The sequence below is a fragment of the Gorilla gorilla genome, chromosome 5 (genome assembly GCF_029281585.2).
Source record: "Gorilla gorilla gorilla isolate KB3781 chromosome 5, NHGRI_mGorGor1-v2.1_pri, whole genome shotgun sequence".
NCBI classification, from domain to species: domain Eukaryota; kingdom Metazoa; phylum Chordata; class Mammalia; order Primates; family Hominidae; genus Gorilla; species Gorilla gorilla.
The window spans coordinates 120,111,243-120,658,567 of NC_073229.2; the positions used below are offsets into that span (position 1 = coordinate 120,111,243).

General features: G+C 36.4%; 2 protein-coding genes and 1 long non-coding RNA gene across 4 annotated transcripts; 2 read left to right on the forward strand and 1 right to left on the reverse strand.

The window, feature by feature from the left end:
* Nucleotides 1–38,808: 38,808 nt before the first annotated feature.
* Nucleotides 38,809–41,485, forward strand: LOC129534448 (proline-rich protein 36-like; the record flags this gene model as incomplete). The annotated part of the gene is made up of 1 exon (XM_055391557.1): nt 38,809–41,485. A coding segment is annotated over one exon (588 nt), but the record flags the coding sequence as incomplete, so codon positions are not given.
* Nucleotides 39,319–242,704, forward strand: FUT9 (fucosyltransferase 9). 2 transcript variants are annotated; one of them, XM_055391556.2, is made up of 4 exons: nt 39,319–39,401; nt 136,621–136,709; nt 143,562–143,678; nt 230,256–239,152. In XM_055391556.2, exon 4 carries the CDS (start codon nt 230,264–230,266, stop codon nt 231,341–231,343), a length of 1,080 nt encoding a protein of 359 aa, XP_055247531.1. In that variant the 5' UTR covers nt 39,319–39,401; nt 136,621–136,709; nt 143,562–143,678; nt 230,256–230,263; the 3' UTR covers nt 231,344–239,152. The 2 variants fall into 2 exon arrangements, with proteins under 2 accessions (XP_055247531.1, XP_004044470.1); XM_004044422.5 differs by lacking the exon at nt 143,562–143,678 and having other exon boundaries at nt 230,256–242,704.
* LOC129534449 (uncharacterized) lies at nt 227,444–404,598 on the reverse strand. The gene is made up of 4 exons (XR_008681064.1): nt 404,398–404,598; nt 397,130–397,229; nt 230,014–230,123; nt 227,444–227,565 (listed from the first exon to the last, which is right to left on the reverse strand). It is a non-coding gene; the product is annotated as an uncharacterized lncRNA (long non-coding RNA).
* Nucleotides 404,599–547,325: the final 142,727 nt, after the last annotated feature.

Here is a 547,325-nt window from a genome sequence, read left to right on the forward strand (position 1 = left end):
TAAATTAGGACAGCTATTATGGAAAACAATATGGAGGTTCCTCAAAATATTAAAAATAGAAGTATTATATGATTCAGCAATCCCACATCTGGGTATATATCCAAATAAAATAAGGTCAGTAAATTGAAGAGATATCTGCACTCTTATATTAATTGCAGCATTATTCAGAATAGTCAAGATATGAAATCAACCTAATCATTCAACAGAGATAAACAGATAAAGAAAATTATACATAAATGTATATATATAACATAGAACCACGAAATATCCCAAATACCAAAACACTTATAAGCAAAAAGACACACACATATGCATACACACACACACACACACACACACACAATGGAATATTATTTAGCCATTAAAAAAGAAGACAGTGCTGTCATTTGTGATGAGATAAATAGACCTGGAGGACGTTAATCTATGTAAAATAAGTCATGCATGAAAAGACAAATACTGCATGGTCTCACTTCTATGACGAATATAAAAAAAAGCAAACTCATTGAAACAGAGGACAAGAATGATGAGTTGCCAGAGGGAAGAAGGTGGGGAGAATGAGAACATGTTGGATAAATGGTACAAATTTTTGGTTATGCAGGATGAATAGGTTGTAAAGATCTCATGTAGAGGATAGTGGCTTTAGCTAATAATACTGTATTTTATACTCAAAATTTGCTGAGTCTAGATCTTAAGTTTTCTGACTCGGAAAAAAACTAGGTGAGGTGATGGATTTGTCCATTACCTTGATTACAGAAATCATTTCACAATGTGTACATGTTTCAAAACGTCATGTTGTACACTGTAACTATATGCAATTTCATTTCTTATTTGTTCTTTAATAAGGTTTGAAAAAAATAAAAAGTGTTAATAGTGAAAAAAGCACACTTCATGCACAAATTTTAAGAAGTTTTGTTATAAAGAAGAGTCAACAAATGGGAATGTAAAGTGGAAATGGATAAATACACAAATTGAGTTTAAAACAAAAGAAAAGAAGTGTTGAGTATATTTGTGTTGTTGAGATTCATCTTCTGAAGAAGGGCATTAATGATTAAGGAAAAATAAAATGAAATTGCAAAGGATGTCCCTGTCCAACTGAGAATAACGGGGAACAAAAGACAAAAGTAATTGTAGACCATTAGAAAGTTGTCTTTCTAACAACAGAACACTGCTTCATTTTCTTACACGTAATTTCCTGAGAGTGAGGAGGAATTGATGGTGGGGGCGGGGTGGCTTTCAGAAATAATAAGAGGTTATGAAATTTTTGTCTCAGGAAACATTATTGATGGGACTGTTCAACAGTATTCACTGGCAAATGAAAAACCAGTTATACTGGTTCTGTAATTTGCCAATGATCCTCCAGGACATCAACACTTAAACTAACAGTATTTAAAATCTTGCCAAGACTGAGTATTATTAATACTTGTTATCTATGCCAATGTGATATGTGAATTTTTAAACTTCTTTATATTCTATGTTTATTTCATTATTAGGTAAAGTGAGAATGTTTTATTGTGTTTGTTTATTGTTATATTGATTGGAAAATAGTAAGGCTTGAAGAAAGGACACTTAGAAGATTGTTGGCATAGCGCAGGTTGAGCATCCCTAATCTGAAAATCTGAAATCCAAAATGACCTAAAATCTGAAACTTTTTGAGTGTAGACATGACATTCAAACCTCATGCTCAAAATAAATGCTCTTTGGACCATACTTGATTTCAGATTTTCGGATTAGGGAGAGCTCAACCTGTATAAATGAATATAATGGTGGCCTGAATACACTAAATATTAGTATGTTTGTGTATATATAGATACACAGACACACACACACACACATACATACACACACAGACTAATATATATTATGTAACATTAGACTCAAAATAAAGCACAATGAGTCTAGAAGAAAACCAGCTGCCTGTCCTCCAGGAAGCTTAAAGGGTGACATTATTTTGATGAATTTAACCACACTTTTCTCAGTCTGGATCCCAAGCTTATGGGTTTCTTAAAACCAAGTTTTATCAGCAATTGAGAAAGAATATATTTCCCAGTGGGGAGCCTCATGTGAACAAAGCCAATAAAATTAAATTTATGTATACTTTTCATCTTCAAAATAGAATAAAATGAGTTATATTTACCAACATATCTGGAACTAGATGACGAATACATGATAGCTTATTGTTATATATGAAATCAAAATGTTAATAGATTAATTACCACTGAGAAATAGAACTATACGTCCGAGTGTTATTTTTGCATAATCAGGGCAAATTACACTTATACACAAGGAAAAACAATTTTCGTTATAAGCTTGATTAAAAAAATGGATTGGAGAGGAAATAAAGGCAAAAATTTTTTACAAAACTTTTGAAAGTGTGATTGTAAAGGAAAGAAAAGATTAAAATGGTGGCTGAAACAGAAAGTCTGGTTAAAGAATGTTGAAACTTTAGTATTTTGTTTTATTAAGATAGTGTTATGGGTTGAATTGTGTCCCCAACCAAAAGTATATATATATATATTTTGAAGTCCTAACCCCCATTACTTTGCAATGTGACTTTTTATTTAGAAATAGGGTTATTGCAGATGTTACTAGTTAAGATGAGGTCATACTGGAGTAGGGTTGACCTCTCATCCAATATGACTGTATCTTCATAAGCACATGGCCATGTGAAAACAGAGACACAGAGGGAACACCACAGGACATCAAAAGCAGAGAAGCGAATTAAGTGTCTGCAAGCCAGGGAACACCAAAGATTACCAGGAAACCACCAGAAGCTACGAAGAGGTAGCCCAGAATTGTGAGACCATAAATTTCTGCCTTTGTGATACTTTGTTACAGCAGTCCTAGAAAACTAACATTGATAAGGAGATTCAAGAAGCTTTAAATCTTGTTGAGAAACAGTTACCAGGAAGGGAGACAATGAATATAGAGAAAGAGGGACTATTGATGGAGTATGTTCCTGGAAGAGAAGACAGGAAATACTACCTCAGAGAATGGCCCTAGGAGGAAAGACACTTCTTGAATTTTATTGAGAGGAAAAAAGGAAGGTGAGGTAATTCCTACCTATGATTCCCATTTTCTCTAAAATTTATGAGGTAAAATCATCATCTGATGATGAACAAATACCTGGTTTCATACAAGATCTGGGAGAAGAGAAAAGATTGAAATAACTTCTGTAGAGAATAAGAGAGAAAACTGAGGACCTACAAGATTGGCAGTCTCAAGCAGAACATTAATAAATGAATGCATTTGCAGTTCTGTTTGATATGTAGAAAATTAAACTTATATTTTTATTTTCTTTATCTGTCCTATTTTGAAAGACTAATTTAATAATAAGTATTATAAATATTATAATTTGAAACCAATAATAGTTATTCATACGTTTTGTTGCCCTCTCACATCATCTGAGAAAATCATTCATTCATTTCATGGCCTGTATTCATGTTGTTGATATCCTAGATTTGCTTACCTAATAAGAAATGTGTAATCACTGAATTAAAGCTTGTGGAAGCTACATAACCAGAAAAAGTGGAATTCCCGTTAGATCTATAAGTTTACCTAGCCCTTGAGTTTATTTCAATATATGCAGTCATTTATTAAGTAAAATGACATACTAACATTTTACAGTTTGAAATGTGTAATCAATGGGTCCTATGATAGTATCAGTCAAATAATATAGAGACAGAATTGTTCATTAGCATATTTAAGAGTTTATTACTATAGATAAAACTCATCTAATTAACACAAATATGTAGTAATAAGCCAGCATGGAGTTTGAGAAGATGCTTGTGATTTCTTGAGTCATAGATGTAAGATGTGTAAAATAATATTTAGTTTCCATCCCCTATCCACACAAGTAAATAAATATCTAATTAGCTATAGGTCTGGGAAATCTTAATAGAATCTCTATTCATGAGGAGATAAAGAAAAACTTATCATAATAGTATAAACATTTAAAAATAAAATGTTTAAGCACTAAAAAAATCATATATTTATGAATGATAAGTCATTCTAAACTAAGCCCACATTATTTTGATGAGGTAACTAGTCCATTGTTTAGAAGTGTTATATTTTTATATATATGTATATATGTGTGTACGTACATACATAAACTTATGTGTATGTATTTGATTTATATTTACCTATGTTTACAAAATGAAGACACAGTCAAGCTGATTAGTTATTAAAATAATGAACTAATATAGCACTGTGTTGATACTAATTGTATAGAATGTTTTTCAAAAGAGAACCAAAATCTTTACGTTAAGCCTTGTCTATCTTCGTAGAGGCCAACTTCTCCTTCAAATTTTCCTCTTCTCAGTAGCAGAGCTGTGTGGCATGGAGCTCATAAGCATAAGCTCTGCAACTATTCAACCACATTAGCAATTCCACTCTCCTGGTCACTAGCTATGTGACCTTGGAAAATTATTTATTTCTTATGTCCTACAATTTTCTTATCTGTAAAATGGAAAAATATTATTTTGTAGCATTGTTGTGAGAATTAAATGAGTTATTGCATTAAGAATATTTGGAATCTCAGCACGTTAAGAGGCCAAGGTGCAAAGATTGTTTGAGGCCAAGGATTCAAGACCAGCCGGGCAACATAGTGAGACCCTGTTTCTACAAAAAAGTTAAAAAATTAGTTGTACATGATGGTGGACACGATAGCTACTCTGACATGGGAGGATCACTTGAGCCCACGAGTTCCAGTTTACAGCAAGCTATGATAGCACCACTGCACTCCAGCATGGGCAATAGAGTGAGACTGTCTTAAAAAAAAAAAAAAAAAGAAAGGTATTTGGAGGCAGGGCGTGGTGGCTCACACCTGTAATCCCAGCACTTTGGGAGGCCAAGGCAGGCGGATCATGAGGACAAAAGATCGAGACCATCCTGACTGACATGGTGAAACCCCATATCTACTAAAAATACAAAAATTATCTGGGCGTAGTGGTGTTTGCCCGTTGTCCTGGCTACTCGGGAGGCTGAGGCAGGAGAATCGCTTGAACCCAGAGGCGGAGGTTGCAGTGAGCGAGATCACACCACTGCACACCAGCCTGGTGATAGAGCAAGAGTCCATCTCAAAAAAAAAAAAAAAAAAGTATTCGGAGCAGAGCTTGAGCCTGACACAAATTAAGAACTAAATAATATTAAATATTATAATAAGCATTTATTATATTCTCTATCTTGGCTAATAGCATTGTCATCAATTTGCACAAGCTGGAAATCTGGGCATGAGCTTTAAATTCCACCTTTTCATCACATATGTGTCATACATAATTTGTAGACCATATGCCTGGTTTAATCTTTAATATTTAAGCTTTAATTTATGTCTTCAGTTTCTCACTTGGACAATTAGGTCTGTCTCATAAGTCTCTCTAATCTCATCTGCTCACACTCAGATTTGCTTTCCACATCATTTACTGTACCATATTTCTGATATCCAAATCTAATCATGCTACTTCTTTTCTTGTAAGGTTTAAAAGTTTTCAGGATAAAGTTCAAATGACTCACCATTACACATCGAGTTGATTATAAGAGGTCACTGTTCTCTGAACCTGTTCTGCATCTCTACACCTTACTGCTCTGCACTATTTTCTCTCCATCTCCCACTTGGAGTGCCTTTCCCTCCCTTCTCTGCTTAATCATGATGCCCTTTTCTTCTCATCTTGCATTAGTCATCCTCTCTCTTTCACCTTTTAGCACAATTATTCCTTTATAACAAGAGCAAGAATAACAATAGTTAACATTAACATACAATTATGTGTCACACACTATTATAGAGACAGATAATACCTCATTTATGCCTCAAAACAATTCAATAATATGGGTAATGTTATCACCCTTATTTAACAGATGAGAAAACTGGAACCAAAGAATTAAACACTTGTCCAAGACCACCTGGCTGATGAGATATGGAGCAGATTTTGAATCCATACATTATTATTTGAGAGCTAAAGTTCTGAAATACTAAATAATACTGCCACCCCAAATACAGAACCTGTATATTACTGCATATCATACTATCATAAAAATCAACCTCTCTATCTCTTCCAAAGTACATTGTTTTCTTCATATTGGAATCTCCAGTGCTTTATTCAGTAGTGGGAATACAGAATCCATAATCATTGATAAAAGAACATATAAATAAATGGATAAATGAGCAAGCTCAAATAAAATAAATAGCCAGTTTCTAGAGGATTACCTTTCCCACCCTGTGGAAATCATGTTTATTCATTTTTATGATTCCCACTTCTTCATGTTTTTCTTTCAACCTCGTTATGGGAGGAACATAGGATAATTAAATTTAAAAGTTACGCTACAGCTAAATTAATGTTTGTCCAGATCTATACAACCGCAAAGAAATCAGGCCATAAGAGAACAGTTTGCCATTGTAAATAATGCTACAGCGAATGTGGGAGTACAGATATATCTTGGCATACCGATTTCAATTTCTTTGGACATATATCCAGAAGTGGAATTTTACAATTATTAGTTGTCAATTAAAAATACAATTAAGTCTTTAAAAAAGAACTGTGCTTGACTTGATTTGTCAGTTTTTCAAGTCCTGAAAGTGCTAGCGTTAGTGCTTATGGAAACTGTTAAGATAGATTTTCATCAAATTGAGCCATTTGAATTCTGAAAGTCTGATCTCTTTTTCCAGGGTTGTTAGATATAGCCACTGTAATAAAAAATCGTATAAGTGGAATTGTTTTAATATTCCAAAGTCAAGACTAAAAAGTGCGTATATTTAGTCAGTGGAGTGTAGCCTCAGTACAATTTTAAAAGCTTCTCATGGATATGCGAAAGAATGGTCCCATTCAGCTGAAATACATGATTTGATTCCTGTCTAGATTTCTGAAAATATTCCTCCGGGGCCAGTGAGAGTAGCCACATTAGACGTTTTCCAAAAAGTTAGATTTAGTGTTACAATATACATCTTTCTTCATTTAGCCTCTGACTATTTAGAGGCTTTCAACCTCATTTCTTAAATGTCATCACTTTTTAAAAATGAGTACCTGAAATGGAAATCATACCATGAGGTTTTAGTTCCTATTTATTTATTTATTTAACTTCCAACATTTTTCCTAGAAAGGAAAGATATAAAATATTGTATAGGCTTTCTATTTTAGCTTAAATTCAAGTACTTTGATGGTTTTATTTTTAATTTTCAAACATAAGGGGATTTTTGTCTTATTAACTTGTAATTGCATTGTATCAGAAATATATTTTAATATAATTTTTGAATAAAATTTTGATATGGAAAATTTTGTTAGGTCATTTTGGATAAAAGTCAAATTCTAGGAATCTATTGTAAGAAAACAACTGAGAACATACAAAAAGATATACTCACAAGGACTTTCTATACATTTTCTTTATAAACACAACAATTTTGAGAAAAATATGATCATATGAGTTATTCAAATGTGCAAAATAAATCGCTGTAATTAAAAATTGTGATTCAAAGAAATTTAATAACATGGAAAGACATTTAAAAATTATATGAAAAGAAAATACTAAAATGAAATATATTTAGTATGTTTTCATTCTGAGTATATATGAAAGACTATACTCTGAAATGCTACTATTATTGTATAATAAGTCTGAGGATGATTTGCATTTATTTTACTTTTCCATATTTTTGAAGTTTTTAATATTATTACTTTTGTTTTTTAAAACCCTGTATTAATGTAAACTATACACAGAACTAAAATTTTAAAGTTCTATTCGATTTGATTTACTCTGAGTGTTAAGACAAAATTAATGCAAACAGAAAGTTTAATGGGCCTTGAGGAGGGACAGTTAAAAATTCTCTTCAAAATACAACAACAATTGCTGATATATTTCACATACATACACATAAAATTTCTACTACTGCTGCTGAAATTTCTTTAGACTGGCTGCCTATACCCAGCCTCATTTACTCAGACTCAGGACTTTCTTCTACGCGTCTAGAATTGCTTCAGGATTATCTAAAATCTTTAAAACAAAAATGGACTTCTATTATTAATTCATATTCTTAAGTGATCATTTACTGATGTTATATCACACAAATTTAACATAACATTGGAAAATTTTCACAAAGTTCTGTAAAAGTTGTATGCTGTGGGAAGCTAATAATTTTTTTTTGCATCTGTTCTTATTTTGATTAATCTTTCCTTTGCACATCATTACTTTTCCACAGACTGAATGAATTTGGAATTTATTTAGTTTAGCCATTTTACTTTTAAGTCAGAAAAATTAAAATAAAGATAAGAAATTATTCTTACTGGCTAATCAGTCTACATGATAAAATATAGACACATGTTGATTTATAAAACACTATCTGATCCATAATAAAATACTTAGAATACTCTAAATAAAAAGAAAATTCAGCCTTTAAAGGGCTTCAAAACTGAAGACTAGTAAATTTTAAAATCTCAGTGAAGAGTTTTTAAAATGCAGAATAGGATGAAGAGGTAGATTAGATCTGGGGGAAATCAGGTATCCCATAACACATGTTTGGAGTTAAAACTTTCCTGGATTAAATAAATAAATTATATCAAATTTTGCAATAAAATGACAATGATTGACACAATAATACACTTTTAATTTATAATAAATAGTATATGATCATATGATTCAGTTTTTTTAAATGTGTGTGTGTGTGTCGGCAGGGGCTTTGGGAAGGGTGTGCAGATATGCATATATAGTTATCAGGTCGTCTTGAGCAATGAAATTACTGGTGATTTTATTTTCTCCTCTATATTAATCTACTTTTAAACTAGTTTTATTATAATTAAAGTTGTTTTTTTATTTAAGTTAGTCTAATTGCTAGTTTTATACTGGAATCTTAGAACCACTAGTTCTCTCTTTTACAAACTATAAAGATAATTCCTTAAGCAAACAGGGTCAGCAAAGCATTTAGAGTCAATAATATTTTCCTGTTATTAAATATCTACTTAAAAGAAGCATTAGCCGGGTGCGGTGGCTCACGCCTGTAATCCCAGCACTTTGGGAGGCCGAGGCGGGTGGATCACGAGGTCAGGAGATCGAGACCATCCTGGCTAACACGGTGAAACCCCGTCTCTACTGAAAATACAAAAAAATTTGCCGGGCGTGGTGGCAGGCACCTGTAGTACCAGCTACTCGAGAGGCTGAGGCAGGAGAATGGCATGAACCCGGGAGGTGGAGCTTGCAGTGAGCTGAGATCACGCCACTGTGCTCCAGCCTGGGCGACAGAGCGAGACTCCGTCTCACAAAAAAAAAAAAAAAAAAAAAAAAGAAGCATTATGCCTACAAGTATCATCAAGTATTTATCTCTTTTATGTAGAGAGAATTTGAAAGAGCATGTATTATTTAGGACAACTTTGCTAAAATAGTTAATGCCATAGACAAAGAAATGAAAAAGTATAAATATTAGAAATGAAAAGATAAATACCATTATTGCAAATATAATTCTCTATCGAAAAAGCACACAGAAAATAAACTGAAAAACTCTTGAAGCTAGAATACAGTTCAGTAGCTGGCTAGTTAAAAATATAACAATAATAGCTTTTAAAATAACCATTAAGAAACAAATACTTGAGACAAATCTCATTGGAAAATATTTTATTTTATTCTATTTTTTTGAGACAGGGTCTCATTCTGTCACCCAGGCTGGAGTCCAGTGGCATGATCACTGCTCACTGTAGCCTCAACCTCCCAAGTCTCAATGGATCCTCCTGCCTCAGCCTCCCATATAGCAGGCACTACAAGTGCGTGCCACCATGCCCAGATAATTTTTGTATTCTTCTTAGAGACGGAGTTTTGCCATGTTGCCCAGGCTGGTCTTGAACTCCTGAGTTCACTGGATCCACCCTCCTCAGCCTTCCAAAGTGCTGGGATTACAGGTGAGAGCCACCACTCCCAGCAGGCAAATATTTTAAACAGGTTCACTCAATTCGTATTTCAACAACTCATAATTTGCCTTCCTATGTGCTACAAAGGCTTAAAATCTAATGCAAAATCTTATGCTCCTTGTTACAGAATATCAGCGATATAAGTATTTGATTTGGTTTCTAAAAATCATATGCACGTATGCAAGATTTAGATGCAAAATGAATGCTGTGAGATGCTCTCTACGTGAGGGGAGTTCACATGTTCTGTAAAGCATGGAAATAGAGGCATTTGGTTCTTCTGGAGCAACTATGCTAACAATATGGTATCCAGTTCCCCCACTATCATTTGTGTGGAGCAAAAGTTTTGGATGACAGAAATATTTCTATCATGTGATTGGGCAGTTTTACTGGCTGCATTGTTCCTGTTGGGGTAACAGCAGAACATGGTATTCTAGAATCTCTCACTGAGTGTGTGAGCTATCTGATGTCTTAAAATAAATTTATTTTCACTTACAATAACAAGATCTGACTTTATTCTTGACAACCAAAATATCTGACAAATTCAATGGAGCATTATTAGATAAACAGATAGATGATAGGTAAATAGATTATCTAAAAGGACATATATATATGCATAAATATTAACATTGGGTGTATTCTGGATCATAATATTTGGAGTAATATTAACCTTGCTTATTTAAAAAAAGCTTTTCATTATTCTAATAATGTATACTAATATATATTTGCTACTAATATGTATATGTATATACTAATATGTATTTGCTGAAAAGAAGCTATGCAATATAAAGTGGACATAAGAAGTCCACCCAGAGATTTTCTTCAGTATGCCATGATTAAATAGAAAATACCACCTAAAGTAGAATCATCTCTGTGGTTTTAATGAAGGTACTGTAAAGAGAAGTCATGTGTACAACTTCCAAAAGTGGCTCAAATAAACCACCCATGAGCAACCTCTATGCTGTCCATTCTCCATTTCTGGCTGATGGTTATGCCCCTGGTGACCTTGGAATCCACATATTGAAGAAGGCAAAGTAGCCATCAGTCTGCCTTGGATGTCTGCAAAGCGAAAATGCAGCTATTAACCCAAATAACAGCCAGGAGAATTAGCTGAGAAAGAAATAGGCTGGGCATGGTGGCTCATTCCTGTAATCTCAGAATTTCCGAAGGCCAAGGCAGGAGAATCAATTAAGTTCAGGAGTTTGAGACCAGCCTGGGCAACATGGCAAAACCCTGTCTCTACCAAAAATACAAAAAATTAGCCATGCATGAGGGCAGGCACCTGTGGTCCCAGCTACTAGGGAGGCTGAGGTAGGAGGATCTCTTGAGCCTGAGAGGCAGAGGTCAGAGTGAGCCAAGACTGTGCCACTGCACTCCAGCCTGGGCAACAGTTAGACCCTATGCCAAAAAAAAAAAAAAGAAAAGAAAAGAAATAAACCAGGCTTTTTTTTTTTTTGGCACTGGAAGTTTGGGGTCTGTTGTGTCAGCATACTCAACATTAATACAGTCTCCATCTTTCATTATCTACCTTCTCCTCTGGCCTTCATCCCTTCAAATTAAGACTTCTATGGTGTTTTTCTGTGCTTTTTATTTGCTTTCCCCAAAAGCTGCCTGCTTTTAGTAGCTGGAGACTACTTCTTAAAAGAAGTCTCATCTGTAATAACACAGAAACTGTTCAAAATTTATAATGTTGTCCCTTTCCCAAAGATTCAATGTTGATAAATTGCTTTTTATTTTCTTATTTTTATGTGGACATTCCTATCATGTAATAAAAAAAATGAGTGCCTGTTCTTACATTGACATATGTTACTAACATTTTGATTTGGAATGATTTATTACTTTTATTTTATTAGCATTCTTTAATTTTTCTGTAACAGAAATTAGTTATGCAATGTTCAATAAGAAAATTCTATAAAGTTTATTAAAGATATTAAAGTTAAAATAGATATTTAGCTTAGCGTTCATTTAAAACTTTGAATTCAATTAAATTCAAGTTCAGGTATTGACAAAAAAATGTTTGTTATTCCCAAACTGGCTTTCATTTCTCAATAAAATTGTGTGTACAGGCCTGTCATATTCGCAAATATAGGCAAGAGAGTATGCATTCAGAGGATGTTCTCCCTTTTTAGTTTTCTTTTTTTTTCCTTCTTTTTTTTTTTTTTGAAACAGAACCTTGCTCTGTCACCCAGGCTGGAGTATAGGGGCATGATTATAGCTCACTATAACCTTGAACTCCTGGTCTGAAGTAATCCTGTCACCTCAGCCCCCTGAGTAGGTGAGACATGTACCACCAAGCCAGGCTATTTTTATTTTAAGAAATAGGGTCTTATTATGTTGCCCAGGTGTGTCTTAAACTCCTGGCCTCAAGCAATCCTCCTCCCTCAGCCTCCCAAAGTGTTGGGATTACAAGCATGAGCCACCATGTCCTGCTCCTTTATAATTTTTACCTTTCATTTTCTAATATCTTCCAGAATCAGGAATTAAAAAGCTGCATCTTGTTGTGGGAAGTCAGGGACCCTGAATGGAGGGACCAGCTAGAGCCATGGCAGAGGAAATATAAATTGTGAAGATTTCATGGACATTTATCACTTCCCTAATAATACTCCTATAATTTCTTATGCCTGTCTTACTTTAATCTCTTAATCCTGTTATCTTCATAAGCTGAGGATGTAAATCACCTCAGGTCCAATGGGATGATTGCGTTAACAGTACGAATTGATTGTAAAACGTGTGTTTGAAAAATATGAAACCAGTGCCCCTTGAAAAAGAACAGAATAACAGTGATTTTCAGGGAAAAAGGGAAGACAACCATAAGGTCTGACTGCCTGCGGGGTCAGGCAGAATAAAGCCATATTTTTCTTCGTTCAGAGAGCCTATAAATGGATGTGCAAGTAGGAGAGATATCGCTAAATTCTTTTCCTAGCAAGGAATATAATATTAAGACCCTAGGAAAAGAATTGCATTCCTGGAGAAGGTCTATAAATGGCCGCTCTGGGAGGGTCTGTCCTATGGGGTTGAGATAAGGACTGAGATACACCCTGGTCTCCTGCAGTACCCTCAGGCTTACTAAGATTGGGAAACCCCAGCTCTGGTAAATTTGAGGTCAGACAAGTTCTCTGCTCTCGAACCCTGTTTTCTGTTAATATGTTTATCAAGACAATAAGTGCACCACTGAACATAGACCCTTATCAGGAGTTCTGATTTTGTCCTTGCCCTGTTTCCTCAGAAGCACGTGATCTTTGCTCTGCTTTTTGCCCTTTAAAGCATGTGACCTACTCCCTGTTTGTACACCCCCTCCTGTTTTGAAACCCTTAATAAAAACTTGCTGGTTTTGTGGCTCAGGTGGGTATCACGGACCTACTGATACGTGATGTCACCCCAGGTGGCCCAGCTGTAAAATTCCTCTTTTTGTACTCTTTCTCTTTATTTCTCAGACTGGCCAACAATTAGGGAAAATAGAAAGAACCTACGTTGAAATATTGGGGGCAGTTTCCTCCAATAGCATCTTACTTCAAAACCTCCTATACATGACTACTAAGCATTCCTGCCCATAAGGGCCACAATCTCAACTCTGATTTTCAGAAGTCCCTAGATCATTCAAGGTCCATTTCTACTGTTGCCCACTCTGTGAACCCTCCAGGATTCCTCAAACAGATGTACTCGTGTCTCCATTTATATATCTTCATTTGACATTTGTATATGATACTTTCCAGACCTGGTCTTTTATCCAAGAGATCTTAATATCTTCTGTGCCTCTCTATAAACTGCAAGCTTCTTGAGGTCCAGAACTATGTCTCATTTGTCTTTAAATTCTCTATGTATCTTAGCATTGCAGAATACAGATAAATGATGTTTACCATATTTTGTTGAATTAAATTAAGCAAATATCTAAGTTTAGTCAGTATTTCTGCTTCTAATCTGTCACTAAATCCCTGTTTCCACAACAATCCTAGGTGATAGGAGCTCTGCCTTCCAAGAATAATGTGTGGACACTGGTGGCAAGATATACTGGAGTCCCAGATGGAATAAATAGGTAGAAAGTTGTTTCTGAAATCACCAGTGAGAATATCCTTAGGAAAAGAATTGAACAGCAGCTCAGCAGAACCTGTATCCTGTCCTCTTGCTTTCCTCCCCTGAGACATGAGATTCATCACCCACTCCACCACCTTCTCCACTAACTGCCTGCCCATGGGGTCCATCCAGTTGCTTGCCAGCAGTCTGGCTATCCTTTATGCAAGCACCACAGGCTCTAGCTCCTGGATCTTTTCTTTCAGCTCCACCAGCTTCTGGGTAGACTGGGGGACTGGGGATCTGGTAGAAATAGTGGGGCATACAGAGTAAGAATGAGGCCATGACAGGCCTGAATAACTGCCTAGCCTCCTACCTGGACAGAGTGGGTGGCCTGGAGACTGAGAATCGGAGGCTAGAAATCAAAATCTGGGAACATCTGGAGAAGAAGGGGCTCCAGGTCAGAGACTGGAGACATTATGTTAAGACCACAGAGGACTTCAGGGCTCAGACTTTTGCAAGTTCTGTGGACAATGCCTATCTTGCTGCTGATGATGTTAGAGTCAAGTAGGAGACAGAGCTGGCCATATGCCCATCTGTGGACAGCCACATTCATGGGCTCAGGAAGGTCACTGATGACACCAATGTCAGTCAGCTGCAGCTGAAGACAGATCTTGGCTCTCAAAGAGGAGCTGCTCTTCATGAAGAAGAACCACAAAGAGGAAAAAACAAAAAGACTTAAAAGCCCAATTTGCCAGGTCTGGTTTGACCATAGAGGTAGATGTCCCTAAATCTCAGGACCCCAGCAAGATCCTGGCAGATCAGTGTGACAAGCTGGCTCAGAAGAACCTAGAGGAACTGGAAAATACTGGTCCCAGCAGATTGAGGACAGCACCACCGTCATCACCATGCAGTTGCCAAAATCAGAAATGCAAGGTGATGCTCACGGAGCTGAGAGGTAGAGTTCAGTCCTTGGAGATCAACCTGGACTCCATGAGAAATCTTAAGGCCAGCTTGGAGAATGGCCCAAGGGAGGTGGAGGCCTACAATGCCATGCAGATGGAGCAGCTCAATGGGGTTCTGCTGCACCTGGAGTCAGAGCTGGCACAGACTCTGGCAGAGGGGTGGCGCCAGGCCCAGGTATATGAGGAGGGCCTGCTGAACATCAAGGTCAAACTGTCGGCTAAGCTGGCCACCTTACTGCTGCCTGCTGGAAGATGGGAGGGACTTCAATCCTGGTGATGCCCTGGATAGCAGCAACCCCATGCAAGCCATCTGAAAGACCACCACTTGCAGGATAGTGGACGGCAAAGTAGCATCTCCCACCAATGACACTACAGTTCTGAGGTTTTGAGGCAGCAGAAGCAAGGTGTCTTTTGGGCAACAGGAGGCCAATAAAAAGCTCAGAGGTCCAAACAAAAATCGAACAGCAGTTTTGGTCACCCAATGTCAGGAGTTTTTAGATTTAGCTCTATATCAACTAACAGGATTGATAGAGAACCGAACTAATTTTTCAAACGTTCTATCATTGGGAAATGTATTCCATGCTTTAAACGCCTCACCAAAACTGTCTTCGGGACAAAGTATATTCTTTGTTTTTAAACTTATTATAGTAAAAACAACTGGCAACTTCACAGAATCCACTATCAATCCTAGAAGTGCATTCTCTGTGCAGAAGTTATCTCAGTTTAGTTGCTACACTGAACTATACAGAATGATAGATCTTTTTGTAATTTTATGACCTATCTTGAGTAGAAAATTTTGTAGTCTTGTCAGGTATAAGAGTTATGATATGCCACAAATATTTGTCTTATCACAGAAAGCTTAAACTTAGGGAGGAGGTATATAACTTTTCTGGTCCTATTTAATCTCACTGAGTTAGCATGATTTATGTTTCAATAGCAAATGTATACTGAAAAGGCAGAGAAACATTAAAATAAAAGGGAAAATACAGAAATAATATTTCATTATCTGGATGTCGTTAGTTTATAATTTTCTCCATAGATTTTAAAAAGTGGAGAAAATTGATTACAATAAAAATATATGCTTTTATTATTTATCACTAACTTTTACTCCAACAGAAGTAATTTTTGCATTGAACAAATCTAGCATTTTTTTCAAAAATTTCAATTAAATATTATATATTTATTTTGTATATATAATAATATTCTATACATATAAATATATGTATGTTTGTATATATAATTGTATAAATAATATTCATAACAACATGAACATATTGAAATATTATTCATCCATAAAAAAGAATGAGGTTCTGATACATGCTAAAACATGGAAGAAACATGAAATCATTGTGTTAGATTAAATAACCAGACACCAAAAAACACATATTTTGTAATTCCACTCACATGAAATATCTAGAATACGCAACTTCAGAGAAACAAAGAGTAGATTACAGATTACCAGGGCCTGAGAGAGGAGCGAAGAGGGTGTTACTGCCTACTGGTCGCAGAGTTTCTGTTTGAGTTGATGAAAACATTTTGAAAATAGCGATTATGGTTGTACAACGTTGTGAATGTGATTAATACCTCTGAATTGAACACTTACGAAATGGCTAAAATAACAAATACTATGTTACATATTTTGCCATGATTAAAAATAATTAAAAATTAAAATTAGTAAGCAGTGATATAGCAAAAAAAGCATAACATTGCGTTTTATGTCTGTTGCTACTCTGACCTGTTTAACTTAGATTAAAATTTTTATTTCTGTTTATGAATATAATCAAGAAATGAGAATAAATCAAGTAGCCTTACACCTGACATTGACTAGTTATTATGAAAAAAACCTAGACTTTTGGAAAATAAATAACTATGGAATCTATAACATAGTTTTAAGAGTTCTTCCCCAAATTATCATGGTCAGATTTTTAAAACTAGTAGAATAATCACTGATTGAAGAAATGAAAGATCTGTTTTGGGGCGGCTAACATATGGGCTCAAGAGTTTCGAATTCATGAATGATCTTATTAAACTGTTAAAATATATTTATATAAAAATAATACACAACACTAATATAAAACACAATAAATATAAAAATAAAGATAATACCAAACACAAAAGCAATTAGTGATATTTTATTTTTGTTAAATTAGTTTTAATGATTATTGTTTAATACATTTGTATTGATACTTGATTTTAAGATAATTCTTTGAAATGATGTGATACATTTTTTATGACCCAAAAGTAATGAAGGTAGCCAAGCAGAAATAAGGAGAAGAGTCGTTGAGAAAAATGAAGTCCTCTGGTCACTCTTTCTCTGGCAAATAATGGAGACATTCAAGGTTGTTAAAATTTAACTGTGAAACTTTAATTATTCAGTTGTCTGCTTGAAGCTTCAGCAGGTTCACAGCACTGGATCAAGCAGGGGTTTTTTTTGGTATGTGGAATGGGCATTTATATGCATAGCATTTTATAAACTTTTGAAGAATATGTGATACTCATTAACAGAGGTCATTCCTTTCCTCTTTTGCAGGACACTTTGCAGCTGCTTATGTATGTGTCCGTTGAAAATATGTTATCTTATTCATTTTTTTTTCTTGAATCCCATTGCTCTGCTAGATAGATTTAAATAGTAGTGTAAGAAATCAGGCATTTCTGTAGTTTTTTTATTGGCCCCAAAGCCCTTTTCTCTCTTATCACTTAATATAATCAAATCTTCAGAGTTTTTTCTGATGGATTCTAAAAATGGGAGTCGAGCAGTTGGCACCATCAGTTGGTTCAATGTTGCTAAATCTTTTCCAATCTTTATTCATTTCTTTATATTTTTGGTTAGTACAATGATTTTTTTTTTTTTTTTTTGCCACCAGAGAAACCCTGCAAAATCATTTGAAAGCTTTAGTCATTTTTCATGAAGGACAGAATATTTTACTTCACGTATCAACTCCCTTATTCTTTAAAGATCTAGAAATGGGGAACACTTTTGCACTACTGATGGTGGGAATGTAAACTTGTACAACCATTATAGAAAACGGTATGGAGATTCCTTAAAAAACTAAGACTAGATCTACCTTTGATCCAGCAATCTACCCATAGGGAAAGAAGTCATTATATGAAAAAGACACTTGCACATGCATGTTTATAGCAGCACAATTTGCAATCGCAAAAATGTGGAACCAGCGCAAATGTCCATTAATCAACTAGTAGGTAAAGAAAACATTATACATACATATATCTATATATATATATATAGAGAGAGAGAGATATGATATACACATATACATATATAATACACACATCATGTATATCATATTCCATATATACCATACACACACACACACACACACACATACCATGGGATAATACTAAGCCATAAAAATGAATGAAATAATGCCATTTGCAGCAACCTGATGGTGTTGGAGACCATTATTCTAAGTGAATTAAGTTAGGAATGGAAAATCAAACATTGTTCTCACTTATAAGTGGGAGCTAAGCTATGAGGATGCAAAGGCATAAAAATTATATAATGGACTCAGGGAGAAGGATGGGAGGGGTGTTAGGGATAAAAAGACTACACCAGAGTACAGTATACACTGCTCCAGTGAAGGGTGCACCAAAATCTCAGAAATCACCACTAAAGAGTTTATCCATGCCGGGCGCGGTGGCTCACGCCTGTAATCCCAGCACTTTGGGAGGCCGAGGCGGGTGGATCACGAGGTCTGGAGATCGAGACCATCCTGGCTAACACGGTGAAACCCCGTCTCTACTAAAAATACTAAAAATTAGCCGGGCGTGGTGGCGGGCGCCTGTAGTCCCAGCTACTCGGGAGGCTGAGGCAGGAGAATGGCGTGAACCCAGGAGGCGGAGCTTGCAGTGAGCCGAGATCGCGCCACTGCACTCCAGCCTGGGCGACAGAGCGAGACTCCGTCTCAAAAAAAAAAAAAAAGAGTTTATCCATGTAACTGAATATCACCTGTTCCCCCAAAACTATTGAAATTAAATAAATAAGATCTAGAAATGGAGTAAATTTTTGTCACTTTTGTGTACAGATGTGTTGATTTCATTACATAAGTGATGTGATTCAGCAAATGTTTGGTATAATAGCTCTCTAATCTTCTTTATCATATTCCTGACTTTATTATGGGAAAGTAATTAATTTTACCCATGATTTTCTGCCAATCCTAACTGCGTCCAGTAGAGTTATGCACTTTTAGGTATCTTTCATCACTTCTTTCAAATTTTCTTCCCTAATGTCACCAGTCCTCACATCCCACCTAAACCAACAGCACTCCTTTGCAGAGTTAAGGTTAAAAAAAAAGGAGTAGAATTTGATGGAAAAGCAACACAAAAACTGACAAAAATATTTCATTTTAGAAAGTGATAGAAAATCTAAAACCTCTCTTCACCAAAACAGTTTACATGTACAGGAAGAATTGAGAGGATATTAGAGTTACAAAATACCCCACACCTAGCTTTCCCCATTATTAACATCTTGCATTAGCATGGCAAATTTGTTACAATTAATGAAATAATATTAATACAGTATTATTAACTAAAGTTCATAGTTTATTTAGATTTCCTTATTTGTTGCCTTCTATTCATTTCCTGTTCCAGGATATTATCCAGAATACCATATCATACTTAGTTGTAATGTTTCCTTAGGCTTTTTTTTGGCCATGACAATTTATCAGACCTTTCTTGTTTGTAATGTTTTAGTGACTCTGACCCCTCTGAGGAGTATTGGTCAGGTATTTTGAAAGATACTCCTCTATTGGATCTGTCTGATGTTTTTCTCACTATTGGACTTGAGTTACAGGTTTGAGGGAGAAAGGTCACAGAGGTAAAGTGCCATTTTCATCTCATCATATCAAAGATGAAATCAACATGATTTGTCATTTTTTAAGTCAACCTTGGTCACCTGAGATAGTGATTGTCAGATTTCTTCACTGTGAACTTACTCTTATTCCTCTGTTTCATGCTGTACTCTTTGGAAGTAAGTCAGTATCACAGCCCACACTTAAGGGATGAAAAGTTATGTTCTCTCTGCTTGAAGGAAGGGTACCTACATAAATTTTTTGGAATTCTTCCACATGAAAGATTTCTCTCTTCATTTATTAATTGGTCAAATTTTTAAATTTATATCAGTATGTACTCATAGATACTTATACTTTAGTTTGTACTCAAATTGTTCCAAGTTTGGCCATTAAGTGTTCCTTCAGTTAGCTCCTGTACTCTTTTGACATACATACTCCCACTGATGTATTTTGGGGGCCTTTTTGTTAGCAAGTTTTTACTTTCTGGGACTTCAAAATGCTGCAGGTTAATCTTACATATTTTCTGCTCCAGTTCTAGAAGCTGCCATCTCTCGAGGGAGCCTTGCTTCCTGTCATTGGAAAATGATATTAGAAACTGAGATCTGGACAATAAGTGTGCTTGCTATTATAAGAATATCCCTTATTTTAAGCTCTCTCAGCTAACAGAGCAAAGAAATAGACGTGTGTACACTAACCTGTGATTGTATACATACAGTAGATCTCTTTATTTGTAGATTCCATACTTGTGACTTTTCCTACTTGAATATTTATGTACCTGTGCAGGACAGCAAAAAAAAAAAAAAAAAAAAATGAGTGACCTGATATGTACATCCTAACTGAAGTAGAACAAGGCAACACTCTGCCTTCTTGTTTTGACTATCATAATATAAACAACTGTCCTTTTGTGGTATACTTAGTATTATCTTTTGCACATTTTTTGTGCTTTATGTTATTTTCCTGTTTAAAGTAGCCCCTCAAGTGTGGTGCTACAGTGCTTTCCTAGTATTCCTAAGTGAGAGAAGGTTGTATTGTACCTTATGAAGAGAATACTTGGATTGGATAAGCTTCCTTCAGGCAAGGGTTATATATGTAATATATCTATCTATCTGTCTTTCTATCTATCTAGCTATGTATATATATATATATCCCTTGTACAGGAGCACAGGAGCCAATTGAAAGAGTTCCTAATGACCAAACTTGGAACAATTTGTAACTCTCTCTCTCTATATATATATACATACACACACATATACATAGTATTGTTGTGTGTGTGTATATATATATACACACACAGACATGTATATATATAGTATTGTTGGCTGGGAGTTCAATATTAATGAACCAACACTATATTTTAAATGAGGTGAGTTAAAACAGAAATACACATAAAACAGGTTACATACTGATTGGTTAATGAAAACATTATAACCAGAGGCTAACAGAAAACTAACCCTATATTTTTGTCTTGGACTATTGTTCTTCATTTGCTAATTCAGTGTTTGTAATGACTTTATAGAATATAACTACCATAAATAATAAGAATGAACTCTATAAATATTTTATATATAACCATCTGTATCTATATTAAATTAAACATGAGTTCTTTACCAGGATCATTCTAGTCTACTCCCTTGTTTATCTGTAAACTTCCATTCCTACAGTGAGAAACCACCATTCTTTGTTTATTTACTTACTTTATTATTTGCTTAATTGTTCAATTCCTGTCCACATGTTTAGCAGTATCAGAACTGATCATTCATATCCTCAGGAGAAATAACTTTATCAACTATAGTACAATGCTTATATACAGCTTATATGCTTGTAAACCATATTTCCCTTTTAGGTCTCTCTGTCTGTAATGGGAGGGGCTGCTTTGGAGACCTCTGACATGCCCTGGATACATTTCCCCGTTGTCTTGGGGATTAACATTCAGCTTTTTGTTACTTATGCAAATTTTTGCAGCCAGCTTTAGTTTCTCCTCAGAAACTAAGATTTTCTTTTCTATCACATTGTCAGGCTGCAAATTTTCTGAACTTTTATGCTCTGCTTCCCTTATAAAACTGAATGCCTTTAACAGCACCCAGGTAACCTCTTGAATGTTTTGCTGGTTAGAAATTTCTTCCACCAGATACCCTAAATCATCTCTCTAAAGCTTAAAGTTCCACAAATCTCTAGGGAAGAGGCAAAATGCCACCAGTCTCTTTGCTAAAACATAACAAGAATCACCTTTGCTTCAGTTCCTAACAAGTTCCTCATTTCCATCTGAAACCACCTCAGCCTGCATTTTATTGTTCATATTGCTATCAGCATTTTGGGCAAAGCCACTCAACAAGTCTCTGAAGTGCCAAACTTTCCCACATTTTCCTGTCTTCTTTTGAGTCCTCCAAACTGTTCCAACCTCTGCCTGTTACCCAGTTCCAAAGTCACTTCCACATTTTTGGATATGTTTTTAGCAGCACCCCACTCCACTGAAACCAATTTACTACATTAGTCTTTTTCCACACTGCTGATATAGACATTGCCTGAGACTGGGCAATCTACAAAAGAAAGGTTTAATGGACTTACAGTTTCACATGGCTGGGGAGGCCTCACGATCATGGCAGAAGGCAAAGAGGAGCAAGTCACATTTTACATGGATTGGCAGCAGGCAAAGAGAGAGAACTTGTGCAGGGGACCTACTCTTTATAAAACCATCAGATCTCATGAAACTTATTCATTATCATGAGAACAGTGCAGTAAAATCTTGCCCCCATGATTCAGTTACCTCCCACCGGGTCCCTTCCACAACAGGTGGGAATTCAAAATGAGATTTGGGTCAGGACACAACCTAACCATATCAAGTGACAAAAAGCAAATTCAGGAAATTAAGAGAACCCTAGGAAGATACTACACAAGATGACCATCCCCAAAACATACAGTCATCAGATTCTCCAAGATTGAAAGAAAAAATTTTAAAGGCAGCTAGGAAAGAAGTAGCAGATCACTTACAAAGGGAACCCCATCTGTCTAACAGTAGGTCCTTTGACAGAAATCCTACAAACCAGAAGAGATTAAGAGCCTATATTCAGCATTCTTAAAGAAAAAAGTTCAATAAAAAATTTCATATGCAGCCTAACTAACCTTAATGAGCAAGGGAAAAATAAGACCCTTTTCAGAAAAGAAGATGCTAAGGGAATTTGTTACCACCAGATCTGCCTTAAAAGAGGTCTTGAAGGGAATGTTAAATATGAAAGGGAAAGTCCCTTACTGGCCACCACAAAAGCACACTTAAGTACAAAGACCATTGACATTATAAAGCAACTACCCAATCAAGTCAGCATAATAACCAGCTAATAAGATGACAGGATCAAATTAGCACATATCAATATTAACCTTGAATGTAAATTCACTAAATGCCCCCAATTAAAATGCACAGAGCGGTACATTGGATCAAGAAGTTGGACTCATTGGTATGCTATCTTTAAGAGACTTATCTCACATACAATGACCTCCATAGGCTTGAAGAAAAGGGATGGAGAAAAATGCACCAAGAAAATGGAAAACAGAAAAAAGCAGAAGCTGCTAGTCTAATTTCAGAAAACAGACTTCAAAATAACGACAATTAAAAAAGAAAGAAGAGCATCACATAATGGTAAAGGGTTCAATTCAACAAGAAGACCTTGCTATTCTAAATATATATGCACCTAACACAGGAGTAGCTAGATTTATAAAACAAGTTCGTAGAGACCTACAGAGGCTTAGATAACCATAGAACAATAGTAACAGATTTCAAAACCTCACTGACAGTATTAGGAAGATTATAGAGGCAGAAACCTAACCTAGATATTTGGGATCTGTACTCGACATTCCACCAAATGTACCTAACAGACATCTACTGAACTTTCCACCCCAAAACAATAGCATACACATTCTTCTCATATGCATATGGCACATACCCTAAAATTGAACATACAAGAGGTCATAAAACAATTCTCAGCAAATTCAGAAAAATTGAATTAATACCAACCACACTCTCAGACCACAGCACAATCAAAATAAAAATCAATATAAAGAAAATTGCTCTAAACCATATAATTACATGGACATTAAACACCTGTTCCTTAATGACTTTTGGATAAACAATAAAATTAAGACTGAAATCAAGAAATCTTTGAAACTAATGAGAAAAAACATACATGTATCAAGAATCTCTGGGATACAGCTAACACAGTATTAAGAGGGAAGTTCATAGTGCTAAATGCCCACATCCAGAGTTAGAAAGATCTCAAATTAACAACCTAACATCACAGATAGAGTAAAAAACAAAGCAAGCCAAATCCAAAGCTAGCAGTATAAAATAAATAACCAAAACTGAAGCTGAACTGAAGGAACTTGACATGAAACACCATGCAAAGATCAACAAATCTAGGAATTTGTTATTTAAGAGAATAAATAAGATGGATAGACAACTAGATAGACTAAAAAATAAAAAAAGGAAAGAAGATCCAAATAAACACAATCAATCAGAAAAAAACAAAGGGGACATTACCACCAACCCCATGGATATACGAAAACCACTCAGAGACTACTACTAACACCTTTATGTACACAAACTAGAAAACCTAGAAGAAATGAATGAATTTCTGGAAAAATACAACCTTCCCAGATTGAACCAAGAACAAATTTAATCTGTGACCAGACTAGTAACAAGTTCCAAAATTGAAACAGTAATAACAAGCCTACCAACCAGAAAAAGCCCAAGACCAGGCAGATTCATAGTTGAATTCTACTAGATGTATAAAGCAGAGTTGATATCATTCCTACTGAAACTACTCCCAAAAATTGAGGAAGAAGGACTTCTTCATAACTCATTCTGTGAGGCCAGAATCATTCTTATACGAAAACCTGGCAAAAACATAACAAAGAAAGAAAACTTTAGGCCAATATCTTGATGAACATAGAGGCAAACATCCTCACAAAATAATAGCAAACTGAATCCTGAATCCAGCATAATATCAAAAAGTGAATCCACTGCTATCAAGTAGGCTTTATCCTTGGGATGCAAGGTTGGTTCAACATATGCACATCAAAAGATGTGATTTATCACATAAACAAAACAAAAAACATCCACATGATCATCTCAATAGATGCAGAAAAGACTGTCAATAAAATGCAACATCCCTTTGATATGGGATTTTTGCAATGTTGCTTTTTCTGTCCAGAAACATCTGTGGCCAGTGGTGCCTTGGCCCAAGTTCTTCTCCTGCATCCAGGAAGAATGAGGTATGCAGAAAAGTGGAGGATGAGCAAGACAAAGAGGAGCTTTATTAAGTGATAGAACAGCTCAGAGGAGACCCACAGAGGGTAGCTCTTCTCTGTAGGCCAGTCGTCTCATTGTCTCTTTGTCCTCTTCTCTGATCTGATGAACCCAGGGCTTTTGTGGGCCTCAGAGGGGAGGAAATGCATGCCGATTGGTTCATGGGTGGGCATGAACAGCCAAGAAAAGGCATCACAAGTCCCCACATCAATCTGCAGGACTAGCAGCCCAGCCCCAACCTTCAGGCCCTCCCTGGCTGAAGGTGGAGCCTCACTGGGACTCACCTCTTCTTGCAGAAGAGCCTGTCTACCTCCCGCCACCACTCATGGTACCCAGGCCACTCAGGCCAAGGGGCACCCACAGGCTGAGCTGCTCCTAGCCTCATATGAGCCTCCTCCCACACTTGTTGGCGCCCAAAGTCTGGATGGGCCAATGCAGCAGGGGGCCCTGCTGCACACCAGGCCAAGCTGTGACAGCTCCAGGGCTTGGCACTAACTCCACTCCCATCTCAGAGTGCTGGCAGCAGGATGAGGGCAGGCACTGGGAGCAGGCACCCCTGAGCATGTGGTGACATGGGGGCCCTTCTGGGCCCTGAGAGAGCATCTGGAAGCCTGGGCCCACAGCCACAACCTGGATGGCTGCAGCTGTTCCTGGGGAGCTCCTGCCCTGCCAACTTGGGAGGGGCAGGGCTCCCAACTGCCCCTGTCCCAGGCTATGCCCCTACTCTGTGTCTTGCCACAGTGGCAGCAGGCAAGGTGCAGGTGGCACGGTGACCCTGGCCAACTCCACCCAAATGAATCCCATGCTTCCTGGGCTTGTCCTGTGAGTCCCAGCTGCACCATTGGCCAGATGCTTGTAGGCTCCCAGGACATGGCAGAGAGCAAGGTCAAAGCTGCAGCAGAGGCTCTGGGCCTGGGAGAAGGTCCTGCCAGACCATGTGAGGATGCGTGTGGCACAGTCAGCTGCCTTAGGGACATGGGGCACAGGGGACACACTGCCACCACTGCTGCCTCTGAAGCTGCTCCTACTGCCCTGTCTGACACTTTGCAGCCTGGGGCCGGGCTCCCGGCCCTTGCCAGGTTCTGGGGAAGGGATGACATTTGCAAGTTCCCCGGCAGCCCCAGTTCTTAGTGGTGAACAGGGGCTCCCACTTCCTTAGCTCATGACCATGCCATAAGTATGCCTTCAGGAGTGGATTGTGGGCCATGGACACAGCCATTGGGAGCACCAGACTCAGCTGTCACCCCAACATGGGGTGGATCCTTGGTAGGCATCCTAGGATGGCCCCACGCTGAGCCTCCCACCAAGGCACAGTGCCCTTGGCAGGGTGGGTATGATGCTGGCCAGGTCCCACTCATGAAGGGCCACTCCCACTTCCCACTGCAGGGCCCTGAAATGCAGCCACTGCTCCATGTTCGGGACCAGCCCTCACACTCCATGCACAAGCACATCACTTCCTTGGGTCAAGTTCTGCCTTGGGGTCCCTCCATGCTTGTTGGTGCCATTCCCCCACCAGTGGGTGGCTTAGCCCAGCTTGGCCCCACTGCAGGGGCTCCCAGAGGTGGGCTCCCAGGGCAGCAGATCCCAGGGACAGTTCGCCTCAGTATCCACACCTAAGTACCCATGGCTCAAACCCATACTCCACCACCTGCACCCCACCACAGCTGGTACCATGGCAGCAGTTGCTTTGGACAGCTGCCAGCTGTCATCACCTTCATGTTAAAATCCCCCAACACCTAGTCATTGAAGCAAAATATCTGAAAATAATGAAGCATCTATGATAAACCTGAAGCCAACATCATACTGAATGAACAAAACCTAGAAGCATTGTCCTTGAGATCCAGGAAAAGATAAGGATACCTACTCTCATCAGTCCTAGTTGACATAGTACTGGAAGCCCTAACTAGATAAATCAGGCAAGAGAAAGAAATAAAAGGAATCCAAATAGGAAGAGAGGAAGTCAAATTATCCCTGTTTGCAGAAGATATAATTCCATACCTAGGAAACCCCTCATAGTCTCTTCCTAAAAGCTCCTGTATCTGATAAACAACTTCAGCAAAGTTTCAGGATACAAAATCAATGTGCAAAAATGAGTAACATTCAATCTGAGAGCCAAATCAAGAATGCAAACTCATTCATAATAGCCACAAAACAAATAAAATACCTAAAATACCCTGGAATTTAACGTACGAGGGGAGTGAAAGATCTCTACAATGAGATTTACAAAATACTGCTGAAAGAATTCAGAGATGACACAAACAAATAGATAAGCACCCCATGCTTATGGATAGGAAGAATAAGTATTGTTAAAATGCCCATACTGCCCCCCAAAATTTACAGACTCGATGCTATTCATATCAAACTACCAATGGCATTCTTCACAGAACTAGAAAATACTATTTTAAAATTTATATGAAACCAAAAGAGTTTGAATAGCCAGAGAAATCCTAAAGGGGGAAAAATACTGGAGGCATCCCATTATCTGACTTCAAACTATACTACAAGGCTACGGTAATCAACCCATAGACAGAATAAACAAAATAGAGAGTCTATAAATATAGCTGTACACCTACAATAATCGCATATTTAACTAAGTTGGCAAAAAGGAGCAATGGGGAAAGAATTCTCTATTCAACAAGTGGTGCTGAGATAACTGGCTAGTTATATGTAAGGGATTGAAACTGGACCCCTTCCTTATGCCATAAACAAAAATCAACCCAAGATGGAATAAAGACTTAAATGCAAAACCTAAAACTATAAAAACCCTGAAAAGTAACCTAGGAAATACTGTTCTGGACATAGCACTTGGCAAATATTTCAGAGTGAAGATGCCAAAAACAACTACCAGAAAAATAAAAATTGACAAATGAGACCTAATTAAACTAAAAAGTTACTGAACATTAAAAGAAACTATCAATACAGTAAACAGACAAACTACAGAATAAGAGAAAATATTTGCAAAGTATGCATCTGAAAAGGGACTAATATCCAGAATCTATAAGGAACTTAAAGAAATTTACAAGCAAACACCTCATTAAAAAGGGGACAAAAGACATGAACACACACTTTTCAAATGAAGACATATGCATGGTCAACGCGCATATGAAAAAAATGCTCAACATCATTAATCATTAGAGAAATGCAAATCAAAACCACAATGAGATACCACCTCACAATCAGTCAGAATGGCTATTAAAAAGTCAAAAAATAACAGATACTGATGAAGCTGTAGAGAAAAGGGAATGCTGAAACACTGCTAGTGGGAATGGAAATTTGTTCAGCCACTGTGGAAAGCAGTTTGGCAATTTCTCAAAGAACTTAGAATGACCATTTGACCCAGGAATCCCAATATTGGGTACATACCCAGAGGTATATGAATTGTTCTACCATAAGGACACATACACTTGTGTACTCGTTGTAGCACTATTTACAAGAGCAAAGACATGGAATCAACCTAAATGCTCATTAATGGTAGACTAAATAAAGAAAATGTGGTAGATTTACACCATGGAATAATACAAAGCCATGAAAAAGAATGAGATCACATCCTTTGCAGCAACAAGAATGGAGCTGAAGGCCATTATCTTAAGCGAACCAATGCAGGAACAGAAAACTAATTGTCACATGTTCTCACTTATATGTGGGAGCTACACATTGAGTACACATAGACACAATGCAGGAAACAACAGACATCAGTACCTACTTGAGGGTGGAGGTTCAGAGAAGAGTGGTAATTGAAAAACTACCTATTGGGTACTATGCCTATTACTGGAGTGATGAAATAATCTGTACATCAAAACCCTGTGACTCACAATTCACATACATAACAAACACACATATACTCCTGAGCCTAAAATAAAAGTAAAAAGAAGAGAAGGTATGTTAAAGAAGATCATTGGACTTAGACAAGAAGAACATAATAAAACACTTAATATTCTGCGACCTATCTGGTTGTTTGTCAGTGGACTCTTAAAATTTTTTGAAGGCATCTTTATAAAAGACCTCTTTATTGCTACTCTAGGTACAAAAAGTAGGGTAATAATGTGCAACACACATGCATGTGAATGCAGACAGAGATAGATTGTTTCTAGTGTAAGTTCCCTTTTTCTTTGAAGTACTAGAAACCTCCAAGTTTAAGGTCAATTTATGTCCACCCAGCTACAGACTGCATTTCCTGACCTCCCTTAGACATAGATAAAGCTATATACTACATTCTGGCTCATGAAAGGACGTTGTTTCTGCAAACTTACAAAGGATCACAAGCTTTTAAAATGAAGTTTTTCACCACTCATGATGGTTAATTTTATGTTCCACTTTACCAGGCCACAGGGTGCCTAGACATTTGGTTAAACATTACTTTGAATTTGTTTATAGGGGAATTTTTAGATGAGATTAACAATTGAATCAGTCAAGTGAGTAAAGCAAGTTGTTCTTCCTAGTTTAGGCAGGCTCTATCCAATCAACTGAAGGCTTAAAGAGAACAAAAAGGCCTTCCTGAGAGTAGAGGAAGCCTGGCTGCTTGAGCTTCAGCATTGGACTTTTTCTGCACTTACACTGGAACTTATTAGGCTCTCTTGATTCTCATGCCTTGGGAAGCAAAATGGGACGACTGCATCAATTCTCTTTGATCTCCAGCTTGCCGACTGCAGATCTTGGGACTTCTTAGCCTCCATAATCTCATGAACCAATTTATTATAGTAAATCTTTTCATAAATACATATATTTGTGTATGTATATACATATATAAAATTTTCTTTCTACTAAAAACTCCTACTACATTCTGTTTCTCTGGAGAACCAGACTAATACAGATTTTGATACAAAGATGGAGGTACTGCTGTAACAAATATCAAAAAATGTGGAAGTAGCTTTGGAACTGGGTAATGGTAGAGGTTGAAAGAGTTTTGAGGTACAGGCTAGAAATGTTTACACTAAGGGTGATTCCTGTGAGGTCTGAAATGAAAATAAAAATATATTTTAGGAAACGAAAAAGGTGATCCCTGTTATAAAATGGCAAAGACATGGCTAAACAGTGTTTTAGTGTTTTGTGGAAGGTAGAACTTATAAGCAATAAAATTGGGTATTTAGCCGAGGAGATTTCTAAGAAAAGTGTTGAAAGAGGGTCTTGATTCCTCCTGACTACTTATAGTAAAAGGCAAGAAGGGAGAGATGATTGAAACCCCTGAGGCTGTTACATAAGAAAGAATAATAAGCTTCCATTTTTGCTGGAAGAACTGTATTGTTTGGTCTCTTAGCTAAAGTAGTATTTAAAGTATACCATCTTCTGGATAATTATTATTTATTGCAGTAAATATAATTCACAATTTATGTAAATCATTATATTATACTTCTACCACTATTTAAATAATAGTAATCTTTTGTAACTCACATATATTTCTACTTCTTAAGTTTATAAATGTTACTCTCATAGAGGATTTTCAGTGTCAGCTTACTGATAAGTTTCCCATATAGTATATGAGAGATTGGGGCCTAGATTTGGTGCACCTCTAGAGCTTGGTGTCAGTATTAGAAAATTGTGCCTTTTTAAATTGCATCCAATTAGAATCAATAAAAATTGAAAGTATTACCTTCAGAACTAACATTCTGAAATATGATTTATGGATTTATAGCCGATGAGAATGTTGTGTCTCTGAAATCTTATTAAAAGCACTAAAATGTGACTAGTGAATTTATGACCTAATTAATTGTTATATGCCACTAACAGAACTATGGTGCTTAAATGAAATATAAATATTTTTAAAAGAACAATGTGAATTTGTCTCTTTTTCCCTACAGTCCTGCAGAGAGTTAGGTCACAATGCCACCTGGTCTGCAAAAAAACAAGCTCTATTGCGGAAATTTATAAACAGAGGAACAGTGTTTGCCACATTCTTTTCTCCCTTGGAGAAGCATGTAAGGGTGAAAACACAATGGGAAATTGTAAAGAACACTGTTCTCCAGGAAGGAAACCTGTCCTCTCTTCCTCTAATTTTTTATAGGACTAGGGTGAGAGTGCCCTTGAGAATGTTTAAAAAGGGGTGGAGCAGTAGTCAGATTAGGGACCAGCTCTTCAGGGGGAGACCTGAAACACTGTTTGTGCAAATGACTTGTTTATACAGTGATGATAACACCTGGAGGCCTGGGGAACTGATAGCTTTACTGTCCATTCCACTAGGGTAAAGGGGAGTCACAGCTCCCAGCTAGCTCATTGCCAAGACACCAGAAAATATATCTGCTGTGATTTTATGTTTGAGCACAAAATATTTGTCTCTGCAATTGCCCAGGATAGAGGACATACAGCTTTTCAGTGCTTTGACCTATCATAGCTTGAGGACACTGTTGCTTTTGGTCATCTGTCTCACTTTGATCTAATTCTTAAGCACAGCAAGCAATGTTCTGGTATGGGCATACCCAAAGGATTATAAATGATTCTACTATAAAGACACATGCACACGTATGTTTATTGCAGCACTGTTCACAATAGCAAAGACTTGGAACCAACCCAAATGCCCATCAATGATAGACTGGATAAAGAAAACATGGCACATATACACCATGGAATTCTATGCAGCCATAAAAAAGGATGAGTTCATGTCCTTTGCAGGGACATGGATGAAGCTGGAAACCATTATTCTCAGCAAACTAACACAGGAACAGAAAACCAAACACCGCATGTTCTCACTCATAAGCGGAAGTTGAACAATGAGAACACAGGAACACAGGGAGGGGAACATTACACACTGGGGTTTTTCGGGGGGTGGGGGGCTAGAGGAAGGATAGCACCAGGAGAAATATCTAACGTAGATGATGGGTTGATGAGTGCAGCAAGCCTCCATGGCACGTTTATACCTATGGAACAAATCTGCACATTCTGCACATGTATCCCAGAACTTAAAGTATAATAATAATAATAAAGACATGGAGGATACTTAAATGCTTATGACCAAGTGATACAAGCCAGTCTGAAAAGGCTACGTAACATATTATTTCAACTGCATTACATTCTAGGACATCTCTAACTATAGATAGAGTAAAAGGATCAGTAGTTGTCAGCAGCTGGGGGGAGGGAGGAATGAATAGGTGAAACAGAATTTTTAGGACAGTGAAATTACTCTGTATGATACTGCAATAATAGATACATGCCATTACACATTTGTCAAAATCCATAGAATGTACAACATCGAGTGAACCCTAATGTAAACTATAGACAGTGGGTGATGATAATGTATCAATGTAAGTTTATTGCTTATAACAAATATACGCCTCTCATGAGAGATGTTGACAATGGGGAGGCTGTGCATGTACGTGGTGGATGCTATGTGGGAACTCTACCTTCTGCTAAATTTTGCTGTGAACCTAAAACTGCCCTTAAAAAATAAAGTCTATTTAAAACAGAAGTAGTGCACTCATATATTACTATTATTATTTGAAATTATTTTAAAATAAATGGTTGGTCTTAGGTATTCTCTGAATTTACAAATCGATTTTAATTTTTGTAGGATGTTAAAGATAGTACAAAAAGAACAGAGGGCTTAAAAGAACAATAATAAAAACCCCAAGGAGAAGGGATAAAAGATGAGAATACAATATTAATAAATTAACATAAGAAGTTTATTATTTAAGAAAATGATAAGAAGACTTATATTACTATCACAAGCATAGTCATCTTATGAATGCTGATAAACACAACAGATAACATTTATGAAAGGCTCACTCTATGCCAGGCATTCTTCCTAAAGATTTGGTATGCAATAACTCTTTTAATCATTGAAAAAATGATCGTATAAAGTAGATACTAATATTGCACTTCCATTTTATAGATAAGGGAAGTGACTAAGTATGTTAATAGATTTTCTAATACAGTAACATTCCTACCTTTTTGGAAAAAAAGAAAAATACACTTAGTGTTGATACAGTAATGTGCTATTGAGGTTCATTTGTTAATATTTTAATTAGGATTTTTGCACTTACACTCTTAAGTGAGATTGGTCTGAAAAGTTTGACATTTAATATTCAAAACTTTACTTATATTTTATAAAGTATTAAGACTTATTAATGGTGGGCTTCATGCTAGCTCCTTGAATATCTTATAATTGCTGCTGTAGGAATGTTGGCGATATATAATCTTCTACACAGATGTTCATAATTGCTTTGTTTTCATAGCAAGGTGTCTCTTCTGTGATCACCTTAAAATATCCTTCTTTATCTTGTTTAACATGTTTTAGGCTTTATGCCACCTTATCTCTGACTAAGATTGCAACGCCTGCTTACTCTTTGTTTCCATTTCCCTGATAAATGTTTGTTCATCTTTTTATTTTTTAAGTGTTCTGAGTTTTCTTGCAGTAGATATAAAACACAGAACTCTATTTTCAGTGATAAAGTACAAAAATCTTTATTTTTGTCTATAGAACAGGAGATTATTTACATTTGTTGATATAATGGAAATACTTTTGGTTCTGACATATTGTGTTATGTTATGTTTTCACTTGTTATTTTGTAAAACTCCTTCATTTTGTGTTCTGTTTTATTTTTTCTGTGTGTGTGTGTGTGTGTGTGTGTGTGTTTGAGACAAGGTCTTGCTTTGTCACTCAGGTTGAAGTTAAGTGGCACAATCATGGCTCACTGCAGCCTTAATCTCCCAGGCTCAAGCGATCCTCCTGCCTCAGCCCCTCGAAGTGGCTGGGACTACAGCAGTGTGCCACCACGCACGGCTAATTTTTGTGTTTTTTTGTAGAGTTAGGGCTTCACCATGTCACTCAGGCTAGTCTCAAACTCCTGGGCTCAAACGATCTGCCCGCCTCAGCCTCCAAAAGTGCTAGAATTGCAGGTGTTAGCTACCACACCCAGCGTATATATGTATTCTTAATATTTACAAAGATTTTCATTTTGTTCTGTGTTACTTTTGTAATTATTTATCTGCATTGCTCTATATTTTAGTTAAAGTAAGAAATGTTTCTGTTAGTTTGTTAAAGTAGGTAATGATAAAAATTAGTGTTTCTTATTCCTCCATGCCTTCCTGCTTGACTAGATAATTTATCAAATAATTTGGATTAAATTTCATCTTTGTGTTGCTAAATGTCATGCTACTTATTTGTTCTTTTAAGTGGTTTTGTTGGACTCTCAGCCATTAGACAATTGATGCCATTATACCTCATGTCATTTTTATATTGTCAGAGTCTATTTTTTCTATAAGGTTTATATTGCATTATACTGCTTTAATTCTCATATTCTAACATTGTAGATCAGTAGATAAATACACTGAATGTATTAACTTGAAAATCAGTCCTTGATTCAGCATGTCTCTTTTATTTATTTATTAGAAAGCTGAATTTCATTCATTATTCTAGTGATTTCCTGAAGGTGGTTTCATAAGAATAATAGTCCCTGAGTTCTTGCATCTTCACCATTGTTTGTCTATTCCCATTGTACTTGAAAAACCATTTAGCTAAAAAGAAAAAGAAAAAGAAAACCTTAGTTTTATTTTATTTTCTTTGGTTTCTTGTAAGCTTTGTTGCACTGATATTGAACGGCTCGATTCCACTAAAGTTGCAGTGAAGACTTCTGAGGCCAGTATCAGTATTTTTCTTTATAAGCTACTGATTGCTTTGCCTGCATGCCTAAAAAAATTCTTTTTTAAATTTAAATTATAGTTACTGTACTAGGACACATCTCAATGTCGATGATTCTGGGGCAATTTTTCCTGGTAATCATTGTTTGTTTTCAAAGTGAAATTTCAAGTCATCTTTCATTTGAAGAATGTTTCTTTCTTTAATAATATATTGACATATTTATTTTCCCATCACTTATTTCTTTTCTCTAATTATGTATCTATTGGATTACCATTCCCTATCTTCTCCATCTTTTGTATTCTCTCTAATCCTGTGTATTTTTTCTTTACTTACATTTCATTTTGTTAGCCTTCCTTATTTCTGTCTCTTCTTTTCCTTGCTGTGTCTATCTCAGTGCCCATTTTACCTTGTAATTCTTCCATTTATAGTCTTAATTCGTGAAGGCATTTTTTTTCTTCACTTCTTTTCTGAGTTCCCCCAGCTATGTGTCTCCAGCTCCTATTGTCTCTCATCATCCCTTCCCAAGTTCTTGCATTTGTACCTTGTAGTTTTCATTTATAAAAGCAATTCCTTCATTGTGCCTTCTTGAAAATTTCTGCTGTAATGTTAAAACAAATTTCTCAACTTCTTCATGACAACATTGCTATGGTGTGTGTTCTTCAACAATTGATACATTTTACTACTCCTTTGGAAGTCTTTTCCTATACTACTTTTGTGTTGACAGTGTGTCCATTCTTTTTTCAATTACTCATATATAACTGAGTTAAATTTTTCTTATGTAGGTTCTTGGGAAAAGGAGAGGAAAATAACTCCTGGGGTTTTCAAAGGGTTTCTCTTCACTGCTGCTACAGAGATAGATTCACTCCTCTGCCTAATTTTTGTGTATCACTCCATTACTTCCTGCAAGACACATCCAAGTGGGCTTCTTTCACTATCCACACTGTAGGAAATTCCAGTTCCTATACTGATTGGTGCAAACAAGAAATAAAGGTTTCGTAAGTCACAATAAGAACTTACCTTCAGGAATCACATTTTTGTAGGTTTTCTGAGATTAGCCACAACTGAGTCCCCTACATTTGTCAGGTTTCTTTCCTTCCTCCTTTTGCAGCTATACCCCAACTCTAGTTCCTGAATCCATTGTTGTAACCAATGGAAATTGATTTTGTTCTTCTGAGTGAAAGTCTCACTTTCAAGAAGTGAAAGTCTCACTTTCAAGAAGTTTTTTTTTTTTTTTGGTGTATTCTCAAATTAGGTATCATTGGGCCCACTCTCTGCCCTTCTTTCTTTCACTTCTGAGACTTCTGGTTGATTTCAGCAGTTCTGGGATCTCACATACAAATTTTGGAAACTGCAGATTACCTGTCTTTTGATTTTACTGAAAAAAAGTTGTGAGTGATTTTTTTCCTTTTGATTCTTTGGTACATTCTTCGGGAAGAAAGAAGGAAAACTGCTAATTTTTGCCACTGTCTTCATAATAGATTCAGTCCATGTATTCAGCGGTGCTAATCATATGTATGATACAGTACATATATAATTTTTAGAAGTGTCTGCAACCTCAGAAACATTTATTATTCTCCATTTTTCTCACTTTGAATAAAAACAGATGCTTATTTTTTAAAGTTAAGGCTCACCAAAATTTTCTCTTGCCTAAAAAGTATCCACTGTATTCTGTTACTACAACAAATGTGACTTTCTTAACTAACCCTTCATTCTCCTCTTTTCTTCAGCAGCTCACATAAGGACTGGTTATAGCAGAGGCTCATAATCTGTCTTTCTTTACTCCTAATCTTTTTAATGCCTATAATTAAATTATTAAATATTTCTTCTTTAAGCTTGAAATTTATCATGATCATCATTATTACTAGAACATCTTTCTTAGTGATAAAACTTTTTTTATTGTATCACTGGACTCTTAAGCCTCACAAGGGCACAGTTAGCAATTTTCTTAACTGTGATATCCCTGGGGCCTAACATATTGCTGCCTACAGGGAGTGCTAATTGAATATGTGTTCAATAAATAGAGCAATGATATTTCCTTTGCTAACCAATATCTGGCACTCATGCAGTATCAGTTCAAAGACAGGGTTTTGAATCTTTCTGATTTTAGAAAATTTCAGCATGAGAATTTGTTTTCAATTAAATAAGTTCAAAGGGTCAGGGTTTTAAAATTAAGCTTTTATTGTATTAATTGATTAATTTTCCCATGGTGTAATGCATAACACAGTACAACAGTAATAGAGATGTAGAAGGGGAAAGAAATATAAATGGGTGAGAATGCTGTAGTAAAGGTGACAGAGAAGTTTTCACCCAGCCTCAGAATCTACATTGAAATGCAAGTCCTTCAGCAGGAGAGTTCAATGCCATTCCATTGCTTATCATCCTGTTCTTGTCTCTGGTGGGCCAAGCGGCTGGGGATGTAAGCTGGAGGGAGGAGTTAGAAGCTTGCTTGCTGTACTCCAAACATCACCCCTTTCCTTTGCTTGGCTGTAAGGCATTATAGCTTGTGTATTTGTCTTTGCCACTTTAAAACCATAAAATGAGACTATAAGCTATTGCGTTATAGTTTCATAATTACAGGAGGAAAATAGTAAAAATTGTCAAAAGTAAATTACTTTAATAAGGAAGGGATGAGAAATATTATAAACAGAAATGAGAAAACAGAGATTTAATTAATTCTTGGTAACCATCCTCTGCCCAAGTAGCCGCTGGCATTTGCAAAATTTATTGTTCACCTCTGTAGTATAGGCACCACTGAGAAGACTTAGGGAGCTGAATGAATTGTAAGTCTTTGCCAACTTTTTATTTCTATGGTCTTTATTGAAAGAATAACAGTGGGTGAATTTGCATGATACACCTCTGGATCTCTGAAGACAGTAACACATGCCTTTTAAAAGGGAGGTGTATTCGAATAATTAGATGTTTGTTCCCTAAATAAGGAGGTGGTTCTCTCAGTCAGGTCATTAGGTAAATGTTGAACCAAATATTTTCATTAGCAGATATACTCAACAGGACAGAGTCTAGCAAGTTGATACTGCCCAGCCCATCAAGTAATACTTTATCTCCAACATTGTTTTTTCCTTCATGTGAATGTATACAGGAAAATCTAGAGGTTTTTCATCAATATTTAGGTATGGCCTATTGCATTGAAAATGTTTTTCCACATTGCATTTACAGTCAAGAGAGCACTTTTTAAAATATGAGAACATTTGTTATATAAGACACACTTATGTAAAATGAAATGCCTACCTTATTTATTCTAGAGACTATGATCCTTTAGGCTTTTAAAAAAACGAATCCACCAACTGAAAGATTACTTCATTTTTTTTTAAAGCAACACAACCAGCCAGCCAAACAAAATCAGAATCTCTTTCCCTCCTGGGAATGTCTGGGAATAATTAGCTCACTTTATGTGTTATGTTATTTGAGGAGAGTTTTACCAGACTTTTTTTTCTAGTCATATCTTTTAGACACATAATCTACTTGCTCCCTGTCTATCCCCAATTACGACGTGAAAATTATAAAATAAAATTACGGCTCACGGAAATCAGTTAATAATGTTCCAGTTGTTTTTATATTTACTGAATGTGTGTTAACTCACCCTCTGGATCTCGCGCGTGTATCTGCCCTCAGTACAGTATCTATTTGCATGCGCCTCTTTGTAGTTTGCGAATATACAGGATTGATTTAGAGTCGAATAGAGGAAACGAAAATCCACAGTACGAAAGCGGGACCAACCCTAGGAAAATGCAGGGGGAAATGAAAAGCTCTGTGATAAAGAGATTCAGAGATCTTTCAATCCCTAGGTTTTTAGAATGTTGAGAAAAGGGAGGAAGGAAACCAAGACAGAAGGTAATGGGCTGTCACTATGCCCTTCACACTTACAACCTTCCTAGATCATTGAGAACACGGTCCGAGGCAATTGGGTTAAAACGATATATGTATATGTTTCTTTTTTTACCTCGTTAGCTGGTCAACCCCGGCGGTAAACAACCAAGGCCACCCCTGCCCAGGCAACAGCTCCAAGGAGCAGGCGATGGTTGCCGGCATTGAGCTCCCTGCTGGCGCCTTCTGGCGGGACGGCCAGTGCCAAAAAGCGCCCAGGGAAACAAACACCAATGGGGGACTATACAGATGTCATGGATGCACATGTAGGATCATAATCTGCCCAGAAAGAGGAGAGAAGGAGGGCGACCGGCTGCGGATCCTGGTCCAGGAGCCGCCGCAATGGAGCGGGCGGCAGTGTGCGCGCACAGGTGCCACAGGCCGGTGGCGCGGAGAGCTGTAGAGGCTGCCTCCCGAACTCAGCACTCGCACCAGCGCGCTGAAGCCGCGGCTGCTGCCAAGCTTGGGTAACCCCCAGCCTGAGCCACGAGAGGAAGAGCCCAAGGAAAGGGCGCGAAGGGGGAAGGAGGGTAGGGTAGAAGGAGGGCGGGGGAGAGACCCATCGCCTCATCTTCCATTTCCCCTCCCAAGCTCATTTAGTGGGAACCTTTGCTGGGCTCCTGCGCGCCTCCCTCCCCACCCCCTCAACTCTGGGCGACCATCTCCCCCTCTCCCCTTGCTCACCCCCCACCCTTCCTGCTCTTCCGTCCCTCCCTACCGCGTGCCTCCTCCCCTCCCCCTCGCTTCCCTCCCCTCCAGCGGCCGTAGCTGTAGCAGCTTCAGCGAAGCCGGAGATGGGCAGAGAGCGCGCGCGGCGCAGCAGCTCCAGATTCACTGCTCTCCCCTGCAGCTCCCCGCGCCCCCGCCGCTGTCGCTGCCTCGGTGTCCCCCAGCCCCAGTCGCGCTCTTAGGACAGCGCCGCCACCGCCGCCTGGCCCTGCCTGCCTCCTGCGCCGCGCAGCCCTCGCGAGCGCCCCGGAAGGCGCTTTACCCCTAGGACCGGTGAGTAGGCGGGAGAGTGCAGGGGGTCGGGCGTCAAAGCTTGGCGCGGAGAGAACATCTTTTGGTTTGGGAGGCACCCCAAACCAGCTGCCGTGATTCCCCGTCCTCCAGGCAGAGGGTCCAGGGAGGGTGTTGCTCTGTGGTCCCCAAGGGGATGTTTGATTTCAACTCCACCTGCTGGCAACCTGAACCCCTCTCCGTCTTGGGGACAGCTGCCTGCAGCTCGCAGTCCCGCCTCACCTTCCAGCCCCCAGGCTCCCACACTAGCAGCAGTAGATGGCCCCGACCCTCTGGTCACCCAAACAGGGTCATCTCTACTGTTACCGTTCCTGCGTTCCCACCTTATGCCAGTGCACAAACGCCCCTATCTGCCACCCTTCACCCGATCTCGCGCTGACAAAGCCTTCTCCACAAAGTCCTCCCTGACCCACCTTCTCTCCTTTCCCAAAGCCTGGCTCTCGAGCCCGACTGTCCCGTCCTATTCCTTCCCAGGGTGAATGGTCCTTAGTGAATTCTGACCTCATTCCTTCGACACAATGGTGCCTGTCCAGATTTTCTGACAGTCACCTCAGGAAATTGACACAGACACGCTGTGATCCTGGTTTCTGTACAGTTACTTTGTGTGTTACTCAGCACCTGGGCTGTTAAGGGTATTATCAAGCGTGAAAAAATAAAGACAAAAAACAAACCCTTTGGAACCAAACTTTTTGTTATTGTTGTTTTAAAGCGCAGAACTATTTGCATTGCTTAGGTTTGTTCTGTTCATTGAGAGGCGTCTTAGCTGAGTACAGGAAATACACCTATTTTACCTGTTCCTGCGGAATTGGTCTTACTTCCAGGTTAAGAACGGAGGACTTGCCTAGGTGGTGAATCTCTTTCAGCAACAACACTATCAAAAGCTCAGCAACTCTTGAGGATAAGAAGCTTTTTCTTGAAGGAGATGAGAGTAGCACCAAACTTACCCTTTAAAATCTTCTTTGAAATTGCAATAAGCCAAAGCTCTTATTTTTCTTTAGGTGTAGTGGCTAAAAGAGGGATAAAGGAGGATTAGAAAACATTGTACCAAGAAGCTCCTGCACTATTTGGGTGCTTCCAGAGTTGTGTAGTATCTTAGCACCAGACGGTATTGCTGTAGAAGTTTTCTTAGGACAGTAGTCGTTTCTTCTGAAACCATGTTTACCGTTTTATTATTTCTAGTTGGAGTGCAAGAAAATAAAGAGTTGTGTTCGATGAATGAATATGAGCAAGGGGGATGGAGTGAACATCGGGAGGGGTCATTTAAATAATAAAATTTGTGCTCTCAATTTCTCATGTATTGAAATCTTAAAAACAAAACTACCCCACGCAATTTATGGTTTAATACTTTAGAGAAATGATGAAAAGGCATTCATTTCAACATGGCATTGTACTCCATGGAACCCTTGGTCATAGAACTTGTGTTCTAAGCAATACGGATAAGAATATCCAGAAATAAATGTTAAGAACTTTAAAAAGGTGCCCCATTGAGGCATGCAGTGTGTCAATATAAATTTCCTGGCATTATTATCACTATAATTTGAGGGGAATATAAATTAAAGTGCCATTCTTGCTCTTGCAGTTGGTGGAGAGAGATGTATGCTTCATCACCTCAAAGGAGCAAGTCTCAGGCTACATAAGAAATAGGAAGGGAAAGTTGAGCCATCATCTAGGGAATTTGTTAGTGAATATTGCCTTAATACCTTCTCCAATGTCAGGAATTTTTGTTGGTTTGTTTTCATTCGAACTGTATCTGAGATTTTATTTCCCTTTTGTGTAGACATAGGCAGAAATGCACTGAGCAAGTCCACTGACAAGGGGTGGTTTTAAGTAAGTGTGGATAGCCGCATTAAAAGTCAAGAGGGGCTGTGAATAATGAGTTTATTGTTGGTTTTCTAAATTGGAAAATTTTAGTTGGTTATATTTAGGGCTTGACTGAGAACATTCAAAGCTGTACATTTGGGTAACATTAGGGTGACTACTATGCACAGTATGTCCAACAGTAATTAATCTGTATCAGAATCAATACATCCCAAATTGAAAGCAAGGAGTAATACTTTGATCAGTTATTGCCCATAATTATGTTAATGATAAATTAAAGTCAATGTATTCTAATATAATTCCAATTAACATGAAAATATTAACAAGGTCTCAGCATTATCTATGAGAATGCAAATAACTAGTCTGCCAAAAATTTTGGCAAGAATTTCTATAAAGAATTATGGTGAGCTGAAAGTCAAGAAGATTTGCCAGGATTTAATGTCATTGTCGTTAGTAAGAAAGCCTAAACAGTTAAATATAACATATGGGGAGGTAAGGCACACCAATATTGGAATGGCATATCTTTGAGTACCATTGAACTGTGTCTTATAATGCTCGTAATTATATGCCACCTAGAGGATGATGGGTTTAAGTGTTTGCAATGTTAAATATAAATTAAACATTATAAAGAGATATTTAAAATTATGGAAATTATATAGATTATTCCATCAACAAGTTGCCATCGGTTGAATGTTCCATGTGAAACCATGTTTTGCCTTGTGTGTGATGAAGAGAAAGAATGGTTAAGGAAGAGAAAGCTGCAGGAAGGGAAAGATAGAGAGAAAGGCTTCAACCCCTTGGAGACTGGCTTAAATTCTTTAATCAAATTAAGGTGACTAAATACGAGTTCTATTATTTTGGTATTTAGCTACCTTATTTGATTAAAGAATCAAATAAGGTAACTAAATACAAGTTCTATTATTTGGTATTATTTTGGTATTTGGAATAGCAACTGTTTTCCCACTTGAATTTTAGGATATGACTCCTTAATTATAGCAATAATAATACAAGTTTTTTAAAATAAAGCCTTTTATCCTTTTATTTAGTAAAATCTGAGCATCAGAGGCAAACTATTTTGTGTAATCCAATTGATGAATTGAACTAAATAAAATTCTAGACAAATTTACAAAAATACCTTGAAAAAAAAGCACACATATTCACACCTCACACATACCTAAAATTATAATAATAGATAAAGAGCTAAACAATTTAGTGTCTTGTGAAGGCAAGAGGATTCAGTCAAGAGATAACCACATACAATATTTTTATACTTTAATATATATTTCTTGTATTTTCTTTTTCATTGCGGTGGATGTATTATTACATTTTTATAAGTATTTTCATTTTTATTTATAAATTCATGTCTCTATATTATAAAATGCAAATTTTATAAATTCAAATAACCCCCAAATTACAGTTGGAAGTATCAAATTATTACATAAATGTTCATAATTTTGCTTTCTGTCTTGCATTCAGGAGGGAGTATTTAGCAGAACGCATTCTTAGGAGCAAATATGTAAAATGAATATTTCAAAATAAGCATGATGATTCAACCAAAGTTTTACAACAATGCTATAAAGTGATACTCTCATAAACTCTAATGTACAATTAAAATTCCTAACAGAAACATTTAAATTCTGTGATTTTTACCTGTGACTGATTGTGTAAAATTCAATTTTATTAATTTAGCTGCAAATGGAATGCTCGGCATTCTTAATAGAAACATTCATGGAATTCAGATGTTGATTAGAAATATAGAGAACATTCCATTTCTTTTACTCTACTAATGACTTGCTCAAGGTTTCAAAGTAGTTAATAGAAACAGAATTCAAATCCTGGTCTCCCGATTCCATGCTGTATTGGTCTTTCTATAAAATAAAAAACATTTTCCACTTCTTTTATTTTAAGATGTTAATAAAGGAGAAGTCAGTATTAATGTTAAAGAAATCTGAAAATAAAATGAAATAAAAGGTCTGTGCTTCTTCAAGGACTATCTCAATGCCTAGACTTCTAACACATCATAGTTAAAGGTAATCAGTCAACCAGACTTTTTCATTCACTCCCACCTTCAGGTTAAAGCTTGGGAAATATTCAAAAATTAAACTGCAACTAGCCCACCTAAAAATCTTTTAACATTTTTGCATAACTTTTATTAGAAATTCCTCACTTATGCAGTGTAAGCTTTTTCATGTTAATAGCATGTCATGGACACTTCCATATAAGCTTTTATAGACAATTGACTGAAAAATATTCCTAAAATAACAGATTTTAGTTTCTGTAAGCAAAATGCACTTACAGTTTCATCTCCATGCTGATTCAATATTTACGTCATCACAGAGAAGGTTTCGTATCCATATGTTTATTTATTTTTAAATTTTTACCTCCATAGACTGTGAATAACTCAGGTGGTCAGGGAAGGTAAATTTGTTTCACAAAGTTTCAAGCCCACAGATGAAAATCCTGGCACTTTTAGCTTTCTCTTCACTGATAGCCAAAGGGATCAATGGAAGTGAATGACTAAATCAATAGGAAACCATCATCATTACTGCGTAAAAAATAAGCTCTAAACTGTATTCTTGGTGATGGTGGCTCATCACCATCATTTCATCTAGGAAGAGTAACATGGTGACATATTTTGATATCTCCATTACATTTTCTGGAACAACACTATATTATCTAAACGTGCTTGGACTGATGTAAACTAGGGGAACCAGTGATCTTGCTCTGCTGGGTGGCCGATTCAAAAGCTGAGGCATTGATCTTAGGCATTGGTCTTCTTATAGCACATCAAGATGCAAATTTGGATGAGAGGAAAACTACACTTCTAAGGCTCCCCTGACATAGTTTCTTTGGAGTGTAATTCAGCCTCTCTTTATTGAGAGCCTGTGGGGCAAGAACTGAAGTGATGATGGCAGGCACAAGAGTAAGTATGATTTAAGCTCTGACCTCAAGCCGCTTAGAGTTTAAGTGGAGAAGCCAGTAAGAACCAATAGAAAGGAGTGATGAGACACCAGCTGCTTTAACCTAGGGATGTCACCTTGGTATTAAACAAGGGTGTCTAGGAAAAACTCAAAAAGACCAAAAAAGAAAATCTGTCTTGTGTAACATGGATCTAGGCATGCTGTGGCTAAGGCTTGACAACAAAAATTATTTAGTTCCTTAAAAAAAGCAAGTTTCCATTGCTTTCTGTACTAATTTTAACTCTGACAGAGTTTTTTTTTTTTTTTTTTTTTTTTTTTGGACAATGCAGGAACCTATTAGTAGTATGAACACAGGTAGTCCCAAACTAACAAATTCAGTGGTTGATTCAGTCCTTGGAGGTCATAGGGTAATCTTTTAATGGAAATGTAACTAAGTATATACTTTTAAAGTAAGTAGGAAATGCTTACCTTTTAAGAAACTTAAATCTTCAAGGAATATTCACAGAGAAGTACAAGCAGAGGATGCAGGGAAGGAGGTTATGAACAATATGTGTAATAGCTTTCTATAATCAAAAGCTTAAAAACCACTTTAGTAAGTTAGACAACCTTAAAAGGTATTTGTAATTATCTATGTTTTATTTACTCTGATGAATGTTTATTGAACAGTTGCAATTCAGTGATAGAAAACGAAGATGACATATAGTTGGGATGATAAAATATAGACTCATTAAGTAATTTGGGAGAAGTATATGGCAGCATTTAAATAATACGTATTACATGTCATCTGACCCAGAACATGGACTGGACAATTACTTTTATAGCCAGGTAAAGTTTATAATATATATGTTATTGAAAAAAATAATGGCTCCAAACAGCTTCTGAAGGTACCTGAATTATACTATAGTAGGAATAGCTTACGCCCATGAAGGATCTGGTTAATTTATGTTCAATATTGGTTTACCAAGAGAAAAAAATAAGGTATTCAATTTTTACATGAGAGGGAAAAATATACCTCCTAACTTGTTGACTGTTTTATGAATACTTTACAACTTTATGTTTTCATGACATTCGTTGTGTGAAGAAAGTGTCTGAGTTACATGGGTAATATGATTAGAGAGCTTCAAGGAAAAATGGGGAAATCTTTGACATGAGATGAGCTACAAGACATAGGTGTTAGTGATAACGATGTTTCACTGCCCTGACCTGTAGAGAGCCAACTGAGCTATTTCACTAGTCAATTCCTGCTCACTTTCAAGGGTCCTAAAGGGTCTGAGATTAATTTAACCCACTAAGTTAAGTATGAGTGACTGGTTGTACTCCTTGTTTTGAAGAGGCTGCATGAAGGCAGTCAATCCAACTTGTCCTATTTGTCTTCACCAACAGCTTAATTGTGTTTGTCTGTCTGCACTGAACGGTTAAGCAAGAGTTACAGAAATGGGAGTGGGAAAGACATCTGGAGGTGTTGACAGGTATTGCATGGGAAATGCAGAAACTGAGACCATCTCCTGCTATTTCCAGTAGTTTTTTTGCTTTTGTTAAGGTGAATATAGATCAAATCATGGTCAGAGCTTTCTGGTGTGGGATGGCAGATCTGGCAGAGAGTTAAATTTAAGGCACTTGCAACAGTTGAATGAGCCACTTTTTCATGTAAAGCTGAGATGGCACTGGAAAGCTGGGCAAGCTACAAGCTGGAATATACTCTTTCTATTTTATAAGCGAGGTTCATAGGACCCCTTTTTACCTTTGTTCGTCATTGAATCTGAGTTGGTACACCCCAAAATGAAATAGTATGCCAGACAGTCATAAGGTCTTCAGGATCAGGAGTTCAGTTTTGACAAGAGCCCAGTAGCAAGCTAATAGCTGCTTTTCAAATGAGGTGTACCTGGTACGTGTACGTCCTGTATGTTAAGGAGGTGATCTGTCCAAAATCCCAAAGGGCTCCTGTGAATGGAAGCTGCTTACGTTTTCCTGGGGCTCCAGTTAGAAAAATCATGAGTCACAGAAACTGGTAGCTCACAGGTTAATTAGGGATGTGGGACCCCAAATATAGAGAGAAGGCCACAGCCTACTAACACAGTGTGTTGGTTTCTGCTTCATTCAAAAGATGCTGATTTTTTGGACCAGCTGACATAGAAGTCCAAGTAGAATTTCCAAGTGAGGAACACACCATCTCCAATGCCCAAATGTTCCAATAAGGTCCTGAACATTGTTGGGGATGAAGAGACAGCAGTTTTTCTTTGACTACCAGAAGGGTTAAACATTGTGAATCTGCTCATATAGTCCCAAGAAACTTTATTTGACAATCAGAACCCTGAATTTTGTCAGAATTTATCAGCTGCCATGGTTGATAGAAGTGTGATAACACCACAGTCAATTCCCATTGCAATGGAAGCTTCTAACTGGCTGATTAACAGGACATCATCTGTATAGTGAAAGCTTTGCACCACGGAGAGTAGGGACACTTATGCTGACTTATGTACTACTGATGGCAAATGGCAGAGGAATGTTGGTACCCCTGGGAGTAACCTGTAGTAATGTGGGAGGTTACTACAAATGTATATTTGTGGCTATGTTGTGACTTGATCTTTGTCCTCAGAAGCCAGTGGTATAGAAAAGATGGTATTGGCACAGTCCAAGACAGGATACCAAGAGTTTAGTCTGTGCAATGGATTCAGTTACACGAATAGTTGGGATTATGGGATTAACAACTTGATTCAGTTGGTGATAATCCATTCCAAGCTTCTAGCTCTCATTACACTGTTTCACTGGTCATATAGTGCTGTTGTATTAAAATACTGCATCTCTTAGCACCCATGTTCCCTTCAAGTCTGTAATCAAGGCTGTGATTTTCTTTCCCCTTTTTCTTCTTATTGTTTTTGTTGGACCATCTGGGAGGAAATAGAGAACAAGACCAGAAAGTGATTTATGTGTCCATTTAGCACTTCACTACATTTGGCCTTTCCCAATTGTGATAATCTCCCCAGGCACTTAACTGATGATGAAGTATAAGCACTTAATATATTAATTACTATATAATCAGATATAGAAAATACAACAGTACATGGAATTGGCCCAAAGGGCTCCATTCATGAGATGATGTTAACTTGCCTTTCTCACTGTGAACACTGCTTAAACCCCACTAGCTAAATCAGACAATCTTCTCTTTCTACAAATCCAGTTAAAAACATGACTTAGGTGTCCACATCCCAATATCCTAAAAGTTTGATTCCCTTATTTTCCTGAAATTCCCCAACATTCTTGGATAGGTGCATATGTCATTTGATACCCATTGGGAAGAGAGACACCCTGACCTCTAGTCATATTTCTCTTTAAATAAGCTGAGATTATGGGAGAAGGGGACAGAAGAATCAGAGGGCAAGGGAGGAGAGAGACTTCATATGTACTATCCCAGTTTCAATGATATTGCAGTGGCTCATGGCATAACCAAATTAACTTAGAATATTGTTGTCCACCCAATACTCTATATTGGGAGCAGGACTCCTGTGGCTGGCACCATCTATTTCATCCTTGGGAATCCTTTGACTCAGAAGCCACAGATACATTGCTGTTTTTGCTAGGGTATGGGGTTTGTGACCTCTGGCTGACTCAGTCTTGGCTCACACAATGGTGACTTTAAGGCATCCACCTTAATTTGGGGCATTAGCTGCCACAATATCTTATATCTCTTAAGTTCTCCCAGTTTCAGCATCAAGGATAGGGAAGTTTCTCTGCACAGTGTTGATAACCTCAAGAATTTACCTAGGTTTCTTTGGGTCTGTTTCTCAATTTTCTAGTGGGTCAATTTTATCAGAATTCTAGACTCAATCCAGGCCATTAAGAGCCCAAATACTAGTCAATGCCTCATCTGTGGCTTTTCACAGGAGTTTTTCTGTCTCAGAAAAATCTCCTCAAGAGGAGTAAAGCTTCCTTATAGCAGCAAAGTCCCACTGCAAAAACTTTTGATAGATTTTCTCATTACTTCCAAGTGGATCTAAGGTTGGCATGAAGGCGAGATTTAGCTGTAAGTCAACACAGCATTTGCCATGATTCCTTGAGAAGCAGTATGATCCATAACCCCCTCCTTTCCATTGTGAGCCAAAATTCTAATGATTCACCTCGTTTCTGGCTACGGATTTCCCTTTTCACACTCAATATATGTACACATTACTCTTTACTATTGTCTGAAAGAGGGTAGAAGCTTCTGCCTACCCAGTGCAAATCTTAGTATTGTTACGGTGCTGCAGGTCTGAGACTGGACTCTAGATTCCAGTCTGGAATTCTCAGACAAGGAACTCGTTCCATTTAGAGGAAAATTCTGGCATCTGTATTTTGCCTATTTTTGTTATTTAGCTTGCAATGACCTCCTTGATTCCTCCTCATTAAAAGGCAAAGAAGTGAAGGACTGTCTATTGCCCAGTGGCCCATATAATTTGCAAACATCTTTGTTACTGATTCTTACAGACTTCTCTCAAATATTTATCTTCATGAAATTTTTCAACATTCCTGGATGAGTGTGTATATCCTTTGATACTTATTGGGGATATGGACCCTTAGTTATGTTTCTGTTTAAATAAGCAAGGTCGTGGTACAGGGACAGAGAGGAATCAGAGAGCAGGGAAGGAGAGAGACTTCATATGTACTATAAGTTTCAAGTGATGTGGTGGTGGTTCATGGCATAACCCAATTAACTTGAAATATTTAATAGGCCTGCAGGGCTCTCATCTTTTCTCTTCCAGAAAGCCATGACTTTGTCAGCATCCCATCCTCATCACTAACGTTATAAAAATCTCTGAAGGGTCTGAGATTTTTCCCTGCTCACAACTTAACATGAAAGTCTGCCACAGTTGAATGGATGCTGGTAGAAAACAATAGACTCCTAGGTCAGAGATGAAGGACAATTTATTTTTCACAGCAATAGCAGTAGCAAAAATATCAACATTTTTGTCCTGTTCCCTGGGTCCCAATTTCCACAAGGCAACATGAAGTATACACATTACCAACAAAAAGGCCCTCAATTTAAGGAATGTCACCCCTTTATAATGGGCAATGAACATGCCTCTCTTTGTTCCAGAAGTTGCTATTTCTATCCAAGGCTGTCTGCTTTACAAACATGTTTTAAAAATAGTTCAAAACAAAAGCAGTCAATGATTCTTTCATAAGATGTGCAAAATGTGAAAGACCCATGGAAAATTGTCTCCCAATAGTGACAAAAGACTTCAATAAGTGACTGTTTGGATAGGCTTCTTATCTGTGGTATGATATATGTTCATCCTTGCTATTTCCTAATGATGGAATGCATTAAACTTTTGTTATCTGAGATTGATGAACCTCTCACTAAGATAGAAAATAAGAAGGAAGCTTTTGGAGCAAATATATTGTATTTAAGCTGCAATATTAGAGTCTTAATTAGTAATTTTTGACTATAATCTATATAGATTACAGCATAGGGCATGTTAAAGAATTGATAATTTCTATGTCAGGAAGTAAAAATGTGAGCCTAAACCACAAAATATATTAAGCATATACTTTGTGTAATTATAATGTATTGTAAATCAAAATCATTAAGCAAAAATGTGTTATTACATATTTCCCATGGCCGTAATATTTCGCCAATGCTTTATAGTTTGAAGGGTGTCCAAATTTTCCTAAATAATCAAAAGAAAAAGGTGCAATGCTGCTTTAATATGTTTAATTTTTTCAAGACTGAGCATAATTGTCATCTTCTCTAATAGGCATCTCCTATACACTAGGCTTGGACACATGCCTTTCTCTGTATTGACACAATGGCAGGTTTATTTGTACCATTTTATGCCTTTACAACATCATATTGGCCTTATATATTTATGTTTCCCTGACTGGATTACTCTGAAATTAAAACTTGTTGCTTATTACTCTTCGTACTCCTAGTGCCTACCTCCCCAACTGAAGCATGGTGAGTATCCAATAAATGCTAGTAGAGATGAACTGAAAGTAACAGTGTCTGTTAATGTTGAATTTACTTTCAGGTATTCCAGACAATTATGTCCCATGATGAATAACTGAATGGAAGATGTATAGCTGAAATAATTTATAAAATTTCTTAATGACCATTGTTTTACTTATAGTCATGTAAATATTCATATCCTGATACTCATTCCCAGTTTTGAGACATCCTGAAACATTTCAAATTTTGCGTTTATAGTCAAACTTTAAGATTTTATATTGCTTTTATACTTTTAGACATTGAAGAGAGCCTCACAAAATTAAATGTAAGACTTTGGTTAATTATCAAAAGGTTTGGAGTCACTGATTTATATTATACAGAATTTACTTCTATTCTAACCCTGCATTAGAAATTTCAAAGCATCTCGCCTTTCTTCTTTTTCAAAGAGGTAGACTGAAGATGAATACGTGTCCCTTTCTCTGCCCTGATGCACAGATGTTCCTTCTTTATTTCTTTGTCATAGTTTTTTTTTCTCTCTCTTGCGTTCAGATAGATGTCTGCTGCTCATACCTACCTTTGCGGTTTCTGTCACCACCCCACCTAATCATTATTGTTGTTATCGCCAGTGCTGCCAACCCTGAAATCTGGTGTACTTCTCCCCTTCCTCTTTTCTCAAATTTTCCAATTTCTTCTGACTCTTATTGCTTACTCATATTCTAAAAACAACAAAAACATCAACAAAAGGACTGTCTCTAAGGGACAGCTGCCCTTTCCTTCTGTGCAGTGAACTTGAAGGATCAGATAAAGTGATGGGTTCTCTGGCTTTTATTCTTTATTTGTTGGTTATTCAAGGGCTGGCTGTGTCTTCACTTCACTTCAAGGGCTGTATTTTTCTGCTTTTTTTCCAGAGCCATTTTGGAAATTTAAGAATTCTAAATTCTTGGATTTTCATTAGCCAATGTTTTGCTGTTTTCTTCATAAAAAAAACAGGTTTTTGTAATTTTTTTGTCCCTACATTGCCTTGTTATTTAATAGCAACATTAACATGTGAATACCTTAGAACTTATAAAATATGTGTGTCATTTCAAGGAATAAAAAGGTTGGAGTGAATCAAACACAAGACAGATATGTTTTTATGGGAAAAATGGAAGGTCAGGAAATGACTGGCTTGCTTGGAGTATGACAGTGGCAATCTTGTGCAGAAGAAAAGAGGAAGATATCGAACAACAGAAAAACAAAGAAATACTGTAAAGAGAAGAAGGGGCAAAGTAGAAGTTCTAGAAAAATAGAGACAAATATTTACCTATATTATAATAGGGCTTCATGGAAACACTGCGTTATATGGGAAAAAAAAACACAGAGCTGTAACCAGATATAACTGGGTTCAAATTCTTACCTGTTTATTGAGTTAACTATTCGACTGGTGCAAAATCACTGTGGTTTTGGCCAGTATTTTTAATGGCAAAGGAATGCTTAATTAAACATTGAGTAATGTTTAATGTTTTTAATTAAACAAAGACTTAATATCAACTATTTAGCTGAGAGATTAAAGTCAAATTTCTTAGTATATCTGAGACTCTTTCCTATTACATAAAAATTTTGCTTAATGATTTTGAATATGGAATTGGATAATATGTAGAAATCTTTGAAACACTGACTGGCACTGTAAATTCTAATTCAATAAATGTTACATCTTCTCCATACTTAAGAATTTAAGAAGACATAATCATTTCAGTTTGTAACAAATAAAATGAGCCTATTTCCCAAATAGACAATTAGCAAGTGACAATTAGATAATCCAATTCGATAATCAGCAACTAGGAGAACTTTGGAACTTTCAGAATATTATATAGTAATGCAGGAAGAAGCATATAATGAGCACGGAAGAGCTAATTAGAATCATACTTTCCATGATAATATGAAGTAATCACTTAGAAAAGAAGTTATCTGTTTTAACAATTATTCAATCACAGTGGTATAAAATTTTTTCCACAAGAATTAAAACTCATGAACAGGAGGAGTTCTTCTTTTAACCAGGATGAACCAAACTGGAAAGACTGTCAATCCCACCATCACAAGACAAAGCCAGAGGAACTACAAAACCATAACTTTTGTTAAACCTGTTGTAAAACCTAGTTCACCAGGCAAACAAATATCTAGGTTTTCAGGAAATGATAGGTTCCTCCACTGAGAAATGAGTCATGGGGATAGTGTCATATGTGGCAGAGAATAGAACAGGACCTGGCTGTCATACAAGCGATGATAGAAATTATTATTATCTAAATTATCTAACAAGAAATTCTGTAAAAAGCTAAAATCATTACAAATTGCCAAAGACTGACTGACAGTTTAGAAAATCTGGTAATCCCTGACACAAGGGTAGTTTGATGTCACCCATTGGGGCTTATATGTGGACTTCCACCAGGTACTTATGAGAAATATTGGAAGCAGGGTGGGGACAGGAGGGAGCCTCTTGGTAATACAGGTGCAGAGTAAGGGATTGGCTGCCACTTCAGATAAAGCACAAAATCCCAGTCTATTCAAGCTCGCATCCCACATCCTAAGCACAAGGCTAGAGGAATGTGAAGTCTTTGGCACCCTGAAGGTCAACTCTTGACTAGAGTAACTCAATGCCCCAAACGAATGGCTTTAGAATAGCAAAAGTACACTCTGTTTCTAGGTATAAATGATTGGCATCATTCCCAATTATTTTGCACTTGATATTTGAAATTTAATTGACAAATTATAAGATATACAAAAATTTAAGGAAAAAAAAAACGATTGTCAAAAGAAGTCAAGCAATGAACAAAACCAGACTTAGGGATGATCCAGGAGTTGAAATTATCAAACAGGGACTATGACTAATGTATTAAAGAACCTAATAGGAAAAAGTGGACAATCTGCATGAAAGGATGGATAATTATGGCAGAAAAATTGAAAGTGCAGGAAAGAGCAAAATGAAGGTGAGAAGTGAAAGGAAATATTATCACAGATCACAAATTCTACAATAAGTGGATAAATTTACCAACAACAATCCCAAATATGGTGCAGCTAAGAACAGAGTTTTAGAATCCAAGAAGCAAAATTGATCAAACTGAAAGGATAAAAAGATACATCCACAACTATGGGTTTTTCTGATGACCAGAACTCCTCTGTCTGTAGTTAATAGAACAAGTCGAAATCAGTAACTATATAGAAGGCCTGAACAACATCCTCAACCAGTTTGACATAAATGATAATTATAGAATACTCCACCCAATAACAGCAGAACATGGAAGAAAATACTTACAAAATACACATCATAAAGGACTGATATGCAGGATATATAAAGAATTCTCACAATTCAATGATCAAAACCATATAACCCAATAAAACAAGTTGCAAAATATTTGAACAGACATTTTAACAATGGAGATACATGGTAGGCAAAAAAAGTAGTGAAAAGATGTTCAACACTGGTAATTACTAAGAAAATTAAGCAAATTAAAATCAGAGTAAGATATCACTGTAGATCTATTAGAGCAAAATGAAAACAGAACAAACAAACAAAATCATGACCTTACCAAGTCCGAGTGAAAATGTGGAGCGGTTGGAACACTGGTACATTGCTGGAAGGGATGCAAAATAGTACTGCAATTTTGGAAACTGTTTAATAGTTCCTTATAAAGTTAAAAATACAAATATCATATGACCCAGCAATACAATTTCTAGGTATTTACTCAAGTAGAATGAACATGTGTTTCTACATACAAAGTTATAATGAATATTTAAGTGAGAATGAATACCCATACTTGCCAAAAACTAGAAACAACCTAAGTGTCCATCAATTGCTGAATAAATAACAAACTGGTATATTCATACAATGACATACTACTTAGCAATAAAAAGGATTGAACTACTGCCCAGTGAAAAAATGCACTCAAAAGGCTACATGCTGCACAATTACATTTATACAACATTAAAAAAATAAAAACGTAGGAACAGAAAACATATCAGTGGTTTCGAGGGGTTAGGGTGGGAAGTTGAGGCTGATTTTAAAATCACAAGAAGAAAGATTTTGGAGGTGGTGGAACTGTGCTATATCTGGATATACACTGGTGGTTTGTAGGCCTTTGTCAAAATTCATAGAACTTGCCAATTTAAAAAGGTTAATAATCTGTTTGCAAATCATATTTCAGGAAACCTGATTTTTAAAAAATCATGATTGGAAGAATGAGAGAAGTCCCATTAGGTAGGTCTACATGTTAGGCACTTTCTAACAGTGCCTAGAGATGGTTATTTCACATATTTTTAATTCCTTGCAATTTGAACATTTGAGTGTATGTGTGTAAACAACCTAATTTTGGTAAATAACATTTTGCATTATTCCAAAGTATTGACACACATCTATATTAATGAAATCTTTATTAAATTCAATCATCTTAATCTAAACTTAACCTTGAAGAGTTATTGGGAAAGGATTTTGAGACAGATTAGTAGATAAAAAAACTATAATTTAGAGAGGTTGCATGGTTTGCTGGTGCTATTAAGCATTGTAGTCAGACTAGTAAACATATACTGGGAGAACTTACCTTTAAGTAGAGTTAGGGTGACTGCCCCCCAAGATCACGGCCCAGTGTAGCAAACTGGTCTAGTAAAAGATTATCTGCCCACAATTGGACAGTAATTATTTAACAAATAGTGTATCCTTCAATAGAGCAACAGAATATTTATTCCCTAGCAATTTATAAGGAAGCATACCTTTGACCTGCTCCATCTACTAGTCATCAAAAACTTAGTTATATTGATTAGTACATTTTGAAGAATTGACTATTGCTCTAAGGAAATTGGCCCCAAATTTAAATACTTTACTTCTACTTTTAAGTCTTTTTAAATATATTTTTCCTAGTAATTTATTTCTCAGTATATTTTACAAAATTCTTGATGGAGAAGAATTTTAAAACAAAACTAGTACTTTACTTCAATTAGTCTGAGAAACACTCATTCCCAGGCATTCAAACTAACTAAATAAAAATGACAACTGAAAGATCTGTAGCCAATGTGGCCTATGGCTTTCCAGTTTGCAGTTCTTCCTTTAAATATTCTAAACTTGAGACCTGTGTACCAAGACTGCATTATTCTCACCTTTTGCAGAACTGATGTACCTATGTTACATTTTCAGTTTACATTGAGCTCTGTGGAACATACTGTTACATTTAAAATAGGACTTTTAAAAAAATCCAGTTTATTAAATAATACAGAGTCCTTTTATGATCATCTACAGGAGAAATGTTTCTCACACTTTGTTTCCCGGAGGAGTCATACTTATTTTGTTACTGATTTTATTGAATGAGCCTCTTTTTAATGGCTGCTAGGAAGCTCAGTGTCAACTTTCTATCCCTAATGACTACGGAGAGACTATGATATGCATTTTTAAATTATGTGACTTAATTTATGAATGTTCTTGTTTAATTTTATGTTTCCAACCTTATTCAGTCAGTAATTTTTTTCTCATAATACATGTTAACTTTTAATAAAGTAAAGGACACTAGAAAGAAAGACAAGTAGTAAGGAAAGAAAAGAAAGGAAGGATTACTCAAATATGCTTGTATACTAAGTATTAAATATCTGAGTAACTCTAGAGTACATTACTTCTTTAAATTTTACTCTCCTAGATACCTAGTTGAAAAATATTCTTTGAAAATATAACTTTGAAAATTTTAATGTTAAGAATATCTGCAGTAGGGGGAAATTTAATACCATTGTCTATACGTGAAAGTAGGCAGTAAAATTTACCCATATTTCCTTTTCAGAACTCCCTGTTCTTAACCAGGTTATGTAAACTTGGAGTCCCTTCATTATTATCTCTATCCACATGGTCTCACAGTGTTTCAGGCTCCTGATTTAAGCCTGGCCCTGTCTATAGGCAGGCTGTGTAACCAGAGAGATAACAGCATCCTACTGAGATAATATGCTTTTATTCCTAATGGCAACCTGAGGAGTAGAGGAACAGTACGTGTTATTAGAGCAATTGTAAGAAAACTTCAGGCCAGATTTGCATCCTGTTCAACTCGGCATGACGGTTTTTTGATTCCCGGAAAGAAGTTCCTAGGCTGCTAACCAGGAAAACAATCCAAGCTATTAAGAACAACTACATGTGGTTTCCAGCTCTCTACAATGAGAGTTGAAATTCTGTATAATTAATTACACCTTATGCAGATAAAAAGAAAGGAAGCGTAAAAGCAAACCACTCTGCTAGTGAAAGTATGAAAAAATATTAAAAGCTTATTTGTTATCAGTAGTTTCATAACCACTGCCAAGCTTTGTTCTAAGATTTTGAATATATTGGATTGACTTTCACTGAAGAAAGAGTAATTGTAATACTTTTCAGCTTATGAGACCTTACATCTAAGTCTCACTGAGAACTTTTTGATCACTAAAGCTGCTAAACAGTTAGTGAACTTCTATTGAATAGAAGCATTTTCATGATTGATGAGACAGAGCCACCATTAAAATGGGGTACAGCAATCCACAGATAGAATAAAATTACTTATAAAGGGAAATGACTCCACATTCAATTGAAACAGCAGGTCCAGAAAACATGTAAGAAACAATTAATTATATAGGCTGAAAATTGTCCAAATCCCTGGAAAACTGTCAAAGGTCAATTTCCCTTCACCCTAAAATTATTTTCCTGAGGCACATAAAAATTTTATTGACATAGACCAGTTGTATAAATAGCACAGAATATGTTAGAAAGCTAATTTTTTCTAACTAAACAATTATATAGACAAGCTGTCTTCTTTCATAAATTTGTCTTCTGATATACCAAAATATAAATATTCATACACACTCAAATTCAAACACATATTTGTTCTTATGTACATACAAATACAAATTAGCAAATATGTAAACACACATACAAATACACTCACACACAAATGCACATATACATATACATGCTTACATATAAATACACACATTCATAAATATATACACAAATACACACACACACATATTCATCCTAAACTTACTTAAACACCCTAAATTCAGAAAAAAAACCTCCAAAATTTAATAAAAGGCATAAAGACATTTAACTTAGGAAGGGAAACCACAGGACAAACAAGAAGACAGAAAATATAAGCCCTATACAGTGCTGGATAAGCAGGGTCAATCTGACTTCCCATTGGTAGCACTTTTTCAGTATTCTCTTCTTATTTCCATCTTAGTTCTTGATCTTCATATCTTTTGGCTCCTTCCTCCAGCACATCACCCTTCTGATGAAGCAGGCACAGGAGCAGAGGCAACCTCTGTACCAACTTGGGAAGAGGTAGAGCTACATCATCATTAGAAGGAGTAGAGGAGCATTTTATCATTATAACTGTTACTAAAAGATAATTGCCTATGAGGTTAGGGTTAAGCACTGTAACCCTATTACCTACTTATACTGTTCCTGTTTTATTTAGAATTATATCCAATAACCAATATGAAATCAAACTGGCAGAGAAAAAAAAGCAGAAAAAATAAACAATAAAGCAATACCAAAATGGACCATAAAGTATAATTCATGTAAGGAGCAGTACACGTTCTTACATTATTTTTTAAATTATTGTCTTTATTTACAATTTCTATTGAACTAGTGTGTAAATATTTCAGTGCGAGATAAATGCTCTAGATTAGGAAATGAATCAACCAGCATGAATCCATTTGAGAAGCAACGGAACAGAATGGTTCTTTATCACACACTTACTACAATAAGGGCGATTTAAATATGTGCTTAGAAGACCACCACCTGCATCCTTGTACCCTAAATTATGCCTCTCCAGACCCCAGACTTGTCCCTGCATTGAACCCAGAGGGCTTGTTTAACAGGTGCAAAGAATGCTACCAAAGTTCTTAACTGGAGGTGAAAAAAAGAAATTAGCCATGATTTCTCTCGTTTTTCAACTTTTAACTTTGTAAGAAAGATCAGTTTTGGAACAATGGCCTATTACAAAGCAGAAGCATGAGAATAGTGGTTTGGGAACTACAAGGTACCAGTTGTTTGGATAAGAGGAGATAAGCAAATGATTTAAATAAGAGAACATAGGCAAATTAGCTACAATTTTCTAAAAGCTCTGATAAAAGAGGGACAAAAAGTCATCAATTCAATTAATTCACTTAAGGTCATGAAGTTACTAAAGAGAAGAAATCTTTATTAGAAAAAAATGATATAATTACCTTCTGTAATAGATGATGTCCTCTCCATAAAACCAAAATGCACTATTACACATATGAGGAGAGGGAGGGAGGGAAAGAGGAAATGAGGAAAAAAGAGAGATGAAGAGAGAGTGACAAAGTCAGAGAGAGAGAAGAGATCCTATTTATTCTGGGAGCATTACTGAATTACTATTATTGGTATGACAAAAAAGTGCATAAATGCATTGAAAACAAATTATTTCCTCCCCTGTTTCTTTTCTTGGAACAGTAAATGTCACTCTATATTTAGACTTGAATTTCACACTCTTCATCTCATCTTCCTTTGCCACCCATAACCTTATTTTCTCTTATATCTTATTCAATTTCCTTTTATCTCTTAATACATGCATCCAACACATTTAATTTCTTCTATTTTTTAGAGGTAATTTTGGAAATACTGTCCCATAGTTTTGAAGACCAATGTAATATTTACCCAGGAGAACTTCAAAAGATACTTTAATTTTAATATTATAATTAAAATATAATATTATATTATATTTATTATTATATATTTATATATTATATATTTATAATATATTTAAAATATGTTTATAATATTATATTTATTATACTAATAAATATAATATATTAAAATATAATATATTATATTTATTATATTAATATAATATATTATGTTTATTATATTAATATAATATAATACAGTATTATAATTAAAATATAATATAATATTTAATAATAATATTATGAAAGTTCCCATCTGCAAAAGAATACTTTTGATTTTAGATTTCTTATATATTTTGAGCCAAAACCTTTACACTTCAGAATAGAGATTCTATATAAACACTAAATAGCTTAATATTTAAAACATAATTTTCATTCAAGATGTTCTTTAAAATAATAGTTGCGTTAATTTTTTAAGGTTCTAAGCAGATTTCCATGCTGCAAGAGTAACAAATTATGAAGAGTAAATATATATCTGAAATTTGCTATTATAATTAAATAAAACCAAGAGCAATGTTAATCTGATACATTGAGTCTGTTCATGGTTTGCATAATCATGATGGTGCAGATGATTATTAGACATAAATGCTAAGTAATTCACATAAATGACTATCAGTAGAATTACTTAGTTAAACTAACTTTTTGGGTTTCATTTCTTCCCATTTTGTCAGTAGGGCCTTTAGCGGTGATAACTTCCCCATAACATGTACATTTAATCATGATTGTTATTAACTCAAATATAATATAATGTAAATTGTTTCTTCCTTACAGAACCTTAAGGTTCTTTCACTGGAGAGCTCTTCAGTTCATCCATGAAGCTGAGTCCCAGATTAAAAACCATTGCTGTGGTTTGTCTATATTTTGGTGTATCAAAGCAGACAAAAGAAAAGGAAAGCACCTCCAATCCATCCTAATAATCATCCCACCTTCCTTTCTGCTTTCATATGACATTTATTTAAACCAAGCTATAGCTGTGCTTCTCAAACTTTACAGTCCATGTGAATCACCTGAAGATATTTTTAAAATGCAGATTCTTATTCAATAGATCTGGGTTGGGATGGGAGATTTCTAACAAACTCTTAAGTAAACTGCTACTCTGGAAACCACACTTTGACAAGCAAGGGTCTGTAAAACTAGAAAGCTAGAGGCCTTTTAGTTCATGGCTCTTAACCAAGAGCCTGCGAATCTCTGGGACATTTATCCACAGGTTTTAGGATTCTATGAGTCCCAAGAAATAAAATGCAAAATTTTATATGTATGTGGGTATGGGCATTTTTTTATTTTCTGGAGAGTTAACAGTTATTAGCCTTTGTAAGAGGCTTATGAAGACCTAATTAAAATAAGTGGGTAGTGATTGAATCAGTCCCATTTTTAGATGAGTAAACTAAGGTCTAAGGAAGCTAAATTATCTGTGAGGTTCACAGAGTTTGTTACAAACCTAGGAATTGCATCCAGGTTTCTGGTGCCTAATCCAGGGGCTTTGATTGTACTAGACTGTCTTTCAAACTTTGATTTGAGAGAAATAAGTGTAATAATTCAGTAAATACATTTAATAATGAAAGAACAAATAAGCAAGTGAACACATTCATGCATATGATCCTTTGAAGAGAAAGCATAAGAATATTTGGCCTGGATTAAAGAAGAAACTGATGGTATTGATATTTAATGACTTTGATATGGATGAAGTCGGGGAACAGCAAATACTGGAAAGAGGGGCAGCAAAAATGGAATTTAAAGATTGACCCTTCAGACTAATCTTTTTCTGGATAAAACTCTGCAAATGCTTAGTCATTAGTCATTAGTGTGAAAAAAATTTTTTTTGAATGTTAAAAAAGAGAAAAAGACCCTTTTTATCTTCTCTGCAGAGAAATGTACTTGTAAACAATATCATGTTTTCATTAGCCAATTATACCTAATTGTGAATACAAAATGGCACAAGCACAAGTTCTTAAAATAATTACTGCAGTGATGAGTGAGGTGAATGGGACAGTGATTGATTTGTAATACCAGTGAAATGTGCACAGAAATACTGGCTAAGACTTTAAGCTGGGCTATGATTCTGAAGGTATTAGAAGTTTCCAGACAAGTGAGCTAACTTGAGCCTAATATAGACACCTGAAACATACACCTAATCCCTGCATCTTCACTGCAGGTGTGTGGTGCCTTGAACAGAGAGTGATGCTTCGGAGCGTTGCCACAAGTAAGATGTGTAAGATGACAATAGACAACTTCAGGTAAAAGAAATACAAAATATGTAATTACAACATTTTTAGGAAGGCATGAGTTTCCATTTAATTTCCAATTATGGAATCAAATCAGAAGAAGAGTAAAGTTTTCAAAAGAGAGGTTCAGAACGGTTGCACATATTCATCAGAGAGGATCTTCTGTCGTATCTGGGTCAGACGAATTCACTGCAATCTTGGAATCTGAAACATGAGTAATATTAGAAAACTGAGGCCATCTCAGGCTTCTATTAGCAGAATACCTGGCTAACCAAAACAAACCAAAACCCATTTTTAATTCTTCTTCTTTGCCGTTATGCATTAAAACTATAAAGTGAATTTGAAAAAGAATCTGGGAGACTATGAGGAAAATACAGGGTAACTTCCTTTAAATTTTTTCTATTATGCTTTTAAAAAATGTTAAGAATTCAGAAGAGATTTGGCATTTCTAGAAAAGCAATTCTCTTCCAGAATGGTAGCTGGGGAAAAATATGTCCAATATGTTTCCCACCAGCTGCCAGAGATATATTTAAAATGCAAATCTGACTAGGTCCAATCTATTCTTCAACATCCATCAATGGCTTTTAATTGATATCAGGATAGTGTTTGAATAGCTTCAAATGGCTTTGAAAACTTTCTTAATCTAGTTCTTGTTTATGTCACAAATCTCATTTTTCACTGGTCCCCAGTTCCTACTTTAAGCTTTGGTGATACTGACCTGAATGACCTTCTTTGCACCATCTACATGAAAATGTGGCTCTTCTTTAGCTTATGCTTTCATTCTGCACAGAATATCCTCTTTGGCCTGGTTAATTAACCCAAAACTCAGGTGTCACCTCTTCCAGGAAACCTTCCCCAAACAACCAGCCTGGAATAATCAAGCCTCCCCTCAATGCTTCAATATTTCTACCTTAGCACTTAATGTATTATTCTGAAATTATGTTAGTGAACCTGCCCTTCTTTCTGCATTGAATAATCTCTAAGAGTAGATGCATGACTTTCCTTTTGGTACTTCTATCACTAAGCTTAGTGATGGGCACATAATTTACGCTCAGCAGATGTTTATTCAATTGAACTGAACATCATTCAGTTATATATATGTGTACACACACACCCACACACACACGTATATGCCATTAGTGAAAACCAAGCAATGGAGTGCAATTAGTGCCAATTATGTGGAATGCAGGCATGAGACAAGGGAGGAACTTCACAGTCCTCAGAGTATGTTTATGGTGATAAACAATCACGTTCGTGCTTACTACCTATACTACCTACTCTCCATTAGCTCCTCACCAATTTATAAAAATGCCTGTAAGTTTCTACTGAGCCTATTATTTTGTCTTCGTTTTACACTGTGCACCCGCTATCTCATTTTTCTTCATTCTGTCTCTTGAACTTGGAAAGTTTTTTCCCACTTCAGGCCTGTGCATGTGATTTTTTTGTGCCTGGATTGCTCTTCATTTATCCAGGTCTCAACTCAAGCATTACCTCCTCCTCACAGGGGCTTCCTCAGTCACCGTATCATAAGTAGCCAAACCCGTACTTTCCTATTATTTATAACATCTGAAAATCTCTCTTGTTGCTTATTATCTATCTTCTCTGCTAGCAGTAAGATAGCAGAGGACAGACACCTTATCTATCTTTTTCTTTACTATGTCTCCTTCATCTACAAGAGTCCAAGCATTCAGCAATGAGCAATAAGTTGTGTAGACGTAATGAAATGAATAAATACTTCCTTTCCATGTGGGGTTTTCTTATTAAGTGTTTCTACAAGACTTTCTTGGCTTAAAATATGTTAGAAGCCCATATCTCTCGGACTTTAAATTCAAACTATTTTTTTCTATCTCTTTCCTTCTCTTTCTTGCTTGCTTTTTTACTTTCTTTCCTTCTTGTTTCAAGTATTTATTAGGCTCTCATTACATGTTAAGTAGTGATAACTAATTTATCATACCATGTATGTGACCTAAGACATTATATAAAATTTTTAAATTTCTGACTTGCTCTGAATATTGAATGCTATATTGTTTGCAGTGATTATAAGTGATTGTCTTTGTTATCCCACTGCCTAACCAAGTGCCAGTGCTTAGTTGTTTAAATGGTCCATCTAGTTGAGAACCATTTAGAAGAACAAAACACATTCTATTTGAGGCACTGAAAATTTCAACTCAGGCCTACAATAAATTCATTTATTTATCCATCAACTCACTAGTGCAGTCATGTGGTCTAAAAAGAGCACTGCTTATTAGCTAGTATTCCACAAGTGAAAAGGCATAAGAGTGCAAAACCATGGTGCATTCCTAGAACTAGCAATCCTGGATATTCTTGGAGAATAAAGCTGGAAGTAGAAAAGGAAGAAGTAGGAGGTCATGTGACATTCAAAAGGATCAGATCAAAAAACACCTTTCACGACAGGCAGTTGAGCCGGCATTTTATTTTGTCGGTGATCCTACTCTGTAGTATCCCGGCAATCAAGTAGAAGGTTGGAGCGACTAAACCCAGATACCACAGTTCAGAGAAAAGAGATGGGGAGGGCAAGAACAGTGCAGTGTGGATAGAGGGGAATCTATGTAAAAAGGTACCTGTTTTGGAGGTAGCATTATTAGAGCTTGAATGATGGAATGTGGGCATTGAAGGCCAAGGAGCAATCTAGGATGAATCCCTGGATTTGGTAACATTCACCAAGACACTGGAAGATGGCCAAGTTTGTTGAAGTTGATGTTATAGCAGTTTCTTTGTACTTGGCCTTTTTATCACTTTTATTTGTTTCTACTATTGTTTAAAGGGTTTAATGAGAGGGTGGGAAAGGAAGAGGAATTGATGCACTAGAATTCTCAGATTTGAGCCTACATGTGTCTTTACCTGTGACTGCCCGCCCCCTTTCCTCAACATCAGCTGCCGCATCTCTTATTTGTTCTGCTTCTTCTCTAGGCTGGGCCGGTGTCCCTCCCGGTTTATGCCTTTCCCCAGTTTTTCTCTCCTGTGACCCATCTTGCAAAACACGACTTTGTACATGTATTTACACATCAGTATCTTCCCCATCTAGTAGACTGCCAACTTCTTGAGGACAGGGTTTATGTGTCCACGAAGCAGCCAGCAGAATGCCTGATACACAATAAAATATTTTATGTATTGAATTCTTATTTAAGTGTTCTGAAGCCAAGAAATTCAGAGTGATGGATTTTCTATTACTCAAGTTCTTCCCTATTGTGCTTGGTAGAATACATGATTTATAACTTACATGTAAATTTCGTAAGCTTTGTGTAAATAATTCAAAATTAAATGTAATCTTTTACTGTTCCCTGAATGTAAACAGACATCTACCCATATTAAGGTAAATGATTTTATATATGGATTTCCTTCCAACATCCCATTTCTATGCAGGAAAATAATGGCAGTCTTTTAGAGCTACTGGCAGTGTGGTATGGAGAAATTTTACAAAACCAGCTGACTGCCCTTTAACTGGCCCTGAAATGGACTTGTGAGGTGATACATTTAGCTGTTCTGGACATTAGTTTTTCCTTCATAAAAGCATATGTCTAAGGGCATTTCCAGCTCCAAAATTCTTTGATCTAAGTGTTTTTATTTTCTCTTGTTGAATTTCTATTTAGGACATTAAACAATCTGTTGATATATCTACAGTCACCATTTCTGCCTCCTGTTAATCCCGATGAGTCTCCTCTTGTTATGGCCTAAACCTTTTATGGAAAAATATTATTGAAGGGTAGTGTTTTTTCTATTATTGTTCTAATACAGAAATAAGAGAATTATAATTATTATTTGTAGTAAGTTACGTAGTCAGCACATTTTTGTTCTCTCTCATGTTTTTGCAACTAATGATGCTTTTCTCCTGAACTTTATCATCAAATTGTACCAATGTTATTTTCAAGTACTTGCCTCTGGAATAGAAACCATCCTATAACTTTCAGTTATTTCCAGACTCTCTGCTCAGTTCACTCCCCCACCACCCCGACATCCCTAGGTTCATCCTGGTCAGGTCAGTGAGAACTGGATGCCAAGCTGTGCCTGCAGTCACCAGAGCCTCCCACAGCCTCTGGGCAGGCATGGTTATGTCTATAGGGGCACCATCACAACCAGCAACTATGGACATGGAGGCAAGTAGCAGAAATCCTAACCTTAAATATAACTAAGGGAATTCCCAGATAAGTGTTAGAAACAATGTCTGCATCTTGTTGCTTCGTATTTTAACTATTTTTTTTTCTTGGTGAACAAGTAGCAGATAGTTTTCCAGTTTTTCAATTTTATTATTAAAAATTTAAAACACATGGAGAATTTAAAAGAATTTAAAATGTGCCCACTACCTAAATTCTGTAACTACCATTATATTACATTTGTTCTGTGCTGGAATATACATCTAATTATTCCTGTAAATTCGTTTATTATGCATAGTAAATTGCAGTACACTTCCCCTGTATACTCCAGCATGCATATTATAAACTAGAGATCAATATTTTACAGCTTTTTTTTTAGTTATTTAATGTAGACTTGAAAGATGGATATTCTAGAGATGAATCAAATCTCAGATACAATGAAGCCCCAAACCCTCCTTTTTTGGTCTTGTATTAGCCCGTTGGGTTTAAGTGTATTAGTCCATTGAGTTTTATAGATGTATTAACCCATTGAATTCTCACAACACCTCTGTGAGGTAGTTCCCATTATTCTGTTCATTTCACACATAAGAAAATTAGAGTTTAGAGCAGGTAATTATTAAGACAATTTATTAAGCTTCCTTTGTGCCGATAAACTATGTACTTAGCATTTAAAAGCCTCTATAATGGTGGTTATCTGACATCAGTCTCTGGACCAATGGGTTTCTTGACTAAATTTTTATGAGTGTAGCAAAATAAAATACATTTTACCTGTGGTGAGTATTACATAAATTTAGATTTGATCAATTCACAAGATTGTTGTTTATTCTTTTTTTTTTTTTTGTCTCACTCTGTCGCCCAGGCTGGAGTGCGGTGGCGTGATCTCAGCTCACTGCAACCTCCGCCTCCCGGGTTCATGCTATTCTCCTGCCTCAGCCTCCCGAGTAGCTGGGACTACAGGCGCCCACCACCACGCCCGGCTAATTTTTTGTATTTTTAGTAGAGACGGGGTTTCACCGTGTTAGCCAGGATGGTCTCGATCTCCTGACCTCGTGATCCTCTCGCCTCGGCCTCCCAAAGTGCTGGGATTACAGGCGTGAGCCACCGCGCCCAGACGATTGTTGTTTATTCTAAGGGTATAACTGTTATACATTATTTGATGTCAAATGACATTGTTTTTGTTAAGTTATAGTTACAATAGATGGCAGTCATACTTATTTGTTTGGTTGGTTGGTTGTGTTTGTTTTACTGCTCTTACTGGGAAAATGCCAATATTATTTTATTTGAATATTTTCTGTCAATAAAATCCCCAAATCTGAGAACTGTTGATTTATACTAGAAGTACATTATTAAGTGTCTTACACATTTAACTTTTCATTGAAGAAAATTAACAAAATTATAATTATTAGTTATTCAAGAGCACAATTGTGAATGATTAATCTTCTTTGAATAGCATATTATTTTTTAATAGTTGGAAAGAATGCTCCCACAGGGGCTTTTTGTAATCTCGAAGGACGTAAGTCAGACCGTCTCCAAGGTGCCTCTTCTGACACTTGACTCTCTTATATTCATATAAGTCATAGGAAAATCAATATCAGTAAAATAATAATCTTTTAAAAACCAACACATTGCTATCTGATCAGATCAAATCTGATCAACAGTTGTTAGTCTTTACAAGTTCAGGTTTCAGCCACCTTGAACCATCTTGTGGCCTTTGACTTTATTTGATTTTGTTGGCCTTAGCATCACTTTGGCTCAGGGGCACACTTTCAAAAGTAATGCTTGATTTAAAATATATGTAACAGTAACTGTATTTACATGTGTATTTGGGTAAGTAGCTGCGAGTGAGATGAAAGAACAAAAATACCATAGGCATTATAACTGACAAAATTTTTGTACATGTCCCACATTCAAAAAAATTAATACATACGTGTACAAATGAAAGCCTTTATTCTGGGTGATTTTTCCATTACCTATCATTTGCCTCTAAATTGAAAGAGTGATTCCTTGAGCAAAGATAGCATGACCTAAATAATTGTCCTTAAACCTGACTGTGATTCTTCATTGAAATTTCAAAATTTAATCATTTAGTTTTTGTTGGCACAAAGAGACAGAACTAAATAGCAAACCCATTTGCATTTACAATTGCTCAGATTTGAGGGGAAATATTCCAAAAATCCATAACCTTTGAAAAGCTCTGCCATGCCTGATAAACTAAAGTAAACACAAAACATACAAATAAACAAATTGTATTTTCTAGCAGTGCTGCTGAATCAAATATGTAACTTATTTTCTTCTTATATTATTTGATATCTGTATTGACACAGAATCTCCAAACCAGCAAACCAGTAATAATTGAAACTCTTAGACTAGAAACTGGAATCTTGATCCACAGTTTATTCTGTGCTTTTTTTTCCCCTGATTTAAACACAGCTGAAATTACATTATTTAGAGTCACAATCTGTGCTGTCTTCATAATAAAAATTATTTTTTATAAATACTCTTTTTAATTCCCTAATTATCATATTCAATGAGTCATATGAATTTTAAGTAATCTTTTATTATGCTAGGTATGAGAGTACTGTATAAATTAATCATTTTAATTAAGTAATGATGACAGGCTTAATGTAAGTGAATTTACACTGTTTATTTTAACATTAATTACTGCTGATACATACAGCCTTATATGTTCTACCCATCATATAAATATTTAAAAATGCTTGATATGCCAGGTGACTGATTTCATTTGCTAAAGTTCGATATAATATGGGGAGTCAATCTAATTTGGGTGACAGTGAAAGGGGTGGAGATTGACCAGGCTCACTGAACAGGAGAATGTCAGGATTTAGGGAGTTAAACATGCCACAGATGAATCCTTCAGCAGGACAAGATGGGCCAAATTGATTGATCTGCCATTTTACTGAGGGGGCAAACCAAGAGGTGAGAACTGAAAAGCAAAGGCAAATAATGCTGGATTGAAATGACTGGTGGAAATGTCAGAGCAGGAGCTAAAGAACCAGCAACAATCAGACCAGAAGAAAGAAAAGTGGGTAGGAGAGAAAAGCAAGAGCTGAAATAAGCAAGTTGAAGTATAAGGGAATAAGAGAAACTCTGAAAGTGCCAGAAAAAATTTGGCCAGACTCTCATATGCTATCCCAGCTAGATTTTGTTTTATGTTGTTCCATGTGCCACATACATCTAGTTTCTGACATTATCATCTAATATAACCATTTTGTTGATTCCTAGATAATTTTCAATGACTCTTTATTAAAAATGAATTTTAAACCAGACACTTTAAGTGTTTAAATTACCTAAGTATCCCAAGACTGACAAGTAAGCAGTTGTCATCCAAGATAGCAAATACTATTGAAATTTGACTGGTGAGGCACAAAGCAGAGGAAGTGGGGGAGTAGCCCATGCACGTGACTGTGTAGTTCCTGTAGAGAAAAGGGTGCTTGGATGGGAAAAGCTGGGGCTGAAACTCAGCTTGAGATGCAAGCCAAGCTTTGTGGCCTGGTCACCCTGGGGAAGTTATCACCATGCTGCAAGACTTCAGAGGAGGCATCTCCTTTCATAGTTTGCCCATTCCTGGTGGGTACTTTTTTGCAGTTTGCCTAAGGCAGCTTAATGCAGTATGGGTGCCTCCAGGAGGAGGACAGCTAGTTGAACCTCAAAGAGGCCACCCAGGTATAAAATGCACCATGAGCTAGGGTATAATTTTCAGCTTTCCAAATACATCAATCTGAACTTGCTAAAGAAATGAGAGTAAATCAGTAGATTCAGCTTTTTTTTTCTTTTTTTCTTTTTTATTATACTTTAAGTTTTAGGGTACAAGCAGCTCACATTCTTTCTTTGTATGTATATATGAGGCTTAAAAGATTCCTTCAGTGTCTTATTTCATGTGGAATAGTATTCAGATCCCTTGATAGGCTCTACAGCAGTGTCTTTCAAAGTTGTTTTTTTTTTTAACTAGGACCCAAAAGGGGAAATAATGTTTATATACCATGACCCAATACACAGATATGCACACACACACACACACACACACACCCCTGAAGCAATCATTTTATGAAAATTATTTTCTGAACATATGCAATGCACTTTGATTTTTCTTATTCTTTTCTGTTCTATTTCATTTAAGAAAATTGTTGCATGTCACTGAATTGATTTCAAGGCCAACAAATTGATCACAGACCAATTTGAAAAATATTAACCTACAACTCCATTTAACATGACTCTAAGGTTTTTGGAACTTGTTGCTCCCTCTGCCTTAAACTGTCCATTCAGATATCTCTGCAGGAAAGGCTCCTTCCTTTCTAAGTTTCTACTCAAATGCCATTGCTTCAAAGAAGCTTGGACTTACCACCCATCCTGAAGACCTTCACCCTAACTCTATGGACAATGATTTTCTTCACTTATTTGTTAACTTGTGTATTTCATGCCCCTTCCCGCATGTGAACATACAAGCTTTGTAAGAGAAGAGAGCCCATCTTCTTCACTGCTGCTTCCCACAAATTCTGGCAACATGGCAAGTGATTAATGAAGATATATGTTTTATCTATCATATATGTACATCTGTTCCAAAATTCCAAAATATTATTTTACAGTGGAAAAGACCATTTTTATTCAATCTGGGAAGTGTTGTCAGCAGATTATTGTGCTTTCCTCTAAAGGAATGCTACATTTGAAAAAATTATCAGAGTGACAGAAATTAATCATGTATTTTGAGTTTAGTGGCAACCAAAAGAACATCTCCTTAATAATGCAATACACCCTAGTGACTAGAAAACTTTATCTCTGAAACTGTACACTTTCTCCTTTCTACCATGCTTAAATGGCAAATCCAAGCTCTATTTGGTCTTCACTTTTCATTAAACAGAGCAGAATCCAAGTTTTATATGACCTGAAGCTCATATGGTTTGGAGCCCCATTGAAGAATAGGAAATTACAAATACAACATGTCCTCACAGTGTCACCGAATGGAAAGGAAAATGTTATGGAGAAATGGTAAGAACCAGTAGTGTTATCCAATTATAGTAGAAATGCCTCAGTTATGCAAATTTTATAAGTATGTGTGACCCTCTCAGGCCTCTCTCAGGAGCCACGAAAATAGCTATATTTAAGCTTCATTGGCTTCACAGGACATTTGCCTCTGCTTCTAGGTATACATTTAGTTACAAAATAGTTTTCTTTTTCCTGAAATAAAGTACAATTTTTACAATTTCTGTTTTCTGAGTTGCAATCTTGTTTCTTTCTTCTTGAGATTGCTAACAAATTACTTCAATAAGAATTGTGGATATTTCACAAATCTTACTTCATACACTTAAAAACCAAAATTTTGGTTTTGTTCCTGAGATAGTTAATTACATTCACTGTATATGTACTTTGTGATTTTAGTTTCAGAAAGGAAATGCATTTCTCAATTACAGATGGCAGGAGCCTCACTCTCCTCCATCCTCCCTGCCTTCCCTACTCTAGCCCCTGACACCACTATGAGAATAAAACAAGGGTTACGATAGAAAAACAAAAACAAACATAGGTACTATGTGAGAAAATATAAGATGACTTAAGACAGGCAACAAGAATTAAGAAAGATTTCCTGAAATCTCTAGGGCATCAGTAGATGATTTATAGAGGATGTATTAGTTTTCTATTCCTGCTATAACAAATTGCCAGAAACTTGGTAGCTTAAAGCAAGGTAAGCTTATTATCTTACAGCTATCTAAGTCCAACTCAGGTCTTACTGGGATAAATCAAGATGTTAGCAGAGTTATATCTCTTTCTAGAAGAGATATAACCCATGTGATTATATTGGGCCCTCCAGAACATCCAGGATATCACTTGATCTTAAGGTTTTTAACTTAATCATATCTGCAAAGTCTCTTTAGCCATATAAGGTAACATATTCACAGCTTTCAGGGATTCCCACCCAGACATCTTCTGGGGGATGGGGAGGTTCATTCTGCCTGTCAGAGTGGGTAAGTGGAATGATCAGTGCTAGGGAGATAAATTTGATGAAAATGAGCAGTAACATTGGAAATCATTACATGCCTACCACTGTTCCTCAATGGGAAGTGTTTGTAGCTTGAGCTTGAGAAGAGAACTTTCCTGTGTAAGATGTAAGGAAGGACTGACAAAGAGAAGCAAGGTTTCCAAATTGGACAAAAGGATAAATGGTACTCCCATTCATGAAGTTGGGGCTAGAAGGAGAGAATAATGGAGAGTGAATTCATATTGTCATATTGATTTAAGTTCCTATGATACTTAATGCTACATCTGGGAGGAGATGAGTGTATTCTCATGGAACGGAAGCGAAGAAAAGAGATCGGCAGTGGATGCTTTGATTAGCATGTGCTCACTGATTCATCAAATGTTCCTGGACACGTCCTAAGTGCCAGTTGTGGGAAATGAGAGGGGGGGAACTGACCAAGTACAATTGGAACTGATTCAAAGTCTGATTTTCCTGAGTGGTGCATCTGCAGTAAAACCAGGTGTGGAAGAGCAGGAATGCTATAGTCAGCTTGTCTGCATTTGAATCCTGATTCTACTACCTTCTACTTGAGTAACCTTCAGGAAATTATTTACTCTCACTGTGCTTCACTGTCCTTTCTTCTGGGATAGTTATAATAATAAAAGTGTTTTCTTCATAGTTTTGTTGTGAGTTCCTACATGTAAAATTATTTGAATAGTGCCTGACACATATTAAATAAATACTACTTATAAATATGAAAAGACAAGGGAAAATTATGGAATGGATCCTCTTGAAGTAAGGGTTTGATTGGTCTAAGTCAGAAAGTAATGGATAGGAAGTAGAGGCGGACATAGAGTCATCAAATCATCTCTTCCTTCCAAGGTTGTAGCCTTCTGGGTGCTGTCCTCTGGAATCCTTAGTTCTCAGGCTGCTTTTCTGGAGTCTCTTTCTAAGAATTATGCAAGCTAGCAACATTCAGTCTCCTGGGATGTCAATCATCAAAATGCCAAAACACATGCTGCTCACTGATAAAATTCAGTGTTTAAATTGAAGACTAAAAACATTTATACACAATTTACACATCTCTTTCTAATAAAGGAAGTATATCTTAGTCCTGTCCTTCTTGAGTGGGTAAACAACTCTTTCTTACATCTTCCACATCTCATATGAGGCCATCCTGTTTCAAAGGCCGGGGCCAAGGTAAACTATCAGAGAGAGGTTTGAAAAGAGGTGGTTGGTTTTAATACTCATCCATTTGTATTAGCATGAGAATAAATGAGAGATCTACCAGACTCCCATGTTGGCCCCAAAATTTACAGCGTCTGGAGTGAGAAATACAAATTGGACAATAGTTTTGACTTTTCCTCCTCTTTAAACTCTGTTTTGCTTATCTTAATTATTTCTTTTGTGTTTTGAGCATCTCTGTTATTTTCATTCACAGAAAAGAGAGAACAAGAAATTTGGAATAATTATAACAAGATGATAATGAAAGGGTGAAGTTCGTGATATATGGGATTAGCTAACATGGACTAAATAGTTACTATGTGTCAGGCAGCGTAAAATATGCTATCTGTCATTTATTCCTCATAATCATTCTACAGGGCAGATATAATCCTCATCTTAAAAATTAGAAAACTGAAAAATAAAATAACCCACTTTGTAGAAGTGGGTCTACCAGAATTCTCTGCTCACAAGGCATCTCGAAGGCCATGTGCAAACAGGGTTGCAAGGAATGGGTGCCTATGTTCATTTCACATCTCTCCTCTGCTCATATGCATGTTCCATCACCACACTAGATTTCAAAACACACTTTAAAAGATATAGTTATTAAGAATTTCAAGATGGCAGCAGCAGAGTATTCAATGAAGTGTAGGACCCTTCTGAGAGCGGGGACCTGTGTGAATGCACAGGTCACACACCCATCAGTCTGTCTCTGTGTTTATCCCAACCTAATTTGAGTTAAAATTCAATAGTTTAAGATGTTCAAATCACCATTTAAAAAATTTTGAACAGAAATAGGGTTCTGTTTACCATCATTCCGTTTAATTAAAAATGCAATGCCTGTTTAGTTTGTAGTTTAGTTTTTCAGTCATGAGCAACTGCTCTCTTCATTATCTAACCCAGTGCTTTTCAAGCGATTCTAACAGAAGAGTTGTTTTCCTCTCAATTCATTACCAACTGATATTTTTGTGAAATACAAAACCACACAGTTGGATATCTTGCTCTTGTCAAATTGCTTTAAAAGTATTTAAATGCCTATCCTCTCTTTCTGAACTAATCTCAATGGGACTTGGAAATAAACAGTTTACATACCACACTTTAAGTAGCATTGATCTCAGAGATATCCTATAATTGCATTTTAATTATACAGATTATTTTTTAATGTTAATCTCAGTAAGAAACTGCTTAGAAAGATTACCTCAGAGTCTTTTAATTCGTTTATGGATGATGGAGGGATATGTAGCTGTCAAGTCTCTTTTTCTTTTTACATTACAATGCAGTTTACTTAATTTATTTTGACAACTACTTCTAATTACTTAACGTACCACATTATATGGTAATAAAAACACTTAATAATGTAAGACCTCATTGCTGTTTCAGATCAACTGAGCGATGTGTGCATATATTGTCCAGGCATTTGTGGAGTGGATCATGTCTCTCTCTCTCTGTGTGGGTGTGTGTGTGTATTGGGGCAATTTCTTCAGATAAATTTTTGGATTCTCCAATGTGAAGAGATTAAATTCCACGTGGAATGTGAAAAAAATGAGTAGTAAATATTGCCAATTCTCAGCTCTGAAAAAAAAATGGCTAAACATTATTTTAGGTTGCATTATATACTATATATTATACCTAATTTACATACCTGGCCTTTGTGGGGCATGCTGTTATAGGGCACTAGATTATCATGTCTCTTTTTCATTTTTACCCTATGAAATAGTAATAAAGGATTTTTAAAAACTTGATTCTTGATAATATAGATACTGTTACATGACTGACTTGAAATTCTTTTGAAAACAATAAAATAGGCCAGGCATGGTGGTTTATGTCCATAATCTCAGCATTTAGAGGCTGAGGTGAGAGGATTGCTTGAAGCCAAGAGTTCAAAACCAGCTTGGACAACATAGTGAGACCCCAACTCTACAAAAAAAATGAAGAAAATTTGCTGGGCATGGTGGTGTGTGCCTGTGCTCCCAGCTACTCAAGAGACAGAGGTGGGAGGATTGTTTGAGCCCAGGAAGTCAAGATTGCAGTGAGCTGAGATTCTGCCACTGCACTCCAGCCTTGGCAACAGAGCAAGATCCCATCTCTAAAAAAAATTAGTAATAAATAAAACTATAAAATAATAGTAAAATTGGTAAACTGGAAATTTGCAAATCAATATTATATATTAAATATGTGATTAAATACATGATTTGCAAATCAATATTATATATTAAATACATGAGTAAATGTAATAAAAATATTACATATTAAATACATGATTAAATACAAGGAATCTCATTCCTTGGATTAGAATTCTGGTGGTAAAGAGCAAGCATCCAGACCCACTTGATGTCTCTGAAAAAGGACTGCTGGTTTTCCACAACCTTTGAGAATTGTGGTTGGATTGGGAAGTATATTAGTTCCTTCTTAAGCTGCTATGAAGAAATACCCAAGACTGGGTCATTTATAAAGAAAAGAGGTTTAATTTATTCACAGTTCTGCATGGCTGGGGAGGCCTCAGGAAACTTACAATCATGGTGGAAGGGGAAGCAAGCACATCCTTCTTCACATGATGGAAGGAAGGAGAAGTGCTGAGCAAAAGGGGGAAAACCCCTTATAAAACCATCAGATCTCATGAGAACTCACTCACTATCATGACAAGAGCAGCATGTGGGTAACGGCCCCCAAGATTCAATTACTTCTCACTGAGTCCCTTCCACAACAGGTAGGGATTATGGAAATTATAATTCCAGGTGACATTTGAGTGGTGACACAGTCAAACCATATCAGAAAGTGTTACTAAAAAGAACTGAAATGTCTGGCCAATATTGTCACTCTTTCTTTCCATGATATTTATTCTCTGCTGAGTTCCCTGCATTTTATTCCCTAATTCTTTCACCCCATATCTTCTTGGAAAATGCATCACAAGGTTCCAAGTATTTAGCAATTTCTGTTATTCATTAAGCACAGTTTCTTTTCCTCAACTCCCAATTGACTAAGTCAAGGCAGAAAGAAATAGAAAGTTGGAAAGCCAAATCTCATGTGCTCCCTAACCCAGCCAGGTTGTGGCTCAAAGAAAATAGGATTAGGAAGGAGAACATCAGAGAATTTTCCAATGGAACTAACTTGGCTTCACTACAGATACTCAGATGCCAAGTGCCAGAAAGATGTTGGGGAAATGACTACACTATAATGAAAAGTTTCTAGTTTTTTGGCTATTTTACTAATCAAGATACTTTTTGAAACATTAAGAAAAAAAATCTGAAAAAAAAAATTGTCAACTTTTCTTCATGAAGGTGGTGTGGAGAGAAGAATAGAAGGGAAAACTTAGAAAGCAAGTAAATATTTAATAAGGTCAAAAATTTAAAATATAAAAATAAAGTCTTGAAAATAATATTGTGTCTTCACTTTACTGTTTTTTTTTGTCTTCATTCAATCACCATCCAGCCATGCACACCACAAAGCCCAAACATCACTGAAAATATACCAAAAGGAAAGTAATTTTAAAATTATTTTTAAAATTAATCAGATTAATTAGCAAGCCTTTATCCTGGTCTACTGAGAAAGATGTCAAAATAATTCGTATTTTCATCACAATAAAATTAAATAATTTTATACTTATTCTTCAGGGTTATTTTAGATTTTTAGGATTTTACATGTCTAAGAAGCATTAAAGCAAGGCATTTTTTAGTTCGTTTGGTCATTTCACTTACTTTTGTAATTTAGAAACGTTAAAGCTATTGTATCCAAAATACTATTAGAACTATGGCTACATTAAATGGAAGAAGGAAGTCTTTCTATTTTCAATGAAAAAAAACTCCAACAACTGAACCTGAGCCTGAACCATTCAAACTTAAGAAAATAAACTTATAGGCCTGGCGCAGTGGCTCATGCCTGTAATCCCAGCACTTTGGGAGGCCGAGGCAGGTGGATTATGAGGTCAGGAGATGGAGACCCTCCTGGCTAGCACGGTGAAAACCCGTCTCTACTAAAAATACAAAAAAATTAGCCGGGCATGGTGGCGGGCGCCTGTAGTCCCAGCTACTTGGGAGGCTGAGGCAGGAGAATGGTGTGAACCCGGGAGGCGTAGTTTGCAGTGAGCCGAGATCACACCACTCCACTCCAGCCTGGGCAACAGAGCGAGACTCCATCTCTAAATAAATAAATAAATTTATTAACAAACATATTTAAATAAATAATCATTGCAGCACTGGCCAAAATATCATGTGTTATATGTTTTTTAGCAATTTTGCAAGGTTCTTATGGAAAGCTATTTGGTATTTGCTTGGCTAAACTAGTCAGATAAATTGTATATAATATTTATTTATAGTATTAAATTTTTGGTTTAGGGAAATTGTGAAATTATATTTGTGAACATAATACGATATGAGATATAAGATAAATAAATCAGGTAAATCACACATACTTCTAATTTTTGGATCTGTTTAACCGTGCTAAATAAAGCACAGGATGTCATAAGGTGTTGCGATAGAGTGTTGTGGTGAGTGAGATGACAAGGAAACTAAATCTTCCGCTGTTTCAAGGTCAGTTTCATCAAATGACTGTATTTCTTAAGGTCTTTTTGGCCCAGGGATTTTGTCCTTTTAAGTCAAGATGAGGGGACAGATCCATTCACTCCTTCAATCAACTCTTCTTTACTAAGTCTTTACTCTGAGCTGGGTATTGTGCCCAGTGCTGGGGTTATAACAAAAATGAAAGAGATAGATATAGTGTTGGTCCTTATGGACCATACAGTATGACAGCTGTTTACTGTAGTATTGGGCACTTTTACCCCAAGACCAAGTCCACATGCTAGTGTGTAATGTGAAATATGCTCTATAGAATTCATTTATTCACTCATTCATGTATTTAAGTCAGCAATTTTTGAGTAACTGTTATGATCCAAACACTCTGCTAAACCTTCTGACTACAAAGATAAAAGAAAAGAAAAATCCTTCTGCACTTAAAGGATTTACAGTTTAAATAAAAGGGAAACACACATGACCATTAAAATTAAAAACAAAGGATAAAAAACATGAATACAATGAATATCATAATGCAATGTAGCAAATAGATTCAAATGTGAAACAATCCAGCATACTTGAAGTTGGAAGTTTAGGCAGAAATATTGATATCAGCACATGGAAGAGCCCTAACCACATATTACCTTATAAACTTGTTTGCAGTCCTAGTCCCTTTGTATTTCAGTGCTTCGTATGTCTGAAAGAGCGAGAAAAAAATAATGCATATATCACAAGGTTTAAAAGTGAGGATTAAATGTAATAATATAGGTAATGTTCTTATAAGAGTGCCTGACACATATTACATACTAAAGAAATATTAGTGGTCATTTTCATTTTTATCCTTTCTGATTTTGTGTTTGTGATTCCCTTTTCTTCATTAGATTTCCAAGGATTCTTTTATTTTCATTATATCAATAATTATGCCCCTTGATTTAGTAATCAAATACATTGTTTTATTGGTTATACCAATAAACATGAAAAATATGAAGATATTGTTTAATATTTCCAAATTCATTAAATTCTGCTCTTATTTAATACTGTATTTTTCCTTCTGATTAATTGATTTATAAATTATGAGTGGTCTGCTTAGTGCATTGATTTTTCATTCTTATTTAATAATGAAAACATTTAATGTTACACATTTGCCTTTGCATATAGCTTTAGTGATGTGATATAATTTTGATGTGCAGCATCCTTCTGCTCAGTAATTTATGAATACATGTGACTATACTTTTAATTTTTATTTGACCCAATAACTACGATAATAATTTAAATCTCAAGTTAATGGCTGTTTGGGGTTTGTTTTTTTTCTTTACGTTTTTCCTGTTTGAAAACCATTAAGTTAATTTCAAATTTTAGTGTATCTTTGTCAAAGATTATATTTAGTATACGCAATATCTGCTTTGGTAATTTATTTAGATTTAAAAAAAAATCTTCTCTTTTTTTCCTTTTTTTTTAACTTTTTTGTTCAAGGGTAAATGTGCAGGCTTGTTACCTAGGTAAACATGCATCTTGGGGGTTTACAGGTTGTTTCTTTATGGTGTGGTCTGTTTTCAGTTACACAGACTATAGATAATTGTTTTTTGTTTTCGTTTTTGTTTTTGTTTTCTATTTCTTTTTTTTTTTCCCCCCTAGAGATAGGGTTCTGCCATGTTGGCCAGGCTAGTCTCAAACTCCAGGCCTCAAGTGATCTGCCCGCCTTGGCCTCCCGAAGTGCTGGGATTAAAGGTGTGAGCCACTGACCCTGGCCGGACTCTAGATATTTGAAAAGAAATTTACCACTCTATTACATAAAGTTTAGTGTACAGTTATTCTATTTGTAATATAATTTATTATTTGTCTTCTATGTTGAAGCAATTTATCAAAATATCAAAATAATATTTGAAGTAGTATATCAAAGTCTTGCATTTTAGTCTTGCATTTGAAGTCTTCTATTTCTATCTAGCTTAAGTTCTACTTTTAAAAAAGAATTTATGTTTTAGATATGTTGAGTCTCTGCTGCTACTTGAAGTTTCATGCTTGTTATACCTTCATTATATATTCTCTTTTTCTGCATAAAATGACAATTTGTATCTAATTTAATGCTTTCTGCCTTGGACTCTATCTTGTCTAAGACTAAAATAATGATTAATATCTGCTTTCGACTTTTCAAATACCCACATATCCTTATTTCCCATTGAGTGGGGTAGAAAAAGACAAATAGAATCTGGTTAGTCTCTATGGCAAAGTCATACATATGAGATCTAGAAACATTTTTCTTTTGCCAAGGGCATTAAAATGGCAGGTGGAGAATCAGTACTACAAACAGGCATATCTGCTTTTAGTTTTCTTTTATTAATTGTTTATGTAACTTATACTAGACTGCTCATGATCAATAAAACATGCAGGAAGTTACAAGACCTTTTTCCGTGACTACCATTAATTCAGTCAGGGTATTAGTAGTGAAGAAGAAAACACAATCTCAATATAAGCAAATATACCTAGTATCCAACAAAATAAGCTCTCAGCTGGGTGTGGTGGCATGTGCCTGTAGTCCCAGGTACTTGCGAGGATGAAGCAGGAGGATCGCTTGAGCCCAGGAGTTCGAGTAGGCAGAGCTGTGATCGCACCACATCCAGCCCGGATGACAAAGTGAGACTCCATCTTTAAAGGAAAAAATAAAAAAAAAAAACCTAAGCTTTTAAAATTAGTCATCGAATGAACCACTGAATACGATAATTATGTCTTACATATTTACAGTATACACTCTCTGACTTAACGATGGTCTGACTTGGGATTTTTAAATTTAAGGTGGCATAAAGGCACGTGCATTCAGTAGAAACCGTACTGCAAGTACCCACACAACAATTTTCGTTTTCACTGTTAGTGTTCAATAACTTACATGAGATATTCAATACTTTATTATAAAATAGGCATTGTGTTAGATGATTTTGCCTACTCTAGGCTAATAAAAGTGTTCTGGCAAAGCAAGCTAGAATGTTTGGTAGGTTAGTTGTTTAAATGCATTTTTAAATCATGATATTTTCAATTTATAAAGGGTTTATTGGGACATAATCCCATCAGAAATTAAGGGACATCTGTATGTAATTCTTAATTGTGGATAATAATAATAAAAGAGAGGTTGGATAGATGAAAACAGCTACATTTCATGTTCTACTATCAACCTTTTATTTTTCTCATGCTTCAATACCTAGAAGAGTGGTAAAATATTGCAGTTTGAGTGACTACTTCTTTATTTTATATCTAACATTAGGAAGTGCTAAAGTGTGGAAAACCAGACAATTCTGGAATGCAGAGGGAGGAGAGAAAGCCCCAGTAAACTATATGCTTCAGACATAGGCACTGAATAATAAGGAAACAGAAAGAAATATAGAAACTGAATTGCTAAGGCACTTTTATTGCCACTCCTAAGAAACTCAACATTATCAGCAGTAGTAATGGCCATCATTTATACATGTTGATTTTATAAACTTATTTTTTTTAAAGTTCTAAATTGCTCTCTCTCCACTCCGTAAAGCTGGATTAAAACCTATTGCTTCCAAATGCTGAATTAAGGAAATTCTGTGCCACAATTTTTGCTACAGAAAATTAGTGTGAGCACAGAATGAAGGGCAATCTTATATGCATAGGAGCCTGCTGTTGGAGAAAGCTCAATAAGAGACATCAGGAGGTTTGGCTTCTTTTCAGAGGACTTAGGAAGTCTTGATACCTAAATGATATAACATAAGACTAACTTTTGAAGTAAGTGCTAAAACTATTTATATATACTAGACAATTTTCTCAAGATTTGTCCTTTTTGTCTCTTAGACTCTCACTAAAACTCCATCATCAAGTTGTAATTCACACATGTAGACAAGCCTTCAGCCTCTCCAAACATTTTTAAAATCTGTAAATTCAAGACATTTAAAAAGAAGACACATGATCTCATCTGGACTGCTGCTTGATCTTGTTTGATATTCTTCAGCACTCTACTTTTTATAACGGGTCAATAGCAGACGGGCTGTAACTGATCTCCTTATTTCAGAGCTGAAAACACAAGGCACTTTGCGTTGGGTGCAGTTCTATTCTGTTATGCTACTCCCGTTTGTCAGTAGGTAAAAACTTCTCCCATTCCCCAGAAGGCAGTACTTCTATGAATAGTTGCTTTAGACAAGCATTCATTGTTCAAAGGGTTTGATTCCTCACTGAGCAAAAGCTACAGCATTATAAAGATGCCAGTTTAAATTTTTTTAAGCTTGAATTTTTTAAAGCTAGAAAGGAACCCTCACTGTTGGGGAAGTCATGAAAGAAAACCCCTTTTCACAAGCCCTGGAACAAGTGGATTAAGAGAGTAAGAGTAAAAGTGCAAAGACTGGGAACCTGGCTTTATTCCAAAAAAAAAAAAAAAAAAAAAAAAAGCCAGAAAAAAGCCGCAGTTAGAAGTAATTGAACACTTTGGAAATCGCTTTGAAGACCTAATACAGTAGAATTTTTTGAAATGAATAAAAGCTAAATGCATAATAATTTCAGGTAAAAAATACAAATGAATGTTTGAAGAACTAAATAATAAATTTATAAATGTTTACTGCAGCGGGACCAAGCAGTACCAACCTTTGATAATGTATGGTAAGCATTAGCAATGTTGTTACTTGGAAAAGACAAATTAAAAACCTGGCAATCTTACCTCATGTTGTTTTGTACTTTGTATACTTGGCCTGGTTTATAGTGATGATATTATCTGTACTGATTATCCTTGTTCAGTAGAATTTTGTACACTTGCGAATGGAATTTTTAGACACAAGAAACAAGGTACAAAAATTGTCTAACTACAAAAATTTCCCCCTCTTTTATATTGGGACTAATGATATGTTAAACAATCTGATGTATCACTTTAGAAAAACAGTAATGGCAGTTGCATTTGCCAGGAAAATGTAACAATAGATTTTAGCTCTCTTAATAGAACGTAAAATATTAGTTTTTAGTATCTTGCTATATGTGGTGTTTTTAAATAAAAAGGCATAGAAATCATTGATATTTGAAGAATGTTGATATAAAATAATCTGTGTAGAGGATAATGTAGGTTGTGAACTAAAACGGAAAAAGCCCCAGGAGTGTATATCACACTAAAGAAGAGTGTATTTTCTGCTAAATGGAGTATAGAATTTGTGCATTTAGTACATAGGACATATGCCTGCAACCCTCCCCTAAATATCCCAGTGGTTTCTTTGTGCAAGTTTTCTTTAGACTCATTTCTCCATCTTGATCTGTGCTGACTCCACGTGAGGTCAGTCAGAGAATAATGTTAGTCCAACCACTTGTGTGCACACCTGCATACACACATACCAGAAAGTTAATGCTGTTTTACTTTAAAGCAGTGATTTTACTCTGGGCCATGTGTATGTGGCAGAAGGATGATAGTGACTTGTACACAAGCATCTGCGGAGGAGGAATAACTGATATGTATGGTGGAGTTTGACAGAATCCTGGATCAGGAAAAATAACAATCTTAAGGTTGGAGGAGATTTTTAAAATCATCTTGACCAGCTATCCGTTTCATTACATCATTCCTCACTCTGAGGCTCATTTCTAACTGGTGTTACCTTGGAAGATGACTAATTTTTAGTGCTTGTTTTGAATTTAGTTTGTGGAATGATTTCTCAGCTTGCCCCATAATATCTACTCTGTACAGAAAAATGTTATCCCTTTTTCTTTGCAAAGTGTGAATACAAAGCAATGAGGCTGTTTTTCTTTTATGAGTCATATCCGGTCTCTGAAAACAGTTCCTAAATTGGAGTTGCCAAAATATTTCATGTCATGGAAGCATGGTTAGAATAGGCTTATCAAGGTGAATTTTCTGAATGGTATTTCAGTACTTATTTTTATAGTCTCATAGCTCTATAATCACATGTTGAATGTGATTTTAATACTAAAAAAGAGGATACATAAAAACACATTGTGTCTATTATTTGCATAGAACAATCGCCTACTTTCTTTATTAATAGATCTTATTTTGTGAAAGCTACACCTTACGAAATTTTATCTTGTTCTCACCTAATTATCTAAACACAAGGAATGATCCTGCTCTGAATTAAACCTTTCCGTTTAGTGTCAAATTGAACAGATGCAAACTCATTTATGGGGAGCCATCCTTTGGAAATAAACTCTTTAATTCAATAAATACCTAATACTAGAATATTCCACAGAATATGAATACCTACTTAAATTCATTTCGAGTACCAAAGAATATTTCAGTAATAACATTTACATACTAAATTAAACTTAATTATACAGCATAAAACATTTATAACCATTAAATACAGAACAATTATTTTGAATTGTTAAGTGCTTCCAACATCATTGACATAGTACATTTTTTGAAATAATGATGTAACCATTTAAGTAAATTTTTATATTTTATTCACATTAAAGTTTATCTGTAACGTTAAGCATAACTATTTTCTTTTCTCTCTTTTTTTTTTTTTTTTTGTTTTTGACATGGAGTCTCTCTCTGTCACCCAGGCTGGAGCACAGTTGCGCTATCTGAGCTCACTGCAACCTCTGCCTCCCAGGCTCAAGCAATTCTCCTGCCTCAGCCTCCCCAGTAGCTGGGGTTAAAGGTGCCCGCCACCACACCCAGCTAATTTTTGTATTTTTTTGTAGAGACAGGTTTTCACCATGTTGGCCAGGCTGTTCTCAAACTCCTAACCTCAAGTGATCTGCCTGCCTGGACCTCCCAAAGTGCTGGGATTACAAGCGTGAGCCATGGCACCTGGCCAGCATACTTAACCTTTACAGAGGCATTTTTAGCTGAACATTTACAGCATTTAAAGGATGGAATTCAATTAATAAAAAAGACTTTTTATAACATCGAAACAGTGAGTTTAAGAGAGTAAATTTGTTGCCATTTTAGTTAGTTTTGACAAAGCAAATATTATAAATGGCCAAATACATAAGCCTGTTATGTACACATAAGCCTGTACACATTAAAATATATCCTATATTTAATGAGCATTAAAAGTGAAGTTTACTAGTAATTCCATGGGATATTATTATGAAGTTATAAGAATAGGAGATAACTTATAGTTTATTTCTGTCTCATTTTAGGATCTTCCTATTATGGCACATGAATTTTAATCAACTTTATAATGGTGTCACTGAAGCAGAGTCTATGATATTATCATTCTAGTATTTAACTACATCTCCCCTTAAGAATGATTTTATCACCCATTATTCTTTAAACCTCTCAAGATACTTCTTAGGCTCTGTTCTCTCTGGAGTTGTGTAAATTCTAATAATCATAACATATATTATTATCTTAGAAGTCATTAAGTCTTCTCTTCTTTATTTGTTTTTAGTATTCCTAGTTTCTCATGGGTATAGTTTTACAAACGCTTTCATTCTTTGTATCAGTTTTCATTTCATATTTGCCTTTCCCAAAAATGCATCAAACTGCTTCCTTTTTAATTTTCTTGTTCCCCATGGGGTTGGTAAACTCCTTCTTAATACCTTACAGTAGACTTATGCAAAGTCTCATGGAATTTTTAATGATTTTTATATTTTTTTCTGATTTTATTTTGTTAAACTGATCTCCACTATGATTCTAAGATCTTTTTACTCTTAGACTCATGTAGCTGCCCATCTAAGCCTTGTAAGTCCTGTTCTTCATTCAAGTGGTGTCTAGCTACTTTTCATTGTTAGCGTTATTTATACTGTAATCCTTTCCTCTCTGGTGCTAATTACCCAATCACAATAATCATCAGCAAACTCAGAAAGCTCTTAATCTCTCCTGTTTTATGTAGAGGGGTTCTCCCAGAGTACTTCTTTCCTGAGGAGGCTTAAGAGAAAAAATGAACCAATGCCACTACTGACTTACAGAAAACAGAAGCAGAATTACATATTATTTTGTCTTATTTGATCCATACTTTGGAAGTCAGTTCGATCTTTACCATTCCCATGGATTGGCTTAATTAACAATATTTTATTTTATAACTATACCAGGGTTTGTATAGTATATGATACTATTCAAAGAAATACCTAATGTAGATGACGGGTTGATGGGTGCAGCAAAGCACCATGGCACGTATATACCTATGTAGCAAACCTGCATGTTCTGCATTGTGTATCTCGGAACTTAAACTGTAATAATGAAAAAAAGAAAAAAAGAAAAAAATCTGAAAATATATATAAAATATTTAAAGCTAGAAAGTAACAAATAGAAATCAAAATAGTAATATAATTATTAAAACTATAGGAAGGATAAAGATATAGGAAGTAAATGAGTGAACTAAATCTTTACTCTCTATAGCTGGGAGTCAACCAATGATATTCAAAGTTGATAAATCAAGAAAATATCAGTAAAATCATGTTATTTGGAGTTATCTATGTAAATAATTGAATGAGAAAACAAACATTTAACCTCTGGAAAACTTGTTTAGGAATGCAAAAGAACAGAGAAGGGAACTTTGCTTTTTGTTTTATGTCATTCTCTAATATTATGTTTTTTTCCCCATGCATGTGTATCTATCGACATTTTTAGATAAATATGATAGATAGATAGATAGATAATAGGAAGGGAGGGAGGATAGGATGGAGAGAGGAAAACCTACATACCTAGAGGTTATCACTGCATAGTGAAATTTCAGATGATTTTTTTCTTCATTATACCTTTTTGTATGGCTTGGATATTTTACAATGAGTAGGTAATGTTTTTATAAAAATAAGAGGAAAATAAACTGTTTCTCCTTTGTAAAAAAAGAAAATCTTAAATTAAAACAAAGATCAACAACAAAACAACAACAAAACAACAAAAAGATCAAAAACAACAAAAAAGTGCCTTCAGTTAAATGATCTCTTTTAGTACTGGAGAGAAAAAGAGTTAAAGTAGCTGGCCTATAATCCATTCACTTACTTTCTGAGGAAACAGAAATGGGGGTGTTGCTGGAATGATGTGGAGCAGGGAATTTGGTGTAATTTCCTTGTGAAAAGATAATGACCAAACCTCCTCGTTAATGAGCTAATAGTATTAGAAGAAAAAGATACCTTATCTATGAAATACTCTTAGCAGGATGTTCCTGGTTTAAGGTTGCTTATAAAACATCAACCCAGAATCTGTGGATTTATGGAAAATGAGAAATATAAAAGCTGGCTGACAATTTAGGGTGTATTAGGCCATTCTTGCCTTGCTATAAAGAAACACCAGAGGCTGGGTAATTCTTAAGAAAATAGGTTTAATTGGCTCACGGTTCTGTATGTTTTACAGGAAGTATGGTGCCAACATCTGCTCAGCTTCTGGGGAGGCCTCAGGAAGCTTACAATCATGGCAGAAGGCAAAGGGGGAACAAGCGCATCACATGGCAAAAGCAGGAACAAGGGAGAAAGTATGGGGGGCACACTTTACAACAATCAGATCTCATGTGAACTCAGAGTGAAAGCTCAGTTATTACCAAGGGAATAGCTCAAGCCATTCAGGGGCATTCGGGGGCATGATCCAGACACCTCCCACCAGGACCCACCTCCAATACTGGGGATTACATTTCAACATGAGATTTAGGCACAGACAAATATCCTAACTCTATCATGGGGTATGAAATGTAAATATTTATTAACTTACGCTTCACTGTTTTGTGAGATAAATAAATGCAATGAAGCATTGCAGGGTCATGGATGGATAAAGTTACTGGATCTAGTGGGTACATAAAGTGGGAAGCAAAAAGTTTTATCTTTGGAGATGTAATTTGGTGAAGGATCCTGAAGATGCCACCTATACCCTGCGCACCAGGCAGATGCACCAAAGTATCTCAGCCAATTTCATTGAGATTCAGACTGGCAAGGAGCTTATGGTAAAGTCTTTATAATTGAATTAAAAACTTAAGTAATTGTTTCTGTTATTTAAACTCACTGGAAAAGCTTCAAAATGAGACAATGATTTGAATGAACCAGCAGTCTCTTGGTTACACTATTAGGGATAATAGATATCCCCATCGATCTAGAACTTATAATGGCACAATTGCTACCAAAGTTCACAGGAGAGTTAGTGTAAGGAAATCCAGAACTACTCACATTGGGGTAGAACAATTACCTCATTTTTGCTAGCTCAGGGTTAACCATTAGTGGATAAACTGCTTGTTCACACTGGCTTTCTGTGATAAAGAACTCATCCTGCACCTATTATTAATGTTATTACCATGGTATTCAACCAATAGTCTCATATCTTCATCAGAAACTTGTTACCTATGAGTTTAGTACTGAGACCCAGCCTGGGTCTCCCTGCTGAGAAGGAGAACTGAATGAGGGGCATAGAGAGTGTAGGAATGGATCATGTGGAAAATGATGTGTTTTCTTTGAGCATTCATCACCCCATACTGGCAATGTACAAAGAGAATGTGACTGACTTGCAGGTGTGTAGTAAAGACAGCAAAGAAAAAAATGAGGGGGCTGATGGCGTCATTAGAGCAAGGAGCTCTTAGAGTCTTCTCATTCCCATGGGAGAACTTGGCACAAAACCTCTACTGGGAAGTAACTTTTCTTTGGCTCCCAGCACACACACACTGATCTACATTGAAAAAAATACAAACATAAAAGTAGCTCTTATATAGAAAAGTGGGTGGATCTTTAATCAGTTTGATTTGTCCTCTATTCTTGGCTTATTTGTAAGTAGCTTCTATTCAAACCATTCTTCATCTTTATCTTTCACCTTAATACACACACATGCATGCATGTGCACACACACGCAAACACACATACACACACCATTCAATTTTCTCCCCACCTCAGCCTGCATTAGCTATTCTAGAACTGAATGTCGAAGAAATCTGTTGAGAAAGCTGCTGTGCTAGCCAAAGCAATGAAGAATTATTTTATGTTTATGAAGAAATATTGTAGCATAGAAAAGTACATTTCAAAATACGTTCTTAGATTGCTACAACACAATACTCTAGACAGTAAAAATGAAAATTCCCTTGCTTCACTCCACATTTGGGGTAGGGACCAAGAAATCTATATTTTTAGTACATGTTCCATGTGAATTTTAAGAACAATGATTAGTAGAAAGAACACTAGATTAGATGTTTCTGGAAGAGTTACTAGTGTCACGTAGTAACTCTTCTTCTTCCTGTCTAGGTAGACTTGGCCAAATTATAAAAATATTCTGAGACTTAGTTTCCTTATCTGTAAGATAAGGCAATTAAACTGAATTCTCATGGTGGGGCAGTCAAGGTCGAACTAATAAAATTCACTGTCTAGTTGTTCAGTATGAATGTTTTGAAATGAACTAGCCATACAAACAATGCTCTCTTAAGGATTTGCCTTTCAATTTTTCCTCTCCTTGTATGCTCTGAGAAGCCTCCTGTAGCCACAGGAGCAAGAACACTTGGAAAAACTATGTTTATTGAGAAGATTGCCAATGGTTACAAATTCCTGGCAACTTGCTCAGTTCTCTAAGTAATTGGCCATGTGGCTACTCCATCTAATATGATGGGATGTGACCGGTATGTTAATAAGTACAATATTGTTCTATCTCTTTAAGCTCCAAGTCTGTGAACTTTCTCGGGAATTTATATGCAATTTAAAGAAATGTGAATTAAAAAAAATTGTTAGCATTTGCTTTGTTTTTCATAACATTTCCTCCTTTGGGATATGTATGTAGACAACAGCTAGAAAACTGCTATAGATCTATTACTTTGAATTTTTAATTACAAGCTATATGCCTAATATACTTTATTAAAAAGTTTGGTCCTCTATGACATAAATAACAAAATTGATAGGAAATTCTCAGTGAGAATACTTAACAGTTATGATCTGCAAGATAACAGAAAAGAATAGATTGTTGTCGCAAGATAATGGTTGCTGACTGTGAGATAAATGTCAAGGCAAAGTCATTCCAAAGTCTGGCCATTTATCAAAAATGAACATCGAAGAAAAGTAGGATACATTTATCAAGCAACTGTTTTAGTACAAACATTTTATTTTTCTTTTCCTAGCTAATCTATGATTTAGATGCTGTCATTTCACTTGCCAGGTATTTATGCAGCTAAATGACTCAGGTCACCACTGCATTGTTTAGAGTTACACAACCCTGATTTTTGAGTGGTTATTGTGTTTATCCCAATAACTACCTTATAGTAAGGAAATAGTTAAGAAAGTTAATTGATTGGGCTCTGTTTTAGTTTCTTTTTTCTTTCTATTTAGAATTTTTCTTATTCTCATCTGTTTCTTTAAAGTGATTTAGTATGGTTCACATTAAAATGCACATTTAATACATCAATAGGATAGAAATTTAAATAAAAAAGCTAGAACTAAGGGGAATGATAATCAGAATTATTTTATTATAAGCATTATGATTCTAACAAGTATACTGATTGCTCTACACATCGTCCTCTGTGACAGATGTGGCTTATTTAACCACAAGTATGATATTATCATTTGGTACTGACAGCGCTATTGTCATCTGAAGCCATTTATTCCTGTCACCACTCATAAATTACTGTAAAAAAGAGGCCACTGTTCTCCTAATTTAACATGTTCTTCCACATTCCAACCATGATGGTGATTTTGTAATCCATTTGTCTTCTTAAAGCAATAGGACCATAGGCCAGCTTCCTCAAATGGAAAGCAAGCCCCAATAATTAGTAAGCTGATAGAGTACATAAAAATCTTTGTATAACTCATACAAATATATGTACTTTATTTCCAGAACTACTTGTGAAAGGCATTACTTGTGGAATAGACATAGTAAAGATTTTCCTCGTTCTCCTCCCTGAATATTCAGAGAAACTGTGTGTGGTATACCTCTTCCAGAATCTTGCCTAATTCCTGGATCTTGCACACTCAATTTCTTTCAGTTGTAGGAGAGGCTGAATTTTTAAAAATGAATATCATGGACCCTAAAATATGGTTTACCTAAAAGCTTTATATTCTTCATTACTTTCTTCATTCATTCATGTGTTCAGTCAAAACTTATTGAATAGCTGCCATGTGCAGAGTATTGTATATTGTTAAGGTTAAAAAATACAGATCAATAAGGCATCACCTCTCCATTGAGGAATTCCTAGCTTAAAGGATATGGATTTATATGTATACATATATATATTTATATATTTATTAGGCTATGGATATATAAACTCATTAGGCTATGAATATATATATATATGTGAATATATACATATATGTTGTATACGCACATACTCATGTTTAGGTAATAATAAATAATCATTACAACTGGGAACATATGTTTGAGGTAGGGTTGAGGGGCAAGTGAAGAATGTCCAGAAATGTAATACAACTTTAGAATATAAAAGACCTTGTGCATTTTGTCAAGAAGTTTGAGTTTTATCCCGTATGAAACAGAAAGATTTTAAACAGAAAACAGAAGTGCTTTAAACATAGGAATGACGGAGTCACACCTGATCGTATCAGAGGCATCATGAAAGCATAAAATATTGGAAGCGGGAAGTCTTTGCTACACTTTGAATAAGAGTTGGTGGTTGCTTGAAAAAGCAAAGGGGAGTAGAGGTGATGAGAAGGGCATTGAGTATGCAAGAGACCAGATTGACAGGTCTTGGTAAATTATTTAGGGATATAAGAGGAAAGAATGACTCAAGGATGACTCTGATGCTTTTAGCTTTTAGCTTGGAAGTATAGAATTGTGGTTGGAAGTATAGAATTGTGGTTGTGTTTCTTTTTTAAAAAAGAAAAAAAGAGCCAACTTCGTGTGGAGACTATAAAGCTAGTTTTTCTACCTTTTATTTTATCAGTATGTCCTTGGGCAATTTCCTCAAATTTTGTGCCTAAATATTCTTACTTATAAAATATGTAATACGTATATTTACTTCATAGGATTGTTGTGATGATTAATGAGTTAGTACATGTAAAGCTCTTAAAATGGTGTCTGGAGTATAATAAGTGTTGAATGAATGTTTCTTTTTTATTATCACTATAATGTCACTATTATTATACATCATTTTTATCATTATCATTATGCATTATCTGAATTAATGAATTCCAACAGAAAAGATGATTTTGAAGAAAATATAATGAATCCAACTTTGGATTAATCATTTTAGTCATCCAGATAGAAGTGACAAGTTTGAAATGCAGTTCTGGAAAGAGGGGACAGCTAGTGTATATATTTGGAAATCAACCATGTACAGGTCATATTTGAGGCCATGAAATAGTTTGGCTTGCCCAAGAGGAAAGTATAAGAAAAGAAAAAAAAGACAGTAATATTGAGAAACAAAACAATCCTCCTAGAAATAACAATACTTAAGGAATGGGTAGAAGATGGTCCTCGTAATAGTCTGAAGATCAGAGATATACTAGAAGACTGTGGAAAGACGGGTGAGTTAACCAAAAATACCCAATATGAAGATGAAGAAAACTGCATTGTCAAATTCTATAATAATAGTATGACTCAGCTTAAAGAATGTTAGTTGGAATTCTACAAATAATTGTTATGAATGAAGCAATTAATTTGATAATTGAGACATCATTGGTGACATAGCAAACTATTTTTATCCTGCCTCTATTGCATTGATTAGCATCTGAATAAATTGAAAAATAAATGTGAGACTTAAAGCAGTTTAAGTAATGTTAGGTATGAACTTCAGATTTCAGTGGGCTAAGCTGTTACTGGAGAAATGAGGAAAGTTATGCTTTGGTAAAAATATAATTGTAGATAATATCTTCTCTTAAAATGAATTATATGCCACCTAAACTTGCTATCCTTCATGCCATTGTGAAAATAGTGTTTGTAAATTTTATCCATGGGCTGAGGAAAGAAGCTACCCACATATGGAGAACCTAAGAAAATTAACTGGAGAAAAAAAGAAGTAAAATTGTGAAGTCAAATAAACTGTCTGGAAACAAGCACGTTAAAATCTAAAGACTTTTTGTATGCAGATAATAACCAATTAAAAATATAAAGAAAATAGGATTCTATTTACAGAAACAAATGTAAAATATGATAGTTAAGAATCATTGACCGGGCGCGGTGGCTTACGCCTGTAATTCCAGCACTTTGGGAGGCCAAGGCTGGCGGATCACGAGGTCAGAAGTTCAAGACTAGCCTGGCCAACATAGTGAAACCCCATCTCTACTAAAAATACAAAAATTAGCTGGGCATGGTGGCACGTGTCTGTAATCCCAGCTACTCGGGAGGCAGAGGCAGGAGCATTGCTTGAACCAGGACGCTGGTGGCGGAGGTTGCAGTGAGCCGAGATCGCGCCACTGAACTCCAGCCTGGGCTACAGAGCGTGACTCCATCTCAAAAAAAAAAAAAAAAAAAAGAAAAGAAAAAAGAAAAAGAAAAGAAAAGAATCATCTTACCAAGAAATGAATGAGATCTACGTTATTTTGCTGGGCTTAATGGAATGAGTAATCAGATTGCCAAATGAGAAGATTGGAAAAAAACTTAGTGACAAGATTTGTAAAAATATAGTTTTTAATTTTAATAAAAATCTCAATAGAATACCTTTAGGAAATTTAAAAGTCAATTCTAAAATTCAGAGAAATGAATAATTTTTGGTAAGATAATTTCAAGAAAGATTAGTAAGTAGATAAACAGAGCAAACTATTTTTTTTTTTATTTTTTTATTTTATTTTTTGAGATGGAGTCTCAAGGCTCTGTCGCCCAGGCTGGAGTGCAGTGGTGCGATCTCGGCTCACTGCAACATCCACCTCCCAGGTTCAAGCGATTCTCCAACCTCAGCCTCCCTAGTAGCCGAACTACAGGCACGCGCCACCATGCCCAGCTAATTTTTTTGTATTTTTAGTAGAGATGGGGTTTCGCCGTGTTAGCCAGGATGGTCTCAATATCTGGACCTCGTAATTTGCCCTCTTCGGCCTCTCAAAGTGCTGGGATTACAAGCGTGAGCCACCGCACCCAGCTAACAGAGCAAATTATTAAAGCACAGTTAAAAAAACACACAAAATAATTAAAACAGAGATCAAAGAAAAAAATATAATGAGCACAATTCATGAATAAATTATAAATTATTCATTATTTTACAAACAATAGTGAATGAATTACAGAATAGTTAACTTCCTTAATAATAAAAATATGCAAACAAAAAGCACTTCAGAAATATTATCTTACCTTGTTGATGAGCTGATAAGTGAGCGGACACCTATCCTAGTATGTTTGATAAAAATAATTACATACTTAAAATGTTTACATTCTTTGTCCCAGAATTGATATTTCTGTGAAGCTATTTGAACATTGAAATAAAGAAAAAAGACATTTATTTAAATACATTTACTAAAGCATTATTTGTAATCACAAAATATTGGGAACCTTGTAAATGTCCCACAAAATGAGAAAAGCTAAGTATGGCAAACCATATTATGTAATACTATACAAGCCTTAAAATTGTAATTATGCCTGTAATTCCAGCACTTTGGGAGGCCAAGGTGGCAGGATTGCTTGAGCTCAGGAGTACGAGACCAGCCTGGGCAACATGGGGAAACCCCATCTCTGCAAAAAACACAAAAAGTTAGCTGGACATGGTGGGGCACACCTGTAGTCCCAGCTACTTGGGAGGCTGAAGTGGGAGGATTGCTTGAGGCTGCGGAGCAGAGGTTACAGTGAGCCGAGATTGTGCCACTGCACTCCAGCCTGGGCGACAGAGGAAAACCCCATCTCCAAAAAAATTAATTAATTTAATTAAGTTAGAATTACATGGAAAATCATTATTATAAAATTTTGAATAAAAACTTGAATGTGAAAATACGTATGCAGTTTAACTTACAAACCAGAATGTATATGTATATGTATAATATATCCTAGATTCTCTTTCAATCATTTTTCTCTTGGGATCTGAATTATGCATTGCTTTGCTAAGGATGCAGTAATCTAAATAGAAACATTGAAGCGTATGTAAGTAGGGGCTTATCAGATAGATGTTAGTCTTCTCGCTTAAATTTAGCATATATATTTAATATTACTGCATGACAAAATAAATATGAGCACTCTCAAAATGAGTTGATCAAAAGTGATATTAAAACAATCTCAGTCTATCAAGGTAGCTAATGCATATTGGATAAAAATTCTTTGAAATCTAATTTTGCATTTTATGAACAAATTGAAAGTAAAGAAATTTCAAATGTAGTAGAGGACTTTTTAGAATTAGGATGGAATTCTGACAGCAGATGTGTCTGCAGTTGGAAATTGACTGCAGGTCAGAGGTGCTGTTCTGCAGCAGCAGTCATTAAAACAGCTCCTGTAAGTGAGGAAGTATGTGGGGCTATCTCTGGGAGCAATTTACCTCAGATGGGATTTGTTCTAGTTGTCTGGTAAGGGATAGTATGTTCTGGGAGGTAGTTATTATGGAGAGGATAAAGCTGGAAAACATGATGCAAAAATTAAGAATTTATAACAATTTTCACACATTTGCCTAGATATAATAACTATTAATTTTCTGCGTCTATTATTCATTCTGATTAATGATCACAGATAAAATAATTCTGGAAGTAAAAAAATTGGTTTGCCCATGGCAAATCAATTATTTTAAAAATGAAGCTTAAATGTCGTTTTAGTGAAGAGTATAAAGAGCAATGGGCTGCAAATCTGAATACCTGGAAGCTATGGCAGTTTAACCATTACTACATCAACAAAGGAGCAAGACTCATGGCATTTTTAAAAATTGTCACTAAGATCTCTTCTATCCCTAAACATCTATGACCAAAATTTTAACAACAGCCAATCAATAATTATATAAATGATAATAGTTAATACTTAAAATTAAAATTTAAGTTTTTTTTTTCTTTTGTAGAGACAGGGTTCCACTACGTTACCCAGGCTGGTCTCAAACTCCTGGGCTCAAGCAGTGCTCTCATCTCAGCTTCCCAAAGTACTTGGATTATAGGCGTGAGCCACCACACCCAGCCCAATAATAGTTAATTTTATTTATTGTGACTATTAAATTAGATGTGGTGCAAAATGCTCTCTATGAATTATTCTTTTTGATACTTGCAATGACTTCATGAAATACGTTCTATAGGCTGGGTTCCTAGGCAATATAGTAAGACCTTATCTCTATTTAAGAAGAAAAGAAAAGAAATAGGTTCTACTATAGACTCCATTTCTTAATGAGAAACTAGGGGTTTAGCGATGTTGATTAACTTGCTGAGGTCATGTAGCTGCAAGTAGCAGAGTCAAGATTCAAACCCAATTGACTATAAATCCCAGACTCAGAACCACTACACTACCCTCTCTCTATATTTCTTATCTTATTTCGTACCACCTTATTTCTAAGCAGTCAGAGCATAGGAATGACTGATTATAAATATGGAAAATGTGCATTAAAAACACTAATGATGTAAAAAATTGTATCTTTCTCCTATTATTCTCTGCATCACTTTGTAGATTGCATCACAAATATATCTTTGTCAAATACACTGAAAGAGCATTTTTTTCCTCTCTATATACTCAATTGTCGGAATCTTTAAAAACAAAACAAGGGAGAGGATCATGTTTAAAATTACTATTCCATAAAATTACTAGTCCATAATGATGTCCACAATTCACTAAGCTTGGCACGTCCCTCTACGTGGTATGCACATGGTTATTTTTATAATGCCTTTGTGTTCCATGAATTTTTAGAAAAAGGCAACTTTTTTTCTATCTGAATAATGAAGTTCACTGGTTAATTCATTAGTGAAAGGAGATTTTTTAAAGTTTGTCATTTTGTGCTATATTTTAACTGAAGTACTTTGATGTAAATAAAAATTGCACAAACATAGCTATGTAAAGTTTATAGTTACTCTAAGCATGAGTAAATGTGGCTAATGGATACTTTCTAGTATATTGAGCAGATAGTAATTATGCACCATACATAAAGCCTTATTTGACAGGCATATGTCAGAGCCAGCATATGTAGGGCACTGGAGTTACAGAGAAGAAGCAGACACTCTTCCTACCTTTAGGAGTCTTTCCATCTAGCTGGAGAGATACACGTGAATAAACAATCAGAAAACAGAACAAATGCTCTGACTTGTAATGTGAGCACAGGGAACACCACGTTATTTCTACCTGGATATAGTGGGAGGATGGAAATCAGATGTCTCACAGAGAAGACGAGATTTGAACTGTCATTAGAAGAAACATTGGCCAGGTGTGGTGGCTCATGCCCGTAATCCCAGCACTTTGGGGGGCCGAGACAGGTGGATCACAAGGTCAGGTGTTTGAGACCAGCCTGGTCAATATGGTGAAACCTCATCTCTACTAAAAATACAAAAATTAGCCAGGCGTGGTGACACACCCCTGTAGTCCTAGCTACTCAGGAGGCTGAGGCAGAATAGTCGCTTGAACCTAGGAGGCTGAGGTTGCAGTGAGCTGAGATTATGCCACTGCACTCCAGCTTGGGCGACAGAGCGAGACTCTGTCTCAAAAAAAAAAAAAAATGCATTGAAAAGATAAAGGATGGTATTACTGATAAACATGCAACGCAAGTAAAGGCTAAAGGCCAGTGAGTGTGTAGTATTCAATAGGATATAGGATAAGCAGGTCTAAATATCAAGAGTGAGGTCAGGTTGAGAAATGGATTGAACATTATCAGTATCTTGCTATTAATTAAAATCTTTGCACAGCATGAGAAGCAGAGCTAGAAGAATAGAAGCTTGAAACGGCGATGGGGAACAGAAACATTAAAGGCACGAGATGCTAATGAGGGGCCCAAGATGGTGCTTTAACAAATTGTTTCCCTCCTTATAAATTGTTCTATATCCAGTGCTGCCTCTCATTAGCTGTGTAACCTTGTACAACCCTCATCCTGACACATCTGTCATCTGTGGAATGAAGAAAGACTCATTCATTCATTCTCAACTTGAATCCCCACAGGTAGTAATGGAATTTTCAAACTAAACTAAAATTCCATTTAGATTTTCAGTATTACAAAATAACAGTATAACTATGGCTTGCTTACTGATTTAAAATCTTTTAAAATTTAGGGCCTGCAATTAAAATAATAAAAAATATCTACTAGTTAGAAGGTTGCAAACCATTAGCCCAGATGATTCCAGTTCTAAAAACCTGTTATTTTATTATCTCAGCGAATATTAGCAGTAGTTGGTTTTTAACATAAAATTTGTACTGCAACAAACAATATCCACAGTGTCCCCATCCCTGAGAATGTAGCCTGCCTGGCAGCTGCACGTGGCCTATTAGCACAGCTGTTTACATAAAATGTGATGATGTCTGTTTTCTTTGGTTTGTTAAAAAATAAAACACAGCATTTACAAGCAGAGCTAGAAGAATAGGGTCTTGCAATGACTTTCTTCCCAGTCATTTCTTGGGAAGAAAGCAAATGGTATAATGAAAGTAATATTGAGTTTGGACATGAATTTCCTGAAGAAGCCAAGTTTATTAGTATATAGTTAGGAGTCAGATTTTTGTTTAATAATAAGGCTCTTGGAAGAAACTAAAATTAGTCTTCTGGCATGTCCCTTTTCTTCTTTGTTAAAGGGATAGGATCATAACTGCTCTCACTTCATACTTCATGGACATTTCCTAAAGAATATTTTGGAGTCTCAGTGTTCTTTTGAACATTGGGGTTCAAAAATAAGGTCATTTAAAAGCAATATGGTACCTATATAACTATAGTTTCTAGAGGAAAAATTACCTTTATCTCTAAAACTTTGCTGTTACAGTCAAATATTGTCACTGTATAAAATATAGGCAATAAAGTAATTAGATGGTTTTAGTTTTAATTTAATTATTATTTTTTTAAGAGACAGGGTCTCATTCTGTCTCCCAGGCTGGAGTGCTGTGGTATGAACACAGCTCACTTCATCCTGGAACTCCTGGGTTCAAGTGATCTTTCTGCCTCAGCCTCCTGAGTAGCAAGGACTGCAAGCTCACGCCACCATGGCCAGCGAATTTTTTTTTTTTTAATTCTTTGTAGAGACAGAGGTCTCACTGTGTTGCCCAGGCTCATTAGAAACTCCTGGCCTCAAGCAACCCTTCCACCTTGGCCTCCCAAAGCACTGGGATTACAGGCATGAGCCAGCACACTGGGCCTGATTTTAGTTTTTAGGCAATACACCTATGTATTATATAGATGTGTGTGTGCGTGTGTGTGTAGGTGTGTGTGTATTTCTGCTTTGTCAGTTACTAGCAGAAAGCTACTATAGCACATAAATCGGAAATACAACAAAAAGTTGGTTGTGTTAGGAGCCAAGTTTGAAACTAATAATGGTGAAGATTTTAAACAGTAGGGGAAAAATCAAAGTTTCACATTCCCTTTGCATACATCAGAAACAAAGCCTTCGACCAGGGTTTGATACCAAGAAAACTTGAGAAACCATGGAATCCTAAATTTTAATTTTGCACCATTTCATATTTAGCATCTGTAAGAAAATGATGGAAATGTTGTGCTTCAGAAATGAATCTCACTTTCCTGACAAATATATATGTATATATACTAGTTCTCCTTCTTGCAAAAGCAGGTTTGACATATATACAAACTCAAGTTACTTATGTATAACTTTTTATTTCCTTAACTTTTAATAATTCATTCATTTCATTATATTTTGAAAGGAAAATTATACGGACTTGGGTCTTCTTATAATATGAATGTATAACTGAATCTAATGGAAATTAGTACACATTTTAAACCTTTAGATGTTTAAAACTGCCTGTCTTATTCAGGCTAGTGCTTCATCAGCTGAAATTAATATCAGCCGATTCCTTAAATTTTATGTCAACTTAAGTTCACTGACAGATATGACAATGGGTCAATGAAAGAGGCCTGTAGGATTCTAAAGTTTAGTACGTACATAAGTAAAAGAATGACATTTCTTTTCCCCTCGTACATGTTTTGCAGTAGGTATTAACAAATATTTATATCCCCAAATAGCCTGTTATTAGAGTGGGCTTTGTTCTTCCACCTCTTAAAACATACCAGAAAGGATAGTTACACAAGCTGCATTGTTCAGACTATGTCACCAGCCTATTATTTACTATAAATAATGAAATGACTGGGCAAGTGGTCTGAAGTGAGCTGTGACTCAGGGCAGTCAGTTTCTCTGTGGGTAACATATCCATGAAATTCAGAAATAGCCCAGATTTTCAGGCCCTTTCTTTAGGAGCTGATACTACATAAAGAATGCTTGCATGTTTGCATTTTCTACACCAAATGGTACTTTATAACTTGATGTCAAGATTTAAGGAAATATAGGAAGACTATTTCGGGCTGGGATATAAAGGAGGAAATATTAATAGTGATTATTAAGATATCTTTACACAATGTTAAGGACTGCAAGTTCACTTGATAGACAGCCTTGCTGGTAATCTGGGAATTACCTGAAGGCTTTCAAGTGGCTGTTGAATTAATTTATATTGCTTTGTGAATATAAATTGCAGCCTTCCTTCATCCAAGGAGACAAATATCCACACGCTTTTTGAGTTTTCACCTAAAATAGTTAGGCCCATTAAAATAATTTATTTAGCATTTCGCCGTGTGAGATAAAACTGACAAAGTCATCTGATTTCTTTCATTTGAAAATGGAACTGCTGAGAACAACATATATACTTGGCATTGGCTTCTTAAGTATAAAGTAAATAATTTAAATTATTGTCAATGTATTATACTGTTTGATATATAGAAATATAAATATTAAACTCCTAATAAAATTCAAAGTTAACATAGGCATGTTATAACACTGTTTTATGTTTGCAGTGTTATTTCCTCTGGGCAGTTGACACATTTCTAAGAGTAGTTATTTAGTTCTCAAATATACCACATGAACTGCTCAGCTGCAAATGTTGTTGGCCTTGTTTTACAAATTGGAACAATTTTTGAAGTTTATGTATCAGATAAACAAATAGACTGTAATAAGAAAACTTTGATTATTAGTTCACTGATGCCTCTCTTCATTATTTTATGAATATGCAAAATTTTTATCAGAGCAATATGCTCAAAAGCATAAAACCATTAAATAATACAAAAAGTCTAGTAAAGAAACACTTCCATTCCCTCCCCAGCCCTTGCCTTCCCCCAGACTGACACCTCAGAGACACAATACTCAAAAATACACAAATGCAGACATGGTTCTGGTATAATTTTCTTATGATGCTGTGACTTCATTAATCAATGCTATTGTTGTTTTTGACTTTGTGTTATGGTAATGAGGTTAGGATCCTCACAGTTGCTCCCCCACCAACACACACACATACACATCCCTTTTACCCAATCTCATAAACTAAGAATATTAGAAACTTTAGTCAGTTTATATATTATTAGGATTGTGTAGGTACTCATTTTTGATCTAAATTCTCTACTATTCTTTCTTATACAACTTCATGTTGTTCTTGGAGCTAATAATTTCTTTTTCTTTATTAATGTGCATGGTTTTCTATGTAACTGTTCCTATTTTTCCGTAGTTTATCCAAACTATCAAAAGCCTTTTAATGTAATTTTTAAAAACTCAAAATTATCTGGTAATCTATCGGCTTCTTCCCCTCCTCTCACCTTGTAAAATCTCCTACTGGAGCTCTCCACCCTTTTTCCATCTGGATTGATTGTTCTTTAGTCTCAGCAAGCAGTGATCATTCTGTAGATTCCCTACAGCTCTTTGTTGGCTGGATTATTGTTTCCTGAGTTCTCTTTCTGGGTTTTCTCTCTTGCTTTTTTGGAGCATATCCTACAATAACGTCTGAAAGAACACATGAAAATACACTTTGGAGTCTTTATGTGATATCAACTTTAATCTATCCTCATTCTAACCTCACACTCAACTAATAATGTAGTCAACGCTTAATAGCCAGTGTTTTGTGGTTAAGAATATTCGTTTGGTTGTTCCTTTTTATGTGATCTGCCTCCACATCAACTTTATAGTCTCCATTATTTGCTCTTTATCCCTAGCGTTCTGAAATTTCAAGGTGATGCACACTGTAAGAGTTTCTTTACAATGTTACTTTCTTAGGTATTCAGTGAGCACTTGCAGTCATGATCTTAGCTATTTTATTCTTGTTTATTAAAATAATTTTTAACTTGTTTCCTCTGTGTTCTATTTCCGGGATGCATATGAATGAGATGTTGGACCTTCAGAATTGACTCTGCTTGTTTTAATTTTTTCATTACAACTTTCTCCCTTTCAATTTTTTCTACATTCCGGGAGATTTCCTCAACTGTGTTTTTCAAATTTTCTACTGGAATTTTAATTTTGGTTATATTTCCATGAGCTTTTTCTTGCTCTCTGGCTGCTCTGGCTTCATATAATTCTGCTTTTGTTTCAGAGATACATCTTCTCTTATAGCTCAGATATTCAATACACCTTTCCTCTTATGAACCTTCTTACAGTGTGCTTGCTTTGATCTCTTTCTTTCATATTAGAGTCTTCTTCTTTTTTTTTTTTTTTGAGACGGAGTCTCGCTCTGTCCCACAGGCTGGAGTGCAGTGGCGCGATCTCGGCTCACTGCAAGCTCCGCCTCCTGGATTCGCGCCATTCTTCTGCCTCAGCCTCCCGAGTAGCTGGGACTACAGGCACCTGCCACTACGCCCGACTAATTTTCTGTATTTTTAGTAGAGACTGGGTTTCACCGTGTTAACCAGGATGGTCTCTGTCTCCGGACCTCGTGATGAGCCCGACTCGGCCTCCCGAAGTGCTGGGATTACAGGCCTGAGCCACCGCACCCGGCCCATATTAGAGTCTTAACCAAATTTTTCATTATCGTTAATTAGGCATTCATAATTAAACAAAGGTCAAACAAAACTAATTGAAGCTCTTTATGCATTAGGTGCAATTTGCTAGATATATTTCATTTACCGTGATTAATCAGTGAGTTGGTCTTTTTTCATTGGGAGACATCAGTATTTAGGCTTTTGCTTCTCCTTGCCCCTGCCGCCAACGATTCTGTTTCTGAAAAGAAGACTCCTTAATCTTCTTATTTAAACATATATTCCTGTGGCTAGAGTTTTGGGCTCAAAGAGTCCCACCATTTCATTTTCAGATCCTTGCTGCCTTCCTGTATTTAGCTCTGATCTGCACTTTATTTCTTTACTCCTCTTCATACGTGCCCATGTTCAGAGGCACCATGTTTTAATTTCTCTTGAAAATAGATATTCAAGATTTTTTCCCTGTACATTTTTAAAGGTGGGGAAGGGAGACTAGGAAACACCAGATTTATATGCATTCCTTCGACCAACCTTCCATTTTCAACAACTTTAAATTTCCACAACACTCAGTGCCTTCAGATACTGAGCTTTTTGGACACCACAGCTATATTGACTAGTTTCTTGTCACTCTCCCTCTCTCTAGGTATTTAGGTGGCATCTGAACTCAGTTACTACTCTTGAAGTTAAGTCAGTTACTATTCTTTCATTTGCTTTCTGATTCCTCCTGAAATTGTTGAAATCTTTCAGGTGCTGATATTCCCCCTTGAGTATTTAAAGACAGATTATTCCTTTACAGTCATTTTGGTAAGGTTGTTGAAAGGCAAGAAAATAAATGCATGAGATTAATATATCATTTTTAATGGAATATTGTTTTATTAGTCTTCTCGATATTGGCATCACCAGTTTGTCTTCTAATGTATGAGACAAAATGTTTCTGAGGACATTTAGGATAATAATCCTATTGTTCTACAATATGTTTCTAGTGTAAAAAACATCACCTCCATCAGAAAAAGCAAGATAATCGGAACTGAAAACTTTCATATTTTTTAATAGTTTTGTGAAAAAAATAAGAACTCTACTACAATGTTAGTTATCAAGGTCCATTGGCAGGACAATGATGTATTTTAATAGCACAGGAAAAACTACTTGCTAAATTTAATAAACTCTAAGAAAATAAAAGTTTACTAGGGGAAAATAAAAATGGATATAGCTTTAAAAGAATGGAAACCAATAATGATTCTCACCAAAAATATTGTCTTTGTCTTTACAACAATGTATCTGACAATATTATTGCTTTGTACTTGAAGAAGTAGAATAAACTCAGGACATTAAATATCAAAAGAAATACAAATTCATATATATTTGTGACTTTGCACTTTTTAAGAAGTTATATTTGAACAAATCATGATGAATAAAATATTCATCAAACCAGTATTCAACATTTTATTTTTGCTAGTTTCTATGATCTATTTCTCAGTAGTTCTCACAAAAAAAGCTTAATTGTGTTTCTAAAAAAAAAGCCAGAAAGAATGACATAATAATTTTTTCCATGGTTATTTGTAAGAGGATATAAAAGTGTAGCTATAAATAGCTTCTTTAATAATTGTCTAGAATCTAGGACTTATTTTAGTAGACTTTACATAAGAGGAGTGAAGAGATCAATAAAATGAAATTTTAAGGTACATTTTTCTATGCCTTAGGCAATTTAGTGAAAGAAGAAAGAACTGAAGTGAAGCAAAAATGAAAATCTTTGCCTACTTATTAAATGTATGTATACTCTGCCTATTTCAAAACTGAATTTGAAGTAAGTTATTACAAATAAAACACTATATTGGGAAAATTATGATAAAAATAAGGTATTTAAATGTTCCAATGATGATTAAAATGTAAATAACTCATTTATTCAAACTTTAATATTTGAAAAATCATGTCTTGACCATGTACCTTCTTCCCTTTCAATCCATAGTCTTTCCTAAAGTGGTCATATCCAGTTCCATGGTTTAAAATGAATGCCATCTGTATGCCATTTGTGCCTAAATTTGTATCATCAGCCTTGGTATATCTCCTTATTTCAAAATGCATATATCTAACTGTCAACTTGAGATGTTCTTGGATATGTGTATTATACATCTCAAAGACGGCAAGTCCAGATTCGAACTCTTATTTCATTGGTAAACGTATTTCTTATTTGAAGAATTAGCAACAACATGTACCCTGTTTATTGAAAGCACAATCTCGAGATTAATTTATAATATCACATTTTCATTCGTTATGCACATGCAACACATCATAAAATCTTACCAGCAATAACACCAAAATTGTTTGAAATCTGTCTATTCTCTCCATCTCCATTGCTAAAATCCTATTCACACTAGGATTTATTTTTACTAGTTATAATATCTGTAAAATATTTCATGAAAGAAACATAAAAAGTATATGTAAAGTTTAAGGAATATTTTTCAATGAATATTTAACATCAGAAATAAAACAATATCAATAATTTTGAGGCTCCTTAAATGCTAATTAAATTGCCATCCATTTCTTGCAATGACTCACATGTTCTTCATTTTCTTACTTTTTAAAAAGTATTCTTTCACACACAAACGCACACCCTTCTTGGATAATACATTTTTTAGTTTTGATTGTCTTTGAATTTTTCTTAAATGAAGTAGTATTGTATATATTTTTCTGCAATTTACTCCTTTCTCTCCACATCTTGATTGTAGATTCACCTATGCTGATGTGTCTATTTGTAGTTCATTTGTTTTTACTGTTCTACATTAGGCAATTGTCTTACTATCTTACAATGTATATATACATTCTAATATGGGTAAATATTTGAATGGCTTCCAAGATGATGGTTGTGGTTTTTTGATGTTTCATTGTTGTCCTTCTGGATTAAAAACAATGCTACTACAAACATTCTGGTAATAGTCTATTGTAAGTATGTGCGAGAGGTTCCACAAAGTACATATTTAGAGTAGGAGAACAAAGTTGAGATTTCCACGTGTTCAAATGCAATAGATTATGCCAAACTATTAAGTGTTTGTGCTGATTTACACTCACATTAGCAATGGTTGAACATTACAGTTTCTCCATTCCCTCACCAATACTCATTATTATCTCTGACTTTTAATTTTTGTCCGTCTGTGGAGTGTAAGGAGGCATCTTTTTGTTATTATAAATTTTTGTTTTCCTGATTGCTAATGCAGTTGAGCAATTTTTCTTTACTTAATGGCTGTTTATGTTTCCTCTCCTCTGAAATGTACATTTGGTCATTTAAACATATTTTTATTGATTGTTTTGTAATTATCGATCTGGAGAAATTCTGTATTCTCAACACTATAGTCATTTGTTTAATCCACTTATATAAATACCTTCTTCCAGTTCAGGTCTTGACTTTTTACTCTTTTTATGGCATATTCAGTTAATAAAATATTTATTTTAAGTAAATATATCAATATTTTCCTTTTGAGCTTGGATTTTTTTTATTATTCTTTAGCAGAAACTTTTCAACTCTTGAAGTGCGGTGATATTTTTCTATATTGTCCTCTAAAGCTTTTAAAATTTGCCTTTCACATTTAAATATTTAATACCTCTTAAAACAAGCTTTGAAAATGACACATGTAGAGATTTACTTCCATTTTTTTTTCCAAACAATATCCAGATCCCGGCACCTTAAATAGTATACTCTTTCCTGATGACCAGCAGTATAACAAATAGAGAGATTCCATACATGAGTGGGTCTATTTTAAAACTATTTCTGCCATTGGCTATTTGCCTATTCCAAATACCACATTGTCTAAATTATATAACAATAGCTTCATAATATGTCTTTGATGTTTTGTATAGCAAATTTCTTCATCTGATACTTGAGTCTTGGCTAGTGTTGTCCCTTATTTAGTAGAGAGTCTTGGCTAGTGTTGTCCCTTTATTCTTCTATATGCATTTTAAAAATTAGTTTTCAATTTTCTTAAAATCTTTAAACAATTACATTGAACCTATCTACTATTTTTTGGAGAAAATGTATCTTTAATATATTCAGCCTTTCCATTCAAAAACATGTTATACTTCTCCAACTCTAACTTACTGGGGATTTCTTTAATGTCTTTTAGTAAATTGTTATCATTTTCTCAAGAAAGAGCTTTGTGCATTGGGTTTACCTACTTATTTATTTGTTTATTTGTTTCTAGATACTTTATGTTCTTGGCTACATTAACCATAAGGGATATATTTTCTGGTTGCTTCATTTAGAAATGAGAGTTCTTCAAAAATTTTTTTAGCTGGAAAATGACAGTAGCTTTTTAACTGGGTTTTCTGTTTTACTTTTGTCTCCCTATAGTCCATTCTCCTTACTATCACACACTGAACATTTTATATTTCCTTATTCTTTGATGTGTTTGTGACCTATCTTTTCTCACCAGAATTCAGTTTTCTAAGAGTAGAAACTTTGTGTTTTCTTATCAACACTGAATCACCAGTGTCTAAAACAAAGTGGGCACTTAAAAAACTTGAATGAATGAATGAAGAGGTGAGTCACATATATTAATATTTCCGAATGTGTAAGTCAAGATAAAGGCTCTGTCTTTCTCACAAATAGATAGCTTGTATTGGCTAATAATTAATCAGCATAGGCCAAAATTTTGGAGTTGCAAAACAAAGACTATTTATGAGTAGCAGATAATATTAAAGGGACTGCTGACCATTTACTTATTCTATTCTGTTCTCTGGATGCATTGACTTACAAGTTATCATTGAACATAGCATAGAATGATATTGTTGATCACAGGTCACCTAGTTCTACCTTTCATCCAATGTTCTAGCCTCTCTATTGCATCTTTCTTGAGTGCCAGCTTTCTTGAGTGTTAAGAGTTCCACTTAAACCCCTTCAGCAGCTGGCACCACACCCTCTTCTCAGATTTCCATTCCATTGTCAAGTACAGTTCATCATACTGAACTAAACTCTGCTTCTCTTGAGTTACCATTTATTGATCTGAGCTTTGACTGCCAGATCCTCCAAATTAAAAAGGAATAAATAAAAAAGAAATTCACCCTCTTTTAGCATAATAACCCTTCAAATATTTTAAGTACTGCGTTCGATATAATAGCATTTCTCTTATTTAATCTAAGCATCTGTTTATTTTCTTGCATGCATTCTTTCATCTATTCTTGATGACTGTTTCTTGAGTGTCTTCAAGACTATTTCTTGAGTGTCTTCCTTGTGTCAAGCATAGAAAAGGTGAACATTAATAATTTGAGAAAACATTCCTTCTCACATGTCATTATATGATAACTCCCTGAGTTAGGTCTTAACCTTTCAGAATGTACTTGTCAATTTAATAGATATTTAGCTGAGATTTGGGGTGTCTTCTTAATTCTAGCCATAACAATGAACTATTTTTAACAAGAAGGCTCTTAGGAACCTTGAAAATTAAAACAGAGAGAGAGATAGACTAAAGTGACTTATCACACTAAAAGTCAGACTGTCTAGAAGATCATATCTTTTTATTTCCTTTTAACAACTAAAATAATTTTGAGTTGATTCTCCAAAGAATTCCGTCAAAGAGAAGATCTTAAATTTCCTGGAAAGACCATCTGGCACTTTTTATAAGTGTTATGTTGTTTTTAAGCTACAGAAAGCGCTCTAAGAAGAAGGCATTTTGGGATAAAAAACTAAAACAAAAAATTTCAGTTTTCAATTTTGTCCCAAATCACTCTTGTCAATTACAAATATATATCTAAATATCGCAGGTTTATCTCTAATTCTATTAAAGCTAGAGCTTAAATGACTTACCTTAAAGTTGACTGGTAGTTTTTCAGAGTGTGAAGTTAATTTTCTCACACACACGTTTGTGACTGACTGTTCGAATACTCAGTTATTAGCAAATTAGCAACACAGTAAATGTGTCTCATAGAAATTAGACTAAGGGGACTAGCTGTATATGAGCCATAAAACCTATAAATCTTGTGGACAAGATCTTGACATACAAATTAGAAATAGAAATTATTTTGAAGCCTTGGATACTGATAGTTGCATTACTTAGCACACTATGGTCTTTAGTCCCAAGTTCTCATTACTGATTCCCATTTGTATGTCTTCACTCCTCATAGACATTTACTCTAATGTTTGATATACATCCCTGTTTATATATATAATCCTTGCAAAATATACTATGTTTTTTGTGTGTCTATTATTTAATTATTTTATATAAAGGATATTATGATGCATAGAGTGTCATATTGTTTTGTTCAGTTTCTTGTTTTACTGATTAATTTCTATCCACATTGCTAAAGGTATGTATTTCCCAGTTTGACTATTTGAAAGGACTTATCAGGCTCCACAGAACATATTCGCATAAGGCTTTTATTTAAATTTTTTTAAAAATACAGTACAGCAAAAGAAAAAGTGTATAGGCAAACATTAGAGATTCCAAAGATATGCCATGTACAGGGCACCATTTCTGGCATAGCTCAAAGGATGTCTTAGTCCATTTGGGCTGCTACAACAAAATAGCATACTGTGTAGCTTATAAACAATAAGAATGTATTTCTTATGGTTCAGGAGGCTAAGAATTTCTAGATCAAGATGCCAGCAGAGTTGATGTCTATAATCTATAAGGGCCCTCTTCCTTCATAGATGGCAGCTTCTAGCTGCGTCCTTGCATGGTGAAAGAGACTAGCTAGCTCTTTGTGGTCTCTTTTATAAGGGCACTAATGATATTCCCAAGCATAGAGCACTCACAATCTAATTACCTTTCCAAGGCCCCACCTTCTAATACCATTATCTTGAAGTTTAGGATTTCAACATTTTTGGAGGACACAAACATTCAAACTATGGCAAAATATAAGTTCCCTGGGAAGCCTTTCTTTGTCTTTTTGGCTAAATAAACAAGCCAGGTTTGTCAAACCCCAGTGGACTAGATGCAGTCATAAGGAAAAAAACTTACCCTGGAGGTTCTCAACACATCATAAATTCAACTTCCCTTATCTTGGCCAAGGGTCAAATGCAAACACTCAATGCCCTGGAAATATAGAGGTTTTTCAGCATAGTTATAAATTAATTCTATCTCCACAATGTACTCTACTTCATTGCATCTAATTGCTTTATAGTATTTCATGCCTTGCATCCCTCAAGTATTATTTAGTCATTCCTCTGGAAATGGATACCCAGCTTTCCAACTGACACAAACAACATTGTTATGTTTATTGGTAAATATCCTCTTGTGGGCCTATATGAAAGTTTCTCTGTGAAAATTAGATGTAAAATTACTTATTCATCAGTAGGACAACTGTATAATTTATCCTCCACACTAAACTAATTTTAAGAATGGAAGAGGGTATTATTAATAATTATGCCATGACAACATCATGAACCAGAGCCTGGGTAAACCAAGGCATAGAGCACTCTGAATCACAGGCTGCACATATTCACGTAACACTAACCAGACTTTTCTCCAGACCGCATAAATGTACCTGTCTACACACTTTATTGCCAAAACTTTGTGTTTTCAAATTTCCAATTTTGAAATTTGACATGTGCAGTGTTCCTTCCGTTTGCATTTATATCCACATATTTGCTAGCTATGCAGTCTACCTTTCTTTTAATTTCTGATTCAAAGCTTTGGTTTATTTTTCCTGCTTATCAATTTGTTGTCAGCTTTACACCTAGCAATTATTTTCCTTCAGTTTGTCCCCTATTCGTTAACTTTGTCTTTTACCAGAAATTCTTAATTTTGATGTAGTGAATCAACTCATTTCTCATCTTTAAATTGTACTATATGTAATGCTTAAAAAATATTTCCCCATCTTAAAGTCACAAAGATATTCCCCTGTATTTTCCTTCTTAAAGTCACAAAGATATTCTCCTATATTTTCTTCCATTAGCTATATGATTTTCCCTTTCATAATCAGGAATATACTGGACTTTAATTTTGTAATCAATATGAAATAGGAACCCAAGTTTATTTTTTTCTTCATATCAAAAACCTGGCTTTGACCACAGAGTTCTTGCCTTTGTTTGTAATCCTTAATCTTAACTAAGAACTCATTATCTACCATGCACCTTTGCATTTTCTCAGTTAGTTAATATTTTCCACTGCTTGGCCTCTCTTTTTTGTCCTCACACTAAAGGAAGATACTGCCTGAACTAAGGTATTAAAAGGCACAGGATGATATCAGGATCCTGCTGTCACAGAGAATAGGTTTCCTCCAATTCAGGAGTGTGCAGCCTGCCAATTTTCGGTTAGCACCTGTGCCTCCTATATAGTCAGTGGAACACGTGCCATCTCAACACATGGGGATCAGCAAGGAGACAAACGTTACACATATGGGTGAAGACCAGTTCTTAGCTTTTGTTCTTCCTGTTGTACTTGTTTTTAAAAATCTAGACCTGGTTTTTAGATAAAGAAAATGACATTCTTACAGAGCCAAAAAGGAAATTCAAGAGTTGCTTTATTTTGGATTATTGGAATATTTTTGTTATCTCTTTTATCTCTATTATTGGCTTATTATCTAAGGTTATTTGTTGGTGTTGCTTTCAGATTTGTGGTGTATATTTTTAACTTATCATAGTCTACCTCCAAGTAACATAGCACTCTACATATGTCATGAAAACACTGCAACAGTAGGTTTATATTTTCCCCACAAATTTTTTTTTTTTTTTGAGACAGAGTCTCACTCTCTTACCAGGCTGGAGTGCAGTGGCATGATCTCAGCTCACTGCAACCTCTGCCTCCCAGGTTCAAGCAATTATCCTGCCTCAGCCTCCTGAGTAGCTAGGACTACAGGCGCGTGCCACAATGCCCAGCTAATTTTTGTAGTTTTAGTAGAGACGGGGTTTCACCATGTTGGTCAGGATGGTCTCGATCTCTTGACCTCATGATCCGCCCACCTCAGCCTCCCAAAGTGCTGGAATTACATGCGTGAGCCACCACGTCCGGCCTTCCCCACAAATCTTTGTGCTATTATCATACATTTTACCTCTAAATATGTTACATAGAAGTTGTAAACCCCACAATATAGTTTTTGGTTTTGCTCTAAACAGTAAATGTTCTGATATAGAGAAAACACTTTTTCTGCTTTTAACCACATATTTACCATTTCCAGTGCTTATCACTCTTTGGCATAGATCCATGTTTCCACAAGGATCATTTCTTCTGAAGGGCTTCCTTTAACATATCTGGCAATAGAGGCCTGCTAATGTTTATTAGCTCTTGTATGTGTCTGAGAAAGTCTTTATTTTTCAAAGACATTTTCACTGGCTATGAAATTCTGTTTTTCAGTACTTTAATGATGTTTCCCTGCTGTTGTTTGGCTTCCATTGTTTCTGATGAGAAATATGCTGTCATTCTTATCTTTATTTCCTATATTACATAATATGTCTTCTTCTTTGGCTGCTTTGAGAAATATCTAATGTAAATGACAAGTTGATGGGTGCAGCAAACCAACAAGGCACATGTATACCTATGTAACAAACCTCCACGTTGTGCACATGTACCCTAGAACTTAAAGTATAATAAAAAATAAAAAATATAAATATAAAATAAAAAAATGTTCTTATTTCATTTTTAAAGCAATTTTATTATGATATGCTGTGGTATAGTTTCCTAATGCTTCTTGTGCTTGGAGTTTATTGAACTTCTTGGTTCTTTAAATTTATAGCTTTCATCAAATTTGAACAATTTTAAACTTTTGTTTATTTAAACACTTTTGTCTTCTTCCTCCCAATTTTTAGGACTCCTATTATTACCTGTATGTGGTTTGACATTTCCCCATAGCTGTATTATTCTCTGTTTGTTTGTTTTGTGTGTGTGTGTGTGTGTGTGTGTGTGTGTGTGCGCGTGCTCCATATTGGATAGTTTCTATTGTCATATCATCAGTTTCACTAGTCTGGTTCTGCAGGGTCTAATATGTGGTTAATTTCATTTATTGTATTTCTTAATTTCATAAATTATAGTTTTATATTTAGAATTGAAAATGAGTCTTTCAAAAATACTCTTCATGTCCCAGACCTTTTGCTACCTTCTTGTAGTCTATATCTAAGTATTGCTTAACTGCTTATTTTTCCAATTCCTTGCATGACTGGCTATTTTTTAAATGAATGTCATATATTGTGAATTTTACCTTGATGGATCCTGGATATTTTTGTGTATCGATAAAATTTTTTAGCTTTGTTATTGGGCACAGCTAAGTTACTTATAAACAGCTTTGACCATTTCCTTTTGAGGACTGTTTTTGGCTTTATTAGGTAAAATCAGAGCAGCCTTAATTCAAGGATTAATTTTGATCCCATTACTCTTCTACATACTCTTCTTGATGTTCCATGAATTATGAGAATCATTTACTCTCTTTGATTGGAATACAAACTATAACTATTCCTGGCCATATGTGAGATCTGAAGGGTTGTTCCTTTTCTTCATTTTCATAGTTTTGTTTCATCATGGTTAGTTTTCATACACACATTTGCTGATTAATACTCAGCTAAATAGCCAAAGAGATTCCTCTGCATATATCCAGAGACTTACTGTGGAACTATCTGGATACTTTCCCCTGAGAATTCTACCCTGTTAGCCTCCTTGAGTTCCTAACATTTGTCTTCTCAACTCTGGCAGGCAATCAGGCTCCGCCTGGTGTCCCTTTCCCTGAGCTGCAGCCTAAAATCTCCAACCTGTCAGGAATCTGGGGAAGTTATAGGGCTTGTTTGCATCTCCTTTCTCAAAGAACGTGTGCTGCCAGACAACCAACCTTTAAAATTGTTGTTTGATGTATTTTCTTTCCTACTTCTTCTTGTTATTGTTGCAGCTAGAAGGTAGATCTGATCCATATTCCTGCATTGTGACCAAAAAGTACAACAATAATCTGAGTTACTAACAGTACACATCGATCTCACCCCAGAGTAAGATGGGGAGCTGAACTAAGCTTTTAGCATATTGACAGGAGGCATGAACGCCTTTCTATCCAATAACTTGTATTGAAATACTGCCCTACCAACACAAAGAAGTAACCAGGCTATGAGTGGAGAAAAAAGGAATCATAACAGCGCTTTTAAGCTATAAAAGTGTGGCCTCTAAATCCACAATACCCACATGGCATTGCATTATTAGTGCAAGGTAAGTACAATTTAAGGTAGAAATAATTTGTATGTCTAATGATGAATATTTGGTAATCACAGAAAGAACAATGCACTAGGACAATAAATCAAACATAAGCCTGTATAATTCTGAAAAGAACCTGAAAACATGGTTGTATTATAGGAAGACTTGACAAAAATACAAAGATATGAGGAGATTTTAACACACTTCTATAAAATTATGAACCCCCCCCAAATTAATAAGTTTGAACAAGTACCAAGGGACATATAGAGTGCTTACGGCCCATAAGAAAGAGTTAACATTATTTTCAAGCATGTGTATTGAAACATACATACAATTTTTGGGGGGCTGAACCAAAAAGATAGTATCAATAAATTTCAAAAATTAGCATCTTGTATATACTTTTTCTGAACACAGTCAATAAAAAAGTACTTTTGGAAATAAATTTGTAAAGTCAATTGTTTATGAATTAAGGAAGAAATCACAGTAGAGATTTAAAATATTTTTTGTGAGATATTAATTTTTGAAAAAAATTCTTGATGTAGTTAAAACAATACTTATAGACTACAATTTATATATTTTAAAAGTAGATGAAAGTGTTCAATTTTATAAGCAACAGGAAATAATTATATCAACTCCTAATTATATCAATTCAAATTTTACTATTTATATAGTAAAATAAAACTAAAATTTAAAAACTAAAATAAAACATATATTTGACATGATCATCAAGACAAAAACTGATGCTAAGTATAAGATACACATCTCTGGTAAGACTGAGCAAAAAGGAAAAGAAAAAGCAAAATAAACAATATTAAGAATGAAAAAGCGATGCAACTATAGTCATAACAGATCAACTTTAAATCATAGAGACAGTATGAAATAGACAATTATTAAAAAAAGTTACTACAATAATAGTCATACACACCCCAACAGCCACACCCATTGGTCATATTTGTATGTAATTTAAACACCTAAAGTAAAAAGATGTTAATTTATTATAAGATACTGAATTGCAGGAGTCCATAGGATTACACAAACAAAGGGAAAGTATGAGAGAAAGGGAAGAATTTAAAATTTGAATGCCAGCTAACAAAAGTAGAAGAAATTTGTAATATCTAATGCAATAGTAATTGATTCAGGCAAGAATCATCAATAAATGTTAAAGCCATTGAGAATATATTCTGGTGGGGAGGAGGCTATTTACCCCATCTCAAGTATCACCCTGCAGATTACTTTTTAATTGCAATGGGAAATATGTACACTGACATCTTATAGATCACTTTCTTAAGCAATTGATGTAACTTCACCAACTGAAGGAGAGCCTGACATTATTTGACTCTCATGCAAATAAAAAACCAAATAGTTCAAAGCATTATTTATGTATTCTTCCCATAAATGTTTAACCTAAATTTAACCATGAGAAGGGTAAATACTGAATTTGAAATATTTTACAAAATAAATTAGAATATTATTTTCTAAAAATTCAATTTTTCAGAAACCAAAGGAAGGAAGAACTCATAAATTCATTGGGACCCTTCTGTATTAAAGAAGACTAACGAGTCAATAACAACGCATGAATCTTCATTATCATATCTTGGATCATAAAAGAAATCAGTTTTATCTTAGACACAAGTGAAAATATTGCATATGAGCCCCATATTATGTGATATGCAATTATCATTGCCTTTATGGGTATGACAATGGTATTGCAGTCAGGTAGAGGAATGCCCTTTTTCTAAGAACATTTTGAAATATATAGCTGAGAAATGTCATAATACTTGCAATGTATTTTCAGATAGTTAAGGAGAGAAACGGACTGAGTGAGAAAGAGAGAGAGTGAGAGCACAAATCTGTGGCAAAATGTTAACAATTGAAACTAGTTGAAGGGTTTGTAGGTGATCTTTGCAATACTGCTGCAATCTCCTCATCAATTTGGAAATTTTCCATATAAAAAGTTGGTAAGGAGGGGCTTTGCCAAGTCCAGATGGTATTACAAGCAAGTTTTATTGAATCTTTAAGGATTTTGAGTGAGAAAATATTTTCAGAAATAAAGTTTCCATACTAATTTTATAATGTGAGCATAATCTTGAAACTCTATTAGATCAGGACAGTTTGAGAAATTCAAATTTTAGTATACTACTATCAACATAGATACAAAAATGATATTTGATAAAATATTGTCAAATTACAACCAATAGTGCAATTAAAAATAGTATACTATGACCAAGTAGGGTGTATCCCAAATGGACAATAATACTTTAACAGTGAAAAATTGATTGATCTATTTATCAGATTAACAGATTAGAGAAAAACCTTGTAATCAACTAAAATTTCCAGAATATTTTGACAATATCGATCTAACAGCAGGTAAAATGAATGAATGAGAGCTGTATAAATCTTTATGGGAATATCCCTGAAACATAATACTGAGTGCACCAACCAATTGGAGAATGATACTTATCCTATGATACACTTGTGTGAAATTCAAAAATAAAGAAAAATCTATATTATGTATTCTGATAGATATATTCACAACAAGTATATAAAAAAAGAATGTTGAGAGTATATTCCCTAAATAAAATATTATAATGGCTTCCTATAACTCCTAAGATTAATATCAGATTCTTTACTACAGATTCTAGGAATCTGCATTATCTGATTTTTGCTGACATTTCTCGAATGGTCAAATATTATACTTCTTCTAGCTGTCTGCTCCAGCCTCACCTGACTTCTTCATTCATGCACTTGAATGTGTCTTGTCACAACTCACAATCGAGACTTTGCATATGTCATTTCCTCTTTCTGGAGTATTTTAGCTCTATTCTTCCTCCTAAATAACTTCTCTTTCAGCTCTCATCCCATATTCAGGAGACGTGAGGTCAAATTCCGTCATTTTTCTTTATAACATTTCATACCATTCTTTCCCTTTTCTTTTTTTGGAAACAGGGTCTTGCTCTGTCTCCCAGACTGGAATGCAGTGGCACAATCATAGCTCAACCTCCTGGGCTAAAACAATCCTCCCACCTCAGCCTCCTGAGTAGTTAGGACTTCAGGTGCATGCCACCATGCCTGGCTAATTAAAAAATAAAAAAAAAATCATAGAGACAGAGTCTTGCTATGTTTCCCAGGCTGGTCTCAAAGTCCTGGGCTCAAGCAATCCTCCTGCCTTGGCCTCCTAAAGTATTGAAATTGCAGGCATGAGCCACCTTACCCAGCCTCTATTCCTTCCTTTGAGAGCACTATTTCAGTTGTTATTTCTCATTGACTTGTGAGGTTTTGTGATTAGTATCTATCCTCCCGTTAGGCTTGTTCTCCCCACATAAAATCAGAGATGACATCTATTTTGCTAAGCATCATATCCCTAGTACCTTGCACAGTTCTTGACACATTAAAGGTGCCTACCAAATATTTACTAAATTGGTGAATGAATTGGCAAAGTCGTTTCTTTCATAGGATTCTCTTATTTTGATCATGATCCTGTTGAAATAGCTTTCTCTTGATAATTCCACACTTTCATTTATCTTTTCCCTGTGACTAATGCAGTTTGATGTGGTTTGGGCATCTCTACCTGAGTGACAGGATATAGATACTATGATTGAGAGTATCCTCTAGAAGTATGGGCATTGAAGCATTTAAGACCGGAGGAAAGGGATATGCTAATCTTGGCAATATATATCAACATATGTTAAGAAATTACATTGAAGAGTTAATAAATTAAATTGTATTAAGAAGTAGAATATTTAACAGAAAATATCCCTGCAACAAAAATTAGAATTTAAATATGTATTTCTCCATGCCCGTATTATTTATGAGCAAATAATCATCACTTTTCCAGGCGTAAAAATGGCCTCAAAGTTATTGCATGAATATGGATCCACATACACACACAAAATGAACTTTTAAAATATTACCAAGAACCTTACACACACCATCTTCATCTGTGTAATAGTCCTTCAGAGGAAGGTATACATTACTGTTACAATGTTTACAAATGAATAAATTAAGGGACAGAGGAGTTGAAAAACTTTCCCCAGGTTATACAGCAGCAGAGTCAAAAATAAAATCCACATCTGTATGACTACTGAGCCCTAGTTTGGTACACTGCGAGCCAAGGATATGAAAGTTTTGCTGAAATTAATGAGGCTGGAATGTATATGTCATGTTTTAATCTAAGTCAGTGTTTCTTCAAATTTGATGCTGCTCTGTGAAAGATTCCAAAATCAAACAAGTTTTGGATATGCTGCATGTCATACTCAATAGTCCTCCCTTATTTGTGGTTTCAGTTACCTGTGGTCCTCAGTGATCTGAAAAGATTACATGAAAAATTCCAGAAATAAACAACTCACAGGTTTTAAATTGCGTGCTGTTCTGAGTAGCACGATGAAATCTCATGCCATCCCTTTGTCTAGTGTATTCATGCTGTGTTGGTCATTTTGCAGCTAGCTGGCTTGGTTATCAGACCTTGTCACAGCATCTCAGTGCTTATGTTCAAGTAACCCTTCTTTTACTTAATAATGGCCCCAAAGCACAAGGATGCTGGCTATTTGGATACGGCAAAGAGAACACATAAAGCACTTTGTTTAATGAAAAAGTGAAAGTTCTGTACTAAATAAGGAAATTTAAAAAATCGTATGCTGAGGTTGCAACCTATGATGAGAATGACTCTGCTATCCATGAAATTGTGAAGAAGGAAAAAGTAATTCATGCAGAGCATATATTGGGTTGGTACTATCAGTGGTTTCAGGCATCCACCGGGGGTCTTGGAATGTATCTCTCATGGATAAGTAAAAACTACTGTACTCAAAAAGTTCTGACAATGTTTTTTAATAAAGAAATAGCTTTTTTTATTGCTTAACCCAGCACTTCTAAAAACATACCTGAATAGGGAAGCTATTCTTGGAACCTATTCCAGGCTAGAGGGAACTACAAAGTTTTTTTCTTCATTTTTTTTTTCTAATGCAAACCTGTGTCCTAGGAAGACAAGTTTTTGTTGTTGTCATTGTTGTTGTTATTTCAATACGTTTTTGGGAAACAGGTGGTGTTTGGTTACATGAATAAATTCTTTAGCGGTGATTTCTGAGATTTTGGTGCACGCATCTCCTGAGCAGTGTACACGGTACCCAAAGTGTAGCACAATTTTGATAGCACTCCATGTCCTTTCTCACCTCATGCTTCTGCTCAGGCTGTTCTTTTGGCCTGGAACACCTATGTCCTCTTCGTGATATGTGGTAAATTCTTATTTACACACTAGTTTAAATGTCACATCATCTGTGAAGCCATCTATTAACCCTTCAATCACATGCCCATATATACAGAATAAGCACTAATGAGCTATAATGTCATAAAATAATGTGAATGATCCCTCACCTTTCAAGAGCATCTCCTATGTTTAAACCCAGCTCTAAACATTGCAAATCTCATTTCTTATTTAATACTTACAATAATTACTTATTATTATCTAATTTCCCTCCAGTTCACATATCAGTTCTCAGATTCTCTTTCCAGGAAACTCCTCTATGGAGATGATTACATTGCCTGATTGACTCCTTTCCTCAACTTTCGCTTGAATACATTCAACTAGGCTTGCCCCACCATTCACCATAGCTTTTCCTGTCTAACATACCAACAGCTGCTACATTAATGAATTCAGACAAAGTATCAGTCCTCATTTATTTAAATTATCAGCAGCATTTGACAAAGTTAGTCCCTTTTTAGAAGTTCAAACCCATTCTTCACTTTTCTTTCAGGATGCTGTCATTTCTGGTTTGCTTTGTACATCACTGGCAATTTTTTTTATGGTCTACTTTGCCGGTTCTTCTCATCTTTACAACTTCTATATGTTGTCCTGCCCCAGCCTTTGGCACTAATTCCATTGGTGATTTCATCAAATTTCATGTTGGGCATTATGGCTAAGAGGACAGACCTTTGCACCAGGCTGTCTGGCTTTGAATTACAGCTCAACTAGCTTGTTAGATGTGTAACCATGGGCTAGCGATCTATCTCTACCTTTCTATGTCTACCTCTCTTTTACCTCATCGGTAAAAGTAGGGATTATAGCAGTACCTCGGTCACAGAACTATTGTCATATTACATGATGTGATGTTTGTAAAGAGCATAATGTCCAGCACTATATGTTTTTGCTGATATTATCTGTAATCTAATGACTCATAAAACCTATCTAGCTGGGATTTCTGCTACAAACTTGTGAATCATATATCCAACTACCTATACAATGTCTATACTTGGAAGTCTAATATATATCTCAAATTTATTATATATAGAATGGAAAGTCTTATCATCACTCTTAAACCAGGCAAGCTTAGTAAATGGCAACTACATCCAGTTGCAGATGCAAAAAGACTCGGATGCTTCCTTGATTCCTTTCTCTCAGACCATCAATCCATCTGTCAAATCTAGAGTGTTCTGAATTCAAGTTTTCCAGAATCTCACCTCAATCATTCTAATCCAACCCCCCCAGGATCCCTCATCTCAATAATTGTACTAGTTTACTGCCCTTCTGTGGACTATATTCAACATAGCAGAGTGGTTATTTTAAAATATAAGTCAGCTCATATCTCTCCTCTGCTTCTAGGCTTCTGTGACTTTTTACCTCACTGATTAAAATCTGGAGTTCTTACACAGGTTTATAAGAATTTACCTAATCTGTCCCATCACTCCCTTAATCTCTCTAATCTCGTCTACAAGTTTCACTTCTTTAAGTCCACTCTCACTGCTCTGGTCCCCTCACAGGTCCTGTGGGAATCTAGACATGGTTTTCTCTCAGCCTCCTTGTGCTTGCCATTCCTCTGTCTAGTGTGTTATTGTCTAAGGCATGTGTGTGTGTGTGTGTGTGTGTGTGAGTGTGTGTGTCTTATTCTTTCAGATCTTTACTTAAAATTCACCTTCCCAAGGCCTTTGCCTACTCTATTGAAAATTGCAGCTCCACTCTACCCCAGCCCCTTTTTCTCCTTACTTTTTTCGCTGGAGCTCAAAATGATCTAGCACAATATGGTTTTTATTCGTTTCTTGTTTTTTCAACTCTTCCTTCCAGAACATAAGCTCAATGAGGGGAGGAATTTTTATATCCTCTGTTCACTGAATATGTCTGGTGTTAGAGCACCCAGCACATATTAGGCACTTAAGCAAGAGTCATACAATGAATTCCTTCCCATAAGGGATAAAGAAAGTGAAGCTCACAGACACAAATCATTTTCCACTACTATCCAAAATTTACCCAAGGGATCCAAAGTCAAAGCACAGCATTAGAAGACACAGGTCAGCATCTAGGCTACACATACTGAAGGAATATGTAATTCATAGAAGATAATAATAGAATAGCCAAATGCATACTCTTCTTCTCACTAGAAGGGATTTCCCTGAGAAAAGGAGCAGTTTTAGTCGTCTTTATAACCCTGGCACCTAATATAGTGTGGGAATCACAGCAGCAGCGGTGTGCTGGAGCCAGCTCCCCAAGCTCAGAAGAGTGGGTTGTGTGCTCTCTTCCAATCCTGCTTTTTGTGACATATGTAGGTAGCTTGGAATTGGCCTTACTGAGAATATTTACACCATGGAAATTAGCAAACAAGTCAGGGTTTATTAAATATGTACCTGAAAAGCACTGCAAAGAAGATAGTTAAAAAGATATATATTGTTGTATGAGTGAATGAATTCATGAGTAAAATGTATGAGGTAGATATTATAGTCTGAGGCATCTTTTAGCATACAGATGCTGTAGATAAGGTGAAAACGTAAAAACTGTTGATCGATAACTTTCAATGGACATTACAAAAACAAACAATAACAAATAAAATCTTTGATATAGGACATAGTTCAATTTCTTACTCCATGAGCTCTATTTAGATAGAGCTCTCTGTCTTCCCTATGGGATAATAAAAAATAAGGCTCAAATTTCCTCCTAAGTATAGTATCCCCCATAATGTATATTCACTTTGTATTTTATCATTATGTGTCTGTGAATATACATAATTTTTCCACTAGACAAGTCCTTCTTAAATATTTTTAAATCACCATTTATTTTAAGAAAGTCACCTTCATATAAAAAGGCAAAGATACAAAAAAAATATGCATACAATTTCCAGAGGAGCACAGATCTTCAAAATACCGTGCCACCCTTGCTCCCACTCCAAGCAACAGGCTCCAGGTTAAGAACTCTGCACTCGAAGTAGAGGATTCTAGGGGCAGGCTATTTTTCTAAGTTATTGCCTATTCCCAGCATGTGTCTGACATACTGACACTTAAAAAAAGAAAACAAAGAAAAAAAAATAAGACTTGCAGATTGAATAAATGGATGGAATGAATAGTTATTTTAGTTGCTTCTTAGATCTTCTCTTTCCCTGAACACCTCCAATTTTGTCAACTACTTTTTATAAAGCATGATTTTCAGAACCTATAACTTCTGGATCTCCCTCCTCTGATACTCAATGTTCTTGATTTTGGAGAAAGTCAAACTACTGCCGCATTCCCCCAAACTCAAATACAGAGTTATCATTGTAGTTTAAGATTCAAGTAATGTTCCAGGCAACATTTCTTTAATCACTCACGATCCACAGTGATCTTTCATTTAGCTAAAACTCTAGATTTTTTTCACCTAAAAGACTATAGCTAGATCCTTCTATCATTCTATTGCCCTAGTGGACTTTTAAATTTAACTCCATATTTTTACCATTAAATTCCATTGTCAGTTTCAGCCACTGTTCTAGCCTGTGAAGCTCTTTGGAAATTACATAACATAGTTGTCAGAACTCCCAGTTAGAGTCATTCCCAAATGTATTCAGTATGTCTTATGTGTCATCAAATAGTTCATTAAAAATTACTTTAAGAATAATAGAAGCCAGGGACCTCCTGCAGTTTTACAGTGAGCCATTAATCAATACTGTTTGGTAGGAAAGATCTATCACCTACAGATTCAACAAACTGCTTAACTATTCAACCCACATTTATTCATCCTATCCACAAGGAAATCTTAGGAAATTTCAAATGTGCTGTTGAAATCCAGGGGATTTAGATGAGACATGGTACATTCTGTTACTGTAACTTTTCCCTGAGATACTGTTGTATACACCTCCTTTGTGCTCTCATAAAATTTTGTGCATGTCTCTGTCATAGTCTTTACCAAAATGTACCCTAATTTTCTTTTGCATCTGTCTTCTCAAGTACAGTGAAGTCCTTGAAGAATTAATCTGTGCATCCTTTGTCTCTGTATTATCAGAACCTTATGTGTAATAGTTAATAAATATTTGTCAAACAGATGAGTAAATAATAGGAGTCTCATATTTTACCTTAGGATGTGAAAATCTGTATAAAGTTCACAATTTTCTCTGGACTTATTCTAGGAAGCAAATCACTAAAGATGATTCACAACAATTTGGGAGAATAGAGGAGGCATTTCATTTCTTTGTGCCTCACTTACAACATTCTTACTACTTTAACTTTATGCACATATGGAATGTGTGACTTGATTTTATAACAGAAAGACATTTTTATCCTTCTTAAGCTAAAACTGTACATGCTATTCTGATTATTTCTGTTTTCCTCCTTTTATGCTAAAACTGTACATGCTATTATGATTATTTCTGTTTTCCTCCTTTATATGTAACCTTTTGTATTTCTTTTTAAAAGGTCAGAAACAGTATCTCATTAACACTTCAGAAAAATAGTTGCCAATGTTTCCATTCATAGACCTCATACTTGGAGTGTCTCCTTTAAAATTATATGAAAATGATAAAATGCCACAAAATCACAGTGTTCCTGAATATTTATGCAATCTTGTATATAAAATTTACTTCAGACTTTCTGCTGCTTGCCTGATAGTAATAAATTTATTAGTGTATTTAGAATATAAAATGTCATTTTATGCCTGCCTTTTGATGGCCAGACACTCATCAATTTTTTTCCAAAGCCAGATTTCTATAAGGAGACACTCATCAATAAAATATCCAGTGTTCCTGCACAGAGGTTGAGTAATTAGTTTCTACCACAGACTGAAAAACTCAATGTATGGAGAACAAAATAACCTTGTACATTATGTGCAATCTTTATTAATTGAACTTTAAGCTAGCTCTTGAGATTTTTATGCAGTCTGCAACAAAAAGGTCAATGGAATGGCAATGAATCCTCTTGTATTTATTAGTTCATTTTGCAAATGCTAACATTGGGTGAGAATTGATTCGATTTGTTTGTGATCCAATACCAAAGGGGTATTATTCATTAAGATTTACATGGAAAATAACATACCCTAGGGAAATCAGAAGGAACATTTGCAATAGCAATGGTCTTACTAGAGGTTGACCATGATTCTCATTTCACACCATTTCTTAAAATTATCAAAAAGTGTCCTCAAAGGAATTATTACTTGGAATTTAACACACACACACACTGACACACACACACACACACACACATATGTAATATTTAAAATGCTGTTCTAGGCTCCAAAGTTACAACATAAATAAAACAGTCAATGTCCTCAAAAATCTCACAATCTAATGAGAAAACAGAAATTCATTCTCAAATTCATTTACAAGGTAAAGTAAAGGAAATACTTTGATGTCAATATGAAATTATCTATGGGAGTACAGAGGATTTAAAGATGAAACTTTATAAAGTGAGAAAGATTTCACTTTTGTCTTAGATGATTAGAATTTCACATGTTTTAATAGAGATATTAATCAAAAGCCAAAATATGGACAAGAACTCTGGAAATAGCTAAAGAAATTTACAATTTTGGGAAATGGAGAACAGAGCTGTATGACTGAGATATGGTGAGGAGTGATGATCGATAAGCCAAGAAGTGAAGACGCAGGTTAGAATTTGAAGAACCGCCTTTCTTTTCCATGTTAAGTTGTCAGGTAGTGAGGTACTACTGAACAGTTTGACCTTTGGAATGGGTTGAGTTAAACATGAGTGTCTATGTTTTAGAAAGTTATCATTTGTGACAACACACCGTTGTAAAATCTGTAGTTTTCCTAATATATGTGAAGATACTCTTGGCTGTGACAATGTATTAAAAGGAAGGGAAAGATACATTAAAAGTTAGAATTAGGACTTAGTGTTTGAATGTAAATGGAAGTTTAGGAGGCATCAGGATTAAAGACGGCATCAAGATTTCTACTTAGTACATTGCATACATGTGTAATCAAGTGTGAATTATTAAACAAAACTAGATACTTCATATCTCATTATGTAACTACTACTTAATATTTTTAACCTAAGTGTTCTTAATTCTGCAAAGAATTCTAAATTTAAAATGCCTAAGTAATCTTTTTCAGTTCATGCAAATATATATGTGTGGGAATGTTTGTGTGGGTGTCTTGTTTTACTAAAATATCTTCAAGAATAATGTTTTAGGGAAAAAAATATTAAGAACATAAAAATTGGCCAGGTGCGGTGGCTCATGCCCATAATCCCAGCACTTTGGGAGGCCAAGGCAGGTGGATCACCTGAGGTCAGGAGTTCAAGACCAGCCTGGCCAACATGATGAAACCCCATCTCTACTAAAAATACAAAAACTTAGCCAGATGTGTTGCGGGGGCTGGGGGGTGCCTGTAATCCCAGCTACTCAGGAGGCTGAGGCAGGAGAATCACCTGAACCTGCGAGGTGAAGGTTGCAGTGAGCTGAGATGGCACTACTGCACTCCAGCCTGGGCAAACAAGAGTGAAACTGTCTTAAAAAAAAATAAAAGAACATAAAAATGTACATTTTACCCTCATGTTCAATTATTTCATTAAGGAAGTCACAGGTTTCCTCCTTGAGGAGGCGGGGAAATCTTCATTCTTTTACATACTCCAATTCTGGAGACAAGATTTCATTCTGTTGCCCAGGCTGGAGTGCAGTGGTGCAATCACAGCTCACTGCAACCTTGACCTCTTGGGCTCCAGCTATCCTCCCATCTCAGCCTCCTCAGTAGCTGGAATGATAGGCATGCACCACCACGCCCAGCTATTTTTTTTTTTTTTTTACTAGAGACAAGGTCTTGCTATGCTGCACAGGCTCATATTCTCCCTTTCTACCTGGTCAATGTCACCAGGAATTTATATCATTTTATCCTATGATTATTAGAATATGTTTATATATGAAGATATATTTAATAGTTACTTATTTCATTTGATATCACATATGGATATGTATGCACGTGTGTGTAAAAATATGTGTGTAAAGTCTCAAAAAATAATCAGAGGTTATTTCAATAAAACACAATAAAACTTTCCTGATTTGTCATGACAATTGTATGCAGATATAAACTTTCTAATATCACATCTTTATACAGAAGTAGGTAACAATGTTATTGAGAGATCGTTGTTTATTTCTTAAAAATTATGTGCGCTAATGTAAATGTTCATATGTAGATGTAGGTATTTAAAAGATGGCATATATTATAAATATATTTATTACAATGACAAGTAAGAACAATATATCAGAAATTTTACATATAAATACAGCACTAAATTTACCTGAGTTTAAAAAAAAAGATTACTAGGTCCTTGCCATTAATTTAAAATAATAATTATGTTTTGTTTTTTACTGAGATAATTTTCTAATTCTTACTTCCTTTTCCTTTTATTTGAGTCCTTGGATCTGTAATTGCCTTGAATTTTTTTGGCCAATAAAATTTTCATGTCAAGTGCTTCTCTAAGAGGTGTTATAAATTTTTTCTCTCAAAGTTGACCCAAATGGGCCATGAGTTCACTTTTGAGACACATTTTGCTACAATACAGTCATCTTGTCTTAGAGTTATATGTGTAAACAGCCCTAAGCCTATAACTTTACTTATAATCACATATGATTCATTGGATTTGAAGTTCAAGCTTATTAATTTTCTTTTTTTGATCAGCTTTTTCAGGTTGAAAAATCTTAAGCTCTAGATGTAGTTGAGTTTGATACCCACATCAAATGTCATGTAGAAATTGCATGTTTTACCCCTGTATACCAAATTTGAAAAGAAAACATCTTCCCATTATACCAGAGAGAATAGTTTAAACTTAGTTTCCTCTCATGCATCATGCTACACTGGAATGTGTGACATGCTGTGCCAATAGACATTACATATGGAAACAGGAGAGAACTTTGAAGAGCTGACAGAAGGCTAGAGTGACTAAAGCAGACTGTACAAAGCCAAGAGAGTGGTAGGCAGGTCCAGACTTCCTTGGTCTTGGGCTATGGGAAAATAGCAGTCAGAAATAGACTTTCAGGACTTCAACATCAGCTAAGTGAATAAGGAATGGCCAAATGCTTGAATGGGGAGTAGGGGAGGAGACCAGTGCATATTTCAACAATATTATCATGTGACAGCATTATTTAAGATGATTTTAAGTTCAGTCAGGGCAAATACACACACAAACAAACATATACGCGTGTGTGTGTATATGCATATGTATGTATTTTCTAGACACTTTCCTTCTTCCTCTTTGTCCTAAATTTCCATCTCTCAGGTGAACAGAATTCTTATTCTGCCTTCTTTATATTCAAGAACTCAACACTACAGCATCCCACCGTTACCTCAACTACTCTCCTTACCCAAATTAAAGTTAAATCTATGAGGAGTGTGTTAATTTCCTAGGGCTGCCATAATAAATAACCACAAACTGGGTGGCTTCAAACAACAAATATTTATTCTTTCACAATTCTGGAGGCTAGAAGTCCAAACTGAAGGTGTCGATAGTGTCAGGCTTTCTCCGATGGCTCCAAAAAGAATCATTTCTTGCTCCCTCTATCTTCTGGTGGTTGCTAGCAAGTTTCTTGTTTTGTGGCAGCTTAACTACAATCTCTGCTTCTTCTCTAATAGACTTCTTTCTGTGAGTCTGTGTGTCTCCAAAGCTCTCTCATATCACCAGTCATTGGATTTAGGGCCTAACCCTGTCCAGTGTGATTTTCATCTTTTTCTTTCCATCTTTTCTTTATTGACGTATATTTGATGGATGAAAATTGTATAAATAAGATATACAGCATGCTTTTGATATACATATACATTGTAAAATAATTACTATAATAAAGTTAATTGGTGGATCCATCTTAACTTGATTGCATTGGCAAATGATGTATTTCCCAATAAGGTCCCATTCACAGGTACCAGGGGTTAAGACTTCAACATGTTTTTTAGGGGTGCCATAATTCAGTGCACAACAGGGGGCTAATCTCAGCTAAGTGTTTAGAAGGACAACCACATTATCTGATTAAATCAATTTACATAAAAGTCAGAATAACACTGCCTTTCTAAAGAAGAAGTTTATAACACAAATGTACTGAATAATGTACACACTGTTAAGGGTAAGAGCATTCCTAGTAACTGCTTTCTATCCAGAGCTTTCAACTTTCCACCTTCAGTAAACTCAAGGCCAAGGTTATATTTCTCTACCCATTTGCCAGAGTAGATCAGCTACGAAATGAAAAGGACACTTAAGCAGAAAATTTAGGTTATGTATGTTATTTCCTTTTTCTTTAGTAATGTTTTCACTTTTAGAGTAAATATTTTAATATTATTTGACCAAATTATATGAAAAATGGCTTGATACTTTATTTTAATTTTCCCATGTTAAGATGAATTTAGATCTGCATATTTGCCATACATGGTCCATATATGAAGGATAGATATAAAATATATGAAGGACATTGATGAAAAATGTTGGCAGTAGAAAACTACCCAAGTGTAAATTATTTTTTTTGTTTTGTTTGCTTGAGACGGAGTCTCGCTCTGTCGCCCAGGCTGGAGTGCAGTGGTGTGATCTCGGCTCACCGCAATCTCCGCTTTCCAGGTTCACGCCATTCTCCTGCCTCAGCCTTCCGAGTAGCTGGGATTACAGGCGCCCGCCACCACGCCCGGCACATTTTTTGTGTTTTCAGTAGAGACGGAGTTTCACCATCTTGCCCAGGCTGATCTTGAATTCCTGACCTCGTGGTCTACCCGCCTCAGCCTCCCAAAGTGCTGGGATTACAGGCATGAGCCACCGCGCCTGGCCACACAAGTGTAAATTATTTTGTGTAGTTTTCTACACAAAATAGAAGGCAGGTACAGATTTTTTGGCAGGTACAGATTTTATTTTTTCCAAAATACATTCTAAGTGTGTATTAGAAGAACAAATAAGAACAAATATGAAGAGTCATCTCGAGGCTTCATATCAGGCAATCTGGGTTCTTCCGTGCTTACTTAGGGTCAGATTTATTCGTAGTGGTGGAATGCTCACGCCTCTAAGGAATAAGTTCAGAAGAATGTGGTACTTTTATTTAGGCTGTTAAAATCCTGAAATTCAAGTTTTAAAATGATTCAAAAGGAGATAAATCTGTTTTAAAACAAAATGCATTTCTTTGTATGCAGTGAGTCAGAGTACTGCTTTGTGGTAAATTGCCTTATGTTCTGAACAATATAATGTATTTCATTTTTAATAACTCAGTTTATTTGTAAACCATGTAGTATTAACACATAGCTCAAACTATTGTATTTAATATAGAAATTGCAGTTAAAATTGGAGTGGACTCTTTTTCTTTCCCAGAACATTCATTGTTTGAGGAGAATTTAACAAGAAATTTTGATTTTTAAAAATCCCTCATCAGTGTAAGCACACCTTTACAAATAAAAATCATATTATTCTAAATTCAATTGCCATAGCATAAAATAGCCATTTAATATTTTTGCTAGGACTAGTATGTCTTCTTTGTTGATTACAAAATACTTACTATGCTAAATTTTATCATGTGATTATTGATTTCCCAAGAGCCTTTTGTCTAAATGAAAAGCTGTGTCTTAAGTTTTCTAATTAAAATTTATAGTGATAGAATTATTTTTCATGCAGCTAATTTATACTCAAGAAGATTTTTAACAGTTATTTAAACAATGATAAGTTTCTATAGTTTTTTATTCAGTTATTTTGAACACTCTGGAGCTGATCTGTTATTTTTCACAGCATGATCCCCAAACATCTGCAACAAATTCCTCTAAAAATTAGGAACATTGTTAGATATGGAAATTCAGGATCTTACCCGTACCTATTACCAGCATCTCTGGAAATATACTTCATAAATATCTTTTTCTAATAAGCCATTAGATGATTCTTATGCCTATTAAATTTTAAGAACCGAGTGTTAAAGGGAACAAACCAGTGTATCCTAACCTTTCTAACATTAGTGATCTCTAGACTTTGTAGTACATTGGGATAACCTGTTCAATGAATGTCAGCTTCTTGTAGAAGAAGTCATCCAGGGGTCAGGAAAGAGAGAAAGCCTCAACTGCCTCTTACTGCCCCTAGAGTTCTGGAGTTCTGGAAGCCTGACTGAAGATAGCAGGCAGCACGTATGGAGCTATGTCAATGAGAATGAGCCCAAGATAAATCATCACAATCAATCAACCCTTCCTTCCTTCTTTCCTTCCTTCCTTCCTTCATCTTCTTAATGCTTCCTCTATTTTTGTCAGAAGAATTGGGAGGGAGGGTTATTGGGAGAAGAGCAACAGCATATCAAAACCCTGCTTTATCTTATCTTGACCTCATTTAACACTCTTAAAAACATGTGCTTTTAAAAGGAAGTATCCAATTTTTTTCTTGTTATTGCCATAGACAAAAAATTAATAAAGGGGTATGAAGTGTCACCAACTGTCTGACCCTGGCCTACTTTCCCAATCCCAGTTCCAAGAGGCATGTACTTCTTGGTGGGTGTGACTGTTATACAATCTTTGTCTGACTTTACCTCTTATCTCCTATCTTCAGATCCTTCTTCCTGGGAGGATTTTAACATGTAAGATGAGGAATTAAAACACCATCTGAATAAGTATGAAGTGCATTGCAGTCTTTGGAAGCAACACGCAGAACTTAACCCAAACCTTATTCTATCCATCAGAAGCTCCCAGGCTACCGACTGGTCTGTCTCTCCCAGGCCTGTTACAAGAAAAGTCAGGGCTTATCATTCATCGGTTTAATTATTCCAAGACCCCCTTAGAGCTAGAGAAATGAAGAGATGGAGTGCTTAAACTTGATTGATTTGATTGAAAGACACAAAGTATCAAACCATTTTTCAGACATATGTCTCAGTGAAATTAAAAAATAAAAAAATTCAGTTTGGTTTAAACCAGAATTTGGTAAACTACAGCACTTTATGTATGTCTGCCTTCATATTACAAAAGCAGAGTGGAGCAGATGCAACATAAATTGCATAATATATGGGTACCTATAGGACATCTTTGAATTTGCCTCCTGGCCTACAATGCCTAAAATATTTACCATATGGATCTCTAGTGCATAGCTTTGCTAACCTCTGGTCTAAATGAAAACATTCATGATTTATTTTCTCCAGCATCTGAAGGCAAAATATGCATCCACTGTATTCCATAAAAAATTATTCATACATGTCTTAAAACTTGCATATTTTATTTTCATACCACCTAGCATAAGACAACCATAAATGTGTAGGAACAACAGCCTTAGCCCCAACAACCACAACAGCACCTATCATAACAGGGATTCCATACATGTTTTGATTAAATAAGTCTTTAAAAATATATGTACATTCTGCATTTTATTTATGATATACTGTCTCTCTATTTTAGAACAAATTTCATTTTCTCCAATCTTTGAATAAAATAGATGCTTTAGGAAGAATGTACAAGATTTCTAGTACTGCTTAAAGCTCAGGGGAAGAAGCTCAAGAATTTGTCCTGAAGTGTGCAAGTTTTAAAAGAACAAAGCAGCTTTCCCTTCCCCGAAATACATGTTGAAAATATTTCTATCGATAAAGTATATGTATAAATTTGGACAAATCTATGTCAAACATCTATTATAACCATTACTAATCTGTATTCCAAGCATAAGTGTATTTTAAGTTCTTAAGACATTGATGTTTGTCAATGGTCCTAAGTGTTACTAATTCTGTCGCCTGCAGCAACTCAGCATGTAGAACAGACTATATCATTCAAGGCTAGCCTTCTACAGAACATCCAACCCTGTTCAACTCACGAGGATCTACATCCTATTCACTTTAACTATAGAGTCAAGACAGATCATTCAAGTGAGCTAAGTGAGAGAGAAGGAATAAGAAGAAAGCACAACCCTTGAAAGATTTCAGATAATGAAAATAAACAAGAGCTGTAGAAGTAAGTACAAATCATGCACGTCTCTCATGGCCACTGCTTTTTTTTTTTTTGTCAGATATTGCAAAGCTATGGACCTGGGGAGATGACCTTTAAATCTTCTAGCTCAGAATTTGTTCCACAATAAAATGCTTAGGAAATGTTCATTATTTCCCTCCCTTCTTCTCATTCATTCTCACTTGGCTTTGTTCTTTTCAGTCTAGGATTCTTATTCATATTTCTACCTAATGTAAAGAGCCAACCAACATTTTTTGGACTGTGAGGGGGAAAATTTTCTTTTCCATGTAAATTTATGAAAAAGGAATTATTTAGAGCCAAATCATCCCATGTTGTATGCAAGAGGCAGACACATCACACCAAGAATGAGACTCTGGAATCAATCTGCCTGGGTTCCAGTTCAGCTGTACCACTTACAAGCTGAATGACCTTGGACAAATTGCTTAACCTCTCTGTGCATCACATTTCTCATCTCTAAAACTGGAATAGTACTACTTCATAAGCTCGTTGACAGGACTGAATGAGAACATATATGTATAGAAACCTTAAAATTGTGCCTGTATATAGTGAACACTCTTTTATCACTACGTGTTATTATTATTAGCGTTAATGAGAATCAAGCTCTCAGCATGACCCAGGGGTTCTCCAGCTCACCTTCACTGCCTTGTGTATGTCTTCCATTACACTCTCTACCACTCTGTTCCACAGAGGCCAATATGATATTAGTCCTAAAATGACATTATGCTTGTTATGCTTATCTTTGCTCATGCTGCAGTGCCTTGTCGTTATTAAGTATTCACTTTGCATAACCTATTTTCCATTAAGCTTCCACCTTGCAAAATAGAATGCCACTACATTGTACCTGAAGCCAGACACACACACACAGTTCATTTGTACACACACAGTTCATTTCTCTTTTTCCCCTTCCACTTCTAGACTGTGAAGATTTCAAGGGCAGAGAGAGAGTGTTAGGAACCCTTATGGCCATAACCCCTACCAACTCTCTGTTACATAGAAGACATTTAGAAAATGTATGTTGAATTAAAAAAAGCTTAAAGACCCAGTCATAAAATTTTGATTTCATAAAATTCTACTTAAAGTATAGCCACAGGATTTGGCTCCATGACCTCTTTTGGCAGCAATGCTCACTTATTATCATAAACAGCATATAGTACTTGTCATTATTTTTCAAAATTCAATGTCCTTTAATCTCATCTGGTTAGCTGAATTAAGAAGCTTGCTTCTATTAATGGAATTCAGTTTTCAATATATCTGAGGTGTTTCTAACAACACCATTCAGAGTTCTCTGAATCTTCTTTTTAAATAAATAATGCTCCATTTGGCCATTTCTTTGTTCTTTTATATTTATAGATTGTATAGTGTTTTTCTTAATCATTTGCACTATCTTTAATTCAACAGCAACTGAAAACAATTATATAAAACTAGTGTGTCTCCATATTCTTCATCTTTGGTGAATTTTTCCCCAAATTTACTGAAGTATCTTGCATAAAGATCTATATTTTTTTATTTAAACTGACCCTTCTCTACAAAAAAATTACTCAACAATGATTCAAAAATGATGACTCAATGATGCATTTGTGTTTGTGAAATGACCATACTAATGAATTGGATTTAATACTTTATTCAAATATATCAAATGTATTCCAAATCCAAACACTTATTTCCACCAAACCTAACAACCACCATTGTCTCTCAATTCAAGGACAGTAATAGCCTTTGAACTGGCTACTGCTTCCAGGCTTGCCCCTCTATTGTCAACAGAACAGTTGAAGTGATCATTTAAAATTGTATTCAGATCATGCTAGTTCCAAGCCAAAACCCTCTTGTATCCATTGCACTATAAAGTCTAACTCTTTACAATGGCCTTTGAGGCCCATCAAGACCTGCTGCTGCCTGGCTGTCTTACCCTTCCCCTCACACCCAGAGCACTATGGGTGTGAGGGGAACTATAGCTACAGGTATACTGGGGTGTTTTTCTTTTTTGTTTGAACATGCAGTGCTTGTTACCGTCGTGGGACTTTGCATTTTGTGTCTACTCTCCTTGTAATGCTAGATCTTGAATATAAGGCTGAGTCATTGTCTTCAACTCAAACATGACCTCCTTCATGAAATCTTCCTTTTCTGGCTGCTTCTCTTCAGTGGGCCTTTCCATCAGGTGCTGGCACCTCTCAGTCAGTTCTTTCTCAGCTCTGTCTCTTCTAATGGCCTTGCTAATTCAGCCTGCCCTTGACCTTGGTGCTCAGATTCCTCAGAGTCTGTATTACTTTTCTCTTCTGACATCTGGTTAAAGCTGCGAGCCTCATAAACCTTTTTGGCTGAGCCATTTTGCTCATAGAAGGCCCATTTATCCCCCTCAACTTATTATCCATATTGCATGATAGCTAAAGGAAACTTGGGATTGCAAAGTGAATCTGTCATGCCACAGGGCCTCCTTGACTGCTACTTGGGATCTGCATGTTAGCTTGGGATTACTCAGCACAGTAATGTCCTCCAAAACTTGAAAGCAAAAACCCTGAGCATCCCCTCAACTTAATTAAGAATTTCAAAAGATACATCCCCTAGAGGATTGGCCTCGACAAGCTGGGAAGAAAAAACAAGAGCTGTGGCAGCCACTTTTCTCTACCATTGAGCTCTTTCTCTCCACCTATTCTGGCATTTCTCAAAAGAATGCCTGAAGGCTTTTTTCCTATTGTGCATTTTTAAAGGGTATCATTCTATTGCCAAGGCTGGAGTGCAGTGGCATGATCATCTATAACCTCAAACTCCTGGGCTCAAGCAATCTTCCCACATCAGCTTCCTGAGTAGCTGGGACTACAGGTATGCACAAATGTGCCTATTATTTATTTATTTATTTATTTATTGTAGAAACAGGGTCTAATTATGTTAGCCAAACTGGTCTTGAACTCCTGCCCTTAAGAGGTCCTCCTGCCTGGGCCTCCCAAAGTACTGGGATTACAGGCATGAGCGACTGTGCTTGGCCTGTTCTTTCTACATGATTTGAAACTCCTTTATACAAAATTCCATGCAAACCCAGTCATTTATATTTGTTGGCAAACATCGAGATGAAAAGTAAAAACACTTAGTGAATCATCTTAATGTTTCATCTTTAAGTTACTAAGCATCTGGGTCTTGGCAAAACATCCAAATAATAAACTCACCCATCAAGCCTGGTCTTGATATAGAGGAAGAAACTGAGGGGCTTTCTAAAGACTGATGTTAAACTATACATTAAAATAATGCTTTAAATAACAGAAATTGAGTGTCTCTTTCCCACCTCTACCCCATGGCAGGCAGATGCCTTACCACTGTAGGAAGAAAGACATGTAGAAAAGCAAAAGAGAAAAATGTACTATCATTATTTGACTGGCTTGGACACAAATATAGGGAATGGAGAAAATGATTTTCTCCCTACACATAATAGAAAAAGGGAGATAGAGATAATAAAAACTAAGTTCAAATAAATCATTATCAACAAAAGTAATCAAAAGAGTAGCTCAATTACTTAAGTGTGATTTATTCAGCATGCTGAGCCATTAAATTATACCCATGATTTGGGAAACACACACACACACACACACACACACACACACACACAAATCTGAGTTACCAAATAGATAAAAGAACTCAGGCCACTTCCTGGCCCTCATTATTTGCTCTCATTCTAGAAATAATTCTAAATCCTTGACTTTTCTGACTTCTCAGCCAAGGTCTTTTTGAAAGCACCGAATCAGATGTTGGATGGTAAAAACAAAAACAAGAAAACACTGGTACAATGAATTCAAATGTTGTGACAGCAAATAGTAATATATATATGTATATATGACAGATGTTTGGGAGCCAATTTATATGGATGTCTATGCCTCTTCTCTAGTTTTTATTTAGTGATTATTTTGATCTTTTATGTGCAGAATTATAACCAATACACTGCATACTTTATATGCAATATTGTGTTTGTGGTTTTACTCATTTAACAATCCTAAGACAGCTATACACAGTTTCAACAAAGAAATTAATTTACTCTATAAAGCATTTTATTATTTTTTCTAATTGGGACTTCTAATAGTATTGAAAGTAGATAGTTAAGCAGAATAGTCTTACAAACAACATCCGGAAGCCATGTGCAAGTGAAGATTGTAATAAGAAAGAGGAGACACTTTGAAGTCAGGTTTGGATTTGACCCACAGCTGCCAATACCTTCCAGCTTCTTAATATGTACCAGTTGTCTGAGTTATCAGAACCTTTTAAAATGAGAAAACTAAAACCTACCTTACAATAATGCTTTCGTAATTATATGACAATCACACACCCACAAAAACACTAAACAAATGTTACAAAATATGGACAAATTTCTTCATTTACAATGTCTTATGCATTTGAAAAAAGAACAATTAGGTGATATTTGACTTTTTAAAGACAAGACAGATCCATTTCTTCATACTTGTATTATCTTTAAATGTGTTTGAATCCAGTATCAAAATATAAGGGTGAAAAGGTACTAAATTCAGTGGAAAATTAAATTACTTTTCTTTCAAGCATAGTCCAAGGCTATGTAGAAATCCACAAAGAAATCAGATTGAATTTTGTTTTAAAATCTACTGCTTTAGGAAAGAAAAAAAATGCAAGTGTTTGAGGGACATAAAATCAGAACATAACGTTGTTTGTGTGTGTGCGCAAGCATGTGTGCATGGGTGTATGTAATGAGAACAAGATGCTTAACAAGTATTCTCGGTTAGTTCTAAGTGTAAGAAGCCCCTTGGGTCTGTCCTATAGCAAAAATGCATTTTTTTGACGGGATAAGCTTATGTAACATACTTCTGGTGGCATTATCTTAAAGAGAAAACTGAATCTGCCCTTTATAATACTTTAAGTTATTCCATAGTTTAAAGATATTTGTTCTTGATTGGGCAAAACATCCAAATAATAGCATTTACCTCTGTTTATATTAATCACGTATGTTGGCTGACACACATCACCATTAAAATGACAGATGTTTAGGCAAATCTTCGAATTATTTGATCTTTATATTGCTAAGCATTCAGATAGTTGTATACATCCAGATGATTTAGCAACTTTTTTTGTTTGTTTTTTGTGACATGGGCACAATTTATTCTGTAAATGGGAAACTTTAAATATATTTGATTATCGAGATATCTTATACTCACTTTCTTAGACTTTCAACTATAACCTAGAACATTCTTTCTTTTTAATGATATTTCCCTTATTATATATTGTAACCATTTAAGCTATTCAATAACTTTTTTTTTGAGACAGAGTCTTGCTCTGTCACTGAGGCTGGAGTGCAGTGGTGTGATCTCGGCTCATTGCAACTTCCATTTCCGAGGTTCAAGCGATTCTCCTGCCTCAGCCTCCCCAGTAGGTGGAATTACAAGTGCCTGCTACCACACCCAGCTAATTTTTGTATTTTTAGTAGAGACGGGGTTTCACCATGTTGGCCAGGCTGGTCTTGAACTCCTGACCTCAAGTGATTCACCCGTCTTGGCCTCCCAAAGTGCTGGGAGTACAGGCATGAGCCATTGCGCCCGACCATCAGTAACATTTTTGTAAAATTTAACAGAAATCGGGCTGGGTGCGGTGGCTCACGCCTGTAATCCCAGCACTTTGGGAGGCCGAGGCGGGCAGATCACGTCAGGAGATCAAGACCATCCTGGCTAACACGGTGAAACCCCACCTCTACTAAAAATACAAAAAAAATTAGCCGGGCGTGGTGGCGGGCGCCTGTAGTCCCAGCTACTCAGGAGGCTGAGGCCAGAGAATGTCCTGAACCAGGGAGGCGGTGCTTGCAGTAAGCCGAGATCATGCCACTGCACTCCAGCCTGGGCCACAGAGCGAGACTCCATCTCAAAAAAAAAAAAAAAAAATTAACAGAAATCACAAATAGATATCAACAAAGAACACAATAATACAGAAAGATTTATGTTTTTAGCATGCATTATTTCTTTTGGATTTCTTTTGGTTATGTAGCTACATATAGAGTACATCCAGTGCATTTAACTAACATACTTCTTTATTTCTCTTTCTCATCAGATTTAGAATGTAATAACTCAAGGATTTGATAATACAGTGAAGTAGTATAACAACTGTCTACATGCTTCCCATGATATGTTCTCTATATTGTAAGTATATATTTACTTTCTCAATCTAGCTTGATTGTGGGAGAAATGTGTTCAATTAGAACTTATAGATGATTTATATTGTTTCAGAAAATTTTGAACTAAAACTCAACCAAGTTACAGAATAATTTCAGACGGTTACCTTCTATGAGGAGATCTTTTATAAACTTAGTTTTAACATTCTATCAAAGTTAAAGTTAAAAATAATTTTCTGTCATGGTAGGTAGGATAATATATCCATCATGTCTAATCATATTTTAAAATAAATCTTACAGTTAATAATCTTAAAATTTCTATATTCTTTTGTTTTCTAGATAAAAGTAAAAAAATTAGACATGGAAAATTTTATGTTCTCAATATAATTTGCAATCTAATTTTGAATTTAGGTCAATTTCTTTTTATATTAGTTATCTTTTGAAAATGGGTTTTAATTTGGGGTAGATAATGCCTGTACCAATAAATCATTCTTACATATGAATATAAGAATATATTTACTATATACATTCATATATATGTAATTTATTTAATAAGTTAAATAAAAAAAGAAAAGTAGTCTTTGCACAGATATGAACCTCTTACTGTTCATTTCACATGATTAAAAAATAAGGAAGGAGGTAGAATTCTGGGATACTGTGCTTTGTTTTTGAGTTAAGAAATACTACAAAGCAATAAGTGTTAGTCATGTCAATGAGAAAGAAATAAAACAGCTCAATCCCTTTTCCTTGGATGAAAGCAAGCTATGGACTGGAGCCCATCATGAATCAGTAGTGTCCCTACAATTTAAGGCATGTTTAGGGCGTCAGGAGATGCTGTTCCCTAACAACACCTAATACCGTCAGACCTAGAATCCCTTCTCAAGCCTTACTCTCTATTCTCTCCAGTGCTTGTTTTGCTGAAGCTCCTGTCTGAGAATATAAAGCTGTCAGAGAATTGCAGGTGGTGGTGGATAGATTATTAACATCCCTGTTTCAGAACTCTGAGTGCATTGTGACACAAAATATGATTTAATACATATTTTATAGCAGTGCTATCTAATAAAACTATAATGCGAACAGCATATGTTATTTAAATTTTTCTCATGGCCACATTTTTTAAAAAGTAAAAAGAAGCAGGTGAAATGAGTCTTAATGATATATTTTATTTATTTAGCCCTGTACATTCCAAATATAGTTATTTTAACATATGACTAATGTAAAGAAAAGAATGAGACAATTTGCATTCTTTTTTTCACACTAAGTCCTTGAAATCCAGTGTGTACTTATAGCACATCTCAATTCAGATACTAAAGTTTTGTTGAATATACTTGATCTATACTTAGACTTCATAAAATTTACAGTTGGAAAAGTAGATTCACAAACCCAAATTGTCCTACAAACATTTAAAAGTGTTCCAATAACTAAATCAAGTGTCAGTTTTTAAATTTAAATTGGTAATCATCTCATCAATGACACTAGCTGTATTTCAAGTGCTCAGCTGTCTCATGTGGCTGGTAGCTTCCATACTGGAAACTCTGCTCCAGGTGACCACTGATATAATGCTTCGGTTCTGCTACCTAATCAGTTTTGAAGGCCAACTTCAGACCACATCAAAGGAGCACATGACTTTAAAATTTCAATGACAGAAAAAGTCAAACCCTAAACTTATTACTTAAAATGGATTTTTACAGAACCCCATGTTTATGAGAAATTATAGAGAAGAATGTATACCAAATGTGTACTTCTAAGCTATATACATGTTGGAATTTGGGGGCTGTTTGTTTGCTTCCGTGTACTTGCTTTGTTGTAACTAAAGTAATTTGCTGATCACAGCCCTCCTCATTACAATGAGTAAATCAATAAAAAAAAAATCTAACATTTACAAAAATGGTTCCATCAAACACATTCTTAAAAGAATGAAAATATAGGCATCAGACTTGTAAATCATGTATCTGATAAAAGATTTGTATCCATAATATATAAAAAACTCTTAAAACTTAATAAGAAAGTAAATCTAATTTTCCTGGTAAAATATCTGAGCTTTACCAAAGAAGATGTATGGATGACTAATAAGAATATGAGGAGATGTTCACTAAGGAGATACAAATGAAAACCACAATAAGGTGCCAGAACATACCTGTTAAAAATGGATAAGTGAATTAAAAATCTAACAATATCAAATATTCATAAGCATGCAGAGCCACAGAGACTGTCATTCATTACTTTCATTACTGTTGGCAATTCAAAATGGTACAGTCACTTTGGAAGGTACAAGTTTCCTATGAAGTTAAATGCTTACTTAATATATGATCCAGTGATCCCACTCATAAGTATTTACCCAAGTGAATTGAAAAACATTTTTGACACAAAAAAACAATATGGGAATATTTACAGAAAATTTGATTTCAATTGCCAAAATGTGGAAATAACTAATATGTTGTCTTCAGCTGGTAAATGAATGAACAGACTGTGGTAAATCTATAAAAGGGAATACTATTCAAATATTTTAAAAAGAGGATTATTGATTTATGCATATCATGGATGAACGTTTTAGTGCATCTTGCTAAGTGAAAGAAGGGAGGCCCAAATGACTGCATATTTAAGATATATAATTCAATGTATCTTAAATTCTGAAAAAGCCAAAACATAGAGATGGGAAGCAGATCAATGGTTGCCCAAGTTAGAGATATATTGAGTTGGAGTTATAAGAGGGCTGACTACAAAATCATTGATTACATGAGGAAATTTTAAAGGAGATGGAACTATCCGTGGTGCTGAAAAAATTACTGTGCTCATCAAAACCCATAGAACTGTACAACACGATGAGTAAATTCTGCAGCATGCACATTAAAAAAAGAAAGAAAGAAAACAAATAGGTTGTAATATCCCAAAATGGGGTGGAAACAGTGACAAGTGAACCTAACCATCTTACAAATGTAATATATAAGCTTACTGAAGGTGATGCAGTCAAAGGATCTAGCCTATATTTTGGAAAACAGTATTTTGAAAGGACAAAATCTGCAAAGGATGAGGCTAACTCTAAAAAGAACTATACATAGACATTGTATTTTAGTTGATTTTTTTCAAAGGAGTGCAGTTTAGCAATTATGAAAGTACTTTGCATGTATATTAGGGTGGAATGCATAAGTAAATAAATTATAGATATTGGGAGATAGGTTTCACATTGCTAGAGAAAGAAGTTATAATCAGCAAGGAGAGATGGCTAAAATTAACCTTGCATTGCTAGATGAGAGATGTAGATATTAATTTGTGAATCTATTTTTATTTTAAAATACATAGATACAGAAATGGGTCTACACACATAACATTTATTAGCTCTATCTACTGAAAAGCCCCAGAAGCAGATACCAGATTAGCAATTAGCATGCCTCATGCCCAAATCTTAGTTTCATGCTCAGTTTAGAGGTTTCTGTGTATACATCATAATGCTTCAATCTTAGAGTGAGCATGGAATGTAGGAAATTCAAATAGCATTCTTTATTTAAACACAAGAAAAGTCTCTGAGAATTTAAGTGACTTGCCTAGAATCAGCAGTTTGTAAAGGATGGAGCATCTACATAGAACAATCTTACTTCATTCTTAATCTTAACTTGTACCACATCAAGAAGTCTACACTACATGGAAATATTCTTATTTGTTAAATTATTTGTTTTCAATTTCCAGAAATAATCAAGCTCTTTCTCTTAATTTAAATAAAATTCTGGCAAATTTTATATCATTAAAAAACTATTATTCACATTTAAATTCAAAATTTTTACCTGAAATGTCTGTTTCCTGTTGAGCTTCAAAGTCCTATCTAGAGGCCAGGCATGGTGGCTCACTCCTGTAATCCCATCACATTGGGAGGCTCAGGCAAGCAAATCACTTGAGGTCAAGAGTTCATGACCAGCCTGGCCAACACAATGAAAACCCATCTCTACTGAAAATACAAAAATCAGCTGGTGTGGTGGTGCACACCTGTAGTCCCAGCTACTGGGAAGGCTGAGGCAGGAGAATCGCTTGAGCACGGGAGTTGGAGGTTGCAGTAAGCCAAGACTGCACCACTGCAGTCCAGCCTGGGCAACAGAGTAAGAGTCTGTCTCAAAAAAAAAAAAAAAGTCCTACCAGACTGGGAAATCATTATTGCTAATTTATTTCTGTTATATTGGACACACACATGCTTTCACTTTAAGGAAATCCTATGCAAGAACCAAAAAAAAAAAGAACTACAAAATATAGTCATGCACTGCATAACATTGCAGGCAATGATTGACCACATGTACATCAGTGGTCCCATTAGATTACAATAGAGCTAAACAATTCTTATCTCCTAGTAACTTTGTAGCCATCAGAACTTAGTAGCACACAACTCACATGTTTGTGATGGTGCTGGTGTAAAGAAACCTATTGCACTTCCAGTTGTATAAAAGTGTAGTACATACTGTACAATTACATAAGGTACATAACAATGATAATAAACAATTATGTTATAGTTTATGTATTTACTATATTTTATCATTATTTAGAGTGTACTTCTACTAATTTAAAAAACTTAATTATTAAACAGCCTCAGACAGGTCTTTCAGGAGGTATTCCAGAAGAAGGGATTGTTATCATAGGAGATGACAGTTCCATGCACGTTATTGCCCCTGAAGACCTCCCAGTGAGACAAGATATGGAGGTAGAAGACAGTGATATTGATGATCTTCACCGTGTGTAGACCTAGGCTAATGTGTGGGTTTGTATCTTAGTTTTTACAAATTTAAAAGGTAAAATAAAAAACAAAAATATTTAAAAATAGGAAAAAAGCTTATAGAATAAGGATTAAAGAAAGAAATTATTTTGTACAGCTATACAGTGTGTTTGTGTTTTAAGCTGTGTTATTATGAAAAAACTCAAAGACTTAAAAATATTTTTTAAGTCTATAAAGTAGAAAAGTTACAATAAGCTAACATTAAATTACTGAAGACAGAAAAACCTTTTTATAGGTTTAATATAGCATTTGTACAGTGTTTATAAAGTCTACCGTAGTGTACAGTAATGTCCTAGGCTTTCACATTCACTCACCACTCACTGACTCACCAAGTGCAACTTCCAGTCCTGCAAGCTCCATTCATGGTAAGTGCTTTATACAGGTGTACGATTTTTTATCTTTTATACAGTATTTTTACTGTACCTTTTCTATGTTTAGATATACAAATACCATTGTGTTAAAATTTCCTAAAGCATTCAGTATAGTAACATGCTATAAGTTTGTAGCCCAGAAACAATAGCCTAAGTGTGTAGCAGGCAATACCATCTAGGTTTGTGTAAGTCCATTCTCTGATGTTTGCACAACAATGAAATCACCTAACATCACATTTCTCAGAACATATCCCCATCTTTAAGTGACACATGACTGTACATAAAGTGTTTTGTACTGCAAAATAATTATGTCTCACAAAAGCATTCATCATGTATTTTCTTAAATAAAAATCTTCCCTGTTGCAATTTTGTTAGATTTATACATAGTATCTCAGAGGAAATAAAGTCATTTTATAAAGCCAAGCTAACCTGTGATCCTTTCCTTTAATACCTTCATCACTAAGCCCATCTGCTGCAATTTTTATAAGTAAGTGTGATCTCATAATCCACAGTTTTCATATGAAGAAAATTTATAGCATACTCTTACTAATCAATAAATCAAGCTTTATCCCTATTGCTTTCCAATCACAATGATGACTTCTAAGGGAGCTTATTTTATTAGGTAATTTGAAAATACTTTACTAGGCTATTTGAGGAACTTCTTGAATATGAGGGGATTATTAACAATAAAAGAAGATACACCCAATAGAGAAACAATTTCTATACCTTCAAATAATAGTATAGTAGGTATAGGAGGCAAATGCAAAATCAGTGTGATCCATTATATATTTAACCCTCATTTGTTATCTGTTACAATGCACAAATATGTTTTGAAAAGAATATTATCAAATCTATTTGAATTTTCTACCACATTTAATGTTCAGAATTCTCATTATTTTATTTTTTCTGATTTAAAGTCCTTCTACCATCGTAGAAGTCTATTTTATTTGTTTTGTTTGCTTGTTTTGTTTTTGTTTAAAAGACTATTCAGAAGAGTTCCTTTTTATAAGACCCACTTTTTTTTTTTCTTTTTTCTTTTTTTTTTTTTTTTGAGATGGAGTCTCGCTGTGTTGCCCATACTGGAGTGCAGTGGCGCGATCTCGGCCCAATGCAAACCCCGCCTCCTGGGTTCACGCCATTCTCCTGCCTCAGCACCCCCCAGTAGCTGGGACTACAGGCATCCGCCACCGTGCCCGGCTAATTTTTTTAAATTTTTTTTTTTTAATTTTAGTAGAGACGGGGTTTCACCATGTTAGCTAGGATGGTCTCGATCTCCTGACCTCGTGATCCTTCCGCCTCGGCTTCCCAAAGTGCTGGGATTACAGGCGTGAACCACCGTGCCTGGCCAAGACCACCGTTTTTTTTTTTTTTTTTCTGTACTAAGACTTTCTACTATTCTGCCTGGTGAATAACAGGTACTTAAAATATTTGCGGTTTTGACTTCTAAACAAAATAACATTAAGCACTTTTTTTTTCAGTTAATTATAGGAGTAATTGGGGTAGCCTGGAAGAAATCACTTATGGGAGATGCTCCAGAGCTCCACTGTTTGTGATGACCATTCAATATGCAACATAAAATGAGTGTTGGTGGTGTCGCAAATCTTTCTCCTCCACAAGGAGAAGTAGATGGAGTATAGATGGATGCGTGGGTGGATAGAGTAGGACAAATAGATGGAAAAATAGTTGGATTGTTCTTACACATACCGTCCAATATCTTCCATACCATGGACAGTATTTTATCCTTACTTGTTTCTAGGAACTAAGGAACATAGTTGGTGATACAGAATCCTATGGAACTCCAGTAATTTCAGAGAAAATTGAGGATACAGTATTTTTACCCTCTGCACCTGGAAGAACTTACTGCTTTATTTTGGTAACTAAAAAATTAACATTAATTTACTTTTGCCTTGATAGTAGGGTCAAAATCAATGTCTATGGAAGACTACCTATAATAGTGACTACTTTAAATTCTTTTCTCTTCTTATCCCTTATAATGATATATCCTTACTTTCAATATGCAGATATAAGCAGTTCTAAGTCTATGCTTCAAATTACATGCTCTGGGGAAAGAATTAGTCAACAAAGATGTCAAGAAAATCTGAATTTATTATTTTCAAATTGTTCTTAAGTTTTATTTTTAGAGACTATCATTTCCTTATAGCTACTCTACAAAGAGACAAGAAAACACTTCACAGTGAACTAGCCCCCCTAGGAAAAACACTGTGGAGTGAATATTTATGTTATCAAGTAGTTAGAATAAGTAGAGGCAGATAAAAATACCCTAAACTTTTATTTAAAACCATGCATATTAACCCCGTGGGCTTTCTTGCTATCCTTATAAAGTCAATTATCACTGTATAGGTTTTTGATTTTTAATTTCAGTTTATTTTAAACTATATTGTATCTCTTCATATTAAAAAATTAATCTTCTCTTTTACTTTGTATGTTCCACCATTCCTTTTTAATTCATGTCACTTTCGTACTCTAAACACACTAGGATGCTAATTTAAAATTTGTGACCTTAAATTCATATCATTTAAATCCCCCAAATGAATATAATGATTCACCCACTTTTGTGTTTGAAATATAATCTGCCTTAAAATAAATCTCTATGTTGCTAAAGGGTAAAACCTAGTATATGCCTCTTGATTTTATGAGAGCACAAGGTCAAATCTTCATTATATTTACAGCTTACACTGAAGATGGAAAACTGCTTTATATGATAAAGTGAGAGAAACTTATCAGTAAGTCTTCAAGCAGGAGAAGATGAGACGTGCTGGGTAGCCAAGAGAATTTTAGTAAAGTGATGGTCTGTGTTCAATATTAGCTTGTGCACTTTGCTATGATATAACAGCTCTCCATCTAAAACTTCTGCTAACATTGCATGTGCCTTATATGAAATTTTAGGGGAAATTAAAGAGACTCAGTTTCACATCCAGGTCAAAGCAATCAGAGAAAACGGAACATTTATGGTAGATAACACATGAATAGAATTTGGAAATCTCTAGTGCAGAAGTCCAGGACCCTAAGTAATCAGGAGTGTCTAGAACCCCTTTAATTCTCAGAAATCTTATGGGGCATTGGAATTTCCAATACAATATTGGATGGGTGGCTGGAACTCTCAAATGCAGAAACTACACTTTAGGTTACTTTTCTTATTACACAAACATTAAAGCAATATTTAAAAGGTCAATCCAGTCAGAATCCAACCACCACAGAAATTCACAGAATTATTTGCCTATGTTTCCTTTTATTTCTAATCCTTATGTACACATAATTTTACATGGTATAGTTATAATTTTGTTTTGATTTTGTAATCAGTGTCAAATCATAAACATTTTAACGTGTTCATTTTTTGTAGGTGCCCTTATAATGACTATTTGCCTAACCCTTTTCTTATCTTGGGCATTGGATTGTACTTGAGTTTTCATATGTATAAATAACACTTCAATTTAAATATTTGTCAAATATTTTGCTTTCATCAAATAAAAAATGGAAATAAAAACAATGTTATGGCCGGGCACGGTGGCTCACGCCTGTAATCCCAGCACTTTGGGAGGCCGAGGTGGGTGGATCACGAGGTCAGGAGATCGAGACCATCCTGCCTAACACGGTGAAACCCCGTCTCTACTAAAAATACAAAAAAAATAGCTGGGCGTGGATAGCTGGGCATGGTGGCAGGCGCCTGTAGTCCCAGCCACTCGGGAGGCTGAGGCAGAAGAATGGCGTGAAACCAGAAGTCGGAGCTTGCAGTGAGCCGAGATCGCGCCAATCCACTCCAGCCTAGCAAACAGCCGCGAGACTGTCTCAAAAAAAAAAAAAAAAAAGCTTATATTGTAGAGCTGTTGTGAGGATTAAATGCAAAAAAAATGCATAACAAAGATTATGCATAGTGTCAATTTGGACCAATTTCTAGAAATCTAATTATTGACGACGCAAAGGGTATGACTATATATTCTTTCTGAGGCTGTTGAACGAATTACTAACTTCCAGAGTGTTCAGCTGGCAAAATAATAAAAACTGGCTGTCAATATCTTAAACAAAAAAAAACCAATGCTGAAGTGGTCACTTATTTTAAAAAGGGCAAAATATAATTGTCAGGCACAGTCTCTCAGAGCAGAGAAGACTGCTAATATTATAGAGGGCTTTGAGGAAGAGTGTAATTCAGTTGCTGGTTGACTTCCAGAGGCGTAAGTATATTGACGTCATTTGTAGAAATATGGCTCTTCAGGTGAGAATTCCTTTGATTAATCAACTTCCAGAAGTGTGTTCTTTGAAGTGAGTCTTTTTCTGATTAACTGACTTTAGGAAGTTAGGGTTATAACTAGTTGGTTGACTTGCAAATGCATGTTCACTGAGAGGCATTTCTCAGTGAAATTCTTCAACTTTGTGTAAAATCAGTTCTGATAGTTTCTGGAACTGTCATTGATTAAGCAGTTTTAAAACCACTTCTGGTGACTACTTGCTACCATAGCTACAGAAAAGTATCAATCATTTCCTAGGAGCGTGGGGACATTTTATTCTCCAGCTATAGTTGAAATAACTTATGAGAAAAAAATCACAGAGGAAATGATGGAAAATGCCAAGGGCTTTTCATGAGGAAGAGGGGGAAGTAACTAGAAATTTGTTTTTAATGCAATCTTCTGCTTGAGAAATACTGTGTCAGTATCCAACAGTGAAACAGATGTGGAAAGGTAGTACCATTGAAAAGAGGAGTAGAGCTAGGATGGAAAGGTAAGCACATTTTACATAAGTTAGTTAAATTGTTAAAGAAAACTTATTTCCTATTTTATTGTCAAGAAATTATATAATTATACATTTTGTGGGATCACAAATGTCTGCTTATTAAACATTTTAGTTCATAAGGCTGCTTTTCTTTTTTTCTTCTTTTTTTTTGAGACAGAGTTTGGCTCTGTCGCCCAGGCTGGAGTGCAGTGGCGCAATCTCAGCTCACTGCAAGCTCTGCCTCCCGGGTTCACACCATTCTCCTGCCTCAGTCTCCTGAGTAGCTGGAACTAAAGGCGCCTGCCACCACGCCCGGCTAATTTTTCTATTTTTAGTAGAGACAGGGTTTCACCCAGTTAGCCAGGATGGTCTCAATCTCCTGACCTTGTGATCAGCCCACCTCGGCCTCCCAAAGTGCTGGGATTACAGGCGTGAGCCACTGTGCCTGACCAAGGCTGCTTTTCTCTAAATCCATACTTACATAGATTAGTGATTATCTTTATTTTTTATTTTTGTTTTTTTTTGTTTCTTTTTTTGTATTTTCTCTCTCTTTAATATAAATTGTGTTCTTACTTGCTTATATTCCATTCTAGAATGGCTTCTAGTCTCCTCCCAGAAGGCTGACCCTGCCAGTTCTAAATTTTTTTCCGATTCTCATCCTCCTGAATTTTGCTCTCCTCCATAGTCAACAATTTTGTACGCCTCCTTTTCTTTTTTTAAATGACATTCAGTTTCTGAAATATTGGCTTCTCTTATTATACTTCCACCCCCATTCTTCCACCATGCAAAAAATAACTCTTCCTCTCTCTTCTTTTGGCTAAACTTTCCAAAAAGATGTATAATTTTTTATTTTTGAAAAATGTGTTAGTGACATTCGTCCTGGTTAACTTATTCCAAATAATGTCTCTATCTTGCATTCTGTCTTACTGTTCTGCAACCTATTCCAGCACCATCAACAGATGACTCATTTCAGCCTGACCTTATGAAAAGAGCTTGCATTCTAGGTTCAGACAGAATAACAAGAGACTCCTATTTTTACCATTTGCTGGCTGACATAATCTTACATGAGTAATTTAAGCTATAGGGGTCTCACCTCCTTTATCTGTAAAATAGGAATTCTAGTACATGGGATAGTAATGATGATGTAAAGAAATCATGTATAGAAAACATATAAATAGCATACTCTTTCTACCCAGGAGGAGCTACATAATTGTTAAATCTTGTGTTTATTTCTTATTATCTCTTACTATGTTGACTGTTCTTCCAAATTGCATAACCAAAAGATCCATGAGGCCTAATGTCAAAAGCTCAATGTCTTTGTCGTCTTATGAGGCAAGTCAGTTTATCTTATCTTGTTCATTTAGGGATAAGAATAATTCCTTCTCTACCTTAATTACATTGTGGCAATGGCAAATTGAAATGTGATATTGATTACAGAAGTACTTAATCATTATAATAACAATAACTGTTAGCATTTTAAAATCTGGTATTGTCTATGTGTAAGTCACTGTGTCGGCACTTAATAAATGTAAGCTCAGTCTTTACAATTATCTAACAGGGATTAATATTATTTCTAATGTTTATTTGAGGAAACTACAGCTCGGAAAGATGAAGTAGTTGGGTCAAGGATACATAGGTAGGAGGGAACAGGGCTAGAATTGAAGTCTTCTGAACCTCCACCTGCACCCTCAGAGCCCCATGCAACAGAGAATTATCAAATGCATTCAGTTTCCTTTCATTAAAAATGCTACTTGGCCACTACTTGAACCATGATCCATTATTACCCAGCTCATTTTCAAAGGATCCTGTTAACTCTCCTAAAAGCATTTTAGAGCTAGATCCTGCCTTCGTTTATTTTCATTATAGCTGCTTTCTTTTCTATGTCATTAATTCGTGCTTCTCTTTTGTAATTTTACTGTCAGGTTCTCCACCAAGTGCTCTAAGGAATTAAAAACACAAGCACACAATATTTAAGCTTTTCAGCGAGTGAAAGTTGACCTCAATTCCTGTTTTTCCTCCCTCTTTGTGCTGTCTTCAGGGTTGATATGCCTCCCTCCTCTTCTACCCCCAATAGTGTTTAAGCCTCTCTCATGTCGGCGCAGGTTAAAACTTGTCCACAGCCTCTGTATGTTTCATTAGTCTGTTTTACATTGCTATAAAGGACTACCTGAGATAGGGTAATTGATGAAGAAAAGAAATTTATGGTACAGCAGGCTGTACAAGAACCATGGCACCAGTATCTGCTCAGCTTCTGGTGAGGTCTCAGGCAGCTTTTACTCATGGAGGAAGGCAAGGAGAGCCAGTGTGTCACATGGCAAAAGAGGGAGCAAGCAAGAAGAAAGGGTGCTGGGCTGTTTTAAACAACCAGCTCTAGAGCAAGAAGTCACACATTACTGCCAGGAAGGCACCAAACAGATCATGAGAGATCTGCCCCCATAACCAAAACACCTCCCTTCAGGCCCCACCTCCAACAAGATGTCATTCTTTGCTTCCCTAAAGTTCTTAGGTCTTCAAAGCACTCACTCAACAAAGCAGAAAACTATTTATACCATAGTTTTGCTATTCTGTAGATCCAGGACATATTGCAAATTATCAATTACATGCAATGAGTTGTTAGGCTTCAGTACATTTTAAAGCAAAGGATTCTCTGCCTCTGCTTCAGACTAAGAGATTGAGTTGGTCTTTATATACACAGGTTTGCAAATTCAAACTACACTTTAATTCATGTTATTTACTATTATAAACATGCTTATTTCACCTAAATACGTTCAATGGAGGTAGAGGCAATATCATTTCTGTATTCTTTAACTTCCCTGTGGAGATTATAGCATGGCCAGGCAGTGAATGAGAAATATAAAGTGATGATTAAAATGGAAATGAGCCATCTGTAATAATATTAAATAATTGAGCAGAAAATTTCAATCTAAGTGTCAAGGCTTATCAACCAAAATAATTCATGGAAAACTATTATTAAGCATGGTTTCAGGTTATTATTGGTCTGAGGATTAATAATTTCTTTCGTTAAAAACTACTGTTTTTTTAAACATTTATTTGAGGTCCAGGGGTACACGTGCAGGTTTGTTAGATAGGTAAATTACTTGTCTCAGGGGTTTGATGGACAGATTATTTCTTTACCTAAGTAATAAGCAGAGTATCCAATAGGTAGTTTTTCAATCCTCACCCTCCTCCTATCTTCCACCCTCAAGTAGGCCCCAGTGGCTGGCTCTTGTTCCCTTCTTTGTGTACATGTGTACTCAATGTTTAGCTCCCACTTACAAGTGAGAATACATGACACTTAGTTTCTAGTTTTTGCATTAGTTTCTTAGGACAATAGCTTTCAGTTCCATCCATGTTGCTGCGAAGTACGTAATCTCATTCTTTTTTATGGCTGCATAGTATTCCATGTTGCATATGTACCACATTTTCTTTATCCATTCTATCCATGTTGCATATGTACCACATTTTCTTTATCCATTCTATCATTGATGGGCTTTTAGGTTTATTCTGTGTCTTTGGTATTGTGAATAGTGCTGCAGTGAAAATACCTGTGCATGTGTCTTTATGGTAGAATTATTTAGCTTTATTTAGTTATATATCCAATAATGGGATTGCTGGGCTTAATGGTAATTTTAAGTTCTTTGAGAAATCCCGAAACTGCTTTCAATAATGGCTGAACTAATTTACATTCCCATCAGCAGTGTATAAGTGTTCTTTCTCCTCAACCTTGCCAGCATCTGTTATTTTTTGACTTTTTAATAGCAGCCATTCTGATTGGTATGAGATGGTATCTCATGGTGGTTTTAATTTGCATTTCTCTAATGTGATGTTGAGCATTTTTTCATATGCTTATTGGCCATGCGTATGTCTTCTTTTGAAAAGTCTATGTTCATGTCCTTTGCCCACTTTTAAAGGGGTTGTTTATTTTTTGCCTGTTAATTTGTTTAAGTTCTTATAGATTCTGGATATTAGACCTTTATCAGATAAATACTTTTTAAATATTTTTCTCCTATTCTATAGTTTTTATGTTTACTCTGTTGATAGTTTCTTTTGCTGTGTAGAAGCTCTTTATTTTAATTAGATTCCACTTGTCAATTTTTGAAACTACTCTTTTAAAAAAGAAAATTGTAAAGAGCTTTTTAAGCCAAATTTAACACGCAATAAACTTTTAAAATTAACAGATTCAACTACCTAATTATCAAAACTTCAGTATAACAAAAAAAGATACTATAAACAAAATTAATTTTGTCTTTAAATTTAAAAACCTGGGAGAAAATGTTCCCCCCAAAATTAGACAAAGGCTTAATTTTGTAATATGTAAAGAGTGTTCACAAATTAATTATCCAAAATGCCATAATAAAAGAGGCAAATAAAGTATGAATAGTCATTTCACAAAGGAAATAAAAATTATCCCAATAAAGACAATAATGTCCAACCTTACCAATTAATGACCTGACAAATGCAATTTTGTGGTCTAATGGGACACTTTTTCATTTGTACTGTATTAAATAGTTCATAACATTCATCGTTATTAAGTGTTGTGGAAAATTTGATTACAGGTGAAGCAAGTTGGGCCCTTTTGGATAACATACTGGTATGTTCATAAATTTGGTAATACTTACAGAAATTTTAAAAACATATATTGTTTGACCCAGTAATTCTACCTGTCGTAATTTATTCATCAAAAACACTTGTATGCACCACTAAGAAGCCTTCACCAAAATGTTTATTGCAAATTTAGAATGACAAAGTATTAAAAATAATCAAAATGTCCATCAATAGGAGAAAAGTAAAATATATAATAACATATTCTTACCAATCAGTGCTAAGCAACCATTGAAAATAACTTGGTGAATATATAAAGACAGATTAAAATATCAAACTAAAGGGCCAGGCACAGTGGCTCACACCTGTAATTCCAGCACTTTGAAAGGCTGAGTAGGAAGGATCTCTCGAGCCCAGGAGTTCAAGACCAGCCTGCGCAACATGGTGAAACATCTCCACAAAAAAATACAAATAGCCACCGGGTGTGGTGGCTCATGCCTGTAATTCCAGCACTTTGGGAGGCCGAGGCGGGCGGATCACAAGGTCAGGAGATCGAGACCATCCTGGCTAACACAGTGAAACCCCGTCTCTACTAAAAATACAAAAAAAAAAAAAATTAGCTGGGCGTGGTGGCGGGCGCCTGTAGTCCCAGCTACTGGGGAGGCTGAGGCAGGAGAATGGCATGAACCTGGGAGGCGGAGCTTGCAGTGAGCCGAGATCACACCACTGCACTCCAGCCTGGGCGACAGAATGAGACTCTATCTCAAAAAAAAAATAAAACAAAACAAAAAAAAACAGTCAGCCATGGTGGCATGTGCCTGTGGTCCCAGCTATCCGGGAGGCAGAGGTGGGAGAAGTTCACCTAAGCCCAGAAAGTTCAAGGTTGAAGTAAGTTGCAATTGTGCCACTGCACTCCAACTTGGGTGACAGAGTGAGACCCTGTCTCAAAAAATAAAAATAAAAAATAAAACAGCTTCAAACTATTCACTATAAAAAGCAAGTCTCAGAATAAAATAAACAGAAGAGTCTCAATTTTCTCTTAAAAATCATATATATGTATAAATATATCTAAATATATACAAATGTGTATAAAGTTTTGAAAAAGTTCTAAAAGGATATATGACACACTGAAACAAAAGTGGTTACCTCTTGGGGAAGAGAATGGGTTGAAAGAGTGGCAATTGGTATTAATTTGGTATTTAGTATTAAAATTTGGTATTAATTATTTTATATACACTTGAATTATTTACATTTTAATAATAAAAATATATTCTTCTATTACTTTTATACTTCTTATAAGTCATGCAAATACAGGTAGTGTAACTGAAGTGAGTAAATGTTTTCAGAAAAGATTTGATGAATTATCAGTCAATTAGTGATAGTGTTCTGAAGGGTGGGCATTTTTGAACATTTTTCCTGTTATGCCTTGAATTTTTTAATTAAATTTCAAAAAAATTAATTTTACCACAGTTGTAGGGCTTAGCTTTGGCTAGAATCAAAATTTTATATAAATTAGACATCAGTTGGAAACAAATAATCAGAACCTCCTCAATAAAACAACATTGGGAGGTGGGAGAGGGGGTACGAATCTCAGCATGGTTTTTGGGAGATAAATTTTTTAACTTTATATTTGAAAAGTACTTTTTATTTGACAAGTAAAAAGAAAAAGAATCTTAGACAAGGCAGTATGAGAAAAATTAATTTTAAAAATAAATTTAAGAAAGGAAAATAAGTTAAAATTTGACTTTCTCTGCTATGAGAGATAGTTGTTATGTAATTTTATAAATATTATAAGAAACTTCACCTGTCTTCATGTATTAAATAAGATGGACTAAAAATGTAACCTGGTGTGAATGCTAATGTCACATTAATAATGCCATTAGTTATATTCTCTCCCCACCATCATCTTGAATGTCTCAGTGACACAATAACATGGGCTCCATTTAGTGCTTTAAAAATTAAATAAACTCCCATCCTTTTTTGAAAATATCTCTCTAAAAAGCAGAGACATTGTTCTTGGACATTAAAGAAATTCTGTAGATTAACTGCAATTCATGAGCCTGAGTGAAACTTTCAAGCACTTTGATTGTTGCTATAATTATGAATATCCAACCTGTTTTTACATATTATTTTTAAAGGATACAAAAGTAATTCTTTTTCCTCCTTCAAGATAATACAGTAAAATTTGTTTTCTTTGACACAATTTTAATTGAACTACATACACATGTTTTCCAATTTAGTTTGGCAATAGAAAAAGTGATCATTATTCTTCTGACTCATTCTAAAACTCTTACAATGTGCGAGGAAACTCTTGGAGCTTTGCTTTTCTCTTTACTGTGGCAGTGCAAACTTATTGCTTGCTACTCTGCAGCCATTTCTGAACTCAAGTTATTTTAGAAATTCTTCAAAATTTAACATTTTCTCCTGATCCTTTTTGAGGAATGAGTACACCATAGTGGTCGTCCCTGCTTATAAGACGGGGTTAATAATATTACCACCTACACTGTTGGTTTGAGAATGACACAAGATGGTGTGTATTTGTTATGTGCAGGACCCACTACCTGGCTTGTATGGAGGAGCCCTTTCTAAATAAGTACTGCTAGCATTATTTTTTCTTCTATGAGTTCCTATTTCTCTTTTACTCTAAATTATCATCACAATAGGCTATACATTATTTATTTTCCAAAATAAATGTTATGGTAACTACCTGCATGAAGAAAAGTGAAAAAAATAGAACGTATTATGAATGACTATTTCTGAAAATTCAACTATCTAGCATTGTACAAATAACACCTTGACGAGTAGCTTGATTTTTCTCATTTTCAGCTTATTTTTTCTTTCCTTCTCTTTCCATATTTATATTGTAAGTGGTTGCCAGCACTGGCTAATGCAGTTATCCAGACTACAAATGTAGTGTTGTCATACTCCTCCAAACACACACATACACACGAACACACACACCTTTGTTTCAAATCGTTAACCTTAATCATAATTGTTTAAGCAAAAGGAGGAATGCAGGCTACAAATCCCTATCTCTGAGAAGAAAGTTTTATAGACAGCTTATTCGCATTCTACTGCTTCCAGACCTTCAGAGGAAATATGTGCTTGTTCCATAACCTCAGAATGCTTTAGGGAATCCCAGCTTCCACGTTCATTCAGTGATTCCTCTGGGAGTCATTCTCATAAGTACCCCAAAGAAATTGAGATTGAGAAAAGATTTCCTATAACTTTGCAGACATTATGGAAACCATAAGAAGTATCCTTTTTTTCTTCACCTGGTATACAACAAATTTATTGCCTCTTCTCAAATAAGTAAACCATTTCTCTAATATGTGGAGAGGAATTAGGGAAGGGGAGGTGATCTAAAATTTACTAAATTGCCTAAAACATGTCAGTAAATTACAAGAGTTATTTTTCCTATCATCACAGTTCTATGAAGAGGATATTATAGTCTTCATTTCTCATATGAACGAGTCTCAGAGAAGTTAAAGATTTACCTGAGTCCCAGCATGAAATGCAGAAGATGCAAATGGTGCCATTTATCAATTGCATTTCTTCCTGTCTCTCTACAAAATGCCCACGTTACCCATGATACATTGTGTTTTCTCATCCTAACATTTACATCACTAGATATTGGAACAAATTCAAAAGTCATTTGTTTTTGATATTATTTGTTTTTTTAATAAATGCTAATACTTTATGGGAGATAGGAATTCTTTTCCACTCCATGAAACTTTTTATTAGTACTCAACATCATTCCAGAAAACTGACCGAAAAACAAAGGTTGAAAGAACATATGTTTCTGCTGTTCCATTTCTAAAAGGCTTTATAAGCTGCTCCTGAAAATGATCAAAATGTCAGTGTTTCTGCCCCCAGTAGAACGCATCCTCTCTTGTTTCAGCTGCAGGTTAGTCATTACTGTGTGTAAGCATGCATTCCACAGCAGAATCATGAGGGTTTGGATAATAGAGGAAGGTTAATTAGACTGTAGTAAGTACATAATATACAGGAATATTTTTCTTCACAAAAAAAGCTGAAAATTGTCCCTGGACTGACACCAAAAGAGAAAGGGCGACAGTTTTGGGGGACTTGTTAGCACTAAGCTACATACATTTTGCCAGACATTTATAGGTACTCAACTTTATTATGCTTTGTTATGTTCTGTTTTTGGTGATTTAGACACACTCATTCTTTATATGAGAAAATATTTTATAATGTGTTTTGATATACTGTAATGTAATTTGTGCTAAAATGTAAAAAGCATATAACAGTTCCTATAAGCTTTCTTAAAACATTTATGAAGTATAACTGCCCAAGCAAAAAAACTATTTGCAGACTTTTAGTCTAACATTCAAAGCAAATACACAAAAAGCATATTATTCTGTTCACTTCAGAGGACTTTATGTATCTATAGCCATTTATTTATTTATTTATTTATTATTTCAATAGGTTTTGGGGAACAGATGGTGTTTGGTTACATGGATATGTTCTTTAGTGGTGATTTCTGAGATCTTGTTGCATCCATCACCTGAGTAGTGTACACTGTACCCAATGTGTAGTCTTTTATCCCTCATCCCCCTCCCACCCTTTCCCTGGAGTCCCCAGAGCACTTTTTTAAAAATAATAATAATAACAATATTCTTGTCTTTTAGGGAAGGTATGGACCATTTGTATGTGTGTGTACTGGGCAATAATATAAAATGTATTTCTTACTGTGGGTCTAAGCTAAATGTCATTGCCAAAAAAGGAAAAAAATAGCTCTAGAAAGGTGGAACTTTTAAGAAATTTTCCATAACCAGAAGCCACTTCTGTGGTGCTTCATTTACATCACTGAAAGCAGCTAGGAGTAGAATACAGGGATGAAGTAAAACCAAAAAAAGGAAAACAGTAGAGAAATCATTGTGAACACCTGAGTAATCAATTGGTTATTTTTTGAATAATAAGACAGATCTTATAATTCAGCTAATAAATATTGGGTTCAGACCTCAGCTCTACAACTGGTTGGTTAGGGAACCCTGACCAAAATTATTTAACCACACTAGGTTCCACATTCTCATCTATAAAATGAGGATGAAACTACCCTCTGTCTCCTCAGGCAGTTAATTAAATTAAGGTGTGTAATTCATACAGTGCACTTACTGCCACACATGGAATACATTTTCAGTAATTGTAAACTATTCGGTTAACACCTCTCCTGGAGGGATTACAAAGTGTTAATTTACAGACTAACCTAAAGTGTTTTTGTTTTGCATGTTTGTATAGTATACTTTGCTAAAATTACTTGCTAAATTAGTAGACTCTCAAGTAAATAATAAATTTTGCTTTTTATCTTCAAAGATATATTATTTATTTGTAAGGTCTTATGATTTTCTAACGATCGAATGAGGATAGTTTCACTTTGTTTAATGTTTTACTATAGGATGTTAATAGTTAAGGTAAGTAGGCATAATTTTTTTAATGATTTCAAAGAGATATCCTTAAGTACTTCTTTTTTTGACTCCTAGGTATAGAAGCCCACAAAATATGATGACAAGGTTTTCAGACACATGAGTTTGGGAATGAGTTAAATGAGAAAAATAAAGAGAAGATATGTGAACAAATAGAAAAAAATTAATAAAATAGTTTTCTGTTGTAGAATTAATACATGTTCATTATAAAAATTTAGGTAATAGCCAAAGATAAATAGAATAATATTACTATTTAGATGTATATGTTTCAAATGCATTTGCTGTGCACATATACAGCTAATACCATTTTTTTCACAAAATGAAATCATACCATACATAATTTTATAACTTCCTTTTTTCCTGTGACTATATCATGGATGTTTTCTATGTCAACACATATAAGTCAATAATACTGTTTTTAATAGCAGTATAATATTCCATTCTTTGTTTGGATCATAATTTTTTAACCAATTACTTATTCAGGAACATTTATCTAATATCTTATAATTAGAAATTGCAAACAATGCTCTATTGTTTTATAAAACTCTCTGTGTCCTTCTCCAAATATTTCAATATGATAAATTTCTCCTTCAGTTCATAAAAGTAATCACCAATTACTGAATGCTATTTGACAATTACAGTGTTAAAATTTTATATACACTATTTCATGGGATTATTACAATAATTATTACAATAATCCCACGAAACAGATACATCATTAACTACATTTTACCAAATAGTGCAACTGAAAATTAATAAAGTTGAATAATTTGCCAAAAGTCCACAGAAAGCAGGAATTATAACCAGGAACAACTGATTCCAAAACTCATGTGTATAACCACTACACTATACTACTTCTCTCGCGTAGCATAGTTTGAATATTTTAATTTTTTATTAGTCTTACTTAGTTTCCAGATAATTTAAATTATTTTTTGATGAATAATAGAAATTCTACTTTGCAGGACCAACTTCAATGTATTTGTCCTCGGTCCCCCGTGAATTGTCTAATATGTAAACTTGTCAAGTAGCTGCATGACACATTCAAATTACCTGGCATTTCAAAAAGGTGCAGGTTGCTGTATTGCTTCATTGCAAAGTTAAGGAGTAACATTTTGCTTGGAAAGAAAATTACTCTTTCAATGACTTTATTGAATGTCACATAATATGAATGGGAGACAATGTGGAAGATAAATTATCATGTGTATTATGGATGATATTTTTTTCTATACAATATTACAAAAGCTGAGGTGTGTATAGTATAATCAAATGTTAGTATATGTACAGTACATACTTATCTATAAACACACACATACATGAGGGACATTTGGTTCACCAAAAATTTGCGCCAGTAGAGATATTTCTTTAGTTACTGCTTATTATTATTTTGAACAATATTGTAGCCTCAGACAATGTCCTATTGGAATTAGAAATGAATGAGCACCACTTATTGGGCCCAAGGGAAAGGTGTTAAAGAAGGAATAGCAAGGTTTGCACCTTAGTGCCAATACTCAAACTGCTTTAGGCTGGAAACCAGTTGGCCAGCCAATTTAATTATTCTTCACCTTGATTCAACATAAAAGGAAATAATGAGCATTGGGAATATAATAATATTATGGATGCTAAGTATACTGCATAAAGACATGCACAGCAAATGCAAAACTGCCAGTTTCAGAAAAAAAAAAAAAGATACCGGGGGAGAAAGAAGTGGGAGGGGAGTTGCTGTTCAATGGGTATAAAGTTTCTGTTATAGAAGATGAATGAGTTCTAAATATTTGGTGTACAACATTGTGCTAATAGTGAGCAAATACTGTATTGTGTACTTAAAAATTTGATAAAGGTTAGATCTTATTACATGTTCTTACCACAATTTTTTTAAAAATGTAAAGTAGAAGGAAAGGTGCTTTTGAAATAAGAAAGTGGGAAACAAACATTTCTTTCCAAGACCAACACTGTCATCTCTGTGATTTCAAGTGGCTTTCTCAAGCAGCATATCTTAGTGATATATTTGATATCTAGTATAGCCTGAATCAATTACCCATTGCCAAAGAAATGACTTTTCTGAGATGAAGGTAATAGACTTCCTTAACAAGATCAAAAGGAAATCATGTAAAAGAGCTGATGGCTTATAGATTGACTTTTTCCAATCCTTAATGATTGCCTTTATCTCCTACTTGCCTGAGAAATATATTGATGGGGTATCAGTAGGCATATTTTAAAGTCACATCCATATATTGCATTAGATCATTAAGAAATGCATTTGAGGAAAATGTCACCAAGAGTAATTAGAAAGTCATTTGTCTTGACTTCCTCATACTTGAGTGAGTAGAATAATTTAATCTTTTAGCTTTGAGCATGATATGTTGATATGTGATGGGGCACCAAAAGTTAGATTCAATGAGAAATATCTCAGTATTCAAAACTATCTAAAGAGGTTCTGAATGCTTCCTGAAAATCTTGACAGATACAATTAAAAGTTTGACTTAATTTTACTAAGAAATGAACTCATTATGCTTAGGTCAGATATAAACAGCATCATCCTTCTTGCAGTTATGAGCTAATTTATGTTTATTATATTTTATCTTTATATTTTAGTTATAATAAACATTTTAATGTACCTAACATTGGCAATCCTTTTGAATACTATGTATCCATTGAGTGATCAGCAGATACAGAAAGACTTATATCATGCTTAGGAATATCTTCTTCACAGCATTTGTATGTTATCACAATGCTTTTTGTGCACAGAAGAGAGCAAATTTTATTCCAAAGAAATGTAGTCATAAGTGTGGTAAAGCTCTGTGTTTGAGAGGGTAGCAGCATTGTGGGACTTAAAACAATAGCAGAAAAAAAAATTGCGAGGCTACTCTCAAACCAAATGCCATTCTCAAACAAATTTCACAAATAACAAATTTGATATAACTTTTAGTATCCCTTATGAATATCAACTTTTAATGACTTATGAATCAGACTTGATATTTACAGCATGCAGACTGCATTCCCCCAAATAGAATAGGATATGAGAAAATGGAAACCTTTAGACAGAATTTATAAATCTTTGACATTTACCTTTTCTTTTCTTCTATATACATATCAAATAAAAATTTAGATTCATGGTTATCTGAGATCTATCAGCAAATATTTATCAAGAACTTATTAATTCCAGGCATATTATGAGGTGCTGTAAGGCATGGAAACCATGAGACACAACAGTGAAGTGTTTTAAAAAGCAAAAGAATGGGAGCCTACCAAAAGAAAAAAATATGAGCCAACCAAAAGAGCCCCCAATGGCCAATTTTGAGTAATGCATAAAGGAGTAATTTGATAAACAAAATAAATATTGCAGTATTATATTATACTCCAGTGTAGAGAATGAATATCCATGAGTGCATAGTTATATAAATAAATGATTAAATACATAAATGAGGGAGAAAGGCAGATATGTCATACAGAAGAATTCCCAACAAGTTATGTGGATACTTCACCCTCAAGGAGAAGCATAAATTCCAAGTCCATAATTGTGAGCTGCACATAATAACGTTCTCCCAAATAGTACAGTATAGAAATGGAGAAAAAGAGGAACTTTACAGTGGAGAAACCTGATAAACATTGCCTCAGCAAGGTGATAACAGTTAACATCAAGAGTGGTAAGTTGTATTAATAGCCAATAATAACTTGATATGATGTGATGAGAATGACATTTCACCTCTTTTTTTCTAGCAACATAAAACAGAGGGAAAAAGAAAAACTAAGAAAATAAGTAAAAAAGAAAATATGAATAAAATATTGGGTTTAGTGAATAATAATATATTAATATTGACTCATTAGTTTTGATGAAAGAACCATAGTAATATAAGAAGTTAAAAATAGAGGGAACTGGATTTGGAACATACAACAACTTTCTCTACTCTCTCTGTAAATTTCCTATACATCTAAAACTATTCTGAAATTAAGAGTTTATTTAAAAGTTACATAACAACAGGAGCTGAAATTGTGGCAATAATCAATAGTTTACCAACGAAAAAGAGTCCAGGACCAGATGGATTCACAGCTGAATTCTATCAGAGGTACAAGGAGGAACTGGTACCATTCCTTCTAAAACTATTCCAATCAATAGAAAAAGAGGGAATCCTCCCTAACTCATTTTATGAGGCCAGCATCTTTCTGATACCAAAGCCGGGCAGAGACACAACGAAAAAAGAGAATTTTAGACCAATATCCTTGATGAACATTGATGCAAAAATCCTCAATAAAATACTGGGAAACCAAATCCAGCAGCACATCAAAAAGCTTATCCACCATGATCAAGTGGGCTTCATCCCTGGGATGCAAGGCTGGTTCAATATACACAAATCAATAAATGTAATCCAGCATATAAACAGAGCCAAAGACAAAAACCACATGATTATCTCAATAGATGCAGAAAAAGCCTTTGACAAAATTCAACAACCCTTCATGCTAAAAACTCTCAATAAATTAGGTATTGATGGGACGTATTTCAAAATAATAAGAGCTATCTATGACAAACCCACAGCCAATATCATACTGAATGGGCAAAAACTGGAAGCATTCCCTTTGAAAACTGGCACAAGACAGGGATGCCCTCTCTCACCACTCCTATTCAACATAGTGTTGGAAGTTCTGGCCAGGGCAATTAGGCAGGAGAAGGAAATAAAGGGTATGCAATTAGGAAAGAGGAAGTCAAATTGTCCCTGTTTGCAGACGACATGATTGTATATCTAGAAAACCCCATTGTCTCAGCCCAAAATCTCCTTAAGCTGATAAGCAACTTCAGCAAAGTCTCAGGATACAAAATCAATGTAGAAAAATCACAAGCATTCTTATACACCAACAACAGACAAACAGAGAGCCAAATCATGAGTGAACTCACATTCACAATTGCTTCAAAGAGAATAAAATACCTAGGAATCCAACTTACAAGGGATGTGAAGGACCTCTTCAAGGAGAACTACAAACCACTGCTCAAGGAAATAAAAGAGGATACAAACAAATGGAAGAATATTCCATGCTCATGGGTAGGAAGAATCAATATCGTGAAAATGGCCATACTGCCCAAGGTAATTTACAGATTCAATGCCATCCCCATCAAGCTACCAATGCCTTTCTTCACAGAATTGGAAAAAACTACTTTAAAGTTCATATGGAACCAAAAAAGAGCCCGCATCACCAAGGCAATCCTAAGCCAAAAGAACAAAGCTGGAGGCATCACACTACCTGACTTCAAACTATACTACAAGGCTACAGTAACCAAAACAGCATGGTACTGGTACCAAAACAGAGATATAGATCAATGGAACAGAACAGAGCCCTCAGAAATAACGCCGCATATCTACAACTATCAGATCTTTGACAAACCTGAGAAAAACAAGCAATGGGGAAAGGATTCCCAATTTAATCAATGGTGCTGGGATAACTGGCTAGCCATATGTAGAAAGCTGAAACTGGATCCCTTCCTTACACCTTATACAAAAATCAATTCAAGATGGATTAAAGCCTTAAACCTTAGACCTAAAACCATAAAAACCCTAGAAGCAAACCTAGGCATTACCATTCAGGACATAGGCATGGGCAAGGACTTCATGTCCAAAACACCAAAAGCAATGGCAACAAAAGACAAAATTGACAAATGGGATCTAATTAAACTAAAGAGCTTCTGCACAACAAAAGGAACTACCATCAGAGTGAACAGGCAACCTACAAAATGGGAGAAAATTTTCGCAACCTACTCATCTGACAAAGGGCTAATATCCAGAATCTACAATGAACTCAAACAAATTTACAAGGAAAAAACAAACAACCCCATCAAAAAGTGGGCGAAGGACATGAACAGACACTTCTCAAAAGAAGACATTTATGCAGCCAAAAAACACATGAAAAAATGCTCATCATCACTGGCCATCAGAGAAATGCAAATCAAAACCACAATGAGATACCATCTCACACCAGTTAGAATGGCAATCATTAAAAAGTCAGGAAACAACAGGTGCTGGAGAGGATGTGGAGAAATAGGAACACTTTTACACTGTTGGTGGGACTGTAAACTAGTTCAACCATTGTGGAAGTCAGTGTGGCGATTCCTCAGGGATCTAGAACTAGAAATACCATTTGACCCAGCCATCCCATTACTGGGTATATACCCAGAGGACTATAAATCATGCTGCTATAAAGACACATGCACACATATGTTTATTGCGGCATTATTCACAATAGCAAAGACTTGGAACCAACCCAAATGTCCAACAATGATAGACTGGATTAAGAAAATGTGGCACATATACACCATGGAATACTATGCAGCCATAAAAAATGATGAGTTCATGTGCTTTGTAGGGACATGGATGAAATTGGAAATCATCATTCTCAGTAAACTATTGCAAGAACAAAAAACCAAACACCGCATGTTCTCACTCATAGGTGGGAATTGAACAATGAGAACACATGGACACAGGAAGGGGAATATCACACTCTGGGGACTGTGGTGGGGTGGGGGGAGGGGGCATGGATAGCACTGGGAGATATACCTAATGCTAGATGACGAGTTAGTGGGTGAAGCACACCACCATGGCACATGTATACGTATGTAACTACCCTGCACAATGTGCACATGTACCCTAAAACTTAAAGTATAATAAAAAAAAATTAAAAAAAGAAAAAAATAATAAAAGTTACATATTAAGGGATACCTGAAGGTTTAGTCTAAGAGGGCATATGGAACATCCCACTTATGACTAAAAGTAGGCAAATCTGTCTCTATGTGCTTATAACTGCTCATCTGTTGAATTGCTGGATTGTTCCGTGTTTATTATTTTGATGGACATTGTACATACTCTCCCATATTCATATTGCTTCTTTCAGTGACAAGCTACTAAAAGGCATAAACCCTAGTTCTGAGTTACTCATGCCCTCTCTTGATTAAAAAATAGGGCAGCAATGGTTTTCCAATACAGAGCTGGATTTTCTATATCTTTGGAGAAAATGACTTTGTAAACAAAGAAAGAGGAATTGTAAGTCTTTGGATGAATGAGTCAGGATGATCTTAGCAAAGGTAAGGGCAATTTTTCCTTGGTTTTTATTTTTTACTCTTTCTTTTATGCACTTCTATTTTTTTTCTTTGTTTTACTGTAAAAATAGATCAGGATGCTGACAAAGAAAAATTATGGCTTTCCAAAAAAGGGTATGTGCAGGAATAATCTTGAATAAAAGAGCACAAGCACCTATGTGTTCCTTGCTTTTTTTTTTTTGACACTTCAATTTTGCAGGGAAAGTGAAATTAAAAATGACACTTCTTCATGCAAAAAAGAGAGCAAAAGCTCTTAGCACAGATGGTTAGCAACAAGGTTGAGGACACAATTAACAGTCTGAAATTATATCATTGTATAGTCTGTCAGCAACTTCGAAGCTGGGCAGCAGTGTCCAGGACTTAATTGGCTTTATTAATAAGGCATCCTTTCATTTCCTTTCTGTCTAACTCTTATGTCACTTGTCACCATAACAGATTTTTTTTTAGTATCTGCAAATAGATTTGATCCCAAAAGCTTATCTTTTCTGCAGCATGTGTTATTTCTTTTAAAATAGAAGTTTCTCTTGAACTTCTACTTAAACTTAGTATGGAGCTTTCAGGTAAAACTCTCAAACAAAAAGTGTTTGACACCAGCAAGGCAGAGATCACGCTTTTGGAAAAATATATCAACTACTTATTGATTGCCTTAAATACAGATAATGCAAATCTCAATTTAATCTCCGTGTCTTAAAAAAATGACCAGCAGATAGAAATTAACATTACAGGTGTATATTGGTCCATTTTCATACTGCTATGAAGAAATACCAGAGACTGGGTAATTTATAAGGAGAAAGCAAGTTAGTTACTTCCTAGATAAAATGGGGGCTGCGCATTGTGTAAATATACCTGTTCCAAGTGGGAGAAAATGGCCAAAATGAAGGGCCTGCAGGCCCCATGCAATTCTCAAATTCAGCAGGGTAGTCAAATCTTAAAGCTTCGAAAGACCTCCTTTGACTCCATGTCTCAAATCCAGGTCATGCTGATGCAAGAGGTGAGTTCCCACGGTCTTGGGAAGCTGCCCCTGTGTCTTTGCAGGGTACAGACCCCTCCTGGCTGTTTTCATGCTCTGGTGTTGAGTTCCTGCAGCTTTTCCAGCCACATGGTGCAAGCTGTTCGTATATCTATTATTCTGCAGTCTGGAGGATGGTGGCCTCCTTCTCACAGCTCCACTAGGCAGTGCCCCAGTGGGGACACTCTGTGGGGGTTCTCACCCCACATTTTCCTTCTGCATCATACTAGCAGAGGTTCTCCATGACCCTCCACCCCTGCAGCAAACTTCTGCCTGGACATCCAGGCATTTCCATACATCCTCTGAAATCTAGTTGGAGGTTCCCAACCCTCAATTCTTGACTTCTGTGCACCCACAGGCTCAACACCATGTGTAAGCTGCCAAGGTTTGGAGCTTGCACCCTCTGAAGCAACAACCTGAGCTGTACAGTGGCCCCTTTTAACCGTGGCTGGAGCTGAAGCAGCTGAGATGCAGGGGGCACCATGTCCTGAGGCTGCATAGAGTGGGGACTCCATGCCTGTGATTGGGGGGGGGCTGCTGTGAAGGTCTCTGACATGCCCTGAAGACATTTTGTCCATTGTCTTGGTGATTAATATTTGGCTTCTCATTACTTATGCAAATGTATACAGCTAGCTTGAATTTCTACCCCCAAAATGGGGTTTTCTTTTCTATCACATTATCAGGCTGCAAATTTTTCAAACTTTTATACTCTACTTCCTCTTGCATGCTTTGCTACCTAGAAATTTCTTCCTCCAGGTACCCTAAATTATCTCTCTTAAGTCCAAAGTTTTACAGATCTGTAGAGCAGGGGCAAAATACCACCAGTATCTTTGCATAGCAAGAATGACCTTTACTCCAGTTCCCAACGAGTTCCTCATCTCCATATGACACCACCACAGCCTGGACTTTCTTGTCCATATCACTATTCAGCATTTTGGCCAAAGCCATTTAAGTCTCTAGGAAGTCTCAAACTTTCCCACATCTTACTGTCTTCTGAGCCTTCCAAGTCTATAGGACGTTACAAACTTTCCAACATCTTCCTGTCTTCTGAGACCTCCAAACTATTCCAACCTCTGCCTGTTGCCCAGTTCCAAAGTCGCTTCCACATTTTAAGGTATCTTTATAGCAGCACCTGTAGCAGTAAACTGGTACCAATTTACTGTATTAGTCCATTTTCACACTGCTATGAAGAAATACCTGAGACAGGGCAATTTATAAAGAAAAAGAGGTTTAATCAACTTACAGTTCCACATGGCTGGGGAGGCCTTACAAACATGGCAGAAGGTGAAGGAGGAGCAAAGGCACATCTTACATGGTGGCAGGCAAAATAATGTATGCAAGAGAACTGCCCTTTATAAAACCATCAGATCTCATGAGACTTATTTGCTGTCACAAGAACAACACAGGAAAACCCATCCTTATGATTCAATTACCTCATTTACCTCCTACTGCGTCCCCCTCATGACATGCTGAGATTATGATCTACTCTCACCACTGAGAATATTCATATTCTTCAATCATAATGTTCAAATATCTAAAGTATGTCATGCATTACATACCTAAAATCTTCACAGAAATGCAGTTACATTTGAATGATAAACATTTGTTTTATGTTATATTGACCTTAGAACTAGGTAATAATTAAAACAAACACTTCAGTTTCTGGGTTGTAAAGAGGAGTTTTGATAGAATATTCAATTTTTGCTAAATATAGCCAGACATGGGATTGTTTTCATTTCTTTGACTAAAATTAATGAGATTTTTGAAATTATCTCAAAGGCATTATGTTTGTGACAAGTTATCTATAACAAAATATGGAAGCTATCCTTTAATGATAAGTTTCTTCTGAAATGTATTTTTATTACTGTTTTTTATACTTTTACAATATTAATCTTAATGATAAAATGTAGACAGAATATATAGGCTTTTGTATCATTTTTCCAAAGTTTGAAATACTACTAGTTATCAGAGATTTTTATTAGCTATTCTATGAATAAAGAAAAAGAATTCTACGATCAAATAAGTTTCAGAAATGTTTCCTATTACAGTCCTCTCTGTATCTTTCTATTAGCACACAAAATTTTTTGGTAAGTCCTGTAAAAAAGACTCTGAATCAGGTGAGATGCAGGAGAATGAAAAGCCTCAAGGGAGAATGAGGAAATTAAATCAAGAAAGTGGAGGGGTCCAGGGGGATCAGAGAAGCTGGGGTTTAGGTCAAAAGAGAGGAAGGCGGAGCAGCATAGCAGTCTGAGGCTGAACAGAAAGGAGAGGGCAGATATTCACAGACGCTTGCACTTTGTGTAATGAGCTAGAACAGTGGGAATAGAAAATATAATGAATTAACTCACTTCAAAATTTTAAAGAGAACTCAAGAATTATGTTGCAAGCTGAGAATCCAGGGATTGTGGGAGATCTGGGGAATGTGACAGTGATAAGCCAGTCCTTGCTAGGGCTTATCCCACTGGCACGCTACTACTTCTCCAGATTCTGGCTGTTGCCTTTGAGATTTTCCTAGCTAAGGTTTGCCTACAGTTTATAATTTCTCTCTTCTTGTCTGCTGTGTACTCATCTTCCAATTCTAATTTTCTCTCTTCTCCATTTTACATCCCAGCCCTCCGAAGTGATGTCTTAGTCCAAACACACCTATAAAATATGTGTATATTGGTGAAAATACATTTTAATGGCAGTATCAGGAGTAAGATCAACAGCTTACACACTGGGATGTTTTGCTCGTGAATATTGCTAAGAAACTGTACAATTCTTTCAAAACCTAATAATTTCAGAGGTTGAACAGGGTATAGAAATATGGCAAAGAAAATCAATCCCATTTAAATTTTCTAGTCCTAAGGCAAATTTCTAGGTCCTGAAGCTCATCAGTACAGCTGCTTCTTGTATTAACAAGTGATAAGTGATACTAAAGATAAGAGTAATCTCATATCTTGAGAAATGCTCAATTTTATTCCTTCTGGCTATAAATGGAAAAAAAAAAAATGAAGCACAATCCAGTTATGAATACTGGTCCGGGCCAGCAGAGGTCTGGGCTATGTCAGTGTCAGATCTAAAGTGGTAATTGGAGAGACAAAGCTGGTGCATCTTGCCAAAAGTGAACAAGAGGCCAAATACCAGAAGATCTATAAAAGAAGAAAATGATCAGAATCCGGACAGACTTCAATGAAGTGCTATTCAAAGGTTCATCATTAACTAAGATAGCACAACTAAGTGAATCTGATCCTACATCAGAGGCTGTCTCTTCACTCTCTTTTGTGTGCGTCCCACCCCCACCTGAGAAGTTCATTTTTTTCTGTATGCAGATCTATTATGAGGTCAGTATTGCAGGTTGTTAACAAAATTTTCAGAGAGAAATAGCTAATAGAAGGATCATGATATATTATTTTGTTTATGCTTAAAAATATTTTTTAAATTATAAGGAGTAGTATTTATATACAAACACTTTTGGACACTGCATTTTATGCTAATGTAGGTTTCTTATTTTTTTAACCCAAGAAAGAGCATAGTTATAGTGGAGAATATACATAGGATTATCAAGATTTTATTATAATTATAAAATAAAGTCATAGAAACATATAATTTTAAAAACTATTTTTACATAGATTATATCATGGGTGTCTTCATAAAAGCCTGTGGTTTCGATAAGGTAGATATTTTGTCTACATTTCAGAAATAAAGAGAAATAAAATCTTAGTGAACTTTAGGGTTGCTGTGGTCTGAATGTTTGCGCCCCTCTCAAAATTCCTATGTTGAAAACCTCATCACCAATACTATACAATTAGGTAGAAGAGGTGATTAGGTCAGGAGGGTGGAACCCTTGTTACTGGTATTAGAGCCCTTATAAAAGAAGCTCTAAAGAGCTTCCTCACCCCTTTCTGCCATGTGATGACACAGTGAGAAGATGGCCCTCACCAGATACCTAATCTGTTGGCACCTTGATCTTGGACTTCCCTGCTTCCAAAATAATGAGACATAAATTTTGGTTGTTTCTAAGACATTCAGTTCTTGGTGTTTGTTACACAGTCCAAAAGGACTAAGACAAGAGTTTTTTGCTTAGTGGCATAACTCATCAATGTCATGGCTAGAAATGAAGCCAAGAGAATTTTAACTCCAAAGAATGTGTTCTTACCTACTATCTCTTTCAGATCAAATTATCTGCATTCATGTGGTTGCATGACCTTGGACGAGTTACTTAACCTCTCTATACCTTAGCTCTCTACCTGGAAAATGCTGATACTAACACCATTGGCCTTGTAAGTTTTGTGATAAGGATGAAATAATATAAGGAATCAGAAGCCTGAATCACACATGAATGCTACTCCTGTGTGATTCATGAATCACACATAAATGCTATGTGTGATGTTATTTATTCTACGCAGTAGGAGGAAAAAAAATATTGAGAAGCTGGGGATTCCTTCACAGCATTCATTCCATAAGCATTCATTGAGTCATTCATTACGTCATTCATTATGCCAGGCACTGTGCCAGGTCCTAAAAAACCCAGAGCCTAAAGGTATAGCTCCTTGCTTCAAGTGGTTTCTGGCCCAAGGAAGGCAAGTACTCATACAAACTATATTTGCCAAAAAGCATTTCAATCATTAAGAAAGAAACAGTGGTGTAGGCATCAAGCACAGTGGTGGTCAGGAAAGTTCTGGAGGTTTAGAAACTATTTCCTAGAATGTGGCATTCCAGATAGTGAGGAATATGAGCAGAGGCAATGAATGGAATGAAACTGAAATCAGCTTAGTGTGCTTAGAAAACTGTAAGCCTTTCAGTATGGCTAGAGAGTAAGGATGATAAGGACCCATAAGATAAAAACTAATAGTTAAATAAGGAGGTAATTTCTTAAAGCAGATAGTTCAAAGGGTTCCTTCCTTCATTCATTCCTTCTTTCCTTTTTTCCTTCCATCCGTCCTTTCTTTCATCTCCTCCTCCTTCTTTCTCTCTCTCCTTTCCTCCCATCCCCTCCCTTTTCTCCTTTCCTTCTTCTTATTTTTAATATACCCTTTCCCCATATCTCAACCCCCGATTATCAGAAATACCACATCCTCAACACATGTGTGTTAGGCACAGGGTCATTTGGAACTGTTTACTACCAGTATTTCTCCAAAAAGATTATTTTAAAATATAAAAACATAAAATCGTTGGGTGGATTGAAATTTTAGATAAGACGGCTGAGTCACTGTTTGTTTGCACAGAGGTAAGTGGGAATGTACTACCTTGAAAGAAGCTAGGAGGGAGTCATATAACAGAGGATAGAGAAATGCCCGTTTAAATAATTTAAGCAGATTGCCCTTGCTTATTCCACACCACCCAACTGCTTTTAATTTTTACCACTTGGAAATAGGTAATGCTGGTTGTGTACTTAGAAAGCCCCAATTCAGCAAGTGAAGAGATAAGTCTTCCCAGATAAAATAGTGAACTGTACCCCTTAATCCCTTGCTCTTCCTCTCCAAACTGGCTCTCCTGTTTACTCTGCTCTTGTTCAGAACTCTCTCTTGGATGTGTTTTCTCGACATGGAGGCTTCAGCTGCACACACTCATATACGTAGAGTAATGCAAACTTGTTTATTATATCATCTGTGACTCCTGCTTTTGGGGGAAGTTACTTTCTAAATCCTTTTTCTTCCTTAGTGATTTTTTTTCCAATTAGTTGAACGAATGATGGTATTTGTTTGCAGCTTCCAGTGTTGCCCATAAAGAAGAGTAGTTATTCATTTAGGGAAATTGCTTGATCAATGCTATGCAGGGCCATTATATCTTCTTTGTGCTAGTAGGAGAAAAGAGTGATATTCTAGATTGAAACAACTGGAAAAACAGATTGCTGAATTAGGAGTGAAGATATAATTAGATGCACCCTCCAATAATTGGATAGAATTGAAAGCATTTAAGTCTGTACATAATCAAATATTGCCTGGAAATGCTACAGCATCTTCATTTTATGCTAAACAGATTTTTATGGAAGGGCTATAAAGGAGGAAATCTGCTTGCTAATTTGATTAAAAACACCATGGATCTCCGTGATTTCAGCTATTAATATTCCAAATGGGAGGAGGCTAATTATAAAAGAAAATAAGAAATTGATTTCATCTTTAAGATCTATTATCAAACATTGCATAGTTTAAGTGGAATTATTCATAACAATTAAAGATGCACTTCAATAATTACTCTAAGAATAGATATATTCTTAGTTCCATTTTAAACTGAAAGGAATCTAAAGAAAAAACAACACTGTATCATCAGTATTTATGGGAGAGAGAGGTATTTTATTAACCACATAAGCCCATTTTACTGAAAAGAAAACACATTGAAAGAATATCACTTGCTGAAAACTATCCTCAAACACAGATATGTAGTGTCTCATAACTTAAGAACTGTATTCATTCTCTGTTTATACTATTTAATTTCTGTATTATATCATAGCTATTAGTAGACACATCCCTTTCGTCTTATTATTATTATTCTTTATTATTTATTTTTTTTGTTTGTTTTGTTTGAGATGGAGTCTTGCTCTGTCATCCAGGCTGGAGTGCAGTGCCACGATCTCAGCTCACTGCAAGCTCCATCTCCTGGGTTCACGCCATTCTCCTGCCTTAGCCTCCTGAGTAGCTGGGACTACAGGTGCCCGCTGCCAATCCCAGATAATTTTTTTGTATTTTTAGTAGAAACGGGGTTTCACCGTGTTAGCTAGGATGGTCTCGATCTCCTGACCGTGATCCGCCTGCCTCGGCCTCCCAAAGTGCTGGGATTACAGGATTGAGCCACCGTGCCCAGTCTTGTCTTATTATTTATTCATCCATTAAACAGACATTACTGAGCAGCTACTATGTAGCAGCCAGTGTTTCAGGCACAGAGGATACAGCAGAGAATGAAGGAGACAAAATTTCCTACCATCAAGAATCTTGCATTCTGTTTGGAAAGAGGTAAAGTAAAAGATAAATAAGTACGACGTATAGTGTGTTGGATAGTAATGAATGCTAAAGAAGATAAATATGAAGAGGAAGGGTAAGATTATTTTTGAGAGAATGGTCAAAGAAGGCCTCATTATGGAAACTTGAGTAAAGATTTGAATGAAGTGAAGGAGCTGACCATGCTGATATCTTAAGAAAGCCTCCAGACAGATGTGCAAAGGCCTGAGGCAGGCTGCGCACGGCTTGTTGGGGCAACAGCAAGAAATGATGTTGATAGAGTACATCTAGGCAGGGGCTGGGGAGAAGGCCTTCACAGGTTGTAGGTCACGAGGTCTCAGTAAGGATTTTGATTTCTATTTTAATTTATTTTATTTCTTTGCATTTCATTTTTTTGAGGCAAGGTCTCACTCTGTCACCCAGGCTGGCATGACCACTGCTCACTGCAGCCTCAACCTCCTAGGTTCAAGTGATCCTCCTACCTCAGCTTCCCAAGTATCTGGGACTACAGGCATATGACACCATCCCCACTAATTATTTGTAGAGATAGTCTCATTATGTTGCCAGGGCTGGTCTCGAACTCCTGGGCTCCAGGGACCCCACCTAAACCTCCCAGAGTGTTGGGATTATAGGCATGAGCTACCACACTGGGCCAGATTTTGACTCCAAAGTGAGATGGGAAGGAGTGGTACCACTGAACAGAAGAGACATGATCTACCTTATTTTATCAGACATGAGCTTCTCAACTGCAGGGGCTACTCTGGGCCATGCAGCTTTGTAAAAATGATCTAAGTGATATCCTATTCTATCTACTGGGCTGCAGATAGCTGAAGAACATTTCTATCTACTTTATAATTTAGTACACAGTCAATCCTGGTAAGTATTTATTAATGATGCTGGTTACCTTTTAAACACAAAATTTAAAATCTGGGCCTAATTTAAACATAAAAATAAAAAATTTGCAAACGACAAAGGAAAATCTGAGGGGTTATATCTTTTTAGTCTAGTTTAAATGCCTGTACTTCCCAGGAATTTAATAATTTGGTAAGTTAAAAAAACTTTTTATTCATCATGCATATGGTAAATGTTATTTGCTTTTCCTTTTTAGAAATACATTTAAAGAGAAATAAATTAATTCTGGAGTGCCACTTTGTCACAGAAAGAAGGCAAAGGGATATCTCCAAATTTCTAGTTTATGTACCTTCTCATTCTTTTCCATGTTACCAGAAAACAGTATTACTACTTGGTGAAAGTTTTGTTTTATTGTAAAATGGTAAAATGCAGTTTAAATTTATTTCAAAAGATGAATCCAGGAGCCAGCTGAATATGCTCATGGGTGTGCTCAAGCCAAGGTTTTATTGCTGCTAATTGACAAGCCCAATTGTACAACACCAAATTTGGAACTGAAAATTCCCTGTCTTTGAATAGCTGTAATTTAATCAAGCTTGCTTTAGCTCCTTTATTATATCATAATGAAATATAAAATACCTTACACACAAATGCTTCTCTTTCAGAAATTAAATAGAAAGCAAAGATTTAACAGGCCAAGAGTAACAATTGTGGATTGCCTTACATACAGGATGAAGCAACTCTCCCCCTTTTTGTCATCCAATATTATAGTAGCACGATCTTTTCTCCCTACCTGTCCAATTTTTTTTTTATTTTTCTTTTTTTTTTTTTTCTTGAGATGGAGTCTCACTCTGTCGCCCAGGCTGGAGTGCAGTGGCCTGATTTCGGCTCACTGCAACCTCCACCTTCTGGGTTCAAGCGATTCTCCTGCCTCAGCTTCCGAGTAGCTGGGATCACAGGCGCATGCGACCATACCCGGCTAATTTTTGCATTTTTAGTGGATGGAGTAGGGTGGGGTTTCACCGTATTGGCCAGGCTGGTCTGGAACTCCTGACTTCAGGTGATCCGCCTGCCTCAGCCTCCCAAAGTGCTGGGATTATAGGCATGAGCCACTGCGCCTGGTCCCAACTTTTCATTATCCTCATGTTTGTCCTAAAGCAAAAGGAAAAAGATGAGCAACTGTGGAAAATAAAAATACCAAAGCTATTGGTGTGTTTTCTGAGAAAACTTAAGCTTCAGGATACTTATAACTGTAATTATTAAACCCAAAGAGAGAAGTAAGTCTTCTTCATATATCTAGAAGCAATGTGAACATTTGCCACTAGTAGGATCTAGAGTGAAGATTTCTTAACTCTTCATCCTTTCCGTGCTAATTGAATGATGAAGACCCCAGGAGTTTTTCAAAAAATCTCATACAGAGTGCTAACACATCACTTGAGGACGTCCAGCCATGATGGATTCAGGCTTGCATAAATAATCTGCAGGAGTTCTTTGAATATATCACAGCCACACTAGATAAAAGATGATCTGGGACTACGATATAGTTAATATTTCAGAAAAAAAAGTGCATTTGATATGGTTCTGCATCAGAGATAAAGGTAAAAGAACCACCGAACATGGGATAAAGAGTACCGAAGCGAAAATTAGTTTTAGAAACACTACAAAGCAAAGACTTTAAAAGCAACATTTATGTTGGAAAGAAAAAAAAAATGTTGAAACTGGGCAGCCCATGTGCAATTAATTGAAGTCCAGTCCTTCCTTAGAAACGCTTTCTAACACACCAAATATCTCACAAAGCTGATGGTGACTGAAAGTCTTTCCAACAGTTTAGTGCAATAGACTTAACACTAAGCTTGGAATGTAAAAATCTAAGTTCTAGCTGATTAAATGATCTTGAGTAATTACCACTCAGGGTCTCAGATTCCAACCTACAGAATAGGAAATTGGGTCTAGAAAGATTGCCAAAGTCCCTCCTATCTCCACAACTATTTGATTCTAACAGCTCCACGTAGCTCTGGGGAATTTAATCATCAAGCAAGTTTCTCCATTAAGGTGGATAATTAAAATGAGGGAGTACTCTGTAATGCATCAAAACAGATTCAGATTGCTGGCTTTTTCAAATTTACAGTTTCGCTTTCAGTAAAAATTACATGGTATAATCAGTCGAGCTGTGGAAATGGGCTCTGAAGGCTATTGATTCCTGAGTTCTTGATACTTTCATTGACCCTATCAAAACACTTAAATGTTCCAAAGCCTGGAGTGGCCCTGGAGAAGCCCAAGTTGTAACAATTTTGTACTGCCTGAGGTTTATATTGCTCCAGAGAGTATGTATTTTGTAATAGGGTTGAAAAGACAGTAAAATTTTTAAAAAGTGGCCACTCCTATAGTAGTGTAAATACATGAACATTTAACCAAATGTATTGCCTTTATTCTGAGTCTGTACATGCGCAGAAATCCCAGCAAAATGTTCTCTAACTAGTCTTATGTGACCCTGGCTTAAAATGTGGGCTGTTAGATTTTTAACTACTTGAGGCCAGGCACAGTGGTTCACATCTGCAATCCCAGCACTTTGGGAGGCAGAGGTGGGCAGATCACCTGAGGTCAGGAGTTCGAGACCAGCTTGGCCAATATGGTGAAACCTTGTCTCTAACCAAAAATACAAAAATTAGCCAGGTGTGGTGCCATGTGCCTGTAATCCCAGCTACTCAGGAGGCTGAGGCAGGAGAATTGCTTGAACTGGGGAAGTAGAGGTTGCAGTGAGCCATGAGCCAAGATTCTGCCACTGTACCGCAGCCTGGGCAACACAGTGAGACTCCATCTCAAAAAAAAAAATTTTTTTTGAACTACTTGAAAATAATAGACTGCTTTTATTATGTACAGAGTCAGTATTCCATGCAATTTTGTTGAATTAAATTTAATTCTTCTATCACCAGAGAGCATTTTTTTTTAAATGAAGAACATGATTACTAATTTAGATGACATGTAACCAAGTTTAAGGCAGACAAAAAAAAAAGGTCTCTATTAGAAACTACAATGGAACATTATGGGGATAAAATGAAAATATTAACTTAAAATTCATTCCTCCATCCCTTTTAGCCCAAATGAGTGAATAATTTTAAAACCTGAAACAAATGTTTTCTCAGTATAACCCTTCTAGAGAAGTACTGCAATTTCACTAAATCACAGAACTCCCATTGCCTTAGATCAGGTGTGTGTATATTATCAGCATCAAACAAAACTCAGTTATTTGTAATTGTCAGCAGAGCTGAGAATAAACCTTATTGAAGCATGAACACTGTGAGAAAAAATATATCTGTGCATTCCATCAAAAGCAAGCATTTCTTTGCCTGAATTTTTAAAAATTGTTGTATTTATAATTATTGTGGATATGTAACAGTTGTACATATTTATGTATATGTGATGTTTGGATACAGTATACAGTGTGTAATGATCAAATCAGGGTAACTGAGGTATCCATCACCTTAAGCTTTTATCATTTCTTTGTGTTAGGAACATTTCAATTCCACTCTTTTAGTTATTTGAAATATACAATAAGTTATTGTTAACTATAGTCACCCTATTGTGCCACCAAACACTAGATTTTACTCTATCGAATTGTATTTTTGTACTCATTAACCCTCCCCTCTTTACCACCCTTCTCCATTACCCTTCCCAGCCTGTGGTAACCATCATTCTATTCTCTATAATTTGTAATAATTATACTTCTAGAGCAAAAGATAAACTCTGCCTACCTGGGTCTTGATTCTCTTAGGAGGGATAAGTCATGTCCAAGAATAGAATACAAAAAGAGAAAATGGTGTCAGTAGTATGGTGTTATACTGGTGTGCTATACTAAACGGTGTCAGTTTCAGGTAAAATGACATTAGAATTCAGAATGAAGGAGTGATTCCAGCTGGAGCAATTAGGAATCAGGGAAGTCATTGTAAACAAAGTGGCATTTTTGATAGACCTGGACTTTAAAATATGGAAATTAGCGCAGAGCGTGATGAATCCAGCATTCCGAGGAAAAAGGAAAAGGAGAAGGAGGTGTGAGGCACCAACTGAAAAGAGGACTTGATCTTCCTGAGCCTCTAGTGTGTGAAAGAGAACAATGGGCTGTGAGGGGCTAGATGGTGCAAAGCTTTGGAGGCCTGATGTGCACTTTAATCATCAGGCTTGGACTAGGTATAGAGGGTTTTAAGAAGGAGAATGACAGAACCAGAGCTGTGCTTTTGGAGATTTATTCTGGCAGCAGTGTGTAGGATGGATTGAAGGAGGTGATGCCAGCTCAGGCTCAACAATTTCTTAAAGTGGAGAAAAGGCACAGTTGCAGTAGAGACTAACCCACGTGCCACTGAAAATTGGCCTGTGTTCCATCTGCAGCACCAATATGAAGACTGTTCACCTCTTTCCAGAATACCACGGATCTGTGAACAGTTAAAACCTATTACATGAGCTGTGTGGAGCTGACCTGATAGGAATAATTATAATGAAAGGTTTATATCATTCCCTAGGACTGGGGGTAAGGGCAATATAACACTCTAACACTCCTACTTTGTTCCTGTTTTAGCTTTTGAAGTTTTATAATAGCAAGTTACTTGATTTGTCTTGAGATTTGAGCCGTATCACTGATATAAGCTTTCTAATTATCTTTATCAACATGGCTACAGCAAGGAAAAGTGTGATTCCACAATTTAGATTTGCAGATACCAAATAGAATGCTAATTGATACTTTGGAAATATGATTTTCAAACTTAGCAGAGTGGGTAACAGCAAGAAAAATGTTTTAACCTGAAGTCATTTTGAAGGCTAAAATACACGTTAAATTTAAACTGAAAGGGAAAGTGAGGAGAACCCTGCTTGAGGCTTTAATTCTTTGATTAAACTTCAGAGTGGGTTATCTTTAGGGTAACTTCTACTTCAATATGAGCCTCATTCCATGGGCCAGGCCATTATAATTATGTATAATAGATTTTTTTCCAAAATACATTACAATATCTGAAGGAGATAATCACATTGTAACAGAGAGAAATGAAAATCTGTCAAAGAGAATGAAGAAATTGTACTTGCCTTTCTTGTCCTTGGTGCCTAAAGTGAAATGAAATTGTTTTCCTGTTATCAGGCCAAGTGCAGACATACTTTAAGGGACCAGCCTTCTTTAAAGATTTTATCAGGTAGAGACATCAGTTCTGCCTTCCTCCTTGCTTCAGGCACTGCAAATGGCTTCAGAGTACATCTATATGCTAGTTCACTGGAAGGAATCGTTGTTCCAAAGTTTTGCAGAACAAAACTCCCCTAAATTCTCAAGAGACCAGTTCCACAAAGCTGTGAGCTGAGTTTTGTTATATTCAGATTCACTATCCATATCTCTCATGAGCTTTGAGTTTCAGCTAGGATATTTTGAACCTAAGGAATACTTTACCCTTTCTTTTTCTCCAGGAAGCAACGATCCAGTATAAAAGGAGTTATATAATCAAGACATAACTGTGAGCTTTGAAACTATTTTAATCACCAGAGCCTGCTTCTTACCATAAAACGATTTCTCAAGCTCCATAATTTGGGATAGAAAACAATGGCAATCTTGAAGAAATACCAGAAAGGACATTAGAGAGATGAAGTAGAGAAGCATTCAAAATGGGATCAGAGGATGCATCTATTCACAGGTCCACCTGATGCCAGGGCTTGTAGAAAAAAATTTAGAGATATATTTAGAGCCATTGAAACTGTTCCCATTTTTACATAGGGAAAGATCAGCATTATATTTTGAGAAACTATAGGGAAGGAGCCTGTCTTTTAAAGTCTGGTGCTACCCAGGATTCTGTCTTTGATCATAGGCTTATCTAATGGGTCATATCTTACTCTGTCATAGTTTTTACCTATTACAAGCTGTATATGCTGGTAACATCCAAGTCTAAAAATCCAGCCCAGACATAATCCCTGAGGTTCAGATTTGAAGATTTGTGTAATGACCTAGATTTATATGTGGATATCGCTCCCACAGGCATCTGGCACCCACCCTGTCTTCTAGAGTACCCTGTCCCCTGTCATAGCACTCCTTGTATTGAGTTCTAAGTGCTTATGTCACTGCCTATCTCTTCCACTGGACCAAAAGTACTGGGAAGGTCAGGGTGAGATCTGTTTTGATCATAATTAAAAGCCTTGCTCCTGGTACACGGCAACTGCTCAATAAATATTTTTTGAATAAATGAATCACTGGAGTGAGGCTTGAAAAATTCTGGATAATTATAATTTTATAAAATGTCCTTTTAACACAATTTTCTCTCCAGCCCCTGCCATTTAAGATAAAGGGACTGCATTAGGATTTACTTAAGTGCCTGTCTACTTAGGGTCACAGCACACTGATTCGCTATGTAGTCATTTTGGACTATGATTTGTTGTATGGCTTTGCCTACGAATATTCTGCAAAGTACAAATAATTTAATATGATTGACCATTCAGTTGATAAAGTTGTAAATAGATAATTACTGTTTTTCGGAAGAAAGTTGCTAAAAATGCATATATATTCAAAGCAATACCTGAGAAGCATAACATAAAAAGCGTTTGCATTCCCACGAACACGGTTCAGTGAAAGCTGAGCTTTGCCTCACAGAGGATAGGCAAACTGCATCTGGGAACCTTCTGGGAAAACTATAGAAATCCAATTAGGAACAGTCCTAAATGGACTCAGAATGTTTAGGTATGATAGAGAAACCAGTAATTCTTCTCATCAGTAAAAGTAATGAAGTGCCTTTAAAAACGTCCTTCCATTTCTCCTGCTTAATAAGTAGATATAAAATTGGGGTACTTACAAAAAGTATTTAATTGTCATAGGTAGTTGGCAAGATAAATTTTTAAGAATCCAAATTTGGTAAAGAAATACATATAAACAACTTTTGAAGAGCATCAGAAATTGAAGAGCCTGTCAGACCATCTGGGACTGTATTCCCTTCATCTCATCTGGATGTTCTCTGTGCCCCTCCCTGAGCCAGCTGCTTCATTTTTCCCTATCCTCTTTGTCCTTAAAATCACAAAAGGACATTACACATTAACTGATGCCTTGCACTAATTTATATTTGGGGGATATTGGAAAAACTAACACTTCTTCTAAGTGTGCAGGATTCTCTTGAGTAGACAATGTGAGAAAAAGTTACAAATACTTTTCAGGTCTCTTCCCAAGTATGAAATTGAGAAATATCCTGAAAAATCAGAGTCAGACTGATTTTGGTTAGAAAATACAAATCCTATGATTTCTGCTACAATGGTATCTGAATCAAGATAATGACCATTAAGTCTCAGACCTTTACAAAGGTCTTCAGTCAGGCAAGACAAAAACATTAATTTGTTAAATGAGACTATGGGAAATACTACCAACCTCCTGAGGTCTCTCATTTATCACTTTGTCATGAATCTCACTTCTCCAGTTTCCTTACAGTTTTCAATTATGGATGCTAGAATCACTGCTGTCATTTAAAAAAATAGAATGTCTTTATTTCTTTATACCATTTGCATTTTAATTTCCTGCCCCTTTCAGAGACATTTCTTTTGCTAAGTAATGGCCAGCAGCCAATCTCAATCTGGAGAGGAAATGATTAAAATCTTAATTCTCCTGGAGGGGGAGCTACTATATTTATCTTTTGTTTCTGGATTTGATCATCAGACTGTATGTTTCTGCCACATTAACCTCATTTTAGCAGTAGTTTTCAATATGAGTGAGAGGAAAAAGTAGAAGAGATGTTTTCAATCCAATGGTTAATCTGTTTGACACAACATTTGCTTCCTTATAATGGGTGATGGTAGTTTATATTACTCTTTAAATCAGAGCTCAACACATGTTTATAGTATCAAATTAATAATATTCATTGTGCTCCTTAAAGTTGGATATTAGCAAAAGTGATAGAAATACATGAGCACAGAGTAGCAAAATCATTTTCACAAATGGTGATCTGTTAATGTTGAGTTTTTAGTTCTTCTTATTCCCTTTAGTCATTTATATAGTCAAATTATCTGGTCTAATTTTATTTTTTAAAATTATGATTTTTCTTGGATTCCAACAGTAATATAAAAGCAAACAAACAGTACTTAGTTACTTTTTACTTGTTAGTTGAAAATTATAAGGTATAAAAGTAAACAAAAAAGTTTTTACTTTTTTGTAAAGTAAGATTGTGTGAGACAGAATGTACATCTTAAACTCTCTTAAGGAAAGTAAATTTATTAATTTAAGAGTTCAGAGGTTAGTGGACTCTGGGTATAGTCTGATCAAGTCACTCAATTTTTTACAATTCTACTGGCTCTTTTTTATTCCATGAAAAGCTTCATTCTGTGACTTAACTTTTTTTGTGCCTGCAAACAGTGATTGCATTTGTAAGTATCACATCTTCCTATAATATTGTCCAATTATAAAAAGAATGTCTTAGATTAAGTAAAAAGATAACTACCTTTTTACCAATAGTCAAAAATTTTTGGCTTCATCTTGTTTGAACCAAAGTATTTCATGTGAACACTTCTGAAACAATCGATGTAACTGACAACTCCTGTATATGCAGATTGGAAGATAGGCATAGGCAGTGGATTAGGTTTCATGGACTGGGGTCAGTCCTTCAAAGTGCTTGCTGCTGTGCAATAGGAAAGGGGCACAGCACATGCTGAGGAGGCAATGACAGTCCCTGCAGTTACCCAAACTTTCTTAACATTTCAGGTGGCTCTCAAATCACAAAAGCATTCTCTCTAGCTCACAGAAAAATGACCCCCAATCAGCAGAGCAAAGATTCTCTCAATTCTACAGCAGTCAAGGTTTACTTCCCTATAATGCCTGCCTTTTTTTGAATGCTCTTAGCAAGCTTTATAGCAATTTTAAAATCTGATTCTTTGAAATCCAGAAAGTTACTAATTGGGAGTTAGAAGGGGTAAAAAAAACTCTCAGTGTCAAAAGATTTATTGTAAAAGGTCTTTCTTGTCTTTTTGGGAGGGGAGAGAGTGTTATGGTCTGAAATGTGTTCGCAAATTCATGTTGAAGTCCCAATCTCCAGTATGTTTTTGGAGATAAGGTCTTTAAAGAAGTGATTAGGTTAAAATAAGGCCTTTAGTGTTTGGCCCTAATCTAAAATGACTGATGTCCCTATAAGAAAAGCAAGAGCTGGAGATCGAGCCTATCCTGGCTAACATGGTGAAACCCCGTCTCTACTAAAAATACAAAAAATTAGCTGGGCGTGGTGGCAGGTGCCTGTCGTCCTAGCTGCTTGGGAGGCTGAGGAAGGAGAATGGTGTGAACCTGGGAGGCGGACCTTGCAGTGAGCCGAGATCGTGCCACTGCACTCCAGCCTGGGTGACAGAGCGAGACTCCGTTTAAAAAAAAAAAAGAAAGAAAGAAAAAGAAAAGAAAGAAAAGAAAAGCAAGAGCTACCAGAGGTGAGAGCACACAAAGGAATGACCAAGTGAAGAGGCAGCAACAGGGCAGCCATCTGCAAGCCAAGAAAGAGTCTCAGAAGGACCTAACCCCCCTGACCCCTTGATCTTGGACTTCCAGCCTCTAGAACTGTGAGGAAATAAATTTCTGCTGCTTAATCTACCCAATTTGTGGTATTTTGTTATGGCATCCCTAGCAAACTAATACAGAATGGTGGTTTGTTTGCTTTTTGTTAACTTTTCTTTTGGAGGTTATAAAACCAACTGCTTCTTCCAACATTTTAATTTAGGGTTTTGTTGCAGTAGGAGACTTGATTTCATAGAAGTAACAGTTATTTTGCTGATGTTCAAAGGATGCTTCTGGTACTCGGTGAGGTTGATGCATTTCTCTTCACCAGTGAAGTCTAATGCTATAGGAAAGTTTTCAAATTTCACACTGGTCCCTGTAATTTTCCTTCCAACTGGCAAATACTTTGAGGATGACAGCTGTGAGCCAGTGCAACTATCACCATGGTCTGTTTCTAATTTTTTTGTTGGTGTTTATGAACACAACTTTTCCCCTTGGAGCCTTTGGTTCATTCCTGGTGATGAAGGATTTTATTTCCTTAGCTCATCTAGGTCTGGGTTCTTGTCTTGTTTCATGACCAGGAAAAATCAGGCACGTGGACACTCAAAGAGTGAGTAGAGTAGAATTTATTAAGTGAAAAGGAAAGCTCTCAGCAAAAAGAGGCATCCTGAAAGCAGGTTGCCAGTTTTCCTTCACAGTACAAGGGCTTATATATATATATAAGCTGATGGAGCTGGGTTCCCTATTTGTATAAGGCATAAATTCCAGGTGGCTCTGCCCCATTCCCCCTAGCGTGCATGTGGACCCTTAATCTTCTCCGGGCATGTTTAGGCAAGCCTGCTGTACAAGTTCCCTTATCTGCACAAAATATCTGGTGTAGGCACTTGTGGGTTAGGTCGGATGTTCTCCAGGGACCCTTCCCTTACTGTCTGCCTAAAGCAAGCTGGCTAACTCCTTTCACTGGTTTTGAAGGTTTTTGTTGTTATTTTTCTAAGCACTCTTTTCATTTTATTTCACCATAAATCCAGTTCTTACAAGGTATAAATGAAATATCTCCTTTTTAATGTGTGCTGAGGTTTGGAACTCAAATGTACAAATTATGACTGCCTATACATAAAGAACAGAAGCATGTTACCATTAAATAAAATAATGGGCAGACAATGTTAGTTTGAAATGTTCTTTTTCCCCTCCGTTCCTATTAAATTTGGGTTGGTTCTTTGTTAGATGAAAGAGAAAGAAATAAAGTGCAATGCTTTTGCCTAGAAGCCTATCCCTAAAGGAATTGAGTTAACTGTACCTAGCCCCAGAGAAAGACATGAAACTATGACTGGCTAAAAAGGCTAACCAAGATGTGTGTTTTTCTAGGATTTCTTCTTATATTCTTTGAGTCTGTGTAATATGATCAGTACCTTCACTTTCATTTTCTCTTGTAATTATGAAATGAGTGTGACAATTCTGCCTATGATACCTCAGAGTCTGTTACCAAAGTCACTGAAAACATCACAAAGGAGGACCTTGAGCTCCTCAGAATATGTTAAATAAGTATTAAATGCGGTAAACTGTAAAGATTCTGTGTCTTTTCATAATCTTTTTATTATTTTGGTGAGTTTAGTTTTGTGTTTTTCCTTTGGAAGAGAATGCCTAATAAAATGAGTTGAGGAATGTACACTGAGTCAGAGTGAACAATACTCCTGGATTTGGGAGTGTTTATTTTAGTTATAAATAAAGTTCCAGTTTAGAATTTATTCTAGACAAATAATGACATTTGAAGGCAACCATGGTTTTAATGGTTCTCTGAATCAAGCAAAAACAATGTAGGAAAATTTAAACATCTAACCCTCAGAAATGCCAATGAAGACTATAAAACTAATTCAGTTAATGATTTCAAAATCTTATTTGATCTCTTTATATACATGTTTTATAAAACAGGAATAAAACCATTCCTCAGTAGGAACTACTCAGTCCTGCAATTATAATTTGAATCAATATCATATTAATATAGAGCAACACTGCCTTGCATTTTTTTCTCTGTTGATTCAAAAATCACTTGTCTTCAAATCTACTCCTATCTTTTCTTTAGAGACAGGCTCATTTTTGCTTAAAGATATGATGCAAATGAAAGGAATACATTTGTAAAAATGTGATTTCTCTAGCTCCTTATTTTTTCTCTAACTCTATAATTTTACTTGTAAATATTAATTATATTATCCAGTCTTAAAGAATCACTAATAGAACAAGCATTATTAGAAAAGATAATTAGATAAGGCCTCAACAATGATGACTTTTAATTAGCACTTTTGCAATATGTTGTTCTGAAGAAAATATGATTAGTAGTTACTATAATGTTTACAATGTCATTTAACTGAACTTTACATTTGTGTCATTTTTGTAGATAAATAAAGGGACACACTCTCAAAGAATCCATTTCTGATTTTTATATTTTTAAAACAAGGTGATGGTTTAATGGTCTTTAATTCATTTCATATCATAATGGACAGATGGTGGACAAGGATTTTCCCCACTGTACAGGTGTATGATGTTAAACCAATAAACACTGTACAAAGTAAGTTAAATTTTCTATAATATATATGATATGTGTATGTGTATGTGTGTGTATTTCCTGAGACTTACTAAGATATTTTATTAAGACAAGTTATTCTTCAGGAGCATTTTATGAAATGTGAAATATTAATCCATTTGAATTTATGATTTGACAAGGGGAGTTATTAACTTCTTTCAGATGGAAACCGTTTTGCAACAGGGCAAAACAGATTGGTCCCTAATTTCTTAATCACTCCTTTGGTGATTCTAGGGACAGACACTCATTAATCAGCTCTCAGATAAGAAACTTGCTCTGCTGTTTTAATGATCAAGTATTCTGGAGAGACTTAAAGAATCTCCAACCATCTCTTCCACTTCCATAATATTAGATTTGTTGCTTCATCACCCAAATTGCCCATGACTTCCTTCTACACCATAAATGACTAAAATTGAAACTCTTGCTTCTTTTTCCTGAATCAACCTCTTAGGCTTGAATCCTCAGAACTTTAACATCATTTGTTAAATTATTTTTAAGCACTTGCTTGCAGATTATCTGCTGCGTCCGTGTTGTTGATGGGATTGATGTTGATCAATGTAAAGGTAAAGGTCAATGTTCAGGTAAATGACATTGTAAACATTATAGTAACTACTAATCATATTTTCTTCAGAACATCATATTGCAAAAGTGCTATTTAAAAGTCATCACTGTTGAGGCCTTATCTAATTATCTTTTCTAATAATGCTTCTTCTATTAGTGATTCTTAAAGACTGGATAATATAATTGATATTTACAAGTAAAATTTTAGAGTTAGAGAAAATAAAGAGCTACAGAAATCATATTTTTACAAATGTATTCCTTTCATTTGCATCATATCTTTAAGCAAAAATGAGCCTGTCTCTAAAGAAAAGACAGGAGTAGATTTGAAGACAAGTGATTTTTGAATCAACTGAGAAAAAAATGTTGATCCCATCAACAACAGGGATGCAGGAATTGATGTTGATCCCTCTGAATGATGATATACTATTAAGTTGAGCCAAAGAACAAAAAATTAAGAGCATCTTTTCTCTATAACTTCCTTCCAAAAATCAAAGAATGAAATAAGACATGAGAAATTAGAACATAAATTATTAAGATGGTTCTACAAGACCAAATGTATTGGTAGACCTAGATGTCTGTAAAATGATTTAAAAATGTGTAATTTGTAGAAATATCTCCCCAAATAAGCTTTCAGAACCAGGCTAACCACACTGACTAAATCTTTTTGACTTGTTTTCTTTCACTCATATAAGGTCTGCCTATGGTGTTTCAAAGCCCCCTTCATGCTTTAAACTGTTTCTGCTGGAGCCAGGATCCAAGTTCCATTCATTTATCTCCCATTTTAGTCCTTAGAATGGTATTTAATAACTGTTAAAAATGATTGAATGAATCAAGCATTATAATTTTATATATAAGTCTCATATCAACAGAATTCTAAACACATTGATTATTTTAGCAGTAGATGTAATAAACTGTCTTGATAAACTGCATCACTGATCCATGCTTTATTAGTGATAAAGTTAACCATGTCAACTTTTAGTTATGGCCACAGCTACTTTCTGCTATTCTACTTTATATTCATTGATTATACCTTGAATATAATTTTTCATTAGCTTAAATTTATATTATCAAAGAAACAAGAAATTAATTAGGCTGACAGATAAAATCAGAGGATAGAAGAATTATCAGGACACTTGTTAGTTACATTAAGATAAAAGGTTTTAGACTTTTGCCCATACAGACATTTTGATTGAGCTTTTAAAAATACTGCCATTCCCTGTGTTTCCAACTTAAAGATGGCTCAAACCTTAAACCACTAATTTAATTTTTGGCACACTGAATAAAAACTGGGAATTCTGAAATCTGTGCCAATGATGGTATTGTGGCTCTGATGAAGAGTCAGGGGAAAGAGTGGGGAGGAAACTGTGAGTGAAGTTCTCAAACGCCCAATCCTTTCAGCACCTCATAATTTGTGCTGATGAAAAATACCACAGTTATGCTGCCCGAGTTTGCAGAATAAATAGCTTTGATTTCCATTACTATCCATGTTTCTATTTGAATAACAAAGACTTGCTTTACCTGATTTGTAGAACAGTCACTCTGGTCAATCTGGTGAAACAATTGGTAAGTGTAGTTGACATAATATGCATGAACGCTTTTTAAAAAGTAAGTGCTATAAAGACTCAAGGAATTATTTATTAAATTGTTATATATAATGATAAAAAACTTGTCCAACTTGAAGATTCATTAAATTGTTCCAAATAAGTCAAAAAATGTGGAAAAGAGAAGCTAATAATAGATATTGATGACTTTCACAAATTCGCTATCACAGATAACTAGCTCTTATCTATGGAAATAGGCTTTGGTGATAACATGGAAAAATGAAAATGCAGATCTATGTATGAGTTAATTTTGATTAAAATATAATCTTTTTACAAAGCAAAATTATCACATTTGGATTTTTCTCTACTATTTCTTATTATGTACTTAAAGTAGTAGAAATAACAATAATGAGAAGGTGCTAATGCTTAAGAGAGAGAGTGTGGGTGATGGAGAGCGATAATGAAAGACAACATTCTGTTTTTAAACTATGATTTTGAAAAGGTGAATTGTAATTACTGCATAACGTCCATCTACTTCTATAGGGTAAATTAAGACGTGTTATATTCCTTAGTAGAGGAAAATCTAGATTCATTTTGTAACACAAGAGTAGAAACAGTAATTGGCACAAGACCAAGCTCAAGGAAAAGACTTTTTAGCTAGAAATTTGCTATCATCTGAATGTCTATATCTGCCCCAAATTTATATGTCAAAACTTAATCCCAAATGTGATGATATTAAGAGGTGGGGTCATTGGTGGGTGATTAGATCATAAGTACAGAGCTCTCCTGGATGGGATAAGTGCCCTTATAAAATAGGCTCAAGGAACATCATTGGCCCCTTCCACCATGAGCGGATACAGCTAGAAGATGTCCTCTTTGAGGAACAGGCGCTCCTCAGACACCAAATCTGCCAGCACCTTAATCTTGGACTTTCCAGCCTTCAGAGCTGTGAGAAATAAATATTTGTTGTTTATGAGCCACACAGTTTATTATACGTTGTTGTAACAGCCTGACTGGACTAAGACAGAAACATAGATACAGATAAATATAGATATAGGTAGAGACAGATAGATAGATAGATAACCAAGTTGATTTTGACATCTTTTGAAGAATATAAATAGTTTCAGTGTTAGGGGTGACTGCCTGAATGTGGATGTGAATATCTACAGACCACACAAATACTTACGGGATCTAAAATACAGTTTCACACCTTTAACTATCCTCTGAATTTACATTTTCTGTTCAATAAAAGCTGTATTATACATTATGTAGATATTTAAATCAGTACCTATAACTTCTGCATTATTAATATGTGAATGCCAGATATCCAAAAAAATACATCCACTTCACTTTGTCTTTTACCATGGGATGTGAAAAAGTGATAATCACCATTCCAAGAATTTCTACTAGTGGATTTTGACTTCTTTCCTCTTTGTATTTCAGTTTGGGAAATTTCTAATGACGTATCTTCAAACTCATTGATTCTTTCCTTATCTGTGTCCAGTCTACTGATGAACTCATCAAAGGCATTTTTGCATTTCTGTTACAGTGGTTTTGATCTTTACCATTTCCTCTTTATTCCTTCTTAGCACTTTCCTTTTTCTGCTTAAATTTTTCATCTGTTCTTGCATGTTTTCCATAGAGCCCTTAACATATTCATCATTGTTAGTTTAAATTCTGTCTGTTAATTCCAAAACCTGTGTCATATCTGAGTCTAGTTCTGATGCGTGCTTTTTCTCTTCAAAACATGTTATTTTGTTGTTGCTTTTTAGCATTCCTCTTACTTTATTGATATTTTTACTTGAGATGTAATCATTGTGCATATCTATGAAATACAGCATAATATTTCAGTAGGTATGTCATGTGTCAAATCAGGGTAATTAGCATATCTATCACTTCAAATACACACTCATAATTTCCTTGTGTTGGAAACATTCAAAATCCTCTCTTCTAGGTATTGGAAAATATACTAAATTATTGTTACCTATAGTTAACCTACAGACTATGAATGCCAGAACTTATACTTCCCCATCTAACTGTAACCTTACCCTTTCCAGTCTCTAGTAACTACTATTCTACTCCTTTGTAATTTTTTGTTGAAAGCGAGAAGTAGTGTATCAGTTGATATGAACTGAAGTAAATAGGCCCTAAAAATAATCTAACTCCTAGCCAGACTAACATAAAACCACACATTAATGTTTAATAATTGTTATAGTAGTATATGTCAGAGACCAACGTTAACCAGTGTCCTTGTTTTGTCTCCACTGTTGTTTTTGTGCTTCCTTAACAATTCTTCCTTAAATAGAGCCTACATCTGGCACTCTTTGCGTTGTAATTCACTGCTGTCATACTGGAGCCCTTTTGGCCTGCCATTAATGTGTACGTGGTAGAGAGGTATTCTTTAATCTTATGATTAGGTCATTCAGGAAGGCTAGAAGATGTTAGGGAATGCCTTTCCTGTAGGCCAGATAAGGCTGAGGTAAAGTCTTTTCCCTTGCAGTGGAGGCCTTTGTCATGGAGATTGCTCCAGGTGTATTTCACAAAGGTTATTTTCCTCTCCCTCTCTCAGAGCCTGGAGAGGATTTTGGCTCTTCATTGTGAGATTCATTTGGAAATCCCAAGAAAATGTGAGAGGTCCTCCAAGACTGCATCCTTTACAAGTTTCTCACTCTCATCCTAGTTCACAATCAGCTTCAACAATTCATGAAAGTTACTAATTTAAATGTTCCTACCAGTTTCTGGCTCAAAGAAAAGTGATTAATTACAAGTTGTTCTTCTGTTTCCTTGTTTCAAAGACAGCAGTAACTACTTCCAAGCTCTTTTTTTTTTTTTTTTTTTTGAAAACGAGAGTCTTGCTATGTTTACCAGTGTTAAAGCAAACTAAATATGGCCTGAGAAGGACTCCATACTTCTATGTTTGAGTTATTGCGGATGAACTGTAACCTAGCTTAATAGGAAGACAAGACTGAAAATCTAACTTAAGAGTATGTGCCTGTAACAGTAGCTGAGCTGAGCCTTGGCCAATCCCAGTGGCCATACTTCAACCACTCACAGACTGCTAAGTGTTCAAACTGTGTTCAAATAAGGCAAACGCCAACCTGTAACCAATCCAGCTGTTTCTGTACCTCACCGCCGATTTCCTTTTTTTGTCTATAAATTAGTTCTGACCACGAAGCATCCCTGGAGTCTCACTCAATCTGCTGTGATTCTGGGGGTTGCCTGATTTGTGAATCATTCATTGCTCAATTAAACTCCTTTAAATTTAATTTGGCTGAAGTTTCTCTCTTAACACCGGACCTCAAGTATTCCTCCCTTTTCAGCCTCTCGAGTAGCTAGGATTACAGGCACAAGCCACTGTGCCCAGCTAAGCACTTTACATTTTGTAGCTAAAACCAGAATTTCCATATGTGGCTATTGAAATTTAAATTGTAAGCCAAAAAGTACCTGAGACAAATCTCGATCAATTTAGGAGTTTATTTTGCCAAGGTTAATAACATGCCTGTGACAACCTCAGGAGATCCTGACAACATATGCCCAAGGTGGTCAGGCTACAGTTTGGCTTTATACATTTTAGGGAGACATATGACATCAATCAGTACATGTAAAATGTGCATTGGTTCAGGATGCAGAACCGCAGTGCAACTCTATGTTGGGGGTGGGGGTTGGCCCTCCAGGTCTTAGGTGTATTCAAAGATTTTCTGATTAGCAATTGGATGAAAGAGTTTCTCTAAAGACCTGGAATCAATAGAAGGGAGTTTCTGGGTTAAGATAAACAGTTTTGGAGATCAAGGTTCTTTTTTTTTTTTTATTTTTTTGAGACGGAGTCTTTCTCTCTTTCGCCCAGGCCGGAGTGCAGTGGTGCTATCTCAGCTCACTGCAACCTCCACCTCCTGGGTTCACGCCATTCTCCTGCCTCAGCCTCCTGAGTAGCTGGGACTACAGGCGCCTGCCACCGCTCCCGGCTAATTTTTTATATTTGTAGTAGAGATGGGGTTTCACCGTGTTAGCCAGGATGGTCTTGATCTCCTGACCTCGTGATCCGCCCACCTTGGCCTCCCAAAGTGCTAGGATTACAGGCGTGAGCCACATTATTCCAGGTAGCAGGCTTCAGAAAGAATAGACTGTAAAAGCTTCTTATCAGACCTGAAGAGTCTGCTCTGTCAGTCTTAAGATCTCAGTTTTAATGTTAATGTTGGTCAGCTATGCCCAAATTCCAAAGAAAGGAAGGTAAAATGAGGCATGTCTGACCACTCATTCCCTTCATGGCCTGAACTAGTGTTTCCGGTTTATTTTAGAATGTCCTTGTCCAAGAGGAGGGATCCATTCAGTTGGTTGGGGGCACTTAGAATTTTATTTTTGGTTTCCAAAACTATGTAAAGTTAAGTAAAATTTAAAAGTTTGTTTCTTGGTCACACTAGCCATATTTCAGATGTTCAATAGCCATGTATGGCTAGTGGTTTCTGTATGGGACAGCACCCATGTAGAACATTTCCATCATTACAGGAATTTCTATTAGTCAGAGATGGGCTAGAGGAATTCTCTAAAGAAATCTCATGGGACAACTAGAATCACAAGACAAAATGGGTCAGTATAAAGTAAGATCTTTTAGAGTGATGTAAGTCTTTGTCTCAGATTCACTAAATGATGAGAGAAAATTCACAATAGAGGATAACTAGAGTTGACTCACAGGCCGGGAGTGGTGGTTCACACCTGTAATCCCAGCACTTTGGGAGGCTGAGGCCAGCAGATCACCTGAGGTTAGGAGTTCGAGACCAGCCTGACAAACATGGAGAAACCCCGTCTCTACTAAAAATACAAAATTAGCCGGTCGTGATGGTGGGCACCTGTTATCCCAGCTATTCGGGAGGCTGAGGCAGGGGAATTGCTTGAACCAGGGAGGTGGAGGTTGCAGTGAGCCAAGATCACACCACTGCACTCCAGCCTGGGTGACAGAGCGAGACTCCATCTCAAAAAGAAAAAAAAAGGGTCGATTCACAATAGTCTTCAGTTATAAAGATAAAAAGTGATCTCTCCTTTATTATAGCAATTAGCCCTAGGTTAAAAAAAAAAAAAAGACCCAACCCAATGCAAAGACCTTTATATTTTCATAATATAGCTAAAGCCAAACTTGGATTTTCTGCAAGTGACTGTCACTTGTGGATTTAAAACTGAGTCTGGCTCTGTCATCTGTCACCCAGGCTGGAATGCAGTGGCGTGATCTCGGCTCACTGCAACCTCCACCTCCCAAGCTCAAGCGATTCTTGTGCCTCAGCCTCCCAAATAGCTGGGATTACAGGTGTGCACCACCATGCCTGGTTAATTTTTGTATTTTTAGTCGAGACAGAGTTTTGCCATGTTGCCCAGGCTGGTCTTGAACTCTTGACCTCAAGTGATCCACCAGCCTCAACCTCCCAGAATGCTGGGATTACAGGTGTGAGGCACCACACTTGGCCTTGTTTTTATATTATTCTGTATATTTTTCCTGTCAGACAGAAGTCTGAGAATTAGCTACTAAAATTCTAGCTTCGGCTTGTGGTTTTGAGTGTGTAAAAAAATCCCCCAAGGACATACGGTGATTCAGCCCCAGGAATTATTTAATTTCAAAAGCACATAATCTAAAATAAAAGTAAAAATTTTTAAAACAAAAGAGAGAGAGAGAGCACACACACAATTCACTTGCTTCAGAAACAATAAAAAAAAAAGAAAATGAGATCTTCTGTACTTTTAATATTAAAGAACGTCATATAAGTGTCAGGATTAATGGCTGAAATCTTTCAGGTAATTATACTGCCAGGACAGTTAAATATGATAATGTAATGTTAGACCTGAGAAGCATAGTAATGTTGGCATAGTCTGTACATTGTCAGTTGTTCAAACATTATCTTACTAGTGTAATACAGCAGTTAAAAATATTTTTATTTTTTCTTAATAATGTTATATATAACTGTATTTAAAAATGCCGATATGCTGCTCTGAGTTCCTCACAAGAGCCACAAGTTTTTACTTTGAACAATCTGTTTTTTAAATTGAAGGTTAAAATTAGAGGTTTATCATTTTGCCTTTGATCTTTTACTTTTATCAGAAAGTAAGCGCCATTAATTCTGGAATGCCATTGGTTGAAGAAAATAAAATATTTCCTATACTTTTTTTAAAATGTGACATTTGGACAAAATGTGATACTTATTAGTAAGAGTCAATAAATGTATGTGGCACTACACAGTTGCCCCTCAGTATCCCTTGGGGCTTGGTTTAAGGATCTCCCACTGATATAAAAATCTATGCATGCTCAAGAGTCTGATGTAAAATGGTGTAGTTTTTGTCATTGTATACATTGTACTATTTGTATATAACCCCTGCACATCCTCCCATACTCTTTAAATCATCTTTAGATTACTTATCATACCCAACACCTTGTAAATGCTATGTGAATAGTTGTCATACTGCATCATTTAGGGAATAATGATAAGGAAAAAAAGTTTGTAGATGTTCATTCAGTACAGATGCATTTTTTAAAAAATATTCTCAATCCACCGTCAGTTGAATCCATGGATGCAAAACCATGGATACAGGCGGTTGACTGTACATTAACTTTGTAACTTTTTACTCTCTGATTAAATGCTTTCATTACTGAGACTTCCTAAAATAAATTCCTGAAAATGTAAAATGGTTATTTTAAGTTTGAGAGAAGCAATGTAATTAAGAATAATTTAAAGTCTATTTCTGGGACTGGAAGTTATTGGATGTGATCCTTAATCCCTAATAAGCAACTGTGTATCTTCAAATATTGAAAACTGAAAATAATAATAAAGATCTTGAAAATGTCTAAATCAAATGCCTGGGCCAACCTGATGGCAAATATGTGTAGAAATCAATAAAGCCAATAATGAGCAAAGGTGCAAAGAAGGAAACAACAGTAATATCATAAGATCTCCCTCCACTTGCAGCATCACAAGGTGGAGGGGTAATATGGAAATTGCAAATATAGCTAATGTTTATTAATCATTTACATGTACCAGGCACCAAACTAATTATTCATTCATTCACTCAACAAATATTTATGAAGCACTTACTGTGTGCCAGAAAATGTCTGGACATGTGGGACACTTCAGATGAGCAAAGCAGACAAGGATTTCTGTCCTCTTGTAGTTTCTATTTTAGTAGAAGCCACATAAATAAGTAAATAATGATGTCAAAAGTACTAAGAATAATAAAAAGAGTAGAGTAAGGAATTCAGAGGGTGCCAAGTAGAGGAGAGTAGTTGCAACTTGAAATCTGTGGGCCTCATTGAGAAGGTAACATTTGAACAAAAGTGTGGGAGAGAAGAGTGCTCCAGGTAGTGACAATAGCTTGTACGTGACCTAGGGTGGAGAGTGCTACTGTGCTCAAGATGCTACATGGAAGCCACTGTGGCCATAAACGAGTGGCCAGGGAATTGGGGGAAAAGAGAATGAAGAAGAGGTCAGAGAAGTCACTGAAGGCGAGACTATAAATATAAGTTGAAGATAGAGCCAACCGTATTTCCTGCTAATTGGATACACATGCAAGAGAAGGAGTGGAGTCCACCATATATCCCAAGATTATAGCTTGAGCAACTGAAAGGATGAAATTGCCATCAGGTAAGATAGAGAAAGAAGCAAGTGGAGAAGACTGGGTAGAACATTGAATTTCAATTTTTCTTTTATCTGAAAATAAATTTGAGATTTGATGAGCTTTATTTGATGATTTTTCATGAATTTGAGATGTCTGTGGGAAGTCCAAATGGAAGGATCAAGTAGGCATCTTGATATATGAGTCTACAGTTCAGGAGTGATCTGCTCTGGAGATACATAATTGGTAACTTTTCACATATATGTGGAACAAAATTGGGTATGTGAACCAGGTACTAAGCTCTGGGACACTTGAAACTTGACTGATAAAGAAGAATGGGAGTTACCAAGAACGGAGCAGAGAAAGAGTGATCAGAAAGGGAGAAAACTAAGAGAAGGTGGTATCTTGACCTAAGAGCAGAAAGTATATGAAGGACAAGGGAAGAAAGCAATCACATCAAACACCATTCATAAGTAAAGGAAGAGTGAATAAGATGAAGACTGAGAACTGACCATTAAACTTGGGAAATAGAAGAGTTTCATGAAGTAGCAAGGGAAAATGGCTGATTAGAAGGTATGTAATAGGAATAGAAGTAGAAAAAGTGAAGAAAGTGAACATGTAGACAATTAGTTCAGAGATTTTTGCTGCAAAGTGAAATACAAGAGTAAATCAGTAGATGGCAGGGAAGTGGAGTCAAGAGAAGTTTGGTGACTTATTTTAAGATGAGAGATGTCTTTGTATTGTGATGGGAATAATCCCATAGAAAGTGAAAAAAATAAATGATAACAGAAGGGGGCTCAATATTTTTTAATAGTCAAGAGGTGATGGGACTTACTGTACAAATCAAGGGATTGGCTCTCATAGGAATAAAGCTTATCCTACCTATCGCAACAGGCAGGAAAGCACGGCATATGGGTACAGATGCTGCTAGGTCTGAACAGAAGGGAGTAGAAGCATATATGTGGAATAAAAGTGGGTTGACGTTCTGTTCTTTACATATATCATTAGCAGTCAACATGCCCAGCAACTGGGGAAACCAATGAGTACCAAGGCGCTGAAGGAGGGAGCTGGGTGATGCCCTACACTGTCCACTACAGTGACTTACCAAGTAGTGAGTAACTAATCTGCTGATGGGCAATTTAATATTGCCTACAGAAATTCTCATGAATATGAAGCAAATACACTGATATTAATTCTAACTTCAAAGTAAGCTGGACTGATGATTTCAGTTGTATTTTACATTCATTTCCCAATTAAATACAGTAAAATAATGTCATTATCATGGAGGATAAGGTTATTTGAGAGTTCAGTGAAATCTTGCAAATAAAGAACTCAGCATAGTTATGGCACATAGTAAGTACTCAATGAATCTCAGGTATAAGTTAAATGAAACAATCATAATTCTCAGAAAGTAACAATTTATTTTTCATTATTGCTAGGTGTGGAGGGAGTGGTTTTGTTGCTGATAGTGTTTTGTTTTTATATTGGGGGAGGTCTCGACTGAAGATCAGAATTAGACTTATCTCTCAGGAAAAAGTTTTATTTATTGGAGATGTGTATAATCATTTTAAATGTAAGTCTTTCGCTCTTTAGGTTTTTTAAAATCAAAGAACTATTCTAAAGTACTTCGGCAGTAAAATTAAGCCTTTGTTTCTCTCTTATTCAAATCTCTTTTAAATGCTCTGTGTTTACCAAATTTCTCTCTTTTGCTCCTTAAAATTGTTTATTATTTTGACTCATTTGGCGAAATTTAAAGAAATAATTTTTCTCCTTTTGAAAAGAAAGGTAAATTAATTTCTTATGGCAAAGATGAGTGAGAGGTTAATTTTGCCAACGAAAGAAATTTGGAGAAAACTTGAGTGAGTGATTTCTTTCATTAGCCTGTGAACAGGTTATTTATTTCACATGTAATTATAAAACAAGTAATTCTGACTTAATGAAATAAAACCAACCCTGAAAACAAATAGGACTCATTTGCAGTTCTAACTGAATTAGATACTGAAAAATGCTTTCATTCTGATATGTTTTGAAAAGTCTAATGAAATTATAAATATAGTATTTCAGAGAAGGAAACGTGCATAGACAGCATAACAAGAAGTTCAAATTCACTTTGCCATTCGAAACTTTTCTTATCTATAAGTTGGTGATGTGAAATAATTCAGGAAAATTGAGTTTCAACCCAAATCTCATGAGGTTGCTAAGTATATGTAGTTTATAATGTGCACAGTAGGTCAAATCGATATTGTGATCCTTAGAGTTAAATGTTTTATTTGATAAATGCAGAAACCCGAGTTTGACCCTAACAGAAGTTTAAAATAAGTTATAAATAAGATTTAATGTTAACAGCAGGGATTTTTTCTAACCATAAACTGAAAAAAATACCCATATTAATAAGTTAGGATTATGTACAACAATATATCAAAATCAAACTGTCCTTTTTTTTCTTCCAAAAGAATAGCCAATGAACTAGTTAGAGCTAGTTAAACCAGAATAAAATCCCTTTCACACACACACACACACACACACACACAATTGAATAGTAATAAAATAAGAAAATAATGTTACTGTCACTTAGAATCATTGCCTTCTAGGTTGAAAACAATGGTTTTCCTATGATATCTTCATAAGTTAATACAAATCAATAAAGTATATAATAATGACAAAAGAACCACTGTCCTGGTATTAGAAAGAAATATCTTTTTCTAACTCTCCATTCATACAACACATTTTAAACCCTGGAGAATGGGACATTTGGGGATTGTGCTCTGAGTCAAGTAGAAATTCAAAGAAAATTCCAGTGATAAAACAAACTGTCCCACTTTCTCTAAGTTAGTCATAACAGTGATTTAGTACATAAATGAAGTAACTGTCTACTCTTTTGAGGACAACATGTAGTTCACTCATTCTGCTTTTTTCCCCCTTTCTTTCCCTACATTCTCACTGTTTCAGCTGTAGTACTTTTGAAAGCAGGGTCTGAGACAAAGACTTGATTGCCAATCATTTGGAGGAGCATACAATCCTAAGAAACAGAAGTGCAGAACAGGGCAAGTGAAAATGAAAAGGAGCAATAACTGATTCCAGAATGCATTTTCAAGCTGGCAACCAAACAGGTGACTGAGACTCAAGCCCATGGCACATTCTGAGGAGGCTTCAGAGCTGTTTTCCTGGAGGATGAAAGATGAAAGCATTTATCTGTCAGTTCCAACCCTCATTTGGATGAGACTGACTCCTCAGACATTAACTGCCCTGCTCTTCTGGGTTGCTCATGCATGAGTACATTGCAGGAGCTCAATAATGTTCTTCACTCAAGGCAGTAAGCAGTTGGCTTGTAGCCCAAGAAAAGGCACTATTGGGTTCCAACTGCCACAGCTAGTGGAGGGCTGAATGGAGGCCATCACACCACATAAACAGGGGCTGGAGTTCCCAGTAAGGCTTAGAGAATGGTGAAATGGGACACAATAGTTGTCTGAGACACTCTTCCTCCTCTTGTAATCTAGACTCCTTCAAGCTCCTCCACTTATGGCTCACAAACATTTTGCTTTTGTTGTGCTGTGTGCATACCAAGGTGATTTTATCTCAATGCATGACTCTTATTTTTCTGGAGCAGGATAAAAACAAAATAGTGATATCTTTAACCTAAAGTATGTAAAAATTCTAAACAGCAGCTTTAGAAAGGGCCCATGCAGCAAAACTTTGAATCCTTCTACCTTATTCAAGACTTTCCATCACCTCATGGGATTTCTACTCTTGGTTCCCTCCATTCATCCTAACCCTAACCCTTAAGTTAGTCAAGTGTCCAGAAACACCATCCTACCCACATCTTGAATTACCTACCAGAATAAAGAATTTGTCTAATATGTAAGACCTTTTATGGCTCACTACTGTTTTACAGTTCTTATGGTAGAATGTATTTCCTCCAAACATCAGTGTCTTAGTTCAGGCTGCTGTAACAAATTATCATAGACTGGGGGACTTAAAAAACAGAAATTTATTTCTAAGAGTTCCAGGGGCTGGAAGTTCAAGATCAGGCTGTGAGCTTGGTCAGGTTCTGGTGAAGGATCTCTTCTGTTTGTATCCTCACATGGTGGAAAGAGTTCCTGGGATCCTTATCACAACGCACTAATTCTATTTATGGGAGAGGGGGCTTCATTCTCAGGACCTAATGAATTCCCCAAATCCCAACCTCCTAATACCAAAACACTGGGGGTCAGGATTTCAACATATAAATTTGGGAGAGCGGGACACAAATATTCAGTCCATTGTAATCTGCGTGAGCTAACTTGAATGAAAAATTTCTTTTAACATTTTTGTTGGAAACATTGACATTTACAACCATATACATTTTTCATATCATTTTATTCTTGCCAAAATGCTTAGTAATGATTCTACATGGGTCTGAATGCAATTTCAGGTGATTGTTGTTACATCTTTTTGGAAATCATTGCTACCACACTGAGAGATGTTTAGTTTATTAGATACTTGACCCCTGTAAATTTTTGCCCCTTTCTAGGAAATTAGGGTCTTAGTAGAGTGTAGGTTTCTACATCATACCACCAGTGTTTAGAGATTGCTGCCAAAAGTAAAGACAAAGAGGAAAGGAAGCCCGTTATTGAAAAAAATAACTGGACAAATACTAAAAGTTTAAGGCTGACGAGTAGCAGCAAACAAGCAGGTTCTTCATCAAAACAAAAGATTGTCTGCACAATACATTGACAAACATGCACAAAATTCTCATTTGTCCAAAAAGATTGGCACTTTGGAGGACAAAATAAAGAGATAGGGTTCTCAATCTTGAAGGGAGCACTTTATACTCTGAGGACATAAGAGAGCCATGTACAAACATTTACATAACAGAATTAGGTGTGAAGTTTCCCTGTACCATTGAAAAAAATTTAAAAACAGAAACATTTTTATAAGGCTGGAGTCAAAATTAATGGTTTTATGGATTTAGAGGAAGACTTGTAGAAAATGGGAGGTTTGAATTTGGCCTGGTGGAGAAGGCCAGAAAATGCATTTCTTGTGAGGAATAGTATATGAGTAATTACACAGACACACATTATTCTGTCCAGTCACAATGGCATTTTTCCATTTCCCTAAGTTCCTCTCTGCTGATTTTTCTTCAGATATTTGAGGTGCTGGCTCCCACTTGTCATTTAAGTCTTGCCTTAAGAATGTCTGTGTCATCTTACTTATGTAGACACTAGTCTCTCTGTAGAATTATGCCTTATTTTATTTTCCTCAAAAGACTTGCCTTAACTGATATTGTCTTGTTTACTTTCTTGTGTTTATTTTGTCTGCCGTTCTCCACTAAAATGTTAGCTACATGAGAGAAGAGAACTTTTCCATCTTCTTTACCTGCTGTTCAACAGCAATTTGAACAGTACTCAACATAAAGTTCACGACTGATCATATTTCTTGGATAAGTTGGAGAATGTATCACACATCGTCATATGACCTTGCCTCTTCCATGGCAAGAACTGGGCCTTCAGTATGTTCTTTTCTCAGTCTCTCTATTAACTAGAGGTTTCCTTGATTCATATTCTTTTTTCATCTAAATTCTATTCAACAAAAAAAAGAAAAAACTGGTGACTATTTTATCAGATAAAATACTCTTACATCTCTTATAAAGGTATGAATTTGGCAAGATGAAACATCTGGTCTTTTATATTTACAATATGATAAATATGATAATTCAAAATGTATTATGGACATTTAAAATAAAAATCACACAAATTTTCTTTTTTTTCTCTAATACTGTCTCTCTCCTAAGATCTGCTGCTATCTTCTTACAGCTTTGCTAAAAGAGTTTTGAATTTTAAATTAAATGTGACAGCCATATTGTCATTAAAATTTTCTATTAAAAAACCATTTTGCATAACAAAATAGTTAATAATTTATTTGTGTTGATTGTTGTTTAGTTTTTATAAAAAGGAATGTGAAATTTTATTATATGAATCAAGATTAAGAGAAATACAAGAAGTATTTAGGACTTCTAAAATGAGGAATTTGCTCCACTGGTTGAGACAGGAAATATGCAATCCTGTGGCCCAGTAATTCCTTCATGGGTTTTGCAGTCACAGACCACTTCAAGCCCTACTTTAGAAATTCACAAGCAACACTTTAAAGAGATGTGATTAAATAAATACAAACTTTTCACCACTCCTGTAAAATGACTCAAAATTAATGTCCTAACAATTCCAGCTTTGTATTTAAGGGCAGCACATTATTATAGAGATGTTAAAGAAACTTAGATTATTATTAAAGAAATGTGAACTGAGGATTACTAATAACTGTTTTCAAGCATATAAAAAGTGCTGTAAAAATGGTTGACCAGATGTTTTCCATCTACATGGGGACAGAATCAAATTAAATGATGGCAAATTATAATAAGAAAGAAGTAAATTACACCTAAAAATAAAAAAGCATCCCCACTGGATAAGATTATAGATTGGCACAGTCATCTTTCACCAGTTAAGTATAGCAATACTTGCAGGCAGAGAATGAAGAGACAATACCTACCAGGATTTTTCTTCTGGCAGAAATAGACACAGGGGTCTCTAAATAAGAGGCTCACTATTACCACGATAACAAAATACACACATTATGGTCTTGTTTGCCCCCAGTTCATCATTGTGCTTTTATTTGGAACCAGGAAAAGAAACAATAAAGTGAACTGAGAAAGTGTGACTAGGTTAGAAAGGTTGAAGAAGATGGAAATAAATGAAGGAAGATAAGAATGCACAGTTAGGAAGTAAATAATAGTAAACTCAAAGACTTTTTCAGTACATAACAGTTCTGAAGTCCTAAACTGATGACCTAGAAAACATCACAAACCAAAGCTCCTTGAAATTCAATGCAATCCATTTCATATATGTGCATTTAGAAAAAATCATCAGATTCTAAAGCATTCATCTATCCCAAAGGGGTGCTGACTTCAAAAAGTTTCAGGATCTTAGACTAAACATTGCTGTGGACTAAATAATAGTGTTGCTATTCCGATCACGATTTTACCTTAATAATTAGGCATTAGCTAGATTGAAGACTTTTTTTTTTTTTTTTTTTCCTGGAGCTGGACTGAGAAAATGTCCTCAGCAAGATATCAAGTGTCTTTCAGGGACTATTTAAAGCTAAAGGAATATCTTGTGGCTCCCAGTTACCAGACATTACAGTTTAGGAGAGAAATCTTGGAGCTCATTAAAGAGAAAGAAACAGTGCTTCTCCAAGTCCATGGCCCCGTCACCTGGTTCTCCTTCCCAGTAGAACATTTAGCTCTGTCTTTATTGAGTAAAGGTAAGGCTTTGTATTTTTGTTTCCTATCTGTCTCATTCCATCTTTTATCTCAACAAAATACATCCCCAATACTACATTGTCTGCTAATAAATGTGTAAGCTATGTGGTCACTTTGAAAGAAACAGAGAAAAATTAATGGTCTCGATGCTAAATATATAAATCAAATACCAAATATTGTACCTATTCTGTGGCTAGCTGTGATACTTATGTAAATACAAATGCCATGGGGCACCTAGTTTAATGTAGATTTAACAGGCATATACATTGAAAATATAGAGTTTCTTGTTTAAAACTACTCTGCCCTTCTATCTGAGCCTCAAATATTATGAAAAAATAAGTAAATGAATGCACATTACACTTTAAAATAAATTTTACCTGGTGCTATAAACCAGTGATTGCAAACTTTCTATAGGGGGCCAGAGAGCAAATATTTTAGGCTATGTGGGCCATTCAGTCTGTAATGGTTAATTTTAGATGTCAACTTAATGAGATTAAGGGATACCCAGATAGATGGTAAAGCATTGTTTCTGGGGATGTCTGTTTTGAGGGTGTTTTCAGAAGAGACTGGCTTTTGATCAGTGGATTCAGTAAGGAAGATCTGCTCTCACCAACGTGACTGGGTACTAACAAATTTGCTGAGGGCCCAGACAGAACAAAAAGCAGAGGAAAGAAGAATTCACTCTCTCTCTCTCCCTTCTGGAACTGAGACATTCAGCTTCTCCTGCTCTTGGACATCAGAACTCCAGGATCTCCAGCCTTCAGACTCCAGGGCTTGCACCACTTCCCTCTCTACCTTCAGCCTTGGACCGAGAATTACATGGCCCACTCCCTGGTTCTCAGGCTTTGCACTTGTACTGAGCCACGCTATTGGTTTCCCCGGTTCTCCAGCCTGTGGACCTCATACCGTGGGATTTCAGCCCTCCATAATCACATAAGCCAACTCCTCTAGTTAATCCCCTCCTATTTATATCTCTCTACATTTATAAAATATGTATTTGAAATATTTTATATCATATAATATATAATGATATATGATATATAAGTTATATTTATATATATGCTATTGGTTCTGTTTCTATGGGAAACCCTAATACGCAGTCTATGTTGCAACTACTCAACTCTGTCATTGTAGCACAAAAGCAGTCATAGACAATACATAAAAGGGTAAATCTGGCTGTTTTCCAGTAAAATATTATTTAAAAATTAAGCAGTAGCTGGATTTGGCCACCAGGCTTATAGTTTGCTGACTGTGGATTTAAACAGTTCCTTTGGGAAATTTTGCTTTTTCATTCGCCCAGATATTCTCTCCTTTCACCTATTTTTCTTGCTCAGTTGAAATTCAAGAGAATGAGTAGAGGCATCTTTTCATCTGCTAACCTCAGGGCCATGCTTCCTGGCTCCTTGCTTCTGGCTTGCCCTGCTGGCTTTGGTTCTGCGGCCAGGATAATTTGTAATCTGGGACTCTCCAGGAAGGGCACTATGTGGAGCTGCCTGGCTGTCTTGGTTCTCCTCAGCTCCTTTGGTGCTATGACTTTTCAGGGGTCTGGCTGTGACTGCCGCTTAGTCTTAGGCTCTGCAGGTCCCACAGCTACTTCATCACATTATGGCAATCCCCTCTGACAAGCTTTCCAGCTGCATCTACATCCCACCCATACTATACATAAAACAAGGGCAATTTGGAGAACTGTCTCAAGATCTCAGGTGTCTGACTATACTGTTGGCTGTTCCCATGGTTTGTGAGAGGCCACTTCTATCTCCTTTAACTATTACCCTAAATTATGTGATACTCCTCACTTAGATCAAAGCCCAGAGAACTTCCCTCAATCCTAAATCTTGATATGTTTAAAAGCATTAAAATTTTTTTTCTCTAAAAACAATTGAGTTTATATCTTTTACTATATGTCAGAAGCCGAAAATTACAGTCTTCTTTCTCTTCTTAGTCCTTCTCTAATAAATCTGAATTTACTTATCCTACCCACCCCCAAGGTAAAATAGATGACAGGCCAGCTAGGATAAAGGTCATGCATTGAGAAAGTTCAGAAAGGAAAATAATGTAGTTACATGTCATGTTAAATTTCCCCTGCAACAGTCCTCCTAGATAGGTATTGTTATACTCATCTAGAAATGAAAAAATTAAGGTTCACAGAATTTGCTAAATAAAGCTTGACCAGCTGCTATATAAAAAAGCAGAAAACCTATCTGTTTCTGACTACACTCCTACTTCTCATTCAACCACAATTCCTGGAAGACAGGAAGTTAACTCCTGGTAAAGAGCATGGTTTGTGTTCCAGCCCCAAAGCCTCCAAATAAATGAACTTCTCTCCACCTTTGCATGGAATCACTGGGATTAAATGAGGTAAATATAGTAACAGCTATCTTTCATCCAGCCCCTGGGTAAGTCAGGCAGTTTCTAAACATTTAGATATATTATCTCATTTAATTCTTAAAACAATCCTATAAGGTATTAAAATTATTATCATTTTTTTTTACTTAATGTTACTAAGGTCCTCAATATAGAGTCTGCCACATAGTAAATGCTTAGTAAGAACTAGTTATTCTTAAAATTATTACTCTTCCATTAGAATTATACCAACCAATAATATTTATACAGACATCTTTTTCCCCAGAGCAGAAGCAGTCTTTGATAGGCAGCCTTTGTTTGCTCATACTGTGAGGAACTCCCATTCTTAAAAGGACTAAAAGAGCATCATACTTAAGAACAAATTCTGGGGTCCACCTACACTGCCATTCTCCTCAGCTCCCATGATGCCAGACTTTGCTGGGTGCAGAGGCCCAGAACATAATGGCAGTGTTGGAAGCAGGAAAAAGATAGGAAAGGATGTGTACCAGGATGGCCAAGACAAGCCACTGGGTCAATTCAATATCCAGGCAAGATTTTTCCCTTTTGAATTTACATTTGTTTTTAAGTTTTAATCCTAACCCACTTGATGAATTCAATTTGAATTCATTTTGAATTCTTAATATCACAACGTATTTCCTCATTTTATGAAAAGGGGAGACACTGTATTATGGAAAAAGTCTTGGCCCAGAAGCTAATATATGTGGTTTGTCGTTTCTATTGTGCCACTAAATATGTGATATTAGCACTAATCGAAATTTTATGTATCTATTTGAAAATACAATCAAACTATATAATAAGGCTATAAGACTAGATGTTCATAAAGATACCTCCCAGAGAAAAATTGTCTTTTAAATATTTTCTATTATCCTCGGCTCAAATGCTAATGAGTCTCTTCGTCTTTAGTCAACATAAGACTTGAAATTGTTTCCATTGGCAACCACCTCACAATTATTAGTTAAAGAGAAACCAGCTCTAGGCTTTGAATAATCCATCATTTTTAGAATTATTTATGGGTTTCAATTCCTCATTTGATTTTCTTTTTAACTGAAATACAAATGGAAGGAATATGAACTGTAGTATCTAAGGGTCTTCTTTACCTATCATTATGTTAATCATTTAATATAATAAACACAGAGATATCCATTTCCCATCTCCCTTTTGCACTGTGCCAATATTTGCTTCACATCAGCATTCACTATTTGCAATCCATAAAATCACATGGTGAAAAAAAATGTCCTCTTTCTTTAAGGATCTCATTAATACTTTGATTTCACAGTTATCAACTACAAAAAAAAAAAAAACCTTTTGTAGTTTCTGTCATTTTGGGATTTCAAAAGAATCTGGATCTTATTTTATACCACAAGGAGCAGAAACCTTTCTCTCAATGCAATGAAATTTTTATAGCTGTAAATATATAGTTATTTGGATCTTAGGTATAGTCATCCCGTATTGTATATGACCATAGAAGATTCGTCCTTCTTCATTCCAAACAAACCAAGAAAAAAACTATCAGGTTAGAATGTTTGATTGAACTTTCATGCATTCATTTTTTATATTTATTTGTTCAATATATATTTACTCATTTAGTAGATATTTGTCTCCCGTGTACCAGAAATTGTGCTAAGTACAAAGAATAGAAAGTCAAAACAAATTTGGTTCATGCCTCCATGGAGCTTATGGTTTAATAGGGGAGAAACACAGGCAAATCAATTATAGTGTCATTATAATGCAAGTGCTATGTCAAAGAGATGCACAGCAGCTATGGGAGCACAGAGGAGGAACATCTTTCTTACTAAGACAAAATCTTTCAAAGGTATTTATTATTCAACAGGATTTTTATGTTACTTTAACAATTTTTTTCTGCTTATGCATTATTTAAGAGGGATACTATTCAAAACACTATGTTACATAAATACATGAACTTAAAAATATTTAGTGAACATTTGTTATATGCAAAGTTTTAGTTAAGTTACCTTGCTGGCTGAAAGAAAAGATGGAATTCTTATACATAAGAACAATAAAAATTAAGAAAATGATAATGAGTGAAAATCATTTATTCCCAAAGAGAACACCTGAAAAAAATGTTTTCAGAAATTGAAGGTCAAAGAGGGGCAAAGTACATCAGAGAAAATGAGTTTCTTAATCTTGTACAGCCAGATTTGCCTACTGAACACACAGCTTATGACAAAATAATTGTGCAGTAATTACTCTAAAAGATGAGACAAAATCAAGTTAAAATGGAGCAAATTGCCTTTTGCATTGTGGCCAATGACAATTAGTGACGCATTCATGCTGTAAAATACCACTTTCTTTTTGTGAGAGGTGACCTATTGCTTGATGGTTAAGTAACTAGGTTACTTCATGGAAAATCTTCTGCAATCCTGTCTCTCAGAGGAAATGCAAAGTTTATTATTGCTACTGCTTTGGTGGCAATTTCATATTCAATAATGAAACAAGCATACATCTTAAGTCATGCAGGTGTAAGTGCAACAATTTTTCCCGGTCATGTTTACTGAGTGTTTGCTATGTCCAGGGACTGTCCCAGGTTATTTACATGTATCAATTCATTTTACATGCACAAATCTAGCATAGTGGTATTTTTCTCAGTTTTTAGATGAATAACTGAGACATGGAAGGTTGGGGATATTGCCCAAAAGTTTCACAGACAGCCAGATGTAGATCCATGATTTGAAATCAGGCATGCTGTGTCCAGAGTAAGTGCTGTCAGACAGAATAATGTGTCATGTGCCCCACATAGTCCAGAAACCAGTGGATGGTCTTCCTGTTTACATTTTTTAAATGTTAAGTGAAGGGTTTTTTGGTTTTATTATTATTTTTAATTAACATATAATAATGTACATATTTGTGGAGTACAGTGTGATATTTTAACACATGCATACTTTTGTATCAATTCACCAACCTTTGGCTATCCCCCTGCCACCAACACTCTCCTACCTCTAGTAACCACTATTCCGCTCTCTGCTTCTGTAAGAACAACTTTCTTAGCTTCTACATATGAATGAGAACATACAGTATTTATCTTTTGGTGCCCAACTTATGTCACTTAACGTCTTCCAAGCTCAGAATTTGTTCTTTTCTATGGCTAAACAGTATTCTATTGTGTATATTTTCTTTATCCATTCATTTGTTGATGGACACTTAGGTTAATTCTATATCTTGGTTATTGTAAATAAAAATGAAATTTTTCTTGATGACTTAAGCAAATGCTCCCAACTTACTGTTAAGTAAAAGAAAAAAAAAAGAAAAGCAGGAGAAAAGAGATCTTTACCTACTGGTTCTCATTACTGTTTTTAAAAATAACATACATAGTCATTGAAACTAGATAGGTAAATATATAGTTAAGATAAGGAAATAGATCTATACAGTAAAGACTAGAAATTGTTATTAATTCTGTGAGTTGAAGTATAGACTGCTTTCATTTACTTATGTGTGTATTTTCAAAATCGTATACAATAAACATTAAGTTAATATAAAAATCACATTGTCATATCAGACTCACTTCAATGAAAGACTGTGTCCAGTATCAAGCTTTACCTGTAGTTTAAGGATCCAATCAATGAAGAGGCAAGAAGAGATCTGAAACATCCTACTAGCTTCCACAGCCCTCTTTTTCACATTAGAACACATAATCTCTGGTTGAGAATAATAGAAGTCTACAATGTCACCTTACCCAATAGGAAGCATTTATGTTATAAGGCATCTCCATTTTATTTTTTTTCTTCATAGTTCTTTTTTTAATTTTTTTCCATAGGTTATTGGGGGAACAGGTGGTGTTTGGTTACATGAGTAAGTTATTTAGTGATGATTTGTGAGATTTTGGTGCACAAATCACCAAGCAGTAAACACTGCACCCTATTTGTAGTCTTTTATCCCTCATCCCTTCCCTCCCTTTCTCCCTGAGTACCCAAAGTCCATTGTGTCATTCACATGCCTTTGCATCCTCATATTTTAGCTCCCACTTATGAGTGAGAACATACAATGTTTGGTTTTCCACTCCTGAGTTACTTCACTAAGAATAATAGTCTCAAATCTCATCTAGGTTTCTGCGGATGCCATTATTTTATTCCTTTTTAGGGCTGAGTAGTATTCCATCGTATATATAACCCACAGTTTCTTTATCCAGTCCTTGATTGATGGGCATTTAGGCTGGTTCCACATTTTTGCAATTGTGAATTGTGCTACTATAAACATTCATGTGCAAGTATCTTTTTTGTATAACAACTACTTTTTTCTGGATAGATACCCAGTAGTGGGATTGCTGGATCAAATGGTAGTCCTACTTTTCGTTCTTTAAGGAATCTCCACACTGTTTTCCATAGTGGTTGTACTAGTTTACATTCCCACCAGCACTGTAGAAGTGTTTCCTGTTCACCACATCCATACCAACATCTATTAGTTTTTGATTTTTTGATTATGGACATTCTTGCAGGAGTAAGGGTTTTGTGGTTTTGATTTGCATTTCCTTGATTATTAGTGATGTTGAGCATTTTTTCATATGTTTATTGGACATTTGTATATCTTCTTTTGAGAATTGTCTAGTAATGTCCTTAGCCCATTTTTGATGGAATTTTTTTTTCTTGCTAATTTGAGTTCATCTTAGATTCTGTATATTTGTCCTTTGTCAGATGTACAGATTGTGAAGATGTTTGCTCATTCTGTGGGTTGTCTGTTTACTCTGCTGACTATTCCTTTTCCCATGCAAAAGGTCTTTAATTTAATTAAGTCCCAGCTATTTATCTTTGGTTTTATTGCATTTGCTTTTGGGTTCTCGGTCATGAAATCCTTGCCTAAGCCAATGTCTAGAGGTCTTTTCCAATGTCATCTTCTTGAATTTTTGTAGTTTCAGGTCATAGATTTAAGTCCTTGATCCATCTTGAACTCAGGTTTAAGCCCTTGATCCATCTTGTGTATAGCAAGAGATGAGGATCCAGTTTCATTCTCCTACATGTGGCTAGCCAATTATCCCAGCACCATTTGTGGAATAGGGTGTCCTTTCCCCATTTTATGTTTTTGTTTGCTTTGTCGAAGATCAGTTGGCTTGTAAGTATTTGGGTTCATTTCTGGGTTCTCTATTCTGTTCCCTTGGTCTATGCGCCTATTTTTAAACCAGTACCAGGCTGTTTTGGTGACTATTGCCTTACAGTATACATTGAAATCAGGTAATGTGATGCCTCCAGATTTGTTCTTTTTGCTTAGTCTTGCTTCCGCTTTGCACACTCTTTTTTGGATTCATATGAATTTTAGGATTTTTTTTCTAGTTCTGTGAAGAATAATGGCGGCATTTTAATGGGAATTGTGTTGAATTTTTAAATTGCTTTTGGCAGTATGGTTATTTTCACAATATTGATTCTACCCATCCATGAGCATGGGATGTATTTCCATTTGTTTGTGTCGTCTATGATTTCTTTCAGCAATGTTTTGTAGTTTTCCTTGTAGAGGTATTTCACCTCCTTGGTTAGGTATATTCCTAAGTATTTCATTTTTTTATTTTTTGGCAGCTATTGTAAAGGTGTTGAGTTCATGATTTGATTCTTAGATTGGTCGTTGTTGGTGTATAGGAGAGCTACTGATTTGTGTACATTAATTTTGCATCTGGAAACTTTGCTGAATTCTTTTATCAGCTTTAGAAGCTTTCTGGAGGAGTCTTTAGGGTTTTCTAGGTATGTAATCATATAATCAGCAAACAGTGACAGTTGGACTTCCTCTTTATCAATTTGGACGCCCTTTATTTCTTTCTCCTGTCTCATTGGTCTGAGACTTCCAGTACTATGTTGAGGAGAAGCGGTGAGAGTGGGCATCCTTGTCTTGTTCCAGTTCTCAGAGGGAATGCTTTCAATTTTTCCCCATTCAGTATTACATTGGCTGTGGGTTTGTCATAGATGGCTTTTGTTACATTGTGGTATGTCCCCTCTATGTTGATTTTGTTGAGAGTTTTAATCATAAAGGGACACTAGATTTTGTGGAATGCTTTTTCTGTGTCTATTGAGATGATCATGTGACTTTTGTTTTTAATTCTGTTTATGTGTTGTATCACATTTATTAACTTGCATATGTTAAACCATCCCTGCATCCCTGGTATGAAACCTACTTGATTATGGTGGATTATCTTTTTGCTGTGTTATTGGATTCGGTTAGCTAATATTTTGTTAAGGAATTTTGCATCTATGTTCTTCAGGGATATCGGGCTACAGTTTTCTTTTTTTGTTATATCCTTTCCTGGTTTTGGTATTAGGGTGATACTGGCTTCATAGAATGATTTAGGGAGGATTCCCTCTTTCTCTATCTTGTGGAATAGTCTCAATAGGATTGGTGCCAATTCTTCTTTTCATGTCTGGTAGATTTCAGCTGTGACTCCATCTGGTCCTGGACTTTGTTTTGTTGTTGGTAATTTTTTATTATTACCATTTCAACCTCACTGCTTGTTTTTGGTCTGTTCAGGGTATCTAATTCTTCCTGATTTGAGCTAGGAGGGTTATATCTTTACAGGAATTTATCCATCTCCTCTAGCTTTTCTAGTTTATGCATGTAAAGAAGTTCCTAGTAGCTTTGAATGATCTTTTGTGTTTCTGTGGTGTAAGTTGTAACATCTCTCATTTTGTTTCTGATTGAGCTCATTTGGATTTTTCTTTCTTCTTGGTTAATCTTGCTAATGGTCTATCAATTTTATTTATCTTTTCAAAGAACCAGTTTTTTGTTTTATATATCTTTTGTTTGTTTGTTTGTTTGTCTCTTTCAATTTCTTTTAGTTCTGCTCTGATCTTGGTTATTTCCTTTCTTCTTCTGGGTTTGGGTTTGGTTTGTTATTGTTTCTCTAGTTCCTTGACGTGTGACCTTAGATTTACTGTTTATGCTCTTTAGATTTTTCAATGTAGGCGTTTAGAGCTATGAACTTTCCTTTTAATGCTGCCTTTGCTGTATCCCAGAGGTTTTGATACATTGTGTCACTATTGTCATTCAGTTCAAATAATTTTTAAATTTCCGTCTTGATTTCATTGTTGACCTGGTGATTACTCAAGAGCAGGTTATTTAATTTCTATTTATTTGCATGGTTTTGAAGGTTCCTTCTGGAGTTGATTTCCAGTTTTATTCTGCTGTGGTCTGAGAGAGAAGCATCTCTATTTTATACTTAAGATTGTTGTATAGCTTATGTGACATTCCTTAGGGAGCCATGTCTCATAAATCCATCAAAGTTTAAGTTTGTTTACAGTAAGCAATTCTAAATCAAGAACACCTTTCTCAAAGTAGCTCATAGATAAAAATGCTTTTTTTTTTAAGCAAACGTTCTTAGTCTGTTGCCCTGGGGACCCAGTTGTTATGTTTACAAGGAGATTAGACCAGGCCACCAACCTTCCTTCCCCACTCCTTAGGGGAATCCCCTGATAATCAAAAGAAGTCACAGGCTAGCTGCTTTAACTCCTTCCTCCTCAACAATACTTTTAGATTTTTTTTTTTTTAGCAGAAGGAATGAAAGGGGGGAAAAACACTCAAGCCATTGTGTTTGTTTTGAATTGGAGGAAAGCAAGACCAATATCATTTACAATAGTGAATGCTTCATTATAATAATACAGAAAATGATAAAAGCCTAAACAATGAAGTAACAATAGGAATGAGAGAGGGAGTGAGATTTAATAAATACCACAGCATTTCAATGGACTCAATATAGTAATTGACTAGATGTAGGATTTAGGGAGTTGAAGAAATAAATAATGATTTCCAGTCAGAGCCTTAGGCAGGTATATGAATAATGTGGCTATTTGTGGCCACAGAGAAAACAGAGGAGCAATGTGTGGGAAGATGGAGGTTCTTTAATAGAAGATAAGAGAACTTCGATTTTATTTAAACTCTGATAGAAAACAACCAGTGAAAACATAGAAGTGGATGATGCAGCAAAAATATAGAATAATCTACGGAATGAGGTAACTTTACCCATTTAGATTTCAGAATTTAATGAGGAGGGATCAGCCTTAGATGTGAGGACAGATGTCTTTTCCACTCTGGTGGGAGGGAAAAAAGCAAGAATGTTCTCTTTGATGTATTCTCTTCTAGTGGCCTCCATTTTCTCTATTGTGTTCACAAAATATGGAACTTTCTTCTGAGTATTTAGCAACTTGGTAAACTAAATATTCACAAGATTGTTTATTAGGAATGAAATCAGAGCAAAATATAAGATGACCCTTGAGGATGTTCCTTTCAGACTATGGAGAGAGAAATGGAGCCAAAAAATTTCCCGATATAAGAAAAATCCTCTCCTCCAAGGTTCAAGAAATTTGTCTCTCTAAGATTAGTGATTTCTCTTTCTTGGATATTTACTTGTAAACTCTGCCTTTCCACCTTTTTTCTAATAACATCATTTTCCAAAAAGTATGTTAATTAGTTCATTTTCAGATTACTCAGATGCAAGTTGATTAAACTTGCCTTTTTTTCTAAAAATCTCTTTACTTTTCTCATAATCTATACTTTTATCATATTATTTCTTAGGCTGTTGACATCTTTGTGGCTTATTTTTTCTATTTCAGTTCTTACTAGTTTGTTCTCTTATTGTAAATTGAACTTGAAGTTTTAGAGCTCCTAATTAACCACAGTGATACATTTTTATTTAATCCCAGCAAAGCTGGTGCTAATTAGTTTCCCATGAGCTCAAAAGATGATCAGCCTGCAAAATTTGGTCTGATGCAGAAACTGTTGTCATAGCAATGCCCCATCTAAGGTAATACTCTCTCTGACTCCTGCAGCCTTCTTCTTAGTATGTTAACGTCCCTGATATGCACGATGGTGTTTGTTTTGTAACTGTGTGTTAGGGTTCTCAGAGAAACAGAACCAACAGGAAAGAGATTTATCATATATATAGAATACATATAAAAGAAATTTATCTGTATAGAAAGAGATTTATTATAAGGTATTGGCTCATATGATTATGAAAGCTAAAAAGTTTCACAATCTGCTGTCTGCAACCTGGAGCCCCACAAAAGCTGGGAGTGGTTTGAAGGCCTGAAACCCAGACAACCAATGGTGTCAATTCCATTTCAGATCTAAGGGCTGAGAACCAGGAAACCTGAGGACAGAAGAGTCATGCTCCAGTTCAACCAGTCAGGCAGACAGCAAGTTCAGCCTTTCTCTACCTTTTTACTTTATTAAGGCCTTAAAATGGGTTGAATGATGTCTATCCACATTAGGGAGGGCTATCTGCTTTACTCAGTCCACCAATTTAAGTACTAATCTTTTCCAGAAACACTCTCACAGACACACCCAGAAAGAATGTTTACCCATTTATCCAGGCATCCCATGGCCCAAGCAAGTTAGCACATAAAATTAACCATCACAAACTGGAAGAGCAAGAATTTTATGTAAACATAATAGCAAAAGATTAGACCAGGTTACCAGCCTGGCCTAATGTTAGAAAAAAGGGTGTAGGAAAGAGTCAAGGAGGATAAAGCAGTTGGTTTCCCATGGATTCTCTATCCTGCCCTGTAAACTGGACTAAAGCCTCTATCATTAGCAGATAGAGACCAGAAATTAAAGGAAATGTTCTGGAAGAGATGCTGTGAGTGTTTCATTGAATTCAAAGCCACTGAAACCAGCAAGAAAGTTTGATTCAGATAGTCAGTTTTCCAACTGCAACATAAAGCCAGACTGGCAACTGCAGAGTTAGAGGTCAAGGAACCACTGAATCTGGGGTTCTGGGCCCACACATCCAATAGGGAGGAGCAGAAATGAGCTTGCATCAGACAGATTCTCAGACTAGTGGCAGCCAAATGATAAAGGGCAAGTAGGGTGGGTGCAGACTGTAATTGCTAGAAAAGTTTGGAATCCATATAAAATTCCTGTCGTCTTCTACAGAAACAACTGGGGAAAGAAAAGAAATTTCCAGTGGTAAGATCAACGAAGGATCAAACTATCACAATATAGTCAGTTAATATCTGACCTTATATAATAGCTTGATGAGATCCAGGGAATTTGGATTATAAAAATTTACAGAGAGGGAATTCTTTATTTTGTTTTAAGTGATTAAAATAAATATTTAAAAAATATCAACTGATGGTGTTGTGTGGAAAACTCTGGGACATAAGTGAAATGTTTACTTACATTCTTTCTTATCTCTCCCCTTATTGTTTTTAGGCAACTTGGTTTTTTGAGGTTAGTTAATTTTCAAAGCTGACTCAACAAAGCAGCACATAAGGAATTTATCTGAAAGAGAATGTGGCTAGGAGGGGATACAACTATCACAGAGGCCTTGGATCAGCAATTAATGCATCATTAATCCTTGATGTTCCTTGAATTTCTTCATAAACACCCCAATAATAAAACAAATCTAGACTCCTTCACTGTTCTGATTCACCTTTCTACACTCTCCTGATGGCACGTGACCACTGTTCCTGGCCATTGGCTTCCAGAAAGAGAACAGACAGGGAAGTGTTGGTGAATCTAGTTTGTTCTAATTAACAATGACTCCAGGGAAATATATATCACAAAATAAATTTTCATTCATATAATTCATAGAAGTCTTTGCAACTGTTAACTGGAATCTTCATTTTCTCTCTCTTTTGTGTGTGTGTGTGTGTATATATATAATTTTTAGAGATGGGACCTGACTTGTTGCCCAGGCTAGAGTGCAGTGGCACGATCGTAGCTCACTGCAGCCTCGAACTCCTGGATTCAAGCAATTTTTCTGTCTCAGCCTCCTGAGTAGCAAGCAATCCTGCCTTGGCCTTCCAAAGTGCTGGGATTACAGGCATGAGCCACTGCACTCAGTTGTCAACATTTATTCTTAAAGCAATACATGTGACCTGAGGCAGAAAGATGTACACCAGTTTCCTCATCTGGAAAAATTGATGTAATTCTAACCCATATTTCATCTGATTGTGAGAATTTAAAGGAATTATTACCTGCAAAATGCTTGGAACCATGCTTGGCACATAGAAAGAAATATATATATATATGTGTGTGTGTGTGTGTGTGTGTGTGTGTGTGTGTTTAAACACATGCATATATATTTTTCATTTAGCAAATATATATTATTTGATATATATATATATATATTTGTTAAATGAATAGTAAGAAATATATTTTTCCTGAAAATTAAATGGTAAAATTTATATAAAAATCTTAGTCTGGTGGTTTAAACATTGGAAATGCTGAATGGTTGTTAGCTCCTTGGTCAGTCATAAAACATACGTTGAGAGCAAGAATATGACAAGTATGATTTAGGCACTAGGGACTGGAATCTGAGTAAAAACACCCAATCTTTGCCTTATGAGCCTGGTTACAATTGAACAGAGATGACAACATTAATCGTATACTCACACAAATCTAGGTAAACTTGATACTGTGGCAAATGCTGTGCAAAAATGACATGTGGTACTATAAAATGTGTACTTGGGGTTTTGATTTAGTGTGTTGGAGGAAGGTTGGGAGACTGTTCGGGGACTGTCAGGAACTTTTCACAAGCTACTGCCAGTAGAACTGAGAGCTGAAAAGTGAAAAGGAATATATCAGTAAAGAGAGGAGGGAATCTGCTCCAGGGAGAGGTGAGGGCTGGTGGAGCAGCTCTGTGAGAGGGACAAGCATGGTGATGGAGGGAATGCAACATTGGCATGTGCTGAGGCTGGTGACAAAAGCTGTGTCCCCATCATCCAGGGCTCCTTAAGCTACATGAAGACTTTTAACATTTTTTTTTATCTTATAAGCAATTGGAATTCATCAACAGCCCTAAAACAGAATGGTAATATGTGATCTGTGGTTTGAAACATCACACTATTGGAGGAATCCCCAAATTTTAGTGTACATCTAATGTTGACAGTGGGGTGTTAAAGTCTCCCATTATTATTATGTGGGAGTCTAAGTCTCTTTGTAGGTCTCTAAGGACTTGCTTTATGAATCTGGGTGCTCCTGTATTGGGTGCATATGTATTTAGGATAGTTAGCTCTTCTTGTTGAATTGATCCCTTTACCATTATGTAATGGCCTTCTTTGTCTCTTTTGATCTTTGTTGGTTTAAAGTCTGTTTTATCAGAGACTAGGATTGCAACCCCTGCCTTTTTTTGTTTTCCATCTGCTTGGTAGATCTTCCTTCATCCCTTTATTTTGAGCCTATGTGTGTCTCTGCAAGTAAGATGGGGCTCCGGAATACAGCACACTGATGGGTCTTGACTCTTTATCCAATTTACCAGTCTGTGTCTTTTAATTGGAGCATTTAGCCCATTTACATTTAAAGTTAATGTTGTTATGTGTGAATTTGATCCTGTCATTATGATGTTAGCTGGTTATTTTGCTCATTAGTTGATGCAGTTTCTTCCTAGCATCAATGGTCTTTACAATATGGCATGTTTTTGCAGTGGTTGGTACCGGTTGTTCTTTTCCATGTTTATTGCTTCCTTCAGGAGCTCTTTTAGGGCAGGCCTGGTGGTGACAAAATCTCTCAGCATTTGCTTGTCTATAAAGGATTTTATTTCTCCTTCACTTATGAAGCTTAGTTTGGCTGGCTATGAAATTCTGGGTTGAAAATTCTTTTCTTTAAGAATGTTGAATATTGGCCCCCACTCTCTTCTGGCTTGTAGAGTTTCTGCCAAGAGTTCAGCTGTTAGTCAGATCGGCTTCCTTTTGTGGGTAACCCGACCTTTCTCTCTGGCTGCCCTTAACATTTTTCCCTTCATTTCAACTTTGGTGAATCTGATAATTATGTTTCTTGGAGTTGCTCTTCTTGAGGAGTATCTTTGTGGCATTCTCTGTATTTCCTGAATTTGAATGTTGGCCTGCCTTGCTAGATTGGGGAAGTTCTCCTGGATAATATCCTGCAGATTGTTTTCCAACTTGGTTCCATTCTCCCCGTCACTTTCACGTATACCAATCAGATGTAGATTTGGTCTTTCCACATAGTCCCATATTTCTTGGAGGCTTTGTTCGTTTCTTTTTATTCTTTTTTCTCTAAACTTCTCTTCTCACTTCATTTCATTCATTTGATCTTCAATCACTGATACCCTTTCTTCCAGTTGATCAAATCAGCTACTGAAGCTTGTGCATGCATCACATAATTCTTGTGCCATGGTTTTCCTCTCCATCAGGTCCTTTAAGGACTTCTCTACACTGGTTATTCTAGTTAGCCATTCATCTGATCTTTTTTCAAGGCTTTTAGCTTCTTTGCGATGGGTTCAAACTTTCTCCTTTAGCTGAGAGAAGTTTGATCATCTGAAGCCTTCTTCTCTCAAATTGTCAAAGTCATTCTTTGTCCAGCTTTGTTCTCTCGCTGATGAGGAGCTGCGTTCCTTTGGAGGGGGAGAGGCACTCTGATTTTTAGAATTTTCAGCTTTTCTGCTCTGTTTTTTCCCCATCTTTGTGGTTTTCTCTACCTTTGGTCTTTGATGATGGTGACATACAGATGGGGTTTTGGTGTGGATGTCCTTTCTGTTCTCCTTCTAACAGTCAAGACCCTCAGCTGCACGTCTGTTGGAGTTTGCTGGAGGTCCACTCTAGACCCTTTTTGCCTGGGTATCAGCAGTGGAAGCTCTCAGAAGGCAAGATATAAGTAAGATCAGAGCAGAACTGAAGGGGCTAGAGACACAAAAAACCCTTCAAAAAATCAATGAATCCAGGAGCTGGTTTTTTGAAAAGATCAACAAAATTGATAGACCACTAGCAAGACTAATAAAGAAGAAAAGAGAGAAGAATCAAACAGACGCAATAAAAAATGTTAAAGAGGATACCACCACCGATCCCACAGAAATACAAACTACCATCAGAGAATACTATAAACACCTTTATGCAAATAAACTAGAAAATCTAGAAGAAATGGATAAATTCCTGGACACATACACCCTCCCAAGACTAAACCAGGAAGAAGTGGAATACCTGAATAGACCAATAACAGGCTCTGAAATTGAGGCAATAATTAACAGCTTACCAACCAAAAAAAGTCCAGGACCAGAAGGATTCACAGCCGAATTCTATCAGAGGTACAAGGAGGAGCTGGTACCATTCCTTCTGCAACTATTCCAATCAATAGAAAAAGAGGGAATCCTCCCTAACTCATTTTATTTTGGTGTTATCCTGATACCAAAGCCTGGCAGAGACACAACAAAAAAAGAACATCGATGCAAAAATCCTCAATAAAATACTGGCAAACCAAATCCAGCAGCACATCAAAAAGCTTATCTAACATGACCAAGTGGGCTTCATCCCTGGGATGCAAGGCTGGTTCAACATACACAAATCAATAAACATAATGCAGCATATAAACAGAACCAAAGACAAAAACCACATGATTATCTCAATAGATGCAGAAAAGGCCTTTGAAAAAATTCAACAGCGCTTCATGCAAAAAACTCTCAATAAATTAGGTATTCAATGGACGTATCTCAAAATAATAAGAGCTATTTATGACAAACCCACAGCCAATATCATACTGAATGGGCAAAAACTGGAAGCATTCCCTTTGAAAACTGGCACAAGACAGGGATGCCCTCTCTCACCACTCCTATTCAACATAGTGTTAGAAGTTCTGGTCAGGGCAATCAGGCAGGAGAAAGAAATAAAGGGTATTCAATTAGGAAAAGAGGAAGTCAAATTGTCACTGTTTGCAGATGACATGATTGTATATTTAGAAAACCCCATCATCTCAACCCAAAATCTCCTTAAGCTGATAGCAACTTCAGCAAAGTCTCAGGATACAAAATCAATGTGCAAAAATCACAAGCATTCCTATACACCAATAACTGACAAACAGAGAGTGAAATCATGAGTGAACTCCCATTCACAATTGCTTCAAAGAGAATAAAATACCTAGGAATCCAACTTATGAGGGACGTGAAGGACCTCTTCAAGGACAACTACAAACCACTGCTTGATGAAATAAAGGAGGACACAAACAAATGGAAGAACATTCGATGCTCATGGACAGGAAGAATCAATATCATGAAAATGGCCATACTGTCCAAGGTAATTTATAGATTCAATGCCATCCCCGTCAAGCTACAAATGACTTTCTTCACAGAATTGGAAAAAACTACTTTAAAGTTCATATGGAACCAAAAAAGAGCCCGCATCACCAAGGCAATCCTAAGCCAAAAGAACAAAGCTGGAGGCATCACACTACCTGACTTCAAACTATACTACAAGGCTACAGTAAACAAAACAGCATGGTACTGGTACCAAAACAGAGATATAGACCAATGAAATAGAACAGAGCCCTCAGAAATAATGCCGCATATCTACAACTATCTAATCTTTGACATACCTGACAAAAACAAGCAATGGGGAAAGGATTCCCTATTTAATAAATGGTGCTGGGAAAACTGGCTAGCCATATGAAGAAAGCTGAAACGGGATCCCTTCCTTACACCTTATACAAAAATTAATTCAAGATGGATTAAAGACTTAAATGTTAGACCTAAAACCATAGAAACCCTAGAAGAAAACCTAGGCAATACCATTCAGGACATAGGCATGGGCAAGGACTTCATGTCTAAAACACCAAAAGCAATGGCAACAAAAGCCAAAATAGACAAATGGGATCTAATTAACCTAAAGAGCTTCTGCACAGCAAAAGAAACTACCATCAGAGTGAACAGGCAACCTACAGAATGGGAGAAAATGTTTGCAACCTACTCATCTGACAAAGGGCTAATATCCAGAATCTCTAAAGAACTCAAAGAAATTTACAAGAAAAAAACAAACAACCCCATCAGAAAGTGGGCGAAGGACGTGAACAGACACTTCTCAAAAGAAGACATTTATGCAGTCAAAAAACACATGAAAAAATGCTCATCATCACTGGCCATCAGAGAAATGCAAATCAAAACCACAATGAGATACCATCTCACACCAGTTAGAATGGCAATCATTAAAAAGTCAGGAAACAACAGGTGCTGGAGAGTCTGTGGAGAAATAGGAACACTTACACTGTTGGTGGGACTGTAAACTAGTTCAACCATTGTGGAAGTCAGTGTGGCAATTCCTCAGGGATCTAGAACTAGAAATACCATTTGACCCAGCCATCCCATTACTGGATATATACCCAAAGGATTATAAATCATGCTGCTATAAAGACACATGCACACATATGTTTATTGCGGCACTATTCACAATAGCAAAGACTTGGAACCAACCTAAATGTCCAACAACCATAGACTGGATTAAGAAAATGTGGCACATATACACCATGGAATACTATGCAGCCATAAAAAATGATGAGTTCATGTCTTTTGTAGGACATGGATGAAACTGGAAACCATCATTCTCAGCAAACTATCGCAAGGACAAAAAACCAAACACCGCATGTTCTCACTCATAGGTGGGAACTGAACAATGAGAACACATGGACACAGGAAGGGGAACATCACACACTGGGGACTATTGTGGGGTAAGGGGAGTGGGGAGGGATAGCATTAGGAGATATACCTAATGCTAAGTGACGAGTTAATGAGTGCCACACACCAACATGGCACATGTATATATATGTAACAAACCTGCACATTCTGCACATGTATCCTAAAACTTAAAGTATAATAATAATAAAATTTTTAAAAAAGAGAGGAAAAAAAAGAGCTTCTGCACAGCCAAAGAAACTACCATCAGAGTGAACAGGCAACCTACAGAATGGGAAAAATTTTTGCAATCTACTCATCTGACAAAGGGCTAATATCCAGAATCTACAAAGAACTCAATCAAATTTACAAGAAAAAAACAAACAACCCCATCAAAAAGTGGGTGAAAGATATGAACAGACACTTCTCAAAAGAAGACATTTATACAGCCAACAGACAGCTGAAAAAATGCTCATCATCACTGGCCTTCAGAGAAATGCAAATCAAAACCACAATGAGATACCATCTCACACCAGTTAGAATGGCAATCATGAAAAAATCAGGAAACAACAAGAGCTGGCGAGGATGTGGAGAAACAGGAACACTTTTACTCTGTTAGTGGGACTGTAAACTAGTTCAACCGTTGTGGAAGACAGTGTGGCGATTCCTCAAGGATCTAGAACTGGAAATACCATTCGACCTGGCAATCCTGTTACTGGGTTTATACCGAAAGGATTATAAATCATGCTGCTATAAAGACACATGCACGTGTATGTTTATTGTGGCACTATTCACAATAGCAAAGACTTGGAACCAACCCAAATGTCGATCAATGATAGACTGGATTAAGAGAATGTGGCACATATACACCATGGAATACTATGCAGCCATAAAAAAGGATGAGTTCATGTCCTTTGTAGGGACATGGATGAAGTTGGAAACCATCATTCTCGGCAAACTATCGCAAGGATGAAAAACCAAACACTGCATGTTCTCACTCATAGGTGGGAATTGAACAATGAGAACACTTGGACACAGGAAGGGGAACATCACACACCAGGGCCTGTAGTGGTGTCAGGGGAGAGGGGAGGGATAGCATTAGGAGATATACCTAATGTAAATGACAAGTTAATGGGTGCAGCACACCAACATGGCACATGTGTACATATGTAACAAACCTGCATGTTGTGCACATGTACCCTAGAACTTAAAGTATAATAATAAAAAAAAAATTTAGTGTACGTCAGAACCACTTGGAGGGCTCGCCAAAGCATGTTGCTAGGCCTCTTTCCAAAGTTTCTGATTTCATATGTCTGGGTTCTGGTAGGAGAATTTGCCTTTCTAACAGGATCCCAGATGTTGCTGATGCTGCTGGTCTAGGGCCATCCTTTGAGGACTACTGATCTACTCTACTGTGAACAAATTGAAAGGATCAAAAGGCAGCACTAGGTGGACCACTTAGAAAGAAATGTCCGTCTTCCATACAAGAATTGATAGACATTTGACCTAGGGAAATGGAGAGAAGTCTACTAATATAAGGAATATTTAGGAGGTAAAATTGGCAGGAGTCGATGCTAGGTTAGGTGTGGATATGAAGGACAAGACGATGTCAAGATGTCACTGGGTTAGTTGCCCTACCTTATCATCTAGAATGAAGACATTCTCATTTATAAAGTCCAAAAGGCTAGTAATCTATCAGCCCAAAATGAGAGTTTTGGATTTTTTTTTTTAATCTGTTGGCTGCAAGGGACTAAACCTGACAATAATCACAGAAGTGCTGGTGCTGACAGCTAAGTTATAAAAGACTGCTGGCCTCAAAGGGTGCTGGAAAGCTTGTTCTGAAAAAATGCCAGCAAGGCACCTCCTGGCCCTGTCTGTGGTATTTCCCAAGGGCACGTGGAGCATGAGCCAGGTTACACTTGGGCTCAGTGTCAGATCTCATGGCTCTAGCCACAGCTGAAGCCAGTAAATAGAGCTTCTAAAGTTAATAAAGACAGTGATGAAGGACTAGTGATTGAGTAGAGAGGAGAGAGAGCAGATGAAAGATCAAACTAAAAGAGGCTAATCCCTGAATTTGTAAAGAAAATTTCGAAGAGAGAGACGGTAGAAGGTGCCCAAAATAAAGAAATTTGCAGTACGGGAAAAGTGGTAGTTGGCAGCTCTCTTGCCAGTAGAAACAAACGTCTCAGGCAAAAATGAAGGAAGAAAAAAGAATTTTAAAAAGACATGCACTGGACTGTCTAAAGACAAACCCACCGCAGAAATGAATCAGGGATTTATTATTACCAGAGAGAGTTCTGAGGAATATTTAGGAAAAGTGCTGGTGATCAAAATTGGTGTCATTTGGTGGCAACTTCCTCAGGGCTTGAGGAACTAAAACAAAGGCTTACCCTTGGAAATACCAGGGATTATATTTAAGGATCTTTGAGAAAGGTTCACAAACACAAATTTTATAGCATTCCGGAGATCAACCAGTGTCTTCGTGCCAAAAAGTAAAGGGCATTTTTCCCAAAGGCAAGAGGCATTTGGCTCAGAATTTAATGGAGAAAATTGTGGGAACTTAGAGGAGGAATGCCCATTAGAGAGGTTCAATAGAATTTGAAGTTTCAAGGGAATTTTTGAAAGCGCAGTGATGAATATATAAAGTTTTATAGGACTTTGAGACAGAATATAATTTGGTGTATAATAGCTAAAGCGTAAAGCTTTTGTTTTTAATCTTGCACGTGTTCTTAGCATAAAAATTGTAGCCAGGAGTAAAAGCAAAATAAAACAATAACCAAAAAAAACTAAAAAGAAAAGATAAGCCACCCAATTTAAATTATAAGCATTCATGTAGTATTCAGATTTTTGCAGAATCCTGTACTAATACTATGATAGTGAAGATCACAATGATTATATGGGGAGCAAATTATTCTTTGAACCTGCATAAACAGATTACTAATAGTTGAGAATCAGATAACACCAATGGCTTATATAAAATAAAGAGATTTCTTTGTAGTTTTGAGAATTTACATATAGTGTTGTTGTGGGGTGTTTTGGCTTATTTGAAAAATATAGATAATTATGGATATATTTTGAAGGATTCAAGATACATACTTTGGATCCTGGAATATTAGGGGAAGAAGACGGTGAAGCGATTGCCAGTGTGGGAATAGAGAGGTGGTGATCGCTTTCCTCCCCATCATAAGGGTCATGGCCAGCACCCCTCTAACAAAGACAGATTAATAGAAGAATAGTCTAATATAATAGATGGATTAATTTAAAAATTAATAACAGCATAAGAAACTTATTTGATCATAGCGTTATGCTACATGGGAGCCTTCAGAATTAAGACTCGAAGACTTAAGGTGAACTATTCATTTTTATGCTTGGGATTAATGAAGAATGGACAGTCATATGGAAATGTGATTGGGCAAAAATGATCTGATCTGATAATAATAAACAAAGGAGGGACGGGGGCAGTGGCTCACACCTGTAACCCTGGCACTTTGGGAGGTTGAGGTGGGCAGATCATGAGGTCAGGAGATCGCGATCATCCCAGCCAACATGGTGAAACCCCATCTCTACTAAAATTACAAAAATTAGCTGGTCGTGGTGGTGTGTACCTGTAATCCCAGCTACTTGGGAGGCTGAGGCAGGAGAATCATTTGAACCCGGGAGGCAGAGGTTACAGTGAGCTGACATCACACCACTGCACTCGGCCTGGTGACAGAGTGAGACTCCATCTCAAAAAAATAAAATAAAATAAAATAAAATAACAAAGGGGAGAAATCCAGCAAGACCAGTCTGTTAAGATTCTTCTTGGCTTCTCTTTAGCATTCCTTCCTTCTGGTAAGAGGCAGGATCTTCTCTGGAATGCAGGTCTTATGACCTACAATCAAATAAGGTAGGTCAGAAAATTTCATGGCGAGTTCTTACACGGAAAGATGGGTGAAAGTTGTAGCAATATTTTTAGGTTTTATTAGTGGCCTTGGAGGAAAAGGGTTCTTGTTTCTATGAGTGCTTTGGGGAAGAGGGATTCTAGTTTCTACTGCTTGCTTTAGGAGATAATGAGTGGTGAAAGACAGGAGAGCAGTAGAAAGTCAGACAGAAACTTTGTTTCTGAGGCTGCTTCTGAGGCCTTTGCTAACTTGTAGCTCTCTTGCCAGTAGAAACAAATGTCTGAGGCAAAAATGAAAGAAGAAAAAAGAATTTTAAAAAGACATGCGTTGGACTGTCTAAAGACAAACCCACTGCAGAAATGAATCAGGGACTTATTATTACCAGAGAGAGTTCTGAGGAATATTTAGGAAAAGTGTTGGTGATCACAATTGGTGTCATTTGGTGGCAACTTCCTCAGGGCTTGAGGAAATAAAACAAAGGCTTACCCTTGGAAATACCAGAGATTATGTCTAAGGATCTTTGAGAAAGGTTCACAAACACAAATTTTATAGCATTCCAGAGATCAACCAGTGTCTTCATGCCAAAAAGTAAATGGCATTTCTCCCAAATTCACCCTTCAATTTGTCAGTGATTCATTTCTTGTCTTTGGAGCTGGTATGAATTTATCTTGAAGATCCTCAGGTTGATCTAAAGTTCTGTTCAAATGGTCTATGTATTTCACATATTTTTACCAGCTATCAAAAAATCTCATTAGGAATGGTTTAATAGTACACACACACACAAAAAAATAGTAAATGTACTATACAGTGACTGTCAAATGTCCTGATCCAACAAGTCCTAATGGCATAAGGGAAAATCTCTTCCAACCCCAACATCCTGCTAATGACGTTGGGATAGGGGAGGTGGGTTGAAGAGGTAGGTAGTGGCTGCAATCTGGGAATAATGCCCCAAGTCACAAGTTACAAGCTCAGCTATCCTGTTCCATCTCCACATTTTAAGCAAGCATTGAACTTTGTTCTATAGCATGCTCCTGTTTCTTTCCATTTAAAATAAGGATTCAATACCTACCTCCACCAAAAATCAAAACTTACAGTAGGACTGCCTCTCCATAAGGGAGCCTCCTGTTCTCCTTAGTTACACATTTTTCTCCCTAATACCTTGATATGTATCTGTGGTTTGAGAATTACAACTCTAATCTTTTTCTATTTCAAGTTATCTTCCATTCTTTAACATTCAGTAGAGTGTTCTTTTTTTTTTCCTTTTTTTTTATTATTATTGTACTTTAAGTTTTAGGGTACATGTGCACAATGTGCAGGTTAGTTACATATGTATACATGTGCCATGCTGGTGCGCTGCACCCACTAACTGGTCATCTAGCATTAGGTATATCTCCCAATGCTATCCCTCCCACCTCCCCCCACCCCACAACAGTCCCCAGAGTGTGATGTTCCCCTTCCTGTGTCCATGTGTTCTCATTGTTCCATTCCCATCTATGAGTGAGAATATGCGGTGTTTGGTTTTTTGTTCTTGCGATAGTTTATTGAGAATGATGATTTCCAATTTCATCCATGTCCCTACAAAGGACATGAACTCATCCTTTTTTATGGCTGTATAGTATTCCATGGTGTATATGTGCCACATTTTCTTAATCCAGTCTATCATTGTTGGACATTTGGCTTGGTTCCAAGTCTTTGCTATTGTGAATAATGCCGCAATAAACATACGTGTGCATGTGTCTTTATAGCAGCATGATTTATAGTCCTTTGGGTATATACCCAGTAATGGGATGGCTGGGTCAAATGGTATTTCTAGTTCCAGATCCCTGAGGAATCGCCACACTGACTTCCACAATGGTTGAACTAGTTTACAGTCCCACCAACAGTGTAAAAGTGTTCCTATTTCTCCACATCCTCTCCAGCACCTGTTGTTTCCTGACTTTTTAATGATTGCCATTCTAACTGGTGTGAGATGGTATTTCATTGTGGTTTTGATTTGCATTTCTCTGATGGCCAGTGGTGGTGAGCATTTTTTCACGTGTTTTTTGGCTGCATAAATGTCTTCTTTTGAGAAGTGTCTGTTCATGTCCAGTAGAGTGTTCTTAAAGAATGACTGGAGGTAATCTCTTAACAGAAAATTGAATCATGCATACCAAGTCTTGTTAAGCAGCACTTTTAACCCAGATTCTGTTATTTTTGATGGTAAAGTCTTTAAGTTACATTCTCTCATAGTACTTGAAACTACTAAAAATAATTGAAAAGGTTTAATTATCCTATTTACTGTTACAATTTGCTTTGTGCTATATGTTTATTGCTATCTCTGGTGAGCTATAGTAACACTGCTGCAGGTGTTTTTAAAATAGGTAGTATTGATTATCAGTATAAGACATGTTAAGTATCCAACTGAATTTTAGTCATGAGGAATAGATGAAAAGGATTCTGTCAAGGAGATGTCAATTTGGCCCCAAGAGGCAAACTTTTTTTGACAGTTCTGTACAAAGTAGAGGTTACTGAGTAACTGCCCCTATTATTTAGTAACTGACCCTGACAGCACTGAAAAATTGAGGGGAGGGGGTGAGCAGAGAGTTAAGAAGGATAACCTCAAGTTATATAAAATATCCAGGAAGCATGAAAACTGGAAACCACACAGTAGAAGAAACATCGTTTCTGTCTAGTGATCAATTCCTCGTTTGGCTAGTGAGAGAGAGAGAGAGACTGAGACATGGAACTAAAATGTTCTGGATAGATGCTAACTTTGAGAGAAAACAGAGAGGCAAAACTGGGAGATTTTGCTCTTCTAGTGGTAGGAATAGCCATATGCCAATTTTAATGGGAGTAATTCCATAGAGAGCTCCATGCTAAATGCACAGAGGAAGAAACAAAGTACGTATTCATTCATTCACATTTGGCTCATTTTTGTATATCTGGTTACCTACCAAGCACAGTACTTGTACATAGTTGAGATGCAGCAATTCACCCATTTATTCATATGAGACATACAGCATTTATTAAGCATCTACTACATTCTGGCGATAAGGATACAGCAGTGAAGAAAAGAAAGCCCCTCACAAAGCTTACATTCTGGTATCACTAAAATGATTGCATATTCTGGCTGCAGCCTGGGGAATCAGTGATCTAAAATGTTAATTATCAAGTGCCCAGATTCTAAAGCCAGGTGGCCTGGGCTTGAAAAGTATTCTGTGCCATTAACTCTCTGTGTGGTTTTGGACAAGTCACTTAAGTCACTTAATCATTTTGGGCCTCAGTTTCTTTATCAATAAAATGGGGATATAATGAGTTAATACGTGTGTGTGTGTATAAGTTAATATAAGTGCTCAGATCAGTGTTTGACACTAATAAGTGCCATATATATGTGTCAGATACCCTTGTTAAAAGAAATTAATCTAAATTCAACTCATCGTTAAATAGTTCTTAATTACAGAATAAAAGGTAGAGACCAGGGAAATCAAGACAACAAAACTTGACATACCAATAGCAAATGGATTATTCATGTTTGTATTACTTGTTCAAAGTAGATTACAGAAGGAAAGAGAGAGCACAATCCAGTGGTTAAGCTGGATTACTTGTATCTGTGGCCTGCAATTTCCTCATCTGTGAAGGAATGAGAAAAGGTGTCCTTTTTAGGGGTTCTAGAAGGATTAAAGGAAATGATGTGTGTAAAATGCTTGGCACAAGGCCTGGCTAAGGGTGAGCATTTATTAAATGGTGGCTATTTCAGTTGTAACCTGATTATATTGAACTGACATCATTTATTTAATGGTTTTTGCCATTGCATTTCAGTTCAAAAAGGATTTAAGGAAACTTTTAATCATAGTATTTCTAAAAACATTAAACATTGGTCTCACAGGAAGAAAACACTGCAACAGTCAGTCAAATCATTCATATTAAAAGTTAATGTTTTTCCAAAGAAAAGAGAACCTTCCAGTAAGGTTTTTCAGTCTGTAAGTTCTGGAGTCTAGATGGAATTGAGAGATTGTCTAATTAAATTTATACTTAGGATCAAATGCAACTAAACTTCCATAAACTTATTCTTGAATCACATCATGATCTATTTCTAATACTTATTATTGCTAAATTTTTGTATTTTTGCATCTGTGTTCATAAGCACAAATGACTTTTTTTTTTAAACGAAGTCATATCTTGCTTGGGTAACAAGATTATAATTGACCTCATGAGTTAAGCTTCTTTCTTAATTTTTGTATTTTCCAAAATAATTCTTAAAAAAGGTAGATGGTATTCCTAATTTATTGAATTGTTGATATCATAGGAAAATCATTTAGACCTAGAATTTGCCTTTAGTTGTTGTTGTTTATGAATTCCATTTCTTTAACTGTTAACTGCTGAATCAGAATTTTTCTTTCACAAATATTGGTATTTCTGTATTTGTACAAAAATACAACTATTTAGTCATATTTCAAATTTTTCAACATAAAATTACTCAAAATAGTTACTTCAATTTTTATCTATGCTAAATCAACAATTATTTGCTATTTTTGATATTACATTTGAATTTCTTTTTTCTTCATTATTCTTGCCTAAAGTTTGAGTATTTTCAAATATTGTGACATTATTACTCATTTCAAATTTCTGGCCCTTACCTTCACATTTTTCCTTCTTATTTTTTTAGCATTTTACCATTTTTCTTTGTTTAGCTTCTTGAGTTGACCGATTTATTAATTTTCTGAAATGTGTGCAAAGCTATAATTTCCTTCTGTTTAAATATACAACAAAATTCGGCTTGTAGAACCTTCAATGTCATTTAATGTCATTTAATTCTGAATAACTGAAATTTCCTTCATAATTCTTTCCTAATTTTCTCTGTATTCCAAGGATTGATTAATAATTTAGCACCTAGACATATTTGATATGTACCTTTTGTTTTCATTTTCTTATTGACTATAGAACTGAAACCAACTTTGACAGGAAGCTGCAATCTCTGATTCCAATACCTTAGTTCTGGGAGTGATCTAGAATGCAGTGTCCAAAATCTTCGGACTCACAGTCAAGCTTTGCTACTCAGAGAGTCTCATATGCTTTAAGAAAAACTACATAGCAAAAGAATGTGCTTTTTTTAATGTTCACATATATTTAGGTAATTAAATGAAGGATAATTTCTCCCGTGTTTTGGAAGGAAACATCTAATGTTTCTATGCTAGTTTCTGTCAAAATTTCAAAATACTTTAATGAGTCTGAAATTTATAGGCCATATTATTTTCGTAAGAGAAACAACATGAATTTCAAATGACCCGTGAGAATTTTATCAAGAAACCGTTTTTGCAAATATATTTTTGTGTTCATAGCCATAAAGAGGCATGAATGCCAAAGAGAAAAAAACTTGAAGACACTTTTTTTCTTAAAAAAAAAGCCTTCACTCATCTTTTTAGCCACAATCTGCTAAAATTCATGAGATCAAAGTTGTTCTTCAGGAAATATAGCCCTTTTTTGAGAATTTGTTTATTTTTATAATACCGATATCATCTTAATACAAAGAAAAACTTTTTTAAAGCCCTTATGCTATGTAAGTGAGAACATTTTTCCAATGCAAATAGAATATTTGATTATTACATCTTGGTAGATATTGGATGTACTAACAAATTATTAAAAGTAAACAAAGAAAACTGTAAGAAAAATATATAAATAAAAACAAAACACTGAGTTTTGAATTTATAAAATTTGCCTGAGTGTACTTGTTTTTTAAAAATGTATCAAATCAAGAGTTGCCATTTTTTTCCAGATGATTATACTAATGCATTTGCAAACTGTGAAGGTAAATTTATAACGAGAAAAACAAAAACATAACGTTGTTAAAAACAGTTTAGTTTTCTATCGAATTCCATCTGAACCACAAAGTTATGGTACAGTCTCAATATGCAAGTAAATAAGTGATTATATCAACTGGGAGATGTTCACAAATCTGATGTGGTTACAAAATACTAAAAATTTTAGTCATGGCTTTAGCGATGACAGTCTAGGTTGTGCCACTTTTCTACAAGCAAATAAAAGTAGAACAGTTAAGGATAGCATTGAAAAAAATGTTACTTGGTTTGAAGATATGCTGGTACTTTTAGAAGAGTTTTTGGGAAACTTCCTTTTGAAAGATGTTTCTTGGCTTTCAGGAAAGTTCTGTTTCTCTCAATGGTTTGATAACACTGAAAAGGAAAATGCAGTTGATTACTACTTGTTTATCTCATATTTATGATTTTAAATATATCTCAAATATATTTATGATTTTCTCTTCATTCCCACCCCTACCTCCCCTTCTGTCTTTCTCTATTTCGTAGGAAAAATTATGACATCAACATCCAAAGGAATTCTTCGCCCATTTTTAATTGTCTGCATTATCCTGGGCTGTTTCATGGCATGTCTTCTCATTTACATCAAACCTACCAACAGCTGGATCTTCAGTCCAATGGAATCAGCCAGCTCTGTGCTGAAAATGAAAAACTTCTTTTCCACCAAAACTGATTATTTTAATGAAACTACTATTCTGGTGTGGGTGTGGCCATTTGGGCAGACCTTTGACCTTACATCCTGCCAAGCAATGTTCAACATCCAAGGATGCCATCTCACAACGGACCGTTCACTGTACAACAAATCCCATGCAGTTCTGATCCATCACCGAGACATCAGTTGGGATCTGACAAATTTACCTCAGCAAGCTAGGCCACCCTTCCAGAAATGGATTTGGATGAATTTGGAATCACCAACTCACACTCCCCAAAAGAGTGGCATTGAGCACTTGTTTAACCTGACTCTGACTTACCGCCGTGATTCAGATATCCAAGTGCCTTATGGCTTCTTGACGGTGAGCACAAATCCCTTCGTGTTTGAAGTGCCAAGCAAAGAGAAATTGGTGTGCTGGGTTGTGAGTAACTGGAACCCTGAGCATGCCAGAGTCAAGTATTACAATGAGCTAAGCAAAAGCATTGAAATCCATACCTACGGGCAAGCATTTGGAGAATATGTCAATGATAAAAATTTGATTCCTACCATATCTACTTGTAAATTTTATCTTTCCTTTGAAAATTCAATCCACAAGGATTACATCACGGAAAAGCTATACAATGCTTTTCTGGCTGGCTCTGTACCTGTTGTTCTGGGACCATCTAGGGAAAACTATGAGAATTATATTCCAGCAGATTCATTCATTCATGTGGAAGATTATAACTCTCCCAGTGAGCTAGCAAAGTATCTGAAGGAAGTCGACAAAAACAATAAGTTATACCTTAGTTACTTTAACTGGAGGAAGGATTTCACTGTAAATCTTCCACGATTTTGGGAATCACATGCATGCTTGGCTTGCGATCATGTGAAAAGGCATCAAGAATATAAGTCTGTTGGTAATTTAGAGAAATGGTTTTGGAATTAAAATTTTTCATCACTTGCACACTTGATAAATATTTTGATGAGATATCATCCAAGTATTGAGGATAAGAAGAGATGCAACATACTACTTTTGTGTCACAATTTATTTTTATCACCCTCTCTAGGGTAACGTGTATATTTTGGTGGAGATTTTTAAAAGCTCAGCATGAGCAATCATTCCATTCGGTTTTAAATTATCCTGTATATACCTAATTATGTGCACTGAAGAGTAATTTATTCTTCATTATCATTTGTAAACATTGTTTTTTCACATTTTTGTAGTTGCCCATAATGTAAGCTTGTGGTTTGATTATTGTTTCCACACTGATCAGCTGTTTAATCTATTTGGGAAATGAAGATGCACATCTTAAAGTATGAAAAAATTTTCACTAAGTATTACAATGTCTAGTTCCGACTTTGCATACTATAACAGAGGAAGAACATGTTGTGATTGAATTCTAACCTCTTTGACTCCGAAGTTGAATGAAGTGTATAACTGTCTCTATTTGATCTATTTTTTTTACCTGTTCATCACATTTGTGAAGGTGAAATTATTCATGGAGTGAATATGAAAGATATGAAGCAGAACTATTCTATTCAGGAAGCTATTAGACTTCTCATTTATTTTCATTAAGCTGATTTGCAGCTACTTATTCTCATGGTCTTAAATTAAATTATTCAAGTATTTTTAAATATCCAATTTGTTGTGATTTTCAGCACCTGGGAAGTAATCCCAATAATACTTTAGAAAATCTAAGACAGTTCTTTCTGCTACTGATGACACTCATTGTCATAATAAAACAAATAATTTCCTCAAATAACAAAGAAAAATGATACCTATAAATATATTTATAAATGGTGTCATTTATGAACAATGTTTAATTATGTATCAATTTAAGATTTTTTTCTGAAGCCCTAATATTTAAAATGGTCTTATTTTACCATATGGATATAAGATTTGGCTCATAATGATGAGCCCTATCATTTGATTTGAGTTCTATCATTTAAGAGAGCCTAAATAAAATTATCATCAAGGTATTAAATATAAGATGTTAAATATAATAAAGTGGGGATACATAGAAAACACACAGTGTTAGCACAGAGTAAGATCTCAATGCACATTTGTTGGATGAATAAATAAATGCAATTGAATTCACAGAAAAATGATTGTTTCAAGGAAGTGACAGTTCTACTTTAGAAGTACTAATTGGAGATGACTTTTATATCCCATTTTGGTAATTATTCATACATAGCACATATGACCATGATGTTCAGGGCTTTATAGAACCAAATAAACCTACCATTACATGAAAATTTTGAAGAGTATATTCCTGAACTTGCAGCTGCCTATAGCATTCTCCTCCATAAGGCTAGAGGAGAGCTGGATATAAGCAGAGATCGTAGGTGAAAAAAGGTGGGCCATTAAGGATTCTTCAAGGAAAACATTCCTCAAAATGATCTTTAGTGCCTTTATTCCATTCAGGCCAATAATCCATCCAAAAATTAGAATGTTCTGAGGACATCCATTTGGGTCTATTTGTGACTTATTCCTATTACAAATTGACATCAGCAAAATTCAAAAAGAATTCAGTAAAAAGGGCATAGATCCAGCTATCCAGACTATCTTGTGAGAGAATAAGCTCACCCCAGCACCAGAAAGATTTGAGCAGAGGAATATTCCTGTAATGAATAGAGGATTGTTTGATTCTCAGGTATATTTCTTAAGCCAAGATTGAATGCAGTGTCAGGCACTGCCTTAACACCCACAGAGATAAGATGAACAAGGTACTATCACTGCCTAAAATGAGCTTACAATTAAGTGGATAGACATATAAAAGCTTCCTTTCAATTCAGCCTGAGACTGTTTATATGCATGTGCTACTCCGAATGACGTTTGTATGGGTCAATGCTGATTTAGTGGGGAAAAGAAGTAGAAAATTTCCCCAATTGCTTAGCTGTTTGACATGTTTCTGAGCTGCAAACTTTGTCAACTCTTTTGACCCAACATATTATTCTCTCCTTATTATCTCTTCTAACCACAATGCATTAAGAAATAATATTTTTATGTGGATGTCCTCCTCAATAAGTGAAGATCTCCATCCACATTTAATTAATTGGTAAGACTGTCAAATTCATACATTTATATTTACTTTGTCAAATTTTGTGGTCTATAAAAAGCATAGAGATCTAAAGAGGATACACTGCTAACAAGTTTAGAAAGCACCTGCTTTTTATTATTATTATTATTATTTTTGTGATGGAGTCTTGCTCTGTCGCCCAGGCCGGAGTGCAGTGGTGCAGTCTCGGCTCACTGCAACCTCAGCCTCCCAGGTTCAAGTGATTCGCCTGTATCAGCCTCCCGAGTAGCTAGGATTACAGGCGTGTACCACTATGCCTGGCTAGTTTTTTGTATTTTTAGTACAGATGGGTTTCACTGTGTTGGCCAAGCTGGTCTTGAACTCCTGACCTCAAATGATCCATCTGCCTCAGCCTCCCAAAGTGCTGGGATTACAGGTATGAGCCACTGTGTCTGGCCCACCTGTTTTTTTTGAAGGCAGAAAAACATTCAATATTAAAAGCATTCAATATTATTTCAACCTGCCTTGGCTCTAGTGAATGTTCATGACTTGAAAGAACTGAAAGACCTAAAGGCAGTGTCTCTATTGTTGACTACAAATGTAGGCGCTTTGTTGGACTATGACTATAATCACACACTGATAATACGACGCAAGTAGAGGCAGTACTACTAAGTATCTAGCAGGTGCTTTGAAACCCCATTACTAAGTCCCAGAAGACTGTTTCCTAAATTTGAAGTGGAAGAATTAAATGACTCAATGGAACCCTTTAGCTCTGGGTCCATTGATGTGTGAGTTTTAGGGCTAGAAGGAATTATAATTTTGTTGTTTATAATTGCTATAATATAGAAATTATAATTGCTTTTCTTTCTACTTATGAGTTAACTAGATCCAGAGATATTTATTCAAGACACACATTCACACACACAAACACACACACACACACACCCCACAGCTAGTGACAATAGTTAAGATTTGGATTTAAGGATCCTATCTTTCTTTATCCCACTTTCTTTTCAATCGCATTCATAACTTATTATAGAATTATGTCTCAATTTTTACAAATGTGAATGTCTTATTGGTATTTTTAGGGCCTATAGAATGGTATACCTCATGTAGAACAACTTTGACTTTTGAAGGTATACAATAAATAAAACATCAAACTTGTTAGCATTCGTTCTGGTTTAAATATTTTAGGAGTTGAGTTCAGCAGAAGGAAATGGGCTATCACTACATTTAAGTGAAATACAACCCTCAAGAAAGTGTATGGGTCACAGCCACTCCTTTAATAAATCCTGTGGATTGCAATTCTTTGTAAGAAACTCATGAAAAAGATATATTGATTCAACAAAATTGGTTTGCTGTTGATTATACAAACCAATAATTATGCCTGGAATTAAATTGTGGACACAAAAAAGGGAACAGACCATTTAAAATGTTTTATTTCAAAATATCGAAAAGCTATTACCTTCAATACTCTAAATATTTAAATATTAATTATTGTAGACATCAGTAAGAATAAATAAATGTTAATCATTATAGACCTTACTAATAAGAATATATACTGAATTGTCCACATCCAGAGTATTACACCCTGAACAAGAAAGACATGAGAGCCTGACAGTCATATATATTATGACAGCTGTATATCTGACAATATGAAGTAGAAACTGAAAAAAAATCATCTTAGTGGGAAACAAATACACGCTTAAAATTGTTATATTTACTGTAAAACTCCTGATAATCTTAGATTGTGCAGAAATGTTCCTTATTTTGAGGGGCTTAGAAAGCTCAGAGCATTTGATGTGTAAAGCAACAGAATATTTAGGAATTATTTGCGGAGGCTTTAAATTCTTACCTCCAATTGGAGGTTAAATATTAAAAGAATAGGAAACTATGCCTCTGATATTTTTTGTCAGCCTATTTTTAAACTAGATTCCATGAGTCTTAAGGTAATATCCTAGAATTTTTTTTTTTTGCGTGAATTAAAGTTACCACAAATTTCAGGTCCTTACCTTATGACTGTGTTTGATCATATCTTTGAGTTCCCTTGAACTCTGATCTCATTTTGAGAAACTTCTTAACAATTACAATTGAGCTGTTAAATATAACAAACATCAGAATCTAAAGGGATAAGCACAGTGCCTAATGTACAGGAGGGTCATATCAAATACTTGTTGAATAAATAAATGAATGTGATAAGTGGTCCTGTAAAATATTTTTTAAGAGTAGTGACAATGTTTATTGGTACCAATTGGAGATGATATTTTATATTTATTTTATTAGTTTGTCACCTGGATGCAAAATGAAGGCATTTTAACTCCTTTCTATCTTACCACATTGTAAAGCATCAAAAGAAGTAATATCTCAAGAAAGATTAGAAAGGATTTGGATCACGTTAACATTCTATGCAAAAATTAGTAACATATCAACTGTTTCTAAAAGGAAAGAAAATTAGTATTTAAGGAGAGTATAAAGTGCGAGCACTGTGAAGGGCAGATATCTATTACCAAACCACATGGAGAGAAATATAGTCTCTCTCCTAACTTCATTCCATTGTATTGCAATCAGTCAATTAAGGTGATTTTTTTTTTCTGGATGTCTCATCTAGAGATTTTGTAGCATTTTGCAAATGGGTATGCTTCACTACTATCCAAAGTGTTCTCCCCTTTAGTAATTCATATTGAATATATCCATATTCATATGCATTTTATAAAACAGTTAACAGAATCTAAATAAGATATAGCCGGCTAAATCTGGAATGTGAGTGCTACCCTAGGTTATTAGTTCAACAAACTAATTTTGAGAGAGCCACTTAAACTCTCTGGACCTTGTTTGTAAGCTTTCTTCTAGCACTATTACTCTTATCTAAGATCGAAATTGATATATGCATGAAATTCCTAATGGAATTTCGATGTCCATCTCAAAGTAATTTTTTAGGATATTCCATACAGATTTCCTTCTCATTTCTCTGTGTAGATATTTAAAGTATGAGATTGATTATTTAAACTAACATGTGGAAAGAACCTAATCCAGAGCTTGGAATATAGAAAGTGCTCAATTAACTGACATTCCTCCTGTATTTCCTCCCTCCCCTTAGTTGTCTATGACTTTTGAACTCACTGCTTACTGACACCTTAATTGCCTGCAGAAAAATCAATCATATTTTAGGCATTATTTTGAAATATTTTAGAGTTTTCTGTACTATTCAAACTCTTATTACAAAAATCTAAAGATATTTATTGATGCAAAAAATTTAGGGAGTCATTGGAAATACCTAAGGCAATCCCAGGCTAACAATAAAATAGCATAATTTTAAGTAAGCTAGATTGAGTTCATTTAGAACATTTAGTTATTTTTTAGCTCATAGTTAACATATGTCCATGCATTTGATTTACTTTAAAAATATTTTATTTAAAAATAACCTCTCAAACACCAGTTGCTTTCTGTCAGTTTTACTCAAAGCATGCTTCCTAGGTCACCTGACCTAGAATCACCAGAAGTGTTAACAATACCGATTTCTGGGCTTTGAGCCATGAAATTAGAATTTCTTCAAATAATCCATGCCCCCCCGTCACCCAAAAAAAGAGCATGCTTTTAATACATTTCCAAAATTATCCTGTTTCTGCTATAACTGGTGAACCATCCTGTCCTAAACTAGCAGTTCTCAAACATGCATATGCCTTTGAAACTTCCTAGATCATCTACATAAAAATCATTTGAAATATTGTTAATAATACACAGCTTCTGAATCTCTGGGTGTGAGATGGGACCAGGAATCTTATTTTAAAAATCTCCCCAGATGGTTCTGGTGTCCTGCTAGTTTCGAGGTTTGCATCCCACCTGTTTAGATGGGTAGTATTCTATTAAATATGAGGTATTACCTTTCTTTAGTTCACCTGGAATCTTCTTAAATATATCGGTAAAGTATTCTACTTCAAAATCCAAGACATTTTGTATGCCTAATTATTTCACACAAGAGCGTGGAACTCACCAGTCTTATGACTTGGGGCAGGTTATTTATAGTCTCCAGACACTTTTTCCAGTTGCGAGTTGCTTATAGTAGTTCGCGAACCTGAATGCACATTAGAACCATCTGGAGAGGCTTTAAAATTGCAGATGTCCAAACCCCACCTCCAGAGAGCTGATCTATTTAGTTTGAGGAAGAGCCCAGAAGTCTAACAGGTGTAAATGCTCCACAGGTAATACTAATGCAGGCATACCTCAGGAAATCACCAGTTCTTGTCTTGGAGGAACTATTAGGAAAATAAAAGATTATATATCTTGAAAAAAATCTCTAATTTGCTTTCTAGGTTCTAACTGCATGTTTATATTTTGCAACAGGAAAGACTGGTCTAGACAATTACTAGGATATATGCTTCTGTGATCTGCTTTTCTATTGTATGTGTTTAAGAGACCACATTCTTGGGTTCCAAAGTCTCCTTGCCTGATAGGTAACTTGCAATTGAGATATGGCAAAGAATTGTAGCATCCAAATTTTTGACAACTACAGATTTAGAATTGAATCCAAGGTCTGCCATTCACTAGCTATGTGCAAGTTACTCAACTTCTCTTATCCTCAGATTTTGCAGCTGTAAAGCAGAGGTAGCATGTTTCTGAGAAATTATATTCAGGTGACTAGATATGTGTTCAAGTGTTATCTTTTATTCTTATAAAAGATAATTGTGAGGAATCCAGTGCTATTTTCACAATTTTAATTCTAAAACTCTGAAGACATTAAACAGGCAGTTTGTAGGAATCATTGAAATTTTATACAAGCTGAAGGAACAACATTCAGCAAAATGGAAACAAATAAATACAGCATGGAAGCATATATTCATGTTTCCCATAATTACTAAGTTACAGAAGGGGTGTGAGGAGCTGGCAGTGGTGGTGAATAGGCATTGTTTGCATTACTAAATATATATACCATTTCTTAAGATAATTGGAACTCAAGCAGGCCTAATTTTCTCTCCCTGTTATGAGCAATCAGTAAATTAGTAGTCAATTTAACTTATTATCAGTTGGTATAGCTCATGTCACAGAATAGGATAGCAAGAAGATTCTCAGAGATCATTTTCTGGTAAAGAAAAAGGCCTAGCAATATTTAACAGTTTTACTTAATCCATCACTTCAGCTGGTCCACTAGTTTTGACACAGGACTAGTTAATGATTTGTTAGGAAGTCTCCATCTACTTTTAAACTAATTTTTAAAAAAGCTAAAAGTTGCTTTTAATATGTTAGGGTATAACTTCAATAAACAGGAGTATTTATCTAGTGGTTCAGAAATAAAATAATTGTTAGCCAGCCTGTGATTAAGGCTACCATAATTGCATAATAAATAGCTTTGACGTGAATAATCTCAGTTGTTCAAGTGTACAATTTTAAAGCTGTACTGTGTTAGAATAAAAAAGTAGGCTCAAGGAAAATTTCTATTTTTCTATATGAAAAAGAGAATGATATTCAAAACAGTATTTTTAAGTAGTTTCTAATTGTGTTCGTTTAAAGAGTATTAGAAATGTCAGTAACATTAGAAAACTTCAAAAACTGATTTATTTTTCTGAGTTCTCTGGAAACCAAACAATTTTGAATTAGTTGTATAAGTAAAGTAAGTTAAGTTATAGCTTGCTGGAATTTTATTGTGGAAAACAAATATAGATTTTATCTGAAAAATTTTAAGGGCCAATTCTACAGAAAGTTATGCTAACATGCTAACTTTCCACACGTGGCTGCATTCCATTTTGATTAATGAGGGTTCAGGAAATAGAAAGGCGGGCTCTGCAGAAGCAGTATCCAAAGACTAAATTAACAACCCAGGACTACCACTCATTATGTGAGAAATATGGGCCAGAGTTACAATATCACATCTCCAGTCTCAGATTGGCCTCATTAGCCACCTTCAGTTCCTCAAGTGAGATAATCCTGAAGATGCCATCCTTGTCCAAGGTGAGATTGCCAGAGGATATGAGCTCATCTAGGGTGGAATACATGTCTCCAGGGACTGTAATGAGATCAGGCTTTTCACTTACTGGTTTTCTGCCTCAAGAGTCCTTAAGCAAATGAAGATTATCTGATTGTCTATGTAAACGTGGAAGTAGTCTACTTTTTAGATAAAAGATAATCTGTCTTGAATATTTCATATGTGATTTTAAAATAATTAATCAAAAAACAAAGACTATCATATTTGAGAACAAGATTTTACTTAGAAGGGAAGAAAAAGAACTTTCAGCTTAATCGGGGTTAAGGGAGTAATTGTGACAATATAAAATGACATTGTTATAAAATCCCTAAAAGGTAAATAATGTATGAGATGAAGGTAGGAAGTAATGTATGCTTGCAGAAATGCAACTGGTCAAAATTACTTGAATGAAATTGTTGAGGTTAAACATCTTCATTATAATAACATGTCTTATTCTGATTCCAAGACAATACGAATGTAGAGACGAGATTTTTAAATGGAAAAAGTAAAGAGCTAACAAGTCTGTACCTAGATTCAAGTTCACAAAGCGGCAAAAAGGAGAAAAGTGTCAACAAGAAACAAGAAGAGGAGTAGTAAACTAAGGATCAAAGCCCAAGTTCCAGTTTTCACAATCTGCTGTATAATTCACTAACATTTCTGAGCCATAGATTTTTAATCTGTAAAAGGAGTGTGATGGACTGTACATTAGAAGTACCTGAGAAGCTCTTAATAAATCTTGATGAATTGGTTAGAAATTCTAATTTAATTAGCCTGGCACAGTGCACGAACTGCCATATACTCGTGCAGATGTTTTCTTCTTTTCTTACTGCTCCTTTCCATGTGGCCATGTCACTACAAGGGGTGGGGAAGAAGTTAATGTGTAATTGCTTCAGGAGCTCTGATTAAAAGGTTGCTGAAGCAAAATACTGCAATGAAGTTCTGAAAATGAAGAGTTAGGACTTTACATGATTTCTCTTGCCTCATTCCCTCAAGAATGCACATATAGACACACATATGCCAATATCTTTTTTATGTAGTTCAAGTATAACTTTGAATAAAATGACTTACATTCAAGGAAGGTCAAAACTATTATTCTGAAACAAAATGTGACAATTCTAGCCATTATGTGAATTGTAAGGGTCAGTAATCCATAAACTATTTGGATAGTAATTGTATGTGTTATTAATGTGATGTAATTTTGCACTATTGTATTGTCATATTTAATCAAACTCTTAAAAATACCCTGAAACGTAATGCCAAATGTACAGTTTATAGGTTCATGTTATTTCTGATAAGAATTTAATTGCATTGTGCTAATAGTTGTTTATTGCTATTAACTTTCTGTGTATGTATTATTGCGATGCAGACCCAATAGGGTTATTTTAAGCACACTAATTAGTCATCTGGATTTTTATAGATAAAATCACACGTTGATCAGAAATCATTTTTCTACTTATTTTTTTGTAGAGTATTTTTCCACACTTGAAAAAAACATGATTATTTTATATCAAACATCAACTTTTCTTTAAATCTTATTTTAGTAGCTAATGCATGTTTGAAATAAGATGTGTTAGAAATTATATGACTATATTAAGGTTGTGTTTATATTAGGTGAAAAATTGCATGCCATTGGTGAATCATGCAGCTTTGGGGACATTTACACTGCCACTCACACACAGGCTCTGTCTCAATCCATATGCATGATTCACGTCCTTTCAAAAGTCCCTTTTCAACATTTGGTAAAGTGAAAATGTTATTCATAGTGCTAATGAGCCAATAAACAATGCTGCGTTTCTTTTTTCTAACTGTGCAGCATATTGTGGTAAATTTTCTCCCAAAACTTTATTTTTGGAGTTATTGTTGGCAATAAATACAACAAATTATTTGTTGGCAAGTGATACAATTTACTGTATAACAACTTAATAGTACAAAGCATGAAGATGTGAAAATATCATCTTAACCAGTTTCATTCTATGAACATAATATTCTGGCAGCTTTTTCTATAACTGAGAATGGTATATCTTTTTATACACTGCCAAAATCAGTACTACTGCCAGTCACCTGAGGTCAGGTCTGCACAACACTAAATTGGGCAATAACGTAGAACATCTAGGCAGTCTTGACAGTCAACCAGTGTAATCACTAGGGGAAGAAAAAGTAGGCCTACCCTTTTACTTATTAACTTAAGTAATAAAAATTGTATAAAAATATGAATGTTGGCTGCAGAGGAGCCTTTACATGCAGATAATTTGCAGCAGTCTTTGAAAATAACAAAAATTATTCCATTTAATGAAGGGTTTGTTTTGTTTAGCTTTTCTCTTTTATTCAGAAAACATACCTGTGCTTTTGAAAGGGCTTAATCCCAAACAGGTAATATGTGTGGATCAATCATCTCTCCTCCCATGAAATTAATCATTCATGGTAATATATTAAGGCTAGAACGTAGCTCTTAGTGACTTAAAACATGACAGTAAGCATTTACACTGTTGGAAGGTAATTTCATTGCTATGTTATTAAAATGATGGGAATCCTATTTATACATTTATTTATTTATTTATTTACAGAAGATTGGTTCCTTCCAGTTCAATTTAACAGCTTCAGTGAAGTTAGTATAATGATAAGAAAAATTGACTCTAGCTATTATTCCAAGTGAAAATCATGCAGCTGAGTCCTGCTGCATCCTGGGAGCAAAGCATTAATTCAAATGAGGAGTAGTCAGTCCTAGCACTGTAGAGGCCGACTTTACCAACCAAGATATTGTATGTGTGTGACATTCAGCTAACATTGATCTAGGCACTTAGTTTGCTACCACATTGTTCCCTTCATTGATTGAAACTGTAAATAACATAACACTTTAAGGCAGCTAAGCAAATATTTTAATAAGCCATGAAAGGCAAGATGCCAGAGAAAATCTGTATATTCAGCTATTTGGAGAACTCGTGTTTTCCACAAATTAAACTGGAGATGTCATTTGAAATTTTCTTCCCTTAAACATGCTGTCACAACATGGATTCCTTCTCATGGATGTCTTTCTAGGCTTATAAATATATGGTGTGATCGCTATAATTTTGTGAAATTTTATTCAGCAATTAATAGTGATTTCAGCAATATGTACTAAGATTCCAAGGCAGAAATAAATGTATAAAGGATTTGAGCCTGTATGTGTAAGAAGAAACTCTCTCTTCAGTCATATTTCCTAAATTCAGTGTAAGTACCTCGCTGATTTAGCATTGGAGTTATTCCTTGAATGTGTAAATAATGATGTTCTGTTCTGACCTAATGAATTCCTGTAATGTGAATATTTAAAATAAAAGAATTCAATTTAAATGTATACTAGCTAGTGCTGGTTATTTATAATTCTTACATTCAAAATTATTCACTTGAGAAGATTCATTTTTACTTCGATGCAAATCTGCATTCTATATATATTGAATTAAAATGTTAAAACTACATAAATATATTTTCCAGATTATACACTCATTACAAATATTGCATCAAAAGGGACAGTCAGTGTTCATACATAAAAAGTTCTACACTACTTTGTTTCCTTACTCTTGCATTGCTTTAATGGATTCAGGGCTGCAATTAGGCCTGTTAATGATTTGGGCTTGTATGCATGGGGAATAGAAGAATCTATTCAACCTTCTCTATTCTGCCTTGATCTTGGCTTTGGAAATGTCTCACCTTGCATTCTGAATTATCTGCTATTCTACATACTCTTTTGGTTGTTTATATTCAGGCCTATAGAATCAACAATTACCAATATGCTAAGATCTCAAGTGTTTATATCCAATTTCCTACTGTCACCTAACTTCCTGCAGATCCATTGACAGGGATAGCCCACTGTAAGGGAATGGAAACACCTAATTCTCTCTAAACTTTAATTCACTTAAGGGCACTATTATAAGTTATGTTGCCTAAGTCAAAAACTTAGAATTATCCTTAATTCTTCTTTTTCCTTTTCCCCACATTGAATTGACTATGAAATTTCTCTTAAATATGTCACTTTTCTTCTGATCCACTGCATGGCTTCATTTAGTCAATAGAGCCTTCAATATTTCTTACCTGGAGTAAAGCAATAACTTCTTAAAGTCTCAAAAATCTACACTCAACATTGCCACCACTGGAAAAAAAAAACACAGAGGAAAGGTGATACAGAGAGAACTCAGCTTAGAGTGTTGATTAACCAGTAGTTTTTCCCCAAAGTCACATAGTTATTAGGATTTTTCATTGGTTCCTCATATTTCTTAGGATGAATTCTTTATCTGGGAGCAGATCATATACTGTCCTTTAACATTTGACTTCTATTACATTTTCTAAGCTCTTTTTTGCTCCCTTTTATTACCCTATAACGTTTCCTCATCTTTGATACCTCTCATACCACCCAGAGCTCAGAAAGCTTTTCTACTCAGTGAATTCTCAGCATCCTTAAGATTATAGTCAAGGGTCATATTCATTATGATGCAAAATACATTTCAGATGTAAAATATATTTCAGATGTGTTCAAAGGCCAAGAGGCAAGTAAGGTTATTAGCAATATCCTGGAAGAAATGAGTTGTGAGACAGTCCTTGAAAGAATAATTTAGTTAAACAAGCAGAACATGTGGATAGACCTTCCAATGAAACAAGAACAAGGTCTTGCGAACAGCATACATTGAATAAATATGGCTTATTTTAGTTGTATGTTCATGAAGAATAGTGTTAGATAAGGCATTAGTGATTTAAAAATGAAAAGGTCAGAATATAGGGAGCTTGACATTCAAACTGATAAATGTAAACTAGGTTGGTTGATTTGAATTGAGTTAGTTTGATTTGATTCATACTGCTGCACGATTTAAAGTCACCGAATAATTATGGGCAGATGTATGGGTGTGTGCAAAGCCACGAAATGTATCTTTTTAAAACTCTAAATCATTACAAAATGTAAACTAGCATCATAACATCTTATCCACCCTCATGGCCTGTTCCAAGGTGTTTCAGTGGACAATGTCTCCCTTTGGCTGAGAGAAACCATGTGATATCGTGGCTCTAAGTGTTTGGGTTCTGAGGCTGGACTGCTCACATTCTACAGCTCTTCCACTTCCAGTGGTGTGGCCTTGGGGAAGTTATTTCACCCTTCTTCACCTTAATTTTCTTGTATGAAAAGAAGGAATAATGACACTTTCTCCTAAATTGTAAAGATAAATGAGTTAATGCACATACATTATTTAGAACATTATCTGACACCGCAAGCACTCAATATCTCAGCTATTATTTTAAAAGGAACACAAACATTTTTATAATACATCTTTTCTTCAGTTCCCCCAGTCACTATTAAATCATTGTCTTTTAACATATTTTTGTTGTTGTTGTTAAAAACATAGATCTTCAGGCCTAGCATGGTGGCATGTACCTGCGGTACTAACTACTCAGAAGGCTTAGGCAGGAGGATCGCTTGAGTCCAGGAGTTCGAGGTTGCACTAAGCTGTGATTATTGTGCCACTGCACTCCAGCCTTAGTGATAGAGTGAGACCCAGTCACTCTGTCACTTTGTTTGTCAAAACAAAACAAAACATAGATCTTCAAGTTACTGCTGTATTCTGTCTGTTCTAGATAGAAGATGGTTTTCTTTTTTCTTTTTTTTAAAGACGGAGTCTCGCTCTGTTGCCCAGGCTGGAGTGTAGTGGCGCGATCTCGGCTCACTACAAGCTCTGCTTTCCAGGTTCACGCCATTCTCCTGCCTCAGCCTCCCGAGTAGCTGGGACTATAGGCACCCACCAAGACGCCCAGCTAATTTTTTGTATTTTTAGCAGAAACGGGGTTTCATCGTGTTAGGCAGGATGGTCTCGATCTCCTGACCTCGTGATCCACCCACCTCAGCCTCCCAAAGTGCTGGGATTACAGGCGTGAGCCACCGCACCTGGCCAGAAGGTGGTTTTCCTCACAGAGAAGAGTCCTAGAACATGACTGGATGCTTCCTACAAACAGGAGGAATATAAATTTTTGATAGTCTACTCTCAGTAGTTAGGCACTCTGAAAAAAAAATTCCACACAGAACAGATTACGATTTGGGAATTACATCTGAAGTAAGCTGGCAACAGTAATAACTCAGAATTTCTCATATTGTAAGTGGTCGGGCAACCTTTTTTGAGCATAGAACTGGCTTGAGAGAAACTGAAACTCCTTTCCAAATGGATGATGGAGTTTTGCCCTCCTTGTCTTTTGTTTTCACTCTATCTTATACTGTAAAAAGGATTTTTTAAAAATTGGAATACCTTTATCAACAGATAGGTTGCCATAATTCAGGAGGAAAATATGCCCAATTACCAAAAACCAGCAAGGACACAAATACCTAGAATATACAATCTGGTAAAAGAGACCAAATAGATTATTCTTTAAGGTTCAGTGTCCATTTGGGATTGCCAGATTCTGTCAAAATGTTAAATATTATGCCCAAAAGCTAGAGGCAGACCTAAAACTCACGATTTTATTTATTCAAAGCCAAATTATGTCAAGCCAAAATTCTAATTTTAGAGTATATGAGTTTAGAATTACAAGAAAATATTTTTATGGCCATTTAGCCATTTATTAAATTTGTCAACACATGGTATTTAGTTTAGTAAATGACCATGTTTGCAAATGATCACTCAGACTGAACACTGCATCAAATGGTGTCCCTTAAGTCTATGTTCCAAATTATGCTAGTGCCAACATTTTTGATCTTACTTATTTCTCTTTGCCCTCAACCTAATCATCTCCAGGCTCAAATGCCTTTACAACACGGCCTAGTTGAGCATAGTGAAACAGGACAAACTAGAACTTGTGACCTGGAATTACTTTTGCCAAGTGAAGCAGGGCAGGTACTAGAAAGGTAGACCCAAGCTGTAGGTGCTAAAAGAAAGTTTATTCTAGAAAGTTAAGCATTAATGTGATTTCACAAGTTAGGGAAACAGGCAACAAATGATATTCCAGGGACAGACAAGTGATTCTACAGACAAGGTAAAATAAGGTAGAAAAGAGAAACAAATGCATATATATATGTGAAATGCAGTAGCAAAAAAGGGTAGCAGAACATGGCATAGAAGGTAGGAGGAGATGTCAGGAAGGAGAGAGGGAGTGGCTGGGATCCCATTCATCTGAGAGAAGGCTCACCAAGTACAGATGTGGATGCTACAGACATATACGTTTTATATTCTGTGCTAAGTACACTTTGGGATGTCTATTTTTAAAAGATCACCTCAGGCCGGGTGCGGTGGCTCACGCCTACAGTCCCAGCACTTTGGGAGGCTGAGTCGGGTGTATCATTTGAGGTCAGGAGTTCAAGACCAGCCTGGCCAACATGGTGAGACCCCATCTCTACTAAAAATAGAAAAATTAGCTGGGCGTGGTGGAAGGTGCCTGTAATCCCAGCTACTTGGGAGGCTGAGGTAGGAGAATCCTTTGAACCCAGGAGCTGGAGCTTGCAGTGAGCCGAGATTGTGCCACTGCACTCCATCCTGGGCAACAGAGTGAGACTCTGTCTCAAAATATGTAAAGAAATAAACAAAAATTAAAAAAAAAAGATAACCTGACTAAGCAAGAAAAAAAATTAAGAAGATAACTGTTTTTCTTACTTTATGAGTAGGAAAAAGTACTCTTTTGATCCTTACTAGGATCAAAATAGCAATGATCATTTTAGTGTAGAAATGAACTGTAACCATAAAATCAAACTATATCTCCTCTGTGTGCATGTCTGTGTGTATGTGTGAATGTGTGTATGTGTCAGTTTAGAACTAAAATGACACAAGGTAGTGCTAGTTTCTTAATTCAGTCTTTAAGAATTGCATTTCCACATTTTTTAATGTTTTAACTTCCCATTTTATGAGAACTTAAGAATTGTAAAAAAATTAAAAATTTTTGCAGGGTTCTGCTATAACCCTCATCCAAGTTTCCTTAACTATTAACATCTTGTCAAATGTTAACATAGTATAAAGATCAAAAACAAAACTTTCGTACAATATCATTAACTAATCTATAGACATAACCTGAATTTTACCAATTGCCCCACAAATGGCCTTTATCGGGATCAGGATCTAATCCAAGTTCACACATTGAATTTAGTTGTCATGTCTCCTTAATTTCTTCCATTCTGAGACACTTCCACAGTCCTTTGTCTTTTATGACTGATACTTTAGAAGAGTACTAGCAAGTTATTTTGTAGAATATTACATTTTTTCTTTTTTTTAATTGTATTTTAAGTTCTGGGATACATGTGCAGAATGTGCAGGTTTGTTACATAGGTATACTTGTGCCATGGTGGTTTGCTGCACTCATCAACCCATCATCTAGGTTTTAAAACCCTGCATGGATTAGGTATTTCTCCTAATGCTATCCCTCGCCTTGCCCTCCACCCCACAACAGGCCACAGTGTGTGATGTTCCCCTCCCTGTGTCCATGTGTTCTCATTGTTCAACTCCCACTTATGAGTGAGAACATGCAGTGTTTGGTTTTCTGTGCATGTGTTAGTTTGTTGAGAATGATGATTTCAAGTTTCATCCATGTCCCTGCAAAGGACATGAACTCATTCTTTTTTGTAGGTGCATAGTATTCCATGGTGTATATGTGCCACATTTTCTTTACCCAGTCTATCATTGATGGGCATTTGGGTTTGTTCCAAGTCTTTGCTATTGTTAATACTGCTGCAATAAACATACATGTGCATATGTCTTTAGAGTAGAATAATTTATAATCCTTTGGGTATAGACCCAGTAATGACATTGCTGGGTTAAATTGTATTTCTGGTTCTAGATCCTTGAGGAATCACCATATTGTCTTCCACAATGGTTGAACTAATTTACACTGCCACCAACAATGTAAAAGCGCTCCTATTTAGCTTCTGCACAGCAAAAGAAACTATCATCAGAGTGAACAGGCAACTTACAGCATGGGAGAAAAATTTTGCAATCTATCCATCTGACAAAGGGCTAATATCCAGAATCTACAAGGAACTTTAACAAATTTAAAAGAAGAAAAACAAACAAACAACCCCCTCAAAAAGTGGGTGAAGGATATGAACAGACACCAAAAGAAGACATTTATGCAGCTAACAAACATATGAAAAAAAGCTCATCATCACTGGTCATTAGAGAAATGCAAATCAAAACCACAATGAGATACTATCTCACACCAGTTAGAATGGCGATCATTAAAAAGTCAGGAAACCACAGATGCTGAAGAGGATCCACATTTCAACTTCAGCAAAGTCTCAGGATACAAAATCAATGTACAAAAATCACAAGCATTCTTATACACCAACAATAGACAAACAGAGAGCCAAATCATGAGTGAACTCCCATTCACAATTGCTTCAAAGAGAATAAAATACCTAGGAATCCAACTTACAAGGGATGAGAAGGACCTCTTCAAGGAGAACTACAAACCACTGCTCAAGGAAATAAAAGAGGATACAAACAAATGGAAGAACATTCCATGCTCATGGGTAGGAAGAATCAATATCGTGAAAATGGCCATACTGCCCAAGGTAATTTACAGATTCAATGCCATCCCCATCAAGCTACCAATGACTTTCTTCACAGAATTGGAAACAACTACTTTAAAGTTCATATGGAACCAAAAAAGAGCCCGCATCGCCAAGTCAATCCTAAGCCAAAAGAACAAAGCTGGAGGCATCACACTACCTGACTTCAAACTATACTACAAGGCTACAGTAACCAAAACAGCATGGTACTGGTACCAAAACAGAGATATAGATCAATGGAACAGAACAGAGCCCTCAGAAATAACGCCGCATACCTACAACTATCTGATCTTTGACAAACCTGAGAAAAACAAGCAATGGGGAAAGGATTCCCTATTTAATAAATGGTGCTGGGAAAACTGGCTAGCCATATGTAGAAAGCTGAAACTGGATCCCTTCCTTATACCTTATACAAAAATCAATTCAAGATGGATTAAAGATTTAAACGTTAAACCTAAAACCATAAAAACCCTAGAAGAAAACCTAGGCATTACCATTCAGGACATAGGCATGGGCAAGGGCTTCATGTCCAAAACACATTTCAATTGTAAGGAATTTTACAACTTTACAGCTTGTAAAGTAGTCATTCAAATCTACTTATTTATTTATTTATTATAGGTGAGGTCTTGCTATTTTGCCCAGGCTGACCTTAAAATCTGGGCTCAAGGGATCTTCCAATCTCAGCCTAATGAATAGCTGGGACTACAGGAGTATAGGACCATGACTGGTCTCATTTAAGCCTACTTTCTAAAATGGTCAATCAGCAAATGTTATATCTTCAATCAGATCTAGAAATAAAAATGTTAACGTACTTCCCACCAGGTGTCTTAGACAAACCGTAGAATCATTGTTTAGAGTTCCCAATGAATTAAGACACAATAAGATAATTTTCAACAAGTCTGAAACCTAAAATTCTCCAATATTGGCACCCTAGACCCTCAATAGTTACTTAATAACAGGAAATATGCAAATGAAAATCTTTATTCTACCTAAAAGTAGGAGAATACATTGATTTTATGATACAACATTTATTTCACCTGAATTATTCAGAAAACTTTATACAGCTTTTTGCAATTAATCACCTATGGATTCATGTTTGGATTATTTCATAAGAGATGCTTTATTTATAGTCACAATTTGATGGCAAAGTATTTCCAGTTTTGCTGGAAATGTGATTTCATGTGAGTTTTCTAACTCACAAAATTCACCTCAGAATCTTATTTAATTTGTATCAATCAGTCAAAATTTTCTAATTATGTCCTTATGAGCCAAATCATTAATTTATTTATAAAATTTTAAAGTAAAATAAAAAATTCACTATTTCATTAAAATAGTTAAGCAAGCACATTAATAATCTCTGTTGACACTATCTTTAGTTTTGTTACTAAAGTTATTTTCTTATTTCCAACTTTTATACATGATACATAAGTGTGTCATGTTTCTATCTACACCTCTAAATAAAGGATTTTTAAAACTTTTAATTTCTGTGGGTCCGTAGTAAGTGTATGTATTTACGGAATACATATTTTGATATAGGTATGCGATGTGTAATAATCACATCAAGGTAAATAGGGTATTCATCACCTCAGGTATTTATCTTTTGTGTTACAAACAATCCAATTGTGTAATCTTTTTTTTTTTTTTTTTTTGAGACGGAGTCTCGCTCTGTCACCCAGGCTGGAGTGCAGTGGCGCGATCTCAGCTCACTGCAAGCTCCGCCTCCCGGGTTCACGCCATTCTCCTGCCTCAGCCTCCAGAGTAGCTGGGACTACAGGCGCCCGCCACTACGCCCGGCTAATTTTTTTGCATTTTTAGTAGAGACGGTGTTTCACCGTGTTAGCCAGGATGGTCTCGATCTCCTGACTTCGTGATCCGCCCGCCTCGGCCTCCCAAAGTGCTGGGATTACAGGCATGAGCCACCACACCCAGCCAATTGTGTAATCTTTTAGTTATTTTTAATTGTACAATTAAATTATTTTTACTATAGTCACCCTGTTGTGCTAGCAAATACTAATTCTTATTCTTTCTATATTTTGTACCCATTAACCATCCCCACTTACCCTCCCCAGACCCCTCCACTCTTCCTAGCCTCTGGTAACCACCCATGAGTTCAATTATTTTAATTTTTAGCTCCCACAAATAAGTGAGAATATGCAAAGTTTGTCTTCTGTGCCTGGCTTATTTCATTTAACATAATGGTCTCCAGTTCCACCCATGTTTTTGCAAATAACAAGATCTCCTTCTGTCTTATGGTTGAATAGTACTTCATTGTGTATATGTACCCCATTTTCTTTATCCATTCATCTGTCGATGAATGCTTAGGTTGCTTCCAAATCTTGGCTATTGTGGGCCTGGCATAGTGGCTCATGCCTATAATCTCAGCACTTTGAGAGGCCAAGGCAGATGGACTACTTGAGCTCAGAAACTTGAGACCAGCCTGGGCAACATGACAAACCCCGTCTCTACCAAAGAAAATAATAATAATAATAATAATAAAATAATAAATAAATAAAATAAAATAAATTAGCCAGGCATAGTGGTGAATGCCTGTAGTCCCAGCTACTCCAGAGGCTGAGGTGAGTGGATCAATTTCAGAGGTCGAGGCTGCAGTGGGATGTGATCATGCCACAGCACTCCAACCTGGGTGACAGAATGTGACCCTGTCTCAAAAAATAATAGATAAAGAAAAAAACAAACAAATCTTGGCTATTGTGAATAATGCTCTAATAAACATGGGGGTGCAGATATCTCTCCAGTATACTGATTTCCTTTCTTTTGGGTATATACCTAGCAAAGGGAATCACAGAGTAGCTCTATTTTCAGTTTTTTGAGGAACCTCCAAAGTGTTCCCCATAGTGGTTGTACTAATTTACATTCCCACCAACAGTGCATGAGGGTTTCCTTTTTTCCATATCCTCATCAGCATTTGTTATTGCTGCTCTGTAGGAGTTACAACTCCTACAGAGTTGTTTGAATTTCTAATATATTCTGGTTTTTAATCCGTTGTCAGATGGGTGGTTTGCAAATATTTTCCCCCATTCTGTGGATTGTCTCTTCACTTTGTTTCATTCACTGTGAAGAAACTTTTAACTTAATGTGATTCTATTTGCCCATTTTTGCGTTGGTTGCCTGTGCTTGTGGGGTAAAGATAAGTTTTTTTAAACTAAAGCCATTTGTTTAATCCAGTTATAAGCAATCTCAAGTTTATATTGATTTATTGATCTCTACTTTTGAAATTTGAGAAGAATGTGAGGTTTTACCAAGTTCTTCTGTTGCAATAAAATTTGTGATTGAGGTATTTCTGAAAAAAAATGCTAATAAGATAAATCAAGATGAGCTAAAATAAGCCAAAAGGGGGCTTAATGAAAGTATTCTTAAGTGGCTTAGAGAACTCAAGGTGCCAGGCCTTCTGAGAGTCCTGGACTTGGAATAGGGAAGCCTGCAGGAATCTCCACAGTGCTCTACAGTTGTGGGTATGACTTAATGTGAACAAGTGTGGATTTCTGCACATCTGTTTTAACGTGTGGGTTGGTGTGTGTGTGTGTGTGTGTGCACATGCACATGCTCATGTGTAATTGTGTGTATCTGTGTTTTGTGTGGGTGAGGGGTGTTAACTTATTTACTTTTTCTCATCTTCATGCCTTATTCTTCTCTCTGGACATAGAATTGTTATGTTTCTCAGTGTACATAGGGGTAGATGAAAACTCAGCTCCGCAATTCTGAGTTTACAACTTGCTTCCAGTCACATATGAGCATTAACTGTTTCCTGCTTAGGTTAGTTATCTTTCCCCCAGGTAAGTACTCAGAGACAGGAAGTAATTTATCTGGGCCGACTTCTTTCTATTGGCTACTGCATCAAAATCTCTGTAACAGTCCTCCCGAAGTTTGTATACCACAGTGATACCAATAGTTCTTTCTCCAAAATAAATAAATAAATCCTGGTCATACATAAATGATTATGATAGTAAATATAGACTGAGGGTTTTCAGAGGGCAAGGTTGTATTCTAAGTACTTTACAAGTATTATTTCATTTAATCCTCATAACACTACAGTTCCAGCATTACCTCTTTTTTTCCAACCAAAAAGTTGGGAAATTCACCCAACTTTACACAGCTACAAAGTGTGAGAGCTGGAATGTGAGAGCAGGTCATCTGGCTCCAGGACCTCAGTGCTCAACCACTTAACTCTACTGTTTGGAAACACTGGATTAAATGAGGCTGAACCAATATCTCATTAATTAATTAATTTTTGCTGTAGGATTTCTTACAACCTTTAATATGTTGTAGTAAATTATGACTTTACAAGAGCAGGATATACCATAAAGTTTCCAAAACTTATATAATCATTTTTTCAATCATTTTTATTTTTATGGACTACTGTAAGGCACTAGTAGATGATTCCTTCTGAAATATGGCTATAATTTGCTTTTATTTCTGAGTTAATAAAATAATACATAAAAAACAATTGTGTAATAAGGAAAACGGAACAAAAATTAAGTATATTTATGTTCGGGTTTAATTTTAATTAGTTATAGAATTCTCATAGATTCTAAAATTAATGAATATGTCAACATTGGCAGACAAAATCAAATTTTGTGCAAACAACCCAACTCCTAAAATTATTCAAAAAAATCAAGAGTAAAGAAAGAAAGCAGCTCATTTTTCAGACAAATAACTGGAAGCAAAATGTTAACTAGTCCATCTATGGGACATAATGCTTCAAGAATTTGTAGTTCACTGCAATAGTAACTTAGGAAGGGTATAATTCAGTTAAATTCTTGGATGATAAATTTATAACGAATCCAAAATGGAATCTAAAGAAGCAATTCCTTTCTAGAAGAAGTTTAGGAAAGACAATAAGTTTCTCCTCTCACAAAACAACAATTAACTCATGTAACAAACATTTACTTAGTCCGTACTGGACGCAGGGAACTCTCCTGTATTTTTAGAAGACAATACATGAATACAATGAATTTTGTCCTCACATCTCTCATGATATATCTTTATATATATATATAACTCACACACTCAGGGGAGAAACCACATTCAAAGGACAGAGAAATGCACACGAGATGATGAGGAAAGACTTTAGAAAGTACATGGCATTTAAACTGGACAGGATGGACAGGGCAGGGATTAGGACAAGAAATAAGTGAATTGTAAGGAAAGGGAACACAATGACATGTAGAAAAGGTAAAATACAGGGCCAGGCACAGTGGCTCACACCTGTAATCTCAGCCCTTTGGAAAGCTGATGCGGGCGGATCACGAAGTCAAGAGATCGAGACCATCCTGTCCAGTATGGTGAAACCCCGTCTCTACTAAAAATACAAAAATTAGCTGTGTGTGGTGGTGCACACCTGTAGTCCCAGCTACTTGGGAGTCTGAGGCAGGAGAATCGCTTGAACGCTGGAGGCAGAGGATGCAGTGAGCTGAGATTGTGCCACTGCATTCCAGCCTGGTGACAGAGCGGGATTCTGTCAAAAAAAAGAAAGAAAGAAAGAGAAAGAAAAGAAAGGAAGGAAGGAAAGAAGGGTAAAATACAGAGAAGAAAAAGAAATAATTCAGTTTAATTATGGCTTTTTGTCTGTAAAATAATTTTTGTCTGAGAAATAAGCAGGGAGATAGAGAGTGGAAACGAGTGTATTCCCTAGGGCAGAAAGTACCAAGTAGACAGTGCAGTATCATGGTTATGAGCATGGACTGCAAAGCCTGGAAAATGCCTTCCTGCTTCCAGTAGCAATGGTTCTCACTAGGAGTAATTTTGCTCCCCATGGGATATTTGGCAAATTCTGGAGACATTTTTACTTGTCATAACTGTTTAATGTACTACTTAATATTTAATATTGCGGTAATTTAGAAGATTCAAAGTAATACTACATTTAACATTTAAGACAGTGACATTATAGCTACAACACACTGCTTACTGACATTTAAAGGAAAAAATATCATGACTTTCATTTCTGAAATCAACGGACTAAATGTTTCAGAAAAACTTTTCTGTTGAACATTACGACACTGAATGAACTGTAACGATCATCTTCTGAAAACAAATAGCTCGATGAAAAAGAATTAAAAGGCCAAGGCACTGGGAAGAATGTGAATCCAGTGATTTTAACATGACAATTAGGAATATTTTGCTCTGGGATATTATCTAATCATAATTGCTCACCACTAAAAGCTGAGCTGCTTTTTATTTCAGGGATTTTTAACATCAGCGCAAGTCTTGGGTGGCAAAAGTCAGCATTCAGGACCAATAAACAATGTAATCCTGCTACACTTCACTGTCTGGTTTGAGGTCGGGTCCAAAGAGCCACACAGCAGTATGAGGAGGAAAGAAGGAACTGCTCTTGTACAGACTGCAGTCAGATCATCTGAGTAGAACAGGAAACCTCATGCTCAAAGCACAGTTTCAAGTTATGTGGTCTAATAGTGACCTCAGGTACCCAGTAGAAGCAATAAAAATCTTCTTTAAAGGATGATAAGTCATCCTGACCTCCTGATTATTTTCTATAAATTATCTTCTTGAGACATTGTCTATTATGCAAAAATAAATAGGTAAATGAGTAAACTAATTATGGTAGAAAAGCAAGTAAAATCACTTCTGAAAAGTCAACAGAGATAGATTCAAAAGATCCCTGAGTTGAGGACACAGAGTTGGTAGTCTGGAGAGGCAAAGGCAGCCAGTCATATTTGCAAAGCACAGTAACAAATAGCAGGAGAGACAGAGACAGAGCTGGAGACAGAGAGAGAGAAAGAGAAAGAGAGAGAGAGAGAGAGAGAGAGAGACAGATACTGAGATCTGAAGGTCTGCAGAGGGTTCCCGTATTCAGCTCACTAACCAGTTGATGCTTTTTAAAACATGTATGTGGGGAAATTACCCGAGGCCAGGGAAAGAACAACCTCAAAGGATTCATGGGTACAATCCTTGGGAATAATACAAAGCTGGGACTAGTTTGTGTTCCTACCAGTGAGTAAAGAAAAACCTTGAAATTAACAGGACTTTCAGTAAAGGATTCAAAAGATATTGCCTCGGTAGGAGGAAATATTAGCCCTTGAGTACAGGCTGCTCTGATTCTGCCTGACAAAGCTTAAAAGTAATTCTTAACAGAACAAAACCATTTCCAAGTACTTTAACTGTGTCCAAACCAAAGTTCAAAAATATTTACAGACTTAAAATGTATATATTATTCAACAAGATAAAATATTTAATGTCTGGCATCAAGTCAAAAATTAAATTCAAATTAAGTAGGAGAAAGTAAATAATAAAAATGAGGACAGATACTAAAGAAAGAGAAAATGGAAAATTTATAGAGAAAAATCAATGAAACCAAAAACTGATTCTTAGAAATGATTAATAAAATTGATCGATTTTTGGCTAGACTGGCCATGGAAAAAAGGAAGAAGACATAAATTACCAACACCAGAAGTGAGAGAAGTTATAGGACTATATATTCTAGAGGTATTAAAATGCTAATGAGGGAATATTATGGACAACTCTAACCCAATAAATTTGACAACTTAGATGAAATGGAAAAAATTTTCAAAGACACAAACTACCAAGGCTCATTCAAAATAAAAAAATTATCTGAATAACCCAATATCTGCTTTCAAATTTTAAGTTTGTAGTTTAAAATCTTCCCACAAAGACATTTCCAGGCCTGATGAATTACTGGCAAACTAAAAAAACATTTTCAGAAATTCAAGAGGGTATGTTTATTGTCTTTAGTGCAATGATGGCTTCACAACTGTATACATATATCAAATCTTATGAAATTATATACTGTAAATATACGTTAGTTATACCTCAATAATCTGTTTAAAAAGGTTTTTAAAAGTATGTTTCCAGTAAATAAGCAATGGACAATTCCCACAGGAATATGTCCAACATTTATTAAGAAAATGCAAATAAAATAATATTGAAAAATTATTTTATACCTCTCACAAAATTTTAAAAGATCAAATACATGCTCAGAAAATTGTGATAAGACTGGTATATTTAGATACTGCTGGTGGAATCATAAGCTTTTTTACCCATATGGAAAGTAATATGGAAATATATGTTCAGTAGTTTCTTGGAAATTGCAACTTTAATCAGAATGACATATAACAAAAACATTTGTTTTCTCATCTACATTATAAAAAAAATGCATTGAATGAAACAACTCTATTCCAGGACATGCTACATGTCCTTTTGCTTAAAGAAGTAGTAATCAAGAACCTATCAACAAAGTGAGGACTTACTATATTGTAGTAATATATGAGATATATGTGTGTATGTGTGTGTGAATGTATCAGCTGTCATAAATAATTTGATACTTATGTTTCCAATAAACTTGCTTTTATCATATTGTAAGAAAATGATTTTAACTGGATCAAGATGTTTACTTCATTATATAGAATATTTAAAAAATTGAAAACATTTCAAATACTAAAGAGTAGAAGAGGCTTTATAAATCATGTTGCTGATACATTGTGAGACTCTTTGTAAGTCAAAAAAAGAGTAAATGATCAAACAAGTGAAAACACAGATGTCGATATTATGCATATGTCATAACTATAACTAGTTTTAAGTCTATGTTTTTGAATGAGTGAGACAACAAAGTCTGGATATAATACTTCAAAATAAAAATAGTTTTGTTATGGAGGGGACAATATTGATGACTTTTTAAAAAAATTGATGTTGTTACATTAGTTTTAATTTAAAAAAGGCACTTCACTTGATCTAAATGTTTCTTACAATGTAAATTCTCTTTCTTTCAAGTTACTAATTCTTAAAATAGTTTTCTATTAGTGATAACTAATTTGTACTAATTTGTCTATACTCTTCTTTTTCCTCCTAATTTTATCAGAGAACTGAAGTACGGACCACAGTCATGGAATAGTGTGAAGCCCTAAAGTAGTTCATAACCTCATTAACATGACATTTATAGCTGAGCTAAGCGATCATGAATACGAATGCACAGTGAGGACATTTCTACTGTGATGGTTGTATTCTGTATTGTGCACTAAAACTAATAAGGCTTATGATAAAACTAACAAAAGCAATAACAATACCAAAAAAAGATTTGCACAAATATCCACAGAAATTTGCATCCTGCATCTTGGTCAGTTGATCCTTCTTGGAGATACAGATCCTTGAATGTATTTGCTTCAAATACAATCTTGTTTGGATAAAAGTGAAAACTGGCCTCAAGTTGCAGCTTTTATTTTTCATTTCTCTCTCCCTCTCTCTCTTTGGAGTTTCTATGAGCTTCACTCAAAGCAGCTTCACCAAATAGCTTAACTTTGGAGAAAACTTGGCAGATCTGGAAACCACAAAAAACCCATCACCTTTGCATATTGCTAACATTTTCTCTTTAACTCTATAAAAGCTTGTTGCTGCATGTTTCAAACATGTTTCTACACTAGGCAAAAGCACTTAGGAGCCAACCGTACTTTCCCATTTTTATTTTGACATAATTTCCCTATTTTCTCATCACTTATAACCTAACTTGCATAATAGAAATACATATTTAAATCCCTTCAGCTATTTGTTAGGTTATTTATCTCAACACCCTATACTATACCTCATTATAAGTCCATGGTTCTTTTTGCAGACTGCATATGAGTTTCTTAAATCTCTCCATTTGTAAATTTAGAAAACGTTTAGAACTTACCTAAGAGGATTGCTAAGAGAATTAAATGAGTACAGATGTTTATGATCAATTTAGTAAAATATTTGTAATCATTGTCATTAGCTTCTGTAATGGAAAGATAGATTACTAGGTAAGCCAAACCTATCACATCTAAGTAGCTATTTTAAACACATTTTGCATATGGAAACAAGATGGAAAACATTATATCATGAATTTATGTTTTGATTATCAACATTATTACATTTGCCCTTGTATGAAATATAATATTTAACCCCAAATCATTTTTTCCAGTATTTGAAAGAAGTTTACTTTTGAGGGGAATGTGTTGACTGTAAACTAATGCTAACATGACTGCTTATTTTTTACCGCCTGACACAAAGTTATGATTCAAAAATTATTATTCAAATAGGTTAAAAGCCAATTTAAGAATACAAAAAAATCTTAGAAAAAACTACTCAATTTTAATTTAGAGTCAAGAATAGAGTCTATACTACAATGGAATCTAGGGAAATTCTTGGCACACTTAAGGAATACTTCAATGTTCACTAACTCATCTCCTTCAAAAGTTATCATGAAACAAACATGCAAGCAGAGACAAAGTGAATAAATAATATCAAATGGTTACATTAAAGGAGAAATAGACTTAACTGCTTCATAAAGCAATAAATAATTTCAGCCATCTAATCAAATTCCTTTATTTTATAAATAAATTGGAGTTCAGAGAAGTCAAATGACTTTCTCAAGTTTACATAGCTCATGGTAGGCAAGGTCCTAATTCCGAATGTTGTGTCCATCCATCTGTGATATCATGCTTCTATATCATGTCTAATAAGAAAAAGCACTCAATGAAGCATGCTACAAACATATATGTAATGATCAAGACTGAAATGTTGCTTATAAACCAAAGCACAAAAGGTATTTTAAAAGTTTTTCTCCTCTTCATTAGTTAGGACATCAATTACTCATAAGTAGCCAGTAGCAAATTAAAATATCTTATTTATTACATGTTGACCACCACTATTCTTCTTGCTTGTCAAGCCAAGATTCAGCCAAAATTTCCACATGAATGTAATTGTAACAAGAAAATAACACTGTAAATAACTATTGTATTAGACCATTCTTGCATTTCTATAAAGAAATGCCTGAGACTGGGTAATTTATACAAAATGAGATTTAGTTGCCTCATTGTTCTGCAGGCTGTACAGGAAGCATAGCAGCATCCACTCCTGGAGAAGCCTCAGGAAGCTTCCAATCATGGCAGAAGCCAAAAGGGGAACAGGCACATCACATGGTGAATGCAGGAGCAAGCAAAGGAGTGGTGGCCACACACTTTTAAAGGGCCAGATCTCATGAGAACTCACTCACTATTGCGAAGATGGCACCAAGTCATGAGGGATCTGCCTCCATGAGCCAAACACCTCCCACCAGGCCCCACCTCTAGCACTGGGGATTACAATGCAACATGAGATTTGTGTGGGGGCAAATATCCAAACTATAGCAATTATTTTTAAACATTTGCCATTTCAATCAACACAATGTTTTAATTCATCTTCACTCATCTTCCATGTTTTGGTTATTAATTAGCAAGAGGTCTTACATTTGTATTACATTTGGAAGTATGGGTAAAACATATACCCTTATTTAATTAGGAAATATTTATTTAATTCTTCATTGCAAAAATATCTTCAGTAGAAACTGAAAAATAAAGTGATAAGCTCAAAGCATTAATCCAACTATCTTTTTTTAGAACTAGAAGAGATTATATGAATTATTGAGTTTCAGTGTATTTATTATTGAAGAAACTGTAACACAGAGATTATGCACAGCTATAGGGATATGACAGCAAGAACAGAAATACACTTCTTATGTCTTTCTCATTCTTTCCTGAGATGGTCGAATATACCTTAAGTTATGTATCTAAATATTTAAAGCCCCAGGATTGGGTTCTCAAGTTGACAACTGTATGACTATAAGCCCAGAATGATTCTAATGATAATGTTTTCAATTCTAATCTACCTTTAGAAAGTGTAATAAATAAAATAGGATCTTAGACACTTGCAGTCAAGCTTATCTCAGCTTTCCACCTTAAACTGCATTTACTGAATTTGCTTTATATGTCACAAGCCAGGTCCCATCCAAGAAGAAAGAACAAAGCCAATGATTGAAATGAAACAGAAATCAATGATAAAAACGGGAGGATATGAAAAAATAATTCTTTTAAAAGAAACTTAATGTGCAAAAAATAGAAGTGCCATTTTTGAGAAGGAATAAATATATTATGAAGGTGGGTGTTTATAATGGATTAAAAAGAAGCTCAAGAAGCATAATTTACTAGAAACAAAAAACAAAGATATATTTAACCACTGACAGAGGAAGAATCTTCTTTCATGCATATAATTAGCCTGGAGGTTCTGATGGGAAAGAGATATAAGAATAAAAAGACATCTTTAATAAAGAATAAGGAAAGTCATTTTTTGCTCAAATGTCAGATGGCAAAATCAGCAAGCATAGGACTTCCCATACACCTAGGGCTCCCACCACCATAGGTAGAATAAAATGAGGAAAAAAGTCCTCGATAAGAACCTTGTGTTAGTAACTTACGCACACATGCACACACACATGCACACGTGCGCACACGCACACCCCCCACCCCCACAAACACACACACACACATACACAATCTGAGAGGAGGAAAAGGGCCATGGACAGGGACATTGCACACATTCCCATTCCTAACAGTGAATCAGTTCCCCAGGATGGGCTCCTGTTTCTAGAGCTCCTAACTGTCACCGTCTACCTTCTTCTAATCCAGGCCTCTTCCTGATTCCATTTCCATGCACCCCTTCACGGACCAGTGGGTTAGGATTCTAAAAATCTGTCCTGTTCTAGTAGATTAGTTTAAAACTATTAGTGTCACAGAATTAAAAGAAGTGAAGGGGTAAACTTCACTAATGGGCCAAAATGAGAAAAAGACAGCAAATATTGAGAGATATCCATCTGTCCACCAAAGCCATCTTTCTAACTTCAAATAAAGAGTATTTAGTATTAGAATCTAAGGATTATTAAATCTGGAATAACTGGAAATGAATCTGTTTTCAGATATATAAGTAGTAGGGTTTTTTTCCTACTAAGTATAATCATTGGCTTGGAGTTAATAACATATTTTGGCCAGATGTTCACTGGTACTATGACAAATTATAATTCATATACATACATATTGTCTTCACATGCAGGTTACAGGATAAACAACACAGAAACACCCACATTCTGATGTCATGGATTGTTTCTTCTTGGGCTCAGGATAGCCTACAGTACACAACATCATCACGAGAAATAGTTTCCATCATCTATCATTCACTGCACATCATTGAAAACTGAATGTCTTCCCATCTTACTAGTTTTCCTAAAAGCAACCATGGTGAGTAAATCCAAACAACTGATTTTCGGATGAAGAAACTGTGGCCTCTACCTGGAGGGCCCCACAAATCAACAACATAAATAAATTTAAAAGAATCTTCTTTGTGTTGTGGACATTCAAAATCCTCTTTTCTAGCCTTTGAAAACATACAATAAATCCCAAAAATGTGTACAATTATTATGTGTCGACTAAAAATAGAAGGAAAAAAGAAACAGTCTTCTGACTCCCCTACATTGCATATGATAATACTGATACACAATACCTCATTCAGTGGCTCACGTTATTCACTGATGTGGCTGAGGTTCTCAATTCATTTTTTATCTAGTAACCTTGAGATTTTACACCACTTAAGTTTTATTACCTGGAAATTACATCTAATTTATCTCCACAAATACATTGGAATCAAATAAATGTAATGTAAATCAGTAATCAGGTGGCTTTAGGACCGCCTTTAATTAGACCTGTGGTAATTTGTCTAACAAATACATCACTGTACAATCAAATTAATGTATATAATAAATTCTAAAGTGGCTCCTCTGCCATTGGAAGACTGCAAAGCATGCTGCATACCAAGTAGTATTAAAGGGTTCTCTGACCTGCAGCTTTTCCACAATGAGTATTTTTCCTCATTAGGGAGTTAGTCACCAACTCGTGTTCCATGCATGTTCCACCTCTTGTATGGGTAACCCAAAGCCACAACATGACCAAAGATTTCCCATGTAGCTTTTAAGTGATGCTTTCTGCTAGTGATATCCTGCCCAGCCCACAGCCTTTCTGTTATTAAAAATTCTCTTGGACTTATTCATAAATTTCAAAGGCCCCCTTTTTCAGCCACAGCACTCCACCTGTGATGATGCAAGTCAGCAGAAGGAGAAAATTGATCAACAGCTCCTTCTTATACGAGAGACTCTGATATAGAGACAAAAGTATCAAATAGATTAATCCATTCTAAGCACTTGAAGCTTCATAAACCTACATAAAGCAGGATCATATGGAGAAGGAACAGGTCTGTCTTCAGCTCTCAAATGCATTTCCAATCTGCCTTTCCATTTATCAGAAGCATCTTCAGTAAAATGGAGTTAATACTTGTGTCTTTCACCATAAATTAATAACCCAGTTATTTTCTTCAAATACTCTTTACTCCAAAAATCCTTAAGACATCATGCTCTGTCAACTACTAAGGTGTTTTACTCGTTGGCTCTACTGGTAACTTGTTCAAAGCATACTCCTAGGCTGCATTCGCTTGAATTATTCAGATAAAAATGCTGCTGCCATTCTTTTTAGCTGCTCTAGAGGAAAAAAATGCCATTGCCCCGTATTAAATTTTAATGATTATAAGCAGACTTCATTTAACTTTAACATAGAATGAAGATTTTATACATGATATGGAAAATTATTTATTTAATGTCTGGTATTATTGTTATAATTGTTACTATCTGTATTTAACACTATCATTTATTGTCTGAATACCACAAACGTGTACTAGAGTAGGTCTTTCATTTACATTATCCTACTTAATACTCAAAAGACAAAACCCTACGCTGAATATTTTAGCCCCATTTTTCAGAGGTAGAAACTGAGTTTCAGAGAGGTTGTCTAAAGATAATTGGTTCATTGACTGGCAGAACAGAACCCAGATTCATCTGACTCCAAAGACAGCATCCTGTCTATTCAGCAATGCTGACTCTGTCCACAAAAGTTTTGAAGTATCTTATATTAGGATTTAAGAGCTCTGTTTCTCCACTTCATTCAGTTGTAAATTCAAGTATTTTCTGAGATTCCTAAGTGCCAGGCAAGAAGTAGAGACAGGTGGAGCAATGAAGAGTAAAACAGACCTGATTCCTACCCTAGTGAAGTTTACCAACCCATAATCACACAAATAAATACAAATTGACAGCTGCGACAAGTGCTATGAAGAAAGAGTATGTATTTTTCAGGAAGACAGGTATTTGCAATATCTCCGGAGCAGTTGGGTGAAATGTATTTTCAATGAATGGGAAAGGCTCAGTGACAAAAGCTAGGCTGGGACAAGATGAGGCAGAGCAAAAGCATGTATGCGGTCAGGAATAGAGAAGGCCATGCCACGGGAGCAAAAGGAGCTCTGCTATGAATCAGAAACTCAGGCTGCTAACATTAACTCACACCATTAACTCTCACGATTGTGTTTAGAGGATAAATTATTGACCTCCTTTTACCCAGGTGGAGATGGAAATTACAATGACTATCGAGTCCCGGAGCCAGGAAGCAGAAAGGCTGAGTTGAATTGGAGACTGTTTCATCTGAAAGTAGGCATGTTGTCACCATGCTACGCTGCCTCAGAATTTGCCTTTTAGGCAAGCTGTTTTAGACAAACACACACAGGTGACCATCAGCTAAAACTTTTCAAAACTGATTAAGAACTTTGTGACAAGTCTCCACTGAAAAATCTCTTGAAATGACAAGAGCAAAAGGATGAGGGATCTATTAAATGTGCAAATCATTTTTCAAAAGTATCGCTGATGTGAAATAACACTTGGATGTGAATTTGATAAACATACCAATCCTTGCCTCCTCTTTTTTCTTTCTAAACTTCAACTCAATGCACATCTTTGAAAGATTCGTTCAAATCACCTCAGTTCCAGGGAATGCTGACGTTTCACTGGAATTCTCTCAAATTGTTGCAGACTAGGAATCCAAACAAATGCCAAGTAACTATGTCAGTAAGAGTAGATGTAGCTGCAAATATTTCCAAGTGAGATAGTGCAACTTTGCATCTGCTGGAATACATTCATTTCTCCTTGCAATAGAAGTAAGTTTGATCTAGGAAATGTGGCTTATTTATATGGAGATTTCTAATATCTCAAAAAACTAACATAAAAGTGTTTATACAAGACCCATATCCTACACTTGTATAAAAATTCCTTGTAAGAAATCTTGTGCTTCGTTGTGCAAAATGTCTTCTAAGGCACATCACAGGAGTGCTGGGATCATGACCTAAGCTGCTTCAGACTCATTGTTTGAACCCCACTGGAGACTCTCCTACTGACCTCTCAGTCTCCAGATTAATACTTGCACTGAGATGACCCTGTTTCTTACCGTTATTTCTGAAAGGTTTCCTCATTCCTTAAGGTCCAGTGTAAATAATTAATATTTTAGGAAGCTTCCCAGATGTCCTACAAATTATTTTTCTTCCCTACACTCCCATGAGACTTTTTTCTGTCTTTACTATTACACTTATTCTGGAGTGATGTATTAGAAATGTGTCCTATCTCGTCTATTCACTGTATAAAAAATTCCTGAAGGTCACAGAAGGTACTTTCCCACCTTCCCTCAACACAGGGAAGTGTATTAACTGCACTTAGTGTACTAAGACTATATTTGTTGACTTGTAGACTCTTCTATCTTAATTATCTAATTCTACACAGCCACACATTTGCTTTCTTGTGTATAACTGTATGTCTTATATATATGACTTTGGAGATACAATCTATCATGATAAAAATTATCATATAGTTATCTTGAGGATAGCTAAATTCTTTGTCTGCCCATAGTGCCTAAAAAAGTGCATTTAACCTACTCTAAATTCTGAATATATATATACACACAGACACACACACACCTCAAAAAACATTTAAAACATTAAATTCTAGTCAAGCTAGACTGCTCTCTAGATTATAGGCACCCTCACATGTTCATACTTCTGTCTGTCTCTCTGGATTGTTGACTAAGTTGTTTGATTAACTGTGGAATAGAGATTAGAAACCCAACAATTCTCTAAAAGTACTTGAAACACAAAACAAAATAATCTTTACAACACTGTATTCAAATACTTCAGAGCTGATAGGAACCTTGGTGACTGTGGGATAGCCTCTTAGCTTTATAGATGATAAAACCAAAGCCAGAACACAGAGAAGTACCTGTTATTCAATGATGAAATCAGGAGTCCTGACTTCCAGTCTGCTGCCCTAAAAGGTCTGATATTTGTAAAATATAACATGTTGACTACAATAACTCAAGAAAATAGTTCCATAATTCAGAAACATTTGGTTTAAGTATATATATACACACATACACACACACACACACATACTTTTTTCTTTTTTTGAGGACAGAGTCTCACTCTATAGCCCAGGCTGGAGTGCAGTGGCACAATCATCACTGTGGCCACAAACTCCCAAGTAGCTGGGGCTACAGGCCTGTGCCAGCACGCCAGGCTAATTTTTTGTATTTTTAGTAGAGGTGGGGTTTCACCATGTTTCCTAGGCTGGTCTCAACTCCTGGACTCAAGGGAGCTGCCTGTTTCAGCTTCCCAACGTGCTGGAATTACAGGCATGAGCCACTACACTCAGCCCATATTTATTTTTCTGGGAAAAAAAAACAACTTTATTGAGGTATAATTTATGTGATATAACTTACATCTAATTTAATTATACATGTCTAAAAGTTTTGAAAATGTAAGCCACTCACTTTTAGAGAGCATTTTACTCTCACCAAAACATTTCATCAAAGGCCCATTTTCAGTCAATACCACTCCACTTTCTGAGTCTAAGTGACCACTCATCAGCCTTCTGTCATTTTAAAGTAGTTTTTGCTTATTTCCGACTTTCATGTAAATGGAATCATTTGAACGTACTTTGTCTGACTTTTTTCATGTAGAACATTTTTTGTGAGATTTATCTATGCCATTGCTTATATTAGTAGTTCATTTTTTAAAAATTAGCAAAACTTCAGGCTTTATTTGAATTTCACAAGTTTTCCATTAAAATCAGCTGATCACCACCATAGTGGTCAATTGGGAAGAAAAATACAATGCACTGACTTGGTAAAGAGTGTAGCTATAGAGTTAGACAAGTATAATTTGGACTGGCATTAATTTTTATTTTAATTCATACTGGCCGTGTATGACTTTAGGGAATGTATTGACTTCCACGAACTTCAGATTCCTCATTTGTGAAATAAGAATGGCAATCCACAATGCAGAGCTGGTTTTCAGATTAATGAGATAATACATGTGCCTGTTTAACTTAGCACAAGAACTTAATAAAAGTTTGCTAAATAAAAGTATAAAATAAATAAGGAGAAAATACAGCAGACCAACTTAACATGAGATACTAAGAATTCACAGAAGATAAAACCAACATAATTGAAGACATTCACTTATTAATTCAGCAAGTAATTATTGAATGACTGTTTTGTGCCAGGAATTGGTGCTAGGCATTCCGTATTGGCTCCATAAAATTTATACTCTAATATGAAACAGAAATGTGCGTCTGTGTGTGTTTGTGTGCAAATGGTGATTAATACAATGAATAAAAATATAACAACCAGGTTAAAGGGACAGTGGTAGAGGATGCTATATTACGTTAGATAGAGAAAATTATGTAAGGTGACATTTGCACACAAAATAGCTGTCCGGAATGAATTAAGGAAGCAAGTCACGGTTTGGGTGAAAGCATTCAAATTCAAGAGAAAAGCAGATTAAAACCCCAAGACTGGTGTGAGTTTAGTATTTTGGAGGAAGATCAAGCAGTCCTATTGTGGAAGAGAAACACAGGCTGAAGTGCAGAGAACAAGGGCAACAGTCATAAGAAATGAGAAGGAGAAGTAACCAGAGGCCCAACCATGTAAAGTTGTCCAGACAAGATGAAAGGTTTTAAATTTCATTCTAACTATGATGGGTCATAATGGAGTGACATGACCTAATTTATGTTTTAAAGAATCACCAGTGTCTTCCATTTCTAACATAATGGCAGAAAAGATATAAAGAGAAATACATTCAGGTACAATACACTTTTTTAAAAGAAAGCTAGGTGCAAAGTAAAAGAAATTTACAAATGTCAGAAATAATAAAAATCTATACTCTGTGCTTTGGAGCTGCACTTACTCTCAAATTGGCTGTCCATCTCTGGTAGATTAGAGTTTGGGCTTTAACAAGCTGAGTGTGCTGAGGACAGGACAAAAAATTGAGGAAGTCTAATTGGAGATCACTGATAACATTGGAGGCACAGGAGTGTAGCTTACTCAATGGCTCGGCCAGAAAATAAACCCTCAAAAAGAGAGACTATGGAGTCAAGACCAAGACCTGAATTTGGCAAAATAAACAAATAATAACTCATTGAGATTACAAGCTCACATTCACACAGGTTTGACTCTGATTTTATACTAGTCAAATGGGCCCAAAAAAGCACAAGCTGAAAATTTATCACCATGTTTCTAACTTTTCCATACACCAGGCTGAAGCAAATAAATGAAGACACACAGAACTCAGAATTCAAATATTTTCCAGAGTTTCAAAAAATATGAGCTCACAATGATCATTTACTATGATGTAAGGAAAAAAGCCAACATTACAACCATCAATAAAACCAAACTACAGAATCTGTGCCAAATTTAAAAAATGATATTGGAATTATCCAGTACTAAAATAAAGTAAATATTCTTACTATGTACAAACAAATAAGGGGAGCAATAAAAGCATGATGAAACCAGAAGAGTAACGAAATTGGCAGGTAGTTTTGAAAGAAACATAACAAAACAGAACTGTTGGACACAAATATACTAACAAAAACAATATCATGGATTAAGGGCAGATGAGAAAGTGCTGGAAGTAAACTAGAAAACACAACTAACAAAATTATGAGGCAACACAAAGACAAACAGATAAAAAAGAAATTATGGAAGAACAATGTGAGGGCCTAATATAAGACTAACTGAAGGGCTAATATAAGACTAACTGTATTGCCAGAAGGAAAGAATAGTAAAAGATAATGGTTAAGAATTTTTCAGAAATGAAGAAACAGTTCAATTTGCAAATTCAGAAACTCCAATGAAACCTAAGTGAGAAAAATTAAAAAGAAATCCATACCAAGAAATATAGCAAAAATGCAGAACACAAAAGAAAAAAAGGTATTATGAGCAGCTATCAATTTTTAAATATATCGTAAACAAAGTAAATATAATTAGACTGATAGCTAATTTATCAATGCCTATAATATCAGATGGAAGAATGTTATTTTCAGATATGAGAGAAAATAATTGTCAAAGTAGAATTCTGTACTGGCAAACAATCTTTCAATAGCAAGATTGAAATACAGATATTTTCAGACCCTGTTAAAAAAGGGATTTTACTACAACTGCTTTATAAAAATGATTTCCAAGGAATCTACTTAAGAAGGAAAGAAAATGATCAAGAAAATATGTGCAGGATTGAAAAAAGCATGATGAGCAAAGAAAATCGATTTCCAAGGAATCTACTTAAGAAGGAAAGAAAATGATCAAGAAAATATGTGCAGGATTGAAAAAAGCATGATGAGCAAAGAAAATCAGGAAATTGGGCAATAAAGCTATACAAGTATTGACTACACTATTGAAATTATAATAATATTGCTATATAGAAAATAAACATAAAAAGTAAAAAAAAAAAAAAGAAAAAACATATATACTGGAAGTATTAACCTCCTAAATCAGTGTAGACAAAATTGACTTCACGGCAAAAAGGCCTAAGGATAGAGTTACATTGTAATGTTTCAATTCACCAGATGATAAAATTCTAAATCTTTGTGAACCTAATAACATTGATGCAAAATACATAAAGCAAATGTTTATAGACTTCAAGAAGAAATTGATGGATATGTCAAGATAATGAGAAAAATGTACACATTTCTGTCAATAATTGACGAAGTAGGGAAAACAAAAATGATTTTAAAAGATTTTTTTAAAATCACAATCAATTCATTTTACTTAATTGGCATATATTGAACCACGACAGCCAGCAACTGGGGAACATTTTTTTTTAAGTATACAGAACATTAAAAAAAACTGACAATCAACTATGTAAATTTTTTTTGACACATTTAATAAAATCTATATCATAAAACTGGTATTTTTGGGCTACAAGTCAATTAGGTTAAGAAATAAAAATAAGTTAAAAACAACATATTTAGTAAAAATTTTTTCTTAATAATTTATGGGTTAAAGATGAAATTGTAATTGAAACTAGAAAATAATTAGAACTATATGATAATAAAACTTCTTTAACTTTTTAGGATACCACTAAATCAATACTTAGGAAAATTTTATTTTTAAGTAAACTAATTTTGGAAAAGAAACAAAGCTGAAAATTAATGAGGCACATAAGACATTTAAAAAGAAAATATAGAATTAATATACATGAGAAAAAATTAAAGAAATATAAAATTTTAAAGCTACAATGGAGATGATAGGCAAGCAAAATTTGGCTAATATTAAGACTAATAAAATTGCTTAATATTTTGCAAAACTGATGAAAACATTAAAATAGAAAAGAGAACATGGGCCAGGCGCGGTGGCTCACTCCTATAATCCCAACACCTTGGGAAGCCAAGGTGCGCAGATCACCTGAGGTCAGGAGTTTGAGACCAGCCTGGCCATCATGGTGAAACCCTGTCTCTACTTAAAAAAAAAAAAAAAAATGCAAAATTAGCCTGGTATGGTGGTGCACACCTGTAATTTCAGCTACTCGGGAGGCTGAGGCAGGAGAATCACTTGAAATCGGGACGAGAAGGTTGCAGTGAGCTGAGATCACACTATTGCACTCCAGTCTGGGCAAAAAGAGTAAATCTTCATTTCCAAAAAAAAAAAAAAAGAGAGAGAGAACATAATTATAAATTCAGGGAAAATTAAAACATAATACATAATAAAAGAGTTTTATGGACAATTTTAGGTCAGTATATTTGAAAATTTAAATGAAAAGAAATTCGTCTTAAAAAGAATTAACAATATTGTCTCAAGAATAAACAGAAAGTCTGAACTGTCTTAGTAAAGAAACTGAATCAGTTTAAAAAAAACTTTCCACAAAGAAAATACTAAACTAAAAATTTTTCCAGTCAAATTCTACCAACTTTTCAAGAAATAGCTTATTCTAATTTATAGGATATTGTGTGAAAATAGAAGATGCAATACTCCTTTTTAAAAAGCTGGTATAATCTTGATTCTAAAATTAAGTAAGAACGATATGAGAAAGAACTACTGTAGATCAATATTTTTCATTACTGTAGAAATAAAAATGAAAAAAATTAAATTCCAAAATACATTTACAGCTGGGCAAAGTGGCTCGTGCCTGTAATCCCAGCACTTTGAGAGGCCAAGGCAGGCAGATCACTTGAGCTCACTAGTTGGAGACCAGCCTGGGCAACATGGTGAAACCCCATCTCTACAAGAAATACATAACATCTGCGTGTGGTGGCGCATGCCTGTAGTTTCAGTTACTCCGGAGGCTGAAGTAGGAGGATCACCTGAGCCAGGAAGCAGAGGTTGCAGTGAGCAGAGATTGTGCGACTGCACTCCAGCCTAGGCAACAGTGAGACCCTGTCTCAAAAAAAAAAAAAAGAAAAAGAAAAAGAAAAAAGTACATTTACTATATAATCAACAAGTTTGTTTCATCCCAACAATAGATCAATAATGGGAAGTCAAATAATTTATTTCACCATATTAACAGATTAGAGGAAAATAAATGATCATCTGTACAAATGTAGAAAAATCATTAAAAATAAAAAATATTTATAATTTAAGAAGAAAACCAAATCTCAGAAATAGAACTATAAGGAACTTCCTTATTCTGATAAATGACATCTATAAAAAACAGCACATCTACCATATTTCAAAATTAATAACCAAAATCATTTCCTTTTAAATTAGAGCTCCTACCATTACAAATTTCATTTAATATGTATTTAAAAAGCTAACTAGTGCAACTATTTTAAAAAGACATAAGGATTGGAAACAAAGAAAGATCTATAATTATTTGCAGATGACATTTTTACCTATATAGAAATCCCTCACAATATTTAAAAGATAATTATTAGATTAAATAATATAATATGTAAAGTTTGCTGAATATAAGATCAGATACAAAATGCAGTGGCATTTTATTAAAAAATAATCATAAGGTGAAATTTACTAGGAATATATCTACCCAAATATATATAAGGTTTTAGGAAGAAAATCATAAAGTTTACTAGAATGAGAAAAGACCTAAGAAAGGAAAAATGGATCATTCATGATTAGTAAGAAAACATTCAATGACATTTTAACAAAAAAGCAAATACAATTTTTCATGTTACATGACAAGCTGTTTCTAAAATTTATGCCAACAAACGAAGGGCCGAGAATAACTAAGACCCTCAAAAGTAAAACCACAAGAGGAGACATACTCTACAGTATGTAGAGATTTTCAAAATTTATTAAGAATCTTTAATAGCTAAGATGCATTGTCATTGGCACAGAAAAATACAATGAAACAAAAGAACAGAGGGGGGAAACTGGAGACAGATATGTGCACATATAAATTGTTAAATGATGCAGATGACATTGAAAGTCAGTGGGGAAAGGATGGCATACGCAAAATATGGTGTAAGTTGAAGATGTATATCCCTGATAACTCAACCTTTCCATTCCTAAATATTCTAGAGAAACTCTTACACATGTACATCAGGAAGTACGTGCAAGGATATCCATAGAACCATTGTTCCTAATGAGAAATCAATCAATAAACAGATAAACAGAACCAAAATGTTACACTCTCTAAACAGATTGTAGCATATTCTTAAAATGGAATAATATATACCAGTTAAGTGAATAAATTATAGCTGTAAACACCAACAATGAAAAACTTCACAATATGTTTCATAGAAACAAGTTCAATATCAGGCAAAATAAAAAAATATTGTTTAATAATGCACATACATATGGAAAAACATTTAAGAAAAGTAAAACAATGTCCAACATAAAACTCAGAATAGCAGTTGCCTCTGTGGTGGAAAAATGATGATATAAACAAAAGGGACACACAGAGCCTTCAGATATTTTGGAAATATTCTGTTCCTCAAGCTAGCTGGTGGGTACCTGAGTGTATACGTTAATTCATTTTTGTTATTTAAAATGTATATATAGTACAAATAAAATATAATTTTTACAGTATTTTATTTATTATTTTATAATAAAAAGGTAACAAAAATAAATGTGTCACTGGCTGAGACATGGAGAGTAGAGAGTACAAGTGCAAACAGAGCTGCCAGTCTAAAGGCCATACGGTTGTATAGGCAGAAGATGGTGATGGCTGAAGAAGGCATGGTAGAGGGGACAGTGGTAGCAAGGATCAATATAGGGAAATATATGAGTGCTGTTTTAACAGGAGTTGCTGATGTAAAACGGAATATTTTAAAAGAGCGTCAAGATGGCATCAAGGTTTTTGGTTTTAGTAACTGAATGCATGGTTGTTTTACTGAAAGGGGAAGCACCAGATAATGGTTTAAGTGTTTAAAACTGGAATGATGGATGGCAGTAGAAGAAAACTAAAATATAAGAAATGTACAGGAAAAATCGTTGTTCATGTGGTGGACAAAAGATTAATGTAGAAAATACATAAAGACTTTTAAGAATCCTAAATAAAAAGAAAAAAGATGCAAAAAGAAAAAAATGGGAAAGTATGAGCAGGCAAGCCACAGAATAAAAAATATACATGACAAATATATGAACAGACAGTCACTGTTAACAGTAATCAGGGAAATGTGAATTAAAAGAAGAATGAAATACTATTTTTCAAAATTGGTTTTAGGGAAAAACTACGTGATAAAATCCAGTGTTATCAAAAGAAGGGGAATGTTCACTGCCCTATATATTTTATACTGGTGTAAACTGATATTAAACTTCTTGCAAGGTATTTGTGATGGCTTTCGATTTAATATTTTCACTTTTAGAAATTTCTTTTACAAATTTACCCACTAATGTACAAAAAGTACTTTAAAGAAAAATTGCATTTTCATTGCATTTACATTGCATAATTATTTTAATAGTGAAAACCAGAAAATAAGCAAACTTTCCAACAATAGGGTAATGATTATTTATATTATTATTAGAGGGATCATCAGAAAAGTCTCCCTATATGGCCTGAAATTCCCTCCAACACCATATAATAATTTTTTCTTCTTATGGAAATAAAGAATTTTATATTATTCTGTTGTCATAGGCAAAAGTTGGCAAAGTCATTGTTCCTTACATTCTGCAATATTCTTATACATTTGTACTGAGGAGGGAGAAATACCATTAGCAAATCCATCTGGTGTGTGTTCTTAGAGACTTTGCTGGCTCATCCTGTTGAATATATATTTCCCTAATCTATTTATACAATGTCAATACAGTTGCTTAAGTTCTAATGAAATTCTTTGTTATAGTAGTCCCTCTTATCCACAAGGGATATGTTCCAAGACCCGGGTGGATTCCTGAAACCACAGGTAGTACTTAACTCTATATTTTTTCCTATACATGCATACCTATGATAAAGTTTAATTTATAAACAAGGCACAGTAAGAGATTAACAACAATAACTAATAATAAGGTAAAACAATTATAACAATGTATGAAATAAAAGTTAAATGAATGTGGTCTCTCTTTCTCAAAATATCTTATTGTACAGTACTTATCTATTTTTGGATTGCAGTTGACCACGGGCAATTTAAACCACAGAAAGTGAAACTGCAAATAAGCGGAGACTCCTGTATCTGGCCCTGGAAAGTTTTCATGTTGCAGATACTCACTGCCTCTTCATATGCATTCTCTGGCTAGAGATGCTGCTCTCCCAGGGGCTGTCCATGGTCTACTTCGAGCCTATGATTTTTACTCTATAGAGTATTCTAATATAGACTTCAGCTCTGTACATTTTCCACTCTAGCCATTCATGCCAGTTTCTTATATAGTGAGATATATAATCACTTCTCTTTACTTGTCTATATATTAAACCTACAAAATCATCTTGGATAATAAGCAGAATGGTGGACATGGGAGCTATTTTAGTTAGAAACACCAAGCAAATCCCACCTCAGGTGACATCTGAGCAGATACCTGAATAAAGTAAGATATTGGGATACATGCAGCTCAGGTAAAAGAGCACAAAAAGGGGAAACAGCAAATGCAAAGAATCTGAGATGAGAACTTTTAACATGGTGAGTTTAGGAAACACCAAAAAGGCCACTGCAGCAAGAACAGAGTAAGGAGGTGGAGAGTGGTAGCAGGTAGAGTCAGAGACACACACATAGGCAGATCATGCAGGACTTTGTAGGCCACGGTGAGAACCTTAGATTTTTTCTGGTTATAACATAAAGCAATTGGAGGGTTTTGGTAAAGGAAATAAAAGTATTTGATTTACATGCTTAAAGGTTCATTCCAGCTCAGTTGTTAAATGGAGAGTTGATTTTAGGGAAGTAAGAGGACAAGCAGTTAGGTAACCATCACCCTAGCCCAGGATAGAGATGATGATGGCTTAGACTAAAGTGTTGAATAGCAGTGGTGAGAAGCTGTTGGATTTAGGATATACAATATTTTGAAGGTAGAGCCAATAGGTTTTGCTAACAGATTGGTGTGGAGCCATGAAACCAAGGATGTACCAAGCCCTACGTACAAAGGAGCTGAATCCCTGGGAGGATTGCACCTCTGGTGGGGACTGAGGTAAACTGAGATGCCAAGTATAATAGAATGATTTCTAAGGATCTTCTAAAAGCAGGTGGATAACCAATTCCAATTACAGCCTCTTCTTTGAGGGATTTATTTGCTTTAGCAATTATGTGAAAATAGTTCAGAAAATGTTCAACAAGAGCAGAGACGAGCATGGAGACCTGGTGTTAGCCAGAGTGCACAAGGCTCCAGGACCTGTGATAACTCCACTGTGGATTATTTTGAGGCCAGAGGGAGGGGAGGAGGAAAGAGGCTTAGAGAGTTCCTTGGGCCACCCTTATATCCAAATGTATTCCACCATTTCTTTCCCAACATAAGATTGATTCAATTGTCTACCAACTTATAAAATTTTGTTTTTCAAATGAGTTTTGATATTCTAACAAATAACATATTTCAGATGTCTCCATTAAAATAAAAATTATGTTGCATTTTTCTTATCTGTAGCACATAGTAGGCCAACCTTTAGAGAAAATAATAGTAACCCTGCAATCTCACAAATAGGTGTTCCATCTGGTTTTCCTTACCCTAATGAAAGTGTAAAGGGAAGCAGAACAAACTACTCTTTCTTTCCTGTGGAGTGACACCTACCTATCCTATGATGAATGTGTGTTGTTTCACTAGCCAATACCCTATTCTTTGCAGAAGATCCCTACTCATATTCAATATGATTTTTATGATTTCTATGGGACTGCCTGTAACATACTTCTTTTCCTCAATGGTAGTGAATATGCCCCATGACATGTGTCTGGCCAACTATGGTGTACATAGTAATATAAAGGCCACATGGAGTAGCCTGGCTGCCCAAAATGATTGGTCTAAAAGGTGACATGTGTCTCAAGTTGCACTATTCAGAGTCCTCTATAAGGGTATATTTATCAATGTGGAAAGAAAAATAAGATTTTACTTTTCATTGAAAATTAAAAGCTGTAAATTTAATGTGAGGCAGAATCTCCTGGTGGTCATCATTTCTATGACATAGAAAGAGTCTGAAAATAAAAAAGACACAGAGAAATGCACAGCCATGAGATAAAGTAGAATATAGCTCTGACCACAGTTTTCAATCCATATGTGCCTCAAAAATTTCTCTTATGGGATTCCTCCATTGTTGTATTAGGTATTTATTTCTTTATGACAAATTAGCCCAAACATTGCAGCTTGAAACAACAAACATGTATTAACTCTCATAGTTTTTGAGAGTCAGGAATACAAGAATAGATCTGATGGGCAGCTCCGACTTAATGTTTCTCATGAGACTGAAGGAAAGATGTCAGCTGGGGAGTCCATCATCCAAAGGCTTAACTGGGGATGAAGGACACTTTCCATGGTGGCTCACTCACATGGCTATTGGCCAGAGGCCTCAGTTTCCCAGTGACTTTTACCAAGAGTGCGCAGTTCCTCATCATGTGGATTTCTCTGTAGAGCTGCTTGAGTGTCCTCAAGACACAGCAGGGAGCTCACTCAGCCTAGACTGAACAATTCAAGAAAAAGCAAGGAGAAAGCTACAATGTCCTTCATAACTTAGCCTCAGAAGTCACATACCATCACTTCTGCTGTAATCTATTGGTCACACAGATCAATCCTGACACAATTTGGGAGGGGAGTATGCAAAGCTTTAAATGCCAGGGCCAGGGGGGCATTGGGATAATCATTTGAAGTTGACTGCTGCAGTTGTATAAACATGTATACAATCCTTTTTATTTTATCTTGTAAACTACTATGTTTTGCATTCTGTAACTGGCAGCCAAAATGAAGTTTAACCTAAAATAGCACCACCATCGAAGTCCTTTACATAAAAATAAAAGAAAACAAAAAACCTGCTCTATTCTTAAACATCTTTAAAATGGAGGCCATAGGAATTACCCTGTAATGAAATCCCAAATATATTAATAGTATTATTACATGTGGCATTTGACAAGTTAGAGACTTTCTAAGCTGCACCTCCATCTAAGAAATGTGTGAGCCATACTTTCTACCACTGTGAGGAGCAAGTGAACACAAACAATGTTATTATTTTTTAAATGAGTATAATACTTAAAAATTCATACATCTTTCATATATTTTTTTCTATTTCATTATTATAATAATACTGTGAAGTAGATACGTTAGGTACAGCTTTCAGCATTTTTCAGATGAGGAAATAAAAGAAAAAGCTTATTATTAATCCAAGGTCAACATAACCTAGTTGGTAGAGTGGCATAGCTGTAGGGCCAGGGCATTTCCATAACCACATGTCTTATCAATCTGGTTTGCACAATACTGTCCCTCTGCACGTTGCTCAGGCCTGTTGTCCAATCAAAGGCATTTTCGCCAATGATAAATGCCTCCTTCCTATTTCAGCCTTAGTTCTCTCCTGAGAATGTGAATGAGCTCCATTGCCTACTTGTGTATAAATTTAGCAAACTCACATGGATTGTACTTCAGTTTGAATATTTATTAATTGTAAGTTCTTCATTTATGAGAAGGTAATAAATTAACTATATTTTCAAGTCTATACTTTCCAATACCACATTCTAAATTTCAAAGAGAGGGAAATTTGCCAGTATGTCAGAAAGAAGGCTAGAAGTATTTTTTTATTATCATAAGGTATTACATTTTAACAGATGTAATGCCATAAAAGGAAGATAACAGAAGTGGATGGAGAAAACAGACCAGTGTTTCTCCTGAAAATCATCAAAATGTTCCTTTGTTTGCTTTCTTACAGTGAAATGTGAATGACTGCAGAAGTAAAGCCTATATGGTATAGATTCACAGAATGTGGTTTGATAGCCTTTGATTCCCTAACATAAGCTTTAACTTTTGCTTTTAAAGTATAAGTAGTATAAAAGTGTTAATTAAAATTACTTAACGTGCAATGCAAGAAATTTTCATTTTAAGCTTTGTTGTATTTATTTCTGACATACACAATGCACTAAATCAATCAATGAGGAAAAATAACAAATTCCCAATAAGGCCTTAAGATAGGAGCCATGCTATCTCTCCTGTGAAGTTAATTAATTTTTGGCTACAATCTCAGCCCCTCTACAGCCACTCTTCTAATCTCCCATATAAATTTCCTTTGTTTTCTTCCCGAGACAGCACTGCATTTCCCTGAACCATAATAAGCTCTTACACATTTTATAAAGTATTATCCTAGGGCAATTAGCTCCCTTTTCAGAAAATCATTGAAAACAGTGAAGGAAAAAGCTGTTGATTGTCCTTCTCTTTTGGTGACAATAGCAATTTTTTCTCCATTAAATACGAGTGATACAAAGAACAAAATTCAGATACTCCCAGCCAGGCATATCGACCGGCAGGAAATTATATAGTAAATCGTATGGTAATCTCTAAGCTTTGTGTGTTTATATATGAAAAGGACATCAGCCTAAGTGAGTTGTAATGGTTTATCACCAAGGCATTTTATTTAAAAACATGATGTGATGAAACTAAAAAAGCAGAACATTTAGATAAGTATGAAATTTTACTCTCTTAAAAGTTATTATCAACTGACTGTCCAAACTCATTCCTGACTAGTAATCTTTCCTTTAAACTCAATCTTCTTTTACATCATTGCTCACAGCAACATACAGAGAGGTGAGATAAAGTGTTTGTCTGGAAAGAAAAAGTCTCAGGACAGAAGGGAATCAGGGAAGGTGTGATGTTAGAGAGGGCAGTTAAATTGAAATTTTTTTAAATGTTCAAAAGTCAATCACTTTGTGTTTGGAGATATGAAATAAATGAAAATGAAAATATTTCCTGTATAGAAAACTGGACATCAAAATTACCTCATCAAAATCCCATGCATCTATCAACAGTTGAATTTGTAAATAAATGGTTGCAAATGGTTGTAAATAAAATCTGATACCGCAGAGAAAATAGATGAATTACAGCTAGATACAACAACATGAACGGATCTTAAGAAAATAATTTTGAGTGGCAAAAAATTGTAGAAGAATACTTACAATATAATTCAAATTCAATCACATACATTTCAATAATTTGTTAATCTAATGATATATTATTTGGAATACAAACATAAAATTAAGCTGTATAGAAAAGCAAAAGAATAATAAATCCAAAACTCATTATGATGGTTACAGCTGAGGGTGAATGAAGTAGGACAGGGACTCAGAGAGGAGCACAGGTGATTGCATGAGGGTAAATTTTTTTCTAAGTTGTGTGGTCTATTTATGTTACTGTACATTATTTTTTAAATTTTGCATGCATTTTGTAAATATCCTCTGGATTTCATCGATATTTTTTTAAAAAGGCAGGGTGCAGTGGCTCACACCTGTAATCCCAAGACTTTGGGAGGCCGAGGCGGGTGGACGACATGAGGTCAAGAGTTCATGACCAGACTGGCCAACATGGTGAAACCCCGTCTCTACTAAAAATATAAAAAATTTGTATTGGTGGCGGGCGCCTGTGGTCCCAGCTACTTGGGAGGCTGAGGCAGGAGAATGGCCTGAACCCAGGAGGCGGAGCTTGCAGTGAGCTAAGACCGCGCCACTGCACTTCAGCCTGGGTGACAGAGGAGACTCTGTCTCAAAAAAAAAAAAAAAAAAAACAAAAGTGCCATGTAACTTGATACTCTTTAATACTTGAATAAACATGTTCCAAAGAATACATAAGTTCTGAAACTGAAACCAAGACTGATAAGACAGGCTTTGAACCTCACACTTTTGGATCTGGACATCAAGTGGGGAAATCTAAGACATACTTCTGATTTTTCTGAAATAGTGCCCAGCACAAGAAGAGAACCCAGAAATGGGATTTCTGCTGAATCCTGAGAAATCCAGAAGTCAGGAATTCCCAGGGAGAAAGCAAAATCTTAGTTTAGGCAGTTATTTTTAATAGTTTGTATCTAATAGAGACTTAATTTTTTTAATAAACATTTTCTAGAAATCCATATTTTCTAGCACGATAGAAGTGGATAATCTCTTACCTTAATCTATATAAAGTCAGGTGTGTACTAGAAAATCTGTAGTCTCATGCACTAATGACAGATTTAACAGAAACAAGTATTATATGATGAATACAACAACTGAGGACATAGCACTGACAAATGATAATGCATATGCTCCTATTTTAAAAATCAATCTCCAGATAAAGTTCTTTTTTTTGTTTTAGCTGAACATTCTAATTTGCTTCTGATGGAAGGTGATTTAAATGATGTCTAAATTCCAGGTTACTTCTTGTGAGACTAGTATCAAATTACCCTCCCCAGTATTCAACAATATTTCAGACAAATTTAATGTTTCAGCTATCAGGAGAGAAAAACTCCTCAGTAACATAATTCACACTGAATGTTTTTATTGTATACTATTTATCCTAGATTAGAATTTTCATGAATTCCCAGAGCAATTTCAAAAGAATTAAAATGGGAAGATAGCACATATACACCATGGAATACTATGCAGCCATAAAAGAGGATGAGTTCATGCCCTTTGTAGGGACATGGATGAAGCTGGAAACCATCATTCTCAGCAAACTATCACAAGGACAAAAAAACAAAACACCGCATGTTCTCACTCATAGGTGGAAATTGAACAATGAGAACTCTTGGACACAAGAAGGGGAACATCACACACTGGGCCTGTCGTGGGGTGGGGGAACATCACACACTGGGCCTGTCGTGTGGTTGGGGGAGGGGGGAGGGATAGTATTGGGAGATATACCTAATGTAAATGATGAGTTAATGGGTGCAGCACACCAACATGGCACATGTATACACATGTAACAAACCTGCACGTTGTGCACATGTACCCTAGAACTTAAAGTATAATAAAAAAAAAAGACTCTCAGGTAATTGTTATATGCAAACTTTCTGAAATAAATGGAAATCATACAAAAAAGGGAAGATAAAATCTAGTTATATATTGGCTAATTTACTGTAATTGTTGTAGTTGATTGGAGGCAATAGAAATGAGGAAAAGATAGTATCAATTTCTGAGTGACTGAGGAGATATTTTTGGAGATACAGAAGAGGTTTTAAAAATGCTCATGGAGGCCTGGCATCATAGGTTATGCCTGTAATCTCAGCTCTTTGGAAGAATCGCTTGAGGCCAGGAGTTCAAGACCAGCCTTGGCAACATAGCAATATCCTGTCCTACAAAATAAAATTAAAATAATTAGCCAGGTATGGTGATGTGCACCTGTAGTCCTAGATACTCAGGAGGATCATTTGAGCCCAAGAGTTGGAAACTGCAAGGAGTTATGATCACGCCACTGCACTCCAGCCTGGGCCACAGAACAAGACCCTGTCTCATAAAAAAAATCATGGAAATGTATATTATTAAATAATCCATGAATTTTAAAAATGTTTTCTGCCAAAATAAAAGCTCCCTAACTTCTTATAACACGTCTGGACAGGATGTAGCTTGAGGCACTATGAAGGATAAGACATCAGTTTGAAAAGAGTCCCTATCAGAGCAACATAAATTCTGCTAACATTGAAGCAAAACATCAAATTTATGGTGAAGCTTAGGTGAGGAGTAGTGAGATCACTGATGCTTTATGAAAAGTTTATGGGAAAAATGACCCATAAGAAATCAGTGGTTTACAAAGAGATAACTCACTTTAAGAAGGGACAAGAGTATATTGAAGATGAAGCCGGCAGTGGCAGGTTATCCACATCAATTTGTGAGGAAAAAATTAATCTTGCCCATGCCCTAATTTAGGAGGACCAATGATTAACTGCAGAAACAATAGCCAACACTATAGACATCTCAGTTGGTTCAGCTTACACAATTCTGACTGAAAAGTTAAGGTTGAGCAAACTTTCCACTTGATGGGTGCCAAAACTATTGTGCCTAGATCAGATGCAGAAAAGAGCAGAGCTTTCAGTGGAAATTTTATACAATTGGGATCAAGATCTTGAAGCATTTCTTCAAGTAACTGTAACAAGAGATAAAACATGGCTTTACTAGTATGATCCTGAAAACAAAACACAATCAAAGCAATGTCTATCAAGAGATGAAAGTGGTCCAGTCAAAGAAAAAGCAGACCAGTCAAGAGCAAAGAATATGGCAACAGTTTTTTGGGGTGCTCAAGGTAAGGTATTTTGCTTGTTGTCTTTCTGGGGAGCCAAAGAACAGTGACATCTTATTATGAGAGAATTTTGTCTGTCTGTTTGTTTCTAAGAAAGCCAAAGCTGTAGCATAAAAATACCCCAGAAAGCTTTAACAGGGAGTCTTTCTCCACCATGATGCTCCTGGTCATTTCTTTCATTAAACAAGGGTAATTCTGTTAGTTTCAATGGAAACTTATTAGGCATCCACTTTTGGTCCTGAATTGGCTCCTTCTGACTCCTTTTTGTTTCCTAATTGTATTAGTCCATTTTCACAATGCTATGAAGAAATACCTGAGATTGGGTAATTTATAAAGAAAATAGGTTTAATAGACTCACAGTTCTTCATGGCTGGGAAGGCCTCAGGAAACAATCGTGGCGGAAGATGAAGGGGAAGAAAGGCAGCTTCTTCACAGGGCAGCAGGAAGGTGAAGTGCCAGCAGGGGAAATGCCAGACACTTATAAAAGCATCAGATCTCGTGATCTCACTCACTATCATGAGAGCAGCATGGGGGAAACCACCCCCATGCTTCAATCACTTTTCACTGGGTTCCTCCCAAGATATGTGGGGATTATGGGAACTACAATTCAAGATGAGATTTGGGCGGGACACAGCCAAGCCTATCACTATTCTTAAAAAAAACAAAAATCTGTAAAGGGCACCTATTTTTCTTCAGTTAATAATGTTAAAAATTAAAAATACTGCATCAACACCGTGAAATTCACAAGACCTTCAGTTCTTTAGGAATAGACTAAATAACTGGTGTCACTGCTTACAAAAGTGTCTTAAACTTGATGGAACTTATGTTGAGAAATAAAGCTTATATTTTTTACTTATATCTTTTAATTCCATTTCTCTATGAATTATCTGGAGTTCCTATGTGTGTGTGTCCGTGTGTGTGTGTGTATCTATGTATATATACACATGTATGTGCATATAAAAACCAAAGAAAGAGAAAATCACAGAATCTTAAGGAAGGGTAGTGAGTTGAATTTAAAAGTTCAAAATACTACTTCACTATTGTAAGGCATACAATATTCTGATTACAATGCATGAGTGCAAAGGTGATTTGAATTGAAGAGTCTATATTATCTATCATATTGGTGCACACATATATACACACACATATATATGTAACACTCTCACATACTGCAATAATTAATGAAAAGTCTCTGCCTGCACAAAGCCAACACAATATCAATCACTGTTGACTTTTTTAACTTATTCACATGTCCACATGGACACCAGTCATTGTTGCTGGTCTGTAGGGTGCCACCCTCATTCTTCATGGCATTCGAGGATCCTTTTAATTCATGGACCAAATCCTGTGTATCAAATACAAAAACTGTATCATTATGAAGTGTGTACTTCCCATAAGAAGAGTAACCAATTGGAAGAAGCAACAAAAAGATGTCCCATTTCTACCAAAATGTCCTGTTACATACTTTATTTAAAAGGAGACCCTCAGAAGTCTGGGATCAGAGACTCCTGATCTAAAATCCTAAAATGTTCCCTAGGAGCAACCCAAAACCTAGGTGAATGGTATGGTCAACCCAGATATTTGAAACTGGTCAAAGTTTAAGATTCTGAACCTGAATTAAATGTATAGCAGGATCCTAATCCTACCAGTGTCCATAGCTCCTAGATTTTTGGTTGTTCTTTAAACACTGGAATCCTCAAAAATAATGAAAAAGCTCTAGAATAAGACAGGCCAATGAGGTCTGGATTGAGACCAGTTTGGAGGCCATCCAGGTATATCTGTTTTCAGAGCTGACCCATTAAAGAGTTGATCCTAAAAACACGAGAATTGTTACAACTAAGAATACAAGTGAGGCCCAGCCAGGTTTTATTGCAAACATAATATCAGTCCTTTCTTTGTATTGCTTTCATCATCTGCATAAAAGATCTGGAAACACCTTTCTCTCAACAAAACACGTGTAGTATATTCTTTAAAATCTTTGCAAACAATGTGTGGTTTCTTGCTCAAGAAAACATTAATTATGCCCGCATTTTGAGCAACCCCTTTTTGTTAACATGACTTTCGACATAAGATTATGTGTCTGTATATTCATTTTACTAAATGCCAAGGCAGAGATTTCTAGAATTTCATGTAATTTTAGACAAAAAATACAACAATTATTCATTAAAAAACATGAAACACAGAGCAGAAATGAAAAAATGAATTCATTTGTTTAATTCCTGCCCTACTGAGTCAGCAAGTGCGGTCCTATAGTTTGTCTGAAAGAGTATTTTAAGCAGAGAAACAGGAGAGCTAAAATACCTATAAAAATCTGTTTAGACAGAATAGAAGTCACTCCCAAAACTTTCTTCCAACAATATAGCCTCTCTAATGCCACTGCTATGCTATAAGTTTAACAATTGTGCCAATTGACAGTTGAATGTTTAAGGTATAATGATGTTGTCCTCAAAAGCATTGTACTTGACTATCCTCATATTTTATTTCTCATAACATTAAAATGCTTTTTTCAGCTACAGCTAGCATGAGGTAATCAAAATGTACATAAAGACAAAGTAGAAAGTTCTTGGTAAGCACAGGTGTTCAAGTAGTGTGTGTGATGTGCGTGTACTTGTAAGAAAGAATGAGTGCATGCATCACTGAACTGGGGTTGTGAATGTGTGGGTACTACTAGGATATATAGGCACACCTCTGGCAGCTGCCTACTCTCAGCACCTCTTCTGGGTACAATTAGTACAAAATCAGAAAATGATGGGCTCAATCATCTGTCTCTACCCATAGCCCCCATGCTCAAATGTATCTTTATAAAAAGAAAAAGTAAGATAGCTTTGATGTAGATCAAATACCTTTGAAAATAGTCATCATAAAGGAAGGGTTTGAAAATACAGTGGAAAGGGATAAAATTGCTGGTTGCATAATAAGAACTCTTGTTCCAAAAGTGTCTGTATCGCAATATCTATGAAAAGGATTTAGAAAAAAGATTCCATGCAGTTAGCATATAGTAATTCAAAACAACTGTCAAGTGATTCTGATGTATAGAGCGCATTAATCTACAGGAGAAAATGTATTTTGTTTCATCCTTTAAAATAATTTAAATATTTGGCTTATCTCACTACAAAGAATAGTTACTGAGAATGCATAACTTACTGTTTAATAGGCACAAAATTTTACAATAAGTCCCAGCCATCTGCTCCCTCCTCTAATTATGAATTCAAGAAGGACATAATTCACTACACATGGTACAAAAGACTGATAAAAAAGATTTAAATGCTATGTATAGATTCTTTCTATGATATTTTTGTTCAAGATGAGTTCTCGGACTTAAGAGAAATTATTAACTCACCTTTGAAAATTAGCAAATAAATGCCTCTAAAAGAAAATTGATATTAATGAGAAAAGAAGCTTTTGATTAGATCCATGTTTTCAGTCTCCAACTGGCAAAACATTTTTTGATATCAAAATGTGTGACTATAAGCTTGATTTAAATGTTGTTTTCAGTTGGGATTTCTCTTTTTATTTTTCTTTCTTTTTTTTATTTTTTTTTAAAGAAAGAGGAAGCCAGAAACTCTTTTCCATTTGTTTTGCACTATTTCCCTTTGGGAAATTGACAAGAAGTAGTACAAAGCTAATGACGGGGAAAAATGGAAATTAACAACACAAGAATATTTTTGAGCTCTTATTTTGACTAAGATAAATATTTACTGCTTTGTCTTACCTTTCATTTGTCATGGAGACAATGTAGCTTATCTTATAAACTCTCACATGAAAGATTCATTGTTTTTAATATAGTGAAATAACAATCCACACACACACATTCACACACACACACATATATATATCTTCAAGATCCTCTTCTGCTTGTAGAGGGAATGGCTGATAAATGGAAGTAAAGCCTCGTAGAACAAACTGAAGAGAATGGCTTCTCTTTTTTATGGGCAAAATTAGAGATAGGTTTACTGAGCTAATTCTCAAAATAAGACAGCATTTATATACCTTTAGCACCATACTTCAGAGAATTTCACACTTCCGTTCTCGAAATTAAGAAAAGTACCACAGAACCTCATATGGTGCATTTTCTTTACATTTTCATCAACAAGTATCACACTTATCAAAAAGAAGTGAGAGCAGGAAGGGAGGAACAACATAGTTTTTTAAAGTCAGGAACAACACAGTTTTTTAAAGGCCACGAAAAGAAATTGAAACTGTCTTTTCTGTTTCTCTACATGTCTTATCACAGAAAAGAAGGAGGTTAACAAAGTTTCTTTTGCTATTGTCACACTCTGTGAGTCAAATTTTCATCCGATATAGCCTCCAATCGAGACCTCTAACCTTGGAATGCACCGTTAACTTCTGAGTGCCCTGTACACTCATCCAGGAAGGGATTCCTGGATAGTTTTCATTTACTATCCTTCTTATAGGTAAGTACAAATTTCCCTGGCTCCTTGAGAGACAAGTAAACAGATAGAACACATCCAATGGAAAATAAGCTGGGAAGGACACAAAGATAAGGGAAGGTGTCCTCCATTTTGTTTTTACTGTGAGACAATAAGGAGCCCAGTTTCTTCAAAATGTTCTCTGTTTATCATGATGCAGTAAAAGAAACATCATTTAAACACTAAGGAAATTTGAGCCACATAAGTCGAGAATTTTTCTAATGTAAAAATACTCACTTGACAGGGAGGAGGCACAGCAAGACGGAGGAATAGAATGCTTCACCCATCATCCCTTCAACAAGAACACCAATTAACAACTATCTACACAGAAAAAACACCTTCATAAGAACCAGTTATCAGGTGAGCACTCGTAGTATCTGTCTTTAGCTTCATATCGCTGAAAAATGCACTGAAGAGACAGAAAAAAAAACAGTCCTGAATTGTGGAGGATTCTCTCCCCTTCCCCACATGGCAGCGTGGTGTGGAAAGCATCTCTGGATGCTGGGGGAGAGAGAGAGACCACAGCAATTGTGAGGCATTAAACTCAGCGCTGTCCTGTTAGAGCAGAAAGCAACACTGGACCAAACTTAGCTGACACCCCACTCCCCACCATGGAGGGAGCATGTAAACCAGCCCTAGCCAGAGGAGAATCACAAATCCCAGTGGTCTGAACATGGCTTTCTGCAAACCTCTCCAGGAAGAGCTACAGTACTCTGTGTCTCTTAAGTAAACGTGAGAAGCAGTCTAGGCCGTAAGTACTATTGTGTCCGGAATTGGTGGGTTCTTGGTCTCACTGACTTCAAGAATGAAGCCGCGGACCCTCGCGGTGAGTGTTATAGCTCTTAAGGTGGCGTGTCTGCAGTTTGTTCCTTCTGATGTTCGGATGTGTTCGGAGTTTCTTCCTTCTGGTGGGTTCATGGTCTCGCTGGCTCAGGAGTGAAGCTGCAGACCTTCGCGGTGAGTGTTACAGCTCTTTTTTTTTTTTTTTGAGACGGAGTCTCACTTTGTCACCCAGGCTGGAGTGCAGTGGCGCAATCTCGGCTCACTGCAAGCTCCGCCTCCCAGGTTCACGCCATTCTCCTGCCTCAGCCTCCCGAGTAGCTGGGACTATAGGCACCCGCCACCACGCCCGGCTAATTTTTTGTATTTTTAGTAGAGACGGGGTTTCACCGTGTTAGCCAGGATGGTCTCGATCTCTTGACCTCGTGATCCGCCCGCCTCGGCCTCCCAAAGTGCTGGGATTACAGGCGTGAGTGTTACAGCTCTTAAGGCGGGGCGTCTGGAGTTGTTCGCTCCTCCTGGTGGGCTCATGGTCTTGCTGGCTTCAGGAGTGAAGCTGCAGACTTCTGCGGTGAGTGTTACAGCTCATAAAAGCAGTGTGGACCCAAATAGTCAGCAGCAGCAAGATTTATTGCAAAGAGTGAAAGAACAAAGCTTCCAAAATGTGGAAGGGGACCCCAGCGCGTTGCCACTGCCGGCTCGGCAGCCGGCTTTTATTCTCTTTTCTGGCCCCACCCACATTCTGCTGATTGGTAGAGCCTAGTGGCCTGTTTTGACAGGGCGCTGATTGGTGCGTTTACAATCCCTGAGCTAGATACAAAGGTTCTCCTCCTCCCCATCAGATTAGTTAGATACAGAGTATCCACACAAAGGTTCTCCAAGGCCCCACCAGAGCAGCTAGATACAGAGTGTTGACTGGTGCACTCACAAACCTTGAGCTAAACACAGGGTGCTGATTGGTGTGTTTACAAACCTTGAGCTAGATACAGAGTGCCAATTGCTGTATTTACAATCCCTGAGCTAGACATAAAGGTTCTCCAAGGCCCCACCAGAGCAGCTAGATACAGAGTGTTGATTGGTGCACTCACAAACCCTGAGCTAGACACAGGGTGCTGATTGGTGTGTTTACAATCCCTGAGCTAGACATAAAGACTCTCCACATCCCCACCAGACTCAGGAGCCCAGCTGGCTTCACCTAGTGGATCCCACACAGGGGCTGGAGCTGCCTGCCAGTCCTGCACCGTGGGCTCGCACTCCTCAGCCCTTGGGCGGTCGATGGGACTGGGCGCCGTGGAGCAGGGGGCGGCGCTCGTCGGGGAGGCTGGGGCCGCACAGAGCCCATGGAGGGGGTGGGAGGCTCAGGCATGGCGGGCTGCAGGTCCCGAGCCCTGCCCTGAGGGAAGGCAGCTAAGGCCCGATGAGAAATCGAGCGCGGTGCCGGTGGGCTCGCACTGCTGGGGGACCCAGTATACTCTCGGCAGCTGCTGGCCTGAGCTAAGTCCCTCATTGCCCGGGGCCAGCAGGGCCGGCTGGCTGCTCCGAGTGCGGGGCCCGCCAAGCCCACTCCCACCCAGAACTCCAGCTGGCCCGCAAGCACAGCGTGCAGCCCCGGTTCCCGCTTGCGCCTCTCCCTCCACACCTCCCTGCAAGCTGAGGGAGCCTGCTCCAGCCTTGGCCAGCCCAGAAAGGGGTTCCCACAGTGCAGCGGTGGGCTGAAGGGCTCCTCAAGTGCCGCCAAAGTAGGAGCCCAGGCAGAGGAGGCGCCGAGAGCGCGCGAGGGCTGTGAGGACTGCCAGCACGCTGTCACCTCTCACTGTAACTCTTAGGCAAGTCCTAGTGCAGAAGTAGGCCCAGAGACAGTGCATGTGGGGGGAAACATGATCTAGTGAGACACCAGCTAGGGCAGCTAAGGGAGTGCTGGCATCACCCCTCCCCAAACCCCAGGCTGCACATTTCATGGCTGCAAAAGTGACCGTTTCCTTCCACTTGAGGAGAGGAGAGGGAAGAGCAGGGAGGACTTTGTCTTACATCTTGGGCACCAGCTAAGCCACAGCAGGATAAAGCACTGGTCAGAGTCGTGAGGACCCCATTCCAGGCCCTAGCTCCAAACGACATTTCTAGACACAACCTGGCAAGAAATGAACCCACTGCCTTGAAAAGCAAGACCCAGTCCTGGCAGCATTTATCACCTGCTAATGGAAGAGTCATTGGGCCCTGAATAACCAGCAGTAATACCCAGGTACTACGTCGAGGGCCTTGGGTGAGTTTCTGAGACTTTCTGGCTTCAGGTACCAGCATAATCACAGCAGCAAGTATGTTCTTGGGGTCCCTGATTTCATGACTTGACTCTTGGACAGCAATCTCTAGGCCTGCCCTGAGTCAGAGGGGAGCCCGCTGCCCTGAAGTGTGAGTCCTAGGCTAGGCAGCATTCACCAAAAGCTGATGTAAGAGCCCTTGGGCCTTAAGGGACATGGCCTGTGGAGGCAGTGGTACCATGCAAAACTCCTTTGCTTTTGGAAAGAGGGGAGAAGAGCTGGAAAGACTGCATCTTGTGGTCTGAGTGTCCACACTACCCAAAGCAATCTACATTTCAATCCAATCCCTATCAAAATACCAATAACATTTCTCACAGAAATAGAAAAAAAATCCTAAAATTTATATGGGATCACAAAAGACCCAGAATAGCTAAAGGTATCCTAAGGAAAAAAAAATAAAATAATCACATTACCAGACTTCAAATTATACTGCACAGCTATAGTAACCAAAATGACGTGTACTGATATAAACCAATGGAAGAGAATAGAGAACCCAGAAATAAATCCAGACACCTATAGTGAACTCATTTTAGACAAAGGTGCCAAGAACATACGCTGGGAAAAAAACAGCCTCTTCAATAAATAGTGCTGGGAAAGCTGGATATCTATATGCAGAATAATGAAACTAAACCCCAATCTCTCAACATATACAAAAAAATCAAATCAAAATGGATTAAAGACTTAAATCTAGCACCTCAAGTTATGAAACTACTACCAGGAAACATCAGGGGAAATCTCTAGGACATTGGTCTGGGCAAAAATTTCTTGAGCAATACCCCACAAACAGATACTACAATACCCCACAGCAATGCCCCACAACAGGCAACCAAAGCAAAAATGGACAAATAGAATCACATCAAGTTAAAAAGCTTCTGCACACCAAAGGAAACAATCAACAAAGTGAAGAGACAACCCACACAATGGCAGAAAATGTTTGCAAACTACCCATATGACAAGGGATTAAGAGCCAGAATACATAAGGAACTCAAAAAACTCTATAGGGAAAAAATATAATAATCTGATTAGAAAATGGGCAAAAAGATTTGAATAGGAATTTCTCAAAAGAAGACATACAAATGAAACAAGCTATAAAAAAGTGCTCAACATCATGGATCATCAGAGGAATGCAAATCAAAAGTACAATGAGATATCATCTCACCCCAGTTAAATGGCTTTTATCCAAAAGACAGACAGTAACAAATGCTGGTGAGAACATGGAGAAAAGGGAATCCTTGTACACTGTTGGTGGGAATGTAAATTAGCACAGCCCCTGTGAAGAGCAGTCTGGAGGCTCCTCAAAAAACTAAAAATTGAGCTACCATATGATCCAGCAGTCCCACTGCTGGGTATATACCCAAAATAAGGAAATCAGTTTATCAAAGAAATACCCGCACATTCATGTTTGTTGCAGCACTGTTCACAGTAGCTAAGATTTGGAAGCAATCTAAATGTTCGTCAATAGATGAATGGATACAGAAAATGTAGTACATATACACAATGGAGTACTATTCAGCCATAAAAAGGAGATCCTGTCATTTGCAAAAACATGGATGGAAATGGAAATCATTACGTTCAGTGAAATAAGCCAGGCACAGAAAGACAAATTTTGCTTGTTCTCACTTATTTGTGGGATCTAATAATCAAAACAATTGAACTCATGGAGATAGAGAGTAAAATGATGGTTACTAAAGGCTTGGACAGGTAGTAGGGGCTGTGGGGCACGGAGAGATAGTTAATGGGTTAGAAACAAACAGAAGGAATGAATAAGACCTACTATTTGATATCACAACAGAGTGAATACAGTCAACAATAACTTAATTGTACATTTTAAAATAACTAAAAGAATGTAACTGTATTGTTTGTAACTCAAAGAAAAAAGGTCTGAGGGGATACATACCCCATTCTCCATGATGTAGTTATTTCAAATTGCATGCCTGTATAAAACATCTCATGCACTATATATATATATATATATATATATATATACACTAATTACCCACAAAAATTAAAAATAGTATTTAAGAAAAATATTCCCTGTAAGAAGAACGTGGCAAGAAAGGGACATTGGTACATGTGTGCACAAACACTTCTGGTAGAAGCACATATTGCTTTATTTTGTTTCGACAGCAACTTCACAGTGTGTTTCAAGAGCCTTTAATAAATCTAATTCCCTTTGACTCAGTAATTCCACTTTGCAGACTCTGTCCTAAAGGAAAAAAATCTGATGCTCTACAAAGATACAAGCTGGAAGCAAATAAAAGGATTCAACAAAGTGGGTGACAGAGTGCCTCATGGCGCATCCTTACACGCAATATTATTTAGCCAGTAAAATGTTTTCCAAAAGTATTTAGGAACTTATTTTTTCATGAAAAATATTAAGCTAAAAAGATGGCCTGTAAAACTATGAACATATCTATACATATATTTTCATACATATTTTATTCATATGTTTATTCATGAATATGTTGTGTATATACATATATTATTTTTGAAAGAGATATGAGCCAGATGCAGTTGCTCATGCCTGTAATCTCAGTACTGTGGGAGGCTGAAGTGAGAGTCCAGGAGTTCAAGACCAGCCTAGTCAACATAGGGAGGCCCCCACTCTACAAAAAAATTAAAAAATTAGTTGGGTGTGGTGGCACATGCCTGTGGTCCTAGCTACTTAGGAGGCTGAGGTGGGAGGGTCACTTGAGCCCAGGAGGTTGAGGCTGCAGTGAGTTTTGATTGCACTGCTGCATTCCCGTCTGGGTGACAGAGTAAGAACTTGTCTAAAAACAAATAAATAAATAAAAGTAAAAGATATGTGAAACATTATATGAACATTATCTATATATGTATTTTAAAGTATGTATTTATTACCACACACACACATGCACATATGTATCCATATATATTTGAAATAGTTAGAAATACCCCCCAATATTATTAGTTTTTATTTCACGATGTTGACATTAGAAACATAGGTGGATTTTATTTGCTTTCAATGCTTTTTTGTATTTTCTTATATTTTTATAATTTGGCAGCATGTTTTTTAGATAGAAAAATAAAGGTTAAAAGGGCTGGGAGTGGTGGCTCATGCCTGTAATCTTAGCACTTTGGGAGGTGAAGGCTGGTGGATCACCTGAGTTCAGGAGTTCGAGACCAGCCTGGCTAACATGGTGAAACACTGACTCTACTAAAAATACAAAAATTAACCAGGCATGGTGATGGGTGCCTGTAATCCCAGCTACTCGGGAGGCTAAGGCGGGAAAATCGCTTGAACCTGGAAGGTGGAGGTTGCGGTGAGCCGAGATCATGCCATTGCACTCCAGCCTGGGCAGCAAGAGTGAAACCCTGTCTCAAAAAAAAAAAAAAAGTTTCTGACTTATTCAACTAGAGTGCAGATCACAGTAGTTCCATAACTCAGAACAATCCAGTAGTTTCTCCACTTGGGAAGGACTAGCACCTAGAACTCTACGTGCCTGCCAGAGGAGGCAGGCACTAGGGATCACAGATTTGCATATAAGTTTTAAAAAGAAAATCTAGTCTAGCAAACACAACACTAAACCAGGAGATTAATGCTAACCCAGAAGGCACCCCGACAGGGAGTCAGCATGGGGAAAATCTCACCCAATAGGTGCTCTAAAAGATAGGCAGAGCAAGACAGCTAAGGCTTTAAGAATAGGGTCTCTTCAGAGAACCAGGCAGATCAGATGCACCACAGTTGCTCAGAAGACCATCTGTAAACTGCCAGATTTCAGCCACTAGGACAAAACTTCATTCCCCAAGGATATGGGATAGTAGGAAGAGCAAGATGAGATAGACACTGGAAACAAATAAGACATTAAATTTCTGTCAGTGTGATTCAAAGTAGAGAATGAGTCTCAAGATTCAGGTAAAGTCGAATATGGTCCCAGAATTACATAGTGGAACTAGGATACAGGTCAGAGAAAATCACAAAGCAAGCATGGCATGAGTTGAAATGTAAGGCTAGTTGAGGGTCAGGTTTGGAAAAAGGAGATGGTACTTGCCTTTAGACATAGCGTATTTGAAGGAATAGAAAGAAAATCATGTGGAAATAGCTAATAGATGGTGGACTTAGAAATTAGGTTTATGTGAGAGGTCCAACTGCAAAAAAAAAATGTAGTTATTTGCAAAGAGGTGATGTACTGGCTGGCTGGCTTCACCCTCTGCCCACTCTATTCCTCGGGAGGCTGATCTCCACAGACTGCCTATCCAGCCTCACTCACCAGCTGGCTTCAGGTTGGGTTTGGCCCATAGGAGGCAGGGACAGGGAATTGGAGGGGTTGGTAGGAGGAGAAAGCAGTCAGGGTGTTTCTTCTCCATTCCCTCCTGGCTTCAAGTCTGATTTCTGACGGTAACTGTGTCCCGCCACCATTACAGCTCCACCTTAACAGTCTCCTCCTGCCAGGTCTCAGGCCTCCCTGGGCTCTTGTAAGTTTGAGTCTCTGTTTTGCTTTAGCCCTCAAGGTGGAGATAATTTCCCAATATTATTCTTTTCTAAGCACCTCTCCATCCTTTTATTTTTTTTTCAGCCCTTCACTCGGCCCGCAACTGTGTAATCCTTTTATTTAAGTCTCTTCATTTGAATAATCTGGGGGTAGATTTAGTTTCCTGACAGTATCATGACTGAATTAGATGATGGGAAAAAATTACTTGGGGAAAATACAAAAAGGTTCCTATATAAAGAATATATTCCTCTTTGATCCAGAGTGTCAGGGATTAAATAGTGATGAATATAGATAACTGGTAATTCAGGGACATGAACAAAGAGTAAACAGCTATCCTAGAGAAGAGGGTATGATAGTATAACATCAGAGAAGTGACAAAAAAGAGGTGTGATGAGGATTTTAGACAGTGGTGTGAAATGCTTCAGAGAAACCACAGAGAAGAATAGAAAAGGGGCATTCAATTATCAATTAGTCATTAGTGACTTTAAAAAGAAAAGAGAAAATTTTCAAATATAAACAATGGAGTCTTTCCAACCTTTTCCAAGGTATGAAAAAGGAGTGAGTGAAGATGAAATTGGAGCAGAGAATAGATTCCCTATTTGTTTATGCTTTGGCAATAAGGAAATACAAAATAGATAACTAGAGTAAAAGTGAAACTTTGTTTTTTGTTTGTTTTGTTTTCAAAACAGGAAAGAATTAATAATGTTTGAAGATAGAAAGAAAGAAAATGAAGAGGGGAAGGTGGGGAGTGGTGGTAACAGTGGAGATGGGATCCAGACAAGGGATCCAAGGCTTTAACTTGAATGAGAAGAAAACTCTGTCAAACGTCAGTATGTGACACTTCAATTAAAAAAAAAGTGCAGAATAAGGCTTTTTTCTAGACTAAATGAAAAAAAAACAGATAATATTATAAAGAAATGTTTCACATTCTGTCTTAAAATGCTATTGTGGACACTTCTGATGGTAAGGACTTTACACTAGGACTAAGGCTCACGTAACTGGGCAGCTCAAGTCTGGGGCATCTTGTAGCAGCAGGCGTGCTTACATCAGTAGTACCTGGATATTTTCATCCTAAACTCAAACAGAAAAAAGGAAAATGTGAATACATACCCCAAGTGTATAATATTTAGAATTTATTTTACTAATATTTGTATAACATTCTGTGAGATGCTAATTTTAATGTGTGGTTTATAAATTATTTTCATATTTGTCTGAGTGGCCATAAGTATCTAAAAAGGATGCCCTACAAAATTATATAGGTCCAAATCGAAAAAGTGAGTCATTGCAGCTCCTACTAAATCATGACACATTTTTTCAATCCCATCTATCTGTCTAAATAATTATGAAGCTGCTAGTAAAATTTTACCTTTTCTGATGGCAATCAAATCTTACAAAACAAGTATATTTTTATATTTAAAACATAGATTTAAAACCTAATAAAGCTCTTCATTTGGGAGATTTTACAGACTATAAAATTCCAATTTCAGATATGCAGACTAGATTTTATAGGTGAAATGCTTAGAATTGTTTTTGTCAACAAAACCACATTACTATGGGAATATTTCCAAGTATCTATTCTCAATATTCTCTTGTCATAACATAAGTTTCTTTGAATAAGTATTCATTTTCTCACTCTTTGTTAACATCTCAATTTTAACTTGAAGAAACAGGTTATGTCTTATTTTGAAATATATATATATTCCAGGTAGTACATCTCTTCATTCCTGGAAATGTCAGCAAATTTAGGAAACTTGTCTTTTTTAAAAGAAAAATTATATCTTTTTTTAAGTTGCCAACTCCTTTAAGGACTTGTTATAAGACAACCAGAAAATTGCAGTGCATAAAAAAGACTTTTATGGTCACTTGTATTGTGTTAAAAATAACATACAAAGAGTTCTTCTATTGAATAGTCTTCTTCTTACAAAATTAGCTATATTCATAACATTTGAAAATGATGTGATTTCATTTTCAAATTTTTTCTACAAATAATACAATGAATACATTTCCATTGTGAAGATATCTCTATAATCATGACCAGGAACATTTTTATTAATGATTACAAACCAATCAGCAGCTTTATCAGTGGTTACACATATAGACTTAGTCAATAAAATACTTTTTGTTTAATGAAATCATTTGTATTGAGAATATATTCTATATGGGACATCTTACTTTGGTTGCTTACAGCTACTTTTTAACCAGAGCAAGAACAAATGTTTCCCTAACAGTACATGGCATTTCATCTTTTACAATTAAGAAACCTCAAATTTATCATCTAAACAATTATTATATTTGATTAAGTTTTTACAAAGTAATGGATTATCATATAATTCTAAGTAGTATTGAAAGAATAGTCCTTTGCTTCCCAGTGCTTTCAATGTCTTGTTCTCATAATGGTTTTATACTGTGATTAGCTAACATCTCAGGGCTAAATAAACACTTAGGACAAGATTTGTCCTTAATGATGCTGGATGCAATTCAAATTTCAAAAACCCTCACCCTCATAATTTTATATTTTTTAACCAATATCTCAAATTTTATTAGGTTATTGATTTGAGTCCACCATGTGGCAGAAGAGCAAATGCTAGCTTCAAAAGTGTTAATTCTGCCATTTACTTGTTGATTATTTACGCTTGCATTATCAGTAATATCTTCAAGCTAGGATTTATTCGCAGAAATATTTTTTAAACAATTTGCTCACTTTGAGAGGTCTAGTTTCATCAAAGCTAATTAATATAATCTGTAAATTTACCTAATTAGGCAGAAATAAATTTCAATAATCACAATATGTTGAAATCAAATGAATACACAAAGGGCTATGTAAACATCTTTGTTTTAGGACATCTACGCCTCCCTTAGGATAACTCCCCATAGGCTACCATACGACATAGGTGCCTGCTGAGGGTGCCAGTGTCAAGTGTTTAATTAAATATTAGCAAATCCTAATGGATTGCCTCAGTAATCCCACTTTTGGCACCACTGGTAAAATGACCTTTTGAATTCTATCTTATTATAGTGACTACATTTGTAAAGATGTTAAGATGGTTCACTTGCAGTAAAGATTCACAGAAACCTAGGGACTTTGGAAAACTTCTAATCACTAGTATTTTTGAATTAGTCACTAAACAAGCTGCAATAAGCCAAATTAAAATTATGTGTGTACATAAACATAAATCCAGTATTTTTAACAGATATGCAAATTATATTCTAATTTTTAATAAGATATTTTCCTGCAAGAGAGTCACGCCCAAACTTTGGGGAAATTATGTAAGACTCACATATTTTGGTAAGCAAATCATTTCCATAATTAATATCTTTTTTATTATACTCTATCTGCCATTTTCTTTATCATTAGGAAATACGTTTAATGATTGTATGAAATAGCTGACCATTTCTTTATTTAAAGTGACAGGCTGTAATTCAAATAAAAAAATACTCATTTACAACTAGAAGCCATTTTAAAGGGTAAATTGGGGCACGATAAAATTTTAAAGAGTTTATTTGAGCAAACAGCAATTTATGTTTTGGGCAGCTTCAAACCATTAGTGATTCAGGAGCTCCACTAAGGGAAAGCAAAGAGGGAGATTTGCAGGAAAAACATGGAGGCAAAGCAAAGACAATATTTGATTGATTACAGTTTCACAGTTGCTTTATTTGGTCTATCCTGTTGGAAAGTCCCTAGTTATATAATTATATGTCAGTTGACTATTTCTGATTGGTTGAGCTTAAGTTCTGTTTTTCTTTGATACAGGCATTCACAAGAAATAGTTCAAATTAAGTTTTGCTTCTGTTTGTAAATCAAGTAAGGTTAAGGCCACTTATGAGGCCTGACTGGCCTTGTTTGCTCAGTGATTCTTTAGGCTTGTTCTCTTAATTTACTTTAATACATGTAACTGTGCTATGGTCTGAATGCTTGTGTCCCTCCAAAATTCATATGTCAAACCATTAAAAGGCGGGGCCTTTGGGAGATGATTAGATCTTGAGGGCTCTGCCCTAATGAACGGGATTAGTGCCCTTATAAAAGGGCTTGGGGGAGCCTGTTTGCTCCTTTTCCACCTCTTCTGCTGTATGAGGACATGACAAGAAGGCTCCATCTTTGAAGTAGAGAGCAAGCCCTTACTAGACCCCAAATCTGCCAGTGGGTTGATGTCCAGAGCTGTTAACAATAAATTTCTATTGTTTATAAATTACTCATTTTTTTGCCATGTTACATTCCCACAAGCAATGAATGAGAATTCTTTTATTAAGTTTTGGGATACATGTGCTGAATGTGCAGGTTTGTTACATAGGTATACACATGCCATGGTGGTTTGCTGCACCCATCAACCCATCATCTAGATTAGGTATTTCTCCTAATGCTATTCCTCCCCTAGCCCCCTTCCCCACAATAGGCCCTGGTGTGTGATGTTCCCCTCCCTGTGTCCACGTGTTCTCATTGTCCAACTCCCACTTATGAGTGAGAACATGCAGTGTTTGGTTTTCTGTTCCTGTGTTAGTTTGTTGAGAATGATGGTTTCCAGCTTCATCCATGTCCCTCCAAAGGACATGAACTCACCCTTTTTTACTCATCCTGCATATATTCCATGGTATATATGTGCCACATTTTCTTTATCCAGTCTATCTTTGATGGGAATTTGGGTTGGTTCCAAGTTTTTGCTATTGTGAATAGTGCTGCAATAAACATACATGTGCTGTGTCTTTATAGTAGAATGATTTATAATCCTTTGGGTATAAACTCAGTAATGGGATTGCCGGGTCAAATGGTATTTCTGGTTCTAGATCCTTGAGGAATCGCCACACTGTCTTCCACAATGGTTGAACTAATTTACACTCCTACCAACAGTGTAAAAGCATTTCTATTTCTCCACATCCTCTCCAGCATCTGTTGTTTTCTGACTTTTTAATGACCACCATTCTAACTGGTGTGAGATGGTATCCCATTGTGGTTTTGATTTGCATTTCTCTAATGACCAGTGATGATGAGCTTTCTTTCATATGTTTGTTGGCTGCATAAATGTCTTCTTTTGAGAAACATCTGTTCATATCCTTTGCCCACTTTTTGTTGGGGTTGTTTGTTTTTTTCTTATAAATTTAAGTTCCTTATAGCTTCTGGATATTAGCCCTTTGTCAGATGGATAGATTGCAATAATTTTCTCCCATTCTCTAGGTTGCCTGTTCACTCTGATGATAGTTTCTTTTGCTGTGCAGAAGCTCTTTAATTTAATTAGATCCCATTTGTCAGTTTTGGCTTTTGTTGCGATTACTTTTGGTGTTTTAGTCATGAAGTCTTTTCCCATGCCTATGCCCTGAATGGTATTGCCCAGATTTTCTTCTAGGGTTCTTATAGTTTTAGGTCTTATGTTTGAGTCTTTAATCCATCTCAAGTTAATTTTTGTATAAGGTGTAAAGAAGGGGTCCAGTTTCAGTTTTCTGCATATGGCTGGCCAGTTTGCCCAACACCATTTATTAAACAGAGAATCCTTTTCTTATTTCTTGTTTTTGTCAGGTTTGACAAAGATCCGATGGTTGTAGATGCAGTGTTATTTCTGAGGCCTCTGCTTTGTTCCATTAGTCTATATATCTGTTTTGGTACCAGTACCATGCTGTTTTGATTACTGTAGCCTTGTAGTATAGTTTGAAGTCAGGTAGTGTGATGCCTCCTACTTTGCTCTTTTTGCTGAGGATTGTCTTGGATATAGGGGCTCTTTTTTGGTTCCATATGAAATTTAAAGTCTTTTTTTCTAATTTTGTGAAGAAAATCAATGGTAGCTTCATGGGGATAGCATCGAATCTATAAATTACTTTGAGCAGTATGGACATTTATACAATATTGATTCTTCCTATCCATGAGCATAGAATGTTTTTCTATTTGTGTTCTCTTTTATTTCTTTGAGCAATGGTTTGTAGTTCTCCTTGAACAGGTCCTTCACATCCCTTGAAAGTTGTATTCCTACGTATTTTATTATCTTTTTAGCAATTGTGAATGGTAATTCAGTCATGATTTGGCTCTCTGTCTATTATTGGTGTATAGGAGTGCTTATGTATCAATTGCACATTGATTTGTATCCTGAGACTTTGCTGAAGTTGCTTATCATCTTAAGGAGATTTTGGACTGAGACAATGGGCTTTTCTAAATATACAGTCATGTCATCTGCAGATAGAGACAACTTGACTTCCTCTCTTCCTATTTGAATACCCTTTCTTTCTTTCTTTCTCTCGTCTGATTGCTCTGGCTAGAACTTCCAATACTGTGTTGAATATGAGTGGTGAGAGAGGGCATTCTTGTCTTATGCTGGTTTTCAAAGGGAATGCTTCCAGCTTTTGCCCATTCAGTATGATATTGGCTGTGGGTTTGTTATAAATAGCTCTTATTATTTTGAGATACATTCCATCAATACCTAGTTTATTGAGAGTTTTTAGCATAAAGTGGTGTTGAATTTTGTCAAAGGCCTTTTCTGCATCTATTGAGACAATCATGTCGGTTTTGTAATTGGTTCTGTTTATGTGATGGATTACGTTTATTGATTTGTATATGTTGAACCAGCCTTGCATTCCAGGGATGAAGCCACCTTGATCGTGATGGATAAGCTTTTTGATGTGCTGCTGGATTCGGTTTGCCAGTATTTTATTGGGGATTTTCACACTGATGTTCATCAGGGATATCGGCCTGAAATTTTCTTTTTTTTGTTTCGTCTCTGCCAGGTTTTTGTGTCAGGATGATGCTGGCCTCATAAAATGAGTTAGAGAGGAATCCCTCTTATTCTATTGTTTGGAATAGTTTCAGAAGGAATAGTACCAGCTCCTCTTTGTACCTCTGGTAGAATTTGGCTGTGAATCTGTCTGGTCCTGGGCTTGGATTGGTTGGTAGCCTATTAATTACTGCCTCAATTTCAGAACTTGTTATTGATCTATTCAGGGATTTGACTTTTTCCTAGTTTAGTCTTGGGAGGGTGTATGTGTCCAGTAATTTATCTATTTCTTCTAGATTTTCTAGTTTATTTGCATAGAGGTATTTATGGTATTCTCTGATGGTAGTTTGTATTTCTGTGGGATTAGTGGTGATATCCCATTTATAATTTTTTATTGTGTCTATTTGATTCTTCTCTCTTTTCTTCTTTATTAATCTGGCTAGTGGTTTATCTATTTTGTTAATCTTTTCCAAAAACCAGCTCCTGAATTCATTGATTTTCTGAAGGGTTTTTTCTGTCTCTACCTCCTTCAGTTCTGCTCCAATCTCAGTTATTTCTTGTCTTCTGCTAGCTTTTGAATTTGTTTGCTCTTGCTTCTCTAGTTTTTTAAATTGTGATGTTAAGGTGTCGATTTTAGATCTTTCCTGCTTTCTCCTGTGGGCATTTAGTGCTATAAATTTCCATCTAAACACTGATTTAGCTGTGTTCCAGAGATATAAATTACTCACTTTAAGGAATTGGATTATAGCAGCCCAAATGGACTAATAGAAATTGTGTTACAGTAGCTGCCAATGTGTACATTATTTTTTGTACACTTAAAGAGTTTTAAGTGCAACACTTTCTTCTATAGACCTATATTTCATTTGCTATTTAAGTTATAGTATGAAAATATTTCTAAAATGTATTAAAATTTGCATGCCTCTCCTAGCAAATTGATGTGTACAACTAGAAAGTGCAAAATTGCAAAAAGCTCTTACATGACGCTACACAGAAGTTTATCGTGTCTAGAAAATCTGATTGTATAATTAGTTTAATTGTGCCTATAATAAAGCTTCAAGCTCAGTTAAAGTACAGGCTCCCAGATTTGCACAGGTGTTTCTGCTAACTTAAGTTCAGACAGCTAGGAATCTTTTTACTTTTAAATAGCGCTTACTGAAAACTGAAAGCCTAATGACTCATTCATTCAATCACACTATCATATTGATCACCTGTGTGAGCAGCATAAATAAAACAATTTATTTCACACATTTTAGTCTTTACATTTTATTCAAAGATATCCAGGCATCTCACAATATTACAGTTATATCCAATTAGAATAAATTCATAGAGATCAAGATATACAGCAGACTCACATCGCCTGTTCTTGAGCCCCTATAGCCAAATAGCCTTTAAAAAGGCTGAATGAAGACAAGCTTAAGTTCAATCAAATATTGGAAAGCCTGAGGAAGTGGGCACCTTAGATGTTAGATAATTAGAAGTCAATGAGTGCCCTTTCTATGATCCTCTCTCTCAGTGCAAGACAAGAGGAGATTTCTGAACAACTTCTCCCTATGATCTCTGTAAAAGAAAAATTAAGTTACAGCATGACAGGCTGTCTGCTTTTGATAAAATATATCTAATAAAATATTAACTGTGACATAACTTAAAAATTTTGACAGCTAAAAGTCACATTATTTTCAGTAAATTATGCATTTCTATCTTTCAGTTGAAAAGTTTGTGAACAAAGAGCAATTTAAAAAATAATCTTTTCTTAATATTATTTTGATCAGGAACATCTAATGTATTATAAAAGCCTCTAAATAGTCGTTAAGCTTTACTTAGAAAAGTGCACATGCCATTTTCAGGTGAACTTTCACAGACACTTTTAGAAAGAATATTCATGTCATCCTACATGGACATACAAATTGGAAAAATAGACATTGGAGACTTCGAAAGGTGGGAGGGAGGGAGTGGGATGAGGATTGAAAAAAGTAGTTGTTCGGTACAATGTTCACTATTCAAGTGATGGGTATACTAAAAGCCCAGACTTCAGCACTACACAACATACTCATGTAAGAAAATTTTACTTATACTCTTTAAATGTATAAAAATTATATTTTTTAAGTGCACCCAGGAGTATGACTACAACAAATGCCTTCTGGTTGGGGCAGATAACATTAGTGAATGCAGCAAGTAGATTGAGGACAGTAGAGCAAGATGAGAAATGAAAGTAAATAGACTGAGTCTCATTTATAGAGATCACCACTGCTCAGTTCCAACTGATTGCTGGCACTGGCTTTTTAATATTCTGATTGTTCAGGAGAAACCAAAAAGTCTAGAAGAACCAGAAGTGAAGTCTCTCCATTTTAAATGCTAGCAAATAATTTTATCCTATAAAAAATTATGTGTGCCAAATGAAATGTGTCTTTTGGCTGGATTTGGCTCGATGGTCACTCACTTTCAACTTCTGACTTAGAATTCTATATTAAAATAAATAACAAGAGGATAAAATTAATTAAAATAGAAGATTTGTTGTTACTCGTTATCATCACCAAGAGAAATCGCTGGTCTCCAAGCATGTTTCTTTCCCAGAACACATTCCCTTTCTCTTTCTTGCCTATGACATTCCCCCAGACGTTCACAGGGCCCACTACTTCCCTAGCCTCTGCTCAAGTGTCTCATCCTGAGAAAGCCTTTCCTTAATTGCTTCTTTAAAATGAAACTGCTATATTCTACCCATTCACCTTGCATGTATCACTTCATGCCATGTATTCTACAAATATATTGAGCATCTACTTCATGAAGAGCTCTCTTTTAAGCCCTGGGGATATAGAGGTGGATAAATAAAATCAAAGTCCTTATCCTCATAGAGTATGCAGTCCACTGGGGAAAGAGAGACTATAAACAAGCAAGTACACAATATGTTAGGTGGTAATATGCTCTAGGGAGAAAAGTAAAGCTGGGTAAAGGAGATAAGAAGTGCAGTGAGGGAGGAGGCAGAGCAAGATGGCTGAATAGAATCCTCCACTAATTGTCCTCCCCAAAGGAACATCAAATTGAACAACTATCCTCATAAAAAATGCACCTTCATAAAAAACAAAAATCAGGTGTGTGCACACAGTACCTGGTTTTAACTTTATATTACTGAAAAACGCACTAAAGAGGGTAGGAAAGGCAGTCTTGAATTGCCCATGCCACCCCTTCCCAGTTCTCTAGTGGCAGCCACATGCAAAGAAGTAATCTGTGCATTTGAGGGAGGAAAACACAGTGATTGTGAGACTTTGCATTGGAACTCAGTGCTGCCTGTCACAGCTGAAAGCAACACCAGGCAGAACTTGTTGGAACTCACATGCAGGGCCTTTAGATCAGCCTTAGCCAGAGGAAAATTGCCCATCCCAGTGGTTGGAACCTGAGTTACAGCAAGCCCTACCACTGCAGGCTAAAGTGCTCTGGGGTTCTAAATAAGGAAAGGCAGTCTAGGCCACAAGGACTGCAATTCCTGGACAAGTCCTAGTACTGTGCTGGGCTTGGAGCCAGTGGATTTAAGATGTATACGATCCAGTGAGACACCAGGTGGGGTGGCAAATGGAGTGCTTTTTTCATCCCTCCTCCAACCCTAGAAAACACAGCTTGCAGCTCTGAGACAGATTCTTCCCTCTGCCTAAAGAGAGGTGAGGGGAGAGTTAAGAGGACTTTGCTTTACAACTTGGATACCAGCTCAGCCACAGTAGGATAGGGCAATCAGTAGGATAGGCAGCATCCTGAGACCCCCACTCCAGGCCCTAGCTTCTGGATGACATTTCTATACACATCCTTAGCAGGAAGGTAACCCACTTCCTTGAAGGGAAGGACCCAGTTCTGGCAGGATTCATTATCTGCTGAATAAAGATCCCTTGGGCTTATAATAATCAGCAGTAGCAGCCAAGTGGTGCTCACCAGGGACATTGAGTGAGACTCACAGATGTGCTAGCTTCAGATGTGAACCAGCACATTCCCAGCTCAAGCGGCTACAGGGAAAGACCCCTTCTGCTTGAGAAAAAGAGAGGAAAGAGTAAAGAGGATTTTGTCTTTCAGCTTAGGATCCAGCTCAGCCACAGTGGGGTAGAGCACCAAACAGGCTTTTTGGGTACCTGATTTCAGGTCTGAGCTCTTAGACAGCATTTCTGGACCTTCTGTGGGACAGAGAGGAGCCCACTGCCCTGAAGGAGAATCCTAGGCCTGGCGGCATTTACCACAAGCTGACTGAAGAGGCTTGGGCCTTGAGGCAACACCAGTAGTAGCCAAGCAGTACTTGATGTAACCCTGAAGCAGTGATGGGGAAAGGTTCTTCTGCCACTACAAAGAGGGGAGGAGGAAGAGTGGGAAAAACTTTGCCTTGTGGCCTGGGTGCCTGCTTAGCCAGAGTAGAATAGAGCACCAGATAGTGGAAGTAGAGATGGGAAGAATGCTGGTAATCATGCATATTGAAAAGTGCAGTTTTTCACATATTAGTGACTGCTGAGAGGAACAGACAACCAATAGACACAGGTAGAAGGAAGATAAACCTACAATACTGCAGAGGTGTTCCTGAAAAAACTTAACAGATTTTGAAATATGAACTGAAAAGAATGAACTGAATTAACCTGCTCCTTGTGAACCTAAGGAAAAAAAATTAACCCCCACTCATGAACAGGAGAAAGATCAAGAGCAATCATTCATCCAGTATTCTTTTTCTTTTTCTTTTTTTGGAAACAGGGTCTCATTCTGTTGCACAGGCTGGAGTGCAGTGGCACAATCATAGCTCACTGCAGCCTCAAACTCCTGGGCTCAAGTTATCCTCCCGTCTCATCCTCCTGAGTAGAGCTGAACTACAGATGCACACCACCACACTGGCTATTTTTTTTTTTTTTTGAGAGATGGGGATTTACTTTATTGCCAAGGCTCATCTCAGACTCCTGGGCTCAAGTGATCCTCCTGTCTCATATTCTAATAAAATCTGTGTTTTAATAAATATCATAATATTCAATGCCATGGAACATGAAAGAAAAAAATACTGCATAGTAAAGTAGAAGAATAAGCATTTGGAGACTTAAAGGAAGCATATGTCTGAAAAAGATCTACTGAAAGATCTGGAAGAAGAGTTAAGGAAATTATTCAGAGTGTGTGTGTGTGTGTGTGTGTGTGTGTGTGTATGTGTAAAATATATATATATATATCTCCCCTGTGAATCAAGAGCAATATATTCAAAACACAGATATTTATCAGCTATCAAAAATAAACATAGTTAATACTAAAAGCAGTCAAATAGTAGGAGTGAACTTTATTTTGATGGAGACTTTTTCCCCCCAGTGTAAGTGACCTGGGTTTGGTTGATAGTAGATAATCCATTGTGAAAGTGCAATCATTTTATCAATTGAGTACTAAATTATCATTCTGCTTCCAGTGTAACTGTGACACCTATTTTATTTCACAGTTGCTATCTTGTCACCAATCCTAGCCATTGCTTATTTTTATCTTCTTCCATAAAAAAAAAACATAACATTTAAGATGTAGGCCATTTGTTCTTTTCTCAGTGCCCTTTGAACACAGTCTCATAGCAACACATAATGTGTACCTTATTTTATTATGCTGGTTTGATAATCAACCACCCTACTATACACACTCTCATCTCCGAAGCAAGAGCACATATTTTATTTTGGAACTTCAATGTCTAGTGTAGTATCTGGCATATAGTATGTAATCAACAATGTATGTTGAATTAATCATAATTTAAGAATGTTAATCACAAAAATGTTTTACACACTGGAAGAGTTCTGTTACGAGTTCTGTTACTATGTAAAGTGGCATTTGCTTTTAAATGTAGACTGAAATAAAAATAGATTTTGAAAGAGTTTGTAAAGTAAATCTACTCCAAAATACCCCTTCTACCATTCCTCAAAATCATGTTCTTGATCAAAATAAAATCCTTTTGGAAATCAACCATGTCATCAAGAAAACCTGTCCAAGAGTTCAGGTTAAATTTGTGCTGTCTCAGAAATAGCAGTCAGCCTTCATAAAAGGCACTGCCGACATATGTAATGGAAGTAAGAAACTGCAGATTGATGCCTTTGAGCTAAGAAATTAATTGAATGCACTTCCGTGTTCTCCCTGATTCACTGGATAGAGCTAATAACTTACAAGATAAGAAAACATATGGCCACCAGAAAAAAGAAAGCCATGGTTACCAATGCTTCTGGTAAAGGTCCTGTGGTATATAGAATAAATTTAAGTGGCTGAAGGAAGAATATGAAATGAGATTAACCTCTTGAGAGTAAATTTAAGAAATCCTTTACAAGATATACATGTTTTCCTTCACAAAACTAAATCAAACTTCAACCTCTTACAATATCTCAAGTTGACCATATCTAATTGTCCAAAAACTATTGCCAGACATCTTGCTGTTGTTCCACAAAGTGATGGAATTGTATGAGGCAACCCCATATACCTTCAAATCAGATGCTCATAGTGCAGGATGACAAGATAACATACATATGATGCATGCAGGGAAAGGGGATGTTTCAATCCCAAACAAAATAATCACAGTGCAAAGAAATTAAGACAGCTTCTGGTCAGATGACTTTATCATACTTTCCTCCATTTCCAGCAATTAGGCCTCAGACCCTGATATGGTTTGGCTCTGTCTCCTCACCCAAATCTCATGTTGAATTGTTATTCCCAGTGTTGGGGGAGGGACCTGGTGGGAGGTGATTGGATCATGGGGTGAATACACCCTCTGCTGTTCTCATAATACTGGGTGAGCTTTCATGAGGTCTGATGTTTTAAAAGTGTATGGCACTTCCTCCTTTGCTCTCTCTTTCCTGTCACCATGGGAAGAAGCTTCTTGCTTCCCCTCCACCTTCCTCCATGATTGTATGTTCCCTGAGGCCTCCCTAGCCATGCCTGCTGTACAGCCTGTAGAACTGTGAGTCAATTAAACCTCTTTTCCTTCATAAATTACCCAGTCTCAGATAGTACTTAATAGCAGTGTGAGAACAGACGAATACAGATTGATATGATTTGGCTCTGTGTCCCCAACCAAATCTCATCTCGAATTGTAATCGCCACATGTCAATGGAGGGGCCTGCAGGAGGTGATTGAATCATAGGGGCACACTTTCCCCTTGCTGTTTCTGTGTTAGTGAGTTCTCACAAGAGTTGTTTGAAAGTGTATGGCACTTTCCCTTTGTGCTCTCTCTCTCTTGCTCTACCATTGTAAGACATGCTTGCATCCCCTTTGCCCTTCTGCCATGATTGTAATTTTCCTAAGGCTTCCCAGTCACGTTCCCGTTAAGCAAGAAGAACTGTGAATCAATTAAACCTCTTTTTTCATACATTACTCAGTCTCAGGTAGTTCTTTATAGCAGTGAATAAACAGACACACACTTGAGAATCTGCAGTATCTATAATCCCTAATCTAAAAGTGGTGTAATTTACGATATAAAGCAGAGAATGAATTCTTATGAATATAATAATATTTTCTCAATTCTCTCTTTATTCACTTTCCTTAAATGTATGCTTTTCATATTTACTCTATTTTCTTCCCCTCTGTGCCCCCACCTTGATCTCCACTTTCTAATAACCTATTCAGGAGCATTTATTGAGAATCTACTATACTCCTCTATACATTGAAGATAAAATGTTAAATTCTCTAAAGGACAAGGAAACATGCCTTCCCTGGTATACAAGGTGTTCCTGACAATCAGAGAACCTAAGAAATGAAGACATTCACATTATGTAATAAAACAAAAAACTTGAAGAATTTTATGAACTAAGTAAACCACAAGCTATTAGAGTTAACAAAAAAAAGAGAGAAGATGGAAAAACTTGTTAAGAAATAAAAAGGAGGATACCAAAGGAAATTAAAATAATAGGCACAATTTTATGTTAGTAAATTATAAAATTTCAATAAAGTAGATGATATTCTGGAAAAGAAAACGACTCAAAGTAGATGAATCCTAATCCTAACAATAATAGTATTGGGTGATTTTGAAAAAAATGTCAGAAGCTAAATTCCAAGAAAGTTGTCATAAACAAGCAATTCCAAATGGCCAATAGTTCAAACTTCCTTGGAAGAGATCATTTCCCTACTTTGCAAATTATTAGAGAATAAAAAATGTGCATGGTTCCCAAATCACACTCTAAAGATGCATAGCCATGATACAAAAAAGTTATAAAAATCAAATAATAATTAAAAAAGAGAAAAATTGATAGTTTCACTACAAGAAGTAAAATTATCTCAAAGACACCATTTATAAAATTAATGTGCAAACTATAAGCTGGTAGCAATATTTGGTAGATATATGAGACAAATATAGTGGCTATATTAAAAAAAAAAAAACTTTAACATGGTTAGGCAGTACCAAAATGATCTATGCCCTCAACCAAGTCATAGAAAGCAGAATTTCTCTTCCCCAAGTTTGGTCATAGAAACTTGAATCCATTTGCCCCAAAGCAAACCATAAAACAACACACACACACACACACAAAAGTCACTCTCTTCTTTCTCTCTTCTCCCTTGAAGACTCTCTCTCCAGAAGGGTCCTTCCCCAAACCTGGGAGGAATGAATGGTACCCAGAGAGGACAAGAGAAATCTGAATAGATAGACCTTGCTGGGTTTCCCCTCTCAGTTTATTACCATTAGCTTTTACCTTTTAGTCCAATCACATTTCTGCAAGGCTGTCCATTCTTCAACAAACCCAAGCATAAAAATACTGTTTTCCCTGAGTCTTTCATTCTTCATGTCTGAAGGCTCCCATATTACATAAAACCTTCAAAAAATACATTTGTTATGCTTTTTTCTTGTTAACCTATTTTTTGTTACAGGAGTGTCAACCATGCCTCTTATGGTGAGTGAGGAAAAGTATCACACCTTACAGTAGCGATACAATAATAATACTTTTTTTTTTTTGAGACGGAGTCTCAGTCTGTCACCCACGCTGAAGTGCAGTGGCAAGATCTCCACCTCCCGGGTTCAAGTGATTCTCCTCCCTCAGCCTCCTGAGTAGCTGGGACTACAGGCGCCCACCACCACACCCAGATAATTTTTTTTGTATCTTTAGTTGAGACGGGGTTTCACTATACTGGCCAGGCTGGTCTTGAACTCCTGACCTTGTGATCCGCCCACCTTGGCCTCCCAAAGTGCTGGGATTACAGGTGTGAGCCACCATGCCCAGCCAATAATAAGAGATTTAATTTGAGAAGTGAAATAAAAGGCATTCTAATACTTGAGAGAATTGTGGCATTTCCTCCTGGACTCATACATGAAGGGTTCACTGTTATCTTTCAGGAATAATTGAGGAAAAGTTTTATACTAGAGCCAAAGGAATTAACCAGATTACTTGTACAAAGACATTTCTGTTCCACTGTTCTGAATATCTGAACTTTTCCTACCCTCATTTTAAAGTTTCTCTAGCACCAGTGCAGTGGTGTATGCCTTTAGTCCCAGCTACTCAGGAGGCTGAGGCAGGAGGATTGCTCAAGCCTAGGTGTTCTGAGCTGTAGTGAGCTATGTTGATCGGGCGTCTACACTAAGTTTGGCATCAATATGGTGACCTCCTGGCAGCAGGGAACCACCAGGTTGCCTAAAGAGGGGTGAACCAGCCCTAGTCAGAAATGGAGTAGGTCAAAACTTCATTGCTGATCAGTAGTAGGATTGTGCCTGTGAATAGCCACTGCACTCCAGCCTGGGCAACATAGTTAACCAAGTCTCTGAAAAAAATAAAATACTAATAAATAAATAAACAACGTTTTTCTAGCTTTTAACAGGCTAAGGAAAAATAACTTTTATTTCAGCATTTGCCATCCAATGGTAATATTTCAAACTGACATAAAAAGGAAAATGCAAAAAAGAGGAACAAGTCAGATGGATATACATGATCTGATGCAAATACAAGGAACACTAAATGTGGGTTGCCAACTAATAATATTTCCTAGAGTTAGGGGCATTGTGAGCAAGTCTATCATTAACAAATCTGGAAAGGAAACCAGGTGTTAATCCTGTGAGTCTGTCAAGTTTTCATTTCCACAGTGTGTCTTTTTTCTTCCATTAATAGGTCTCCTCTAATTCCAAAGGTATGAAGAAAGAAAACCAATTACCAAGAAAAAAATCAGAATAATGCTAAGAATGTTTTTCTCCTTTGATTTTGATTAGTGGCTTTATGTGATTCAGTTATTTTTATCTACTGGCTTAACAATACTCGTTTTACTTATATAATTCTCATTTCAATGATAGTTTTCCTTTATGTTTACAGTGTATAGTATAGACATAGCATGCAATATATATCTTGATAGTTTACTTTGGAAAATTGATGCGATAGTGAGTATTGATTTTATATAAAAAAGTAAGCTCAGATTAGCCAAACATTTGCCTTATAGTAATTGAATTACACCTCCTGTTCGAAACTGCAAAGTAATGATGCCTTATTCCATGAATCAGTTAATTCCTAAAACTGCCTAATTATTGATCTAAATGAAGATTTAAAAATCAAACATAATTCCTAGCTTGTATATAAATAACATATACATCATTTTGGAAGCTAATGAGTTTCATTGGCCTGCTATTACATAAATTTTTTATTGCCAGATGTATCTAAACATTTCTTCATGATCATTTTCAAGTGCAAATATAAATCAGGGGAAATTTGCAAATGCTAACCTTAATAAGCAACTATTTAAAACAATTTTCTTACTAAAATTTCCTATCTGAAAATAGTACAAATGCAATTTATTTTTAAGTAGTAATAAGCAGATTAAAATTTTAAAAAGAGCTAAACTCTTATTTCTGGTAGAGCTTATTTCTAAATTTCCAGCTAGGAAAAACAGGAAATACACTACAGCAAATATACAAGGTATTTCCTGGAAATTTTGATGGTGATGATATTATTAAAATATTTACAAGTTCTTGAGGTCAACACACTAGTAAACAGTCATTTTCTCTCTTTGCACCCTTGAAGATAAGAGGTAGACAATGTTATTGCATCCTGCACAGCATGGTTACAAATCACAGACTGTCAAAATCAAGATTGCAGATTGCAACTAAAACGCTATGGCACCTTGGTGTATAGCCCAAGAGATTTAAATCAAAAGATCCTATACCCTGAGTTATGTCACTGAGAGAGAAACCTGTGATTACCTATTGGTTTGAATAAATTATAAAATTATCTCTTCTGGACAAACTTCTCCATGTGAGGTCCAGAAAAACAAATAATAAATTCAATTGAGATTATTCAGTATCCTTTCCATTGTTTATTTATTACACTCCCCAAAATTTGAACCAGGATTTCACAGAAAATTCCCTTCTTATTCTCTCAGTAACTTGATGAGCCATATTTAGCATTTATCTGAACATCATGAGTCTGCTAGACTTCTACATATGCATCAATGTGTGAAACTGTGAAGAATACAGTGAAATGGAAAATATGGTCCCAGGAAACCTTGATATACTCAGTTAAATCTTCATCTGGTGCCAGAGCATTTGAGAGCAACAACTGATAAGGTAGCAACAGCCAGGAGATATGGAGGTTGTTTTTACCTCTTTTTCTTTTCTTTTCTTCCACATACTTCTACAAGTATGTGGGAGTTGGAAAGACACACTCTAAGGTCAGCCACTTTATTGACCTTAACAATATATGAAAATATTTCAAGAACATTTTTAAAAACTTCTGGACACTGTGATAAGATACCCAGTGATAACTAAGCTCACCTTCTGTTTCTAACCCAAGTATGGAGTTTGAAGATTTATGTGGGAAACATAGGCTCTTAGACCCCTAAATGTTCACTGAAAATCAGTGACATGTGGCAGACTGATTAACACGAGAAAAAACATAAAAATTCATTCAACTTGTATACACAGGAGTCTTCAAAATGAATACCCAACTTTCTGATAAGGTTACTGAAGCTTATATAATAATACCATCTTGCAGTTACAGAAAGAATGGGGTCTTGGATTCTGGTAAAACAGGTTATGGGAGGGGGAAAATAGGAGTTCTATTGACAGAGAGAGAAGAAGAATTCTATTGAGGGGCAATAAGTGATTATTGGTGAAAATGATTACATCAGGGAACTTGTAAATAGTTCTCTTTGGAATTTAAACAATTGATATTTGGAGATGATCATTATTTTGAAAAAATATCTGTTGAGGTGTGGCTACAACTTTGATCTTATAGGGAAGATAAGAAAAGTATTTTTTCTTTAATAGGTCTGGATTTTAAGAAAATAAAGGAACTTCAGCTTCTTTGGGAAAGACGGTGGGGAGCAGGGGAAGATCAAAGAGACCTTGAGATTTCTTCTTCTGTTCAGCATGTTAAAATGCCATATTTTGGGATATTGGTTTCTGAACTCCAACATGTTCCTTTTATAAATATGTCTAGCAGGCAAAAATAGCACATATCACATATATCTACCGGCAAGTTTTCTATACCATTTTTAAGAAAAAGTGTTGGTAAATGATAGCTTCCTATAAAAAACATATAGATCTAGTACTTTTAAAGGTCCAATTTGATTTTGACAACATCAGATCATCCTCAACCATATAAAAGGTGAATCACAAGGAAATCTTTTATATTCCTAGAATCATTGTGACTATATATTTGAAATAACATAAAATTACTTGGTTTATATCAATGCTTCTAAAATTAGGGTTTATCTACATATTGCACATCTATAATTCAATGATAATTTGAAAATAAAAATATTCTTAACCATATGAATGGGCACATTATAATGGCCTTGGAATTGAAAAATCTTAAATTACAGTTGTGTTTTCAATCATGTAAAGGCCAAAAACTATTATTTTAATTTTTGGAGCCAATAGTAAGAGAACCATGTCAGTTTATTTAACGGCCAAAAACATCAGGATACCTAGCAGTTTATATAGAGAAAAGAAATGGGAGAATTGAATAGGTATACAATATAGATAAAGTAAAAATCAAAACAATTATTGCATTGATCATCAGTACCATATTTATGTTGCTTACAGCAACTTAGTTTCAGCAAAATTATATGACTTCTTATAATATGAAATTATATAAATAATAATATAAATCTGAGGTTTCAAAAACCCAAGAAACCTTTAGAGAATCACCCATCACACATCTGAGAATTTATTGATAAGAGAAGATCTTTGAAGGAAATAGGCAGGTTTAGAGACTGCTTTAGTGTTTCTTCATTTTATGACATTCCTCTAGACCAGGTAAAAAGGGTATTAAGAGAGTCTCACTGTTTGTGTGTGTGTATGTGTGTGTACTAAAAGAGTCTCTCTGTGTGTGTGTGTGTGTGTGTGTGTTTTCCAAGATGGCAAATTGGAGGCAATGTTAACATGCCTCTCCAACTTGGAAAGACAAAATAGTGACCAGAAATTCACACTGTGAACTTTTTTCCAAGAAGCAATGAAGGAACTTAACAGGAAAATTGAAAGAAAACACAGACCCTTTGAAAGAAGCAACAGGGTGCAGCCTACACCATGAGCCAGGCAAAAAATTGTTAAGTCCCTAGCATGTGAGAAATGGGGAGACTGCCTCCTACTGGGGAACATAACAATTCAGCCCATGGGGGAAGGTCTTAACCCTACTCAGTACTGAAACTGATATAGGAAGTGGTGGGGAATCGAAAAGTAGGAGGGACAGCAGGAAGAGCCTTGCATGCATTCCCAGTCTCCAGTGCAGATTGAGGGAAGCCATTCCTGATTCTACATCACAAGGCACCTTGCAGAAGTTAGCCAACTACCTCAGGGAATAATGGTAGGTGAAAAGAAGCTCCCAACTGAAATTCATAATATAATCTTGAGTAGGAATGAACTCCCTTAGTCAGAACCAGGGGGTGAGTGGGAAGTTGCTGCAACCGTGGGCACAGGAGCTGGGAACCCTGGCTGTCTGGGCAGACAGGGAGGGGCATGACCTGAAAGCAATGGTTCCTGTCTCTATGGAGAAAGCATATGGCCTGGGGTCATCCTGAGTTCTGAATGTAGACTACCTGGAATTTAGCTAGCTGCTCCTAGCAAACACTGTAACACTTTCATGAGAAACCTGCCTTGCCAAGTGCATGGGATATGGGTGAGGCTTACTGCCACCTGCTATTTCCCACTCCCTGCACAAACTGTTCTTTGCTGCAGAGGCAGCTACACCCCTTCCTAGAACATTACCCTAGAGGCCAGAGAACTATCCCTCAATTCCCACAGGGGCCTCTGCTTGCCCTGCATGTAGAGAGCTAGAACTCAGACCTGCCTGGCTCAGCCCCAACCTGGCTTTGCCTTTCAACCTACCCTGGTAGCTTAACACAAAGGACAGAAACTTTTGGGAGCCCAATGGCCCCACCCATCACTTGAGAAACTGGAGTATCTCCCATGGGTAACATAAGGCAAACATGAATCCCATCACTACTACTGCAGCTAGTACTCTTTTGCAAGTCCCACCTCCTGACTGAAGGAGAACTGACACAGTTCATCACAGCATCTACAGGTAGAATAATCTGCATCCAGGAATGAGAAAACTTGTGGAAAACCTCAGCTATCACCATTGCCTGCACTACCTTGGGTAACCAGGAGGTCCTGACCAGTTTATTACTACTACAACTGGCATTTGAGAAAGCCCAACACATTAAGGCTATTTATAACCAAGGAATCTCAGAGTCTACATCACTACCCTGCCACCCTTATCAAAATAGGTCCTGCTGGGAGACTTGAAGACAGGTCACATCACGGGATCCCTTGCAGACATTCCCCAGCAACAGCCTGGAGTGTGGCAGCTCCGCTGGGCAGCTAGAACCAGAGAAGCAACAGCATTCACAGTAGTCTGGCTCTCAGGGTCTCTTACTCTTAGGGAAAGGAGAACACCATATCAAGAGAACATGCCATGGGACAAAAGAATCCAGATGGCAATCCTTGGATCTCAGATTATTCCACTGGTGGGATGTTTCTTTCAGCAGAGGCACATTTGCTGTTCCGGGCTCAGTTGGGAAAGTCTGCAGCTCTGCATCAACAGACAGGTAGCCCTGGCGCTTGTGAAGGGTCTTGGAGAATGGAAATTCTTGTCCCCCTTTTTCACCACTGCAGAAACAACTGGGGCATCTCCCACAGGAACTTGGGGTGGAGGTACTTATAGACAGCCATTTTGGAACACTTCAGGGTGACTTCAACCCCAAAGTTGAGTCACCCCCAAAGATGAAGCACTCTCCAGGTTCAGGTTTGCATAAAGAGTAGAATCATAATTCCTCCCTACTTGGAACATCAGTATTCCTGCATATGAAAAGTGGTGCCTGTCCGATCTGAATAGCCAGAACACTGGGTTAGGAGTCTGTCTGAGCAGTGAATCACTTTTCCACTGGCCTGGCAGAGTAGCTGAGGTAGCTGTCATCCTCAACCCTGATAAGACTTCAGTGCATTTCACTGAGAGCTCCTTCATCCACCTCTGTTAAGGCTGGGATCTCTGCCCAATATTGGATATTGCATTTATCCACCTACATTAGCCACAAATGGTTTCTACCCAGAGATACCTCCCTTACTTTCCTGAAGCCTGAACTATTCAACCCAGTAAATAAAATATTGGGGGAAAATAAATAAATAAATAAATAAATAAATACAGTGCAAACCACAGGGGAATGAGGTAAGCTTCAGGAGACATCTTTCATTTCAACCACATAGGAGACAGTGAACTTGCTCACACACTGAACATATTGCTATTACAACCAGTATCTGAGAAAGCCATCAAACAAAGACTCTCTATAATCAAGAAATTCATACAGTCATCACCCCTGAAAACATCAAAAACTGAATTAAGCTACAATAAACTAAAAATTAAATTTACATCCTTAAAGGGGAAAAAACACAGTCAAATAAAAAACAAATTCAGGAATAATTAGAAGAAATAGTTTACCCAAGTGATTAGGACCCAGAAAAATAATTCTGCTAATCTGACGAAACAGAGTTCTATACTACCCCAAAAAGATCACACTAGCTTTCCAGCAATGGATGAAGCCTTTGACACAAGATAAAGAATTCAAAAGGTTGATTATGAAACTACTCAAGGAGGTACCAGAGAAAAGAGGAAACCAACATAAAGAAATTTTAAAAATTTCAAGATATGAATGAAAAATTTTCTAATTAGATATTTTAAAGAAAAACCAAGTAGAACTTTTGAAAATAAAAGACACATTTAGGGAATTACAAAATGCAGTGAAAAGTTTCAACAATAGACTAGAACATGTAGAAGAAAAAATTCAGAGCTTTAAGACATGGCTTTTGAATTAACTCAGTCAGACAAAAATAAAGAAAAAAGAATAAAAAGAATTAAACAAAGTCTCCAAGAAATATGGGATTATGTAAAATTTCCATACCTAAGAATAAGTGGTGGTTCCTGAGGGGAGAAGAGAAAGCGAAATTTGGTAAAATTTATTTGAGGGAATAATTGAGGAAATCTTCACTGGCCTTGCTAGAGATTTAGATATCCAAATACAAGAAGCTCAAAGAACTCCTGGGAGATTCATCAGAAAAAAGACTTCACCAATGAATATAGTCATCAGGATATCTAAAGTCAATGTAAAGGAAAGAATTCTGAGAGCAGTGAGACAAAAGCACCAGGTAACCATTAAAGGAAAACTTATCAGACTAATGGTGGATTTCTCACAAGAAACCTTATAAGCCAGTAGGAATTGTGGTCATAACTTTAGCCTCCTTAAACAGAATTAATGTCAGCCAAGAATTTTGGGTCCAGCAAAACTAATTCTCCTAAATGAAGAAGCAATAAACCCACTTTTCAGACAAATAAATGCTGGGGCGGGGGGGGGGGGGGGGGGGTGGTATTTGCCACTACTAGACCAGCCCTAAGAAAATGCTAAAAAGGAGTTCTAAATCCTGAAACTTAAGATATTCACCTAAATAGAAACTCTTGAAAGCATAAACTCACAGGGCCTATAAACAATAACACAATAAAGAAAACAAAGTGTCTAGGTAATGATTAAGATAATGACTGAAACAGTAACTCACTTCTCAGTATGAAAATTGAATATAAATGGCCTAAATGCCCCACTTAAAAGATACAGATTAGCCGAATGGATTTTTAAAAACACATACCAAATATCTGTTGTCTTCAAGAGACTCACCTAACATGTAAAGATTCATATAAACTAAAAGTAAAGTGATATGAAAAGATATTCCATGCAAATGGAAACCATAAGCTAGCAGGTGTAAATATTCTCATATCAGATAAAATGCACTTTAAAGCAACAGCAGAAAAAAAAAGGCAAAGAAGGCCTCTGTATAATGATAAAAGAATCAATCCACTAAGAAGATATTACCATCTTGAATTTATATGCTCCTAACACTGGAGCTCCCAAATTTATAAAACAATTGCTATGAGCCCTAATAAATGAGATAGAAAGTAACACAATAATAGCCAGTGATTCAACTCTCCACTGACAGCACTAGAAAGTTATTGAGACAGAAAGTCAGCAAAGAAATAATGACTTCAACTATGCTCTAGAACAAATGGACCTAACAGATATTTACAGAATATTCTATGCAAGAACTTCAGAAAACACATTCTTCTCACTAGCACATGAAACATTTTCCAAGATAGAGCATATAACAGGCCACAAAACAGGTCTCAATAAATTTTAAAAAATCAAAATCATATCAAGCATCCTCTAAGACCACAATGAACTAAAACTGGAAATTGACTGAAAAAGAACTCTCACAATTACACAAATACATGAACATTAAATAATCTGCTCTTGAGTGATGTCTGGGTCAATATTAAATCAAAATGGAAATTCAAAAATTATTTGAACTGAAAAATATAGCAACAAAAGTTATCAAAACCTCTGAGATACAGCAAAAGCAGTGTTAAGACGAAAGTTCATAGCATTAAATGCCTGCAATAAAACACCTAAAAGAGCACAAATAGACAATCTAATGTCACACCTCAAGGAACTAGAGAAAGAAGAACAACCCAAACCCGGAAGAAGAAAAGGAATTTAAAAATCAAAGCAAAACTAAATAATTTTTTTAAAAAAAGATAAATGAAACATAAAGCATGCTCTTTGAAAAGATAAACAAAACTGATAGACCATTAGTGAGATTAACCAAAAAAAAGGAGAGAGAAAATCCAAATAAGCTCAATTAGAAATGAAATGGGAGATATTACAATCAATACCACAGAAATACAAAAGATCATTCAAGGCTACTACGAACACCTTTATGCACACCAACTAGAAAATCTAAAGGATATGGATAAATTTCTGGAAATATACAACCCTCCTAGATTAAATTAGAAAGAAATAGAAACTCTGAACAGACCAATAACAAGTAGCATGATTGAAACAGTAATAAAAAAAATTGCGAACATAAAAAAGTCCAGGACCAGATGAATACACAGCTCAATTTTATCAAACATTCATTCAAAGAAGAAGTGGTACCAGTCCTACTGTTACTATTTCTAAAGATAGAAAAAGACGGAATCCTATCTGAATCATTCTGTGAACCCAGTATCATCCTAATATCAAAACCAGGAAAGGACATAATAAAAAAAGGAAACTACAGACCAATACCCTGATGAACATAGATGCAAAAATTCTCAACAAAATAATAGCTAACCAAATCCAACAGCATATCAAAAAAAATTATACATCAGGACCAAGTGGGTTTCATACCAGGGAGGCAGGGATGATTTAACATACTCATCAATAAATATGATACATCACATAAACAAAATTAAAAATAACAATTATATTATCATGTCAGTAGACGCAGAAAAGCATTTGACAAAATTCAGCATCCCTTTAAGATTAAAACCCTCACAAAACTGGCATAGAAGTGAAACACCTCAAGGTAATAAAAGCTATCTATGACAAACGCACAGCCAAAATTATACTGGATGGGGAAAAGTTGAAATCATTCCTCCCAAGAACTGGAATAAGGCAAGGATGCCCACCTTCATGACTTCTATTCAACGTAATACTGAAAGTCCTAGCCAGAGCTATCAGACATGAGAAAGAAATGAAGGGCATCCAAATTGGTAAAGAGGAAGTCAAACCATTGTTGTTCACCAATGATACAATCATAGGCTTAGAAAACCCAAAAGAGTCACCCAGAAAGCTCCTGGATCTGATAAACAAATTTAATAAAGTCTCAGTATGCAAAATCAATATACGCAAGTCAGTAGCATTGCTCTATACCAAGGATAATGAAGCTCGGAGTTGAATCAAGAACTCAATCCCTTTTACAACAGCAGCAAAAAATAAAATAAAATACATACGAATAACATAACCAAGGAGGTTAAAATTTTCTACAAGGAAAACTACAACACACTGCTGAAAGAAATGACTGATGAAACAAACAAAGGGAAACATATTCCATGCTCATGGATGGGTAGAATCAATATTGTGAAAATGAGCATATTGCCCAGAGCAACCTACAGATTCAATGCAATTCCCATCAAAATGTTATCACCATTCGTCACAGAATTAGATAAAACAGTCCTAAAATTTATATGAAACCAATAAAAAGCCTGCATAGCCAAAGCAAGAATAATCAAAAAGAACAAATCTGGAGGCATCACATTGCCTGACTTCAAACTATACTACAAGACTATAGTTATCAAAATGGGATGGCACTGGTATAACAATAGGCACATAGACAAATGGAACAGATTTGAGAACCTATAAATAAAGCCAAATACAGCCAACTGATCTTTGACAAAGCAAACAAAATTAGAAATTGGAGAAAGGGTACCCTATTCAATAAATGATGTTAGGATAATTGGCAAGCCACATGTAGAAGAATGAAACTGGATCCTCATATCTCACCTTACACAAAAATCAACTTCAGATGGATCACAGACTTACATCTAACACCTGAAACCATAACAGCTCTAGAAAATAACATTAGAAAAACTCTTCTAGACTTTAGCTTAGGCAAAGAGTTCATGGCCAAGAACCCAAAGGAAATGCAACAAAAACAAAACTAAATAGATGAGACCAAATTAAACTAAAAATCTTCTGCACAGTAAAAGAAATAATCAGCAGAGTAAACAGACAACCCACAGACTAGGAGAAAATATTTAGAAACTATGCATCTGACAAAGGACTAATATCCTGTATCTATAAGTAATTCAGACAAATCAGGAAAATCAAGGAAAAGACAATCAAGGAAAAAAATCCAATCAAAAAGTGGACAAAAGATATGAATAGATAATTCTCAAAAGAAGATATACAAATGGCCAACAAACATATGAAAAACTGCTCAACATCACTAATTATCAGGGAAATGCAAATTAAAACCACAATGAGATACCAACTTATTCTTGCAAAAATGGCCATAATTAAAAAAAAATACATGTCAGTGTGGATGTGGTAAGAAAAGAAACAATTTTACACTGCTGGTGGGAATGCAAACTAGTACAACCACTATGGGAAACAGTATGTAGATTCCTTAAAGAACTAAAAGTAGAACCACCTTTTAATCCAGCAGTCCCACTACTGGGTATCTACCCCACAAAAAAAGAAGTCATTATATGAAAAAGACTCTTGCATACACATGTTTATAGCAGCACAATTTGCAATTGCAAAAACATGAAAGCAGCATAAATGTCCATCAGCCAATTAATGAATAAAGAAAATGTGGTATATACACACCATGGAATACTACTCAGCCATAATAAGGAATGAAGTAATGGCAATTGCAGCAACTTGGATGGATTTGGAGATGATCATTCTAAGTTAAGTAACTCAGGAATGAAAAACCAAATAGCAATGGCATATGTTCTCACTCATAAGTGGGAGTTAAGCTATGAGGATACAAAGGCATAAGAATGATAAAATTGGCTTTGGGGACTCAGAGAATTTGGGAGGGGGATGAGGGACAAAAGACTATATATTGGATACAATGTACAGTGTATGGGTGATGGGTACACCAAAACCTCAGAAATCACCACTAAAGAACTTATTTATGTAACCAAAAACCCACTGTTCTCAAAAAACTATTGAAAGTTTTAAAAAGTCTGAAAGGTCACAAGTAAACAACCTAATGCCACTCTTCAAGGAACTAGAGGAACAACAATAAACTGGACCCAAAGCTAGCAGAAGAAGAAAAAAAAGATCAGAGCAGAACTAAATAAAATTGAAACAAAGAAAAATACAGAAGATCAGATGATAAATTAAACAAAAAGCTGGTTCTTTGAAAAGATGAACAAATTTGATAGACCATTAGCCAAGGTTAACCAAGAAAAGATAGAAGATTCAAGTAATCTCAATTGGAAATGCAAATGGAGACATTACAAGCAACAACACACAAACACAAAACATCATTTGAGACTACTATCAACACCTCTATGCACACAAACTAGAAAATTTAGAGGAAATGGATAAATTCCTGGAAATATACAACCCACCTAGATTAAATCAGGAATAAATAGAAACTCTGAACAGAACAATAACAAGCAGTAAGATTGAATCAGTAATTTAAAAATTACCAACAACAAAACAAAGCCCAGGGCAAGCTAGATTCAAAGCTGAATTCTTCCAGACACCCAAAGAATAATTGGTGCCAATTCTACTGAAACTATCCCAAAAGATGGAGAAAGAGGGAGTCCTCCCTAACTCATTCTATGAAGTCGGTATCAACCTGATACCAAAACCAGAAAAGCACATAACAACAAAAGAAAATGACAGACCAACATCCCTGATGAACATATATACAAAAATGCTCAATAAAATACTAGCTAACTGAATTCAACAGTGCCTCAAAAAGATAATACACCATGATCAAGTAGGTTTCATCACAGGAATGTAGGGATGGTCTGACATATGTAAGTCAATAAATGCAGCACATCACATAAAAAGAATTAAAAACAAAAACCATATGATAATTTCAATCTATGCAGAAAAGCATTCTATAAAATTCAGCATTTCTTTATGATACAAACACTCAACAAACTAGGCATAGAAGGCACTTACCTCAAAATAATAAAATCTACATATGGCAAACCCACAGCCTACATTATACTGAATAGGAAAAAGTTGAAAGCATTTCCCCTGAGAACTGGAACGAGACAAAGATGCCCACTTTCACCACTTCTATTCAGCATAGTACTGAAAGTCTTAGGTAAAGCAATCAGGCAAGAGAAAGAAAGTACATTTACATTGAAAAAGGGGGAGTCAAAAATTAGCACTGTTCACCAATGATATGATTATATACCTGGAAAACCCTAAAGACTCATCCAAAAGACTCCTAGATTTGATAAACAAATTTAGTAAAGTCTCAGGTTACAGAATTGATATACACAAATCAGTACCACTGCTAAACACCAACAATGACAAAGATGAGAATCAAATTAAGAACTCAATCCCTTTTACAACAGCTGCAAAAGAATAAAATACCCTTTTACAAGGAGATGAAAAATCTATACAAGAAGAACTACAAAACACTGCTAAAATAAATCATAGCTGACACAAACAAATGGAAACACATCCCACATTCAGGGATTGAAGAATCAATATTGTGAAAATGACCATATTGCCCAAAGCAATCCACAGATTTAATGCCATTCCTTTCAAAATACCAGTATCATATTTCACAGAATTAGAGAAAACAATTATAAAATTCACATAGAACCAAAAAAAAAAAACACCCAAATAGCCAAAGCAACCCTACACAAAAGGAACAAATTCAGAGGCATCACATTGCTGGACTTCAAATTATACTACAAGGCTATAGTTACCAAAGCAGCATGGTAATGGTATGAAAGTAGACACACTGATCAATGGAACAAAATAGGGAACTCAGAAATAAATCCAAATACTTATAACCAATTGATCCCCAACAAAGCAAACAAAAAAAGTGGGGACAGGACACTTTATTTAATAAATTGTGCTGGGAAAATTGGCTAGCCACATGTAGAAGAATGAAACTGGATCCTTGTCTTTCACCTTACACAAAGATAAACTCAAGATGGATCAAAGACTTAAATCTGTGACCTGAAACCATACAAACTCTAGAAGATAACCTAGAAAAAAACTCTTCTGGACATTGGCATAGGCAAATAATTAATGATTAAGATCTCCAAAAGCAAATGCAACAATAACAAAAATAAATAAATAGGACCTAATAAAACTAAAAAATTCTGTACAGCAAAACAAATAATCTCAGAGTAAACAGACAAAGCACAGTAAGGAGAAAAAAATTTGCAAACTATGAATCCAACAAAGGACTAATATCCAGAATGTATAAGTAACTCAAACAAATCAGCAAGAAAAAAAATCCCATCAAAAAGTGGGCAAAGGACATGAAGAGACATGTCTCAAAAAAAGATATACAAATGTCCAACAAACATATGAAAAATGCTCAACATCACTAATCATTAGGGAAATGCAAATTAAAATGACAATGCAATACCACCTTACTCCTTCAGGACTGGCCATTGTTAAAAAGTCAAAAAACAATAGACATTGGCATGGTGTGGTGAAAAGGGAACACTTACACTCTGCTGGTGGGAATGTAAGTTAGTACAACCTGCATGGAAAACAGTATGGAGATTTCTTAAAGAACTAAAAGTAAATCTACTATCCAATGCAACAATCCCACTGTTGGGTAACTACCCAAACGAAAAGGCATTACACCAAAAAGGCATCTGCACATGTATGTTTACTGCAGCACAATTCATAGTAGCAAACATATAGAACCACCTAAATGACCATTGACCAAAGAGTGGTTAAAGACAATGTGGTATATATACACCATGGAATACTACTCAGCCATTAAAAAAGAATGAAATAGTGTATTTTGCAGCAACTTGGATGGATGGAGCTGGAGGCCATTATTCTAAGTGAAGTAACCCAGGAATGGAAAGCTAATACCATATGTTCTCACTTGCAAGTGGGAGCTAACCTGTGGAAACACGAAGGCATACAGAGTGATATAATGGGCTATGGAGACTCAGAAGAGGGAGACTGTGAGGGGCAGTGAGGGATAAAACACTACATAGTGGGCAGAATGTACATTATTTTGGTGACAGGTACACTAAAATCTCAGACTTCACCACTAAACAATTCATCCATGTATGCAAAAACCACTTGTACCCCAAAAGCTATTGAAATAAAAACATACTATTTAAAAATTTTAGGTGGAAAACAATTTCCTCTAAATTTTGAAAATATCAATCCATTGTCTTTTGGCTGAGTCTTACTGTACAGATAATATTGAAATTGCCAGTATGCTAGTGGAGAAATGACAATACATTTTAATTTGCATTTTAAAATGAACTACATTGTCTATATATTGGCTGTCCCCTATGGTCAGCCTCTCTTTTTCCTTGCACCAGCCTAAAGATAGCACTCAAAATTTATTTGCAGGTCCCCTTTAAAGAGAACCATTTTAAAAACCATAATGTTCAACATAGAATTCATTTGATATTTTCTAGGGGAAACATAGGTGGAAGTTTGTATTGCCCAGCATTTGGTATTTAAATTAGTTACTCATTATACATTCTAAATCTCCCCCTTTTTTGAATTGGTTGATTTTCTTTTTCATTTTAGAAACTAAGGTTCAATTATATATAATAAAATTCTTCCTTTTAGTATACAGTTCTGTGAGTTTTATTAACATACACAGTTGTGTAACCAGAATAGTCCCATCAGTCCCAAAAACTTCTCCCTGCTTCTTTGTGGTCAACCTCTCCTCTAATCCCTACACTCTGACAACCACTGATCTGTTTTCTGTCTTTGTTGTTTTGCCTGCATAATATTGTCAAATAAATGGAATCATAGAGTTAAAAAATAACAGGAGAGTGATAGAGTTTCATTGTGATAATGGTAGCAATATTTTCCAGAATGCAATATTGACCTTGTGAAAGTAAAATAAAAACTTGGGACCCCAATTCACTATGCCAAAAGAAAAATATTAAGGTGAAAGCTGAGTCATGAAAGAAGCTGCCTTTCCTTTTGTTCCTAAGCAGATAGCTATAGATAAAAGGTTAAATATTTCCACAAGTTAAATAGCTATAGATAAAAGTTAAATATTTCCAGATCTTATGTAAAGTATGAGACAAATACATAATTGACTATTCCCTACCTGCTCCTTTTCTCTTGCAATATGTGAATTACCATATCCTCCCTGTTCCCTCTCCAGTTTTCCCCTAACTTTTTTTTTTTTTTTTTTTTTTTTGAGATAGAGTCTGTCTGTGTCATCCAGGCTGGAGTACAGTGGCATGATCTCGGCTCACTACCACCTCTGCCTCCCCGGTTCAAGTGATTCTCATGTCTCAATCTCCAGAGTAGCTGGGATTACAGTGGTCCGCATTTGACAGAGTGAAGGTGATGAATTTTCCCAGGATTCAGTGGAGATTTAGAAGTTAGGATGACATTGAACAAATCCTGCTAAAAACCGCTCCAGAGGTGTAGTTCCTAAGAGTGTGGTTTGGGCTTCTTTGGAGCACACATTATCAGCATCAGGGAATGCTACTGTGTAGGTCTCTGTGGTATATTCCCAAAGGTTTATAAAGTGACCCACAGGGGAAATTTTTAAAATGTGGTTTCTGCCATAACAGATGGCGTCTATGATAAGATTTCAAGAGAACCAGGCAGGTAAGGCTGTCCTTTCCTACTAAATACTTTTTCCAATGTCCCAGACCCAGAAGAAATAGGAGCAGCGGAGGTGAGGATCAGGCTATGAAGCAGGAAAAGATAGCACAGAATGCATTGCCTTCTCTATGGGGTTTACAGTATTACAGTTCAGGATTAAACTAGAGAAGGAAGCAAAATATTAAGTAAGACACTGGAGTTTTTATTTAGCTGTGAATTGGATTTATACATAGGTACGTATATTTCCTTTCAGACTCATTGAAAAACATATTAAATAATTTTAAATAGTTCTAATTAATTTCAAAATTACAGAAAAGTTGCAAGTACAAGTCATTTTTTCCTAAATTATTTGAAAGTAAAGTGTTAATGCAATGTCATCACCTTTTAATACTTCAGCATGCTATTTTTAGAAACAAGGACTTTTTATACATAACTATAAGGCAGCCATCAAAATCAGAAAACTAATACTGACACATTGCTAGCATCAAATCCTCACATTCCACTTAATTTTTGCAGTTGTCCTGATAACATCCTTTACAGCAAAAAGATTTAATCCAGGAATGCAAATTGCATTTAGCTGTCATGTTTCTCTAATTCCCTTCAATCTGGAAGAGTTTCTTAGTCTACCTTGACTCCCACATCCTAATTCTTTTGAAAATTATAGGTCAGTTGTTCTATAGATTGTCCGACAATTTGGATTTGTCTCATGCTTCCTCGTGATATGATTCAAGTTCTGTATCTTTGGCAAGAATATCATGGAAGACACACTATGTTTTTCTCAGTTTGCCTAAGGTGGTGTTACCAGCGATGAATCTATATGGGTCTGCAGCAACCTCAATACTTGCCTCCTCAGAAGAAAGAATTCAACTGAATGGCATAAGGCATAAGGAGAGACAGAGGCAAGTGTTAGAGCAGAAGTGAAAGATAAATGAAAACTTTAGAGCAGGAATTAAAGGAAGTAAAATACACCTGGAAGAGGACCAAGTGGGTAACTTGAGAGATCAAGTGCATGGCTTGACTTTTTGACTTGGGGTTTTACATGCTGGCATGCTTCCAGGTCTTGTGCTCCTTCTTCCTTGATTCTTCCCTTGTGGAGTGGACTGTCTGCATGCACAGTGGCCTGCCAGCACTTGGAAGGGGCCGCAAGCACAGTGTGTTTACTGGAGTTGTACACATGCTCACTTGAGGTGTCTTTCCTTACCAGTCAAATGTCCCTAGAAGGTCATATACCAGTTAAACTCTGCCATTTTGGCTCTTAATCACATTTGAGCCCACTTGCCCAGATCACGAGATCTTATTGGGAAACTGCTGATCACCACTTTCAGGTTTTTTCTATCTATTGGGAGACTTCCTTTCCCTGGTGCAGGCTGTGACCAATAATTATTTTACAGAAACAGTGTAACAACCGCCTGCCCATCACCTGATGGTTGCCTAACATTCCTGGTGGCAGAGGGTAGGGGAGCCCTCTCCAGCTCTGCTCATGTCTGACTAGCTACCTACTGTAACTGTGGCACACGATTTCATTTTGTCCCGTTACTGTCTTGTTATCTTTGGTTATTTGATTAAGGTCACAATGGATTTTCTAGTAGCTAAAAAATGAAACTGTTTCAACACCTGAAAGTGACTGAAAAAATTAGGCCCACTATGCCATCAAAGGAGTGAGCAAAAAAATCCCACGTGGTCTGTTTATAATAAAGGCAACAGAAAAAATAGAATGAAGCCATCTATTTGCACTCTGTAGACTCAAATAAAATTAAATCAAGGCAAATCAAAACAAATCAGACCCCAAATAGGGATATTTGCTTTGATTTTCATTTTATAGTTTTATAAGTATTAAAGATTTATATTGCTTAATGATTGTACTTATCTAAAAAATATTAGTAACATTATAATACAAATAATACAGTTGGATGCAGTGGCTCACACTTGTAATCCTAGCACTTTGGGAGGCTGAGGCAGGTGGATCACTTGAGGCCAGGAGTTCAAGGCTAGCCTGGGCAACATGGCGAAACTCCACCTCTAATAAAAATACAAACATTAGCCAGACATGGTGGCAGGCATCTGTAATCCCAGCTACTCAGGTGGCTGAGGCAGGAGAATTGCTTGAACCCAGGAAGCAGAGGTTGCAGTGAGCAGAGATCACACCACCGCACTCCAGCCTGAGTGACAGAACGAGACTGTGTCTCAAATAATAATAATAAATACTGAAATCTGTGAGAGCATGGTTTTAAAGGTCTAACCTAACCTGAATTTGGTAGGGGAGAAAAACTATTTAAATCTGTTCATTTTGAGACAGAGTAGGAAGAGGACTTGGTTGCAACTCATCCCCACTGGAGCATTCTTTCATGCATTCCCACTGATCACAAAACTCACACCACTACCTCACTAATGCCATAATGTTTAACCATGCCTTTTACTCGAAGAATTCCAGGAAGTGGCCTCAAGAGATAACCAAGATTGCAGAGTGTCCCACTTCAGGCAGGAATGCTGAACAATTGATTTATAGCCTTTTTGCCCACAGACTAGACCATCAGGTGGCCCATTACTCAAGATAACCATCACAACCAAATAATGCTGACCCACATACCTCACCCCTCACATGCTTTGACCAGCTCAACGTGCACACCCTACCCCTGATGTCAATTCCCACGCTTTGGGAAAAAAAAAAAAAAAAAACCCTACCTCCAGCTCTTTTTAGGGACTCAGTCAAGGAATTCTCTCTCTCTCTCTCTCTCTCTCTCTCTCACTGCCTCCCTTATGTCTGGGCGTAAACTCCAATTAAGTCTTATTTGGAAAACTCTTTTGGCCTGTGTCAATTTCTGTTGAATGGAGAGCCCAAGAACCTGTGGTCAGTAACAATGTCACTTAAAACAATTTTGAGTTTTGAAAGGTGGAGGGACTACCGGTTTTTAGTGGCAGATCCAGAAAACAAACCACATCTCATAGCTCACAGCCTTATTCTCATTTACCCAAATGGCAGTCTGCCAGTTATGCCAAATCCTCTCTTTTCTCTACCTTCTGAAGTTGGGGCAGCTAGTAACAATAATCATATTTTAATAACAACACCATGTATTGACTGCGTTTTATGTGTCAGGAATTAGCCTAAGTATTGAATATGTATCATTTCATTACCTTCTCACGACAAGTCAATGAAGTAAGTCCTATGGGTATCCTAAATTAAAATAAAAGGAACCTGAGGCCTGAAAAAGGAAAGGAATTTCCTTCACAGCCACATGATTTCCAAGTGGTGACGTCATTACAGGAGCAGACAGTCTGATGTGAGAGCCATTGTTCTTGACCATCTTGGCACATTGCCCCTCTGCCTGCCCTCTGGGATTCTGCTTTGATAGTTTTTACTATTATCTGTGTGGGTGGTTGTTTTGTTTTGGTTTTTTTTTCCCACATCTCTTTCTAACCAGAGCACAAACTCCACAAGGAAAAGAATTGTCTTTTTCATTTCTTTCACTTATTTAACATAATATTGGACACATGGAAGAAGTAACTATTAAAATCGAATTAATTAACTCAGTTAATTAAATGAAAGAAAGGACAAAAGAACGCTAAATGCAGAAATCAAGGTGTTAGAAATATGAAAATCTGACCACAATAAAAAAAAAGGTTTTAATCTGTGAATGAGTAAGTCTAAAGCACATAGATCATTACCAATGAAGGCAAAAGTTTTTAAGTCTTCTGCAGGAGATTGATTAGGACCTGAATCTGAAGATGGAAATGTTAAACTCCATAAAATAGATACAGAAACAATTGCACTAAGAAAGAGATAATATGAAGTATGAGATGGTGAAATGACAAGAAGATTTAGAATTAATTATAATGATTGGTTTTCAATTGCTCAGAATCAAGTTGGAGGAGGACTGAATAGCTCCAAAGACATCTAGCCATGATCGAATTAAGTATGGAGCTATTAGTGTGGTGGGGAAGACAAATATAAGTAAAAAGCCTATTGTTTTAATAGCATGAATTTGACAATACAATGAGTCAAAATATGCAATCATATCAGTTGGTAGTTTTGCGAACTGACCTAATTGGTTGGCTGACTAAATTGACTAGGAAAGTTTTCGGACAAACATATGTGCAAACAAATATAGCCTGAATCAACCAATCAAAAAGCTAGTGTTTACTTAATACATCTATGAACTGGCACATCTATTAAGTAAATTAACATACATTTGGGGAATTTGTGGCTTTCACCAGGTGTTTGGCTATTGGCAATAGGTAATTATATCACTAATAAACATTCTGTATGGTTATTGCTTTATTTACTCACCAATATAAAAATGCAGCAAGGATGAAAGAATAATTATTGCACTCTAGTAAAACTCTGACTCAAAAGCATATTTTAAAAGGCCCAGTTTAAAAGCCTACTGGCAAACAATGTGGAAATGTGTTGAATCCTGTTCTAAATAGCACTGCTAAAGTAGCTGAAAGTCGGACATGAGTTATTAAAGTTAGAAGGATGAAAAAGAAACAGAAAGCAGGTCACATAAGCTCAAATGGTCCATTGAAGAGCTTGTCACAGAATGTATGATGTCTGGCTGTAAAAATAAAAACCTTTGACAATCCTGATTACATCTAAAGACAAAATAAATAACGGGAAAATAGAGCCTGCGTTATTAGAAGACAAAGAGAAGAATCTTTCAAAACAGCAACGGGGCACATTTTCTGCAGTTGAATTGCTGTGCCAGAGGTTTGTAGGTTTGGGTTACAGCGAGGAAAATAGCTGCCTATGATCTGACCACCTGGTGAGGCTCAAGCAGCTACAGCGATGCCGATCTGAGGACCTTGTTCCAGTGGCTTTCTAGGTGGAAAGACTAATTAGTGAGGGAAGTCAAGGGTACAGATTTAATGTGAAGCTTGGCCAAGCTCAGTGTCATTTTTTTCTGACGTGGAAGAATTTTCATATCTATGAATAAATTTCAACATTCCATCACATCAACGCCAACACTTTCCGTAGAAGTATGATTTGTTTTTCCGTTAAAGATATATCAGAGTGTGTGCTGTTTTTTCTTTGGAAGTACCTGCCTTTGATGACAGGGCTCGTGCCTTTCCTTAAGTCTGATGACAGCCCAGGCATGAGCATGGGCAGGTAGCTCCTATAAATATTTAAGTGATTTCCCTGGTCTTTGAATTATTGCCATTAGATGAAAAGGAAATATTGATGTCTAGAGCTTGCCCAAGAAATCCCTGAAAGACAATGGCTCCTCTAGAGAAGTTTGCCTGGCTCTCACATAGAGCTTCATGTCTTTATTAGTCTGCACTGACTACTCTGTAGTCTGTGAAAACACTGAAAGGAGGGTGAGAGCTACCAATTCTACACTGTCGATTCAGAAGGTATTGGTAAGGCATACAAGGACAATATTTTACTACACTAAAATTCCAAACCCCTGACTCCACACATTATCCAAGGAGCTATGCCTGGTGGTTCCAGCTCATAGCTGCTGTAAGAGAAAAGTAGCTATTTTTATTTTTATAGCCAGATATCATTTATTTTAGTTTTGATGGAATGGTAAGTAAACCCATTTAGCCAAATGTGCTCGGCATTTTCTTTTCCGATTTCAGTGTCTAGGATAATTAAGCAAACACAATCTATAAGCAGCTAATAATCATCCCAAGAATATTCTTCTTAAATACGCTCAAAATAACAAAATATAAACCCCTTAGTGTGTTTTAAAATGTACATAATTTACATAAATAATTGTGACTGCTCAATGGTTCAGCAATATGCTTTTTGCATTTACTATCATCTCTGAGATCTGCCCACGTTGCTACTTGCTCTTAACCTGGTTGTCCAGTATGCTGACAGCAGGGCACACCAACTTTACTAAAAGATATCTGGGTATTATAATTCCAAACTAAGAAACTTACCTGCACAACAAAGATAGCCAGATGCTGAAATCCTGAAGAAAGTACTGAAGTGATATTTGCCACCTGAAACCTTCCGAACCATCATAGTTATTCCCCGCTGATCAACTGCAGTCTGAGGCTGTGCTTTCGTAATATGGGGCAGAGATGGTTTGATTTGTTTCTCAGCTTTAAGAGACCTACCACATTTTTCTTCCCTGGCACCTCATTCATCAATATTTAGATGCTGTGCTGGATTGGGCCCTGTCTGGTAACAAAAACTTCCATTCCACATTCAAGCATTGGTCTCTATTTGCTAAGCTCTAGTTTATTCTATATACTGTATAATATTCCATTACATGAATTGTCTAAAATTTATTTCTCTGTTCACTTGTTGATGGATATTTGGGATTGTTTTTATTTTTTTCTTATTACTAGTACAGATTTTACCACGTTGAAAACGATTGTTTTGTCATCCTGTGTAGAGTACCAGAAGGGCATCATGGCAAAGTCAGCCACAACACAATCAAAAGAAATGTGTGTCAGTTATTCAGTTAACTACTCAGCTAACAGTAATGTTTTGCTCTGATAAACAACTACCTCTAACCTCTTTACAGTTTCTCAATATCACATTCACTTTCGTTCTGAATAAATATTGTGAGTCACCTTGTTTACAAATCTATATGATTGACCTTTTCAAATGTGTATCTTCAACTTTCTCTTTCAAAGTTTGTTTCCAGTATATACCTTCCCTATCCTGCTGACTACCAAGGACTTCCTGAATTCATGTATGTGCATGTAGGGAGAAGGAAGAAATACCTTGAATTTACTCAGTCATTTTTGTATAAAGCTTCTAATTTTGATGTGCAAAAAAAACGGGTTATGGTCATCACTAGCTCAAGCTATGAGTCACTCTCCTCCCTGGATTTCAATTATTATTTTTTAAAGTGGAATTTTTAATCTGCAGCCTTGTTCCATATTACACACCTAAAATTGAACTTTTGGAACTAATATATGCAAATATGCAAATGTAATACATACTGCCACAGTAGTTTTAACAGTTTGTTCTCATTAATACTCTCATCATCAATGAACAATAGTTTTCTTTTCTCCTTGCCAATGCTAGGTATAGTCATAATATTTTTATCAATCTGATGCAACAGAAAGATATTACACTGTAATTTACTTTGTAAGTTATTATTAATAAATCTAGAGATCTTATACATATATCTATTAGCCATTCAAAGACTTGACTTATATTCTATGGGTTTATTTGTCTTTTTCATATTATTGTATGGAAATTATTTATCTTAGACATTTATCATTTGTTATCTCTGTTACAAAAACCTTCTACTGGTCTATTTCTTGTCTTAATTTTGCTGACGGTCTTTAGAATTTTCTATTTTGATAGAGTTAAATTTATGCATTTTTTCTTCATGATTTGTATTTTATCATGATTTTATTAAAGGGTCAAAAAATATTTTATTTTTATAAATTTAAGATAGATGTGATATATGCAGGAGAGAGAGACAGATGAATAGACAGATAACTTCATTCCAGAAGGATCAAAACAATGGCATCATTTTAAGAATATGAATGTCTCAATAAGCCCTCAGTTATATTAAATATTAATACTTTTTTAATTTTTGTGAATTTGATATTTTTAAAGACTTGATGTTTTAAATTATATTTACATTTATATTAAAATAACTGGTATTTTTTTGTTTGTTTGTTTGAGCCAGAGTCTCTCTCCGTCACCCAGGCTGGAGCGCAGTGGCATGATCTCAGCTCACTGCAACCTCCACCTCCCGGGTTCAAGCCATTCTCCTGCCTCAGTCTCTGAGTAGCTGGGACTACAGGTGCACACCACCACGCCTGGGTAATCTTTGTATTTTTAGTAGAGACAGGGTTTCACCATATTGGCCAGGCTGGTCTCGAACTCCCGACCTTGTGATCCACCCGCCTTGGCATCCCAAAGTGCTAGGATTACAGGTGTGAGCCACCACACCTGGCCGGAAGTCTTTTTAATGACTATCCTGAGTTCTTTTTATGTGAATTCTGTTTATTTTGAGATGCTAATGTTATCCTTATTGTTGTGTAATATATTTTATAGCAACAATAAGACATCTTTTTTAAATGATATATAGGGAGAAATATTTGTTTTTAAGGACTTTGATAATCAGAAACATTTTATGGCCAAGGAGCATATGGAAAGATGCTCAACATCACTAATCATTAGGGAAATGCAAATCAAAACCACAATTAACTATAAACTCACATCTTTTAGGATGACTACTGTTAAAAATAAAATAGAAAATAACAAGTGTTAGGAAGAATGTGGAGAAATTGGAAACCCTCTATACTGTTGGTAAGAATGTAAAACAGTACGGCTGCTATAGAAAGCAGTATGACAGTTTCTCAAAAATTAAAAATAGGATTACCATATGATCCAGTAATTTCATTTCTGGTTATATATTCAAAAGAATTGAAAGCAGGGTCGTGAAGAGATATTTGTGCGTCCATTTGCTCACAGCATTATTCACAATATCCAAGAGGGGGAAGCAACCCAAATGTCCATCAGAGAAGAAATGGTTAAACAAAATATAGTATATGTATACAATGTATTATTCAGCCTTAAAATGGGTTGAAATTCTGACACATACTACAACATGTAAGAGGTTTTTTTAGTAAATATATTCATTTCATGTAGTTATATTTGGTTTATTGAGTAAGTTGCACCTGGCAAGGCACAAAAACGAAACTTGATTTTTTCTTGACCATTGCCTTTATGCAATCTTCTGAATATTTTGTCACTGTTCTAAATGAAGTTTTGCATTTTCTTTCTTGTCACACTCACATATTAACAGTTAAAGTCAAGTCCAAGTCTCCCGTTTCATTTGAAACTTGCTGCCTCACCTAGCTAAGGTCTGACTTAGTTTATTCTCTTCTTCAGAACCTTTTTCTTTAACTTTTACCACTGGCTCTTCCAGTGATGAGGGAAAGAAGGTAGATGGAGAGAGGTAAAACCAAGATTTTCCTTAACCAATACCATCGTAACCTCTTATTGATGGCCTTTAGATGTGGTCAGGATTCCTTGTCCTTGGGAAGTAAGCATGCTTAATGTGTTTAGGAAGCTGTATGCATGCCCACCTGAGGCTTTCTTCCCTTTTCTAGCAGTGTGCCCCCAGAAGGTCATATTCTGCCATTTTGTCTCTTCATGCACATATTCAGGAAGTTGCATCTCCCTGGCTTCTGCATTCAATTAACACTTCAGTGCAACTGAATGGCCTCTCCCTCATGCTAGCTGCCAATTTATAACTTTTAGGGAGGCAATGTGATAATTGCCAAACCACCACCTGACATTCCTAGTGGGTAGGGGAATGCCTGCCCCACTCATGCCTGTCTAATTACCTGTAACACTTTGATTGAGTCTTACAAATATCAATATGTAGTGTTTTTACTTCATTCAGTACTTCATAATTTCCTAAGAGTTCCTCTATAATAAAAGAAATATTTATCATAGATTCCAAATATAAGGGATTTTTTTAAAGCTGTCCTTTTGTTATGAATTTCTCACTGCATTGAATTACAGCCAAAGAACATAGTCATAATGCAATGCCAATTCTTTAGGACTTATTAATGCTTCTGTTGTGGCCTTGTCTATTGCATCTCCCATGAATTGACTAAAAGAATATTTATCGTTGTTGGGTATATATTTCTACATACAGTTAACATGTTTTTTAATGTGTTACCTAAATCTAATATATTAGTAGGTTTGTCTTCTAGATCTCTCAGCTTAAACCACAATTTTTGATATACTTATTTTTCCTGAGCATTGTTGTGTTACATGTTTTAGGGCTGTGTTACTGAAACACCAGAAGTTTGGTCTAGATCCTGGTCCTCACCACACGAAAAGCCAATCACTGAGGCAACGAGCATTGCCAGGGAAGAAGGCTTTATTTGGGTGTTATAGTCCAGAAAATAGGAGATCAGTCTCAAATCGATCTCCTCAACTGATTAAAATTAGGAGTTTACATAATGGGGAAGAAATGTAACTATGTGTGAGAAAACAAGCATTAGGGAATAGTGAGGAAGAGGAGTTGGTGAAAAGGAAGCAGGTGGTTGAATAGGCAATCATGAGGGATGACGGCTGTGGTGTCTTATTGTTCAGATGCAATCGCCTGGTAAGTTTCAGTCCGTTGACATTATTTGGGAAGACTGATGGTTGGTGTTCTGAGAAAGGAACTCATATAAGACAAATGTAACATTCTCAAGCTTTGAGACTGGGAGGGGCAATTTCTATGCTTATTCAAAAGAAAACATAACTTAATTTCTATGGGACAACTGGGCCCATTTCAGCTGCATTAATATTCTGCAAATTATGTGCATGATCATCATACCTTCTTGAGCTAATATTTCTTTTATCAATAAATTATATATTTCATTATTCCTACTATACTATTACCTTAATATCTACTTGGTGCATTATTAGAATAATTATCACAGATTTCACCCAGATTTACTTTTCCTCCTTCATATGGTTGTTTAAACGTCACATTTTCAACAAGACCTTTCCAGGTCTCTGGTTTATTTGTTTGTTTTCTGCCCAGGAATGCTTATTCATATTCATGTGAACACATTCAGTCATGTATGCATGCACATGTGTGTGAGTAGTTACCTCAGTTTGTGTTTGTTCTTGATTTCCTTCAGTAACAATAAGTGGGGCTTCCTTCTGAAGGACTTAGGCTAATTAAGGCATGAAGAGGCAATGGCTTGAATTCAGATAGTTCATTTTGTTCTATAGCCAACCATATATTTTTACTAAGTAGGGATTATATGATCACATTCCCAAATGAGAGAGATTTTTGTTTTCTTGTGTTATGTCTTGGTTTTGATGGGGACATTGCTTTAATTCTCTCTTCCACTAAGCAACAGCAGCCAAGCATTCTGACGTCTTCTCTCCATGACTAGAAAGATTCAGAAGTGAATTGACTCTGGGGACAGTTTAATCTTTCAGGTGTCATAGAAAGTTTCTTGCAGTTTCTACACAGAGTGTGGGTAGTCAGATATATTTCCATTTGAGGGTCCTTGAGGACAAATCACTTATAGTGGATGCTAACTTATTTATAATTATTAGGAAGTCCTTAGAAGGTTAAAAAAAAACTGAGGCTAAAGTCATTAAATCAATGTGATCTTGAAATCTGGACTAATCTGAAGACTAGACTGGGGGTGCCTTATGAAAGTTCTTAAAAGTATAAATATCATATAAGTAGTAAAAGACAGCTTTCAGCACTGCTCAGACCAAATGATGTCACCTCATCATGTATTTGTTGCCTTCTCCTACCATGCTTTTTCCTGTCTCCCTGTGTGCTGGCTAAATTCCCTCTGTGTGGATTTACTCAGATAACTTCCAGGCCTCTGTTTTATCAAATTGCAATACCCTACCCTCCTTACCCCTCTCCCTGCTTTACTTTTCACCATAGCATTTGTCGAGTGTTAACAAAGACTGAATTTAACTACTCATGTAGTTTGTTGTCTCTCTTCCCTGAGTTAAAAGGTCAAAAAAATACACTAAACAGATGTTTCATCTGTTTTGCTGTCTGCTGTATCATCACAGCTGGAAGAGGAGCTCAACACCTAGAAGGCTTTCCATAAATATTTGTTGAATGAACGAACACTTCCATATCCTTCTGTTTTACATGTATGTCTTGTAGACAGTGATTTCAGTTATTTGCATGTTTGTTTTAAGCACCTATTCCCATGTTTCTGTATTCTGCTATGTGTTGAGGGGACTGAAAGCCTGCAAGTGACGTTTCCTAGGATCTCATGCCAACTGGCTTCCTGTCAAGTTCTGCTAATGGGAATCCTAATAGGAATTCATAAGGTGCAGAAGAGCAGAAATACCTCTTACCTGTTTTCAGTTTGTGACAGTCTTCAGGGGCAGCAGCAGCAGTGACAGAGCAACAGAGCTACAGCATAGCCACAGACGACAGCATTGGTATTTGTTACCAATGTAGTTTATGGGTCTATCCCTGGCCAAAAAGGAAACTCTTTGGTGCACCCTGAATAGGATGTCACAGCAGTTCCATCAATTTATTGGCGGGTATAGAAACCTGGAATTCAGCCCAGAATTGTCAGCAAGTTTCTGTTCTTTGGGTATCACCCTATCTTTTGTTGTTGTTGTTGTTGTTGTTGTTGTTGTTGTTGTTGTTGTTGTTTTGCTTCTGCTGATATCTTCTGCATTTTGCTCATTCAACATCTGTGTGACCAATTACCTTTTTTCAATTTCCTTTAAATATCTTGAGTTTTTTCCTTGATGAGAATCTTGACTAATAAAACAACATATCACTAAATCTTATTTTTAATTCAACCTGTGTCTCTATATTTTAACTCACAGTTATTAATATTACTCTTATAATTTAGGTTTTCTTGTGTGTAATGCTTAGTGTTCTATATTACTGTATCTTAATTTTTTTTCATTTTTTCCATTCCTACTTTACATATTAGGAAGGTTACTGTTTTCAGTTGACTGAAAGTTAAAATTTATGCCTTCTGAAATGTATGTGTTTTATAGTTTACTGTCTTGAAAACCATAATGATTTGAAGTCTATAGCATTCTATGATCGTTACTGGCCAGGGTGGTAATTGTGACACAGTTGCCATTTCCTGAACATGTAGAAATATCAAACGTTTGAGCATCAAAACCCACAGAATTGGTGTCAGCAGTTTGAAGAAAATCCTGGAGAAAATATTGAAGAGTAGAGTATTTTTAACCCCTAGAAATGAAATGATATGGGGAAAGAAGTTGACAGAGGTGGTGAACTGGAGAAGTGTAGCAACATCCCTAAACGAAGCCTAAAGTAGACCTCTTCTACCTGCAAAACAGAGTAGTTCTACTTCTTCTACAAATTCTTTTAAAAATACTACATGATCACTCTGTATGGTACAGTGAATTATTTTGTGCAGGAAAATACAAATATCAATGATGCTAAGTTAGGAAGTAGCTTAGAAGAGTTGGACTCTTGTAAAGAAGTTTTAATGATATCTGGTTTTACTTTATTTCTTCTTCCTGTGTTTTCATAAAATGATGATGTCTAAAAAAATCTTTGAATATAAATATTCTAACTGATAAGAAAGCACATAGTGTCGTGTTTGGCATCCGTCCTTCATAGTGGTAAACGAAATGATGGCACATTTTACAATTGATGGCATCTTAAACCCTATGTAAAACAGCAGACATACTATTTTCACTTTTGTCTAATTAAAATTTAAAATTGATTTTATTTGTAACTATAAATTTCTTAAATTTATTACTATGTACATATTTTCCTTGAACCAGACAATTACTCTCAGCCCACACTGGTCTCCAGCACTCCTTTTATCCCCATTATTTTAGAATCACCAGGAATTTTAATTCTAGAATGTTATGGGGTTCATTTGTTTAATTTGTTTGTATCTGTTTGTTTATCATTTTTGTTTATTAAGACAATAGTATTGCTAAGCTATAACTCCACAATGTTACTTCTTTTTAGATTTATTTCTCTTTTTTGCTAGAATTTTTTCTCCAAGAGTAATTTCAAAAGTCATTTATGTGTGGCAAATTTTCTGAGGTTCATTGAGCTGAGCATCAGAAAATAAATATATTTCACTTTCATAGCTAAATATTAGTCTATTTGAAAAATTCTACACTCAAAATTCTTCACCTTCAGTATTTTTTTCATTTAAGCCTTGATTTCATCTAGAAATAACTTTCTCCCCATGCCATTTATTAAGTAAAGATATCCCTTCAGTGTCAGTTTGTAATTCTTCTATTAGCATATACTTAATTCAGAGATACGTCAATGCATATTCCATTCCATTTTTCTGCACATTATTTTGTCAGTACCACCCTATAAACTGTTAGAACTCTGATAGAGTAACATGAGATTATTTCATTACAGTGTCTCCACATATCAACTACCAGTTCTAGAACACCTTTTCTTCCTTTGCAACTATCCCCACCTTTATTTGCAGAGGACAATCCCCAAATTACATATAGCTGAACTCTATAATATCTTGCAGATGTAAGAATATAACGATGAAGAAACTAAAAGAGCTGGTTAAGTCTCCTCCAACTACCAGAAGTGAGTTCATAAATAAAAACAGAAAGAAAAAGAGGCAAATCTCTTAGGAGGATGAGAGCTGTTTCTAGGGAAAATGACATATTCCTCAGTCCTGATAGTCCCCATCCCCGGAAGAATTTCTCTTGCAGTTTGTGACTTGAAGATGGTGAGAATTTCTCATCTGAATCTCTCATGGCAACTGATGCTCGGCCAACTTGTGCAACGGAAAAATAAACTCAAATGAGCAACTAGCAATATGCATGTAAGACAACCACATATCTAAAACGCAACACACATATAGTGATACAATTGAAAGGGTATGAGGGAATGCTTAAAGATTTTCACAAAAGTGCAAGGTTGCATGTCTGTTCTCCAGAAATGGGCCATAAGCCAGCCACGAAAGGTAAAGGGAAGGGGCAGGGGAAGGAAAGGGCTGGCTGCCACCTTTAAGGAACAGCTTGGCAGAGAACTGAGCCTGTATCAGTGGGGACTTTTGGGGTCACACTTCGTAGATACAAGAGATGATATTTTTACCTTTTCAACATTTCCAGAATATACAGTGATAATACACATCAAATGTATATCATTTAACACAATAATTCCATGTCTAGGAACCCTTTTGAAGATACTATGTGTAGATATGCTTATTGAAGTATAATTTTTTATTGGCTACAAATAGATTTTTATTTTAAGTAAGTATTTAATAATAGAAACATATGACTATGATTGGATTTTGTCACCACTTTAGACATCCCCAAAACTTTGTCTTACAGGGATCTTCTTTAACTCTCTTGTAACCAGGGAGACTTGCATTAATGAACAAATGTGTGGGTAATTTGTTTACTTATGATTTTTAATTATAAATTACATATTTTACCACAGTTTGGCCAGAAAAAAAATCTATCTTGAATCATTTTTGTCATTTAGGCTGTTCCAAATTTACTTTTTAGCCTAATATGTAATGGAGTGGGGGAAGATTTCATAAAAATTAAAAAGTAGATTTTGATATCTCTTTTAGGATAACAAGCTTTACATATAAATTAATAGTTAATTTTTATAAGTTACATTATTCTAACTTTTTATGTCTTATTTAAATGTTTGTACTCAACCTGTCAAAGGCAAAAACAGTTATCTTAGACCATTTATCTTTCCATTTATTTTCTTTTTCTTTCTTTCTTTCTTTCTTTTTTTTTTTTTTTTTGAGACAAGGTCTCACTTGGGCTGGAGTGCAGCAGTGTAATCATGGCTCACTGCAGCCTCTATGTCCTGGGCTCAAGCGATTCTCCCACCACAGCCTCCCAAGCAGCTGGAACTACACACATGAACCACCATGGCTGACTAATTTTCTCTTTATTTTCTGTAGAGGTGAGGTCTCACTACATTGCCCAGGCTAGTCTCAAACTCCTGGACTCAAGCAATCCTCCCACCTCAGCCTCCCAAAGTTTGGGGGCTGAGCTACAGAACCCAGCCATTTCTTTTTAAAGCATTTGTCTTAGAATTATATATATTGATACATTGTTAAGCACAGCCAAAAGAGTCCATGAATATTATATTTTCATTTAAATATAAATAATAGGTTTTAGCCCATTTAGTTATTCTTGCAATGAATTCTCAACTTTGTCTGAAATTAAAATTGCAACTGAAGCTTTCTTTTTCAAATTTGAGAAATGCTGTCCATCCATTTCTTTTCAATAATTCTGATTCATGTAGATTTAGATAATTAGATTGTTTTGCTCATTACAGCCAAATTGCCAGTATTCAGGTCAATAGAATGCTTTATATTTGTTGACAAAATTGGCATGCTTTTCCTTACTTCTGTCAGTTTGTTTTATGTTTTATTTTCTTGAAGAGGTAGTTTTAAATGTTTCTGTTTCTATTTATTTCTCTAATTGTATTAGTCAAGGTTCTCCAGAGAAACAGAACAATTTCATTTGTAGAGATACAGATATAGATACAGATAGAGATACAGATATATGCATATATGCATATATACACACACACACACATACATGTGCACACACACATGAATATATATAAAGATTTATTATGAAAAATTAACTCATGCAATTATAGAGGCTGAAAAGTTCTATAATATGGCATCTACATTATAGAGACCCAGGAAAACCAGTGATTTAATTCTAGTCTGAGTCCAAAGTCTTGAGAACCAGGAGGTAATGATGGAACTGTGAAACTCCCAGTGTCACTCATGCCGGAGTGTTGTTTACAAAAGCCTGGCCTCCCGCTTACTCCCTCTCTCACCATATGACACCCCTGCTCCGTATTTGCCTTCCACTGTGAGTAAAAGCTTTCTAACGCTTCACCAGAAGCCGAGCAGGTGCTGGTGTCATGCTTGTACAGCCTGCAGAACCATGAGCCAAATAAACTTCTTCTCTTTATAAATTACCCAGTCTCAGGTATTCCTTTACAGAAACACAAAACTGGCTAATACACCATTTCTTTCGAAAATATTGATTGTATTTAGTTTAACAAACAACATCTACAATAATAATTTACATTGACCTGAAATACTGTTTTTGATGTCCACAACCTGGTTTTGTTTTCATTTAATGAGGTATTATTGTGTTTTCAACTTTATCTCCCACTTGACTAACACATGGCTTCAATAAAATTGCCAAGGGTAAACATGCAATATTTTTTGGAGAACTCTACATAACCTAACTATGGCATTTTAGTAAATAGCAACTTATCTAATGCAAAATTCTTGAGTCGAGACGACCAGCCCCTGCCACAGATGTGGGTGTCAGTGACCAGTCTTGGCATTGCTCACTGGGATAGGTGGAATTATGGGCCTGCCAAATATGTCATTATTCACAGAAGCTGTGAATATGTTACTTTACATGGCAAAAAGTACTTTGCAGATGTGATTAAATTTAAGGGTCTTGATGCAGAGATTATCCTGGATATCCAAGCATGCCCAACGTAATCACAAGTATGCTTATAAGTGAAGAAGGAGGCAAGGAGATGATAATCAGAGAAACAGATGTGACGATGGAAGGAGAGGTCAGAGTAATGCAGGGCAATGAGCCAGGGAATGGGGGCTGTAAATTAGAAAAGGCAAGGAGATGGATACTCTTCTGAAACATTCAGGGGGAATGTAGCCCTACTTGTACATTTTAAAAATCTTTCCTTCAGAACATAAGATAATGAATTTGTGTTGTTTTCAGCTGCTAAGTTTGTGGTAATTTGTTACAGCAGCAACAGGAAACAAAGGCACTCTGTTGATGACCATACCATGCCACACCACATAAAAGACGAAACATGTTGAGGCTTCTGGGCTAAAATAGAGAGAATTCCTTTCTTCTCCATGCATGAGGGCTCTCACTTATTTGTATGGAATTTGGCTACTATTGCATCAATTTTTAATGTTCTTTAATGCTTCTTCCACAGGTTCCCCATTCCCATGATAATCCTTAGAACCTCCAGAGTGCTTTCTCATTTCCAATTAGTCAGACCTACTTGTTTTTGCTTTACAGACTTCATTTAACTCCTTAAACTGGGAGATACACAATGAAACAGCATACATTCAGTTTGCTTCCAACCCAGCTCCTGTGGGCAATCAGACATCAGTGTAACATCCAAAACATGCAAGCAATCCTTGGTTCACAAAAAAGGCTGGCACACTCCTCCAGTCCTGTCTAAGGCTATGTGGCTAAAGTCAAGACTCCCTGCCCCAGTTTTAGGCCACAGCTGCCTGTCTTGGATACTGTCATTCTTCAAGTTTCATGGGACAATGTTTCCCCTGCAGGGCTGCCTTCCTCTGCATAACCATGCTCAGCCAAAGTAACTCTTTTAAGCTCCCAGAAGTATAACACTTTAGATTCACTAATGTCTTATCCTCCTCTGGTTTAAAAGGGCTAGACATGAATTAATTTTGCTGTCAGCTCATACTTACTCCAGGACTGCTATTCATGTGCCAAGTCCAGTCCACTGCTCCTATCTACTTTCAAACATCTAGTGATGGGAATATCAAGGGCTTCTTTGGTCTTTTCTGTTTACAAGCCTTGGTCAAGCCTGGCTCTGTCCATTCAATGAGTTTTAATAACTTTCAATCTCAGGAAAGTTTATGATTTCTATCCTTCGCATCTCCAAAAGAAATCAAGCTCCTTATGAAATGTTCCCCAATTCTGTCTCTGCAAATATCAACCTCCATGTTTCACATTTTAAAAGAATAATTAAAAATTAAGTTGGATCCACTGTCCACCTTGCTACATACACATACACATACACATTGTCAGGATTGTTCTCAAAGAAGCTTCTTTGACCACCCAAATCTCACAAAGATTTTGTGTGTAAATAATCCTCACAGTTTTTCTTGCTACTCTTCTGTCACTAAGACATGATGCGGGATCTACAGGGGCTGGCCAGAGGACTGACCGCTGAAACAAATGGACATATCTTTGCCTTCTGCTACCCTCTATTTCTGTCTTAGATAGCATTTCTTTTGAACATCTTTTTGTCCTCCTTTCTCTGCTTCATTTTCTTTGCATCCCTCCTAGCATTCAGTTTGTATGAGTCTGTTTTCACACTGCTGATAAAGACATACCTGAGACTGGGCAATTTACAAAAAAAAGAGGTTTAACGGACTTACAGTTCCACATGGTTGGGGAGGCCTCACAATCATGATGGAAGGCAAGGAGGAATGAGTCACATCTTACATGGATGGTAGCGGGCAAAGAAAGAGAGCTTGTGGAGGGCAACACCTCTTTTTAAAACCATCAGATCTCATGAGACTTATCAACTATCACGAGAACAGCATGAGAAAGACAAGCTTCCATGATTCGATTACCATCCACCAGGTCCCTCCCACAACACAGGAGAATTCAAGAGGAGATGTGGGTGGGGACACAGCCAAACCATATTATTTCACCCCTAGCCCCTCCCAAATCTCATGTCTTCACATTTCAAAACTAACCATGCCTTCCCAACAGTCCCCCAAAGTCTTAACTCATTTCAGCATTAACTCAAAAATCCACAGTCCAACATCTCATCTGATACAAGGCAAGTCCCTTCTGCCTATGAGCCTATAAAATCAAAAGCAGATTAGTTACTTCCTAGATACAACATGGGTATAGGCACCAGGTAAATACAGCCATTCCAAATGGGATAAATTGGCCAAAATAAAGGGGCTACAGGCCCCATTCAAGTCCAATATCCCACAGAGCAAGCAAATCTTAAAGAACCAAAATGATCTCCTTTCACTCCATGTCTCACATCAGGTTACACTGATGCAAGAAGTGGATTCCCAAGGTCTTGGGAAGCTCTGCCCCTGTGGCTTTGCAGGGTACAGCCTCCCTCCCGACTGCTTTCACAGGCTGGTGTTGAGTATCTATGGCTTTTCTGGGTGCACAGTGCAAGCTATTGCGGATCTACCATTCTGTGGTCTGGAAGACAGTGGCCCTCTTCTCACAGCTCCACTAGGCAGTGCCCCAATAGGCACTCGTGTAGGGGCTTCAGGCCCACATTTCCCTTCCATATTGCCCTAGCAGAGGTTCTCCATGAGCACCCTGTGCCTGCAGGAAACCTTTGCCAGGACATTCAGGCATTTCCATACATCCTCTGAAACTTAGGCAGAGGTTCCCAAACCTCAATTCTTAACTTCCAAGCACCCACAGGCTCAAAACCATGTGGTAGCTGCCAAAGTTTGGGGCTTGAACCCCCTGAAGCCATGGCCTAAGCTGTATCTTGGCTCCTTTTAGTCATGGCTGGAGCAGCTGGGATGCAGGGCACCAAGTCCCTAGACTGCATACAGCAAAGAGACTCTGGGCCCAGCATACAAAACCATTTTTTCCTCCTAGGTCTCAAGGCCTATGATGGGAGGGGCGGCCACTAAGGTCTCTGACATTCCCTGGAGACATTTTCCCTATTGTCTTGGTGATTAACATTTGTCTCCTCATTATTTATGCAAATATTGGCAGCCAACTTGATATTCTCCTCAGAAAATGGGATTTTCTTTTTTATCAGATTGTCAGGCTGCAAATTTTCTGAAGTTTTAGACTGCTTCCCTTATAAAGCTGAATTCCATTAGCAGCACCCAAGTCACCTCTTGAATGCTTTGCTGCTGAGAAATTTCTTCTGCCAGATACACTAAACTATCTGTCTCAAGTTCAAAGTTTCACAGATCTCCAGACCAGGGTCAAAATACCACCAGTCTCTTTTCTAAAACATAAGGAAAGTCACCTTTGCTCAAGTTCGCAACAAGTTCCTTATCTCCATTTGAGACCACCTCAGCCTGGATTTCATTGTCCATATCATTATCAACATTTTGGTCTAAGCCATCCAATAAGTTTCTAGGAAGTTCCAAACTTTTCCACATTTTCCTGTCTTCTTCTGAGCCCTCCAAACTGTTCCAACCTCTGTTTGTTACCCAGTTGTAAAGTTGCTTTCACATTTTCAGGTATCTTTTCAGCAATGATCCACTCTACTGGTACCAATTTACTCTATTAGTCCATTTTCATTCTGCTGATAAAGACATGTCCAAGACTGGGCAATTTACAAAAGAAAGAGGTTTAATGGACTTACAGTTCCACACGGTTAGAAAGGCCTCAAAATCATGGTGGAAGGCAAGTAGGAGTAAGTCACATCTTACGTGGATGGCAGCAGGCAAAGAGAGAAAGCTTGTGCAGGGGAACTCTCTTCTTTTTAAAATAATCAGATCTCATGAGACTTATTCGCTATCATGAAAACAAGATGAGATTTGGGTGGGGATACAGTCAAATCATATTATAGCTGTCAGCCCATATGGCTAAATCCTTTGTTATCACTTTGAGTTTTGCCTTATAAAATTTCACCACTTTAAATGTTTAATATATAGTATACAGTTTATTATAAAACATTCACAATATGTTTTCAGTGATTTTATAATTATGCATTTGCTGTATATACGTATATGTGAATTATAGCAAAATGCATAAACAAAGATTATATGACAAAATGCTAAAAAATTATTTATAGATGGTATATTCTTATGTAACTTAATTGTTACTACATGCTTATCTTTATTATATAAAGTTTCTAAAATGAATATATACTATAACTAAAAAGGCAACTCTTACAAAAATTCTTAAGAGCCATTCAGTTAATTGGCTAATAAGCTTTGATCACACAATAAAACTCAGTACCTAATGATAGCAAAATAAAATTTAACTATGTCAATTCCGTGCTCACAAATTCAGTGATAGGACTTAACATCATACACATTCTGAAACTTTTTACAGAAAATTTATAAAACACCCACTTTTTTTGTAAAATTCAGTTGAATATTTCACTGCTACATTGTAAAATTAATTTGTAAAAAATGAACCACCTCAAGAGAAATCCTTCTTTAGAGAATTACATCTAACAAACATAGAAATAATAACAGAATCCATATAAAATCATTGCTCTACCTAATGATAATTAACAGTTGCTAAAACCATTAGCTGATGGGGAACTTTAAAATAGATGGATCAGACTTTCAATACTTAAAAATTCAAAGGTAATCTTTTCTTTACATTCTCTTTCCTTTTTCATCAGAAAATGCCGCATATTTTTCTCATTGTACTAAATTATAAATATGATAAAGTCTATTTTAAAACATACACTGAGCATTCCAATTTCAGAAATCATAAGGGCAAAAGAAAAAGAGAATGAATCTTGTTCATTGCATGAAGCACATCTCATGCTGCATAGTGAGCAAATAATTATTCCTGCAACTGAAGTCTCCTAAACGCTCTTTGTTGTACCAGCTGCTAAATGATTAATAGTGTTACATTGATAATTTTCTCAAAAGACACTGTTAAATGACAGAACACTGTGTCAGAGAAAATGAAGTTTGAGGTTTAGGGAAACAAAACACTTTTTCATAATTTTAAAGGAAACATAGTGAGTATTGAGGAGTTGTATAGACTGCATATCAGCTTCTCATAGTAAACAAGCATGTGCCAATCCCCATTTTCTGTACTCTGAATATATCACCTAAACAAAAGCACAGAATTCAGTGTCACAAGAAAATGGCTTAGAAAGTTTATTTTCAGTCCTTTGTGTGTCTCTGTATGTATATACACAAATACATATATTACCTTGATTAAATACCTTAGACTGATAGTTTGAATGCAGATATCAAAAATACATATTTCATTTTGAAATTTTACTACTGACTTGCTTTGTGGCTTTTAATGTATCAACCTTCCACCTCCTCTACTCTTAGCAAAGCTAGCTATTGTGGTGACAAAAAGAGCATGGATTTTATGGCATGGAAAACCTGGGTTCAAAACAGAGTTAAGAAATTTGCTTATATTCTTCCTCAGCTGTAGTCAGCATCCTAAACTGAGAAATGACAAACATTTACCAATCTCATTAGATTGAAGTAAGATGAAATCAAATCTACAGGTTTTGCGAGTCAGTGATATAAAATAAATCACATTTTCTATAATTCTCAAATTCTGATGGCCCTCGCAAACATTTGCTCTATGTCAGGAAATCTGCATTTTCAAAAATTTCTTTGATCCAGATAGTACAAAGAATCTTCATGTATTTCCGATTGTAATCCACAAAAGAATAGCGAACAATCCAACAATGTAAAAAAAAAAAAATATGTACACTTCAACTAACAGGTATATTCCCACTATGCAAGGCTGGTTCAACATTAAAAAATAACCAATGATGGCTTTTTAAAAAAGTATCTTGTATGCACTATATCTTGGCAAAAATTGAAGAAAAATCCTTCTTTAGAGAATTACATCTAACAAACATAGATATAATAATAGAATCTATATAAAATCATTGCTCTACCTAATGATAATTAACAGTTGCTAAAACTATTAGCTGATGGGGAACTTTAAAATAGATGGATCAGACTTTCAATACTTAAAACCACAGACCCACGTTAACATCACAAAAGAGAGAAAAGCTTTTGGTGATATGATGTGCTTCCTGGTTTGCTGCAGTAGGAAGAGTACAGAAACACTCATAAGATATTCTTGCCAAAAAACTGAACCTGAATCTGATCAAGCACTGCTGTCTATCTGTTTACAGAAAATAGGAGGATAAAAAAATCATTAAATGACACCATGGCAGTTTCTTAACAGCAGTACTTTTGAAAGTTGGGGTGACTAATTTACTTAGAAGACATTAATATCCTCTAAGTCAATGTATGTATCAACAAATGTAATGTGTGGACCTTGTCTGGGTTCTCATTCAGACTCACTAAATGTTTAAAAAGAAATTGGGACTATCAGAGAAATTTGAACACAATATATGTAATCATATTAAGAAATTATTATTTGTTTCAGTTATGATAATGGAATGGTGGTTATGTTTTTTTTAAAAAAATCAGTCAATGTGGTCCACCACATCAACACCCTAAAGAAAAAAATGATACAATCATATTAATTGACTTAGGAAAAAGCATTTGACAAAATCCAACATCCACTCATGATGAAAACTCTTAGTAAAGTAGAAATCAGAGAAGCTTCCTCAACATGATAAAGAACATCTAGAAAAAATTCACAGCTAACATAAAACCGAATGGACACATCTCTCCCTTAAATATTATGACTGAGACAAGAATGTTCTTTCTCACCACTCCTTTTCAACAACATACTTATAAAATCTTAGCCACTCTAATAAAACAAAAATATATAAAAAATATAGAGAGATTCAAAAAGAAGAAATAAAACTGTCTTTGCTCACAGATGACATATTGTCTATGTAGAAAACACCAAACAATATGCAAACAAAACAAAACAAAAAACCTCCTAGAAGTAATAAACAAGTATAGCTAGGTCACAGTATACCAGGTCAACATACAAATCTCAATTGCTTTTCTATATACTAACAATAAGAAATTTGAATTTGAAATTTAAATACACACACACATATCATTTACAACAGCACCCCCCAAAATGAAATATTTAAGTAAAAATCTAATAAAATATGGACAGGGTCTTTATGTGGAAAACTACAAAATACTGATAAAATACATATTTACAAAAATTAATTGAGAGCTATTCCATGCTCATAAATTGGAAGACTAAATATTGTTAAGATGTAAATTATTCATAAAAGTATTTATAGACTTATCAGAACTCCAATTGAAAGGCCAGCAAGGTAATTTTTAAATATCAACAATCTTATTTAAAAATGTGTATAAAATGACAAAGAACCTAGAATAGCCAACACAATAAGGAAGAAAAGAACAAAGTTGGAGGACTCAAACTTCACAATGTCAAGAATTATTATAAAGCTACAGTAAACAGGATAGCATGGTATTGGTGAAAAATAAACAAATAAATCAATAGAACAGAATAGAGAGCCCAGAAATAGACTCACTCAAATACAGTAAACTTATTTTTTATGAAATTAATATATCCTCAGTTGATAGAGGATCTATATATTGGGGGCAAGTGCAAAATGAACATAAAAGGATCTACAGTTGACCCTCAGTATCAGGAGGGCATTGGTTCCAGGAATCCCCTCCCCACCAACAAGGATACCAAAATTTGTGGATGCTTAAGTACCTTATATAAAATGTCATAGTATTTGTATATAATCTACATCTCCTCTCATATACTTTAATCGTTTCTAGATTACTTATACTTAATACTATGTAAATGCTATGTAAAAAGTCGTTATAGTGTATCATTTTTATTTGTATTATTTTTATTTTATTTTTGCATCGTTATTTTTATATTTTTCTGAATATTTTTGATGTAGTTGTTCAACCCACAGATGCAGAACTGGCAGATATGAATGGCCAACTGTATATAGCCTTTAAGATTAAAATGCTTTTCTTCAGAATTGACCATTTTTTAAAATTAATTATGAGCCATACATTTAGTTTATTTGGAATTTTAAATAATATTCAATAAGTGAAATTTTTATATCAATAAAATTAAAAAATTTCAAAAAAGTTTATAAAGGACTAATATACAATGTACATAGCATTTCTGTTGGATGCTGTAAGGACAAAAGATGAGAGTTTGTCCTGAAGACACTTAAAGTCAAGTTGAGTTGTAAGCACATTAACAAACAGTCAATAAACAACTGAAAGTGATCAGTTATATTAGCAAAAGATCAAACCCAATTGCAAAGAAGCAATTACTGCTTAAGTCAATATCTTACCATAATGATTATACAATTCAAATTCAATTTTCCAGGATAATATGGACATTACAGTTATGAACCAGTAGTCTATTATCATAATTGAAACAGAATAGTTTTCAAGAATTAAATCTCATATTCCTAAAGAGAATTCTTATCTCATAAGCAAAAGGAACACTACTCAGTAAAATCATGTTATAAAGTCTTTCACTGTAACAGAGATTACGTTTTACTGCTGGCAAAATTATTTCTTTTGTATTGGGCCATAAAAAAATGTATTGCGATCTGTGGGAAGGGTGAGAGTTCAAATACATAATGTCAGATGATAGAACTTGGGAAAGCAATTACTATAAGGTTATTATAAAATTGGGTTGGGGATCCTTATTGTCTCAGTTTAAAACTTATGTTAAATCTTAGAAGAAAGTCTTGGGTTTGAGGTCCCTTGTTGATACAGCAGATAAAGCCGAACTACAAAAATGGATCCAAGTAATAAATAAGTATTGTTGAGCATAATCTTCCTGGAATTGTGGTCTAGAATTCTGAACCAATGGCCAGAACCCACAACCTGAATTTGTAACTTTAGCATTTAGGGAATTTGATGGGCTTCTAGTGGACATGATTGATTTGGTTTACCAGGCTGCATTCTACCTTTCCATGTAGACACAAGAGATAAAAATCACATCTCTCAGGTGCCCTTGTAGCTAGGACTCTAAATATGAAATAATTTCTACTAGTTAGATATAATCTCAGGAGATTTGGAAGGTAAAAATGAGGTAGAAAACACTTCTGTCACTGTATTCTCCTGACAAGAAGTATCGTAGAAACAAGGGTAGAAAGAAACAGCGGCAGCTAAACTCACATTCCTTCTAGTCATCCATTTCTTAGGTGTTGAGTCAAGGTTGGGATAGTGTGAGAACCTCTGGCTCTTAGCAGACTGTGGTTTGTTTTTAAACTCAGTAATTCCAGTGACACGCTACTCAGACCTTTCAAAGATTTTCCCTATATTTGATCCTTTTTTGTGTAAAAATACCCAGAGTAGCTGTAGATTCTAAACTGAATCTTGACTATTATCATATTAGGCTTACCTTTTATATTTTAAATATTTTAAGATAATTTGAGTTGTTCATAGTTATGATATTTATATAAAATGTAGTTTTTATTTAAAACAGTATTTAAAAGCTAAATAAAATATAATTTATTTAGTCCACATGTATATATTTGTAGAATCATAAAATATATTTAAGTGTTTATAAAGTACTTTTTATTCATCATAAATCTGTCTTGTTCTATATTTAGTGCTCTTAAGAAAAATAGATAGATTTAAGATTTTGATGTGAAATAGTTAAAGGTATTCATTAATCAACTTTTAAAATTGTATTAAAATCTAGAAAATTTAGTCAGGTAAATCTGTAAGCAAATAGAATGTTAATAGAAGAAAAATAAGATTAGTATTTTAATTTAAGCAAAAAAATAATATTTTTTTAAAAAATAAGATTTATTAAGTTGGGCTTAAAGAGTTGTTTTTAAATTCAATTTATTAAAATTGTAGATTTTAATACAAGTAGCTGTAAATCCGTTTCTACACACTAAACCTTTTCCCTCCCAATACAAGGCACTAAAAACCAAAGTGGCAATCTGTAACACTGAACTTCGTCTTTTTCTTAACTCCAACAATGTAACAAGTTTACACCATGCTAATATCTGCAATTTAACTAGTCTACCCCAAGGTAAATAACCTGCTGGTACATTTCTGGAGCCTATGTAGATTTTGAAATTGTGCTCAAGTACACCACAATTTTACTATATTATTTTGTTAGGAGACTTCGTGACACCATGAGATAAAAGTAAAAGAGTGAATAAAAAGGAGACACTTTGCCAATATATAACCAAAAACTATAATTAGTAAACCTATTTCAGGAATGACTGCTAGAGATACTAGCTAGGGACAAAAGAGTAGTAGACTCAAGAAAGCAGAAAAGCAGCATCTACAGCAGTCAAGAATCTACATTCAGCAGAGTCCCAAGGGCCAACTTAACATTGTGGGTCTGTCCTATCCCAGCATTAGCCACTGAGACACCACCTGGCATATAGCAATGCAGCCTAACTCACACTTCTACAGAATCTGACATTATACCAATGCTAAGAAAGGAACAGTCACAGAGAAATAATTCACTACAGACAGGTAAGGTATTCAATCCAAACCCAATGCCAGAGAGAGTGGCAAAACCAAGTTTGAGAATGGGAAAACTAAGTAGAAAAATTGCCCCTGTCAGGTGTGCCAGTGTAGACAGAAAGACGATCATCAACATTATGGAAGCCAAGAGGAGATGGTATTGTCTTAGAGAAGATAACTTTCCTGATTATTGATCAAATTTTGAGCCCATGAAATGTGTAGGGAAAGGGTGGAAATGAACTTAGCATGTATGAAGCACTTATCTTTTAATTATACAGTCAGAATATGAGGGAGGTAATCTTTCCATTCAAGGCAGATCAGAAATGGCACATGTAATAATTTGGTGAGCTAGAATTTGAGTCAGACTGCCAATGGGTTTATGATGATGAAGCAAAATATATTGATGACTACTCTCCCTTTAAATGAAACTGTTCTGATATCCAAGTATAATGGAGTAAATATCTTAAAAGCTATCACCAAAATTCTTTCTACTAAGGGGCCTGTATTTGCTTACAGATATCTGAAACTCAGATGAAGTGGGCTTGGGGCAGGGGGTGGGTAGTCAAGAGGAAGGTACAGAATTTGGAAAAGAGTGATGAAGGAAAAGAGAAGGTACAGTAGTATAACTGGCAAATGGAGCCTCATTACTGAAATAGCCAAGGGACTTCTAAAAACAGGATTAATTTACTTTTGTTTTTTTATTTTAATTGTATATATTTAATGTGTACAACTTGATGATTTTATATACACATACAGTGTGAAATGATTGGCAAAATAAAGCTAATTAATATATCCATTACCTCACATGGTTACCTTTTTTCTTTACTTTTTCTGGTGAGAACGCTTAGGATCTACTCTCTTACACTGCTGTCACATTCCTTCATCATACCACACCTTGACCAAATTCACCTACTCAAATATCTTTCTATGAGTTGTTTATTCAGGAAATTTAAGGAAAGGTGTTAAATTTCACATTCAGATCATGTCATGCACCAGATACAACACAAACATGACAGAAAAAAAATATTTTAAAGGACAAAAGCAGTAAACTGGAACCAAAAAAGAGACTGAATAGCCAAGGCAATCTTAAGCAAAAAGAACAAAGTTGGAGGTGTCACGTTACCTGACTCCAGCTATACTACAGGGCTACAGTAACCAAAACAGCACGGTACTGGTACAAGAACAGATACAGACAACGGAACAGAATAGAGAATGCAGAAATAAAACTGCACACCTACAAACATCTGATCTTTGACAAACCTGACAAAAACAAGCAATAGAGAAAAGATTTTCTATTTAATAAATGGTGATGGGATAACTGGCTAGCCATATGCAGAAAACTGAAGCTGGACCCCTTCCTTACACCATATACAAAAATCAACTCAACATGAATTAAACACTTAAAACCCAAAACTATAAAAGCCCTAGAAGACAACCTAGGCAATACCATTCAGGTCATAGGAACAGGCAAAGATTTCATGACAAAGGCATCAAAAGCAATTGCAAGAAAAGCAAAAATTGACAAGTGGGATCAAATAAAACTAAAGAGCTTCTACACAGCAAAAGAAACTATCAACAGAGTAAACAGAAAACCTACAGAATGGGAGGAAATTTTTGCAAACTACGTCTGACAAAGGTCTAATATTCATAAGGAACTTGAATTTACAAGAGAAAAACAGACAACCCCATTAAAAAGTGGGCAAAAGGCATGAACAGACACTTTACAAAAGAAGACATACATGTGGCCAACAAGCATATGAAAAAAGCTCAATATCACTGATCATTACAGAAATGCAAATGAAAACCACACTGAATACCTTCTCACACCAGTCAGAATGGTTATTATTAAAAAATAAAAAATAAAATACAGATGCTGGTGAGTTTGTGGAGAAAAGGGAACACTTATACACTGTTGGTGGGAGTGTAAATTAGTCTGACCATTGTGGAAAGTGATTCCTCAAAGAGCTAAAAGCAGAACTACCATTCAACCCAGTAACCCCATTACTGGGTATGTACCCAGAGGAATATCAATCATTCTACCATAAAGACACATGCACGTGAATGCTCATTGCAACACTATTCACAATAGCAAAGACATGTAATCAGCCTAAATGCCCATGAATGACAGATTGGATAAATAAAATTCATTACATATACACCATTGAATACTATGCAGCCACTAAGAAGTATGAGATTATGTCTTTTACAAGAATATGGAGGGATCTGGAGGCTTTTATCTTTAGCAAACCAACACACAAACAGAAAACCAAATAATGCATGTTCTCACTTATAACTGGGAGCTAAGTGGTGAGAACTATTTATAAACACAAAGAAGGAAACAGACGCTGGGTCTGCTTGAGGGTGGGAGAAGGGAGAGGAGCAGAAAAGATAATTATTGGGCACTGAGCTTAATATCTGGGTGATGAAATAATCTGTACAACAAATTCCTGTGACACAAGTTTACCTGTGTAACACACGTTCACATGTACCCCCAAACCTAAAATAAAAGTTAAAAAAATGAAAGTATATGGCCCCTAGGAAGTCACAAAAATCTCAATAAAGATTCAGTACACTTCAAAGGTAGAGAAAGACGATGTTGAGTATTATAGAGATACTGACAACAAGTTACCCCAAGGAATTTGGGAAAATCATTTATATGTAGATACTTTCTAAGGAGGACTTCAAATACCAAATCTGGGTTTATTCCTTAGTAGTAACTAAGGAATCACTTCAGCAGCTACAATTATTTATCCTCCACTCAACAAAATGTCATGTTAGGTGTCTTAATCATGTCTCTATGCTGTTATCACTCCTAAGCAGGTTTAGGAGTTGCCTGCAGAATAGACTAATGAAACATGTCCCTCACATAGTCTACATCTCAAATTAAACAGTGAAGTGTTGCTATAGATAGAGATGTTGCCATAGAAATGTATAGTTAGAAAATGTGCTTCTTGACAGTAATAACACTAGCTGCTTTTTATTTAAGTGTGTTCTAATACGAAAGTAATAAGGCTTTTTTCAAAAAATTCTTTTAAACATCTCATCAGTTCCTTTCCAGCTATGGCATACCTTTGGAGTTATTAAAACTTAAGCTTTACTTGTCAAACCCAGACAGGTATTGAATCTTCTTACAAGGGACTTGAAGCATCATGTAAAGGCAGCAAAGCCATCAGAGATCTGGTGTTTAAAAGTGAACCTGTCATGAATACTAAGTGTGGCTCAAATAAAATTATTCTCTGCTCATTTCAAACCAGGGCTCAGATAACAAGAATTCTTAACTGTGTTCAATGGGGCTTAATGTTTTGTCAGTCATTTACCTTCACATTAAAAATATACTGTCAACCAGAGGTAAACTTCTACTAAAATGCATTACAGGCCTTCAAAGGAAAAGTTCCCCCCTTACCCAACCATAAAGTATCCACAGAGAACAAAGAGATTGTTTGTTTTCTTTATCCCTTTTAACTAATGGAAACTGCAGTATCCAGAAATACTCTTCGGTATTAGCACATACCAAAGAGATTTGTTTTTCCAAGGGTAGTTTTCAAAGGATGTACTTATAAATTATTAGTAATATTTCATAATTAGAAGCAATAAGTACAGCGAACTTGAATTTATTTGGAATGCATGTAACCAACAAACTTAAGAAACTGGTGTTTAAGATCTTTTTTTTTGAGACGGAGTCTTGCTCTGTCACCAGGCTGGAGTGCAGTGGCATGATCTCAGCTCACTGCAATCTCTGCCTCCCGGGTTCAAGTGATTCTCCTGCCTCAGCCTCCTGAGTAGCTGGGACTACAGGTGTGCCACGCCATGCTCAGCTAATTGTTGTATTTTTAGTAGAGAAGGGTTTTCACGATGTTGGCCAGGATGGTCTTGATCTCTTCACCTTGTGATCCACCCAACTCAGCCTCCCAAAGTGCTGGGATTAAAGCATGATAGATCATTTTTAATGGCCTGAAAAAACCTAACTTGTCACTTCAAGAATTTTTGAGAAAATTGGACTATAGATAAGATGCAACTAAAGTCTGGAATGTGTCTGATTTTTAATACAAAGTTAAAAAATAATCAAGCACAAATGCTGCTGATGATACCACAGGTGGCAAACAACAGACACAGAGGCCACTAAGGACTGATAAAGTAGGTAACAGTGTTTCACAATCGTTAACAATTTTAGTTTGAATGTGTCCCTCAAAAGTTAATCTGTTGAAAATTTAATCCCCAATGCAACAATGTGGGGAGATGGGGCCTAATAAGATGTGATTAGTTAATTTGGGCAGAACCCTCATGAATGGATTAACATCATTATTGTAGAAGTGGTTTATTTACAATGAGAGTATGTTGTTATAAAGCAAGTCTGGCCCCAGTGCCTTACTCTGTTTCTCACACTTGCTTCTGCTTTACAACTTCCATCATGGAATGACCCTCACAAGATGTCAGTGCCATGCTCTTGGACTTCCCAACCTCCAGAAACATAAGCCCAATAATTTTCTATTCTTTATAAATTATACAGGCTGTGGTATTCTGTCCTAGCAGCAGAAAACAGACTAAAATACAAGGGGAAGGGAAAGGCATGTAAATTTACTCTTTGGCATATAATTTATGCTTATATAGGCAGTGTAACTGGGAAGGTAAGAGATATACATAATTGTACATCTAATCAGAGCTTTGAAAGAGTAAGAACAAGCTCAGGAGGAGCTGTGAGTAGTAGAATTATCATTCCATGGATCTCAGAAAATTGTGTTGGGCATGTTGATCTCATACATATACAGGAGCTAGCACTAGTAGGTTTTCAATACATTGCATAAATGACTTCTGAGCCTTCTCTGAAGGTGACACTGGATCTCTGCAGTTGACCCAGGAATAAAACTGATAGAAAAGGGTTATATGAACTTTAGTCTCAGGCTGACTCTGGTTTAAACCCTGGTTCTGCATTTTAACCATGTAAACGCTATACCCTTCAGCAAGTCACTTGACTTAATTAACATTAGTTTCTTTAGGTGTAAAATGAGGCTAATAACAAGATGAGCTATAAAGTGCTGCTGAGAGAATTAATTAGGGTAGGGCCTAAAAAGCACTTGGCAAAAAGTGCTTCAAAAATAGAAAGCTCTCAAACAATGGTAACTAAAAATGTACTGGTGATGTAACTCAAATGATATTTTTAAATTTCCTATAGCGAAATTATTTTAGACTTATGGAAGACTGACAAAAAATAGTACACAGATGTTCCCACATACCAAGGGTTTGCAAGTTTTTTTCTGTAAAGGGGTCAGATAGTAAATATTTTAGGCTTTGCAGGCCAGATGGCCTCAGTTGCAATTACTCAACTCTGACATTGTAGTGTGAAAGCAGTCATAGACAATATGTAGCACAGGCACAGCTCTGTTCTACTAAAACTGTACAACAACCCGTGATGGGCTAAATTTGGCCCATGGGTTATAGTTTGCCAATCCTTACTCTAAACTGTAAGCTTTATTCAGATATTACCAATTTTGGCACTGATGTCTTTTTTTCTGTTCCAGAATTCAATTCAGCTTACTGTATAGTCATATCTCCTTGGTGTCCTTCAATCTGTAACAGTTTTTTAGTCTTTTCTTATCTTTCATGAACTTCACACTTGAGAAGAGTACTGGCCAGACATTCTGTAGAATATCCCTCAATTTAGCTTTGACTTCTGCTGTTGGATGACTATATGGAGGTTATGAATTTTTTGAAAGACTATCAAAGAAGTGATATTTATTCCTTATAGCATCATATCTGGTGTGCATAATTTCAGCATGACTTATTCTGGTGATATTAACTATCTATCATCATTTGGTTAAGGTAGTATTTGATGTTTTTTCCAGTGTAGAAATTATTGTTTCCTTTCTAAACTCTGATAGAAGCAAATCTATAAGTCCAGTGCCCTCAAGGAGAGGAGAACTAAGCTCCACCTCCTGGTAGGAAAACTATCAAAGAATTTGTGGACATACGCTATAACATCACAGTAATCAATAAATATTTTGGTGGAGATACAGTAAGGCTCTGCCAACATCCTGTTACTACTTAATATTTCATCCACTGATTTTAGCAAGCATCAGTGTCTTGTCTATAATAATTACTACAACAATGTACTAGTAATTATTTTCTATTTCCTTCATTTCTTCTACATTTATTAATTTGAATTCTTCTGTAAAAAATGTCATTTGTCTCTGTTTATTTACTTGTGCATTCATTCATTCATTTATTCAGTCATTATTTATACCAGTGTGCACCTTTAGATATTTATTTTATTCTTTGTTTTACAATCCAATACTAATGTTATTGATTTTGTTGATTAAATTTTGCATTTTGGCTGCTGGGAGCTCTTTCAGGAGAGCTCCAGTGTATTTTGACATACCCTCATCTTTCTATTACTTTTTTTTTTATTTGTTTTGATTTAAGCACTTCCTAACTTTCTGGAATTAGAAAGCACCCAAGGCTCATCTTTATTTTTCTGTCCCAAATCTTGAATCAGCTATTCCCTCAAGGAACCCTTGTTCATTTTCCTGGAGAATAACATTCACAGACCAAGATCTGGGTGTTTGTTCTCGTTGCTACTGGGGTTTCATACTTTCAGGCCATCTTAGCAAAGAGAGCTAGGACATTTAAATATGTATATTTACCTATTTACATACACATATATCTATAATTTAGGATTGCCAAATAAAATATAAGATTGCTAGTTAAATGTGACTTTCAAATAAACAATGTTTTTTTTTTTTTTGGTTTATGTGTGTCCCAAATATTGCATGGGGCATGCATGCTTATACTAAAAATTTACCTTTTGGCCAGGCACAGTGGTTCACACCTGTAATCCCAGCACTTTGGGAGGCTGAGGCAGGTGGATCATGAGGTCAGGAGATCGAGACCATCCTGGCTAACATGGTGAAACCCCATCTCTACTAAAAATACAAAAAATTAGCCAGGCATGGTGGCAGGCGCCTGCAGTCCCAGCTACTTGGGAGGCTGAGGCAGGAGAATGGCATGAAATTGGGAGGTAGAGCTTGCAGTGAGCTGAGCTCACACCACTGTACTCCAGTCTGGGTGACAGAGTGAGACTCAGTCTCAAAAGAAAAAAAAAACTTAACCTTTTGTTTATCTGAAATTCACATTTATCTGATTGTCCTGTATTTTCTGTTGCTAAATCTAGCCACTATAGTATTTATTTCTGTTTATATCTCTTTGAATGTATATTAAAAGAAACAGGAATTCATATTGATATTACGAATTCTAATCTGGCACCACAAGTTTTATTCTAGCCTCCCCTGCCTTGCTTATTAGTAACTTCTTTCTTTGACAGTGAGAAACCTGGCTGTTATCATCCACAGTATATTTACTTATGTGTTCAATCCTAGTTTACATTCATAAAGCAGTTTAAGGGTAACAAAAACATATCATTATGAAAAACAAATTGATCCACTAGAATACAGATTTTTGTGCACAATTTTTAATTTTTGGCTTTATAGTATTTAGATGAAACCAAAAAAATTTAAGTAAGTTATTTTCTCCCCATCACCTTCAGTGAGGATATATCATATGTTATATTACACACCTAGGATTTATTTTTTCAAGTCTACATTTTATTCTAGACTTCCCCAAATTTTGGTTAATTTTAACATTTGCATATAATGAAAGTTGTACTTTGTCATTTACTGTTAAAGCACCCTTAGTTGTTTACTATTCTATGGCTTTTGACAAATAAATGGAATCTTGTAACCATTACCACAGTACCCTACAAAACAGATCAACCACCCTAAAAATTCTTTTATGCAACCCCTTTGTGTCAACCCTTACTCTCATCTTCAATCCCTGGCAATCACCCCTATGCTTTAACAGAATACCAAATAAATAAAATCATATATTATGTGGTCTTTTGAGTGTGTTTTCTTTCATTAGGCAAAAGGCATTTAAGAGTCATTCATTCTCGTTGTTGCATGAATCAATGGCTCATTCCTTTTTATTGTGAGCAATATTTCCTTGGATGGATGTACTACAGTTTTATCTGCTTACCTGTGGAAAAATACCTGGATTGTTTCCAATTTTTGGGGATTATAAATATTCACAGAAAGTTTTTTGTATGAACATGTTTTCAGTACTCTTGGGTAAAGATCTATGCATAAAATCACCAGGTTCTCTGGTAGCTGTGTGTTTAACTCTGTAAGATACTTTGTTTTCCAAAGTGACTGCACTATTTTCCATTTCCACCAGCAATGAAGAGTTCTCACTGCTCCGTGCTGTCATCAGCACTTGATATTGTCAGCTTTTTTGATGTTACTCATTCTAATAGGCAGTGATATTACATTGTGGTTTTCATTTTCATTTCCCTAATAAATAGTGATATTGAGCACCTTCCTGTATGCTTATTTGCCATTTGTATATCTTCTTTGCTGAAGTGCCTGTTAAAATTCTTTCCCTATTTAATTGTTCTTATGAAATTTTAATAATTCTTTATATATTATGGAAATAAGCCATTTATTAGACATATGGTTTGTAAATATTTCCTTTTAGTCTGTGGCTTGTCAATTCATTTTCTTAACAGCATTTGCAGAGCAAAATTTTAATCTTAATAAAGAGTCACACATCAATTTTTCTGTTATGGTTCATAATACAGTTTAGCTGTATCCCCACCAAAATCTCATCTTGAATTGTAGCTCCCATAATTCCCAAGTGTTGTAGGAGGAACTTGGTGGGGGATAGTTGAATCATGGGGGCAGTTCCCTCATACTGTACATGTGGTAGTGAATGAGTCTCACAAGGTCTGATGGTTTTATAAGAGGTTTCCCCTTTCACTTGGCTCTCATTCTATCTTGCCTGTCACCATATAAGACGTGCCTTTCACCTTCCACGATGATTGTGAGGCCTCCTCAGCAACATGGGACTGTGAGTCCATTAAACCTCATTTTCTTTATAAATTACCCACTCGCGGGTATGTCTTTATCAGCAGCATGAAAATGGACTAGTACAGTAAATTGGTACCAGCAGAGTGGGGCACTGCTGAAAAGATACCCAAAAAGTGGATGCAACTTTGGACCTGGGTAACAGGCAGAGGTTGGAACAGTTTGGAGGGCTCAGAAGAAGACAGGAAAATGTGAAAAAGTTTGGAACTCCTTAGAGACGTGTTGAATGGCTTTGACCAAAAGGCTAATAGCAATATGGACAACAAGGTCCAGGCTGAAGTCTCAGATGGAGATGAGGAATTTATTGGGAACTAGAGTAAAGATGACCCTTGGTAGGTTTTAGCAAAGAGACTGATAGAATTTTGTCCCTGCCCTAGAGATCTGTGGAACTTTGAGCTTCAGAGAGATACTTAGGGTATATGGCAGAAGAAATTTCCAAGCAGCAAAGCATTCAAGAGGTGACTTGGGTGCTATCAAAAGCATTCAATTTTAAAAGGGAAACAGAGCATAAAAGTTCAGAAAATCTGCAGCCTGACGATGGGACAGAAAAGAAAAACCCATGTTCTGAGGAGAAATTCAAGCCAGCTGCAGAAATTTGCATAAGTAATGAGAAGCCAAATATTAATCACTAAGACAATGGGGAAAATGTCTTCAGGGCATATCAGAGCCCCTCCCATCACAGGCCTAGAGGCCTAAGAAAAAAATAATTTTGTGGGAAGGGCCTAGGGCTCCCCTCTTGTGTGTGGCCTAGGGACTAGGTGCCTTGTGTCCCAGCCACTGTAGCCATAGCTAAAAGGGGCCACGGTACAGCTCACTTCAGAGGGTACAAGACCCAAGCCTTGGCAGCTCCCAAGTGGTGTTGAGCCTGCGGGTGCACAGAAGTCAAGAATTGAGGTTTGGGAACCTCTGCCTAGACATCAGAGTATGTATGGAAACATCTGGATGTCCAGGCAGAAGTTTGCTGCAGGGGCAGGGCCCTCATGATGAACTTCTGCTAAGGCAGTGTGGAAGGGAAATGTGGGATCAGAGGCCCCACACTGAGTTCCCACTGTGGCATTGCCTAGTGAAGCTGAGAGAAGAAAGCCACAGTCCTCCAGATCCCAGAATGGTAGATACACCAACAGCTTGCACCATGCTCCTGGAAAAGCCACAGACAGTCAACACCAGCTTGTGAAAGCAGCCAGGAGGGAGTCTGTACTCTGCAAAGCCACAGGGATGCAACTGCCTGATACCATAGGAACCAATCTCTTGCATCATCATGATTTGGATGTGAGACATGGAGTCAAAGAAGATCATTTTGGAGCTTTAAGATTTGACTGCCCTGCTGGATTTCTGACTCATATGGGGCCTATAGCTCCTTCTTTTTGGCTAATTTCTCCCATTTGAAATGGCTGTATTTACCCTATACCTGGACCCCACTGTATCTAGGAAATTACTAGGTTGCTTCTGATTCTACAGGCTCATAGGCAGAAGAGACTTGCCTTGTCTCAGATGAGATGTTGGACTGTGGACTTTCGAGTTAATGCTGAAATGAGTTAAGACTTTGGGGGACTGTTGGGAAGGCATGATTGTTTTGAAATGTGAGGACATGAGATTTGGGAGGGGCCAGGTGTGGAATTATATGGTTTGGCTGTGTCCCCACAAACATCTCTTGAATTCTCATCTGTTATGGGAGGGACCTGGTGGAGGATAATTGAATCATGGAAGCTGATCTTTCTCGTGCTGTTCTCGTGATAGTTGATAAGTCTCATGAGATCTGATGGTTTTAAAAAGAGGCGCCCCCCCCCCCCACAAGCTCTCTTTCTTTGCTTGCTACCATCCATATAAGACGACGCTCACTCCTCCTTACCTTTCACCATGACTGTGAGGCCTCCCCAACCATGTGGAACTGTAAGTTCATTAAACCTCTTTCTTTTGTAAATTGCCCAGTCTCAGATATGTCTTTATCAGCAACATGAAAATGGACTAATACAGTTCATATTTTTGGTATTGTATGTAAACACTCATTGCCAAACCCAAGTTTATGAAGATTAGCTCCCATCTTCTACAAGTTTTATAGTTTTAGTTATTGTTTGTAAAAGATATTATGTGTTGAAGATTTTGTTGTTATTGTTGTTTTGCATATGACTTTTCTAATGTTCCAGCCTCATTAGTTGAGAGGACTACCCTTTCTCTATTTGGTTTCCTTTGCATCTTTGTTAAAACTAGTTGACTAATATAGTGGTCTATAATTGTGTGGGCCAACTTCTGTACTCTCAATCAGGTTTAATTGACATATATCTTTGTTTTAACCAATACAATACTGAATTGTTACTGTTGCTTTATAGTAAGTCTTGAATCAGATAGTATGCCTTCTGAATTAATCCTCCTTTTTCAATATTTGTTTAGCTCTTCTAATTCCTTTGATTTTCCATGTAAGTTTCAGAATTAGCTTATTGATAGCTTTTAAAAAGTTTTCTGGAGTTTTGATTGGAATTACATTAAATCTAGATCAAATTGGGAATAATTGGTGTCTTAACGACATCAAGTCTTCTAATCCTGGAACACATGGTATATTTCTTCATTTATTTAGATATTCTTCTATTTCTTTCACCAGGGTTTTGTAGTATTTAGCATTTGAAAATCTGCACATTTTTGTTTGATTTATACCTAATAAACATTTTATTTTTGAGCAATTTTAAGTTATATTTTTAAATTTCAAATTGCAGTTGTTCACTGTTGGTAGAAATATAATTGTCTTTTGAATATTGATCATGTATCTTGCAAACTTGCCAATCAGATCTATTTCTGTGAATGTTCCATGTGCTCTACAACAATGTGTATTCTGTTGTTGAATGGAGTGTTCTATAAATGCCAATTAGGTAAATTTTGTTGATAATGTTGTTTGGGTATTCTATGTCCTTACTGATTTTGCCCCAACTTGCTTCATCAATTCTTGATATATGACTGTTGAAGTCTCCAGCTATAATTCTGTATTTTTTTATTTCTCCTTTTTCATCTGTCAGCTCCTGCTTTATGTATTTTGAAATTTTGTTTCTGGTGCATAGTTATTTAAGATTGTTATTTTTTTTGGAGTCTTGAAGCCTTATCATTATTTAATGTTCCTCTTTATCACTCAATATTATTTGTCCTAAAGTCAACTTTGTATAAAATTAATATAGTTACTTCAACTTTTTTTTTGGTTAGTGTTTCCATGAAAGGTTTTTAAAAAATTCTTTAATATCTTAATTTTTAACTTGTTTTTGTTTTATAATTAAAATTGATTTTTTATAGAGAACATACAAATGTACCTGGATTTTTATATAGTGTGACAATCTGCCTTTTAATTTATGTGTTTAAACCAGGAATTGACACATAATGTTTATGGGCCATATTCAGCCCAATGCTCTTTTTTTGACATGGCACACAAGATAAGCATAGGTATTGTATTTATAAGAACTAAGGACTGGCATAGTGGCTTACACCTGTAATCCCAGCACTTTGGGAGGCTGAGGCAGGAAGATCACTTCAGGTCAGGAGTTTGAGACCAGCCTGACCAGCCTATCTCTATTAAAAATTTAAAAAATAAATTTAAATATGTGTGGTTGTAGGCACCTGTAATCCTAGCCACTCAGGAGGTTGAGGCAGAAGAACTTCCTGAACTCAGGAGGCAGAGGTTGCAGTGAGCAGAGATCGCACCACTGCATTCCACTCTGAGCGACAGAGCGAGACTCTGTCTCAAAAAAAAATGAATTATAAAACCTCAGGAATTAAATAATATTTTGTGATGTATAAAAATTACATAACATTTAAATTTTAGGAAATTTAAATTTTAAATTATATGAAATTTAAATAAAGTTCTTTGCAGCACAGCCAAGGTCTTTCATTTATATTTTGTCCACAGCTGTTTCTCACTATAGGTTCGCCACTGTTGAGTAGCTGTGACAGAAATTATGGTCAGTAAAGTCTAAAATATTTACCTTCTGGCTGTTTACCAAAAAAAGTTTGCCAATTCCTGGTTTATAGAATTCAAATTCAAAGTATATTGAATTAGAATCTCTTGTTTTGCTATCTGTTCCATTTGCTGTTTTTTTCTTCTGCTCTCAGTCTATCTAAGCATGTGATTCCATTTTCTCTTTTGTATTCATTTATTATTTATTCCTCTTTTAAAAGTGTCTTAGTGGTTGCATTATGGTTTGCAATATGCATCTTAGAATAATCTGACTACTTTCAAGTTCTATTATATTATTCCACATATAGTAGTAGAACCTTATAATAATGTTTCCAATTCTTCCCTCTCATCCTTTGTGTTATCGTGATCATGTATTTTACTCTTACATATACAGAAACTCACCACATATTGATGTTCTTTTTTCTTTATTATATTTTTGAGAAATTAAAAACAAGAAAATAGAAATCTATTTTACCGTCATTTATTCCATCTCCTGTGCTATTTAGTTATTTGTGTATATCCAAGTTTCTGAGAGTGTGCTATAACTCTTACACTTGTTTCTCCTTAATAGTATGTCTTTTTTCCTCTGTCCATCTTCAAGATTTATCTTTATCTTTTTTAAAGATTTTTAATATGATACTATATCCTTATTGGTGTTCTCTAAATTTCTTGCATATACTATTTGATTTCTGTCATTAAGTTTAAAATCCTTAGTCACTGCTTTAAATATATTTCTGCCTCTTTTTTTCTCTTCTCTCTAGAATTCTGATTACATGTATATTGGACCATTTGACATTCTCCACAAGTCTTGGATGCTCTATTCTGTTTGTTTTGTTCATTTGTTAACTATTTGTACTTCTAATTTGGTAGTTTCTATTGTACTATCTTCAGGTTCACCGAATTGTCAGCTGTGTCAAGTCTGTTGATGAGCACATCAAAGACATGCTTCATTTCTGTTACTATTTTTTACTTCTAGCATTTCATTTTATTCTTCATTACACTTTCTATCTCTAGTGATGAAATTACCATCTTGTCTTGTATGTTGCACACTGTTTTCAGTATATCAGGGTTAATCAGCCTTGACAATGTGAACATTTGGGGTCACATAATTTTTTTATTATGGGGGATTATATTACAGAATTTTTAGCAGCATCGCTGGTCACATTTATTAGATGCTGATAAGAACCAATCCCTACAGTTGTGACAACCAAATACAGACAGCCAAATGTCTACTAAGCAACAAAATTTTCTCCAGTTAAGAACCACTGCATTAGAGCTTTTAGCATACTACTAAATAAGTTTCTGCTCGGGTCATTAACACATTCTATGTCAGATCTGAATGTGGTTCTGATGAGCACTTTCTTCCTTCAGAGTGTTTTTTTTCTGGCCTTGCTGTATGCTGCATAATTTTTGTTGACATTATACATATGTCCAGGACAGTTAATATTGTAGTAAATATATTTATGCTTAGAGATAAGCATACCTTTTCTTCTGGCGAGTCTTTAGTGAGGGGTTTTCTTAGTCTAGTTAGTAGAAAGCCTGTATTTGAAGTTTGCTGCTATAGTTATGCACATGCACTATAGGTTTCAAATTCCTCTACCACGTGCCTTGTGCTTAGGGTGTGGGTAGTTTGCCAGAGGGTGTTTCTCAAATCTGCTCCCTGCTTGGCTTTGGGTCTCCCTTTTGCATTGCTCCCTAGAAAGGATCTGTCCTACATTCATTCCACCATTTGTTTTTTAAATCTATTCTTGTTAGCCTGGAGAAGGAGGATCTGGGAAGGGGGGCATCCTCTGATGTTCTGATTAAACCTCATTCTTAAGCAGGCTCTAGGCTGAATTTATGTGTTGTGGCTTTCACAGTTGTTTCTGCTTTTCCTTCAGCCATAATACTGGGTCTAGTGTGTATTCCTTCCCCTCCCCAGAGGTACAGCTAACCCCTAGCTGCAAAGGATTTCTACCAATAATCTAAGGCAATAGTTTTTGTTGCTGTCTCTGTGCATATTAAGACTTTTGTTGCACAGCAGAAATAGATTTGGATAGTGTTTTGACAGTGACTACTGTTTGCCTTTCCCAGCCAGAACCAGATGAAATATTTCTCAATATTCTCAATAATCTTCCCTATGGGCATTTTCTGGCTTTCATTGAGAAAAGGCCTGTAAGAGAATACAAAACCCCTCGGTCTACGACCTCCCTAAGGCTTCAAACTCTCCTAGCCTGTATTAGTCCATTTTCACACTGCTGATAAAGACATACCTGAGATCGGGAAGAAGAAGAGGTTTAATTAAACGTATAATTTTGCATGGCTGGGAAAGCCTCAGAATCATGACAGGGCTGAAAGGCACTTATTACATGGTGGTGGCAAGAGAACATTAGGAAGATGAAAAAGCAGAAACCCCGATAAAACTGTCAGATCTCATGAGATTTATTCACTACCATGAGAACAGTAAGAGAAAAACTGCCTCCGTGATTCAAATTATCTCCCACCAGGTCCCTCCCACAACACATGGGAATTATGGGAGTACAATTCAAGATGAGATTTGGGTGGGGACATGGAGCCAAACCATATCATTCTGCCCCTGGCCCCTCCAAATCTTATGTCCTCACATTTAAAAAACAACCATGCCTTCCCAACAGTCCCCAAAAGTCTTAACTCATTTCAACATTAACCCAAAAGTCCATAGGTCAAAGTCTCATCTGAGACAAGGCAAGTCCCTTCCACCTATGCCTGTAAAATCAAAAGCAAGTTAGTTACTTCCTAGATACAATAGGGGTACAAGTATTGGGTAAATACAGCTATTCAAAATGCGATAAATTGTCCAAACAAAGGGGTTACAGGGCCCATGCAAGTCCAAAATCCAACGAGGCAATCAAATTTTAAAGCTTCAAAATGATCTCCTTTGATTCCAGGTCTCACAACCAGGTCACATTGATGCAAGAGGTGGGTTCTCATGGTCTAGGGCAGCTCTGCCCCTGTGGCTTTGAAGGGTACAGCCTCCCTCCCAGCTGTTTTCATGAGCTGGCATTGAGTGTCTGCGGCTTTTCCAGGTGAACAGTGAAAGCTCTCAGTGGATCTGGTATTCTGGGTTCTAGAGGATGATGGCCCTCTTCTCACAGCTCCACTAGGCAGTACCCTGGTAGGGACTCTGTGTGGGGGCTCTGACCCCACATTTCCCTTCTGCACTGCCTTAGCAGAGGTTCTCCATGAGTGCCCCACCCCTGCAGAAAACTTCCACCTGGGCACCCAGGCATTTCCACACATCTTCTGAAATCTAGGCAGAGGTTCCCAAACCCCAATTCTTGACTTCTGTGCACCTGCAGGCTCAACACCACATGGAAGCTGCCAAGGCTTCGGGCTTCCACCTTCTGAAGCCACAACCCGAGCTCTATGTTGGCCCCGTTCAGCCACTGCTGGGGCAGCCAGGATGCAGGGCACCAAGTCCCTAGGCTGCACACAGCACGGGGACCCTGGTCCTGGCCCACAAAACCATTTTTCTCTCCTGGGCCTCCAAGCCTGTAATGAGAAGGGCTGCCACTAAGACCTCTGACTTGCCCTGGAGACATTTTCCCATTGTCTTGGGGATTAACATTCAGTGCCTCATTATTTATGCATTTTATTTGCAGCAAGCTTGAATTGCTCCTCAGAAAATGAGTTTTTCTTTTCTATCACATTGTCAGGCTGCAAATTTGCTGAACCTGTATGCTCTGCTTCCCTTATAAAACTGAATGCCTTTAACAGCACCCAAGTCACATCTTAAATGTTTTTCTGCTTAGAAATGTCTTCCACCAGATACCCTAAATCATCTCTCTCAAGTTCAAAGTTCCACAAATCTCTAGGGCAGGGGCAAAATGCCACCAGTCTCTTTGTAAATAACAAGAGTCATCTTTGCTCCAGTTCCCAACAAGTTCCTTATCTCCATCTGAGACCACCTCAGCCTTGACCTTATTGTCCATATTGCTATCAGGCTTTTGGTCAAAGCCATTCAACAAGTTCTCTAGGAAGTTCCAGACTTTCCCACATTTTTCTGTCTTTTTTTTAGCCCTACAAATTGTTCCAACCTCTGCCTGTTACCCAGTTCCAAAGTTGCTTCCAAATTTTCAGGTATCTTTTCAGCAATGCCTCACTCTACTGGTACCAATATACTGTATTAGTCCATTTTCACACTGCCGATAAAGACATATCTGAGACTGGGAAGAAAAAGAGATTTAATTGGACTTATGGTTCCACATGGCTTGGGAGGCCTCAGAATCATGGCGAGAGGTGAAAGTCACTTATTACATGGTGGCGGCAAGAGAAAATGAGGAAGATGCAAAAGTGGAAATCCCTGATAAAACCATCAGATCTCATGAGACTTATTACTACCATGAGAACAATATGGGGAAAACCATCCCCATGATTCAAATTATCTCCCTCCAGATCCCTCTCACAACACATAGGAATTATGGGAATACGATTTAAGATGAGATTTGGGTTGGGGACACAGAGCCAAACCATATCATAACCCATGCTTGGTCTTTAGCAATTTCTTTAAAAAAAAATAGCTACATGTTCTTACTGGCTTATATTGTGTCTAGGCTCAAGTATGCAAATTCCTGTGTCCTGTCTTTCCCCACTTTTGCATTAGTCCTTTTCTCTGCAACTGCAGTTTATAAGTTCAATAAAATTCCTTAATTTGCAGTTTGTACAGCTTTTTTCTTGTAGTAAGAAAGGTGGGAACAATGTCCATTCCAGCTCTCTACATCTTTGAGCTCTCAGCTGATATTTGAAAAGATCCTTTAAATATACTTGAGAATATTGCTAAGATTAGACTGTCTTTACTCAGCCCAAAGAGTATCATGACTTGCAGTGATGCCATAGATATGGAAATAGGTGAGTTCTTATGTTACCAATGTATAGACTGGAAATAACTATAATATCAGTGCATAGAGTGATTTTTAAAAATCATTCAAAATCTAATTACAAATACGACAACAGATGTTTTGCAAATGTTAATGGTTCAGCTGTTCAAATGCTAAAACATACTTTATTTAAATAAAGGTCAACAACACAAGGAATGAATTTCATTAGACTTATATCAACAGTTCTACAAGAAAGAACTACAGCATGGCATTTACAAGTCATGTCACTATACAAATTGACAAGAAGAAAAATTCAGAATGTGGGCATGACACTCGGGAAAAAAATGTCTAAGAAACTCCAGCATCATTTAAGGAGAGTTCAAAAAGTAACCTCCAAACTACCCTTCAAGGCACAGGCAGAGAAGAATCTCACTCTAATTGTCACTGTCACAGAAAGTCTGGATGCACTTATGTTTATGAGGTGATCCCAATAGTAGTTTATATCTCAGCTTTGTATAAGCCAATGAATAATAGTATAAAAATGTTTACAGATAGAATATGCTACACAGGCTTAACAGAAAAATAGTGGTTATATATAAACATAAAAGTCTCCAAAGGAGCAGGGATATTGTTAATTTGTACTCCGAGCATTTTTATGGATGCAGATTTGTAAGTTTGGGCCAGGAACTAAATATAAATGTTACCCTACATAACAGTGATAGAGGAGTGAGGAAAAACAAGATGAAGGTCAAAAGGAGAGCAAGGAAGCTGGCGGTAGGCCAGTGTGCTATCAGGGTAGGAACAGCCACCACGGTCTCCAGGTGGGACATAAACCATGTGATTTTAAGTTATTGTGAAGTCAACAGGAGGATCCTTTAGTAAATAAAGCTTGAGTAAAAAACTGCTTCATGTTATTTCCTTTTACCCATAGTGCTTTGGAGTGCTACAATCCCAAAGCAGAAGCTGTTTTTACACTTAGCTCAACCCCAGGGAAAGGATAAAGGACTTTTTCTAGAAGCAGGAATCAGTCAAAAGGGGCTTGAGAATGAAAGACCCTTTACCTCTTCCCCCCTTCATGCTCTCCCATAGAACTCAGCGAAGTCTTGAAAGAGCTATTAGATATTCACACTTCCTGAAATGAGGCAACCTCCACACCTCCTGTGTTTGCCATCAGCAGTCTACTTATGTGTCTGCTTATTTTTTAACTTATTTTTTTAGTTATAACTGACACATAATAATTGCATGTATTTATGAGGTACAATGTGATATTTCAACACATGTATACATAGCATAATGATCAAATTAAGGTAATTACCATATTCATCACTTTCCAACATTTATTATTTCTTTGTGGTGTCAACATTTAAAATCTTTTCTTTTAGCCATTTTGAAATATGCACTACATTGTTATTTGCTATAGTCACCCTACTGTGTCGTATAACACCAAACCTTTTTCTTCCTGATTGTAACTTTGTACCCACTAACTTCTCCTGCTCCTCTACCTCCACCTTCCCCAGCCTCTAGTAACAACTCTGCTACTATTTCTATAAAATCAACTTTTTAAGATTCTACATATGAGTGAGAACATGTGGTATTTTTCTTTTCATGCCTGGTTTATTCCACTTAATGCCCTCAGGTTTCCCATATTGCCACAAATGACAGGATTTCATTCTGCTTTATGGCTGAATTTTATTCCACTGTGTGTATATATATATATATATATATATATATATATATATATATATATATATACCACATTTTCTTTATTTATTCATCTGCTGATAGGCATTAGGTTGATTCCATATCTTGTCTTGTGAAGACTGCTGCAATAAACATGCACATGTCTCTTTGACATACTGATTTCATTTCTTTGGGGTATATATCCAGTAATGGGATTGATGGATTATATTGTAGTTCTATTTTTAATTTTTTGAGAAACCGCCATACTTTTTTCCATAAAGGCTGTACTAATTTACATTCCCACCAACAGTATGTCAGAGTTCCCTTTTCTTTGCATACTCACAAGTATTTTTGTGTGTCTTTTTTATAATACCCATTAAAACGAGAGAAAGGTGATATCTCATTGTGGTTTTGATTTGCATTTCTCTGATGATTAGTGATGTCAAGCACTTTTTTACATATCTATTGGCCATTTGTATGCTTCTTTTAAGAAAGGTCATTCAGGTCTTTTGCTCATTTTTAATTGAATTATCTGTTTTCTTGCTATCAAGTTGTTTGAGTTCCTTACATATTCTGGGTATTAACCCTTTGTCAGATGCTTAATTTGCAAACACTTTCTATTATTCTATAGGTTTTCTCTTCATTTTAATGATTGTTTCCTTTACTGTGCAGAAGACTTTGGTTTGATGTATTTCCATTTGTCCAGTTTGCTTTGGTTGCCTGTGCTTTTGAGATATTATTTTTAAAATCCTGGCCCAGTCTTCTTTGTAACACTAGAGTCTCATCACCCATTTGTTCATAGAGTGTATCACTCATTTGAGAAGTTAGGAGATCGTATCTGGTGTTTGTGTTTATAATAGTGCAAGTGAAGAAAAGATCTTGCTTATTCATCTATCCATGCACCTCCAAACACAGGAACCACAGCCCCCAGAGGAAACATGGTGTTGCAGGCAGGACATATGGAACAACATGTTTCTGGGAAAGTCATCATAGCAATCTACTCATGCTGGTTCCTGACATTGTTTATAGTACGTTGTACTTGGTAAGGATCTCATTTTTTTCCTGAAGATAGCCCAGTGAGAAGTGCAGTACTATTCTCAGGGAATTTATATATTTTGATGCCAAAGCTAAAGTGCTAGTTACCAACAACAGCTGTATCTTCTTTACCTTATCACCACACCCAAGACTGCCTACCTACAATCACACAAAATTATCAGACATGAATATTGAAATCTTTCCAATGTTCCTATTAGTTGCATAGAAAAAAATGAAAAAGTTCCTTGAGAAAGAAGGAACGATTTTCCTTAAGCATGAAGTGATTAATTGCCTAAAAACCTAAAAATAAGGACCATAATATTATTCAGTATTGAAAATATTTATGATTACTAACAGATAATTAATATTTTTAAGTATTAAATTTTACATTTACTCTAATTATAAACAAAAGAGAGGACTGTGTTAAATAACCTAGAAAAATATTAGAGAAAAGAACAGAATGTATTAAAAACTATATAACAGTATTTCAAGATTCTCTCTCTGTGATGGATTATCTGTAATTTTCATTTCATAAATTTTTCTTTGGTATCTTCTAGTTTCCTAAGTTGTATGAATTAAAACTGTGAACTAAATAAGAAAATGTGGTTGTTCTATGTTAGGGTCTTTGTGGTAGATATTGATATTCTCCTGTAATTAGAAGGTTTTTTCCCCCTACACAGCTGAAGTATTCTATAATTTTAAAACACAAAATGTTATTTTTAAAATAGCCAAGAAGCTATCAAATATACAGAAGCATATACTATCTTTGGTAAACCAAAAGGTCATGAGCTTAGAAGCAAGAGTTTATGCATTTTAAAAAATATCTTTTAAATAGGTCAACATTATTACTTTATAAAGAGGTCAAATGTGTTCATCGTACAAATGAGAACACTTTCACCAAATAGACAAAATGCCTTTCCCCAAATCACGAAGAGAGTAAGGTCTCTTCCTCAGTCCAGTATGACTGTAGGCTTATCACAGAAATATTAACTATTTAGTACAAAATGATTTGTAGTCTTGCATAAAGGTAGCTAATCTACTACAGGCCATTCTCCATTTGCTCATCTTAACAGGTGTCATATTTAGAGGACAAAAACTAAACTTATAGTTGAAATCCTGACTTATCCCACACAATTAAATTTCTTTCATCATCCATAGGCAAATGAAAAAAAAAGAAAAATAAAAAAAATCATTCTGTTTTGATCAAACAAGAAGGTGGGTTGAAGAGAAATAATTTCTGTTTTTACAGCTGGCTCTGAATTCCCAAAAAGAAGGTATTTCTCTTGGCTTAGAAAATACCTTGATAGAAATCTGAGGCCTTAGGAACATGTTCTATATGGAAACACCAAAGTGAAAAAATAGTAATATTGCTCTACATAGCCATTTAACAGAAATTTGAGGAAAGAGCTTGTGTATAAGAAATGTCAACTTAAAACAATAAGATCTATAACAGCAGAAAAGGAGAGCTTTCTTTCTTGTAAAAAAGTATAACCTGTAAGTTGGGAAGCAGAACCTCTGGCAGAAATCAAAAGCAGGTGCTTCAGAGACAAAAGGGAGAGATATTGAGATTTATTCTTAAGATTGGCTATGCATACATATACAGTAGAACATAGAAGAATCTTATGAAATTTATGAGGGAACCCTAATCCCTGCATAGTGAGTAAACATATATGTTACATACATCCCATGATCACTTGATCACTTTGGGGTGGAGATTTAATATTAAAATAAGGTAAAACTTGGCTCTTTACATCAGAAGGTGAAACACAGGATACAAAAGCATCTTGTGCACAGCCTCTGTGGACCCAGAACCACTTTGAAGCAGATGGTCAGTTATCAGGATGGAATGCTTTTTAAGGCTGGTCAGTTGTCACGGTGAAACCACATTAAGTCAGGAGAGGTTGGCGACTGCAACAGGTGATCTATTAAGGTCAAGGGAGAAATCTTCCAGACCTCGATTTTCAGGAACTGATTTCTGTTTAATGTAGGAAAGTCTTGAGGGGGTTAATAAGGTAGGGGAGTATTGAAGCATGACCGATTTCTTGCCTTGACAAGCTCTAGAATCTAGTTTTTAACATTTTTCTGGGGTTTCTTTTGCCACAAGGAGTCAGATTAAATTCACTGGGAGTCCTAGCAGATCTATTTTTATTTCATAGGAAGAAATGAGTCCAAATAACATAGTAAGATGTTGAACAATAAGAATAAAAGTGAAAAATGTTAATGATGGAGTGTCTAAAATCCTCTTGGAACAATAACACTTACTTCTAATTTCTCTTATGTGCTAACAATACCCTCATTATTGAGTCAGGGAAAAAAATATTAAAGTTAGAAAAAGTAACACCAAAATTTGTTACACACCTAAACGCCCAGGATGTGTGGTATCATTAGAAAGGGAATTACATGGCTTCTATTTCATGCCTGAAGCAGGGAAAGGAGAACAACCCCAGGAGGAGAGAACTGATAAGATAGAGAATTCAATGGAAGCAAAATCTTGGTACAGGAATTGGATGAATTACAGAATTCTAAAATGCAAGTCCACCTCCTACAAGCATCCCTGATACATTAAGGAAAATTTAGTCTCAACTTTTTTGTGATCAAAATTTAATCCAGTTGATATTTATTCTCAAAAGGTGTCATGACCGTAGTTGACACCTCAGTTATACTAGCACGAATCATGAGTGTAAAAATAAAAACATAAACCCAACACAAGGGAATGCTTGCCTCTCATTTCATTATAACATCTGTATTATATTTCACTCTTTTCAAAGTCAGAGATGACACCCATCTCTAGGAAGGCTTACATTAGTTTAATTTGTTTGTTTATTTTGTGATATGCAGTAAAGCAAAACCATTTAGGAAAATTATTTCAATCACACCAAATACCATATGGAAAATACACTTTAGGATATTTAAAGAGTTAAATGTAAAATATTAAAATAGAGAAAACTAACAAGATAGTGGCACTGATGTGCAGAAGAATTTTTTAAAATTATATCCTTTGTGCATAAACAAGTTGACCACAATAGGAAAACATATATGACTTTGGCTATTATAAAAAAAAAAAAGATAAGCCATCTCTACTAGAAATACAAAATAAATTAGCCGGGCATGGTTGGGTGCCTGTAGTCCCAGCTACTTGGGAGGCTGAGGCAAGAGAATGGCGTGAACCCGGGAGGTGGAGCTTGCAGTGAGCTGAGATCGCGCCACTGCACTCCAGCCTGGGCGACAGAGCAAGACTCTGTCTCAAATAAATAAATAAATAAATGAAATTTGACAACTATAGCAGGTAAAGACTAACCCCAACATTGTATAGATTATATCAATTATACAACAAGCATCAGGATTCACACAGTTAGGTGGACAAAGGATTTACAGAGATTATTCAAAAGAAGCAGCAATCCAACTATTGAGTAACCATCTGAGAAATATATAACTACGTTATTGACCTAAATAATAAAAGTTAAAAAGTCACACATTTATTATATGATAAGCTTGTAACAGCAACTTCTTTGGTGATATTTTATACTGACCAGCATGTCATTTAATAACCAGAATGTGATTAAACTTGGCTACACTTGTGACGTACAGTGTGAAAATGTGTACATTAGCATTTTTGTGAAAAGCAAAATGAAAATGTTTAACCAAGAATTCTAACCAAGTGTATACCTTTGACCTAGTAATCCTAAGGAAATCATAATTAAAAATAAAAATAAAATCTATCCTAAACATCAAAAAATAAGATAAGTAAATTATGAGGTGAATCAATTCACTGCTATAAAATAATTTTAAATACCAAAAATAATGAAAATTTAGTGTATCTTTTTAAATCTAAGCTCAGAATATATACATGCATATGCTCAGAATACATACCTATGTTCGTGTGTGTGTGTGGTAAAAGTTAAAAGAAGTTTTTGAATCAGAGCGAGGAATAGAGAGTGAATTTGTCTTGCAATTTCTTTATTATTGTTATAACATTCATGTGAGAAATATAGGGTCTTTTGGGGGGAAGAGGGTCATATTGGCTATGGCTCACACATAACTTTTGCTTCCTTAAGTTATGTCTTTTTTTTTGAGACAGAGTTTCACTCTTGTTGCCCAGGTTGGAGTGCAATGGCGCCATCTCGGCTCATTGCAACCTCCACTTCCCATGTGCAAGTGATTCTCCTGCCTCAGCCTGCCAAGTAGCTGGGATTACAGGCATGCACCACCACACCTGGCTAATTTTGTATTTTTAGTAGAGACGGTGTTTCATTATGTTGGTCAGGCTGGTCTCGAACTCCTGACCTCAGGTGATCCACCTACCTCGGCCTCCCAAAGTGCTGGGATTACAGGCATTAGCCACCTAGCCTGGCCCAGTTATATCATTTTTATCTGTTGACATAAACCATTTATTAATTAAATTAAAAGAAATATTAAAGCTATATTATCTGCTCCAAATTTTCATTGTCTTTATAAAGTATTTACAAAACAACTTTAATAACAATTTATTGGAAGTATGTTATCTCCCAGCATTAGTGAGATATACTGTCCTGATTAGGCACCAACAAGGCTGAAAAAAAGTGAAATGATAATTGTAATATGAATTTAGACAGGTCCTGATGTTACCAGTGACTGCTAACATATTTTCCAATGTTTTACGTACTTCTTTATTGAGGTTCTATTACCTGCCTGTAATAATGTATGAGTTTTAGGTGTTCCACATTCTTTTTCCACATTTAGTATCATTTGAATGTTTTTATTTTAGGCACTCTGGTGGGTTCATAGAGGTATCACACTGTTGTACCAGGCACTATTTTAAGTGCTTTATGTGTAGTATCTATTTAATCCTCAATAAACCTATGTGGAAACAGGCATTTTCCAGAATTAGAATATGAGTTGTCAAACTGTGGAGGCTGAGCTCTTAACCTTTGTGATAGTAGTACCTCTACAAGTACCACATCAGTTCTTTTCTTCATTCTCTGGCACATCATTATACAGGTATGGTTGTTGTAGTGAAGGAAATTAAAATCAATCATTCTTTTTCCATTAGCTCTGAATATTAATCAAATTGATGTTGCATTTTCTCCCTTTAACCTATGACATTCATAAAGCTGTCTTTGAAGCACTAAGAAATTGGCATCCATGCCAATTAGACCATTGTAGACCTAATGCTTCTATAATGAAACTTCACTTTTCAAACAAAATAGTGCCTGTCTCTAGATTTTCAACACTACAAAATGTCAGAATTTCTTCATTATAGAGAACAAATACTACTCTTCATTAAAATCATGTTGATTTTATTGATTTCTTTGTTTGCCGTGCTATTCTTAGTGTTGTTTAGCACTTTGTGAAAACAATATGTGGAATGAGCTACATGAACAGTATTATTCATCATCTCCTTTCAAGCAGCTCTTGAAGATATCCATTCAAGCCCAAGTACAAGCTTATAGTTTTTATTGCTCAAGTCAGGAAGAGTCAGTACTGTGCAATAAAGATAAACTTTCCACAAGTGTTTATGGTTTACAATAGAAAATTCTATTAATATAGGTACATTCCGAATAATATGCAGTTAAAACACTGCACTGTTACTGATACATGAATTTTAATCCTAATATGAAATATGTTTTCCCTAAATTAATTTCTTTCTTGAGGTTTCCTACTTCCATACCTCTTCTTCTCCTTACTTTTGCCAAAATATGTTTAGGTAACTCTGCATTCTTGAATGCCATCTCCTTCTAACACCTCTCCCTAACCCTGCCAACCAAAATTCAGGATAAAAATTACAAAATAAATAGTTACATTTGGCTCTGTCTTCAGATTATAAATTGTATGTGAAATTATTTTTTCACCCCCGGGAACTTGAATTATAACATGTTGGTGAGGCTCCAACTACTATCAGGCAAGTGGACTCCTTTACATGACGGAAGGAAGCAGCAAGTCACTAACAATTAGTAGAAGATATCCAAAGGTTAAAAGAAAAATGGGTGTAATACAATCAACTCATCATACATTTGGGGAATTTCAAGCTAAAGAAAAATGGGTGCAATACAATCAACTCATCATACATTTGGGGAATTTCGAGCTTTTGGTTTTACTTAATGAATAAAGAAGAATGTTCAAGACAACTCGAATTGATATAATTTCCTAACTTTTTCACATGTACATACATGAAGAATTGGGAAAATTTTTAACGCTAATCTTTTCTATTATATTATTCCATTTTTGTTAAAAATTAAACCGTCAAAACTAAACTTGTATACAATGTTTGTGTGCAATTCTTTCATAAATACCTCTTCAATCAATCTGATTGCTATCAAGTAGAAATAATTCGAATGTGAATATGTAAAAAAGATCAGAGTCATAGATCTGTCATTATGTCTTAAATTTACCACATGCTAATCAAATTATACATTTAATTACCAACCTTTTACCTTAATTTATTGATATGCATAGGTATGATGTTCTCTTTTATGTGCAAGAAATTACATTATGCTTTCTAAAACTTTCAAGAAAGTTTGTAAGTTTTAATTACCTTCTCTCTACTATCAGATTCACAAAATAACATTACTTTCTCAGTAATAATGATGTAATATTAAATATGCTATGAGCAATGAAGTTTAGATCATTCTTAATAAAACAGAAGTGTTTAGACAATTAAAATCTATAGAGTGAAATCTTTCCTCATATAAACCACAGGGATAAAACAGACTTTTCAACACGCTACTTTAGAACAGCCAAATTGACCTTGATCCATCTCCCCATCACTTAGACTATTTTCAAATGTGTCACTAAGCTATCATTGATCTATGTCCTTAATATAATTAAAGAGGAATTCGAGGTCCACGTTATTTTCTTTAAATTTTGAACTCTAAAACAATCAGAAAATGTAGAACTTTTACAGAAGTTTTCATTTAACAGCAGACTTTTTTCAGGAGAAAAGGAACTTTTTTAGACCAAATTAGGTGAATGTTTTCAAGTGAGATGTAAAATTAAAAAAAATGATTTCCCACCAGAGCCTAAATCATAAATCATTTTCAAAGAAATCAATGTACATTCCCTTCTGTGTCTGGGATTTCATTCCCTTATATAATATATCTTCCTAAAACAAATGAAACTATCATATACCCTTGCTAATAGAAAAGTAATGGTAGGTAATACCTCAGATACCTCATTTGTAATACTTTTATACTTATTGCTTTATATCTCCATAAAACTTCATTTTTATATTTCACTAGGTAATTTCTAAGGAAAGAAAATCTGTTCTAAATCATTAGCTTTGTGTATTGGAAAACATATATTCATTATATATCATAGCAGGTTTTAAAAGTCAATTAGAATCAATCGATAAGAGTATTGTGTAAGATTTCTGAATGCCTGAACTAGTCTTTAATAATAATTTTTTAAAGCATTCACATAGATCTAATTGACATTTATAACTTCTTTCAGAATTGGATTTGTTCTGGAAAGGAAAACAACAACAGGATAGAATTAGATGACTATTGTATTTTCATTTCTAGCTTTCAAATAACTGTGTTATTTATATTTAGAGGTAAGATTAGTGCTATATTTTGTGAGGGTATGTAGACATTGACATCAAAAGACCTAGAGTCTAAGAGAGAATTACTCTGACGCAAGATAACAGTTACAAGCACCCATAAATTGGGAGGACATGAAGAGCTACGGAAGTGCAGAAGAAAAGAGGTTCCTTCCTGCTTCGGAGTAGCAGGATCAGGGAAGAATGCCCAAAGGAAGTGGCTTTTGAACTGGACCTTGAAGGATGAGTAAGAGAACTGGGAGTCAAAGAGGATAATGCTTCACAGCACACTTTTTAAGATCTAGTAACATCTTATAAACCAGAGTACTGAGAAATACCATCTTGGGAAATGTCACTGTACAAAACTAGTAGCTGAGGCCACTGTAAAGCAAGAAGGGCATTATCTGAACAGTGTTCAGTGAGAGAGAAAAAGATGTGAAGGGGATGGGAGGAGACTTGCTGCAGAGACAGACTCAGACAGACTTGGTAACTGTCTTATAAACAAGAGCAAGTAGACACAAGTTGCATAAAGCTCAGAGCAGTATTCATGCTCTGCTATGACTTCCAACAGTCACTGCAAGAAAGAAGAGCATCCACAACTATATATAGTATCCCCACTTCCACAGCTATTATAATAAAGCACGGTTCCCATCTGTGAAGATAACAGAGGGAACCACAGCTTATTTAATTGTACAATATTAAATACCTCCTAACTGGTTTTCATTCCTCAGTCTTCTTTGCTGGTTTATCCTGTACTCCATCACTTCTTAATGTTGGAGGTCCCAGGGTTCAGTCCGTGGTGGGCTGCTTCTTCTCTCTCTATGCTCACTCTTGGGGATCTCTTCCATGCTCAGGGCATTCAATGCCATCCTTATACAGATGAATCCCAAGTTACTATCCCTAGCCAAGGAATCTCATCTACATTCAGTATTACCTATTTGACATGCCTACTTCAGTGCTTAGGACACTTCTCAGATGCAGCACATTTTAAACTAGTCTCCTGATTATGCCCCTTCAACATTCCTGACTTACACTGCCGCCAGCTATCTTCCCCTTCCAGATGTTCATGCAAAAATCTTACAGGCATTCTTGACCCCATTCTTTTTCTCTCACCCTACATCCAATGCATCAACATCCTGTTAGGTCTATCCTTAAAATTGAGCCAGAATCTGACCTATATTCATTACATTATTCTTGTGTCTGGCCCAAATTACTTGTCTGGCTCCTATTTCATCTCTCTACTGCCTTACAGTATATTCTCAAATAGAGTAGCCAGAGGGATCCTTTTAGAACGTATCTCAAATAATATGACTGCTCTGCTCAAAACCCAATGTGGCTCTCCATTTCCTATAAGGGCCCATGTCTCCATATGTTCTGACCTCATCTCCTACTACATTTCCTTCTGCGCACTCCACACTAGACACAACAGCCTCCCTGCTCTTTTTCAACTATGTCAGGTAAATTCCAGCACAAGCTGTTTCCTCTGCCTACAGTGGACTCCCCCAAGATAACTGTAGAGCAGATTCTCACCTTGGTCAAGTCTGCTCAAATGTCACATTCTCAACGAGGTCTACTGTCACCACCTTATTTAAAATTATAACCATCTTTCCTACCCCATCTAGTGTTCCCAACCTCCATTATTTTGCTCCTTTTTTTCTATTCACTTCCATAAAATTTATCAACTTTCTATTATACAACATGATTTAATTATTTACTGGATTTTTTTTAATGTGTGTCTTTCTCTTTACTAGTAGATAAACTCCATTTGTGCAAGAATCCTTCCTTTATGCACACATGTATTCCAAACACCTACAACATTAACTGCCAACAAAAATGATATTAATATGATGCATTGATTAATACAGTAATATTTAGCTTTTTGCAATCTAGGGAAAACTATATTTGTCTACAGTATTTTGTGCCATATTTTTCAGTTTGAGTTTCAGGGCTGTGTTTGTTTTATGAAATAATATGGGAGTATGCCCCACCTACACTGCAGACTATGAAATTTTGGATATGGCATACAAATGATCTATGCCAGAAAAGTTAAAGGGAATTTACCAATAAGGCATTCCATTCCCAGAGTACTCATCAGAGTTTTATTTTTTATGAATTTCTCAAGTTTTTCTTCTGATATTTTCTACTTTCTGTGGAAGAAAAATTTGGAAATTAAAACATATATACATGTATGCATTTCATAGATACATCAACTCTTAGGAGTATATATGTATACAGATATTTTCTAAATATTCTAGCACTTAACATGAGAGCCTATAAAGTCTAACTTGGTGTTAAGAACAGGACTCTAGAGTCAGAGTGCTTGTGTTTGAATCCTGGGGTTTGAATTCCAATTACTAAACATGCAAGCTTTGGCAAATTATTTTACATTTTACGATCAGGTTCCCCAACATAAAAAGGCATAAGTAATAGTATGTATCTCTATGGGTTGGAATGAATGATTCAACACATGTAAAGCAAATCTGGAATTGAAACAAAGGATTGAGTATTTCAACTTCCTATGGCTAAAATGAAAATAAAAATCACTGGACAAGTGATAGTACTTTTTATGATTGCCGAGATTCATGTCATTAAAACTTCTAGTTTATGCTTATGCAGCAGGTGCTGTGGAACCCTTGAACTTTTTGATCCTCTCTCTGTATGAATTTAATAATCTGTGAACAAACACTTGATAAGGTCCTACATAAGGGGATTCTGTAATATTTTTTGTGGTGTGAGGAATTCACTGTGGATGTGAATAATTTCTCCCACTAATTTATATGTTTTATTGTAAAGTGTTTATGTTGTGTTAAGCATTCTATTTAATAATATGACAGGCACCTCTCAGATCTGCTGCATGCGTATTTCTTGGAGGACAACAGGACACCTAATTTTTAGTCTCTCTCCCAGGGAAGTTTTGTTCAACAACTCTGTACTTTGTGCCACTCGGGTTAGATCTTGTTTGTATATGTTCTCAGAGCTCTCTGCATTCATTCTGTACCACTTTTTCTTAGCACCAGAATTGCACTTTTGCAGTTATTAGTGTAATTACTAGTTTAAAGTCACAATACAGGCTCCATGTGGGCATGGATTTTGTCTGTCTTATTTATTTGTTGTATTTCCACTATCAGTTTCAAAGCCTGAGACCCAGTAGTAGACACTCACTAAATATTTATTTAATAAATGAGTGAATAGAGGGTGCTATGCAAAGCATACCAAACAATACAATATAGTACTTAATAGCATCAATTTTAGAGGGAGAAATTTTTGATTTTGAGTCTTTCTCTGCCATTTTATACAGAAAAACTTCCTTGAGAAAGTTATGTAATGTTTCTGACACTCAGCTTCCTCATATGGAAAACAGATTTTAAAAATTTCCTATCATCACAAAATGAGTGTGAAGCAGAATCATGTATCTAAAGAGTTCTGCACATTCACCAGTAGCCAGGATACAATAAATTGTGGCTATTATTATTAGGTTTATTATCAAACAGGCTATTATTATATCCTTATTCCTAATTGTACCTTTCATTAATATAAAATGACCTTCTTTATCCAACCTTATTTGGTTTGCATTTAAAATAGCTTTCCCTGAAAAAATTCTAAAATTCCGTATCTATTTTATTATACTGATATATTTGCTTAGAATTAAGCCAACTTGGCTTAATTAATATATTTGCTATGAATTAAGCCAATAATTATTAGATTCTTCAGATGCAGATAGCAGCAGCCTAAAGTACTTAAAGGCAGAAAAGAACTACAGGTTGCACCTCACTACCCAGTAACAGGTTGAATGTTCCAGTGAAGGTAGGGGTTCGTCTCAACCCTGCCACTTCTGACAGGATTGCAGCAAATGGTGCAAGAATAGTCATATGGTCTGTTCACATGAAGAATGATGAAGTCTCAGGCCCCATCTCTTTAAATACTCTAGGGTACCTTGTAAGAAGATCCATTTGAGACAGATGTAACAGCTTTCTAGTGGTTGAATCCAGCCAGGTTTTAATCAGAATCAGGCAGTGGAATCCTCTGTTTTATGGTTCATCTCAGGGCTGGAATGAATGTAGGCCTCTGAATACTAGTCCAAAGGGAATGAGCTTCTTGATTGTAAACATTGTTTATGCAAACACACTGGTGCTTGATTAGTACCTCTATCCAATTAAAAAATTTTAAACATATTAATTTCATCAATGAAAATAATTTATCACATCCTTTATACCAGTTCTAACCAGAGATAAAGAAAGCTGACTTGCTTATAGCTGCTGCCTTTAGGGTCTTTAAAGACTAAATGTGGCTGGGCACAGTGGCTCATGCCTCTTATCCCAGCATTTTGAAAGGCTAAGGTGGGTGGATCCCTTGAGTCCGGGATCACGACCAGCTTGGGCAACATGGTGAAATTTTGTCTTTACGAAAATACAAAACTTAGCCAAGCATGGAAGTGCATGTCTGTGGTCCCAGCTACTTGAGACGCAGAGGTAGGAGGATGACTTGAGCCTGGGACGCAGAGGTTGCAGTGAGACGAGCACCACTGCACTCCAGCTTGGGCAACACAGAAAGACTCTGTCTAACAAAAAAAAAAAAAAAAAAAGACTTTAAATAAATTCTGATAACTCTGTCTCCCACCACCCCATTTTAACCACTCTGGGAGTTTATATAAATCAAAAAATTAACATACACATGGCATTTTCTATGCTGAAATATTTTATGGTAAATTAAAGCCATGTAAAAGTGTTTGCTAGATTATTTTATATTTAACACTTTGCATCCTGGAGATATTGACTTACTCTCTTTGTGCTTCAGTTTACATCTCTAAAATGGGAATAATAATACTAATTACCTTACATGTTTGGTGTGAGTTTCAAATGAATTAATACCTATTAAACACTTAGAACAATGCCTGGCCTATACTGAGGGTTCAGTAAATTTTAGCAGCAGCTGCTGCTGCTACTACTACTGCTACTACCATTTTATAATTACTAATACTTATTGAAAATATTAGCAGATTAATAAAAATTCTCTGGACTCCAGGTCATAGTTCTCCTGGATGTTATTTTCACTGAGTCTCAGGACTCTGCTCCTTTTTCCTGCATCACTTAATTCTTTTTTAGTTTCTATGTTTATTTTCCCCATTTACCCAGTTATGAATAAAAGAAATCTCCAGGTTGTGTGCATTATACACAGTTTCTACACAAATCCCTCTTGGACTGATCAGGTAAGTCTCAAGGAAACTGGTGACTTCCTAGGAAATCAAATTTCTTCTCTTAGATTGGAAGTAAGAGTGTGGGATAATATACACTAGTATTTGCCTAATTTTCGGTTCCTCAGAAGCAATGAACAAATGCTAACTTCCGTCATAGATGTGAGACCAGATTTTAAGCCTCTAGAACAGAAGATCTCAACTCATCGTCCCTAGGTTAGATTTAGATGTCAGAAGTAATTGCTTGTCCTATATGGTGCTTTTGTGTTGTTGCTGCTGTTGATTGCTTTGTTTTACTTAATTTGAGGCAACATTTAAAAGTTGGGAGATTTTCCATCAAAATCCACATGTCAAGTATCTCTTGGAATATCAGAAGATCAGGCAACAAATACTTGTGTAGAGCCAAGTAGCAGCTGCTTTTCTTCTAGATGGCATGGGCGCTTCAATTTACCTCCGTTCTTCTAGCACTCAGGGACTCTCCACCATAAGGTAAATTGACTCTTGATAATTTTTATGTGTGAGTGTGCTCTTCCATTTCTTTTGTTGCAGATATATTTCTTGTACTCAACCAACCTACATCTGTTCCCAAGTCCTTACTTAATACTAAAATGAGTAAAATGTCAGGCTTCTATCTATTACCAGCCCTTCCAGTTGTGTTCTGAATCCCATTCTATTTTTGCGTACTCAAAGATTTTGCATTTTTCTGCACTATCAGTTTTTTTCTCTTAACTGACTTTTGCTCATCAGCATGCAAAAATGCAGTAATATCTTCTAACTTTGAAATACTCTGTTGTTTTTAACATCCCAAATCAAACTACTATCTCATTTCTCTTTTATAGCAAAATCCCAAATAGTCAATGCATGAATAGCTCTCCTCCTTCACTTCTTTTCCTTTTTCTAATCATTGCAATCAGGCTCTTATTCCCTCTCCTCTACTGAAACCACTCTTGTCATACTTACCAGTAATTTCTATCTTGCTAAATCCTAAAATTAACTCTTTGTGGTTACCTTAACTAGACATTGCAACAGCATTTGACAAGTTCTTCAATCACCCGTGCTTGAAATGCTTTCTTCTGTTAGTTCCTATGATACTATATTTTCAAGTTTTTCCTCCTAGATTATTGATGGACTCTTTTTAGGCTTATTTGAAGGGCTATACTCATCTTATCTGCATCCCACTCCTTAATATCCCATTCATATTTTATGCATGTTATCGTACTTGTCACATCTCTTACCATACTCTGACCATACACATGCACTAGGCTTTAAACATTTCTCCATGTACTGATTACTCTCAGAATTCTGTACCCTCAAATATTCTGAACTCTGCACTCATATGAACATGCCAATTACATATCACCACTTGAATACAAATTGGGCTCTCAAACATACATATCTGAACCTAAACTCTTGATTTTCTTCTTCAGTCTTGCTTTTACTCCAGCTTTCCCCACCTCACTGAAAAGAACCGTAATTCATCCAGTTACTATTTCATGACTCTTCTCCTTTCATCACTCTTGATGTATAGTCTCTCGACAAGTCTACTGACACTTTCTTCAAGATAGTTGTCTAAATCTGACCACAGCTCACTATGGGCCTTCACAAAAACTCTAGTAAAGACTACCGTCATTGTTCACTAAGACTACCGCAATAATTACCTAACAAGCCTCCCTTTCTTACTCCCAAATTTCTAGTCAATTCTCTGTCATTGTGATCTTCATAAATGTTAAAACAAGTCATGTTATGTACTGTGATTAAAATCATCAGATGGTTTCCCATCACTAGGGTGACCAACTTGACTCACTGCGCCTGGCCCTTTCCTAACTTTAATGTGAAAACTTCCATGTTCTAGGAACATTATTGGTCCCAAGTAAACTGAGACAGTTAATCACCTCATCTGTAATGTACATAATAAAATAAAATAAAAATCCTTACTATTCACTAGGTCTAAACATGATCTAGGGCCTGCCATTCTCTTGTATGTCATGTCCAATCACTCTGCTTTGCTCACTCTATTCTAGCCACATTGGCCTTCCACAGTTACTCAAACATATTAACCTTGCTTCTGCCTTAAATGTTTACTGAATAATTAAATGAATCTAGTAAAAGGTATTACAGCAAAAGATAATTAGGGCCAGGCATAGTGGCTCACATCTGTAATCCCAGCACTTTGGGAGGCTGAGGTGGGTGGCTTGCTTGAGGTCATGAGTTTGATACTAGCCTGGCCAACATGCAAAAAATACAAAAATTAGGTGGGCATGATGGTGCACACCTTTAGTCCCAGCTACTTAGAAGGCTGAGGCATGAGAATCGCTTAAACCTGGGAGGCGGAGGTTGCAGTGAGCCAAGATCTCGCCACTGAACTCCAGCCTGGACAACAGAACAGGACTCTGTCTCAAAAAAAAAAAAAAGACAATTAGGATGGTGACATGTTTAAAACAATAATAAAAATATAAAGAGAAATTAACCAAATTATATCACTACAAAAAATCAAGAAATCACAAAGGAAGACAGAAATAGGAGGAAGAAAGGATAAAAAGAACTATGAAATAGAAAACAACAAAATAGCCAAAGTAAGTTCTTACTTATCAATAATCACTTTAAATGTAAATGGTTTAAGTTGTCTACACAGAAGACATAGGGTGGCTAAACAGATTTTTTAAAAATCAAGATTGAACAATATGCTTCCTACAAAAGCCTAATTTTAGTTTTAAGAACACACCTAGGCTTAAAGTAAAGGGATGGAAAAAGATAGTGCAGATTATGATGGTTAATTTTATGTGTTAATTTGACTGGGTTAAGGGATGCACAAAACACAGGTAAAGCTTTTTTTTTCTGGGTGTATCTGCTAGTGTGTTTTCAGAATAGATTATCATTTGAATCAGTAGACTGAGTAAATAAGAGTTACCCTCACCAATGTGGGCAGGCCTCATCCAAGCCGTTGAAGGCCCAGATGAAACACAAGGTAGAGGAAGAGTGAATTTGCTTTCTCTTCTGGAGATGATATGTCCATATTCTCCTCCTTTTGGACATCAAAACCCCAGATTTCAGGCCTTAAGAGTGCAAGACTAATACTAGGGCTCACCCAATTCCCCTACCCTTATTCTCACACCTTTCACCTTTAACTAAAAATTATATAATTAGATACCCTGGTTCTCAGACCCTTAGACTGAGAGTAATTATACCACCAGTTTTTCTGGTTCTTCAGCTTGCAGACAACACATTTTAGGACTTTTTGGTGCTCATAATCACGTGAATCAATTCCCATAATAAGTCTTATCTATCTATCTATCTATCTATCTATCCATCTATCTATATCTATATCTAATCTATCTATCTATATATATTCTATTAATTATGTTTCTCTGGAGAACTCTAATACAAAAGTGATAACTGAAAGAAAGTGGAGATGTCTATACTTATATAGGACAAAATAGACTTTCAGTCAAAATCTTTCATAAGAGACAAAGAAAGACATTATAAATGGTTCAATTCATCAAGAGGATATAATAATTGTAAATATATATAGATTCAACATTGGAGCACCTAAATATAGAAAGCAAATATCAACAGAACTGGAGGAAGAAATAGACAGTAACACTGTAATAGTAGGGGACTTAAATTCCCTCTTTTCAACAATGGATAGATCATCCAGACAGAAAATCAATAAGGAAACAACAGACTTACATAATGCTATAACCAAGTGGACCTAACAGACATATACAGAACATTCTATCCAACAGCAGCAGAATACACATTCTTCTTGAATGCACATGGAACATTCTCCAGGATAAATCATATATTAGGCCACGAAATAAGTCCTAACAATTTAAGAAGTCTGAAATCATATTAAGTTTTTTTTCAAGACCACAATCACATGAAACAAGAAATAGGAAGAAAACTGGAAAACTTACAAATGTGTGGAAATTACACTCCTGAACAACCAACAGGACAGGTCAAAGAAAAAAGGAAATCAAAAAGTATTTTGAGACAAATGATAATAAAAACACAACATACCAAAATTTATGAGATGCAGCAAAATCAGTTCTAAGAGAGAAGTTTATAGCAATAAATGCCCATATTAAGAAAATATAGGCTGGGCTTGCTGGGTCATGCCTGTAATTCCAGCACTTCGGGAGGCCGAGGTGGATGGATCACCCGAGGTCAGGAGTTTGAGACCAGCCTGGCCAACATGGTGAAACCCTGTCTCTACTAAAAAATCCAAAAATTAGCCGGGCCTGGTGGTGGGTGCCTGTAATCCCAGCTGCTGGGGAACCTGAGGCAGGAGAATATTTTGAACCCGGGAGGCAGATGTTGCAGTGAGCTGAGATAGCGCCACTACACTCCAGCCCGGGCCACAGAGTGAGATTCCATCTCAATAAGGAAAAAAAAAAAAAGATGTCAAATACACAGCCTAAAAAAAGAAAAACACTAAGCACAAAGTTAGTAGAAAAAATGAAGTAATACAAATTAGAGAACAAATAAATGAAATAGAAAATAGACAATTGAAAAAATCAACAAAACTAAGAGTTGACATCTTAAAAAGATAAACAAAACTGGCAAATCTTTAGCTAGGTTAACCAAAAAAATAAAATAAAATAAGGAAGACTCAAATAAATAAAACCATAAATGAAAGAGGAGACAATGCAACTGATACCACAGAAATACAAAAGATCATGAGACTACCGTGAACAATTATACACTAACAAATTAGACAACCTAGAAGAAATGGATACATTACTAGACAAACACAACCTACCAAGACTGAATTATGAAGAAATGGAAAGTCCAAACAGACCAATAATAAGTAATGAGATTGAATCAGTAATCAAAAACTCCCCAACAAGGAAAAGTCCAGAGCCAAATGACTTCATGGGTGAATTGTACCAAACTTTTAAAGAATAACTAATACCAATGCTTCTCAAAACTCCCAAAAATTGAAAAAGAGTCAACATTTCTAAACTTATTTTACAAAACCAGCATTATCCTCATACTAAAACCCATAAGGACACCACAAGAAAAGAAAATGAATACAGATATAAAAACCCTCAACTAAAAAACCTAACAAATTGAATTCATAGCACATTTAAAGTATTCATTTATTACAATCAAGAGGAATTTATCCCAGGGATGAAAGGATGGTTCAATAAATGCAAATCAATAAATTTGCTATACCACATTAACAGAATAAAAAATAATTTCTGTTATTAATAATAATAATGAAATATTATTTCAATAGTTGCAGGGAAAGCATTTGACAAAATTCAATATTTATTCATGATTTTTAAAAAAACTCTTAAATTAGATATAGAAGAAATCTGCTTCAACATAATAAGGTCCATAGATGACAAACCCACAGTTAACATCATATTCAATGATGAAATGCTGAAAGCCTTCTCTCTAAGATTAGGAACAGTGCAGTGGTTCCCACCCTTACCATTAATATTAAATATATTACTGGAAGTTCCAGCCAGAGGGATTAAGCAAGAAAAAGAAATAAAATGTATCCAAATGGGAAATAAAGATGTAAAACTGTTATTTGCAAATGATATGACCTTTTATATAAAAAATTCCGAAAGACTCCACAAAAACCTGTGAGAATTAATAAGCAAATTTAGTAAAGACGTAGGGTACAAAATTAACATACAAAAATCGGTTGTGTTCCTATACACTAACAATGAACTCTCCAAAAAGTAAATTAGAAAAACAACCCCATTCACAATAGCATCAGAAAGAATAAAATAGTCAGGAATAAATTTAATCAAGGAAGTAAAAGATCTGTATATCCACTCAAAACTATAAGACATTAATGAAAGAAACTGAGGAAAACACAAGTAAATGAAAACTCATGTTCATGGATTAGAAGTAATATTATTAAGATGTCCACACTACCTAAAGCTGTCTATAGATTCAGTCTTATCAAAATTTCAAAGACATTTTTCACAGAAATAGAAAAAACAGTCCTAAAATTCATATGGAATCACAAAAGACCTCAAATAGCCAAAGCAATCTTGATAAAGAAGAACAAAGCTAGAGCCATCACATTTCCTGATTTCAAATTATATTACCAAGTTATAGTAATCAAAACAGCATGGTATTGGCATAACAACAGACATAGCCCAATGGAACAGAATATAGAGCCCAGAAATAAACAAGGGTGCTAAGAACACATAATAGGGAAATGACAGTTTCTTCAATAAACAGTGTTGGAAAAACTGAATATTGACATGCAAAAGAATGAAATGGGACCCATATCTTATACTATCCACAAAATTTAACTCAAAATGAATTAAAGACTTAAATCTCAGACCTGAAATCATAAAATTCCTAGGAGGAAATACAGATGGTCCATGACTTACCATGATTTTTCAAATTTGTGACGTGTTAAATGCATTTCCAACGTACACTATTTTCAACTTATCATCATAAGATTTATTGGAACATAGTCCCATTATAAGTCAAGGAGCATCTGTATAGGAAAAAAGCTTCTTGACATTGGTCTTGGCAAGGATTTTTTTCAATATGACCACAAAAGCACAAACAACAAAAAATAAACAGGTAAAAATAAACAAAACTAACTAAAAGTAAATAAGCAAAAATAAATCAGTGGGACTATATAAAAAGATCCAGCACAGAAAAGGTAGCAATCAACAAAAATGAAAGGCAACTAATGGAATGGGAGACAATATTTACAAACCATGTATCTGATAATGGGTTAAGATACAAAAATGTATAAGAAAGTTATACAACTTAATAGCAAAAAATAATAATAGCCATATTTTAAAAAATGGACAAAGGATTGGAATAGACTTTTTTTTCAAAGAAGATATATTAATACAAGTGGTCAACAGGTATATGAAAAGGTTCTCAACATCACTAATTATCAGGGAAATGCAAATCAAAAGCACAATGATATATTACCTCATACCTCTTTGAATAGCTATTACAAAAAAGACAAGAAATGTGTTGGCAGGAGTATGGGAACCCTAGCACATGGTTAGAAGGAATGTGAACTGGTTTAGCCCTTATGGAAAGCAGTATGGTGTTTTCTCAAAAAATCAGATAGAACTACCATATGATCCAGAAATTTCACTTCTGGATACACATCCAAAGGAAATAAAATCAGTATCTCAAAGAGATATCTGCACTCCCATGTTCATTGCAACATTACTCACAAAAGCCAAGATATGGAATCAACCAAAGTGTCTGCCAATGGATGAATAGATTATTTAAATATGGTAAATATACATAATGGACTATTATTTAGCCATAAAAAAGAAAGAAATCCTGCTATTTGAAACAACATCGATGAACCTGGAGGACATTGTGCTTAATGAAATAAGTCACACAAAAAAGACAAATACTTTATAAATCCACATATGTAGTATCTAAACAATTTGAATCCATGGAAGTGGAATGGTGGTTGCCAAGGTGGGGGGATGGATAGATGTTAATCAAAGTATACAAACTTTCAGTGATAAGATGAATAAGTTCTGAAGGTGTAATGTATAGTATGCTGACTGTAGTTAAAAATACTCTATTACGGACTTGAAATTTCCTAAGAGAATAGATCTTTAACTGTTTTCACCACACATGAACACACACACAACACAAATGGTAATGTGAGGTGTTGGATGTGTTAATTATGTTGGTTGTGGTAATCATTTCACAATGTATACATAAATCATCACATTGTATCCCTTAAATATACCCAAAGTTTATTTGTCAAAAACGAAAACGATGGGTACGTATGACTTCGTGGAAAATGAGAATTATTTCTATTCATTTAATATGGAAACATTTATCTGCTTTGATAATTTCTATTACCAGTCTTGTCCCAATACTATTTGAGTTTTCGGCTCCTGTTCCAATCTGTGCTAAGAAGCTCAGGCTATGGAGACTTGCTGTATTACACAAATTAAATTCAGGAAGATAGGAGGTCTAAGCCGCTTGGCATCCAGTTACTAAGCAGTTATGAAAGCTCTTGATTGGCCAAGAGAATATGAATAGAAAGGGAACTAGATTTTTTGTTTGTGTCAGGAAATGTGGGTCCTAGTTTTGGCTTTGCCACAGGCTAATTATATGATCTTCAATTAATCACTTAATCTTGGTCATTACGTTTGGGGCTTGTTTGTTTCCTTGGTGGTGGTGGTGGTTTAATTTGTAAAATAAATAAGCTGGGGCATATTGACTCTTTAGTTTCTCTCAGCTCTACAATTTTTCTTTTGTTTTTGTTTTGTTTTGTTTTGTTTTTTTAATTGAGACGGAGTCTTGCTCTGTCACCCAGGCTGGAGTGCAGTGGTGCGATCTCAGCTTACTGCAACCTTTGCCTCCCGGGTTCAAGCGATTCTCCTGCCTCAGCCTCCTGAGTAATTGGGACTACAAGCACACGCTATCACACTTAGCTAATTTTTCCGTTTTTAGGAGAGACGGGGTTTCACCATGTTGGCCAGGATGATCTTGACCTCGTGACCTGACCACCTCAGCCTCCCAAAGTGCTCGTATTACAGGCGTGAACCACCCGCACCCGGCCAGCTCTACAATTTTTAAATGATTGAGTCTCCTTTGCTTTTTCCTATGTTCCATGCACATTTGTAATTTCCAGATCCAGAAGTGATAAGCACACAATATATGTAAACCTGATCAACTAGGGCTGCTACAAATGAGAGAAAAATAATGCTTGCTATATGTTGCCTCTCCCACCAAGCCTAGGCAGCGTATTTTGAATGATGTTAAACAAGATTTTTTCAGTGAGATGTAGACTGGGGCAGGACGCAGTGGTTCACGCTTGTAATCCCAGAATTTAGGGAGGCCAAGGCGGGTGGATCACTTGAGGCCAGGAGTTCAAGACCAGCCTGACCAACATGGCGAAACTCCATCTCTACTAAAAATACAAAAATTAGCCGGGTGTGATGGTGCATGCCTGTAATCCCAGCTACTCAGGAGGCTGAAGCACATGAGTCGCTTAAACCTGGGAGGTGGAGATTGCTGTGAGCTGAGATCGCACCACTGCACTCCAGCCTGGGCAACAGAGCAAGGCTCTGTCTCAAAAAAGAAAAAAGAGAGAGAGATGTAGACTGGTTCAAATTCTCCATGTCATCAAGCTTTTAGCACTTCCTTGGGGCTTTGTTCCACTGTCACTGTTGAGCAATTTTTTGGGTAGTAGGATAAAGTTTCCTTTGCTCAATTTCCTCCTATTTCTTTTCATTATTCTCTTTTGGATCAGACAGCATTCTCCTTCCCATCTTGGTGCTTACAATCTTCAAATATTTTGTAGTAATGTGCCCTGCCCTATTAGCATTCTAAGCTACTTTCAAACCCCTAGAGCTTCATGGAAATTCTGTTGCTTACATTTTTCCAGAGAGGTAGAATGTAAATCAGGTTATTAATATTTCAAATCTAGCTTCATGATACCAAGTTTAAAGTTCCATTTTTTGTTTTAAATAGAATAAATCCCCTCACATATTCCATTTCTAAATGGCAAAAATGCTAAGAAAAAAGAAAAGTCATACCTCCTGCTGTGTCATTTCACTGCAGAATGGAAATGAATTGTCACCTGAAAAGTTCAGTTACCTGCTTAGAAAATCTAACCCAAATTACATTTTTCTTTTTATTTCACATTATGCATATTCTAATTTCACCTTCACTATGAACTGTGCTTATTTTTATGTTCCCTGCAATATAATTTTCCTTGTTATTTAATTTGAGTACATTCTTCTCTTTTTTCCTAAGTACTTAGCTATTCATTTTTTAAGGTATTTCATTTCATTTTATTCATTTTATAAACTCTGTCCATTTATTTGCATAAGATTCATTTTTTTCTCTCATTCCTGTGAAGGACTGATGATAGCTATCTGTCATCAGCAAATTTTATGAATCTATATCTTACCTGTTTTATTTTTCAAGGAGATAATAATTCTCGGTATTACTATAGCATCTTTCATTTTATAACTCTCAGTGCTTCAAAAATTATCCAATTGGTATTTATATAGTAGCTACTGGAAAAAGTAAATGGCGGTACACATTTTATAAATATTTAGCTATTGGGATTATAACCAATTCCATCAAGTAATTGAAGGTAAATTACTCTCCTTTCTTGGAATGGTTAATCTGGTTTCAGCATGGACCATCCACGACACAGTCATGAGTATCCTACCATTTGGGCTTCTTCTGCTGTGTCTGTGTGCCAGGGATCTTCAAATAGGTATATGTTTCAGTCGGTCCCTTTTCAGGCCAGAGGTGGTTTCTGAGAGTACCTGGAACATACAACATAATAAATATTAATTTCCCATCTATTCTGAGACTAAAATGCATACTGTCTCTTAGGACTGATCATTTTTGGTAGAATTATACAAATCATATGCAACTTAAAAGGTCATGTGATAAGGGTGAATTTCTCATGCTGTGCTACTGTATGTGATAATGAGTGTTGCTCATTCTGTTTGTGTTCAATCCAGTGGGGGAACAAAAAATGTACACAAATGATTAAAATCCAGTGGGAGAGTTGGTTCTAAAGGTGTGAGTAGAGTGCAAAGTAAATCACTACAGATAAAATCATAAATTGCACCTTGGAAACTCAAGAATATTTCCAAAAGAAGCTAAGATTTGAGCATTGAAGTTTGCATTCCAGAGAGGGAGAACAATATGAGTAAAATCAGTTCTGAACAACTGAAGTATACCATCTGAGTGAAGTCAAGGATGATTTATAGCAAGAAAATGAAAGCCTCCTAAGCTAGTGACTATAAGCATTTTAATTATACATATGTTTTGAATCAAAGAAAAATTTAAACATCTAGAACACACAAAAAAATGTGGCAACTGTAGAATTTTCAAAACTTCTGTTATTCATAAGTGAAATTTCCTTCCCCATGTTTCTCTTTTCTGTTCCACTGCCAATTAATTCAGGCTCTCATCATCCTTATTTCAAATACCCAGGTAAATATTCTAATTAAGTCAGTTTGAGAGAAGTGACTCTTTCCTTAATTTTTTCAGCTGTTCAAGGCCCAGAAAAATGAGCTGTACTGTTATGTGAAGAGTATTTGAGCGAGAGTAGTTTCTTTAAAAATGGAATGGCTAGGAAATGTATATGTCAGACTGACATGTTCCTTAGAAGGATAGTAGCAGATGATGACCATTGAAATTTGTACGTGGATGAAAATATGAAAGACTGTTTTTCCATTAATCGTTGCTGTGTAACAAGCCACCTCAAACTTAGTGACGTAAAACAACCATTTGTTATGTTCACATCTTCTATGAGTCAGAAATTCAGGTAGGATGCTATAGGAACAGGTTCTTTCTATTACATTATGTTTGAAGTCTCAGCTGGGAAGACGTGGTGCCTAAGAATAATGCAATGACTAGGGGCTGGAATTATCTGAAGGCTTTTCACTCATGTGACTTGCAGTTGATGCTGGCTATGGGCTGGGACGTCAGCTAGGTCTGCCAGTCACAATACCTACACATGACCTCTCCATGTGGCTACTTGAGCTTTCTCACTTACTATTTTAATGAAAAAAAAATATTTAAAGGAAAATGAACATGAGTAAACGTTTATATCATTTAGCATATAGGAAAGAGAAAAGGTTAATATGATAATTTTTTTAAGATTCTTAAAAATTAGTGAGAAAGTGATGAACACCAAATAGAAATTAAAGTGCATTAAGAAAACTAAAATTACAAATAGCTAACAAGCGCATGAAAAATATTAATTTCACAATCACATAAAGAAATGCAAGTAAAATTAAAAATAAGATAGCTTTTTTTCACCTTATCAGATTGGCAAAGATGACATTTTGGAGGATACCTTCAGTTGTCAAGAGTGTGAAGAAAAGGAAATTCAAAGTACTGGTAGTGAGAGAGCAAACTTACATAAATTTTTTGGAGGACAGTCTGGAAAATGCATAATAATTTAAATTTTGCATATGCTTTATCTATGCTTTATGAGAACATTTTAATTTCTAGGAATTTATCTTCAGGAAATTTTTAAACAAGTACAAAGATGCATATAAAATGTCATTCAAAATAGCATGGTTTATAATTAATAGCAAAAAATTACATATAATTACATATTAATTATGAATTAGGGCATAGTTTATAATTAATAGTAAAAAATTACAAATGACCTATCTTATAAAAAAATAAGAATTGGTTAAATGGAAATGAGAAATGTAATAAATACAGTCATTAAAATAATTATGTAATTTAGTTTTGTTGACATAATAAGATGTCCAAGATATGATAATAATGGACCAGGGAAAACAAGCATATAAAACATCATGAACTATATTATTTTTATTTTATTTATTTATTTATTTATCTGAGACCGGGTCTCACTCTATTGCCGAGGCTGGATTGCAGTAGTGCAATCACAGCTCACAGCAGCCTCAAGCTATCCTGGGCTCAAGTGATCCTCCCACTTCTGCCTCCTGAGTAGCTGTGACAACAGGGATGTGCCACCATGATCAGCTAATTTTTGTATTTTCTGTAGAGATGGTGTTTCGCCATGTTGGCCTCAAACTCCCAGGCTCAAGCAATCCACCCTCTTCAGCCTCTCAAAGTGCTGGGATTATAGGCATGAACCACCACACCCAATCTTAATTTTTGTTAATTTTTTAATAGAAAAAGGTGCCTATGTTTAAATGCATAAAAACTAAAATATCCCGAATAAGAGCTTCAACCAAGAAATACATATTTGAGAAAATGTCTACATTTAAGTGTGATAAATAAAGAAAGGCAGACATTTATTCATTTGTTGAATGCTTGCTTTGTTGCAGATAATTTTTCTGGGTGCTAGAAATAGGAAATGAAGAAAGCAGATAGAGCCATGACTTGAAAAGCAGAGTGTGGCTGTGACCACACAGGATCTCCTCTCTAACCCTTCAAACATAATGAATCTTTCCAGAATTTTGTTTTTTTGGCTCTTCGCTGGGAATTCAGAAAATTGGCAGGGGAGGAAATGGAGAAAGATTAAGGAATGGTAGATAAGTTCATTACATACTGAAAACTAGGAACAGAAGATATTGGCTATAGAGCTAATAGTCCCTGGGACTCAAAGGAATTTTTTTTCATGTTTCTGTGAAAAGAGGCTATGAAAAAAAATAGAGTTTGTGTTGACAGAGGGTGAAAAAGGAAATTTAAAAAGGATTTTAAGAAGGATTGTTGGTGATTTTCTGTGCCTTTTACAAAGTACACTAGTAAATGAAGTAAAGGATTTGTATTTATTTGAAATTACTTGTTTCTACTGCCTGGTTTATAAGCACTAGAATGGAGGGAGTGCAAAAGTAGGAAATTTCAACCTAGTCAGGAAGTAGATGAAGCCTCACTGAGATTATGGTATCTAAACTCAGATTTAGAGATAAGTATCGAGAAAAGAGCAGAGATCCCAGAGAGAAGGAACAGCATTTTAAATACCCAGAGAGAAAGTCTCTAAAGTACCTTAAATCAAATCAAATAAATCTAGTCTGTTGAAAGAAGCTGTGGTTCAGGAAGTGAGCAGGACATTATACATACCTTAGACACATGGATTTTAATACACTGTGTGAATTAGACTTTGGGCCATAAGGCCCAGGCCTGGTAAAGGACTTGGAACTGAGCTTTCTGGAAAAGAAAAACTTAGAGCTAGACAAGTATTTTTCCATCTTTGCATAGAGACCAAACAAAGAGATAGTCTGTGTTCATGGACTGGAAAACTTAATATTGCTAAGATGTCAATTCTTCCCAATTTAATACATAGATTAAATGCAATCTCAATAAAAATTCCATCAAGCTATTTTGTAAATACTAACAAATTGATTCAAAAGTTTATATAGCAAGGCAAAAGACCTAGAACAGCTAATATAATACTGAAGAAGCACAAAAAAATTGTAGTGTTCACACTTCACTGTCTCAAGATTTACTAAAATCTATGATGATCAAGATATGGTATTACCTAAAGAATGGACACATAGATCAATGGAACAGAGAGTCCATAAACAGACCCACACAAATATAGTAAATTAATTTTTGACAAAGATAAAAAAGGAACTGAATGGAGAAAGAATAGTATTTTTCAACAAATGGCTGAAACATTTGAACACCCATATGCAAAACAATAAATTCAGATGCAAGCCTTATACTTTTTACAAAAATTAACTAAAAATAGATTATAAATGTAAATGTAAAATGCAAACTGGAACACTCCTTGAAGAAAACAGGAGAAAATCTACATAACCTTTGGTTTAGCGGTAAGTTTTTAATTGGACACTAAAAGCATGATCCATGAAAGGAAAAAATTGATAAATTGGACTTCACAAAAATGTAAAAATGTTTTTAGCTTAAAAGAACCAAATTGCAGAGTGAAAAGATGTCACAGTCTGTTCAGGCTGCTATAACAAAATACCAGAAACTGAGTAGCTTATAAACAACACAAATTTATTTCTTACAGTTCTGAAGGCTGGGAAGCCCAAGGTCAAGGTGCCAGCAAATTTGGGTCTGGTGAAGATCTTCCTCCTCATAGATGGTGACTTCTTGCTATGTCCTCACATGATGGGAAGGGCTAGATAGCTCTCTGCGTTCTCTTATATAACGGCACAAATAGCATTTATGAGGGCCCTTAAGATCTGTAAGATCTTACAAAGATCATCTCTCAAAGGACTTGGCTCTTAATACTGTCAGCTTGGGAGTTAGGATCTAAATAAATGAACTCTGGGGGGATACAAATATCCATACAGAAGCAAAATACAATCCAAGAAATTGGAGAAAATATCTGCAAATCATATATTTGGTAAAGGATATCTAGAATACACAAAGATTCTCTACAACTCAACAACAAAAAACCAAAAGGATATTTTTAAATAGGTAAAGGATTTGAATAGACATTTCTCCAAAGAAGACATACACAAGACCAATTCACCAATAAGTGCATGAAAAGATATTTAACATCAGCAATCATTAGAGAAATGCCAATTGAAGCCACAGTGAGATATAAACACATACCCATTAGGATGGTTGTTATGAAATAAATTCCCAGAAAATTGGTGAGGATGGAGAGAAACTGGAACCTTTCTGCACAGTTGGCAGAAAAGCAAAATGGTGCAGCCACTATGAAAAACAATATGGAAGTTCCTGCTGGGTGTGGTGGCTCAGGCCTGTAATCCCAGCACTTTGGGAGGCCAAGGCGGTGGATCACGAGGTCAGGAGTTTGAGTCCAGCCTGGCCAACATGGTGAAACCTCATCGCTACTAAAAATAAAAAAAAGAAAAATTAGCCAAGCACGGTGGTGCATGCCTATAGTCCCAGCTACTCGGGAGGCTGAGGCAAGAAATTGCTTGAACCCGGGAGGCGGAGGTTAGCAGTTAGCTGTGCCACTGCACTCCAGCCTGGGCAACGGAGTGAGACTCTGTCTCAACAACAACAACAACAAAACAAAAAAAAAAAAAAGAAGAAGAAAAGAAAAAGAAATGAAAAACAGTAAGGAAGTTCCTCAAAATATTAAAAATAGAACTAACATATGATCCAACAGTTCAACCTCTGGGTATGTTCCTAGTGGTATTATTCACAATAACTAAAGAGTGTAAACAACCCAATTGTTTATTGATGGATAAACAAATTACTGGAAAGAAGAATGGATAAACAAATTATTTTACAAACATGAACAGTCTTATCACACAATCCAGCAATTGCTCTCCTAAGGTACTTACTCAACTGATTTTAAAACTATATACACATGGAGACTGTAAAAGCTACAACCTCTGATTTAGAGACAGACACCTTGCCTGGGCCATGAGTAGAAAGAATAATTCTCAGCAAAACAGGATCCAAGCCTTTATCTTGCATGAGGGTGCAACCCAACTTCACAATATCCATATGGTTCCGAAACCTTGAACAAGAAGTTAGTATTAAACATAGTCGCAAACTGGTGACCCAATAGGGTCCTGGTAACATTGAAATTGCAACACAGGGATTTTCAAAATCCAAGGAATGTCCAGGTCTTTGGGGAAAAATCTCCCACTGGAGACAAGCACAGCAAAAGCCAGAATGAGATACTTCATACTAAGGAAACAGAGATCAAAGAGATTCAAAAGACCTTTTAAAATAAGTAGGTTTAAAATATTCAGAGAGCTCAAGGAAGCAAGAGAACCCATCAAGAATAAGGATTTTATGAGGGAGAAAAAACTCATGTATTTGAAAAAGAACCAAATGGAGATTCCTGAAATAAAAATAGTCACTGAAATTAAAAAAACAAACAAACAGATAAGTTAAACAACAGGCTACTGAAAGATCAAACGAGATGAGAACAGAAAATTCTGCATTAATCTAACAAAAGAGATGATGGCCTGAATAGTGCAGTGGCAATGAGAGTAGAAAGAAGTGGAGAAATTTAAGTATTTAGAAAATAGAATCAACAAATTATTGAAGGAAAATACTTAATCCTCCCCAAAATTCATTCATGACTTAGAAGAGAGGCACTGTGGCTATGGTCTGAGGTGTTGCAGTAGCTTCTTCACAATACCTGGCACACGGTGTTGAATGCTGCTGTCATTTCATTTGTTTTGTGTTGTTGTTATCATTAAAGTTGATCACCAACTGCTGAAAACTAAAGAAGGAGATGGAGAGTCTCCTAATATGTTAGGGAGCCTAGACCCTATCTTTTATTGCATCGCATCGTCAAAATATTTCACAGAATGGCTTAGCAGAGAGCTGCTGTTTCTGCCACATTGCACAAAAATTGACTGAAATATGAAATAAATCAGATAGCTCAGAAAACACACATCATTGTATGAAATAATGCACCAAATGATAAAGGAAGCAACCCAAATCAGTATTTGGAGAGACAGAATTATTAAATCAATGATGCTGGCACAGCAGCAGCAGCAGCAACAGCAACAACATACTATTACCTCACAATGCTGAAACAATTAGGTTAGGAAGGCATATGGAAAAAGATTTGTCACACAATTAGAGAGATGCATCTTTAAAGGATTCTTTTAAAAAATATGTAAATTTGTTTTTGTGGACAAATTCTCATGGAATAAATTTTTTTATGAGAATATGCAATGCTCAAAAATGTTCAGTAAAATAAGCACACTCTTACACTGCTGGTGGAAGGCTAATATGTACAGTTTAAAAACATTATCAGCAAGTTTTAAGCAGCCTAAGAATATTTGTACATTTTAATGTAATAATTCGACCTCTAAGAATGTACTCTAAGAAAATTGTAGAAATGAAGAAAGCTATGCATTGGAAATGTGGTTTATAAGCGAAAAGATTGGATACAATCTAAACATTTAATCAACAGGTAGTGGTTGTAATAGATGGTCTGGTTATATTGGACTATTACACAGCCATAGAAATCTACTCATAAGTAATTTTTAATTAGTTGTGCGTAATTGTTCTCCTTTTGTTCCCCACCTTCCTGATCCAGTACCTTCCATTCCCTTCTCTGACCTGTTTTCTGGCAGGCTGACTAATGCAGGCCGCATCCTATGGTTTCTCTGCCTTCTGGGCTTTCAGTTGGCTTTGGCCTATGAGGGTCACTGGCAGGAGATCAAAGGGTACGAACGGGGAGAGATAGTGGATTTTTTTCCTGATCCCTCTTTGCTGTTGGGCAGCTTCTCCAGCAGAAGCTGTGTCTCTTTAAAGCCACAGTTACGGCCGGGCGCGGTGGCTCACGCCTGTAATCCCAGCATTTTGGGAGGCCGAGGCGGGCGGATCACGAGGTCAGGACATTGCGACCATCCTGGCTAACACGGTGAAACCCCGTGTCTACTAAAAAATAGAAAAAAATAGCCGAGCGTGGTGGCAGGAGCCTGTAGTCCCAGCTACTCGGGAGGCTGAGGAAGGAGCACGGCATAAACCTGGGAGGCGGAGCTTGCAGTGAGCCGAGGTTGTGACACTGGGCCACAGAGCAAGACTCCGTCTCAAAAAAAAAAAAAAAAAAAGCCACAGTTGCCATGAATCTGCCCTTCCTTAGCCACATCAGTTCCTACTGAGCTTCCAAAAAACAATATGTCCTTCTTTTGTCTCTTGGCCCTATAACTTCCTGTGGTTGCTGGCATCCGATGCCCAACAACCCTCATTTGTTCCTGATCTCCAACCACAATTCCATGTGGAATCCTTTCACGAAGTCTCTTCATTTAAACTTTCTTAGGGAATTTCATAACCAGACTGAGATGTGTGTGAATTTTTTAGTTTTAAGACTGCATTGTCTGTATGACCTAATATCAAAAGATATACAAAATATTGCAGAGAAACAAAGAACATGTAAAGAAAAATTGATTCTGAAAATTACGAATAAGAAAGACATGTTCCCTCTATCTATTTCCTACTTTCTAAATATTTTTACAATAAACATGTATTTCTTTATGATAAAGTAGTAACTCTAAAAATTAGGTGAACACATTTTATATATATTTCTCATGTTAAAAAGTACATTAAGTTGCCTTTTTTATGATTTTCAACTGATTTTCAGTTATTCAGTGTTCTTTTATAGAAACATACCTGGTTTTTTGTCCACATCAAAATAAACATCTTGCGAGAAATTTTTCTTACCTCTTACTTGCAACCAAGATCTTTCTATTCTTGAAAGGAGATGATGTGAGACCCAATTTTGTTCCTACTTTTTAATAGAAACTTCAGTATCTTTGTTTTAAAATTTCAACTTTTATAGATATGGGTTTTTCCAGGATTGTTACATGGGTATATTGCACCCAGGTAGTGAGCTTAGTATCCAATAGGTAGTTTTTCAACCCACACCCCTCTAGTAGGTCCCAGTGTCTGTATTTCCCATGTTTATGTCCATGTGTGCTCAATGTTTAGCTCCCACTTGTAAGTGAGAAAGTCAGTATTTGGTTTTCTGTTCCTGCATTAATTTGCTTAGGATTATGGCCTCTGGCTCCACCTATGTGGCTGCAAAGGATATGATTTTATTCTTTTTAATGGCTATGTAGTATCCCATGGTGTATATGTACCACATTTTCTTTATGCAATCCAACTTTAGTATCTTGCCACTAAAAATATTTTCATCAGGCATAATTGGGGCAAACTTTCCTCTACTTTTTCTTTGTGTGTACAGAGCTCAATTAATGTACTTCTGGCATTGAGAAGATGGAGTGACATTTCTGATTGGAAATGTGAGAAGAACAAAATCTTCCTCACCTTCCTGTTTTCTCTTGATGCCAGCCTCCAACAGAGACCATTAGCCCTCCTTTGTCTTTTCATGCTACAAGTTGTGCCAGAGTCTGTTGAGAGGAGACCTGCCCCATGTCCAGAGTTTTCCATAAATGGATGAAATCTTTCTAATTCTGGGATTCTGGTAGCAAGCCCATTCTGCTAATGCATCTAAAGCCATGTTATGCTTCTTCACTTCTGGCAGTGATAAGGATTATATTTTGGCTCATATATTTACTCTTTTGTTTTATGGCTCAAATAATTTAACAATAATGTGAGAAAGAGGGATGATATTTGTTGATGGCCTCCTCAGAAACCCTAATAATTCATGATTCTTTCACAATCATAGGTACACATGGATAATTTTTACTCAGTAATAGAGCATTCTTGTTAGTTCAAGTTTTCCTATACATAGCCCTAATTTTCGAGGCCAGAGGGCATCATACTATTCTTAAATGGCCCATGGTAATTTCTTGGAGAATGCAGCAGGTCAAACAACAAAGAAAGCAGAGTGAAGATCTTTTGGGGCTCTGGAATGTCCATATATCAGGACCATAAACGCTGTTATTGAGTTATACATAGGACTTCCCTTTCCTCATATCCTTTTAGCTCTAGAATGCCAAAAAATAAAATGGGCAAAATAAGTATCGGGGACTTTTATTACTCCCCTTAAAACTTTATTTTTTACATGTCTCAGTGATGCAGCATTACAAATTAGGCAATGAGACCATCCTAATCTAACAGATATTTCTTCTTAATATTAAGATAGTATATTAGAGGCACTGTTGCATTTCTAGTTTGCTATATCTTAAGCATTAACCATTCACATAATTTTGAAGTCTTTTATTAGTAATTCTATTCATTCCACTTGAATAGATCTTCATTTCATGAGTCATTGTGCACTCAACTTTTTCTTAAATAAAATAATTTTAATGGAATAATTGTATGTCAGTTTATATTTTATCATTAAAGCTATAATTTAATATTATATTCATTGTGTAATCTGTTAATAAAAAATATCATGAAGGTAAGTAATTAATTCATGTCTTTCAGACTCCATGAAAAATTGATATGTTCTGTTGACAATTTGCCAACAGGAGGTCAATTAGCCTGGGACACCCTTCACACCATATGGTGAACCATGATCATTCTACTTGTTTTAGAAAAAAAAATTAATTACAGTACTTACCACGTGTCAAGCACTGCACTCATTACTCTACCATCTTAGAGTATAAAAGGAAAGATATATGTTAATTGAGTAATCACAGAAATAATTGTTTAATTATAAACTGTGAAAAATATCATAAATAAAAGTATATAATATGTCCAGGGATGGCAGGTAAATGTAGGAAACATTTGTCGATAGTATAATGATCCTTTTGCCCCACAGCTAATAAAAATTTTCAGCCTCTAAAATTGACCTCTTGCATGTAAGTTAAACCACCACATGAACTTACAATATTTATAATCAACTCTTTCTCTAAAATTCATAAAAGGACAGTAACTTGGAGAAAACTTGTTTTTCAATGTTGCATGCATTGTGACCCAAAAATCAGAATACCTGAACTCCATTCCTGAACTTCCCCGAATTCCAACAGGGGACTTAGGCAAGTAAATTGACCTCTACGGGCTTCCGTTGCTTCGCATGCAAGATGAAGGTGTTGGATCAGGTCACCTCAAAGACTACACTAAGCTAAAGAATCTCTTATTCTATAACCTGAGAGACATACTCTCAATTACTATAAAGTAAGCCTATACCTGTAGAGGTTACCTGTCATACAGAAGCTATAGGAATATTGGCATTAAATTTTGATGAAGGATCCCTTTAGTCCTTTATCAAAATAATGTATAACTGTGTAGAACTAATACATGAAATGAAAATAGAATTTGCTTTTGGCTTTGAATATGGCACCTGATTATCCTGAAATGTAGTTTCCCAAAGGAATATCTGTTCCCTAATGGAAGTTGGTATGGAATATACTAAAAAATTATTAGAAGATAAATTAATCTGTATAAGGCAGTAGGAACCTCAGAAAGCTTTTCTTTTTGCTCAATATAATGTAAGTCCACCTGCTATACACATTTCCAGAAATGCTCCATTTCTCCCAAACACACAGAGCATTGATAATTACCTGCTTAATAGTGTCTTTCTTCTCCAGCAGACACAATATCCCATTTACTGCTGTATGATTCCATTTTTGCTACAGTAACAACAACAAAAAAAAACTTCTAGGAGTCTTAGAATAACAAATTTATTTCTTGTTAAGATTTTATGTCAACCCAACATTCAGCTGGCTTGACTAATTAAGACGCCAGGCTTCTGGTTGAGTTTAGATATTCTCCACATAGTTTTCATTCTGGGACTAAGACTACAGAAACAGTGATTGCATGAGGAATGGTATTTTGGCAAATGGCAATAATGCAAGAAGAAAGAGAAACTCATGACACTTCTTAAGCCTCATTTAAGAATAGTCACACTGTCTCACCTTCACACATTTCATTAGTCAAAGCAATCCCATGAACAAGCCCAAAATCAATGAGGGTGAAATATATTCTGCCCATTCTGCTGGGGACAGGAATATAAACTGTTGAACAATAATAAAGCCTAGAATAGCTGCCCTTCACACACTATGGTACATGGTACATAGTGGATGCCTACTTTTTTTGGAAGAATTTATAAAATTTGATAACATGTCATTTATTTTCCCCAAATAGTCCATGATCTTTTGTCTGTCTTGGAAATATAAATGTTCTTTTCCCCTCATATGACAATAGTAATTGATAATCTTAATTTTTCCCAAATTCAGCATAGATCAGGGAAGAGTTTACCATTGTATCTCCAGTTCCTAGTTCAATAACTTTCACATAATCAATGTTCAACAAATATTTTTAGATAAATGAATAAATAGTGACTCCATTTAGACAAATATTATCTACTTTTTTAAACAAATAAAATAAAGCTAAGATTAAGATCTAGTAAGTGATTAATCCTAGGGCACTTTAGCATCACTTTCTATATAAATCTAGTGACTCATTATGCCCTTTTGTGAACTCTGTTTAAAATTTATGGTATGCTGGTTGGAAATAGTTTTCGAAGTTAAATATACCCTACTGAGATTACATGGGCATCATGAAAACAGTCTTTTAGGCCTATAAATTTCATCCTCATGCTTTCAGGATGATTATCATTATCTTAAAAAATAATATTTAATCTCTCATGTGGGTATTGTACTTTGATGTGTTAGTCTTTACTGTTCATTAAAAATACTTTCCATGCACCTATTAGGCTCAAGCTTTTGTTTGGTATACAAAAAAATAAATAAATAAAATAAATAAAAAATAAAAAGTTTCTGTTTTTCAAGTTTTGTTATCTGCTTGAGCAGATATGTTATGTTTTGAAATAGCTACAGCAATATCTGATGAGCACCAAATGAGAAAAACAATACTATGGGAATTCAGAGAAGAGAGATAACTTCCCACAAGTGCGATTAGGAAAATCTCATGGAAGAAGTAGGATTTGAGTGAACCTTAGAAAATGAGCATGATTTTCATAACTGAATTAGAGAGGGAGGGTATTTCAGGGAGAAAATATAATAAATATAAAAGGTAAAAGCTATAATCAAGCAATATTAAGAAAGCCAGAGTAAAAGCCACATTAGTCCCCCGCTTACATTCCAAGAGCCCCTGTGGATGGCTGAAAATTTGGATGGTACCAAACTATATATACCATGTTTTTTTCCTATATCTTCATACCTTTAATAAAGTTTAATTTATATATTCGGCACAGTAAGAGATTAACAACAATAACTAATAATAAAATCGGACAATTATAACAATATACTAAAATAAAAGTTGTGGGAACATGGTCTTTCTCTTTCTCAAAATATTTTATTGTACTGTAGATCTTTACATCAGCAAATGATATTTTTCCTTTCCTTATTAAGTCAAGAACTTTTATCTTTTTACTTAAAGGAAGAAGCTGATGGCTTCTCTTTGGCATATCTGAATTTCCAGCATCACTACTCTTGCACTTTGGACCCCCCTTTTAAGTAAAATAAGGGTTATTTAGATACAAACATAGCAACACTGATCTGATAACTGAGACAGCTACTAAGTGACTGATGGGTGGGTAGGGCATACAGCATGAATATGTTGGACAAATGTTCATGTTCTAGGCGAGTCAGAGCAGGACAGTGTGAGATTTTATCATGCTACTTAGGATAGCCGCAATTTGAAACTTCTATGTAATATTTTTAGACAATGCTTGACTGCGGGTAATTGAAACTATGGAAAGAAGAATTGTAGATAAGGAGGGACTACTGTATATGTAGGAAAATAACTAGATATGAGGCTTGGTAACTAGATAGAGAACATACTGTGGATGAAGACATAAAATGGTGAACTAAGAAATCTCAATTTGATGTTGTGAGCATTGTAGAGTTATTAAAATTTTTTACTAGAGAAGATATCACAGTGAAAGTACATTTTTTGGATAATTAATTTGGCAGTAATATAAATAATGGATTTGAGAAGTATCATATAGGCAATTTAGGAGAATTTTTCCATTATCAAGTCATGAAATAATTACTTCTAAATAAAGGTGGATTATTATAGTGCTGTAAAGGACAACATACTGAGTACCAAGTCAAATGTACTGCAATCAGAACAAAGAGCAGCCTGGTCAGGGTTTATTTAGTTCACGGCCCCAGAATTCTGATCAGGGAAGACTGGGACCAGGATAATAAAAATACATCAAGTTGGATAAAAGGCTGGAATCTGAAAATGAAAAAAAGATCAAGGTCACTGATTACCACAGATATAGGCATGATTCCCAAAGGCGAACAAATTCAGGAGACACAGCTTATAGGCAGGATATGAGTATCATTAGCCAAACTGATAGACTATCAAGATAGTAGATTTTAGGATAGAGAGGCCATGCATTCATTTATAACACAGCTAGTGTTGAACAAAATTTATTAAGTGAATATATTGGACCAAATGTTGGCCCTAACCTAAGATAACTTTTCTCATTATGTAGTAGGAACAATGCAAAGTGGTGCTTGCAGAAGCAATGGAATAGTCATGTTTTCTTATTGTCACACATTTCAGATTGAATATAGACAGTCCATAAATCTGAGCACTGGTACTGGAAGCAGGAGGGACAAGGGGATGAGGAATCACTTCAGGGAGGTGAAACTTAAAAGGTTTGTATTACAATTTAATTCATGAATTTCTATCAAGTGATAAATAGTTTGCATGTTTTTTGACAGCCAGTCATTTTTTTAATCAAAGAAAGGTTTGGTCCATATTCTAAAGCATATTAAGATTATGCAATTTTGAGTTTTTTCTTTTTTCTTTTTTTTTTCTTTTTTTTTTTTTTTTTTTTTTTTTCTGAGACAGAGTCTTGCTTTGTCGCCCAGGCTGGAGAGCAGTGGTGCAATCTCGGCTCACTGCAAACTCCGCCTCACGGGTTCACGCCATTCCCCGGTGCCTGCCACCACGCCCGGTAATTTTTTTTTTTTTTTTTTTTTTTGTATTTTTAGTAGAGACAGGGTTTCACTGTGTTACCCAGGATGAGTTTTTTCATTCTTAATCTAGAAATGTTTTCTGTTGTACGATCTCTAACATGAAGGACCAAATATACCAATAAGCCTAGAAGACACACAGAGAAATAAAGAGAAGAGTGGGTTAGAGGAGGGTGTGGGGATGGAGGAAGAAAATGTGTGTGTGTGTGTGTGTGTGTGTGTGTGTGTGTGTGTGTGTGTAAGGGGCAGTCTTTTATATTAAGTCAAATAAATCATTAACAATACAAATATAAGAGAAGCACAATTTGCAGATATAAAGAAAATGTATATAAGATATATTTCCTCCTCTAAAGGATACTCCCAAAATTATTTTCATTGCTACTGGATTAGGTAGGATATCACCAAATAGAATATTAGCAAGTGATAAAAATTCTTTGTAAATTGTTTTCTTCCATGAGCATGTTGATTTGTTATATGATTCATAACTCTATATACAGAAGCCTGGTTTCTGTGTCACTGAAGGGAGATTTTAGATGCAGCCTGTGCCTTTGTTCCTTGAAAACTGTCAGCAGATACTGAAGAAAATAATATATGTTCTATTTGCCTTTAGGTACCAGGATACCAAAAATAAGATTCCTTCTTGTGTGTAAACTGAAATTTCTCTATGTGAGAGATCCAACAGCTTAAGGGTTCAGTGGCAAGAGAAACCATTGATTATTAATTGATCACAGAACTACCCAAAAAGCAAAATGTAGCTATGGCAGTAGATTTCAAATATATGAACATCACCAGATACCTAATTCAACTAAAAGCAGGACAGTACATCTGTAATCACCATCAACACATCTCTATCCCTTTCTGAATTGCAACTCTTACTCACCTATCCACTCTCAACACCCACCCATTCCCCAAAATAACCTTTTGCTTACGATCATCTCTACTGTTTTTTTCTGTCAAGTTTTCCACTTTGACCTTGCCTCTCATTTTGTTTTTTCAAAAGTGTACAATGTTCTTGTTAATAATGGATGGAGATATGTTATGCATGTAAAAGGAGCTTGTGTGTAAGATATTTAGGAAAGGTACAAATTCCAAGACTGAGTTGTTGTTTTCTTGCATCTCCACCTCCATCTTGAAGCCCACTAGCACAGCATATTGCTCCACAAATAGGAGCCAATGTACTGAGTATGGAATGGTAAATTAAAGGAGAAAAATCTAAAAAGCTCTGCCTCTCCGAGACTGCCATCTCCTAAAATAATCATGTGAGTCAGAATCTCCTGTGGAACATATTAAAAATATAGATTCCTTGGGATCTACCCCCACAGAGATTCTGATTAAGTAGGTCTTGTGTAAAGGCCAGAAATGTAAATGTTTAACATACTCCCCAGGTGATCCTGATGCATGGTCTGCACACTGCAATCATTATTCCAGAAATTAGAGGAATAAATACTTCTATGTCCTAATCTGACTAACAACGAGTACTTGATGGCAGGATTGACAGTGATGGAAACTTGGAATAAAGGTCTAGGCAGTCATAAAGCCCAAGAAGAAATCAGGTCAAAGTTAGACCTCAGCCTTTAGGAATGTGGGTTTCTTAAAAGGTACAAGAAAAAACAGATTTAGATACTGGGCATGGTGGCTCACACCTGCAATCCTAGTTCTTTGGGAGCCAGAGCTGGGAGGATCACTTGAGGCCAGGAATTCAATACAAGTCTGGGCAACATAGCAAGACCCTGTCTCAAGAAAAGAATAGATTTAGATTATAGGAGCTAAAAAAAATAAATAAATAGACTTGCATTACTTTTAGGTTCCTGCCAAATACACTGACATACATTAGGTCCCATTCATTCCACTTCTGGTCCACACCTGCCCACTCTTCCAGCTCTTTCACTATTTTTACCATTTACTACTCTAACAGCTCTTTAAAACCTAGTATATTGATCACTCTTTTCCCCATGTCTGTAAGACTCTACTAGCTTCACAGTCTTCCCATAGCTGCCTAAGCAGAGTCTTTCATTTCACAAGCCTATTGTCAACACACTCAAGTACCTTTCACTGTTGTCCACACCATTTGTTTCCCTAAAACCCCTAAACCAAGATGAACCCTACTCTGGTGCCTACTTCTCTGATGTACTGAACACCACTAAACAAAAACCACACAATCATACATACTGATGCTCCCACAATACATGATCTTTCCCCTCAACTGGGCTTTTAACCCCATAGCAATTATTTTACATACTTCTGGTCCACTTTGTATCTTCTTCCTTTCAGTAGCTATCCCAAATCTTTATCAGTTTGGTTGAAGGTCTGATATGGTTAGGCTTTGTGTCCCCACCCAAATCTCATCTTGAATTATAATCCCCATGTGAGGGAGAAACCGGTGGGAGGTGAGTGTATAATGGGGGTGGATTCCCTTATGCTGTTCTCATGACAGTGAGCTAGTTCTCACGAGATTTGCTGATTTTACATGTGTTTGGCAAGTTCCTCCTTTGCCCACTCTCTCTCTTGCCACCTTGTAAAGAATGTGCCTGCTTCCCCTTCCACCATGTTTATAAGTTTCCTGAGGCCTCCTCCAGCCATGCAGAACTGTGAGTCAATTAAACCACTTTTCTTTATAAATTACCCAGTCTCAGGTATTTATAGCAGTGTGAAAATGGACTAATATAAGGCTCCATTAATTTTCTCAGCACATAAAGTAAAATTCATCACATAGAAGCTACTTTAACTCTCCATCTCCTGACACATAAATGTCCATGTCTACATCTCTAGTCAAATACCTATACCTATAACCACAGCTGTGTTCGTACTTTCCAGTTCCCTCCATCCCAGAAAAAATAAATGCTTCTCTGCAAAGCTAATGGATGTATCCCATATTCCCTAAGATTTTCCCATTAATTTTATCTCTTTCATCCTTATCAACCTCTCTTTCTCCATTGTTCTTTCCCCTCAACATCTTCATGACTGTTCCATATTAAAACAAAAGTCTTCACCAAATTTATATCAGTCCCTAAAATAACCCCTTATTCCCCTTACTATTTGTTGGAAAAACTCACAAAATAATAATTTAAGCTCTCTACTTTTCACATCTTCCATTTATTATTTAACCCCCCAAGTTCTGCTTGATTCCTATTCACATTGACCTTGCTAAGAAGCTTATCTTTCATTTTGTTGCCTCTTTAATGGAGCTGTGAGCATGACATTTAGAGTCAGACTATTCCCACTAATTGCCAACTGTGTGGCCTATATGAGTCTAGTTCTCTCCTCATGTAAAAGAAAGATGATAATAATATATATTTCATAAGGTGGTTGTAAGAATTACATGACAAAATGTGTTATAAAGTGCTTTACAACATAGTGTCTGACAAACAGTAAGATGATTCAGTAAATGGTGGGTAGTATGGTGTTGATTCATGTGTTACACAGTTGTTATTGTTATAATTACTCTTACTATCTTAACTATACCTTAACTCATATTTTCCCAAATGAATGCTTTAATGTGTTTGTTAAAATGAAGATTCTTGGGTCTCATCATAAGTGTAACAAAATATAATCTTTTGAGTAGATCCTAGTAATATGTATTTGAGAAGTTCCTTGAGTGATTGTTTTGCATACTGAAGTTGGAGATCCATGGACTTATCCCCATTTGTTAAGGACCTTGGAATCAGATGGGCCTGAGATCAAGTTTATAGATAAAGCCTTGAGTAAATTACTTCTTTATTATTAGGTTGGTGCAAAAGTAATTCAGGTTTTGGCCACTTTTTTTAAGTAATATGGAAAACCATGATTACGTTTCCACCAACCTAATAGCTTTAGTTTCATGTCTATAAGAACAGCTTAGTATCATCAACTATATAGGGTTATCAAGAAGATAAAATTAGATGGTATTTATAAATAAGTAGTGTAATGTATTTTATGTAGGCCATTCACCAAATATTTACCATACTTCCCATTTTTATCTTCAGGCATAAGGTAAAAACAATACTGATGCACTATAGAAAGCAAATCCTATCACACCAGTTTACCTAACCCTAGGGTGCATCTGTGTAAATCTCCAAAGATATAACTTTAGTTGCCTCAGTTACTGAGTAGTCTAGTAAGTATGACAGTAAATTAGAAGTCAATGGACCAGGAAAAAACTATAAACATGACAGTAACTTAGAACCAATAGACCAGAAAAAAATTGAATGAAGTTAGCATGTCAAATATTATAAAATGCATTTAAGGAGAACATTTTGCCAAGTAGGTTTCATCTAACAATGAATTCTGTTCATGCATGCATTGAAAATCTACAGTGTGATCAGCATTATGCTTCCTAATATGGGAAATTCACAGGAAGTTCCAAATGTGACCTCTACCCCCAACGACATGATATTTAATTGAGTTATAAAAACAAAAAACACATGAAAATTTAGGATACAAATTTAAACCATGTTTTTATTGAATTAAAATATAATCAACACCATGTGTAAGATTGTATTATTAGCTAGAAGGGATTCAGAGAAATGCAAAGTTCCTTAAATATCTTAGAAACAGGTTGTCAAGAATGGTGTCTGTACAGCTAATATAAGAGGTAACCCAGGGAGGAGGAGGAAAGGAATTACAGAATGGGTTAATATGGAACTAGCCCCTTTCAAATTTCGTTATTAGAATTTCTGTGGTAAAGGCCTTTTAAATTATCTCCTACTTTTATTGTTTCATTGTTCTAGGGTGTGTGTATGATTAAATTGTATGATTAAGTACTAAATTAAGAACCTAAATTTCTCTTTCCTGTGATGAAAGAGAAAAAGCATTGTGGAAGTCTAGAGGAGTGCTCCATGATTAATTTGGGAGAAGAAAATGAAGACAATTGTGTTTGGGGCAGTCTTCACTGGAAGAAGTGTATAGGTTAGATTTGAAAGGAAGAGACTTTAAAACTAGTTGGCTATTATTACAGTAATAAAGTATGGAATGAGACCTTAAGTCAGGCTTGGATAGCTGAAACAAAGACAGTATTGCCCTCAAGCAAAGGAAACATCAGCAAAGGAACATGGTTAAGAATGTATATGGCATGTCCATGGAATAATGAAAAGCTAGTAGGGCTTCAGTAGCTACCCAAAGTCATGTTAGGCAGAGAGGATGTGGCTGGACCTTGGAGAGACTAAGGAGCCTGGCAAGGGGTGAAGATTTTGTTCTACTGAAGTAGGATTTTGTTCTATTGAAGTTTTTTTAATGGTCAAGAAACTGGTTAACAAATAGGATCCTATTAATCATATTGATTCATTCAATAACTAGCCACTGGCAATTAACATAATCAAAGAAAAATGCTAGGCATTGTAGGAAATAAAATTGATTAAGACATAGTACACTGCTCTCAATACCATTCAAAAATGAGGGCATAAGATAACAAAAATAATTATAATCACAGTGGAATGTAAATGCTAGAAGGTAAATACATGACAATACTATGAAGGAAGTAGGTAGCCTATGCATGGTGGTAACTCATGATATTTAGCTGGGACCTTGAAGGATAGGTGTTAGGTAGGTAAAGATAAGAAGAGAGGACTTCTGAGAGGAAAACAGTGCAAGCAAAGACTGTTCATTTCAAAAATATTGAATGCTTACTGTGTGCCAGGTCCTGGACTTTATACTGGGGTATAAAGACTTATCACTGTCTCTTCCCTTAAGAGCTTAACACAGAAAAGCAGAGTGTGAGTTCTCAGTGATACTTGGATAGTTCCATTCAGCTAGAGCGTGTATATAGGAGGAGGTAATGGAATGAAGCTGGAAAGACAAATTGAACCAATATTAATGAGAGTCTTAAATGCCAGGACAATATATACTCAATTCTCCTAGGTATGGAAATCACTGAAGTCTGTTGTTGCAGTTTTTATCAGAAGGCAATGAAGACAATTGTGTTTGGGGCAGTCTTTGCTGGAAGAAATGTATAGGATAGATTTGAAAGGAAGAGACTTTTAAACTAGGTGGCTATAATTACAGTAATATAAAGTATGGAATGATAATAGCCTGGGATAGCTGATGACACCAGAGTAATTGTAAAAGCTCATATGTGTCAAGAATATGTTAATGCTTTAATCATTTGCTAAGGAGTTATGCAAATAATCTTGCTTACTCCTCATAATATCTCTTCAAGAAGGGTGCTGTAATTATTCCCCATCGGCAGAGGAGTAAACTGAGCACAAAGACATTTTAAAAACTTTCCCATGTTTTGCAACTAGTAAATGATGAAACTAGATTCAAGCATAGGCAGCCTCCAGAAACTGCTTTTTACCTACTGGCTATAGTGTCAAAAACAGCTATAAATTTTGAACTCATATGTCTAAATAAAAAAAAGCTCAACAAATACAAAGAAGTTTAAACACTTTTTTCACTTAAAAACTTTATCAGCTAAAAAAAATATACCATTCTTTTCCCAAATTTCCCTCACTGAAAGGTTTAATGGTTTTCAATTTCAATAATAGAATTTTAACAGCAGAATGTATCTCAGAGAATAACTCAAACCTCACAACTTTACAGAAGAGGGCATTGAGACCAAGACTAAGGGAATGCCCAAAGTAAAAGAGCTAGCTAGGGGTTGAACTCACATTAAAATCCATACCTCCTGTTTTCTTGTCACTATAGCATAGCACTCTGATTTTATCATATCATATTTCTATTATGTTTTTCATAGTGAGCATGGAAGATCACAATACTGAGTCACAAAGGGAGATATTTTTATTTATAAATTACAGAAAGATGTGTGAATGGTTACATATTTACTCACTAAAAAATCACAACAGTAAGTGTATTAACAATTATGCCCATTATCCATTTTAGCAGTTTTGACACATGAATTCATCTTCCACAGTGGATTTTCGGATAATGATGTCAAATTGTTCTGCTTCCATATTGTAACAAATCCTTTGTGAGAAGATAGATCTGTGTACTACTTATTGCCTCGCAGTGATGAATAAGTATCAGCGAGTTTTTTAGAGGGAGGAGAAGGGTCCACCAGAGGGTGTCATGCATTGTTGTCTTACATGTACATCTTTCCAGGAGAATTTCAACCTATCTTCTTTGATCATTACCAGGTGGTTTCCCCTTGTAGCACCACAGTCCATCATTGGTAATAAAAGCATAACCAGACCAATTTGCTCTCATTTATTTTATGAATCATTGCCAGACTCAGAAATAAAGAACAAAAGGAAGTGTACCCTTTTTTGTGTCTTTTGAAATTGAATGAAATATCAATGAAATATCTTCATAACATTATGTAAGACAATGTCCTACATTGATGTGGGGCCAAAATAGCTTAAAGAACCTATGGCTTCAAAGCTAATGGAATGTGCCAAAAGGACCACAATATGAAAAGAATGAACATACTGAAAGGCTCAGAAAGCAATGGGTTTTCTGTCAGGAACAAGAGAAATCCAAATAATTGGGAATATTTTGTCACTTATTTCCCCATAATCCTACCTAGCCACAAGATAAAAGAAAAATAAAAAGAATTCAGAAGTAAGAATAAAAATACATCAGCTAGTGAGGTTGGAAAGTGAAGCTTGATTCATTTCGAATTCATTGTCCTAATGGATGAGCAAGTGATTGAAAATGAATGCATGAATAGCAGTTAACATCACTGGTAACAGGAAGACAGAGAAAGACAGAAGAAACATGGAAGTGGGGTAGAATAAAGAAAATAAGGGAAGCAAATAAAAAAGTTTTTAAAGCGAAAGAAGGGGTAAAGAAAATGAAAGAAATTAAGCTGACAGGAAGAAACATATGAAATGCAGCTGTGATGCTCATTTGTTCTTCTTTTAAAATGTAAATTACTTCTGATTTTCAAGTCAAGGTCTGGATATTTTCCTGTGGAAATATAGCCATATACCCTCTAAATAGTCTCTCTTCCCCAAAAGAGAGAAAATTGGGAAAGATAACGTAGTTTTACTGTAAGCAATACAAAAAAATAGTTCTAAAAACCTCAAGGCATTTCAGTGTAAGTTGTCTGCAACAGACAACAGCCTCAAAACCCTCCAAATTTCCTAGCGTGAGACAGGCACCAAGCGGGAGACTTGGTTGCCTGGCAACCGCGCTCTTCACAGGCAGCTGGAGTAAAAGGAACCGTCTGGTGCCAAACGGCCTTTCACCTGCTTCGTTAAAGGGAAATCAGAGAGAAAGAGTTACCTTGCAAAGGCCAAAGCTCCCCATGAGAAACAGAGGCTTGAGAAACCCTCCTCTAGCTTCACTTTGGAAAGGCACTCCAAGCAGGGTGGGAGGTTTCTAATGCCTCAGTAATTAAGGATGCTTTTTCCTCCCCTCCCCCTGCTCTGGGTGCCACCCTGAAAATAACAGGCTGCAGGCTTGGTATTCTGACGTTGTATAGAGGGGAAAAGAAATCACTTTAAATCTTTTGCTCCATATTGATAAATTCTGAAGACTAGGGACATTGCTTACATCTCCCCATTATTTTCAAATTAGGTTTGCTTTCTGATAATACAAGGACGAATAAAGTGTTTTCATGAGGAAAAGAGAATTTGAAAAGGATGACTATGAAAATAGTCTGTTTTTACATAAGTACCTGGGGATTGAAGTTATTCTGGAAATTTTACCTGGCTATTTTAGTGGAAATGTAAACAGTACCTAGAAGGGATTTAGTATAAAAAATGGTGAGGGTTTTCCAAAAGAATTTGTACAGCCCACTCCTAAAATGCAAAGTATTGCAATATACATCTTTGTGTAAATTTTAGCCTTTGCTAGAAAATACACAGTTTTTAAATGGATCCTTAATAAGTAATTCCCAATTAGTCTGGCTCTTTCAAGGTCAAACAGTAAAATGTGCATGGAAATTGGGCAGATAGCTGCATAGCAGTCAGAAACAAAGAACTGAAGTCAGCATTTACAGTGGCGGATTCCGGTCCTTGCACTGTCACTCAGCACAGCATTACAATTTTGAGTTCTAATTTGGGTGACATAGATCTAACACATTTAGTGTTCTTTTGGAACTTTCCTTCAGATAAGATTCTAAATATAAAACAAAAAATGTGCCATGTTCAAACTTTTCAGGTTATACAAATTATATAAATTTATTTCAGTTTTACTCACTATCAGTAAGTACAATTATTTTTACTCCTTTCTATAGGACTTTGTTGACCTCATTCTTTTATTCTGTTGTATTTTACTGAAATATGAATAATGGATATACATACATAAATATACACACACATATTTTATCCATCTCCCTACTCCACCTCCGAAGTTGAAGAGTAAATATGTTTTTCATTATCCACATGACTTCTCCAAGGGAGTCTTCTATTATTGTTAGTAACTATACAATTGTCCAGTGTTTCCACAATAAGCTATTATTGAATAGGATTTTTTGGGAAGTCTTCACTTACAAAATTATACTGGAAGATAATTTATTTTCTTTTACGTTAAAAGCCTGGCACCATAACTCCTTTAGGGAAAAGAAATTTAAGATAGAAGGTGAGCCCCTGAGGCTATGGGTTAGCCCACAGGTTCTTAATCTGGTCTACACATTAGAATTACCTAGGGAGCTTTCTGAAAGCACTGATTTCTGCCCCCCTCCCTCTACCAAGGCTGTGATCTTGATTCCACATCTGGGTCAATTCTGTGTGAAACAGCATCAGTATGTGCACATCAGCTTCTAAGTTAATACTGGTTGAAAAGTTTTAAAGTTGTCTTATTTTCTGGGAGATGGACTTTAGGAGACTAGCTACAGCACTGCAGAAAAAATGAGCAGCATTTAATGTTATGTGTGCCTAGTGGCTTTTCCCAACACCCGTGTCTCTCTCTATTCCTGTGCTCAAGCAGCCTTCCATTCTAATGCTACATCTTAATATTTAATGTGCTAAAAAAGTTAAAGAAGTGATTAATGTTAATAAAAAATATTCTAAATTATGTGGAAATACAAGTAGTAAAGCAAATGTTAGCTCTTACCGTTAGCCCACAGCCAAGTTATGTTTTGGTAACTAGAGGAAGAGGGTAATGTTTTGGCTATATTAGCTATAGTACACAGAGAGTTGATTAAAAAAAAAACAGAGTCATTTTTGCCTTAAAACCATATACATATTTTCTTAATGTGTAGTATTATTTTCTGATGGTTTTTTTTTCTTTTTTTGAGACAGAGTCTCGCTCTGTTACCCAGGCTGGAGAGCAGTGGTGCGATCTCAGCTCACTGCAACCTCCGCCTCCCGGGTTCAAGCGATTCTCTTGCCTCAGCCTCCCAAGTAGCTGGGATTACAGGCACGTGCCACCACACCCGGCTAATTTTTTGTATTTTTAGTAGAGACGGGGTTTTGCCATGTTGGCCAGGCTGGTCTCAAACTCCTGATCTCAGGTGATCCACCCCCCTCAGCCTCCCAAAGTGCTGGGATTACAGGCGTGAGTCACCACGCCCAGCCTCTGATGGAATTTTTAGTATGTGTGTAATATTATATCATCCTATGAAAGAAATAAAATTTTTCTACCTGTAATGTTACTAATGAAAATTGGTAATTTGTATAAAAGGATTTGGATATATCTTTAGTCATATACCACCACATACCATTTGCAATCATATGTAAATTTAATCATTCTGTGCCTAAGAATAGAATAAACTCTAGACCATTCTCAGATGTACTCGCCTGGATCACTGCTTCAAGTTGATTAAAAAGTTGGTGCTATTGCTACCTAGTTAAGAGACTGAGAGATACATTATCTTTTCATTTACTGACAATTCCATTTATTGGCCTCAAACTGTCCCTATGACCTTGTAACTGATCTTGTAACTATTAGGGTTACTGTTACAAAGAAGAGAAATCAGGTTCCTGGTTTAAAAGAAATCAATTCTGGCTAATTTAAGCAGAAATGAGTTTTACTATAGGGATGTAGGACTACTCAAAGTTGTTCAGGAAAATTGGAGGTCAGGCTTCCCAAACAGGCAGGAACCAAGCAAAGACAGGCAGAAAAGGATCAGAGCCTCAAGTGAGGTTACTTTGCAGGATCAATCTGGTCATAGCAGCCATTAATTCCACTGACCACAGCACTGTAAGACATCACTGCCACTGTGCATTACTGCAGAAACCACTAGATGTCATTGCATTCACTGTTGTCCACTACAACCTGGACTAAATTTGAAATTGTCGCTTTAGTTTTATATTCATAACCCAAATTAACATCTCTTGCAGAAGCATTCAATCTGCTGAGCCAATATCACCTGCCCATACACCTCGAATGCCATGGCCTGGAGGAAGGAAAGTTCATCCTCTTTTGGCTTCTATACTAGGAGCTGGGGTTCTGGATTCCAACAAGATTCTAGGAGTGGAGTATTTCTTAAAATACAAAAGGAGTTTGGAAGATTGACAGCCATAAAAAAGGCATATTTCTACCACTCCCCACCTCTACCTGGCAATACACATGTGAAAAGAGTGATAACTCTATTCATTAGTGGAGGTTGCAGAGGGGGTATACATCCTATTGATAATGAATTTGTAGAATCAACTTCAAATATGAACCACACACAAAGTTATCATTAATTAATTTGGAATAATGGACTGAGGGATCAGGTAAAATTTCTGTTTTGTCATTTTGATAACTGTGACCAAGACAGGTCATGAAAACATATACTAAGAGCCTTACACATAAGCAATGAATTACAGTTGCCAACATAGTTTGATTTGATGGGTAAAAGATTTGATGACTACAAATTTGACATTATTTCTAATGAATAGCAACAGATTTACAACATATCAATATTTATGGGATGTAAGTAAAGCAGGAGTTAGAGGGAGTTTTATAATTTCAAATTGTTATACTAGAAAATAAGAATAATTTAAAACCATAAACTTGTTTCCATTTCAGGAATCCCATAAAAGAGCTAATTAGTAGAACAAAGAAAATTTTAAAAGTTAAGAGGTGAGGACTATAAAATAGAAAGCAAACAATGTGGATAATTTTAAAGGCCCCAAAACTGGTTTGTAGAAAATATTCATTAATGTAATTCATCATATTAACTGAACATAAAATGGGACAAAATCATCTCGTAGATGCAGAAATTATTTTACAAAAGTCAACAACCTTCATAATTCTTTTTTTTTAAGAGCCTTTTATTAAGAGGCCTTGCTCCCTTTCCCAGGCTACAGTGTAGTGGCCAATCACAGCTGACTGCATCCTCAAATTACAGGCTCAAGGGATCCTCATCCTCCTGAGTAGCTAGGGACCAAAGACAGCCACCACCATGCTTGACCAAATTCTTGTTTTCTTTGTAGACATAGAGTCTCACTATCTTGTCTAGGCTGGTCTCAAACTTCTGGCCTCAAGCTATCCTTCCACTTTGGTCTCTCAAAGTACTGGGATTATAGGCATGAGCCACCATGCCAGGCCCATTCATAAGTTTTTAAAAAGTATTCACTAAGTTAGTAATTGATGAGACAAACAAATCATAAAGAAAAATATTTCTTAAGCATATGAAAAAGTGCTCAACATCACTAGTTGTTAGGAAAATTCTAGTGAAAACCACAGTGAGCTACCACTACACATTCACTAAAATGGCTAAAATTAAAAAGACTAGCCATACCAAATGTTAGTGAGGATGTAGAGGAATTGGAACTCTTATAATGTTGTGATGGGAATGTTGTGATATAGCCACTATGGAAAACAGTTTGGTAGTTCTATATAAAGTTAACACACACTTACCATATTACCCAGCAATTCTACTCCTAGGTATTTACCCAGAGATAAATGAAAATATTTGTTCACACAAAGACTTTTACACAAATTTTCACAGCAGCTTTATGCACAATAGCCTAACATTGGAAACAACCTAATCAACCATCCTTAAGACAAGGAATAAATAAACTGACATTTCATACAATGGAATACTGCTAAGTCATTAAAAGGCACAAATTTCTGATACATGCAACAACATATGAATCTCAAACATACTCATGAAAGAGACAGAGAAAAAGAACATGGTGTGTGTGTGTGTGTGTGTGTGTGTGTGTGTGTGTGTGTGTGTCACATGATTCCAATTACACAAAGTTCTTAAATAGGCAAAACAAATGTAAGGTGAAAAAAATCAGAAGAGTAGTTTCCTTAGGGTTTTGAAGCGTTTTCTTCCTGAGAAGGGAAATTAGAAAACTTTCTGGTAAAGGATACATTCTCTAACTTGTTAGGGAAGAGCTACATGGGTATGTGCATTTTTCAGATCTCATTGAATTGTATCCTTATGATCTGTACATTTTAACTTATGTGCATTTTATCTCAAAAATAAAACTTTAACAAATATTAAATTCTAGTTATTAGGTATGTTTTTGTAGCTTATCAATTCTGAAACTTCCTTTTGTGTGGTCTAGCTTGACCAAATGAACAAATATATTGAAGGTAATTGTAGTGAGGTTTGTCATTTATACACACATACGTATATATTTTCAAGTCCTATTCACTGACAGGGCATAGAAGCAATGATACACCAGCAGCAATTGCCTGCCTACTCCCCAGATCTTGGTCTCTAAAGACTATTTTCCAGTAAAGGGAACCAGAACTCCTAAGATAAATAGTCGATACTAATGCTGGGCCAGGGGAAATCCAAGGTAAACTTGGAAACTCTTCTTGTGACAGAAAGCAAGGAAGTAAGGAATAAGGGGAAATTTTAAATAAATATCTGAGTCACCTTAAAAAGACTTCCACTGGCCAAATCTGGGACAATTCAACCACGCAAATAAATATTGATTGTAATAGATTATTACCTTGTGATATTCACCGGATTATTACTTGATGAATAAAATTCTGGATTTTGACCTGGGCAAAGAATTTAAAGCTAAGACCTTAAAAGCAAATGCAATAAAAACAAACATTGACAATTAGGACTTAATTAAAGTAAAGATATCTGCACAGCAAAAGAAACTATCAACAGAGTAAACAGATAACCTACAGAATGGTAGAAAATATTTGCACACTATGCCTCTGAGAAAGGACTAATATCCAGAATCCACAAGAAACTAAACCAAATCAACAAGAAAAAAGACAACCTCATTAAAAAGTGCACAGAGGACATGAACAGACACTACTCAAAAAATACATAAAATTAGCCAGGCGTGGTGGCGGGCACCTGTAGTCCCAGCTACTCGGGAGGCTGAGGCAGGAGAACGGCGTGAACCCCGGAGGCGGAGCTTGCTTGCAGTGAGCAGAGATCATGCCACCACACTCCAGCCCGGGTGACAGAGCGAGACTCCATCTCAAAAAAAAAGAAGACATAAATAGGCAAACAGAAAAAATGCTCAACCTCACTAATCATCAGAGAAATGCAAATTAAAATCACAGTGATGTGCCATTTCACACCAGTCAGAATGGCTATTATAAAAAAAAGTCAAAAACATAACAGATGCAAGTGAGAATGTGGAGAAAAAGGAATGCTCATACACAATTGGTAGAAATGTAAACTAGTTTAGCCTCTACAGAAAGCAGAATGGAGATTTCTCAGAGAACTAAAAATAGAACTGCTATTCAAACCCAGCAATCCCACTACTCAGTATCCATCCATGGGAAAGGAAATCCTTCTACCAAAAACACACCTGAACTAGTATGTCACAACGCTATTTGCAATAGCATAGACATGGAATCAACCTAGGTTCCCATCACTAGTGGACTAGATAAAGGAAATGTGGTACATCAACACCATGGAATACTATGCAGTCATTAAAAAGAATGAAATGATGTCCTTTGCAGCAACATGGATGCAGCTGGAAGCTGTTATTCTAAGTGAATTAACACAGAAAGAGAAAATCAATTGCCACATGTTTTTACTTATAAATGGTAGCTAAACGATGGGTACAAACGGACATGAAAATGGAAACAATAGACAATGGAGACTACAAAATGGGAAAGGAAAGGGTCAAGGGTTGAAAAACTAACTGTTGGGTACTATCTTCATTATTTTGGTGATAGGTTCAGTAGAAGCCTAAACCCCAGCCTTACACAATATATCCATCTAACAAACCAGCACATGTCCCCTCAACAAATCTATTTAAAAAAAAAAAAAAGCATACTTACGTTTACCTTTTATTGCTGAATTTCTGCTCTTGGCTTCTTAGAGGTTAATAGATTTTTAACAAATGTTCCAGTAACATAATACAGGTTCACTTTGAAAGGTGTTTTTTTTCTCAAATGCTTCCATTGAATGAAAAAAAACAGTTAATGATGAATCTTATAAGAAACAAGCTTACATTTACCTATATCATTGTATCTCTCTATTGGCCTATTAGTGCCCAATGAAGAAAAAAAACATTCTTTAAAAAGAAAAAGAATCCATAACTCTATGTTGACATAAAGAAATAGATGAATAAATAAATAAATGGGAGAAGGGGAGTGCACTCCTTAAGGTGGAATGCAAATGATAAGAAAAATGAACAAAAAATGATGGAGTTAGAAATCAATGTGTGGATATCACATTTAGTAGATAAAAGTTTAATGAAGAGGATATTTATGTAGCCTCAAAGTATCTCTCCACAAGTACCTAATAATTAGGAAGGGAAAATAATGGTTCTACCACCATGGAGAAACCTCATGGACACCACTTCACTTGAGTGATCAAAACTAATAATATTAGTGCAGTCTGAATCATGTGCACTCCAGTATGGGCCACTGAGAAGGATAAAATATCACTTCAGTGGAATTGCTGACAAAAATCCATAACCTGAAACTAACAATGATGAAACAGCAGATCAATTGAGGGACATTCTATGAAATAACTGATCTATACTCTCAGAAATTTAAAGCCAAAAGACTAAGTATGACTGAGGATCTGTTCTGAGTTAAAGGATACCAAAGAGACTTGAAAAATAAATGCAATCTATGCTCTTGGTTTTGATTTTGAATGGGGACAAAACAAGGAAATGTCCTAATTTTGATAATTATACTATCAATACATAAGATAATTAACAGGTTATTAGGAAACACACAGTAAATTATTTAGGGGTAAAAATTCATGATGTCTCCAATTTACTTTCAAATGATTAAGAAAAAATAATTTGCAAGTACATAGAGAAAAAGTGTGAAAAATGTAAACAATTGGTGAGTCTGAATATAGGTTACATGGGTATTCCTAGTTCCTTGGGCTATTCTTGAACCTTTTCTGTAACTTTGAAAGTATATCAAAATAGGCCAGGCATGGTGGCTCATGCCTGTAATTCCAGCACTTTGGGAGCCCAAGGCGGGCAGATCACGAGGTTAGGAGATTGAGACCAGCCCGACCAACATGGTGAAACCCTGTCTCTACTAAAAATACAACAACAAAAAAAGAAAATTAGCCGGGCATGGTGGCGCTTGCCTGTAATCCCAGCTACTCAGGAGGCTGAGGCAGGAGAATCACTTGAATCCGGGAGGTGGAGGTTGCAGTGATTCGAGATCGCACTACTGCACTCCAGCCTGGGGGACAGAGCGAGGCTCCATCTCAAAAAAAAAAAAAAAGTTACAAATACATAAATAAAAGTCAGATCCCCATCCCACCAACACCCCAAAAAAAGCCATACACAGGGGATTAGTGAGTAAAAAAAGAATAGTACTGGATTATAATATTTTTGGCTCCATGATCTTTCGGGGACTGTTTCTAAACATAGCATGGAAGAAAGCTCCTCTTTACCTGACTAGGAAAAGTCCCAAAGGTAATACATGCCTTCATCTCACAGCATGTGATAACCTGGTTCTATCTTGTTTGATTGCAAGAATAAGGGTAGCGAAGCAAGAATAGGGCTGATTATTCTTTTGCCTTAGGGGAAAAATATTTTATTGTTGGTGAAATATCTTGATTCATTTTTTATGAATAATAAAGAAAATTTTTCTAAGGTGGCTGTATATTTGTAAGCCTAGAGCTATTCTGAAGACTCAAAATGCATGCAACATTTTGAGCACTGTCTTTTATTAAGTGCATGAGGTTTAAGCATTCTGTTTAAGGAGATCAAGATTCTTTTTGTTTGAGAAGAAAAGGGACTGAGTTTGCTGGGTGTGGGATCCCAGGACACTTGCATCCTTTCCCTCGCCAGGGTATTTTGTCTTCTATTTATATATTGTGTCATAGCCTTTATGTGATGTTACATAATTTTTTTTAGCCACTAATAAATCCTAATTAAAATTCAACCCTTAAAGGCAGTATTTAAAATAAAGTCACATTGGGAATGAAATGTATCTTTCAGATATGCTCTCAGTAACTGAAAAAGTCGTAACAGTAAATTATCTGTTCTTCTTCAGATTTGTTATACTTGCTAGAAGTGATACTTTCTGTCATTCACAGGATAGAAAATGTCTAATATATAAACTTATTGTAGCAAGACACATACATTGTCATGCCATTAGCTCAGGCTAGTGCCTGGTGGGATGAAAGACACTCTCATTCAAAGTCTATTTTTTTATTGTTGATTGAAGATTTTTAAAGCAAAGCAGTTAATTCTCATTACATTAAAAATTTGTTTTTATTAGACAACTTATAATTATCTTTTATCTCTCTGATCTCAGATTCCTCATTTAAAATGGAAATTGTGAATGTTAAATGAAATAATATGCATAAAGTCCTTAGTACAGTGTCTGGCACATAAGTGCTCAATAGATGATATTCATAAATATAGATTATTTTATATTATAAGTGTTCAAGTTAAAAATACCATAATGAACATGTTTATCCACTCAGAGATTAAGAAATAAAATATCTCAGAAAACGAGACAATAGTGCAGCAAAAACATGTTGACAGATACAACTCCAGGCTAGTGGCATGCAGAGAAGGATGCTAACAAAAAATGAGCAGGCTTCCACTACCAGCCCCTATAGAACCCTAGCCAAGCCCAGGGCTTAGCAGCATTTGATGCACAGAAGGGCAGAAAACTAGAGAAGAAAACAGGTGTGAGTGTGTATTGGGACGGGGTGAGTAAAGGAAGAAGATGCATGATAGATTGAAATTCAAGATCATTGGTATATGAAGCATGATATGGTTTGGCTCTCTGTCCCCATCAAAATCTCATGAAATTGTAATTCCTGGTGTTGGAGGAAGGGTCTGGTGGAAGGTGATTGAATCATAGGAGCAGACATCTCCCTTGCTGTTCTTGTGATATAATTCTCATGAGATATGGTTGTTTGAAAGTGTGTAGCACCTCCCCCTTCTCTCTCTCTCTCCTGCTGGCCATGTGAAGATGTGCTTACTTCCCCTTTGTCCTTCTGGCATGATTGTAAGTTTCCTGAGGCCTCCCCAGAAGCAGAGCCTGTACAGAGCACAGAACCATGAGCTGATTAAAGTTCCTTTCTTTATAAATTACCCAACCTCAGGTATGTCTTTACAGAAGTGTGAGAATGGACTAAAACAAGGCACATAGTAGAGTAAGAATGAAGCACACAATTGAAAATGAGAGTAATTATTGAGCTACTCTGCAAAACAGACTGATCCCAATACCTCTACCCCACCCTGCACAAATTACTAAAAGCCAGTGGTAGAAGACTGTAGAATCTATTTTTTCTGAAAAAATTAAACAATGCCTCCCTGTACTGACATTTGGAGCCTGTGTGATCAGCCATTATTCAGACCAATTTTACAAGAGTAATGAGTACTATTTGCAAGTACTGGCAATCACAGAACTTCCAGTCAAAATGTGAGTGTTTCAGTGTTAAACGAGAAAGGGAGAAGTCAGTAAGCAAACCAAGAAAATAAATCCAGAGGAAAGATAATGCAGGAAATGCAAGAGCATTTCAAAATTAAAACCAAAATGCAAATGAACACATCAGGGAGATGGAAGTTTTTGCATCAATAAAAATGGATGATATTTATAAGGAAGAATTCTTAGTAGTTAAAATAACATAGTTGAAACAAAGATTTCTACAGAAGCTTGGAAGTAAACAAAATGTCAAGAAGATAAAAAATGTGAGATAAAAGCTAAGAACTGAGAGCATCAAACCAAGTGCTCAAATAACTAATTAATCTGAATTCTATAAAGAGAATAGAAGGGAAGTCATGGAGATAAAGATATCTTTTAAAAAGAGACTTTTTCAGAACTAGAGTACACATTTCCAAATTGAAAGAACTCAAAAAGTACCAGTACATTTAATTTTTTAAATATCCAAAACAAAGCATATTGTCATGACATTTCAGAGCACTATGTTAAAGAGACAAAACCAAACAATTAAAGAAGAAGGAGAGAGGTGTCACATCCAAAGAAGGAAAATCAGAACAATACTGGGCTTTTCATCAACAGCACTGGCTGATTCAGAGAGAAAATGATTTTTAACCCAGAATTTTCTCATTTACAAATGAGAATGCAATAAAGATACTTTTAGATATGCAAAGAGTCACAAAATTTTTCTCCCTTTCTTAGCTGCTAGGAAGGTGTACAGAATAGAAAAAGTATTCCATACAGGCCTTAGTGCCAGAATCTTGCAAATCAACTGTTTCCTTACAACTTAAATAATAGGAAGCTGATTTGAGTAATAATAAAAGTCCAATCTCCTGCACAGCTAGCCCTGCATGAATTACTCTTTCTCTACTGAAATTCCCCTGTCTTGATAAATAGGCTCTGTCTAGGCAGCGGTCAATGTGAACCCACTGGGCAGTTACAGATTCGGAAGCTTGTCCAGGATTGCCCTCGTGGCTACCTACCTGTGATTTGGTAGCCTCTCTCTGGTGATGTATCCAGAGGCCAGCTCAAGTGGCTGCCTAGTTCTCTTGGACTGGGAGATAATTCTGGTACTCTCTCTACTGGTGGGGCACTGCTGACCCAATGTGAATGGATTTAATTGCAATAGAAAAGTATTCCTGGGGAGACATCCCTTAACTGTAGGCCTATCACATTATATCTGTCTGTAGTCCCATTGCAGGGTGTCTGGGTTGGTGAGCATTCTAGGTGCTATCAATATCTCCTTTCTTCTCCTGACTTGTTCTGCAGACCCATGGTGGGGTGTCTGTTTGTAGCTCCACCATGGTGTTTCTGTCTCAGTTTGGCTCCTTTGTTGGGTCTAACTTGGATCTCCCTAAGTAATAGGAAGACTCTTGCTTTGGGAGACTTCTCTTCAATCAGGAAGATTTTAGGGAGATTTATTAGATGAACAATAGGAGTATAGTTTGGAAGGGATTCTCTTGGAATTCTTAGTTAGGGATCTTGATTCAGAAGGCCTTCTGTACATCTCATCTTTGTGTGTGTTTGTATATGTGGAGGGGATATAAGAAGGAATTGCTGACAAAAGTCCAGCACCCCTAACTCAGAGAACCCTCCTTACTTGTATGGTTACATTCAGTGAGCCCTGAAGAAAGCTCAACATGCCAAGGAAGTTCTTGGGATGACTATCTGATCTTCGCCTTGGCCAGAGACCATCCATTGTGAATTACTGTTTGGAGGCCATCCCTACCCACATGGAGTGGATCAAAGACAACAGGGATTAATGGGAGAAAGTCCAAGCTTTGTGAAGTTGAATACTGGGTGCTGAACAAAGTGACTAGTGTCTGTTTTGTTATGTGTATTTTGCTTGGATGGAAAATGTTAATTCGGTTCCCCATGCAGCCCTTTGGGCAGCATCTTGCAAAATTAAGAATCTCTTGCCTATGTTTCCATGAAACAGAAAATGATAACTTTCTTTTGTAATGTGGCTTGACCCCCATAGCTCTGGCACAGCAAGCAGGGTCATCTGTTCTTCTGGGAGCTGCAGAGAAAGGGAACCTGGAAATCTGGAATGCCAGCAAAAAGGGTAAGAAATTCTTACCAACCAAGTTTCTGGTCTCTCTCTCTCTCTCTCTCTCTCTGTCTCTCTCTTTCTCTGTCTCTCTCTCTCTCTCTCTCTCTCTGTGTGTGTGTGTGTGTGTGTGTGTGTGTGTGTAAATGGTAAATGTCACTGTTCGTCTCCTCCGCAAGGATTTGATTAATAGAAAACAAAATTTGTGAGACTAGTTTTAGGCTGTAACAAATCTAGTGCACTTTGTGCTAAAAATTTGTCTTTCTGTAATGGAGAGAAGGTTATCACAGGATAGAATGAGGGTTTAGGACCTCTATAAGCCTGCTTTTCAAGCCAGCACAGCAAACTGGTCACTTACAAACTTTGCTGCAGGTCCCTGAAACCAATACCAAATGAAATTTTTCTGTCTTGTTTTGTGTCCTTAAGAGCTTAACCTTGTAACCATGTAGGGATACTATCTCTTGATTTCTCCCATCCAGAGGACAGGAATTTTAGGACACATGTCACAATTAACCCTAAAAATTATCTTGAGCAGTTAAGAGTCTTTGCAAGCTTGAAATTGGCTGCTCTTCTGGGAATAGCAATAGAAACTGCTCAATGCTGTCTAGCTCAGTAGCTAAGGATTTGTCTTTTGACAGTGGTAGGCTGGGTTAAAGTCCTAGCTTTCAGAATAATTCCTTTCTGGTTTGTTATTTATGTAACTTTGCCATTTATTGAGCGTTCCCCTTGCCCACCCCCACCATTAATAGCTTCTGATTTCCTGTCTTGGGTTTTCCTCCCTCTGAACTACCTTTGGGGATATTCTAATTTTTGTAAAGAAAAAAAACTGCTTACCATCCATTTGAGACAGTTTACGCATCCATGGTTAAGTCATAGCCTTTGTTAAAACTTACTCATTTCGCATGGGAGGTTATCTGTGGTAAAGTTAAAAAGCCAGAAATATTGACTCTCTGTCCTAGCTAGAGTCTGGTAATAAGAGATTTAAAAGGATTTTTTTTTAAAAAAGCTTGTATTAGTTTATTCTCACACTGCTAAAAAGATATACCTGATACTGGATAATTTATGGGGAAAAAAGGTTTAATTGACTCACAGTTCCACATGGCTGGGGAGGCCTCACAATCATGGCAGATGGGAAAAGAGGAGCAAGGTCACGTCTTACATGGCAGCAGGCAAGAGAGCATGTGTAGCGAACTCTTCTTTTATAAAACCATCAGATCTCATAAGACTTATTCACTATCATGAGAACAGCATGGGAAAGACCCACCTCCATGATTCAATTACCTCCCACCACATCCCTCCCATGACACATGGGAATTATGGGAGCTACAATTCAAGATGAGATTTGGGTGGGGACACAGCAAAACCATATCAGAACTCTATGGTTAAAATCGGCTTAATTAAAAACAGATATCCAAGCTACATGTATTTAAGAGGGCTTTATCTTTTTTTATCTTCTTGAATCGTGTTTTCCTGAAAAAAAATTTTCTTCTCAGTGGACTGAATTGTTTTTCTCCGTTTTGTCATCTTGCCACTCTTGATGTCAACATGAGAGAACCTATGATAAATTCTAACAGCTTGTGGACTTCTGGCCAAAAGCAGAGGAGTCTACACAGACCCCATTCTGGGGAAAAACAACAACAAATACAAAACCTGTTTTCTTCATGGAACCCCAGGAATTAGAAACAAAAATAGGTCCCTCTCAAAATCTAAGGCTCTGTTCTGTTTTGCACTGCATTATCTGATTTTTTTTACTTTGGGGAGTATCAAAAATTACTTTGCATTATGGGAGAGCTTTAGCCTTGGTGTGTAATAGCTAGGTAAAAAAATATATACTCTAAAAAATGGCTAGTGTCAGTTATAAAGAGATACTTAGATCTTTGCATGCTTGGATCAGAGAAGCATGCTCTTGACTACCTGGAAGATACAGAAACATCCCCAAACCCCACTGAGAGAGGAGACTCCCATGGGGGATGGGCTGATTACAAAATGGGCTGATTGTCTTTGGGTTGCCTCGCAATTAAATGTATGATAGAAGCATTGCACTATCTTCTCCCATAGTATTTCCTTTCTTTGAGGGGATCCAGGATTCAGTATAAAATGGCACCCTTAATTTTGGGGATCTGTCTTTGCCTTCCAGGTGTACCTGCTTATTAGGCCCTAGAAACTGCATATATTCCTGGCCCTGCTCCTCCAAGGGCTCCACCCTGAAACTAGTAATCCAATTAAGAAACTGGCAAATAAAAAATCTTACAAGTGCTGAATCTTCTGTCTGTCTGTCTATGTATTTATATGTGTTGTATGTGTGATGTTTATATTTTAAAAGTTCTGATTAATTGGCTTAGAAAAATAAACATTTAAATCAAATATTTTGTCAGAATAATAGAAACTTTAATGCCTTTTTTCACATGACTTTAATAATCTTTTGGAAATAAAGACAGTTTTAAAGATCATTGGTAAAATAAAAATGTCTTCAAAATGTAGACATTCGGTCTAAATTTAAGGTTAGATATCAGATTTTCTAAATGCTTCAAGGTCATAAATTGCTTCTTTGACTTTTGAAAATTGTTCAATGTATCTACTTAGGAGCATGCATTAGATTATAGATAAGGCCTGGGGACATATGGAGAGCCATGCCCCCTAGCCATGCTACAAAAAAATCAGACACTTCTGTCTGATGTCCTAGGCTCCACACCTAATACATAATTAAAATCACTTACTTATCAGGTTTTTCATCAAAAATAAAGGATGCTAAGAGTAAACATTCTAACACATAATTGAGACTACTGGAGAAACCATTTTATGTATAAGGTTGCAAGATATAGAAGGAAAGCAGAATGTAATCTTGGTGGGAGATTATAAGAAGGTATGGGAATATGGTTTTTGTTAAAGATAATGTAATTTTGTCTAGTTCAGAGAGTTTTTATAGATTCTCTTAACCTAAAAGAATAATGGGACAAAACTGAAGGTTTAAGCAAGTTGAAAAGGACTTGTAACGGGTTGATTTTGTAAAAAAAAAAAAAAGTTCTGTGGGTATAAACAACTTGGCTAAGATTTGAAGGATATTATTTAGCTTTTCTCCATTTGTTAAAACATTAAAATCATGCTGATGTGGGGCCAGAATCTGGGCCCATGTGTCTGGATCCATCAATTTTCTAAGGAACAGGGTTTGTTTCTGCTGTTTAATGGAAAATTGTAAAGGATTCTAAAGAGTTTATGAAAATCTTATATTATGGTCAAACTAAAACTGGATATATTTATAAAATTTTATTAAAAACTAGCATTATTACTAAAGATGCACTATTGCAAACATGGAATTTGGTTTTTCCTTTTGAAAAAGATTTTTATGTAACATTGAAAGACAATGAAATATTTTTGTTTGCCTTTTAAGTAAACTACAAAAAACGGGAAAAGGAGAGAGAGAAGAAACAGATTCAGTTGGCCTCATGCTATTGTCATCAGGTCTTGTTGTTTGGAAAGTTAAGTCCTCTATCAGAGTAAAGGTTTTTCTTTTTAAAAAATTTTTGAGTTATCATTTTGGCCAAATGAATGACTTATGGTGACCTGAGATTCTATTTTGTAATATCCAGTGTCTTAAACTTTTGCTATTTGACAAACTTTCCAAAATAAAATTATAAATTATGTCTATTTCTAAGCTAATCTGCTCAATATTAGGTCCTCTAAAGTCCAAAAATGACATTTGGCTTATTTGGTACAGAAATCATACAGGAAGCAATGCCAAATATGAAAGGTGTTTGGCTTTCTTTGGACTATATTTGTGTAAATGTATTATTGGTATATGTTCCAAAATTATGTGAAACTCCTATAATTCTGATATGATTTAGTATATGTTATCAGTAATCATTATAATTGTTATGCTAAATTATTGTGTGCCACAGAAGTAACAAATTTTCTTATTGTGTCTTTAACTGTGGCTGCCCTAAGGCTTTTTGTCATTCATAGGCAATTGCTTTATTGTGACCCTCTTCAAATGGTGGTCTTATAATCAGCTATTAAACTTTTACAGGTGTTTTTGAATGGAAGTTTCTGATAACTTTGGAGATTATGACATTAGAATAAAGGAAAAAAACTTACAGGACTCCTATGAAGAGCTGAAATGTTCATGAATATCAAGCAGAACAGGATTTAGCTGAATGGACTGAACTAACAGAAAACTGAAGTAATCTTTTTTGAATATTTTGCTTAAAACATTGCTGATCCTTTTTGTTTTCCTGAGTCAAGAAAACTTTTCTTTTGAGCTATTTACAACTTTTAACAATTGAGTAAAATATACGTCTGTGAACAAAATTTGGAGCATATTTGTTTCTCTACCTGATTTCTCCAGAACTTGGAAACTATTTACACTGCACTTGATGGATCAGCTGCCACCACCTAGATTGATAAACTGGCTCATCTGATATTGTGGTCACCCACCCAGGAACTGACTCAGTGCCAGAGGAGAGCTTCCACTTCCTATGATTGCATCTCCAGCCCAACCAGTCAGCACTCTTGATTCACTGGTATTCCCTCACCCACCAAATTATCTTTAAAAACTCTGATCCCCAACTGCCTAGGAAGACTCATTTGAGTAATAACAAAACTCTGGTCACACACACATGCACACACACACAATAATAATAATAATAATAATGGCTCATCTATGATAGTAAAGAAGAAAAATAATCTATCTTTAAGTGACGGATAAAGACAGTTTTAAGCCTGTTAAAATTACAAGGTCATCAAAGTAGAAAATAAAAAGTGATAGAGTTGTATTGAAAAGAATAGAAAAGAAGGGTGGTATGAGATAAATTTTTATCCATTAGGAAAATTTTATAGATATGTTTGAGATTGATTTTCAAAAATAATTTTAAAACATATCTTCATATACCTATAATAAACATGTCTATATATGTTTGCAATAGTAAACATATCTTCATATGCCTACAATTGGGGTTTGGATCTATAATGACATGAAGAAATTGTCTGTTCCTGTTCCCCACCTTCCCATAGGAGAGAAGAATCTCTCTTCAAAGAGCAGATCAAGAGAGATGCTTTAAAACCACAGCGAGTTTTCAGAAGATGTCCATTTTAGCACCAAAATTTAAATATGGGGAGGACGCTATGGTGCCAAAGGCCCCAGAAAGGTGTACTTGAAGTGGGACACTGGGAACTCCAACTGTCAATGCTGGTGAGTCAGCCTCTGAAAGAGCAGGATTCAATTAACCTATTGACTGTAGAGATATGTGAGCAAAGCAGAACTAGAATAAATATTGAGAAAATGCTAAAACTTAGAGCATATGGCACTAAGTATGGTTCAGCTCCACCCGATGGGTAGGTAGGTCCAGCAGGGTATCAATAGGGATATCTTGGTCATTTCCTCCTCTTCAGGCGGCACAGAAAACTGGCTGGGAGAAAGAATAACAGACTCTAATCCTGATTATAGGTGTCATTTCCACCAACACTCTAACCAAATGTGTTTTGGAAAATCTGAGAGGCACAAGAAGTGGGGTGTGCTGAGAGCCTACCAGTCAGATGTAGCTTCTTATTCAGTGGACTGAAGCACAAACTGCTAAAGCAAGCCTTCCTGGCTAAACTCAAATTCAGAAGACCTAAGGGGAATTTTTATATCTGAGATCTAAGGTTATCACTCACTATATTCCTGAAACAGTTCTCTCAAAGTCCCCAATGGAATTGTGAGAATTATCTGGACCCCAAGTTGGATGAGAACTGCAGAAAGCCCTTTGCTATTATTAGTCAAGCCATAGATGTCTAGAAACACATGCCTTTTTTTTCTGAGTGACATACTCTGCAAACCCCAAGCTTGGTGAGTGAGAGGCATCTCAGCAGGCACAGCTGTAGTGATTTCAGATAGCACATTGCAGTGTACTTTCTTCAGATTATATTACACATACAGACACAGACACATGCAACTCACATCATTCTGCAACATCTGCATGAATCAGAGGAAAAAGGCAATGCTATAATTGAATATGAAATATAAAACAATAGGACATAGATACAGGGTACAGAATTTGTGATTCACAAGTCTGAGTTCTATTTGTCCTGCAACAATGTGTTAGGCCATTCTTGCATTGTTATAAAGAGATATATGAGACTGGGTATTTTACAACAAAAAAGGTTTAATTGGCTCATGGTTTTGCAGACTGTAGAAGCATGAGCCAATTAAACCTTTTTACTGGCATCTGCTTCTGGGGAGGCCTCAAGGAGCTTTCATTAATTGCGGAAGGTGATGCGGGAGGAGGCACATCAAATGGTGAAAACAAGAGCAAGAGAGTGTTGGGGGCAGAGGAAGTGCCATACACTTTTAAACAACCAGATTTCATAATAACTCACTCACTATTGCAAAGACAGCACCAAACCATGAGAGATTCACCCCCATGACCCTAACACCTCCCACCAAGCCCCACCCAATGTGAAATCTGGGTAAGGACAAATATCCCAACTATATCAAACAGTATAAATATTGCAAGTTTTGTAACCAAAGATCTTATCAAGAGAGCTACCAGGAGTATAATGGATTATACTCCTTTAAATGTGATTCCTCTGGACTGTGGTCACCAGTGAGGAGAAGCAGGGAATCTTGCAGTATGTTGCACTCTGCTAGCAAGGCCTTACTCTGGTTGTGCTGTGGTACAACCCTTTTGCCCTAATTTTAAATGGTGTCCATGCTGTCCTTGTCCTGACCTTTGAGTAAGATTAGTCTCTATGCTCCCCTTAGAGCATAGAAAACACTTTTCCCCATAGAAAAGTCTTAAACACTGACCTTTGAGTGAGATTGGTCTCTATGTTCCCCTCTCTCCCTCTTTCTCTCCCTCACTCTCTTTCCCTTCTTCCCTCCCTGATCTGTGTCTTTGGTTATTGATCTCTAACTGTATGCTGATATGAGCGTTCCCTTTCACCCTCCAACCCTGTTCCCGCTTTCCCTCCTCATTGTGGGGGTTTATAGATGTTTCAATCTTTCTGTATTATTTATCTATTGCTGTGTAAAAATTATCCCAAACTTGGTGGCTTAAAACAACAATATCAATTATCTCAACGTTTCTGTGGGTCACGAGTCTAGGCATGGCTTAGCTCCCAGGCTCAGCTGGGAAGGGTCCTTTTTGATGCTCATCGTGTGATTGCTGGCAGGATTCATTTCTTTGTAGCTGCTGGACTCAAAGCTCAGTTCCTCATGAGCTGTTGGCCGAGGTCTGCCTCAGTTTTTAATATGCGGACCCCTCTAAAAAGCATTTTGGAACATAACGTGGCAGCTTGCTTCAGGAAAGTGAGCAAGCTATAAAGCAAAAGAGTGCCAGCAAGTGAGAGCGTGCTAGCAAGATGGAATCACTGGCTTTTGTAATCACATCACAGAAATTATATCCAATTAATTTTAGTGTATTATGTTCATCAGACACAAGGCATTAAATCCAGTTAACACTTAAGAAGAGGGGATTACACAAGGGTTTGAATACCAAGCAGTGGAGCCCACTGGGAGCCATTTCAGAGCTGTCACCCTAGCATGCTTAGGGTGACGGAGAGGAAGAGCATTTGTAGAAGCTGGAGGAAAGCAGAAATTTGGAGCCACATCAGAAGCTGCCTACCACCCTGTCTCTATGGTTTGCCCATTCCAGATCCACAACTATCCTTTTCTGTCTCTGATCCAACATCCTATAGTCTTATGTTGTCTTTATCACAAAGTTCTATACTTACTACACTCTTGGTTTTAACCATTTGCCTGATTACCTAATTTTCTGTCCTGCCCAATAGCACTAACTAACATTTATATACTGGTGTATGTACAGATTAAAAAGCATTTTTCTTTAAAGAACTGAGTTTCAGGAAGGGACATGACCAAAAGACAGAAAACTGGTCATCAGAAAAGTAGAAACTTTGAGACAGTGCAATGTGCAGTTTTAAGCATTCAGTGGTCAACCATTAAGAGCTTTATGTTTTCCACTTAAAACTACATTCACTAAATCAGTCACTGTAGACCTAGGGTATTATTTGCAAACTGGAGCATATTATCATTTGGTTCTTTTAGTAAGTTTAGTAAATTTAATGTAGCTGATGCCTGATTACTGTAATACACACAGAATTTTGAGAGTTCCATATTTTAAATAGAAAAAATATCACATTAATTTTGAATATGACCATAGAAACTAAGTTAATATTAGGCCTTTTGGCTTATCAAGCACAGATTCTGAAAGTGGTTTTCATGGTTGTGTTTGATGGCTTTCATTGACTGCATAACAATTAGAAACATTTTCCTGAAAACTGATTTTTCTAGTAACCAGAGACTGAAGTGAATTCAGGTCCAGCCATCTTCTGTACTTTGATCTGGCATTTCTTCCACAGACACAGTTACAGCAACATACAAAATCAATTGGCAGAAAATGCTTATTTATGTCAAATATGGATTTTCCAAAAAATAGTTTATGAAAATACCTTTCATGTGGATAATGACTGGAGGTAAAAAGTGGACAGTCTGATTCCCAGTAATTACAGCCTGGTGTTGCTTTATTCACACGTAATCTATTGCTAGGAAACCTAACATGCCTAAAGCAGGTCAGGATACAAATGGTGTCTCGAAAAGGGAGCAAAATGGGAAAAAAGAAGAGACAGTTATTTTATTCTATCTTGTGTCTTCTCCTCACTATCACACCAACTGTATTGCACTTGGATATCTTTTCACTTAAATAAAGGTATTAAAGTGACAGCTGATGAACAGTGAGTTTGTATTCCAGGAGCACTCTTATAGGTTTAAATTACATACAGATGAAAAATAGCCCATATGGCTTTTGAACAAAATGAACGGCTGCAAGCCCTAAAAAATTCTAGTGGAAAGGTTGGCATGCTAAAAGGTTAATTAAAATTCGACTCTGCGAGATGGATACTTTTATTTATAGAACCTTTGGCTGATTTTCAGCAGCCATGTTTTTTTCTAATTAAAATAATATCAGCAGCTAATAGCAATCAGCTTAAAGAACTGAATATTTTAGAGAAAGAGATGATTCATAGGCTTTTTAATAATCATTTTACAGTAGGTGTCTCCACTAAAGAGCACATAAAACATTTGTATTCAGCCATTGTCTAGTTCAAATGTCAGGAAATATTAAGCTGGAAAAAATGAGGAGCAAATTATTTAAACCTGTCTAAAATAAGTCATTGATATTATCATGTAAATCTGATATTTCCCTAAAGGTTCTGGAATCATTCTTTGACATGACAACTCATAAACTCTGAGAAACTGGACCGTTAGAAGCATTATTTTAAAAATGAGAATTTTTTTATATTTCATGAACGTAACATACACAAATAACGACACTTAAGAGAAACAAAAGTTTGCATGAAAACATTATGTACACATTCATAGAGACAGATGGAGATGGAGACATAGGCAACAAGAATTATCATTATATCTTCTGTAGGATTAAGCATCCTTTTCCTCCCCTAAATCAGTAAGAATAACTAAAGAACAAGATTAACATCTGTAAAGGAGAATCAGAAAGCATGAATAAAGAGTTATATTAAACAGAAGGAAGGAAGGAGGAGGAAAAAGAGGAGGAAGAGCAGGAGAAAGAAAAATGTGTCAGAAATATACACTTCCCAGATGAGTGTATACTCCCACTTTGCAAGAAACAACCAATACACTCCTCATGCCCCAGATGTTTGTTTTCCTATTATTTTTCAATAATAAAACTCTTGAATTTTAACCAGGCATATCACATCTCAGAATCAATACAACCTTCTATGAAGCTAAAAATGTGCAATAGCTTGCTTCTGGACAATGGAATTAAAGTGGAGGTGTTGTGTGCATCTGGAAAGTGTCCATCCCCTTCTCTTTCTCCTTCTCTGCTGACAGGAATGTAGATACATGTGCTCCAGCCAGAGCTGCCTTTTGAGATCATGGGTGATTTTGAGAAAACAGTGTTTGTAAAACTGAGCACTAAAATGAAAAGAGCCTGTGTCTCTAACATTGTGGAGAGTCAAACCAGTCCTGTATTGCTTTTCCTAGACTTATATGGTCAGAAAGACATCTAGGAAGTCCTAGCCAGAGCAATCAGGCAAGAGAAATAAATAAAAGGTGTCAAAATAGGAAAAGAAGAAGTGAAATTATCTCTCTTCACTGACAGTGTGATTCTATATCCAGAAAATCCTAAAGTCCAGCCAAAAGGCTCCTAGATCTGATAAATGACTTTGGAAAAATCTCAGGATACAAGATCAATGCACAAAAATCAGTAGCATTTCTATACACTAATAACATTCAAGCTGAGAGTCAAATTGAAAATGCAATCCCATTCACAATAGCCACAGAAAAAAATAAAACACCCAAGAATACATCTAACCAAGAAGGCGAAAGATATCTACAAGGAGAACTGCAAAACACTACTGAAAGAAGTCAGAGGTGACACAAACAAATGGAAAAACATGCCATGCTCATGAATTGGAAGAATTAATATCATTAAAATGGCCATACTGCCCAAAGCAATCTACAAATTCAGTGTTATTCCTGTCAAACTACCAAGGCCATTTTTCACAGAATTAGAAAAAAACCTATTCTAAAGTTCACATGGAACCAAAAGAAAGAACCTGAATAGCCAAAGTCATCCTAAACAAAAAGAAAAAACCATGAGGCATCATATTACCTAACTTCAAACTGGACTATAAGGCTACAGTAACAAAAACAGCATGTCTCTGGTACAGAAACAGACACATAGACCAATGGAAAAGATTAGAGAACCCAGAAATAAAGTTGCCCACTTACAGCCATCTGATCTTCAAGAAAGTTGACAAAAATAAGCAGTGGGAAAAGGACTCCCTATGTAACAAATGGTGCTGGAATAGCTGGCTAGCTGTATGCAGAAGAATGAAACTGGACCCCTACCTTTTACCATATACAAAAATTAACTCAAGATGGACTAAAGATTTAAATGCAAACCTCAACCTATAAAAATCCTAGAAGAAAACCAAGGAAATACCATTCTGGACATTGGCCTTGGCAAAGAATTTATGACCAAGTCCTCAAAAGCAATTGCAACAAAAACAAAAAACGACAAGTGGGACCTAATTAAACTAAAGAGCTTTGCACAACAAAAGAAACTATCAACAGAGTAAACAGACAACCTACAACCCACAGAATGGGAGAAAATATTCACCAACTATGCATCTGACAAATGTTTAATGTCTACAATCTGTAAGAAAATTAAACTAATCAACAAGAAAAAACAAATGAACACTTTTCAAAAGAAGACATACAAGCAGCGAACAAACATGAAAAAACGCTCAACATCTATAATATAAAAGAAATGCAAATCAAAGCTACAATGAGTCCCATAATCCCAGCGCTTTTTGAGGCCGAGTCAGGTGTTTCACCTGAGGTCAGGAGTTCAAGACCAGCCTGGCCAACATGGTGAAACCCCACCTCTACCAAAAATACAAAAAAAAAAATAGCCGGGCATCTTGACACACACCTGTAATCCAGGCTACTCAGGAGGCTGAGGCAGGAGAGAATGGCTTGAACCTGGGAGGCTTAAGGTAGAGGTGGAGGTGAAGGTTACAGTGAGCCGAGATAGTGCCATTGCATCCAGCCTGGGCAACAAGAGCAAAACTCCATCTCAAAAAACAAACAAACAAAAACACACAAAGAGATATCATTTCATACCAGTCAGAAAATATTTTACATAGTAAATATTTTACATAATAAAATATTATTTTATTATGTAAAAAATAATAATAATAATAAATGCTGGTGAGGCTGTAGAGAAACGGGAGTATTTATACACTGTGGGAATGTAAATACTTCGCCCACTGTGGAAAGAAGTATGAAGATTTCTCAACGTGCCTAAAATGGAGCTACTATTCAACCCAGCAATGCCATTATTGGGTATATACTCAAAGGAAAATAAATCTCCCCCAAAAGACACATGAACTTGTATATTTATCCCATTATTTGCAATAGGAATCAACCTAGGTGCCCATCAATGGTGGTTTGGACAAAGAAAATGTGGTACATATACAACATAGAATACTACACAGCCATAAAAAGAGTGACATGATGTCTTTTGCAGCATCATGGCATGCAGCTGGAGGCCATTATCCTAAGCAAATCAATGCAGGAGCAGAAAACCAAATACCACATGTTCTCACTCATAAGTGGGAGCTAAACATTGACTACACATGAATATAAAGATGGAAGCAATGGACAGTGCATACTACTAAAGGGGAGAGAAAGGGAGGGAGGAATGAGTTAAAAACTACCGTTTGGATACTACACTCATTACCTGGGTGACGGGATCATTTGTATCCCAAACTTTAGCATCATGCAATATATCCATGTAAGAAACCTGCACGTGTAACATCTGAATTTAAAATAAAAGTTGTAAGTATTTTTTAAAGCAATACATCTTTCTCTCCCTTTTAAATCCATGGTTATTTTGTTTTGTGGTCACTTCAGGCTGAGCCAAATCCCAATTAATACATGCTTTAGCATGTGAATTTACACTACAGAAACAAGTGATGCAACATCTCCACAGTTAAAAGATACATTTCTAGACTTTAAAAGCTCAAATATATCATTTCCATGTGGAGACATAACTGCACTAGACCACTTTCATGAGCGTCAGAATCACCTGCAGGGCTAGTTAAAACACAGATTGCCGGACTGCACCCACAAATATCTAATTCAGTAGTTCAGGTGGAGCTGAGAATTTGCATTTCTAACAACTTCCCAGGTGATGCTGATACTTCCTGACCATAGAATGCGCACAGTGTCTCACAGCAACATACAACTGCTCCCTACCCTATAATCAGGATATTCTAATTTCTAAATGCCATGAAAGGTCGTTTTCAACATCCTCAAATACCTTACCATTCACCTAAGAAGCTCCATACTGTCATTATTTTAAACTGATTACAGCTTATGAAAATAGTAAAAGGAATATACTATAATAATGGCAATTTATTTATTGTTTACTGCAAAAGATTTCACTCAAGTTCTATTTGAGAAATCAGATAAACAATAAACAATCAAATTTAGAAAAATTACTATGTAGCATTTTAGTGGGTGATTCATTTCAGAATCACCTAGAGCACTTTTAAAAATGAAGATTCTAGGCCCTATCCCACACCTACCAAATCAGAGTATCTGAAGGTGGGGCTTAGGAATCTTTTATTGATCCAGCTCCTCAGAGGATTCTTAAAAACCCAAATGTTTGCTAATCACTGACCTTGTTGTTGAAGTGTCATCAGAGACACTGGCTCAGACTCAAGGATATTTTCTAGCATGAGTGAGCATAAAACTAATATCCAGAAAGCCTTACATAATGCTGCAGGCAAAAAGCATGATCTGTAACCAGTGGGTTTATTTTAAAAATAAAAATAAAAAAGCTTGAAACCTACTGTAGTAACCAGGGGGAGAGTTGATGGTGTGAGATAGCAAATAATAACCAAAAGAAATACTCTGAATAATAGAATCTTCTACTGAACACTGTGTTTGAAAGGTATTTTTTCCCACCCAAATTCATGCAAATATATGAAATTTGCCCATGTAGACACAAAAGGCATTGTTTCACAGGAGGCCTTTTGAAGAAGACATTAGAGGAGATATACTGAAGAAAAAGACACATCCCATTTTTTTCAACACTGCAGAGAGTTACGCAGTAGCAAATAGACAAGGAATAAAAACAGAGCCGTCAAAAATGCTGATTCTACCTTCTTAATATCTCTCCAATCCATTTGCTTATATTGAGTTCCACTCCCCCTATCGCAGTTTCAGTCACTAAGTCTCTCCCAGACTACTGCCTCTTAACTCACTTTCCCCTCTCTGGTCTTACTCACCTCTAATACAATATCCTTCACAATGGCACCAGAGTGACTTCTTAGACACAAATCTGATCATGACATCCTACCATTTAAAATATGTTGAGCTCCCCATGGTTATAAAGATAAAGTCCAAGTTCTGTAGTACAGTAAAACAGGCACTTCAAGATCTCACCCTTTCTTACTTCTTCACTCCATCTCTCACCACCACCCTCCCCTTACTTTATATGTGCATCTCATCAAATTACTTGCAGTTTCTCTAATGTGCTCTACTCTCTCATCTCCAGGCCCTTTCCTCTGCCTGGAAAGCCCTCTCCACACATCTCAACCCACTCAATCCTTTTATCCATGGATATCTCCCCCTCAGCTGTCAGGACTCAGCTCCCGTGTCACTCCTTTTAGGAAGTCTCATCTGACACCTCCATCCTGGCCTGAATTTCCATCATTATTATCTGTGGAGTCATTTTGGATTCATATCTGTGGAGTTCTCTCTCTGTCTCTCTCTCTCTCTCTCTCTCTCTCTCTCTCTCTCTCTCTCTCTCTGTCTCTCTCAGGTACTTGACAACAGGAACTATGTTTTAGACATTGCTGTAGTTTCTGACACATCGCAGGTATCTAAAACACGTTTTTTGAGTGAATGAAAAAACGAATGTATGAGTACATCTATCAGTGAATTGCAGTTGATAATGTTAAGGCAGAAATATTTCGTAGTTTCAAAACTGAACATTGAGCAATTGCAGACAGCTAGACACTTATGGCAATTAGTAATAATAGCAGGTAGTACTTTTATCATGTTTACAAGTGCCAGGCACAATCTCCTTATGTATGGATAGCCTCTAAAGTAATTACTTTTGTTATCCCTACTTTACATACAAGGTAAAAGAGGCACAACACAGTTACATAACTTGCCTGAAGTTAGTAACTGGTAGAGTTGAAAATACAGTCTAGCTCCAGAGTTCATACTCTTAGCCACTCTGTATGATAGACATGAGGGGATGAGCTGCAATACCAGGAAGCCACCAGACCAGCAGGGCATGGGGACATCATTATGAGAAATGGAAGCAGTCGAGGTGCACCGAAAGGAAATGCAGACCCAGTATATTTGGAGAAATGTATTTCCAAGAACGTAGCCTGACTCCAGTGCTGTTTTTCAGATTTCATTCATTCTTTTTCACTTCCCTCTTCCTTTTCTGTTGTTCTTAATACACACCGTAATGAATAAAATTGCTTTCCTAATCCAAGATTCTAAACTGCAAATCCATGCAGTAGGAACCATTCCTGGATGACTACTTACCCTGGATAGACTTTCTACACTTTTTACTGAGTGATTTCATGAACCATTAAGCAGTGATGTCTTGAAGAAAACAAAATAGCAGGGAGTTTGCCTTGATGCTCACTCCACCCACCTTTCAGGATCTGCCTGTTTCAGAGTCTTCACTCAACCAAAACACTGCTGTTTCCACAAGTCACAATAGTATCTCATATTCCAGGTGTTTTTTGTTGGGATTCAGTTAGCTTACACTCTTTTCAAGACTTGCTTATTAGACAGATAGCTTCAAATTCCTATTTTAAAAAGTTTCCAGTTATCTAGATTTGAGGAAGCAACCAGATGAGTATGGCATATGGACCTTAAAAGTAAAGTTATTGGCAGAGAACAAGGCAAACCAAAAGATAAATGCTGGAAGAATTGCCTCAGAAGCATTTTTGGACTCAATCATGTATACAGTCTCAGCAGTAGGCTGTTATTCAGGTACTAACTAGTCAGCACTTTCCAATGCCACACATCCAGCTGGTCTATTACAGGCAGCCCCAGGCCGGAAAGAGATGTAGTCTACCTAATTAACTTAGATAACCCAGTGTCTCTACCTCCTGCTCTCTCACCTGCTTTTCAGGTTTCTGTTTTGGCAAAATCTTCAGCATTGCCCTGGCTGAGCTCTCAGCTGAAAATGGCAGTTCTGTCAGTCTTGGCTCCTTCCCACACATGCATAAAATGGGTCTCAAATACTGTATCCAATTCACTACCTGGCTTCTCTGTTTCCCTTCATTTCTGTGATTTCAGAACTTTTATGACTTCTGCCAGGATGGATACATCAATAGAAGAGTTTTCTTGCTAATGCTTAACTACACTGGTGATTTCAGTTTAAGCTTCCTTTAACTTTTTGTGAACCCTACACAGTTTATGTCACATTGTGGACTCAGTGCCTCTCTAAAAGTTACGAGTTTAAAATGTTTCATTAGGCATTGTCAAGAAGAGACACCGGAACTGACGAGAAGAAACCATCAGATTAAGGAACCCCATAATGAGGGGTACTGGGACATGGTTCCTATTGGGATAGCATCTCTTAAAATATCTTATGGATTTCCTGATTTAACTGTCACCAGGCCCACCAGGGCCTCTTATATAGTTCTGTCAATGCATACAGAAAAATTACCAAAGTGGTGAGTTTTTAGTTTTTTCAAATTACCCATATGATGGTATTGATATTACTCATGGTTTAAATTACTTTAAATGTCAATATTGATTTTGAGATTTTTTATTATCAGTATCAATTAATTTGGGATTATAAAATTCAACCTTTCATTTACTACTGAGATGTATTTCACTGATCTTTGTGCGAAACAGTTCGTTTCCCTTTCCTAGTCCCACAGGGTAAAACAAAAACCTACATAATGAATGGAAATATTTCTCTCATCACACTGGTTACCCTCTTAGAAACTATCATCTCTTTAAAGTCTATACTTCGAAAAATCTCTTTGTTTTAAAGTTCAAAGTGAATTCATCAGAGAGGATGCCAGCTTGGAGCAGAGGGCAATAAACACCTCTTAATCCACAGACAAGAAAAGACATTAATTATAACAGAACAGTGCAAACCTCTCTAGTCTGCTTCAAAAGCATCTCACATTTCGTTTCCACGGGGATACAATCTAAGATTCTGCATTCATATTTTGGTTCCTGTTGTTGAGAAGAGAATTATAATAGCCAGCAACATTTCTCAGGCTAAATCTATCAAAAGTTTATTCTAGCAAAAGTAACATATGATAGATTTAACCAGAAGCACAGACACCTTTCACACACACAGACACATGCACAAACTCTCTAGGTCTTGATACTGATAAAATATGTATTAATATATTCTCATGCATATAATTCCATTTTTTAAAATTGATATATAATCATTGTACATATTTTGGGGATACATGTGTTATTGTGGTAACTGTTTACAATGTATAATGATCAAATCAGGGTAATTGAGATATCCATCACCTCAAACATTTATCTTGTCTTCACTTTAGAAAGATTACAGTTCTTCTCTTCTATTTTGAGATATACAATAAATTACTATTAATAATTTCCCTCCTATAGTAGTTCAAATAGTAGAACTTATTCCTTCTCTATAACGGTGTTGTTGTATCACTTAACCAAGTTTTCTTCATCCTTTTCTCTCCCTTCCCTTCTCAGCCTCTGATAGTCACCATTATACTCTCTATCTCCATCTCTGTGAAATCCACATTTGTAGCTCCCACATATGGGTGAGAACATATGATATTTGTCTTTCTTTGCCAGGCTTATTTCACTTAATATAATGTCCTTCAGTTCCATCTATGTTGCTGCAAAAGACAGATTTTCATTCTGGTTTAGGGCTGAATAATGTGTTTATATATGACATTTTCTTTATCCACTCACCCATTGATGAACACTTAGGTTGATTCCATAGCTTCGCTATTGTGTTGTGCTGCAACACGGATACCTCTACAATATATTGATTTCCTTTCTTTTGGATATATACTCGGTAGTGTGATTGATAGATCATATGGTAGCTCCATTTTTAGTTTTTTGAGGAACCTCCATATTATTTTTCAAAATGGCTGTGCTATTTTAGAAACATTTTACGAGTGCTCCCCTTTCTCAGCTTCCTCACCAGCATTTGTTACTTTTTGTCTTTTTTTATGTTTAATTTTTGTGGGTACATAGAAAGCACACATATTTAAAGGTTACATGAGTTGTTTCAATACAGGCATGCAATACATAATAATCTCATCAGAGTAAATGGTACCTATCGTGTTAAGTATTTTATCCTTTGTGTTACAACAATTTAATTATACTTTTTCGTTATTTTAAATTTTACAATTAAATCATTTTTGACTGTAGTGACCCTGTTGTGTTAGCATACTAGATATTATTCATTTTTTCTAGCTATCTTTTTGTACCCATTAACCATCCTCAACTTCTCATCACCCCCTCACTTCCCTTCCCAGCCTCTGGTAACCATCATTATACTCTTTATCTCCATGAGTTCAACAGTTTTCATTTTTAGTTCCCACAAGTAACTGAGAACATGTGAAGTTTGTCTTTCTGTGCATGGCTTATTTCACTTAACATAATGACTTCCAGTTTCATCTATGATGTTGCAAATGACAGGATCTCATTCTTTTTAACGGCTGAATAGTACTCCACTGTGTATATGTACCACATTTTCTTTATCCATTTGTATTAGTTCATTTTTATACTGTTATGAAGAAATACCCAAGACTTAGTAATTTACAAAGAAAAAGAGGCTTAATGCACTCACAGTTCCACATGGCTGGGAAGGCCTTATAATCATGGCAGAAGGTGAAGGAGGAGCAAAGGCATGTCTTACATGGCAGCTGGCAAGAGATCATGTGCAGGGGAGCTGCTCTGTGTAAAACCATCAAATCTCGTGAGACTTATTCACTATCTTGAGAACAGCATGGGAAATACCTGCCTACATGATTGAATTACCTCCCACTGGGTCCCTCCCACACCATGTGGGGATTATGGAAGCTAGAATTCAACATGAGATTTGGGTGGGGACACAATCAAACCATATCATTCCACCCCTGGCCCCTCCCAAATATTATGTCCTCACATGTCAAAATCAATCATGCCTTCCCAACAGTTCCCCAAAGCCTTAACTTGTTTCAGCATTAACTCAAAAGTCCGCAGTTCAAAGTCTCATCTGAGACAAGACAAATACTTTATGCCTATAAGCCTGTAAAATCAAAAGCAAGTTACTTCCTAGGTACAATGGGGGTACAGGCAGTGGGTAAATACAGCCATTCCAAATGGGAGAAATTCACCAAAACGAAGGGGCTACAGTCCCCTTGCAAGTCTGAAATCCAATGGGGCAGTCAAATCTTAAAGCTCCAAAATGACCTCCTTTGACTCTATGTCTCACATTCGGGTCATACTGATGCAAGAGTTAGGCTCCCACAGACTTTGGCAGCTCTGCCCCTGTGGCTTTGCAGGGTATATCCCCCCTCTGTCTGCTTTCGTCTCTGCAGATTTTCCAGGTGCACAGTGCAAGCTGTCAGCAGATCTACCATTCTAGGGTCTGGAGGAGAGTAACCCTGTTTTCACAGTTCCACTAGGAAGTGCCCCAGTGGGAATTCTGTGTGGGGGTTCCCACCCCACATTTCTCTTCCACACTGCCCTAGTAGAAGTTCTCCATGAGTGCTCCTCCCCTGTGGCAAGCTTTTGCCTGGACATCCAGGTGTTTACATACAACCTCTGAAATCTAGACAGAAGTTCCCAAACCTCCATTCTCGATTTCTGTGCACCTGCAGGCTCAACACCACATGGGAGCTGCCAAGGTTTGGGGCTTGCACCCTCTGAAGCCACAGCCCAAGCTGTAACTTGGCCCCTTTTAGCCATGACTAGAGAAGCCGGGACGCAGGACACCAAGTCATTAGGCTGCACATTGCAGGGGGGCCCTGGGCCTGGCCCATGAAACCATGTTTTCCTCCTAGGCCTCTGGTCCTCTGATGGGGGGGAGCTGCTGCTGCAAAGGTCTCTGACATGCCCTGGAGACATTTCCGCCATTGTCTTGGGGATTAACATTCGGCTCCTTGTTACTTATGCAAATTTCTGCAGCAGGCTTGAATTTCTCCCCAGGAAATGGGGTTTTCTTTTCCATTGCATTTTCAGGCTGCAAATTTTCCAAACTTCTGTGCTATGCTTCCTATTGAATGCTTTGCCACTTAGAAATCTCTTCCACCAGATACCCTAAATTATCTCTCTTAAGTTCAAAGTTCCACAGATCTCTAGGGCAGGTGCAAAATACTGTCAATTTCTTCGCTAAAGCATATCAAGGGTCACCTTTGCTCTAGTTCTCAACATGTTCCTCATCTCCATCTGAGACCACCTCAGCCTGGACTTTATTGTCCCTATCACTACCAGCATTTTGGTCAAAGCCATTTAACAAGTCTCTAGGAAGTTCCAAACTTTCCCACGTCTTTCCATCTTCTTCTGTGCCCTCCAAACTGTTCAAACTTCTGCCTGCTACCCAGTTCCAAAGTCGCTTCCACATTTTCAGGTGTCTTAAGAGCACTACCCCACTCTACCAGTACCAATTTACTGTATTAGCCCATTTTCATGCTGTTACGAAGAAATACCTGAGACAGGGTAATTTATAAAGAAAAAGAAGTTTAACGGACTCACAGTTCCACATGGCTGGGGAGGCATCCCAATCATGGCGGAAGGCAAAGGAGGAGCAAAGGCACGTATTACATGGAGGAAGGCAAGAGAGCATGAGCAGGGGAACAATCCTTTATAAAACCATCAGATCTCATGAGACTTATTCACTATCATGAGAACAGCATGGGAAAACCCCACCCCTGGAACCTCCCGCCAGGTCCCTCCTAAGACCTGTGAGGATTATGGAAGCTACAATTCAAGATGAAATTTGAGTGAGGACACAGCCAAACCATATCACCGTTCATCTGCTGGATGAATGAACATTTACATTGCTTAAAAATCTTGGTTATTGTGAATAGTGCTGCAATAAACATGGGAGTGCAGATATTTCTTTGATATACTAATTTCCTTTCTTTTGGGTATATACCTAAGAGTAGGATTGCTGGATTGTATGGTAGTTTTACTTTTAGTTTTTTTAGGAACCTCCTAATGTTCTCCATAGTGGTTGTATTAATTTAAATTCCCTTTACAGTGGACAAGAGTTCTTTTTTCTCCACATTCTCCTCAGCATTTGTTATTGCCTGACTTTTGGGTAAAAGCCGTTTTAACTAGGGTGAGATGATATCTCATTGTAGCTTTGATTTGCATTTCTCTGATGATCAGTGGTGTTGAACACCTTTTCGTATACCTGTCTGTCATTTCTACGTCTTCTTTTGAGAAATGTCTATTCAGATCTTTTCCCCATTTTTCAATCAGATTATTAAATTTTTACCTATAGAGTTGTTTGAGTTCTATACATTCTGGTTTGAATCTTTTGTCAGATGAGTAGTTTGCAAATATTTTCTTCCATTCTGTGGATTGCCTCTTTATTTTTAAAATTATTTGCAGAAGGTTTTTTACCTAATCCCATTTGTTCACTTTTGCTTTGGCTGCCTGTGCTTGTAGGGTATTACTCAAGAAATGTTTACCTACTCCACTGTCCTAGAGAGGTTCCCCAATTTTTTCTTTTAGTATTTTCATAGTTTGATATCTTATATTTGTCTTTAATACATTTTGATTTGATTTTTTATTACAGGAAGAGATAGGGGTCCAGTTTCACTCATCTGCATATGGATATCCTATTTCCCAGATCGATTTACTGAAGAGACTGTCTTTCCCCAATATAGGTTCTTGACACCTTTGTCAAAAATGAGCTCATTGTATATGTATGGATTTATTTCTGGATTCTCTATTCCATTCTACTGGTCTATGTGTCTGTCTTTATGTCAGTACCATGTCATTTTGGTTACTATAGCTTTGCAGTATAATTGGAAGTCAAGTAATGTGATTACTCCAGTTGTTTTGTTTGGTTTTTTGTTTGTTTTTACTTAGGATAACTTTGGATATTTGTGGTATTTTGTGGTTCCATATAAATTTTAGGGTTGTTTTTTCTATTTCTGCAAAGAATGTCATGGGTAATTTGACAGGCATTGCATTGAATCTATAGATTGCTTTGGGTAGTATGGACATTTTAACAATATTAATTTTTCTAATCCATGAACATGGAATATCTTTCTATTTTTGTGTCTTCTTCAATTTCTTGCATCAATGTCTTATCATTTTTATTGCAGAGATCTTTCACTTCTTTGCTTAAGTTAATTCCTTAATATTTAATTTTATTTATAGCTATTGCAAATAGGATTATTTTCTTTCTTTCTTTCTTTTTTTTTTTTTTAGGGAGTTTTACTCTCGTTGCCCAGGCTGGAGTGCAGTGGCATGATCTCGACTGACTGCAACATCTGCCTCCTGGGTTCAAGTGGTTTTCCTGCCTCAGCCTCCTGAGTAGCTGGGATTACAAGCATTCACCACCATGCCTGGCTAATTTTTTGTATTTTTTTTAGTAGAGACGGGGTTTCACCATGTTGGCCAGGCTGGTCTTGAACTCCTGACCTCAGAAGATCTGCCAGCCTTGGCCTCCCAAAGTGCTTGGATTGCAGGTGTGAGCCACCACGCCTGGCCCAGGATTATTTTCTTGATTTCTTTTTCAGATTGTTAGCTGTTGGCATATAAAAATGCTACATTTTTATTTTTTATTTCAGTAGTTTTTGAGGTACGGCTGGTTTTTGGCTGCACGGATCAGTTTCTTAGTGGTAATTTCTGAGATTTTGGTGCACCTGTCACCTGAGCAGTTTACACTGTACCAAATGTGTAGCCTTTTATCTCTTACCTCTTTCATACCCTTCCCCCCAAGTTCCCAAAGTCCATTATATCATTCTTACACCTTTGCATCCTCATAGCTTAACTCCCACTTATGAGTGAGGGCAAATAATATTTCCTTTTCCATTCCTGAGTTATTTCACTTAGAATAATGGATTGCAGCTCCATCCAAGTCGCTGCAAAGACTTTTTTTCTTTTTTATGGCTGAGTAGTATTCCATGGTGTGTGTGTGTGTGTGTGTGTGTGTGTGTGTGTGTGTATACACCACATTTTCTTTATTCACTTGTTGTTCAATGGGCACTTAGGTTAATTCCATATTTTTGCAATGGAAATTGAGCTGCTATAAACATGTGCATGTGTCTTTTTCATATAATGACTCCTTTTTCTTTGGGTACATACCCAGTAGTGGGACTGCTGAATTGAATGGTAGTTCTACTTTTAGTTCTTTAAGGACTCTCCATACTGTTTTCTGTAGAGGTTGTATTAGTTTACATTCCAACCAGCAGTGTAAAAGTGTTCCTTTTCCATGACATCTATGTCAATATTTATTTATTTTTTTACTTTTTAATTATGGCAATTCTTGCAGGAGTAAGATGGTATCTCATTGTGGTTTTAATTTGCATTTTCCTGATAATTAGTAATGATGTTGAGCTATTTTTATGTGTATATTGTCTTTTAAGGATTGCTTATTTATGTCCTTTGTCCACTTTTTGATGAAATTGTTTTTTTCTTGACAATTTGTTTGAGTTCCTTGTAGATTTTGGATATTAATCTTTTGTCAGACGCATAGTTTGTGAATATTTTGTCCCACCTTGTGGGTTGTCTATTTCCTCTGTCGATTATTTCTTTTGCTATGTGGAAGCTAATGAGGTCCCATTTATTTATTTTTGTTTTTGTTGCATTTTCTTTTGGGGTCTTAGTTATGAATTTTTTGAATAAGTCAATGTCTGAAAGAGGTTTTCCAATGTTATCTTCTAGAGTTTTATGGGTTTAGGTCTTAGATGTAAGTATTTGATTCATCTTGAGTTGATTTTGTTATAAGGTGACAGATGAGGAATTCAGTTTCATTCTTTTTTTTTTTTTTTTTTTTTTTTTTTTTTTGAGACGGCGTCTTGCTTTGTCGCCCAGGCTGGAGTGCAGTGGCGCGATCTCGGCTCACTGCAAGCTCCACCTCCCAGGTTCACGCCATTCTCCTGCCTCAGCCTCCCGCGTAGCTGGGACTACAGGCGCCCACTACCACACCCGGCTAATTTTTTGTATTTTTAGTAGAGACGGGGTTTCACCGTGTTAGCCAGGATGGTCTCGATCTCCTGACCTCGTGATCCGCCCGCCTCAGCCTCCCAAAGTGCTGGGATTACAGGCGTGAGCCACCGCGCCCGGCCTCAGTTTCATTCTTCTACATGTGGTTAGCCAGTTTTCCCAGAACCATTTTGAAGTGGATGTCATTTTCCCAATTTATGTTTTTGTATGCTTTGTAGATCAATTGGCTGCAAGTACCTGGCTTTATTGCTGGGTTCTCTATTCTGTTCCATTGGTCTACATGCTATTTTTATACAAGTACCATGCTGTTTTGGTGACTATAGCCTTGTAATATAATTTGAAGCCAAGTAATGTGATGCCTCCAGATTTGTTCTTATTTCTTAGTATTACTTTTGTTGTTTGGGCACTTTTTTGGTTTCATATGTATTGTAGAATTGTTTTTTCTAGTTCTGTGGAAAATGTTGATGATATTTTGATGGGAATTGTATTAAATCTGTAGATTGCTTTGGGAAGTGTGGTCATTTTCACAATATTGAGTCTACCCATTCATAAGCATGGGATTGTTTTTATTTGTTTATTTCATCTATGATTTCTTTCAGCAGAATTTTGTAGTTTCCTTTGTAGAGATATTTTGCCTCCTTGGTTAAATATATTCCTAAGTTTGCTTGTTTGTTTGCTTTTTTGCAGCTTTTGTAAAAGAGATTGAGGTCTTTTTTTAATTTTAATTTTTTTTAAGTTCTTGGGTACAGGTACAGGATGTGCAGGTTTGTTATATAGGTAAACATGTGCCATGGTGATTTGCTGCGCCTATCAACCCATCACCTATTAACCCAGCATGCATTAGCTATTTTTCCTGATGCTCTCCCTCCCACCCACCCCACCCCTCAACAGGCCCCAGTGTGTGTTGTTCCCCTCCCTGTGTCTATTGTTCTCATTGTTCAGCTCCCACTTATAAGTGAGAACATGCCGTGTTTGGTATTCTGTTCCTGGGTTAGTTTGCTGAGGATAATGGCTTCCAGCTCCAACCATGTCCCTGCAAGGGACATAATCTCATTCCTTTTTATGGCTGCATAGTATTCCATGGTGTATTTTACCATATTTTCCTTATCCAGTCTATCACTAATGGCCTTTTTGGTTGATTCCATGTCTTTGCTATTGTGAATAGTACTGCAATGAACATACACATGCATGTATCTTTGTAATAGAATGACTCATATTCCTTTGGGTATATACCCAATAATGGGATTGCTGGGTCAAATGGTAATTCTGGTTCTGGATGTTTGATGAATCATCACACCATCTTCCACAGTGGTTTTACTAATTTGCATTCCCACCAACAGTGTAAAAGCTTTCCTATTTCTCCCCAGCCATTCCAGGATCTGTTGTGTTTTGACTTTCCAATAATCATCATTCTGACTGGTGTGAGATAGTATCTCCTTGCGGTTTTGATTTGCATTTTTCTAATGATCAGTGACATTGAGCTTTATTTCATATGTTTGTTTGCCTCATGAATGTCTTCTTTTGAGAAGTGTCTGTCCATGTTCTTTGCCCACTTTTTAATGAGGTTGTTTGTTTTTTCTTATGAATTTGTTTAGTTTCCTTGTAGGTTCTAGATATTAAACCATTATGACATGGACATATTGCAAAATTTTTCTCACTCTGTAGGTTGCCTGTTCCCTCTGATGATAGTTTCTTTTGCTATGCAGAAGCTCTTTAGTTTAATTAGATCCCATTTGTCAAATTTTGCTTTTGTTGCAATTGCTTTTGGTGATTTCACCAGGAAATTTTTGCCTGTGCTTATGTCATGAATGGTATTGCATAGATTTCCTTCTAGGGTTTTTATAGTTTTGGTATTGAGGTCTTGATTTGATTCTTAGCTTGGTCTTTTTTGGTGTATAGCAGTTCTACTGACTTGTGTACCTTGAGATTGTATCCTGAGACTTTACTGAATTCATTTATCTCATCTAGGAGTTTTTAAACGATTCTTTAGGGTTTTCTAGGTATACAATCATATTATCCATCAACAGCAACAGCTTGTCTTCTCCTTTTTCACTTTGGATGCCATTTATTTCTTTCTCTTATCTGATGTCTGTGGCCAGGACGTCCAGTACTATCTTGAATAGAAGCAGTAAAAGTGAGCATCCTTGTCTTGTTCCAATTCTCAGGGGGATGCTTTTCCACTTTTCCTTATTCAATATGATGTTGGCAGTGGGTTTGTCATATACTGTTTTTAATACTTTGAGGTATGTCCCTACTATGCCTATTTTGTTGAGGGTTTTAATCATAAAAGAATGTTGGATTTTATCAAGTGCTTCTTCTGCATCTATTGAGATGCTTATATGATTTTTGTTTTTAATTCTGCTTGTGTGATGTATAACATTTATTGATATGGTAAATCATACCTGCATCACTGGTATGAAACCCAGTTGATCAGGATGTATTATGTTTTTGATATGCTCTCAGATTCAGCTAGAGAGTATTGTGTAGAGAATTTTCGCATATGTGTTCATCAGGGATATTGATCTGTAGGGTTTTATTTTCTTGTTATGTGCTTTTCTGGTTTTGGTAATAGGATGATACCAGTTTCATAGAATTACTTAGGAGGATTCCCTCTTTCTGTATCTTTTGGAATAGTTTCAGTACAATTGGTACCAATTCTTTTTTGAATGTCTGATAAAATTCAGCTGTGAATCCATCTTGTCTTAAAATATTTTTGTTGTCAATTTCTTAATTACTGATTCAATCTTGCTGCTTGTTATTTGTCTGTTCAGGGTTTACATTTCTTCCTAATTTAATCTACGAAGGTTGTATATTTCCAAGATTTTATCTGTCTCCTCAGAAGTTTCTATTTTGTGCATGTAAAGGTGTTCAATGTAGCTTCAAATGACCTTTTGTATTTCTGTAGTATTGGTTTTAATATTTCCAGTTTCATTTCTAATTGAGCTTATTTGGATCTCCTCTCTTTCTTTATTGGTTAAACTCACTAATGGTCTATCAATTTTGTTTATCTTTTAAAGAACCAGCTTTTTCTTTCATTTGTCTTTAGTGTTGTTTTTTGTTTGTTTCTATTTTATTTAATTCTGCTCTGATCTTTGTTATTTCTTTTCTTCTGCTGGGTTTGAGTTTACTTTGTTCCTGTGCCTAGTTCCTTGAGGTATAACATTAGGTTGTTTATTTGTGCTTTTTCCGACTTTCTGATGTAGGCATTTAATGCTATGAATTCTTAGCATTGCTTTTGCTGTATCCCAGAGGTTTTGATAACTTGTGACGCTATTGTCATTCATTTCCAAGAATTTTAAAAATTTTATCTTGATTTCATTGTTAACCCAAAAGTCATTCGAGAGCAGATTATTTAATTTCCATGTATTTGTATGGTTTTGAGTGTTCCTTTTAAAGTTGACTTCCAGTTTTATCCCACTATTGTCTGAAAAGATACTTGATATGATTTTGATTTTCTTAAATTTATTGAGACTTGTTTTGTGGCCTATCATATGTTCTATCATGGAAAAAATTCCATGTGCTCATGAGAAAAATGTATATTCTGCAATTGTTGAGAATAATGTCCCATAATTATCTTTTAAGTCCCTTTGTTCTAGGGTATAGTTTAAGTCCATTGTTTCTTTGTTGACTTTCTGTTTTGATTATCAGTATGGTGCCGTCAGTGGAGTACTGAAGTAGTCCACTATTATTGTGTTGTTATCTATCTTATTTCTTATGTCTAGTAGTAACTTATAAATTTGGGAGCTCTAGTGTTAGGTGCATATAAATTTAGGATTACAATATCTTCCTGTTGGACTAATTATTTTATCATTATATAATGTCCTTCTTTGTCTTTTTTGCTTTTGTTGCTTTCAAGTCTGTTTTGTCTGATATAAGAATACCCCTGCTGGCTTTTAGTTTCTATTTGTGTGGAATATCTTTTCCACCTCTTTACCTTAAGTTTATGTGAGTTCTTATGTTAGGTGAGTCTCTTGAAGACAGCATATATCTGGTTGGTATTAGTAGTATTTTATACATTCTACCATTCAGTATTTTTTAATTGGAGCATTTAGGCCATTTACATTTATCGTTAATATTGAGACATGAGTTACTGTTCTATTCATCATGTTAGTTGTTCCATAGATATTTTGTTTGCTCATTGTGTTATTGTTTTATAGACCTTGTGACTGTTATGCTTTAAGGATGTTCTATTTTGGTGTATATCAAGCTTGTGTTTCAAAATTTAGAGTTCCCTTTACCATTTCTTGTAGTGCTAGTTTGATAGTGGCTAATTCTCTCAGTATTTGTTTGAAAAAGACTTTTTCTCTTCTTCATTTATGAAGCTTAGTTTTGCTGGATACAAAATTCTTGACTGACAATTTTTTCTTTAAGAAATTAGGCTGGGTGCAGTGGCTTATGCCTGTAATCCCAGCACTTTGGGAGGCTGAGGCAGGTGGATAACGAAGTCGGGAGATCGAGAACATCCTGGCTAACACACTGAAACCCCATCTCTACTAAATATACAAAAAATTAGCTGGGTGTGGTGGTAGGTGCCTGTAGTCCCAGCTACTGTGGAGGCTGAGGCAGGAGAATGGCATGAACCCGGGAGGTGGAGGTTGCAGTGAGCCGAGATTGCACCAGTGCACTCCACCCTGGGCAACAGAGCAAGACTCCATCTCAAAAAAAAATAATAATAAAAGAGAAATTAAAGCTAGAACCCCAATCTCTTCTGCCTTGTAGGGTTTCTGCTGAGAAATCTGCTATTACTCTGATAGGTTTTCCTTTCCAGTTTACCTGTTGTTTTTGTCTTACAGCTCTTAAGATTCTTTCCTTCATCTTAACTTTTGATAGCCTAATAACTATGTGCCTTGGTGACTATCTTTTTGCTGTGAATTTCCCAGAAGTTCTTTGAGCTTCTTATATTTGGATGTCTAGATCTCTAGCAAGGACAAAGAAGCTTTTCTTCAATTATTCCCTCAAATAAGTTTTCCAAACTTTTAGTCTTCTCTTCCTCAGGAACACCAATTATTTTTAGGTTTGGCCATTTTATATAATCTCATATTTCTTAGAGAATTTATTCATTTTTTAAATTTTTTTTGTCTTTGTCTGTTTGGATTAATTTGAAAGGACTGTCTTTGAGCTCTGAAGTTCTTTTTTCTACTTTTTCTAGTCTATTGTTGAAATTTTCTACTACATTTTCTATTTCCCTAAGTGCATCTTTCATTTCCAGAAGTTCTGACTGTTTTGTCTTTATTATATCTATTTTTCTGGAGACTTTTTCATCCATATCCTGTATTTTTTTTTTAATTTCTTTAAGTTGGTTTTTACCTTTCTCTGTTATCTCCTTGAGTAGCTTAATAATGGACCTTCTGAATTCTTTATCTGGCATTTCAGAGATTTCTCCTTGGTTTGGATCCATTGCTGGGGAGCTAGTGTGATCCTTTAGAGATGTTCTAGAACCCCGTTTTGTCATATTACCAGAATTACTTTTCTAGTTCCCTCTCATTTGGATAACTATTTCTTCAAGTTGTACTTGAATTTATTTTTTATCAGACTGGTTTTTTATTTTTTTTAATTTTCTTCTTAAGGATTGAATTTTAATGTTTATGACTTATTTTAGCCTAATTTGATTATTGGTGCTTTTAGGTGTGAATAATCTGTATGATTTCCTTAGTTATAGAGAGTGTTTGTGCACTGGCTTTCCCAGATGCTGGTTGTAGTAGTTATGTACTTTGTGCGTAGGCAAGTTCACTGTCTTCTATGGGGTTGGCATAGTTGAGATCACTTGAAGCTTATCTTGTTCTCTCATTGTGTACTATTCATTTTTTTTCCACAGTATTTTTTTTTACTGAGTTGACAGTTCAGGCTTCAGGCCAATAAGGAAGGTATCCCTGAAGAGGCACTAGTTGTAGCTAAGACAGATGGATAGATGTAATACCCAGTGGTGGTAAGAGGTCCCAGCCTTGATGAAGGTGGTGGGAGGAGCTCTCAGATGTGCTGAAGTTTTATCAGGGTGAAGAGTGGGAGCTACCTCGGCTCCCTGCCAGGCCAGCAGGAAAGCTATCCGCCTCACAGCCTCACTCTTGTCACAGTGTTCCAGCTATTCAGATGAGACAGGCACCTCTTTTATTCTGTAGGAATGTTGATATTCCAAGTAGGGAGGAACTGTGACTCTGCCTCTCATGCAGGCCTGAATCTGGGGAGTGCTCCTCCTGTGGGGTTGCAATCACCCTGAACCCTTCCAGGAAGATTGTCCATAGGTGCATCCACACTGTGTTTCCATGGGAGAAGCTCCAGATGTGTCTGAAGTGGTGTGCCCGGAGGAATAAGAACCCCTTTTCTATAGTCCTTCATGATCACAGAGACTGCCTATCTGTTGGAGTAGAGGTATACTTTCTCTACCACACCCAACACTGCAATTGTGTCTCTACTGTGAGAAACTTCCCACCAGCAGAAATATCTGAGGCTCAAGACCTGCTGTTCAGATTATTTTTTCCCACAGAGTGATCCTTTGAAAATTTTTTCCCACAGGGTGATCCCTTGATGTGGTGCTCTGCCCCTTTCTCTAGGAATGGGGCTTCCTGAGAGCCAGACTGCAGTGATTACTATTGCTCCTCTGGGTCTAGCCACCTAGTGGGGTTAACAGGCTCTAGGCTGGTGCTGTGGAATGTCTGCAAAGGATCCAGTGATGTGACTTGTCTTCAGGTCTCTCAGCAGTGGATACCAGCACCTGCTCTGATGGAGGTGGCATAGGAGTGATGTAGACTCTGAAATTCCATGGTTGTAGATAGGCTTAAAGTGCTAGTTTACTGGCTTTCTCCAATCCTGGTTATGCTAATAAGAGCAAACTTGTCACATGGACAGACTCAGTACCTCTGGTTAGCCAGGGTGTTTCAGGCAGTGGTGTTAGCAGCTGTTTTTTCTTTCCTGGGCACAGTGTTATTCTGCCAAAAGGTGCTGTAATGGCCTGAGTTGGTGACCTCCAGTCAGGAGTTGGCACCTGCAAGAGATCACTTGTTGTGGTAGTAGCAGTGGGATTTGAGCTTGCCCTAAGTTGTCCATGGGAAGTATTCTGGTTTCTGAGGCAATGGGTGGGGCCATAAAACTCCCCAAATTTTAAGACGTCCTTTGTGTTCAGCTACCAGGGTGGTTAAAGAAATACCATCAGGTTAGGGAAGAGTTAGGTGGGCTGAGTTCACACTCTACTTGGGGAGGGCCTGCTGTAGCCCCTGTTGGGGATGGGGGTGGTTCTCAGGCTACTGGGGGTAATATTCAATGGGGGATTATAACTGCCTCTGCTATGCAGAAAAGTTTGCAAAAGAGTGGGGAATACCCAGCAGCATCAGGCCTCACCCAGCTCCTACCCAGTTAGTGAGGCCAGTCTCACTCCTGCAGTGCCCCACTCAGCCCCATATTTAGATCCAGGCAGCCTGTGCACAAAGCTCAGACCTGCCCCAGGCCATAAGCTTCCCCACACAGACAGCAAGCACGGCTTTCAGGTTATAACTCTCCCCATTTGCCCATGAGACCAGGCGTCCAGCTCCTGTGCTGGTTCATATCTGCAGCACACTTCCTGCTCACCCCCGGATTCTGTCCAAGGGAGTTCACCCCCACTCAAAATTATATCACAAAATGTAATTGGGAGCCTCTTTCATCCTGCGACCCACCCATGAGTTTGTTGGCTGACTTCCCAGAGGGCCCCTGTGAGATATAGTCAAGAATGGCGAGGGAGAGGTTAGGAAAACGGTGGATAGGAGGCAGGACTAAATTGCAACTCCCCCTCAGACGGACAGAACAGCATGTGAAGACTCACATTGTGAACTTTTGCTCCAAAAACCACCACAGGAACATGGCAGAAAAGCCAGCCGAGATAAACCACAGACCCTTTAAGGAAGTGGATTACTACTGCAAGCCCCAGGAGACAACCCACAAACTATGAGTGCCCAAAGTGTGAAAGTGTGAAAGGGGGATCATCCACTCCTGAACACACATCCTCACTGGGGAACCTGAAGGTCCAGATCACAGAAGAAGGATTTGACCTTACCTGAAGCTGAGACAATTTTAGAGAGCCGAGTGAAATACAGAGGTAGAGGAAGCACTGTGAACAGTGGGTTCACAGTCTCCAGGAAAGCCATTTCTGACTTTGTCTTACAGAGGCCCTTGAGGAATGCTGCTAGAGGAACTGGGAAAAGACTACAGGCAGAAGGAAACTTCCAGCTGAACTTCGTAACAGTTTTGACCATACTCCAAGCTTTCTGGACAGAACTTGGGGGAGGGAATGAATCAGGAGTGCAGACACAGCACAGAAGCCTCCACAGGTGGGGAGGCAGGAAACCTGAAATCCCTGCTTGCTTTCATAGCTGGGAGGCTGGTCGCCTGGGGCAAGATCTCAGGCCTGCTCACCCGCTGCATGGAAACAGGCTCAGTGCTGTTGTGGGGAGCATGGTAAGAGTAAAACAGGCCTTTGGGGCTGTGTGAGGGCTGTGTGAAAGCTGTGTGAAACCTGTAACTGCTGGCTTTCCCCACATCCCTGGCAACCTGCATGACACAGGACAGGCAGCCATAATCCCCCTCAGAACATAATTCCATTGACTTGGGAACAACACCCCCATCTCCCATAGGAGCCGCAGCAAGCCCCACCCAAGGAGAGTCTGAGCTGGGACATGCCTAACCCAGCCCCCACCTGATGGTCTTTCTATACCAACCCTTTTAGCCCAAGAAAAAGGACATATTATCTTGGGAGATTTAGGGCCCTACCCACCACCTGATCATTCCTATGTTACCATAGCTGATGCTGTCTTGAAAGTGCCCGGTTCCAAGATGGCCAAATAGGAACTGCTCCAGTCTGCAGCTCCCAGCATGAAGGACGCAAAAGACCAGGTGATTTCTGCATTTCCAACTGAGGTACCGGGTTCATCTCACTGGGGCTTGCCAGACAAGTGGGTGCAGCCCATGGAGCAGGGTGGGGCATCGCCTCATCTAGGAAGTGCAAGGGGTCGGGGAATTCCCTTTCCTAGCAAGGGGAAGCCATGACAGACAGCACCTGAAAATCAGGACACTGCCACCCTAATACTGCACTTTTCCAACAGCCTTAGCAAAGGGCACACCAGGAGATTATATCGTGCACCTGGCTCGGAGGGTCCCACGCCCATGGAGCCTCACTCACTGCTAGCACAGCAGTCTGAGATAGAACTGCAAGGTGGCAGCGAGGCTGGGGGAGGGGCATCTGCCATTGCTGAGGCTTGAGTAGGTAAATGAAGCAGCCAGGAAGCTCGAACTGGGTGGAGCCCACCTCAGCTCAAGGAGGCCTGCCTGCCTCTGTAGTCTCCACCTCTAGGGGCAGGGCATAGCTGAACAAAAGACAGCAGAAACTTCTGCACACTTAAACGTCCCTGTCTGACAGCTTTGAAGAGAGAAGTGGTTCTCCCAGCATGGAGTCTGAGATCTGAGAACGGACAGACTGCCTCTTCAAGTGGGTCCCTGACTCCTAAATAGCCTAACTGGGAGGCATCTCTGAGTAGGGGGGTGACTGACATAAGGCTCATAAGGCTGAGTGCCCCTCTGAGATGAAGCTTCCAGAGGAAGGATTAGGCAGAAACATTTGCTGTTCTGCAGCCTCTGCTGGTGATACCCAGGCAAACAGAGTCTGCAGCGGACATCCAGCAAACTCCAACAGACCTTCAACTGAGGGTCCTGACTGTTAGAAGGAAAACTAACAAGCAGAAAGGACATCCACACCAAAATCCCGTCTGTACGTCACCATCATCAAAGACGAAAGGTAGATAAAACCACAAAGATGGGGAGAAACCAGAGCAGAAAAGCTGAAAATTCTAAAAATCAGAGTGCCACTTCTCCTCCAAAGGAATGCAGCTCCTCACCAGCAATGGGACAAAGCTGGACGGAGAATGACTTTGACGAGCTGAGAGAAGAAGGCTTCAGACGATCGGTAATAACAAACCTCTCCAAGCTAAAGAAGGATGTTCGAACCCATCGCAAAGAAGTTAAAACTTCCCCAACCTAGTGAGGCAGGCCAACATTCAAATTCAGGAAATACGGAGAACACCACAAAGATACTCCTCGAGAAGAGCAACTCCAAGACACATAATTGTCAGATTCACCAAAGTTGAAATGAAGGAAAAAATGTTAAGGACAGCCAGAGAGAAAGGTCGGGTTACCCACAAAGGGAAGCCCATCAGGCTAACAGCAGATCTCTTGGCAGAAACTCTACAAGCCAGAAGAGAGTGGGGGCCAACATTCAACATTCTTAAAGGAAAGAATTTTCAACCTAGAATTTCATATCCAGCCAAACTAAGCTTCATAAATGACGGAGAAACAAAATACTTTACAGACAAACAAATGCTGAGAGATTTTGTCACCACCACCAGGCCTGCCTTACAAGAGCTCCTGAAGGAAGCACTAAACATGGAAAGGAAAAACTGGTACCAGCTACTGCAAAAACATGCCAAATAAGACCATAGATACTAAGAAACTGCATCAAGTAATAAGCAAAATTTACCAGCTAACATCATAATGACAGGATCAAATTCACATATAACAATATTAACCTTAAATGTAAATGGGCTAAATCCTCCAATTAAAAGACACAGACTGGCAAATTGGACAAAGAGTCAAGACCCATCAGTATGCTGTATTCAGGAGACTCATCTTACGTGCAGAGACACACACAGGCTCAAAATAAAGGGATAGAGGACGATCTACCAAGCAAATGGAAAACAAAAAAAAAGCACGGGTTGCACTCCTAGTCTCTGATAAAACAGACTTTAAACCAACAAAGATCAAAAGAGACAATGAAGGCCATTACATAATGGTAAAGGGATCAATTCAACAAGAAGAGCTAACTATCCTAAATATATATGCACCCAATACAGGAGCACCCAGTTTCATAAAGCAAGTCCTGAGAGATCTAAAAAGAGACTTAGACTCTCACACAATAATAATGGGAGACTTTAACACCCCACTGTCATATTAGACAGATTAATGAGACAGAAAGTTAACAAGGATATCCAGGAATTGAACTCAGCTCTGCACCAAGCGGACCTAATAGACATCTACAGAACTCTTCACCCCATATCAACAGAATACACATTCTTCTCAGCACCACATCACACTTACTCCAAAATTGACCATATAGTTGGAAGTAAAGCACTCCTCAGCAAATGTAAAAGAACAGAAATTATAACAAACTGTCTCTGAGACCACAGGGCAATCAAACTAGAATTCAGGATTAAGAAATTCACTCAAAACTGCTCAACTACATGGAAACTGAACAACCTGCTCCTGAATGACTACTGGGTACATAACAAAATGAAGGCAGAAATAAAGATGTTCTTTGAAACCAATGAGAACAAAGACACAACATACCAGAATCTCTGGGACATATTTAAAGCAGTGTGTTGAGGGAAATTTATAGCACAAAATGCCCACAAGAGAAAGCAGGAGAGATCTAAAACTGACACCCTAATATCACAATTAAAAGAACTAGAGAAGCAAGAGCAAACACATTCAAAAGCTACCAGAAAGCAAGAAATAACTAAGATCAGAGCAGAACTGAAGGGGATAAAGACACAAAAAACCCTTCAAAAAATCAATGAATCCAGGAGCCGGTCTTTGAAAAGATTGACAAAATTGATAGACTGCTAGGCAAGACTAACAAAGAAGAAAAGAGAGAAGAATCAAATACACGCAACAAAAAATGATAAAGGGGATATCACCACCAATCCCACGGAAATACAAACTACCACCAGAGAATACTATAAACACCTCTATGCAAATAAACTAGAAGATCTAGAAGAATGATGAATTCCTTGACACATACACCCTCCCAAGACTGAACCAGGAAGAAGTTGAATCCCTGAATAGACCAATAACCGGTTCTAAAATTGAGGCAATAATTAATAGACTACCAACCAAAAAACTCCAGGACCAGATGGATTCACAGCCAAATTCTACCAGAGGTACAAAGAGGAGCTGGTTCCATTCCTTCTGAAACTATTCCAATCAATAGAAAAAGAGGGAATCCTCCCTAACTCATTTTATGAGGCCAGCGTCATCCTGATACCAAAGCCTGGCAGAGACACAACAAAAAAACAGAATTTTAGACCAATATCCCTGATGAATATCAATGCAAAAATCCTCAATAAAATACTGGGAAACCAAATCCAGCAGCACATCAAAAAGCTTATCCACCCCGATCAAGTTAGCTTCATTCCTGGGATGCAAGGCTGGTTCAATATACTCAAATCAATAAACGTAATCCATCATATAAAGAGAACCAAAGAGAAAAACCACATGATTATCTCAACAAATGCAGAAAAGGCCTTTGACAAAATTCAACAACCCTTCATGCTAAAAACTCTCAATAAACTAGGTATTGATGGGACGTATCTCAAAATAATAAGAGCTATTTATGACAAACCCACAGCCAATATCATACGGAATGGGCAAAAACTGGAAACCTTCCCTTTGAAAACTGGCACAAGACAGGGATGCCCTCTCTCACCATTCCTATTCAACATAGTGTTGGAAGTTCTGGCCAGGGCAATATGGCAAGAGAAAGAAATAAAGTGTATTCAATTAGGAAAAGAGGAAGTCAAATTGTCCCTGTTTGCAGAAGACATGATTGTTTATTTAGAAAACCCTATCGTCTCAGCCCAAAATCTCTTTAAGCTGATAAGCAACTTCAGCAAAGTCTCAGGATACAAAATCAATGTGCAAAAATCACAAGCATTCTTATACACTAATAACAGACAAACAGAGGGCCAAATCATGAGTGAACTCCCGTTCACGATTGCTTCAAAGAGAATAAAATACCTAGGAATCCAACTTACAAGGGATGTGAAGGTCCTCTTCAAGGAGAACTACAAACCACTGCTCAGCGAAATAAAAGAGGACACAACCAAATGGAAGAACATTCCATGCTCATGGGTAGGAAGAATCAATATCATGAAAATGGCCATACTGCCCAAAGTAATTTATAAATTCGATGCCATCCCCATCAAGCTACCAATGACTTTCTTCACAGAATTGGAAAAAACTACTTTAAAGTTCATATGGAATAAAAAAAGAGACCACATTGCCAAGACAATCCTAAGCAAAAAGAAAAAAGCTGGAGGCATCAAGCTACTTGACTTCAAACTACACTACAAGGCTACAGTAACCAAAACAGCATGGTACTGGTACCAAAACAGATATATAGACCAATGGAACAGAACAGAGCACTCAGAAATAATACCACACATCTACAACCATCTGATCTTTGACAAACCTGACAAAAACAAGAAATGGGGAAAGGATTCCCTATTTAATAAATGGTGCTGGGAAAACTGGCTATCCATATGTAGAAAGCTGAAACTGGATCCCTTCCTTACACATTATACAAAAATCAATTCAAGATGTTTTAAAGACTTAAATGTAAGACCTAAAACCATAAAAACCCTAGAAGAAAACCTAGGCAACACCATTCAGGACATATGCATGGGCAAGGGCTTCATGACTAAAACACCAAAACAATGGCAACAAAAGCCAAAATTGACAAATGGGATCTAATTAAACTAAAGAGCTTCTGCACAGCATAAGAAACTACCATCAGAGTGAACAAGCAACCTACAGAATGGGAGAAAATTTTTATAATCTACCCATCTGACAAAGGGCTAATATCCAGAATCCATAAAGAACTTAAACAAATTTACAAGAAAAAATCAAACAACACCATCAAAAAGTGGGCAAAGGATATGAATGGACACTTCTCAAAAGAAGACAATTATGTAGCCAACAGAGACATGAAAAAATGCTCATCATCACTGTCCATCAGAGAAATGCAAATCAAAACCACAATGAGATTCCATCTCATACCAGTTAGAATCGCAATCATTAAAAAGTCAGGAAACAACAGATGCTGGAGAGGATGTGGAGAAATAGGAACACTTTTACAGTGTTGGTGGGACTGTAAACTAGTTCAACCATTGTGGAAGACAGTGTGGCGATTCCTCAAGGATCTAGAACTAGAAATATCATTTGACCCAGCCATCCCATTACTGGGTATATACCCAAAGGATTATAAATCATGCTGCTATAAAGACACATACACACATATGCTTATTGAGGCACTATTCACAATAGCAAAGACTTGGAACCAACCCAAATGTCCATCAATGATAGACTGGATTAAGAAAATGTGGCACATATTCACCATGGAATACTATGCAGCCATAAAAAAGGATGAGTTCAGGTCCTTTATAGGGACATGGATGAAGCTGGAAACCATCATTCTCAGCAAGCTATCACAAGGACAGAAAACCAAACACTGCATGTTCTCAGTGATAGGTGAGAATTGAACAATAAGAACACATGGACACAGGGTGGGGAACATCACACACTAGGGCCTGTGGTGGGTGGGGGGATGGGGGAGGGATTGCATTAGGAGATATACCTAATGTAAATGATGAGTTAATGGGTGCAGCACACCAACATGGCACATGTATACGTATGTAACAAACCTGCACGTTGTGCCCATGTACCCTAGAACTTAAAGTAAAAAAAAAAGAAAAAGAAAAAGAAAAAGAAAGTGCCACCTCCTGGTAGGAGGCCAACCAGCACAAAACTAGTTCAATAAACAAAACTAAAAATAAGGGCCCTCACAGAGTCCATTTTACTCCCCTGCCACCTCCATCACAGCAGGTGCTGCTATCCACGGCTGAGAGACCTTAAGATAATTCACATCACAGGACTGTGTGCAGACAACCCCCAGTACCATCCTGGAACCCAGTAGCTCCTCTGGGTGACTAGACCCAGAAGAGAAATAACAATCACTGCAGTTTGGCTCGCATGAAGCCACATTCCTAGGAAAAGGGGAAAAGTACTACATCAAGGGAGCACCCTGTGGGACAAAAGAGTCTGAAGAGAAGCCTTTGAGCCCCAGATCTTCCCTCTGACATAGTCTACCCAAATGAGAAGGAACCAGAAAAACAATTCTGGTAATATGAAAAAATAAGGTCCCTTAACACTCCCAAAAGATCACACCAGCTCACTAGCAATGGATCCAAACCAATAAGAAATCCCTGAATTGCCAGAAAAAGAATTTAGAAGGTAAATTATTCAGCTAATCAAGGAGGTACTAGAGAAAGATGAGATCCAACTTAATCAAATCAAAAAATGATACAAGATATGAAGGGAAAAATCTTCAGTGAAATAGATAACATAAATAAAAAACAATTACAGCTTCTAGAAATAAAGGACACACTTAGAGAAATGCATAATATACTGGAAAGTATCAGTAATAGAATCAAGCAGGCAGAAGAAAGAATTTCAGAGCTCAGACACAAGGTTTGTGAATTAACCCAACTCAACAAAGACAAAGGAAAACGAATTTTTTAAAAAAATGAACAACGCCTCCAAGAAGTTACGGATTATGAAATACACCAAAATAGAACCCCCTTAAAGCATAAATCTCACAAGACCTATAGAACAAAAACATAATAAATTTTTTAAAAAAGGTATTCAAAGCTTAACCTAAGGGTAATTTGTGTTCCTGAGGAAGATGAGAAATCTAAAAGTTTGGAAAACATATTTGAGGGAATAATTGAGGAAAACCTCACCAGCCTTGTTAGATGCAAGAGATCTAGACGTCCAAATACCAGAAGGTCAAAGAACACCTGGAAAATTCATTGCAAAATTATCATCACCTAGGCACATGTCATCAGGTTATCTAAAGTCAAGACGAAGAAAACAATCTTAAGAGCTGTGAAGTAAAAGCACCAGGTAACCTACAAAGGAAAACCTATCAGATTAACAGCAGATTTCTCAGGAGAAATCCTACAAACTAGAAGGGACTGGGGCCCTATCTTCAGCCTCCTTAAACAAAACAACTATCAGTCAAGAATTTTGCATCCCAGAAAAACTAAGCTTCATAAATGAAGAAAAGATAGTCTGTTTCAGACAAATGCTGGGAGAATTTGCTACTACCAAGTCAGCACTGCAAGAACTGCTAAAAGGAGCTTTAAATCTTGAAAAAAAATCCTTGAAATATACCAAAATAGAACCTCCTTAAAGCATAAATCTCACAAGACCTATAAAACAAAAACATAATAATTTTTTTTTAATTTTTTAAATTTTTTTTTTTAAATCAGGCAACAAATGGCATCATGAATAGAATAGTACCTCACATCTCAATACTAATGTTGAATGTAAATGGCCTAAATACTCCACTTGAAAGATACAGAATGGCAGAATGGGTAAGAATTAACCAACCAACTATCTGCTGTCTTCAAGAGACTCACCTAACACATAAGGACTCACATAATCTTAAGGTAAAGTGGTGGAAAAAGATATTTCATACAAATGGACACAAAAAGCAAGCAAGAGTAGCTATTCTTGTATCAGACAAAACAAACATTAAAGCAACAGCAGCTAAAAATGACAAAGAGGGACATTATATAATTATACAAGGATTTGTCCAACATAATCTTGAATATCACAATCCTAAATACATATACACTTAACACTGGAGCTCCTAAATTTATAACAGCAACGCAATAATAGTGGGGGATTTCAGTACTTCACTGACAGCACTAGACAGGTCTTCAAGACAGAAAGTCAACAACAACAACAAAAAATGGATATAAACTATATCCTAGAACAAATGGACTTAACAGATATTTACAGAACATTCTACCCAACAACTGCAGAATATACATTCTATTCATCAGCACATGGAACATTCTCCAAGATAAACGATATGATAGGCCACAAAAAAGTCTCAAAAAATTTAATAAAATTGAAATTATATCAGATATTCCTCAGACCACAGTGGAATAAACTTTGAAATCAACTCATATGGAAGCAGCCTAAATGCTCATCAGCCAACGAATGGATAAAGAAATTGTGGTATATGTACCATGGAATACTATTCAGTCATAAAAAGGAGGAAAATAATGGCATTCACAGTGACCTGGATGGAATTGGAGACCACTATTCTAAGTGAAGTAACCCAGCAATGGAAAATCAAACATTGTACTTTCTCGCTTATAAGTGGGAGCTAAGCTATGAAGATGCAAAGGCATAAGAATGATACAATGGACATTGGAGACTTAGGGGAAAGGGTAGGAGGAAGGTGAGGGATAAAGGACTGCAGCTGTGACAAATGTTTGTTGCTTAAGCAACCCAGTTTATGGTATTTTATTATATCAGCCTGAAATGACTAAGACAATCAGGGAATACAGCTTGTCCTACAAACCTTTCTATTTTAAATCCTTTTTGTGGTTGTTGGGGTTTTTTTTGTTTATTTTTTAGAGACAGGGCATGGTCTCACATTGTTGCTCAGGCTGGAGTTCAGTGGCACAATCATGGCTCACTGCAGCTTTGATCTCCTGGGTTCAAGCAATTCTGCCACTTCAGCCTCCTGAGTAGCTGGGACTACAGGCAAGGACCACTGTGCCCAGCTAAGTTTTTTATTTATTTGTATAGATGTGGTTTTATGATGTTGTTCTGGCTGGTCTCAACCTCCTGACCTCCAGTCATCCTCCTACCTTGGCCTCCCAAACTGTGGAATACAAGCATGAATCACCATTCCTGGACTATAAATCATTTTTGATAGAAACACTGAGTATCTATCACCTTGAAGAAGCAAAGACAGGACAAAGCAAACTTAATAGAAGCATGAAAAAAATCTAAATTTTCATCTACTATTTCTTCCAACATTGTTTCTGTCCCATTATCTTTGCTCTCCTCCAAGGACTCCAAGTACAGACATTTTAACTGTATGTCATATGTATCGTATGCTCTTTCCATCCTTTTTTCTCTCTTTGTTTCAGTCTGGATAGTTCTTTTGACTATTTTTCAGTTCACTAATTTTCTTTATAACTGCATCTAATCTGCCATTAAAGCCATAAGTTAAATATTTAATTTTATTTATTTTAGTTTTAAATTTTCATTCAATTCTTGCTAAAATTTTTAGTCCTCTGGTTAAATATGTCAACTTATAATTGAATGTCTTAAATATATTATCACAGTAATTTATACATTTGTGTCTGTTATCTTTAATATCTGCATCTCATTGTGATATATTTAGGTTTTTTCCTTGGTTTTTAATCAGTCATTTTTACTTTTGTGTTTTACTGTTTATTATTGTGTCAACATTATATGTGGAAATATCTAGAAATCATTTGAAGATGCAATTATTTTTTTTCTTCGTCCACAATGAACTTTGCCTTTGCCAGGAATAAGTCCAGAAGTATATCGCCTCAAACTAATCACAGATGGAAATGATTTTCAGGTGAGGTCAGGCTTTGTGAGATCTAGTCTCTGTTAATCTTTATGCTTATTTTCAAAGTATAAAGTTCTTCGGTGTTCCAACTGAAAGCCTAGTTTATTTACTAGAATACTTACTTGTTGCCCTAATTCCAATGTTTGGAATTTGCCAATAGTATGAGATGCCTAGAAGTTCTGTATAGCTTCTAAGCCTCTCAGTCACTCCTTCCAAACTGGCAAGTGCATTGAAGGAGAAAGGTAAGACTGATGTCTAACACACACCTCCCTGGTCTTTCTTTCTTTTCATATCATAGCCTTGCAAGCCCTCACTAGCAAGATAGCTCTGCCAGTCCCTTTTGTCAGATACTTTGTTCATAATTTTCCAACTCCTTTAGTCATTTTACAACTGCTTCGATGTTCTTCAGTTGTCCAAATAAGCTAACTTACCATTTCTGGAAGCAGAACTCTTTCAAATAGCTTATTGTTAAAAGATAATAAAGGAAAAAAAATGTTTGGAACACAGAGTAGCAGAAAGTATTGTATGAGAAGGTTTAAGTATGTTAATTAGGGGACAAAAAGTTAGAAAAAATCACCTACAAAAGAGAAGTTTAGATGATACAAATGATAAAAAGGCAAAGGTGAAATATTCAATGTATGCATAACAGGAATTCAAAGAAAAGATGAATAGAAGAAATTAACAGTTCAACAATTAATCAAGGAAAGCTTTTTATCTCTGAAGAAAAACTTGGGTCTGCAAATCAAAAGATTAAAAATTTAGAGTTCTAGGCATAATTAATTTTAAAATATGTATATTGAGATGTATTCTGATGAAGTATCTGAAGTTGGAGACTGGAAAAAAGAAAACAGAAAAACCTTCCATGAAAGCATTTTATTTTGGAAATAGTACAGAAAGAATGATTTTTTCATGAAGTTATTACTTATTGTTTTCTTACATAAAAGACACGAGATTTAGGTTCATTTGCATCTCTACAATAATAAAAGCCTATACTAAATTGACATCTAAGTACATCAAAAGTTTCCTTAGATTGATAACTACTGCTTGGTAACAATTTAGTGGTTGTGTTTGGGAAGAGCTATCATCACCTTTATTGTCAAGTTTATTATGAAAAACTTAGGGATAATGTCTTCATCTACCATAATCTATGATGATTTCATATTGTTCTGATTTTTCTTACCATGCTTCGTACTTTCACTCTGTTCGTGAATGCGCTTCACAGATCCAGGTTCTCATCAGAAATATAATTTTTATGTTCATTTTGAAAGGCAAATGAGTAAGGTAAAGGAGGACAAGTAAAATAATAAAAATGAACAATTGAGGATATTTCTCTGAAAAAGTAACTTTGGTTGAAAATGGAAGGAAGCAACGTCATATGTTTCTAAATAAGCATTTAATAAAGCACAATTGCAGCACAAATTTGAATGGATTCAACTGATACTGCTGAGTTTTTGTTGGTTGAGAGTTAGGTAAAGTGGGAAAAAGAAGTAATGTTTTATAAGTGGTAACTTTAATTTAAGAATAAAAAAAGCAGCATATGCACCTCCACAGACTAGGTAAATATTACCCAGCCCTGTTGCTCTGTCTGATAGACTTGCCAAAGCCATGGCAAAGTCCACGGTGGATGAATGAGCATAGATTTTTAACATCATGACATGCCCCACTTTGTTTCACCCAGTATACTAATCTAACACTAATTGTTTTCTGGAGTACATAAAATACCAAGTTTTTCATATATGCTTTGCATATTTTTTCTTTTTAAGTAATATCTCTTTCTCTTTCACACACATACAGTGTACACAGATATATACAGATGGACACAAAAAACTAGAACTGGAATTCTGCTAATTTCCATACATGTGTATATGTATGTCATAGCTATGCACATGTTTAATCTCAACAAAGATTCAACAATACTTTTCCAAGTCTCTAGATAAAAGACATTCCAGTAAAACAAACTATTCTTTACTGTCTAAAATAAACATAGACAAGTTACAATCCAAAAGTATATAACCCCTGTTCAAGAAATCTTGTTCTACGTGATTTTTGTTTAAAAGGTTAGGAGATAGCTGGGTGTTGTGGTGCCTGTAATCCCAGCTACTAGGGGACTGAAGCATAAGGAGCTCTCGAGCCCAGGAGTTCGAGACAGCAGTGAGTTATAATTATGTTTGTGAATAGCCACTGCACTCCCACCTGGGCAACAGAGTGAAAACCCGTCTCAAAAAGTAAATTTTAAAAAGAATTAAAAGGACAGGAAATAATGCTAAAAATAAAGCCTAAATTTAAAAATGGTTGAAACAGCATTATGTGCATTTAAGAGCTGAATAATTAAGAGCAACAATGCTAGAATGAAAGTGCTTAGGCTTGAATTTCAGCTCTGCAATAAACATTCTCTCATATTCGACATTGATTAATAGAGAGAAAGGGCTTCAAATATGGTATAAAGTGTCAAAAATAGCCACTCGTACAATAAAAATAGAATGTAGACCTCCGAATTCACCAGAAGAGAAAAACAAGCCAACACACAGAGAGTCCAAATGGGCAAAACAGGAAAGAAAAAAAGAGAAACTGGGAAGTCTGAAGAATAGAAAGCATGTAACAAGTAAAGTAGAAGAAAGTCTTTTCCTCATCCTCGTGCCACTACCCCTACCTTCCATTTCTGATTCCTAGAAAATGTCAAACTCCACAGTCAAAATACAATAATTGTGATTTCCAGTTTAAATTTCTTCAAAGTGAAACGGGAATTTTAAGCTAATTGTAAAGCAATGCGGGTAAAGAACCCTTCCAAATTTTAAGGATTATTTCCAGATTTATCATTGTTTTACCTACACCCCGATTCCTGAGCATTTTTCAATGATTTGCCATTACCAAATTTTCCCAAGTACTCATTTAGTTTAGTTTTGTTTTGTTTTGCTTTTTATATACTTTAAGTTCTAGGGTACATGTGCACAACGTGCAGGTTTGTTACATGTGTATACATGTGCCACGTTGGTGTGCTGCACCCATTAACTCGTCATTTACATTAGGTATATCTCCTAATGCTATCCCTCCCCCATCCCCCCACCCCACAACAGGCCCCAGTGTGTGATGTTCCCCACCCTGTGTCCAAGTGTTCTCATTGTTCAATTCCCACCTGTGAGTGAGAACATGTGGTGTTTGGTTTTTTGTCCTTGCGATAGTTTGCTGAGAATGATGGTTTCCAGCTTCATCCATGTCCCTACAAAGGACATGAACTCATCCTTTTTACACAAGAATAACTATGGAAACTTTAATTAGAATATATAAAGTTAATTTGAAACTATGTATACATTTTTATATTTCAAATAAAAATAAAAGGTTTGAAGTGTTAAAAAAAAGAAAAGAAAATGTGAAACTCCTTCCTGATTTCTGTTGCATATCTAAGCAAGGAGAATAAAAGTAGGCATTTGGTACTGCAGCTAAACCTAGAGAAATAGACAAAGGTGCTCCTAGCATAATAATGCACAGAACACGTGCACTGTGTTATATCTCTGTGGTATGTCTGATTGCTTTACAGCTTCCTCTCCCACAGAATCCAAAATACAACCACCCCCACACAATCCCAGCCCTATCTAAAATAGAAACAGCTGGAAGTAAATAATAATTCCTCTGAAGCTGAGGAGAAAACCATAATCAATGGTCACCGCAGGTGAGAAAGAAAAAGCAGAGAAAGTCATAAGGAGGAGCTTTGAATTTCCTAGTGACTAGGAGAGGGGAAGCTTCACAAGGCAGCTCTGGAGCTGAGCCAGAAGAGCTGGAGGAATGAGAAGAGTAGGAAGAGAAGCCACTCCTAAATCCTTAACCCCACTGGACTCTGTATGTGATGGAATGTCAGACTCCAGGCTGAAGTTCTGCTATATGCAGTCCACTGAACCTTGTACTTGTTCAGTTAAGCGTAAGGGCATTTAGTATTGAAAAGTTCCACCCCTCCTAGCTACTAGTAATAAGAGTCTCAAAATTAGACGCAGGTAAGATTTCACAGATAAATAAGGCTGTACCTTTGTGACGAAAATCTTTAATTTACTTAAGGGCCTTTGAACAGAGTGTGCCTCCTTAGTGACTACACACCCCTGTATTAAGACATAGTACATTCCTCAATCACTTATCCAAATGTTCAACAATTGGCTATTCAGCTCCACTGAATAGGAGTCTTCCAGTAGTCAGGGAAACCAGTTTAGAGAGCCCAGCCCTCTGGGGTGTTAAAGGCTCTGATATCCATCTTGAGACTCTCCTTTGGGTCATTTTGACCCGTCCTCAATTTCTGATACTTCTTTTCTGTATTAGTGACAAATCCTTACCCACTGGAAGGCAAAGCTAAACATAACACCAATGCCTTGATGTTTTTATTTTTCTCCACTTTCACTGCCCTCCACAGTATCAGGGCAACCAGTGGAAATTATTTCCTTAAGTGTGATGTTGTCATAGCCCTAATAGTAAGCTTCTCCACAGAAAATGTTTTGAACTCATATATCCTAGACACAGCTGTAGTTTGATTTAGAGTTGTCAAATAAAATGTATTTGGATCTATGTGATTTCATTTTTTAAATCTCTTTATTATGACTAATGCAATCTGGCATTCTGAATTGGATCCTGAGACAGAAAAGAAGAAAAAATGGTGAAATCTGGATGAAGTTTAGAATTCAGTTAAAGTGAAGTATCATTAGTTTTTTGACAAATGTACCATGGCAGTATAAGTTGTTAACTTTAGAGGAAACAGGATCTCTCTGTATCGTGTTTGTATTTAATTTTTCCATAAATCTAAAATTCTTCTACATTAAAAGTTTATTTTTTTAAAATCCCTTAACTCATCAGGTACAAGAAACAGACATTTAGAAGCCTTTTGTAGCAGTTGGAGAAAACAGGTAAAACAAGTCACTGTCTTGCACACAACAAAAGTCTTTAGAGAAGAGACAGCAGCTAGCCTTTCTTCAGGCAGGTTCTTCATAGAAAGATCAAGATTGAACCTCCATTTAAATCTCATGTAGACATTTTCTCGTATTATGTTTTAATTTTTTTTTAAAGTCAACTTTCTTCTAGTAATGGAGAAGTATTTTAATTTCAAAAATTCTTTAGGGGCAAAATAAATACAATAATCCAGAGGGATGGAACCTAGTCATCAGACTGCTCATGAATGAGATTTCTCATTGCCATTTCACGCCCACTAACAAAACTCTCAGGCATAGCTAATATAATAAAAAGACCAAATCTACTTGTTATGCAATATGCGTAAATGGGTTATATTGCCTCTGAGAACTAAAAACAAAATCCTAAGCCCCCCAATCAACCATACAGACTCCCTCTTGGCCGATGGGTGCCCAAAGAAACCTTAAAAGCTGTGTTCCCAGCCATGACTTAACCGGGAGTCAGACATGCCTCATTATACCCAAACACAACTGACCAGCATTAACATTAAAACAGAAATAATAAGACGGATGACGGAAGAGACTCCTTGTGGCAATAAGATACCAAATTATAAATGAGACCTAAGCCCATGCTAGGCGAGGGTTAAGTCACACCCCCATCCCCTACACTTAATAAACTGTGTGCTAACTGCCGCAAGGTTTCTCTTTTTCTCTAGCAGCTAAACAAACACTGGCCTCAAGATAAGCAATATATTACCAATCACAGCTTATTCACCACCAGACACTGACTGACCTCCTTGCCTGTTCCACAAGGCATAACTACAGCTTTGATTGGACAAGACTGATTTCAGTAACTTTCTTCTGATAAGAGACCATCAACCATGGACTGGTTCTGGCCAGTTTACAGAAGCTGCACACTGAGTGCCTTCATGTCCCTGCTTCACCTTTTGATGTGTAAGGCCTAATTGTAATATATTTAAATGTTAAGTCTCCACCCCAAAGTGAACATGAGACATATGTAACATACATATTTCCTTACTATCCTGTGTGCATTCCCCTGTTCATGAATATTCATAGCTATTCCCATAGGCTGTTTAATTTATATACTTAGCCAACCCCTTCAGCATAAATTCCTGTCTCACCTTTCCTCCCTTGAAGTGCTTGTTTTCAGTCCCTGCCAGAGGCCCACTTCCCAGCCTGCAGGTTATAATCCTTTTTAAGAAATAAATCTAACCTTTTCCAAATTTGTAGGCCTCATGATTTTATGTTGAAACCTCTTTAAAGCACAAAGATGCTAAATTTGAGTCCAAAATAATAACCAACTAAATACATTTCATAAGAAAAAAAACACTGAGGGACTTTTGGCTGAAAATGGCATAATGAGTTCACACTTTGAAAACTGTCTCTGTTCCAGAGATGTACAAATGACAGGAAAATAATATTAAAAGAAGAAAATTAAACAACTTAACAGTTAAACGTTATGATGGTCTAGAAATGGACAGAAAAGCACAATGATCAATGGAGACTGAATGTACAGAATGGCTAGGCTTTGCAGCAGAAGTTGACAGTGGGAACAAAGGAAACTAGAAGACCACCATCCTCCATGTAAAACCAGTGCCAGGCTCATGTTTTTTTTGGAAGCCAAGGTCTGGGTTTGGCTGCAAATCCTGAAAGAAAGCTTGAAAATAATAAATAATAATATTATTAAAATAAGGAAAAAAAATCTTACAGAGTGCTACCCGGGATTATAGTTCTATTTAGGGAGGCAGAAGACTTAGAACAGCACTTGGTCAGGACATAAGGCCAAAAACCTTTCTCTCTCCCACCACCTTTTCTCTGTCTACAGCATTCCAAACAGCATCATGGAAAATCAGCATTAAAAAATGGCAAGACCTGGTTTTGGATTAGGAATCAAGAGGCAGAGTGGAGGCAGCAGCAATACCATTCCACAGAGATGGGTAAAGAAAGCAAAGAAAAGAAAAATCTCCCACTGAAAATTAATGTCATGTTCCCCCCCCAAAATAATCCATGATATATCTGTGGTAGGCAGAATTCTAAAATGACTCAAGATTTCTACTTCCTGGTTGATATATCCTATGTAATTCTCTCTTTTTGAGTGTAGGCAGAGCCTGTGAATATGATTAATGGCACTTTGGTGATTAAGTTACGTTATATGGCAAAGGTGCAAACACTTTGCAAATATAATTAAGTTCAATCAATTGACTTGAGATCATGAAAAGAGAGATAATCCTTGATGGGCCTGACTTAATCAGGTGAGTTCTTTAAAAGAAGTCAAAGATCCTATGTCCTGTTGGCCTTGAAGACACAGGCCAACATTAGTTTTACAGCTGCAAGGACATAAATTCTGCTAACAATGACTTGAGCTTGGAAGAGAACTCCAAGTCTCAGAGGAGGCTTCGGCCCTGTTGGACACCTTAATTGCAGCTTGTTAGATTCTGATCTAGATGTTTCTGGATTTCTAAAACATGAAAAGTGTAGGATAATAAATATGTGTTATTTTAAGCCACTTCATTTGTGGTGACTTTTAGACAGCAATAAAAAAAGAACAATAGAAATACCAGCACTAGCAAAGGCAACCAACAATATTAATAACTGGTATAGGAATTCACTCCAGGTGAAATTAATCCCATAAAATAGTTTGACAAAGGCATTTTAAAATATATTGCAAATATTCAATGGGATCAGTGAAGGCATCACTTCAATTAAAAGCAGAAGAAAACAGAAAACTGAGTAGTAAACAAAAACAAAATAAGAACATGTAAATTTCAAGATATTGTAAATATAAAATATAGCAATTGGAGTAAAAAATGCAATGAGGAATAAAGTAGTTTACATAGTCAAAATGATAAGTAGGCTGACAATACTAAGAAACTCGCTAGAATGCAGAGCAGAATCAAAGGTTTATAAAAACATGAAAGAAACTAGATAAAAATTTATTTGTGAATTGATAATAGGAGGTTATACTCAAAAACTTTAAACAATATTAAAAACATGGTAATGAATATTTAACAGATAAAGCATAACAAGGCCTTTTTATAGTTAGGGGGGATATAAAATAATGAACTGTAGAAGGCATTCAAAATAATATAAATATTAATCTTAAATCATAGAAATAATGTATTTCTTGTACTATGGCAGAATATATAACCAGAAAAGAGCTGGGTACAGTGGTTTATGCCTGTAATCCCAGCTACTTGGGAGGCTGAGGTGGGAGGATCCCTTGAGGCCAGAAGTTCAAGATCAGGCTGGGCAACATAGCGAGACCCCTTATCTCAAAATATAAATATGAATATGTTTAATTATATATAAAATATTATATATTTATACATTATTAAATCAATACACAAATATATAATCATAAAAGTTTAAATATATTAAATCAATTTATAAATATATAATCATAAAAGTTTCCAAATACAAAATACCTGGAAATGCTGGATAAAATTTAAAGTATGGACTCAACAGTGGCTGACACAAAAAGAGGATAAAGATAGATGCCAGACATTGGCATTCTACAGTAGAAAGAGTGACTATGAAGGCTTAGGGAGATAATGTTGAAATGAAACTACTACGGGCAATCTGCTTAGCCAAATCTAGCCATTCCTGTTGGTACCAGGAGAACATCTCCTTCACCAAGATATTAGGAAATGCACTGGGGTGGAGAAGACCAGCATTCTAATTTTTTTTTTTTTTTTGAGATGGAGTCTCACTCTGTTGCCCAGGCTGGAGTGCAGTGGCGTGATCTCAACTAACTGCAACCTCTGCCTCCTGGGTTCAAGCGACAGCCTCCCAAGAGGCTGGGATTACAGCCACATGCCACCGCACCCAGCTAATTTTTGTATTTTTATTAGAGACAGGGTTTCACCATGTTGTCCAGGCTGGTCTCCAACTCCTAACCTCAAGTGATCCACCTGCCTCGGCCTCCCAAAGTCCTGGGATTACAGGCATAAGCCACTGCACCCAGCCTACAACATTCTTAAAAAGCTCGATGGTGCTATTCTTTTTAGGCTAGAGATGATGGTTGCAGATGCCTTCATAAAATTAGGCTCCCTGGTTTCATTTCCAGATGGATATAAACCAGGTGGCAGTCTTTAATCATCAGAGACAAGCTGTGTGCAATTACCGTAATAAGCCAATGGGGCGGAGCAGTAATCAAAGTATTTTAACCTAAAGGGATCTCTGGTGGTAGCTAATTGAGTATGAAGATCCCTAGGAATAAAATAAATGGGCAGCTATGAAAATACTGTTTGACATGTATCTGTGAAAAAATTCTAAGTCTAAGTGGCAAAAACTTGACGTGAGTCACTGGAATGGGAATACAAGACCATTTAGCCAGTTCTAGCTCTCAGATCCCCTAATCCCTTAGTTGGAGAACTTGAGGAAGACCCTGAACATGGCCACAGATGTTTACTAAAACTCTTCCTCCAAGCCTTCTCCAGAGGAACACACGGCTGTGTACCAGGGTAACTGTACACTGAGAAGAGGGAAGTAAACATTCAGATGTTGAAAAATACTACTCTGAACTGATGTTGACCCACAAAGACAAGAAAGTCTACCCTTGTCAAACAAGAGTCTTGTGGAGGTCAGGTGATAGTTGGAGTCTTGGTTTTAGTCCACCTCACAGTAGATCCACTGCGACTGTACACCCATTCTGTGATTATTTCCTTCTGCACATTGGTTCTGTAATCAATGGTGTCAGAGCTATTATTGTAAGAAGCCAGATTCATTGCTCTTTACCGGTTTCCCCATCCCCTAGCCTCACCTCATTTAAAGCAATACTACATCCATCCCTGGATATTGCAGAGAATAATACCATCATCAAAGACATGAAAGGTGCAGAGGGGCAGAGGTGAAGATTTCTATTATATCCTCTTTTTACTCCCCTATTTAGCTGATACAAAAGACAGATGTATGTTCAGGGATGCCTATGCATTATCATAAACTTAATCAGGTTGTGACAGCAATTGCAGCTGCTATTTAAATGTGGTATCACCATTGGAGCAAATCATCACCACCCTTGGCACCTTTTATGCAGTCATTGACCCAGCAAACATCTTCTTTTCTATAACAAGTAATCGAGAAAATTAGAAATGATTCGCTGTCACTCTTTTAACTCAGAGCTATGTCAGCTCTCCAGATCTCAGTCTTAATATATCCTAGAGGGACTTTGATTGCCTTGATATCCCACAAGCATCATACTGGTTCATTACATTGATGGTAATATGCTAATTGGACCTGGTGATCAGGAAGTAGCAAAAAATAGATGCTTTTGAAAGATATATGCATGCCAGAGGGAGGTGAGATAAATTCCACGAAAGTCAGAGATTTGCACATAGAAGAAGTTTTTAAAGGAATGATGGTCTGTGGCAGGTCAAGATAGCCTCTCTAAGATGAGAGAAAGTTTGGCTGCACTTGGCAATCCTGCTATGAAGAAAGAGGCTCAGTGCTTGGTAGATCTTTTTAAATTTTAGAGAGAATATATATGATATTTGGGTACACTGCCCCCACCCATGTACAAGGTAATATGTAAAGCACCCAGCTTTAAATGAGTTCCCAGGTAAGAAAAGGCTCAACATTGAGCACAAAGCTGTGGGGTGAGTGGCCTTGTCATTTAGGCTTTATGAGCAGGCAGACTGGATGATACTTGAAGCGTATTTGGTGGAGAGAAGGATTAATAGAAAAATCACAACACAGACTCAGGATTTGGGGAAAAGGATGTGCTGTTTTCTTCCCACAACTATCCTTCATTTGAAACCAGATCTCAGCTTGGAACTGGGTCTGACAGAGGCACAAGACATCATGATGGGAATCCATGGTTGCTTAGTCACAAGGTATCTAGCCCTTACACCATGAATTACAGAACCAAGGCTTCCATCATGAACTGGACCTTATTTAATGTGCCAAATTACAAAGTTGGATATGTGTAGCAGCATTGCACATTTCAACTGAAATGGTACACTCAGGACCAGGCTGAAGATGGTCTAGATAGTCAAAGTAAATCACATGAGCTAGTGAATCAGACTCCATGGGACATACCCTGATTGCCTTGATGCCTTTACCTCATCAATATCTATGGACTCATAAGAAGTTCCTTATAGCAGGTTGATAGAGGAGGGAAAAGCACAGGCCTTGCTTAAGGATAACTACAAGGTGTTCTGTCACCACCCAAGAATATAACACTGTTTTTATCATAGTCCTGCTTAGAGGTTTTGAGGAAAGAGAGTAGTGGAAGGAAATCCACTGAACAGAACTTCAAGCATAATCTATGGAAAGCATAAAAGGAAAATCAGAAAGATATAAATCTAAACTAATTATAGGTTAATGGCTAATGGGTTGGACAGCTGGTTGGTGACCTTTAAGAATGTGAAGTTTGGTGGCAACAAGATCTGATGGAGAGATACATGGATGGATGTCATGGCCATGAAAATTCATTGCTCAGCTTTACTGCTGTGGGAAGTGTAAATGACTGACAGCTCAAGCCCTTGCCCTTCTGGCTCCACCACCACATCCTGCCCAGGCCACGCTTCCAATGGGCTGCATTTAGCCAATGACTTTACACAGTGGGCCCACTGATGCAGGCCCATTCCTGAAGACACAGGACTTTTTAAATGGAGCACTTTGTCTCAAGGACTTTTCATCAGACTGGACAAAACTTTTCAGAAATTGTGTTGCAGTCTGAAACTCTTTATATACATTGCCCCTTCCTTGTCACTCCATTTCAGAGATGTCAGAACTGCATTGAAGGCTTTTTCCATCTTCTCTGGTTCTCTCCCTTATTTTCAGAGCTATTTTCCCCAATAAATCCCTTGCTATTGTGGTAGGCTCAGATATCGCCTCCAAAGATATCAGGTCATAATTCCTAGAACTTTCTAATGCATCTTATTTGGGAAAAGGATCTCTGCATATGTGATTAGTTGAGGATCCTGAGATGAGGAGATTATCCTGGATTATCTGGCTGGGCCCTAAAGGGCAGTTAGCACAACTGCCCTCATAAGAGAGAGGCAGAGGGAAGTTTGACATAAATATAAACAGAGGAGAAGGCAGTGTGATGTCCACAAAAAACTCAAACTCTGTAATATATTTGAAGAGATATTCTAAGCCAAATATGAGTAACAAATGCCCTGTGACACACCCCTCAGGAAATCTTGGGAACATGTGCCCAACATGTTCAAGCAACAACTTGGTTTTATACATTTTAAGGAGACATAAGATGTCAATATATACATGTAAGAAGTACATTGATTTGGTCCAGAAAGGTGGGACAACTGGAAGAGAGAGTGGGTGGCTTCCAGGTCATAGGTGGATTCAAATATTTTCTGATTGGCCATTGTTGAGCTATTATCTAAAGACCTGGAATCAAAAGAAAGAAATGTAGGGGTTACCATGAGGGGTTGTGAAGACCAAGATTGTTATCATAGAGATGAAACCTCCAGATAACAAGCTTCAGAGCAAATAGATTGTAAATGTTTCTTATTCAGATTTAAAGAATCTGTTCTATCAGTCTTAAGGCCTCTGTTTTAATGTTAATACTGGTTACTTGGCCCTGAATTCCAAAAGGGACGAGGGTATAATGAGGGCTGTTCAGCTGCCCTTTCCCATCATGGCCTAAGCTAGTTTTTCAGGTTAGCTTTGGAATGCTCTTGGCCAAGAGGAGGGATCCATTTGGATGGTTGCAGGGCTTAGAATTCTATTTTTGGTTTACAGTGATGAATAGCAGAGACAGAGAGAGAGAGAGAGAGATTTTAAGACTCTGGTGATACAAAGGAATACGAGCAGCCAGCAGAAGCTGGAAAAGACAAGGAAAATATTCTCCCCTAGAACTTTTGGAGGGAGTGCTGCTTTCCTGACACCTTTATCTTGACGAGTGAAACTAATTTCAGACAGAAACTGATTTTAGTTCTGGCCTCCAGAACTGAAATAATTGTGCTGTTTAAAACTACTAAATTTGTGGTCATTAGTTAGAGCAGCCAAATGAAACTAATACACTGTCTAATTGTTTCTTGGTGCCTGCCTCTTGAACATCTGAACAAGCATAAATGGTACCTGCCACTTGTGGTCCAAGAAAAGCAGTTTGACAGGGTGTGGGAACTAGCTCACTCACTGCCTCATTAAAAGGGTGCCATCCTGCACAGCCTCATTAAAAGGGTGCCATCCTGCGTGGTATATGAGGCAGGGTAGCCTTGGCATCAGGACACTGAATTGCTAAAGGTCACCAACGGTGCCTTGGGAAGGCCTTTAGAAGATAAAGGGCAGCAGTGTCTGTAAAGACGACAGAGGTTGGAGGTTCCTGCTACAAAGGAATAAACTACAAAAGAATAACAAGAAACTGAGGGCTGTCGTGCAGCCACTTAGCCACTTAAAGGCTAAGTGTGAAAGCCATTAGCCTGTTTGATAGCCTACAAAATGGAAGACAAGACATTAGTGAGCAGCAGATTGAAGATCTGGAAAGTTAAGTCACAGAGATCTACAGATGATTCAATACTCAGTTGAGGAAGGTGTGTTGCCCTAAGATCAGGGCCCTGAGTAGAAAACCATGAAACACAAACATGAATCCTTTTGCTGGAGATGCCGCAGAGGCTCCACCCCTGCAAAGAAACAGGTATTTCTCTTGGGAGATGTCCTTACTTTCTTTTCTGGATGGCAGCTTTAAAACTAGAATAAATCTGAGCATAACCTGCATGGGCACATGTTAAGCCTGATAAGGGAGGAAGTACGCTATACACCAAAGAAGCTACAAGAAATATCTATCTTTTACCAGTGAGAGACAGGAGAGTACCTCTGGTATTGCATTTATGGGGCACTTGGTCAAGAAGGCTGGCATATACAACTGCATAAACAAAGATATATTGACTTGGATCACTTCCTCCAGGCACAATATTTAACCACCTGGCAGGAACCTCATGGAGTGGGTACATTTGTTGCCAGAGTGGCTCTTGGAAATCTGAGGAAAGTGACAGCCCATGCTGAGTGAGGTGGAAATGTCAGAGTCACCTGACAGGTGGTAGAGGAAAGAAAAAAAGAGGCTGAGAGAAGTGGGCATGCTAGACAAGACGTGAAAGATCAGAATACTGACCAGAGAATTATGTTTCACTGGGAGAATGGAACACCAAGTAACACACCGTCCATCAGGAATGTGCTGATACATCACTAAGAAGCTCTGTGGTGGCTGCCTTTGCAGGCCGGGGCTGGTTATGGGAGAGGTGGTCATAGAGCTGGTTCGTTCATGTCTGTGGGGAAGAGAGGACCCTGTAATAAAAGATAGTAGTTCAGGTAGTGGTACTAAGCCACCAGAAACACCTTAACTACAGGCAAGGCCAGAGGGTAATCTAGAGGCTTTGACTTTCAGGGAGTTGTTAAGAGAGCTTTGTACCTTGAGGAGAAAAACAGACATGCAACTAACAATGGTGCTGCTTAATGTCTACAACCAGATAAAAAGCAATGGAAGAGCTGGAAACTGAGAGTGGCCAGCCCGACAAAAAGTTACACTCCCACTCAGTTCCCGAATCTGAGCCACTTTTTAGATTCAGAACACGTTGACTCAAGAAGTGCTCTAGATTATTCAGTCCTGCTTTAAAGACACTGAGGTACAGGCAAGATAAATAGCTGTCCCAAGATTACACAGCTAGTGTGTTAAGAAACAAAAGAAAATGAATTTGTAATACAATTACAATAAATAAATAAATTTGTACAATAAAAGTTAATATGTAAAGGAATGAATAAAGAAGATTAATAATCACAAAAATGTACAAAAGAGTACAAGTGATTAATAAGTATAAGAAAACATTATTAAAGAAAGGAATGCAAATTAAAATAATGTGCTATCATGTTAAACTTGATTAATAAATATTTAATAATATGCTAAGCTAAAATTCAGGAGTATATAAACTGGTATATCATTTCTGGAGGTCATTTTCACTGTATTTATAAAAACTTAAATTTGGGAGGCTGTTTGACCTATAAATTACACACTTAGGAATTTATTCTACATGAATCATCAGACATGTGTGAAACAGTTTATGTACAAGGACAATAACAGCATAAAATATAGCAATGGAAAAATTTTAAAGTAGCCTTTAATGTATAAAAAAGATTATGGAAAAATTAATGTTTAAAAAAGATTAAGGAAAAATATTATATATAAACATACAATAGAATAATACAAAGCCATTAAATAATATTAAGTAATATTTAAGAACATGAAAATTTTCACAAAACATTGTTAGGTATTAAATGGTGAATTAAAAATAATTTTTATATTGGTGTACAAAAATAAGTCAAAATGAAATAAGGATTCATAGAACTGGGGGTGAATGAAGTCAGTTATGGCAATACCGTCATTAACCCAGGAAAGCTAATACTTTAAAGTAAAAACAAAAGAAGTAGAATGTTGAGAGCAATTTTGCTCCCCCAAAAAATGTGTGTGTGTGTGTATAAAGAATCATAAACTTTACACCAAAATGGTACTGTTGCTTATCTTTCTATCTTGTAATTATGCATAAAGAACTACTCTTTTTTTTTCATTATTTTATCAGTGAACATGTAGGAACAAACGAGAAATGTTATTATAAAAAAATTGTTCAAAGAATAATGTTTGATTTAAGTCCCCCATTCCAAAACGCTTCACAAGATCTGCCTATATGTGCCTGACAGTTCCTAGGTGGGCATTCATTAACATTCACACAAATCCTTTAAGCTCACCATTAACTTAGGATGTAATTTAATTTTTTGTCAAGATCTGAAACAATCCCATTGCACGAGTATGGGAATGAGTGTACAAGAGTAAAATTGAATAATAGAATCAATAAAACTTATAATAGAATTTATGTGACATATTTAGCTATATACACAATTATTATTTTGCTGCTCAATAAATAAACCTAAATTAAAATTAGGTCACAAAAGTAATTGGTATTTTTTGCATAGCCAAATTAAACCTTGATTTTCCTCTCCTTGTTTTATATTCATCAGCACAGATTTCAAGTTTTCCCCAGTAGTGTTTACTATTTGGTTCTCTTCATCCTCATCATCAGTATAGTCACCCTCACACTGACACTGACACATTAGAAAAACCAGGGCCCATAGTTCCTGTAGCACTGACTCCCACCCCATGCCCTACAGTTGATATAATTTATGTTCATAGCCCATCAGTGCAGGCCCAAGACCACAACCTGAGAAGTCTTTGAGCATCTATCTGGTACCTGCACCACTAAAATGACATGTCTAGGAGCTCTGGACAACAGAGGACTTTAAGGCCCTAGGAACTTTGGAGAATGAGGCCATAGCTTACCTGCCCCAGGGCAGTTCAATAACTACAGGCAAGTGGGGGGTTGGGTGTGGGAGAAGGTAGAATGAGCAATGGTTCTGCATTTCTAGCACTTGAGAATCCAAGGACGGGGAGATCAGAAAGAGAGACCTACACTAAGGAACATGAAAGACAGCAGTTAGCTCAGGGAACTTACTTTTAATCCAGACTTCTTGGCATTCTAAAAGACTATAATGGTGTTACTCTCCTGGTCAGTCTTAAACCCCAGTTTAACTCAGGGATGAAGCAGAAGCTTGCCAAAAATATTTCTAGCCATTCATGTCTGAAATTATTTTAGTAAACACAAAGAAAGCTTTTATCCTCCAATGAAAGAAACACAATAACATACTAATACCAGGGAGAGTTTAACCACAGAATAAATAGAAATTGTATATAGATTAATAGAATTCTAGGGTTGGACCTTAGAGATCAATTATAGCAACATTTTCTGATAACCCCATTGAAACCAAGAGAAGCAATCTTATAAAGAGTATAAATATATTGCACAATAATTTACTAAATCCCAAAACACCGAAACCAGAAGTAAGCTGGAAATTTTAAAGAGGTTGCTTTAGGACAAAATAACACATGCAAATATTGTGTACTGATGGGTTAATTAATTGAACCCGTAACCCTGCAAATGTTCTTGAAAAACAAGGCTATAGATAATTATAAAATGACAGACCTCCAGTGGACTATTGGAGAAATTTAGAGAGATCTGAAATTAATATTATGACATAGTCTTAAAGACTTCTGTTCTGAACAGGGGTCAGAAGATGTGGGCTCGCTTCCTGTTTCACTAACCCAAAGTATGGTGCTGGACAAGATAATGGACTTTTTCTGAGCTCCTCCAGTTCCTCATATGTAAGAGAAAGAGCTGAATACATGATCTCTAAAGCCCCAAATTCTACACAATACTGTAGAAGTCACAGATTCTGCAAATTTCTTGAGGGCTACATCCACAGATATTAGACTGTCTACACCTTTGCTCTTATCCACTAAGCGTCTCTTATGACTTTCATGTGACCAAAAAACTTCAGATCATTTTTAATACTCTTACTTTTTCTCAAAATTGCCTTGGATCTCATATTGTAGACCCTAAAATAATGTATAATGTAAATTTCTCATACTAACTTAATACGTGCTATGGAGTCATAAAATGCTAATAAAAATGATGAAAAGTGTCCCACAAGGAAGATACAACAAAAATACAGTAACCACTTACCCCCAAATGATGAGATTATAAATTACAGAGATGGCCTGGTTCAGAGTAAAGATTAAAAGCAAAATTTTTAAAAATTCCCTCTCCAATTACAACTGATAAGACAAACTTCTAATAAACACCGACTGTGAGCAAGATTCTGTTTAGTTTACCTAGTTGATTCAAGTCTTCTTCTTCTTCATGAATCACAACTTCTGCTTAACATATAGAATCATACCAGGACTTAGAAGAACGCTTTTATTTATCCCCGTGAACCCCCATGACAAAAGGCTTTGAAAATGGATTTTTGACACTTAACGTTGCCAGATGTTCCACCTTGCTTTCTTTATTCTATTTCTAGTAGTCAAGGAGACTCCCCATAAAGCAGCTGGTACAGCACTTATTCACCTAACATTTCTGTTCCAGAAATGATCATGCACAGAATTTAGCCTCTGGCACACAGGTTTAGTTTAGGCCTGAAAGAAAAGAAATTTTTTTCTAAGACTATTGGAAAGAAAAAAGTCTAATTTCATACCATTTCTTCAAAGACTGAGTATTATTCATTAAAATACTCAACCATCTGGAAAAAATAATAATTGCAGTGCTGGAGGCCTTTTTTAAAAAATAACAAATCATTCCAAGTTTAAAGAAAGACAATGAATAGGATTCTCGCTTTCTTGTTAATTTATCCAGCAATATTAGCGTTTCAAGCACATTTGTTTCTATCAAGCATCTGACCTCCCCAAAGCCTGCTGCATTCCCAGACACATATCAAGAAATAGCTCAGATTTTTCAGCTTTCCTCATTTACAGTTTCAGGGCAAGATCTGCCATCGATTTTTGCATATGACTCTGATTGATTCCAGTGGGAGTCCTGCACACAATTGGGCAGTACAAAATGATCCCTAGCCTAGCAGTCTGTGCTCCTCCCATAGAGATATGTTATAGTTTCCAATTCTAAACATTTCTGTTTCCTAAATCCTCTCCTCAGATCTTCAGAATTTTCTCCCTATCTCCTTTAATATATGAAAGCATAAATTCTAAAACTTGGGTAAACCATTTTTATGTATAATCTTACCTTAACATTTCTTTAACACACAGTCATTATGGCCTCAGGTGTCTAGAAGTTTCAAACGCTATTATAAGCTCTGAATTTCCAAAGGAAAAATTATAAGTTATAATAATCTTAGGAATAATGCACAGCATATAGTGAGATTGTTAATGAGAGCAAGTAGTTGTATACTTCTACTCTGTTGCCAACAGAGATAAATATGATTTGTTCTTTTCACAGTTAGGAATTGTGTCATTTAGGAGCCCTTCTGCTTCAAGTAACAAAATATGTGAGTGAAAGTGGCTTAAACATTAATAACACTTTAGTGTCTCACTTACCAAGACTCCTTGGAGAAGAAGTTTCAGAGTTGGTTACTTTAGCTGCTCAGGAGGCTGAGGCAGAAGGATTGCTTGAGCCCAAGAGTTTGAGATCAGGCAGAGAAAAAAAGCAAAGTTTCATCTCAAAAGAAAAAAATAAGTCAGAGCTCTAGGTTGGCTTCCCTGCTACTTTGTTGGTTCCCCCTCGTGGTCACAAAATAGCTGCAGCACCTCCAAGCTCTTGCCACCATGCCACACCTCCCAAGGGGTGAAGGAGGAGTGTAGGCTTTCACTTCATTGTTTATTGCCTAGAGCTAGGGAGTGTGAGTTTAACTCCACCTTTCCTGCTCACATTTCAGTCATACACCTGAACAAAATCAGAAGTCAGAGTTTCGTTTGCAATGAAGTGGGAGGAATTGTTTAGAGCCATGAGTCAATAGGGTCTACAGCTGAAATTCCTTGCCTGACAACAACAGAAGCCACATTTATTAGTTATTTTGCATGACTACTTTTGGGTTAGTCACATGTGTAAAGAAAGTTCTTGACAAACATACAGAATATGTGTGTGGGGGAGAATGGTGCCCAGGAACCCAAAATACTTTTTCTCCAATCAAGGACCCCATTTCAAATAAGCTACCCCATCATCAGAGATGTCAAAGTGACTTGTGGAATACCTCAAGAATACCTAATTATCTTCACTTTATCATTAATCCTAACATGAGTAGATATTTATTTAATTATGTGTCCATTCACATGAATGCTAATGGTATAAATCTTGAAAAATATCTATGCTTTTATTTTCCTATATACTCTACCATTTTTATACCACTTAAGAACAAACTCTAAGACCTTGAGCTATAATGCAGGCAGGAATGAAAGCAAAGAGTGAAAGGGAAAAAGGCTAGCACATAGAGTGCCAAACAAGGAAGGGAGTGTGCTATACCCAAAAATGATCAGAAGCCAGAGATCAAATAAAAATAATAGTTTCAATGTGGGGCAGTATTAAAAACAGAAAAATACCCAAAAGCCAGAGGCCAAGACATGGCCACGGATGAAAGTAAGCACCTAAGAGCAAGCAAAAATGCAGAATCTCTGTGTTAAGACAAGACAGAGTTAAGAGTGAGAAACCACAAATGAAAGATTAAAAAATGTGACAACCACGCAATAGAAAATCTACAGATGAGTCAACAGCCCTTCCAACAGGAAAGAAAATAGCTGCAAGAAACATGTGCACCAGCTTACCAAAATTGTGTAAATAAAACCATATCTGGCACAAGTGGGAACATTGAATTGTATGTTACACTTAAAATAAGTGAATTATATGGTATGTAAATTATACCTCCATAAAATTATCCCATTCTTCCCTCTCACAAACAAGGTAATGCAGTTTCTTCATTGGTGCTCTCCCTCTGTCTTGGGTACCTGCCTTTGGATACAGCCATTATGTGAGAAAGCCCAGGACTGATGCTGAGGCTATGCATAGATGTTCCAACCAAAGCTTCTGCTAGACACCTAGCTGACAGGCAGCATCAACTGCCAGACACTTGGGTGAGCAAGCCTCTAGATGATTCCAGCCCCAGCTGAGGATTCAGTCATCATGGAGTAGAAGCAAGGCATCCCTGCATGCCCTGTCTGAATTCCTGACCCATAGAAGCCATGAGAGAAAATAAGTAATTATGGCTTTAAGCCACAAAGTTTTGGAGTAATTTGCTATACCAATAAATAGCTAATACTGACACTAATGAAATCACCACACAAATGATTGCAAAATGACAACTGTGACAAGTCATGAAAGGAAAAAGCATCTGGAACAGTGAGAGTATATAATTGGGAAATAAATTTATTTCCCACAATAAATCCACAAAAATTCAGGGAGTCAGTAAAGGCTTATAGTTCCAATATACTGAATGAATGGGTACTAAGTACAGTCAACGAGTAATTGTAAAATGATTTTGTCAGAGAGATGGGAAGGTAGGCATGAGCATAGGTTTGTTAGACAAGCCTCCCAGGTTGGTGACTCTACTCTATCACAACCAGCTATGTGACCTTGGAAAGGTAACCTCTCTGAGCCTCAGTTCCTTCTCTGTAAGATAGATGTTTGGGAGGATTGAATGAGATGGTGCATGAGCTTAGTATACAGCTTGATTGAATATTAATTCAATGGTTGTTATTATTATTATGAAGTGCTTGGGTTTCCCCCAATGGCATGGCCCCAAACAATCTCTTCCAGAAAGGTTACTATTTAGCTATGGGTTTCAGAGACATGGAAATAATAAATTTTTTAAAGTCCATTTTATGAACAAATTGTTTAAGTGCAAACATATTCTTCTCACATTTCTAATTTCCAAGCTCCCTAATTAATTGCTCCTAGTCATTAGTAAAAAATAATCATAGAATCAAGTTTCAATTTCTGCTAAACAGTTAAAGTATGAGGTTTTCATTTATTTGTTACATGTAATTTATGAAATTTGATAGTAAATATCATTTCAGATGATGCCTTCATTGTTAGGGGTGCAGTTTTGCTATGTCTTTTTTTGCAAAACTATTTATCAGCTGATAGCTTTTTCTATATGGTATTTGCTATTTTAGAGAACAGGTCAGGAGTCAAAAATAATCTAAAATACAGGAATGGAAGAAGAAAGTTTACTTTTTTTCTTTCATTAAAGTTATTGCATATTTGTGGTCTGAGAAGCTCATCAGTAAGCCAGCAGGGTAATAAGCAGTTTCCAACAAACATAGCCTGCTGCAGATAGCCAGAGAAGACACTATGAATCAGATTCATCTGATATTGGCATCTGTTGTAATTCACTGAATGACTTGAGAGGGGATCAAAAAGGAAGTCTAACCTCTTGTACAGAACAAGCATGCATTTGGAGCTCTGTATTTTCACTGTATCATTTTGCTGCTTCAAGAATGTTGGCAAAGAATTGTCATCTAAGGACATTTGTAAAGTAAAGAGCATCTTTCTAATATTTAGGGTAAAGTCTTATCTGTACCTTACCTGTCTTTCTGTGCTTCGTGCCTTGCATGATTCCTAGATCATAAGAGGCACTCGATTAATGTGTGCTGAGCCAAATTGAAGTGCCACGTCAGAAAGTAGACTCAAAGTCTTCAGAAGAATTCTTTGTAAAACCTTGAACATAAAGATGTTTCTCTCCTAAGCCCAAGAAAGCCACACTATAGCTGCTGTTGTGCTTTGCTCTCTCAATCTAGGCCTTTTCCCTGGCTTGGACTCTACAGTCTAGCATGGTAGATAAGAAAAAAATCTGTAGAGTAAGCCTGGCTGAGTTTAAATCCCAGTGCTGCCACTTGCCAGCTGTGTTACCTTGGACAAAGTCTCTGAGCCTCAGTATTTCATCTGCAAAATGGAGAATAGCAGTGGCTACTTGTTAAGATTATCGTGAAGAATAAATCCATAAGTTCATGTAAAGTAAGTAGACTATAGCTGGCATATAATAAGCAGTCAATAAATGTTTCTTGTAATGACAGGCAGCCAATCTTGTATTGTTCTGGGCATGCAGCCCAGGGCCACGTCCCTGTTTAGGAAGCCACACAGACCACTGCAGCAGAGAATTCTCTTCGAACTCACATACTCTGAGAAAAATGACTGGAGGAGGTTTTCTTTCCCCCAGCACTCTAGAGAGTATGGTGTATGGAGACTCACACTGTCAATCCTTGGAAACCCCAGCTGTGAACAAAAACACAAACTTCTTTTATTTGTGGGCAGTCAGTTGGTTTCCTGTCAATTTCATTTTTATTAATGACAAATGTGTCCTGAAAATTCAACCAGTCCTTGATTTTTCTCAGCAAATTAGGCATTCTTGCCACACTTCCCCAAAACATCACTAGCCACATTCAGAAACACCTCATTTTTGGTATACTTTAAAATATGTATTTTAAAGACTTGAAATGCTGCCACCTAGAGACTACAAATTCATAAAGATAACCACAACAGTGATCATGAAAGACCACTAAAATAGAACTTGGATAGGCATTCTAAATGTCACTGTAAAATTTTATAATATAAATGGATTATGTACCTATTTTCTATAAAACAAATACTATCAAGCAAAAAAAGTAAAAATAATTCAGAGCAGAAATAAATAATTCTCGTTATAATTAACATTTCTAAACCAAATGTCTATCACAGGCAATATACTATTGTTGTTTTAATGTGGAATCATCCCTCCCTCAGAACAGAATGGAAATTTATGGGTGTTGAGAACATCTTATCTTCTGGCTCACAGTCCACACACCCAGGTGGTGAGGTTCCACCTGCTGAACCCTGATAAACCATACACATCTTCAAGAGAACAGAGACCAGATGGTGCATGCAAAACCTAGAGCCTAATCTACAGGCTTTCTGTGTCTCTATACTATATGAATCTCTTCCTGTCCGTACACCTTTGGGTAAACCATATTTTTATGTCCAGGGATTAAAACTACATGGTGAAGCATAAGGCATAAATAGCTAGTTATTTGGCTACTATTTGAAATTTTATAAAAATTGGAAGAAGAATTGAAGACAATTGTTATTTCCATTACACAAGAAAGAATATTTTGCTAACACTATCCATTATTCACAAAGAAGAAAAATCCAACCATGAATATATTGAAGTTTTCTACACTTTCCATTACCATATGACTGCTGCATCCTTTCCAGATTTCAAATCTCTCTTACTGAATTGCAGCCTTTGAAAATCGTTACTACCTTTGACTCTTTTTAAGCAATTTTTGTTTTTGAATGTTTACACCCACCAGCCTGTCTCTTTAGTCTGGTCTAATTTTCATTCAGCTACTGACAAAAGGGCAAAGTCGTTCCACAGCCACCTACAATTGTCCAGTCTGTAATGGAATGGAATAAGATAGTCATGAAGATATTAGAGATAATTTAGCTCATTTGATAGAAAATGTTACATTTAGGAAAAAAAATATATTAAAAATTCTACCCCTGGTGGCTACAGTCCAACAAATACTTGGAAACCTGCAAGTCTGTGGAGAATAAGTCACCTTGCCTTTCATTACACACTGGACCAAATAGCAACCCAGTTTCCCAATTATCTTCAAGAAGTGTCAACAATAGAAGATCTGATATTCTGTTTTTAAAAAGAAAAGTGTCATGATCACTATAATCCATTTATTTAGTGGATGGACTCTCATACAGTACATAATGGGCTTGAGATATAAACTTGGATCTCAGTGTTGAAAGCAGGGTAGGATTTGATTAAATCTATCTAAATGCAGCCATAATACAATTGTAGATTTCAATTAGGAAGAAACATGACCACACCAAAAAGATAATATTGCATTACATTTGTTCTGGAAGGCTGGATCAAGGATAAGAAAACTGGAAGTAATGAAAAGTTCCTTTTAATTTTTTTTTCTCTGTATCTTATCATGGTTTTGCTCTGCTACTGTCAAATTCGAGAGTAGTTGATTCTTTAAAGGAGAATATAAATCAGATTCTCATTTTTTCTGCAAACTCCATACTGAATTGAATTTTTAAAATTATTTTATAATGTCTTTTATTAGTAATTCTTTCGAATGCTTTTTGTTGATATTCTACTTCAAATGGGTAAAGAAAACGTGTGAGTAAAGGATTCATAAACCATGTGAAACTGAAATAAAGGGAAAAATAAGAAAGCACAGCAAATAATTTCTGAGACAGAAACCCAGTCTCCCCTCAACACACACACATACACATACACATACACATACACATACACATACACATACACATACATACACATACACACACACACACACACGTGATAACAAGAAGAAATAGAGACATGTCAAAGTAAACCATCTCTGAACCATTGAAAGAGACAAATGTCAGCATGCGAATAATTTCATACACCTACATCATATGTGCAAGTCAGAAGATTCCATTTCACGGAAATTAAAATTTGCTTCATGTGAAACCTCCAGACAGACAGAGGACAGAGGATAGAATTGAACCTATTCTATCCACTCCACGCTCCTTAAAGTTGAGTCCAAAGTAATGATTCTAGAATTTATCTGTGGTGAGAATCCTCTGGTCAAGGATTTGTTCAGATTCTAACAAGTGGGAGACTTTTTGTAAAGGCATTTTCCCTCATTGGTTTTAGTGCTTCCTCTAAAGTTATGATCTATATAACAGCAGGAAAATAATACAAGAGCTATGCCTTAAAAAATGCTGAATTTTGTTCTGTATACAGAATTACTTTGTAGCATTCAATGACTTATTCATTTAACAGTCAGTAATTTAACCATAAATAACATACCTAAATTGTACTGGATTTGCAATATTAGATAATCTCTTTATTCATCAAAATCATAATAGTTATAGGTAAGAACATGTGTGATACAAAATAATACATAAATGCTAAAAGTGAAAGAAATCAGAATTCAATGGATTCCTAGCATTTTCATTCATAATAGTACAATAAACAGTACCCCATCTAAGTATGACCAGTTTTTCCCCTGAAATGATCTAAAATGTAGCATCATTTTGTCATCACATTGCAAAGTCCAGTTTCATACTGCATCTAGGAACACCTTTGATACATACGGCTTTCTCGATATACCAAGATGACATAAGCCAGGCAGAATAGAATTAATAGGAAATTTTGTTGATTATCGTGCCCACTAACATCATAGGAGCAGATTATACACAATCAAAAAAAAGTTCAAAGGAATAAAATTTTCTCTAAAGTTTTTTTCATATTAAAATATCTCCTCCAATTCCTTTTCAATTCAGGCCTCAATCCAATCCCCAGCATTTTATTAAAAAAAAATAAGCCGTTATCAAGAAATCTAGAAGAAAGGTGCTTTTGATACTTGTTTTTTGTTTGTTTTATTATACTTTAAGTTCTGGGATACATGTGCAGAACATGCAGCTTTGTTATATATGTATACACATGCCATGGTGGTTTGCTGCACCCATCAACTCATCATCTACATTAGGTATTTCTCCTAATGCTATCCCTCCCCAATCCCCCTTCCCCTGGATAGGCCCCCTAGTATGATGTTCCCCTCCCTGTGTCCATGTGTTCTCATTGTTCAACTCCCACTTATGAGTGAGAACATGTGGTGTTTGGTTTTCTGTTCCTGTGTTAGTTTGCTGAGAATGATGGTTTCCAGCTTCATCCATGTCCCTGCAAAGGACATGAACTCATCCTTTTTTAAGGCTGCTTAGTATTCCATGGTGTATATGTGCCACATTTTCTTTATTCAGTCTATCAATGATGGGCATTTGGCTTGGTACCAAGTCTTTGCTATTGTAAACAGTGCTGCAATAAACATATGTGTGTATGTGTCTTTATAGTAGAATGATTTATAATCCTTTGGGTATATACCCAGTAATGGGATTGCTGGGTCAAATGGTATTTCTGGATCTGGATCCCTGAGGAATCGCCACACTGTCTTCAACAATGGTTGAACTAATTTACACTCCCACCAACAGTGTAAAAGTGGTCCTATTTCTCCACATCCTCTCCAGCACCTGTTGTTTCCTGACTTTTTAATGATCACCATTCTAACTGGCGTGAGATGGTATCTCATTGTGGTTTTGGTTTGCATTTCTTTAATGACCGGTGATGATGAGCATTTTTTCATATATTTGTTGGCTGCATAAATGTCTTCTTTGGAGAAGTGTCTATTAATATCCTTTGCTCATTTTTTGATGGGGTTGTTTTTTTTCTTGTAAATTTGTTTGAGTTCTTTATAGATTCTGGATATTAGCCCTTTGTCAGATGGATAGATTGCAAAAATTTTCTCCCATTCCATAGGTTGCCTGTTGACTCTGATGATAGTTTCTTTTGCTGTGCAGAAGCTCTTTAGTTTAATTAGATCCCATTTGTCAATTTTGGCTTTTGTTGCCATTGCTTTTGGTGTTTTAGTCATGAAGTCTTTGCCCATGCCTATGTCTTCAGTGGTATTGCCTAGGTTTTCCTCTAGGGTTTTTATGGTTTTAAGTCTTACATTTAAGTCTTTAATCCATCTTGAGTTAATTTTCGTAGAAGATGTAAGGAGCAGGTCTAGTTTCAGTTTTCTGCGTATGGCTAGCCAGTTTCCCCAACACCATTTATTAAATAGGTAATCCTTTCCCTATTGCTTATTTTTGTCAGGCTTGTCAAAGATCAGATGGTTGTAGATGTGTGGTGTTATTTCTGAGGCCTCTGTTCTGTTCCATTGGTTTATATATCTGTTTTGGTACCAGTACCATGCTATTTTGGTTACTGTAGCCTTGTAGTATAGCTCAAAGTCAGGTAGCATGATGCCTCCAGCTTTGTTCTTTTTGCTTAGGATTGTCTTGGCTGTATAGGCTTTTTTTTGGTTCCATAAGAAACTTAATTTTTTCTAATTCTGCAAAGAAAGTCAGTGGTAGCTTGATGGGGATAGAAATGAATCTATAAATAACTTTGGGCAGTATGGCCATTTTCGCGATATTGATACTTCCTATCCATGACCATGAAATGCTTTTCCATTTGTTTGTACCCTCTCTTATTTCCTTGAGCAGTGGTTTGTAGTTCTCATTGAAGAGGTCCTTCACATCACTTGTAAGTTGTATTCCTAGGTATTTTATTCTCTTTCTAGCAATCGTGAATGGGAGTTCACTCATGGTTTGGTTCTCTGTTTGTCTATTATTGGTGTATAGGAATGCTTGTGATTTTCAAACATTGATTTTATATCCTGAGACTTTGCTGAAGTTGCTTATTGGCTTAAGAAGACTTTGGGCTGAGACGATGGGGTTTTCTAAATATACAATCATGTTATCTGTGAAAAGAGACAATTTGCCTTCTTTTCTTCCTATTTGAATACACTGTATTTCTTTCTCTTGCCTAATTTCCCTGGGCAGAACTTCCAATACTATGTTGAATAGGAGTGGTGAGAGATGGCATCCTTGTCTTGTGCCAGTTTTCAAAAGGAATGCTTCCAGTTTTTGCCCATTCAGTATGATATTGGCTGTGGGTTTGTCATAAATAGCTCTTATTATTTTGAGATACATTCCATCAACACCTAGTTTATTGAGAGTTTTTAGCATGAAGGGGTGTTGAATTTTGTTAAAGGCCTTTTCTGCATCTATTGAGATAATCATGTGGTTTTGTCATTGGTTCTGTTTATGTGATGGATTATGTTTATTGATTTGTGTATGTTGAAACAGCTTTGCATCCCAGGGATGAAGCTGACTTGATTGTGGTGGATAAGTTTTTTGATGTGCTGCTGGATTCAGTTTGCCAGTATTTTATTGAGGATTTTCGCATCGATGTTTATCAAGGATATTGGCCTGAAATTTTCTTTTTTTGGTGTGTCTCTGCCAGGTTTTGTTATCAGAATGATGCTGGCCTCATAAAATGAGTTAGGGATGAGTCCCTCTTTTTGTATTGTTTGGAATAGTTTCAGAAGCAATGGCACCAGCTCTTCTTTGTACCTCTGGTAGAATTCAGCTGTGAATCTGTCTGGTCCTGGGTGTGTGTGTGTTTTTTTTGGTTAGTAGGCTATTAATTACTGCCTCAATTTAAGAAATTGTTATTGGTCTATTCAGGGATTCGACTTCTTCCTGGTTTAGTCTTGGGAGGGCGTATGTGTCTAGGAATTTATCTATTTCTTCTAGATTTTCTAGTTTATTTGCTTAGAGGTGTTTATAGTATTCTCTGATGGTAGTTTATATTTCTGTGGGATCAGTGGTGATATCCCCTTTATCATTTTTTCTTGTGTCTATTTGATTCTTCTCTTTTCTTCTTTATTAGTCTGGCTAGTGGTGTATGTTGTTAATCTTTTTAAAAAACCAGATCCTGGATTCACTGATTTTTTGAAGGGTTTTTCATGTCTCTATCTCCTTCAGTTCTGCTCTGATCTTAATTATTTCTTGTCTTCTGCTAGCTTTTGAACTTGTTTGCTCTTGCTTCTCTAGTTCTTTTAATTGTGATATTAGGGTGTCGATTTTAGATCTTTCCCACTTTCTCCTGCAGGCATTTAGTGCTATAAATTTTCCTCTAAACACTGCTTTAGCTGTGTCCCAGAGATTCTGGTACGTTGTGTCTTTGTTCTCATTGGTTTCAAAGAACATCTTTATTTCTGCCTTCATTTTGTTATGTACCCAGTAGTCATTCAGGAGCAGGTTGTTCAGTTTCCCTGTAGTTGTGTGATTTTGAGTGAGTTTTTTAATCCTGAGTGCTAATTTGATTGCACTGTGGTCTAAGAGACTTTGCTTTGATTTCTGTTTTTTTTTTTTTTTTTTTTTTTGCATTTGCTGAGGAGTGTTTTACTTCCAATTATGAGGTCAATTTTAGAATAAGTGCAATGTAATGCTGAGAAGAATGTATATTCTGTTGATTTGGGGTGGAGAATTCTGTAGATGTCTATTAGGTCTGCTTGGTCCAGAGCTGAGTTTAAGTCCTGAATATCTTTTTAAATTTTCTGTCCCATTGATCTGTCTAATATTGACAATGGGGTGTTAAACTCTCCCACTATTATTGTGTGGGAGTCTAAGTTTCTTTGAAGGTCTTTAAGAGCTTGCTTTATGAATCTGGATGCTCCTCTATTGGGTGCATATATATTTAGGACAGCTAGCTCTTCTTGTGGTGTTGATCTCTTTACCATTATGTAATGCCCTTCTTTGTCTTTTTTGGTCTTTGTTTTTTTGAAGTCTGTTTTACCAGAGACTAGGATTGCAACCCCTGCTTCTTTTTGCTTTCCATTTGCTTGGGAAATATTCCTCCATCCCTTTATTTTGAGCTTATGTGTGTCTTTGCATGTGAGATGGGTCTCCTAAATACAGCACACAGATGGGTCTTGACTCTGTATCCAATTTGCCAGTCTGTGTTTTTTAATTGGGGCATTTAGCCCATTTACATTTAAGGTTAATATAGTTGCATAGGAATTTGATCCTGTCATTACGATGCTAGCTGGTTATTTTGCCCGTTAGTTGATACAGTCTCTTCATAGTGTCAATGGTCTTTACAATTTTGTATGTTTTGCAGCAGCTGGTACCCGTTGTTCCTTTCCATATTTAGTGCTTCCTTCAGGAGCTCATGTAAGGCAGGCCTAGTGTTGACAAAATCTCTCAGCATTTACGTGTCTGTAAGGATTTTATTTCTCTTTCGCTTATGAAGCTTAGTTTGGCTAGATATGAAATTCTGGGTTGAAAATTCTTTTCATTAAGAATGTTGAACATTGGCCCCCACTCTTCTGGCTTGTAGGGTTTCTGCAGAGAGATCCACTGTTAGTTTGATGGGCTTCCCTTTGTGGGTAACCTGACCTTTCTCTCTGGTTGCCCTTAACATTTTTTCCTTGATTTCAATCTTGGTGAATCTGAAGATTATGTGCCTTGGGGTTGCTCTTCTTGAGGAGTATCTTTGTGGTGTTCTCTGTATTTCCTGAATTTGAACGTTGGCCTACCTTGCTAGGTTGGGGAAGTTCTCCTGGATAATATCCTGAAGAGTATTTTCCAACTTGGTTCCATTCTCCCTGTCACTTTCAGGTACACCTATCGAATGTAGATTTGGTCTTTTCACATAGTCCCATATTTCTCGGAGGCTTTGTTCATTCCTTTTCATTCTTTTTTCTCTAATCTTGGCTTCATGCTTTATATCATTAAGTTGATCTTCAATATCTCATATCCTTTCTTCCACTTGATCAATTCAGCTATTGATACTTGTGTATGCTTCACGAAGTTCTCGTGCTGTTTTTCAGCTCCATCAAGTCATTTATATTCTTCTGTAAACTGGTTATTCTAGCTAGCAATTTGTTTAACCTTTTTTCAAGGTTCTTAGCTTCATTGCATTGGGCTAGAAGATCCTCCTTTAACTTGGAGGAGTTTGTTATTACTCACCTTCTGAAGCCTACTTCTGTCAATTTGTTAAACTCATTCTCTGTCCAGTTTTGTTCCCTTGATGGCAAGGAGTTGTGATCCTTTGGAGGAGAAGAGGCATTCTGGTTTTTGGAATTTTCAGCCTTTTTGTGCTGGTTTTTCCTCACCTTTGTGGATTTATCTACATTTAGTCTTTGATGTTGGTGACCTTCAGATGGGATTTTGGTGTGTATGTTCTTTTTTTTTTTTTTTTTTTGGCATTCAATCTTCTTTATTATGAAAACAACTATTTTGCTTATGTATCTATTCTGTGCTGCATTAGAAAGTTAGAATGTATACATATATTTTTCCCCACACTTCCTAAGAATGTTTGAAGCTTAAGCTTTTCTTTTTTTGATTTTTTATTTTATTTTTATTATTATACTTTAAGTTCTAGAGTACATGTGCACAACGTGCAGGTTCGTTACATATGTATACATGTGCCATGTTGGTATGCTGCACCCATTAACTTGTCATTTACATTAGGTATATCTCCTAATGCTATCCCTCCCCCCTTCCCCCACCCCACTGCAGGCCCAGTGTGTGATGTTCCCCTTCCTGTGTCCACGTGTTGTCATTTTTCAATTCCCACCTACGAGTGAGAGAACCTGTGGTGTTTGGTTTTTTGTCCTTGCGATAGTTTGCTGAGAATGATGGTTTCCAGCTTCATCCATGTCACTACAAAGTACAAGAACTCATCCTTTTTTATGGCTGCATAGTATTCCATGGTGTATATGTGCCACATTTTCTTAATCCAGTCTATCATTGTTGGACATCTGGGTTGGTCCCAAGTCTTTGCTATTGTGAATAGTGCCACAATAAACGTACATGTGCATGTGTCTTTATAGCAGCATGATTTATAATCCTTTGGGTATATACCCAGTAATGGGATGGTTGGGTCAAATGGCATTTCTATGTTCTAGATCCTTGAGGAATCACCACACTGTCTTCAACAATGGTTGAACTAGTTTACAGTCCCACCAACAGTGTAAAAGTGTTCCTATTTCTCCACATCCTCTCCAGCACCTGTTGTTTCCTGACTTTTTAATGATTGCCATTCTAACTGGTGTGAGATGGTATCTCATTGTGGTTTTGATTTGCATTTCTCTGATGGCCAGTGATGATGAGCATTTTTTCATGTGTTTTTTGGCTGCATAAATGTCTTCTTTTGAGAAGTGTCTGTTCATATCCTTCACCCACTTTTTGATGGGGTTGTTTGCTTTTTTTCTTGTAAATTTGTTTGAGTTCTTTATAGATTCTGGATACTAGCCCTTTGTCAGATGAGTAGATTGCAAACATTTTCTCCCATGCTGTAGGTTGCCTGTTCACTCTGATGATAGTTTCTTTTGCTGTGCAGAAGCTCTTTAGTTTAATTAGATCTGATTTGTCAATTTTGGCTTTTGTTGCCATTGCTTTTGGTGTTTTAGACATGAAGTCCTTGCCCATACCTATGTCCTGAATGGTATTGCCTAGGTTTTCTTCTAGCATTTTTATGGTTTTAAGTCTAACATTTAAGTATTTAATCCATCTTGAAATAATTTTTGTATAAAGTGTAAGGGAGGGACCCAGTTTCAGCTTTCTACATATGGCTAGCCAGTTTTCCCAGCACCATTTATTAAATAGGGAATCCTTTCCCCATTTCTTGTTTTTGTCAGGTTTGTCAAAGATCAGATGGTTGCAGATGTGTGGTATTATTTCTGAGGGCTCTGTTCTGTTCCATTGGTCTATAGCTCTGTTTTGGTTCCAGTACCATGCTGTTTTGGTTTTTGTTGATGTTGATACTATTCCTTTCTGTTTGTTAGTTTTCCTTCTAACAGCTAGGCCCCTGTTATGCAGGTCTGCTGGAGTTTGCTGGAGGTCCACTTCGGACCCTGTTTCCCTGGATATCACCGGCAGAGGCTGCAGAACAGCAAAGATTACTGCCTGTTCCTTTCTCTGGAAGCTTCATCCCAGAGGGGCACCTGCCAGATGCCAGCTGGAGCTCTCCTGTGTGAAGTGTCTGTCGACTCTTGCTGAGAGGTGTCTCCCAGTCAGGAGTCACAGGAGTTAGGGACTCACTTGAGGAGACACCCCGTCCCTTAGCAGAGCTGGAGCACTGTGCTGGGAGATCCACTGCTCTCTTCAGAGCCGGAAGGCAGGACCGTTTAAGTCGGCTGAAGCTGTGCCCACAGCCACCCCTTCCCCCAGGTGCTCTGTCCCAGGGAGATGGGAGTTTTATCTATAAGCCCCTGACTGGGGCTGCTGCCTTTCTTTCAGAGATGCCCTTCCCAGAGAGGAGGAATCTAGAAAGGAAGTCTGGCCACAGTGGCTTTGCCAAGCTGTGGTAGGCTCTGCCAAGCTGTGGTAGGCTCTGCCCAGTTTGAACTTCCCAGCAGCATTTTGAGGGGAAAATCCCCTATTCAAGCCTCAGTAATGGTGGATGCCCCTCCCCTCACCAAGCTTGAGTGTCCCAGGTTGACTTCAGACTGCTGTGCTGGCAGCAAGAATTTCAAGCCAGTGGATCTTAGCTTGCTGGGCTCTGTGGGGGTGGGATCCGCTGAGCTAGACCACTTGGTTCTCTGGCTTCAGCCCCCTTTCCAGGGGAGTGGGCGGTTCTGTCTCACTGGTATTCCAGGCACGACTGGGGTATGGAAAAAACTTTTGCAGCTAGTTCAGTGTCTGCCCAAACGACTGCCCAGTTCTGTGCTTGAAACCCAGGGCCCTGGTGGTGTAGGCACCTCAAGGAATCTCCTGGTCTGCGGGTTGCAAAGACCATGGGAAAAGCATAGTATCTGGGCTGGAATGCATTATTCCTTACAGCACAGTCTCTCAAGGCTTCCCTTGGCTAGAGGAGAGAGTTCCCTGACCCCTTACACTTCCCAGGTGAGGCGACACCCCACCTTGCTTCAGCTCGCCCTCCATGGGCTGCACCCACTGCCTAACCAGTCCCAATGAGATGAACCAGGTACCTCAGTTGGAAATGCAAGTATCACCCACCTTCTTAATTGATCTTGCTGGGAGCTGCAGACTGAAGCTGTTCCTATTTGGCCATCTTGCCAGCCTCAATATTTGTTTTTAAGAGTTTCATCTGATGTGCTTATCTGGCTGTGTACCATATTGCCAATTAGCACTATAAAGTTTCTAGTCATGCAGGTGCTCTAGATATTTTGGTACCTGAGTTACATAAATCTTTCACACAAAAAAAGATAAAGATGTACCTCCACTTTATTATAAAGAAAGTTGAAATAAGCCCATAGCCAGAGTGAAATGTAGAGCTAAATGCCTCTACAGAGGCATTATTAATTTTTATTAATAAAAAATAGGTTTTTATAGAATGCTTCCATTTCTTATGAACAAAGAAGAGCTAATAAATTCAAGTCAATGACAGACTTTTAAATTCTGTGTGCTTTCTCCTGGGTACCCAGTACAGTTCATCCAGATTGACTACTAGGCTGTTAGAAGATATAACTGTCTGATTACTAAAATATCATAACTAGGGCCACATAAATTTTTTAGGTAAAAATTCACGGATGCTCGACAACATTTAACATTCTCACTGAATATTACAACTAATGTAATTACTTAATAATACAATTAATAATATTAGCATTACCTTATCTGCTTTATAAAAGTAAACTATAGTAAATGTACTTATTCTTTTACTCTCATATATCTCTGCTTTATTCAAATCCTTCTCTGGATATACTAAAGGCAACATAAAAGGAATCTTCTCCTTTCCAAACCAGGCAGTATTTTATAGCCAGATTAATTTTCATAAAATACTTACACCATGTTACTTTTCCCCTTAACCACACCCAATGATTTCCCAGTAATACTCAAAACAACCTAACCTGCATTTATTGCCTCTCATAAGCCTTGCCCATCCTGCCTTTCCTGTCTTAGACCCTGGTGCATGCCCACTCAAATCCTCTGCCGAATTGGTGTTGTCTGCCCTTTGTTTTTGAGCACAACGTAGAGATTTGCTATCACACAGCACTGTTGCCCAATTTTCTTCACTTTGAGTGTACTCTCATTTTTTCTCTTTCAGCCCAAACCCTAACCATAATTCCAGGTTCAATGAAAGTGTTATGTTCTCTTTGAAGTTTTCCCTAATCGCCCCATCTCACAGTTGTCTATGGTTTCTAGAGTCTCATATTGCATTTATTTTCTTTGTTAACAAATTAATATTTATCATATTCCTTGTATTTTAATTAACTACTTGAATATTTATATATTTTCCTTCTTACTTACATTTAATAAGGATAGAGACACTTTGTAAATATTGTTTTGCCTTTCATGGCCCTCACCCCGGGTACTGCACATAGCAGGCGCTCAACTAATTCCGATTTTATTCACAAGAACTCAAAGAGCAACACAAATGATTCACGCTACATATCAAATACTTCTTTTCAGAGAAGTCTCCTAAGCATCGGTCCAAGTGGCCAAGAGGAATCTTATCCCCTGGATGTCATTAAAAATAGATAAATACTATTTTGTGCTGGATGGTATCACAGAAAGTAATAACACAGGAAAGAAATGACCATGAGAGTGTTGGCCTCACCCAATTCTAGTTTTTCATTATTCTTTAGATATTTCAATACCTTCCAGACTGTAAACATACCAAAAAAAAAAAAAAAGAGAGAGAGAGAAAAATTTATGATCTGGATGAATGCTTAAGTCTCCACTAAATGCGGAAATGACGTAAACCATTGACAATACTGAGTTCTAGTTGTGATGCTAAGTTAGGCCTGATATATCTATGAACGTTCTAACATAAACAAGGCAGGCATACCTCAAAGATATTGCCGGTTTGGTTTCAGATCACCACAATAAAGACAATATCACAGTAGAGAGATCACACCAATTTTTTTGGTTTTCCAGTGCATATGAAATTTATATGTAACTTATACTGTAGTCTATTAAATGTGCAATAGCATTCCAACAAAAATACAATGTAGATACCTTAATTTAAAAATACTTTATTGCTAAAAATTTCTAATGATCACCTCAGGCTGCAGCGAGTCATAATCTTTCAGCTGGTGGAGGGTCTTGCTTCAATGTTGATGGTTGCTCACTGATCAGGGTGATAGTTGCTGAAGGTTGGGGTGGCTGTGGCAATTTCTGAAAACAAGCCAACAATAAAGTTTGTTTTATCAATTGACTCTTCCTTTAATGAAAGATTCCTCTGTAGCAAGTGATACTGCTTGATAGCATTTGGCCCACAATAGAAATTCTTTCAATATTGGAGTAAATCCTCTCAAACCCTGCCACTGCTTTATCAATGAAGTTTATCGAATATTCTAAATTGTTTTTTATCACTTCAACAATGTTTATAGCATCTTCACCAGGAGTAGATTCCATCTCAAGAAACCACTTTCTTTGCTCATCCATAGAAAGCAACTCATCATCCATTAAAGTTTATCATGAAATTGTAGCAATTCAGTCATATCTTCAGGCTTCTCTTCTAATTTTGGTTCTCTTGCTATTTCCACATCTGCAGTTACTTTGTCTGCTGAAATCTTGAACCCCACAAAGTCATCCATAAAGGTTGGAATCAACTTCTTCCAAACTCCTGTCAATGTTAATATTTTGACCTCCTCCCATGAATCACAAATGGCATCTAGAATGGTAAATTATTTTCAGAAGGTTTTCAACTTACTTTGCCCAAATTCATCAGAGGAATCACTAGCTATGGCAGCTATAGCCTTACAAAATATCTTTCTTAAATAATGAGATTTGAAAGTCAAGCATGGTGGTGCATGCCTACAATACCAGCTACACAGAAGGCCGAGGTGGAAGAATCATTTAAGGCCAGGAGTTTGACTCCAGCCTGGGAACCATAACAAGATTTCATTTCTTTAAAAATAATCAAAATTACTTCTTGTCTCATTGGTTACACAATAACATTGTGATAGCAGGCACAAAAACAATATTAATCTTCTACAATTTTATCAGAACTCTTGGGTGACCATATGCATTGTCAGTGAGCAGAAATATTTTGAAAGAAATTTTTCTGGGCAGTATGTCTCAACAGTGGACATAAAATATTTAGATGTTTAGTAACCCATGCTGTAAGCAGATGTGCTGTCATACAGGCTTTGCTTTTTCATTTATAGGGAACAGTCAGAGCAGATTTAACACAATTTTTAAGGGCACTAGGATTATTTTTCTTTTTTTCACTCAAACATTCTGAGAGACACCCTAGGATTTTTGAAATACTAAATGGGCATTGGCTTCAACTTCAAGTTACTAGCTGCATTTGCGCTGAAAAACAGTGTGTCCTTTGAAGCTTTAAAGCCAGACATTGAGTTCTCCTCTCTAGCTATGAAAATCCTAAATGGCATCTTCATCCAATAGAAGGCTGTTTCACCTACATTGGAAATCTGCTGTTTAGTGTAGCCAATTGCATTGATTTGCTTAGCTAGTTCTTCTGAATAACTTACTGCAGCTTCTATACCAGCACTGGAACTTCTTATGTTATGGAGATGGCTTCTCTTCTTAAACCCCATGGACCTCACCTCTGCTAGCTTCAAACTTCTCTTCTGCCACTTCCTCAACTCTCTGAAGCTTTACAGAATTGAAGAGAATTAGGGACTTGCTCTGGATTTGGCTTTGGCTTAAGGTAACGGTGTGGCTGGTTTGATTTTCCACCCAGGCCACTAAAACTTTCTCCATATCAGCAATAAGCCTCTTTTGCTTTCTTACCATTCACGTGTTCACTGAAGTAGCACTTTTAATTTCTTTCAAGAACTCTGTCTTTGCATTCACAATTTGGCTCACTGTTTGGCATAAAAGGCCTAGCTTCCAGCCTATCTCAGCTTTTGACATGCTTTGCTCACTAAGCTTAATCACTTCTAGTTTTTGGTTTAAAGTGACAGATTTGTGACCCTTTCTTTCACTTGAACACTTAGAGGCCATTGTAAGGTTATTAACTGGTCTAACTTTAATATTCTTGTGTCTCAGGAAATAGAAGCCCACCAAAAAAGGAAAGAGATGGGGGAATGGCCAGTCAATGGAGCAGTCAGAACACATAGAATATTCATTGATTAAGTTTGACATCCTATATGGATGTGGTTTGTAATTCCCCCAAATGAAGTCAATAGTAACATCAAAGATCACTGATCACAGATCACTGTAACAGGTATAACAATAATGAAAAAGTTTGAAATATTGTGAGAATTACCAAAACATGACACAGAGACATAAAGTGAGCATCTGCTCTTGAAAAAATGGTGCCAATAGACTTACTCAAAACACAGTTGGCATAAAACTTCAATTTGTAAAAAATGCAATATCTATGAAGCACAATAAAGCAAAGTGCAGTAAGACAAGGTATCCCTGTACAGCAACACCGTATTATATCAGGCAGTTTTCACAAGTTATGCCTTCTACTGAACAAGATTAGACAGATTTTACCACCAGCCTATCATTCTGTTACATCCTTTTTTTCTTCTAAGTTTTAATTTAAAAAATTTTTTTGTTTCCACAGGTTATTGGGGAACAGGTGGTGTTTGGTTATATGAGTACATTCTCTAGTGGTGATTTGTAAGATTTTGGTGCATCCACCACCCAGGCAGTATACACTGCACCCTATTTGTAGTCTTTTACCCCTCACCCACTTCCCACCCTTTCCCCGAGTCCCCAAAGCCCATTGTGTCATTCTTATTCCTTTGCATCCTCATAGCTTAGCTCCCACTTGTGAGTGAGAACGTATGATGTTTGGTTTTCCATTCCTGAGTTACTTCACTTAGAATAATGGTCTCCAATCTCATCCAGGTCACTGCGAATGCCATTAATTCATTCCTTTTTATGGGTGAGTAGTATTCCATCATATATACATACAGTTTCTTTATCCACTCGTTAATCGGTAGGCATTTGGGTTGGTTTCACATTTTTGCAATTGCGAATTGTGCTGCTATAAACATGTGTGCACAAATATCTTTTTCATATAATGAGTTCTTTTGCTCTGGGCAGATACCCAGTAGTGGAAATGCTAGATCAAATGATAATTCTACTTTTAGCTCTTTAACGAATCTTCACACTGCTTTCCACAGTGGTTTTACTAGTTTACATTCCCACCAGCAGTGTAGTAGTGTTCCCTGTTTACCACATTCATGCCAACATCTACTATTTTTTAATTTTTTTATTAAAGCCATTCTTGCAGGAGTAAGGTGGTATCGCATTGTGGTTTTGATTTGCAGTTCCCTGATCATTAGTGATGTTGAACATTTTCTCATATGTTTGTTAGCCATTTGTATATTTTCTTTTCAGAATTGTCTATTCATGTCCTTAGCCCACTTTTTGATGGGGTTGTTTGTTTTTTTCTTGCTGATTTGTTTGAGTTCGTTGTAGATTCTGGATATTAGTTCTTTGTCAGATGTATAGATTGTGAAGATTTCCTCCCACTCTGTGAGTTGTCTATTTACTCTATTGACTGTTCCTTTTGCCATGCAAAAGCTGTTTCGTTTAATTAAGTTCCAGTTATTTATCTTTGTTTTTATTGCATTTGCTTTTGGGTTTTTGGTCTTGAAATCCTTGCTACGGCAATGTCTAGAAGGGCTTTTCCAAAGTTTTCTTCTAGAATTTTTATAGTTTCAGGTCTTAGATTTAAGTAATTAATCCATCTTGAGTTGATTTTGGTATAAAGTGAGAGATGAGGATCCACTTTCCTTCTCCTACATGTGGCTAGCCTATTATCCCAGCACCATTTGTTGAAAAGAGTGTCCGTTCCCCATTTTATGTTCTTGTTTGTTTTGTCAAAGATCAGATGGCTATAAGTATTTGGGTTTATTTCTGGGTTCTCTATTCTGTTCCATTGGTCTATGTGCCTATTTTTATACCAATACCCTGCTGCTTTGGTGACTATAACCTTACAGTATTGTTTGAAATCAGGTAATGTGTTTCCTCCATATTTGTTCTTTTTGCTTACTCTTGCCTTGGCTATATGGGCTCTTATTTGGTTCCATATGAATTTTAGAATTGTTTTTCTAATTCTGTGAAGAATGATGACAGTATTTTGATGGAAATTGCATTGAATTTCTAGATTGCTTTTGGTGTATGGTCATTTTCACAATATTTATTCTCTCATCCATGAGCATAGGATGTGTTTCTATTTGTTTCCATCATTTATGATATCTTTCGGAAGTGTTTTGTAGCTTTCCTTGTAGAGGTCTTTCACCTCCTTGGTTAGGTATATTCCTAAGTGTTTTTTTTTGTTTTTTTTTTTCCGGCAGCTATTGTAAAAGGGGTTGTGTTCTTAATTTGATTCTCAGCTTAGTCGCTATTGGTGGATAAAAGAGCTGCTGATTTGTGTACATTAATTTTGTATCCAGAAACTTTGCTGAATTATTTTATCAGTTCTAGGAGCTTTCTGGAGGAGTCTTTAGGGTTTTCTACATAAATGATCATATCATCAGCAAAGAGCAAGAGTTTGACTTCCTCTTTGCTGATTTGGATGCCCTTTATTTCTTTCTCTTGTCTGATTGCTCTGGCTAGGACTTCTAGTACTATGTTGAAGTAGAATGGTGAAAGTGGGCATCCTTGTCTTGTTCCAGTTCTCAGAGGGAATGCTTTCAACTTTTCCCCATTCGGTATTATGTTGGCTATAAATCTGTCATAGGTGGCTTTCATTATATTGAGGTATGTCCCTCGTATACCAATTTTGCTGAGAGTTTTAATCAAAAGGGATGCTGGATTTTGTCAAATGCCTTTCTGCTTCTATTGAGATAATCATGTGATTTTTGTTTTCAATTCTGTTTATGTGGTGTATCACATTTATCGACTTGCATGTACTAAACCATCCCTGCATTCCTGATATGAAACCTATTTGATCATGGTGGATTATGATTGTGATACGTTGTTGGATTCAGTTAGCTAGTATTTTATTAAGGATTTTAGTATCTATGTTCATCAGGGATATTGTTCTGCAGATTTCTTGTTTGGTTATGTTTTTTAGCAGTTTTGGTATTAGGGTGATACTGACTTCAGAGAATGATTTAGGGAGGATTCCTTCTTCTCTATCTTGTGGAATAGTGTCAATAGGATTGGTACCAATTCTTCTTTGAATGTCTGGTAGAATTCTGCTGTGAATCTGTCTGGTCCTGGAATTTTTTGCTGGTAATTTTTTAATTGCCATTTCAATCTTGCTGCTTGTTATTGGTCTGTTCAGGGTATCTAATTCTTCCTGATTTAAGCTAGAAGGGTTGCACCTTTCCAGGAATTTATCCATCTATTCTAAGTTTTCTAGTTTATGTGTGTAAAGGTGTTCATAGCAGCCTTGAATGATCTTTGTGTGCTGTCAGTTGTAGTATCTTCCATTTCGTTTCTTATTGAGCTTATTTGGATTTTCTCTCTTCTTTTCTTGATTAATATTGCTAATGGTCTATCAATTTTATTTATCTTCTTAAAGAACCAGCTTTTTGTTTCCTTTATCTTTCATAATTTTCTTTTTGTTTCAATTTCATTTAGTTCTGCTCTGATCTTGGTTATTTCCTTTCTTCTGCTGGGTTTGGGTTTGGTTTGTTCTTGCTTCTCTAGTTCCTTGAAGTGTGGCCTTAGATTGTTTGTTTGTGCTCTTTCAGACTTTTTGATGTAGGTGTTTAGGGCTATGAGCTTTCCACTTCTCACTGCCTTTGCTGTATCCATGAGGTTTTGATAGCTTGTGTCACTATTGTCATTCAGTTTGAAGAATTTTGTAATTTCTATGCTGATTTCATTTTGACTACAATGATCATTCAGGAGAAGACTACTTAATGTCTATGTATTTACATGATTTTAAAGGTTTAGAGTTGATTTCAGTTTTATTCCACTATGGTCTGAAAGACTGTTTGATACCATTTCAATTTTCTTAAATTTATTGGGCTCATTTTGTGGCCTATCATATGGTCTATCTTGGAGGAAGTTTCATATGCTGTTGAATAGAATGTATATTCTGCAGTTGTTGGATGGAATGTTCTGTATATATCTGTTAAGTTCATTTGTTCCATGGTATAAATTCATTGTTTCCTTGTTGACTTTCTGTCTTAATGACAAGTCTAGTGCTGTCAGTGGAGTATTGAAGTCCCCCACAATTATTGTGTTGCTTCTATCTCATTTCTTAGGTCTATTAGTAATTGTTTTATAAATTTGGAAGTGCCAGTCTTAGGTGTATACATATTTATGATTGTCATATGTTCCTGTCAAACAAGGCCTTTTTTCACTATATAATGTCCCTCTTGGTCTTTTTTAACTGCTGTTGCTTTAAGGTTTATTTTGTCTGATATAAGAATAGCTACTCATACTCACTTTTGATATTCATTTGTGTGAAATGTCTTTTTCACCCCTTTACCTTAAGTTTATGTGAGTCCTTATGTGTTAGGTGAGTCTCTTGAAGGTAGCAAGAATTCTTATAATTCTCCAATTCTGTATCTTTTAAGTGGAGATTGAGTCATTTACATTCAATGTTAGTATTGAGATGTGAGGTACCATTGCATTCATTGTGCTATTTATTGCATGTATCCCTTAATTTTTAGCTTTTTGTTTTTGTTTCTTTAAATTTTATTTTTGTTTTATAGGTCGTGTGAGATTTATGCTTTAAAGAGGTTGCGTTTTGATGTGTTTCCACAATTTGTTTCAAGATTTAGAGCTCCTTTTAGCAGTTCTTGTAGTGGTGGCTTGGTAGTGGCAAATTCTCTCAGCATTTGTTTGTCTGAAAATGACTGTATCTTTCCTTCATATATGAAGCTTAGTTTCACTGGATAAAAAATTCTTGGCTGATAATTGTTTTCTTTGAGGAGGCTGAAGATAGGGCCCCAGTCCCTTCTAACTTGTACAGTTTCTTCTGAGAAATCTGCTGTTAATCTGTTAGGTTTTCCTTTAGAGGTTACCTGGTGCTTTTGTCTCACAGCACTTAAGTAAGATTCTTTCCTTCATCTTAACTTTAGATAACCTGATGACAATGTCCCTAGGCAATTATCTTTTTGTGATGAATTTCCCAGATGTTCTTTGTCCTTTTTATATTTGGATGTCTAGTTCTCTAGCGTGGCTAGGGAAGTTTTCCTCAATTATTCCCCCAAATATGTTTTCCAAACTTGTAGATCTCTCTTCTTCTTCTTCAGGAATCCCGATTATTCTTAGGTTTGGTTGTTTAACATAATCCCAGACTTCTTGGAGTCTTTGTTCATATTTTCTTATTATTTTTTCTTTGTCTTTGTTGGATTGGGTTAATTCAAAGACCTTGTCTTCGAGCTCTGAATTCCTTTCTTCTACTTGTTCAATTCTATTGCTGAGACTTTCCAGAGCATTTTGCATTTCTATAAGTGTGTCCACTGTTTCCTGAAGTTTTTATTGCTTTTTATTTATGCTATCAATTTCGTTGAATATTCCTCCCTTCACCTTTTGTACCATTTTTTGATTTCCTTACACTGGGCTTCACTTTTCCCTGGTGCCTCCCTAATTAGCTTAATAACTAACCTCCTGAATTCTTTTTCAGGTAAATCAGGGATTTCTTCTTCATTTGGATCCGTTGTTGGTGAGCTAGTGTGATTTTTCAGGGGTGGTAAATAACCTTGTTTTGTCATATTACCAGAATTGGTTTTCTGGTTCCTTCTTCTTTGGGCAGGCTCTGTCAGAAGGAAGGTCTAGGGCTGAAGGCTGGTTTTCAGATTATTTTGTCCCATAGGATGTTGCCCTGATGTAGTACTCTTCCCTTTTTCCTGTGCATGTTGCTTTCTGAGAGCTGAGCTGTAGTGATTGTTATCTCTGTTCTGGATCTAGCAACCTAGCAAGTCTACCAGGCTCCAGGCTGGTACTGGGGGTTGTCTGCACAGAGTCCTGTGATGTGAACCATCTATGAGTCTCTCAGTCATGGAAACCAACACCTGTTCCAGAACTCCCAAGAGTATATGCCCTTTGTCTTCAGTTACCAGGATAAATAGCAATCTTATCTGGCAAACAAAGTTTGCAGACCTGCAGAAAGGCTTAGGAATTGGAGGGTCAAGTATCTCTGTTAGTGAAGGTATAAATGACGTTGTTCACAGGAAGACTGGATGAAAGTCTCTTATCCCCTTCCTCACTCATCACACACACAGATCCACTGTATGCTGGTAGAAGACAGACAGAACCAGGAGAATCCAAAGATCTGGCCCACAGAGGTTCGAGACTTACAGATAACATCATGGCTGAGGGCAAGAGTGAGATGCAATAGTTGAAACAGAAGAATCAGCAAAGTCTACATTATGAATGGTGAAACCCCTGTCTCCTTCACTTTGACTTAGAAAACTGACAATCCAGATCCTATCTACCACCCATACTTCAAAAGCAGGAAATTGGAGGATTCTTTTCTTGGCATAATCATCCCTGGATGAAAGACCTAACACATTCATTTTTGCTAGTGTTCCACAGTGGAAATGCCAGCTAGATTACCCTGCAGAGAGGCCACAGGGTACAGTCCGATCAACACATGCAGACAGAGTTTTCAGTCAGTGTGCAGTTCCTCTGTCTGAAATGAGGGCAGTCGAGGACCACCAGACTCTTGAAAAAAAGGGTGCAGGAAGAAGGATAAAGAGCAGAGAAAAACACACACTGCACAAAAGGAATCTGCAGGAACAGAAAGTCTGGATTAAAACCTTATTTAAAAAATATCATTAATGTCTTTATAGAACCAGGCTATTGCTTCTATAAGAAGATAAAATAAGAAATTTTACCTGAGGCACCAAGGTATGTGAACATCAGATATTAAAATGAATTAAGGGACAACATCCAGTAGTACTTACACATTTTCCAGTGGTATTGTTGAGAACTAGTTAGACAACCCTAAAACCCACATGGCAAGTAATAAGGAGTAAACAATAAGACTGGAGAAAGGATTTGGAAGGAGGATTTATTTGGTGAGAGTTGCCAGGGTGCTGTGAGCCAAGGGAGAAAGAGGATCTGCACATGTAAGTGTCTGATCCATACCATGGAGTTAGGAGGACACAGGGAACCTTTCTCTGACTCTTGCCTGGGAACTTCGAGGGGCAAGTACAAGCTGGCAGGCTGCTTTGGTGGTGGCAAGAATGAGAGACACTGTGGGATCCTGGGGGTAAGGAAGGTGTGACTGGTTGAACAGAGTACATTAATTTAAGCCAAGTAAGGTACACCAAGGGGTTTGGTATCCAAAGGACCCATTACTCTGCTCATGATGGGAAAGAAGTCAGCATTAAAGCCTTCCTAGGCCCACTGAAGTGAAATAACCTTGGAACAGCACTAGCAATAAAACGATTGCCTAATTGCACAGAGATACAGCCAAGGAATTGATGGAATTAATGTTATGACTACATGCTGCTCTTCCTTTTCACATAACTTTCTCCAAAGAATGATTAAAGTTTTGTGTCACTTTATGAGAAACAATGAGTTACCAAACACTTATTTAGCACTTATATTCCAGGCACTTTTTTTTTTTTTTTTGAGATGGAGTCTTGCTCTGTCGCCCAGGGTGGAGTGCAGTGGCGCAATCTCGGCTCACTGCAACCTCTGCCTCATGGATTCACACCATTCTCCTGCCTCAGCCTCCCAAGTAGCCGGACTACAGGCGCCTGCCACCATGCCCAGCTAATTTTTTGTATTTTTAGTAGAGACAGGGTTTCACTGTGTTAGCCAGGATGGTCTAGATCTCCTGACCTCGTGATCCATCTGCCTCGGCCTCCCAAAGTGCTGGGATTACAGGTGTGAGCCACCACACCCGGCCACTATTCCAGGCACTTTCTATGAACTTCATATTAACTCATTGAATCTTCACAACAAGCCTGTTAAATAGGTAATATTATTACCATCATTTCACAAATGAGAAATCCGAGGCCCAAAAAGATGAAGTATTACCAAGGTCATATAGCTGGTAAGTGACACAGCCAAGATTAAACACTTTAGTCTGCTTCAGAGTCTGTGCTTTTAACCAAAGGGTTTTACAGTTAGCACTCTCATTCTAGATGAATAAATTATTCCCTGGCATACTCTGTTCATAACACATGATAATAAGAATATTCTGACAGTTTTCACCTCATTTTAAACCACATTTTAATGAAGTAGAACTCTGATGTTTATATTCCTTTATATTCATTACCTTTATATTCATTACCTTTCTTCAAAAATAGAAGCAAAAGAATCTACACTACTCAAGGACTATTGCTATCATAGGACTAGCCTCCAGGGTTCAGAAACATCAGCTCCCCCATGTTGAATTAAGCCAGTAAGTGCACTGTTATTTTGATTAAAAATTTTTAGTTGAGACAATATTTAGGTTCAGATGCATCATAATTTAGAGTTAAGTTTGATGCAGACTATGTTTTAAACATGTGGGGCACATTAAAAATAAGTTTGATTTAAGAAGTCAATAAAAGAACAGCAACTTTCTCTGAAAGGTCACTTTTTTGAAGATGGTTGAGTTTGGTTTGATCTAAATAGTTGCCAATATTCTGAGGTATAAATTTCATGGTTTAGGTCATTCAAGACAGAACTGGCAGACCTCAGAAAAAAATAAATATTTTTCCATTCCAACTATCTCTAAAAGGCAACACTGTTAGCATCACCACTTTGATTTTTTAGGCTTCAGAGGATATATCTCACATCTGTTTCATTAAGACAGGTCTAGATTCCCTGATTACTTCCAATTAATTATCATTCATTTCTTTGTTAAATTTTTCTTGTCCAGCTGCTATACAGCAGGAATGTGCTAAACACTGGAAATCCAAAATCAAATAAAATAAATCTGGTCTCTGCTCTCATGGAGTTTACAGTCTAGTGGTTTTCTCAGGATTACCTAGATATACACACTCCATATACCATCTGTAAGCTCAGAAAGTAAATAATTAAGCATGTAGGAATTTTATATAAAACACAGTGAGTAGGCTCTGAATCAGGACCTAAGGGGTTTCCTATAAAATAAAACCCATGGGATTTATGATGCGAGTTTAAACACTGAGATGCTTATTTTGCATTCTTTTCGGAGTCATTGTTTTTATTTTATGTCACTATCATTTTGTAAGAAACAGTAACCTTTGCCACATTCATAAATAAAAACCTTATTTCCTTTAACTATATTCTCAGAGAGTATGTTTGTTTGATTTTCAGTTTTTCTGCATTCGGTCCTGTATTTTTCTAAGGCAGAAACCAAAGCAAGCGATAGATGAATGAATGCTGAAGCAGCATGCTATCAAGAGATTAGCATCTGGCAACTGGATGAGTTGAAACTAGTAGCTTTCTTGAGTTTCCTAGAATTGAGTTGCACTAATGAGCCTAAGAGATTTTTGTTGAAAGAAATCTCACCAAATTTCCTGGCCCTGATAACATTTTAGTCAGGCCTAAAATACACTTCATTCTAACAGTCAGTCTTTTGAAACAAACACCAAAATAATATAATAACAATAATAAACAATAATAAAAATAACAATAATAAAATAACAAAACGAAAGTATTGGCAACATATGAACTCCTCAATACCAAAACTAAATGCAGCAACTAAGCTAAACAAGCCTCTATGTTATCTAATGTTCTTTATAAACTCCCCCTGAGGGGTACACAGCAGGTGCTGTTGGGCAGCAGAGATTCTAGACAGAAACATGGTAGGGCTTTTGTTGCAGCTGCTATGCTAGTTACCAGAAGATCAATAAATGATTGGAGCACCTAACACAGTGAATGATTGCAGTGGCATTGAAATAATGATATAGGAAACCACTTAAAATGCATATATGCACTTGCTCCTTGGCTGTCAGGATCTCAAATTCAACATGCCTGGCACCTAAAGAATTTCTGAATATTTTGCTTAAAAGAGTTACAAGGTTGATTGTTTTGGGTTTCTTACTTTGACATATAGATTTAGAGAAAAAGAAAAACAATTTAAATTTTTTGCCAATCAATTTAATCAGGTAATAAGTAAAAAATCCAGGAAGAGTTCATTTGCTCAGTGTTTATCCATTTAAATGAATTTTTTGACAGCTAATGTTTATTCTTTCTGGCATGAAAACTTTAAAAATTTTAATCATTTCAACTTCAACAAATGCTTTCAGAATTCTCATGTGCAATTCATTCTTTCTTAAACTCTGAATATTGAATGCGATTTCATCTTTTTCTTGACATAACAGTTTCAGTTACATATTTGCTCTTGCTCTAAATATGCCTTCAGTTATAATTATGGATTTTACAGCTTCTCCATCTTTCCAGAGTTGACAGGAAATGCCACACAACCTCACACAACGAAAATCATTCAAATTTTCATGTCCATACGTGTGCTCTCAACACTGATCAGCTGTCCTACTTTTTCTTGTTTAATCTTCCTTTGATTCTATATACAGAATGAAGAATTCCTTTCTGAGATTCCTTTCTTCTCTATCTCTTTTAGATTCTCCACGGAGAATGCAAACTTTTACCCATGTCCTCAAGCTTCCAATTAAACTAGCCACTCTCACTTCCTTCACACTACCTAATACATTGAGAAAGGAGAACTACCATTTGTCCCAGCAATCCCATCACTGGGAAGATATCCAGACAAACACAAATTATTCTACCATAAAGATACATGCACACGAATGTTCACTGCAGCACTATACACATAGCAGAGACATGGTATCAACCTAAATGCCCATCAATGACAGATTAAAGAAAAGATATATGCATATACATGGTGTATATGTATACTATCCCATATACGCCATGGAATACTATGCAGTCATGGAAAACTATGCAGTCATGGAAAAGAATGACATTATGTTTTTTTCAGGAACCTGGATGGAGCGGGAGGATGTTATCCTTAGCAAACTAACACAGGAACAGAAAGTCAAATACCTCATGTTCTCACTTATAAATGGAAGCTAAATGATAAGAACTTAGGAACACAAAGAAGGAACAGACACTGGGGTCTATCAGAAGGGAGGAGGGTGGGAAAAGGTAGAGGAGCAGAAAAGATAACTATTGGGTACTGGGCTTAATAGCTTGGTGATGAAATCATATGTACAACAAAACTTTGTGACACATGTTTACCTATGTGACAAAACTTTACATGAACCCCCAATCCTAAAATAGAAGTTAAAACATAAAATAAATAAATAGAAAACTTGGCCAAGAGTCTTTCAAATCATTGTCCATTTTTTTTATTATACTTTAAGTTCCAGGGTACATGTGCAGAACGTGCAGGTTTGTTACGTAGTTATATATGTGCCATGCTGGTTTGCTGCACCCATCAACTTATCATTTACATTAGGTATTTCTCTTAATGCTATCTCTCCCCTAGTCCCCCTCCCCCTGACAGTCCCCAGTGTGTGATGTTCCCCTCCCTGTGCCCACGTGTTCTCAATGTACAATTCCCACCTATGAGTGAGAACATGCAGTGTTTGTTTTCTGTCCTTGTGATAGTTTGCTGAGAATGATGGTTTCCAACTTCATCCATGTCCCTACAAAGGACACGAACTCATCCTTTTTTTGGCTGCATAGTATTCCATGGGGTATATATGCCATAATTTCTTAATCCAGTCTATCACTGATGGACATTTGGGTTGGTTCCAAGTCTTTGCTATTGTGAGTAGTGCTGCAATAAACATACATGTGCATGTGTCTTTATGGCAGCATGATTTATACTCCTTTGGGTTTATACCCAGTAATAGGATCGCTGGGTCAAATGGTATTTCTAGTTCTAGATCCTTGAGGAATCACCACACTGTCTTCCACAATGGTTGAACTAATTAACACTCCCACCAACAGTGCAAAAGCGTTCCTATTTCTCCACATCCCCTCCAGCATCTGTTGTTTCCTGACTTTTTAATGATCTTCATTCTAACCGGTGTGAGATGGTATTCCATTGTGGTTATGATTTGCATTTCTCTGATGATGAGCATTTTTTCACGTTTGTTGGCTTCATAAACATCTTCTTTTGAGAAGTGTCTGTTCATATCCTTTGCCCACTTTTTGATGAGGTTGTTTTTTTCTTGTAAATTTGTTTACGTTCTTTGTAGATTCTGGATATTAGCCCTTTGTTGGATGGGTGGATTGCAAAAATTTTCTGCCATTCTATAGGTGGCCTGTTCACTCTGATGGTAGTTTCTTTTGCTGTGCAGAAGCTCTTTAGGTTAATTAGATCCCATTTGTCTATTTTGGCTTTTGTTGCCATTGCTTTTGGTGTTTTAGTCATGAAGTTTTTGCCCATACCTATGTCCTGAATGGTATTGCCTAGGTTTTCTTCTAGGGTTTTTATGGTTTTAGGTTCAACATTAAAGTCTTTAATCCATCTTGAATTAATTTTTGTATAAGGTGTAAGAAAGGGATCCAGTTTCAGCTTTCTACATATGGCTAGCCAGTTTTCCCAGCACCATTTGTTAAATAGGAAATCATTTCCCCATTTCTTGTTTTTGTCAGGTTTATCAAAGATCAGATGGTTGTAGATGTGTATTATTATTTCTGAGGCCTCTGTTCTGTTCCACTGGTCTATATCTCTGTTTTGGTACCAGTACCATGCTGTTTTGGTTGCTATAGCCTTGTAGTATAGTTTGAAGTCAGGTAGCGTGATGCCTCCAGCTTTGTTCTTTTGGCTTAGGATTGTCTTGGCAATGCAGGCTTTTTTTGGTTCCATATGAACTTTAAAGTAATTTTTTCCAATTCTGTGAAGAAAGTCATTGGTAGCTTGATGGGGGTGGCATTGAATCTATAAATTACCTTAGGCAGTATGGCCATTTTCACGATATTGATTCTTCCTATCCATGAGCATGGAATGTTCTTCCATTTGTTTGTGTCCTCTTTTATTTCATTGAACAGTGGTTTGCAGTTGTCCTTGAAGAGGTCCTTCACATCCCTTATAAGTTGGATTCCTAGGTATTTTATTCTCTTTGAAGCAATTGTGAATGGGAGTTCACTCATGATTTCACTCTCTGTTTGTCTGTTATTGGTGTATAGGAATGCTTGTGATTTTTGCACATTGATTTTGTATCCTGAGACTTTGCTGAAGTTGCTTATCAGCTTAAGGAGATTTTGGGCTGAGACAATGGGGTTTTCTAAGTATACAATCATGTCATCTGCGAACAGGGACAATTTGACTTCCTCATTTCCTAACTGAATACCCTTTATTTCTTTCTCTTGCCTGATTACCCTGGCCAGAACTTCCAACACTATGTTGAATAGGAGTGGTAAGAGAGGGCATCCTTGTCTTATAGCAGTTTTCAAAGGGAATGCTTCCAACTTTTGCCCATTCAGTATGATATCGGCTGTGTGTTTGTTATAAATAGCTCTTATTATTTTGAGATATGTTCAATCAATACCTAGTTTATTGAGAGTTTTTAATATGAAGGGATGTTGAATTTTGTCGAAAGCCTTTTCGGCGTCTATTGAGATAATCATGTGGTTTTCTTCGCTGGTTCTGTTTATGTGATGAATTATGTTTATTGATTTGTGTATGTTGAACCAGCCTTGTATCCCAGGGATGAAGCCAAGTTGATCGTGGTGGATAAGCTTTTTGATGTGCTGCTGGATTCGGTTTGCCAGTATTTTATTGAGGACTTTTGCATTGATGTTCATCAGGGATATTGGTCTAAAATTCTGTTTTTTTGTTGTGTCTCTGCCAGGTTTTGGTATCAGGATGATGCCGGCCTCATAAAATGAATTAGGGAGGATTCCCTCTTTCCTATTAGAATAGTTTCAGAAGGAATGGTACCAGCTCCTCTTTGTACCTCTGGTAGAATTCATCTGGTCCTGGCCTTTTTTTCATTGGTAGGCTATTAATTATTGCCTCAATTTCAGAGGCTGTTATTGGTCTATTCAGAGATTCAGCTTCTTCCTGGTTTACCCTTGGGAGGGTGTATGTGTCCAGGAATTTATCCATTTCTTCTAGATTTTCTAGTTTATTTGCATAGAGGTGTTTATAGCATTCTCTGATGGTAGTTTGTATTTCTGTGGGATCGGTGGTGCTATCCCCTTTATTATTTTTTATTGTGTCTATTCGATTCTTCTTTCTTTTCTTCTTTATTAGTCTTGCTAGCAGTCTATCAATTCTGTTGATCTTTTTGAAAAACAGCTCCTGGATTCATTGATTTTTTGAAGGGTTTTTTGTGTCTCTATCTCTTTCAGTTCTGCTCTGATCTTAGTTATGTCTTGCCTTCTGCTAGCTTTTGAATTCGTTTGCTCTTGTGTCTCTAGTTCTTTTAATTGTAATGTTAGGGTGTCGATTTTAGATCTTTCCTGCTTTCTCTTGTGGGCATTTAGTGCTATAAGTTTCCCTCTACACACTGCTTTAAATGTGTCCCAGAGATTCTGGTACATTTTGTCTTTGTTCTCATTGGTTTCAAAGAACATCTTTATTCCTGCCTTCATTTTTTTATGTACCCAGTAGTCATTCAGGGGCAGGTTGCTCAGTTTCCATGTAGTTGAGCGGTTTTGAATGAGTTTCTTAATCCTGAATTCTAATTTGATTGCACTGTGGTCTGAGACACAGTTTGTTGTGGTTTCTGTTCTTTTACATTTGCTGAGGAGTGCTTTACTTCCGATTATGTGGTCAATTTTAGAATAAGTGTGATGTGGTGCTGAGAAGAATGTATATTCTGTTGATTTTGGTGTGGAGAGTTCTGTAGATGTCTATTAGGTCCACTTGGTGCAGAGTTGAGTTCAAGTCCTGTATATCCTTGTTAACCTTCTGTCTCGTTGATTTTTCTAATATTGACAGTAGGGTGTTAAAGTCTCCCATTATTATTGTGTGGGAGTCTAAGTCTCTTTGTAGGTCTCTAAGGACTTGCTTTATGAATCTGGGTGCTCCTGTATTGGGTGCATATATATTTAGGATAGTTAGCTCTTCTTGTTGAATTGATCCCTTTACCATTATGTAATGGTCTTCATTGTCTCTACTGATCTTTGTTGGTTTAAAGTCTGGTTTATCAGAGACTAGGTTTGCAACCCCTGCTTTTTTTTGCTTTCCATTTGCTTGGTAGATCTTCCTCCATCCCTTTATTTTGAGCCTGTGTGTGTCTCTGCATGTGAGATGAATCTCCTGAATACAACACACTGATGGGTCTTGACTCTTTATCAAATTTGCCAGTCTGTGTCTTGTACTTGGGGCATTTAGCCCATTTACATTTAAGGTTAATATTCTTATGTGTGAATTTGATCTTGTCATTATGACGTTAGCTGGCTATTTTGCCCATTAATTCATGCAATTTCTTCATAGAATTGATGGTCTCTATAATTTGGCATGTTTTTGCAGTGGCTGGTACCGGTTGCTCCTTTCCATGTTTAGTGCTTCCTTCAGGAGCTCTTGTAAGGCAGGCCTGGTGGTGACAAAATCTGTCAGCATTCGCTTGTCGGTAAAGGATTTTATTTCTCCTTCACTTATGAAGCTTAGTTTGGCTGGATATGAAATTCTGGGTTGAAAATTCTTTTGGTTAAGAATGTTGAATATTGGCCTCCACTGTCTTCTGGCTTATAAAGTTTCTACCAAGAGTTCCACTGTTAGTCTGATGGGCTTCCATTTGTGGGTAACCTGACCTTTCTCTCTGGCTGCCCTTAACACTTATTCCTTGATTTCAATCTTGGTGAATCTGATGATTATGTGTCTTCGGACTGCTCATCTCAAGGAGTATCTTTGTGGTGTTCTCTGTATTTCCTGAATTTGAATGTTGGTCTGCCTTGCTAGTTGGAGAAGTTCTCCTGGATAATATCCTCAAGAGTGTTTTCCAACTTGGTTCCTTTCTCCCCGTCACTTTCAGGTACAACAATCAAACATAGATTTGGTCTTTTCACATGGCCCCATATTTCTTGGAGGATTTGTTTGTTTCTTTTTACTCTTTTTTCTCTAATCTTGTCATCTTGCTTTATGTCATTAATTTGATTTTCAGTCACTGATATCCTTTCATCCACTTGATGGAATCAGCTATTGAAGTTTGTGCATGTGTCACGAAGTTCTTGTGCCATGGTTTTCAGCTCCATCAGGTCATTTAAGGTCTTCTCTACACTGTTTATTCTAGTTAGCCATTCACCTAACCTTTTTTCAAGGTTTTTAGCTTCCTTGCAATGGGTTAGAACATGCTCCTTTAGCTTGGAGAAGTTTGTTATTACCAACCTTCTGAAGCCTACTTCTGTCAACTCGTCAAAGTCATTCTCTGTCCAGCTTTGTTCCATTGCTGGTGAGGAGCTGTGATCCTTTGGAGGAGAAGATGTGCTCTGTTTTTGGAATTCTCAGTTTTTCTGCTCTGCTTTCTCCCCATCTCTGTGGTTTTATCTACCTTTGGTCTTCGATGTTGGTGACCTACAGATGGGGTTTTGGTGTGGATGTCCTTTTTATTGATGTTGATGCTATTACTTTCTGTTTGTTAGTTTTCCTTCTAACAGTCAGGTCCCTCAGCTGCAGGGACCTGCTTGTCCTTGCTGGAGTTTGCTGGATCTCCACTCCAGACCCTGTTTGCCTGGGTATCACCAGCGGAGGGTGCAGAACAGCAAATATTACAGAACAGCAAATATTTCTGCCTGATCCTTCCTCTGGAAGCTTCTTCCCAGAGGGGCACCTGTCTGTATGAGGTATCTGTTGGCCCCTACTGGGAGATGTCTCCCATTTAGGCTACACAGGGTTCAGGGACCCACTTGAGGAGGCACTCTGTCCATTCTCAGAGCTCAAATGCCCTGCTGGGAGAACCACTGCTCTCTTCAGAACTGTCAGACAGGGATGTTTAAGTCTGCAGAAGCTTCTGCTGCCTTTTGTTCAGCTATGCCCTGCCCACAGTAGGCATTGCTGAGCTGCGGTGGGCTCCACCCAGTTTGAACTTCCTGGCAGCTTTGTTTACCTAGTCAAGCCTCAGCAATGGCAGACGCCCCTCCTGCCAGCAGGCTACTGCCTTGCAGGTCGATCTCAGACTGCTGCACTGACAGTGAGCAAGGTTCCATGGGGGCGGTACCCACCAAGCCAGGCACGGGAGGGAATCTCCTGGTCTGCCAGTTGCTAAGATCATGGGAAAAGCGCAGTATTTGGGCGTGAGTGTCCAGTTTTTCCAGGAACAGTCTGTCACTGCTTCCCTTGGCTATGAAAGGGGAATCCCCTGACCCCTTGCACCTCCCAGGTGAGGTGACACCCCAACCTGCTTTGGCTCACCCTCCATGGGCTGCACCCACTGTCCAACCAGTCCCAGTGAGATGAACCAGGTGCTTCCATTGGAAATGCAGAAATCACCTGTCTTCTGTGTCGATCACACTGGGAGCTGCACACTGGAGCTGTTCTTATTCAGCCATCTTGGAATGGAGATCGTTCCTGTCCATTTTTAATTTAACATTTCAATTTCAGCTTCCCTTCCTCCAGGAATGAATGGGTCATCTCCCTCCAGTCTCTACTCCTGATCCTCTCTCTTCTGGTCTACTCCAAGATTCCCATCAATTATTCCTCAGGCTCTTCCTTATCAAATATGTGTTCCTCTTGACCTATAATCATGCTTCAGTCTATTTTGTCTTTTAAAACAACACAAAGTAAAGCAAACAATAATGCCATGCAGCATTTCTAACTGTACTATTTGTTTTTCATGCTACTTCTCACTCATGATATCTTGTTTCATCAGTTTTATAGTCTGGAATTTAAAGTTCAGTTAATCTAAATGTATGGAAATATTGAGGGAGTCTGAGTTAAATGTAGCTTTTTCTAAAGAGTAATTTTATTCTCTTCTGCCAAATACTCATGATCACATTAAATTAATTTTTAGATTTATGAGTATAAAAATACAAATAACAATTCCATATAAGGCCAGGGCTATATCTAGGAACTCTTAAGAAATACATTATATTTGTCCTACCTAGAGTCAGGGCCAAGAACAAACAAATAACTTTGTCATGTGTCTTTGCTGGTGGGTAGACTTCTTTTTTTCCTGGTTTGTCTTTTCACTGTGAAAATATCCCTTTGGGCTGGGCACAGTGGGACACGCCTGTAATCCCAGCACTTTGGGAAGCCAAGGCGGGCAGATCACAAGGTCAGGAGATTGAGACCATCCTGGCCAACATGGTGAAACCCTGTTTCTACTAAAAATACAAAAATTAGCTGGGCGTGGTAGTGCATGCCTGTAATCCCAGCTACTTGGGAGGCTGCGGCAGGAGAATTACTTGAACCAGGGAGTCAGAGGTTGCAGTGAGCCAAGATCATGCCACTGCACTCCAACCTGGTGACAGAGCAAGACTCTATAAAAAAAATCCCTTTGAAGGAACTGACTATATAAACCACCTTAGGTAGGCACAAGGTATTACTGAATCATGAAAACACAAGTCTCTTGGCATCATAAAATACTGTCATGCAGTCACAAGTCTGGTATTGGCTTACCATACCAAATTCCTTCTTTTTAAAAATTTTCAGACAATAGGGAATTCCCTTGTGAATTTAAAGAATTTGTTGAATTATATATAGCACATCTCACAGTAGGTGATCTAGTTTTTTATGTTGCTGGAAACAGAAATCTCCATGTTTCTCTATCAGTAGAGACGGGTGTACTATCTGCCAAGATAATGCTGTAATGAATAACTGTGATTACAGAGAGCTCCAAAATACCAAGTTTCATATCCTGTAAGATATTTATGTTTTAATTCATTTTCTGGTAGAAAAAAATTAATCCAAGATTCTTAACCATTTATATTAAAACAATAGGTTAAAAAAAACTATGTCACACAGTTAACTATGAAAATTATATTTAACACAGTTTCCATTTCAGAGAGATGAGGAAAACTAAGCCTTAAAAATGCAAGCAAATTGCTTAAGGCCATAAAAAATTAAGGGATAGAACTAATATGTGCATTTAGAGCTCCTTTTTTAAAAACCCACAATAAACAATAGGATTATATCCTCTGACCTCCAATAACATAAATATTGACCAGACAGTATAAAGTAGCTATCTTTAGAATAAAAATAGAAGACCTACGAAAGAAACCAAGACATAATAAAAGAAGAAGAATCTATTAAAAAAAGAAGAAAAATTTTAAAATAATAGAATAGAACTTATAGCTGTGAATGGCTTGCAATTGCTCCTGACTTCCAGTAATTGCAAACAAAGTAAATCAGATCAAGCTTCAGGCTCACAGCAACTATTAATACTTGCAAAATATTTTTTTAAAATCTGTTCTATGTCATTTGAACATTAAAGAGGCAGGGGTGAATTAAAAGATCAAGATATTTAGGGGAGAAAATGAAAAAGACAGAAGAGTTCTGCAACTGGTGCCATTTTTTTTTCTGTCCACGCTCATACCAGAAGAGGCACCTGAGAGAATCAGGAGCTTTGCAAAACTTTGAACAGATTCATGGTGCCAAGGGAACAAAAATTGGAGTTCATTGCCTGCCTAGGACAGGCAAGTGGCAAACATCTGGGGCTTTGAGACCACAAAGAAATACACTCTAGAAATCAGTGTTTATGATTTTTTAAGTGGGCTTTTATAAGCCTTGATTATATCAAGGTGATCTGGAATTACTAGCCACCTACTAGAAAAAAATATATAAATCCTCTTTGGTGGAAGATATTACACACTTAAATTATCTCTACTACTTTGTATAAAATGGGTACTTTATATTAAAAAATAATTAGAATAACAAGGAGACAAGACAACATGATCACAACCAAGAGAAAAACAGATATCAGAAACAGACAAGAGAAAATTCCAAATTATAAAGTTATTAGAAATACATGTTAATATAGTCAAGGAAATAAAAGACATAATTTAAAATATTGTCAGATAGCTAAAAATGTAAAGAACAATCCAATGAAAATTCTAGATATGAAAAAATGCAATTACTGAAAAAATACTCAATATATGGGTTAACAGTAAATTAGTCATGGATGAAAAAAGAATAAATCACCTGGTAAATTGGTCAGAAGAAAATACCCAGGATGAAGTATAAAGAGACAAAAAAGAAGGAAAAATAGAGAAAATTACATAGGAAAGACATCGGGGATACAATTAAAAGTTCCAACAAATGTGTAAGTGGAGTCCCAGAAGAAAAGGAGAGAAAAAATGGAGCAGAAAGATAGTTGAAGAGAGTATGGCTATGGATTTTTCACAACTGGAAAAAGAGATAAAGCTGCAGATTCAGATAGTATTAGGAATCCCAAAAAAGGATATATACAAAGAAGCTACACATAGCATATTATAGTGAAATCAATGAAAAACAAAGAAAAATGAGAAAATCATAAGATCATCTATAGGGAAGGAAAAGAGACTACCTTGATGGGAATCATAATCAGAATCATAATTGCCTTTTCAATAAAAACTACGAAGCCAGAAGACACTGAAATGTATTTTCAAAGTACCAAAAGAAAATAACTGCCAATCTAAAATTCTATAGTCAATGAAAATGTCTTTGAGGAATAAAGTCAAACTAGGATATTTGCAGACCACAACAATAGCATCTGTTGTCAGTAGACCCACTGACATTGCTGGTAGATTCCTCTAATGGAAATATTAAAGGAATGATTACCTCTAGATAGGAAGAAAGCCATAGTGATTGGAAGATGGCATGAGGGAGCTTCTTGGCAATGACAGAATTTTATTTATTGACCTAGTTACAGCATGTGTTTACTTTGTAATAGTTTGTTGAGATTCACCCTTGTGACTTGTGCACTTTGTGTGGATGAGTTAAACAAAACTATAAATGAACTGGATGTGATCTGAACAAAATATCCAGAGAGCAACAGGAGGAAATAAACAGATGGATAAAATGAAGGACAGATTTAAAGACACCATGGCTAGAAAGTCCAGTAACAGTTACAAAAGGGAAGAATTGAGAAAATGAAGGAGGCACAGTATTCAAAGAGATAATGGCTGGGAAAATAAAAGAAAAGCCAGAAAACTCTCTAAAGTGCTGAAAAAAATAGCCATCAATCTAGAATTCTATACCACGCCAATTTACCCATCAAAGTAAGAGTGAAATAAAGACATTTGCACTCATTCATTCATTCACACAGTTTGTTGTTGTTCAACAATTCTTATTGAGCACTTACACTGTCTAGGCATAGGGACCTACCATTAACAAAAGCAAATAAAGTCCCCATTCTCACAATTCTAGAGGTCGGAGCCTGAAATGGAGCTCATGGGATTAAAATAAGGGTGTCAGCAGGGCTGATTTCTTTTGTTTTTTTTTTTTTTTTGAGACGGAGTCTCGCTCTGTTGCCCAGGCTGTAAGTGGCACGATCTCGGCTCACTGCAAGCTCCACCTCCTGGGTTCACACCATTCTCCTGCCTCAGCCTCCCGAGTAGCTGGGATTACAGGCACCCACCACCGTGCCCGGCTAATTTTTCCTATTTTTTTGGTAGAGACGGGGTTTCACCATGTTAGCCAGGATGGCCTCGATCTCCTGACCTCGTGATCCGCCCGCCTCAGCCTCCCAAAGTGTTGGGATTACAGGCGTGAGCCACCACGCCCGGCCAGGGCTGATTTCTTTTGGAGTCTCCAGGAGGAGTCTGTTCCTTGATCCTTCCAGCTTTTAGACTTAGTATTCATTGAACTGTGGCCACATCACTACATGTTCTGCTTGCTTCAGTCATCGATTGCTTTCTCTCCAACTCTGACTTCTCCTGCATCCATTTTATAAGGATCACTGTGATTACATTGAGACCACTCAGATAATTGAGAATAATCTCCCCATCTCAACATATTTAACTTAATCACACCTGCAAATTTTATTTTGTCATATAAGGTAACATTCACAGGTTCTGAGTATTAGGATATGGACATCCTTGGGGGACAATTATTCAACCTGCCACAATATGTACGCATTTCTGTTGGATTTTACCTAGAGGTAGAAGCTGTTTATTATGTTCAGCATTAGTTGATAATACCAAATAATGTTTCCAAATTGTTGTATTTACTTATATTTCCACCAGCAGTGTTTCACATACTCATCAATACTTGTTACTGTCAGTCTTTTTAATTTTAGCCATTCTGGTAGATTTGATGCTGGACAAATATAGACTATAATAGTTTTACTACTAATAGCCTTTTGCAGAAAAAACTACTAACAAGTCCACCTTAGTTTTTTACAGTGAAAAAATAAAACCAAGAAAGAAAGAAATAGTAGATGAAAGATAAAACATAGAGGAAAATAGATGTTAAACTTTGGATAAATTTATAATGAATTTGCGGAGTAAAAAATAATGGAATAAAGTTTAAAAATTATTTAAGTGGAAAGGGTAGTTTTCCAAGATCCTTACATTGTTTAAGAGGAGAGTAGATAAAGCCTAATGAAAAAATAAGAGGAAGAAACTAACTTTGCCAGGACTGAAGAAGAAGGAAAGGGTATTTCAGAAAGGTAAAACATTCTTTGCAAATATTCCATGCCTGAAAGAATCTGGCACATTTCCAGAAGGGCAACAATGTGACATGTGGCTGAATGCCAGCCTTCATGAAGGGTGCTGAGGAGATTAGGCTGCAATCAGGACACTAATTTGGGGATAGATTGGGTTGGGCTATTTCAGGAGATTTTTAGGAGTCTATACTTCATTTATTTGACCACTAAAGAGTCATTAACATTTTAGAACACACAAAACATTTTAAATGATTTTAAAAGCACAAATGGCATCACTTGAATTACATTCAATATAATTATGGTTTTAATATAAATATAAAATGTAAACTGGAATCCTCAAAACAGTTAAATAGCAATTGTAATAATCCATGTATAAAGTGGCAATTTAATATTTCACCTCAAGGCACTGTGCTATGTATATCTGTCAGTATAAAAATTAATGACATTGGCTGGGCACGATGGCTCATACCTGTAATCCCAGCACTTTGGGAGGCCAAGGCGGGCAGCTCACCTGAGGTCGGGAGTTCGAGACCAGCCTGATCAACATGGAGAAACCCTGTCTCTACTAAAAATACAAAATTAGCCAGGCGTGGTGGCACATGCCTGTAATCCCAGCTACTCAGGAGGCCAAGGCAGGAGAATCGCTTGAATCTGGGAGGTGGAGGTTGCAGTGAGCCGAGATCTCGCCATTGCACCCCAGCCTGGGCAACAACAGAGAACTCCATCTAAAAACAAAACAAAACAAACAAACAAACAAAACTAATACATTGTACCTAAACCCAAGTAACACATAAGTCAAGTTGCTGGTGGTTGCAAAGAGAAGGGAAAGGAAGTAAAGGATGTCAGATATTAGAGGCAAAGAACTTTTGGGATTCAGGAAGTACTAGGAGATTCCCCTGGTGGTTGGTTCTCCTGCAAACCTAGCTCCTCCCCAACACACACACACACACACACACACACACACACACACACACACACACGATGTCAGTTTCCATTATTTGGCTCGTATGTTATTGAACAAATATCTTCAGGAAAAAAAAGAAGTGTGGATTTAGAACATGATTTCGTGCTGCCTGTTGAGAGTATTTCTCTCTCTCTGTCTGTCTCTCTCTCTTTAAAGAAAAGATCTCACTCTGTCACCCAGGCTGGAGTGCAATGGGCTGATCATGGCTCACTGTAGCCTTGAACCCTTGGGCTCAAGCAATCCTCCCACCTTAGCCTCCTGTAGCTACGACTACAGGCACGTGCTACCATATCCATATCCAGCTAGGTTTTTTGTTTTTTGTTTTGTTTTGTTTTGTTTTTTGTAGAGTTGGGGGTCTCACAATTTTGCCCAGGCTTGTCTTGAACTCCTGGCCTTAAGCAATCTTCACTCCTTGCTCTCTCAAAGTGCTAGGATTACAGGTCTGAGCCAATGTACCTGGCCTTCCCTTTTCTTTAAGATGTTAAGGTATCAAATTTCTGAAACCAATCTCATAAATAATTAGTAATACATCTAAGACTTCTAAAGATGTTTTTATTTCATGTCGTTTTTTCTACCAAATTATCCAAAGAAAGCTGTCATAGACAGAAGTTAAATGTATCAACCCCCTATACCCTTATTATGACTTCCTGGTACAGTTATAGACTTGAATCTCAATTCTGCCTCTGGTATTGGAATCACGGGCTCAGATAGAACCACTGAATCTTTTTCCCGCCATATTCCTATCTATTGTTGCATGTATGATTTGTTTGAAAAATGATTGTCTCATATTGCAAAAGAGCACAGATGTGCCTCCTCTTTCTCAGTTATAATGATGAAAATCCCCAGTAAGCAATTATTTTGTGAATGAATTTTATGGAATGCCAATTCATGCTGCAAAACTAATTCATCCTTCTGTTAACAACAAGCATCACCCAAATGTCCCCCCACCTGCCAGAATAAGTACTATGACAAATACAAGATTTTAAAAAAGCAATGTTTACCACGTTCTGAAGAAGTATTCAATCATAGCAGTATTACAGATTTTCATGAGGAAAATCCATTAGGCTTTAATATGTTGCAGTATATAACAATCTAGAACATTATACTTTTACAGTATTTCAAAGAAGCAATCTTGTTATACAGTTGTTTCCATTTCAGAAAAAGCAATTGGAAATTTCTAACTTAACTTATGAAACATTATGCATACCTTAAGGAGTTCATTATGTCATTATTGGCCCTTTGTTTCCTGATTCATTATTTATAACTAAATGCTGAAAGATATAAAAGAAGAAGCTTTACAGTTGGTTGGTATAAATGGTAAAAAGTTTTTTTTAAAACTCAATGTTTTCTATTATATTTTGGATTTGGTCTAAACTCTGAGTTTTCTAACAAATAAAAAATCAGAAAAGTTCTTGATGCATTATTACATACAAAATGAATAGTCTGTAATTACTTTACCTACAATATCACCACCACCACCTCCACCAAGATAATCAGTGTATGAACATCCTTACTTTTCTACCCCATGTCTGAAAGGAAGAAATTTATTTTCTGATATCCAAGCTCAATCCATCTATATTAGTTCTCTGTGGCTGCTGTAACAAATGACCACAAACTTGGTGGCTTAAGACAACAGAAATTTCTTCTTTCCTTGCCTCTTTCAGCTTCTGGGGGTGCCCAGTGTTCTCTGGCTTGAGGCAACATCATATCACCTTCTCCTCTTCTGTGTATCTGTCCTCTGTGTGTCTGTCTCACAACTGTCTCTCCTTTCTTATAAGGACACATGTGATTGTATTTAGGACTGACTCAGATAATCCAGGATAAACATTTCCTCTCAGAGCCTTGACTTTATCCCATCCTTTATAATATAAGGTAAAAATCACAAGTTTTGGGAATTTGACATGGAGGTCTTTTGGTGCTTTTTTTCTTTTTGAGACAGGATCGGGCTCCGTCATCCAGGCTGGAGTGCATGGGACAATCTTGGCTCACTGCAACCTCTGCCACCTGGGCTCAAGCCATCCTCCCACCTCAGCCTCCCAAGTAGCTGGGGCTACAGGCATACAACACCACACTTCACTAATATTTGTATTTTTTGTAGAGACAGGATTCACCATGTTGCTGAGGCTAGTCTCAAACTCCTGAGTTCAAGCAACCCACTCACCTTGGCCACTGAAAGTACTGTGATTACAGGCATGAGCCACCATGCTCAGCCTGGTGCTACTGTTTGGCCCACCACACTGATATGGTTTGGATTCGTATCCCCACCCAAATCTCATGTGGAATTGCAATCCCCAGTGTTGGAGGCGGGGCCTGGTGGGAGGTGATTTGATCATGGGGCTAGATTTTCCCCTTGCTATTCTCATGATAGTGAGTGAGTTCTCACAAGATCTGGTTGTTTAAAAGTCTGTAGCACCTCACACTTCCCTCTCTCTTCCCCCTGCTTCAGCCATGTGAGACGTGCCTCCTTCCTCTTCACCTTCTGCCATGCTTGTGAATTTACTGAGGCCTCCCAAGCCATGCTTCCGGTACAGCCTGCAGAACTCTGAGCCAATTAAATCTCTTTTCTTCATAAATTAGTCAGTCTCAGGTAGTTCTTTATAGCAAGAATGGACTAATACTGAATATTGGTACCAGAGAAGTGGGGCATTGCTACAAAGATACCTGAAAATGTGGAAGCGATTTTGGAACTGGGTAATGGGCAGATGTTGGAACAATTTGAAGGGCTCAGAAGAAGACAAGAAGATGAGGGAAAGTTTCAAACTTCCTAGAGACTTGTTAAATTGTTGTTAACAATGAAGTCCAGGCTGAGGTAGTGTCAGATGGAGATAAGAAATTTATTGGGAACTGGAGTAAAGGTTACTTTTGCTATGCTGTGGCAAAGACTGGTGGCATTGTGCCCCTGCTGTAGGGATCTGTGGAACTTTGAACTTGAGAGAGATGACTTAGGGTATCTGGTGGAAGAAATTTCTAAGCAGTAAAGTGTTCAAGAAGTATCCTAGCTGCTTCTAACTGCATATGCTTATATTCATGAGCAAAGAGATGGTCTGAAATTGGAACATATATTTAAAAGGGAAATAGAGCATAAACGTTTTGAAAATTTGTAATGTGGCCAAATGGTAGAAAACAAAAACCCATTTTCAGGGGAGTAATTCAAGCTGGCTGCAGAAATTTGCAAAAGTAAAGAGGAGCCTAAGGTTAGTAGCCAAGACAATGGGGAAAATGCCTGGAAGGCATTTCAGAGAGCTTAATGGCAGCCCCTCCCATCACATGCCCAGAGGCCTAGGAACAAAGAATGGTTTTGTAGACCAGGCCATGGCCTTGCTGCCCTGAGCAACCTTGGGAGACTTCTCCCTGTGTCCCAGCCACTCCAGCTCCAGTCATGGCTAAAAGGGCCCCAGATATGGATCAGGCTGCTGCTTCAGAGGGTGCAAGCTGTAAGCCTTGGTGGCTTCCATGTGGTGCTAAGCCTGTGGGTGCACAGAGGGTAAGAGTTAAGGCTTTGGAGCCTCTGCCCAGATTTCATAGAATATATGAAAACACCTCAATATCCAGGCAGAAGTCTGCTGCCTGGATGGAACCCTCATGGAGAATCTCTACTACAGCAGTGCAGAGGAGAAATGTAGAGTTGGAGGCCCCACACAAAAGTCTCCACTGGGCACTGCCTAGTGGAGCTGTGAGAAGAGGGCCACCATTCTCCAGACCCCAGAATGGTATATCCACCAACAGCTTGTACTATGTGCCTGGAAAAGCCACAGGCACTCAACACCATCCTGTAAAAGCAGCTGAGGGGACTGTACCCAGCAAAGCCACAGAGGTGGAGATGTCCAAGGCCTTGGGAGTCCACCCCTTGTATCAGTGTGGCCTGGATGTGAGATATGGAGCCAAATGAGATTATTTCGGAGCTTTAAGATTTAATGACTGCCCTTCTGGGTATTGGACTTGCATGGGGCCTGTAGTGCCTTTGTTTTGGCTGATTTCTCCCTGTTGGAGTGGGTGTATATACCCAATGCCTGTACTCCCATTGTATCCTGGAAGCAACTAACTCACTTTCAATTTTACAGGATCATAGACAGAAGGGAATGCCTTGTCTCAGATGAGACTTTGGATTGTGGACTTTTGAGTTAATGCTGAAATGAATTAAGACTTAGGGGACTGTTGAGAAGGGAGGATTGTATTTTGCAATGTGAGAAGGACAAGGGATTTGGGAGGGGCCGGGGTGGAATAATATGGTTTGGATTTTTGTCCCCACCCAAATCTCATGTTGAATTGTAATCCCCAGTGTTGGAGGTGGGGCCTGGTGGGAGGTGACTGGATCATGGAGGAAGATTTCCCCCTTTATACTCTTGCAGTAGTAAGTTCTCAAGAGACCTGGTTGTTTAAAAGTCCGTAGCACCTCCCCTTTCCCTCTTTCTTCCCCCTGCTTCAGCCATGTGAGACGTGCCTCCTTCCTCTTCACCTCTGCCATGCTTGTAAGTTTCCTGAGGCCTCTCAAGCCATGCTTTCTGTACAGCCTGCAAAACTCTGACCAATTAAATCTCTTTTCTTTATAAATTACTCAGTCTCAAGCAGTTCTTTATATCAGTGCAAGAATCGACTAATACACACACCACCTATCTATGACTTTGCCCCATACTTTTCTGCCCCCTCTGATATTTTCTCGCTCTGATCCCCACCACTCCTCCACCTCCCTTTTCCTTTTCCTTGTATCTCTGATTGCTCACCTTTCAACAGTTCTTTCCCCTCATCACAGAATCATATGAGTTTGCTAGGGCTACTGTAACCAAGTACCACAGACCAAGTAGCTTAAACAACAGAAACGTATTTTCTTATGATTCTGGAGGCCAGAATCCAAGATCCAGGTGTTGGCAGGCTTTGCTTTCTTCTGAGGCCTTACTCACTTCTTGGCTTACAGATAGCTTTCTTCTCCCTATATTTTCACATGGTCTTCCTTCTGTAGGTGTCTGTGTCTTAAGCACACCTTTTTATAAGGACAACAGGCATATTGGATTAGAGTACCCTAATGACCTCATTTTAACCTACTTACTGTTTAAAAACGCTATCTACAAATACAGTCACATTTTAAGGTACAGGGAGTTAGGACTTCAGCATATACATTTGGAAGGACAGAATTCCATCTATAACACATAACATTCTTCCCCCTTCTGGAAAAAAAAATCATCTAAGGAGCTACTACTTCAAACTGCCAGCTATATCAGGTATTTACTACTCATCAAATGATCTGTGCTCCCCAACATTTCTCAGCTCTCTTGGTATAAGGTAAAGCCCTGGTACTAACTTTAGGTTGGCAGTACTACATTTTTAATGGACCAGGAGGGGCTTATACTATGAAAACATGGACGTAAAAAAGAAAGGTAGTTTCACTTTAGAATCAGTCTGATAATATTGGCAACAAATGGATTATACTTTTGTTTTCACAAAAATTAATTGATATAATATTCTCAGCAGCACTTTGTTCTCATGCCTCTTTAACTTTCATTAATGAAGACTATAAGAAACAGCTTTATAAAGTCAATTAGGAAATGTACTATAAGAAAATTATTTTGCATATCTCCAAAACTCTTTGCTTCCTCAGAGTACTCCATTTAACATTTTGGTCAATGATCTTTTAACTGATACATTTGTTTGGTTGGTTTTTGTTTTTGTTCATTTGTTTTGCCTAAAGCCATGAGTGGGGGTGCATATTTTACAAGTACAATATAATGTAACCTCAATGAGATAACAACTGGGGCAATTGTAGTCATCCATGCATTTCCTATGTCTAGAACAGGTGCTCAGTAAACACATTAGCAAAATAATGAGCCAACTTTATAGGACTATATGGTCTGAATATCTGCATTGTTATTTTTTCCTAATCTTGATTTCCTTTTCTTTCTTATATTTTTCTATACCTAATTATTTTATATGTGTCCTTGATAGAATAATTAGTTCTATATCAATAAACAATCTGAAAATATATTTAATAAACATTTAACTGAATGAATTATCTGAATTAACATATATAGTGTCTGAAATTTTTGTGAATGAGGCAATGCCAGGGAGACTCCTAGCAAGAGACTTTCTGCATTCACCTTACATCAAGTCAGCAGTCATCACAGAATTGGTTACAGCAGCAGTTTTCAAAGTGCCAATCAGGAAATTCTCCAAAATCTTTCAGGGGATCTGTGAGATTAAATATTATTTGAGTAAACAGGCATTTACTATTTTCATTTTCAATAACTATTTTAACATTTTTCCATTTTAATTTAAATATGATAAATCTTGAAAGATATAGCCATATAAACAAAAGCCCTTTGGGAGGTCTTCAGTAGGTTTAAGACCGTAAGTTTCTCAAGATCAAAGTGTGGGAATCAATGGGTTAAAAGAAGGCACTCATGCCTCTATGTTGTACAAAAACAAATACTTTCCTTTTCACTATTCTATTGGGTCACTAATCATAGGAAAGACCCGTATTGTCACAATTAGGTACCACTGTGAAACTTTAAAAGACCACTCTATAGAATGAGAGAAATCTGAGTAATGGCTACCCAAATAAACAATTTACAGATCTAAGGACCCAGTCCCAATGTATGTTTTCTTTTTTACTTCCATCCTACATCTACCTTAAGTCCAAACCAGAATTATCCACTCTGCATTATTGGCTCCTGGGAAATTAGGATCTCTCTCTGTCTTAGATTCCTGTCATACTCCATCAGTGACCCTTAGATTTCTGACGCCACTGCTCAGAGGTCTTTTTATGAGGCTGTTTTTTGGGGCGGTGGGGGGTGTTGGCCTTAATCTGGAATGGCAACTGTATTTCTCATCAAGTGCCAACTCTGACATATTAATAGCAGCTGTCTGAAACATTGTTTGAGATGGATTCTGAAGCTGTTTCCTGGCTTAGCAAGACAAACGCCATAATTGATTAGTGGTCTACTGTGGGTACAAGAAGGAAGAGTGTTAGCTTATGTGCTGTGTATTTGCTGACCCTGTGAAATCAATTGGAATTGCTATGATCAAACAGATGTAGAGCAAGACCACAAATGACTACTCCATGCAAAAAATTACATAGAAATATAACTACTCTGATGTGTAATAATGAGTATCAGCAATAATTGCTTCTTCATAAACAAACTCCATCTGCTTAAAATATAAGCATAAGTTTTATGATTCAAAAAGCAAATAAATACATAAGAACATAAGAACTGCCTTGAAAGTTTGTAATAACAGAGCCTGTATACCTATGTATCTAAGTATCTGAAGACGCTTTTAACCTTCACATGAACTAGGATAGATGCCATCTATCCTTGATTTTGCCTCTTTTAGGAACTTGGCCAGACTTTCTTGCAGACACAATCTTCTCAGAACAGAATCCAGGCAGGTGAATTTTAGGGATGCCAACTGTGGCTCTTGACAAATTCCAGATGTCACTGCTGTGGCTATAGTGTGGCATCTGCTAAAAGTATTCCATTTCTTTACAAGATATCATCTTACTGGCATAATTAATGCGTAAGGAAGAAGACGGGGAGGTGAAAGAGAAGGAGAATAAGGAGGAGAAGGAAATTGTGAAAGCAGGAGGAGGACATGGGGAAAGAAGAAATAGGAGATGAAGAAAAGAAAAGGTGTAAGAAATAAAGAAGGATGCAAGTCGTTTCTGGAGATTTGAGCCAGTCTGCGTTTCTCCTTGCTTGGCAGAAAGCATAGTTTTAACTGTATATTTCCTGAGAATGTATTCTTGTGACTATTTGCTCTACAGTGACACACCACTGTTTAGCAGTGATACAAGCTGGCAACATATCCCTTTAAATCACATTCTGTTGATGAAATAGAAGAACTTTCAGGTTATTTGAGAATGGAATCCAAGCACTGACAAGAACACTCACTGGTTCCTTTGTGAATTTGCCTTTTTGTCATTTTGCCTGAGAGTTATACTGTGAAGAAGTAGACACAGGAAAGCAAGAGATGCCTGGGGCTGATAAATCTGGCTCTAAATACAATATTGTGAAGAGATTGAAACAAAAGAAAAACAGAACCAGAAAAGACTCATATAGAATTTGTTTTCTTGGGAACAAAAGAATACTTAGTGCTTACAAACAAATAAATATATTTGCAGCACAATATTCACAAAAATGTGGCTCTAAGGAATTCTGACAATATAATCCCAAGTAAAATTAATGAGAAATAAGTGGGGCAGAAATATATATAAATGGAGAATTTTATAGTTTACAAAGCATTTATAAGCATTTGACTTCATTCATCAGCCTACAAACATGATGTAGAAATGATAAAACAATACAAAGCAGAAATGATGCTAGTTATTGCTTTACTGCTGCAGGGCAAAGGTCACAGTGAGAATAACCTTGCTCCCTACACCCCGACAAAACCTAAAAATATCAAAAGGGATGTTTAAACCTTGCTTTAAAGTAAGAAGAAAAAGAGACATACAGGAAAGCAGGAAACATTCTAAAACAAATGATTAAATGAATGGCTTTGTAGGATTTAGGTTAAGAAAATGATGATTATTAGGAATCAGTATGAATTCCTTAAGAGTAAGTCTTGAAAAATTACTCCCTATAAAACTGATAGATTTGAATTCTATAATTCCACAAGCAAGGCAGCATTCTGTGATCTTCCCCTGGGACAAAAAGAGAAATACGGTATTTAAGACAATCAAACTCTAAGTTATATATTAACTCTCTTCTATAAAACAAATAAATCACACCGTTAAATGTTCTGTCTCCAAAAACTTTTAAATCTAGAATCCTGATGATTCAAAATCACCAGCTTATCACAATAATATGTCCCTGATTTTTTATCTTGTTATTAACTGAATAAAGATATAATCATGTTTATGAAATTTATAGATGACAGGTGATGTAAAAATAACAATGTTGAATATTAGATTTATATTTTAAAATGATCTCAAGTTGTTCAACTAATTGGAATAACCTGTACTTTCTGGTAATCTCAGGGCATAACGAAGACTGCCACAATGCTGACCTCAAAAAGTATTTGTTGAAACAATGAATGAATAAATGAATGAATGGATCAAAACGAACAAGGTAAAATTTATCAAATAAAATTATTTTTTTCAGCTACAGAATAGACTAAACCTGGTTTGATGGCAATTTAGATAAATACCAGACAGGTACATTCATTACAGTTCAGTTTAGGCCAAGAGTCCAATTACCAAGTGTAAAATATCTAACAAAATTAATTTCACTGTCTCTTATCTGTTCCAGTCAGACTACATGCAAAATACAAAATTCCTTCTGGACATTACTTTTTAAAATTGACACTGGCAAACTAGAGTTCAACAACTTTATTCTGATTGGGCAGCCAAAACATTAAGAGGTCTGGCAATCTTGTGAGGAGATATAAATTGAAGTATCTGGGATGCTTAACTTAAAAAAAGAAAACAGGTAGGAGGGACATACTTCAGATATTTGGAGGGCTGTCATAGGAAAGATATATTACAGTCAGTCTGTTTATCACTTAAGGAAACCATATGGAAGCTACAGGGAAAGAGACCTTGCTTTAGCAGTACAAGGAAGAAATTTCTAAGAGTTACATCTGTCCAAAAACAGATTCATTTACCTTGCTAAAAAGGGAACACTTCATCACCTTAAGGATCCAAGCAAAACTAAATAATCTGCCAGGGGCTTTGCAAAGAAATTATTGCTGTGTTAGGTAGAACACTAACATAGATATCTTGAAGAGCCTTTCTGGGTTTATTATGCTATTTTTTCTATAGCCTCGGAGGGTCTTGCTGCCTCCATCTTCAACAGTACCATAACATTTCTTTTCATTAATGTATCTTCTTCCAATTTAATACCTGATGAGGTCTTTGTTCTAAGTCCCATTGTTCTTAGTTGCTAACGAGGTAGCAACTGTCCTTCTGTGACAGTTAATTTTATGTGTCAGTTTGACTGGGCTAAAGGATGCCCAAATATCTGGTAAAACATTATTTCTGGGTATGTCTGTGAAGGTGTTTACAGAAGAGACTTGTATCCGAATTGGTAGACTGAGTAAAAAAGATGCTCTCACCCATTTGGGTAGGCATTATACCATCCCTTGAGGGCTTGAATGAAACAAAGAGGCAGAGAACAGTGAATTAGCTTTCTGCTTGAGCTGGAACAGCCATCTTCTCCTCCTCTCGGACATCAGCACTCCTGGTTCACAGACCTTCAAACTCAGACTGAACTACACCACCAACTTCTATGGTTCTCCAGCTTGCAGATCATGGGACTTCTCAGCCTCCATAATCACATGGGCCAATTACTATAATCTCTCTGTTACTCTGGAGAATGCTGACTGTTCTGTGAAAGGGCCACCATATATGCAAAGTTCCCCCCAAATGCCAGAGGAGCTGAGAAATCAAAGAATGAGGTAGAAAAATCCAGTTTGCCAGTAATGGAGGTAACTTACAGATGGAAGTGTGGTCTTGGGCAGCAGCAAGACAGGTAGATCTCTAAACCTGTTACCTCCCAACCCAGAGCTTATATACTACAGTGAAAGGGTATAAGTGCTCTCTATGCAAGATAATTAAAGGCAATCCTCCAGAACAGGCAACAATGCTATATAATCATCATAGTCTGTAAACTGTGGGATAACATCAAGGTTGACATGTTCTTTCTCTAGGGACAGTAAATAAAGTAGGAATCAGGAGGCATTCATGGGACTGAGGATACTCAAAAATCATTACAGCAGATTAGCATTTAAGGTGGAGTCACTTTTGTCTCCACACTAATATGGCTTCTTTATGCTCTTACAATCTGACTTCTATTGCAACCATGGCAGGAAAAAAAGAAACAATCCCCTGTTAAAAGTCACAGCCTGGCTGGGCACGATGGCTCACACCTGTAATCTCAGAACTTAAGGAGGCCAAGGTGGGAGAATCACTTGAGGCCAGGAGTTTGAAACCAGCCTGGGCAACAGAGCAAGATCTCATCTCTATTTTTAAAAATAAATAAATAAATAAATAAATAAAGTAAAAGGCATAGCCTTTTTGCTGTAATAGCCAGTGGTTCTGCATTATTTTCCTTGTCCTTAACTCTGTAGAGTTATTGTTAACTATCCTTCATCTATAATTTTTTGCTGCTCTAATTACTTTCCTCTTTTTCAGTGGTCTTTTTCCTCTCCTTCTACTCATGAATCATAGTGTTTTCCTAAGGCACTAATATTTGCTATGTTTGGATGTTCACTACCATTTTTGATTATGGGATTAAAATAATTTTTAAATCCTTTATTACAATAGGATAATGTCAGTGACACAATTAACACTATGTCTTGGTAATTTCCCTATGTGACAAACAGTGAATACTGATTTGCTTGACAATACCCAATTGTAGTTACTTAGTTTTATTTTCCTAGTTGAACCAGGAAAAGTATTTCAAAGTTTACAGTTGTATTTTCTTGACAGACAAGGAAAAAATGCTTCAAATTTTATTTTTTTTTAATTTATCATGGAGGAACTTTACCAGATCACACTTGATATGCTATCAGGGTAGCCATCAATTCAAATTATAAATGTGGCAATATTTTATTGCCCTTCATATTTTAAAGTGAGTCTAAGGATAGTGTCACAAATCATGTACAGAGTGCAGCTGCAGACACCATCAATCATCCCCCATCATCTACATATCAAAATTCAACTTCAGTTTGTAGACACAAACACAACTATTACAATATTTTGTAGAGAATGGAAATTCTATTTCCCAAGTCTACACAAAGCTTGCTCTTCAAAAGAATCTCTCATCTGTTATTAAATAGCCACTTGGGATTCTTACCATTATTCTAGGCATGCACTGTATTGATTAAAGCTCTACTTAATATCAGATATCAGCCAACACTGAAATATCCTCCATTCAAATGCTTATTACCCATTCAAAATAACTGAAAATGTAGTCAGAGTATATGGTTGCTAGGTGGAGATATTTAAGTTATATGATCTCAGAGTCTGAACAAATGTGCATCCCATCAAAGGTCTAGACCAGAGCTGTACAATAAAACTTTCTGTGAAGACGAAGATGTTTTTCTAAACTATCCCATATGATAGCCATGAGGCACATGTGACTACTGAGAATCTGAAATGTGGCTAGTGCAACTGAAGGACCACATTATCAATTTTATTTAATCTTAATTAATTTAAATGTAAATAGCTTTATATGGCTATTGAGTACCATACTGGACGAAACAAGCCTAGTCTCTAGAAAATATAACCATGAATTATTCTTATGGTTTCCTTTCTTAGGAATAAATGTAAA

Bases quoted from the DNA above. Each gene is read 5' to 3' on its own strand.
- FUT9 (XM_004044422.5), top strand. From the start codon at position 230,264: ATGACATCAACATCCAAAGGAATTCTTCGCCCATTTTTAATTGTCTGC.